The sequence below is a fragment of the Vulpes lagopus genome, chromosome 16, assembly GCF_018345385.1.
Source record: "Vulpes lagopus strain Blue_001 chromosome 16, ASM1834538v1, whole genome shotgun sequence".
NCBI lineage: Eukaryota > Metazoa > Chordata > Mammalia > Carnivora > Canidae > Vulpes > Vulpes lagopus.
In genome coordinates this window covers 34487256-35063971 of record NC_054839.1, presented here as the reverse complement: position 1 = coordinate 35063971, position 576716 = coordinate 34487256, and the positions used below count along the sequence as shown (strand labels likewise).

Below are 576716 nucleotides of genomic sequence, written 5' to 3'. Positions count from 1 at the left end.
CAAGCAGAGCACTTAGAGGGCGCTTTGAGGTTTGATGCAATATTTGGCTACTAGAACATCTAGGAAAATTCAGGGCATGATTTCTTTCCCTCCTAAGAGGAAAGTTATTTTACATCCAAGAGATTAACAAAATCTTTAAATAGTCCACAAATCTTCTGCAGCTTTGTCGACTCTTCTTTTCCTCCTGTTGCATCAGGGAAAATGTCTCTTCTACTATTAAAGATCAATCCCTCCACGTAAGCTCCCGATCCCTGCCCATTTCATTTTAACAGAAGTTATTCTTCAAGTATCCTCCTTTTCCTGTATCTTCAACTTCTCCATCTAGAGCAAGTCATCCCTTTTGTTAAAAAAACTTTTATTATTCATTTCTTTAATTCTAGTATAATTAACATAGTGTTATATTTGTTTCAGGTGTATAATACAGTGATTCAACAATTCTATGCATTACTCAGTGCTTATCACAAAAGGTGTACTCTTAATCCCTGTCACCCATTTCACCCATCCTCCCACCCACCTTCCCCTTCGGCAACCACCAGTTTGTTTTTGTATTTAAGAGCCCGGTTTTTGTTTGTCTCATTTTTCTTTATTCATCCGTTTTGTTTCTTAAATACCAGATATAAGTGAAATCATATGGTGTTTATGGTGTTTGTCTTTCTCCATCTGACTTATTTCACTTAGCATAAATGCTCTAGGTTCATCCATGCTGTTGCAAATGGCAAGATCTCATTCTTTTTATGGCTAAGTAATATTTTCATGTATATTCATACCACCTCTTCCTTAGCACACCAATGCATTCTAGCATTCTGGCATATTTAAAAAACATGATTCACCCCTTTCCAATTGTGACTCCTTTGCACTGCTCCCTATCACACTCAAATGTCTTTAAAAACTTGACTCCAGAAAAAAAAAAAAAAAAACTTAACTCCAAACTCCACATCAAAATCTTTGCCTATTCATTCTCCATCCCAATAATCACACTATAGTTAACTTTGTCAAGGAAAGCAACAACTTCTGTGTTGCAGATCTAACTGGCACACTTCTGGCCTCATTCTTGAATTCTCACCAGCAGCCAATATAGTTGGTCCTTGATCCTTCTGGAAACATGGCCATGAGTTCTTGGTATCTTTGGCCTGCTTCTTCTCTCCTGACCTCCAAACATAAAAATTCTTCTAGGTGCTCTGTGAGGCATCTTTCCTTCTACACCTCCTCATGTGATTAAGATTCTCAGCAACATCTTTATGTAAACAGCTTCTAAAACTTTCATTTCTCATTTAGACCATTCTGCTGAGCCTAAAACTCCTTTAGCCAATGGTGCATGTGACATCTCCACTTCTCTGCTTGGATTTCTCATAAGCATCTAAATTTAATGTGCCTCGAACTAAAATTCTACACATTCTCCTGCCTCCAGATGTTCCACTCTTAGTCTTTCCTGTCAGAAAATGGTACTATGATCCTAGTTTCTGGAAACAAATGTTTGACACTTCTTTCTCCTTCATACGCACAACCAAGTCCTGTTCATTCTATCTGAAAAATGTATCTAGAATCATCTATTTAAAATAGTCTTGGCTCTTCTCAAGAATTCAAAGTATGTAGGAAATAGAAAAGAATAAAATGTATTCTGTGATTGTATTCTGCAATGTTTTCTGTGATTTTTTTTTAATTAAAGAAGAGGATCTAGAGAAGTGGAATGATTCTAGAAACTTCTCCAAATACATACATATATACAAATGAATTTGAGGCAAAATATTGTCCTTGAAGTGTGGGTTATTAGTGCTTTCTATATAAGGAACTGGTTTGTTTGGCTTCTCAAACTTCAAAGCTAGTTTTTTAAAGGAAGGTATAACCTTTTTGCAGAATCTCAGGAAATTTGCCCTGGAAGTGAGGGAATGATTTAAGTTTTTAAGTGTTCTTTGCATGCTGTTTCCAAAGAATAAATTTCATTTTAGGTGTAATGTTTCTTCATTCTGTATAGCATGAAGGTTATATATTACTCTTCACCATCTGAAACTTTCTGTTTGATAAAATTAAAGGTCACTCACTGGGCGCAAAGTAAAAGTGAGCCCTGGAGGTCAAATTCAGCCCACTCTTACCCCTCTCTCAGTGGCCAGAAGACTTTCAATCAAATATTTTAACAAGGAAGGAAGAGAAAGAGGAAGGGGGAGAGGCAAGGAGGGAGGAAATGAAAGAGGGAGAAGAGAGGAAGAAGGGAAGGGTATACTAAGAAAAGGGGGGGAAACAAAGAAAGGAAAACAAAGGTTTTATTTAATTAACTGGCACTCAAAAACTAATAAGATCTAAGGGTTTGGTGTCTGAGGAATTTGAGAAACAGAATTTAAACACGAAATGTTAAGTTCAAGTAGCACCATCAGGCACTTGAAGTGAAAAGGAAAAGAAAGGTTTCAGTAATTTATTCAAGTCAGAAAATAGGGATGGCATGTTCTGCTTCCAAAGCGCTGTTGTGCTATGAACTGTGCAATTCAAGTTCATTGCATGATGTGGAAATGATCAAAACTGAATTTTCCTCATCGTATGCCCTAAATCATAAAGAGTTTATGTACTTTTCAAAGATAAAGAATTTGGACTTCTTTTATTGTAGTGCATTCAGATGACTGAGTCATAGAAACTTGTTGAAGATATTTATTGAGCTGCTACCTCAGATGAAGGACTTTTTGGAATTAATAGGCTCTGAGAGACCCAACTTGTCAGCCCCCCAGTGGCTCAGAAAGCTGTACATCCTTGTGAATATGACAAGACGTCTAAACACTCTGAACCTGAGACTGCAGGGGAACAAAAGAGCATTGCTGATCTGCTCAGAGTACAAGTAAGCCGATTCCATGTGGACATGTGGACTGAGCAGATGGCAACTGGGGATGGTACTCGCTTCCCATGCCTGAACATTCAGAGCTCAAAATATTCAGAGATTTTGAAGAATTACAGAATTAATTAATTCTGTAATTGATGGAAATAACATCATAATTTTAGAAGAAAGTCATAGGGTTTACTGAATATAAATCATGCTAATGTCTGTGCTGTCTTTAGAGGTAATATCCAGATATGTCTACACTAGCAAACGTCTACACTATCAGCATCATTCAATTTCATGAGAAAAGGTGGTATGGATTGTGCTCATCCAGAAAATAAAGTATCCCTGAAAATTTCACTCACCTGATATTTCAGTCCATTTGGTCAAATTCTCTATCTTGCTCTGAAAGTACATTTCTTGCTATACTGAATGCTGCTGGTGTCCTGGCCAGATCTCTATGACTAGGGCTGGTGTGCCTATCCTCTAGATGGCGTTGGTGTTGGTTACTAATGGCATGAACTAAACCTTTCAAGGTAAGTGACCTCCACCAACCAACAGTTGCCTCATCTGGGAGATTATGTCTCATCTCCAGTCCTGGGAACAGATAATAATCAGTGACTCCCTGGGGACAGGGATGGGTTCCCTTCAAGAACCAACTTGATGTTGCAATTCATACCTTACAGCTCCCCATGGAACAGGCTAAAGCTGTACTCCATCTAGACCTGCATCCTATCATAAGTGCCTTTCACTGTTTTTCTCAAGAAAATAAATAGTATCCATCTGAATCCCTGCCTCAGACTCTGCTCCTAGGAAACATGACCTCAAACAGTTGGTACTGGGAGTGCTCCTAGGAAGCAAAGTCCAAATTTAAGATTTTGAAGTTGAATCACTTGCCAGGCAGTTGGCCAAGGACCCTACTCTTAGTGGCAGGTGAAATACAGAGTCCTTACCATAGTGTAACCAAATTACACCTGTGGTTGCTGGGCAAGGATGTGGGGAAAAGGATAAACACTGGCTCATGCAACATTGCTGGTTTGAGAGAAATAGGGGAAATAATGATTATAAAGGTAGTGGAATCAGGGAGCTATTGCCATAGATATTTTGTAAAAAGAAAAGATCAGGATCAGGTCAATCAATCAACAATTGAAAGCAAAATGTGAAGGTCAGAGGACCTCCTTAGCAACTTTTAAAGAAATTCTCATCTCCTGTAGAGAGAGGCCTCAGAGGCATTTTAAATCTACTCTCTATTAAAATACTGTCTGCAATTACTTAGACCACCTGAACAATCCGCAGAACATCACATTTGTCCACTATATTGAGGAACTTTGTTATCTATACTTATGAGTAAGAAGTGAAAATTACTCTGGATATCTTGATAAAACACACTCCAGACAGGGGGAGATAAACGCTTCAGGATTCAGAAGCCTGACTCATTGGTAAAGTTTTTAAGGGTTCAGTGATCTAGGATATACCAGGACATTTTCTTCCTTCAGTAAAGGGCAAAGTTACTGCACCTTGCATCTCATATCTTAAAAGAGGTACACAAGACTTAGTAGGCTTCAATAGATATCAGAGGGGTAGCATATCCATGCTTGAGATTACTGTTCTGATCCAATTATGGGGTGATAGAGAAGGCTGCTACTTTTTGAGTGGAGCCCAAATTGAGAGAAGAGTTCTAAAGCAGATCCAGTGTGGTCCAAGCAGCCTTAGCACTTGAGCCATATGACGCAGCAGACTACATGGTGCCAGAGGAATCTGTATTAGGAAAAGGTACCATGTAGTACCTCTAGCAAGCCCCAAAAGAAAGCCCACAAGAAGGTTCTAAAGTAAGACAATAGCATCTGCAGCAGAGAACTATACATCATTCATGGTGTTCTTGCCATGCTACTGAGTCTTGGTAAAGAAGGAGCATAGGACCTTGGGACATCAACCAGTCATATTACAGAAATAACTACCCCAAATAAACTGCTATGCAAAGCTCACAAAGTCACCAGGCTGGGTGGGCAGGGAAGCACCAGGATCAGGCTCCAGTATATTCAGAAGACATAACTAAGCCGCACAGAGAGATAAACAGACGTTCATGCCTCCCACTACTGTTGCAGTGATACCACTTGCTTAGGTCACACTGTGCTCTCATGGGGACTTCCCTATGACAACTGACAGAGGAGGAAACAACCTGAGCTGGGTTCACAGATAAGACAGCTCAGGGTACAGGTACGATCCCCAAAATGATGACTGTTACAACTACAGAGTGATTTTGAAAGACAGGGGTGTAGAAAATCCTCCCAGTGGACAGAACTTCAAGTGCGTACCTGACCTTCTACCTTGTGTGCAGAGAAAGGTAGCCCAAGATAAGGAATACCTCAACTTATGGGCAGTGACCAATGGCTTGGTTAGTTGAGGAGGGATCTGGAAGGGGCAAGATGAAATATTGGAGACAAGAAGATCTGGGAAAGAAATGTGTGGGTGAACTTATGGGAATATCCATAAAGTATAAAGAATTTTGTATCAATCCATACATCATTGCACATCTAAGAGTAACTACAGGGTAGACACCAAATAACCAAATAGAAAGGTAATGGCTCAGCCAGTTATTATCAGCCAAAGTCTGTCTGTAGCCAGCCTAATGGCTCATGGAAGAGTATTCAAGGTGACAGAGACGCAGGAGTGCACAGACTCCCTTTCTTCAAGGCTAATCCAGCTGTGGCTACTGAATGTCTGATCTACCAGCAACCAAGACCAAGGGTAAGCTTCTAATATGGCCCCATCCCTGGAGGACACCTCTTTGTGTTCACTTTCACTTCAAGCTCAATGTCTTCATGGTACAGATGCTGGATGTTCCCAAACATGCCTTCAACTTCTAACACAAGCTACCCGATGCTTTTAGAGTAACTCTCTTCTCCCAGCCTTTGGCTACAGACTAGAAAATAAACATGAAAATCCATGTAACAAACATGTCAGCTTTTTAAAATGATTTTTTAAGCTTGCCTTGACCCCATTTCATTCTACTTCTGACTCCTAGATATGTTAGAAGTTAAAAATATAAACTCATTTTTCTGTTGGTCTTAATAAAAGGAAACTAATTTATCTATTCACTCATTTAGTTAACAAATATTTATTGAGTCCCTACTAAATGCCAGGAACTATTCTTAAGACCAGGGATATAGTAGTGAACAGAATCAAGAGTGAGCCTGCTATGTGACCATGTCTTAGCGTGGGTTTCTCTGTAAGCAGAGCTTACAACAAAGGTTTGCATACAGGTTATTTGTTTAGAAAATTATCCTGGGAAGTAGAAGTAAGACCTAAAGGGAAGGAAAAGGAAAGGAGATAAAATCAGCGTAAGGATACATTATCAAATTGGCCACCAACAAGAGCCACTGGTGCTTTATGCTGTAGGGCCAACTAAGGAAAGTCGTAAAATGTTTCTCAAAAACTGCCTACAGGTTGAAAAGGGAAGCCATTATCTTTTGGTCATAGGCATTACCCTTTGGTCAAAAATGCCCATAGGGCATTCACTTCCCTGCAATTCCAGGCTGAGCATGCATGAGGATGGAAGGAGTTCCCGCTGAAGGGAGTGGCACACACATGAGCCCAAAATCAAGTACTATCAGATTATGCCTGCACAAAGCTGGTCAAAACTTGCACAAGGATGGTCGGTATATTCACAGAATTAATCACCCCAGAAATGGATGAGGTAAAATGTGGGGACTAGACGATCTATTTATGCCTGCCATTAAATCCAACTTGGCAGAGTCTCTCTAATGAGGATGGCCTACTGTATTTTATGTAAGGATTTAATACAAGAAGCAATAGTACTCATTGCTCCACTGGTCCTGAATCTATAATTCTTCTTTCACCATCCACTCTAAATTTTCCTCATTCTTGAGCAGCATTTTGGTGTTGTAGATTGCATGCCTGGGGGAAAACAAAACCATCATCCCTAAGGAGTCCAAGACCTTATTTCATTTGCCCTTGTTAAGGTGGCTTCAACTGCTAGCTGGTTATCACCAGGCATGGAAGCTCAAAGAGCTACCCCAGTGAACCCTTCCTTTCAGGCACACTCCTCACTGCTCTATTCTGTAGTAGTAACCTTAGTAAACTTTTCACGAAAGTAAGATTCTAGGGGATCCCTGGGTGGCTCAGCAGTTTAGCGCCTGCCTTTGGCCCAGGGCACGATCCTGGAGTCCCGGGATCGAGTCCCGCGTCGGGCTCCCAGCATGGAGCCTGCCTCTCCCTCCTCCTGTGTCTCTGCCTCTCTCTCTCTCTCTCTCTCTATGTCTATCATAAATAAATAAATCTTTAAAAAAAAAAAAAAAAAGAAAAGAAGATTCTAGGATTCAATTTCTCCCACTGATATAACAGTTTGCTTTACCGCTAGCTCTTTTGCATAAAGAGCCCCAAGCACCCAGATGGTAGTAGTAGTTTCAAGTTCACTGTGAAGGAAGTGTTCCCCATCCCTATCATAAACCAGAACTTCTAATCCAGTAATTTACTAGGATAGAAACTACAAATCCCACAATGGGTCACTGGTCGGAATTGGGAGAAGAGCCAATCTTACTTTTTACCTGTTGGCTTCCAGACTCTTACATTCTAACCTTTGGACTCAGAACCAAGTTAGGAAATCAACACACTTATCACCTTTTGGAGGATAGCGTTCCAACTCTAGCAACATTGTCCCCAAGCTATTGCCTTCACCAACCACTTGCCACGCCATTCCACCTTCTTGCCAGGTTGATGAAGTTTAGGTCAGGCTGGTCATTCCTGTGCCTAATTTCACATGCCTTTATTGCTACAAAATGGGCTCTTTAGTCTGAAATACTTTTGTATGGAATATAATTTATTTGTATCAGGTATTCTGTAAGTCTTTTTTTTTCAAGATTTATTTATTTATTTATTCATGACAGACACAGAGAGAGGCAGAGACATAGGTAGAGGGAGATGCAGCAGGCTTCCCACGGAGAGCCCGATGCAGGACTCAACTCCCTGGACCCAGGATGACACCCTGAGCCAAAGGCAGATGCTCAACTGCTGAGCCACCCAGCCATCCCTCTGTAAGCTTTCTTAAAGTTTGGTGGTTCTGGGGACCCTATTCAGGTAAGGAAGGGAAACTCATGTCTACAACAACTTTCTGATGAGAAGGAATTGCTGCCATCCTTTACATTGAAAGAAGTCCATTGTAATCATTGTAGCACCAAGTAGCTAAACCCCTTTGAATACACCTTGGTTTATGATTTTGACTTTGGAAAAGAGAAAGTAATATATAAATTTTTAAAATAAGGAAGGAAATTTAAAAATCTCTAATGATCAAAAAGCAAAACAAAAGAATGTTAATTAGGGCAGCCCCGATGGCCCAGCAGTTTGGTGCTGCCTTCAGCCCGGGACATGATCCTGGAGTCCCAGATTTGAGTCCCACGTTGGGCTCCCTGCATGGAGCCTGCTTCTCCTTCTTCCTGTCTCTGCCTCTCTCTTTCTCTGTGTCTGTCATGAATAAATAAATAAAATCTAAAAAAAAAAAAAAGAAAAGAAAATACTAAATAATTATATATTGAATTAGAATCATAATCACACAGAGAAAATTATATAACAAGATTTTAAAACATAGGATTATGACTATACATTCTTAGATGAATATATCATGAGGACATAAAAAGGCATAGAAAAATCTTAAATGATATTCAGTAATGTTGTTACAGGCAATATTGTTATTTAAACTATTACATTGATGGAAGAATTGAGCAAATAAATTTTATCTTCATGTCATTGTCAAACAAGATTTTCTTCTAGATGTATACACTAGAAAGGCCTAGAAATCACATGAACTAAGTAGCACAGAATATCTCAATCGCTTAGATTTTGGTGTCTCTATACCATTTCCTACTAAAATAAGCCAGAGCTTCTTGGAGAAATGGTTGGTTGTTGCCATTCTAGGGCAGGACACTATTAACTACATCTGGAATATGTGACTGTGCTTAAAAGAAAATAAGTTATCAAAGACCAATGAAGTCATGTTTAAAAACACAAAAGCCTTCTTGAGAGTGCTCACACTAGCCAAAGATGGAACAATTTGAGCATCAAACAACAATAATAATTACAATGAATTGGGTAGCCCTGGTGGCTTAGCGGTTTAGCACCACCTTCAGCCCAGGGCATCATCCTGGAGACCTGGGATCGAATCCCACATCAGGCTCCCTGTGTGGAACCTGTTTCTCCCTCTCTGCCTGTGTCTCTGCCTCTCTCTCTGTGTGTGTCTCATGAATAAATAAATAAAATCTAAAAAAATAATAATTACAATGAATTAAAATATTAAAATGAATCAAAATTTTAAAATCCATGAGTTCACAACAATGTGGGTTTTTTTTAGTAACCTCATTGGTCAATATTGCAGTTTGATAGGGCACCAATTTATTATTCTAAAACTTGGTAAATTAAAAGAAAGAAACAAGCATTCATCTGCTTTTCCTGATCATATTTTAGGGAAGCCAAATAGTTAATAAATAGGGGATTTGGGGGATATAAAATTTTTATCTTACATGTGAAATGTGAAATCTTCACTTTACAAATGAACACCCTGAAGTACAGTGAAGTTAAGCAACTTTACCAAGGTCCCTGGCTAATAAGATTTCAAATACACATTTGGAATCATACATATAGTTATATACCATTACACGTAGTTATAAGTTTTGTATCTTGTGGGGTTTTTTGCCTAATAAATCATGAGTATTTTATGAGTCGTTAGATATGCTTTGATAATGTAGTTTCTAATAGTAGTATAGTATTTTATTCATTGGATGTGTTTTAATTTAACTCCTAATATTATTGGCTAGGTTGTATTAGTTTTCTATTGCTGTGTAACAAATTGCCACAAATTTATTGCAACTTAAAACAATACCCATTAATTAGTTCACCATCTATAGGTGAGAAATCTGGCATGGTTTGGGTGGGTCTGTGCTTAGGGTATCTCAAGGTTGAATTCAAGATGTTGACTAGACTGAGCTACCATCTGGAAGCTCTGGGGGAAAATCTGCTTCCAAGCTTATTCTCCTTATCAGAATTCAGTTCCTTTACAACTTTAGGATTGAGGTACTCATTTTCCTGCTTGCTCTCAGCCAGGGGTCTATCTCAGCTCTGAAAGACCACCTGCATTCCTTGCCACGTGATGCCCTCCATCTTAACACAAGCAAAAAGGCATTGATTGAATGGTTCTCTGCTTTGAATCTCTGACTTCCTACTCTGTGACGAGCTAGAAAAAACTCTCCTTTAAAAGGGCTCTTGGGATTAGTTGTGAACCACCTAGATAATCTATTTTAAGGTTAACTGTGCCATAAAATGTAACCTATTCATGGGAGTTAGATCCATTATATTCGTAATCCTGGGACTATGCAGAATGTATACAAGGGGTGGGGGGTAGTTAATCTGGGAAATATTTTCCTCTCTGCCCTTTTTCTCCTCCCTTAAACGTAGTCATGTGGGACTGTGATTCTTGGTTGCAGTCATCTTGCTACCCTGAGGCAACAAGCTTAAGAAAGAAAAGCAACTTTCTGAGCAGGGCCGAACAGAAAGATATAAATAGCCCCCGCCTTTGATGATATCGAACTGCAGTGCCTGACCTGGAATCACCCATCTCCACCCATAGAATTCTTGATCTATAAGATAATCACATGTTCTTAATGCTCTTAATGCTGAAATCGTGTGGTTGAAGTTTGATATTTGAGCATTCTCTAATTTACTCCCTAATAAAACCTTGAAAGCTCATGAGTACAGTAGATCATTCATTTCAGAGGTAAAAACACTCAAAAATTTTATATTTACTTAAGAAAACATCCATGTATATTAAAGGTATAATAATACACATAAGAGTGATACATACCTACTTCACCTGGTGGCTCCTGTAGGTTGAAGAAAAATAGATCAGAGTTGTACAAAAAGGAGATTCATCTCTACTTGCGATGTACTGTTTATTTCATTTTTTTAATCTTGAAGTAAATATGCGAAATATTAAAATATGTTAAAGTTCATAATAGATGGGGGCACTTACATTCTTTCCCTTTCCATTTCTCTGTGTTGCAAATATTGCAAAATAACAAAATATAAAATAGGAAAATAAACTGAGGCAAGACATGACAAAATATTTTCCCAAAGTCAGAAATTTTCTATCCTCTCCTGGAGGAAAGGTGTTTACCTGCCCAGCCCCCACTGTTCTCCATCCCTCCTCCTTCCTCTGTGGCCCAGTTTGGGGAGAAGGACCAGGATAACTATAGAGTCAAAAGAGACTGTGGCTGGAAGGTAGATAGCCGCCTCCTAAGGACCACGTAAAGAAAGGAATTTTGGAGCAAGTAGCAATCCTTCCCTTCAGCAGGGGAAGTGCTAAAAGCCACAAATTCTCCTTCTCCCTGGACCACCATTTGCCTAACAGGCCTCTAAATGCTTGATTTAACTATGCAAAAACACTTCTAATTATATTCATTTATGTCACTGACTTACCATTTGAATCTAATTGCCATGCAGCAAAATAACTGTTAAAGCATATCATTAAACAACTTGAATAATTAGAGAGAGATTTGCTTGTTCTCCTGATTCACTACTAAACTTTAGGGCAGGGACTTCACCTCTCTACCTTTTCCATCTTAAATTAGTAGGGGAAGAAGGGTGTGGAAACACTGCCTGACTAGCCATCTTGGCAGATGGGTCTGCTTAACAGCCTGGGACTTCTAGCAACAGCTCCATAGTCCTGCATGGGTAGAGTCATCACAGTGAACATTTTCCCTCTACTTCATTCATTTCACCTCTTTCCTCAGGGATTTCCTCATTTCCCACTATCCATTCCTGCCACTCTAGAGCTGGTTTCTCACTTATCTACCCTCTCCCTGACCCCACTGTCCCTCAGCTCCTGCCTCTTGTCCTTTGAGATCACAACTCGATTGTGGGTTCATTGTCTTTTATCTGACCTCACTTTTCATATTTTGTCCCTTTAAGAACTTGACCCCTTGAAGTCACAATGTCTTCCAATGGCTTTTGTCATGAAGACCATCTTCTCTCAATATCTGCCAGCTCAGGGACACCTGGATGGCTCACCTGGTTAAGCATCCAACTCTTGTTTTCGGCTCACGTCATGATCTTGCAGTTGTGGGTCGAGTCCCACATCGGGCTCTGTGCTCAGTACAGAGTCTACTTCAGATCCTCTCTCCCTCTCACATATGCACTTGTTCTCTCTCTCAAATAAATAAATATTTTTTTAAAAAAATATTTAAACAGGCCCTCAAACAGTAGGGCCTTAAGGGAAGGGGGAGTAGCTTTTCTCGTTTCCTAACACTTCCCCAACTACATCACAGAGCTACCCTTTTTTCATAATTCTAATGACTTAAAATCAATTTGTCTATTCCAAATTCTCCAAAGCTCACTTGTTGTTGGTTGCCTCTTCGCCGCTACCTCATATCACCAGATTTGTTTCTTCTGTCCTCCTTGGCCTCTGACTCACATTCTTCCTCTCCACTGTACCATCCAGTTTTATACTTAACAGTCACCATTCTTACTAATTATCCTTCAAACTCTTTGGTATTATTCAGCCTTATCCTCTTAAACATTTTGAAACTCCTGAACACCAGATGCTGTGCCAAACACTGGAGATATAGTAATAAATAAGAAAAACATGGCCCCTGTCCTTATGGAGCTCCACAGTCTAATGGAGATGACAGAAATTTAAACACACTGTCACACACGCAATTCTCCTACCTGTTGTTAAGAAAAATCACAGTGTACCACAAAAGCATGTAAGAGAGAGAGCTAAAACTGACTCTGCTAGAATGGCTCCTTTGAGATATGACCTGAGATGAGTGGAGATGAGCCAAAAGGAAAGGTGGGAGAAGCACATTCTGAGCAGAATCTAACACTCAATCCATCCCAATTTTCCTAATATCTCAACATCCCTTACAGCTACTCTGGACCTTTTCCATCCTGGATCCATAGTTAGGTATTTTAATATGGCTTCTTGAGCAACCTAGCAATCCCTTTACCTTTTCCAAACCCACTCAGCCATTCTCAATTATATACTATATATCACCACCACAATTCATTCTCTTAGCTCTTGCTCTAAAAAGGGCTGAGTTATATGTAATCACCATCTTTGTAGATCATGGGCCTGGAGATATACCAGAAATTTTGTATGGTTTAAACAAATTCATTACTGAATAAACCTACTTGGTAATTGGCCATCATTATAGCCACTTCTAGATAGCGTGTCTCCCTTTAAATGTTTATTGAAACCTGTGCTGAATGGAACCTTCTTGGTCATTAAGATTTCCAGGGAAAAACTTTTATAATCAAAATAGTCATCAATCCCACAGCTTTATGATGAGCAAATTCTTTTTTTATATATAACCTGTTCCTCTCTAGTTCTCCTCAAAAAACAATATAAGAAGAAGTTCCCTTCTCTTCTGTAGAATAGCCCTACAGATAATGATAAACTATTATTTATTTTTCTCTTCATTCTCCTCAAAACAATTACTCTGAAAATACTCCACTAGTACCATATTTGTGGCTTCTGCACAAAATGAGCAAAGAAGAATATAAGGTTAAGTCATGATCTCATGGGTGGTGATATGGAGCCTCTCATTAAGCTCCATGCTCAGTGGGGAATCTGCTTGAGATTCTCTCTCTCTCTCCCCCTCTGTCCCTCCTCCACTCATGCACATGCACTCTCTCTCTCCAATAAATAAATATTTTTTAAAAAGGTGTGTAAGTGGGGCAGCCTGGGTGGCTCAGCAGTTTAGCTCCACCTTCAGCCCAGGGTGTGATTCTGAAGACCCAGGATCGAGTCCCATGTCAGGCTCTCTGCATGGAGCCTGTCTCTCTCTCTCTCTCTCTCTCTCTCTCTCTCTCTCTCTCTTTCTCTCTCTCTCTCATATAAATAAATAAAATCTTTAAAAAAATAAATAAAAAGGTGTATAAAGTAATAAAATCTACATAAGATTTTCACATACTTTATCACATTTGAGGCACAATTCCATTTCATAGTTGGTAAAACTGAGTTTCAGATTTACATGACTGTAATATAGACAATTAGGAAGTGGCAAAGTCACATTAGTGCTCACTTCTGATTTTAATTCTGTGACTGTCCCATGCCACCTCACTCCTTTTGGTCTATATCTTTCAGGAGGATTGGGAGAGACAAGTGAAGAGTTGGGACTCCTTATGAAAACAAATTCCTTGAGTTTCTCCAGTAGGATAGGTAGACTAGGGAAAGTAGGACTACTCAGAGCCCATAGACATTGATACCTGTTCCCTGTTACCAGCCTTTCTAACATCACTGCTCTTGCCCTGGCTCTCTACTCCACTTGTCAACCTCTTACTACTCTCCGTATTCCTTAATGACTTAACTCCTAAGTGAGCAAGTGGAAGGGAGGAATTTGGAAATGATGCTGGGTCAAACCTTACTCCCAAATAGAGAGGAAAATAATTGCAAAAAGAACAAGATAGTGGGAAGATGAAGAGCACAATATAACAGCCAGTAACCCAGCACAGTACTTGTTCTCTGCTGGGAGTTTATGCACATCTATTTTACTCTATTCCTCCAGAATCCTAGAGGTTAAAAAAGCTCTTGCACACAACTCTCATTAAAAATTTTCAGAGCTTTCTTAAACAAAGAGCTCTACAAACCCATAAGTTTGGCCATATATAAAGAGAAAGAACTGCACTCCTTTCAGAAATGATAAATTGAGGAACCTTATTATGCATAATATAGTTACGATATGCATTCTGCATTTGCAGAGGCCTGGAACATGCTGTATGCTCGAGACAAGGAACGGAGTAAATACTTAATTAAATCACTATTATGTGCCAGGCATTGTGCTAGAAATTTCACTTAGAGATATACTCTGGAAAGTAAAGGTAAGGAAATGGAGAAGGAAGAGGAAGAAGACAGGGAGGAAGAAAAGGAGAAGGAAAAGGTGGTGCTGGTGGTGGTGGCATTTGTTTCATTAGGGAAAGAAGGAGAGTTGTTTTGAGTTTTCATTTTCCCCAAATACTCTGTAGGGATGTGTTTTTCTGAAGACCAATATAGTGACCAGGTGGAATTTGGGACAAATTGGGACAGCTCTCTGAGCTGGAGAAAATACCTGTAATTTGCCACCTCCCTTCACCCTCTCATTCCACCCTTCCTCCCCTCCCTACCCTAAGATGAAATGATCTGGGACAAACTAATTGAGAAAACTAGTAGTGCATGCCTTCGGGAGGTTTTATTAATGGAACCAGACACACTGCTATAACAGAATGTACGACTGCTCTTTTACATTGATCTAATTAGAACATTTACATACTGAATGCCTCCTGGACAATTCCCTACCAATGACACTTAGTGTGCACCGGGCAAGACTACTCTTTAGGTGAAATTGAACAAAGAAGTCATCAAATCTCCTTTTTCTCTAAGAAAAATAACATTGTCAAGGTTATTAACAGTCAATCAACTGTCACATGCTCAACATAGATGGGGATATGGGTTTCCTTGTACTTAGAAAAGATGGGGAAACCACAAGTTCTCATCCTAGTAAGGAAGACACCCTAGAAACAGAGGCTCTATGATTTTGAACAAAGAACAAGAGTAAGAAAAGGGTCATATTATGCAGATTATCTGAGAAAAAAATGCAAAAACATTAGATAATTTCAGTAATTAGAATGTTTAATATTTCATGATTGTGTGGTATTTTACAATGACTTAAGTATTTTCACAGGTTTTAGCTCTTTTTATGCCCACACCGACTCTGTGAAATCACTGATTACTTTAGAGTGGAGATGACCAAAGTCACTCACAGCATTAAAGACAGAGTAGGGCTGGAAACACAGGCAACTTCTTGTTCAAACCCCAATACATATGTGTGGAAAGGAATATTTTTGCATGTCTGACTTCTCCACCATTTCCCACACATTCCTCCCAACAACCAACCCTGGACTAACTCCAAAAAACTATTTTTGCTTTTCTTCATTGCCTGAAGCTTCCATGAGGCAGGAGATGGAATCTCTGTGTAGATTTAGTACATCACAGATATTCAGAACACATTGATTAATGATTTACAATAGGGGTTATCTAAAAAGGGACCTGAAAAAGCACAGATATTTGCAGAACTCCCAAGTTAGAGGGAATTAGATAGAATGTAGCTATTTAGATGACATCCTTAAAGGGAATTTCTGTGTCTTACATAAAGTTTTACATAAAGTTTCAAGGTTCTGTGAGGTTCAGAAATGTGGTAGTATGAGTAAAAATAGATACCTGCATAACGTAGTATATGCAATGATAAAAAGGGAAAATAATTACACATTTCTTTGCCTTTTCTCTCCATTTTACCTCATTCTCTTCTTGATTCCTCATCTGTACTCACAAAAGAGAGAAAACTAACCCACTTAACATCAGATTAAGTTAAAATTCCTCATACAATGATTGAAGCACAACCTCGTATCCCCAAACTAAAGAAATAGCAGGCATCTTGTGTTAAGCCAAAGAAACAGCTCACAATTCAAAAGAGAGATCACAACAAAGATATTTCTCTAGTCAAAGGGCATTAGTATGCAAAATATATTAAGTACTGGAATCACATTAAAGAGATGGAAGACCTAATTCAAACAAGGCTGTTTATATTGTTGACCAACAGCTGAACGAACATTGTTTCTGACTATGATGAGCTTTTTATGGATAGTCAATGTTCACAATGGTGAAGAAACAGATCGTTCAGACGCACGCCAGACATTTACAGAGAAGTCATTCATCCCAGATGCTCTTATTTTCAGATTGAAATTTTCCACCAGTGGCTCAATAATTATGCTGTTGCATATACTCTGCAAGCTAGACATATGTGTTCCTTTATGGGACCTCGAGGCCTTGTCTGGGCAGCACATTGAGTTGGCCCCTAGCCTAATGACTTAGTTGTAGAGACTCCATCCCTCTGGTCTCTCTAGCTTTGTTCCGGCTCAAGGAAGGACAGCTCCTCCTAGTTTCACCCCATGGTGAACCAACAACTTTTGAGATGATTAAATTTTCTGCCCCATTACATATGTTTATCACATTACAACTCAAATATGCAAGGAAAACATGGCTCCTGTGTAACTGATTTGATCTTCCTCATAAAGGCTCCAACCAATCAAGTAATGGAGGGAAAATTAAATTTAATCCAATCTGGATTAAAATGAAGTCTAAACCAAATAATTAGAAGTCTCTCTATTGCTTTAAATCAATCTTTGGTAGATACTCAGTCATTGTTCCCTGCCCCCCTTGCTACATTCCAAAACAGTGTCTTGGTGTATGGTAAGAGACATAAAACTTGAAGGTATTGGGATTAATGGGGAAACTTTGGCCTTGCACTGGCTCTTGATTATGCACTGTCTACTGATATCTTCTGTGGAATGGCTGGTTCATTCCCACATATGAGCATTCTTTTTATATATATATATGATTTTATTTATTTATTCTAGAAATAGAATGAGTAAGCATGAGTCGGGGGAGGGACAGAGGGAAAAGCAGACTCCTTGCTGAGCAAGGAGCTTGATGTGGGGCTCTATCACAGGACCCTGGGATCATGACCTGAGCCAAAGGCACATGCTTAACCAACTGAATCACCCAGGCATTGCTGGGCATTCTTTTATACTCTACAGCTAATAACTGTAGCTGATGAACTGGTGGTTGATTCTTTCTTGGCTTGGTCATCACCTGGTAGCCTATCTTATTGACCTGACCTGTGCTTAACTCCTCCACTCTTGCTGATGCTACAGACTGCCCCCCACCCTTGAGTCTCTGTCACATCCTCTATCCAACTCCTACCCTCTAGGCTCCCTCACAGCCCATGGAATGTCAAGTTCCAGGGCCACCCTCTGCCTCTCATTTCATTATGCATGTCACACTGTATCAGTGGAAGTTCAGGGATGCAAACTAAGCCTTCTATCTGCCTGAGCCCTCTGTTCTGCTACCTTATAATACATGGGCTGCCCCATATGAGTGCACAGGCACCCTGCATTCTTTATAGTCTCCCCTACCCCCCCAACACACACACACACACACACACACACACACACACACACACACACACCAATCAAAAAGCAAAAAACAATGGAACAAAAGCCTTTCTGCTGTCTGTTTGCATCTCAGCCTGGCTAACTCGCCTCCTCTCCACTCAGATCTTTGAGGCCATAAGAAGAGAAAGTCAGAACACATTTCTGATAACTTCACTTCCCTAGCCTCTCATCATCTCCCCACCAAATCCCCAGATCTGAGATTAGCGGAGTTGGGAGAGTGAGGGGGATTCCTTTTCTCTGCCTAACTGAATAGAACATTCCCTTATATCCTCTCTCTTTAACAAAATGATAGCCTCTTTTCCCTCTTCGCTGGACCCAGTCCTGAGAGAGGGAAATTTGTTTATTATTAAGGGCATATAAATCAAGAAAACTTATGAAATACTGTCTTTCTTACACAGATTTAACAGAAATCTCAGAGGCAGAGAAGAATGAGGGTAAATTCTTTCAGAGCCCGGCATTTTACCAGAGGTGGATCTTCAAACAAGCAGCAAAATGCTATATACCATTTGTTTTGTCTCAGAACCTTACGAGACTGCCACATTTTACAGTCTTGTCCTAAGGCTTATTATGGAAGACTACAATAGCACTTTTATCTCTTCTTCTAACAATCTGTACCCCTCTGCTATAAGCAATTTCTAGATAACAGGCCCTGCATGGGTTGACAGAGTACCCTATCCTGTTTTCATAACCTGTTTATTCTAGAAATTGTTTTCATAGTTTCAAGGACAAAGTGAATACATTTCTTTTTTATGGTTCCCTTTGGTCTCTTGGTGTTTGATTTGTTTGTTGTCCCGTGTTTGACTTGGATAGTCCAAGACCTTCATAAACGTTGGGCGAGGGGGGAAGCTGTACAAAACCATGTTTACGGTTACTAATAATAGTACTCTTTCCGAAAGAAGAAATTATCTTAAGTATTTGGCCAACTAGAATAAAACTCCATATCCCTGAGGTAAGTGGGGAAAAACCCCAAAGGTTAAGTAGACTAATCAATCTTAACATGCTTTCATTGAACACATTTCCTCTTTTTTGATCTTTCCATTGGACCCCCAAACAAACGCAGAGTTTAAAAAGCACTTTTATTTTTATAGGAAGGAATAAATAATCTCTTCTCAGTGTTCCACTTTAGGGCTCAAAAGCCAGAATCAAACTATCCTTGTCTCTTAAGGAAAAAGTCTATCCCCCTCCATGCTGGACTAGAAAAAGACAGCCATTTTTGCTGCACCCCTTCCATGAATTGTTTTCACCGGCACATAGATTTGCTTCCACATGACTTTTCAACAGATACTAAAATAAAGTCTGCGGGCCACTGAGTCTGCAACTCTGATTTGCATCCTCTCCAGATTTTTATTGCTGTTGTTCATGCCCTTCTTTTGATAGACATACACAGCCAAACAAACAAACAAAACTTCCTGACCCACAGAACTTATTTGATACACCTTAAATAATGAAGATAGCATGTGGGCAGAGTTCTCGCCTGCAAATCCACAGGGTTTAACTGCAGAACTGAGGAAAATAGGCTGGGGTACATCCCAAGATTGATAAATTGCCTCAGACCCAGTAGTATAACATGTCTGAGAACTTCAAGCCAGCATCTCCATCATGTGATATGCAGGGTCTTCCTGACAAAGAAATAGCACCATTGGATAACACAGTTTGTTTGATATACCATGTAGCTATTTGTCATGCTTTGTAGTGTTAAGATGACTATTAAAAGTCATAATATCTTGCATATCCCACTCTGTATAAAAGGCCTGCGAGAGGATTTACTTGTGACCCAAGGAAATATTTGCCTTTCGCATTCCAAATCATATGCATAAGCAAGGTACTCTCAAGTGTGAAATCCTCAGTTTTCTAAACAGCAAAACTTGTGGATTGTGAGAATCTAGCATATATTTAACATGTTTAATTTTATAAGTTACAGCACACAGATTTTCACACAAATGAATACTGGAGAATAAGTTCTAAGATAATGCTAAGAATTCAGTGAGGGTGTGACTTAAAACATCATTAAGGATTTCAGAATTAAACCTTATATTCTTAGTAGCTTTCATGCAATTCTAGTCCAAATTTCATCCAACCATAAAAATCATTTTGAACTAATATGATAGGAAATTAGATGAGCCATAATGTCTGGGCAAAATCAGCTAAGTTTAAAATGTAATGGCATATATAAATGTATATATTATAAATATAAATGAAACAGATCACAGGGTAGTCAAAAACTGACAGCTGCTTTAATTCGTAGGAGTTTAGACTTCCAGCCCCTCTGGAAATTATGAAATGAGGAATAACAAAAAAAACTACCCCCCATTATTATCCAAGCACAAGTGGTATAAGATCATTTATCTTGATGTATGTCACCTTAGAGCACATATTATCCCTATCTCTCAAAGTGTTTTTTCCCCCTTATTTCATCTCTGACATTCATTGTAAATTTAATGATCCACATACGATTTGCTGGTGTCTCAGTCTGGTGTTTTGAATCATGAAACTAGTGCTAAATTTATGGCACTGCAGTACCACTTAGTGAATCATTAAGCAGTACAGTGATTTTAATGATTTGGATCATACTGGACCTCATCACTATATAATGAGGTTCCATTTAGTGTAAATTTTATGTAAAAATTCAATTTGCAAACCAACAACATGAAACTACAACATTTTTTCTAACTCGACATTGTATTTATTTATCATATATTTCTGCTAGGGTCTACTTTAAGTTCATTAACAGAATAATACTTTATTCCATTTTCTTTTCATTAGCATAATATTTAAATGACCCTAAGAATGAAAGTGACCAGCAACACCTTAAACCACCTTAAACTCTTTCAGTGTCAAGTTTGCTCGACTCAGAGATCTCATAAATAATTGCAAACTTTTATATGGTTTTATTATCTTTGATGCTATATATTCATCTTACCATTCATAAACTAAATTACTTTATAACCTACCTTTCATTACCAGGACAGATTATGAATGCAGAAGAGAAACAGTGGTTATGGTATCCCTCTCTCATCTCTTCCATTTGATAAAAGTCCATGGCCTTCAACAATTATGCTTTTTCTTCCAAGGAAATAAAATTTAACATTCTAAATGAAATCGAATTAAAATTCCAACTACAGTTCATCTATGCCATATCAAATCATTGGTCAGAACTTTCCCTTAAAATAACATTTTGGCCTCGAAAAGATACATTCGTTACCGATATGGATGGCAATAGACCCTACAACTGGAATTCACTTAGTGCTCATTTTTGTCAGAAAAGGAAACTGAGGCTAAAAGAGCTTACAGTTCTGAGGCCACAGTTATGTAGCTGTTCTGTGTTGTCAAGAAATAAATGCATGTTCCTGGACCCCAACTACTCTCCCCCTCTGTTCCCTTTAAAATTGAAGAATAACATACTGGTATATTCTTGTTACATCTGCAAAATAAATTTCTGATTTTATGTTTTATATTTCAGTTCCTCTGCATCATTGATAAGCATGTCTGCAGTAGTGACCTGATTCACCCTGTATTAAATTATGGTTTAAAAAACGTAGTTCTAACAAGCGTATTAACAATAGTAAGTTCATAAGGTACACTGAAACTGAATTTTTTACAGTCTGTATGGGGAGTAAAGTATAATTTTAAAAGTAGTTCCTTGACCTAAGCAAATGTTATTCAAAGGGCTACACCCAAAGATGATGTAGAATTTATTTCCTATGCATGCTGAATAATGCATGTTAAAAAAAAAAAAAAAAAAAGAAAAGAAACAACACAAAACCTGAGAAAAGTTGCAGAGAAATCAAGTACCTAATTTAAATAGACCCATGTTTTCAATAGATACAATAAACTATATGGACTTTAAAGTCACAAAGAAGTATGGGGTCCAATCTCCCTAAATTTACACTGAGACCTCAATTGCCTAAGGACTAAAATAGAAAAATAGAACAGCCACCTCAAGACTTGTTTCTGTGCATCAGGAAGCATAACGTGTCTTGTTCCTGTATTTATATTGATATGCTTAGGGTGTGGGAAGAGAGCTTTTCAAATTCCCTCTTTTCAGGGTGCCTGGGTGGCTCAGTTGGTTAAGCGTCTGACTCTTGATTTCAGCTCAGACCATCATCTCAGGGTCGTGGGATCAAGCTCTGCATTGGGCTCTGAGCTCAATGTGAAATCTGCTCAGGATTCTCTCTCCCTCTCTCACTGCCTCTCCCCAAGACTTGTGTGTTCTCTCTCTCTTTCACTCTCTCTCTCTCTCTCAAAGAAATCAACCTTTAAAAAATAAAATAAAATCCTCTTCTTCTCAGGTAGAAGAAGTCACAAAAGTCACTAGAGACACTGACTGTCCAGAGGTTCCCTGATGTGCATTGCCCAGCTGGGGCAGTGGTTGTCATATGCCCAGGGGAGCTAGAAGCTTAGGGTGTTTTAATCATCTATGTCCAGGCTCTGCTGTTATTTTTTCCTTGTTTGGGCTTCAGCTGCTGTCTCCTTTGGAAGGATTCATGCTTGAGTATGAGCACATGTGAATAAGAAGAAAGAAGAAATGGGCTTGTTAAGCAGTACATGGTAGGCCAGCCTAGTGTTCTCTTTGTCCCAACTTCTTCCCATTGCTTCCTCCTTTTTCTAACCAGTCAGCCAAATGCCTAAATTTTATACTAATGGTGCTAAGTTTTTCAGAAGTACTAATAATCTCAAAAATAAAAACAATTACTCTTCTGCTTCACATCTATGTAGTTAAGACAGTTGATTCAGATTTATCACAATATCATCAACGTACAAAAGCCCTCAAGGCTGCACAATTCCAATATGATCACTCAAAGATCTTAACTTAGATGGGAAGATGCTGGAAAACACCCAAATTTCATTGTGTTCAAATGTGGGAAGAGTATAATTGAAAATAAAGTTTCAAAGGAAATTAGGGTCAGATTACAGCAACCAAACAGTGCCCTAAAGAAAAAAATGTGGAATATACTTCAGGAAAAACGTTGAGAAAGTCTGGAAAAGATCTGGACTTTGGTCCCAACATCTCCCTATGGGAATGTCGTTTTTGATCCTATTTCCATAGCACCTAGTTTTTCTATATTACATGGTCTGTGCAGCTCCAGTCTTGGTGCCATGTTTTAGATAAGCCTTTAAAAAACACTTTCCTTGTTTTACTCCAGGGTCTTCTTCATCACCCACTTATTCCAAGGCTTCTGGAGATCTTCAGCAAGCAGAATCACAGTGAGAGATGTCTTCTGGTCTTCAAGACCCTTGGTCACTCTTTGCTATTATCTCAATCTGAATGGTTCCTAGTGGGGAGTCAGAGGGCTTCATGCTTGACTGCCAGGGCACAGGAATTCTTACAGAGCCTGGAGCCCTAGCAAAAGCCCATCCCTTGAAGGGCATCATGAACCTTCCTGCCAAGTCCTACATCTTCTAGACAGCCCCAGGAGTACAATACATTCCTTCTTAGTCTTGAGGACCTACTCCATAACCCAGATGCAGCCACATTCATCTATCTCCAAGCATGTTTCTCTTCCCTTGTGCCTTCTAAAATCTGCCATAAAGTCCTCCTAGAGCATTAGTAAATATGAGTTGGATACAGGAGAAGCAGTTTGGCAGTACCTTCAACCAAATTCCATTTTTTCCTCTGCAAAACAATAGCCTTAAGTTAAGTGAACAAAAGTTCTGGTTAATTTCTTGGCATAAAAGAGAAAAACAGCCACATACAGAAGAATGAAACTGGACCATTTCTTCACACCGTGCACAAAAATAGACTCAAAATGGATGAAAGACCTAAATGTGAGACAGGAATCCATCAAAATCTTAGAGAGGAACACAAGCAGCAACCTCTGTGACCCGGTCACAGAAACTTCTTGTTAGACATGTCTCCAAAGACAAGGGAAAAAAGGAAAAAATTAACTATTGGGACTTCATCAAGATAAAAGGCTTTTGCACAGCAAAGGAGACAATTGACAAAACCAAAAGACAACAGACCAACAGACAGAATAGGAAAAGATACTTGTAAATGTCTTATCGGATAAAAGGCTAGTATCCAAAATCTATAAAGAACTTATCAAACTCAACACCCAAAGAACAAATAATCCAATCAAGAAATGGGCAGAAGACATGAACAGACATTTCTCCAAAGAAGACACACAAATGGCCAACAGACACATGAAAAAAATATTCCACATCACTTGGCATGAGGGAAATACAAATCAAAACCACAATGAGACACCACCTTATATCAGTCAGAATGGCTAAAATTAACAAGTCAGGAAACAACAAGATGTTGGCAAGGATATGGAGAAAGGGAAACCCTCTTTACACTGTTGGTGGGAATGCAAACTAGTGCAGCCACTCTGGGAAAACAGTATGGAGGTTCCTCAAAAAGTTGAAAATAGAGCTACCTTATGACCCAGCAACTGCACTACTGGGTATTTACCCCAAAGTTACAAATGTAGTGATCCAAAGGGGCACCTGCACTCCAATGTATATAGCAGCAATTTCCACAATAGCCAAACTATGGAAAGAGCCCGGATGTCCATCAACAGATAAATAGATAAAGAAGATGTGGTATATATATATATACAACAGGCTACTACTCAGCCATCAGAATAAATGAAACTTTGCCACTTGCAATGACGTGGTTGGATCTAGAGAATATTATGCTAAGCAAAATAAGTCAATCAGAGAAAGATAATTATCATATGATCTGACTCATGTGGAATTTAAGAAACAAAGCAGAGGATCACAGGGGAAAAGAGGAAAAAATAAAACAAGATGAAATCAGAGAGGGAGACAAACCATAAGAGACTCTTAATCATAGGATACAAGGGTTGCTGGAGGGGAGAGGCCTGGGGAGATGGGGCAACTGGGAGAAGAGCATTAAGAAGGGCATATGATTTAATGAGCACTGAGTGTTATATAAGACTGATGAATTACTGACCTCTACCTCTAAAATTAATAATACACTATATAGTGATTAATTTAATTTAAATAATAATAAATAAAATAAATACTTCCAAAAAAAGAGGGGGGCATTAAAATGTAATTTCTTAGTGAATAATTGTCTTAACAGATCAATCATAACAGCACTGACTATTTGCTGTCCTCACTCCAATGAATCACAAACATTTATTGAGAACCTACTACGAGCCAGATGCAGTTACCACAGCTCCTGTCATTGGAGCATTCACAGTCAAGTTGAGGGAGGCAGTATTTATAATAAAAGGGCTCTACAGAACAGAGACAGATGGATAATCTATCATACCTTAAGTGGCATAGGATTATGTCTATTAGATGCTAAGGAATCACCATGAGTGGTTAAGTGACCAGTGCAAGGTAGATTAAATGTAATGTCTCAGTTATGTTAATTATGTTAACAATATTTTTGTATTTTTCATTCTAGTTCACTGAAAGCTATCCACAACCAATTGACTACTGCCTTGGGACATAGGCAGCAAAAATTATATTCACAATGCTATAGATAGAAAATTAGTGCAGAGGAAAAAATGGCTGGGTCAGGCCCTCCAATTCAGTTGCAAATGTTAAATCTCAATTCGTAATTTATTAAGTTCTACTCTACTTGTGGAAATGCTTAAACCTAAGAAAAAGAACTTCAGTCCATTATCACCAGACTCATTAACATCTTGGCGTGATAGCCCCAGATGTAATGGCCAGTTTGGGAAATTTACTCAGGTTTAAACAAATGTGAAAAATAAAGACCTACATCCAGTGATACACACTAGAAAACTTCTCAGTTTATAATCACACCAAAAATTTAGTAAAATAGGTCCCTTTTAATGCTTGTTAAAAGTCAGTCTCTTAAAAACTTAAAATAATAATGTAACTCTATTTTAGTGATGAGAATGGTATTTGACTTCGTACATCTTAAACTTGTAATTATGTCCCAGTGGGTTGGCCTTTAATGCTTTTGGTGAGATGAGGATCAAGAAAAATGAAACGATATTTAAATGTCGCTAATTAGGCTACTATGTTACGTATCCATTAGGATGAATAGTGACCCTTTCCCACCATATCATCCTCTCTTTTTTACCCAAGAAGGTCAGTTTTTAAGAAAGTTTCCCCTCCATTTCTCTGCCCTCTTCTAAAAATTCTAAGTTTGAGAGACCTGGGTGGCTCACAGGTTAAGCATCTGCCTTTGGCTCAGGTCGTGATCCCAGGGTCCTCAGATGGAGTCCCCCATCGGGGCTCCCCACAGGGATCCTGCTTCTCCCTTTGCCTATGCCTCTGCCTCTCTCTCTCTCTCTCTCTCTCTCTCTCTCACAAATAAATAAAATCTTTAAAAAAAAAATTCTAAATTTGGAAAGTTCTATACGAAGTAGCTAAACTTAGGTTGACAAGATTTCCTGTTAATCGCCTAACAATGAAACCTCAATCTTCAAAGAGTCTTGTGTTTACTGTATTCACTTCTTTGCATACTATTTATTGTAGTCATTTCCTAAACTCCAGGAGTTAAATTCTAGTTATTCTGGGTTAGGACCAAGCTCTAATCTCATTCTAGTCCCTAGTATCCAACAAGCTTCATAGATAAAATTCCTTAAACCAAAATGGTAGCACTCCTTTGAAAAAAGCATGTGTTCTCATTAAGGCCAAAATGTGTAAGTAGTGATAAAACTACTATTTTATGGCAAAGACAATATGTAATATTTACAATGTAAACAATTCATTGCAGGGTTCTAAGATAAATTTTTAATACATGATAGTATTCTTAATTACTAAAATTTGATGGAACATGAAACTTTACTTTTAGGATTTTTTCAAGTTTTCGCAGTAAATGAAGATTTCCCAGCTCTATGAAAAATATACTTGAAAACAAACCCGAGCAATAGTAAATATCCTCATATTTTTGTCATCAATTGTTAAATCTCTAATCTAGTTCTGGGGCAATTAAGAGAGTTAAATAACATGTTCTAAATAGAAGAGTCCCCAAGCCTGCCTCAGCCCCAACAACTCTGGGGGCAGTGGTGGGGAGTGAGAGCCCAGGTGCTCCAGGAGCTCCAGGTAAACTCATCCTCTCACAGGAATGGAAGAGAGAAGGGACTCAGAGCTGCAGGGTCCCATAGCAAGACCCTACACTTTGCCTCCTAACATCCACCAGCTCCCCACCTATCTTCCTGAGATCATTGGGATGAGTCTCTGCCCTTTATTATTGCTGACATTGGTTATATGAAGCCCAGGGCTCCCAGCTAGTCCCTTGCCCCCTGCATTCCAACCACTATATGGTTCGGGAGCAGAGAAGCAACAAAACCCCTACCCTTGCTCCCTGGTACACTCCCCTTCACTACTTTGTTTTTCTTCATAGCATTTAGCATTATCTGAAAACCTACCTTTATATTTGTCTCACTGTATCTCTCCACTAGAACGTGTGGTTAATGAGGGCTTGTTGGTTTTTTACATTGCTGTAGTCTAAGCACTTAAAATACCTCATAGCCAATAGCAGGTGTTCAATAAATACAGGAGTGAATGAATGAATGAAATAAGAGAAACCCTATAAATTGAATTTAAATCAAGTTATATTTACCATGCTTTTAAGGGTATCAGGCACTTGTATGACTAGGCTGCTATAAGTTAAGGATGAGAGATAGAAAGATTAAGGGTGAGTACTGGTGCCTTTTTTTTCATATCCTTCATTCCTGTCATTGCCTTAGTGTGTGTGTGTGTGTGTACTTTTTTCTCTCTCTCTCTTTCTCTTTCTCTATATACATGTATGTGTGTTTCTACACAGAAGCCAAGCTTCAGAGAAAATATCACCAGTTTTGAATATTAATTCCATCTCCATAAGGAAAAGAAGAAAAAAAAACACAGACATAGTACTCCCTTTCATCATCTATAATTGTTGGTATATAGTTATATAAACTTACAATATTACATGGAATAGGGAAAAACACATTTTACAAGGACCTGGGTCAAATTTCCTTATCTGGCAAGTAAAAATAATTTGCTTGAATGAGAAATTTTCAGTGAGGGGAATAATGCACCAAAAGACATTGAAAGTCAGAAGAGAAAACAAGGTTATTAGTAGGCCTTTATGCAATTTATAATCACCTACCTCTGGAGGGGTAAAAATGGTCCCGTTTCTCATTGTTGGCAATTCTTCTCAATGACCAATATGTCTCCCAACATTTTCTTCTGGAAAATACAGTCAAAGTTGTAACAGAAAATCACAGATGCAATCAAATTCATACTAATGGTTGAAACGCACCATATGTCCTCTGATACCTATGCACAATAGGGTGCAGGTTTAATGACTTTCTTATTGTGCCCCTGTTGTAATTAGGTATTAAAGGACATATGGTATGTTGCCGTTTTAACAGTGAATTTCCTTGTTTTTTATTGTTTTCTATCAGAAGCTTAACAGTCTTTCAGGGTAGTATTAGTAGTGAGAATTAAACCACATGTTGATTTCATTTTTTTTAAGGCTTGGAATCTCATCTTGATTAGCCTTATTAGGGTAATGCCAAAGAAAACACATCCAAATCAAGTCTATTTTCAGTTTATCTGGAATAAAACATGTTTGAATTGGTAAGAAATAAGTGAAAAAAATCTTTTAGAAATATAGTCGGAATACTATATGTAGAGGTTTAGAAATCAAATAATAGCTAACTTGTCCAGAAAGTCCCCAAAAGTGTGATGACTTGGAGAATCTTCTACCTTCTTGCAAAGTAGGTATTATCAGAATCATCTATTTTTAAACTAAGCGACTACCTTTTAAGAAATATCTGTGTGATTGGAAAAGGACTCAATAAAATCCCAACCAAACATGCTTCTAACAAAAATCCAACAGAAAACAAAAAGTCAACGGCATCAGAGTATTGGAAGCTATGAGTCATGATGCTTAGTTTAGCTTGTTCAAACACAAGCTAAGATTTTTCAGACCCAAAGAGCACGATATATGCAAATTCAAGAAGCTGGAAACAAATCAGATCAGATCCAAAGACTTTATTACTACACAAAAATGAATCAAGGAAACAAAGATCTGACGCCAAACTACACTATTTCGAGGTATTTCAACACTCACCTTAAACCTAAAATTAAATCTATTCTCTGATTTTTAGCATCTATACCAACCAAGCACTGAGAAGTTTTAAATTTGAATGGTTCTTAGTTAGCATCTAGAAGGAATGTCACAGATTCCTAAGAGGGAAATTTTCACTGGAAACTGTAGCAACCCATTTGGGCTTTCCTAGATTTCTGCACTTCAGGTCAAAGAAAGGGAAAGATCCTATCATGCAAGTTGATATTCTTTAGTTGTAAGGATGGCTACACATCCCTGCCCCAGTCAGCACGAGGGCACGTTACAAGATAGCCAGCCAGGCTTCCAAATGAGCCATGAAGATTAATAAAATACAATCTCCAGCCGATGTTGGCACCTCCCTGTCAAGCTAGCTAATGAGTACTGTGTTACTGTAAGAGTCAACTGTCACATTATCTCTGGCCTAATAAATGGATTCTAAGACAAATAACAATACACAACTAAAATTCAATCTGAAAAGAGCTTTTCATTTATTGCAGCCTGGTGAACCCCAAGAGGCTCTCTAGCTGTCGACACCATAGGCACTGTCACTCTTTATGGGAAGTATTCAACAATGGGAAAGTCAGTTTAGGCCAAAGAAATCTAGAGTTGTTTTTCCAAATTCAAGGTTTAAAATTAATTATTAAGCTTAACTCATCTGTGTCCAAGGAACTTATAATATTAAGGGGAAAATATGTCCAGCTAACAAGTCTAGCAGGAAGATCATGGACGAGGCTTGTTTGAAAGAAATAATTCACTTTGGAGAATTTTTAATTTAAACAGGAATCTATGTCTTGTAGTAATACAGTTATTAGAAATTAACCTCACCTCAGAAATCAGATACCATGACAGTCATTTTGTGTATGTGTCTTTCCAGAATATGTACCAGAGGAAGGAGGCTGCACGGGAAACTATTAATGTGGACATCACATTCATAATTCTGTTTCTGCTAATGCAGTTCCAGGGTCCTTGAATTTAATCTGATTAGGAAAGAATATTTCTAGTATGATAATAAGATCTAATGAATAGTTACAAAAGTTCAAGTTTTGTGGGACGTGTGATAAACACAGTGAAGGATGGGACAAGGAAAACATTTTATCAAGTTTGTAATTGCTGTGAACAGAGAAAAAAGAACTCAGAGGAAGGAAAGGAAAGAAGAAGGAAAAAAGAAAGGAAAAAGAAGGGAGGGAGGGAAGGAGGGAGGAAAGAGGAGGAAAGGGAGGAAGGGAAGGGGGAGGGAGGAAGGAAAAGAGCAAAAAGAGGAGAGAAGAAAGAAAGAAGACACGGAAGATACAGCACCAGATTCAGTGCCTGGTGCACCAGAATACATGACGATTCGTTTTAACACAACCATGTTTCATGATGTTCCTCCCAATCCATCATTTATAAGAACATAGTAAACCAGAACTCTTAACACCAGAGACAGTATGCTCCTGAACATAGGTGGTAAAGAGGTCAATTTATTCACTAACTTCTGTGAGAATTGCAGAATGGGAAGAAAGAACAAAAGAATTACCATAATGGGTTGGATTTCTCATCTCCCCAGCCCAGTATTTGAAATTATGGAAGTAGTTTAGGATTTGTATTGGGAAATACTCATTCTATTTGTCCTTAATTTCTCTCTCTCTCTCTCTCTCTCTTTTTTTTTTTTACAGAAGGAGAGAGTGTGAGAGGAGCAGAGGGAGAGGGTGAGAGAGAATCTTAAGCAATTTCCAACCCCAGCTGGAGCCCCTGGCAGAGGTTCAATCTCACAACCCTGAGATCATGACCTGAGCCAAAAGTCAAGAGTTGGGTGCCTAACCGACTGGGCAACCCAGGGCCCCTATTTGCCTTCAATTTCTATTACTTTCATGTTGCAAACTGGACCACAAAGACCTAAGAAATCTCTCTTTATAATTGTCTTTCTCCATTTGACTTATTTCACTCAGCATAACACCCTCCAGTTCCATCCATGTCAATGTAAATGGTAGGTATTCATCCTTTCTGATGGCTGAGTAAAATATGGTTTCACTCATATGTGGAATATAAGAAATAGTGAAAGAGACCATAAGGGAAGGGGAGGGAACTGAGCGGGGAAAAGTTAGAGAGGAAGACAAACCATGAGACACTCCTGACTCTGGGAAATGAACAAAAGGTGCAGAAGGAGAGGTGGGTGAAGGGATAGGGTGACTGGGTGACCAGCATTAAGGAGGGCACGTGATGAGATGAGCACTGGGTATTATACTATATGGTAACAAATTGAATTTCAATAAAATTTTTAGAAGTTTTTTTTTTTAAAGGGAAAAAAGAAATATCTCTTCATCCTTTGCAATATACATGCACACATAGCATACTCCGTATAGTACTTGCACATAATAGGTGCCTAAGAAATACTGGTCTCTCCCTCCCTTCCATGCTAGCTCCTCCCTCCTCCCTCCCCCTGCCACTCCCTCTCCCTACTCTGGATTTAACTTGCAAACATTAATTGTCTGGAAGATGAAATTCAGTTGTTCCAAAGGTGTTCATTCTATAGTTCTCCCTATCTCTCCTGACTCCACCAAGATCGATATCAGACAAGGATGCTTGTAAAGATTTTTCATAACTAAAGTGTTAATTTTTCATTTCAATAATGGTATCATTCCACAAAATTCTACTTTAGTTTAATAAACAAACAAGATTGTGAAGATGTTAGCTACTACTAATGCCATATCGTTCAGTGTTGTCATGATTATTATTGTTATTGCCAAGAAATTTACTAAGTATTTTCTTCGAACTATGTCACCCCTGGAAAAATGAGCTCCCGGGTTTGCTTCCTTCCACTTGAAACCGTGTTTCCCTTTATTGTTTCATGTATTTCCTACAGACCTTGTAGAATAGTGATTCTAAACCCAAATTGTTAGGTTAGTTGGCTGCTTCGATATTTATATCATTTCAAGTTTCAAAAGATGCTCTCTCATTCTCATCCATCATCACCTTACCATTCTTCCACAATTTAGGAAGCCTTTAATATACATTATTAAATAATTATTACTGATAAGTGTCATGTGGGTGGGGTTCATAACCTTCAAAGATTTTCATGCAGAGTAAAAACATTTCTTAGACAATCACAACAAGCCTGTTAGCAGGTTTTATGGTCATATACATGAGAGGATTAAACATCACAAAGGATAAATGACCTAAGGTCATATCACCAGAATGTAGAGGATTAACTAGATGCAGGTCCTCCTGGCCCAGGCCACACCCCTTCCATTCAGGTGTCATCTGAATTCCCGTCTCTGTCCATCCCACATTCAGTGGAAGGAGCTTTTACCTTTGCCAGGCTCTAGAATAGTTTCAATCATCTTGGTCTGTCTTCAGATGGCGCTCCTTTACCCTCTGTCCACATACAACATCGATCATTGTCACTACCTTATCAGGGCTTTCTTTCTAATGTAGGTACATAGTTTTTGAGGTACATTTATACTGCAGGTATAGACACTTGATAGTTTTATCCAAAAGAGGAAAAGAGAAGGGAAAAGTTAGAAGAGGGTAGCAAAAGTTGAGGAGAAAAATTGCTTATAATAGACTTTACTACTCACCTTTTCTTATCCCTCAGGCTACCATGACAGGAAAGAACATTCTCAGAGATCAGAGCTAAATCCCTCAATTCTCACACATATTGAGAACACTTCAGCCAGCCAGCTACAGAGGAGGATGGCAGAGACGTTCACAGTGATTCTTCTCATATAACACATAGAAGGGCAACAGATAATACAAAGATTAAGATCTATGTGCCAGGCACTTTTAACACATTATTTTATTTAATCCTCACAGTGAAGAAGAAGGAGGAAAAGGAGGAGGAGGAGGAAGAAGGAAAGGAGGAGGAGGAGAAGAAGGAGGAGGAGGAGGAGGAGAAGAAGGAGAGGAGAGAAGGAGGAGGAGGAGGAGGAGAAGGAGGAGGAGGAGAGGGAGGAGGAGGAGAAGGAGGAGGAGGAGGAAAAATCCTCACAATAAGCTAAGTACTGTTTTTGTTGGATTTTACAGATATGAAAACCAAGACATGGCAAGTTAACTAACTCAACTAAGGCCACACATAGAGATACAGCAGAGTGAGATTCAAACTCAGACTATCAACATTCCCTCCTGCCCATAAGAACAATATTCCACCACCAAAATGAAACCTCCACCTGGGCTTTTCCTCTGAGGGTGTTGACTGAAGACATCATTATGATCGATATTTGGCATACTCCCTTTCACAAAGCAGCTGTCCCCAGCATCCCCAGACAACCACCCTCATCTTATTTGACTCTGTTTAGGGGGTTGTAGAAACAGAGGGAGGCACAGTCACACAATTTCATCAGCCCACTGACAGAGTGGTTCTGTTCGAATGAACCAGTGGTGGGCACAGACTGGAAGAATCATCCAGGAAAGACTTTTTCCTCCTTTCCCTCAGTTCTAAGGGACACACTATTATGTGTTCCACGCTTTAAAAGATTTGCAGTAAATTACACGTGTCAGTAATATTTGTGGGCTCTTTGTCAGGGCACAGGACCCCAAATGACTGAGCCAAAAGCCTGAATTAATTGGAGAGGACGCTGTTCGTTTTCAAGAAGCAGGATCTCTAGGCAGTGTCAGAAAAACACACTGTCTTTGTTGTATCTTCTTTGTTTAGGAACAGGACGCTTTTCCAGCCATGTCAGTTTCGTGCCAGCTTGGTGGGCCTGCAACTTTTTAAATATTCACTTCAAAAAAATAAATAAATAAAGAGCATGTCCAAGAATAACAAATGAGAAATTTATATCTTCAAAATATGTAGATTCGAGATTTGTTTTGGAAAAAAAATGCACAAAGCTCTACTGAGCATCTGTAACAATGATATATCTACACATTATATGGCCAGCTATCTTTAGTTTGTTTTTATATCCTGTGGAGTGTGACATCTGTGCAAAAATTATGAACTGACTCATATACATGAGGTGCTTATTCAGAGTTTGAAAAATGGACCTATTCTTCTACAGCCCAATTATTCATAAAGAAATTAGAAAGAAACTTGAAAATCTTGGAATCTTTTTCTTAATTTATTTGTGTGTTACTCTAGTCAGCTCGATCAAGCAGAAACTATCCGTAACAAGGGTGAAGGTTTTTCTAAGTGGGTTAATTATATTTATTTTCATGGCCACCAGTCCCTCATTTGCTTTTTATAAATTACTCAGGGCAAGGGGCTAATCTCTGTGATCGCTCTCAATCTAGACGTAACAGCTCAACCTTTCACTTGAAGTGGATCTTTTCTATTACAACCCTTTTATGAACCACCTGTAAAAGGAAGGAAGGCTATATCCATGTGGAGATATAGATATATGCATATAAAAATTTATAACTATTCCCTAATCACTCAGACGTGTAGGCTAAGCATCACTTATGATTACTACACAGATACTATTATACAAAGAAGTACATTTATATGGAAAACTAAAGAAAGCTTTTATTATAAGAATAAATGTTCACTGATGCTTAACTCTGACTATCCTATTAATGCAACAATAAGGAGATTCATTCATCTTTGTCAGTCCATATTTAAGCCCCCTTAAGTGTGTCTTCAGGCAACTAAGAGAAATTACATGATTCTCCCTCTGCCTTTGCTAGCCCGGCATGAAATTCTCTCCCCACTCTCCCCATTCTGGATTCTTCCTCTACTAAATAATTTCAATTAAATAAATTTCAATCAGCATTCCAGTATTGGAATGGAAAGTTAATCCTTTATTTATTTGAAAATCTTTGCAAATCGCTGTTTGTTCCAACTCTTTTGACATCAGTTATGGTTGGGGTTGGGGGTAGGGTATACAATGCACACATCCAGAATAACTGACCTCCATCTTTTGGCCAATGCACCTTTGAAAGTTGAGTCCAGCGTAGGGGGAGGGAGAGAGGGAAAGTAGGAAGCAACGGAGGAAGCTCCTTTTCCCTGAGCACCTACTATGTGCCAGGCACTGTATACAGTACATTCGTGTATATTAATAAGGGATGACTTCCTCCCAGTTTCTCAGGTTTGGGAGTTCGCTTTGTAACATGAAAGCAACAGAGAGTTGGAAATTTATGAGCTCGAAGTTAAATTTCCCTTCAGCTTCAGGATTCTCTATGCGTAAGGCCAAATATGCGCATCTCAGAGACAGGGATGATCTCCCTAGACGTTGTAGCTCCCCTAGTGGGGGCCAAAGCCCATGTTCTCTAGCATCCCAATGAGCAGAAAAATCAACTACATAACTTTACAAATCAAAGAGACACTTTCTCTGCTGTGTTCAAGAAAACATTTATTTAGCAGCACTGTCGTCCACAAATAGCCCCAGCACACATCACTTTACCACTGTAGACTTGTTTTTATATTCTCCAAGATTCTCTTTTCAAATCTTTGACGGACTCGTGTGTTGATTCAGTACTGGCTGCTACCTTATGAGTCAGTTAATAGTCTAGCAAGGGTTAGAGGGAGATAACAGATTCCTTTCAAGTATGGGAGAAGAGTCTGAGAGATGAGGGAGGAATCCACTCTAGGAAAAGGGTGGTTGGCCAGAAAGGAACTCCAAAGAGAAGTAAGCGTGCTGCTGTGTGGGGACGAAGGCATGCATTGATACATAATCGGTATTAGCTAGTTGTCTACATTTTGCTGAAGTGGCATATGGAACAATTGCATAAAAACGCTGAAAAAAAATTAGGCCATGTCGATAGATATTTTAATAAATTCTATTGGCTATCTTGACTTCTTAAAAGTACCTTAATCATGCATGCAGATTCAGTCTCTACCACCAAAAAAAAGAACGCTGCTTCTTGCTCCAATAGACACTAATCTTGTATCAACTATTTCATGAAAAATCAGTAAAATCAACTGTGAGAGGAATATGAATATGATTTTTTGCTTGCTGGAGAATCCCTCAAAGCAAGATTGCCAAAGAGTGGGCAACAGTGGCTTGTGAAACAATACCCTACTATTTTTGCTTGTTTTTTTTTTCCTTCTGTAAATACCTTGTTATAAAAGTTTTGTTTTTTCATGTCTCTAAAAATAAGAAAAAATCAAGCCACAGAGACAAGGCCCCTTTAATATTTTGCAAGGCTGACATCATCATCGTTAATAAGGCATTTATTGGGGACCCACTGAGCACGGTGACATTCCAGTTTCCCACTCCTACTTCCCACCACGGTCCCCGCTGGACGCCAGCCTCTCCTACACAGTTAAATGTCTGCGATGCAGCCCTCTTGGTTTATTGTTAATTAACTTGAAGTCTAGATCCCATCCACATACAACTTAAAATACAAATTGTGTGCACTTTGAACATAGTCTTTGAACATTCTTCACTAATTGTTTAAATGACGTGTGGATTTTGTCTTTAGCAGTTGGTTTCACTTTAACCTTTGGACAAATTGAAAACTTTTTTTTTTCCGTAAAACTCCATTCCTCTTTGTACTCTTAATTTTGCACCACGGGGACTGTTTAATAAGCAGTTTTCAGGTAGAAAAGAAAGACCTGATGACCCAATATTCTGTTTTCCCCAATGATTAGATGTAGAAATTAGCAAGAAGAAGGAGAAGAAGAAGAAAAAGGAAGAAAAAGAAAAAGAAGGGAACTGGATTAGGATTGGTTACACATATATAGGAGCAACTCCCCAAAGTCGTTAAGGGAGCAATAATGAGAGAAAGTTGTTGCTAAAATTGATTTTAGGTGGAAGCCAATTTCATTTCCCTAAAAAATCTTTTGTATATTTATTTAGTAATTGGTCATGAAATAATGCTTTAGACAGGCATTTTAGAAAGCATACCTCCTGTTTAATAAATCTGAGGCTTTGATAATTATTAATGCACAAATGCCGGCAGAGAGATGCTTTATTCCCCATGTCATAGTACCGCTATTAATGATACTCAAAGGAGTGAAAATTACCATTTCGGAAGTGTCCAAAGCAGTAAACTGGTAAACAAGCCTGCAGTTAGGGCTATGGATGATGTGAATCAACAAGGGTGAAAAGATTTGGTTACTCTGTGTATTAGTGTTAATAGGAATAGATTATAGAGGAATATTTGTGATGTGACCTTCTGTGCACTAATTGAAATAGTATTCAGAGTCAGCATTGGCGTAATCAAGTTAAACACGGAATCATAAATCATCATGAAAAGTGCTGTCACAACTTCGCCGTTAATGCCCTGGACTGCTGGGCAGCCTCGCGAAAATATCTGCTATGCCGATCTTTAGGTTAATAGGAACAGAAATGGCATTTAAAGACTATTTGGATCAAATCTGCTCTGAGGTTGAAAGTGTTCCTCTGTTAATTTACTGGTAATTTGAAGTGATGTAGTTAGGGTTAGAAGGAGCACAGCTGAGCCCCTTATAGCAAAACAAAGGGCTGTGGGAGTTTCTTCTAATATTTATTTAATTGCTTTAGGGTACAATGCTAATCAGTTTTAATATACATGTGTAGTTTCCTTTGTTTCTCAGATATAAAACAGTTGGCAAGTTGATCAAATGCGTATCATTAGCTATATAGCTTCAGGTGATGCATTTGACAATGACAACTTCGGCACCCTTATATTTATCAAACAGAAAGGTTTTATTGTGTATACATGGAAATATTTCTGACAAGTTAAACTATGATGTGTCCTGAGAAAGAATAAGAATTTACTAGCAATATTTTTCTTATGAACATTTTTTATTGATTGACTAGAATCAAACTAACAGGCTTAAGAAAAACACAGAGGAATTTGTTAAGAAATGATATATACTATTGCCAATAACACCCGGTGTCTCAAGGCAGAGGAAGGTTGTGCTAATTTAACCACTTACTCATCAGATCATGTAGCCTAGAAGATGTATGATGCTAAGAAGTAAAGGGCTTATTTATTATAATTTGCTCCAAATGTTATAAATTAATACAAATTCCGGCGGGCAATTGATAATAGAATCTTTTCAAAAGTATGATATTTTACTTCAAATCTGAAAACACTTCAAGTCTATCCAACTTCAAGTAATGTATTTAAAACTTAGCAGGCACGTTACCTGGATGAATGTAGGTCTGCTAGGTAAATAATCCTAGGGGACTAGTTATTCCTAACTGTCGTTCACATGAGTAGGGAGGGAACGGAAAAGAGGGTTACTTATCTGTAAATACAGTAGGATGTTTTTAGTCACCACAAAAACTTTTCAAACTTTTCTCCCTTTAATAGTACTTAGAACTTTCAGCTCATACTCTAAGGAGCCAATCAGTTGCTGGCAGTTAAAAGAGTATCGTATATGTTTTCATACAATTAGCAATCATCAGAAGTGATTTCTACTATGAAAAAACTAAAATGCTGGCTAACAAAATACGTTCACCCTTTTTAAGAAATGGAGGCCCTATTTTAGGAAAATTGCTTAACAGAATGTTGGAAAAAGTTTCAATCACCATATTTAAATGGGGTGTTAGTCATGGTACCCTAGGCTGATGATCTCTTTGTATTAATTTCTCTAACAATAAAATAAATCAGTTGCCATAATTCAGGGATTATCTGCCATTTGAAGATAAGCTGGTTCTACATCAAGTAAGCAGGGTGATAAAAGGAAGGAAGAAACTACACCCCTTGTGAAAAATGTTATCTCTGAACATTTCTTCCTTTGTTACTAAAGATACAAACATAAATTAGATACAGCAGCTGATGTTGGTAAACTCCCAATCTATTCGGGGACACATTCTAGTACCACAGAGCTAGATTTGTCTTTAAAGAGTTCTTAGCAGATTTGTGGCTGGAGCAGGAGGAGAAGCCCCTTCTCCAGACTCCTCATTCTGTCCCATGGCTTCTCCACCATTGTGCAACCCACATCCTGCCTGGATCCTCTGCTCTGGAAGTGAATGGGAACCAGAGAGGAAGGACAGTCCAAAGGGACAGGCCAGAGACAATCTCCAGTGTAGCTGGGCACCCTATAAATCCATGCATGAGCTCAAACAGCACTAGTTACAGCCAGTTTCGCCATGGATTGCGGTCCTCTAAGCAGAAAATTTGAAAGGGGGTGGTGACTAATGACTAGGTGTTTCTCATCTTTCGGAGGTGTGAAAACAATTAATACATAAGGCAGTCAAATACATGTTTTTAAGACTTTTTGTCTTATTTATTGCTCTCCATCGTCTTCGGGGAATGGCACACTCTTCTCAGTTTCTGGTCCTCTTATAATGACTTAGAATTGAGCCTGGCACATAATAAGTGCTACATAAATATTTGTTAAATTTTAAAAGTTATACAGGTTCATTATTTTACACGTCTACTCAATGGCCATGATTTGGGGTTTTTAATATTTTTGTGCATAGATCTCTGAAATGGTAGGATTTTGAGAAATAGAAATATGAATGGAATTGACAGCTAAGTGGAGATGTTCTACTTCAGCGTAACAATTCCACATCTGACACTAATTTTAAAATCTTTTCTCCCAAATGCCTGCTCACTACCTTGGCTTTATAGGCCGACCTGCCATCCGTGAGCATAGCTGCGTGTCTCCTCCACTTGAAGAGCCCCATGAGCATAATATAGTCAGTGGGAGTGCAGGACAGAAAAAATATACACTGCTTTGCACACAGCCTGAAAATCAAGGCATAAAAGAGAGAAAATAAATCAGTGCGCCCCATTCGGCCTTTGCATGCATAATTCATCAATAGAAATAAGTATCCAAAATGTTTTACCAGCAAGTGTAGGACAAGTTACTTTATTTTTCATTAATATCTGAATCGTAGCTCTACCCCAGACAATCCCAATATAGATAATGGGGACTATATAAGCTATATATTTAAGAGAAAGAAATATCAACAAGTTGTTGATTTTAGGATATATTTATTGGCTTAAGTATAGTCCGTCCAGTTTTAAGTAATACAAACCAGTTAGCTGGAAGATAATCAAAATAGTGGAGCCAAAGATTAGCAATGGGAATTATCATTTACTGAGCTTCCACAATATTTTGATCACTATAGTAAGCACTATCTCATTTAATCTTCCCAGTCATCCATGAGATTACGCTGTTTACTCCATTCACAGGAGAAGGCAGTGAGGTCCAGAGCAATGGAGTAACTCACCCATGATCACACAGATATTGAATAGTAGGGTCTAGGTTTCATCCCACATTTCTTGGATCTAAGATCTAATTCCTTTGTCTACTCCATGCTACTTCTCCAGTCAGGTTAACAATTGTATATAAAATAAGCCATCTACTCAAAAAGAGTTTCATGTGTATATATACCCATGCTCCAGGCTAGTAGGTCAGTGCCTAAAAGGGCAGCAAAACGGTAAAGCCTAAATCTGACATCTATTAGCTACTCACTCCTTCTTTGTTCTGCAAGTTCATCCGGCCCCTTGCAAACATTTACTACTTTACAATTCTTTCCTTCAGCCAGAAGGGCTCTTGGCATTTGGGGGTTCAGTGAGATGGTGGGTGGAGGGAGTTTGCCTTAAAGTCTTTTATCTGCCTTAGATTTTCTCTTGCAATCCCAGGCATCCAGAGGAATCACAAACATCCAGAGATTTGCAATAAGTAAATACAGGGGGACAAATAGAAGACACAGAATATTGGAGAAGTTTCCTCTCGTAGTATGAAATACCACTTTCCATTGTTATGAGAGTTCTGAAAACACATTTCACCCTTTGTAAGTCTCAGGCACAGGTGTGCCTCCCCTGGGTCAGGGGAGGAGGAAAGGAGAAAGGTGTACTTCTCCTTCACTGTCTTAAGCTGGGAGCTCCAGGCCAAAGTTGCTGCTCTGCCTGTGACTCCCACACAGGATCCCTGCAGAGGCATCAACACTGCTGAGCCTTACTTCTGCTCCTCAATCCCAACAAAAGAGAAGATTGCAGGTAAACCGATCCTCAGTCACCGAAAGTCAGTTACAATATTACATGTGTTTTCTAGATCACAGTTTTAAAGACTGGAACATGTTCCACTGCAGATAAAAAAGTTATTACAGAATTCACCCTAAGTCCACTTCATACCATGGTCTTTGAAGAAACCTATAGCTAAACCCTAGTTGACATTTAATTTAGTACCTGAACGTCATGCTAAAAAGGAACTGTTGATAAGAACACCATGTAAATTGCATTAAAAATCAAAAGCTATGTATGAACTATTGCACATTTAATATAGACAAATTTTATCACAGCTAGCTTTTTTTAATCCTCAAAAAATTGAACATGCAATTATTCAACTTATGAAATAAATACATTTATATCAACATTGTCAATTCCACTGTCTTTTTTCCTGGTCTAGTTTTCCAAGATAATTTGCCTCTATATTCACATTATGAGCTTGCAGTGTCTGTACATAAAAAGCCTAATTGCGTTTTTTAACATTGAATTTTGACATAATGATTATATTCATCTTTTGAGATGTTGTCCTACACGGAGTCCTTAAAGATTTTCAAATTAACTTGTTCAATTCTAAAACCCCAAGCATGATTATTTTACTTGAGAGGCAAAAAATGCTTGAAAGATGAATTAATAAAATTCCATCCCATACATTATCCTGCTTGGCAATGAACGGAGTGCTTATAAGAGAAGGATAAATCTAATTTAACATTATAACTCTTTTAATAATAAAAATATATAGATTCAAAACCTCTTCAGTGACCCTGTCTCACACAGTATAATTCCCTAAAACTTCTAAGTCACTCAATGATAAGAGGCTGATCTAAACGCTTCCACTGCATTAATCAAATACCAGGTCTAATTAAAAGAGCCATGCACAAAGCTTTTTCAAAATGTTGCTCAGGTATTGCAATAATTTCTGATCACCCAAGCCTGGAAGACAAATAATTAGAGCTGCCAGAGCATTCTGATGAGTGATGTCAGCATCTCCAAGTGACCTTCCCTCCACTAATTAATTTTCATCTTAAGAAAAGAGACCCTGTTGTTGCACATTATTAATTGAGTTCACTAAAAGATGCGCCTGATTAATTTTTGTTGATAATACTTGTCATTCTAGGCAGCGGCTGTAATCATTCTATTGGGTTTTATTTTTTTAAGTTGATCTAAGTCCTTTGCAATGTGACTGATATATCTGATACAAAATATCATGCATAAGGGCATATCCTATAATGTGTCTGGGCTATTTTTCATTGCAGTTGTTTGCCAAGGTAAAATGAAATGTCAGAGTGGAGTTTTCGGAGCTGTTGGAAACTGTAACTCTGGTTTGCCCTGGGAGCTTAGTGAGGCCACTAATTCTCAAGTCCCCAAAAAAGATCACTACACCCATCTTGCAGCTTCTTCTCAGGTTTTATGAATATACCTTCACTAGAGAAAACGCTGCGATCGTCTTCAAGAACTCTTCATTGCATTTCTGTTATTATCAAAAAGATTTCCTGCAACTTCCTTTGTCCTCGAGTGGGAGAGATAACCCGCTAAGTCCTTCTAGCCTTCTGACCCTGTGTGAGAGGCACAAACTAAGCCCAGAACTTGGATGATTGCCCTATTCATTCATAAAATATTAGGATTAGAAAAAAATAGAGAGAGAGCTATATTAAAGTATTTATTTCATTAACCTAAAATTAAACAGGAAATTCACTCACACACCTAATGAATGTAAGCTGTAGTCTAATATGGGAACATTCACATGTCATTGAATTTCAGGTCCCTTATTAAAACCATAGTGTGTTTTCAGCGGAACTTTCTAAGTTTAGAGTTAATTTCTTGGAAAAATATTGTGTTTCAGCTTCTAAGTGAAAACATTTCATTTGTATTGGGAAAACAAACTCACAAAGCTTCTTAGATTGTAAAGGGGTCCTGCTAAGCGAATTTTGATGACTTAGTCTAAAGTGAACAAAAAATTTTGTGGATATATATGCTCAACGATTAAGAGAAAAATGCTTACTGAAATGTCTTTTGTTTTGCTGAATCTAAAATTTTGTAGAGGATCCTGAGCCTTTTTGAAACAGGGAAAGTTAGGTTTTATTATCCATGCTATATGCCACTTACTTAGAAGTTTAAAGAAATTCATAAACATAGTACAGAAGGAAAACACAACTCTGTGTCTTAAGTCTCTTTTGAGGTAGCCTTTTCTACTGTGGTAAGCCTGTTTCTCTGTTTTATTTTCCATTGAGTAAATGCAAGGTGGCCCGAAGCTACCCAAAATCTAATACCAGATAAAGTTGCCCAGTTGCTCAAACCAAATTCACACCACTCCATGAGCAGTCCTTAGTGGAGGGAAATGTGGCACTGATTCTCCAGTAGTAGAGTTCAGGCTTATGGTTATCCATCAGTAAAATCTAAACATCCATCAAGAATCAGGCATTTTGTATATTCTTAAGTCTGGATGACTTAAGCTGTGAGATTCTTCACCTTGTCATCCCTGAGGAAACAGAAATAGAAAACCCTAAAATTTGGGGATAAAGGAAATTCTTTTGTGAGCTGAAAGATGGAGTCACAATGTAAAAAAAAAAAAAAGAAGAAAAGCAGCATATATAGATAACCAAACCTGATGTTTCATAAGATCTTCTATTGTCACAGTATTTTAAAACAGAAAACAACTTTAGACCTCATCTGTCCAACCCCAACATTTCACATATAAAGAAACTGATTCCCAGAATTTTGATTCATTTGAATAACAAAAGGTATAATCCTTTGGATTAAGGAAAGCAGTAGAAAGAACAATAATAAACACTTATTTGTATTTAGTTAAAACATCTTTGTTTAAAATCATGAGCAGTGCATATTTCTCAGAAAATAATACTCAGTTGTTACAGAGAATTGCTGAATTATCTTTGTGGATCACAACATATGTATTTATCGGTGTTGATATCTCTTTTACGCTATGGTACTAAGGGGTCATATGTGTCTATTCTGCTGTACCTATTGAAGTTACTGCCTAGGAAGTTATTAAATAGATCAGAGGGGAGAGAGCTGAAGGGGAAGAAAAAGGCAAGAGGAAAAGAAAATTAAGCGGGGGGAGAAGTACATGGTCATTTGGTCCCATTTTAATTTTTCTCTCATTATTCTTCCAAATTTTAGCTCGCAAACCCAGAAAAGATTGCCTCCATCTGATAGTTTGTGGGTAAGAGGAATGTCTTTCTATCATGAAATTAAAATATTAAACAAGTAGAAACAAACAGAAAAAAAAAACTGGGAAGGTTTTATGTTATAATATTCCTCATAAATTAACTTTGTGTAACTTCTATAAAGCGGAGTCTTACTCACAGCCAGGCACATCTCAAGAATTGATCATGTATCTCTAAAACAATGTAAATGACACATGCTATGGTATGATTTTTATCAGTGGGGGAAAAAACTAAGTTGTTTTCTTTTTAATTTGAAGAAAGCATAATGATCTTGAGGGAGCAAACTCTTGGACTTCAAGGGAAGGAAAGACGAGTAAGATATCTCCTGGATATCTTCCCGAGGACAATGAAGACGAAAATGGAGTGTTATTGCTCTGAATCTAGGTCAGTTTAACTGAAAGAATGCCGAGCCTTAGGAGGGGTCCTTCTTTTGAGTGATGTGATTTAAATCAATATGGAGAGATCATCTCTGGCTAATATATCTGACATTAATTTTCTAATCAGATTTCACCTATAGTCTGTCAGCATTCCTTTCAGAAATCATCAATATTTTCCGTGGATGAATACATCATAATCTTTTTACTTTCTCTTGTGACTTTATTCCGGTTTTAATAATATTGCATTTTCATAATTATATTTAACCAACCCAGAAATTGAAAAAAGAGGCTCTCCGAACTTGGATTCTGACTTTTAGCTATGTCATCACTCTTGATAGCAAGTGAATTCTTTGATTTTGTACAAAGAACACTTATTGATGTCATTGAATAGTGTTTGGTCCTAAGATGTATACCTATCTCAGCTAATTAACTTTAATTTTCACTACAATTTTTATTGACTGAGTTGTCCTCAAGCTAATGAATATTTTCCCAATGATTGAATGAATTTGATACATAGTCACAGTACGTGTGACCATGACATCTCCAGACACCTGAAGGCGTTCACATCTCTACACAAGGTGAAAAATATGCAAGCAGTGGGGATCAGGGGATTGTGTTTAAGATGTGGGCATAGATTAATTTTGAGAGTCAGTATGGCCAAAAACCAAAAATTACTCTGAGATTTGGAGTCAAACAACCTTTGGTTGGCATCTTCTTTCTCAGAGAGTCACTCAAACTCCAGACCCAATTTCTGTATCAATATAATATAAATACATTTTACATTTCCCTCACAGGATTGAGAGGAAATAACCAAAATAATGAATGTGAAAGCATCTAACCCAGTGTCTGACACACTGTAGAGCTTAATAAATTTTTTTTTACATCCAATCTAGTTTTATTAGTTTACTTTATTTAAGGAAAGATTTTGCACCCCAACTTTCTTAACTTTGTTCTTCACACTGCTTTTCCCTCTCAAGTGAAAACAAAGAAATTGAATTCTCTGGAATCATACCAGAGCCCAACAAAGTGAGCCTACTGGTTAACCTAAGAAGTGCAGCTTCTTCTTCTTCTTCCTTTTTTTTTTTTTTTTTTTTTTTTTGTATTTTTTTAATTGGAGTTCAATTTGCCAACATATAGCATAACACCTAGTGCTCATCCCATCAAGTGCCCCCCTCAATGCCCGTCACCCAGTCACCCCAACCCCCTGCCCACCTCCCTTTCCACTACCCCTTGTTCATTTCCCAGAATTAAGTGTCTCTCATGTTCTGTCACCCTCTCTGATATTTCCCACTCATTTTCTCTCCTTTCCCCTTTATTCCCTTTCACTATTTTTTATATTCCCCGAATGAATGAGACCATATGTTTGTCCTTCTCCAATTAACTTACTTTACTCACCGTAATTACTCAGCGTAATTCCATCCACATTGAAGCAAATGGTGGGTATCTGTCATTTTTAATGGCTGAGTAGTATTCCATTGTATACATAAACCACAGCTTCTTTATCCATTCATCTTTCAATGGACACCAAGGCTCCTTCCATAATGTGGCTATTGTGGACATTGCTGCTATAAACATTGGGGTGCAGGTGTCCTGCCGTTTCACTGCATCTGTATCTTTGGGGTAAATCCCCAGAAGTGCAATTGCTGGGTCATAGGGTAGTTCTATTTTTAACTCTTTGAGGAACTTCCACACAGTTTTCCAGAGTGGCTTGCCATTAGGGAAATACAAATCAAAACCACAATGAGATACCTCCTCACACTAGTGAGAATGGGGAAAATTAACAAGGCAGGAAACAACAAATGTTAGAGAGGATGTGGAGAAAGGGAATCCTCTTACACTGTTGGTGGGAATGTGAACTGGTGCAGAAGTGCAGCTTCGGGACACCTGGGTGGCTCAGTGGTTGAGTGTCTGCCTTCTGCTCAGGTCGTGATCCCCAAGTCCCAGGGATGGGGTCCCACATCAGGTTTCCTGCATGGGGCCTGCTTCTTTCACTGCCTATGTCTGCCTTTCTCTCTCTCTCTGTGTGACTCTCATGAATAAATAAATAAAATCTTTTTTTTTTAAAAGTGCAGCTTCTAATACTGATTAGTGTTGCATGATGGTGGTAGGATCCCAGAGATGTGGGGCAAAGTTCAAAACCCTTACTCAAAAAAAAAAACAAAAAACAAAAAACAAAAAACAAAAAACAAAAAAAAAACCCTTACTCAAGGTCAAATTTGTTAGAGTTTGAAATCATATATCAAGAAATATTTCATGTTCAACAAATATAGGGAAGGTTGTTCAGAGCTTTTGAAATGCCAAGAGGATAGGGAAAGAAAAGCCACTGGCAGAGAAATGTAAAGTAACAATTTGACTGTTTTTTCAACCTGATTTGGAAAAAGAGTTTTAAAGCTTAAAAGGTTGGCAAGGATCATGATGATCTATGGTACTTTAACTTCTTAAATGGGATTTCACAGACCTTACTAAATTTTGACAAATCTCACATTATTTGATTTTTTAAAAAGTGTGTTTGACCCAAGGTTTTTTAAATATCTTTATATTTGACCTAGAAGGCACCTTCAGCTTAGCCTCTTTTAAAGATACTTTTGACAGAAAGTTAGCTTTGGCTAGTAGCCACACCACCATAAGTTTTGACCTTGAGTGTGCTCCAATTTCTGGTAGTATTTGAATAAGTGACTTTTAGGTGAAAGTAAGAGGTCAGGAAATAAAGTACCTGAATTATCAGGATTGATTTTTATTATTTATTTTTTGTTAATTGCCTGTGCACTACCCCTTCCCCTCCGATTTAATACTTTCTGAAAATTTCCTTCAGTTGTAGGTCATTAACAGTAATTTTAATGTAGGTCATGTCCTATTATAACAAATTCCAAAGACTTGTCTGGACAAAGTGATAGAGTGGAAAGAGCTTTGGGCTTGGAATAAGAATGCCTGCATTCCCATCCTGGTTCTGCCACTAACTAGTTGAATGAACTATCTTTGACTTGGATGAGATGAGATGATGATAATCAGCTCTCCAATCTCACAGGGTCTTTATAAGGGTTGAAATAAGTTCTTGCCTATGAAAGCATATAGAATGCTGTAAAATATTGCACACATAAATCATTACACTAATTAAATTATGCATTTGATTTATGTTCGTGAACATTTGAGGATCAAATATTGTTTCAATAAATGACTCTTGGAAATAATTTCATCTTAAATATATAACTAAAATAAAAATATTTGTATTCATGGAATTTAGGCTATAAAATTCAAGGCCAATTCCTAAAATAATTATATTCTATAAAACTAGCCCTGTATAATAGTAAGAGCCTCCTTATAGGTCATGCTGCTTCTATCCTTGTCCACTTAGAGTCTATTTTCAACATCTGCCCGAATGATCCTTTCATTATAATAAGTCAGATCATTTCACTCCTCTATGCAAATCTGTCTGATGACTCCCCCGTCACTCAGATTAAAAGCTAACGTGCTTACAAAGGCCAAAAGGACTTAATATGATTGGGTCCACTGTTAACTCTCTGACCTTATCTGTTACTGAGTTCCCCAGTTCCACATTCCCTCCGTGGGATTTCCGTGTTGTCTGTTCTCTCCACCTGGAACATTTTTCTGCCTGATGTGGCTAACTCACTGTTGGCATTCAGGTCTGTTCAAATGTCATCTTCCCAATTAGACCTACCCTGACCATTCTGTTTAAAACTGTACCTCTTCTCCTCATACTCAATACACTTACTTTGTTCTAATTTTTCCTTTTTTCTATAACACAAATCACTTTCTAACATACTACATAATTTGCATATTTATCATGTTTATTGTTTGCCTCCAGCCACCATAATGTAAACTCAACTAGGAAAAGGATTTCATTTGTTTTGTTCAGTGATATAACCCACGGACTTCAAACTGTGCCTAGGTGATACGATAAGTGCTCAAAATAGTACTCATTGAAAGAATGAATGATATAATGATGATACCACATAAACCTTTGTTATTAGGTATGTTAACTTCTCTGGCCCATTCTTGTGATTGACTATCGCCATTTACAGGATATATGCAAACCAAAAAAAGGTGAGAAATGTGACTATAAAAAGAGAATGAAACTATCCAGCTCTTCTAGACACAGAATCCATGACCTTGGAATCTCTTTATACATTTTTGAACCAATGATCTTAGCAGGATTTTCTTTGTCCTAAGTCTATAGAACATGACAACATTAATCTCTTAGTAAATTTGCATAAAATTTGCAAATATAATTTCATGATCTGTAAAACCAAAATCAAAGTATAATATAGCAATTTCATTGACTTAATCTTCCAGGATCCTATCAAGAAAGTAATCAGATTTTCTTATCATTATTTATTCTTTTTTAAATACTTACTACTCATCATTCTGCTATTATTATCTAGAGGTTGATCAGTAATTTTCCCCGTTCATATTTATTTCAATGTGCTAGTTGAAATTAAACTAATTATATCTAGCACCTAGAATTACTTGACTTTTTCATCTTTTAAACCCACAAGACATTGCTTTTTAATTTATATTTAGAAATCTATAGTTTCATACTGATTCCTTAAAATCCAATCTGTATTGGCTCAATAGTTCTACTTCCTGGGCATTTTCTGCAGATGGGAGAGTTAGTATCTATAGTTAGAGCTGTGTCATACCTCCCTTCATTAACACTGTGATTTCAGTGGTGGCAATGGTGGGCTTTGGTTTACTGCTCCTAGAGTGTCAGTCTTCCTTTCCAAGTCACCACTATATATCAAAATTTTGGTTCTGTCCCCAAATTTCCAATATGAAACCACAGCATTCAGTCTGAGCAGATCATTATACATACTGGTGAGAATGGAACCAAAGAACCAGAGACCGTCTTATCAACAAGATCGTGATCCATACCATTAGCAACATTGGACCTCTCAATACCATATAAGAATATGAAACCCATTTGTGCATTGTTCCATGAAAGTTATAATTTATTAATTCAATCACTTAGTAGTTTATTTTTAAATACTCTAGCTTTTTTCTGAAGGGATGGGGAGGGTGGATGGCTGAGCAATAAGGGCACCAAAGGGTTACTAAACATTTCCTAAGGATTTTCATTTTTCTTACTTGTAATCTAAAACTTGAAATTTCTCCCATTTCTCTTTTGTCTTCACTAACTGTGACTCCCTCAAATGTAATGCACTCTCTTTGGTTTTTAGGGGAATTGAAATATTTATCAAAATTGAAATGAAAGATAAACCTAAATCTAACTTGCTGGTTGGCAACTATATGTCATATGTGAAAAAAAACTGAAGTATCAAACCTCCTTAGTCTGTTTGTGTAAACAGACCTTTAAAGATTTAAAAAACAAAACAAAACAAAAAACACAGATTCCATAGTGGTTTTTTTTTTCTTTTTTCCTGTGTATAACCCTGGTTGTCTTCTAAAGCTTCATAATGATTATACAATATCATTCCATAAATTTGTTTCCTAAAATTTCTCCATTCCCTTCATTAGTCTTTAAAGTTTCATTATTTGCTTCCTTACCAGAATATATTTCTCTAGAAACATTATATGGATATTATCCAGGTGTGCTAACTCCAGGGTCTTGGCTATTGTCCAGCTTGAACAATTAGTTAAAATTCTCTTTTAGTTTTAACCAGATGTTATAGTCCTCATTTCCTGACCTAAAAGGCTCTTTCAAAATATGAAGAACTCTTAAATACTTGTCCCATTCTCTTTCTGAGCTAGCTGCACCTTAGTGCTAACTTAATATGGTCTGATATGCAGTATATACATATAATTAGTGAGGTTTATACCACATTTGGAATAAATCAGGCTTTAAAAATACTTTAAATATGAGAAGGCAAGCATTAATTAACAAGAACTTACAAATTATATATTTTTACTTTAAATCTCCTTTTGCCATGGTTTTTAGTTGACATCTTAATTACTAAAGAGAACAGTATATTTCTAAATTCCAGGTAGTTTCATCGATCCCATGAGACTGTTGTAATCCTCCTGATGATAATGTCTCCTAGCCATTTTGCATCTTGTCCAGGACTCAGTCAATGCTGTTATACTGTATGTTCCCAATTTATATTTACTAACTTGTAGTACGACGAATGGTGGTTATATGTTTTCATATTTGAAGAACCTTGAAAATCTACCAGCACAGTTAAATTATTTTTTTAGCCCTAATAAACAATATTAGTCATCCATGATCACAACCATTTGATCTATTTTTCCTCTTAGTCTTTTATTTCCTGTATTTAGTTAACTCCTTACAGACCCTAGGGGACCCAAATTAATGCAACCGTGCTCGCTTGTCATTGGTCACTGAAATTACCAAAAGGGAAGCTACCAGAAGCCAGAGACAGTTGATGGGCTGAGGAAGATCCTCTAAATTCTCAGGTCTGAACAGCCAGGAACAAGGGTGCTGAGTTGGATGGAGGAAAGAGAGTAAAAGAAACATTTTTAAAGTCCAATCAGGGACGCCTGGGTGGCTCAGTGATTGAGTGTCTGCCTTCAGCTCAGGTCATGATCCCAGGGTCCTGGGATAAAGTCCCGCATCAGGCTCCCCACAGGGAGCCTGCTTCTCCCTCTGCCTGTGTCTCTGCCTCTCTCTGTGTGTCTCTCATGAATAAATAAATAAAATCTTAAAAAAAAAAAAAAAAAGGTCTAATCAACTGATTTGGAGAAAAATCCTAAAGATGTGTGGTGTGTGCAATAAGCATCTGAGAGAAAATACTGGCCGGAAGCTATGCTTAGCCATCCTTGTTTCTTACCTCTAGCAAATATTGAAACCAAATGCTTAGGTCTTTTAAATACAGCCCTTAGGTTCGTGGTGTTCTGCGTTTAGATAAAAAGTGAGTTCAATATTTCTTTATTAATTTTAATGGTATAACAAGAATGGTGTATCATTTTGACATAAAGAGTTCAAAGTTACTATGCAAGCACTCTTCCATTAATCTTTTAAATATATTTGCTGGGTGAGCAGCCAACATCATCCTGCCTAAACAGATAAGAAAACAGAGAGCTGGTGATAAGGTGACTTGTTTAAAGCTTTGCAACAAATCAGGGAAAGAGACGGAGCTCAAGTTCCCACCCCTGCCCTGGGCCGCGTGCGCCTCTACTGCCCAGGCTCTGGAGAAGAGCAATAAGCTGATGCTTGGGAGCTGCAAATCACTTGACAAAAGGACCCCATTCTGATCGTTTCTCGAATGTTCAGCAGAGAACTCTACTCTTCTGCAGAGTTCAGAAGAGAATTCCACAAGAAATGTTTTTTGTCATACTATCAGTATTTTGAGTTGTATCCCTCGTGTGGCGTCAGCTCTTAATAATCCAGAGAATAATTATCCATTTGTGGCTCATCAAGGCCCCTTTCTTCTCCCTGCTTCCTGCCTTTGGGCCATTTCACTGCTCATTAATATTTGCATCAGAGGCTAGATGGGCTGCTGCGCTATGCTGGTGAGTCTAGTGAGAGGTTTGGTGGGCAAAGGGAGAGAAACCATGGAATTTTGTGTAAGACTTAGTGATTCTCTTAAGGTTTAATCCATCCATACTAGACCAGGTGGCTGAACTCAGTAACAAATGATACCGTCGTTCATTTGTCAGGGGAAGGTCCACTCCTTTTTGTCTTCGACTCTGCACATCTACTTTTCTCTAATTCTATACCTGATGCTTATTATCACAGATAATTGAAATCTGACAAAAGACACAATCATCTGTGTGATGGATTTTGGCAATATTCACGTCTTTAAACTCTGCATTTCCCACCCCTCGTAAAGAAACCTCCATAAATACAGCTTACATGTATTAAGGAATAAATGAAAGGTGTGCTTGTTCCGTGTTCTCTGCGGGTTGGTAGATAAAATATAGCAATCAGCACCCTGCCACCACTCCCCCCTCAAGGATTCTCTGTGCTTAAAGAGCCAATGCTGGTGGTGGCAGATTAGTAAGGAGTCGTGATTGCCTCATGAATCAGGGTGAAGCTTCTCACAGGTGCCCATTGGTTTGATCTTCCTGGCCACTCTGGGAGGTTGTATATCTTTTGTGATTATCACTCACAAGGATATCCTTGAAGGAAAATAAGGCCGCCTCACCAGACCACAACCAAATGAGACAAGCAAAAAGCAGAGACAGTAGAAGAGGACAACAGAGAGGATTCTCTCAGAGTCTACGCAAATAAAATGGAGAGTGTTGGTGAACTCCCTCGGCTGCCACTCAAAGCCCTATTCCTCGAGCTGTGCTGACCGCATCAAAACAATGCTGCTGCATAAGCAAGGGAATAAACAAAGCAAAGACCCATTAGCTCTGTTTCCATTAGACACGCAGAGGGCAAGAAAAAAAAATCAATAACAGGCAAACAGAAGATAAAATTGATAGGAAAGAAATGTTAATTTTAGAGCTTTAAAACGAGGGATTGCAAACAATGGCATGCAATAAAACCTGAACAACTATTTTTAAAACTTTCAAAAATCATTTACATGGGGAAAAAAAGAATTCTAGCAGGAACATATACAGCATATTAAACATTAGTGCATTTTTAATGACTTGTCTTAAACAAATTATGCATGAGATAGATTACACATCCCTCACCCACTTAACAAAAAGGCATACGCAGGAACAAAAAACAAAACCAGGTGGCTTTTAAAAAGAAATTAAGTGTATACTTGGTGACTGATTGGGAGAAATGCCAAGTGATGTGAAGGACCTCATAGAATAGAGTTCTCTTGAAAGAAGTTAGATTGATGGGCTTTTCAGCCCAGACTGTAGGCAGAACAGTACAAACGACAGCAGTATCCACTTTTGGACTCATCCTGTAAATGCCCTCAGCAGGCAGGGTAGGGGAGCAAAGGGAAGAGAGACTCTGGAATAAAAAGTCTGAGATTTCAGTCCACGCACCCCCCACTCGTTAACTGTGTACACTTGGACAAGTACTTCGCCCGCCCTGCTTTTCTTCATTTGCAAGATGCAGACAACAATAATGCTGCCTTAGCTTCCTAAGTTGGAGTGAGCCCCCAGCCTTGGTGTTTTTAAAGACCCTTATTGGTATGGTTCAAAACCATTGGTCGAGAGCACTGGTTCTCAAACTTGAGGGTGCGTCTGATTCTCCTGGAAGAGTTTGTCCAAACCCCAACAGCTGAGCCCTGCCTGTAGAGTTTGTGATTCACTAGATCTGGGGTAGAGGAGAAGAATTTGTATTTCTTTCTTTTCTTTTCTTTTCTTTTTAAGATTTTATTTATTTATTCATGAGAGACACACAGAGAGAGACAGAGACAGAGAGAGAGAGAGAGACAGAGACAGAGACACAGGCAGAGGAAGAAGCAGGCTCCATGAAGGGAGCCCTACGTGGGACTCGATCCTAGGTCCCCAGGATCACACCCTGGGCTGAAGGCGGCGCTAAACCACTGAACCACCCAGGCTGCCCAAGAATTTGTATTTCTAACAGATAATTTTCTAACAGGTAATTCTGATGCAGCTGGTATGGGGGTCACACTTGAGAACTTCCATCAAGCCTAGTGATCTTGTGGTCCACAGACCAACAGGGTCAGCAGCACCCCAGAGCATATTAGTCCTAGAAGCCCGCTGAGACTTTGGTGGCAATGCTGGGCCATCCTGATAAACCAGATCTGGCATTTCATAAGATCACCAGGTAATTTGTATGCCTAGTAAAGTTTGAGAAGCTCTGCTCTAGAGCATCTTCAAAGGTGATAGATCCAATGAAAGACTGTGCCATAGGGTGCCATAGGGTGCTTTAAGAAGAGCCCCGCAATCGAAACAACAAAAATCCAGGTTCTTGGCTTTGGCATTTCCCTCTCCCTCCTCCAAGAAGTCCTGATTGTGAAACTGACAGCATACACCACTTGGAAACCGCTCTTCTCATCAAATGAGGGTTTACTCTCACAGCTCTAGGTGCCAGACTGCTGGGTGCCCCGCTGAAAGGTGAGCAATCGCTACGGTTTCTTTCCACCATTTATGTGAATTTTGTTTCCTTACAGGATGATCTCTTTGGCCCTTCCTTGTTCTTTTTCCCATCATTCCAAGGAGACGTGCCTTGTATTTCCCACGGATATGCTTGTTTCCTATCTAACTGTGAACTTGCTGGGGATATGAATTTTGGTCAGAAGCAAAGCAAGCTGAAAAGCCCAAGTGCGTTTCCATTAGGGAGTTCCTTTAGGCTAAAGAGTCAGTGGGTTAAGTGTCAATGATCTAATATCAACCCAGCATCACAACAACCCCTTCATTCAAAGAAGGCTTCCCATTACGTGGAATACAAATCGGAGCGCCAGCTTCACATTTGTGAGATTTATATGACCATTTAGAGAAATTCTTCTTGTAGCTCCTCTGATAACATCACTGGCAATACAAAGCTGAATGGTTCAAATCAGATTTCATCTCTACTATGTAGTGGTTTAGTGTTTGAGGATGAACTTACAGACTATTAAATTTATAAAAACAAAGACAAATATACAACATAAAACAATTCAAGCTCCAAAAGCCTTATATTAGCTTTTGAAAAAGAATAGCTACCAAAAGAAAAAGGCAATGAAGATTAAATCTTTTAAGATTCAATTTGTCTATTCTCCCGTATAAGGCCTAACCTTGCTGGAGACTTAGAATTACGACTTTATTTTAGTCTGCAGCTAAGCAAGGCAGCAGATAGCATTTCAATGATAAGCTTTGCAGTAAAAATCAATGAGAAAATATTCTGATTTTCAGAACTACCCCTCACAAGTGGTATTAATAATGTAACTATTAGGCAGTGATATAGATATATATATATATTACGTTAACAATGTAAACATAAAAACACATGGGCTTTTTAAGTTCTCATATGTGATTTCCTTCTTAAGGGCCAAGATGTGGTGAAAAGCAACTAAGTAAACCATTAGAACCTAGGAGACGTTTTGGACAGAATTATTTTTCAGCCTTCCAGTCTGTCTTCCTTCTTATCAACTTTAAAAAGAGAAAAGATAGTATCTTTCTCACACAAATAAATCAGAACTCAAAGCACTGTCTCCCTTGCAGGAGAATGCCTATTTTCAAATAGTGCTGCCTTTCTAATAAAACATTTCTGTAAATGTCTTTTTTTTTCTCCTGAAGCTAGTTTGCGGCTGCATTTAGATTTCTCTTAGCTTTAGAGGACTTAAAGAATTCATTTTTCTTCATTGCAAGTGATGGAAATCTTTCTGCTATCCCCTCTTGGGCAAGACTTTATTAACAAATTGCGTTGCATAATCCACCACCTACCTGTGGAAAAAACTGTGATTCTTCCAATTGAGCTATGTGTAGAACCGAAGCAGCTCAGTTACCCGATTTGTATTTTACATATTTATCCCTGCATAAAGGGATGATTTATCTAAAAGATACCATATGTATTTGAAATATTCCTATTTGTGCATTACATCAAGGCTTTAGGAGTGATGCACTGGTGTGTCCCCTAGGAAGTCTTCCAGGAGGAATTTAGGAATGTTTGTTGTTTTTTTCTTTTTTAAGATTTTATTTATTTATTCATGAGAGACATGGGGCGGAGGGCAGAGACATAGGCAGAGGGAGAAGCAGGCTCCTCCCAAGGAGCCTGTTGTGGGACTCAATCCCAGGACCCCAGGATCATGACCTGAGTCAAAGGCAGACGCTCAACCATTGAACCACCCAGATTCCCTGAATTTAGGAATGTTAAATGTTGTTGAATTTGTATTGCCCTAACAAACAAAATCTCCTAGGCCACAATTAAAAAAAAAAAAAAATACAGTAGCCCAAGTGCCTTTTCCCAGACATCTAGAAACAACTGAGGTTCAGAACTGAGTCTACACCCCAACTCAATGGTAATACCTTGAGGGCAGGAACCCCATGTGCTTGCCATCGGTCAGCAGCCCAGGCCTGCAATAGCAGACACTCTGCTTGTTGCTTGGATGGGATGGAAGCACAGAACATCCCCCACTTGTAATAACCACTGGGTATAACCTTCTCCCCAGTCTATAAACCACTTTGTTCTACAAAGGAAAGAGCAGCTTCTTGCTAGTAATGTACAAAATGAACACTGGATGAGACCCTGGTCCACACAAAAAGAGATTTTGAGCTTTGATTCTGTTGCCTTTTGCTTCTGTTAACGTGGGCTAGGATGTTTAGCTTTTTGAAGACAGGTTGTTTGTAAACCCCACCGGTCCTCACCCAGAGTTGGGCACATAGTAGTTGTTTGTTAAATTAAATCGAATTGACTTAGTAAATGTCATTTAGTGTTGTCAAAAATAAATAACATTAATGCACTGCTCTAAATCTTACTCATTAGAATCATCCTATTTTTTTTTTAAGATTTTGTTCATTTATTCATGAGAGACATGGGGCGGAGGGCAGAGACAGAGGCAGAGGGAGAAGCAGGCTCCATGAAGGGAGCCTGACATGGGACTCGATCCTGGGACTCCAGGATCAAGCCCTGGGCTGAAGGCAGACGCCAAACAGCTGAGCCACCCAGGGATGCCCAGAATCATTCTATTTTAAACCTTCCTTTTGAATCATATATTAAGTTTTTGTCTAGGTGCAGATGATACAAACTTCATAAAGGTAGAAAAGGCCATCCAGTGAGGAGGAGGCCCCCTGCTCTGACCCCCAAGTACTCACCACTCATGGTGGGAGGCAAAAGCTGAAAACTGACCTTTATAGAAGAAGTATTTGGTGATGCCTGTTGTTTTTAAGTACCACTGGAAAACTCAGGCTTTTCCCTTTGGCACTTTAATCCTTAACTTGTTCTTGGCCTTTCCAGATCTGAAAAATAATTTCTCTTGTAAGATAAATAAAACCCAGTACACCACCTGAAATCTGCACACGGTATTAGTAAGGCTGGCAGTAGCCAGTCGAGAAGCCATCCACTTGAGACCAAATGGCCCCCCCGTGTGCCCCCCTCTGCTGGCCCCAGAGTCACATTGCCAATAGCACCATGGAGGGCAGCTCTTACCTGTAACAACCATGTGCCACATACGACTCAGCTGTGACAGAAGTCTTCATCGACAGCTTCCTGCATTTCCAAGGTTATTTCTCAAAGATATTCCAACAGTCAAGCAGTAGTTTTAAGAAAGCTCTGAGTAGTTTGAAGCTTTTTCTCATCCAGCGGGTAGAGATAAACTACTCAGAGTGAGAATAAAGATTGAGGATTAAGATCAACAGAGCACTTATACTACAGCACTTCCTGATGTGTCAAATCTCCTGCTCTTGTTTTTTGTTTGTCTTGCCTTGCTTTGCTTTGCTTTGTTTTGTGAGGTGACATGGATTTTCACCTGTATATAGGAGCACGGCAACTTCACTACAGCGCAGAAGAAAGCGTATGTTCTTGTGTACTAAATAAACACAAACGAGAAATGCATTTTGGCCCTCTAGGAAAACAGTAACCTTACTATCGTCCTTTGCAATTTTACATTATGTGCTGGTGACTTTGGAGACATTCTATAACATCCTTTGATAAGTTGAGCAACCTTTACTCTAAAAGATTTTAAGGAAGGAAGACAGAAAGGAAAAGAGTTAACCCTAAAAAATGCATGTTGGAGACAATGGCAAACGTATCCTATGAAGAATTAAGAAGCATTTCATATTATGTCTGCCTCTTTGACGCCTATCCCTAAAACGGCTTTGACCAGCGGTAACTATCATGTAGGCATTCGATGAGCATTCAGTTGTCTTCGGATATTTTTAAAGAACCAGAGATTTCTCAGGTAATACTTCATGCTAAATTTAAATGAGAGAATACTACGAGCAGATCATCTCAGGCACCCTAAGCCTGCAAATCAGTTCTACAACTCAGGGTGCTGTTTTGTTCTCTGAGCAGTTGGCGTAAAGTGATACATAATTTGAACAATCACCTACTAAAACTTGCAAGCACATGCCTAACGCTGATTTTTCCAAAATGCGTGATAACACATACTGTATATTAGAAGGTAAGACACACAGCCCTTAATGTTCCCCTGAGGATGTCTCTTTTTCTTCTTTCTCTCCAACAGCAGTGATCTTTGCTTCAGGTTTCCTAGCCTAAAAATGTTTTATAAATTATTTCAACTTTGAGAAAGTGAATCAGATTTAATCCAAAAAGGAAAAAGAGAGATAGTAGCATTTACACATTTCTGGAAGCTGGCAGCAAGATAAATCCAATGTGACAAATCTCTGTGGGCTATTAAGTGGATTTTGTTATGGAAAGCACACAGAAGGCATGCCTAATGAGAGTGCAGGGTGCTGGGTTTTGAGAAATGGGCTATTATTTATGAATTCTAGGTGGTATCTAAAAGAAATATATTTAAGGATTTAAACACTCGTCTCTCCAGGCCCTGGACTTGGCTCTAGGCATTACTCAGAACTGAAAATATGGCATGTATGTGATCCTACAGATAACCACACATTTTATAGGATAATCCATAAGTCCTCAAAGCCTTTGGGCTTTTCATTTTACTACACAAGATCCTAATTTGGGATCGTCAAGGAGAGAATCTGTACAATCATGGAAAGAGCTCTATCCTAGGAGTCAGAAATTTGGGATTCAAAATCTGATCCAGATCCCAGTTTCTTTATCTATAAAATAGTATGATAATACCTGCCTTGCCCCTTCATAATGTCTTCAGGAGGTTCAATGAGATAACGCACTGGGAACAGATTTTGAAGTGTGAGCGCTTTAGACATGTAACATATTAGCATTATTAACACCTGGGAAATCATCATGACCACTCAGGATTTCCTCTGTGTCCAAATCACCTCATGGCCAGAATCTGGATACACAAGTTCCTCCAGCAGCTCGGGAGAATTATCCAATCCAATTTCTTTGCAAAGAAGTCCACAAGAGCAAAGTTGCCAGGAACTAATCACATTAATATAGAAGCTTTACTCTCTTTTTCACCAGATTGTGTGCAATGTGGGCCCAGATCCTGCTTTGTTCATTTCTGTCTCCCAAGCATCCAGCAGAGTTAACTCTCACCAAATACCTGTGAGTAGAGTGAAATGAATGAGATGTCTGCTATGGGCAGAGGACTATGTTAAGCATTTTGACAAATATATGAGTCCAAGTTCAAACAGAGAAGCAGAACCACCAGGAAATACATACATATGAAAGGAATTATTATAGGGCTTTGGCTCTCTCAATTGTGGGAGCTGGTTAAAAGTACATGAAGGCTGTTGCTTTTGTGTTTGATGCCGCAGCCCCAAGTCAGCAGGGCAGGGGGGTCAGAGGGTAAAGATGACCATGAAGAGGGGAAACAAGGATAACATGGAACCACAGGATAATTAGGATCTGCAAAGGTGGACCAGAACCTGCATCACTACCTCACCCTCTCTGAGACCCCACCTCTAACAATGAGGATGTTCTACAAGTGAAACTTATGTTCTTCATCAGGGAGCTAAACACACACCTGGCTCAGGGGTATGAGCAGCTGAAGGAGGAGATCCAGCAGGCCCAGATGCCTCCCCACACCAACCAGGTGAGCCACCAGATAGGTGACAACATACCTGAGCTGCAGTGGCACCACATGCCCTGTACAGATTTTCCAAGTCCAAGAAATATGGCTGCAGTTTCACTCACACCTTCCAAATGTTACTCCAGATGTCTCTCGTGGTCCTTGAACTCTGTGGAGAAGAGAATTCTGGGAAGCCCAAGTGTTGAGCTTCTGCTAATTGCCCGGTATTTTGTGTATTCATTGGAATCCTATAGCTCTGCAGAATGATTAATTTCCTTGTTTCATAGATAAAATCTCTAAAATCCCTTATGTAACCCCCTGAGGCTTCAAATGCACCCCCCTCCAGGTGGGTGGTCCCTGGCACTTTTTCTACACTTGTACCTACAGAGCAGCTGGGGCATTAACACGCGTCCTCAGCTGGCTTTGAGCATTCCTCAGGGCAACCCTAAGGAAAACTTACAGCGTCTAGAAAGAGTTTCTTTTTCTTTTTCTTTTTCTTTCTTTTTTTTTTTTAGAAAGAGTTTCTTGAAGTTTCCCCATCCTCAACAGCAACAGACAGAGGTGACACTTTTTCACATTATCCCTTCAACGTCACTGAAAGAGGTCCAGGGAGGAATGAAATGAGAACCGAGGAGAACATACCCTTGGAGAGTGGGAAGAGGTAGGAGAAAGCTGATGGAGCCCTCAGCCTGCACCCTTCAACTTCAGCTTTGCTCTGTCACCTCAAATGTTCCCATGTGTGCTTGACAACTACGTAATGAGGAGCCTCCATGTGCCTGAATGGCCTGGCCATGACCGTGTTGTGTTGTCTCGTACCATTCAGAAGACATTTGTTCCCTACCTGCAGGCCGACTGAAAACTTGCTCACATCCCTGAGTGGCACAGTGCATCACATTGGGTGCATTTGACTATTCCTGGTTTCTTAAAAGCGTAACTGCTCAAACATCCATTTCCAGTAGTTAGGCCTGTCTTGGGCATAGTCCTCCCGCATCTCCTCAGGCTAGAAGCTCCTGGAAGTCATATTTCATTTCCTCACAGGGTATTTTTAAAGTTTGAGTCTGAGGTTGAAGACAGAGTAGTCATCTGTGCTTTGGGAAGAGAAATACACGAATCTGAATTTGAGGTTTCGAGGTTCAAGAAAATGTTTATATTTTAGAATATATTTCATAGATTATGCGTACAAATAATGTTATGGAGAGTGTAAGTTTTGAAGTCTTTTAAATATTTAAATATAACCACTAAGAAAATCAACTAAAAGGTAAATCGCATTTTGTATGTCTCTCTTGATTATTAATTGCATGCCTGAGCTGGGTGAGGGATAGAGTCAGTTCTATTTCATTTTGGAATTAGCATGTCTTCCTTGTATCCAAGGCAGGCCTTAGGCAAATTGGGAAGTAGAGGAAGTTGAATATTTCAGAGCTCTTCAAACCTGCCTCCTGCCAGAAGGTATTCTAGAACCCATAGGCCAGAAACTTCCCAAACACAAAATTAATTTCTCCTGTGCCCATTATTTTTCTCCATCTGTAACACCAAAAATAAAAAAAAAAAGGGATTAATACATTTTTGTACCAGAATTAACGATGACCAGGGCTGATAACACAATTCCCTTTTACAGAGACCTTCAAAATCTTCAAAAGTGACTGATAGAAGGTTTTCAAAATTTTCCGGAGGGCAAATGAGGAAGATATTTTGTTAAAGGGGTCAAGGAAAGTCAGTCTCAGCCAAAAAGGGAATTTGCATTTTTAATTAAAGAAAGATGGAAATTATACAGGAAAACATTGTGGTCGTAAAGTAAATAAAATGCGGCTCATGGCAAAATGCACTTTTATGTCATCCTCCTTTAGGTAGAACATTATTTCCACGCAGTAATATATTTTTAGGAGAGTAGAAATCACCTTTTCCATCTCTCTTCCTATTTCACATTAGCTTTTTTCCAAGGTCGTTAAAATGAAAGAATGACAGTAGACTTTCTTATCAACAGCTTGTTTCAACAGATACAATACATGGGTTGGGGATCGAAAAGAGCATGAGAAGCATTTCTGCCAACATTGTAGAAAATATTGAACATCTGCTATATCTGGGATCCTGGGAGTTGTAATTATAATTTTTTGAAATCTGTACACAAGAGTTATAAATATTAGAACTGTAGCCTGTGAAAGCCATGAAATATTTAACTTGTTTGGCAGGCTTAAGCAAAACTCATAAACTTAATTTAAGCAAGCCAAACACTATAGTTTCACCAATTTTACATCTTTCATGTCATTAGTTAGATAAATTAAAGCAAACTGTAAAACAGCCTAGAGACTGCCGACTGGGAAGTCCTAGAGGTAGACCCCTTCCCCTTACCCCCCCAAAAAAAGTGCATTTGGAGAGCTCACTCATTGTGTTGTTGGTTTACCTTTCCAACTTATCAGTTATCCACACTTATCAAAGACTCTGGTTTGCTTGCAGACGGAGAGAATCGCTGTTAAGAAATGGCTTCAGGGTAAGTAAAGAGAAAAGCAGACGTCAGGCATTTTAAGTAGGTTCACAGCCACAAAAAAGAACCAAAGGCCACTGGTGATTTCCGCAAGCTGTAGGTTCAATCCGTCAAAAACCCACACGCCACCGGGGTGAAAGCCTTTCAAACCTGAAAACAAAGCCCTGGTAAGTAGCTCGGTGCTGCTGCAGAGAGGCTGAGGAGCTGAGAGAAACCAGGGTGCCCTCTTGTAGCTCTGCGGCCCAGCCACAGAAGGGCAGATGGGCTGGAACATTCTGCTATGTCCACCTCACACGAGCATTTGAGATGGAACACATGTCAGTGATAACCCCGCCGACTCCACTGCCTATTTTTAAGTTAAAAGTCCTATTCAGTTAGCTCCAATACTTCCTCATGGACATCCCCTCCACCGTTCCCCCCCTTATCCCAGGCCCAGTCTGTTCCCCAATAAGAAACTAATGGTAAGAGTCTTCACACTATAGATTCTGAATGAAAATAATCGATGATGCCACCATTTATTTAATAGCACTTTATTTACAGGGTATCTTTTTGCAGTTGAACCTCAAAGCAACCTTGTTTATGGCTATGAATAAGCGACTTCTACAAATTTAAAAAAGCAGTGAGATGGGCCCACGCAGGGCCACAAGGTGACAGTCCTGAGCCGAGCCCGGAGGTGTCCTGGGGCTTTGTCCTGCACTCTGGTCACAAGGGAGGCAGCCGATTCACAGAATATCTGCTCGACGGGAGTCTATAGCAGGACCCAGCTAAGGGGCTCCAAGTCCAGAGTCCTGCTGGTGGCGTTTCCAGGCCTCACGGCTTCCCTCCTCCTGGCCCTTCTCTATGCCCTGGTGCTTTTTTAGATTCAGTGTCTCTATTAAAACTTCCTACTCCTCTTTCCCTGCCTTGTCTCCCTCTCTTAACCCCTACAAAGGACTGAAACTGGCTGTCAGCTCTGGGGCTTGCCACAGTCATAGCAGCCTTTGTTAACAAGTTAAGAATCTACAGGAATCCCCTCTTTGCTGTCTCTACACTCTGTACATGAGAGCAATCAAATGGATCAGCTGGAAACCCCTAGCTGCGAATGCATAAAAGAGCAAATGAATAGGAAAGTTCAAACGAGATATTTCACTGAAACATCCTGCTGATCCCGTTTCATTCTGCATTTAAGAAAATAATACCCATGCCCAAACAGCCTCTTTCTCCCTGAACTAGAGGGTTGATATCACACAGACTGTCTACACAGGGGAACCAATTCAAGGCAGAACTGAAAGTTCCAATTCAATCCAATCAGCCCATGTCATATGTCTGGGGCCAGTCCAGCGAGCCTCGAATGTAAAAGAGCCAAATGTGCGTTGCCGGTGGCCCACACAGGCAGGAACTGTTGATGCCTCAGGTTCACTTGAATGGGAAGCGAGGTTGAAGGGGTTTTGAGTATCTCCCGTGTGCCAGGTACTGTGCAAGGATTTTTATGTCTGTTTCTTAATTCATGTTCACAATAAGCTTGTGGGATAGATTTTAGTATTGGCTATCCCTCTTTCAAAAAGACATTAAGCCATTTCCTTAAGATTAAAAAGCCAGTTAAGTGGAAGGTATAAATATTGTATGCAAATCTGAAGCAAATGGAAATTCTAGGGAGATCTACAGTCCACTCACCCTCGAGAACTGTGGGCTTCCCGGCCTGTCTTGACTCGGGAACCAAGATGGCAAGGAAGAAGCTAATTAGGCTCTCCTTGTTCTCACATTCTTGGGACAGCTGTGGAGATGCTCAAAACAACCGAAGTGTTAGTTCTAGGGGAGTCCCCACGAATTGCTCCTCCAGTTCCTCCCCGCCAGTCCCTGCAAAATAGTCATGGTCCTCCGAGGCCATGGAGAACATGGTCCTACATCCTATGACCAAGTGGTGAGGAACATGACAAAGCAAGGCTGGAGAAACAAGGGACTCTGTCTTTCTCCTTGTCTTCCTTTCAATCTTCATCATGGATAAAGTTAAAAAAAAAAAAGAAATAAAATGATCAGAATAAAGGCTCAAAGACTTTCAAGCATGGTAATTAAAAGACCTAAGTGCCATGATTTGACATTACATTTTCTTTTACAAAGAATAATATAGTGGAAATCCCAACAGCTTCGTGGAGGTGTTCAACTCAGTTCCCACTTGTAGTTGAAAGCTCCATTTCTGCTGCCCTGGTACTGAGTCTTGGTCGCAGGAGGGCATCATCTCTGATGACACGGACAGGTTCAAGGTCCTGAGGGTCAGGCCCATTGGGTGAGTGTCAGGAGACAGCAGAGCTGGAGCTCCTAGCGAGACCTGCAGGTGTGGGCCGTCAGGTTCCTGGGTGCTGACACCTTTGCCACTTGGATCCTCTGGCTGCACACCAGCAAGGCAGGCTCAGGGAACCTTTCCAGGGCAGCTGTGTGCGAGGGAAAGCTGTTACTCCTCCAAGACTGAACAGTGACAGAAGCAACTCCACCAGGCTCCCTGATCAAGCCGCGCCGTCCGGTGGGAACTGCATTTTCCTCGAAGATTGCTGGGCTTGTTTACATGTGTTTTATTCTGAGCTACAGTAATCTGTTCACAAGAGACAGAAATCCTGGTAAATCAATCCTTAAAGCCTGTTGACATTTGTCCACTTGGCAGATCATAAAAGCCCCTTGAAAATCACAGGAGAAAATGTGTAAACCGCTTACCAAATTATATGATGTAAACGCCAAGAGAAGGCGTTCTGCAGGATAAGATCACTGAATCGTGACTGCCTTCCGAATGTAACTTTATTTTGGTCTTGGGTTATATGTGAGGTGTTGCCAAGATCAACTGAAAGAGAGACAAAGATATATAAATTCAGCCCCAAAGCTGACTTTTAGTTCTCTGTCTTCAAAAAGACTGGAGATTCTTTATGAGATGTAGTTTCGCATAAACAATCTTTGCTAACAAGAGTTTTCCCCCAGTATCAGTTAAATTTTAACTAGTTCCCTGTAAATGTTATGTGAGTGCCAGAAATAATCTTGAGTTTGAAAAGAAAAAAAACTAGGACTGGAGAAAGCTTCACGGCATAAATACGCAGAAAAAACAACCCAGAAATGGTTGGTGGCAAGCGGACTGCATGGGGCTAAGAGTTCAAGGTTACTGCCACCACTTTCCCAAGAATGTCTCCAGAGAGATTTCCAGAAGACTCTAAGAGGGATGTAATATAGAATGATTATGCACGAAGCGATGATAAGTGCTCGCTGCCCGTATAACAGTGCAGGTAAAAATCTACCATAAGCTGTTATGCCTGAATTGAGGCTTATCCCAGGCTCTTTGAGAAATCAGGTTCACAGTCTGAAACCCTCTTTATATATCAGGGTAATCTCTATAGATTCCATTTCAAATCTTTTGCCTCAGTTGCCTAACAATTAATTACTTGTATCTGACTCTTCCTTAGAGACAGTGTTCGTTTCATTACCTCTCTTCACAGTTTCGTACATTGTACTAGATATTCAGCTACGAGCGAGAGTTCTTCATGCATGCTGCTGGGTATACTTAGGTAAGGAATTCCCTTAATGTTCACACACTCCTGGCATCAACAATAAAGCTGATGGTAGGGAGTAGCTCCCAGGTCTCCAAGGTGACAGGAAGCCCTTCTTGTGTGGAGAGCTCTAGGGACAGGAGAGGCATGACTGCCTCCTGTGAGAAGGGGCTGGGCAGGGTTTCTAGTGTTATCCAGGGATCCCACCTCTTTCTTTAGGTAGAGAGTTATAAATACACTTCCTGACATCCAAGAAGGGTTTGCTAAAGACTTCTAAGACCAATGACTTGGTTCTCCTACAACACATGTGTAGGCACATATCACACCACCACAGAATCTCACATGGCTGGTGGCCTTCTTCTCCAGGAACCGATTCAACATCCTCCTGAATGCACATATCCCGTCTCCAATGTGTTCACTCGAGTCTCATGCAGCCTACGCAGATGGACACAGGGAACTTCCTGGCCCCAAAGCAGCCCTTACACCGTTGGACAGCTCTAAATCTGCCAAACTGACTTTTCTGAATAACCCTTGGCATTAGTTTTATTTCCTAATAAGGAGATTTTTATTTCCTGATATCCTAAAGAAGAAATGCAATCCCCTCTTCCAAAAATATGAAGCTGAAGTCAGGAGAGAGCGAGTAGTTGTGTGTGACTTTGGGAGCCTTCTCCTCTCCATTCTTTCCAGGCTAGAAGAAAAGACAGTATCCAGGATGCAAGCAGCTGCCCCTGCCTGGGCGCCCCGGTCTGGGGACCCTGTGGCACGGCTTGGTAGTAGCACATCCCTGTGTGTCTCTCTGCAGGTTTCACACATGTCAATTGTGCTACTTCTACTGATGCAAGAGGTTTTTAAATATAATCCAAATTATGCGTTCCGCTTATCCTCTCTTCATTTCACATGCATTTGGTGGGTGACTATTAGATGCCAGTTTCATGTTCTATGCCAAGTTCAGGGGCATCTATGGTAATTAAGATACAACACCTCTCTTTCAGGAGCGGATTGTCTAGAGTAAAACCTCAATGAGTAAATAGGCAGGTGTAATAATGCATCCTTATTAGGACAAGAGCTCAGAAAAAAGGCTCCAATCCTGTAAAGGGGGTCTTGAGGATCTGATGTCAGAGAGAACCAAGCAATAGGCAAGTGAGCGGGCAAAAACAGAATGCCTCTCAAGCAAAGGAAATAGCTTTAAAGAAGACCAAAGTGAGGATATATTCCTGGATCCACACACAGCATAAGGTGAGTAGGAACAAATTTGTTAATATCCACTGCATATAGGACATGTGTATGATGTTGTATCTACATAAGACTATGTGCTCATGTTTAAGGTATACTTGAATATTAAAGATTAAAATAAAATGTGCTCACTTATTGAGTGATGTAAGCACTGAGATATGAAGATGATAAAAGGTTGTTGTGGCTTTGTGGGACTCATAGTCTGATGGAGGCACTATTTTTTAAACTTGCATGTTATCCAAAGCAACATGATCAAATAGTAACACTGGTTATTTAGTTAAGTGAAAAGTTTTAAAATTATTTTTGAGTAATTGGGTTGAGAAAATAATCTTATGAGACAGAAACCCAAAATATAATCTTCTACTTGTAACGTTCTTTCTCCTCTTAATAAAAAATAGTAATAGTAAAAAAAAAAATAGTAATAGTAATCAAAAATAGTGATCCCTACCCTTGAATGTTAATTGAAAGCCAAAATATATTTTGGTCAGTGATTAGCTCAATGACTGCTCCTTCTTTTGACCATTAAGAGTCTCTACAGAGCTAAGAAGATAAAGAACTGAATGGAGTTGGAGGGAAGACTGATACGGGTAGAGCGTGGACATGGCAAGGAATGGACTGTTGGAATAAACTGCCCGTGAGAAAATTCTGAAAAGGAAGGAAATCATCTCTGGCAATTAAATATTTACCAAGAAGGAAAAACTAGTGGACAACAGTCAGGAGGCAAATTTGACCAAAGAGAAATGTTCTGGATTCTACTTAAAACTTCTCCTAGCCCCTATTCAAGGAATATTTTCTGGAAATCTCCTTATTTTATGTTTTTTAAGATTTATTTATTTATTTTAGAGGAAGAGAGAAAGAGAGAGTCCGTGCACATGCACAGTGGGCAGGGGCAGAGGAAGAGAATCTCAAGCAGACTCCGCACTGAGTGCAGAGGCAACGCAGGGCTTGATCTCATAACCCTGAGATCAGGATCTGAGCCATAATCAATAGTCAGAAAGTTAACCGACTGAGTCACCCAGGTACCCTGAAATCTTATTTTTAACCAAAGTTTCTCAACTTTGGCACAATTTACATTTATGGCTGGATAAGTGTTGTGGGGAATGTTCTGTGCATCGTAGAACATTTAACAGCATCCTTGGCTTCTATCCACTGAAGCCAGGAGCACCCTCCCCACAAAAACACTCCAGTTGTGACAAACAAAAATGTCTCCAAACATTGCCTAATGTCCCATGGAGAGCAAAGCTGACTTGCTTCAAGAACCACTGACTTAAACTAACGGATAAGAGAAAGCAGAACATAGTCAAAAGAATTTAATGAGATAATGGAAGGGATCCTTAAGCCAAATATTATTGCAATCCCATTATTTCAGATTGTAAATGTTCCCCAAAATTCCTAAACTGAATAATCTTCAGGGCCTGTTTGACACACGTGCACATACACAAACACACACACATACACCCACACACAGAGTGGGTTTTTCCTAACCATCTTTATATTGTGTTAATACTAAGAAATAAGTTGTGCATTCTGTAATATAAAAATTAAATGGATTTCCAAATCAGCTTCCTGGGGTTTCAGAATAATTTCATGTTGCCATATCAATGTAGGCAAGAAAAAAATGTATCTCATCAAAACTATTCCAGAAGCACCTCATTTTGATAGGAAAGTACTTTGTGATGATTACCTAATAGGCAGCATTTGTTGAAATGCTTTTAATAGACCTTTTTTATCACATGCAAAAGAATTTCAATGCTAGTTCAGTCTCCTGTTTCATTCTGTCATGAATCAATTTGTAGAGACATTTAGAAGTCAATAATCCACTGCAGCTTTGATGACAGGTGATTAATTTCTACATTTTAGAGACATAATAAGATTTAGCAATAAAAAGGCCTTGAAGTAACCTACCAAACAGCTTTAATCTCAGCCTTGGGACTGTTGCTAAATATGAATGCTTGTACACAAATGTGAATGATTTAAGTTAGTAGGTTTTATTGCAGACTCCTTGTGTTTTCATATTAATCTTGCTTTACAATCAGGCTATCTATACAATCAATTTATGTTGGATATTTTTTCCAACACAATGCTTGGAGGGAGGAGGGGGCTAACAAATTATTTACACACAAAGGGTTTGTTCTACAAAAGAAGTCATTTTACATGCTTATTGCTGAGGGGATGACTGATTTTATTGGCGTAGCAAGGAAAGAGAAAAAAGAAGTGAAGGTGGCCTTCAGACAGAGGATTGGTTCAGGAAATGGATGGCGAGGAACGCTGAACAATCGTTCACCCTTCCTTCCAAATAATGAGCCCTTGCCTTCCTCAGAATACCTTTCTTTCCATATTTTTTATTTTTAAAATTAACAGAGGCCTCAGAGAGTAGTTTTTAAACCTTATCAAAATATTTCTATAAATGCAAGTGCTGATTTTTAAAAAGTGAAGTTAATCTAAACCTAGAAAGAAGAATTCGCTTTCTACCACTGAGGGATGGTGACGACCCAGACGTGGACATTTGTTTAAAAATAAATATATAAATGAAGATGGATACATTTGATATTCCATGTAATTTATCATATCTGACCAACAGATGATAGCTTCTCTGAAAACACTAAGTATTCCAAAGGCAGATGTTCCAATTTTGGTCACGTTGTACCATGCTTGTTGAATCTCCGTAGCTGGAAGTTTCACTTTGTTCTGACATGTTTGTGATGTAAGTGGAGGATCACTGCTGAAAGTCTTTATGGAAGAAATGTAGTTGTTGTTTGTTTGTTTGTTTGTTTTTTCTTTCAGAAGGAAGTGACTAAAGAAGAGGTGGCTGCTTGACACAAATACAAAAAAAAAAAAAGGAGACTGCATGCTTCTGGGAAAGATCCAAGAACAAGACACAGAGACAAAAATAAAAGACTTCTCAGGAGACCACCCAACAAACCAAAACCCAAACTCATTTCCCATTACTGTGCCCTTTCCCTTCCTCCAACCACCATGATTCAGATTTTGCTTTCCTCATTATTCTTCCTGTTTCAAAGATGAGTCGTCTGTTATTATCTTTAATTCTTTATTCTTTTTTTTTCCAAACTTTGGTATGTCTCCCTTTGAATCATTTCTTAAGAGGGCTCCTTCTTTTTCCCTGCTTTAGGGCAGTAAGCCCTTCTAACTAGGTCATCTCAGCCCCTTGAGTGGGCTTCACTGCCCCAGCTTCACATGGACCACCCCCCTATACCTCTGCAATGCTGCTGCCAGACTAACCATCCCACAAGACCTTCCCACAGGATTCCCTGCCTGCCTGTTTGCCTTTTTAGTTCATTCGCACATTCAAGGAGCACGTCTGAACAATTAGTACATGCTGGGCACTATGGTAGGGACTGGGAATTTAGAGATGAAGAAATATGGTGTCTTCATTTAAATAGCACAAATCTATCCAGAAAGACAGGCACAAAAATAACTAGTTAGCAGAGTGGTAAGCGTTATAACAAATCTGCACGTACGTAGTCACACTGTAGTGGGTACTCAGTTGAAGTTGTTATTAACACCTTCTAAGAAGACATGAGGACTGAACCCTGCCAAATCTTACCAGGAAAGAAAAGGCCATCCAGACAGAGCAAATAATGAAGTAAACAGGCAGAGTCACCCTTTCTTTCAGATGGGTAGACAGACGGCTAGATTATAGATAGATGACAGGTAGATAGACAGATGGATAGATAGAGCCAGCTAGCTAACTAGACACAGAGGGAGGGAGGATCTTCTCCTGACTACCTGACCCTCTTCCCCTCTCTCCCATCTCATCTCTCACCAATTCCTTGAAATACTAGTCTGTGTTTTTGCCTTTCCTCTTCCTTCTCAGCCTACCACTCCACTGAGATGCTTTTCACCACTTAAAAGATAAGTGACCTCCAAGATGTCAAATCAAACTATCCTTTTGCATCCTTATCTCACTGGACCACTCTTACATTGAAGACTTTTGTGTGTGCCCTCATTTTAAAAAGTTCTTTATTTCCTTGACTTTGATATACATTCAAATTTACTTGTACACCTTCTCCTATCTCTCAGGCTTTTTTTGTGGACTCTGCTTCTTTGCCTACCTCTAAAGGTTGAGTTCCTAAAAGTTCTTTATTCACTGTATATACTTTCCTTTGGGGTGAGTCATCATTCTCATGGCCATCACCACCCCATCACCATTCCCCATCAGTCTCCAGTCCAGACCTCCCTCCAAAAGTCAGAACCAGGGGCAGGCCTGGTGGCTCAGCAGTTTAGCGCCGCCTTCAGCCCAGGGCGTGATCCTGGAGACCGAGGATCGAGTCCCATGTCTGGCTCCCTGCATGGAGCCTGCTTCTCCTTCTGTCTGTGTCTCTGCCTCTCTCTCTCTCTCTCTCTCTCTCTCTCTCTCTCTCTCTCATGAATAAATAAATAAAACAAAAAAAAAAGTCAGAACCATTATATCAGACTGCCTGTGGAACAGCTTACACCATCTACTTATAGAACAACTGTCAATAGGCTACAAAATATTCTTAAAGGGAAGACACAAAAAAGTTAAAAGCATGCTTCATCTAGATTAATCAGGTATGTTAGTCAGAGAGGTCATATGTAAAACAAAGAACACACGCCAAGGAGTTATACAAGATGTTCCAATTAGGATGAAGGGAGATAGCACACTACTACAAAAATCTAATAAATAAGTGTGTGTATAAGTGTGTGGGGGTACAAGCATAAATAAAAATTTTATTGATTAGAGTGCATGATGCAAAAGGTTTGGGGACCAGTGAAGTAAAGCATAGTTCCCATAAAGACAAGGCTGTGAGTTCAGTCCTGTAGGGGACAATTGTTTTATTCTGTAAATGAGACTTTCTCGTGTATAAGATTTTCTCTGTTACTAGGGTATTTTTCCTTTGCTCAAGAATCCAAAAATCAAAAAATTTTTTTCAAAAATTTAAAAAAAGAATCCAAAAATCCAAATTTAAAATCAAAATATAATTCTTTTCCTATCCCCATAGAACGTTGTGTTTCATTTCAGGATACACTTTGAATTCCAGAGACTAAGTTGTAGAAATATTACCAAAATTAACAGTCCCGTGTTATTCGGTGCCACCACAGAAAGCTCAGAGTGGAGCACCCGGGTAGCTCAGTCAGTTAAGTATCTGCCTTTGGCTCAGGTCCCAGAGTCCTGGGATCGAGCCTGGAGTAAGGCTACCTGCTCAGTGTGGAGTCTGCTCCTCCCTCCTTCTCTCCCTGCTGCTTTTGCTTTCTCTCATTGTTTCTCAAAAAATAAAATCTTTAAAAATAAATAAATACATACATATACATATTCACACACATCTATTAATCTCTCTTTTGTTTAAAAAATAATATCTAGTGTATATTAATGTTTCTTATGAAAGGTTCTAAGTACTCAGTATGCATTAACTTATTTAAACCTCAGAGAAATCTGATGAGATAGATACACTTATACCAATTTTACAGGGAATTGAGAAACAGAAAATAAGTAATTTGTTCAAGATTTGTCTGGATCCAGATCAGTCCACAGATGCCTCAGCTCTTCCATAGTTAAGAGGCAAGAAGAGAGAAGTTATAATGATGGGACTCTAAAAGTGCTGAATCCATTCCTCCGCAGAGATCCAACTTAACATCCATTCTCCATGGCCCTACACCCCTACCCCAACATCCCAGGGAAGAAAATTTCTTCAGTGTCCTCCTACACTCAATGCTCATTCTTACCTCCAATCATGGATCAGTCTAAGACTGTCCCCATATCCATCCCTCATAAATACCTTCATCTTCTCTTCCCTGTCCAAATTTTTCCCCTCTCTCAAGCCCAGCTCATATCCTTGACTCTGAAACTTCTCTGAACTTCTTTTATAGTTACAATAAATATTACCATTTAACAGTTACTTGTTCTTAAGTTTTTTCATGTATTCAATTTTTCCTTGAGGACAGAAAAGCATCTTGTGTGTCCTTTCTTCTCCATTACATCATGGCTAGCTATATAATGGCAGCATTAAGAGCTTGTTTGAATGGTTAACTGAACAAAAGATAATCAGGAGTAATAAAATAAATAAACAGACATAGTAATAAATGAAGGACCCTGTACAGGTAAATCTTGAACTTAATGTGGATTACAGCATTTCTTCTTTTTTAATTGATATATAATCAATATATAACGTTGTCTATGGATTAAAGCATTTTTAAAAACTCATCGTATATGAATAGCAACAGGACTGCTCTAATAGTTTCAAAAGCATCATGAAATTATTTTTTTATTGTTCCAGACTAAAATGAGGCTGATATGAGATGAAGGAAGAAGGCTAACACTGATAGAGCACTTACTATGGGCTTTGTGTATTTTGAAGCTGTGATATTTCAATCAAGTCTCATAATAGTCCTACAAAGTATTCTCAACCCATTTTTTGGATAATGAAACAGATTCAGAGAGGGCAGAGAACATTCCCAAGATTAGACAGCTATCACAATGAAGAGCTATACTTTGAACTCAGGTCGATAATAATCCTTAGCCAATTTCTTTTTATTGGTTGATCTTGCCACAGCATAAGGTGCCTGTTGATCCCCTGTTTTCTAAGACAGGGCCAGCCAAGTGCTTTCCTGGGAAAATGTGTAAGGGACCTAAGAAGACATCCTCAGCTCTTGCTCTCTCCTTTGCAGGCCAATCACAGCCAATCCATGTCAACATCCCTTCCAATCTCTACAAATACTAGGAATCCCCTCACTTTCTGTGTACCAATCACTCTATAGACCAATGTCTCACTCTGGAGCATAAAGTTTCCTTAAAATACATATATATAATCTAGAGATTACCTTCTTGGTGACACATTCTCCAATATTCAATATGCAAAAGTGAGAAAATAGACTTTTTCCAAAATCACTTTTACAGAAAGCACTGGAAACCATTCAAGGGCAGCTTCCTTCCATGCACATTTGACTTGAGCCCACACCTGACTTGGAATCAGAGAGTCACATGATATGTTGCAAAGACCACAGGCTATCCTTGGACAGAGCTGACTTCGACATCTAGTCCACCCCTTCTGGGAGCCACTGTTGCATCGGCTGTGGAATAAAGACAATAACTAGAAAGGTGCCATAAAGATTAATTGAAAGAATTTATATAAAGCACCTGACAAATAGTAGGTATTCAGTAAATAATATTTCCCATCTCCATTGACAGAAATATTCTCCTCGATGTGTATGTAATAAGAACGCATAAAGAATATAGACAAATTAAAATTCAGACCACATCTGACTAAAATATAAACATTGACTATTGCTATAATAGATGAAGGGATGAGAGCATCTATGAATAGGATAAAAGCATCAATTAGCAAGAACCATAAAAGTAGGAAATTCTTAATTTGATAGCTACCAGAACAAAATAATTCACTCCAACTTCTTGCTTTCACGTCCAGTTATTTACTTCCAGAGATTTACCACGGAGATGCATGATATGCAGATACAACATGGTCAAGAGACCAGGAAAAGGATTAAAAACAATAACTAGCCCTCTTAGCCACTCTTTTGCAATTTTTCCTAATTTTTTTTGTGATCTCAGGCACCAAAAACATCTATCAAAGATGGAAGCACTGCTAAGACAAAAGGACAATTGTTTGCTGTGTTAACCTCAGAGAGCGATTGCAGCACAGTAACATCTGTAATAAAACGACGGCTGCCTGTTTTTTCACCAATGTCAAATCATCATAAAATACTGAGGAGAAGGGAGGAATCAAATCTCGCAGTCCTCGAAATCTGATATGAGGTCTATAACCAACCCTGTGGCCGACAGGTAGCTTTTACAAGAGGACAAACATGCTGTAAGGGAATGAATCAAAGCAAAGGATTAGATAATTGAGGAGGTGACAACACATCAGATAGCGGGTGGCAGAGTGAGGTATGGAACAGGAGTTGCCTGCCCAGTAGCACACAGGAAGAGTTACGACATTTATGCATTTTCATTTCTACAGGTGGGAACCTCAAATCATTCCATGGGCTAGCCTCTGAGTACCTCTAATCCAAGCCTGCCAAGGCTCGGGTGATATACTCCTGTATCGTCAGAGATGGACCCAACATATTTTCAACAATATTTCTTTGGTCCTAACAAGACACATCTTAAGTCTAAATAACCTGTAAATTCAGACCTTATATTCTATGTTTAAGAAATATGCCCTTACAGGTTCTATTGTGCATGGCCGTAGATCCAGGAAATATTATTTAACCACCTACTCTGTGCCAGGCTTGCACAAGACCACTCTCAGTTTTCCATTCAATACTCACAGCCATGCTCTGCTGTATGTGCTATTACCTCCTTTTCATAGGTGACAAAATCAGAGAGGTTGACTTCCAAAAGTGACATATATCAGAAGGATGCTTTTTCTCTCCAGATGTGGTAGGTCTGATGGCAGCTGCAGCACAGAAAGATTGCAGGGCAGTGGTATGCTTGCTTTCTGTCCCAGCCTGGAGCCCCAGAGCCTCCCAGGGCTCTGATTCAGGATCTCACATCCAGGAGTTCTCGGTCAAGTCTATCAGCTTTTGGCAACATTTTTTCTACCTTATTTCAGACAGTGGATTTGTCCTTTGTTAGGGCAATAGGAAATGGGGTTATTTTCCTACTTTTATTCATTTGCAACATTTTATAATTTTCAAGATTTTCTTTTCTTAGTCCTTAGCAAATAAGACAACAGCATATGGCTAAAGGGCCTAAAGATAAGCTGGCACTCCAACAAAGGACAATTAGCCCTCAAAATTGATTCTGACCCCTTCTAACAGATCTCCATTCCAATTTTAAATTACCCTCTTGACCTTAAAGACGATGCTCTGTGGGAGTGAGACACCTAAAACCACTGCTCTTCATAACTCAGTCGAGTTATGAATTTAAAGTTTCCCACAAAATAGCAATAAATCCAGATCCAAAGACTGTTTAGGAAAGCTACAGGGGAAAATGTTGCTTTCTCATCTCAAGGACTTTTCAGTCCTCAAAGAAGTTAATTGTTGAGAATCTAGAGTCCTGAACTACTAGGATTTTCTAACATTAACCAATATCTAAAAAAAAATCTGCATTACAACCTTAGGAGACATCAAGGAAAGGTCAGACATGGAGAACCCCTCCATGTGATCTTGGTATAAGCTTAATCTCGAAGGCAAAATGGTCCAAACTTTTGATGGGATTCAATGGAGGAAGTCATGCTGAATGAGAAGAAAATACTGAAGTGAATGAGATAAATAAATTTAGCGCCTGTCCTAGCCTACCAGACTAAGACCAGGTACTCATTCCTTTGTGGATGCTTTGGTGCCTCACCTGAAAAATGTAGGACCCTCAACTATGGTATTTGTAAACCCCACCTTATGATCTGATTTTGGAATAAGCATCAGTAAACTTTCCATCTTGGCTTCACAGTGGAATTATCTAATATTAAGTCCACAACTCATTCTGTTCCAAAAGCCATTTAGAAACTGCTTGGAGTTAGGATAATTCCCCCGAGGTATTTAGGATAACGTGGATCATACCTCTGTGAGGAAGACATTCCTTTCAAGAGAATAAATTACAGAATTTTATTTAACAACCAGAGCATGACTGGAATTCCAAGGTTCCTTTGGGAGGAAGAAAGGGCACTATAATAAAAATTTGGTGTTAATAACACTCTTCCACCACGTACTGGATGTCAGAGGGTAATAATATTGAATAGACACGTGGTGCACTGAGAAATTGGCCACAGCTATAGAGCCAGTCAATGAGTGACTCATTCTCCACTGTTTTCCCAGGAACTGGACAATACTTACGATAGTAGGATCTTGGCCCATATTTGATAAATAAATTAATAAATGAACAAATGAATGAATCTGTCTCAACCTCTTCATCTTACAAAGAAGATTCCCCAAAATCTATAGAATTTGTCCTGGACTTCTAGCAAACAAAAACTAAAACTCAGAATCCCTCAATTCTCTCCTATGTCACACTATGACTCTCTCTGTTTTTAGTCTGTTTTGTTTTTAATGTTTAGAAAATTTAAGCCTGTATGGAGCAAGATAAGTCAACTGAGGTACTGGCTTACCTCAAAATGCCATACTATGAAGCTTTCCAAATGTGCCTGATTATAGAAATCACCTGATGTATGTATTAAAAAGTTCCCAGGACTCCTCCTGCAGATTTTGACTCAGTATCTATCACCAGGCAAATCCAGGAAATACTGATCGAGCCAGTTCAGCAGGGAGGGAAGACCTCTCCCCTTGCTCTCCACAAGCATACCTTGTTCAAAGCGAAGAGGAAGAGGAGAGGGTGGGGAAACTCTGATGAGTGCCCTTGGCAGGAATGCCTGATGCTTTGTTTATCACTGGTGAGGCAGAGCACAGTGATGAGAGCAGTGAAGGAGGTGACTTGGAGGGCAAGAAAACACCTGGGAGAGACAGAAGTCACCTCTGGTTCACTAATTAAATCTGTAGAAAGGCAGCTGCCCAAGAGGTCCTGCAACTGCATATGCTTCACTCCATCTTTTTATGAGAAAGAAACAAATGACCTAAAGGCAGACTAAAGGTAGGGTGTTCTTTTTCCAGAAAATATGTTTAAGCACCACTGCTAGGCTCAGTACTCGGCTGTGGTTGTGTTCCATGTGTCCACTCACGTGGCCATTTTCACCATAGCTGCCATCAGTCGGAAAAGGTTAAAATATATCTGCTTGCTGAATGGATGGAGAGATCCCTATTATATGAGAGTTTATCTAGATAGTCCTTTCTCTGGAATCAACATCATTTTCTTTCAGGAGTGGTTAAACTATGATGGAAGAGTCAATGATAGAATAGTAAATAAAAGATTTTGCAAGCCAACATCTTAAGAAAAATAAAATATAATGAGAAAAGCGCACTGTGATTGCAGTCTAGTAGCTATATCAGGAAGGAAAGATGCAGATACTATTATGTCCTTTTTGCAGTTTTCATAAACTACACTAACATAATCTGGGAAAATTTCGTGAACACTGTATATAACTATTGGAATGCAAGTTTCACAATGGCAAAGTCAAAGTCGACTTCACCTATTGTATCCCCTGAGCCAGCACAGAGCCTGGCACATGGTAACCACCCAATAAATCCTGGATAGATGGATGGATGGTCCCAGGTTTTTGAGGTGTAGACAGAGACATACCTACAAATATTCTGACCTCTTCCATCCTCAAAAGCCAACCTGTTCTAAGTCTCTGAAATCATGGTGAGTTATGGAAAAGGGGACCTTCAAAGCAGAAATTAGCAATTCTCTTCAAAATTAGTAGAAATCAACAAAGCATTAAATGTTGGTAGAAGATTGTATGATAATTCACTAGGGCTGCCTAGCAAAGTGCCACAAACTGAGTGGCTTAAACAACAGAAATTTATTGTTTCAAAGTTCCAGAAACTATAAGTCCAAGATCAGGCTGTAGGTTCCTTCTGAGGACTGTGAAGATTTCTTTTCCATGTGCCTCTCTCCTCTTCTGGTGGTTTGTTGGCAATCATCAGTGTCCTTGGCTTGTAGATGTGTCACCCTAATCTCTGTGTGTGTATGTGTGTGTGTGTGTCTCCACATTTTTACCTTTTATAAGGACTCCAGTCATATTGGGTTAGAGCCTACTCTAATGACCTCATTTTAGTTTTATCACCTGTAAAGATCCTTTCTGAGATACTGACGCTTAGGATTTCAACATGAATTTGCTAGGATGAGGTTGGAAGTGGGGGGTGGAGGAGATAGTCACAATTCAAACCATAACAATTAGCTACAAAAATAAGTGCCACCACCTGGAATGCATATTAGCTGCAACAAAATAAAACTAAATTATTATTTAACCTTCTCTTTGAATGAAAGAAGATACCCCAGTAACAAAAGGATAGTAAATAAAAATTCTACAAATTACCCTTGTTACTTAACATTTTCTAAAACATCAATATTCTTTTATTTTTTATTTTTTTTTAATTTTTTTTATTTATTTATGATAGTCACACAGAGAGAGAGAGAGAGAGAGAGAGAGAGGCAGAGACACAGGCAGAGGGAGAAGCAGGCTCCATGCACAGAGAGACACAGGCAGAGGGAGAAGCAGGCTCCATGCACTGGGAGCCTGACGTGGGACTCGATCCCGGGTCTCCAGGATCGCGCCCTGGGCCAAAGGCAGGCGCTAAACCGCTGCGCCACCCAGGGATCCCATCAATATTCTTTTAATTTAATTACTCTCTACTAGTTTAATGAGTATATTCACTCACTGTTTAAAAACACATTTCTAGTGCAAAAGTTGTATGAGCCTCAATATATTTACTTCCCATATCAGTTCTCTATCATTTTCTTTTACATTTAATGGTTACATTTCTCCAACGCAGTGTTTTTAAAGAAGTTAGCCACAATGGTTGGAAAATAAATATCATATATAGTATTGCATATATCTTAGAAAGATGTCAATCTAAAATAAATGTAAAGTTCTAACCCTTGAGAAGATAATGTCCTCAGAAAATTTACTTACCCAAGTAGCTCATTTCCTGACAATGATGAATAACCGAGATTATACTATTTATAGAAATGATTTAGGGGTGCGTGGGTGGTTCACTCAGTTAAGCATTTGACTCTCAATTTCAGCTCAGGTCATGATCTCAAGGTCATGAGATCGAACCCTGTAGACACGGAATCTGCTTGAGACTCTCTCTCCCTCTCCCTATGCCCTTCATTCCCCACTCCTGCTCTATCTTTCTCTCCCTAACAATAACAATAACAATAATAATAATTTTAAAAAAGAAATGATTTAGCTAGATATATACAAATGATAAAGTTCAGCTCATTTTGTGTGAGAACAAGTACCTTTATGGTGAAGGAAAAGGGATATTCAAGGAATATCCAACAAAAACTTTTAGAAGCTTAGATATGTTGTATAAGTCACATCCATTGGGAGTCTGATAAACATCAAGAGGAAAAGATCAAATTCACTGTTATAGTAACAGTCATGGAATTTGACATTTTTGCTCTATGAAAGAGGCATCAAATATATCCTCTGAGTACACTAGACTCAAAAAAAAAGAAAATTAAGAGCGCTAAATGTTAAGTCCTACATTCAGAAAGTTCAGGGAAAAACTTGTTATGATCAAACAGGCATAGATACTGACTGGGAAAATAAACTAAGAGTGAAGAAACTCTGAAAAATAAAATTTATTTCATTGCACAACAGTAATGATTGATCCTGAAAAAGAAGGAAAAATGTTTTAATCAACAAGCCTTTGATATAAAATCAAGGACCCATGTGTACTTGAACTAATAATAGTGTTCTACAAACAATCAGATAAAGGAATACACTAAAAACAGGATATTTCCTAGATATCAGCAATATTCAACTAGAAATATAACTCATGGTTGCATCAGAATATACAAAATATCAAAGAATAAATTAAGGACAAAGTATATAGATCAATATGCAGAAAAATACAAAATGTTTTTGAGCAAATAAAGAACTATATTAACTATAGCAAGTTATAGAGATGATTTAATACTGCATAAATGTCAATTCTTTCTTAATCTACAGTCAAGATTTTTCAATTGAAAACTCCAAGAGGGTTTTTTTGCAAAATGAATCTAAAGTTCATCTGGAAGAATGATGTGCCCATCTAACCAAGAACACTTTTAGAAAGAAAACTGCATGGGAATTTTCCCTGGCAGATATTAAATGTATTTTTGTAAAGCTACTGTAAAGGCAAAATAATTACATGAGTTCAATGGACTACAATCACACACTATGACACAAGTTAATATATGGCTGACAACAAAAAGCTCCCGTAAATTTGGACTGCAGTTTCAAAAGAATAAGGGGAATGCTGACAAAACTCCAGTTTATCTGAAGAAAAAAAATGCTTAAATTGGACTGCTTCAATGGCAGAAATTTGTCCTGGGGGTGGACTTCTGATGTTCCTTCCCACCTGAAGTCTCTGTGAAAATGAAGTAGAATGTATGCAGATGACTGTGACTCCAAGTCTTTTTCCTTTTTCTTTTTTTTTTAATCAGAGCCCTTGTGTTTTATCAGAGTGCGTTAGGAATACTGTGGCAGGTGTGTGGGAGGAAAAATAGGTGCATTCAAGCTTGCGGGTCACAAAGATCACTTGGCAGCCATATAAGGACCCGTAGGAAGACCAACTTGATGATTATCATAATAGTCCAAGTAAGAGGGTTGATGGAGCAGAGTAGCAGTGGAGGTGGGCGTGGAAAAAAGGAATCAAGAATTATTTAGGAAGTAAAAATTATCTTGGTGCTCATTGTATATCAGATCATGTATGAATGAGGGTCCGAGATCATTCATAGGTATTCAGCCTTAAGCAAGTAGGTAATAAGGTATAAGGAAGGGTGAATTTCAAGAAGACAGTTCAATTGCTAGGTCTTTATTTTTAGGAAAGAAACAGCACTTTACATATTTTGTATATTTGATACATTTATTTTATATTGGGGTCCACCATAGCTTTATTTATAAAATTATCCTCTTGTTTTAATAACAGATTGCAAACTTCTGGGTTTGAGTAAGAGTCTTTGCATAGTATGCCAATTCTCATTTTTAAAAGGAGAAAACTGAGCTTATAAAGGTGTATGATTTTTCAACCTTATACCGAAACAGTGTCAAATTTTCACTCCTAGCCTTGTAACCCCACCATGTGCTCTGATAACTAGACCACATGTGGTATAGAACATGAACACTGAGCTGCTGACCCAGTAAGAACCTAAAAGTTCTCCTACTCCAACCCTTTGATTGAACAAAAATCTGAGTTCTGGGTATTTTCATCCTAGCTGGCACAGTGACTGGAGTAACAGAACCCAGATTAGAATCCAAAAGAGTAAATCCTAATGGAGGATATGACCCACTGCCACACTCTGTCTCACCATCCCATGCAAAAATCAGGTAGTAGAATTGTCAGCTTTTGTTGATACTCTGAAAATAAATTGCATTTTCTATGAACAAAATAGACTAAATGTACTATCTTATTCAATTTTCACAACTCCATGAATTAAAAATAAGATTCATGGGGCACCTAGGTGGCTCAGTCGCCTGCATTTGCTCTGTGCTGGGGATGGAGCCTGCTTAAGATTTTCTTTCCCTCTCCCTCTGCCCCTCCCCCCACAGCTTGTTTTCTCTCTCTCTCTCTCTCTCTCAAAAAAGAAGAAGAAGAAGAAGAAGAAGAAGAAGAAGAAGAAGATTCCACTTTACAGATGAGGAAACTAAAGCTTATAGAAAAAAGGAATTTACCCAAAGTTGTGCAGTTAATAAGTATTAAACTTGAACTCAGATCTCAGAACCACAAGATGTTTTTCCTTAATGCCTCCATTTACAAGAGACATGAAATTACCCTTGGAGGAACTAATGTTAATTTCATATAGGTCTGTACAAGAGATTATGAAAAATAAACAAAATATACGAGGTTTGTATATCCTATTAAACTCAAAATCCTAAAAACTGCTTACCTAATACATTTACCTTGACATCATAGATTACTTTTAATACTACCCTTGCCCTGATATATTTGACCTCTATTCATAGAAAATGAAAGGCAGCTGTAAAGATTGATTTTTAGATCTCTTTATTCAAAGTAAAAGATGAGCCAAAATCAAATTTCAGTATGTCTAATATTTATGCTTGCAAAGACAGTCTAGCAAGTGTCAACATTGGGTGTATATTAGCATTATGGAAGATCAGCAGGTATAGGGTGAAAAAGCCATCATCAATAAGAAAGTCCCATATAACAATAAACACAGCTTCAGAATATTGTTTTAAAAATATACACAGCCCCTCATCTAGACTGTAGTTATATTTAACAGTATTCATCAAGTTCATTTTTCTAAAATGTATAAAACTAAGAGTTTTTAAATTAAATTATAAATAATAATAAAACTTATAAAATAATTTTAAAATAAAAAGACACAAAGAAACAGACTATTAAGTAGAAAGAACAAACTCATGGCTGCGGGAGGGGAGAATAGGTGAAAAAATAAATAAACATATAGTCCTTGGGAAAAAAAAGAAACAATTTTTCTATGCCAGATTCCAGGGAACTTTCTTCTTATTCACAAATTGAAGTAATTGGCCAATGTGGTAGAGAGAAAAATGGATGAAAACCGAGAGGCCTGGATCTTTGTTTCAGGCAACATGTCAGAGTGATAAGGACAAGAGCTTCACCAGTGTGCACATTCTAATCCTGACTCCACCACTTGCTAGTGAGGTGACAGTGGCCCTGTTGACAGTTTCTTCATCTGTTAAATAAGGATGATAATAAGGGCATATCCCTCATAGAGTTATCATCTGATTAAATTAATACTTACAAAGCACATAAAACCATGCCTGGCACAAAAGAAATACTGGATAAATTTTTGTCAGTGAAACAAACTGTGTGAATTTGAACAAATTTGCTTCACTGGTCTTGGTCTTGACTACTTGCCCTATAATAAGAAGTGATTTGACAACCTCCAAACTCCACTTTCAACTTTGATGAATCAAATGCTTAAAACTATGGAATATCTACTTTTTAAAGGTTTGATTCCAGCATAGGTGGATTTTCAGTCCCCCCCACTTTCGGAGATAATTTGAACAGGAAAGTTCATAATACAAGAAGAGAGGCAAAGCAAAAGGGAAAAAAAGAATAGGCACCTTGGGAATGAAATCCCAGGACACTGCAAACGGGATCATAGTGCTTTGGACTTTGAACTTTGGAGACAGTTGGACCGTGGTCAAATCCCAGCTTCTCCTTACTGGTATGACTCTGATGGCATCCTTAGCATCCCTGAGCCTCACAATCCCCATCTCTATCATGGTTTAATAGCAGACACCCACTTCACAAGTAGTCAGTGATGACACCACGCACAGAAAGCTCACGTTTGGCACAAAGCAGGAATGTAATAAGTGGTGTTCTGGGGGCAATGGGGCTACTGACGAACACGATGTTGGTAAGGAGCTTTAGCAATTTTATAACTAACTCTCCTATCAATTCACAAAACTATTATAAACTACAAATATGTTAAATGCATGGTGTGAGACTTAGCTCAACTTAATTCCTTCTTTTAGTGGTCGGGTGCACTATATTTAATTTAGTAAAAAATAATTCTCCATCAAACGTATCTCTTTCACTTAAAAAGGTTTTATTGAAATATCCACAACTTTGAAGTTTTCACATGGAATTTTCTTAAATAACTAATAAAGTATTAGACAATTTAATTTTGCGCTTGAGGGAAGCAGCGCATTAGTAATAACACAAGGATGGGCAGCAATGGAATTGCACTGCAATGGAAATCTAATGCAAGTCACCCTGTCCTTCAGATGTGAAGATGCTTTTGTGGGTGTCATTATCAGTATGATTGGTGCAACTTAAGTAAACAGAATTACTAACAATTTTGCAGGATGAATAGATTTTACTAAACCAAATTAAATTTTAAACTCTTTTCAAAGCTACCCATATATATATATACTAAATGTGTAAAATGCCTTTGGAGGGGAAAAAAAAGAAGCTAAGCATTAACCTTATTTGTTTCTTTTTAATCCTTATAAAATTTCTAATGTTTTCTATTTGGAGTTTACTGCATTACTGTTTCGGTAAAATGGTGAATGCTATTGAAAAATTAATGTACAAAAGAAGATAAAAATCATCCAAAAACCTGCCACTCAGAAATAATCTCTGTTAATACTTTGTAAAATATCATGTTAGACCTCTCTCCAAACCTATATACACACATGAATTATGTACATATGGTGTTACATTAATTACATCATGCCAAATGGCATTCCTTAATGTGTTTTTCTCTCAACAATATGCTGTGGTCATCCTTTTTATCTCTGTAAATGTGGATCTATATCATCATTTTCATTGCCATATTGTATTCACTAATACATATTAGCAAATTTTACCTTGTCCATCAACGTGAACACTTACAACATTCTTATGTAATCATTTTGTGGAACGTGGGTATCTTCTCCCTCTGGCAATCCTTCTAACCAACTGGAAAACATTTTTTAAGAAATACAGAACTTCTAAAAAACAAGATGCCCATGCATAAGTCATTTAAACATTTAACATGTTGTATATTAATATATATTTAAAATGTTTTTCTTTCTAAAAACATATAGATAAGGAAGAATATATAGGTCTTCAAATAAGAAAATGGTAAAACTCCACTAAAGAACAACAACAATAACAACAACAACAAAAAAACCCTTGAATAAATAGAAAGATAAACCTTGCCTTAGATATAAAGATTTAGTATTGGAATAAAGGTAGTTCTCCCTAAATGAATTTGTATATTTAGTACAATCTCATTTAAGATCCTAGAGGATTTTTTAAATGTTTCTAAATGTTTTCTAATTAATAAGTATGCAAAAATATTAAGAATAATCGGGAGAAATCTAGAAGGAAGTAGGAGGACACTGGGAGGAGGAGAAGAACAAGAAGGAGGAAGAGGAGAAGGGTGGTGCATTAAAAGATATTGGAAGGTATTATATAGCAATCGAGATTAAAACAACATGGAACTAGCAGAGAGATATGTGATGAGATCAATGAAACAGAATGGACATTCCAGGAAGTATGTAAGTGATTTCTCAGATGATAACGTATCATTTTAAATCAAATCTGAACTATTCAATAAATAACACTAGGATACATTGTCATTGTTATATATATATATATATATATATATATATATATATATATATACTTGATAATGACCCCAGTCCTTACACTATAACAAATTCCAGATGAATCACATATTTGAATTTCTAGAAGAAACCTATTAAACTTTTAGGAAAAAAAACTGTGATGAGCTGTAATACAATTTTAAAATAGGAAAAATCTTTTAAATATGTCACAACAAATGGAAATCATAAGAACAATGAAAGTAACTATTTGACCATGTAAAATTTACATTTTCTGTATGATTTTCTTAGGAAACAATGTGCATAATGTTGAAAGTCAAACCACATTCTGGTATCATTTTTATAGCATCCCTTTCATTTGAAAGAAGGTTTTTAACTTAATACCATTGCCTAAAACGTTGCTTAATAGTGCCTCAGATATCTCAATGCAGGATGGATCCTTGACCCCATAATATGCATATACCTGATATTTTTTTAAAACTGCTCTGTTGGGCAGCCCAGGTGGCTCAGGGGTTTAGCGCCGCCTTCAGCCCAGGGCCTGATCCTGGAGACCTGGGATCAGGTCCCACGTCGGGCAGGAGCTCCATGCAGGAGCCTGCTTCTCCCTCTGCCTGTGTCTCTGCCTCTCTCTCTCTCTCTCTCTCTCTCTCTCTCTCTCTTTCTCTCTCTCTCTCTGTCTCTCATGGATAAATAAATAAAATCTTTAAAAAAATAAAAATAAAAATACAATAATAATAAAACTGCTCTGTTTTCTCAGTACTTGCAAATAAGCATCCACCTGTAGCCTACAGATAATGAATTTTGTTTTAACAATTATATAGCAATGTAAACCTATTTAATCACAAGATATCCAGGTATAGTCTTATTTTTATCACACCAGCAAAACACATATTTATTCCTGACTTCTTAAAAAGGCATTCCTTCGGTCTCTGAAGAAGTACTGGAAAAGGATTTCCTTTCTCCTACCTGAGATAAGCTTCCTTAAAGTACAAAGGTCCCCGTGGCAGTTATCACCAACTGATGTATAATTTCAACAGAAAACGCTTTGTAAACTGCCTGTATTTAATGTAGGATGCTCAACAGAATTATCATACTTTAGCCTAAAATAATTTCTTTGTATATTTATCCCCCTCTTGATGCCAGAAAGACAGTATGGTAATAACTTAGATGAATATCTATTCAATTACAAGGGTTAAATGAATTATCATTTAAAACAGTCTTAGCACACTATTTAAGTGTTCAATAAATGTGAGTTGTTATCATTATTACAATATCACTATTATGATTATTATTTAGTCCAAGTAAGGCAGGAAGACCTTGGAGGCAGAAGACTATTGCCTATGTGTCCTATTAAGTAAGCAGTACATATGTATCTATCTGATATTGGAACCCAAGTGAGGAAACAGATAATGGCTTTGAGCTATAGGTTCCAGGAGATGATTAATGGTGTCTCACAATAAAATGCCATGGGACTGTGCAGGGGAATCAGGAGTGGGAGCAGGGAGGGAGTGGTTCTCTGGTCTTCTTACCAAAGTGTATTTAAATTGTTTTTTCTCACACCAAGTGCATTGCTAGTTGTGAGACAGGCTGAACACAAGAATGAGAAGAAAAACACTCAAGTTGCAGAGACAACATGGCAGCATCACCGAGCAAATGATGGGTCAAGCACCTAAGGGTTTCAGAGCAACTTGGGGGGAAAATTGCCATTTTAAAGGGAACTTCCTCCAGGTAGAGCAGTAATTGGTGAGCTGGGGTGGACGATATGAAGCAAGAGCCCTGTTGGGCTCTGCAAAGAGACTCTAGGGCGGATCAGAACAGAGATATTAATCCATGTGCCATGCCAACTAAGCATTAAGAATCGTATCTGTTCTTTATAGTAGAGGGACTAGAAATTGATATCAGAACGTACTATTTCCTATTTCCTTTGGTATATGTTGTATATTCAGTAAGAAACACATGTGTTATGTTTCAGAACATGGTTTCAGCCAGTCTCAACAAATCCTATGATCTTCTTCAAAATGTCCTAAATTAAAAGATAAATAAAGATCAAAATTTTGGTAACCTAAATGGAGAAGCAAGAATAAGGACATAGTTCCATATGGTAGGTTAACAAACTTACTGCAACCTGAGTATCCTACACATTGGATAAGGATCTGTCCCTTAAGAGTGTAAGACACCTAAAATTTCCTGATGTCTTGGGTCATACATTTGTTTCAAACTAGTCTTCTCTACCACAGGAAGAGGAAGTTTCCAGCCACAATATTTAATTAGTACTTAATTAAGAGCATCAACATGATAAGCGACGCAGGTTCTGGCCCTAATGTTTGTACCTGGATATGGGTAAACAGTTTCTAGTGAGTCTTGGCTCTCTGACAGCTCTCAGCTGTCATTGGCACTACGGAGCCCAGGGAAGGTGCTGACACTCCTTGGCAAGTGTACACTAGTAAACATTCAAAGCAGTTGGAGAAATCCAATCGCACCAACCAAACTCCTGAAGATAAAAAATATGGAGTCTAGATATGGCAACACACTTGCATGAATTTGTTTCCTGTTGAGCTGAAGTTATTACTGCAGTTGTTTGAAAGAGCAAATCAACTCCTTCTGCACTTACCTGAGATCTCAGCTATTCCAAAGGTATCTTCTGGAATATTGTTCACCCAGGTGGAGTCAGTTCAACTGCCAAGAACCAAATATGCATTTGATGCAAGTAAAATCCTTGATAAACTGCAATTATCCAATTGGTTTGCCTCTGGGGAGCAACCTGCCTTATGCCAAGCCACTAGGGGAATAATACCACCGTATATCCAGAAATATCTGGGTTTATTCATCTTTTTTGCCAGTAGGCAACACTTTTGAAAAGGAAAACTAGGTGAGTGAGCCTCTCGTACTTTGTTACTCACTAATCAATTATATGACCTTACAATAGCCATTGAACCCTTCTGGTCCTGCATTTTGTCACCTATAAAATGAGAGGATTAGCCCGAGTGCTTTCTATGAGCTCTTTAGTTCTAAAATGGTATGATTTGGTGCTGCGTATTTATATAGCATATTCCTTCTGCAGATTTCAAAATCTCTCAAGAGACTCTCATTAGTATTCTCAATATTGCTGTGAGGCAGGCAGGTGGCAAGGTTTATTATCCCCATTTTTTAAAAAAAGAGAGACAATGAGACACTCTGCTGACACAGCACTCTTGACCAAGTAAAGACAAGAAGTTAGGTGTCCCGATACTAATCAAGAACTCTGTTAAACCACTTTGCTACTAAACTAAATGGAAGGTCTCTGATGAATAAAATATTCTGTGCTCGTGGAGGGGGAGGGATGTAGTTTGATCATCTTGCAGAGATGTAATGGTTTAAAACAATGATTTCCAAATTGTGGCCCATATAATATTCCAGGTGGTTTCTCTCATTTCTTAACATATCCCTATGCATGGCTTCTCTTTTCTGATACGAATATCAAAATATGAATCTGCCAAAGTAAGGGAGTACTAAAGAATGTGCATAGAAAAAAGCAAGGAGATAGTCTGAAGTAGAAATAATTAAATTTACAATGGAAAATTTTCAGAAAATAAACTGTATAATCCATATTAACATATAGAAATTATAGCCAAAGTTGAATCATACATATCAGTGAAATGAAATTATCGTCCAAGGAATAATCTAAATAGCTTTCAGTAATAGTATGTACTTATCAAGAACCACAAAGGGCCTAAGATTTTATCCCATTGACAAGCTAACGAGTTAGCCCTCATAGAGTCATGGGTACTAGCAGACTACTGGGAAGACAATACTCCCAGCTCAGAGAGGAAGGATGTTATTACTATCAGCAATAGCAGCAGCCAGATAATATCATTATTTTTGCTTTGGTTTCCCCAGCCCTAGTTCCCACAAGATGATGCACAGAGGGCCAGGTGACATGTGCTCACACAGTAGGTGGCAGAAAGAGAGAAAGCCTGCCCTTGGGGATCCCTAATGGTTTGTTGTAACGGACAGCAAGCATGTCTGCTCTTTTCTCCAGAGGGAAAAAAACTAACTCTAGCTTCCAGGGCTGTTGACTATATACACATGCCTGGAAAGACACCCCAGAGCATGAAATATCAGTACCTCTGCCCGCAAAAAGTGCAGAAATACAAGACACCCAGAGAGAAGATGTTCATCTGTATATCTGGTGTTCTGAGAATTCGTAAGCTCTCAAAGCAAATAACGTAACAATACTGATGAAGAACAGGGCATGTTTCCCAGCTTGAACTTCTACTGGATGTCACTTGGTTTCTGTCTCCATCCTTGTAGGTCGACAGATACAAAGCCAAACAATAATGCATTTGGTTCACGCTTCCCTGCCTTCACTCCCTTCCACTTCTTAAAGTGAGTTAATGGCCTCCCACAGGTGAGAAAAGGCAGGTAAGACCACTTGCAAATGTATTGTCCCACAGGAACACAAAAGTGAGATTCCAAATTCCTTGTCTTATTTCCAAAATTTGTCTTCTATGCAAAATCCATAATTGCCCTTCCTTATTTCCTAATCACTAGAAACTCCCTTTGTTTCTCTTTAGCGCTGAGCCTCATGTCCCGGTTAAAAATCCTCAATGACCACATGTTTAGAAAACAGAGATATTCTCCGGGACCCCCCAGTCATAGAACCAGAATCACCATCAAACATAAAACAGTCAACATTCCCATAAAGCTCTTGGCAGCACCGGAGAAGCCATCTACCTGGGAGTGAGCATGTATATGCTGGCGGGATGGTGGCCATCCAATCCTGGAAGTCCTGCTCCTTAGCTATGGAAACTTGCCTTGGTTATTAGAGCTCCCTGTGTCTCAGCTTTTCATCTGTAAGATGAGGGTAATAACATCTCCCTCTTAAGATTTGGGGTCCAGCACATACTTGTTTGATTAAGGTTTGCTGCTGAATAGACTTTCCTAACAAACCGGGGACCATCTCACTGAATTGCCAATGTTAACAGCATTATTACTAAAATACAAAGGGAAATATGTAGATCATGAATAGCACATTTTTTTCTGAATCTATATATCACTTTTAGTTTGTCTTTATAAACTGGATAGCAGGAGAACAAAGACATGTTAATCCACTCACATGTTAAAAAAAGAAAACTATTTCAGAATAGTTTCATATTTTAGATATATCCCATTAGTTATTAAATGAGCATTTTCTGCCACGCTCAAGATTTAACATCAAACTGCTAATTTCACTTCTTAAAAAATTATGGAATTATGATTGGTGAGCTATGACCTTCCCCTCTGTACACAGAAAGCTTGGTTTCGCGTAAATATAAGTTGTTATTTTAAGTGGAAATGTGAAGGTCTTAAAAATGACACAATAAAGAATTTTCATTCCATACAAACCAATATAGAACAAGAAGAGGTAAATAAATGGCAATGACATTTTTAACATGACATTTTAGAATATTTAAAGGGACCACAAGAACAATAAGTGCATCTTGTGTGCAACTGTCTTTGAAGTTCTAATCTCAGTTCATGCCACTAAATCATCAAGGAAGGTTATTTTTAACTTGTTATGTAAAGGCTTTAGAAAAAAAAATCAAGGAGATCTCTCTGAGTACGAAACGTCAAGCAGAAAGAGGGTTTTGTACATTCTTACTGTACTAAAGTGATATATGTATGGATCAGAGAGAATTAATTTTTCCCAAAATTTTCCAAAATAGCATGAAAAGATTTACAGAATGGGAATGATGTATTTTCCTAAGCATCTTCTTTGAGATACTTTGTACGTGGGATATTTGTGTGTGGCTAAACCAAAGTACAGATTTAACCAATTAACAAAATATCAGTCCTGGAAACTAGATGTGAATCTGATTACAAGGTCTTTCTGGGAAGAAGACCAGCAATCCCTTGTAGTTAGAGAAGATCTTTAACACCGAGGAAGGAGTCTTCCATCCTAGCAAAAGTCCAATCCATTCACTCCTTATGAAAAAAGTCTTGTTTCTCTTTCCACACCCTCCTCTCCTTACTTTTCTCTTTTTCTTCCTGCCGCATCTTGAAAGACCCATGCAGATCCCCACGACCTCCTCTTTCTTAATCCAATCCATCTCTTTACCAAAAATGAAAATTTCAAGGTATCTTTCCTCCACCTAAAATAAATGATAGTATGTGTAGTGTGTAATGTTTTTCTCACTTACTGACTCTTGTCAAATCATTGGGCAGCATTTTGATTGTAAACACTTCCTTACTCTGGATCAGCATAGGACCCTTGCATCCATCTCTTTCTTCCAAGAGAGTGAACTTGCTCTTTTAGTATGCTGTCCACCTTCCTTTGATCATGTCTTGAAATTTTTATTCTGAAAATGGGAAACATAAATGGTGCCATCTCTGCAGTTGGGGAGAAAACTGAAAGGTCCAAATTTCTCTCACACTTTAATGTGGACGAGCCATGATCTACTTGTTAAAATTCTTGGATTGCTAATAAAAGTCATAATATACCAAATGGTGGTAATTTGGATGAAACAAGCATATCAATCATTGAAGAATGGGCTCATGGCTCTTTATCTGGGCAGAATCATTAAGTAGAATTTATGATATATAATGTATACTATTAAGCAGCTTCCATTAAACTTGCCTGCCAAACTCATTCTATACAGAGGGACGTTTCCTTAAGTAAGATGTGTGCAAGAGCGCCACCTATAGGAAAACGTCCACATTTATTCTACAACGATAAAAAGCCAGAAAATTACTGGGTTTTGCAGGAGAAAACTTAGAAAAGAAAATGTGGAGGAAATGAGATGTTTTCATTTATAAGTCCAAACCACCTCAAAAATTAAATCGTGTAAAACTCATTCCAATAAAAATATAAGTATTTTTAGATATCACTTTTTCTCTTGAAAGAAAAAGTGCTCTGAGTTTGTAGATATTTTTAAACCACACAAATGGCTTTTCTTCTAATTAAATAACAACTCAAAAAAAAAAAAAAAAGATACCCATTACACTGTTTGCTCTTCTTTAAACATTCTTCTGTTTTGATTTTTTGTTCACTGGAGTTTTAGCAATCTGCTTTTTCGAAACCTGAAAACAATAGCCGTTCAAAGTACAAATAAGTGGATTTCTTTGTGATGTTTCATTTTTCAGAAAACACATTGTCTAAATACCTTCAGAAGAAATAGGAGATAAATGAAGAATGCGAAGGAAATTGGGACTGGTACTATTGCCGTGGAATGTCCTTTAGGAGTTGATATCCACAGAAATTTAGTCTTAAATACTTGCTACTTTGACCTAGAAGCTAATTATGAGAGAGCTGAGCCAAAAAGTGAGATGAATAAGAAGAAATTTCATTGGTATTACAGAGACAGTTGCCAGAAACAGCTTACAAATCATGAATCTATGCAGAGATGAAAAGTTGAGTCTAAATTATTATTCGACTGGGTCCTTAAATCAATGAAGAGCAAAAAATGATTACAGGGGACCTTTAATTTTCCACTATAAAAAGTCAACATGGTGGCTTGTTCAACAATGTTTTACTGCAGGCCATTAAGAGAGCCTTTTGCTTTTTCATTTCCAAAAGGAGTGTGGTTTGGGGTTTGGGTTTTGGAGGGGTGGGGGTGGGGCTTAAACATAAGTCACAACCAGTCCTTGCCACAGATCACAGAGCGAGCTGCCTGGCTCTCTGACCCAAGTGTGGCTTAGCAGGCAACAAACCGGGGAAGGATGATGCCCTGGAGGTACCCCCTCGTTATCTCACACTCTGGGCTTTTCATGGGCCCGTTGTTCCTTTCGGTGAGGCTGGATTTTAAGCAGATTCGGGGCTCGTCAAGCAAGGTGCCAAAGCGAGCACACTCGGAACTGCTGCCCCCTGCTCGCAGAGCCCAGCGGCGGGGAGGGCAGCCGCCTTCCCGTGCACCGTGCACCGTGCACCATGCACCGTGCACCTGCACCTGCACGGCGCGGCCCTGGGAGGCCCACTTCTCAGGATCAGAGGATAATTCACTCGCTGGAGCCCATTCAATCTGCAGCCTCTCCGCTGACGCTGCCAACAGAAGTGCCAATTAATGCCAATTACAATGGTGACTTTCCTGATATGGGCACCCACTCATCGAGGCCATCAAACAGCCATCATATATTAATGACTGTCCGTCATTACCAATACGGGCCAAGTTTGAACCAGTGACCTAGAGGAGAACTGCTCTTGATCCGGCTTCCAACTCCCTGAACCGTCCCATTCCCCTCCCCCTTTCTTGGCCAATGTTCTTAATTATAGTTTTGTACCTGAATAATGAATGTGCCCCATTCTGACAGTGACAATGGCTGAGGCCGTGACAGCACAAGTGCATGCAGCTCCTGCCTGTCACAGCCTTCAGGCCGGGGCGGTCCAGGGGGCCTTCAGGGGGCACTACCTTGCCTCTGTCATTCAATCCAGTGTGTCCCTTTATTTGTCTTTACGACTCCTCAGAAGTCAGGAGAGCATTCTTATGCAGATAAATGTGTCATGGACTTCCACGCGCCCAGGCTGCCATTAGGTCTTTCTTATCTGCTCATTATTTCCTATAGCCTTGCGAGACACAAACTCCCCATACAATTAATATGCTGCAGATTAATCTGGAAATGCACCTCTCGGGCTCCGAAAGGGAAACGCGAGTCAAACACAACAAACATTCTTAGTGAGAGAAGAGTGTCACGTTCCCGTTGTAAAACACACGTCTTAACCTTTCTTTTCTTGAATAGCATTTACACAAGATTCGGGGTTAAATCCCAGCTTGGGGTGCACCTCCCAAACGGCCAGTTGCTGTCTGCTGTCTGCCCGGGGAGTTATGTTTTCAGAGACCCTGACTCACCCCACTTAACTCTCAGAATGCACGGCAGCCTGCAGCAGTCGGGAATATTTCTTTCAAGTTTGAATTATTCCTAGGTTTTGGGGGAAAACAAAACAAAACAAAAAAAAACTTTAGGGGGAAGGAATTGTCATTAACCCTTCACTCTGCCTTCCAGGAGTTTGGGCACAGACCCAACAATTGCCCCCACGTTCCTCACACGTCAAAAGGACAAAAGAACCACTAAACAGTAGGATGTATCTCACCTGCAACTCTCTTCCTCTTTCTCTGAAAGTGGCACCAAAAGGCAATTTGTGAAAAAAAAATTGTCTGGAATTTCACTGAACTCCTCTACATCCGTGTGATATGTTTCCCAAGAAATGGTGATGCCTTTAAAAAGAGGCTTAATTCCAACACATCAATTTAGAGATCAAGGTTAAATCACCTTCCTTGTCACCTAGTGAGGTGGTGGCAAAATTAAGGTTTTAAAAAACTCAAACCCAACGTTTTTTGTTTTTTTTTTTTTTTCTTTTCACTCTTTTTTGAGGCCATTTATGTTTCAAATCCCAGCAACCTCCTCTGGGGGCTACTCATACACAATTTCACCCAGTGGCACCCTGGACAGGAAATATGATTAGCACCATTTTGCAGATAAGGAAAGGGGAGCTCTGGGAGGACAAGACAAACTACCCAAGACAGCACAGCGGTATCAGTGGCAGAACCAGGATCGGAACCCAAATATCACCGGCTCCAAAGAGCATAATCAGTCAACTTTATCACGTGACCTTAGTCCTATGGAGATTTATTCAAGAAGTAGGTCAGGGTTCCTAAGGCCAATTCAATTTGCTGTGCAAAATCCTCAGGCAGTCTATGAATCTTTGAGATTTCAAGTCACTTTAAGTTACCATGGAGTAAACCTCAACAGGCACATCCTATTCTCAATAAAAGCGGCAGAAAACACTGTGGTTCCCATTCTTGCTCAGTGATGCTGATATCATAAGAAGAGACTTCGAGATAAGACACAGGACATGGTTTTTCTTTAACACTTCAAGAATGTGAATCCCAAAGGGCACCATCTAATAAGACTTTAAATAAAAAAACAACGATTTTATTAGCATCACAGTGACCATCCACTGAAGTCCAATGAGAGCTTTATGTACATTATATACTATGTAATCCTCACCATGGGTGTTACTATCCCATTTATCGCATGAATAAAGTGAAGCTCAGCAAAGTTCAGCAAGTTGCCCAAAGGTGCCAAGCTCAAGCTACCTTCTGAACCCAGGACTCTCAAATTCCAAAGCCAGTTCTTTCTCACTGCTGTTCCTCAATAAGATCTTTGGTCTCGTGGCTTCTGGCATTTATCAGTTTTGGGGGAAAGAGTCCCGAGAGGGTATTTTTTTTTTAAGATTTTATTTATTTATTCATGAGAGACACAGAGAAAGAGAGAGAGAGAGGCAGAGACACAGGCCGAGGGAGAAGCAGGCTCCACACAGGGAGCCCGACACAGGACTCGATCCCTGGACTCTAGGATCATGACCTGGGCCGAAGGCAGGTGCTAAACCGCTGAGCTACCCAGGGATCCCCTGGAGACGGTATTTCTAAACGGACTATTCTAAATAGACTAAGACTATCTTTGCCTCAGGGGGATAACTGGTGGAAGGATGTGTGGAAAAATATTTTTGAAAGTATCAAAAATATCTTGGGATGACCCTTTATCCTGGTAGTGTATTTTAAATGGCAAAGACATTTCCAACTTTGAGAGAAGATTGGAAAAATTTAGACCAGTGTACATAGCAGACAGACTGTAGAATCTAGAAAATAAATAAATAAAGGCAATCTTTTTCTATCTTCGCACTGCCTTTCAAAATAGTAACTATGATAGTTTGCCTACGATACAGAAGAAACTCTCTCAAAGACATAATAGTCACTGGTTTTTGAGAAACACATATTTCACTCTCCCTCCTACCATGGTAGACAGGCCTAAAACAGAATTTTCTTCACATGAAACAAATTAAAACTCAAGAATCCCTTCAAGTATAATATAAATATATACATATATGAAATATTAGAAATAATCCTGGAGAAGTATTTTTCCGTTGGACTAAAATTCTAACCTCTGATGTCACAGATGTTGAGAGGGCACAGAACCATGGCAATATGAGACTATTTTGGACCAAACACAAGGAAATGAGCCTGGATGATAAGCAATTTTAAGGTCACAATGAGAAAACATCTAGGATCCAGGGATAATAAATATTACAGGGGTTGAAATGCAAAGTCATGAAAGATTAAAGGAAATAATAAAATGTTTGTGACTTCAGGAAATCTGACTTTGAGGAAATGTGTCCTACCCTGAGGATTTCACTAATAGAAAATCCACAATTGGAATATAGGCACAATTTGTTGGTATTTGCTGAAACGAAATAGCTTCTGATTCTGGGGAAGACCTACATGGGATGCGACGGCAAGAATTTCTGACAAGTGTTTTGCAGGAACAACGGAATGTATCTTTGAAATGGACAAATATCTCAATGTTTTTCTGTTGAATCCGGACAGAAAATAGATAGAGAAAACAAGGAGAAACATGAGAACAGGAACTCTTTTTAAAAAGAATGTAATGAGGGATGCCTGGTAGTTCAGCGGTTGAGCGTCTGCCTTCAGCTCAGGGTGTGATCCCGGAGTCCCAGGATCGAGTCCCACGTTGGGCTCCCTCAAGGAGCCTGCTTCTCCCTCTGCCTATGTCTCTGCCTCTCTCTCTTTCTCTGTGTCTCTCATGAATAAATAAATAAAACCTTTAAAAAAAAGAAGAAGAATGTAATGAAACAGCAAGAAGGAGGAAAAGATGCAATAAGGTACTGAACAAACTGGCTTAAATTTAGGACAAGATTAAAAGGTACAGATCACACTGTGTGTGTAACGTCTCGGTGTTCTCACGTGCAGGAACTGCAGTTCTTCATCTTTTAATGCCTTGAAGCTCTTCCCATACTTCCAAATCTGAGCTGAGAGCATTTTTCTCTCTTACCTACTTTTTTCCCTGGATTTAACTATAATTTCCTCCCTCTGACTACATTTGGAATGCCACTATTTCAACTTTCAAACAGTTTGTATGCAAGATGTTGTTTTATGTAAAGAAGAGAAAAGATTGACAAATCAAAACCAAACAGGGAAGAATTATAAATATTTTGCTTCACTATTGCAGCTTTCTCCATATGCCTCAAATAAAACATTCCCAATTGAGTCCTACTTTTGCAGAAAGCCTATCAACAAAATAGGTCTTTATTAGTATGTAACATGTGTAAATTGTAATCAGTGTTTTTTTAAAGAAACAACTGAAATATGATGTTTATGGAAAGGAACTAGAATCTTTTTCTTTTTTTCAAATGAAACCTGAAACTGCACAAGCTATTGACAGACTGAGGGCTGGGTCGGTTGCCAGAAGCTGGTTAGGGAAGTCAGTATGAAGGTCACTAATTTCATTCTGTTTTATTTCAACAAGACCTTGAAACAAAGAACACAGCCTTTAATAGATGGTGAGGAGGGACGGGTGATAAAACTAGTGCTTTATTATCAGTTCTGTGTAATTTTTAAAAACAAAGAGGTAGTATTTTACCAGTATATATGTTTGAAATTTTATTGTAAAATGAGTAAGAATGGAGGTAAGGAAATAATATTATAGCAGTGGCTGATTTTAATTTTTCCAATTTTCCCTGAATTTCCCTTTTTATATTCCAAAATTAGTATAATTTGAAGCAAATCAGCTTAAAAAGATTTTAAGTGCATGTCTGGGTCATATGGAGAATATTCTTTGGAATATTTCTCAACTTTTCCTACTTATTTTAATAGTCTCCATGCAGAACTTGGGTATTGACTTTTGTCTTGTGAACTTCATTTTTCTCATTAATGAACAATGGAATCACACATTAACAATAGAAACAAGGCAACCCATGTTCCTCCAATGGCCACTCATAAATTATTCTGATAAATTTAACTTGCTTACAGAAGAGAAAAGGTATCGAACTTGATGTCGAACTTGATGTAACAGCAAAAATATTTGTTCTGCTTTTGTCTACTATTAAAGTTAAATAACTCCAAATAAACTTATACATGGTCTGAGCTGTGTGATAGGCATGAAATTATTATGCATAGGAGAATTATAGTTTAAAGAGGTTTCCTTAAAATCTAAATACAAAACCTCAGATAGTATAGTTCTAAAAGAACTTTTAACATCTTTTGAAATATGTATTATGCTGCACATATGCACCATAATACATATTCTGCTCCATTTTGCTCCATTTTGTCCAGTCCAAATGCACACGGACACACATACATACACGGACACACACAGAGACACACAAGGACTGAAGGAATAAATCTAGTGAATAGCACAAAAGGAAATTAACTAGAAAAAGGAATTAGTTTCAAAAAGCAAATGAAACCCTAAAATGTTCTATCATATGGACACAAATCCAACAGATGAGTCAGAAATGAGTCATCAGCATCAAATAGGGCCACCAAAGCACTGTGAGTTTCAAGTTTACACTGGCTTTCTGTTACCTAGTTAGCACCAGATCTGAGCAGTGTCAGGACCCCATCCCACCCATGGCATGAGGTGCCAAGCCCAACTTCTCAGACATTGTATGACCAAACCAGGCTCTAGAAATAAGGTCTACTGTTTCTATCTGCCCCAGGAGAAGAAAGAGTGAGTATATTTCCTTTCTGGGGGTTACAGAAACTCTTCTCCATTAAATAAATCCTTCCACAACTGCCAATCAAAAGACACATTACCTGGGGAGGAATGTTTGTGCCCCCCTCAAAATTCCTACGTTGAAACCCTGATCCCCAACATGATGGTATTTGAAGGTAGAGCCTTTAGGAGGTCATGGGTCATGAGAGTGAAGCCCTCATGATGGGATTAGGGCCCTTATAAAAGAAACTGAGAGTGTTGTGCTGCCTCTCTCTCTCTCTCTCTCTCTCTCTCTCTCTCTCTCTCTCCCATGTGAGGATGCACACAGTGAGGAGGTAGTTGTTTACCAGCCAGGAGGAGAGCCCTGACCGGAAGTCAATGTGCTACATCCTTACCTTGGAATTCTAGCCTTCAGATCTATGAGAAATGACTATTGTTTAAACTGCTTAGTCTATGGGAATTTTGTTGTAGCAGCTTAACCCAGGACACTTGGCTTGACACATCTGTGCTGGGCTCGTTTCCTAGGCATCTACAATATCCTCCTCTAACAGCACTTTTTCAAACACTAGCTGAAACTCCCCTCCTCATAGCTGCCAGACCTGTAGGACTTCTGGTGTTCATAGGGCTGAAGGCTGAGACTCGGGGTTTACCCATCTTCTCAGTAGGCTCAAATTTGGGCTTGCTTCAGGTTGTCTCAACTCCAAGCAGTGATACCTTGCAGCAGTTCCTCTGAAACAACACTACTTTCCTTCCTTGCAACTGGCAGACCTGAAGGGTTCTTGGCCTAACCCTCACCGCATGACAGTGCAGTGGACACATCTCTATAGTGTTTCCTTTTATGCCAATTCCAGTGAAATCGTACACTTTCTCAACTCTCTTTTTGCCCTCTCTTATTCTGATTCACTTAAGAAGGCAGAATCCTTAGTAGTCCCACTTTCTTTATGTCCGGCCAAGGGGGTTCACTGTCTCAAAGGCAGTGGCAGGAGAACAGCTCAGCAGGACCTGCATATACAAATTCATCATCTTACTTCTTCTGCCTCTTCCAATTCTTCAGATAATGATCATTGCCAACCTACTTTAAATATGGACAAGTCTTTCCTCATGTTATCTGCAGAGTACCGGGCCCCTTTGCCTTTCTCTAACAGACCCCTAAACTTTCCTTGCTCTTAAAATATATTTTTGTATGATCTCCAGAGTGCTCAGCCGTGAACTCCCCTGATCACCTGATACAAGAAGTCAGACACACATTGTAGACTTCATAAGACTTCCTAGCTCTGGAGTATACAAGGTAATTTCTCTTCTTGTTTCCTTCCAATACTGATACCTAACATATGAACTTAGTTACCAAATGCCCCATTTTTACATAGGAATTTTAATGAATTAGTTAAAATGTCCTTACTTACTGCCCCCTCTTATAGTGGGAGGAAATTCATCAAAAATTTAAAGAATCCCAGTTTTAAACAGTTTATAATCTATTTGACAATTTATGTGCGCGTGCACATGCACATGCACACACGCACACATACAGAAGAGTAACATTGCCAATGACCAGAATCTATAATCACTGTTGGTAATCTCTTAAACTTTTTATTTGTTGCATGTCAACTTCACAAAAGAATATTATAGTGGAACTGCATCTTCATGAATTTCACATATGAGGCATTAGCTTACATACCTTGCTTTTCAGAATTTCTGATTAAATGTTTTAATTTAAATGGAAAATAATATTTAATGTAATATCTAGCCTAAAGTGTCCCTGAAGCTTCAATTGCAAACAATCATAATAAAGAATGTTCTTGTTTAATCTACAAAATAAGTACATTTGATTTTAATTACTTGGATAATGACTAAGCAAGTACATCAGGCACATCCCTTCCAAGAGATAATGAAAGACACAGAGGAGCAAACAATATTCCTGCGAACAGACCATCACATTCTGACTCTGAGGATGACTCCACTAATGAAAATCTGTCTTTGCAAATGACTCATCTTCTGAAGACTGCTCTGAAGATGTTGGAAATCAGAATGATGCATGTGAAAATGAAATTAATCAATATGAAGATGGGGAACAGCAGTCTATCACAGAAGGGCTGTTTGATAATAATGAAATTGAGGAAACAGTCAGTGGTAAAGAAACAAATGAAAGCACAGGAAATGTCAATGATAATAATGAATAAGTAACTAATTCTTGAAATCCAAGAGGAAGAGTTAGCAAACAAAGACAAATTATCATCCAGAAAACGACAGAGACACGAAACTACAATTACTTTTAAGTTTACTCTAATTTTCTAAAAATATAAAAACATTAATATGCTGGTAAATTTAACAGAAAGAAGGATCTAAAATTTTCAGAACTTCACATCAAGAGCAAAGCTACCAGTTTTATTGCCCAGTTTGGCCAGAGCAATGAAGCATAAGAGCAGTGGAATATAAGACTAGAAAGTTCTACCAGACTTCCAGGAGGCATTCAGAAATGTCAGGATGAATCTTCTTCAGTTGACCTTGCCTGTTTTTCAATCACATTGTGCCCAGTCCAAAGACTGACTCGAGTCCATTTTATCTGTCACAACAACATGACAGCTCTCAGTTGTCAATTGCCAGAGGTTCAATCTTTAGAGTGCAGATTTTTTTGTCTCCATTTCAGGCTGTTTATCAACTCCATTTTCCTCATAAATGCTATTCCTTGTATACCAATGGGGAATTCCCATGGTCCAGGAATGGCACCTGGAGCATTTGCAGGTCCCCTGGGCATCTAAAGCACAAATGTCTTCTGCTCCATTTTGAACACTGTCCATAAGATTCTTCTACTATGCAAATGCTTGTTCCCTCTACCCTGATTATTCTCTTTTCTCACTACCAAACTCTCCATTCCAAAAGAAACAAAGCTGAATACAGCTATTACGAGTAATAGCTAAATAGTAAGCCACTATAATAATAAGCTATTACTTAACTCAATCAAGTTATCTAAATATTAGATACACTTGCAAACAGTTCATATTTGTTCATTTTTCCTGATTTCACATAAACCTTAGTTTTCTTTTTGTCTATTCTGTTTTTATTTTTTTGTTTTTATAAGCTCAACACATTACATTTAGATGTTATTTCTTCTTGTGTTGTAACTTGCCAGCAATGTTTCCTCAGGCCGGACTTTTGTCTAAATCCCAGCATTTCATAAGCATCAAGGATTTGAAAGTTAAGGAAGTGGCTCTAAATACCAATCCTGAAATCTGTATACAGATCGTATGTATGGTTCAGAAAAAGTTTTGCTCTATTTCTGAATAATTCAACAAATCACCAAAACAAAAAGGATACTGAGCAATCAGAGGGACAAAATATTGCCTCAGCTAAATCAAGATGCTTTCCTGGCATGCAGAGGACACTTGATACATGAAGTGAATAAATAACCGAATGAATAGGTATGTTATTTGTCCATGTTTTCTGTGTCACAGAAAAGATGAGAGAATTTTAAAGATAAAACAGTAAACACTATCAAATGCTGTGAAGGGGACAGAAATTATGAAAACTTAGAAAAAGTCATTGGATATGGAAGTCATTAGTGATTATTAGTGATCTTTGTCAAAGTAAAGATAGTTTATGTTTTTTATTTTGCTCCCCCTGAATTTCAGAGAGAATTAAAGATTAATGGATCTGTTGACCTGCAAAATATTAGAAAAAATATCAAATCTAATCCTTTGCGTTATAAAGGAGAAAACACCAGCGGAGCAAGCATACTCATGGAAAATTCTCAATTTTTAGATCATAGTAGATTCAATGTAAGCATGAAGTGGATGAGATTATGTCATGGACAAGTAGTCCTTGGTAAACAGAATCCCGTGCACGTAGACAGCTGACATCACATTGAAATAAAATTAACCAAGAATATTTCCAGTAAAAAATGGTAGATCTAACACATAATTTCAATTTCTTCCCAAATCACTACCAAAAATGACAGTAAAAGGATTTTTTAAGGTATAAAAATACAAGGTCAAAGAGAATGGGAAAGGAGAAAAAATGGACAAAGGATGCCTACAAATTTCAGAATAATCAAAATTTAATTGAGACAATGAGATTATTATACACTCTTCATTGTGGCAAAAATTAATGGTAAGGTAAGGCTACAAAGAAATGAGAATTCTCATGTTATGTTGGAAGTGAAAAATGGTTTAATCACTTTGGAGAACAATATTGGCTACAGTTGGAGGTAGGTGTTTATGCAAAATAAGAAGAAAACCTAGAATTATATATATATATATATATATATATATATATATCTGCAAGAAATTCCATTAGTCTCACAAGTGTAGAAGGAGGCATAAATGAAAAGGTCCATTTCACACAATGTGACATAGAAAAACTAAAAGTATATGTGTCAAATGTTGGCAAGTAGAAAGGAAACTCAGAAAAAATTAATATACAACAAAGTAGGAGTAAGGAATAACTATTGTGGATGGAACAACAAGTAAATGTATATTTCCTAAAGTTACAAAAGTAACAAAGAACCAAAAAATAACATAACCAAAAATAAAAATATAACTACTTTGAGAGAAATATGAGAAGAATTGGAAAGTAGAAGAGCTAAATATACATATGTACTAGAGAAATTTAGTTGATTATATTTCTAAATTATGCAACAAGAAATAGCATTTTATGCATATTATTTTTAGATACAGAAGTTATCCCTAGAAAAAATTGTGGAAAAATTTGAAGTCCCCTTTTGAAAAAAGAAATAGAGCTGGAAAGGAAGGAATAGGATAGAGAACTATGGTACCATGCACAAATATTCCTTTAATTCAATTTTTAAAAAATATAATGGATGGCTCATTTAAAATAAGAAAAGAAACATTACAGTTGGTTTTGGGGTTTAGATTATTTATGAAATCCTCCAGATCATTTCTGAGAGGTTTAAAAGCATAAACCAAGTAACAGAGTGTCAAAGTTTGAATGAGAAATGAGGAAATGGGACTACAAATGTGGGCAATTCTTACAAAACTTTGGGTGCAAAGCAGAGGAAAGAGCCAAAACTGTCTAGAAAATCAAGGGAGGACTTTTTGCAGAACTGGCAAGCATGGAGTGTCTATATGAGCTGATGGGAAGAGGTAAATAAAGAGAGAAATATTGAAGATACAAGGAAAGGGTGGTCAGTTGATGGAGCATTTCCTCTGCACCAATCCGTGGGATGGGTACTGGATATTTAAGATGAATGAGACACTCCCTGTCTTGTAGAAACCCATGGGATGAGAACTGCAACAGATAAGAACAGAGTTCTGTATGAAGTGTTACAAGAGCATGGAGGGGATTAGGACCATCAAGAAGAGTTTTAGGGATGCCTGGTTGGCTAGTCGGGAGAGGTGCGGCTCTTGGTCTCAGGGTCGTGAGCTCAAGCCCCACGTTGGGAGTAGAGATTACTTAAATAAATAAAACTTAGAGTAAAAAGAGAGGAAGAGTTTCAGATTCTTCCCAAAGGAAGTTTGACAAGTATAGAAAAAATGAATGAGTATTTCAGGCAAAGAAAATAGCAAGCCATACACTTAAAAATGAGTAAGATAGCTAATATTCTGTTGTGTGCGTTTTACTACAATAAAAAAAAAGAAAGAAAGAAAAGAGCAAAGGGCCAAATAGTGTGAAAATACACATTTGAAAATGTATTTAATAGAAAAGAATCCACGTGAGTGAATGTTGAAAAATGAGCTGAAAAGATAAATTGGGGCCAGAGAGTAAAAGATCATATATGTTTTTCTAAAGAATCCAAAATTGATCTTGCATTCACTTATTCTTAAAACATTTTGAGAAGGACCACTTTCACTTTCCATTTTATTCACCTTTGTGTTATTTTAATATTCATATTGATAATGAAGTATTTATGTAATGGAATGGTAAAAAGAAAAGAAAAAGAAAAGGATGTATTGAATGCTTACCATTTGCTAGGCAATGGGGGAAAACTATAAACAAAATGAAGTCCATACCTTCCAGAAATAAACAGCATGAAAGAACGATAGACAGGACCAAATGATTTGCTTTCGCTAATCAAATTTAGGTCGAAGTGACTTGCAACATGTGTCCACATGGAGACAGTTAATTACTGGTGCTTCATTGTCCAACTTGCTCATTCCATGCTATGGAAGCCATGGGAGAATATTTCAATGACGTCAAAGCAATCTGGAAGGTTAGGTCCACTCTTGTAGGACTACACACTTTGTGTAAGTGAGAAAGAAACGATAGCAGATCAGGCCATGGAGACTGAAAGTTTTGTCACTGCAGCATAACATAACTTATCCTGACTGATACAAGGGTCAGCATCCATGTCTCAGAAGGAATTGCCCAGTGATGTTGACATCAAGCTTGTTAAATGTTTTATGGGTTTTCACCAGGCATATGGGACCCTGGATTTTTGGCAAACAAAAATTAGAAACTGCCTTTTTTTAATGCATAAGCCCTTAACCTGTATAGAAACTTCTCTCAGACATACAAACGTACAAATATTACCAGAATAGATGCTATTGTAAGGTGATCCAGGGAGCACTTCCCTTAACACTGCCACAATCCTTCGACTTCCTTCTGACTTTATTCTTCACAACTCCCACCACAAATGCTGTGCTCCAAGAAACCAAACAAGCAGATTTTCCCTCATGCAATCTCCTGCTTCTGTGTCTTGGTATGTGCTATGCCCTCTGCCTACAATGTCTTCTACCTGCCATCTTCTAAAATCCAGATCCAGTAGATCACTTTTTTATAAAGTATTTCATTGCTCCTTTACATATGTATACATACATGTGCACAACCATGCACGAATAATGCACACAAAGTAATCCTTCTCACTAGTAAAAGGAAGAGAAAGAAACTAAATTTTATTGAATATCCCCCAACCATGTGCCCAGCATGGTGTGTAGTACTTTGTCCATGAACTCTTAGAGCACTTTCTCTGCTTCTTTTATGACATATAAGACTCTATACCTTATTGTGTATTATTATTATTACATAATTATGTATTTTTATTGCATTTGAGAACAAAATCAATATCATTAACAGGGCCCAGCCTGGGGGCTTAGCACATAGTAGACACTCATTTTTTTTTTTAATGAATGAACACTTTCAAATATCTTTTGAATGCCTTCAACAAACATTCATATTTAAAATAGTTGTAAAAGGGAACCCTGGGTGGCGCAGCGGTTTAGCGCCTGCCTTTGGCCCAGGGTGCGATCCTGGAGACCCGGGATCAAATCCCACGTCGGGCTCCCTGCATGGAGCCTGCTTCTCCCTCTGCCTGTGTCTCTGCCTCTCTCGCTCTCTCTGTGTGACTATCATAAATAAATAAAATTTAAAAAAATAAATAAAATAAAATAAAATAGTTGTAAAGGGAAAAAATATGATTATAAATCAACATTATCTTTTGTCTCTACTATTATGCCTGATTTCCTGGCTTACAGACATTTCAATGCCAGGCTGCAGGATGAATGCAAAACTTCATCCTGTCCAGGGACACCTGGGTAGCTCAGTCAGTTAAGCGGCCAGCTCTTGATTTCACCTCAGGTCATGATCTCAGGGTTCTGGGATTGAACCCCATGTTGGGCTCCATGCTCAGCAGGGAGTTGCTTGAGGATTCTCTCTCTCTACCTCTGCCTCTCCTTTCTCTCTCTCTCTCTCTCTCTCTCTCTCTGTCTCTCTCCCTCTCTGAAATAAATAGGTAAATCTTAAAAAAAAAAAAAAAAAAAACTTCTTCATTCTGTCCAAAAAAAAGGCACAGGGAGGCAGGATCCACTAAAGAGACCTTCCTTATAAAGACATTTAGAGTTTTTATCTGTTACACATATCTCTAAACATGATTACTTAACTATCATAAAGTAAGACACATTATAACCACTGACCAATCAGAAGACATGGGTAAAATTGTGGGAGGAAGCCCAGAGAAACAGTAAAACAGCTTTAGGCTTCACAGGACACTAATTAATCATTTTGGCTAGAAAGCCCCTCTCCCCATGGAGCTTAATGGCTTCCAAGGAAGGTTTGGATGAAACATTTCACCAGATGGACCCAGTACCTACATTAAGACTCTGCCACCCACACCCTTATGTATTCATTTATTTCTCCATAAAATATTTGATAGTGTGTTAAGGTAATAGGGCTCGTACTAACAACAAACCAAAGAAAATATTGTATGACAACTCACCTCATGGCTGAGTGTACACTGAAATGGAGACTTATAATTAATATTATGGCATCAAAAAACTTAACATTTCAATTTTATTCTTTTTGACTGATGGAACCAAGGTGGCAGGATGACAGTAGTATACTAATCCTGCAAAAAAATCAGAGCCTTTGCACTGAATTGCTCACATGTAGGGAAATAAAATGTCTGATGGACCTCAAAACCACATAGAAAAAAAAACTCCAGTACATATTCCCTTTAGCTATTATGTTTAAATGGTAAGTTACATGTGCTGCCATTTTTTGAGCACCTACAAGACAGATGTTGTTATCTCATTGCACAGATGAGAAAAGTGACTGAGAGAGCTTAAGTTAGCCAAAGTTATTTGACTTGTAATGGGCAGAGCCAATATTCAACTCAAGTCTTCTATATCCAAAGCCCAGGTTCCTTCCAGAATTCGATTTCATTATATAGCATAGCACTTTATCAGAGCTTTTATTACAAAGTTACATACAGATATAAATGTATATGTTGGTTGGACTTTGGTCCAAGACACACATCGCGAAAAGGGACTTCAAGAACTTCCCCTTTTGCTACGAACAGACTGTGATACAATAACCCTGGCACAAAGTATTAGTTTCGTTTTTACCTAAAAATTGATAATGATCATCTATATTTGCAAGGCTTTATAGCAAAGGTTAAAACAAATGTTGATAAATTAAGATGATTAACACAGACTGGTAATAGTCTAAATAGCAATTTAGTGACATTGCCGTCTTACACGTTAATGAAATGAAAATTTGAATTGATTATATAAGGAAAGAATCTCTTGTTTATTCTAATCTTAATATTATGGTTGATAATTTCACCAGCAGTCCTGATGAAAATATACCTGATAGAACAACACCACAGGAAACTAATGATCATAATGAATCTACTTGTCACTGAAGTACAAAGATAGAGACTCATAAATCTTTTAAAAATTACTAAAAGCAAACAAGTGATCAGGGCAAACAAATGATTATTTTATCATTGTTTATGTTCTCTACTCCATAGTTACTGTCTTATTTCCTGGGGAAAATGGTCAAAATGCCTTTTAAATATTTGCATTTTCTTGTAAACTTTCCTACCTTTACTCCACAGAAGCTTTTGAAGACTGGACTCCACAGACTTTATTTAATTATCATTATGAGATAGCAATGTAATCTTTTCTTCTTCATCAAAGGATAATCAGTAGTCAGCTGACAAATAATATTAGTATTCACCTCTAAATGAGATGTTTTGCTTATTTTTAAGGCTTTACAAGTTGATTGTAAATAATTATTTGAATACAAAGCATGCAAAGAAGGGCATGATTTTAAAAATCTTTGTTCCAAACTTGTGTCTAAAGATCACAACATATTCTTTATTATTTATTTTATCACTGTATGCTAGCATTTCATAAATGAAATTAGAAGTTCAATGAATTACCTAGAAAGTCCAATTGTCCCCATCACTTCAAAAGAAAGCAAACTAAACGAAACAAAAACTTTACTCAAGGAGACTTGGAATCATCATCACTGCCTCCATGGGAAACATCTCACTATTAACAGATAGCCTACATATGTCCAATTGGTCATGAACAGAAACTAAATCCATGCATTTTGGGTTCAAACAAATAAAATAAAGAGGTCATTAATCTAATTTTAGACCAAAATTGGGATTTTTTTTTATTTTCTGAGTACATTATTTGCTCTTGTTGTTATAGAATTTAGCATTTCTGAAATCTCAGACACTATCGTGCTTGTGATCATTACTTACACGATAAAAAGCATGGTTGGTCCAACCCTCATCTGGAATGACCTAGATTCCTCAGGTGGGGTTGTGAACATATGACAGTAGCCATAAACACTGATTTGGGTTGGAGGATATATACCCTCACGAACATAAAATAGCAGTTTAAAGTTTGGGTTCTGGTGTCAAATCAACTTAGGTTTAAATTCTGGCCATGCCAGTTATTAGCTGTGTGAGACCAATTAAATCACTTAACCTCTCTGAGTCTCAGCTTCCTGGTCTGTACAATGAGAATACTAGAAGCACCAGCCTCAGAGTGTGTTGTGAAGATGAAAGGTGGTAGGATAAATAAGTGGTTAGTGCAGAGTGTGGTACCTATGAAGTACCCAGTACATATTAATGCTGTTGTTCTTGTTGCTACATACACAACCATGTGTGTGCACACACTGAGGATTCCAAACAAATTAGTGTTCCTTAAGAGTCCATGGTCTAGAGTCTCAGTTTCCTCCTCTCAAAATGAATTGTAAATCTAATCACTCACAAGATTATTGAAAAGATAGAATGAGTTGATTATGAAAATAATCTTAAACGTATAGAACTCTACAAGTATTCCTAACTGTTGGAAAGAATTCTGATCTTAGGAATGACTTATTTGTTCAACAAAAATGTATCAATGCTTATCAGATATTTGTAAATGGTATTCAAAGTGCTAGTGACAAAAATATCGATGAAACATGGTCTCTAGCCATGAAAAAGCACAAAATCAATGTAATGAAAACCCTTCCGAGTGTCTGTCCAGCCCAGGCCCTGGGTTTCCCTATCCTGAGAACTGGTCCTATACAGATAGACACGGATCATGTGGCTCCATGCCCCAGGACATGGGGTATTGGACAGGGACAGACATCTGAAATGAGATCAAGCCACCAGATGTGCTTCTCCAGAGAATTTCAAACAGATTCAGTTTCAGCCAGGTAGTCTCTGTGGGTGATTAGAACTGCAACCCATGTAAATTGCCATGTGTCTCAATGGGGACAGGGAAGCAGAGACACTGGTCTGTAGAATGAGAGGAGTGAATCTGACAAGAAAAAAAAAGACCTAGATTTTCAATTACTTTTTTCAAGTCCCTGCCTGGGTTTAGGTTCATTTCCAACTTTTAACGTCCTCAACTTCCTTCTCTTCCCACCCCAGTAGACTCAAAATGATACCTTTTTTCCTAACACTCTCCACTGTGGTTTTCATTACTCCCCCCAAAAAAAACATTTTAAAAGTACAATATTCACATATTTAAAACCAGCATAAGACAATGACTGCTACTATAGCAAAGCCATACAGAACAAGCTTTGAAAGACAAGAGATAGCAACAAATAACTGACTTTGAGATTGCCTTTCAGAAGAGATGACATTTGGGTTTGTACCTATTGCCGTATCTTCTAGATTACCTAGTCTTTCTACCACCAAAAGAGCTTCCACTAGCACCAATGCTCTGCTTAGGTCTCACCGTAGTGAAAAGGTTTAATTCCAAGCCCAGACCTAGTGTGCCTGTCACACTCTATTTAACAGCTTGAACTCTAACATGCAACACTATTTTTTTTAAGATTTATTTATTTATTTATTTATTTATTTATTTATTTATTTATAAGAGAGAGAGAGAGAGAGAGAGAGAGAGGCAGAGGGACAAGCAGGCTCCATGCAGGGAGACTGATGTGGGACTCCATCCCAGGTCTCCAGGATCACGCCCTGGGCTGAAGGCAGGTGCTAAACCACTGAGCCACCCAGGGATCCCCAACAACACTATTTTTTTAAGTAGAAGAACTAGGTCACCAATTTTGTATTTCAGTGATTTGCCCAAGATCCTTACGAGGTTTTGAACAAAAGTATTCTAATTCCATCCACTATGCTCTTCCCATTGTATTGGGGCAGTGCAGAGCTCCTATGAGGAAGTCAGGTGGCTCTGAAGACACAGGGTGAGAAATTCTACAGAGACTCGTTGCCTTCAGACCCAAGTCCAAATTCCTAGGTGTGGCATTCCAAGCTCTCCACAATCTGATTCCAATCAGTCATTCCTGTCTTTCTCCTCACATCTCACCACATCAGACTTTGAACAACCTCCAAACACATCACCTATCTCATGCTTCTCTTTATATTACTCTCAAATACTTCATTGCATTTCTATCATCCATCAAGTCTTCTCCATCTATCCACAGACAGGTTTCATCACCCCCTACTCTGTCCAACTTAGCACTTCAGTGACACTTCTAGAATAGTAGCCAACCAGTAACCAGTTCTCATTCCTCATGACATTGTTGGCATTCACCAAATGAGCATTCCTGCAGAATCACAGCTAGACTCATCTACCCAGAAACAGGGAAGGGCAGAAACGGGCTGGGAGAGAAAGAAAGTGGATATGATACAGGGGTGGCTAGAGACCGTGCCAGCAGAAAAGCATTCTTCCCACCCAGGTCCTGCAGTGCCTGAATAGTGCCCCCACACCATTAGGGGGTTTATTTCTTTGGGTCCAGCATTACTTGGCCTTCCATTAGTATGAAAATGTTTAAGTAACCTAAGTGTAAATTAATTTGGGATACATTTCCTCTGTGACAAGAGGAACTAAGCCATGAAAGAAGCAGGTGCATAAGAATGAAGTATAGAAAAGAAAAGAAAGGTCAGAGGAAGGGCACATCCAGATAGCAAAATATAAACTTGGCAGGCCTTAAGAATCATGCATTTAATTGATTAGAAAAGCAGCAACCGACATTACTATCACTGATATCACCAGGATTTCGTTTTATTTGCTGCAACTGAAGGTTGAAATGTTATTTCAATTGATTTTTAAACATGACAACTTACATTTCCTTTTGCCATCTTGCTGCTGCTTTTGAGAAGGCACTGACTGAAGCATTCACAGGTGAAAAAGTCCAACAGACCCATTTTGTAAAAATGATTTGATAATGTAATAGAAGTCAATTCAGGTTTTGGTTAGTTGGCACAGAAGATGTTTAAAACCCATCACTTAGTTTCCATTGGGACAAACTGCTTAATGCTCTTTTTATATATATATATATAGCAGCAACATAAGCTAAGCTTGTGAGATCAAGGGAAAAAAGTAGTTCAACTCTATTTTTATTTTGCCACTGAGTCTGGAATGTAATGGCAATCACATTGTATAACCTGCATGTTGGTTTTTACATCTATAAAATAAGGATAATAATGCCACTCTTCCCCAAATAGCAGAAAATGAGGACTAACTATTTCAATGCATTAAACATAGAAATTGATCCATTTTGGGATGCCTGGTGGCTCAGTTGGTTGAGCATCTGCCTTTGGCTCAGCTTGTGTTCCCAGGGTGCTGGGATCCAGTCCTGAATCAGGCTCCCCACAGGGAGCTTTCCTCTCCCTCTGCCTATGTCTCTGCCTCTCCCTCTGTGTCTCTCATGAATAAGTAAATAAAAATCTTTTAAAAAAAGAAATTGACCCATTTTTAAATAAACAAGGGGAATGAAATATACCCCTGGTCACAAAATGACCTCCTAGTGAAATATACTTTATAAACAAATACTTTATAAGCAAATATAATCATATTTAATTTCTCATACACATAAGGCATATTAAGAACAGTTTTAAAAGCAAATATACAAAAATAAATAAATAAATAAATAAATAAATAAATAAATGCAAATATACTTAATAAATTTAGATATAAAATACAGGTTTCTTTTCATTTTACCCTTTTTCAAAATTTTATTAAGTTTTTTATTTTAATTCCAGTAAACATAGTGTCATATTAATTTCAAGTGTATAATATAGGTATTCAACAATCCTATACATCATTACTCAGTGCTCATCATGTTAAGTATGTTTTTAATCGCCTTCACCTATTTCACCCTTCCTCCTACCCACTTCCCTCTGGTAAGCAATCAATTTATTCTCTAAAGTTGAGTCTGTTTCTTGGTTTATCTCTTTCTCTTTTTTATCCTTGGTTTATTTGTTTTGTTTCTTAAATTCCACATACGAGTGAAATCATATGATATTTGTTTTACTTTCTAACTCTATCCATGTTGTTGCAAATAGCAAGATTTCGTTGTTTTTTTATAGTGAATAATATGCCATTGTATATATCTACTACTTCTTTTTTATCCATTCATCTATAGATGGACACTTGAGCTGCTTCCATAATTTGCCTATTGTAAATAATGCTGCGCTAAGCATGGGGGTGCACATATCCTTTCAAATTAGTGTTTTTGTGTTCTTCAGCAGCATGATTACTGAGTTGTTAGGTAGTTCTATTTTTATTTTTTATGACCTCCATACTATTTTCCACAGTTGCTGCACCAAATCTGCATTTCCATGAATGATGCATGAGGGTCCCTTTCTTCCCCCACATCTTTGTCAACACTTGTTTCTTATGGTTTTGATTTTTTTAGCCATTCTGACTGGCATGAGATGATATTTCATTATGGTTTTGATTTGCATTTCCCTGATAATAAGTGATGATGGGCATCTTTTCATGTGTCTATTGGTCATCTGTATGTCTTCTTTGGGAAAATGTCTTCTCATGTCTTCTGCCCATTTTTATTTGGATTATTTGGTTTTGGGGTGTTGAATTGTATCAATTCCTTATATATTTTGCATACTAACCTTTTACCAGCTATATCATTTGCAAATATCTTCTCCTGTTCAGTAGGCTTCCTTTTAGTTTTGTTGATCATTTCCTTTCCTATGCAGAAGCTTTTTATTTGAATGCAGGTCCCAGTTTGTTTTTCCTTTTGTTTCCCTTCATTTTACCCTTTTGTGTGAAATGCATGCTATGATTTTGACAGTTGTAACACATAGTCTATTGGTGGCAATTTTCTTCTATGAATGTAAGATCTGGTTTCATTACAACAGCAATAGTAATGACACCAGGAAATAAAACAAATACTTTGCTTGCATGATCTCATTTAATTCACACAGTTAATTTTATAGGTGAGCAAACTGGGAGTTAGAGAATTTAAATAACTTGGTTATAGTCACACAGCCAATGGAATGTCAAAACTCAAAGCTTCATTATGTTCATCTTTGACACAGTATTTTTGGCATTGGTGGGCTTTCCTTTTGTCCTAGGATTGTTAGGAAACACACATGGTCCAAATTTTTTTGTCCCCCAAAATTCATACATTGAAATCATAACTCCTGATGTAATGGTATTTGTAGATGGGGGCCTTTGCGAGGTGCTTAAGCCATGAGGGTGGAAGTTCATCAGTAGGATTAGTGCCTTATAAAAATGGCTCCAGAGAGGTCCCTAGATCCCTCCACCATGTGAAGATACAGTGAGAAGGCACTGACTATGAGCCAGAAGGAGAGCCTTCACAAGAAAGTAACCATACTAGTGCCTTGATCTTGCACTTCTAAGCCTCTCAAACCATGAGAAATAAATTTTTGTTGTTTACAGGACACCCAGTTTGTATATTGTGTTACAGAAGCCCCAGTGGACCAAGACACATCCCAACTAGACCTTGGAGCACATTCTAAGAATCAGGTAACTGGGTCTCATTACACCAATAGTAATAACCTGGCCTGTGTCAGCCTGCATTGCACATCCAGGCTTTGTTGTGTTCAATTCCTTGGCTGACCATTGACTCATATTATGAGCATTTGTAATTCTTAGTTTCAGGCACTATTCTTTTGGTATCTACTGGAGGCCGTTATATCACACAAGAATACTGACTGCTGACCGTGTGCTTATGGGACTTAGACAAGATCACAGGTATGAATATCAAACAGAATTCCATGGGAAATATGCTTTAAGGGAAAAATATGCACATATTAACCATCTGGACAGAATTACAGCCTTCTTCTTTTTTACTAGGTTGGCTGCTATAATTGACCAGCTGTATCGCCACAGTATTTAAATACTATAACGTAATAAGAACAGCCTCCTTCGTCTGTTAGGTCCTTCTCATTTTTTTGTTTCTGCTGGCACACTACATGTCGGTTAACAACTATGCTCTTTACATAATTCTAAAATATTGAACTGTATGCTAAATAAGTAAAATATTTTAAGATAATGTCCTGAGAGAATAGCGTGTCGTATTATAACTCAATATGCCCTAAGGTAATTATTCAGATATCAATATGCAAAAGAGCAGTATGTTGTAGTACCCTATATTTCTTTTTATTTTGCTTCTTGGTAGCAAGCAATAAATTTCAAGATGCAAAGAAAAAAATATTAAAAGAAAAGTTTGCAGTTGATTTTCTTAACAAGATTGTTTGCTCAGGGAGAGGGAAATTTCGCTTGGTTCTTTCCTAATTATTCATGTAAATTAAATTCTACAAGTGAAGAAAAATTCATGAAAGTCATACTTACTCATCTGAGAGGGAGATATGGCATATGAATGGGGCCCATAACCTCGGAAGGTGAAATGTAGAAAATATCACAAGCAACTCCCACATTAAGTGAAGTGAACCAAAAAAAAGGGAGATTCTTGGTGTGAAGGAGACTTCAAGGATACCCTCCCTAATCGCCTCTTAATAGTCTCAAATCTCTGACACGGGAAACAAATCAAGAATTCCGAGAACATGGAATTATTAATCACTTAGATTTGATACCAAATGTAAGCACTACTAGACACATTTTAAATTTTAAAAACCTTTTAAATATAACATTTAAAAAGCACAGAATGTAATTTACATTTTTAAGACATTAGTATGTGGCACATCCCAGGAAAAGTTCATTGTACATTCTTTGTATTTTTCCAAAACCCACACTTTTTTTCTCCTAAGCCTGATATATGTTAAGATGAAATTTAACCATAAATTACTGCAGACTTGTATGCTGAATAAAGTTCAATAGTCAAAGGGAACTCAGAGCATTCAGCAAATATTTATTGAATGCCCCGTGTGCATGGCATTGTGCTGAACAACACAATAGCGCTGCTCACTTCGGGTATAAACACTTTAATCAATCCCTTCACAAAAGAATTACCCAGTAAATAGAAAGTGTGTCCACCAATCATGGGAATGTCTGAGTTTGTATCTCCTAGGGATAATGCTGAAAACTATGAAGGAACAAGAGGTGCTTGACAACAAGCTGAATATGGAGAACGAAGATGGAGACAGCAAAGACCAAACCAAAGACAAAGCGAAGATAAAAACCCACACAGTGACAGGAGCTGGGAGGGAGCTGGGAGAGAGCTGGGGAGACCAGGTTAACAATAGAAATAGCACATGTGCTCAGCTGGAAGTATGGTAACCTGTAGGGTCAAAGTACTGAGAGGTGATACTGAATTAAGAAAAAAAACATACAGATGCACAAATAAATAGCAACAGGTACCAAGAAGGCTAGCAGCTAAGAGACAACCACTAAACACCTAGGACAATGTTAGTGGCTTTAATAACAGACCCTCCAAAAAGACAGTACACAGGGCCAATAAGCACATGAAAAGATCCTCAACATGAGCAATCATTAGGAAAGTGAAAAATCAAAACCACAAGATACCACTTCACACCCATTAAGAAGGCTATTATCCAAAGAAGAAGGAGGAGGAGGAGGAGGGATGGAGGAGGAGGAGGAGGGGAAGAAGAAGAAAAGAAAAAAGAACAGACCAGAACAAGTATGGGAGAGGATGTGGAGAAACTGGAACCCTTCTGCACTGCTGGCAGGAATGTAAAACATACAATTCCCATATGATCCAGCAATTCTACTACCAGGTATACACCCAAAATAACTGAAAGCGGAGATTTGAACAGGTATTTATTTGTACACCAATGTTCGCAGCAACATTATTCACGGTAGCCAAAAAGTGTAAACAACAAATGTCCATCGACAGATGAATGGATAAACCAAATGTAGCATACACACACAGCGGAATATTATTTAGCCTTAGAAAGGAATGAAATTCTGGCACATGCTATGAACACTGCAGACATTATGTTCACTGAAATAAGCCAGATACATTTTTTGACAAATACTGTATTCTTTCACTTATGCAAGGTATCTAGAACAGGCAAATCACAGAGACAGGATATAGAATAGAGGCTGCAGGATTGGGTGCAGAGGGAGAATAGGGAATGTTTAATGGGTGCTGAGTTCTGTTTGGGATGAGGAAAAGTTCTGCAGATAGATAGTGTTGATGGTTGCACAACATAGTGAAGGTACTTAAAGCCATCGAGTACCTGGAATTGTACACTCGCAAATGTTTAAAATGGCAAATGTTATGTTATATGCATTTGACATTTTAAAAAGTGGGGGAGAGAACAGATCGATGAGAGAAGAAACCAGACCGCAGAGACCCCAGAGGTGGGGTCTGTGGACACAATGGATTTTACCTGTGACCCACCCTCGCGAGGACAGTATACCCTCTGAACACGGTGGTGAAAGCACAAGCCTTCTCCCCAAACAGAGCACACTATAAAGAATATTCTTTGTTAACAGGAAATGAGACATTTCCCAGGAGCTTACTCACTCCACTTCAACCCTTGTGGAGCACGGATTCTACCGGGACATGGAGACACAGACTTAATAATTGGTGGTCTCTGCATTTATTTTTTTTTAAGATTTTATTTATGTATTCATGAGAGACCCAGAGAGAGAGGCAGAGACATAGGCAGAGGGAGAAGCAGCCTCCCTGCAAGGAGACTGATGCAGGACTCCATCCCAGGACCCCTGGATCGAGACCTGAGCTCAACCAATAAGCCACCCAGGTGCCCTGGTCTCTGCATTTAAAGGTTCACTATCTGTTGGAGAATCCTTAACCTGGGGTTAATTTTATTTATTCAAGTCAGTTAGCATTTATTGAGCACCTACTATGCACCAAGCCCAGAGCTCGTCCCTAGAATTGCTGGACTTGACAGAAAATAGAAAGCTGTCAACACAGCAATACCTCAGAAGAACTAAAAGGGTATTTTGGAATCCCTAGGAGACAATGTGAGGTAACCATGAATGACTTGCCTCATTTCTTTCTTGGATAAGATGTGTTAGTAGGTCAGTAAAATCTATCAGCATGGTATATTTGAAATTTAGCAAGTCTTTCATGATATTCATGTACACAATATGGTGATAAATGAGCCAAATAAATGGAAAATAAGAACTTCAGAAAACAGGACTATAGAAATTTGAGAGAAAGAGTAGCCTCTATAACAAAGAGATGTCAAGGGAAATTACTTTGATGTGGGAAGAGGTCAATCAATTAGGGTAAGAAATTGAGTGCAGTCTGATTTTAACATAATAATGATAATCTAGGGCAGCCCAGGTGGCTCAGCAGTTTAGCGCCACCTTCAGCCCAAGGCCTGATCCTGGAGACCCAGGATCGAGTCCCGCGTCAGGCTCCCTGCATGGAGCCTGCTTCTCCCTCTGCCTCTCTCTCTCTCTCTCTCTCTCTCTCTGTCTCATGAATAAGTAAATAAAATATTTAAATTATTTAAAAAATAAAAATAAAAAATAATGGTAATCTAATCTATAATCATAATCACCTATTTTTAATCTAATAATCATCAACGTTTATTGGAATAAGCTTGATAATACTAGTAATGATTTCCTTAGCACTTCCTACATGCCAAGTATAAACTTAGCACTTTCCACAAATTAGTTTTTTTAGTCTTCATCACAAATCTTTTCAGGTAGATGTGATTTTTGCCTTTACAAACAAGGAAACAGGCTCAGAGCAGTTCAGTAATCTGGCCAAAGTCATACAGCTAACATTGGAAAGAACAGGGATTAGAAGCTGGGTTCTGAGTGTAAGGCTTGTGCTCTTAAATACTACACTATACCTGGGATAATGCTGGGCGTTTATTTAAAATGAGACAGAGCAGCCCCAGGCCAGGTGGAGAGACTACTGCAGGCCCGGTGTGAACAGGCAGGAGACAGGGGAGGCAGGTGGCCAGAGAAAGTCGTCTCTGTGTTAGGCAGCAAGGATGGTGGGAGGTTTGAAAGGGGCAAAGGACCGGGAGACCAGCCCAAGGGACTTGGTTGTGAAAATGGAGAGAGGATGGGGCACTCCAAATTGTGGCTAATGAAGCAAACTAGAATGGAGGGGTGACTTAATTTTCTTCTAATGAAGACCCTAGAAAGTATACCTCTATGCACTGTAGTGCCCCATCCAAATGGTGCCTGTTAATGTTCCTGGTGGGAAATAAACAAACTGGTTAATAGAGACTCTTTCCAGTGCTGATATAATAGATATTTCTGTGGTCCTCTAATATCTCCTTTAATTACCCATAGTAACTTTATTACTCTTAATAACTTCCTAATTAAAATATTTGGTCTTCCTCGCAAATTTCAAATTTCCTTCATTGATCAAACAAGGCAAAACATCATATAAAGTTTAATGTTTTTTACAAGGGTACCCCATTAATTGTATTTCTTTCATCTATACCAGTACCATATTTAAATAATGGCAGTTTATTTGTATAAACTTTTAAACAGTTAAAGGTACTGTTAACTACACGTCGTCAAACATCGCAGTGAACTAAGCCTAGTAATTGTTCCAAAGGTAAAGTACGGCAATATTTGCTGTTTAAATAACAAATCTGGAATTTGGGGAAGCAATTAAGGTTTATTCTCAAAAAGCAGTAGAATTTTCTAAGTTCCTGTGGTAAATATACACAGATATTAATACAGCCAAATAATCCGAAGGTAGCACTGTAAGTGGGATGCTAATATTGTAACACTTCTATACATTTTAAGGTGTGTGCACTTTACAAATGTTGAGATCACACAGTGCAAAGAAAATGCTGTTTCTATCTGAACCTATGAAAACAGTTGGTCACCTGCTGAGTCCAAGGAGAATCTCAAGTTTTCTGTCACTTATAAGCAGTCTCCTGCCTTAAATATAAAATCATTGGCTTACACAGTGAATCATTATAAATCTCTCACAAGCTTTTAAACCAATCAGTCAAGCTTAGAATGCTGTGATTTGGAGAATCATAGCTCTGAGGCTTTGGGGCCTCACTGTGCATGAGTAATAAATGTAAATGATTTTGTAACTTGTAGAAACATAGACTAGTACGCTCTTTCCCTCCCAAGGAGCAACTGAGTTTGACTAAGGAGGTTTGTTGTGGTCCTAGGGAAAAAAAAATCTATTATGTCATTTTCTTTCCTGAATCCTGGGAGAAAGAGTAACATAAAAAGCAGTTAATCCGTTAAGCACACAAACTCTACTATATAGAAAACTGCCACTCAGGACACCTAGATTCCTTCCGTCATTCGTAGCACATCCAGTGAGGAAAAAAGCCTTTCTAACACAAAGTTCTCCATGTGGTATCACCTGCCCAGTTTTTCCCTGCCCAGGGCAAGAGAATCTTAATTATAACAATCAAAAAATATTCACTGAGTATCATTGCCATTCTCAAAAAAAAAAAAAGAAAGAAAGAAAGAAAGAAAGATCCTTCTTATTCATGAACTACAGTCCAAAATTTGAAAATAAATCCTATGCAGAGTTCAAATGATTTTTTTCCCAATCTGAGACAACTTGATGAAGACAGAAAAAAGATTTGCTAAGAATGGTAACAACCTTTCAACATGAGAATTATATATATGTTACCATACAGTTAATTAAAGCTTAATTATATGCATAAAACTATAAATGTTGAAATGTGAGGTTCTAATTGTACTTATAATTTCTCCCCTCTAAAGACCTGGTAAATCTCTTAACCCAAAATGAATAATAAAATAAACTTGCTTTAGGTCTGATCTGGATTTGTCATCTCGTGTTATTTTTTTATTTTTATTGTTTTAAGATTTATTTATTTATTTATTTACTTGAGAGAGATAGGAAGAAAGAGAGGGGTCAGAAGGAGACACAGAAGGAGAGAGAGAGAGAAACCCAAGCAGACTCCATGCTGAGTGCAGAGCCTGGTGTAGGACTGGATCTCACAACCCTGAGATCACGACCTGAGCTGAAATCAAGAGTCAGACACTTCACTGACTGAGTCATCCAGGGACTTCTTTTTATTATTATTTTAATTTTCTTCTTTTTTTAAAGTTTATTTATCTTGTATTATTCTAGTTCTACTGATGGTCTTTGTGTCTAGGCTGTTTCTATCTCTCACATGTCACCAGCAAAGTCACATCATCATAGTGTCAGAACATTTACTCTTGAGTCTTTGTTCCCTTTCTCAATGTTCAGGTTTTAATTGAACACACTCTTCAAAGAGGCTTCGCTAAATTCCTTCTATTCAACACATCTGCTTTCTAGAGCCTTGGTGTCCCCATGCATACTTTCTGCATTCTTCACCTTAATGCCTTCTGAAGCAAAGTAGGCTGTTTTAATAGGCAGTTTTAATACCCTTGTAGCAGGAATTCTAATTATGAAAGTCTCAACTGAAAAAAAAAAAGTCTAGATACCCCACAATGGGGAGAAATGCAGACAGCATGAAACATTCTAATGTAAAATATATCTTCCACTTTTCCTACAACTCTGTCCTCAGTCTCTGATCTAGATGTTTGAGGGATGCTTCTATTTAACCCTTTTGCACCCAGCATTTTTTATAAGACCCTATTTATTTAAGAGAGAGACTGATAGAGCAGGAGTGGGGAGAGAGGCAGAAGGAGGAGAAGAAGCAGACTCCCCACTGAGCTCAGAGCCCTAGGCGGGGCTCCATTCCAGGGTCCTGAGAACATGACCTGAGCGGAAGGCAAGATGCTTAACCAAGTGAGCACCCCAGGCACCCCTTGTACCCAGTATTATGGAAGCAAAACTTACAAATACTCAAGGTTAAAAAATTGTATGTTGCTTTATTTAAGCAATGATTTCTACTTTAACAATCTTTCTTTAGAGGCCAGCATTCCCTTTTCATAAATACATTCTCTTATAATTTCAGATTGTGATATTGAGTCTTAGTGTCATTCATGCACATCTATGAACCAAAGATAATTTTTATCCTCTAATTATTGATGACTCTTTCTGTACTCTTGCTTTTACCTTATTAATCTCGTGTATATTTCATGTTCCACTCCTTCCTATATCTTTTCAAGTCTTTTAATTCCAGCTAACATGTCATTTCCTTTGTGCAATCATTCATAATTATTTCAGTTTTTATCTATACATTACTTCTCTCTCACTCAAAAATTCTATAGTAAACCATACAATTAACACATAGGAAAATATTGCTTATTTGCTGATTTTGTATATATGTTAGTATTATCACCACAGTGAGACTGTCAGTATCTCTCTTATGTTTGCATATCCACCACAATCCTGTGACACCTATGAGCGTGATCAATAATAAAAATGGATTGGTTAATTGATGGGTTCAAAAACATCAAAAATGGATTGTACATTAAGAAGGAAAGATAAATACATTATGAAACACTGATAAAAACCAGAAATATTTTAGATAGATACATACAAGTGGAATTATGATCCAAATTTATTTCAAAACTAAACTTTTTTGTGATGTTCAAATGATAAAGCTCAAAACTTGGGGAGGCGTATTTCCTACCAATTGAAGTAAGTCCCCCTCCCAGCAGACACTGAACAGGGAAATCCTACACCAAGAAGGGAAAACAAAATGAAAACAAATGAGGCTCCTGAGAAGTTTAGATCATTTATTCATGCCAGAACCATCAATAGCTAACATTTTGCAATTTTTTATCACATATCAGACCCTGGGTCAAGCAGGCTATTATCTCATTTTATCTATTATTATCCCTATTTTATAGATGAGAAAATTGACATGCAAAAGAAGTTAAGGGACTTCTTGAAGGTAGCCCAAAATGTATTGAATTCCTATTTTCACAGGCTCTAGACTACAGATATAGGAAAAGACAATAGTTTGAGCAGTGCAATTTGAGAAGTGACTTGAGAGCACCCAGGAAAGAGATCCCATCCAGACCAAAGGCAACTTCCAAGGGAAGCTGGTACCTTTTAAAGGATGAGAGTGTGTCAAACAGGTAAAGAAGCAAGAGAAGAATGTTCTAAGAAAAAAACAGCATAAATAAAGGCAAGGTGGCCCAAAAAGGCAGAACCTAGCCTGAGAACTGCAAGTGGTTGGGACTAGAACACCAAATAGCAGGAAATTAAGTATACAGGATCCCATAATGACCTGCACAGGCACTTACGGAGGTGTACAAAGGAGTATCCCATCATGACATCAAGGCATTTGAAAACTTTTGTTCAGCAATGTTTATACTGATTGGAAGCTAACATAAAGGAAACAACCAGAGAACAAAAACAGATGTATAATCATATATTCCAAATTATCAAGAGGAAAAATTTAAGGGAACTTAAAGAGAGGTACATGACCAGTCTGGGAGGAGACTTTTTGGAGAAGATAGATCCTGAATCAGCTAAAGAAAGCCATCTGACAGTGTTTGAATCAAAGTTAAAGACAAAGACGTGTATGGTTGAATTTTTGAATATACACTCTTTTCTCCAATTAACAAATTTTTCCTGATTTGTTTTTAATACTATAACGAAACTTAACATGTCCAAGGCACAGAAGTCAGTATGCTATACAGTAAATCTTCATTTCTGTAGAATAATCAATACCATCTATAACAAAATAGACTTTTTCTTGGAAAATCTGTTTAAAACGGCACCTTAGCTATTTCTAATAGACTATAATTAATTAACACAAACAAATCAACCGAAAATTGGTTCAAAAGCAACTTAGTAGAAGCAAAGAAATTTAAGAATAAAGCAGAACATTTTAAACAGTTTTACTAGTATGATCTCATTTCCCTTTTTTCCTCCAACACAAAATAACAACCACAAATCTTTGTATATTGGTAAAAAGTATTTATTGGTATGTGAATAGTCGTGAATTTAATTGTTTATTGGAATTTAAACTTTGAGAGATGTTTTCTTAAGTTATATAAATGATTTATATAAAATATAGTGACAATAGTAAAATTAATAAGATCAAGTACTGAGACATGTATCAACTCTGCCTTCCCAAATATATAAGGGGAAAACAGGCAAAAAAATGAATGCTGCTGAATATAGGCAAAAAAAATGTTGGCACCATGGGAAAATAATGGAATGAAGAGGTTAAGAAATGCCTTTTTCTGGATATCTTCTCCTCGATTTTTTTTAAATTTAGATATTACTGTTCTGAAAGCAAAAGGTCTGACCAAATGATTGTTCTAAGATGTCTCAGAAATGAATCTACTATCTTCTTTTTTTTTGTTTTTATTTGTGTTGTTTCTGTGTGTGTGTGTGTGTGTATGGAGATGGAACAAACAAATCCTAGTATTTTTAAATATTTATATTATTACTAAAAGTTATATATGTACTAATATCCAACTAACATTTTATTTCTATGAATTGAGCTTTAAATCTCTCGGTCAAGTTTCTAACCATGATTATGCACAATGATCCAATTACATAGTTTATGAGTTAATTTATTAACATTAATTATTGTTCATGAAAAGCTAGAAAATGGGATCCTGAAAACACTAAGTTTAAATATAATATCACAGGCCCAATATTTCAACAGTAACATGAATCAGGTAATAAATAGCTCCCTTTGATCATTGTTTTTAAAGTCTCTTGAACCATGCTTTGATTAGTTCTATTTAATATTTAACATCTGGTTAGTCAATTTCAATCTGCAGGAAACACTGCTGGAAAAATTCTATGCTGACTAAATACATTTATAATACTACAAAGCTGACATGTAATTGATTTTAGTTCCCATAAAAGGATTATGTTAACTTTCCTTAATCTATATATTTGTATTTTGTGCAGTCTAGTGAATTCACACCAGAGATGCTAAATTTTTATTTCTTATCAATATTTTATGTAAAATTGATAGGATTATATTTTAGTCTAAGTACCACTTTCCAATTTCTCCCTCGAAAAGAAAATAAGATACTAAAAAATACGGCTGCACAGTCGTAGCACTAATACAACAGAGGCTAACTGGCAGGCTGTGGTACTTTTAGTTATTGAAAGGCATACAGTAGTGAAACATTTTCTCTAGGCTATCAGGCCCCAGAGAGATTTCTGGATTTAAAAAAAAAAAAAAAAAAAAAAAAGATGTAAAAGTTTTTACTTCCCACAGCTCTGGTTTTGCTTTTTTTTTTTTTTTTTTAGTACTAATTCATTCAGGGAATCAAGAATTTTCTCATCATTAAACAAAGGGTGGTGAGGTTGCAAAAATCTGTTAAAGCCAGTTATTTTGGTTATGGATCACATACTATTTTACCTTATTGCATATTACAATATAGAATTTATAATTAGTAGTCATTTCCAAGGAGACTGAATTTTATGAGAGAAATTTTGGTTTTTATCTTTTTAACAGTAACTCAACTAACAGAGAAGTTATTTTTTTAGAAAAAAATATACTTTTTCTATTTAGTTTCACAAATATTCAATCTGTTGGGCATTCTTTTTTTTTTTTTTTTGCAGCAGGCTTTTAATTTCAGAATTCAGATTCTCCTCCTGTATGGGGTTAGGAATAATCACAAAGTGATACAAAAACTAGGAAGACAATGCCCAAATTTCAACTCTTTCTCTAATCTTATCTACACAGTATCTATCATTAAAATTGTAACAAGTTCAAAAGGTGCTATGTTATGGAAAAGAGAAATATTAAAGCTATACTAAAAAAGAAATGTCTTTTCTTTCTAAAGAAAAAATCATCAAAGATTGCAATCTCTGGGCAATAAATACACTAAAGGAAATAAAGATCTCTGCAATTACAATGGTTGGCTGTGCCAATTCTACCCAAGTTTTCTATAGATCTACAGTAAACCATGTCTTTCACAGCCTCTTGGATATTCATAGTGGTTGGACCAGTACTGAGCCCATGCTTGATAAATAAATACTAATAAATAAGTATTGTGCCTGATAAATATTAATAGAGTGCAGTGAAAGCTTGTATATAGCAAGTAATTATTCTTAAAACGCACATAACAAGAGCTGACTGAAAGAGGGTTAACAGGTATTCATTGTCTAGATTCAGCATTTGCTTTCCTCTAATATAATTAAACTATGTTGCTAAAATAAAATCGGTTTTTGTTGTAAGGACTTCAGCTTTTACTCTGAGTGAATTAGGAAGTCTTGGAGAGTTTGAGCCAAGTAATGACATCATCTGGTCAATGTTTTTCACTGTGGCTGCTGCCTTGAGAACAGACTGAAGGACATACATGTGGAAGTGGAAAGATCAGTTGGGAGGCTAAGAGAATTTTGGCCAAATATGATGGAGACATGGACCAGAGATGGAGTGAAGGAATTAAAAAGAGCCTGTATTCAGCACACATATTTTTTAAAGATATATTTATTTATTTTAGAGAGACAAGGAGAGCACGAGCAGGAGGGGCAAAGGGAGAGGAAGAGAAACTCTCAAGCAGACTCCACGCCAAGTGGGAACCCTACAGGGACTCCATCTCTCAACCCTGAGATCAGGACGTGAACCAAAACCAAGAGTCAGAGGCTTAATCAAATGCACCACCCAGGCGCCCCTCCACACACTTTTTTTTTTTGAAAGTACAGCCAAAATACTCGCTCACAGAGAAGATGAAATCCAAAAGAGAAAGTAGTTGAGAATGAGTTTGAGGACTTTGATCTGAACACAAAGCGGAGTTGAGTCTGAGGTGCTTGTTAGACCTCAAGTAAAGGAGAAGGCATCTGGACATATGGGTCTGGAGTGGAGAGAACCACCAGACACCATGAAGATTATTGGACATGAAGCTCTGTGATGTCTCACTCTTCTTAAAATTTTACTACTGTGCCTGGGGCAGAAGTCCTTCCCTAGGGTCAGAAAGCTTATAGTTGTTTAAATCTTGAAGACGTGGAAGGAAACTATACTCATCTTAAACCATATAATGACTTTGTCAACTCAAGTCCTAGTGCAGCTGTCACCTAAGGCATTGGTGCTTGGGAACCTCAAAAGAAAAGAGGCATTTTTATACAGTTACATTCTTTCTGACATCTTGTGGGATTTTCTGGAAGTGTATAAAATGGCAAATACATTTGTTGTAATTCCATTCCATTTTAACAATATTTATTGAGCATTTGTGATGGGACGATTGCCAAGGGACTTACAAATTAAATAGAAATCCCATAAATTTGGCAAAAATATAAAATATTATGGCTCTCAAGGTACCTATAGTCTAAAGGGGAAATATACACAAAATAGGAGATATGCTTCGAAGGCAGTGGTTCTTAAACTTTAATATGCGTACGAATCTCTGCACTCAACCCTAGGGATTCTTTTGGTAAGTCTGGCCAGGAGCCTAGTATTTTAACAAAATCCTATGTTATTCTATTGAAGATAGTCTGTGGCTCTAAATAATACTTTTAAGTGTACTGAATGAAAATTATCCTTATTTATTTATAATGATATATGTCTAACCCAGATATAAGGTGAGGTTGGACTATCCCTTGAGACCCAGAAAGGTTGACTCAAATTACAAAACCTGGCCATATTAAAGTCTGAAAATATCTTAAATATTTCTGTATATTCTGGGGAGGCAAATTTTCAGTCTTAAATTCTTAAGGCAGCCTCTCAGATACCTGCTTCTATAGATACTGTTTCTTTTGTGCACAATTTTTACAATGATGTGAACCTCCATCCCATACCAACCTGTCCTACACACACACACACACACACACACACATACACACGCATGCACATTAATAAATAGAATATATTTTACTAAAGTTGCCAGGAAGAGTTGAGACAAAAATAGATGTTGTAAAATACAGTTAACTTCAAATTCAGCATTGGGCATCACATGCCCCACTCTCATGCACGAGTCAGAAATTTTACTGATTCTAAGTTTTGCTATGATTATATGATGCAATGTATGTAAAGAAGAAATGAGGGATATTTAAAATAACTGTTTTGTGGAGACATTGAAACATCACATCATTCTCCAGAATTCTTTCTCCCTTATTAAGTTAATAGAAACAGGGTTGACTGTGATTTCCTGGTCTCGAAAAATAGATGACATTTTAGGACCTTTCTATCCTTGAGCTTCAATGATTCTATGGGTAGTTATTACTGTTTGCTTAGAACTTTTCTCTAAGGCTCCCTAAAACAATGTATTTACATATGATATCCACTCAGCTCGAAACTTGCAGTAGTAAGCAGTTCATTTAAAATTTTGGGACCTAAGAGACTAAACAGGAAGTCAGAGGAGCTGTCTGCTATGGAACTGCTAAATCAACAAAGGATAATTTCAGAAGCTTGTCAGAGAACTCTATACATAGAATACCCATTGCAGCCTAATTTACAGTACCCATTGAAGGGAGAAAAGGTCTCCAGATTCCTCTCTTTGGCATGGATAGTACCTCACCCTGATTCAAAAAGCAATATAAAGTTATACTGTACATAAAAATATAAACACACCGACTACATAACCAAATTCAGTTATACATTAGTGGAGAAGTGTTATTATTCCTGAAGTGATTAGATAGATCAGAATAAAAGGAGAATCATTGGAATGGGCTCTACAGAGAAGCAGAGATTTGAAGCAAGGAAAGGATGGGTGTATATTTTAAAAGAGAAATGAAGATGTTAAACATGAAAACTAATGCTACATTGGTGAGGAATGACAGGAATATTTACCTGATTGAAGAGCATGCCTTCCTGTGTGTTATTGACAGTGAGGTCAGATAGTTTGGATGGATGCAGTGGCTCATAAGGAACGTTAGAGGTTTAATTTTAAGCTCATGATTAGGAATTTAAAGATGATCATTGAGAGCTTTGGAGGGTGGATTTTATTTTAAATTGGAAAAGGAATTACTTAGCAAAGAAAGTCAAATAGTGTTGTAAAGGCAGACTATTGGAAGATGTAAGTGCCTCGTAAGTCCGAAGAATAATAAATGACCTGCAATGATTATTGCAGGTGTTCATATAATAAAATAATTAAAGTTTACTGAAAGCTTACTATGTGCTGAGCATAATACTAAGTAGATTAGCATGTATTAACTTACTTATATCTCCCTGTCTAGATAGATATTACCATCCCCATTTTAAAGATGAAGACATTGAGGTATAGGATGATTACATTATATGACCATGTTTGCAATTTATAGAAAGAAACTGAGATCTGAACCCAAGGACTTTGGCTCCTGAATTTGGTCTCTCAGCCACTGTCACTCACTAGGGGTGTCTAGGGATATAAAGACAGAGAAAAGAGAGATAATAAAAGTTACCAAGAAAGAGCTGCAAGGATTTAGGGGGCAAAGAGAGAAAGGAAGTGGGGCACCTGGGTGGCTCAGTGGTTGTCTGCCTTCCGCTCAGGTCAGGATCCCGGGGTCCTGGGATGGAGTCCTGCATCGGGCTCCCTGCAGGGAGCCTGCTTCTCCCTCTGCCTCTGTCTCTGCCTCTTTCTCTGTGTCTCTTATGAATAAATAAATAAAATCTTTTTAAAGAGAAAGAGAGGGAAGGAAAAGAAGATGAATCCGAAGTTTCCAGCATAAGGAACAGGAAGGATTGATCATGTGTTTGATACTATTTAAGTTTTAAAAGTGTATTAGTGACACAATAATAGAGAGAGGTGATGATGTATTTGCCAATCAATACATGAACATCATTTCTTTTAATATAAGGAATTTTCCACATTGAGAAAAAATAGATGAGGAGTTGATTGTGCCTCTTAGTAGCTATATTTAAAGCATTGCAGCTATTTTTCATATGAGATAATACTCTGTATTTATGTAGCATCTTTCTTCTAAGGAGCTCAAAGCATTTTACCACAAAGCATTACCTTATTCATCCTCATAACATCCCCTTTTAAGAAAGGAAGTGTCAGGTATAATGACCACAATTTTACAGATGGGAACACTAAGACAAATGGAGCTAGTGACTTGCCAAGATCATAGAAACCCCAGTAGCAAAACTCAGAGTAGAACTTGTACTTTCTCTAGTTCAAAATCTCCTCCAATCTCTTTTTAATAATACGTCTCAAATTTGTCCAAACTTCTGGCAAATTTACCTATAAATTAGCGTACTGAGAACCAGGTTATAATCTAGTATTACCTGAGAATTGTGCATCATGCATTGGGTGTCTTTTAATTGAGAAAATCTGTAAAATGGTACAAATCAATGCTTCGTTCTTTAAAAAAATAAAAATAAAAACTGTCCTCCTCAGTTAGGCATTTACTATGCTTGGCTTTAACCCTAAAGTTTTAATAAGTATGTAAATCCTATGAATCCTGAGAAGATGCTGTTCTTTACCTGGAGAAACTTTAGTATATAGAAGCCTCAAGTTATCAATAAATTATTTTTTAAAAAAGACAATACACACATATAAGCACATACGTATGCACACACACACACACAGGGGGTAGTAACAGCCAGAAATCAAGCAATTTCCTTAAAGAAAATTCAGTACTTCCTTCTAAATACTAAGAAGACAAACAATAATACCTTTCAATCTTGGGAAATATCTTAAAACTCAACCTATGTGACTCTTCATTTCTCTATATTAACTAAAATTTCCATCTCATTTTATTTCACTTTCCTACAAATGCAATGCAAGATTAGTTCACAGTCATATCCTTAGACATTCAGGTCTTTAAAAAGAGAGAGAAAAGGCAGAGAAAGTGTTGACTTAATTTTTTTTTTTTAAAAAAGGGCTAATTGAATATAGTCACTATTAGAGTCTTTTAACAAACTCCATCTGTGCACTGGTGGGCGGAGCAGAGTACAGGATACAGCAGCACTATAGTCAGTAAAACAATCTAAGGTCCCAGGCTCAGTCACTGGCTTACACAGTTTAAGGCAGGTGTGCATTCCCCCTTTCCTCCTTCAGCTGCACATTTTCTGCTCTTAAAACGTGTAAAGCCTTTGACAAATTCTACAGCAGTTTGGCAGGATGTTCCAGTGCAAAAAGAAACTGGAACAGCTTTTTCAATGACAATCCACCGAAAGAACAAAAATGGTGAAACACAAATGATGTACAACAATGTGCCAAAAATTATATCAAATCGGATTCATCATTAGCCCCGAAGTCAGACAATAATTTGGAAAGCTAGGTTGTAGTTCACGTTTATACCATTTTCCAAAGCATAGATCAGGCCTCGTAAGATTTTTTTCTTGTTGCTTTAAGCCATTCAATTTTGGGGTAATCTGTGAAGTTTTTCGATTTATTTTAATTTTTTTAAATTTTATTTAAATTGAATTAGCCAACATATAGTACATCATTAGTTTCAAATGTAGAGTTTAGTAATTCATCAGTTGTGTATAACACCCAGTGCTCATCCCATCACATGCCCTCTTTAATGCCCATCACCCAATTACCCTATCCCCCCACCCACCTCCCTTCCAGCAACCCTCAGTTTGTTTCCCATAGTTAAGAATCTCTCATGGTTTGTCTCCCTCTCTGATGACTTCCCATTCAGTTTCCCCCCCCTTCATGTATAATCCTCTGCGTTGCGGAATCCTCCTTATATTCCGCATATGAATGAAACTATATGATAATCGCCTTCTTCTGATTAACATATTTTGCTCAGCATAATATCCTCCAGTTTCATCCACATCAATGTAAATGGTAAGTATTCATCATTTCTGACGGCTGAGTAATATTCCATTGTATATATATATATATATTACCACATAAGATGTTTTTCTTTGTAAGATGTTTTATAAGATGCTTTTCTGTGTCACAAGACTGCCACTAACAACTATTAACATTCATGAACAATGGTCAATCATTTCTCAAATAAAAGTTTAAATTCTGAATAATCAGTGAGAATTTTCTGAATGACTTGATTTACTGCTATTATGCTTTGTGTTTCATAAAATGCCAAATCTAGTAGTCTCAAAATTGACACCAAAAAAAGCAGTTCCTTTTATTAACACAATGCACATTCACCTATTTATGTTACAAACATTTATTAAATACTTGCTATGTTTCAAACATTGTTGAGAGCAATGAGGATAAAGCAACAAACAAAAGCAAAGCACTGCTTTCATGGTGTCTACACTCCAGAGTGAGAAGATAGAAAATAGTTCATAGTTAATAAAATAATTATAATATGTAATATGTCTCATGGTGGTAGACAAGGCTGAAAAGACAAGCAAACTGCGGGGGCGCCTGGGTGGTGCAGTAAGTTAAGTATCTGACTCTTGATTTCAGCTCAGCTCATGATCTCAGGGTCATGAGATTGAGCCCTGCGTTGGGCTCTGAGCTGAGCACAGAGTCTGCTTAAGATTCTCTCTCCTCTCCCTCTGCGCCACCCCTCCCCCACTCATGGGCTCACTCACTCTTTCTCTCTCTCTCTCTCTCTCTTAAAAAAAGAAAAAGCAAACTGCTGAAGAGTCAGAGTGGAGGATGAAATGTGTAGTCAAACATTATATCTTATGTTGCCTGAGTTAAGTCAAAGCTGGAAACTAAGAAAACCTTTTTAAAAAATGTGTATAATACCTTACGCTATTAGAGAATCCCGGAAAAATCCAATATGGTTGGAAAAACACGTCTGCTTTGCCACATTGGTAGTCTGTGGGATTTATCCCACATGAAGATGAGGTGCACTGTCTTTTCATTCATTCCATAAAAATCTATTGAGGACTTAACTATACACAGGGTCATATGTTCAGGAATGTATGTGGTAAGATTGAGATTTTGTCCTCAAAGAAATGTGCTGTGATGGTAAAAGGAGACTCAAAAGGAATTTGAGCCATATGGGTGCCATAAATGCTACCCAAACTACAGAAAGTTGAATAATTAATCTCACCTAAAGCATTAAGAAAAGCTCCATAGGGACGCCTGGGTGGCTCAGTGGTTGAGCGTCTGCCTTCGGCCCAGGGCATGATCCTGGGGTCCTGGGATCCACTCTCCCATTGGGCTCCCTGCATGGAGCCTGCTTCTCCCTCTGCCTGTGTTTCTGCCTCTCTCTGTGTCTCTCATGAATAAATGAATAAAATCTTAAAAAAAAAAAAAGAAGAAAAGAAAGTAAAGCTCCGTAAAGAAAAGTGACATCTGAGTGCCACTGTGGCCAATGAGAAGGATTTAGCAGAAAGAACAGCATGAGCAGAAATGAGTGGGGGAAGGGCTTTGTAGTCTCTGTGGGATCCGAAGCACAGAAGGTAGCTGGAGGTGGGGCTGAAAAAGTAAATTGAGGACAGATCCTGGAAGGATGAATGAATAGGTTTAAACTTTATCCTGTAGATAATTGTGATCCACTAAATATTTTTGAGTTTTGGGCCAACAAAATATTGGTAGCTCTATCAGATTTGGGTTAGAAAGAGGTCTCTGGCAGCAAGGTGTAGGAAGAATGGAAAAAAGAAAACAATGAGGTTAGAATGATGGTTAATGCTTGCCTCAGTCTCCTGGGAAATGAAAAGGATCTGAACGAAAACAGCAGAAATAGGAACTGAGAAGATGGGATGGTGGAGATAGACCTTTTTATGTGGCTACCAATCTGTGGAGCATGGAGCAGTGAAAAGGTCTCTTTCCACATGTAAACAAATCTTCCAAATAAGAAGTGGGACAAGTAAACACCTCAGATTTCTTTTCTTTGGAATCAATTCAAACATAAACACTGCTTGCAAAGTAAATACAACTTTCTATTTAATATAAGTATGTGTGGAGGTCATAATTGGTGTTCAACACTGCCAGGCTCTGTTTGGGATGAAAGTATAAAGCCCTAGGATAATTATTAACCCCCTGAAATAAAAGAATAAGCTGCCGAAGTCAGTATATAACAGAGAGTTTAATTACACAGTCCAATCTACAAATGTAATTGAGGCACTAGTGACTAACATGAACTCTTGAGCAGTTGGTAGACACTATATTAACCAACCTTAGATTTAATATCTTTGACTTTCTTGTTCAGAGAAAAAGATGAAGGGTCAAATAACTTGATCAATTTTTCCACTTGCTGGAAACCAATCACAATCAAGAATCATGTCTTGTCTAGTTGCAAATCTTCAAAAAGAATAGATTACTTTTCCTATTAGAAGAATTTTCCAAAAACTAATGATTTTCAATGTCAAAGAGTTCTTCTTACTAAATTACTCCTGGTAACTTACTCTTTTGTATCATTTTAAATAATTCTACTCCCACCTTTTTAACTTTCAAATATTTGTAGAATCTTATAATTTACCCTGTAGTCATTACCTGCCTAGCTATATCTTTGTCTACTTAGATCTTTTCTTATAAATTAATCTCTTCCTTCTCTTAATCATTTCTCCTGGCCCAGCTCCAATTGTTCTTCAAATTATTTGTTCTGAGGTACCTAAAGTCTGATACTGTATTCTAGGCCTAAATCCTATCCAGATATTTCCTTTTTATTTATTTATCATTCTGCTCCTGTGTATGTGATTTGCTGTATATCAGCACCCCATAGACACTTAGCCAGGTACAAACGTACTTCATACCTGGAAGATAACCATAATTCCCTCAAATCTGATACAGAATAATTGTCCATTTTCATGTATCACTTGTACTATTATAATAAATCTACAGTTATCCACATCAGCATTAATAAAGTATGTGAGTTGAATTTGTTTTTGTTTTTACTTCAACTTTCATTTCAGTATCATGTTTCTTGCCTGTTCTTTGCAAAAATGGATTATTTTAGAATGTTTTTATTTCCCAGAGTAGGTTTCACTAGTGGAAATGCATATATTGTCAAAAATTATTTTGCATGTTTCTCCTTTTATGCTATACTCTACCTAAATTAATATATGAACTAAGAAAAATTAATTAGAAGAAATGATTATCTTAGCTTCAACAACAAAAGAGAACTGAAAATTTATTTAAAAATTTGCCTTTTGTGTCTATTAAGTTGTTTATTGTGATTTTTTAAATAATATTTATCCAAATTTTTTTAAATCCTTATCTGCTGATTCAGATAAGTACATAATTCTCAATAATAAATACAGAAATAGAAAGTGAGTTAATACATGACTTCTAGATTTACAGACTTCAAAAGTATGTGTTCCTTCTGCCAGGGAAACAAAAGATCCTTCACTCATGTCCCAACTATGTGTCAACAACACAATTTATGAAGTTACATTCTCTCTTTTGCATCTAAAATCATGTGACGGGGAGATTTCTTTTCGCCTTCTCTTCTCTCCCCTTCATGACCTCCTGAATCTCAGTTATTCATCTATATTGAAAACAGTATCTTCTCAGATTCTGAGCTCTTTTCAGGCAAAAACCATATTTTAGTTTTTCTAACACTTAGCAGAGTATCTGGCCTAGATTGGCTATTCAATAAACATTCACTGAATTCATGAAGTATGAATTAGTGAATAATTCATGATCACTTCTCCATTGCTGGCAACCTATGCAAAGATAGAGACAGTATTTATAGGAGGAATGTTGAAAAAAAAAAAGTTAGCTTTTATTCAGAGTAAAACTACTACACTTGTTTTCTTCTTTATTTTTCCTTTCCATTTTCTCTGACACCTAGGAATCAAATGTGTTCCGATGTACATTTATAACTATTTATAAATGTATCCAACAATTTGGCCATTTGATAGTAGTAAATCTCAGATATTAGAAAGCAATTGGTGAAATTTAAATAAGCCCCTTAAATGCAATAATAGTACCGTGCTACCTGTTAATTTCCTTATGGTGTACTATGATTATGCAAGATAATGTTCTTGATTTTAGGAAATACATGCTGAAATATTTAGAAGGAAAGAGGCATTATGTCTATAGCTTATTCTCAAATGGTTGAGATAAAAAGTATCCAGAGAGAAACAGAGACAGAGACAAGAGAGAATGATTAAGCAAATGTAGTAAAATATTAACATTTTGGGGAATCAGAGTGAAAGGTACATGAGAATTCTTTGTACTAATTTATGCAACTTTAAAGCAATCTGAAGTTATTATTTCAAAATAAAGAATTTTTTTAATGGTAGTATTAAAAAATGATTAAAGAGGACAATTTAGATGACACAAACAAAATTTATTTACCACTTGATGAGGCAGGCAGGCAGTCTCTTTTCACAGAACTGTGAAATGGGGCAGAAGACAGGGAGCTCTTACAGGATAAAGAATAAAGAACATGGAGGAGAGAAACAAAAATTATCTGATTGGCTGGGGCCCCACAGAGTCAACTTTGTTTGTGTTGAAAAGGAATAAGGAAATAAATATAGGACCCAGAGTTGGCTTAGCATTGGCAGATTGGTTGACTGTATGGATATACTGCAATTCTGGTCAAGAGGAGCATTTACAGGGACATGGGAGTGATCTAATTTTCTGTTTGCTGATGCGGCATCCCAGGCAGGAACAACTCTAATTTGGACCCAGAAACTTATTTCAACAGCAGTCTTTATTTGATTGGTAATTTATGATTTATAAAATTATTAGATTATATCATTCAATTGTCTTCACAGCTTTTGGGTTTTCTTTTTTCTTTTTTCTCTAAAAAAGGAAACTAACTCAGAAATTGTCTACATCATTAAGGCATCAGAACCTGGGAGTCAAAGGCTTCCAACCTGAGGCACAGAGTTATTTGTTCCACAAACCATTCTGCTTCTCTGTAATTAAAAACTTACTCATTGCTTTGAGGTCTTTTAAGAGTTTTGTGCTACTAAGGAACTTTTTGTCTAAATAATTGTTCAAATAAATGAACTTAACCTTGTTTCTCCACACCCAAGAGTGTCAGATCCATCAAAAGTCTCTCTCTTTCGCTAACTCGATTGGGCCCCTCTGGACTCTCCCTGACTTTTTCTCACACTCCTCCGCAGCCCCTTCCTGATCACAGTACCAAGTAGATGACCATTGCAAACATATTCAGATTCTCCATGCAATCTGATCAGAAAGGAAAGTATGAAGGGAAAGAGTGTAATATATTAAACTGAGATTGTAAAACACTTCTGGTTCCTTACTGACCCTGACCTCATCTGATGGTACCCAAGTGCCTTGGAAGAATTGGGGTCGTCTCAAGTCTCTTGTGGGCCACTCCGCATTGTTTAATTAACTATGAACTTTAGTGGCTTGAAAAAGTAACCACAATCCCACATATGTCTCCCTGGAATTTATTTACATACTAGAAGAATATGTATGAGTTCATCCTTCACTCAGACTTACTGATTTCTGTATGCCATGCCTTAGTTTCAAAAATTATCTTCATCTCTTTGATTTGAGACTCTTTCTTGAACATTTTAACCACTTCCTAATCATTCCAAATATTTTTTCTTTTTTACTTTTTGCTCAATACACACTGATTTCAATGATCTTAGCTATTTCAGGATTGTAGACACTTTGAAGGCAGAATAATTAAGTAGTCCAAATGAAGTAAATCTTACTATGAGGAAAACTATTTTTCCTCCATTTTGAAACTACTCACTCGCTAAGTAGTTAAAGCTCTTTCCTTTTCTTCCTGTAAAAATTGACCCTGAACTGACAACAAAACCCTAGGTGGGATATTTAAATCTTAAGTGAGTGGTCAGTTAAGTGCCTGTGGAGGTAAAAGGACAGATAGCATATTTGGTATGCTAATGGAACCTATTTACTTCAAGGAAAGTGACAAAAACATCAATCAAATCAGAAGAGGCTATTAAGCATTGTTAACTCCCTTTCAGATGAGCAATGATTTCCATTGGGATTTAAATAAATATTCATGAAAAAGACCAATGACAGAAATTTCACCAAAAATCACACCATGGTAAGGTTTCTATACATCGTATGACAAAACTTACTTGGCTCCCAATTTCAGAGAAGTTTTGACTATTTGAGGCACATTCCCCCTTTTAAAACATCAACAAAAATTGGCATTCTTTTTCCATTTTAAGCCTAAAATACGTTTATCTAACATCATGCCCTTGAGATCTCTAATTTTCAAAAGATTATATAATACCTTTCCCCACCATAGCAATTACACAATTACTAATGCATTCATATCATTCAGAATATACTTCAATTTAAAAAAACTGGAGAGGTTAAAAAACAACAATATAAAATCATAATTTAAAACTGCATACAAATTATGTAAAGAACATTTTTTTTCTTTAATTAAACAAATCAGGCATTAGGCAGTTTTTCCATGTTTACCGCCACCTGGTGACAACTTTGTGTAAGTTTACTATTAACACCCCCAAATCCCATTAGTAAAGATTAGTTCAATTTAATTCAATAAATATCTATTGAGTTACTACTATATTTTTAGGACTGGTTTAAATTATGTTAGGAACACAAACATATAGCACGAGGACTCTCTATCTTAGAGATGCTTACAATTGAGATGGAAAAGTAAACAAAAGAAGCAATTCTTGTGGCTATTATCAAAAAGAAAAGAACAGGTGTTGATGAGGATGTGGAGAAAATGTGGATGTTTATCTTTGTATACTGTTGGTGGTAATGTAAATTTGTACAACCATTATGGAAAACAGGACAGAGGTTCCTCAAAAAATTAAAAATAGAACCACTTTGTTGTCTAGGAATCCCACTTCTATGTATATGTTCAAAGGAAATGGACTCAGTATATTAAAGAGATATCTGCACTTCCATGTTTGTGGAAGCATTATTCTCAATAGCCAAGACATGGAAACAACCTAAATATCTACCAACAGATGGATGGATAAAGAAGATGTGATATATGCATATATATATATATATATATATATCCAATATATATATCTGATATATATCCAATATATATTTATATAAATATACATAGGAATCAATACATATAGAAATATTATTCAGCCATAAAAAAGAAGGAAATCTTGCCATTTGTAACAATATGGATGAACTTGGAGGACATTTTACTAAGTGAAATAAGCCAGACACAGAAAGACAGATACTGTATGATCTCACATATATGTGAAATCTAAAGTAGTTAGACTCATAGAAGCAGGGAGTAGAATGGTGGTTGCCAGGGGTAGGGAGATAGGGAAATGAGGAGACATTGGTCAAAAACGTACAAACTTTCCATTATGTAAGATGAATAAATTCTGTAGATTAATGTGACTATAGTTAATACTGTATTTTATACTTGAAATTTACTAAAAGAGTAGATCTTAAGTGTTCTTAACACACAAAAAAAGAAAATGACAACTATGTGAGTTGATGGAAATGTTAATTAGCTTGATTGATTGGTTTATAATGTATATGTATATCAAAACATCAAATTGTATACTTTTACTATATACAACCTTTATTTGTCAATTATACTTCAATAAAGCTTGGGCGGGCAATTCTTAAACAATATATAACAGTGCCTAAGTAAACACTAAACATAAAAGAAAAAGAAAATAGGTACCAAATGTAGGCTTGGATTTTCATGCTCCTGGATGAAATGAGACTTAAGATAGTGTTTAGAAAACTTAAGAGAGGCTACATTATAAAGGTAATTGAAAATCAAAAGGATGTTAGACTTGGTACATAAGGTATTGGGAAGCCTGGAAATTTCTTAATCACAGGATTAATATAACAAAAATGGGGTATTAGGAAAACTAATCCAAGAAAGGTCTTTAATGTGGACAAGATCAAGGAGATGAAGACCATTTCGGAGATAGCAATTTTCCTATGAGTTGACATAAACCTAGGTAAATTAATATTAGGAGAAATAGAGGGAAAAAAGACAAAATAGAATATTTCAGATAAAATTTTGGAAGAATTTGGTGGCTGGCTTTGAAAAAAAGAGAAGACTCATGACTTTGAGCCTGGCTGACCACTAGCAAAAGGAAGGATTCAGAGAGAAAACAAATCATGGGGGGTGGGGGGAGACATGACAATTTGGAGATGCTGAATTTGAGATTCTGATGAGGTATACAGATATAAATTCCAAATTGAAATCCTGAGGCTCACTTTTCAGAAGTTTCAGAACTAATGATAACATTAAATGTTATTTCTCCATTTTTAGTGCTCTATCCTAAAGGAAAGTTTTACCTCAATGAAATCCTCATGAAAATTAGTCTTGATAAGATTCAAATTCAACTAATTGAGTCCCTTCTAACTGCCAGTCACTGTGGTAGACACTTTCACATACATTATCACATTTAATTCTCACAGCAACTGCGTGAAGTTGTTTATCTAGAAATTCTAATTAATTATATTGTAATGAAAATGCAACTGCCAAATATTAATCAAGTATTCATTGAATTAATTAGACATATATTGTTTGATTTCTAATCCTATACTGCTCCACTGCCCAGATTCCAATTTTCCTTTTAATAGACATTAATAGCACAAAGTAACAAAAAGAGTAGTTCAATGTCAAAGAATGCACAATGAATAAATGCCTTAGCAAAAGCAGAAGCATACCGGGAGATGGAAGACCTAAGTTACAATCTAAGCTCAAACTAGGCAAATCACTAAATATTCTTGAGGCTTAGTTATTCATCTGTCACATGAAATTAATTATTTTTATTCAGTCTACATTTTTAGGTTGTTATATGAGTCAAATGAGGTATTGGTATAAAAAAAAAAAAAAAAAAAAGCTCTTTACCAAACAGATCAAAGGTCTAGAGGTGGGGAGAAGAGGGTATTTTTCTCTGGGTTCCTCTTCTTCTATTTTTAGTCTTTTCTTGACAAAGCTTTATAGATAAAGAGAGGTGGCAAGAAAAAGGACTCCCAGTTTCCCTCACCTCTGTTCCTTATCCATGTCCAACATCCATCCCTTTTCCTCTTGGGTGCCTAAGTCTATGCCCCAATACACCCCTGCAACTAGACTGTCAACCTGTTATTAATGATTGTTTATATGGTTTCACTCAATCATTGTTATAACTCTTGACTTTAGCCTCTGATCACTGACATTAATCAATGAATTGAGAAGTCCTTTGAAGAGACAGAGGAGTGTAGATTGAGCATACACCTGGATATTAACCTCAAATGTGGGCTGAGTTTATCTGTAGAGTATACCTCTTTCAAAACAGAACCTTGAGGGAAAAAAAAAAAAAGCTGTAAAGTCATTTAGAACAAAAACCCACAAAGAGCTTTCCCAACAGTTAATTTTAAATGTGCATATAATTACAAGCCAACTCAAGCATCACTGCAGTGTAGGTTTGATGTTAATGACCAGCCCTTCGGTCTTGGGGAGCTATGGAAGCACTAATCAACAGACACTCAGGTTGCATCTCTGTTTTTAGATCTGGTGCTTTTATGCCACATCCGGTCCTCCCTACTTTATCTGTCACAGTTCCTTTCTCCATCACATGATAGCCAATTCCCTTCCAAGTTGATTCAACATTCTAACATGGAAAAGGTCTCAGTCTTTCTGTCTGCAAATATTCAAACTGTAAGCACAATTTGTCTCTCTGAACAGAGTTACTAATTGATTCTCTTTCACTACCTCTGTGATAATTCAATCAAAAGAATCTGTGTAGAGCAAGAACCGTAAAAGTTTCTCACACACACCCCCTGACTCCTTCAAAGCACAAATACACATAAATGATCCCTAAAGTGCCTTTGACCCTGATATTGCTGGGGTGAGAAAGTTAGGGAGAACTCTATAGCTTTAGTATGATGAGGAATAACTCATCAGAGGCCCTCATCTACCTACTGCTCAAAGCTTTCATCCAAGACTGAAGGCTTGGATGTCTTTCATTCAAGACAAGGCTTCCCCTGCGCCCTCCAACTTGCTAGGGAGCTAAGAGCTCCTTGCCACTGAATATTGCCTCAGTCTGGCCTAGAGCCAGGATGAACTGCCTTGTTTAACTTGATTTGAACTAGAGAGAGGCTTTGTGTATTGCAACTGCCAAGTCAACATCTTATTTTCCTTATTGCCAAGTATGAAACTCCTACCACTATCACTATAACAAATACTGTTTATGGAGCCACCGCCTATGGCATTGTGATTAGACCTTACAAACGTTAGCTTGAACCACATGAAACTTCCTTTTAAATTCATCAGTCAGACACAGGCAATTCTCTATAATCAATCCAATACTTTTCATTCAACAGCACTCAGCAGCCATGAAAAGTAGACACAATCATCCCTTTTTTAGCTGAAAAAACTAAGACTCAGAATGATTAGGCCACAGTTAGACACCTGGGGAGGCAGTGGAACCCCGTTTTAGCACAACTATCAAAGTGCCACTATCACATCTATACATGCAGAGATAGATTTTGAGGACAGATGAGGGGAATTCATGAGACTAACTGTGGGTAAGAAACATAGGCTAAGATTCAACATGAAGATGATAATATAGAGACCACAGATAATAACAAACTCTAGGTCTCTTTAGGTCTCTTCCCTCTAGCAAAAGATCTCTTCCTTTTCCCAGAAAAAAAATAGCATAGACTACTTCACAAAAATAGTTTGCATAATATAAAAGCATATATCTCCTAGCAATTTAGTTCTTAAATATTGGAATGGCTTACTCATAAAATCAGTTGACTTGTCTTCCTTTTTCTTCAAAATAAGTAATGACCTGTTTAGTTACCCTAAATAAAAATAAATAGCCAAATATTATAGCCAAAAAATAATAGGCAAGATTTCAAGTATAACTCTTAAGTTAAGATGGCATAATGAAAAAAGTGTAAAGATCCCAGGAACCTGGGGGCATTGCTGGAGTAACCATTCTGATCCTGGGTCGCCTATCCCCAACCGCCCCTAATGCAGGACTCACACAGAGTAATGCAACCTTGAAGCAAAGGTAGAGGGAAGCGATTGGCTAATTTCATTCAATGTCATGGAAGAAAACAGAAATAAAAGTGAGGGATATCAAGTTTAGAAAATGTGAAGGATTAATATCTAGTCATATCTAGTAAGATTGAATAAAAGTGTATTATCTCGGTAAGGTATAAAATCAGTGAAATGTAGGGCCAGTCTTGAGTAAAAGAGAAAGTGGAACATTTGACCCAGGCACTATGGTGCAAAGGACACAGAATCCTTCTCAAAACTACTACTAATATGCTAAAGGCAGTTGTCATGTTGTCAAGAAGATCTGCACACACACACACACACACACACACACGTACCACATTCCTATCTAATGAGATCAACTTTCATTCATTCACTGAACTTTCTCTTTTCTTTAACTAAAAGTCATAGAAACAAATTGAAAGTATTTTTAAAGGAAAAAGTATCCATAAACATTCTAATCTAAACTATTTTCACTTTAAACATCCCTTCCAGATTTTATCTATGTAACTGTGACCTCTATGAACATAAGATTTATATTCTGTTTTTCTACCTATCATTATACCACAAGCAGGTTTCCATGTTTATAATTACCACTTTAAATGCCAGCATCTGCAGGGCATTCAATCTAGAAACTAGGATTTATGCTAAATGTTCAAGTGAACAATTGAACGCATTTTTTTTTTCTTGTTGTGAAGCTCCAAATTCCAGTAAAGAGATCTGTGACGAGCATCTGTTCTTTCTGCCTGTCCAGCATTGACTCCCTCTTCTTTGGAGGACTGTGGTAGAAGAATCCTCTTTCCTTTTGGAATATGAGTCTGTCCCTACTTTTGTCCACTGGCTTCAGGTAGGGATGACCTCAAACTAGGAGTGGGGCAGCGACTGGATTGAGCAATCATATTCCATCCCCTTGGATGAACTGATCGGGGGAGGGGTCATGTGGCCCTAGGCAGTAGAGTGAGACACAATTACCAAAGAAAAATTCTATATCTGCCAGATTTGTAGTTGGTTGAGTAAAGGACTAGAATTACCAAGGCCACAACAAGGTAAGAGTTTGTCTGAGACTTTAATCCACAAACAAGAAAGTTTAGACAAGGGGTGTGGCAAAAACAAGAAGAAAAAACCAAGCTCTAATTGACTTTTTTTGAGTCCCTGGGAGGCAACTAGGCCTGAATTTTCAAATATCTCACCTAATAAATCCTCCAAGGCTAAAGTCAGTCAGAGATAAACTTATATCACTTGAAACCAAAACGGTCTTAAGTGATTCTAAATCTAAGACACAAGGTATGACATCAAGAAAGAAACCAATATTAAATATATTAGTAAATATATTTCACCCAGAAATAATCTAACTATGATAAATGTGGTCTAAAAACTTGAAATTTACAAAATGCAGGGTCATGTCATTGCACAATGAGCCAAGGGACTCTGGGATGAGCCTACAAAGCCAGCTGGGTAATCCCAGGTTTGGCAGCCAAACCCATCCTGTTTCAGAGGCTGCTGGCTGCTGTCTGCAAGGAGTGGCCCACTTTGTCTTACACACTGACTCTACTCATTTTGGCTGGTTGGAACTCCCAAGATTAAGCAGCAGTGATTCTAGGATTCTGCTGCTTAGTTGGAAGCTGTTTTTTTCTGGTCTGATCCAAGGTGACTGGGCTAGAAGGATCCTGGGAATCCAGGGGCCACCCCGTCAGGGATTTACTTCCTTGAGAACTCTTTTCCCCATCTGGCCCCACTGTCCCCTCCCCTGACTCTTTCCATAGAAGAAAAGAATTTTAGTTGGGAACATAAGCTAGACAGAGGAGTGGATCCAATTAGCTCCATTGAGAGGTTCGCTATTGTTGAGTTAGTGAGCTCTTATTCTAGGACAGACACCATGTAGAACATATACATAAAATCTGATTTAATCCTAAATCTCCATAAGGCCGATGTTATTAGTACGGCCATTGTATAGGTGAGGAAATACCCACGCTCCAACAGAAATGACCCTGGATGCCCCACTTTGAGCCCTCATTGTATATGAGGACCCTGGGGCATAAATGGTCCAGTCTGGCCCAAGGGCATCCAGCAAATCAATGAGGTTCAGGGCTTGGACTCAGCCTTCCTGATTCTGTTCTCCTTTCTCCATTAGGCTCACTTGGCTTTCTGTCCTATAGCACTTAAGAACAGACATAGAAATTGGGCAAAACTAATTTTTGACAAACACAAACAGAGACAGAACATCAAGCTTAAAAACCAGTAAGAAGGGAATTGATCGAGTTTGGGGAATAAGCCATTGTGGCATCTGGTAAAGGATATGAGAGACGAGATGCAGATCATGTCTCCTCAGAGGAGGAAAAGAATTGAATAGAAGAAACAACTCACAACGTCCTTATGTTCAACTGTCATATTTATAATCTCCCCTTTACAGTATAAACATAACCTTGATGAGGGAAATTTCCATGGCAAAAAAATGGAAGAACCGGTAAGAACAAGGAACTAATGAGATTAAGTGTCAAAAGGGCTAGTCTTTTTCCTGTTTATTAAACAACATCTCGTAAGACAGTCAAGAGTACGTAACTACAAGCAGTGGATAAGTGAGTGGGTAGAAATCAGGCATTGTGAGATAAAGGTGATTCAGAAAATTAAAATGATAGAGAGTGGGGAATTTACTCACCTAATTAAGGCCAGTTTAAAAGCTCAGTCAGTGCAGTTGGTACTTGAAATGATGTCTAGGAGTGAGTGACTAGGGTCACTCGGTGTGTGCTCCTATTCCATCCCATCCCAAAGAAAAGCATTAAAAGGAAGAAATGGCCAGTTTCTCACCTTTCTTAATGCATCACAAGGATCAGATCCAAGCACAAATCTCTCTTAAAGAGCTTGGATAAGCACCACAGGGTGCCGAGTAAAACAGACACAAAGAACCCCAACGTGGCTTATTTAACTAGCTAATTGTTAACTGGTAGGAGGTGGGTGATGGCAAGGAGTGGAATGGGCCCGCCTTCTGCATGAATGAATTCAGCACATGGAATTCATGTTCATATTTACATTTATAACTTACAGAATTTCTATGTCATTGACCCCAAGCTGATAAACAAAATTACAAAGTTCATTTTCATTTCACAGACTTGGCCAATCTCATCAGTCTCCCCATTAGGTTTTCATATTAAAAGAGAGAGAGAAAAAAAAGTGAGAAAGCATATGTTTATAGCCAAGAATAAATATAACAATAATAAAGGAAATAAAAAAGGAAAACTGACCTTGGCACAGTTGCTTAAATTTTTCCACCTTTCTCATATGGACAGTTTCCAAGTTCTACCATTTCAAAGAAAACACCTCATCGAAGAACACGTAATTGCATGTTGTTTCCATTCTTTAAATGTGGGAAATGAAGCCTTTTCACATTCACATCATCAGCTGTGCCCCAGGAAACCTTCCATTCTTTCCAAATTAGTTTTTGTATCATTAAACCAATCAGCATTAGGTGCTTAGGATTATTTTCTGGAATAAACCCTGAATCATTACCTACATCATGTATGTAATAAAGTCAAATAATGACATCATTATATAGCACATGAGCACTGACCCTAAATGACCAGGACCTAAAAGAAATCAGGGCAGTCCTAATAAGAATCAGGCAGGATGCCTAATGAAAATCAAACAGCAAGCCTAATAAGAAACAATGTATTTTGCCTCTCCTTCAAATTCACTTTTGATTTGCTTTTCATGAGAATCCCTGTTTGAAGTAGAGCTCCCGCGGGCTGGAATCCTCAGAGCTAACTCTGAGATGAGTAACTCCCAGGTGGTTCTCTGGGCCATTTGATCTAGGACAAGAACCACTCGCTCATGCAGTAAGTATTTGTTGGGCATTTACCATAACATAGGCTTCAACTTGGCGTTTTTTTATTCTACAAACATTATTGAGTGACTAGTGTAAGCGTGGATGGTGCTAGACTCAGAAATCTAAGCAATAAATAAGAAATGTCATAGACACCGCTTAAAGTGTATTTACTACATTGCACAAATACGTATGTGTTATTTATCGATAATTTCATATTCCCAGCAGCCCTATGAGAAAGTGTATGTTTTGCCCCCACTTTACATGAAAAGTAAGGCTAATCGAGATTACAAGACTTATCCAAATTCACACTGCTGGAGAGGGGTGGAGATGGTGGGGAAAATTAAGCCTCTGTCCAGCTCAAGCAGCACATTATTTTCCATCGGAACCATTTGAAATCGCTGATGTGGACTATTGTCTGACCTACAAAATGGCAAATATGTTTTTCCCAAGGGGAGCTCAGGGTATGATCATGAAGACGGAAAGACAAACATAAACCCCAATAAGAGACAGATTTGCCATACGGTGAGTCCTCACATTACCAGCCCCCTTCCAACCTTGCCAGTCACAATTCTGTAAGCCCACATCTCTTCACTTGTCTGTGAGTCCAAATCTCTTCACTTCCTGTGTCTACCCAAAACCCAGCACAGATAGAAGAAAGCACATCGTGCGCTCTTCTGAGTCCTCCTGTATCTCATCCTGTCTGAGACCCCAACCACTCTCCTCATAACTTTAATAGGCTTGGGATTGAAAAGCCAAAAAGATTTGCCAATATTTGCCCCACCATAGAAGAAGCAGCAAACAGCAGAGAGGAGCTGGTATGTGCCAAAGGAGAAACCAAGGCCAAGCACAGGCAGGATGTCAAATGGATTTTTGCAACATTCTTTCGTATAGATTTCTTATAAACTTGAGTGTATGACTTACGTTCTGTCCTGCACCTTGCAAATCTCAAAGAATGGATATCATATGAGCATCCATGTGTTTTTGACAACATATAAATGATACTTTAAAAGGTGGAAAAGTTCCCTCTTGTGCACAGTGGATGACCTCCAAGTAATCCAAGCATCTCACCTCCCCTCTTCCCACTGCATGCATTCCACTAGTAGTAACTCAGCATGCATAAGCCTCATGGAAAGATTAGAAGCTTGTCTATCTCTGAGTATGATTAAGTATGAGAAAAATTGCTAAAAGTGGTTAATCAAAATAATGTTTACAGGGAATTAACCCTCTGCTTTCAAGACTATCAGCCTCTTGAAAGCAAGGACCACGCCTTTAATTCCGAATCGTTCACAGGTTAAATAACACCAACGAAAATCTTGCTTGGTTGCTTTATTTAGGTCTCTGATAGTATTTGTAACTCTTCAAGAGATAAACCGAGTAAGAAATTGTGTTTGTAGCCTTGATGTTTGTAATCAGAAAAGGGCTGAGTTGCAGGAAACAATGTTTTATCAGTCAACCATTAAAAATATTCCACATGGTATTAGGCCTATGCAGAGCCCAAACTGACCAACATGAAATACTTCATCTCCTTGGACAACACATCCCGTAAATTATGAAAAGAAAATGGTATTTTATGAGAGCCAGGCAACCTCATTTTCTAGGCAGCACATTTCATTCATATTGCGGTTATTAATAGGTCACTTACAGGATTCATGACTGGTGCCACTGCGTGAAGGTACCCATACATGGACAATCACCGTGGTGAAAAGTAGTATATCTCAGTTCTTTCCAGGGCAGTAACTTTATCAAAACTATCACAGGTGTCCTTTGAACTCTACTCAAACATTCTCTAATTGGATTTTCGGTTGTGTTCATCAGAGTCCCTGTAAGAGCTTTTTTTTTTTTTTTTTTAACTTTGAGATTTTCAAAATCTCCTTTTCACTAATGAATTTTACCTACAGAAGTTAACATTTCCTCCGTGGACTACTGTGTGTAAAAGTGCCTGGTTGTACTTTTTTATAATTCTTGAAGCAGCTAGTCTTTTGCATGAGCAAACATATTCAATATTTTTAAAATGAGAAGTTGAAGAACACACAGGATGAGATGTCACTATAAAGGGAGCTCGGACAGATAATTAAGGATTAAAATCTAAACCATTCCCTCTCATACAAGGTAGAGCAAGAAGCACGGATGGCTTCCATCTCCTTAGAGAAATACAGCTACAATGTACCCGACAAGGCATTCTCTAGTTTTCATTATAAAGTTAATATTTATCTTAGAGCATTGAGTTTATCTTACCAACATATCTCATTCAGAAAAGGAGGAATTTCTTGATTTACCACATTAAAGTAAATATTGCTATGAGATACATGTTAAATTTTTAATAAAATCACCCTATCTTTGTTGGATCAGAGAGCCGCTTGAGCTGAGATACAAACAAAACCAAATAAAAATACATAATTCCAAATACTGAGCATCACTGCACATGGTGACGAGCCTGCCCGTGACGATTGCAGTTTTATATGACTGAGCATTTCAGAGCCTCAACTAAGTTTATTATAAGTCATCATCTTAGAGCTAAAATGGGCAATTACCTGTAATGCTGACCCACAGGATCGTGTTTCAGAGCTGCATACTCCTCGTGCTTGAACTATGCCCCCCAAAAGGCACAAAAGTGAAATTCAATTCAATTAGATTTACAAACATCATCCTTTGCCCCGTGTGGATATATTTTTAGTATGGGAGATTTATTAGCATGGTGTGTTTATCTTTGCACGGGCTAGAGCCGGATGTAAAACCCAGTTTGTTTTCACTCATCCTATATCCTTTAAGTTAGCAATAAACATTCTATTACTCAAGAGCAAAAGCAGCCTGATGGAGTGATCCTGATTCTCTGCCTCATGTGAAGGAGAATGAGAAGTGGGCAAGCCCAGGAAGGCTTCACGTCTTTAGGAAGTGATCCTCCAGCAGCCTGCAGTTAGCGCTCGGGGGTGTCTTCCCATCCTGGAATAAGCTCCAGAGAGGACACAAGACAAAATGGACACAGAACAGAGTTCTGCTTCAAATCCTTCAGTTCAGAAGGAAACAATGAAGTCAAATCCTCAAAACATAGTATATAAATTAAATATCTATATTCAGGACTATATCTCACCTCAGCCTGGCTTCCTTTGTGTTGCTCCCTGTGACAGAAAAGCACCTCCAGCCTTAAGACCACACACTCTAGGGGCAACTGGGTGGCTCAGTTAAGCGTCTGCCTTCAGCTCAGGTCATGATATCAGGGTCCTGGGATCAAGCTCTGCATAAGGCTCCTTGCTCCGTGGGGAGTCTGCTGCTTCTCCCTCTTCCTCTCATGTTCCCCTGATTGCACTTTCTCTCTCTCTCTCTCTCTCTCTTTCTCTCTGTATCTCTGTCTCTCTGTCAAATAAATAAATAAAATCTTAAAAAAAAAAAAAAGACCACAAACTCTGCAGCCAGATTGCCATGCATTTGAATCCCAGCTCTGCCATTTACTAGCTGTGTGACCTTGGGAAGCTACACAACCTCTCTGGGTCTGGATATTCTCATCTATACAAGGGAGAAAATAATTATATCTGTATCCTAGAGTTGATATGAGCTTTAAATGAGTTAATATTTATTAGCTCCTGGAAGGACTCTGGCACATAATAAATGGCACTGTGTAAGTACTTATTAAATAAAGTGAAATCCTGGTTCTACCAGCTTCCTTGATTTATATCATGAGAGAACTGAGGATAAATTCAAACCCTACCTCTTGCTCCAACTCCACGTTTTCCCCTCCCCCTCTGCCCAATTCATTGACCTTTTAATCATAATCAGAGGTACTTTTTCTCTTAATAACAAGGAAAGCTAAAGATTAGTAACTACTCCATACGTACGAGGTTCATTATCACATTCGGTCCTCATAAAAACGAATGAAACTGGTATTACTGTTACCCCCATTTAACAAATAAAGGTTAAGTAAATTGTCCAAGATAACATAGTTAGCATGGAGCAGAACCAGGATCAGAACCAGAAGATGTTGAGGTTTGCTTCATAAAAGGAAAATCTATTGTACCAAGAAATTCCTTAATGAATAGACCTCTTACAAAACTAATCCTCATTCAAAAATCCTTCTTAACCTAGTCAAACTCACTGTATCAATCAAAACTCAGACAACTTACCAACCCAGGAGAATGAATGATGGTTGCTTTAAACCACTGAGTTTGGCACTGGCTTCTTATACAATATATTTATAGCAAAATCTCACTGACACAGGCTTTTTGTATGCTTCCGATAAATGGCAACAACCCCAAGCGCGCGCACACACGCACACACACACACACATTAATTTTAGACTGATTATGTAAATGCAACATGAATAAAGCTTCTCCTAGAAAAACAATTCTTTTTTCCTTAACACTACATTGCCCCGTATTTTGGGTTCATGTGCTTTTATAAACAACAACAAAATGAAATTGTAAACTTGACAAAAAAATCCAGGATTCCATGAAGTCAAAGAAAGTGCTGTCATAAGACTGTAGGACAGGCAAAGCCAACAACCAAAACAATCAGAAAGTGTTAAGCTAGTCAAGAAGAGAAATATCAACAAGTGTGACGACACAAGTGTTTTCAAAGAGATGGATTCAAGTATCAAAGAATCAGGGGATACCCTTGCAAAAATTGATAGTCTTTAAATAATTCCAAAAAATGATTTCTTATATAATCATACGAGGCAAATAAGCCAAGACAGCAACTCTTCCTCCAGAAGACAGAGCTGAACAGAAAGAGCACGAGCTGGATTCTGCCCAAAAGAAAAACACTGGATACATTTTTTGGTATAGTTGAAAATAAAATCTAAATTTGATTAAAAGTACAAGCAGCTGAAAAAAAAAAGTATGAGCAGCTGAACATATTTTTATAATTCCTAATTTTACTGGTCATGATAAAAGCCCACGCAAGCCATTTTTACCTGACCACATTTCAGCCAGCATTTTTAAGTGGATGCACTTGCAGAAGCTTTTTCCTCCAGTACCAATTATTCTCAGGTAACAAGTTAAGGAGGACTTCCTCTCTCTCATTTCTCTGTTAAAGAGTTGCTAAAAAGCAAACCCAACTAAGTCAAAAAAAGATTATAACAAGAGTAATTCTGCTATCTGGTGGCAAAACACACAAACAACAAGAGCAGGTGATGGGACTGTGAGTACCAACGAATGGGTCTAATTTTTATTACCTTTTCCCCAAAAATGACAGGTTTTCTATTCTGAACTAAAAACAAACTACTTAGATTTTTGTCAAGGAGTCGTTGACATCAGAAAGGAAAAAAAAAAAGAAAGGAAAAAGGTAGCCAGCCGATCATTGAATACTGCGTTAGCATCTTAGAGACCTTGCATACGATTTCAGAGAAAATTTGGATTACTGAGACTTTCCTTCACTGAGAAAGAACAACTCTCCAAAGCCAACTCAATTACCCCAAAGATAAACTGGTCCATTTGCCATTGTGATATAAATGCCTCCTCTGACTTAGAATAATACAAAACGAATTTGAGAGCCAGAAGAGATCTTAAACATCATCTAGCCTGACATTCTCATTTTACAGATGAGAAGACAGTATGCAGGAGATTAAATGATTTGTCTGAGACCATGCAACTGGTTAGAGCCAATACAAGGTCTAGATATCTAAGTCTGGACTTGAGGGGGCCAACAGCCTTCCTCCCTTTTTCTTCACTGAGAAAGGGTAGCAGACCTACCAAAGAGAACATAGCCCAAAGCCTATGTTTCCCTCATTGAGCCCCTTTCTCCCAGTTGAAAAGAGGTCAAGGGCTCTATTGATAATGAGCTCAGCATCATCTTCCATATTTAAACACAGCAGAGTCTTAAACCCTCAAAGCAGGATTGCAGGGGCTCCTTTGTGTGACGTCCAGCCCGGGCAGCCTATGGACTTCCGCCCCACTCACTCCATCGCCAGGCACCCTGAGAACACAGCCTGAAACAATGGTCTCGAAGGTGGTCCCTGGGCCAGCGGCATCAATATCAACAGAGGACCTGTTAGAAATGCACATTCTTAGGTCCTACCCTCGGCCACCTAGATCTGATGGTGGGGCCCAATCCGTGTTAACAAGCCCTTCAGGCGGCTCTACTGCCCACTCGAGTTTAGAACAACTGTTCTACATAACCTCTACATGCAATGGCTACCTTAATAAAATCTGATGCTGCTCCACTTGAGTGGTGGTTCTTCATCAGATATAGAAATGCCAGCCCACGTGGTGATGTGTTCTCTGACCTCAATCTTGAAACAGTAGCACAAACTTACCTGATGGCAATTGTTCCAATTTGCTCATGGAGTCCATGCCTACCTTCATTTGAGATTTGCGGATTTGGTTTGGTTTGGTTTTGCTTTATTCCCGACAGATCATGAGTGCTCCTATCAATACAGAAATGATAGGGAGGGGGAGGAGCCACCTCAAGAGCAAAAGAAGGAGCACAAGAAATATTTCCTTTGCCCTCCCCACCCTCTTCCTCTTCTGTTTCTTCCTCCTGTGGCTCCATCTCAGCTTGCCCAGCCAAAATCACCCCTTCAACCACTACTGACCCTTGCCTCCATGACGTGCTACCTATGAGGCACCTGTCCCTCCAGCTCCCATAACTGCTACCTCTGCCCCTTTTCCCTCTTTATCTGCTGAGATGTCCACTCTGCCTGCTAATTTGGCTGCTTGGTCCCTTAGCTTCAGAAGATCAAGTAATCTCAGTACCTACAAGATACCTGAAGTCTAGTTAAGTCCATCTAATACAGAAGAGAAAAGTGCAGGTCTGAGTAAGTTAAATAAATTCTTCACTTGCTATATAGCTCTTTCAGTTAAAATAAATAAGACTGTTTTTTTTTATTATTCTCTAGCTTTCTTGCTTGAACCCAACATTTTAGCCCCTCAAAATTAAACTAAAGTTGGTTTTGTCATTGTATGGCTATTCTTCCTAGCTTAGGTTCATCAAAAATTTCCTAAGTCTACCTTTTTTGTCTTCAGCCAGACTCCACTGAGAATTATCAAAGTTCTAAGTGACTCAGTACACCTGAAACCTTCCTGAAGGTTCTCATCAGGCATTGGTTCTGATGGTTCCATCCAAATAACCATGTTATCATTCACCCTGGATTTTAATATCTTCACAAAGATATGCTTTCTTTCAGCACCTTGTATGTACCATGGACTGTTCTAAGTGCTGGGGATATGGCAGTTAAGAGAATAGAGTAGGAGAAGGAAAAGAATCCTTCCTTGTGGAGCTTACATCCCAGAGGAACACACAAACTAATCAGACAATGTGTCTGGGGACAGTAAGCACTACGGAGAACAATGAAGCAGAGGTGGAGAATATTGAATGTTAAGAAAAGTTACAATTTTAAATAGGGTGACCGATAGAGACTCATTAAGAAGGGAAATTTTAATATCTTGAGATATTTGAAACATATCTTACATTTTGCTAAAACAACATTTGTTTGACATCACTAACTCTTCAATAGTCCTGTTGATTTCTAAGAATCACCAAAACCCATCCATTTTTAGATCACTCAAAATCCACTTGTTTAACCATACTGGAATTCTGGAATTTTCGATAAGTTAACATCAACCTTATAAATTATATTTTCCTGAATTTTCCCTGTTTTCCCAGCATCAGTAATTTCAGGGACACCAGGAAGAAAGAAACAAATACTGGTACATTTAAAAATAGATAGAAAAGGCAGTGCCACATCTGCAGGACTATTTGTTTTCCAACAAGGAAAAATGCCATGGAAGTTACTATTTAGGAAACATGTTTTTCCCTTTTGTGCCCTTTCCTACCAAAAGAAAATATCAGCGTTTATTATTATTATTATTAAAAGTCAGCTTCACAAGCCATTAAGAACTCAGCAATAAACTGTGAAATGGCCACATGGGTAGAAAAAAAAAATTGTGGGAGAAAAAACAGGATGAACCTTTAAAACATCTTTTTGCAGCCAACTGTATCCTTTTTGTCCCAGCCCAAGCTAATAAAGACATCATTTATCCAAAGCACCTCAAGTCAAATATAGAGTCTGCATTGTCCAGTAGATGTCATTTTTATGCCACTTTACACCTGGTTCACACAGGAACAAGTTCAAGGCATTTCGCCAAAGTCACGTGCCAACAGTTTCTAGTTTTGTCTGTTTTAAAACTGAAGTACTTAAAACCTTCCCCTTCTTCTTGTATTCACCAGAATCCACCGTCCCCTTCTAAACTTCTCTGCTCAGTTCTGCAGAAGACACTTAAAATCTTTATCTGCTTTTGGTCATTTAATTCTTCCAAATTTGGCAGTTACATGAATTGCCTCATGTCCAATATAATGAGTCACTGTAAAATGTCCGCCCAAAATAGGGTAACATTCTTAGGGGAAAAAGAGGGGGAAATGTGGGACTACTGGATGAAGTGATAAATAAATACATAAATAAGCAAATAAATAGAAGCAAAAACAAATTTAAAAACTTTATACAGAGTAAGTAGTATTTTTGAAACAGGCTTCCCAGGATCATGCACAAATGTTGGTTTATTCATCTTTGTTTGGAGAAGACATCCAGTGATGAGTCAAAAAAATCGAGATATAACCTCTTCCCAATAAGCTACATTAAAGAATCCATAGGCTACTGATTAAATTTCAAGCTATACTAACTAACCTCTTGTGTGATAAAAAATCTTATCTGTCGCTTCCTGTTTGGCAATTTTTCAAGGTGGTTGGTTCTGACCCCTGTCTTAATAGGTCAGTTTAAAATTTATGTCCCAGAATTTTTCTCCATCCTTAAATCCTCTCCTTAATTTTTTCCCAGGTTTGGGAATCAGTCCCAGATTCAAATCCTGTCTCTTTTAATTACGTGCTGAGTCCTGTGTGTGACTTGGGTCCATGATTTAGCACTTTGAAATTCATTTAATGCTTAAATGGCAACAAATGGTATGAAAACTCTTCAAGTGGTTATTTTGGGAATTAGGTAAATAAAAATACTACTCACAGGAATGTTAAATCAAAGTTAGTTGCACCCCTTCCTCACCAGAAATTTTCCTTGTTTACTTAAAACAATATTTTTTTATTCCAGAAGTTTTACAGGATAGTTGTCAAAAATCTAGGAAATAGGGATAAATCAAATGAAGAAAATTTAAATTATTCCTATTCCTCATAACCAGAGATAATCAGGCTAACAGTTTATATATACTTTTCCATTCTTTCCTTCTACAGGGAAACAGAGTATTGACTTTTTAAAAATTGTATCACTTATTATTAAAGTGCGGCATACATATGAAAAAGTACATAAATCATAAATTTTCAGAAAGTGAAAACACCCAATACCAGTACTTTGGGTCTGCTTCTGGGCTTACCAGTGCATCAAGACCAGGACAGTGTCGCCCCAAAGCTCCGGGGCCAGACTGCCTAAGGTTGACTCCTGCTCTGCCTTTTCCTGGTGATAGGATCTAAGTTATTTGACCTTTCCAGAGCTCAGTTATCTTACCTGTTAAACGGTAACAGTCTCCCCGATTATGAAGATTGAGTTAATGTAAATCATTTACTTAGAATCATGTGAGACACACAGCATACTCCCAATAAGAGTGTATTATTGAACAATCCCTGGAGAACCTTGCCTCTCAAAATCATTTCGTGTTCGCCCTTGTGCAAGAAAGTTATTTTTCCCTTGAGGAATTTGGTTAACTCCCTTAAAGCCTTCCCTGATTCCCTTGTATGCAATTAGGGCCATGGAGAGGAATCCCCATATTCACAGAAACCACATTTCCACAGGAGATGAGACTCCCTCACTTGATTCTGAGACTGCAAAGCTCCCCAGATAGGCCCTAACCTATCTTTCCATGCATAAATAAATCCTCTGCTCCTGTCTATAAACATACATGAGTCTATTCATTGTCCTCTAAATGAGTCTTGTTGTTCTCTATCTCTGGCTTTGGGTTTAGATCCCCTACTTTATTGGAAGGCCTTTTCCATCATTGCTTTCAAATCTTCCCACACTGCTCCAGGTAAAGCCATCTGCCAGCGCTGAACTCAGCGCCGCCCTCAGCTGGCATCAGCATGTACTGCCTTCATCCTAAGGCAGTTCCCGTGTGTACATGGCACTTAACAGCTTGCAAAACGCTTTCACATATAGTGTCTCTTTTGATCCCCACAGCGATCTGATGAGACAGTAAAGCTGTGATTATTATCCCCATTTTACCGGAAATTAATTCTTCATCGTGAAAACACATCTGGTTTCTGCTAAAATGAAGCTCCCCCAGACCAAAGACATTATAGGCTTCTCCTAGTTTAGTTTTCTTGCCCACCAGACCTATTTACCCTGGAATTGATCTACTGCCCAAATCATTGCTACCAATAAAAAGAGCAAACGCTTTTGAATGCCTCATACATATCTCTGGGCTAACACATATGGTTATCATTTACTTATTTAACAGTACACTAAATCTCTGCTGTGTGCCGGCGCTGTGCTCCTTCCTGAGGCCCTTCTCGAGGCCCTCTTTGTTTCTCTGTCTACACTCAGGTTATGGGAAAGAGCAGTAGATTACACACCTAACGGCCAGAGTCAAGTGCTGCCTCCACTAACATACCCGTAGAGTTATCTTGTACATTTCTGGAACTGAGCTTCTTCATCTATAAGGAGATAATCTCTAATCTGATCTTCTCATGAGATTATGACGATCAAATAAGATAGGCCAGTGCTTTATATGCTTTATAAAAGCGTTAAAGCCCCAATGCTCTACAGTTATTAAGAGACGGTTCTTGCCCTTGAGATCCTACAGTTTAGTTGAGAAGATCAGAAATGTCCATAAGCAGACAAGTTACAGTATAAAATGACCTGTGCTAAGTGGCAGAAGGTGTAAAAGCATAATAACCTAGAGAGAAAACGTGAAAAGGCAATATTGTGCTTTAAAATTCAGAAGATTATAACAGTATTCCAGATCTCAGTTTTTCCCCTAGTTCGTTGACGTTCAAATTGTGAAAATATTCATTCTTCCTGTGGCAATCAACTTGCAACCAGAAATTAGATTACCTATTTGGGTTTGTTAGATGTTTTTAATGTCCTGCATTACTGTGGCCGTATTTACCCAGGCTCATTGCATTCTTCTACACATATGCCAACGCCATTGCAAGACTTATTGTCCCCCCACCCCATTTCTAAGGTAGAAAGAATAGGAGAAAATGTAAGGAAGCTGCTCTTTGATCTCCATGCACATCAATTTCAGGTAATAAATCCTTCTGCAGTTGGAGCTAAGACAGGATCTCAAAAGCACATGGACTTTTCCTATTAGAAAATAGAAACCAAATAGTGACTATTTGTTGTTTAGATTTATTTTGTGAGTAATGTAACTGAAAAAACAACCCAGCATTGAAGGATGTATCATTTTTAATCTCAGCACTTTTAGCTACTGCCAACACCAGATAGAGTATCTTATTGCAATAATTCAAGGATTTCTCTATTAGTTTCTCTAAGCCCTTAAAGCAAATGAAGCTCTTATGATATAAAACACCTTCTTTCTATATTTTTTTCTCAGCTCTCAAGCCTAAATGCATTTCAGGGTAGAATTTTAAATGAACTAGATAAATGAAATTCTATCTAACTGTATTAATTTTTGACACTCTTTTTATGATTCTTTTAAAAAGAACATAGAAACGAATTGCAGCTCTGGCTGCTGTACAGCCATGATGAATAGCATGCTACAAATAATATTTTTTTTCAAACTTTTGAGAGGACAATTTAGATGTTTAATCTCTTAGGTGGGTTTACAAACACCCTACATTGATAATTGACCAAGGAGCTATGAATAAGGTTTCTTAAACAAAGAAAAGCACTCGTATATTAAAGGAAGCATTTTCATACTTTTTCTCCCTATTGTTTAACCTTTTGTTCCCATCACAAATATCTCCGCGGAGTTCTTATCTCTGACCTTGAGGGACGCTATAGCTTTATCGAGGCTTCCTTTTAGATCACAGATGACCTTCAGCTGGTGTCATTGAGCTCTGACCTGCCTCAGTGATCTGCTCACACAAAATACATATGCTGAACAGTGCTGGTGTGTGCAGTAGGGGTAAGTGAATTATTTACAAAAATTTGAGTTGACACCTTTTATCAAATGTGGAAAGATGAAGACAAAACAGCTGCTATTGCTGTCGTAAGCAATCTGCTGGTGATTGAATAAAAGTGTCAAGAAAATGGCTGCTTGATGGCCTTTTGTTCTCCCTCATCCAGCTTGATGTTAGTTTGAGCTGTCAGTTAGGAATCACGGCAGTGTGATTTATCAATAGACTGAGTGACCTTCTATTTTAGCTCTCGGTAGACCTAGAAGACAGCGCCCTCTACTGCGAACACGCAGCATTTCCTCTTACTGGGCCACAGCCTGAGTGATAGGTTTGCATTTGCTAGGAGCAACTCATCCTTGCGATAATTATGGCTTTTTAAATTTCGTCCTGTTTCAATTGCCTCCACACATGTATTAAAAATTAGCAAAATTCAAAAAAAAAAAAACTTCAAGCATATTTCTATACCTTCCAGCAAACTAATTTAGAAAATCAGTATTTCAGATAAAATGCTTCCTCCTTACTAATTAAACTGCAGAATAAGGAAACATTATCTTTGATAGCAAACTGAATCTTTAAATAGTGTTTGGATTATATTGATATTAATAACCCATCTGCATTAACTCAAATTATTTTATAGTCTCTATTTAAAAGGGGGAGATTTAGAATTATTTTTCTGGCATACTATCGTGGTGTCCTCAGGGAAGATAATATTATCAATTATTTTGTGAATTCTTGAGAGACATGAAACTGTAGTGGACCAGGACCTTACAAACGAATATTTCTACTGCCATCATGTAGATATATGCATTTTTAAAAGTGGTATTTTCTGATTTAATGGATATTTATTTGATCCAAAACTCAAATAAGTTTAAAGTAAATTACGAGCAAGAGGATATTCCAGCAGTTATTGAAAAGGTGATAATGAATACAGTTAAAAGAATTAAAATAGCCTTATTTGACTTCTACTAACCCATAATCTTTTCAAGTGTCATTCCTAATTCACTACAATGTGCAGCAAATTTTTATTCTTTTAAACATTCAGAAATACACTATGTTAAATATGTTTATTCTCTTTGTGAGGTATTTCATAACAACTTTTTGTTTTCTTGCCTTGAATTTTTAAATCAGACATGAAAAATAATCGTTTAGGTATCATTTTGTTGGCTGTATCACAGACTTTATTACTTAAAGATACCTTCCTAGAGCTTTCTTCACTCTCTTATATGTTGTTTTCATTGCACCTGAGACTAGGGCAGACTAGGTTAGGAGTATGAAAAGATGTGTTTCACTAATTCACAAAATTTCTACTTTGTAGTCCATGCTCTTTCTGCCTCGATTTAATATAGTCCATTAGATGGTTTCCTCACTCTCATTTAAATCCACAGAAACACCGCAAACAGATTCAAGCCTGGGGTTCAGACCTCAACTCCTTGCAAGAGCTTTGACTTTTTCCCCTCTGTCCTGATATACATACACACCATGACTTGTTCATAAAAGATCTGCAGCAAAGTTGAATAATATGTAAATTTTATGTTGTAATGAATTAGGTCCTAAGATCTTTAAAGGTCAGACACCTGGTATAATACATCACATTCTTTAATATCAACTACAAAATAACTGTAATAAATTTTTCCAACACCACATCCTCACACACTGTTACCCACAAGGAAGCACCAAAGGAAATGTGTCATTTGTCAAAACATGCAGAAAAACTGGCATGTGTACAAGTCACTTTAAAAGTAATGCTCAGGTTAGAAATAGCTTTCTAAATGAATATTTTGTGGTTAAACAAAGAAACACACATCAGTGCTTGACTAGAAGCATCTCCTGATATGCAAAAAGAACAAGAAAGAAACAACTACTATTGTAAGATATATGATAAAATCATCTTAATTAGTTGCAAGATAATGTATAATTTATAGGCAAAGAGCCTTATTTTATTATCTTTAAGGAAAAATTCAACAGGCAGGGAAATTTAAGCATGGATGAATGAGTGAGCTATTATAAAAATGTATAGTATCTGAGTTATAGAAATATGATAGTTGCCATTAAAACAAAAACATTTATTTCTTTTATAATGCTATTTGCAAGCTTCAATTTCAAGTCTCTATTATAGGAATATGTCTATTAGCAAGGGAAGGAAAAGAGATTTACCCACAAATAAAGCAGCCTTTGGGGATTAAAAAAAATGCAACCCCACATAAATACCTGCTTTCATTCCCAGCCACCCTGTGTCCCTATTCTTTAAGAGGGTATTTTGTTAACTTAAGATACAGTAAAATGAACATAGAAGCAGAAGTATTCACCTTTAGAGTTTCTGGTGTGAATCCAGATAGGTCTCTGATAAGTTTTTGCAATGCTGTTGAAGACATGTCCTCAAAATATACATTGTGAATGGTCATTTTATATATACCCCTTAGTTTGGCAATGAATCTTTAGATAGGGATTGAGACCATCTGAGAAATAATTGAATGGATTTATCAGTTTAAATAGTATTTGTGTAATAACTTGAATATGCTTAGAGAAAGACTGTGGTCACTTAAACAACCAATTTCATTTTTTCCAACATATTCTATAATGGTTCAGTTAGCACATACATATGGCACCAGTCAATAGTCACAAAGTGAAGTGGAAATTTTGTCCAGATCATTAAGAGGCACCCCATGAGTAAAAAAAATTGAAGCCAGTATAGTTTTTGTATTTGAAAGTTCTGGAAAATTGCCCAAATCCCACCCTTTTAATACATATACATAAAGTTAAACAAAATATTCATAACCTTTATAGCCAGATCCAAAATGGACTTTCTAAGCTGGGGAGAATGAACTCTGCCCCCCACAGCAGCTGAACACCTGTGTTCTTGTTCCCAACAAACGCAGTGTAGAGCTCATTAGACAAACTGAGGGGAGTAAGGAGATCTAAAGTGAACCTTTCAGTGCTTAAATAAATTTGTTCAAAATGGGCAAAGAACATAAAGAAACAATTTAAAGAAAAGAAATATATAGTAATTGAAAGAAAGCAATAAAGTAAATTGACCTCCCCAAAATGTTTTAGACCATAACACATATTGCTCATGAAGGTGTAGTTAAGAGCATGCCCATACTCTGAAGGAAGTATACATTTCTTTAGTTTTCTGGAAAATTATTCCAGAAAGAAGAAATCTGGTAAAGAATTTGGCAGCATGATTCATTCATTCTTTCAGTCAACAAATGTTTAGGAGTGTCTAGTATGTGCCTAACAGTAAACAGACAAATAAATCCCTGTGTCCCTGGAGCTCATATTGTGGGCGAATGACATAGACAGTCAGATGTCGGTAAGAGCAATGGAAGAATTGTTTTCATTTGCAGAGAGGAGAACAAAGGTGCATGGCTATTTTAAACAGCTTCACTGAGAAAGTAGCATTTGAGCAAAGAATAGAAAGAAGTTAAGGCTATTGAGGGAAGAAACCGAGCAAAGTTGATCTCAGAGAACCCAAACCCATCTCAGCCAGTGATGCAGGGACCCTGCACCCAGCTGCCCCAGCCCGGGGAGCTGTCCTCAGTGCTGACAGGGCTGTGGCACTGGAGCAGGCAGCAAGACGGGGCTAGTCCCTTGCATGCCCCTGAGCAGAGGGAGCTCAGCCCTCTATGACGCCCCCATGAGCGCTCGGCCCGCCTCCTCCCCTCTGAGTGTTCTCTGAGAGAACTCACCTTGGTGCTCTTCATCTATCCTAGGGAACTAGCAGAAATCAAAACCAAATATATGATTAAAGTTATTCATCATTTCTATTTATGGTAGAAATATTCAGTGAGAGGCAGGATTACAGCTTGTATTTACAATGAATTGGACATAGGCGCACATGGAAAAAAAGACAGAAAAAGAAATTTATTAATGTGTCAGCAGCAGTTATAGAGCAGGAGCCAGGAAACTATGGCCCGAGGTACCAAATCTGACCAAAAGCAAAATTGTTTTTGTAAAATTTTACCAGAACACAGCCAAGCACATTTGTGTGGCTGCTTTTGCAATACGACAACAGAGTTGCGCGTGTCAACTACATGACATACAAACCTAAACAGAGACTCTACAGCCTATAAACCTAAAATACTTAATACCTCACCCTTAACAGCAAAGATTTGCTTGTCCTTGATCTACAGAATTCACTTAGAGATGTTTTAATTCCTTCCTATGTCCGGGCATTTTCTATTTTCTGTGCAGATAAAAATATATAATGGTTATAGTCAGAGAAAAAGGTAAATAAATAATTTCGTTCTTTTCTGTTGTTCTGGGAATATACTATAAAATGACAAATAGTTATTATCAAATCCAGTTTGGTCCTGAGCCATAGTTAAAGAGCTTATAATGGGGGCTATAAAGTTACTATTTATGTCACAAACATTTGTTGCTCATCCTTACTACAGCTGAGGCATTGTTCTAAGTGCTTTGCAACTATTAACCCCCAATCCTCATGATAATTCTACGAGACAGGAATTATTCTTATCCTCACAGATGAGGAAACTGAACAACAAAGGAGTTAAATAATTCACCCTAGGTCACATGTTTGTACTCTGGAACCAGGATTCAAATCCCAGCAACATAAAGCTAGGGCTTGTACTCTAAATCCTATGTTGTGCTGCCTCCTTGTGACTACTTCATTCTTGCACTGCCTCCTTACAAGGAAAATGTACTCTGTCCGTGGTTAAGACTAGTTCTCTCAAATTAATACTTGAAGTCCAAAAACTTTTGCAGAGGCTGGAAAGGGAAATAAATGTGTGGGAGAGAAGGAAGGGATAGATGTGGGAGGCTAAGTTTTTGCAGTCCAGATCGTATTAAAAAGGTAAGCCATGGGAAAGAGTCTGGTGTATTAGCCCAGGTTCTCCGGAACAGAACCAATAGAGTGTGTGTGCAGAGAGGAAGATTTGTTTTTAAAAATTGGTTCACATAATTATGGGAACTGGCAAGTGTGAATTCTACAGGGCAGGACAGTAGGGAAGAGCTGATGCTGCCAGCTTAACTCTGAATGCAGTCTGGAAGCAAAATTCCTTCTTTCTTGTGGGATCTCATTTTTTTCTCTTAAGGTCCTCAACTGATTGGTTGAGGCCCACCCACACTGGAGAGAGTAATCTGCTTTACCCAGTCTACTATGTAATGTTAGTCTCATCTAAAAGCTATCTTCACAGTGACAGCTAGACTGGTGTTTGACCAAATATCTGGGCACCATGGCCCAGCCAAGTTGACACATAAAATTAACTATCAAATCTGAGTAAATGAATGAGAAGGGGGGGAAAGAAAAGAAAGAGAGAAGACTAAGGGACATAGCTACAGTAAGCTGGGGGGATTCTGGAGATGAATAAATACTCTTCTTCCCTTAAGTTGTTTATAACTACTAGGAGAAACAGACAAGCCAACAGAAAAGTCACAGTTGTAGACAGGCTCATGCCTTGACTCTAAAAATGGATTTGGACACATCTGAGCATGAGGGATCAATGGGTAGACAAGCAGCTTAGGAAATTGGCATAAAGATTTGACTTGGAGGGGAAGGGAAGCTCAGTCAAGGGGGATTTGGGGTGAGAGAAGGGTTGGAAAGGGCAGCAAGGAGCCTAATAACATCTCCCTGATGCTGTACTACTGGCAAAAGCAAAGACTTGTCTTCATAAGGCATTCTGTAACATTCAGGAGCTGGCATGCTGCTTCTGTGAACAGGACAGCAGCATGATGAGAGTGGGGTTGAGTAGCCCAGCTTCAGCATTCAGGTGGCAAAAGCTCCAAGGACCTCTCTACCACTTCTAGACCTTTAGGGTTTACAGCCTGAGGAGGTCCAGGAACAATACTCTGCATCTCCGAGAGGTGGTGTAGGGCCTCAAATGAGTATCAAAGAAGTGTTTGAGCAACAGACATGAGTGAGGACAGATGGGAGGTCACTGCACATAAGCAGATGTCAGACGTACCTGGAGAATCTTTAGGGAAGCTGTGCATGGGCTCCTGGGCTCCTGGGGACTTGGAGATGGATTAATGCTTCTCTTAACCCATTAGTACAACAGGCTGAAGAAATCAGTGACAGCACCTGCTGACACTAGTTTTGATGGACATAAAGTGTGATGCAAAGAGAGGCAGGGAGACTCAAGAGATCTTTGGATTTGGGCAACTGCATATATTCTGTGTAATTTGAGCATGAAATACATGTCAGGGTCAGGTGGAGATTCACAGCTTCTCTGAGTTCACGGACCTTTTCAGATGAGTCTTCTCAGACTGAATCATTGAGCTACGTGATTCTTCTTCCCACCTCTCTCCACCCACTACTCCTCAGTACCTTCACTTAAATTCATCTTCCTTATTTTGCATCCCTCCCCCCGAGAGAAAATGTCCCTGTTCATTTGCAGACTGATAATTACCAAACCCGTTTCAGAACAAAAGCAGAATGTAAGCCCCATCCGGGCAAGAATTTCATTTCTGATATTCACTATCTTATCTCTGTTGCTTAATAGAGAGTAGTCAGACAAACTGTATTGCTAAGAAAGAAAAAATTCCATTTCCTTTCATTTTGGAGATTAAAAACAACTTGTAATACCATAGAAAAGTCCAAGAAGATATAAAATTGCTTAGCAGGGCAGCCCGAATGGCTCGGCGGTTTAGCATCGCCTTCAGTCCAGGGTGTGATCCTGGAGTCCCAGGATCGAGTCCCACATCGGACTCCCTGCATGGAGTCTGCTTCTCCCTCTGCCTGTGTCTCTGCCTCTCTCTTTCTCTCTCTTTCATGAATAAATAAATAAAATCTTTAAAAAAATAAAATAAAATCACTTAGCAGAATGCCTGCCACATACTTAGTGGTCAGCAAATGTCAGCTGTTATTATTTGTATAAAGAAAAATAAGAAACACCAAAGTTGATTTTCTAGAAAAAAAAATATTAAGCATGTAGCAACCAGATTATGAAGAACCTCTCTACCATATTGAGATGTTTAAATTTTACCTAAAGCCAATGTAAAACTTCAAAGAATTTTAAGCAAAGAAATAAATGGTATGTGTTACATTTTTAAAAGATTTCTCTCTTGGGTGCTTGAGTGCTCAGTCAGTTAAGCATCTGACTCTTGATTTTGGCTCAGGTCATGATCTCAGGGTCATGAGATCAAGACCCATGTCGGGCTCCACGCTGGGCATGGGGCCTGCTTAAGATTCTCTCTCCCTCTGTCCCTACTCCCTACCCCCACTTAAATGGTCACCTGCACTCTGTGTAAAAAAAATATAAATAAATAAATAAATAAATAAATAATTTAATTAAGAGACTTCTCTCATAGTGTGAAGAACAAAATGGAACAAATTTTGAAAAGATAAAACAATAGAAAGGAGGTGACAGATTGGATAGGTATTTGGGAGAAAAAGTTGGCAGAGATGTTAAGTAATTTTTTTAGAAAAGAAGAAAACTGAGTAAAAGAAAATGCAGCATGTGTACTTTAGGCTTAAGAGACACTTTGCTACAAAACGTTTATAACTGATTTACCAAGAAAGATCACACAAGCTCCTTTTCTGGAGATTTTTAGAGATGAGATGAAGCCATCTGTTTGGTAGCTGAAGGCTTGGGCTTGGTCGAAAATCGATCCTACTCTTGATGCTATGACTTCAACAGAAAACCAAAACCAAAAAGCAAATAGTAATAGACAGAAATAAGATATAGTATTTTTAAGATTTTAGTCATCTATACATTTTATCATCACACCTTCTTATATTGTTCTTATTTAGTTACAGAATTTTCCCCATTCACCTTTAAATATGCTATCATTCTCTGCCCATGATCTTTTTCCAATCATGTTCTCATTATGTCCCATCACTTTATGACAATGACATTGCTGCAAAGTGACTTCATTACTGTAAAGAAACAATATGAGTTTACAGCTGAAAAAAAGTATAATTAAAAGCATAAATTATGACTGCTGTCAAAACAACAGACATTAACACGAAACTCAGGACATAATGTAGAGAGATAGGCTAGGTTTATGCTACCTGAAATCATTGGGAACCTTGAAAGCTGGCTCTACAAATAACCCACCCAAAAGTTATTACATTTTTTGTAAACAAGGAAACTAGGTGAATCACCCTAGATTGTCTTTTCCCGGGTCTTTTTCTTCTCTTAATACGTGCCACACTGGTATTAAGAGGTGTTATAAGAATGTTTTAAAGAACACTGAAAGAGGGGCCCCTGGGTGATTCAGTCAGTTGAGCAATTGACTCTTGGTTTCAGTTCAGGTTATGATCTTAGTGTGGTGAGATAGAGACCTTGAGTCTCTCTATCTCTCTCCCTCTTCCTCTACCCCTCCTCTGTTCCTGTTCACTCCTATGCTCTGTCTCTGTCTCTCTCTCCCTCAAAAAAAAAAAAAAAAAAGAATACTGCAAGAGATATTAGTATAAACTAGATTTCATTAAAAAAACAATGAAATTATGAATATATGCATTAACCAAAATCTCTAATCTTGTACAAACTCTGAGAAATCTTATCCAACATGTAAAAAACAGGAGGTTCCAACTAACATCTGCTAAATGAAATCACAGCTGCATCAAATCTTTAATACCGTGAGATAAGAGAGGTGCCCCTGCTTCCATTATATATCATCCTCTCAAGCCAGCCTACTACTAAAGTTCAGAAAGCGATTCCTCCATTTCCAATGTGGTTCAGGACTTCAAATCCAAAACCGAAATTTCAGCATAGGCATTGAAGAACACTGTACTTAAGAAAAGAAACGTAAGTATAATTTTAGACCAGGGAATCTTTAGCAGACTTGCTTTTGCTTGAAATGATGGGCTTCATCAGTAGAGAACCACAATAGACAACTATGTAGGAGCAGAGGCTGCTTGGCCACTTCATTGGGGGTGTTGCAGTGGAAATCCATAATTATTTTGAGGGGCTAGAAGAGATGAGCTCTAAGATTACCACCTCTCAGAGGTTTCCAAATCTACAACCACACACACACACACACACACACACACACACACACATATACACTGAAAACATTGGCAATCCAAAATAATAACAATGGTCCCCCCAAAACTGTGATATTTTCCTTTGTCTGTATGTGTCTATACCTACTTATCTACATCTATATTTCTATTGTATATAGATAATATTTAAGATGTATGCATATATTTATATGATTTTTAGATTGTTGAGTATTTTAAATAGGTACACAGAAAAATAAAAGTATGCATGCCAAGTTATCAATGTATCAGAGCTTTTATATACACATGATCCTATAAAGACAATAAAATTGTATATCATCACAAAAAAATAACAAATAATAATAAATAAGAAAACCGGAGGAAACCATTGGAGGTGATGGATAAGTTTATGGCATAGATTGTGGTAATGGTTTCATGGGTATATACTTATCTCCAAACTTATCAAGTGTATATGTTAAATATGTGCAGCTTTCATGTGTCAAAAAATGAAAAAAAAATCATTTTTCACATGCCATATTAACAAATATTTAAGGGAAAATTCTAATCTTGAACAAAATACATTTGAACAAGTAGCCAATGCACGGGTGGGGACAATTTAAATCTACTGAACCCTCCTGAAAAGTAATTTGGCAATGTGTTTTATGAAATAAAAAAGGTTCACACAATTTGACCCAGTAAAATTATTCATGGCAATATCCTAAGGAAAAAATAAAATATAAGAAAAACACATGGGCATGAGTATTTTTATTGCAGTATTATTTACAAGATGAAATGGAAGCAACAACTATAGAACTGTGTGAAATATTATTCAGCCATTATAAAATTAATAAAAAAGAAAAAATGACATAAAGAAAATATATCTAGGAGCCTGAATTCCTAAATGTATCATGACTATCAAGTTTAGTCATGTCTGCTCTCTGGTCCCTTAGAACTGCAATAGGACAATGCCTCTGATGTGGTTATAATACAAGGAGATACCAGATTTAATAAAATATATTTTCAAAAATGTTTTCCTTTGTTCTTGTTTTATTTGCATATAGCAAACTCATTTTATCATAATTATTGAAGATTTTTGGAGACAAGAAGCTGGGAAGATTTATTCCCACAATATATCAAGAAATTTTTCCTAATGGTGAATAGCAGGTTATTTATTCCTCAAATTCATCATTTTACTGTGGATGAATCTACATATGTGATAAACAAGTAAGTAGACTCCTTAAAAAGTGATTTGCCATGTTTACTAAAACATGAGGTCTAATTTCTGTTAAAATATTTTTCAATATTTTTAATGAATTTTAATAAAGGTTTATCAGGCGCTTGTTATGGTGCAGAACTTTTATTAAAATCTGTGATCCATAAAACGTTTTTTTTTTTGAATGACACATAGTTTAGTTTTTCATTTAGAGGCTATAAAAGTGTTCACAAAAGTTATGTTGAAAAAAAGTGATTGAAAGTGCTAAAACACTGTACAGAATATAAAATCCTTTCATAGACTTTTTATGACACATGAAACATGAGTCTTAAAGGTTTAATGTTACTGACTTTTATACAAGGCTTTTTAATTCTTGATTCCAGTTATGGTTCTGCAAATGAACTGTGACATTAAAAGGAATCAGGCTGGAACTGCCTGGGCTCACTTTCTAGATGAGTTCGACTGGCCATGAGAGGTTTGCTCTAGGATGCACCCCGCCCACAACTGATGAACACTCACTTGCTCGCGCAGCAGAGGAGTGAGCCTGCTTGACAGATTCCCTCCTACCTAAACTCAGTATTAATGTTGGGGAGGGCACCCAGATTACTATTAGCAAATATGAAATATGAAGGATGACTATGCCTTAGACCTTGTTTCTTTAATGTCGTACACCATTTACTGCTATAATTGCAATGTTGTCTTGGTGAACTACAGAGCCAATATTGCTATCTGTCCCATTAAAATAACAGATAGAAATTCACTTTGGCTCTACCTTTTGAGACTTTTGAGTCAAGGTGCTGACCTGAATCCAGTACAGGAGACAAATTCACTAATTTTTTTGTTAATTTCTAGTATTTAAATTCAAACATATAAAGTTCCCATTTTTATAAGCTAAAAAACTTCCACTTCTTATGATTCACCTTAATTTTCTGAGCTTGTCTAAAAATTAACGTGTTTCAAAAGCTACAATGGTAGTTTTATTTAAAGGAAAAGAGAGCACTATGTGATGAGTCAAAGTAATATAAGAAAGCAATTTGGGTAATTCAGATTAGACTTCAGAATAATATGCTCAGCTTAAGTTATCTTGAGAAGTGCCTCAAATTACACATGATTTTCTGTGTGTAGACACTGTTCTTATTGGTTAATTTCCTAAGAGAATCAGAACAAGTTCCAATTTCCATCTGTTGATATTATACTGTAAAAATCACTTTTGAAAATGCTCAAACTGATACAAGAGAATAAGAAAAAGATGGTGTTGAATGACTATTTCACACGTACTTTAGCTGCGGTAGGAATCATCAATGGTATACTCCAAAAGGCTGAAATAAAATATCTGTGTCATATGTGATATTCATTATTCATCTGTTTGTCTTAATAAAAAATCTTTCTTATTTCAAAATTATTTTAATATGAAAGGCATGAGACATTGGATTTCTCAAAATGAGACATAACTTAATATCCTGAATGTAACTGAAAGAATGATCAAATATAATAAAAATGTCTACTTCCTTATAATCTGTAATCATTCTAATATGAAGCATGTGATTCTAATTTAACAAAAATCATAAAATAATTTTTCATTTTTTTAGTAGGCTCTATGCTCAATGTGGGGCTTGAACTCACAACTCCTAGATAAAAAGTCACATGCTCTGCCAACAGAGCCTATGAGGCATCCCTAAAATAATTTTTCTTTATACATGCTAACACTACATATTTTAAACCAACATCTCACAAATTTTACAATAATTTTAGTGTACTTTAGAAATTATTGAAAGACATAATTTTGGTGCATTACCATATATTACATTAAAGACATACTGCAAATCATAATTTTTTCTTTAACTTCCATGATTCATTATAGTCCATTTGCAGTTTGGTTTATTATATATACCGTGTCCATAAGATATTAAAACTGCATTCCAGCTAGAATATTCTGTGCAAGACTATTCAATAAGACATATTTGCTTTTCTCTCATGTATTCTAAATTAATAAACTTTTACTAAACTGCCAAATAAGGGGATCCCTGGGTGGCTCAGTGGTTTAGTGCCTGCCTTTGGTCCAGGGAGTGATCCTGGGGTCTGGGGATCGAGTCCCACATCAAGCTCCCTGCATGGAGCCTGCTTCTCCCTCTGCCTGTGTCTCTGCCTCTCTCTCTCTCTCTCTCTCTCTCTCTCTCTCTCTCTTTCTATGTCTCCCATGAATAAATAAATAAAATCTTAAAAAATAAAATGCCAAAAATTTCTGTACTATATGATCTTTGAATATTACTTACCTATTACCCTAGAGATGAACAATATAATATTCAAAATACTTAGCCCTTTTTTTTTTATTCATAAGAGACACAGAGAGAAAGAGGCAGAGACACAGGCAGAGGGAGAAGCAGGCTCCCAGCAGGGAGCCCAATGCCTGGACTGGGGATCACACCCTGAACTGAAGGCAGACGTTCAACTGCTGAGCTACCCAGGTGTCCCAAAATACTTAGTTCTTTAAAACCAAGAGCTAACAAACAAATCCCTGCCTGACACTCAAGAGGACACAAGAAATCTGTCTGAAGGGAGAAAAGCTTCTGAGATACATTGATAGAAATCTAAGCAAACCAGGAAGAGAAAAAGCCATTTCAACTTTCATCAATATTAAAAACATTTTTAGAACCATCAAATGTTGCTAATTTAGAAAGAAGAAAAAGTAAGCTAAGGAACTGAAAACAAGTCTAACTTTTTGAAAAACAAACTATTTCTAAAAATGTGGTATTTTCTTTAAAAATCATATTTTAATCTTTCAGCAGGTAAAACATGTATTTCTCTTTTTTAGGACAATTTTATATGTCTCCTGCTTGCTGTTTGACCGGATTCAAAAATTATGAGCATGATGAATAGAAGAGACATATGTTCCTTCCACTTGGAGGCAATAGAAGCAGGTGTGCGATTTCCAAGCTGTAGTTTCCTGTCAGCAGTGATCATAGAAGCCACAGCTGAGATAGCAGAACCACAAAACAGAAGATCCCTGAATCCCTGGGTCACTGCATGGAGAAAAACTGCTCTGGAACATCAACCTCACCTGCTTTGTAATTTGCAAGAAGAAGAAGCAAACCTTGTTGTGTTGTGTCACTAAGATTTGTTACTGCAGCAAGGCCTGTCTTGACAGTACTCTGCCTTACAAGCTGGATAACTCAGAGCTACTCTCAATTTCTCCCTCTTATCCCCTCCCCACATCAAATCAACCCACACATTTACCTAGCTTCTCTGCTACTGCTCTAAGCTTTGTTATTGTTCTACTAAATTCAGCTACATTCTCAGCACCAAGAATACAATGGAAAAATAAGATCGAAGCTTACATTTTCGTGGATGAAACAGGAAAAATTATTTGAACATAGTGAGATTGGGTACAGCAACAGAAGCCAGAACAGCAGTGGTAAAAAAAAAAGAGACCATACTTTTCATGAATTGACTGAGGCTTCCCAGAGTAGACAATGTTTAAGTAGTGTCCAGAAAGATGAAGGAAAACATTCTCTCCACAATCCTTGGTTAGCAAGGCCTTATCTCAAACTAAGACAATTATAATAGCCTGACTGGGATCCCTGCCTTCAGATTTCACCTGCCTTCTACTACCCTACATATCAATCCTCCCAAATGCCAGCTAGGCTGTCTTCCTAAAGCTCAATAGGGCCACATACCTGCCTGAAAGTCTTCCACCCTCAGGATTCCTACAACACCTCCCTTTGTGCTCACCACAGAAGAATTTTCATCTTCTCTTGAACACCTTAGTGTCCCTTTTTTACCCTCTGATGTGATAGCGCACCTCCCCTTCCCTTATCTCTGCTTTGGCAAAAGGCGACAATAAAGCACTTCCTGATACACATCTGGCAAAATGAGTCACCCCTTCTGCTCATGCTTTGCAAATTTATCTGCTCTAATAACAATAATAACTAATATTTATTGAGAACTTCCTTTTTGCAGGCACTTAAGCACTTCCTACAAAGAATGTTTTACTCAATTCCCACAAAAGGCCTCTGAAGCAGCTATTACTATGCTGTCCCGTTTACAAACGAGGAAACTAAGACTTGCCTAAGTAGTAAGCCCAAATAAGTGATAGTAAGTGATAGAACCAGCAGCGTAAGAACCTACCACAATAGGACAGCTGGATTCTAACTGTTGGCTAAACTCTCTCCACTCATCTCTCTATTTCTCTCTCTCTCTCTCTCTCATCCCTGCAGGGCTGCTTGAGGACCAACATTACTCTTAGTCTCTACCTGCAGCACCTAACTAAGTGTCTGGCACACAGTAAGTGCTCAACAAATGTTTCTGAGAGAATGAATGAATGACGTAGGTTTTGTTATTCACATTTTATCACTCTCAAAAATTTGGTCCCCCAAATTATGAATTTTTTATTTTTGAATGAAGGACATTTTGTCCCATCTTAATAACTTCCTAATGAAAGATTCAATTTGTGAGTTATGCGATCCCATTCATATTATATTTCTTAATTCATTATTTATTTCTCTCACATATGTATGAGCAGATATATATTACAGAAAATTAAAGCTCCACAGTGAGACTTAAAGTGATATTTTCTCCTAAACTTTTTATTTCAAAACTTAAATTTGAAGACTAAAAACATGATCTTAAAATGTGACACTTCCAATCTTTCCTTTTTCTTTTGTAGTTTCCTAAAGGGTTCAAAAATCACCTGACAAGTAATAATACAATAATAATAATTGAAAGGTATGTAAAAATCATTATATATAATAATCTCTATTTTCATGTTTTACATGAAGTAGCTCATGTACTCATCATACCCACTCTATAAGGTTATGTGTTCTTGTTATGCTTTTTTGACAAATGAGGAAACTGAGGAAACCAAGGCCCTCTGAGATTAAGTCACCTTACATAAATAAGGTTACACAGCTAGTGGAAACAGAACATGAAGACTGCTTTCATCTTATAGTAGAGTATTTTAAAGGAGATGATGTTTTATATGTTGATATCTATACTTCCAAACAAACTAATAAGAATGAGAAAAATGAAAGTAACCTATATTTGGGCTATGAGAGGATTATGGGGTGAAAATGGGACCTCACACACTGCCTTTGATCTTAATTGCATATCCCTATAATGCTTGGCAAAATGTAATGAACTTAATGAATTACCCATTCCTCCAGTCTGGGTGTGAAAAGGTAGATTTGTCAAGTGCTTTCATTATTACTCCTGCTTCAATATTCATATTGCTGAGGGCTTTCACTAACTGATGGACCTAACAGAGTTTATATAAAGAGGTTCAGGAGGCCCAAGACCTCATAATCAATTTTATTATTTTTTGAACACTGAAAATTATGGCTATTCACAGATCACATACTCAAGTACAGCCTCTGATCTTGTCTTCAAAGGCCTTATAGTCTGGCAGAGGAAATAAATAACTAGAATGCCAGACAGAAAAATGTGCCTGACATATAAGACACACAGAGAATAGCGAAATGGAATTAAGAGAGAGAGTATTTCTACTTAGTGAGACAAGTAGAATTTGAGTTGGAATTTGAAGTAGGAGGAGAATTTCAACAAGTTCTAATAAGGAAAATGCAAATCTGACCAAGGACAAAAGAGAAGAAACAGAGCCGTTCAGACAGGCTGATGAATGGAGAATGTGTGAAGAGGAGGACTGGAAAGGAAGAAAAGATATTCTTTGAGACTCATTTATAGAGTCTTGAATAACAGCTAAGGACTTGAATGGAATTCTTTAGGAATTGAGAAATCAATGAAGGTTTCAGGAAGATGTTTTCTTGCAAAAATGACAAAGAGAAGACAGAAGAGAGAAGCTAGAGATGAGAAATTGTGAGTCTATTGCAACCAAACTGATAGATGATCAGGACTTAAAGAATTTGGTGAAAGGGACAAATTTTGAAGATGGTATGAAATAGAAGCTATTAAGACTCATAACAAATTGCATTCTGTGAGAAAACACTCGAGTTTAAATTCTTTTTGGTATTTACTATTGATGATTTTATTCAAAATAGTAGACACAATAGCAAAATAAAGCTCAAGGGGAAGGATGATTTTCACATCTGGACATATTACATTCTGTGGGGCAGAGACTGTCCTGTGGGGATACATAATGGGCAGGATAAGAGCTCAGAAGAGTTGGCACTTGGACAGAAGCATTTATTTCTAAATCACTCTGAAAGATGAAGTTGTTTGAAACCATGAGATTTGAACAAATGTCCAAATGAGGAAAGATGGTAAATAGAATGTGCACATTAAGAAAAAAAAGCAAACAAATGAAAAAACTCCAGAAGAGAAGAGCACACTGTAAAAAATAGAGTTATGAAAAACAGGGAAATTGAAAGTTTGGACGAGAGTGGCAAATTTCATGAAACCATCTGGAAGAATTATAACTAAGAGTGAAATGAGATGCTAAACAATAGCGTAGGGGACAAGACATAATCTGAGACTATCCTGCAAACCAGGACACATAGTCACTCCATTTATAACTGAAGATGTAATTGGTGAATGTTAAGAGATTTTATACCCAACAAAATCAAGTGAGATGTTTCATAACAAAGCCTGTTATCTAGACTCTATTACAAACTCTTTCCCATTACATAGCCCTGAAAGAAGACAAAAATATAGAAACAGAAGAAAATTATGTAAAAACTAAGAAATTCACATGAACTATTTTAAAAAGGAGATTAAAATTTTATTACTTCAGCAGGAATATATTGAGTAGTTCTTATATCTAAGATTGTAGATGATACAAAAATGTAGATGTACATAAAAAGTTATATAAAAAGTTACATCTATAAAAATGTAGACGATATACAAAGTTCATTCCCTAACTATTTTACAGTTTTAATGCTATTTTAAATAGGATTTTCTTAATTTCCTTTTTAGATATTTCATTTTTAATGTTTAAAAATTAAAACTGATTTTTATATGTTGATTTTGTAAATTTGTAATTTTATTCAATTCGTTTATTAGTTCTAGAAGTTTTTTTTTTGTGAAGTCTTTGGGATTTTCTACAAATAAAATCATGTCATCTACAAAAAGAGATCATTTTAATTCTTCTTTTCTCATTTGGACGATGTTTATTTCTTTTCCTTACTTAATTGCTCTAAGACTTCCAGTACTATATTAAATAGAAGTGGCAAGAGTAAGCATTCTTGCCTTGTTCTGGATCTTAAAAGAATGCTTTCCATTTTCACCAAGTATGTTAGTTGTAGGCTTTTCATATATGGCCTTTACTGTGTTGGGGTATGTTCCTTCTATACCTAATTGGTTGAGAATTTTTATCATGAAAGGGTGTTGAATTTTCGTCAAATGCTTTTTCTGCCTCTACTGAAATGATCATTTGATTTTTATCCTTCATTCTGTTAATATGGTATTTCACATTAATTTTTGTGTGGTGAACCATCCATGCATCCCAGGGATAAATCCCATTCAGGCAGGGTGTGTGATCCTTTTACTGTGCAGTTGAACCCTGTTTGCTAATGTTTTATTAAGTATTTTTGCATCTAGGGATCCCTGGGTGGCTCAGCGGTTTAGCGCCCGCCTTCAGCCCAGAGCGTGATCCTGGAATCCCGGGATCGAGTCCCACATCGGGCTCTCTGCATGAAGGCTGCTTCTTCCTCTGCTTGTGTCTCTGCCTCTCTCTCTGTCTCTCATGAATGAATAAATAAAATCTTTTTTTAAAAGTATTTTCGCATCCATGTTCATCAGGGATATAGGCCTGTGGTTTTCTTTTCTTGTGATGCCTTTGCCTGTTTTTTTTTTTTAACTTTATTTTTTTTATTTATTTTTTTAAATTTTTATTTATTTATGATAGTCACACAGAGAGAGAGAGGCAGAGACGCAGGCAGAGGGAGAAGCAGGCTCCATGCACAGGGAGCCCGACGTGGGATTCGATCCCGAGTCTCCAGGATCCTGCCCTGGGCCAAAGGCAGGCACCAAACCGCTGCGCCACCCAGGGATCCCCCTTTGCCTGGTTTTTAACCAAAGAAGTGAAATACTTGTACACTGAAAACTACAAAATGGTAATGAAAGAAATTTTAAAAGACACAAATCAATGGAAAGACATCCATGCTCGTGAGTTGGAAAAAATTGTATTGTCAAAACACCTATACTACCCAATGCAATCCACAGATTCAGTGCAATCTCTATCAAAGTCCCAATGGGCTATTTTTAGAAATAGAAAGAACAATCTTAAAATGTATATGGAATGACAAAAGACTCTGAAGAGCCAAATAAATTTTGAGCAAGAACAAAGTTGAAAGCAGCATACTTCCTGACTTCAAAATATATGGCAAAGCTACAGTAAACAAAGCAATATGGTACTGGCATAAAAGCAGACATATAAACCAACGGAGCCAGAAGTAATCCCTCACACATGTGGTCAACTTATTTTCAACAAGGGTGCCAATAATACACGATGGAGAAAGGATAGTCTCTTCAATAAATAGTGTTGGAAAATCTGGATATCCCATGCAAAAGGGTAAAATTGGACTCTTAAGCAAAAATCAATTCTAAATGGATTAAAGACTTAAACTGTAAAACTCCTAGAAGAAAAGAAGGAAAACATCTTTCTTATCTTGATGTTGACCTTGATGATTATTTATTGAAAACCATAGGCATTGGGGCAGCCTGGGTGGCTCAGCGGTTTAGCGCCTGCCTTCAGCCCAGGGTCTGATCCTGGAGACCCCGGATCGAGTCCCACATCAGGCTCCCTGCATGCAGCCTGCTTCTCCCTCTGCCTGTGTCTCTATCTCTCTCTCTCTCTGTGTCTCTCATGAATAAATAAATAAAATCTTTAAAAAAAAAAAGAAAGAAAGAAAACCATAGGCATCAAAAGCAAAAAAAGACAAATAGGAGTGATATACTACCTCATACCTGTTCAGGTGGAAGAAAAGAAAGAGAGAAAGAAAGAAAGAAAGAAAGAAAGAAAGAAAGAAAGAAAGAAAAGAAATGTTGGTGAGTTTGCGGAGAAAAGGGAACTCTTATACACTATTGGTGGAAATGTAAATTGGTGTAGCTAGTAGGAAAAACAGTATGGAGCTTCCTCAAAAAAATTAAAAATAAAACCACCACATGATCCACAATCTCATTTCTGGGTATATATCCAAAATAATTGAAATCAGAATATTGAAGAGATATAATTTAAGCATTCTCACGTTTATTGCAGCATCATTCACAATAACCAAGACATGGAGACAACCTAAGACCATCAATTGATAAATGGATAAAGAAACCATGATACTTCATTACACATACATTCCATCACACTTGGAATATTACTCAGCCTTGAAAAAGAAGGAGATCCTATCATTTGTAACAACATAGGTAATTCTGGAGGTCATTACACTAGGTGAAATAAGCCAGACATAGAAGGAAAAATACTACATTATCCCACTTCCATGAGGCATCTAAACAAGTCAAACTCATAAAAGCAGAGAGTAGAATGGTGGTTACCAAGGGTTGTGGGGGTAGGGAGGAAATGGGTAAGTATTGTTCAAAAGGTAAAAGTTTCAGTTATGGAAAGTGAGTAAGTCCTAGAGATCAGCAGTACATTATAGGCTTATTGTTAATAATAGTGTATAGTATACTAGTATGTTTTGTAATCATGTTTACTAGAAAAATAAATTAAAAGGGCAAGAAGAGACTTTTAGAGATGCTGCATATATTCATGCCATTGATTGTGGTGATGACTTCACAGATACATACTTATCTCTAAATCCATCAAGCCAGGGCAGCCCGGGTGGCTCAGCAGTTTAGCGCCGCCTTCAGCCCAGGGTCTGATCCTGGAGACCCAGGATCGAGTCCACATCCGGCTCCCTGCATGGAGCCTGCTTCTCCCTCTGCCTGTGTCTCTGCCTCTCTCTCTGTGTCTCTCATGAATAAATAAATAAAATCTTTAAAAAATAAATAAATTCATCAAACCATATACATCAAATACCTACAGTTTTTTGCATGTCATTCATACCTCAATAAAGCATTTTTTTTTTCTTGTGTGAGTCCAGCATATGCATCCTGGTCACCTTGAACTTAACTGTGTCCTAAGTTGGGGTAGGGTCTCCATTGGCCCATTTCCTGCTCAAACTTTGTAGGAATAGGATTGTGAAAGAGGTCTGATGGTTCCATTTTATGCTTTATCCTCTTGTAGCTATGGAGGGCCTGGGCTTCCTGGATGCACTCAATTCAGCCCCTGTTCCAGGCATCAAAATTAAGAAGAAGAAGAAGGTGTTGTCACCCACAGCTGCCAAGGTATGAGCCCTGTGCCGTAGATGTCAACAACAGGATGTCTAAAGTGAAAGGAAGGGCCCAGGAATGGTTAGGGAGGACCACAGGATGTGGACTGGGGTGAGGGTTGGGGGGCTGGCAGTGGGAGACACAAAAGTCTTCAATAAAGCATTTTTTAAAAATAGAACAAAAAGTGGTCTCTTCTCTTAGGAAATTTATTATCTAATTAGGGAAGGAATATGTTAAACCAAATTCATAGATAAAGAGAACAGATTGGTGGTTGCCAGAGACAGAGATGGGTGAAGTGGGTGAAGGGGGACAAAATTACAAACTTCCAGTTATAAAATAAATAAATAAGTCAGGGTGAGGTAATGTCCAGCATGGTGACTATCGTTAACAGTAATGTATTGTAGATTTGAACATTGTTGAGAGAATAGATCTTAAAAGTTCTCATCAGAAGAAAAAAATTCTCTATGTGTAGTGATGGAATTTAACTAGACTTAGTGTGGTGATCATTTTGCAATACATATACACATAAATATCAAATCAATATACCATATACCTGAAACTAATATCATGTTGTATGTCATTTTAATTTTTTTTTATTTTATTTTATTTTATTTATTTATTTATTTATGATAGTCACAGAGAGAGAGAGAGAGGCAGAGACACAGGAGGAGGAAGAAGCAGGCTCCATGCAGGGAGCCCAACGTGGGACTCAATCCCAGGACTCGAGGATCACGCCCTGGGCCAAAGGCAGCCACTAAACTGCCGAGCCACCCAGGGACCCCTACAAAGACTTTTAAATATGATACTGAAAGTTTAAATTGATTGAGAAATTGAATCAAAGAGAAAAGAGATTTTTTAAAAAATATTTTTATCCAAGCAGAATTAAAGAACATATTTGAGATAAAGATAAGAGTGGGCCCTTTTAAAAGAGAAAAGTCTTACATGAGCTAGATGAAACACACAAAGAAATTTTAAAGGTTGTATCTGCTACATTAGCCTGACTTAAACATGTTCTCATATTTTCATCATTAACAACACCAAAAGCAATATCATGAGCATCTACTGTCATGAGAGCATTTGATCTATGACATAGAAACTAATTAACTAATTGAACATTGAGTTGCATGAAAGCTAAAATATGATTTGGGAATATTAGGATATTTATATTTAAAGTTAAATCCTCTGCAAATGATTTAAATAACCTGAAAGGTAGTAATGACTATTCATTTCAACATATGACCAGATTTTAGGGTATATCAATGATACTCACATATCCAGTGAAGGTAAAAAGTAACAACCTCTAAACTACTAAGAATATCCAATGAAAAAAATTGATATTAAAATAAATCAAGTAGGCAAAAATGCTTCAAACTCTCCAGACTTATTTTGGGAAAGCATGAGCAAATAAATTAAGTGGTCAGTAAATAAATCTGGGATGCAAAGTAGCAATGCAAATAACAATCCATTTCTTATAATTAAAGCTTAGCTAAACTATCATTTGGCCACAATGATAATTTTTTTATGGAACTATAAATATCAACAAAGGTTATGTAGTGAAAAATTGCCTTGCAGCATTTTTGGAAAAATTAATGCATATCCAATATTGATCTTGATTTGTGCATGTTAAACTGTGCCTCCTAGAGTAAAATATTCTTGGAGAAGTCAATAATATGCCATAATCTCATATGACACTAATAAAATAACGCAAATGACAATTCATTTTTGTTTACTTGTCTATGACTTAATGGATAGATAAATTTTGTTAAAAGAGGAAGCAAGAAATTGGTGCATAGTAGGCATATTTATAAAGCAATTGTGATTGATTTTTTTTTTTTTTTGGTCACTTTCCTAAGAGAGAAAGTGAAACAATCTCTTGGAATCCTTTCCTGAAAAGTATTTTTATAGCTGTTGATACATGTTTTAATTTCAGAAGACCAAAGCCACATATATTAGGTAGTTTTTTTTGTTCACTAAGATATAACAAAGTAATAGTCTTGCCAATAAAGTCCAAGGAAGCTAAAATTATGCAAAATAGTGCCATTTTAATGACTTTATATGTAACACTAATTCTATTTACTCAAAATTGCTGAAATTAGTAACACTAAAGCTCTTTTCTTATACTCAAAGGTAAGGGGAAAGAAAAATTGAGCAGTGAGACAGCCAAGTGAAATCTTAGATTCAAGAAAATATACAGAGCAAGTTAGAACTATTTTCTATCTAACCCAGTTTTGCCATTCATCCATTATGAGAATGCAATGAATTAAAGACAGGTGTGCTCAGTACACCAATGAAATTTGCAGTAACTAACTTGCTGGAGAAAATACAGACAATGTACCTAGAGGAAACAAATCTGAGCCTGATTCTCCCTGGCTATTTCCCAGTCATCATTCAAACTTTTGGAAAGCCACCTAAACTCTTTTCAAGGCACTACCACTTAGGCTATTGCACAGACATTACAGTAATAGTCAAGATGCCACTTAAAACCCCATAACTTAGAGTCCAAAAGTGCCTTAGTCACTTAGAGAATTCCTCTAAGGTATGCTTTCTCTGGATAAACTACTGTTTGACCACAATTTGTGTTTGGTCATTATATATATAAATGAAACATTCAACAGAATGAATAGTCACTTAGGGGAAAGATCAGTTATTGAAAAAAATAGTTAAAATTGGCCCACCTATGTAACAATAGGACTTAAAAATAAAAGGTAAGGAACACCTGGGTGGCCCAATGAGTTAAGCATCTGACTTTTGATTTTGACTCAGGTCGTGATCTCAGGGTCATGAAATCGAGTCCCACATTGGGCTCTGTGCTAAGTGTGGAGCCTGCTTGGGATTCTCTTCTCCTCTCCTTCAGCTCCTCCCAATTCTCTCTAAAAAATAAATAAAAATAATAAATAAAAATAAAATAAAAGGAAGATCCCATCCTTTCTTGCTTTACTGTGTCTCACAAAAAGGAAAATTCAAATTAGTAAATTACTTATTCAAATTGGTATCTTTTCATCATCATATAAAAAATGTTACTCAAAATGAATCATAGAACTAAGTGTGAAAACTAAAACCATAAAATGTCAAAAAGAAAATGTAGGGGAAAAAAATCTTTGTTACCTTGGGTTAGGTCACAGATATTTCTTAGATATGGCACCAAAAGCATGATTTATGAAAGAAAAAAATGGATAAATTTGACTTCATCAGAATTAAAGTTTTATGCTCTTTGAAGATACTATTAAGAGAAGGAGAAAACAAATCATAGAGCTGGAGAAAATATTTGCAAAGTATATATTTGATAAGACTTTTATCTAGAATGTATAAAGAATTTCTAAAACAATAATAAAGAAACAATCCAATTTTGCACAACAAAGGAAACCACCAACATGACCTAAAAGCAATCTCATGAATGAGAGAAGATATTTATAAATGATATACCTGATAAGGGGTTAATATCCAAAATATATAAATGACTCATGCAACTCAATACCAAAACCCATAAATAATCCAATTAAAAATAGGCAGAGGACTTGAATAGACATTATTCTAAAGAAGACATACAGATGACCAACAGACACATGAAAGATGCTCAGTCATCAGGGAAACGTAAATCAAAACACAGTGAGATGTCACCTCACACCAGTCAGAATAACTGGTATCAAAAAGACAAGTAATAACAAGTGTTGGCAAGGAGGCCGGGAAGACCAACCCTCATGCACAATTGGCAAGTAAGTACATTGGCACAGCCACAGTGGAAAATAATATGGAGGTTCTATAACAGCACTCCAGCCAGTCTTGAGGGTTAACTTGCTGGCTGCCCTAATGTCCTTGATCTGTAAAAGAACTAACTCACTTTCTTTACATTTGTAGACCACTGGCCTCAGGGAATGAAGGACCAGAACGTTTCCAGACCACAGAATCTAGCAAGTCCATTTGAGGCTGCCTCAGCTTTCTAATTATCTCAGCATTTTTTTTCCAAAATATTTCTCTTTCTTAAGATCACACCAATGACTTTACTGATCTCCCTTTGCACATCTGTAGACCTTGCCCTCCTTACAGAAAGAACAGAGCACTCTTGCATGACTCCCAAGCACTAAGGAACCACACCCCCTTGCACAAACTCCTGGATACCAAGGAAGGAGAACTTCTTGCATAACCTCTTAGCACCAAGATAATTCTGTAGCTGGCATCATGGAGTCTGTACTTAATCAAGAAATGTCACAGACCAATGGATTCCCTTAACTGAGTAAACCCTTTTAAGAACCCCTGGGCCAGCAGAAACCTCAGAGTTGGCCTTTGAAGAACAGTCACCTTCTCTCCAGATCACCAGCCTCCTGAATATAGTTCAAACTCCTTCCCAATCAAACCTATCGCTTGAGTATCGCTTTTCGAGGGACGGGCAGCCAACCTTTGGTTCAGTAATGATTCCTCAAAAAATTAAAACCTAAATATATCATACGACTCAGATATTCCACTTCTAGGTATTTACCTTAAAAAACAAAATCACTAATTTGAAAAAATACATACACCCCTTTGTTTATTGCAGCATTATTTACACTAGCCAAGATAATGGAAGCAAACTAAGTGTTCATTAATTGATAAATGGAGGGCAGCCCCGGGGCTCAGCAGTTTAGGGCTACCTTCAACCCAGGGCATGACCCTGGAGACCCGGGATCCAGTCCCAGGTCGGGCTCCCTTATGAGCAGCCTGCTTCTCCCTCTGCCTGTGTCTCTGCCTCTCTTTCTCTCTGTGTCTCTCATGAATAAATAAATAAAATCTTTTTTAAAAAATAGATAAATGGAATAAAGAAGATGTGGTATATATATATATACAATAAGATATTAGTCATCAAAAAGAATGAAATCTTGCCATTCACAACAAAGAAAAACAGTATCATAAATACAGAGAACAAATTGGTGGTTGCCAGAGGCAAAGCTGGTGGGAAGGATCAGTGAAATAGGTGAAGGAGATTAAGAGATACAAACTTCCAGCTATAAAATAAGTCATGAAGATGAAAAATACAGCACAGGAAATAGTCAATAATATTGTAATAACTTTATATGGTGACAGAAGGTAACTACACTTATCATGGTGAGCATTTCATAATGCATATAATTACTGAATCACTGTGTTGCACACTTGAAACTAACACAATATATGTCAACTATACTTCAGCTAAAAACTTTTAAAAGTTAAAAAAAACTTTAAAAATTAAATAAAAGAGAAGAAACCCCAATTTTTTAAGTAAGCAAAATATTTTAACTGATACTTCACCAAAGAAGATATACTAATTCCAAAAAAAAAAAAAAAAAAAAAAAAAAATATATATATATATATATATATATATATATATATATATATATACTAATTCCAAATAAGCACATGAAATGGTGTTAAACATTACTAGTTATAAGGGAAATACAAATTAAAACTACAATGAATGGCTAAAACTTTATGAACTAGCCATACCAACCATTGACAAGAGTGTGGAGTAACTGGAAATTTTATACACTTTTTATGGGAATGTAAGATGGTGCAGTCTTTTGGCAGTTCCTTAAAATGTTAAATAGACACTTGCCATATGACCCATCCATTCCACTCCTAGCTGTTTACTCAAGAGACATGAAAAACATATGTCCATAAAAAATCTGTACATGACTGTTTATAGTAGTGTTATTTGTAAGAGTCAAAACTCAAAACAATCCAAGTTCCCCTAAACAAATGGTAATCTACCCATACAATGGAACACTAATCAGCAACAAAAAAGATATAGTACCAATACACACAACAACATCGATAAATCTCAAAATAATTGTACTGAATAAAAGAAGCCAGACAAAAGTGGTACATGCTGTGTAATTCCATTTATTTGAAACTCTAGAAAATGCAAACTAATCTGTAGTGACAGAAGGCAGAGAGCAGTGATTGCTTGGGCCAGGGGGGGGGCAGTGGGAGTTTTGGAGGGGAGGTGTGAGAAAGGATTACAAAGAGGCTTGAGGAAATGTTTGGGCATGATTGACATGTTCAGCATCTTGATTGTGGTGATGGCTTCATGGGCCAAAACTTCAAATGGTATACTTAAAATAAATTTAAGTTTTGCATGTCAATCATATCTCAATAAAGTCATTTTTAAAAAATTGTGTAGCCCTCTTTTGTTTTACTAGAATCTTCTGGGCAAAGAAAAATGCAAGTAAATAAAAAATCTTTTTTAAATAGTTTTTTTATGTTGCCATAAACATGGCCCTTCCTGAATGCAATAGAGGCATAATTGTTTAGAGCACAGACTCTGAAACAGACTACCAAGAGTTCTAGGATCTTGAGAAAAGTATTCAGCTTCTCTTTATCTTACCGGTGGGAGGAAAAAAGAGTTATTGTAGGGCTTAAAGAGGTGGATGAAGTACACTATTTAAAACAGTGCCTGGAAGAGTAAGTACTACATAGGTATTTCAATATTGTAACTTACTGTGCAGTCTCTGGGTCGTTCAACAGTTTTTTGAATAAATAGCATTTAATTTCATCAGATCAGCAATCCTTTCATGCATAATATTTTTAATACTAAAAGAAGGAAAACATTTCATGGATACTTTATTAAATTGCAAAACTATAATTTCATCTTTCCTCCAAGAGTTTTGCATTTTCTAAATTTTAGATATAAATATCTGTGGTATTGTCATCCATATTAAATTAGTGAAATTTAAAGACATGATCACTGAAATGAACACTTCAAAGAATAAGTGTTCTGTTGTGTTTTGACTTTAAACTACTCCTGTCTCAGATTTCCACAAATTCCAATCTAGATGAGCAATATTCATTAAAATACTCACTGCTTGTTTTATTATTTATAGTTTAGATGTCTTTCCATTCAAACAAAGAGACAGATTGTCTTCTAGCTGAGACACCTGGAAGGTGCTTGAAGCACAAAGGCCATGATTCAAAAGTCTTCAGTGCAGTCAACAAGCAATTACTTTTGCATGTGATAGGAGACTGTCAGCTTCAAACACAGGACATTCTTTGGGAAGATTAGTCCAAATTACATTTTATTACATTGGCCTACTTGAATGGCCTAAACTTCATATACTTCTTATTCTAATGGAATTCCAACTGGGGCATTAATATATTGTTTATGACATGTTTGGAGTTCTTGTGTTATCAGCATGCATTCATGAGAGAAGCTTCAAACAGTATCAGATAACAGTGAGCTGGATGTTGGCTGTTGTACAGCACAGGGGATTTTATCATCTTGTTGAACCAGTGGCAGTGATTAAATTAAACTGTCTGAACAAAGCTTTTGCATGTCAGACTGTTGAATGGCAAAATGAAAGAGTGACACACTTCAAAGATCAGAGGAAGGGAGAGAGGGCTAGAAAAACATAGTTACATAACTCCTTATTTCCAACAGTCAGACACAAAATCAACAGTTAAGGGCAGTTTCCATTTTACTTCATCCTTAAAACTTTTTCTGTAGCATTTCATTCATTTCCTGGGCACATTTCCCCACATTCTTTTTCACATAACATATTTAACTTAACCTGAAACACTGACTGAATGATGAGGTAGTTTGGGGGATTTTTACTGGTGTTCTGTTTCTTTGTACAAAAAAGATTTTTTAATTTGTTTTAATTACTAATTTTTCTCTTATTAGTTCCAAATGAGATATTTAAGGAAGAAAAAACCTGGGAGATTAAAATGTTTCTATAATTTACAAGCACACTTGTTATTCGGAGAGACAAACATAAGGGCTTTTGTTTTTCTATCTCAAGAAACAAATTAAAATTTTGAAAGAAAAGTTTAATACAATAGAACTAAATGAAAATTATTTGTATAAGTTGAAATATTATGATATGTGAACTCTCCGAAGAAGTTCATTGGCAAAGAAGTTTTAAGAATCTAAATATATCTGAGATACAAAGTAAGCTTTTTAAGAATCCACATGTTTCCTATCTAGTGAGATTTTTACATCAACAAACTGTTCTGACATTTATTTATAATTATCCTTGTTAGTAAAAAAAAAATGGCTTTGTTAGTATTAAGAAAAATGCTATTTCCTCTCAAACAAAATAAAACTGGGAAAAAGTCCAGAGAAAGCAAATTGAATTTTAGTGCTGTTTCCATTACAAAATCTACATAGTCCCAGCTTTAAATTATTTTCTAGATTGGTCATTTCCTTTTTGTTTAAGACTTTCACTCAGTTATTTAGTAACATGGAAGAAACATCAGTGTGTCATGGTAGTAACAGAAGATAAATATTCAGATGATATTAACTTTTGTAAATTTATGTTTCTACTTTTACTTCAATTTTGATTATACAATTTCCAGAACTATAAAATAATGACCGTTTTGAAATAAATGCTGTATTTGAAAATGTATTTTCAAAATTGAGTTTTTCACTGTATTTATCCTGAAAGGTGGTAGCTTTTCATAGAAATTCACTGCTGAGTGACATCCACTAACACTTTTTTCTCACTTTTTTTTCCATTAACATTTTAAAGTACAAAACACTGCAAAGTACAAAACACTGCAAAGCCAATTCCAATCAAGAACTTTAGTGGTATTTAGTAGCGAAAAAAAAATCATAGAAAAAAACAAAAACAAAGTCAACCTGTCCTCTTAGAGTACTTCACTGAGAATAACTACATTAGTATATGCACCTTTAAATTTACTGCTTTCTTTAATACATTAAATATTCAGGTTTGCTGAGTGTAGCAAGGTCCAAGGAAACCAATCGAGGACAATCAGAATTGTGTACAGATATAACAAAAGATGAATTTTGACTTAGTTATGTGGAATATTTTCTGAATTAGGTTAGAAACATTGTCATTTAGAAATCCATGGAGACAGCATAAAAATTCTTAAATTCATAGATTTTAGAGCCCTGAAATCTTTGATTATAAACTTGTTCAGCGTTTCATTTGACAAACTTCCCTCAGAGTATGTATTTTTGATTAAAATATAATTAGGAAGAAGTTATTTGGGGCATTTTCCTTATACAGAATATTTATGTTTGTCACAGACATTCATTCATTTCCTATGCATTCAAAGCCATCTACAATTTTAAAAACAAACAAAAAAGATAATGTAAGTAATAGCAGTTACTATATAAATACCATTTATAGTCTAAAAAAGTAAATCTTTCCATTTCTCCCTACACTTTATAAAAAACTAGCCATGAATTAGACAATGAAGTAAATGTCTTCATTGAAGTCATAAAAGTAGAAAAATTTTAATATATGTTACCCGGCAAAACTATAAGAAAATTAGAAATGAATAACAAAATTTATATAAACCCTCAATAACTAAGAAATTCTAAAAGACTTCTCAAGTAAAGCTTGTTTCAAAAAAGAAACTATAATGAAATCATCATGAGTCAAAACTCATGAAATATCTTCAAAGTAGATTTTCACAAGAAAACCATACTCCTGGGTGTTTACTATTCAATAAGTCAAAAAAAAAAGAATATAAATTAAATGAACTCTCAACTCACGAAATTAGAGAAGAAGTAAAAATGTCAAAAAGTGCAAAAAGGAATTAATGAACATAAATTTTGAAATTAATAAATGAAAACAGAAAACTCAGGAATTGATAACTTCACCCATAAGCTGATACTTGGCAAAGATCAATAAAATAGATAATCCTTTGGTAAATCTAGTCAGGAAAAAAAAAGGAAATCAAATATATTGTTAAAAATCAGAACCTATAATTGCAGATTAAATTTTTAATTACAGATCTACCTCAACTTACAACGGTGTTACATCTGGATAAACCCATTGCAAGTTTAAAATATTGTAAGTTAAAATGCATTTGATCCACCTAACCTACCAAAGATCATAGCTTACCTCAGCCTCCCTTAAATGTGTTCAGAACACTTACATTAACCTACCATTGGGCAAATCATCTAACAGAAAGCCTATTTTATAATAAATGACTATCTCGTGTGATTTATTGAATGTTCTACTGAACCTGAAAAACAGAATGGTTGTATGGGCACAGGATGTTTGTAAGTATATTGGTTGTTCACCTTCATGATCATGTCACTGACTGGGAGCTGTGGCTACTGTCCCTGCCCAGCCAGCACCACAAGAAAGGATAGGGCGCCTGGGTGGCTCAGTCACTTTCAACCATCATAAAGTCGAAAAATCGTAAGTCAAACCATCATAAGTCAGGGACTATCTGTATAAGGAAATACACTAACACAAGACCCAGACCCCCCTCCAAAAAAATGAGAAAGAAAGCACAACTTATTTTTACTACATTAAAAACATAAAACTTTTGTTTGGCAAAAGATATCCTCAACAAACTTAGAAGATAAATTACAAAATTAAAATCTGGGAGAAATGTTTGTAAGCTATATGAAAGATAATTAAAACAAGAATAAGCACATTTCAGAAGAAATAAATATGGTTACACATCTTTAAAAATATGGCTCTTCTGTAACTTAGTAGTCTATTTTTAGTAATTGATCCTCTAAAAGCGTTTGAAAAGACATAGTCAGATGTCCGTTGCAGTTAGCATTGGTGAAAAAAAATCACAGTACAAACTGCAATGAAATTATATGTAATCATTAAAAGAGTCAAGAAACAAATAAATAAAAATATCTCCAAAGCCTATTATTTAATGGGGAGCAAAGGGGAAGCAGGTTACAGAACAGTATGTACAGCATGATCAAAATTATGCTTTTAGGGGTGCCTGGGTGGCTCAGTCACTGAAGTGTCTGCCTTTGGCTCAGGTCATGATCCCAAGGTGCTGGGATTGAGCCCCACATTGGGCTCTGTGCTCAGCACTAGTCTGCTTCTCCGTCTCTCTCTCTACCCCTCCTCCTGCTCATGCTCTTTCTCTCTCTCTCTCTCAAGTAAATAAATAATGTCTTTTTTAAAAATTACGCTTTTATAAAAATTAAGTGCTAGAAAGGTTACATATACATAGAAGGGCCTGGAAAAACATACACCAATTTAGTACCAATAGTTATCTCTGGGAATTGGCATTATGATTACATAGGTTCAGTTTCTTTCTGACTAGAGCAGTCTCCTTTTTTCTTCCATGACACTGGTTGAGGGGACCTGTGCCATTTGTCCTTTAAAATGCCCCACCTCTGGATCATTTAAGTTGTGGTATTATATACTCAATTCATCTATCCCTTGTATTTTCTGTAATTGAAAGTTTTAGGTTGGAAATCTTGACTAAACATTCAGATTAGATATTTTTGGCAAAATATAAGCAGTTTTCTCTGAGCAATAGGATTACAGTGACAGTAAAGAGAATATAATGTTATTTCCTTCCTGTGATACAGATTTAAAAATTATTTGGGTTTTTGCAATAAACAAGTACATGTACCCTTTTTAAAAAAGAAATTGAGACTTTGATAACTAAATAAACCTACTAGTACACCAATCATATAATTAAGAGAGAAAAGCAAGGTACAAAGTAAGATCTTTCTTTTCATAAAAAAGAAAGGATTGTATGTGTGTGTGTTTCTACACATATACACGGGAGAATCCGTATAGGGATTTATAAATCTGAAAAAAGCTAGCAAAGATTACTGTTAAGGATGATATTAATTTTCCATGTGACTCGTTCTTTGCTTTTGCTTAATTTCTACTTTTTCTTCCGTAAGCACAAAATGGTTTTTTAAAGGACTGAAATTTATGATTATTTAATGAAACTCATGATTTTAAATGTTGGAAATAGCACTTCTGACAATGAGGAAAAAGAAAGAATGGTTGAAGCATATACAAGAACTCAAAAACAGCACTCATAGAAGCAATGGCCTGGTATTCGAAGGAAATACCAAATTATATTCAATATAAGTGATACTTACTTTCCAAAGCTGTGCATTTCTAGGAAATGCATTCCAATTGTGCCCTCATAAAGCAGACCGTATTTCATAATATCTTTAATATAACTGTGTTTGGGGGCAACAGACGGGAAATATATTTATTTGTTCCACAGAACTTTGCTGAACAAATTATAACCATGAGAAAATTTCTTTAGAATCATAGCAACAACCATGACCTGCTACAATAATTTAAAATATAAAATTATGTTCCAAGTAAAAATAACGAACAAAAATATGTTGCTAATTAGCATACAAGGGCCTGGAAGTATATAAATCAACACATACATATGTATTAAGCTGTAAATTTGACCTTTTTAACCTTTATTTTGTAATTGTTTGCTACAAAAATTTTCATAAACATCTCTGTCAAGCAGAAGTATTCAGATTATTTTGGCAAAAGCAGTGTTTGATACTGAGATCATTTATGTAACTAAGCATCGCAATTAAATCTAGTAAGTCCTCTTTTTAAATATGGAGTCATGAGATCTTGGAAAGAATGAAAGTGTAAAACTTTTTTCCTTCTCTTCTCTTCTTGGTCTTTCCTAGCCTTGACAATAGTGCAAGCTTACCAAATGATTTCACTTATATGTAGAATCTAAAAAACAAATGAATCAACAACCAAAAACTAGAAACAGACTCATAAATGTAGAGAACAAACAAATAGTTACTAGATGGAAAGGGGATGGAAAGATGGGCAAAATGGGTGAAGGGGGAGTGGGATGCACAGGCTTCCACTTATGGAATGACTAAATCGCAGGGATGAAAGGTACAACATAGAGAATACAGTCAGTGGTGTTATAACAGTGTTGTATAGTGGCGGATGGTAGCTACGCTTGTAGTGAGCACCGCATAACACAGAGATTTGTTGAATCATGTTGTACACATAAAACTAGTGCAACATTGTGAGTCAACTGTATTTCAATAAAAATAAACAAGAAGTCTTAAAATCATTGTAAGCTTAAATGGGTAATGAAATCTTCAAAAGGAATTCTGAGGGATAAGGGAAGTCACAGAATGTTGCTTTACTAATAATGGTCTCAGTTAAAGAAGGATTGATGATATCAACTAATTGTGTCAATATCAGCTTCAGAGATTGTTACAGCCATCTCCCTCTTCCTACTGCTTCTTTTGAGTCCCTCAAATGAACAGGTATATACTATGTAAAAGGAAGTGTGACTATCTTTCAAGTAGTGTCAACACAGGAGAGGAATGTTGTTGTTTTAGTGTCCACATAAGTGCCAGTATCTTCTTCAGACAGATCAGAGCCAAATATTTCACTAGTTATGCAAGAAATTCCTTGTGGGGGCACCTGGGTGGTGGCTCAGTCAGTTAAGCCTCTGACTTCAAGTCAGGTCATGATCTCAGGGTTCTGGGATCCATAAATACATACATACATACATACATACATACATTTCTTGTGAAAAGCTGAATGAGCTGGCACTACACCTATGATTTATCCTCGAGCTATAAAATTAATCCTTAAACACTGGTGCCTGAGAAGGCTGCAGCTCACTTCTTAGCCCATGCCCATTGTTTGAGAGCTGGGAAGTGCAGAGGAACACAGGGAAAAGGCAGAAAGCAGAAGACTGAGACAGTACCCGCAATGCAAAAGAAGCCAGGAGATGGAAAAGAGAGCCAGTCAGCTGGTTTAATGAGTTGCTACAAAAGTGAAGCAGAGAACTCTCTGTTGAGAGAGTTTTCAACAGCGAAATGGTGAACCCCAGAGGAAGAAGCAAGATGTACTCATTCATTGTCTAGGGAGCAACCACTAGATTGATGAGTCATTGAGTCACCAGGGCAGCTGCTGCATGACTACAGCCCCTGCTGGGTTCTGATGGCACCTCAGTATCTATGAGGCTGTTTTTCCTCCTACTCCCGTGTCTTCACAACAAACGCTTAAAATTTGAAGTAGCGTAATACATGTCTCCTTTGCTTACTTCTGCAAGGAAACCAACAAATGCAAAAGTTTTAGATATTGTCAAATATTGAAAATTATGAATATATTTTCTTTTCAATTGAGTGTGAGGGATAAGATGATTTTCAACTATCAAAAACCAAGACTATTTTTCAAGCTTTTAAGCAAAAGAAGCCAGCATCTCATAATACTCTACCGTCTATAAACCACTGCCATGCTTGCAATGCCATGGGACACTCACCATAGGGTGGTCATTACTAGTCCTATTTCACAGATGAAGAAACAAACATACTTACATATACCATAGTGGTATTTAAAAAAACAAAAAGCTGGTGATGGGCAACTAGTCTCATATACTTATGCAGTATTTTTAAAAATTCTCCACCAATTGATATATATCTTATGTGAATATTTTGTATAATTCCCAAATAGTTAGATTGATAATATTTTTAGTAAGCAGTTTCCATTTACTCCAGGGCAAATTAAGATAAATGAATATCTAGTAAGTAATGAGTGATATATATGCATAAATCAATTCAGAAGAGACTTTTTAATCATTCTAACTACAGCAAGAAATGTACAGTATTATTAGTGATTATTATTAGGGCTGTAATAACACACAAACACAAGTTTTCATCTTTCTGGGAATTTAGAAACATTAAATATCTAATCTTCCCTGTGTCTGCTGGAGGTTTTCCTTTTTACTTGGGGTTTTTATCAATATAATATTTTATCAAGATGCTATTCTTTAAAATTGTCTGTAATGGCTTCTCTGGAGAGGAGGCTCAGTGTGGTGTTTATGAGCATAGATTCTGATCCAGATTGTCTGGGTTCCAATCCCAGTCCAGCCATTTACCTTAGGCAAATTATTTTACCTCTCTTTGTCAGTTTCCTCATTAATAACATGGGAGTGATTATAATAATGGTATATATCCTCATAAGATTTTTGTAAGAATTAAATGATTTAGCACACACTAAACTCTTAGAATAACACCTGGCATGCTGTAGTCCCTCAATAGTTGACAGACATTAACAGTACAGTTATTTTTTATAACTAACTTATGAGGAAGGTTAACGTAAGCAGATTTAACTTGAGGACAGGGCAGGTTTCCAAAGGTTTGTTTGCCAAGTTAGAATGAATTGCCTCAAAGAAATAGTATTGCCAGTGGAGGACAGGAATCCAAAGAAGCGCATACATGCCCCAGCCATGATGTAGTTGAGATTGCACAGTACTCCTGCAATGAACCCCTCTAAGTTCTGGGGAGCAAGTTACCGAAGTAGTGTAGGAACTGTGGATGTCACTAGCCACATCAGGAACACCAACAAGTTATGGAAAAGATGTAGGAGCTGGTCGTAAGGGGTAACCTAGCTCCAGTAAAGGATGTGGACTGTTCCTTCTGGTGCTTGAAGAAGGCTCAAGGCTCAAGACTTGAAGAATGTCAGTTGTAAGAAAAGATTCCAGGTTGCAAGTATGGTTAGATATTCAATGATTTTTAGGTGTAATTTACTCAACTGTGTGCCAGCATTATAGTTTTCAAGATGAGAAAAGTAAATGCCAAAAGACCCTCTCAAAACTATTTTCCATTATGGTTAAAAAGGTGGATCTGCATGAGTAATGGTGGGAGGATCATGTTTTCTCTAAGGGCAACAAGTCTTGAAACAGGATCATTAATGGAAGGAAAAGGAGGGAGAGACTGAGGAACTTCTGGGTTTGGCACCCTGCCACCTGAGACTGCCAGTAGATGTTGTCCAGGGCATTGTACATGAAGACCGCACTTTGGCCTTCTCAGTTTCTCTCCAACCATGTCCCCAAGGAGCCACAACAAACCAGGACATATAATGCAACAAGGAAATGAGAAAGCATCTGGGCTTTTGCACATGCTGCTTCCTCTGCCTGGATTCTTTTTTAAAACCAAGTATTTGTGGATATGGCTGACTTGGGCTTCAGATCTTATTTAGAAATCCCTGGTTCCAGAAAACAACTTTCCAGATCCTACCAAACTAGGTATGTGTTTATGTCCCTTATAGCAGTTGCGCACTGTATTGGATTGGCTTGTTTGTTAGCTAGCCTCTATTAGAGAGCTCCTCAAGAGCAGAGAAAGTATCTTACTCATTTTTGATCTGCAGTACCATTGGTTGGAGTTTCATGCAGGAGCTACTCAACAAATACTCACTGCTCAAATGAATGAATGAACAAAAGCAGGAATTTCAGGGAGGTGGAAAGATGATTCTTCAGTTCTTTCATGTTCTTTGTTTTATTTTGACTTGGAACTGAGTGGACTGTATCCTTTGTCTTTGTAGAATAAACTGGAGCTAATAGAAGATCCAGAGTAAAAAACTGTAAAAAGCTGGCTTCTAAGAGCTAGTTCTGGTCCAGGCTGTAAAGAAGAGAGATGAAGAGAGCATGGTGGTTTCCATGCTATCCAAGCAAGTTGACAGGAGCAAGAAATCAGAAGTGTCAGAGCAAAATCCCTAACTGAGAAAAAGCTGACATCCAGTTACAGTAACCTCTGCCTACTGTGTCTTTAAGGAATGCAAGCATAGAACTAGGAAGATGAACGGATATTGATCAAATAGAGGAATGAAAACTCCAACAGTGGCCACTCAATTAAAGCTCACTTCTACAGAGGGCAGATCTGTCCTTTACTGACACACACTAGGTAAGTGTGAATTGGGAATAAGGAAGGAGAGAGCCTAATTACAGAAAGCGAGCTGGGCTCTCTGGGTACGTCCTCTCTCACCTGCTAGGTGGGCCATCTGTGAGCTCTGCCTGTGGAAATATGCAAGTTACCGTCCTTTTGCTGCTGAAATAGCTTTAGGTTATTCGGTATATTAATGGAAGCAGTTCTTCTCAGAATTAAAGAGAAGCAAATACCACTATATTCCAGTTATGGAGATCAGAGCTGGGAAGTTAAATGCCACTCAAAGAGACGATTTTCTACCTCAATAGAACTAAAGAATTCTTAGCTTTAAACTCAGGTTTATCAGATGGAAGGAAGTAGTGCTGGAGAATCAGGAGATTAAATGTCAAGGCGAAGGCTGTATCTACATAGAGCAATCACATCGGCCAAAGTGGAGGGAAATCAATATACTTTGTGGCCTCTATGATGAAGGTGTGCAGGGATGTCAACTGAGATGTGATCTCACTCAGTGTGTAAGAAACAACCGATTCAGCTTTACGGTAATGTGAATTTGGTTATAATCCTAAATTAAGAGTCTCTGATCTTCCTTTTAAAATTTTATAAGGAAACGCAATTTCAATTAAACTAGTCAAAACTTCTCTCAAAGATTAAAAAAAATATTTGAAATGCAGGGTTTCTGCAAAGCACAGATGCTTTCTAGAAATTACTTATTACTTAAACATACTTACAATGGATCATGTTTTTAATTACTGACATTTTCCCATGTTATGTATTTTTCTTCAAGTATATAGTTTTATCATGTTTGCCCAATTGCATAATAAGCAAACTGTCAGATTCTGGCTACATTTTCTCTATCTTTTTATATTACATATCTCACACATAGCATTAATAGTAGGAGCAAATGGCCAACAACTAATAATAACATTGGTGACCATGATTGTGAATTGACAAACCACCTCTTTTCCTGTACAGTTTTTATGAATTTAGAATTTAAATTAATCTTACTACCTTTGGTGTCAAGCTTGAATTTCTTTTCTAACCCCATTATCTTGCTTCTTCCATTTTCGTATATTCTTATATGCATGCAGGGGAAAATAATAATAGGAGCTGATATTTGTTGAATGCTCTCTACATTCTAGAAGTGGCACTATTTTCTTCACAGATTGTAACAAGACATGAGAACATTGAAACTGGTTGAGACTAAGCCATTTATTCAAGTACAGGTAAGATGTATAGATTATTGTTCAGCGAATACCCTCTCCCCTTCCCATTCTGTACAGAGTAGACTTTCCCACATTCTTGATATTGGACTTGGCCACACAATTTGCTGGGTCCACATAATGTTAACAGACATGATGTGAGTAAAGGTCTTAAATGTGCTTGCTGTTTGCATTCTGGTCATCTGCCATAAGAAAACATGCTCCAGAGGGATGCTGCCTTTCAGCCTTGGCCACTTTTTTTTTTTTAAGATTTTATTTATTTATTCATAAGAGGCACAGAGAGAGAGAGAGGCAGAGACACAGGCAGAGGGAGAAGCAGGCTCCGTGCTGGGAGCCCGATGTGGGACTTGATCCCGGGTCTCCAGGATCACACCCGGGTTGAAGGCGGCGCTAAACCGCTGAGCCACCGGGGCTGCCCCAGCCTTGGCCACTTAATGAAATACATGAAATAATGAAAGCCTTCTTCCTCCTTACACTCAGTCACCATATTTACACTGCCTTTTTCTCCCTCCTGCCCCAATCTCACCTCTGGACACAGCAAAAAAAAAAAAAAAAAAAAAAAGTTAGAAATAATATATGTGCTGTCCAAAGAAAGCAAACTGCTCTAGAAAAATCCCAAAGTATCTGTTTTACATACATTTTTCTCATCTTTCATTTTTAAGGATTGGAGAATACTTTTGCCCATATTTCCACTGGTTGCAAAGATCCAGAAAACCACTTATGAGTCAATATTTAACAGCTGCTCAAATATAAGTAGATTCTTTTTGATAGCAATATCACTTTTGGATGAGATGGAGGCCCAGAAATTCACAATAGTGATTTTCATTAAAGAGCATCCTTGGCACTTTTTATGGCAAAAATTATTAGCACTTGTCTTTTGGCAAAATTCCAAGCCAAGCAATTATATTATACCTGTTCATACTCTTCCCATGATTTCAAATGTCATTCTTCTTGCTTTCTTCCTTGAAACAATGCGATGTTACTGTGAATGTCAAATTCAATTCCAGGAGCCAGTGAGCCATGGTTTCTCTTTTCTTAAAATCAAAGCTTTTAAAGTTTTGATTAATTATAAAAGCAATTGTATGAAGGGAAATATGGTATTTATAACATTGATACCAACTGGTTTATAATATTTAAAGCCAGTAAGATCATTAAGAGTGATAAATTAGAAAACCCCCTACATCTACTCCACTCCCAAGACCTGTGATATTTTAGGTATTTTGCCAGAATTGAGGCCTCTCTAGCAATATTTCCCGCTGAATCCATATTTCAGACTCACTTGATAAAAGGCAGAATCACATTAGAGCAAATATAAGGGAGCCTAGATTTTATTTTTCTTTGAGATTCTAAATTTTTTACTATCATCTTTGAACCTGGGGTTTATTATAATGACTCAAATCATGCCCTACCACAGATTGAAAGTGCTTCTCTAACTCACTGTATTAATCAGAATTCTCCGGAGAAACAACACAATGTGTGTGTATATGTGTGTGTACATATTTGAAAGAGGCCATACAACACCTGTATATATTGAAAGACAGAGAGAGAGAGATTTATTTTAAGGAATTGGCTCACCACAACTGTGGGGCTTGGGAAATCGGAAATCCTCGGGGCAGGCTAACAAACTGGAAATTCTGGCAGAAGTTGTTGTTGATTAGAGTCTTAAGTCCAAAGGCAGTCTAGAGATAGAATTTTTTCCTCTTTGGGGGACTTCAGTCTTTTCTCTTAAGGCCTTCCACTGATTGGATAAGACTCATTACAGGATAATCTGCTAATCTGCCTTACTCAAAGTCAACTGGTTAAATATAATCACATCTAAAGAGTACCTTCACTGCAGCATCTAGATTGGTATTTGACCAAATAGCTATTTAACCATAACATAGCCAAGGTGACACTTAAAATTAGCCATGACACTCACTGATCACCAAAGTGGGATGACTATGTTCCTAAAGATGCTCTAGACAATCATGGCATTTGGGAATTAAAAATAGAACTTATTAATACTTATTTTAATCCAAAAAATAAATTTATTTTATTTTATTTTCACCTGTATTTAGTGCATGGATTGACAGCAATATCATTCTTAGTCTTTAGGTGAGGTATCACTTGACATGACCAGCATTTAAGGTGTCCTATATAAGGAGGTGGGTGGGGGATCTAGAGGACAAAGCATTGACAGGGGTCCCTCACAGCAGAGGCATCATTATCAAGTTTACTTGAGCCACTGTGTAGACAAAATAATAACCCCCCAAAAGACATCAATGGCTTTATCTCTAGAAACTGTCAATATGTTACCTTACATGACAAAAAGCACTTTGCAGATGTAAACAATTTAAAAATCTCGAGATGGGAAGTTTATCCTGAATTAACCCTGGGGGGACACAGGAGGAGCCAGAACCAGAAAAGACAATGTTGCAACAGAAGTAGAGACTGAAGTGATGCCCTTTGAAGAGAAGAAGAGGCCACAAGCCTAGGAATACAAGTGGCTCCCAGAAGCTTGGAAAGGCAGAGAAGTAGATTCTCTCCTAGAGCTTCCAGAAGGAATACAACTCTGCCAGTACCTTGATTTTAGCCCAGTGAGACCCCTATTTGCAAAAATAATGCAATAATAGCAGAAAAGGTGGAAATTTCTTGCTAAATTTCAAGAAAAACTTCTGCATCATTTTTGAATGGGGTGTAAAAATGTATATCATGATTTTTAATTATTGCTGCACTGCTGCATTTATGAGATACTATCTTTGTGAGTTATTTCAACTATGGCAGTCATCAAACCAAGTATCAGAAACGTTTTTTTAAACCATTAGAATCAGACCTTCAAACTATTTCATCCCAAAGGGGGTAAGTTAGGATTTCAAAAATAATGTTGCATATTCACTCACATTGAGAGCCCAAGACACCATAGAGACCACTGCTGATGACTGGTTTGATGTCACCCTGCCAGGGATCTCTGGTCAGGATCTCTACCTTGAGCTCATAGGAAAAAGCAGCACTGGGGGAGACAGTCCATTCAGCTCGAGATCCAGCAGTCTTAAGACTGTGAAGAGAGAAAGTGAGAAGGGAATGGTCAAGAGCTTCTGGTCAGGGCACACCTGATTCAGCTTTAACCTGAAGATTACTGCTCCTAGGCACCGTGATCCAGCCTGTGGTTGTGGATTTCCAGGGAGGACAGACAAGTTGATTATACCAAGGCCACCGGAAAGAAAGAGAAGAAAGTGCATGCTAATTCTCCACTTTGGTAAGAATGCCTTTAGCGGCCTACTGACACCATCTCCGTAGACCCACCTCTAAACCCATACCAAAGACATCACCTCGAATGCCTTTGAATTTCCTGCTGTCCATCTCAACACATTTTCCATCTTCTGAAACTACAAGGAAGTGTTCTTTCTCTTTTCGAAGGCTAGCCCTTGCTACCTTCCCTGTGATTTTGCTCTATCAACAATCCCTTCCCTTTCTCCCATATTGTCTCCCCCCTTTCCATTCGCTCCTTTTCTTTCTCAAGCACAATTAGGTCCCGCTTACTTTTAAATATAAGTCATCTTCCTAACTTTGTTACAGCCACAAGTCAACGTTTTCTCATATTCCTTTCTCCTAGTGTTAAGTTTTAAGAAACTGATGCCTCCAGTTACCTCCACTTTCTCTCTGCCCCTGCCTTCCTTTCCAGTATCTTGTGCATGGATTGACAGCAGTACTACCCTCAGTCTGTGTGTGAGAGGTCACCTGACATGACCCGCATTTAAGGCGTCCTTTGAGGAGGTGGGTGGGGGAACTAGAGTGCAGAGCACTAACAAGGGTCTCTAACAGCAAGCTTCATTCTCAAGTTTATTTGAGCCATTGTGTAGACAAAATGTAGTAATCTTCGGGTTAAAGCCAAATCAAGTGTGCACTGACCAGCTGCCCTTGGCCATTCCCTTCTTACTTTGTCTCTTCACATTCTTAACACTGTTGGATCTTGAGCTGAAGAGACTATCTCCCCCATACTGCTTTTTCATGAATTTAAAGTAGCGATCCTGACCAGATATGCTGCCTGGCAGGGTAGCATCAAAACAGAGTCATCAACAGTGTTCTCTATGGTGTCTTGGGCTCTCAATGTGAGTGAATATGTAACATTATTTTTGAAATCTTAACTTAGCCCCTTTGTGATGATATAGATTGAAGGTCTGATTCTAAGGGTTTGTTGGTGGGTTTTTTTATACTGGATTTAATGACTGCCATAGTTGAAATAACTCACCCTAGTGGAGAAGGAAGGTCTTTAATTATTTCCAATTCTACAAACCAATAGCCTCTTCCCATTTCTTCTATGTTCCAATCGAAGATTTGACACCCATTCCTCATGGAGTTTTTTAAACTATACCACCCAGATTTATTTGCTACCTTTTAACCATGTTGGGTTTTTCTCATTATCCTTCACCCCCTGAGATATAGGGTCTCAAACTTTGATGTTTATAAGCAAAACGTTGACGACTTGTTAAAAGTGTAGAGTTCTTGATGCTAGCTCCAAATTCTGATTAAGTAGGTATTAATTGGGGCTGGGCATCAGGATTTTCAACAAGCTCTTTCCTGCTGTGGTCCTCAGGCTCTCATTCTCCCTAGAGGAAATACTCTGTGACTGTCAGTTCACAAACTAACCCAATACACAGAGGACCAAAGAAAGAGGAGGACCACCCCTGAGTAGTAAGTGGCTGAAAGAATTTAATAAGCAAGGGAACTTCACTCAAGTCTTGCTCTCAGGGTTGTGAGTTGAAGTCCCATGTTGGGCTCCATGCTCAGCATGGAGCCTATTTACAAAAAAAAAATTATATTGTCAACATTTACTTTTTCTTTTCTGACTTCAAGCTTTTTTTTTTTTGGCTCAAGTTTGTGGGTCACCGCAGGGAACAGTCTATCTTGTTTATTCTTGTACATGTCTCCTCTGAGACCTTAGACTGTAAGTTCCTTAATGGTAATAATGCTATCTTCTTAATAGGTGTAATGAACATACTAATGAACACTTATTATGAGATACTATTGTTTTTAGCATCTTAAGAATACTAATTCATTTAATCCCCATTTCTACCCATGTAGAGGGTACTGCAAGTAGACTATTAGGTCCATCATGCAGATGTAGAAACTAAGGTAACTTGTCCAACTAGCATACAACAAAGTCACACTACCAGTAATCCTGATTGAGCCAGGTTTAGGATCTAGGCACTTTGACTTCAGAAACTCCACATGAAACATCTACTGTATACTGCCTCCTCCTGTGTGTTCAATAAATACTGGCTGAATGAATGAAATTTAATATATAGACCAGCTGGGGTGGTATGTCTAGGCTACACACAGTTTCTTAGAAGACCTCCCAAGAGTTTTTGAGGTCAAGAGAAATGATCGAACAACCATAATGTGAAATGCCAAAGAACCCCAACCTGAGACTCCAAGTTATGAGGCTTTAGAGCACACCAGTTTTGATACACCTGGTTGGCTAAAAGGGAAATCTTGAATGATGAATGGAGGGGGCACAAAAAACGTGGGATCCAAAGCAATGGGCAGTTTTCCACATCATTATAGCAGTATTTTGTAACAATTTCTTTGGCAACTGACAGTAGGCATTTAAATCTGCTATTTCCTCCTCAGAATTCCTCTCCAAAGAATAATAATGGCCTCTGTGACTCTGAAGGAAATGTAGCCCCTACTCGGATACAATCTTATCTGGGAAATTGCCATGGTATTCGTCACAGCTGTCACTGCTGAGCCCATTAGGGATGTGCTGAGTGGAGATCTACAGGGTTGTGTGCTCTGAGGGCTCTCACTACACATTCTTCCTGGTTTAAGCAGGAAAACAAAAAACACTCAACGTTTGGGGGGACAGAGTCCCCTCAGAGCAGGGTGAGCAAAAGAAAGCCATTCTTACAGCCTAAAGGAGTTACTCTCGAGCTCAGATTGTAGATTTGTAAAGGCAGTTGCTGTGACACCATTGCAAAAGGCAGAACTCAAGAAAGATTATATAGAGAAAGCTCAAATTTCTATTTCTTTCATTGGAGAGCATGAGGGGAGCTGAAGACCGAAAAAGTTGGGATAGGAGGTTAGCACTGGGACCTTGGACTTGGAGTTCTTTTCAGTTCCTTTCAATTAAACAATGGGCTGTTAGAGTTTCCATCCTTCTCATGGAGAGAATGTTAGTGCTGGGAGTCTAACTCCCTCTCCATGATATGCAATTTAAGAAATTAAACTTCTGGAGCCCAGAAGTGTAAAACGACTGACCAGGTCCCCGCATTTAGCAGGAAGCAGGACCTGCAGTGCCTGGATTAGGGCCACTGGGACTTTCTAAAGTTTGGTTTTGTAAGGGAAGTCTCCTGCAAATCTAATGTAAGGTTTTTTTATTTAAAAAAAGGAACCCCAAATCATATTCCCTTTTATTTTATTTATTTATTGTGTGTGGGTGTGTTTATAAAGTTTTTTAAGTTAGGTTTCATTTATTTTATTTTTTTTATTATTTAAATTCAATTTGCCAACACCCAGTGCTCATCCCATCAAGTGCCCTTCTCAGTGCCCATCACCCAGTTACCCCATCCTCCACCCACCTCCCCTTCTGCAACCCTTTGTTTGTTTCCCAGAGTTAGGAATCTGTCATTATTTGTCTCCCTCTCTAATTTTTCCCACTCAGCTCCCCTCCTTTCCCTTATAATCCCTTTCACTATTTCTTATATTTCACGTATGAGTGAAACCATATGGTGATTCTCCTTCTCCGATTGACTTATTTCACTCAGCATAATACCCTCCAGTTCCATCCATGTCGAAACAAATGGTGGGTATTTGTCATTTCTGATGGCTGAGTAATATTCCTTTGTATACATAGACCACATCTTCTTTATCCATTCATCTACTGAAGGACACCAAGGCTCCTTCCACAGTTTGGCTATTGTGGACATTGCTGCTATGAACACTGGGGTGCAGGTGTCCTGGCATTTCATTACATCAGTATCTTTAGAGTAAATACCCAGTAGTGCAATTGCTGGGTCATAAGGTAGCTCTATTTTATTTTATTTTATTTTATTTTATTTTATTTTATTTTATTTTATTTTATTATTTTACCATAGTTGCCTTTACAAAGAAACAAACAGAAAAATAGACTTCTACTCAACATATAGCAAGGAAAATCATTTACTCTAATATTCCATTGTCCTAGAAATTAGCTTACTGCACCATGTGAGTTGCTTATTCCCCAAAGTCATTTATTCACCTTGACTCAAAACAAGATCAGGTATCTTTGTTACACACACACACACACACACACACACACACAGCACAGGCTTTTCTCAGCTAGAGACTCTGGGACTGGTTATAACTTACTTTGTACAGACAGCATGCCGCCTCGGGCCCACTGTGGTTCCCACCTCCATCCCTCTCCTACTGCCGGAGGCCCCTCCCTAGGTTCCTGGGGACTGTGGGCATTGCTGACAGACTCCTGGATCTCCCTTTTGTTTTTGTTTTGTTGAGGAAGAGGTAGTTGGCAAAGCTTAGAGGGGAGAGAGCTGAGGTAAGGTAACACGACCATGGCAACTATTACTCAATCTCAGCAATTCTTGTACTACTTCCTGTTGGCTCCCTTAACATCTTCCCTACTCTCTCTCATATGCTCTTGTTTTGATAGAAGAAGCCACATCACCATTCTCACCCAGCCCCTGAACCAGAACATGTACTCAGCAGAAGTCCTTGAGCTGAATGAATGATTGGACTTTACTCTTTTTATCACCTCTTCTTTTCTATCATTTCTTTTTTCTCCTCTTTTCCAAGGCCAGATGTAAGATAAATAGTAGCAAAAGTAGTGACTGAAATCGGGGCAAAATACTCAGCCTCTATGAACTACTTTTTATCTGATAGTTTGATAGCACTTTATCAAATTATGTCTGTATTTCCTAAAACATTCTCTTTGGTATAACTCCTCTATTAGCCATTTTGTATTTTGTAGATTCATAAAATAATTTTCTCTTTGATGGTAAATGTACCAGAGCAAGTGTCTGTGAAACTCTTCTCAAGTGTATAGTAAAGTGGTCTAATTACAAATGCCCCTGAAGACTTATTGTTGATAAATGGCCACCTGACACATCAATTCATAAAGAAAAAAATTCATATTAGAATTAACACAGGAAAAAAAGGACATACCATGCTTAACTGTTCTATTATATTTCCTTAGCTTACATAGTTTTTATTCTCTTTATAAAAAATTATATTTTAGGTTCATAACCATGGCTATACCATCAATCTTTTTACTTCTATTATTATCATTATTTGCAATATATCATAGTTAAGTATATCTCAACTGTACACCTAATTATGCCCATGTGTAACATGAAAAATGTTTCTGCATTAATTTAAAATTGTTTCTAAATGCTACTTTTTTTAAAAAAAATTTTATATTAAAAGAGCATGGCCGTATTCCAAGGCCAATAAAATTCCATCATGTATGTTTTAATTGAGACATGTGGGCATATATGTACATACATAAACACAAACTAATTCAAAGTTTCTCTTTAATTTTAAGCTTAATATGATTAAATTAGTTAAAAATAATCAAATGTCTTATAATCATATTCTACAGTTCAAACTGAAATGAAATATACTTCCCTTTATTAAAAAGTCTGCAGAACTGATTAAGTAGACAACAAAGTAGTGTCCATTACAAGTGCTTTTTCTGCCATCTAGTGGAAAAATGAAATCTATGAGGATTCACAATTTACATTTTTAATTCCATTGTCTTAAAATACTTAGCAAAGGTTTATTTGAGATCTCAAGAAAAGAAAGCAAAATAATGTATTCTCTCTCTGTTTCTGATTTGATCTGCAAGTGAATCAGCTGTAGGTAATCCTGATACCTCTCCATGATGCCAAAGGAGTTATAGACAGTAATATAGAGGGTGAATCTGGCTTTCTATAAAAATGATGGAGGCCATTGGCTCTAACCAAAATACTAGCACCATTGTTTTACATAATTGGACTGTCAAAGGGACAAACAATGCCTCAAGCCCCTATATGCCTCTGTTCCAGCCAATACTCAAAACCTATAAACTGGAGGATGGAAGGTTGGGAGAGATGATTTGTTGGGCACTGTCTAGATCAGTGGCTTTCAAACTTTTTAAACTACAACACACACTGAGAAATGTACTTGACATTACAACCTAGTCTGTGTACATAAAACAGAAGCCAAAGTACCACAAAGTAATAACCTTTCTAGGTGATCACTATATTTTACATTCTGTTCTCCTTTATTCTATTTCACTTTTTTTTGGTATTATTTTATAACATTTAAATTGACTTCATGATCCACTAATAGTCCTGAAGCTGAAAAAACACTGGTAAGATGTGTTTTTCACATGTTTACCTCTACTGCTTTAAAAATATATGATACTAAGCCTAAAATTATGGCCAAGTAAAAAGTTATATGGAAAAAAATATGATGGCGATTGGCTAATTAACCTTTGAGATCTTATCAGTTCTGGATGTTTTATCTGATGAGTGTTCACATTTATTACCAACATCATCCGCTCTATCTCCCAGAATAGAAGGTTTTGGGCCCATTTTCATAAACTTCTCTTGGTCAAGTTCTGTGGATTCTGTTAACCATGAGTCTTCTGTCTTTGGTCTCTTTTCATCTTCATCTGGAGTAGACCCTTCTTGTTTTTCCCCCTGGATGATTATACAAACTTCCATACTGTTGTCCCTGACTCCCATCTCTCGCCCCTCTCTACCCTCCTTCACGCAGTTGCCAAGACCTAACCTCCTCCTCACGGGTCAGATAAAATAATTCACTGCATTCTCCTCCTAAGGAATAACACCCGAGTGACTAAGGATTACATTCAAGATCCTCTCTTTTCAGTGTTTTGTTGGCACTTATTATTTTTAAAATTTAAAAAAGATTTTACGTATTTATTTATTTGAAAGAGGGAGCAAGCAGGAGAGAGAGAGAATAAGCATGAAGAGGGGTGGAGGGAAAGAGAGAGAAGCAGACTCCCCACCATGTGGGGAGCCCACTTGGTGTGGGACTCGATCCTAAGACTCTGGGATCTTGACCTGAGCCAGAGGCAGATGCTTAACCAGCTGAGCCACCCAGACACCTCGGTATGTACAATTCTAGATTAAACTATCTCCTCATTAGGTTGTGAGCTAAGTCTTCATTTCTTTTTAAGCATACTATATTTGCCTCAGCAGGTACTTAATAAATATTTGTGGAAGGCTCTAAATGGATTACTTTCTGACCTTCAGTTTTGTGCACACCTACATTCCAGTTGCTGTTCTACTAACCATTCCCTGAACTCTCCTTTTATTAATTAATTAGTTCATTTTTTCTTTATTTTCAAAGAATGTGCATTTGCTTGAGCTTTTTTCTGGGTTGCCAGAATCTCTGTTTTCTGCCTGTGGAAATTCTTTTCACCCTTTATAAACATCAGCTTAAATGCCATTCTTGCAAGAAACTCCCTTGGTCCCCAGCAGAATAAACTCCCACAGCCTGTTGACGGTAACCCCTAGTCTCTATTCAAAGCTTCTGCTCTCCTGCAGTTTTAGATTATGCTTCTCTGTATCTGTCTCACTTGATTATGAACATCTTGAGGGCAGGGAACATGCCTTGTGCATGTTTCTAGTCCTTAGTAATATTCTAGGTGTTAAATATATGTTCATTTACTTAAACACACTTGTTGAGTATATCTTTTTAAATAGGTGGAACTGGAGCTTGAGCCTGCTGCCAATAATTTTTAATATAGGCCAGCCAATCTTAGATGGGCTATTATGGAGCATATACACAAGCTTCAGAGCAGGGATTTGACCAAGATTTTTACTTTCAATTATCAGTCCCCACATAGATGCTTTGTTTCAGCCCATGGCGATGTACTGATGGTGAGCTCTTCTCCGTGGGCCTTTCCTACTGTACCCTTGAAAGCTCGTCGTTCGTGCGTCCCTCAACCATTGCCCAGGCTCCTCATTGGTGGGCTGTGAGCACTGAAGGGGGCTCTACAATGTGAAAAAAAACCCCACTTTGTTTCAGTATCTATGAGAACTAAATTCTGCTGAAAATACCAAGAAATGGAAAGCCAACTGCCAGCCCCCCTACAATGAAAGTCCTTCTGAGCGGCTCTTATCCCTGTTCCCATATTGATCTATACTTTTTTTTCTGTCCCTGGACTCTCTTTTTGTATTGCACGTATGTGTTTCCATGAGTTCACTGTAGGTAGACTTCTCTTATCCATTTGCATACTCAGCAACTAACATACCACCTGCAATTACAGACATGCAATAAATATTTGTTGAATGAGAATGAGAGACAGAAAGAATTATCATGGATAAAGAACTATTAGATACTATGTCCATCTTCAAGGCATTTATGCCAGTTAGGGAAATAACTGCCTAAACATTCTGACCATAATGTCCTACACTTAATAGACATTCAATACATTTTAATGAATTACAATTAATGAAATGAGAGCCAATTTCTGTGTCCAAGAAAAATGCTAAATACTTATCAGGAGGTATAAGTGGCTGTTTCTGTCCTCTAGGAGAGGATAATCAAGTGTGAGGTAATAAAATGTTCATGAATACATTCCTGAGCATGTTGAGTTTCCTGCCAAATGTGTCTTAGAGTATCACTAGAAGCTGGTATAGTTAGAAAAGGCTTCCCAAAGGAAAAAGGTCTTTGTCAAGAACTGTGAAAAAGCTAAAACTTTACCCTATTTGCAAGCTGAAAGTTAGTCTGTTGCATTTTCATAGGTACTTGAAGAGAACACAAAACTCCTAGGTCAGAGATAATGGACCCCCTTACTCACAGGATAGCAGGCCATAGGAACTTTGTATCCACCCTGGTGAACTGGTCCTCCAAAGCCCATAGGGCCAACACAAAGTAGTCCGGGAGGGCACCGTACACTCTATGGGTTTGTATCACAGCTGAGGAACCCTGAGATAAGGAAACCCCAATCTTCTAAAGGGGCTGTTAGCAAACCTGTCCAATCTACCCTGGAAGGAAACATTATCTTTATTAACCTGGTCAGAAAACAAATTCGTCTTCTCTCAGAGGGAGATGCTCTCTCTATTCAAGGCTGTATGCTATACATTCTTAAAAAAAATAGCCCAGACCAAAAGTTGCCAGTGCCTTTACTCAGAAGATGGACAAAAACACAAGACACCCGTGGAGAATGTACTTCAACATTCTTGACGGTTGGGTGTGATTTGATCAAGCAATAGGAAGAGAACGGATATTCTAAAAGAGAGAAGAATTTCATGTGTACATATTTATTTCATGACAGATCCCTTTGGGCCTCAGTTTCTTTACCTGTAAAATTGGAATACCTTCATCATGAGGTTGCTGTAAAAATTGTATGAAGTAATCTATGTATGTTATCCAGCCTGATGACTGACATACAGAAGGTACAAAACTCTTAGTTCTTTTCCATTTCCCCCAGAATGTATAGGACGTGAGTCTGTAGCCTGCCCTGACATCAAGAAAGAATCAAATGGAAGCACTTAATTATTCCATTTGCAAACTTTTTATTGAGCATCTACTCATGTTCCAGGCACCAGATTAGAGACCATGCTTGCTCTCTTGAACTTTACAGTCTGTTTCAAGGGTGAAATAGAGGAGAGCAGAATTTTCTTGCTTCTGCCAAATAAGCTTGTAGAAGGTATAGCTCCAAAGTTTTATGGTAATTCCATTTGACCATGAAGCCAGGGAATTCTTGAGACATAGAAGGAACATAAACCTAAAATAAGAGCAATGACATGTCCAGGTTCAGTGATGGCATACAGCATTCAACAATAGGCTTTCTCGGGATCTTTTTGGAAAAAGAATACTAATAACTGTCGCAGAAAGATTTCAGGTGGACATTACTGTCACCGATGTACCATTGTTCTGTCATGCATTTGGTAAAGATGTATTGAGCACTCACTATATGCTATATATAATGATAGGTGCTAGAATTCAAGGATTGAGAGCAGGAATTTTCTTGAGAGTGAGATGGCCCCCAAGGGACACGGGATTGATTTTTCATAAGTTGGTGTCAACATTTAACTATATATAGATAGAGAAAAGTGAGGGGATCTGAGACATACTGTGAATAAGGGCTTCAATTTAAAGATATGATTATTGATTCATTGAACAATCCTAAAATAGACTTTGGTTAGGAGAGAATAAAGTTGTTAAAATGTCTTTATCTGTGGAGAGGATATACAATTATTCTTTATAGACTCTATGTATCAAATACTTAATAATACAATAATTTTTTGAGAGATACAAGAGTTATAACAACCATCCCTCCTTGCGGGGTGGGGCTTGATAATTCAACCACGCTGTGAAATCTGTTTGATGCATTAGAACAGTACATGAAAGGACAGCTCCAGTTGGTATTGGTACTAGTGGGAATGGTACTTGGTTCCTACCTTGCTTCCAGGGCAGTGCAGACTGGATTCCACTTATTTGCTTAGGATCTACCTATCCCACTGGATTGTGAAAAATGCTCATGCTGTTTGAGAGCTGAGTGTTGGAGAGTTAACCAGGAGGAGAAGTAAATTACATTGGAAATGAGAAACTGAGGACAAGGTATGAAAGCAGAGCCAAAGGGAGCTAGTGCTCCATCTTCAGTTTTTATTACTCACAGGTGGTGAGGAGGGCCTCTGCCAGTACTAAAGAGCTGGCCTTACAGCAGATTGCTGAGGGGAATGCTGGGTCCAGCAGTCAAAGGGAGCCAAGGACCTTCAAAACTCTCCAGATGCCAATCATCCTCGCTCCTCTGCTGCCCCGTGATGTCTAGCTGGCTACATTCCTTCAGGTTAGATCATACTTCTAGATCTTGGCTTTCCCCAGGGAGGGGGGACACATTATCAGCAACATCTTACTTAGTATGGATTCCTTTGTGCCGACCTGAGTTTGCAAGAGAAACGAGAAAGACAGCACACAATACTGCAAATGAGAGAAGGAAAGACTGGAGAAATCCCAGGGGAGAAACATCTTTTCTCCGCCACACGTTGTTTTCCTTAGGGGCTCCCTTGTTAACCAGATTTACTGCTAAATCCCAACATAGGTTCTCAAACCTTTCTGAACTGATGAAAGTGACAGTGCGGGAGTCATAACAATCCATCACGACAGCCTTCTTCGTATCTGAGTCATGCTAGTGGCTGCTGTCTTGAAAGGTCAGGCCCACACCAGTTTTTCCTGAGACTGCGGGCCCCCAGGGTCCTTGCCGAGCAGCCTTTCAGCCTGAGAGCAGCACAGCAGATAGTGTCATCTTTGTGAAACCAAAGCGCTTTTGTCTTAGTGCCATGCAAAATGCTTTTTTCTCTCTTTCTTTCTCTCTGAACATGGCCCTAATTGATAAAGTCCCTTCTGCCTATATTGGGTGAAGCCAGATGAGAGCTGGGGTGGCCTACATGCAGGGCTCAGATTAAACCTTCCAGCGCTCTCCCACCCTGGGTGTCCCTCCTCCTCCTCCACCGCGTTCTAGGAGCAGACTTCCCAGAAAGGTTTCCTTTAGCCAGCTGTTTGCTCTGATTTTACAAGACGGTTCTCTGTGTTCAGTAGGAACAAAGATCACTGATATCCCCATTGGGTTTATCAGAAGCAAGTGGGAACCATGAGCTCTTTTTATGTGGAAAAGAGAGATTTTGAAATTATTCATAATCCTGCTTCTTCTCTCAAAACATTCTCATCCCCATGGGCCCCTTTCACTAATCAGCTATGCAAGTCTTTACAGTAAAATTTAGCTACATATTAATCTTTTGTTTTTGTTGGTAGGATGTCTTGATTTTCCTCCCTGTATAAATGTGAAAATAAACAGAGAAAACATCACTTAAGGGGAGCCTACCTGGCTGAGTCGATAGAGAATGCAAACGGCCTCTTGATGCCGGGCTTGTGAGTTCGAGCCCCACATTGTGTCTAGATATTACTTAAAAATAAAATCTTAAGAGAGAAAACAATTTAAAATGGAGTCAGGAAGTCCAAAAGGAGGAGCTTTCACTCTACCACTACCACTTGCCATAGGAAGCATACCTTGCATTCCCAAATAGGAAACTTACCCTGCATCAGGAGGAAGGGAAGAATTTCTCTCTGTCCAGTGTAGCCGGTAAGAAATTGCCAGCGGGTTCAACCAAGGAGAAGCCCCGGGAGTCCCTCCCAAGTTCCTTCTTTCCCCTAAAAATGTATACTCCTCTCCCCTGTTCTCCAGGCTTGCCTATAATTCACCATAGTTTGCTTGTCCCGAATTGCAATTCCTCTGTTATTGCAAAAAAAACCCTCAGTTTACTGATAAAATAACTGGCTCTTTTGTTCTTCTAAGGTCAACATAAACATAGTATATGCTTGTATTTAAACATATTTTGTCTATGTTTCAAAAAAGAGTATATAAAATTAGAATTTATGAAAGCATGAGGTCTGATTCCATTGGTGAGAAAAAGGTGCATTTTGAATTAAAGTCTTTTCAGAATTAATGGGCCATTCCTGAAATTAAGTGGTTAGATAAGTCCAATTAATACAAAATATTAAGTGAAGTTTTTTTTTTTAGGTTTTATTTATTTATTCATGAAAGACACAGAGAGAAGCAGAAACACAGGCAGAGGGTGAGGCAGGCTCTCCACAGGGAGTCTCCATGCGGGACTCGATTGGTACTCCGGGATCACACCCTGAGCCAAAAGCAGACACTCATGGCTGAGCCACCCAGGCGTCCCTGAAGTGAAGATTAACACTTATTGAGTTTCTACTATGTGCCAGATATGCTATGGGTTTTATATATCTCCACTTAATCTTCATAACGCTGAGATATATCCTATCTTTATCCTACAGATAACTGACACTTGGAGAGTGGACAACAAATCAAGCCTGTCTGTTCCTAAAGCCTGATCTTTCTATTACACTTTATGAATATTAAAGCAAAAAGGAATCTTGGGGGTGTTTTAAGATAGTGGCTTGCCAAAATGTAAGATGGGTACCAAAGAGGGTGGTACATGGGTCAATTACACTCGAAATGCAATAAATGCCATGGTGAAGAAGTTAATTCCTTTTCCAAGCTCTCATAATCCTTCTGATAACCCAGTTCTATGTTGCTAAGACTTGTTCATCTGTGAAAGAAAGAGCAGGTCTCAGAATCACAGATTCTAAAGACAGTATTTAGCAATGTTGTAAGCGTATGTTTATTTTTCATAGTAATTTTTTTTATAGATACTTTCTAGCTATGGCAAATGATGCTGTTTCCATGCTAGTAGCCTTGTAGTTTTTATTTTAAAAGTAAGTGTATTTGGATTTTAAGTAAGTCTATTTAAAGAAAGAGGTTTATAAATAATAGTACGGTGGCATCTACATGCGGTAAAAATCATGAAGATGTCACAGGAAATGTAAACTTTGGGGGCACAGATCTGGAGATTCTAGGCCAAAACTCACATGATACAACTGAAGAAACAGACACCTAGAGAGGCACAGTTAAGTGTCCTTGACTTATGAGTTTCCTGAATTGCTGAATCATGATCATCTACCTCTTAAAACATAGCATGATCTTCCCACCAGCAGGTCAATTTCCATTGTCGTTCTCCATGCTTTCCTGGTGGTAGATCAGATATCTTATGACTAGTAAATACAAATTAGAATTAAGGAAAGAAACCACAAATTCTGTTTCCTTTCAGAGCAGTCATTGTTTTTTATGAAATTTATATTAGTCTATTTAGATATTTCCATGCATAGCAGTCAGCATATTCAAGTATAAAGTGTAGCTGTTAAAATGAAAAGGGTGTTTGTTGGAGGGAGAGCAGATAGACTCGAAATATTTAACAAATTAAACAGTTTCCCAACATTACTCCTTGAAAGCATAATTATCAGAACAATCATTTTTTTAAAATTTTATTTTGTGATTCATCACTTACATACATACAACACCTGGTACTCATCATAACAAGTGCCCTCCTTAACATCCATCATCCATTTATCTCATCTCCCCCCATCTTCCATCGACCCTCATTTGTCAGAATAATCTTTTTAAAGGCTTTTGATGTAACTCACCAAGTATGTATCTCGCGATTTATTGCTTTTAGTAGCTAGAGGTGATAATGTGGACGGTTTCTGATATAACATGCCTGTATTTCCATTCAGCTATGGGAGACCCACAAGATGCCCCAGTATTCTGCGCTAAAGGACATGGTGTTACTGGTCAATAGATACATTTCCTGTGGCTGCTATTTAGAGCTGTCAGATGTACCATCTTTCCTGTAACACTTAAAACACTTCAACTTGGTGTATATGAGCCCAACACTGAATTTCATAAAACAAGATTTATTTTTTGCTAGTACTGGGTTTCCTAAATACAGTACTTCTGGAAAGTGAATGGCTTTAATCTGTTATTTATTTTGTCCTAATTAAAAGACAACAACATACATCTGCAAGATGCCACAAAAATTCACCAGTTCAGCAACACCAGCGGTAGCATTAGGAAAAGAACAGGGCAATTCTAGGCAGGGTAAGCATCTATCATTAATTTTTTTAAAGATATTTTTATTTATTATTTATTCATGAGAGACAGAGAGAGAGGCAGAGACATAGGCAGAGGGAGAACCAGGCTCCATGCAGGGAACTCGATCCCAGGACCCCAGGATCATGAGCCAAAGGGCATGAGCCACCCAGCTGCCCCTATCATTAGTCTTTTATTATACTCTCAACATCTACTTCCAGAGTGTCAACTACTACTTTTGGGCAACTGATTCCAAGCTCTTTCAGTCCCTTCTCCCATTTTGCTCCTTCATCCCATGAGTTGGTGATGTAGAGCAAGGGGCACTACAGCCAATTTACCTAGGTTTGAATCCCAGCTCTACCACTTGCCTGATAAATCTATTTCATTACCACTCTGTGCTTTAGTCTCCTTATCTACAATGGGATGATGCTATCTATTCCTTAAGGTAGCTGTAAGCAATGTGATATAAGTAAAGCACTCAAAACAATGTCATGCACATAGAAGTTTTCAGTGTTAGTTATTATTTTTCAATTACACGGTAGAAATTCTCTTGGATGTCAACTCTGCCCATGCATGCATTCACCTAATACATAATTTTGAGCACTTATAATGTACCAAGCACTGTTCAAGATACTTGAAAAACATAAATGAACAAAACCAAAAAATATCCCTTGCCTTGTGCAGATTTTTCAGGTAGAGGGAGATAGACCAATAGTCAATAAATAGAAGTAAGTTGTATTAAAGTTTAACTGCTGTGAGAAAAAAATGGAGTCAGTAAGGGAAATTCGGAGAGTAGGCAAGGGTGGGATTTAATATATGCTCAATATAATATTTCTAAAATAAAATAAAACTCACTTTTTGAGTAAAACCAGATTCTTAAAGTAGGGTCCATGCCCAGACCAACTCGGGACTTGAACTCACAACCCCTCAGACCTGAGCTGAAATCAAGAGTTGGACACTTAACCAACTGAGCCACCCAGGAACCCCTAGATTCCATTTACTGATACTTAATCTTTGGTATCCTGGTTAAAAACTCAGTCACCCTACTTTCTTCTCTGTGTTCCCCATAACTTGCCATTAAATCCCAAGTGTTTTTCTTTTGTAATGTCTCTCCAATCTATCCTGATTGAGCACTTAGGTTTGGGTTACTCTAGTAGCCTCCAAGTCTCTGCTTCTAGTTTCTTCCTACTCCAATCCATCCTGCTCTTAATTCACTTGCAAAGCAAGTCCTAGAACAGAGCTAAACCAGGTCTCTTCCTTTCTTTGCTGTCTATGGAATAAAAGTCAAATTTGTTCAAGGATGTTCATAATCTGGCCTGAGCCTGCCTTTTCAAACCCTCTCCTCTCTTCCTCATACAGAACTTTCCATTTCAGCCAGAATAATATACTGTGATTTCCTGATTTTCTTTCTGCACCTACACAATGCATTAGCTTCTTTTCTAACATTGTATTGCTAGTTTTCTCCTCTTTGTAGAAGTGTTAGAAATTTCAGTAAATTACAATTCAAAAAAAAATTAAAATTCCCTATAGAATTTACAAAATTCCACACAGTGAGACAACATCTTGAAGGTAACCCTGTGGGCCTGATCTCGGCAAGGCAGGGGTGCTGATGGAAGGACTCAGGGCTCTCTGGAGAACCCACAAATAACTAAAATGGATTGATACTACCAAGCCAATGCAAGAACGAATACTTACTGGTTTACCAGCAAAAACGTGCAAACAAGTCTTTTTCTAGACTGAATGCCTTCTTTTTAGTCCTCACTTGCAAATCCTTTCTCCACTTAGTTTCTATCAAGGATTCCCTCTTGACAGTAATTTCTATAAAAGTAACGGACAGCTCAGTTTTTACAATAGGCACAGAAATCATTTTGCTTGCATTAAAAATGTTTGACTCATGTGATTAAAGATTTTGTAAAAATAAATCCATTTTTTGTTCTGTAAAAATTTTATTTTATGGAATTTATCTAAAAATATAAAAACACTCTTGCCATTGGTGAGTATCAAGGTACTTTTATATTAATCCATTTCCTTCTGTGAGGTCTTAATCCACAATGGACTACCATTTTGATTTCTCAGTGATACAATTCACATCTGACTGCTGAAGCTGCTTGCATATAAATGATTCAACCAATTTCCATTACTTATATGGGTTTCAGTGCTAAGCAGGATACACATTTCTGCCAAATAAGACACAGATTTTTCACAAAGATTTCTACTAATTTAAATGGTAACCTTCAATGGGACAGTATCTAGAACCACAGGTCAAAGTATCTCAAAAATAAGAAATACATTATTTCAGAACATCATCAACCAAAATCTTTCTTCTTTCAGATTTCTGGCTTTCCAAATAACTGCCTGACCTCTGGGCTGTTTTCAGCAAAGTTCTGAGTAGGCCTGAGAACAGAACCTCTTTACCAATGAGGAGTTACAGCAGCCCATCTAGTTTTTTTTTTTTTTTTTTTTTTTAAGATTTTATTTATTCATGAGAGACAGAGAGGCAGAGACACAGGCAGAGGGAGAAGCAGGCTCCATGCAAGGAGCCCGACGTGGGACTCGATCTCGGGTCTCCAGGATCACACCCTGGGCTGCAGGCGGTGCTAAACCACTGAGCCACCCAGGCTGCCCCCCATCTAGTTCTTTAAAAATAAAACACTTGTTTATTTCATCTTCCCATTAGTTACTCAGTCTACAGGAGTTACTAAGTGAGAACTATGTTTTGTCTGTATTTTGTAAATATTTATTCTGATATATTAGTTTGCTAGAGCTGCTATAACGAAGTACCACAGACTGGGTGGCTTAATCAAAAGATCTATTCTTTTACAGTTCCAGAGGTCAGAAATCCAAGACTGAGGTCTTTGGAGGTCTTACTTCTGAGGGCTTCCTCCTTGGCTTTCAGATCTCTTCTGCTCCCTCTTCAGTTCCTCCATGTTTGTGCATCTCCCAGGTCTGCGTGTCCAGATTTCCTCTTACAATGACAGCAGTGGGTCTGGATTAGGACTCACCCTAAAGGACTCATTTTAATATAATCACCTCTTTAAAGGCTCTCCAAATATAGTCACATCCAAAATATTGGGATTTAGGGCTTCAACATATGGATTTTGGGAAAAGAGAATCAGCCCATGAACAGTTTCCTAACAAAGAGAGTCAAACTGTCATTTATGAGGTCTTAAAGGATTTTGGCTCTACCTTTGGGAAAGGTGTTAAAGTAGCTCTGGCAGTAAATGAAACTCCTATAGATCACAGGAGGTAAAGAGTCCAAGTGCAAAGTATACCTGGAAATCAGAAATTTGTTCATGGACACGGAGTTTGCTCCACTATCCTCGTTTTATGCATAATTCTTAAATAGCCCTTCACTCTTGACCCAATGGAATGTGTGTGCAAAAAATAAGCATTTAATGTGTTTCAGGTCCTGGGCAAAATATTTTCCACACAGTCAGTGTGGCAGGGATGAATTTCCCAAGTATTCAGAGAAGGACACTGGAACTCAGAGGAGTAATTTGCCCCAAATCGTTAAGCCAGAACAGGAAACCAGGTGAATCTGACTGCAGAGCCCAGGTACTTAGCAGTATGGTCTTCTAGTTCCTGTGCTTTCCTCAGGGTGAGGCTGTGAGAACTGCAGGGCTCTCACTGTGCTGGGGCCTACCACCTGTCAACTCAGCATTCCGGGGCACCTCTGGCAGGAGAGCAAAACCACAGGCATCAGAAGAAAAAAAAAAAAAACTAAATTAGACTTCATCAAAATTTTAAAATCTTTGCAAAGAACAGTCAAGAGAGTGAAAAAACAACTCATAAAATGGGAAAAAATATTTGCAAATCATGTATCTGATAAGCAATTAATATCCCAAAACGTATCAAGAACTCCACCATTCTACAAACAAAAACAACTCAAAACTGGGCAAAGGATTGAATGGACACTCTCAAAAGATATACAATAGCTAGGAAGTAAATAAAAATATAGTCAAAATAACAATTAGGGAAATGAAAATTAAAACAATTAGTTACCACTTCACACCTAGAGTGACTATTATATAAGCAAAAACAGAAGATAGGCAAGAATGTAAAAAACCGGAACCCTTGCGCACTGGTGATGGGAATGTAAAATGGCAGTCACTGTGTACAACTACATGGCAGTTCCTCAAAAACTTAATTATAAAGTAACCACATGATAGCAATTCTACTTCTGGATATATACCAAAAGGAATTAAATGCAGGGGGATCCCTGGGTGGCGCAGCGGTTTGGCGCCTGCCTTTGGCCCAGGGCGCGATCCTGGAGACCCGGGATCGAATCCCACATCAGGCTCCCGGTGCATGGAGCCTGCTTCTCCCTCCGCCTGTGTCTCTGCCTCTCTCTCTCTCTCTGTGACTATCATAAATAAATAAAAAATTAAAAAAAAAAAAAAAAAAAAGGAATTAAATGCAGGCACTTGAACAGATATTTATACACCAATATTAAAAGCAACATTACTCACAATAGCCAAGACAGAAATAACCCAAATATTCACTGGGTGAATGGGTGAACAAAATGTGGCAAATGCATATTATGGAACATTATTCAGTTCTAAAAAGGAATGAAATTTTGTTACATGGTATACAACATGGATGAATCTTGAAGACATAATACTAAGCGAAAAAGAGGCACTAAAGGACAATACTGCATGATTCTACTTATAGGAGGTACTCAGAATAGTCAAATTCACGGAAACAGAAAGTAGAAAGATGTTTACCTCGAAAAATGGGTTGAAAGTAGAAAAGTAGGAAAGTTACTGCTTAATGGGTAGTTTGGATGATGAAAAAGTTCTAGATAGTGGTGATGGCAGAACAGTGTGAATGTTCTTATTGTTATCACCTGTACAATTTAAAAATGGTTAAAATGGTAAATTATATGTTGTGTATATTTTACAAAAAAATGTGGCCAGTGTGAGGAACTGAGTTTTTATGTTTAATTGATTTAAACATGTTTAAAACTTGATACTTGATTGAGTATTTAGAAAACTTTTAAATATGGATTATGTATAAAACTTTGTAATGTCCCACTATGTAAGGAATCTCTTACTTGAAGTAATGAGAAATATGATCTGACACCTATCTGAAATGCCGACCTTGTTTTCAAGTCTGGGGCAATGTTAATAGAGCTATCTACTCTCACTACCAGGAGAAATGTATTGCAATTTATACCTCTAGCTTAATTTTATACTGTAAATCATAGAGCCTTTAAATAATCTTCATTCTAAATATTTATCTATTTATAGAATATTTACAGAAACAAAAGTTGTGTTCACAAAGGATATATTAAATCAAAAGTACATGCCAGTATCACCAAAATGGTTTTATTTCTGACAACATGCATAACACTGCCAATTGTATTACAATTTGTTTTGATTTTGTTAAATAGTACTTAAGTATGCATTAAAAATATATGTTTACATTTAAATGTAACACTTAAAGAAGTTCTCTGTAACCATAGGCCTTCTCAATATATTTTCCTGCTCTGTATCAAACATAAATAACTTAATCTACAAAACCATAAATAAAACTATTAACTCTTGTGGCCTAAGAGTATATACCGATTTTGGAGCCTGACAAAAATGTCTTTATGATTTTATGAGTAACAACATGCAGGATCTGCAGTGTTTACTATCAAATAAATGACTTATCACAAGTCGTTATTGTTTCCCAACCAAGTCTGCCAATAATACACCTTTCTAGTGCCCTTGGTAAAGATTCTAGGTGCTTACAGTCAAAATAATCAAGACTAGATTTTTATAATAGTGCAGAAGGTTGTCACTTAAATAATAGTGTTACTTTGTCTGAAGAACAAAAAAATGCTGCTAAAGAGTAAATGCTTATACTATCATTTAAATGGAAGCTAACAAAATCTAAAATAAAATCAGATTAAAATCCTATCAGCCTTGGGAAAAATATTCCAATAAGATTCTGCTACAGGAACAGAATTAACACTATCCTACATTTTCTAAAATTTACTTTGAACCACCACTTTGATTAGTTAAAAGTTTTAAGGGAAAAAATAATGACAAAGTGACCTTAGAAAGGAATACTTATAATTCCTGATACAGAACACTCGATTATTTAGCTTTTGTTTAATGGCTGGAAATTTATTCCTTCAGAAAATATCGTATTTGTTGAAAGAGATTTCCTATTTAGGGATTTATTAGATAAACACTCAAACTATTTTTATGTAATAAACTTCAAAGAATTTTGCATGTCAGAAATGTTTCATTATGTGTTTTTTTTTTTTTTTAGGCTGTCATATGTAGAGCATAAAACTCAAAGAAAAATATTGTCAATATTTTCATTAAATTTAAATGATTCATTCAAATGACAATACTAAGCACTACCACTTTTAAATCTAAGTTTCTAAGTTTTATTTTTTAATCAATGCAAAAACAATCTGGTTCATACTGCTAAGTGACAAATAAACTTTTGTTTAAAAAACTAAATATTCTGTGTTAAAGAAGAGCAGATTAGAACAAATCATTTCAAATTTCTGTGCTCTTATAACAGATTCTGATATGTTGTAAGTCTAAATCAAAATTCATAAATGGTGGCTGAAATTCTGTCAACTTTTAGCCCAATACAACACAAATCTATGGTTATTTTGCATAAACAATTCAAAATTAAATTTTATAATGGAAATGTCAACAAGTCATAACTACTACATTACTTCTGATGGGTTCCACTATACTTCAACCAGGCACAGCAGATGTGCACATCTGATAGACAGACTGCTTAGAAAATTAAAGCTATCAGAGCTATAAATAAGGAATACATAAATATGAATACAGCAATGCCAATGCATTAGAGCTGTTAAAAAAAAGTAAGATGTGATGTAAACACATCTGATAGTTCTCTCTGTAAGCCATTTTCCACTGATTTATATAAAGCTATGGTTTTATAATTCTTTTAAAAAGGAAAATGTTTCTACACTGCTGCATGCAGTAATTTCATTGTACATTCTTGACTACAATGCAATCTTCAAATCCTCTTGAAGAGCTTGACATATCTCATCAGGATTTCTCCAGAAAGTCAGCTTGTCGTATTTTCAGCAGCCTAGAACAAGAAAGTAAGTTTCATTATAATAAATCCATGAAAAAAGAGATACCATGGAGAATTATTTGTCAATACTGCACTGTCATTAACAAACAATTCCTCCTCCACAAACACCGAACCACTTTCATCAGGATAATGCAGTGCTTTTCACTCTTTGCAGTACATTAGACCTACCTTTTGAACTGACTGCTAGGCTGACAGTGGAAAATTTGTCACATCATCTTAAATAATACAGTTAATGTAAAAATACACCGCTACTTGAAAAACAGACCCAAGCAGACCTTCTCCACACACTGTATCCACCTTATCCAGTCTTTGTTGGTTTGCCTGTTTATGCATGTTTCATTATAGTGTAAAAAGGCGATTAATAATGAAAAAGATCTGTCAGAAGACAGAGGAAAAAAGGGGCAAAAGGGAATAATGAACACATGTCTAATTCTCTTCACCTATATCACCATATACTTTCCCTGATTATTTTGCAGAAATTTGTAGACACCATATAATTCATCAATAAATGATTTGAGACTTTTTTTCTTTTTAAAGATTTATTTTAGAGAGAAAGACCAAGCATGCATGCATGCTCCGGGAGGGGCAGAGGGAAAGCAGCAGACTCCTGGCTTAGCTTAGTGTGGAGCCTAATGGGGATCTCCATCTCACAACACTTGAGATCATGACCTGAGCAGAAATCAAGAGACGTTTAACAGAGCCACCCAGGTGCCCTTGATACATATTTCTAAAAGAAAAGGATTTAAACAAGTACTTTCTCAATGCTAAATATGAAAATGATGACTTTAAATAAATTTAATTTCAGAAATACATGGTAAACTTTTAATTCATTTACATTTCCACTTCTTAATTAAAACTTGCTTTTAAGTTTAGTCTAAGTTCAGAGACCTTTCATGAAAATCCCTTAACATGCTGGGAAAATTGTAGTTAACTCAATCTGAAACACTCTCTTTGCCATTAGCAGAACCTACCATGTTTGTCCAATAGTTGGCTATTCTAGTTAGCCTTTCACTTCTTTGGCTTTATTATTCACAAAGATTAGAAATTAGTTTGAAAAAAAATATCCTTTGTTCTCAATTTTTTTTTCTACCCCCTTAAAGGTTCTTATATTTGCTCTAGCTGCATACCTTTAGGCATTCTGTCTTCTTCCTAACCCCATTCTCAGAATCATCTACTTCAAAGACTACTTGAAATAATGCAAACAATTTTAGAGTTTTGAAAAAATTAAAGTACCTTAACTCTAATGGAATTTGTCTAGTCCCATTCCATTATCATACTAATTGTAGAGATTCTCCTCCAAGATGCAGACATTGAAAGAAGTATTTTCACCTGAACTAATTATAATATGCAAGCCATCAACCTTGTAAAGCATTCCTATTAATATGAATGCAGCACTACTTTCTGTTTGGAAGGACAGCACTGGCATCCTAAACTCCAGTTACCAAATTGCCATTAGAGCCTTCCAAACATCCGAAACATTGCTCCTGGGAAAAATCAACTTCGGCAGTCTTGTCTCCCACACTTTGCTTTCCTGTGTAAGCTTATTCCCTCCTTCCTTACTTCTCTCTCAACTCCAAATTCTACAGCTCCAGTGTCCTCGTGCTGTACAAAATGCTCCTACAGTGAGGAGACACATCATTCACTCTAAGGTGTTGGTAATCATATAAGAGAAAGGGCAAGGATTATTAGTATGAAATGCACCAATAGAAGTACAATTTGAGGTACCCTAGCCTTAGAGTAGAAGACACAGGAAAGTAGGTTTTTGCCCAGAATTCCTGAAATCACAATATGTAAATGTTGCTTATACTTCAGTATTAGCCTAGAGGAGACAATACGAATATGCAGTATTTTATAGAAGAATCATTCATAAAAATGTCTTTTAACAACTGCACCTTAATTAACAGTCCTACTTAGCCTGTGGGAGACACATACAAATAACACATCTACTGATGCTAAGAAGTTGACCTAATCCTGTGACACACAACCACCTACTTGATTACTAATTGATTTAAACAGTATCAATATACAATCTGTGAGAAAGACAAAACAAGTAAAGAAAAATTGTTGCAATTTTCTACATTGTTAACTAAAGGAAAAACTGGATGTTTCAGACCCCACAGCTCCTTGCAACATTTCAGGATGTCCCTGATTTATATTTTACACATTCTAAAATAGAAGTACATATAACGAAATTCTAATCAGTAGGCTTTCTAAGTAAAGGCAGAAGAACACAACAGGTACAGTTTTTTCTTACCCTATTTTTAGTACTGAAAGAAACACAAAAAATATGAAATTAATTACCAGCAACCATCCAAAAAGGAGAAAACCATATATGCTTTATTAAGTCTGTAAAGGATGGTCAAGGAAAGCTCACAACGCAGCTCCCAATACCAACCCAATAACAGCAGGCAAGAGAGAATAAGCAGATTTATAATTTAAAGAGAAGGAACCTATGAAAGGTTATTCTTTAATCCATAAAGTTAAATGTAATATTTTTATTTTTAAAGTAGCATGGTATCATCTAGAATGATGTTCACCAAGTATTGCTGGTTATCCCTTGGGTGGTTCTGAACGATTTATATCCTTCTTTGTATTTTGGTATTTAAATATTTTAAAATTGAGCATTTTTAAATAAAAATTATGTACAGATTTCAAAAATCCCTTTAAAGAAAAAAAAGTCCTAATTAACATTTTTCCTCTTTGCTAGAAACTTTTCAGGATTCTCCTCCCTGCCTGGTTTTATTGAGAAACTGGCATACTGGTTGTTGTTTATAGAGCAGTGTGTTTAAAGAGGCTTTGTGTGAGACCGTTCTTCCATTCAACTAGGCAATGCTTTTTAATTTTATCTTAATTATTTATTTTCCCTCCTATATCTCACTATGGCCCACTATTCTCACTATGCAATAACCAGCATGTTGAAAGCAAGAACGCTATGTTAAGTAGGTAATTCTCAAACTCCTATCCTAATGCTTTGTGCCTTTTATTTTGTCTAAGTAAGTGCTATGCCAAAATACTTCTCTCAGTTTCTCTTGCTGCTAACTAGGTTGTCTCTGGTTCCTTTATGGTACTCAAACTGCATTACAGTATGAAAACTTCATGCTCTTCTGCCTCCCTATTCTCTGTCAATTCCAATATAACAAAAATTCATGCAGTTGTGGAAGATGTTTATTAAATAAATTCTCTTCCACTAGAATTTCAGAAATTTACCAAAGACTGATACTACATTTTATTTTTAACAACAGAGTTATGAGAGAATACAAAGCCAGGGAATGTTCCCATGCCACAGTCCATTAACTTAGTTCTAATCACATTTCATCTTTTTTTAAAAAGCAGGCTCAGATTATTTTTTAGAACTTACTATAGGTAAAAACTTACAGTTAACAACCTGAAGCCAGAGTCCAAGTTTAAATCTCAGCTCAACTACGTCTCAGTAAGTCCTTGGGAGAAGCTGGCCACCATAAGCTTCAGTTTCCTTAGCAGTAAACTACTAACCATAGTAGCAGTACATATCACTGCTGTGACCATTAAAGAAATAATGCAAAGAAAGCTGTTAGTGCAAAGAGACTGATAAAAGGCAAGTAATATTCTTATTATATTTAGTTATTTCTCTGTCCTATGAAAGCATGGTTGAGAGTTTAACATTTAACAAAAGGTTCACATTCAGAATATTTAAGACTACTAATACGGAAGGAAAAATAGACAACCCAGAAAAAAATGGGCAAACTACTTGAAAAGGTACCTTGCAAAAGAAAATGACCAAAAGAACATGTAAAAACACATTCCACCTCATTGGTACTAGGAGAAATGCAAACAAAACAAAAACGCACATAAGAAACTCATACACAATTACCAAAATGACTAAAATTAAAAACACAATAAATATTGGCAAAGATGTGGAGAAAGGAAGAGAAACTCAGATGCTGCTGGTGGAAATAGAAATTGACACAAATATTTTAGAAAACTCTGGCATTATCTATTCCAGTTGAAGATAAACATAACCTAAAACCAAGCAACTTTACCAACAAAAATGCATGCATATATATGTATCATGAGTCATTAACAACTATGATCACACACAGCAGATTTCTAATAGTCCCACCCTGGTGGTACCTGAATATCCATTCACAGTAGAAAGGATAACAGGGGTATATTTGTGCAACAAAGCATGATATGATTGATTATTCCAGTGAAAGGGACTGTATTACAGCTACATACAACATGAAAAAAAAAAAAAAAAAAAAAAACCTCTGGGGTGCCCGGGTGGCTCAGCTGGGTAAGCATCAGACTCTTGGTTTGGGCTCAGGTCAAGATCTCAGGGTTTTAAAAACAGAGATCTTCAGAGAGTCTGCTTAACATTCTCTCTCTCCCTCTTTCTCGAACCTCCCCCTGCTCATGTATGTGCTTGGATGCACTCTCCCTCTCAAATAAATAAATCTTGAAAACAAAAAACAAAAAACAAAAAACAGGGCAGCCCAGGTGGCTCATTGGTTTAGCAGCGCCTTGAGCCCAGGGTGTTGATCCTGGAGACCTGGGATCAAGTCCCATGTCAGGCTCCCTACATGGAGCCTGTTTCTCCCTCTGCCTCCGCCCTCCGCGCCGACACCATGCTCCAGTTCCTGCTTGGATTTACTTTTGGCAACGTGGTTGGAATGTATCTGGCTCAGAACTATGACATACCAAACGTGGCTAAAAAACTAGAAGAAATTAAAAAGGACTTGGATGCCAAGAAGAAACCCCCTAGTTCATGAGGCGAATTCCAGCACTGCCTTTTGGATACATTGATTCTGCTGTTCTTGAGGGCCTCCTTATCATCTGAACCAGAAGCTTTTGTTTTAAATTCCAGCCTCAACCATTTTCCTCTTTGCTAGATCCTGCCTTGCCTGAGAGCACAGATGGGGCCAGAAGTTAAGAACCACCCTTTCCATCTTCCTCACCTCATCCCTTCTTCCTCCCAGCCACTTGAGAAGGCCTGACTGGAATTATGGTGCTAGATTAGTAAACGTGACCTTTAAAAAAAAAAAAAAAAAAAATCTCTGACAAAAAAAAAAATCTTCCTGACATCTCTGCCTCTCTCTGTCTCTTATGAATAAATAAAATAAAAAAAAAAAAAACCATAAACCTCACATCCTCACAATTCTACTCGTAAATGGAATCCAAACACCCCCCCCCACACACACACACACAAACTCCCAAAATAAAGAGGAAATCAGATCTATAAAAAGAGAAGAAACTAATGGTTGCAAAGAGGAGGGAGAGGAGTTTGAACAAATTGGGTGAAGGTGAGAGGGAAAAATAGGTTCCAGTTATGGAATGAGTAAGTCACAGGAATAAAAGGCACAGCATAAGGAACACAGTCAATAATACTGTAATAGTGATATCACCAGACAAGTGGCAGCTACACTTGTGGATGAACAGATAGCATAATATACAAACCTGTCAAGTCATTAAGTCATACACCTGAAACTAATGAAACATTAATGTGTCAACTATATTAAAAAAAAAAAAAAACACTCTCAAACATAATGTGAAATGAAGAACCAGGGATCCCTGGGTGGCGCAGCGGTTTAGCGCCTGCCTTTGGCCCAGGGCGCGATCCTGGAGACCCGGGATCGAATCCCACGTCAGGCTTCCGGTGCATGGAGCCTGCTTCTCCCTCTGCCTGTGTCTCTGCCTCTCTCTCTCTCTCTCTGTGACTATCATAAATAAATAAAAATTAAAAAAAAAAAAAATGAAGAACCCAATAAAGACCTCTATGATCCTGGTTTACATCAAATTCAAAACTTTTACAAAATTAAACTGCAGTGTTTAAAGACCCATGTTTAGTCAGTAAAACTGTTAAAAATAAGAAAGCTCCTACCATAAAAATCAGAACAGTAGTTATTGAAAGGGGGAGCAGGACAGCCTAGGTGATAGGGGAGCTCAAAGGAACTTTAGGGCTCTGGCATGAGAACTCTACAGATATTCTCTTTATGACAAATTTTTGCTGTGTAAATGTGTTTGGTTTACCTTTCTGTGTTAGATTTAATGAGAAAGTTTAAAAAAAATCTCAAAAACAACCCAAAGCACTGGAACTTACTGGGGACTGACTTAATCTTAGATAAATTACATGTATTATATAGTTTTGCTTTCTCAAAGAAAAGAAAAAAGGCTAGAGAAAAGTTGTCTGTCCTTGGACAAGTTTTCAGAAGGATTAACTTGAGTATCAGCATCTGTGATGAGTTAGTTACATAAACAAGGAAATAAAATCATCCAAGATCTTAAATCAGTGTCTGGAAGCAAGAGGGAATACACCTTTCCTGTTCCTAATGCGAGCAATTAAGAAATGGCGAGTATGAATTTGAAAAAAAGATAGTCCTCTGGGCCCCTGGTAGCAGTGCAGCCAACTGGCCTCTGCAGTCCCTTCGTCTTAGATCTCAGAGCTACTATGTGTCCTTCTTCCCTCTTCTTGAAGGAGAGACACTTCTTCACAGCCAGGTAGCCCTACTGGCCAGTTTCCTTCCTGTAGAATCCGGAAGTACAGAATCCCAGCCTTCCTTCATTTTGTCTGGGACCCTTTTATTGGGGTTAGAGATGGTTGACTACATCTATGAATCATATACTTCATCTCACCAGAGCCACCACTCTGGGCTTTCTCTCCAGAGTATGCTCTTTGGGTAAGGCTGAGAATTTTCCAGATCAATTGCTGGTTCCTTTTTTTTAACCAGTTCCTTCCTCGATTTCTCATTCCTCTTACATTTTTATTTAAGTAGCAAGGAGAAATCTTTGCTACTTTCCATACTTTGTTAGGAAATTTCAACTAAATATCCAAGTTCATCACTTACAAGTTTTATTTTTCTTCCAATAGTAAAATATAATTCAGCCAGGTATTGTCACTTTACAGCAAGGACAATCGTCTCTCTGGTGTTCAGTATGTTCCTCATCAGATCTCACCGGAAGCCCCTTTAACGTCCATTATTTCTAGCAACATTCTGCTCAACATGATACATGTATTCGCTAAGACAAAGCTTTCTCTAAAGCTCTTTTCTCCTTTCTGAGCCCCTACCAGAACTGCCTTTAATGTTCAAAGTTCTACCAACACTTTCTTCAAGGAAAACTGGGCCTTTTCTATCAAGTGTGTAAAATTTTCCAATTCTACCCATTACCTAATTCCAAAGCCACTTCCTGACTTGCAGCTATTTGTTACAACAGCACCCCACTTTCTAATAGTGAAATCTGTATTAGACTTCTAGGGCTGCCACAACCAGGTACCATAAACTGAATGGACTGAAACAGGAATTTATTTTCTCACAGTTCTAAAGGCGAAAAATCCAAAATCAAGACGTCAGAAGGCTCTAGCAGAAGATCCTCCCCCTGGCTTCTTCCTAGCTTCTGATGGCTGCCAACAATCCTTGGCTACCATTGCAATCTCTGCCTCCACTGTCACAAGGCAATGTCTGTGTCTGTGTGTCCACATGGTACTCTCCTGGTGTATCTCTGTCCAAATTTCCCTTGTCTTATAAGGACATCAGTCATTAATCCACTATCTCATCTTAATTTGATTATACCTGCTGATACACAATTTCCAAATAAGGTCACATTCACAGGTACGTATCTTTTTGGGCACAGACACAATTTTACTTACAACACTAGGAAAATTCTAAACACAGCTGGAGACTTCTGTGAAGACACAATGTAGTCCATGATAGTAGCAATGCTTGTAACTGAACATACGTTACTAAGACTCTGGTTTTCAGAATTTCTGATGGTGACAGAAACTAATTTAATCACATTTAAGCAGGCTCTTCCACATAAATTCCACTCACCATTTTCTATAAAGCATCTTTCCTTAGAATAAACATACAAATCTCTAACCTTTAGTGCTTCAGTGGCCTTGCGAAGTTCCTTAATAACCGACGATAAAGCTTCTGGGTTAATTCCTTGTTCACAAAGCCGTACACAAATAGACAAAGTTTCCATATCTAAGCCAGTATTTAGAATTCTTGAAATTTCCAGCAGAACTGAAAAAGATATAGAGGATATTAAAAAAAAAAAAAATTACATTTAAAAATACGTACACAGTATTGTTTTTAACTCATATAATATTGCAAGTACCAAAAACTAGCACAGTATCCCTAGATTTTGAAATTATCATGTAATACTGTCTTGTTCTCTTACTTAGCCTAGCATCAGAAATACACTTATACCTCCCTCCACATAACTGCTTTTTACACTTTGATTTATATTCTTCAACTCATTTAATATCTTAAATATATGCATCATAATGAGGAGTATTATGAACATTTCCCCATTTTTAGTATGCTTTTACAATATAATTTAGTCTTATAACATTCCATTTTATGAAAACATCTTATATTACTTAACTACTCTACTATTTAGGAGTTACTATTTAGGAGTTAAGGGTCTCATGTTTTCCCCACTGAAATAATCCTGCGATAAACATCTGTACATACTAACTATATTTTATTTCATTAGGATAAATTCCAAAAAGTGCAATGCTCAGTGATGTACATATTTAAGGCTTGAAGTGCTTAGAAACTTCTACAATTTGACAGAGTAATCACGTCTGTTGAAATCTAATAGTAAAAAATGAAAGCTTATTTTTTTAACTTTTTTTTGTAGTACTTCATTTTATTGCAGTTTATAAAAGTAATTGACCTAAGAAACACTAGCAAAGAGAAGCACAGAATGTAAATACACTGGCTCCATTACATTTTGTTTTATGGTGGTTATTCCCCAGAGCATGTTTAGAATTTGTTAAGTCAATGGTCAACATATTATATATGGCTGCCTGTATTATTTTCCCTTGGCAGTATACTTAGAAAGTTATTCCCCATGCAAAGATTTTATAATTATATACCAGGATTCCCTTCTATCACTTCAAAGTTTGTTTCCCGTCTGCCTATAAACACTTGAAGATTTAACTCCCTGGAGTTCAGGTGGAAGACAGGATTTAACTTTATCTCCCTGAAATAAGCCCATTTCCTCAATACTATTTATTGAATAATCTCTCCTACTATTCAGCTAAAATGCCACCTTTATCACAGGAAATTCCCATTTACCCATGCATTTGTTGCTTCTCTTATGTCAGAACCACAATTTTAATTACTAACTTTTATCAGCATGTAGAAGGTTAAAGATTCTGTTATCTTTCCTTTTCATAAGCCCTTTCGTTCTCTCAGTGAACTTAAAAATCTTAGTCAAGGGGTGCCTGGGTGGTTCAGTCGGTTAAGCATCAGACTCTTGATTTCAGTTCAGGTTATGATCTCAGGGCTGTGAGACAGCCCTGCATTTCCACACTGGGCATGGAGCCTGCTTAAGATTCTTTTTCTCCTTCTGCCCTTCCTCTTTCCTTCTTTAAAAAAAAAAAAAATTCGTATCAGACATTCATTTACATCTCTAGAGCTTTGAGTTTTTTAAAAAAATATGTCTTCCGTGCCTCTACTTAACTTTTGAACACATGGAGGACAGTTCAATGTCCTTGTTTTGCTGATTCTAACATATGTGTCAGCTTAAGGTCTGTTTCAACTGATTGAATTTTTCTATCATGGGTTGTTATTTTCTGGCTTTACATACTTAAGAATTTTTTATTAGATGCTTGACATTGTAATTTTACCTTGTTGGTTACTATTTTTATATTTCTATATACATTCTATATTTTTAATATTTATATACATATTCTTGGGTTTGGAATGAGATGCAGTTACCTGAAAGCAGTTTGATCCTTTTGAGTCTTTTAAAATTTATATAATCAGGATCAGATGCCTGTTTAGTTCCTCACCACTGAAGGAAGACCCTCCTGAGTATTCTGTTTTGCAAATTATCCCTGTTCTGGTCTCTCTGGACTCTAAATTCCTTCTGCTAACTTAGGGGATCCACTGGGTTCTACCTAGGTTCATAGCACCCCTCAACCACAGTGATGCCTGGTAACTCTCGGAAGGTACCAAGAACAGATAACTTGTGGGTTCTTTTCATTTACAGTCTGGGATCACTGTCCTTTACTACCTGGTGTCCAGGGTCTTTAAAAATATTATTCCGCCTGAGCTTTTTGGTTTTTTTTCTTCTTCAGGTAGGAGAGTAAATAAATCCAGTTTCTGTTACTTCATCTTGGCTGAAAGCTGACAGCCCTTTCCATTTCACTTCTTCACTTTTGATATCCTAACATATCAATACTGCTCTTCAATTGTATGCAGGCTGTAGTTCTTGTTATCTGCTGAATTCATTTCAGTAACTCTATTTTGAGATTTCTTATTTCCCCCTAGTAACTGCTTGTTCAATACTTAAATGCTTTTTTATAACCACTCATTTTGTAGCTGTTGTTTCTGCTTTTACCTATTTGAAGCTACACGCTTGTCACTGGCTATTTTTGAAATGTGTGTTTTCTATTTTAAGTATATGCATGCAGCAAAAGAGAGTGGTTAAGAGTCTGCTCTCTAGAACCAAAGTACTTGAGTTCAAATTTCACCTTCATTACTTAGTAGGCAAAGTAACCTTTCTGTGCCTTTATTTTACAATTTTGTGAAATAGGAGTAGTAAGTACTTACTTTATAGGATCAGTGTGAGTACTACAAGACACACTCAGAATGCTGTGTCCATTGGCATCTCGTGCTCAAAAAGAGCTATTACTAATACCTTCTCTCTTTTCAATGTTTGTGTGTGTTGCTTATGTTTTGTATCTACCTTAGCTACTTAGTAGCTAAGTAGATTTCTGGCTGGAAATTCATCTTCCACAGATTTTTCTTGATGTCCTCAATTGGTGAAGCATTCTTGGGATAGGTAGTCTCACACTGGTCTCAGCCCTCTGGATCAGACCTGGTGGAAGCACACTGGCTCCAGACCCATAGGACACATGGATGGTACTTCCCAATCCCTGGCCATGGCAGATGGCACATTTCTGGCCTCCAGCTTCAACCAGGCACACAGGACATGTGGATGGTACTTCCCAATCCCTGGCCATGGCAGATGGCACATTTCTGGGCCCCAGCTTCACCCAAGCAGCGCAGCATGCTTTGTCAGGTTTCATTCCCAGTCTCCTGCTGTGGTTCCCATCTGCTCCTCTCTTTGGGGAAAACCTTTCTCTTTCTAAGCAGGAGATTTTTGCTTTCTTGAACATGGCTGTGCTGATAATTGCATTTTAGTATTTCCTGTTATTTTTATATGCTTGGAGCAGAAAGTTTTAGCCAAGTGCTCAATCATCATCAATTTTGATAGTGAATCACCAATTTCTTTAATTTTTAGTTTTGTTTTCATAAATGCATTCTACCTTGCTTTGGTATATTCTAAGTGATTAATGTAGATATTCTAGAATATACTTATTTTTATTTTGTAGCCAGCCATCTTAACAAATCCTACTGATGTCTTTTAGTTAATTCTCTTCTGTTTTCCAATTAGATAATCATTTTACCTACAAATAATAGTTTCATGTCCTTCCTAACAGTCTTTTTCTTTTTTTATCCTGCATTATTTGCTAAAACTTTTGTATCAGTGGTTAAAAAATAAATAAGTGAAAGAAATGCTTTTAACACTAATGTTAAGGATGATGTTAATTTCATATAACTATTCCTTGGCGTGTTAACGTACTGTTTTCTTTCGCTAAGACTTTAAAATTAGAAGAAAAGTGTTGATTCTTATGAATTCTTTTTCATCAAACACTGAAATGACCAGGCAGCTTTCTGCCTTTGACATAGTAAGAGTACATTATATTGACAGACTATATTCACAGCTGAAGAACAGTGAGCTTAGGAAATCCCTACTTTAATAGTAAGCAAGTTAGTAAACTTGCTCTTTATCTGGAAGTAGATGTTACCTCATCCCTCAAGTTGTTCACCGTAAATACACCCTTGAGAAACCGCAGGAGGAAGGCCTTGCCTTCTCAGCCTATAGAGCAAGACTGTTCAAGTAGGCTCAGGGCTCACAAGCTGTATCTCCCAATAGTGACACTGCATGACTTCTGATACTAGGCTTGAGAAGGTAATATGGCTTCCTCCTGGCAATCTCTTGAAGCACTCTCTCTTGCACCCTAGCCACCAAGTGAGAAGAAACCCACAACAGCCCCTGCTGCAAGCCCAGATAACGTGTCAACTAGAAGATATGTGAGTGAGAAAGCTTTGGGATGACTCTAGATTCAGCACTAACTGCAATGCATTAGAGACCTTCAATGAGAATTACCAAGATAAGCCAGGCCACCATATAGAACTGAGAGAGACAAGTACTTGTTGTTTTGTGCCAAGAAGTTTGGGATGGTTTGTTATGCACCAAGAAAAATGAAAGCAGGTACTCTGACCCTACTCCCAACTCTCCAACATTACCAACATGAGCACCATCATCAACTATTCCTGACAAATTCTCACCAGTTTTCTCTGCATGACAGACCCTGTTCTATAAATACTGTTTATTTCTGATTTCATGCCTTAGTTCATGCTTTTCTCCTCTGCCTTTTCTCTTCTCCCCATGTAATTCCATACTCTCTCTCAGGTCCATCTCAGGACTATTTCTTTCCTTTAAGCTTTCTTATAAAATCTATGTTGATCTTTACCTCCTAACTTCATAACCTATCTGTAATAAGTACTTCTGTGGTGCCTACTACATAATTGATACTTATATGTATTTTGAGCCATGTTACTGTTGGAAATACAATTGTGAAAAACGACAGATATGGTCCCAATACTCATGGAATTACTGTCTAGGAGAAATAGATATTAAAGTAATAACTGATCCTAGTCAAAAGGGAAATAAAGAAAGAAAAGCATACCTCCAAAACAAATTATAAGGGCATCTTACATAGTTGTGAAAGACAAGTGTTTAGGAAAGACTTGCCTGAAGAAGTGACAAGTAAGCTTACACTTCAAGGATGAAGAGAAATCAACCTAACACAGAGCTAAGAAGTACAAAGAGAGTGAGTGTGAAAAAAACAGCTTGTGCAAAAATTCCTGCATTAAAGAGAACTTGGTAAATTCATAGATCTGAAAGGTTCTAAATGTGGAGGCAATGTAATTGCAAGGAAAGCACAGGTGTAAAATACGAGAAAGGACAGGCATGAACACTCACTAAGTCTCTTTGAAGATTTCAGAACTTTGGTAAGCTACTAAAAAATATAAAAATGAAAGTATGACAATCAGATTTTCATTTTTACAAGACCCCTGCGGCATAATATAATGATCCCGGAAAGAGGCAGAACACCCGTGGAGAGGGAGTCAACTTACTGCCATCTTAGAAGAGAGAGTAAGTGGTCAAACCTGAGACGAAGGAAGAAAGACTTAGTGAAGGACAGAAGGGAGGGGAGGTGAAACAAAGCAAGAATGATTCCTAGGTTTCTTTCTTCAGTGACTGACTAGACTGATAGCAGAGAGACTATACGTCCGTTTCACTGACATGCCTTGTATACTGTGAACTTTCTTAACTCCTTCTAACTTACTACCTGATATGTACTAAAGCAGCACTACACTGAAACCCTCTGGTGAGAAAGAGGTTCCTTTTAATCACATTTATAACAAGCATAATTATTAGTAGTAATTGAAGCCATAAGGAAGTTTTTAAAATTTAAGATAAAAATCAAAGTATAAAACTATCAATGAAGAGTACCTAAAATTTCAAAACACTGAAAAGCAAAAGAGGTAAGTGAGTACACTGGAGAACAGAGAGAGAGGCAGTATAGAAGACTGACATTTTTAAGAAGGAATCTGGAGAGAATGTTGAGGATATAAAAATGAGAGGAAGGGACTGACACAAGACCTTATACTAAATCAGGGCCAGGGTATCAGTCGGGCTTCTTTCAGAGTAAGCCACACAGATAAACTACAAGCCTATCTGCTCCTGAAGTATCATTTTCAAAATGCTTTCGCTTCACAAAAATAAAAATGTTTATAGCTGAGTTCTACAACCCTGAAATCATGCAGATCCATTAGATTAAATTAGTTGATTCTAACGCAGCCATTAGAAATGACAAATACCCACCATTTGCTTCGACGTGGATGGAACTGGAGGGTATTATGCTGAGTGAAATAAGTCAATTGGAGAAGGACAAACATTATATGGTCTCATTCATTTGGAGAATATAAATAGTGAAAGGGAATAGAGGGGAAGGGAGAAGAAATGGGTAGGAAATATCAGAAAGGGAGACAGAACATGGAAGACTCCTAACTCTGGAAAACAAACTAGGGGTATGTAAGGGGAGGAGGGCAGGGGGTGGGGGTGACTGGGTGGTGGGCACTGAGGTGGACACTTGACGGGATGAGCACTGGGTGTTATTCTGTATGTTGGCAAATTGAACACCAATAAAAAATACATTTATTATTAAAATAAATAAATAAATTAGTTGATTCTAGTAGTGATAGGAGGAAAGTAATAAGATGGTGAGAACTACACTAATCCTGAGAGAGGGTACTGGACTCAAAAACTTTTGGCACTCAAGGCTAGACTTAAGTTCAATGAAACCCCGCATTAACAAAGTTTCAAATGATAATCCTATTTGGGTAGTTCTGTTTAGCCCCTTTAGGCAAGCTGAAATTTTGTTTCTGGGAGTGAATGTGGAGGAAGGTGAGATTATAAAATGACAACATGGGGGCGCCTGGGTGGCTCAGTTGGTTAAGTGTCTAACTTAGGCCCAGGTCATGATCTCAAGGTCCTGGGATCTAGCCCAAGGCGGGCTCAGTGCTCAGCAGAGGAGTCTGAGTCTGCCTCTGACTCCCCAGCCTCTAGTTCCCCATCCTGCTGTGAGGGTATGTGTGCGCCCTTGCTCTAATAATTAAATAAAATAGTTTAAAAATAAAATAAAATGAGGGGATCCCTGGGTGGCGCAGCGGTTTGGCGCCTGCCTTTGGCCCAGGGCGCGATCCTGGAGACCCGGGATCGAATCCCACGTCGGGCTCCCAGTGCATGGAGCCTGCTCCTCTCTCTGCCTGTGTCTCTGCCTCTCTCTCTCTCTCTCTCTCTGTACGACTATCATAAAAAAAAAAAAAAAAAAAATAAGAACATGTAGGATTTTTACAGTTCAATTTATGATCAATTATTTACAGTGTGTGTTTTTAGTGTGTTTACCTTTGTGTCTTAATTATTAAACATGGAAAAGTTTTCCATTAATTTTGCAGTAATTCAACTTCATATTTTATGTGACTGTCTTGGACTCCAATTATGGCATAATACCAGGGATTTTCTGGAAGTTTAGAGTTCTAATGGACATGGTATTCCCTAGCTGCCACATTTAACAAATGTTGATTCAGTGCCAACCTGGGGCCTTTTTATCTTGAGATTTGTGGACTAACTGTATATGAAGGAGCAGTGTTCTCTAAGTCATACAGCCTCTCAATTTTTATTTTTTAAAAAATCTGTATTTCTTCACTTTTTCCTGTTCTTACACTCTCAATAATCTTCATTTTACACACACTCCAACCAGTGAAAATATTAATGACGTAACCAATAGTCAGTTCTCATTTGTACATCAATAGTTCCACCAGTGATAAATTGGGAGTTCTCCATTCAAACAGGATTTTGTGGCCGTATAAATGAGGAACCTAAGTATAGCCATCATAAGAAAATTGACAGAAGTGGGGCCTCATACTCTATTCTTTAAAAGACCTACCGGCTTCCAAGCAAAGATGTAAGACAATATAACCATCGCTCACTTTTTGAAAGTTTGTCTTATTTCACTTTGCTTTTATGGAAGCCATACATTAGTAGCTATTTTTACTAACCAAAAGAAATCCAATAAATTTTTCTTTTATGAAAATAGGCAAAAAGTGAAAATAGGCACATGAGAAAATGCTCTGCATCACTTGCCATCAGGGAAATACAAATCAAAACCACAATGAGATACCACCTCACACCAGTGAGAATGGGGAAAATTAACAAGGCAGGAAACAACAAATGTTGGAGAGGATGCGGAGAAAAGGGAACCCTCTTACACTGTTGGTGGGAATGTGAACTGGTGCAGCCACTCTGGAAAACTGTGTGGAGGTTCCTCAAAGAGTTAAAAATAGACCTGCCCTACGACCCAGCAATTGCACTGTTGGGGATTTACCCCAAAGATTCAGATGCAATGAAACGTCGGGACACCTGCACCCCGATGTTTCTATCAGCAATGGCCACAATAGCCAAACTGTGGAAGGAGCCTCGGTGTCCATCGAAAGATGAATGGATAAAGAAGATGTGGTTTATGTATACAATGGAATATTACTCAGCAATTAGAAACGACAAATACCCACCATTTGCTTCAACGTGGATGGAACTGGAGGGTATTATGCTGAGTGAAATAAGTCAATCGGAGGACAAACAGTGTAGGTTCTCATTCATTTGGGGAATATAAATAATAGTGAAAGGGAATATAAAGGAAGGGAGAAGAAATGTTGGGAAATATCAGGAAGGGAGACAGAACATAAAGACTCCTAACTCGGGGAAACGAACTAGGGGTGGTGGAAGGGGGGAGGAGGGCGGGTGTTGGAGGGGAATGGGTGACGGGCACTGAGGTGGACACTTGACGGGATGAGCACTGGGTGTTTTTCTGTATGTTGGTAAATTGAACACCAATAAAAATTAATTAAAAAAAAAAAGTGAAAATAGTGTTGAGTGTTTGTTTACGATAGGCCATTAGAGCCAGCACATAACCGCAGCATTTAATGTTTGTTACTGCCAAGCTCCTTCCCTAGGAACTAAACTCAATCTCTTGCCATGAAGCTCCCAGAGCCTTAAACTAGCATCTGGGGGCATCTGTGCTTTATCTCTATTTATTTTGTGCACCTGTTAACAAGATGTGTCCTAGGGCATCACAAAAGCCTAAGAAAGGTTATTTTTTGGGGTCTGAGAATGCTCAAAAAAATTTCCAATTTGTATTGGCTCTTCACTTTACATAAGCTTAGGAAAGGTTTCATGGGACCAGTCTGCTTCCAGATAGCTGGGGAAACCTATAATGTGGTACACTAAGAAAGAATGGGAAATAGGCTGAATATGTTAATAAAATTCTGGGGTGCCTGGTAGTTCAGTGGGTTGAGCATCCAACTCCTGATTTCAGCTCAGGGTTGATCTCAGGGTCATGGGATGGAGTAGAGCCTTGTTCCTCTCTCTCTGCCTCCACCTCTAAAATAAATAAAATCTTTAAAGAATAAAGTCTGTTTTCTTTTCAGAGAAACAGCAAAATAGATACTTGGTAAGTAAAAAGTTAGATGCAAACGTTCTAATGTACATAGTTCTTTGAAAAGGAAAGCAGAGCAGCCCCAGTGGCTCAGCGGTTTAGCGCCACCTTCGGCCTGGGGCTTGATCCTGGAGACCGGGGATCGAGTCCTGCGTCGGGCTCCCTCCTTGGAGCCTGCTTCTCCCTCAGCCTGTGTCTCTGCCTCTCTCTCTCTCTCTCTTTCATGTATAAATAAATTTTAAAAACCTTAGAAAAAAAAAAAAAAGAATGTAAAAGAAAGCAGCAACCTGTGCAGAAAAAGCCAGAAATCTTACTGGAAGCCCTTTAAGGAGTGACTGTATCAGTAAGTGAAGCCAACAGGGAGATTCAGCAGGAAGGCTGGCACAACTGAAAACTGCAGTTTCTTTCTTTCTTTCTTTCTTTTTTAAGATTTATTTATTTATCTTACTTTACTTACTTATGAGAGTGAAAGAGAGGCAGAAACATAGGCAGAGAGAGAGGCAGGCTCCATGCAGGGAGCCTGATGTGGGACTTGATCCCGGGACTCCAGGATCGCGCCCTGGGCCAAAGGCAGGCGCCAAATCGCTGAGCCACCCAGGGATCCCCCAGAGTTATGTTTCAATAGAGATGAAGACTCATGTTTGTAACCCCCCGGAAAATGCAAAAAAAAAAAAAAAAAAAAGGCAACATTCAACATCCATCAAACCCATAAGTGGATGCGATAAAATGGAGACAACGGAGTCCGCAAGTAGTGGGATGTACATGTAACACAACCCAAAGGTCATGGTAACTATTTTTTGCTTTATCGCCTCTGATACGCCTTTGCTTTGTGGTCTTAAATATTCACAAATAACTTTTGGGAGGAGGTGACCTCACTTCATAGAAAAGAAAGAAACGGGCTCAAAGACGTCTACATAGCTTGTCTCCCCCCCCGCCCCCGCACGGGGAGCACAGTGTCAGAACCGGCATTCACTCGAGGGTAGGGACAACCTGAGTCCAGGGCGCGTCGTCTTCCAGCACGTGCGCGCGGGCCACCCACGTGCCTCGGAAACAGGTAAAGCGGCGCACAGCCTCAGACGCCCGCGGCACCTGCTCCTCGACGACTCGGAGCGCTCCTGAGGGCGGGGCGGGGCGCCTCGCCCGCTCGCCGCACAGTGAACAAGCGTCAGGGACAAAGGACATCGCGGTGACCAAACGCACAAGGCCGCTCTCCACACGGGGCTTGCAGTCTCGAGGGCGGCTCCCTGCCGCTCGGGCCTCTGAGGAAGCGGCGCCCCGCCGCGGCGGGGGGGGGGGGGGCGGCGGCGCCCGGAGCCCGCCGCAGCGTGAGGCGCGCGGGGAGCGGGTGCGGAGCGGGCGGCGCGCGTGAGGCGCGTGAGGCGTGTGGGGTGCGTGAGGCGCGGGGCGCGCGCGCCCGGCTGACGTGGCGGCTGGAACGCCGTGCGCGCGACACAGCACGCCGGAGCCCAGAGAGCGCTCTCGAAGGATGGCACCCTCAGCGCCACGGCCTCGGCGGGTCCCCTGGGAGGATCCTCGGAGATGCCGTCCGGGGCCGGAAGTGGACCTCAAGTCCTTCTTGGCTTCCCGCCGCCTGGGGGCCCTGGCTGCGGGAAACGGAGACAAGGTAAAGGCGGGGAGGGGAGAAACGGGCACTCACCGTCCATGGTCTCCCTCACCGCGTTGAGGTTGGCCGCCGCTGCCGCCGCCCCGGCGCCGCTGCTGCTCGCCATGGCGGAGGCCGAGGGAGGCGGGAGAAGGGCCTGACCCGGAACTGGAGCGCCGGCCTCTCTCCCGGGCAATCACACCACGCGTCCCCCGCTCACGCCGGGCAGGCTCCGCCCCTCGCGCTCGTCGCCGGCGTGAGGCTGCGTTGATTTAAATTTGGAGCCTCGTTACTCTGCGCGGAATGCGGAGCGGGGAGTTGCCATTCGAATTTGCTACGCGGCCTCGATGCGATTGGTTGGTTCGCGGACGGCGGTGCGACGCGATTGGCCAGTTCCCCCACGGGGCCTGTGCGCTGGTTGGCCTAAGACAGCGCGGAAGCGGGGAGTTAAAGAGTCTATGCCTGTCGTGGGAGCTGGCCTGGCCCCCCGGGAGCGCCCTGGAGTCGCCTACTGGGGGGGCTTCCTTTTTTATACGCACCGCTAGGTACGTTCTCTGTAGCCCCGGGCCTTTCCTCCTGTTTTGAGTTGGAGAGCCCCGTTTTCCTCCCTTGCCGACCCACCTGCCCGCTGTCCCCCGGGGGGGAATGGGAGCAGCGAGGGAATAGGTGCGGAAGAGGGTGGGGGTGGGGGGAATGGGGGGGGCGCCAAGCTGTGATCGCTTAGGACTGGGAGTGACACTGGCTGGAGTGTCCACCTCTGCTCTTCACCCCCAAGGAAGCCAGCAGCTTCAGCCTTCCAGAAGTGGATCCTTTCTCCCTAGTCGTACCGACCCCCTTTGGGCTGAAAGTAATGCAGTCTTGCCTTCTACCCTGGACGTCTTAGCGCAAGGAGGATGTGTGACGAGAGGCAACCGAAGGGCGGTTAGTCTCCTAGCCCTAATCAGCCGTGCTTTGGGGCTAAAGTGCTTAAGCTTCCTTGTCTCGTATACATCTGCCTGCTGCAAATAATTGTTGTTCAGCAGCTGTCGTTTGATAGGCAATTGCTGGGATATCCGAAGTATGTTAAGTGTTTGGAGACTTGAAATAAGGAATAAAGAAACTATAGGTTTTAGTTGAAACTATAGCCTTTTAGTTGGAAAGAGTTTTGTGCCTCTAGTCCCATTTCGTTGCTTCGAAAGCGGACCTGAGCTCATTCATATGCGGTTGACTGCTACTTTTGTGCTACTTAGCTTCTCTGAGTTTAAATCTTCTGCAAAATGATATCCCTAATCATATCCCGTACCTCTCTAGTCCTCAAGGTTATTTCGAGGATCACTTTAGAAAATGTATGTGATGCCTTTTGTAAACTATAAACAACCCAAGAGCATTAGATTTTGAGTTCTTTATGCAAAATGTTTGTTGAATACATTTTAGTTGTCAAAATGAATGTGGAATGTGCCAGTTTTATTGTTCATAATGCCTTTTTTTTTTTTTTTTTTTTTTTTTTTTAGTTTTCTCTCTGTGCTATGGGAGATGTCAAAGAATCAGGAATGCAGATAACACCGGAAACTCCAGGAAGGGTCCCAGTTCTGAATCCTTTTGAAAGTCCCGGTGATTATTCTAATCTCCATGAACAAACTCTCTCCAGTCCTTCTGTTTTTAAATCAAGGAAATTACCAGTAAGCTATTCTTGACTAACATATACAAATTATCTTAACATGTAAACATCTTTCTTTACAACTTAAGGGAGAAATTTATTATGGAGCACGTATGTGGGGAATTTGCTTTCTTAATTGTAATGTTCACTGTAGTGACTGGGCTAATAATAAGTTAGGTAGATTTTTTTTTTTTGCCAACATTTGTCTTTTTTTTTCCTTTCAGTAGATAATGTCTAGGCTTCTTGCAACTGGATATAGCTAGATACTGTGGTTGATTATGTATTTACTAATAACACATTCAAAGAGAAGCTATGTCATCTAATTATTCTCCTTTATTGAGCAAACCTATTTGCTGCTGTGTGTTAAAGTACGAAGCATAAAGAATAAGTCAGGGTCATTAAACACAAACTCTCAAGGAGCTTCTATTCTAATGCAGGGATCAGCAAACTTTTTCTCTCCAGGGCTAGACAGTAAATATTTCAGGCTTCACAGGTCATCTTGTTGCTGTTAAGACTAGTCAGCCTCTGCCTGGTATCACAAAAGCAGCCATAGGTAATATGTAAACTAACATGGCTGTGTTTCAATAAAGCTTTATTTATGAATGTTTGAATTTCATGTAATTTTCACATGTCATGAAATAATTTATTTTTCCATTCATTATTAGCTTACAGATTGTATACAAAGAAGCCAACATCTACTCTAAAGGAAAAGAATAACTAATCCAGCAACTTCAAAACAATATATGTGCTGTTAGTGGTTAAGGTGGCTAAGGGTGCTATGGAAGGGAAAGTGCTCCTTTGGAGATTAGGAAAGGCTATTACTTTAGCTTATTTTTACTGTTACTTGCTACCGTGGCGTTCTTTTGAAGTATGATCTTTTAACCTAGTAAATTACCTAGAAAAACTGCAAAGTGCGTGGCTGTTTATGCTATATTTTCATGTCGGCTTAAACAAAGAGCAAGTTAAGTTGTACAGTTAGGCAGTTTATATTGAGTTAATCTGACCTCATGATTTTTGATTCAACTGTATTCCATTTTAGTTACCTGTTAATATAGAATAAATAATAGATTGGCTGCAACTTAATCCTCAAAGCCAGAATGTGTAGGATATTGGGTTTTTAAGCCTAATTTTGTCAAAAATGCATTCCAAATTACAGATTAGGATTTGGGCAAGTTTCTGGTTCAGTTGGATAGTTGAATGCAGAAGAGTAGCAATGATTACTTTTCCTAATTATTTTAAGGGTCAACTATTTTATGATCTTTTGCAGGCACTTCTGTAGTTAGGACTTCATTTCATTTCAGTTCATTATTAGTGAAAGTAAAGACCTTTAATAACTCTAATAAGAGATTTTTACTTTTACTGGGGTATGTTGCATTGTTGATGAGTATTCTGGAATTTCTATACCTTTATTACTCTACTGTGATTTTTCCTATCATTACGCAATTTTAAAAATCGCCCAGATGGAAGATTCAGATATTTTAAAATACAGGCCAGTTGATTTAGTGTGATTTGATTATCATTTGCCATTTAATTTAGTGGTAAAGCCAAATTTTAAAATACAGCTTTAAAATACTTTTGCATTATAACCATTCACATTATTTTTGAAGCTGACATTTTGGTTAGCTTTTTGGTTAGCATTTTGATGAAGTATTTTAGTTTGCTTTTACTCATAAGTTCACTTTCTTTTGTTAAGACTCCAGGGAAATTTAGGTGGTCTATTGATCAACTAGCTGTAATAAATCCTGTAGAAATAGACCCAGAAGACATTCATCGTCAAGCTTTATACTTAAGTCATTCTCGGTAAGTTTTCCTTTTTTGTATCTGAGTATAATAACATATTATTAAGTGAAGAAAGATAGGAAATTCCAAAAGTTGAATATATTTATATGTAAAGATATCAGGGAGGAAAGATTCTGATACAGATTTATTGTACCTAAATGAAGAGTGAGTTCAAAGAAAGAACTATATCCAGAAAGAAGATTCCCTTGCTAACAGTTTTAAACCTGAGTAGGGATCTTCTGTGTTTTTTTGTTTTGTTTTTTTTTTGCAAGACCATTTTGCAATTTGTACCTTTCTATATGATTGTGGCTTTTCCCATTGAGTTTTTGTATTGTTTGTGTTTTTTTTGTTTTGTTTTGTTTTGTTTTTTGTGGTATGGAGTAAAGCAAAATGCTCTTTCATTTTTGTTTGTGTTTGAGGAAGCCTAAAATCCCCTCACCAAATTCAAACACATTAAATGAAATGGTATCCATTTGCAACAGAGAGAGCTTTTCTAGATATTATCCAGCTTTGATATATGACCCTTAGGGATCTAAATTACATTGTATTGCAGTCAGTCTGTTAATCAGAGCAGCCTTAACTTGTTGATATTTTATATAGGTTTCTAAGCACTGGTGTGTCTTGGACTGGTGTGCTGTGCTGCTTGATGATGTCCAACATAGAGACGACATGTACTTCTTTGGTGGAACACACCTAGCTTTTGATTACATATTACTGTAATCTGTAATTATAAATAACAGTGTTTGTTAATAGTTTTGGGGATACTTGATGTCAGTTTTATAGTCTGATTTTTTAGATATTTGAAACAATTGAATACTGATGTAACCACCTTTTAATTTTCAGTCCCAAGGTACATGTGTTGTCTTTCCAGAATAATGGATAATTGTTTTCTCTTTAACTTTAGAATTCAGTCACAGAAAAACGTATATATGTTGCAATACTTTTGCAAATATTTGTCCTGGTTTTCTACCCCTTCCTCTCTTGCTTCGTAACTTGATGACCATTCACTCACAATTAATGTCCATCTAGAAGTGTTATAAAAAGGGACTAGAATGGAGAGAGAGCGTAAAAGAACTTTAACTTAAAAATAAATAGTATCTTTGAAGAGAAAGTGAAAGTTTCAGAATCTAAAAGCAAATGGGTGACATCAAATTAGACTGATTTTTTTTTTGTTTGTTTCACACAAACTATTTGCTTTATTATTTGCCTCTTGATATATTCAATCATGGACAAATGTTATCTTAGTTAAGAGGTATTTATTGAGCGCGTTGAGGAATACTGAAGAAGTATAGACTATTATTTCTAATATGAACCAACAATACAGTTAACCACAGTTGTGGCACAACATTTCTATACTTATTCATAAATGATGTATTCTCTAGGTAGATTTATGAAAAGAATCTTGGTGTATTTCAGTAGGTAGATTTGTAATACAAAAGAGAGGAAAAGAGTGGGAAAGACCGTAATTTTAATATAATTTACTAATGTAATTCAACAAATGTTTATGGCTTCTACAAAGGACGGTGAGTAGTCTCAAGAAAACATTGATTCATTCTTAGAAACAAGCAGTGGCTTCCAGTGCCTCTTCCTTTCTAATCTGAGTTCCCAGTTTCAGTGCTTCCCACCCTTTCATACTGCTACTCATAAAAAGTGATGACAATAAGGCAGATGGGTGTAAGCAAATGAGTCTGTCCATACAGAAGTTGAACAGTCCTGAAAAGGCCCTCCTCTACTCAGGATCCATTCAGGGTATCCGTGTAACCTAGATGCATCATGCCAGTGTTCTGTGATATAATGGTCAGGATACTCTGTCCTATATGACTTCTTAGAACCTTCCATGATCAGGTGGTAAATATTTGCCTAAACTGATTTTCACTGCTTCTAGCAATCCCCTAAATATTTCAGGTTCTTAGTCCGTCTGATGCAGCAGAAAATATTTCTGAATGAGGTAATACTAAATCAGAGCTTACTAAATATTATATGCTGTTACTATGCACTGTCATTTTGACCTGCTTTATGTGCATGATAAGATTAAGAGAACTGAGTTATTTGCCCCCCAAAATGGCTATTGTTCAAGCTGAGATATGTGGATTATCACTGTAGTCTATTTTCTCATCATTCTTTTACTTGAAAAATTCACTTGATTTTAATTTGTGAAACATATTCTTATATGAGGTTTGTTAAGCTACTAATATATATATATGAAAAACTTGGAGAGACATTCTTTTAAATTGTTGTAAAAAGAAGTGTTTACCAACTTATTAACAGAAAGCAAATAGTCTTCCCTGGGACAGATTAAAGTGGTCCTCTAAGGCTAGCTGCTTAGTCCTTGGCAAGTCTATGCCTCATGCTGGAGACCCAACATTTTGTTAAATCTTGTAGCTGATAAACTTGTGTTGCTGTAATTGCACATTGTATCAAAATAAAAAAAATAATTTGGACAGAATTCTATATTGTCAATATTTTATTTCATAATTAATATTTTTGTTCCTTAATTCAGAACTATGATAGTTTCTTTTCTTCTATTTCAGAGTAAGAGTTGATTCTAAAATTATGGCTATGATAAACTTGCTATAATTGAAGAAAAAGAATTTGAACAATAGATTTCTGTGGAATGAAATGCCTCTTGTGATAGTTAAAGAACAAAGTTTATTCAAATTACTTTATGTTGTTAATAGTAATTTAAAAATTATATCAGTGTAAGCCCTTTAACAGAAAATACTATTCCATTCAAACTGAATGGAAAGGAGGGAGGTAAGCCTAACAGCACAATGCCAAATATCCAAATACTGTCATTTACTAAATGTGATAAGATACAGGTTGTTGTTTTTTTAATGAGCCTAACATTTGCCAGTTTTCAACAGAAGGAAATTATTTCTTTGAAAGCTTATTATTTTAAATGTTCAATCAGCTGAAGTAATGGCATGGTTATGTTTCTTCTTTATCTCTGTATAGAATAGATAAAGATGTGGAAGACAAAAGACAAAAAGCCATTGAAGAGGTAACTTAAAACTGTTACTGATCATAAAGCCAGTTAAGCATCAATTCTGCGTGCACCTCACCTCTTTTAGGATGACTTCCTTTAAATCTTTTACTATCCCAGAACCTACCAGCCTGGCCTGTCCCTAGCCGTGTCAAGTGCCCCTCTGTACTCCCATAAGACCAGTGTTGTTCAGCCATTCCAGTGCCGATCATAGTGCTGCTATTACAATATTGTAATGATTGGTTTAGTGCTTCTCTCCCCTTGACTAAATTCTTTTTTTGGCCAATATTGTACTTCACTTATCTTTTCATTCTCAGGGCCTGTCAAACAGTTTGTCTTCCTTGTGCCTTCAGGATACTGATGAGCACAAACTTCTGTTTCAAGTTGGAGTTTGTATAGGGGAAGTTGAATATTTTCAGACCTTGAAAATCGAGATTGGCATTGGCAATAGTTTCATCTTTTGTTGTTGTTAATGCTTTGAGTTTTCAAGAAACAATATATTTCATGAAATAAAATACCTTTCTAAGACATAGAAGAAAGTATATTACACATGTAGGGGTTTTTTTTAGATAAAAATAATAAACCAGGTTTTTCATTTTTTGCTCATTTATTTGATGATCTCCTCCTAGAGTGCAAACCAGGGTTATCTATCTAGTTATTTCCCAGAAAGTCTTTATGTCATGACAATACCTGTTTTTCCTTTTTCCCTTGCCAGCCCTCTCTACCCACCCCTATTCCTTAGCTATCTTCAACTCTTCTGAATCCCAGAACACTTCAGCTATGGTGTGTGTATAGAAATTAAGTGATGCTGCGCCCCTCCCCCCACGCTTATTTTTCTAGTGTTGATATTGGCCCCTTGTGTTTCAGATATAGCATATTTCTTCAAAAACTCTTGCATGTGCTTTCCTCCTCCCAAATATTATCTGCTTATTTATCTAGTAACTTCAGAATTTTCATTCTGATCTATCACTCGATTCCATCACAGTTGAATACTCTCAGACTGTTTCCCATTTCCCAACATTTTAGAAAATGTGCTTTCCCTTTAGAAGCCTCAATTTTAAAGGGAAATTCAGCAAAAAATTTAAGAAAATAAAATCAGAGTGAAAATTAGGGTCAGTGTATCAGAAACAAGTTAATGTATCAGAAACAAATATTTTCAAATGTATAAATATTAGAATAAATACATGCAGATAGTATAAACAAAGTTTAGGCTTCAAAGAAAAATTATGAAGTGAAAATAAAGAGCTTCTTGTTTCCCATCTTACTTCCTAAAAGTAACTATGTGACTTTTATACTTTTAGATTAATTTTATGTATATAATGCAAATGGCCTTTAACAAATAGTATTATCATTCTCATACTGTTTTTGCATCTTTTTTTGCTTAATAATGTTCCTTAGTTTTGTTTTTGTTTTTTTTTTTTTTTTTTTTTAGCACATACTGATTCTTAGTAATGGCATAGTATTCCTTTGTATTAATGTATCGTAACCTAACTGAGCCCCTACTAATACTTACTTACGTTGTATTTGATGTTTTTCTATTACAAATAATATTTCAGTGGACACACTTGTGCATATATCTTTGTGTGATTGCAACATACTTGGGAAGTCAGAGGCTTTGTGTTTTCAGTTTTGGTAAATTTTGCAATGAGGCTCTCCCAAAAGGTTACAGCAGTTTTTACTCCTGGTCATGTTATCATACCCACTGTTTTCTTCTATCTGCAATACTGATTATTATTCAGCTTCTTAATTTGTATTATTCTAATCACTTTAAAAATTTCATCTTGTTAATTTGGGTCTATAGGTCTTTAATTTTGAATGAACTAAATACATTGCTTCATTAGTTGGTGGGGGTGGGTCTTTCATATTTTTTTCCTGGAAATTGTACATATCATAATCTCTGCTCCCCTCGCCCCCCCCCCCTTTTTTTACATCTTTCCTCATGTCAAAGAAATTGTTCTTTACCATATGTTTAGCAAAATATAAAGAAAATGTTTTGGGGGTACCTGGCTGGCTGGCTTAGTCGGTGGAGCTCAGGATCCTGATCTCAGAGTTAAGGAATTTGAGCCCCATATTGGGTGTAGAGATTATGTAAGGGGAAAAAAAAGAAAATGCTTTGAATTCCTTCCAAAACAGAGAGAGGGAAGGGAAAAAAACACTGTGTTAGACTTTATATCTGGAATGAAAAAAGGAAAAATATGTATCCAAATGCTCTTACCTCCATTTGAATATACTGGCCAGTGGTATACTGATAAATGTTTGACAGCTGGCCCTCTGAGGGAGGAGTATGATTTTTAGTGATTGCTGCTATCTGTAATGTGAATACTCCGACCATGACCAGTTTCAAGTTACTGATGTGACATTACCAAATGGTAAAAGAAGTGCAGTGGGAGTTCCACCATTCTGATTAATCTCAAGAGCATGGATACTGGTCAGTGTAAAACAATTAGCAAGTAGAGAGTTGGGGCTTTTGTGACCTTTATTTTTTATATACTTAATTGTAAGTTTACAAGTTTTTAACGTTGGTTTTAACAACTGATGCACAAAATTCCTGAAAATTTAATAATTAGATCTTGAGAGCCAGTATAAGCCAGTTCCAGCATACCATTCTAGGAGCTTACTTTTATATATTTATTTGCATTTATTTCTCCCTTCTTCATATTCCCTTTTGTCATCTCCACCTTGACCCCCTCCCCAATTGGGAGGAATTTAAAATATTTCTCTATGATTAATGCCCTTAGATTAATTTGCAAGTTTTAAATTTAAGTGGTGGAAATAGTAACATCTCTCTTTATATATATATATATGTTACATTTATTTTACCTTTGGTCATTTGTGCTTTTAAGTATTAAAATTTTTAAATGTAACTGTAAAGTCTTTCTGTATCACGTTTGATGATTATTTGAAAATAACATAGGTACTTATTTATATTTGGGGGAGGGAAATTATGCCTAATTGTATAACTTTAATTTTTCTAGTTTTTCACAAAAGATGTCATTGTACCCTCTCCTTGGACGGATCATGAAGGGAAACAGCTTTCAGAATATCATTCCAGTAAATGTGAGTGCATAAAAATCTTATGAATAAAAATTATAAATATCATAGAATCATAAAGCTCAGTGAATGTAGAGCAATATACAGTGAAGTGTCAGCTTATTGCTTTGGTAAGGAGCTTGATATTAGATTTCTGGATACCTTTAAGGGTCATGCTTCCAAGTAATGAATGAATAACTCGAGAATAAAAGGTACAACATAGAGAATATATTCAGTGATACTGTAATAGCATTGTATGGTGACAGATGGTAGCTACACTTGTGAACAGAGCATAATCTATAGAGTTTTATAGAGTTGTCAAATCACTATGTTGTACATGTAAAACTAATGTAACATTGTGTGTCAGCAGCAAAAATGCTTAGAGGTTACAGTTTAAAATGTGACTAAAATATACTGAATTCTTTTTATGGCCATTTTATCTTGAATTTAACTTTTTCTTCATGACCATTATGAATATCCGTTATGATGGTTATAGAGGATCCATTGATGCCAAAATGGTTGATAATAAATCAAGAACTGAGCTGTTAGTGATTTCTGCCTAATTTTCAAGGTTAATATTTAAAATTAAACTCTTAAGTTGTTTTGTTTTTTTGCTAATTTGCCGATTTCTTATAAAGATAGAAGAAATATGGACACTTGACCTAGGGCAGTGTAATATAGATGATTATATGCAAAATTAATGAGGAAATTGAAGGACAAACCAGTAATCTTTCAAATATTTTTCTGCCTCCAGGAAATGGTTATATTTGCTCTCACTGTCCTTTGAGTTATGAGCAGTGTTTGAGTATTACTTGTATATATATATATATGCTCATTTCAGTGAAATTGCCCATTCTTCTATTTAACATACATTAATTATGCTCTCTTTGTAAGAAAGACTATTTCATTCATTATCAAAAAAACACAATAATAGGTAAAATGAATTGAGCACTTTCCATGTGCTATACAGTGCTAAGTGCTTTCAGTAATTTGTACAACAGCTCACTTGAGGTAGATACTATTATTGGCCTCATTTGATGAGAAAACCTAGTTTTAGAAAGGTTAGAGCACTCATTCAGGATTACAAAGATGATAAAAGTGGTAGAACCTTGATTCACAACTAGATGTTCTATGTTGAATTCTGTATTCTCAGCCATTACAAACTGAAGGTAGGGTGCAGTAGTGGACAGAGACCTGAGCTGGAGACCCCCTGCTACTATAAACCTGTAGAAGCGATCCTGAGATCTTTAGACCTCAGCTTTTCATTTCTAAAATAAAGGAGTTAAACTACATAGTTGCCTGTTAATGTCCATCCCAGTGCTAAAATTTCTATCCAAGGTAGCATTTTCATAGACACTAGTTTTTTCCCCCTAACTCCTTTCATGTTGGATTTTTGAACAGATGACTCAACCTTTTATGTGGTCTTTATACTGGTTGGTCAGAGGCAAAAATGGTTTTGTTGATTCACACTGGCTTATACTGTTAACTTTTACTATTAATACTTGTGCAGCAAGGTGCTTCAATGAATATCCTCATGTGTTTTAATTTATGGACTTGAGTGAGAATTTCTTTGAAATATATACATAGGCTGAGAATTCCTAGCATATGAGCTGTGTGTTTACCTGTTTTGACTATGTAGTGCCCGCCTGCTCTCCAGAATGCACAGTCTATACAACTACCAACTGATTCCTATGCCCCCACATCCCTGCCAACATTTGACATTATCCAGGTTTCAAATGTTTGCCTTTTGTTTTTTAAAATTTAATTTAAATTACACTTAATTTATTAACATATAGTGTGTTATTAGTTTCAGAGGTAGAGTTAATTCATCTGTTGTTTATAACACCCAGTGCTCATTACATCGTGTGCCCTCCTTAATGTCTATCACCCAGTTAACCCCATGTCCCCATCCTCCACCCCTCCACAAACCCTTGTTTGTTTCCTATGATTAAGAGTCTCTTCTGGTTTGTCTCCCTTTCTGATTTTGTCTTGTTTTATTTTTCCCTCCCTTCCCCTGTTTCTCTGTTTTGTTTCTTAAATTCCACATGAGTGAAATCCTATGATAATTATTTCTCTGATTGACTTATTTCACTTAGCATAATACCCTCTTGTTCCATCCACGCCATTGTACATAGCAAGATTTCATTCTTTTGGATAATATTCCATTGTGCATATATAACACATCTTTATCCATTCATCTGTCAGTGGACATCTGGGCTCTTTCTATAGTTTGGCTGCTGTGAACATTGCTGCTATAAACACTGGGGTGCAGGTGCCACTTCGGATCACTACATTTGTATCTTTGGGGTAAATACCTAGTAGTGTAATTGCTGGATCATAGGTTAGTTCTATTTTTAATTTTCTGAGGAACCCCCATACTGTTTTCCAGAGTGGCTGCACTAGTTTGCGTTCCCACCAGCAGTGTAAGAGGGTTTTGCTTTCTCCACTTCCTTGCCAACATCTTTTGTTTCCTGACTTGTTAATTTTAGCCATTCTGACTTCTGACTGGTGTGAGGTAGTATCTTACTGTGATTTTAATATGTATTTCCCTGATGCCAAGTGACGTTGAACATTTTTTCATGTGTCTATTGGCTATTTGCATGTCTTCTTTGGAGAAATGTCTGTTCATGTCTTTTGCCCATATCTTCTTGACTGAATTATTTATTCTTTGATTGTTGAGTTTTATAAGTTATTTATAATTTTGGATACTAGCCCTTTATCTGATAAAAAATGTTAGTCATTCCTAATGAGTTGTTTGACATTCTAAATGATTTTTGAAATTTTCATTTCTTCATATACTAATGGTCTTTGAAATTTCCTTTCTTGCAAAATACTTATTTATAGTATATTGGTTATATTTATATTGGATTGCTGTCTTTTTTTTTTTCTTGTTAATTTCTAAGACACCTTGTGTAACAAGGTTATATTGGTTCTAAAGATTTCAAATACCATTTCCCATTCTGTCATATTTATGCTGTTTTTGTTCTTGATGTCTTTGGTTGCAAAGAAATCTTATTTTGATGTAATCAAATACATCAGTTTTTTTTCTTATTTGATGGTGTTCTTAAAGCTTATTTAAGACGTCCTCCTGGAGGAAACAACTGAGGAATCACTCACAATAGAGTTGAAAAGCATGATAATGCTGCAGTTGGTGCTTTTCTGATCTAAGGAGGTTAGGGAATGCATGCTGGTGGAAGACAATTTAAGCTGAAACTTAATTAACCAGACTCAGCAACTAAGGGAGGAAAGTCAGAATAGCATGAGAAATACCTAAATATGAGGGAGAAGCTCGTTTTTTTTAAGGTGCTCAAATAGTGTTTAGTTGGAGGACAACTGTTCTAGAGACAGACAAGGTTTTGAAGGGCTTTCTATGACGCTGAGGTGTTTGGGCTCTAGCCTGAAGACCAAGGACATTATAGAGTTTTCTGCAGCAAAGTGCCTTGACTACATTTACTTTATAGGTCACACTGCTTACAGCAAAGAAAGCATTCAAATATAGAATTTTCTTTCTTTTTTTTTTTTTTTACTCATTCTGACAGTATTTATTAGGAGACTTTAATTCATTTACCCATCTACCCACCTATTCATTCATTTATTTATTTAGGTTTGTTAGGTTATCAGTCTTCTGTAATGTTCTTTTAAGCTTTCTTGTTTTTTTGTTGTTGTTGTTGTTGTTTTTCTGGGGTTTTTTTGCTCCTTCCCTTTTCCTTTTATTTTGTTTATATTGGTCATTTTTGTCATTGTGTGTTTGTTGTTTTTTCACCTAACTTTTAAGTCACCGAAACTTAGTAGTCATTCATTTTTTTTTTTTTAGTAGTCATTCATTTTCAATTTAAAAATATTTGCAGCCTGACTTTTGATTCCTGTTATGAAAAGAAACAAAATAGTTTTATCAAATTTTACGTTTTGTTGAAATTATCAGGCATTTTAATTCAGACAATTTATATAACCCATTTTGCCAAAACATTAAGCAACAGAGGATATGTTTGAGGACTTTGAGGTTGACTAACATGCATCCTCAATCTTTTAAAGTTGACATAATACAGAGTAACCATACTTTCCTCAAAAACTATTACTTGGTACCTCATCTGCTGTGGTAATCCTTCAAGTTTTATTTGTACTCCTTCAGAATTAAAAAACTAATAGAAACATGCCAAATTATTAGCTATACAGATTTTATTCTTAAAGTGTTGTAGAATAAAAGTTTTCACTTTGCTTACTTTTTTACTCTGGGAGAGGTCACTCTTGAAGGAAATTAAGAATATAAAATGTAAGATTTGACATTTAAAATGTTTTACAGGTATTAACATAACTAGTGACTCTCCAATTGGTAGAAAGCTGACCATCCATTCTGAGAAAAGCAACGGTGAGTGTGAATATAATTTGAAATGAAGAATGTTCCACATTAAGCTACATTTGATTTTAAATTGTGTGATAACACTTTACTCTGGAATTGAAATTGTTTAATTATTAACTATACGAGAGCTAATTTTAAAAACAATTAGAATAGATAAATACCACCATGTTTTAGAAATAACATTAGTATGTGTGTGTTTTCTTATTTGAAGTATGGGAGACGGTTTCTGGTTTTGGAAAACATTTTTCTGAAATTTTGTGAATAATGAGGAAATCTATCCCCAAATACAATTGACCCTTGAACAAGATGGGGCCTGTGTGTATGAACCCCTTATGCACTCAAAAATCCATATAGCTTTTGCTCCCACAATGTTCAACTGCTAATAGCCTATTGTTGACTGGGAGCCTTACTAATAGTCAACATATATTTCGTATGTCATTTGTAGTGTAATTTTACAATAAAGTAAGTCAAAAGAAAACGTTAAAAAAAGTCCTAAGGAAGAGAAACTACATTTATAGTACTTTACTGTATTTATTGAAAAACATGCACATTTAAGTAAACCTATGCAGTTTAAATCCGTGTTGTTCAGGAGTCAGCTGTAAACTGGCTTCTTTTCTCATTCCAGTGCCCACAGTACAACCAGGAGTTAACTCTTTCCGTTCACAGGTTTATATCACTGCTGGAAGGTGTGGGAAACTACTTATAGAAAGGTGGCATGTTGTTTAATAGAATGCATAAATGAAATAATTCAGTTTGGCTGGAACATCATGGGGAGATGGTTGATTGGGAAGCACATGCTAAATTGCATGTAATATGCTTCCATTGATTTATCCATGTTTGTATTTATTTATCCGCTTGCTTCCAGCTGCTTGTCAGACATTGCTGTCTCTTCCTGTGGATTTTAATTTAGAAAATGTATTAGGTAAGTATTGTATTTGTTTAAACCTTTAATAACTTAAATAGAAAGTTTTGTTTTGATGGCTTTAAGTAAGTGGAAATAGGTGGCAATGTCTCTTTGTAAAGAAGTGGGGAAACAGTCTTGAAATTTCTCCTTTTTCTTTAATTTTGCTTTTTGTCCTAATGAATTTTGCTTTAGCCCTTTATCTGATAAAAAATGTTTGTCATTCCTAATGAGTTGTTTGGCATTCTAAATGATTTTTAGACATAAACTATTCTTGGGCACATCATGTTGGTTTTACCTACACTAATAATAAAGTACTTGAAAAAGAAGGAGTAATTTCAGATTTCAAATGTCACATATGCAATTAAATTTTGCCCTCTTTATTGAACAAAATTCAAACATATAGTACATGCTGTTTTTTAAAAAATCATGTAACTGAAGCGCAATTGCTCTTCAAAATGACAAGCCTTGCCTTTTATTCTGTTAATATTAAATATAGGTGATTATTTTAGAGCTGATGAATTTTCAGATCAGTCTCCTGGAAACCTGAGTTCTTCATCCCTCAGAAGAAAGCTATTTTTAGATGGCAATGGAAGTATTTCTGACTCCTTACCTCCAGCTTCTCCCAGAAGTCCTTGCAGTGGTGCTCAAGCCTCACTTGAGGTTTTTTATTCGATAGATTTATCTCCTGTACGGTGTAGGAGTGCTGTGCAGACACCAAGTTCGGTAAGAAGCATACTGAACATGTACTATAGTTTGCTGTAGATGGACCACAATGCCCATTTTGTGCTCAAGGAATGGTTGCCTTTGGGTTTTATATTTTTGTGAGGATTAGACTAGTTCACATTTTGTCATTAGGAATATTTTGGTCAAACTTCATTTCTGTATTTAGAGGTATAGGGGATGACCAGATTAATCCTAAGTCTCAAGGAATTTCAATGTAAGTTATTTACTGAACTCTATGTAAGGTTTTCCATATATGACAATAGAATTGACATTCATGGAGTAATTTAAAGTTGTTCATTAACAGTTGCTAGTATGATATAGGATGGTTTGTTTAAACACTGCATTTATATTTTATTTTGACTAAAATAATTCTATTTCAAAATTTTTCTAACAGTCTTCTTAATTGCTTTTGTCACAAGATGCCTTACCTTTTGGTGAATGACCAAAGTTTATATGATCTACTTTGTAAACGTGTTTTGAAGATGAAGATAAATAGCATATGGTATAAGAAATAGAGAAAGAGAACCATGTAATTTTATTTATTTTTATCACAGGGGCAGTTTTCTTCCAGCCCTATTCAGGGCAGTGCAAAAAAATACAGCTTGGGAAGTATAACCAGCCCTTCACCTCTTTCTTCACCCACTTTCTCACCGATCGCATTTCAAATAGGAAAGACTCCACTCCCGGGTATGTTTCATAAGAAAATACCTAATTTCAATTTTTATGTTTACCAACATTTGTTATTAAAGAAGTTCTTTTTTAGGTTGTTCTAACTATAGAGCTCTGGGACGCCTGGGTGGCTCAACAGTTGAGCGTCTGCCTTTGGCTCAGATTCCCAGGATCAAGTCCCACATTGGGCTCCCTGTGAGCCAGGGAGCCTCCTTTGCCCTCTGCCTGTGTCTCTGCCTGTCTCTCTCTCTCTGTGTCTCTCATGAATAAATAAATAAAATCTTAAAAAAACAAAAACAAAAAAAACTATAGAGCGCTGACTACTAACCTTCTTAAATTTAAAAGCTGGCCTTTTTACAAAAGGAACAATACCTGGATTCTCGACAAAGTTCTATGCTAGTGTTAAACACAGATCATCTGATTAGCAGTATTTATATCAAGGATTCCTATAAAGGAAATCAGAAAAAGATTAACCTTAGAGTTAAGTTGGTTTCTGTGTGCCTTCTGATCTGCAGGTTCAGACTTTGGTAATCTCATATTCGTATTTTGTAAAGATATATTTGTTTGAGTAAGACTTGTAAGGTAAATATAGTGTGTGGAAATTTACATTATTTCTCTTTGTAATGAGTTAATTTCTCTGAAAAAAAATATAGGTCCTTTTGAAAAAATTACAATAAAAAGCTATTCATAATAAATTGGAAAACTCAAAGCTATTTTTGTTAATCTTTATGTATGTTTATGTACTTTTGCATAAATGTGTATATTCTTTGTGTGGAGATAGACACACACACACTATGGTTCTGTGGTCTACTTTTTTTTTTACCAAGTATCAGAATATTTTTGTAGGTCATTCACATCATTTATTACTGTATGAAACAATGATTTTTGAATCATTGATCATGGATGTATTGTTTGTTTTCAACTACTGATGAACATTTAAATTTTTCTAATTTTTCTTTATCAAAAAACTATTTTTGTGTAAACATTGTGTTGTATGTATTTATATCTTCAGGTTAAATTCTCAGAGGTGGAATTATTTGGTCAAAAGGGGTAATTGTTTTTTTTTTAATATTTTTTTTACTTATTTATTCATGAGAGACAGAGAGAGAGAGGCAGAGACGCAGGCAGAGGGAGAAGCAGGCTTCATGCAGGGAGCCCGATGTGGGATTCAATCCTGGGTCTCCAGGATCAGGCCCTGGGCCGAAGGCAGGTGCTAAACCGTTGAGCCACCTGGGCTGCCCTGATTGTTTTTAAGGAGCTTGATGAATTTTGTCAAATTTTCTTCATAAAAAGTTGTACCAATTGAATGTTCATCAATAGTATGTAAAAAAGTTTCTCCCATTTAGAAACACTGATATTACTGTTTCTTAACTTATGTTACGGAAATGTGTCTCTTACTGCTTTAATTTTTATATCTTTGATTGTGATGGTGTTGAACTCTTCCCGAATATTTATTGGCCCTTTACTTTGGGGAGGGATTCTTAGTTCATACTTAACTTTTTGTTAAACAAATGCTTATTGCTTTGTCCTCCATATTCTTTATTATTTGTGTGGCTGACCACTTCATATATATATTTGCCTTTGGGGGGATTGTTTATGGGCTTTTGCCCATTTTTTTAAACTTTTGTTTTTATTAAGCCAGTGAAGTTATAAAAATATTACATTTTAAAGCACTTTTATCATTTTATCATTGTTAAGCTCTTCATTATTGCAAACATCATTTTACAATTTTATGCTTGCTTTTTAACATTGCTGATAGTATTTTGCAGTGTTTTTACCTCCTTCATTTATCAGCTACAGCTATTAATTTGTAGCTCTTGGCTGATTTGTTCAATATCTTCTTTGTATATGAACACCAATAGTAGCAGTATGTTTACAAAGAAATAATTCTCAGGGATTAGATTATTTTGTTTAAATAAAAGGAAGTGCCAGAGGACTTCTTTTTGAAGACTCTTATACCCTGCTTATTGAGACAAATTCATTTGTGCTTTGTTTTTAACACCAAAATTTCACTTCAATAAATAGAATGTTCTAGAAATCCAATTTTTCTGGCATTAAAGCATGATTACCATTTAGTAATGTCTTTTCCATTTGCATGTTTTTATGGTGCAGTTTTTCCCTTTCTTTTAGAACAAAGGAAGTTTACTTTTCATTCTCCTGATAATTCGTCTGGAACAACAAATTCTAATGGAATTACTAATCCATGTATCAGAAGTCCTTATATAGATGGCTGCTCACCAATTAAGAACTGGTCTCCTATGAGACTTGAGATGTGTACGGGTGGTACTCCGTACCGGACCTCACTGATTCGGATACCTTTTGCTCTCGAGGCTCACAGTGAAGATGAAGAAGATCAGGTGAATCTTCCTCCTACAGATGCCTCGTCACCAGCCATGGACACTGGTGGACTACACCTGCAGCAGTTGAATAGTGACGCTTCTCCACATGGCACACATTTGGTAGTGACTGCCATGTCGATTACACAGAATCAGTCCAGCACTTCTGAGAAAGAATTAGCACTGTTGCAGGATGTTGAAAGTGAGAAGGAGAACAACACTGTGGATATGGTTGATCCTATAGAAATAGCAGATGAGAACACTTGGATTAAGGAGCCGGTTGATAATGGGAGTTTGCCCATGACTGATTTTGTGAGTGGGATTGCCTTCAGTATTGAAAACTCTCATATATGCATGTCACCTCTTGCAGAAAGCAGTGTCATTCCTTGTGAAAGCAGTAACATTCAGGTAAGATATTTTAATATTCTAGAGTCCTTTTCTCTCTTATTCTGTCTTTTTTTGAGATTATACTGAGAAAGAAGATGGGTTAAATGTGAGAGCTGTAGTATCATATAACTTTATATATAACATTTTTAAAAAACATTCATACATGGTGATACTAAGAGGATTAGTTTCTTTTAAATGGGACTGGTGGTGCATATTTAATATTTATATTAAGTGATACTTCAAATAAGGAGTAAGAAAAGATGAGAGCAGACAAGAAATCAAGCTGCTCTGTTTTTATAGAATGCTAGGGTCAGGCTCCTTCTAAGGATTCATCTCTCTCATGTGGACTGAGCACCAAAAAAATTAAGTTCCTGGTATAGTATTTGTCTTTTAAAATTTCAGTAGTTTTTGTTTTTCCTTTATATGATTTGGGGAGGAAAAAAACATAGAGTTTAGAGCAGTTTTATGTATATGCTTTTTTGTACTTTTAAAAAATGATTTATAAGCAACATTTTTCATGTAACCACACATTTCCAATTTTGCAGTATCTGACAGCAGAGAAACATAATCCATTTGACGAACTTTAGAGCCAGCATTTACTTTTAGAAGGGTATTTGTTCCATTACTTGCTATAGTTGGGGCTGAGAATTTTGAAACAACTTTAAAATAGGAAGGCAATTCTTACCTGCCATTTCATAGTAACATCTAATAACACTTAAGTAGTTCTTACCGTTTTCCAGGCGTTATTCTGAGTACTTTACATGTGTTAATTTATTGACTCTTGTGAGATAGGTGAACTGTTATCTCCATGTTCCAGTTAGGGTAACTGAGGATCAGAGAGGTTAAGTAAATAAATTACCTCTATTGGTAGCGAGTAGTGGTGCCACGATATGAATTCTGGTAGTATGGCTTTAGAGTTCAGATTCTTTAATCAGAGTTTGTAGTGACTCAGTGATAACTAAAATGTACATGGTGTTTCAATATGCCAGGTGCTTTTCCAACACTGTATGTAGTCATTCATTTTATTCTCCCACCACCGTATAATGTTTTAATGCTGTCAGTTTTGGAATGCTAAAATTTAAAACTCAGAGGGATTCTAAATGACCCCAAATAAATATAATCATCTGCTCATATTTTTATGTCTCTATTGTCTTTCCTGACTTCTCAGGATCATTGCTCAGAAAAAATACACTAGAATCACTTTTATATGTGTTAGCTTCTAAATTTGATTCCTAAGTGAAAAAGCACTTACAGGTTAGTTTAGCCTTCAAGGTATTGTTAACTTCTTTTCTCTCCCTTTTCCTCACTGCCTCTTTTTTTTTTTTTTTTCCAGAGCATTTATAAGAAGAACCAAAATGCTTTCATTGAAATAAACTTTAATCATCCCATTGGAAACCTGTATCATTACTAAATTGTCATCCACTCTATACTTGAGTGCCTGCAGGGATATTCTAGTCCATTTTAGGGCTTCTCTTATCATTACAAGCCTCTTCCTTATATTGAGCTAAAATATGGTTCTGTCTGTGAGATCTACCAGTCAGTTTTAGTTTGACCCTTCGGGCCGTATCATAATGTTTAACTTTGGCAGAGCATTTTATTGTTTAAAAATGTCTTCAGACATTCTTATTTTCCTACCACAAGTAGCTTCTAAACATTTGTAGACAGCCATATTTTCCCAGGGCCCTTTTGACTTGCTTTATTGTAGACTGGTTGGCTTCCTGTGTGGCACATGCTGGCAACCTAGAAGATCCCTTCATCAGACTGGGGATTCCCTTCACCTCTCCTGTCTTCTGTCTCCCTTCACCTCTCGTATGTTTTCTACATTCCATTCTTCTCTTTCCTGGTTTACCTCTCACTTTATTGGAACACATTTTCTGGTGGTGGCTTTGTGAAAGTTCATTTTATAGGTACTGTAGGTCTGATGTATCCTTCATTCTCTCACATGAGATTTTGGAAATAATTGTCCTTCAGACTTTGAAGGCATTGTTTCATTGATTCTATTCCATTCTTGCTGGTGAGAGATCTAAAACCATTTTAATACTTGATCTCTCTTTTATTTACCTACCCCTGGACATTCTTTGCCTTTTCTTTGTTTTCAGTGTTAAGAAATTTCAGTGATTCTTTGGTGTATCTTTTCATCCATAGTACTGGACACTCAGCAGAGCCTTACAATTTGTAAACTCATGTCCTTCATTCTTGGATCTTTTTTTGAATAATAGATTTTTCCTATCTTACACATTTCTTTCTGGAATTTCCTTTTAATTCTCCAATTTTTAAAAATCTTTCCAAGATATTTTTTATCTCTTTTTTTGTTCTAATTTTTGGAAGTTTCCCAGCTTTACACAATAACCCTTCTATTATTTTTTGTTTGCACATCTTTATAAGGTTTTGAGGGGCTTGAGAGGGTTGTTTTGTTTTTGCTTTTGGTATTAATTTAAAAATTTGTAGCATGGCTGGCAAAGTATCCAGTGGTCTGGCCTTTGCCTTATATTCATCAGCTTTGTTTTGTTTCCCTTCATTCTCTTTGTTTCAGTCACAATAGCTTTCCAGTTTTAAGTAACCATGTTCCTTCTTGTCAAAAGAGCCTTTCCATATACTACTTAGAATTCCTCTCTCTCCCACTTTACCTAGTTAACTATTAGTTTTTTAGCTCACAGCTTAATGATCATATCCTCAAAGGAGCCCTCCCTGATCACACTAGCCAAGCCAGATCTCATTATATCCTTTCATAATTCCACATACACTTTGCATTCTTTCCAATCAGACTGTTTATCGAACAATCATGTATGTTTTGGTTTATCCCAGAGCATGTAATAGCTACTTGTTAAATATTTGTGAAATGAAAACAGAGTGAATGTATATGTAAGTTCAACCAGGACTGTATAGAGTGAGAACAGTGAGCCAATCAATGTTTGGAATCCTGATGAAACTTTGAGGGTTTGGTAAAGGAAGCAGAGCCCCCAAAGGAAACTGAGAAGGACCAGCCAGAGAGGGAGAGAGGGAGGTGGGGAAAGCATAGTGTCATGGAACATCTTAAAGAAAGAATGGTTAGTTCTGTGAAAATAAGAGCAAGGGACATAGGGCTTGAAAAGTGGCTATTGAATTAAAAATGGAAGTAATTTGGTGAGTGAACAGCCTCAGGTGGAGTGGTGAAAAGTGAATGAAAGGAAGGTAAAGGAGGTGAAGTAGTGGAAAAACTGTGTAGATAACTCTTTGAAGAACTTTAATGGTGAACAGAAGGGTTATTGTAGCTAGAAAAGAATATTAAAGTTTAAGATCTTTCCAAAGTTTCTTTTTTAACTTTGTTTTTACTTTAGATGGGAGAAACTAGCATATTTAAATGGAGAGGAAGAAGAATAAAAAGAACAAAGAAAATTAGAAATTGGGCAGGACAATTATTAATAGGTATTGATTATATATCCTTTTCAAGTACCAGAACCCAGGGCAAGTGTTTTACAGTTAGAATCTAATCCTCTTGGTGCAATGAATATAATCTGTAAAATAGTGATGAGTTTTATACATGAAGGAACGGAGATGGGATAGAATCTAGAGCTCTGGTAGGAGGATTAGCTACAGGTAACCCTTCCACTTTCGTAGGGGGCCAGGGAATTGGGGCTAGGATGGACGTGGGTGCATATATTTGTAGCTGAGGGCTAGCATAGCTTTAAGGAGCTTGGATTTGGGAAAGCAAAATGGCGGGTTTCAGTTTATTTCCTAGCTCAGTTTTATCAATTTCAGGAAGTGAGAGCTTTGAGCTTGTTCCCTCTTATTTAAAATGGGGACAATAAGAGGATTGTAGAATAATAGTTGAATCATGAGTTGAGTTCATGTGAGTATACTTAAAGTGCCTAGACACTCCCTTAAGTAATGGGCGACAAAGTCTTCTGTGACAGGTAGCAAGCAAAAGGGGCAGAGTATGATAAGGAAGATGAAGGCAGTGAGGGAGGGGCGAAAGTGCCTAGGCCTGATTGCAGGGAAAGCACTGTAAGCCACTCTGCTTGCCAGTTGCGAACCTGAATCTGGAATGTTTCTGAAATACCACATCTGGTTTATGTTGGAGAAAAGTATAGGAATGGTGTGTAGGCTGATTGGCAGTAGAAACATCATTTATAGGCAGCATAGTCCAACTGGAAGTCCACATTGCATTCAGAACTAAATTTGAATTAGTTCTGTCATTTATAGGCTGTGGATCTTAAGGCAAGGTCCACTTCACAGTGAGTAGGGCAGGACTTATTTTTTTTTAAGCACCTTGTTCTTCTTAGCTATAAGATGCTGCTGATGCCTGGTTTTGGTTTTGTTGTTTTGGTTTTTGTTTTGCTGATGCCTGCTTTGATGCCGGTGGGGAGTTAGAAGATGATGTATATTGTCTGGTTGGTCCATGGTGGGCATCACCATTAGTAGTGGTCTAGATGAGAGCCAGTGCAGTCAGCTGCCATCTTATGGGTCTGCCAATTGATTCTTCTCTTCCTAGGGAAAAGAATCTTCTCTTCCTGTGTCTGTCTTACTCTTTATGTATTAACTCTTCTCTTGAAATACTCAGTTATGCATTACTATTGAGTTGTATAAACCAGTTGTTTGGCACTGGTGATAAAAGGAAGAGTAATTGGCGGATTCTCTGGAAGCAATCGGATAATTAACAATTTTGATCAAATAGCTGTCAAATGGTAGTAGAGCCAGGTGTTTCCCTCTGGAATATAAAGGAAGATTCTTTTTTATGTGTCACAGGGTTTTGTTCAAATAGAACATGACTCCCAGTAGTTGAACACATAGGCATTCATCCTTGAAAACTAGAAATGTTTTTCTTAAGATTATGGTAGAATGCACTTTGTTGTGGTTTTTTGTTTTGTTTTGTTTTCTAGAATGCACTTTGTGATGGAGACAAAAGTACAGTCTTTTCCTTCCCTCTGATCCTAATTTGCAGAAAGAGTTTCAAAGTGTAGGGTGAACCCCTCATGGGGTTTGGTGTTATTTGGTGCTCAGCACTGTTAAGATTGATGCATTGTGTGTAGTGGACAGGGGCTTGGGAGACTCAGCTCTTCATTGCCTCATTCTGATGCTGTGAAAGTTGACCTTTCTTAGCTTCTTCATCTGTGAGGTTTATAGGGTTATTTTAAGGAGAAAGTAGGAATGGTACTATGTAGAGTGCCATATAGGCCGTGGGACTTTTTTAGGCATTCAGTAAATATTTATCATGTATGTACAAAAACTGAAGTTTCCAGAATCCCTTTTTCAACTTGGGGCTGCAACAGTACATTCTAGAATGCTACAATTCATTAAAATGAAAATTTGAACTAACATCTAGAGCCATTATGTATATGTAGTATTATGAAGCTAAGATTTGTATTTCAATAATGGTGTATAATGTAACTGGCCTTTTAAAAAATGTGAATTATTTTGAATAGTCTTAAAGATAGCATGCCTTTTAGCTAAATCCTATTTAGAGATAAAACCAAGGTATTTGGAGACAAGCTTGGTAAAGCTCGAACTGGAAGGTGAAGTTGATTGTAATCCTCACTTTTATCTTCTGGGTATGATCACAAACAGGAAAGCAAGGTCATAGTGGCTAGTTCTCAGATTCTAAGGAAACTACAAGATGTATTTTACCAAAAGGAATGCTGCAGTACAGTGACAATTTTGGAGAACAACCAGTTCTATGTAGAACTACCTTTTATGTTTCTATATTTTAAATTTCATTCAGTGTGGTCAGTATTAAATAATACATGTATTGTTCACTTGTGAATGGTAGTATATAGTGATTCACTTAAGTATTTTATATTTATTATATAAATTGTATCTTATATTCTAGAAATACATTTTATATAATTATTTCTAACTTATTTAAACATACAAGTTCCTCAAATTTTATGGATAAGTAAATTAGTCTAGTCTGCAGTGTTATATCCTTTTCTCTTTTTCTTTTTCCCATCAGATGGACAGTGGCTATAATACACAGAATTGTGGAAGCAATATTATGGATACAGTTGGAGCCGATAGTGATGCACAAACCTTAGAGGTTGAGAATAAATCTCAAGTTTTTAATACAAAGGTATGGAAAAAACAAGGAGACGACATGATATGGTTATAAGTTAGGTTGTAAGTATTTACTAAATATGAATTTTTTCAGGGGCACCTAGCTGGCTCAGTTGGTGGAGCCTGTGACTTTTCATCTTGGGGTTGTGAGTTTGAGCCGTACCTTGGGTGTAAAGATTACCAAAATCTTAAAAATTATATAGATGTGACATTTAGTATTTTTCCACCCATTTTGCTTAAAATTTTGTTAGCATGTTTATGCCTGTTTTCAGTTCATCTAACAGCAGAAGGTAATTTTTAAATCAAAACACTTCATTTTCCTAACTCTAGCTATGGGAGAGGTTATGAGAAGAGGTTGGAGAGGGAGAGCCAGTCCTACGTTGGAATTGGTAACTGAACTCCTTTCCTTAAAACAGGGAATAGAGAGAGAAGACATTTTTTTGCCTCTAACATTGTTTCAAAGTTAGTAACATAAAGAAGAGTTTTGATTAGGAAAATGGTACAAGTGAGAGACTACACATCCAAATAACAGCTCTCAAAGGTGTAAGGGCTCTTTTCTTAAAATCCAGAAGCTTTTCAAGACTATGAATAACATAGACCTACTGAGTGTACTTTTGATTAGGGCATTATTGAACTGAGTGTACTTTTGATTAGGGCATTATTGAACTGAGTGTACTTTTGATTAGGGCATTTATTGAACCTTTTAGATAGAATGATTATAACTATGTATGCATATTGAAAACCCATCATAATTTTAAACTAATCAGGAGAATCTTTGATTTTGATATGCCAATTTATTCATAAACACAGTAAACACCAGCAAGTGTACAAGTGAACATAGCTCTCTCCACGTGAATTTTAAGACAGAATATGGAGGCCACCTTAATTTCCCTTTCCTCCATTTTGGCGGGGAATTACAGCTGTTCATTTCAAAGCAAGCATTAGGGTCCAGGAAAGGGACTTTTTGATCAGAATATTGATTACAGAAAGCCCTATTTTCACTGTCCCATTAGAATTCATAAGGAAATTTGCATTCAGGTTTAAAACATAGTAGTTGTACCCTTGAATGGTCCTGTTCAAGCAGCAAATATTTTTCCCCCCACAGGAAGAACATGTAACACAGAGGTGTTGAATGGAAACAGCCAATCCTCCTCGAGGCAGAAGCCCATACCTCTCCGAACCAAAGACCATCGCTCAGTGGCTCCTCACATATTTTTTACACACAGGATCAATAATATGATCGTGATTGGGAGAAAGTTGCTTCAACCAACATGCTTATTAGCTTTCTTTCCCCCCTTAATGTGAAAAATCAAGGGCTTAATTTAATGACATGGGAACAACAGAAAAGCTCCTGGAACTTTCAACTCATTGAAGTACAACTCTATTTTTCATTAATAAATATTTTTGTACTTACCTTGATTGATGTGTTTAACAATAAAAAGTTTGAGAGCAAGGACTTTGCTCCTGTCCCAGAGGGTCAGTGACCTGCTTATTAGTAAACCTTACCAACAGCACTGAATTTAGCAGTAGTCTTAAGAACATGTGAATATTAAGCATACTATTTTATGTAAAAATACATGAATATACAGATGAATTTACATATATAACCTTTGTGAAAAATCAATCTGAATTAGCTATAAAACAAACTTAAAGAGGTAGGAAGGAGATTTAAGCAGGTTTCCAGAATTTTTCATTCTTGATTTGTTCATTTCTGTGTAGAAATTCTTGGTTCCAATCATTACTGTTCACTACTTTTAAAAATGTAAATGCTAAGCCCACTTCATAATATGAAATTTAAGAAACAAAACAGGATCATAGGGGAAGAGAGGGAGAAATCAGAGGGGGAGACAAACCATAAGAGACCCTTAATCATGGGAAACAAATTGAGGATCACTGGAGGGGAGAGGTCTGTGGAAATGGGGTAACTGGGTGATGGGCATTAAGGAGGGCTGGGTATAAAGACTGATGAGTTGACCTCTACCTCTGAAACCAGTGATAAATATATATATATATATATATGTTAACTGAATTTAAATAAAATTAAAAAAAATAAATGTACCTACTAGAAAATTAGTACTAACAGCATCTTAACATCACATATTATTGGTGGGATAAGTATAGGATGCCCAGGATATAAATCTCTACCCCTAGGGTGGGAACATCCTTTCCAGCTAAAATTTGGCTGGGGAGAAATAACCTGGGAGAACCAAGAAAAACAGTGGGGATTGGGCAATGGTGGAGTGTCTGTAGGGCTTTAGGCCTATTAAATTATGGTTGGGCAGACACAAAACTAGTTTTTTCAAAATTTATGTTCCTGCTGGGAGTAAAAGTGATATAGAAATTTTTCAGAAATATTCTTTACCTCTGGAGAAGGTATATTCGTATTTATAAACCACCTTTTAAAAATCATCTTCAAAAGGGAGTAATAATTCATATGCAGCCCTAGGAAATAATAAATACTACCATTGTGTCATTTTTCTGCTTTTTTACACCTTGTAACTTGCTAACCATTTCTTCCTGTGTACTTAACTCCTCCTCTCCCCCAGCTGTTAGTCACTAGGTCCACTGCTAAAGATACTCCATTATAAAGTTGAGTCCTTAATCACACAGGCTTACAATCAATATAAACTTAAATAGCAACTGCTGTGCTGTAAAGGTAGGAGCCTCCCTGGCTATGTTTTTTTTAATAGTACAAGAAACAAGGATGTAGTAATTATACTTTGGATTCAAATTCTCCTGTCACTTACTTCTTGATCTGGGCCAGAAAACCTTAATCAGTCCTCTCATCTATTAAATGGTGGGGAGGTGCAGGGGATAGTCTTACCCAACAGGGCTTTTTAAATGTAATATTCTATGTATACTGCTTAGCGTAGAAACTGACATTAGAAGCATTTTAGATTACTTAGGCTGAGGTTTTAGAGTAAAAATAAGGATTCTTCTGGTCACTTGAACTACCCAATAAGGACTAATGCTTTAGACCGAGACCCAAGAAAAGAAACTTGGAAAGACAGGTTAGCTATTGCCTTAACCAAGAAGCCTCCCTTTCCTTCTGCTGCAAGTAAACCATGGGCTGTCAGCAAAGGACCTTTAAATGGTGGGGAGGTGGAAATCAAATGGGTTTTGTGACACGAGAGTTACAAAATTTAAATTAAAGGTTTTGTTGGAACCTAGCCATGCTTGTTTATGTATTGTCTTATGGCTGCTTTCACACTAAGAGTTGAGTACTATGGTTGTAGCCAAGACTGGCTAGCAGAGTCTAACATGGCTGGTCCTTTAGAGAAAAGGCTCACTGACAACTGCTCTTGGATGTTAGCCCATTACTTGGACTCAAGACCACTCACAGTTACCTTCGTTCAACTGAAACAAGTTCTGCCTCAATGTATGGATGTTTCCCTCAGTAGTAGGAAACTGGAACAATAATAATAGACAGCCTAAATGATTGTACAGGTGGTAGTTATTCCCACTTAGTTATACCTGCTGACGTATTTGCTGGTCCTTTCTCAGTCTACTGCAAGCTCCTTTAAGGCAGAAATAGTTTACTTGACTTGGTGATGAGCCTGGTACATTGTAAGTACTTTAAAAATTTATAAGCAAAGTAAAATAAAATTAAGAATCAAAATATTCTTAAAAAATACTTAAACATTACTAATCTTTGTGGTTGAATAAGGCACACCAAATTGTAATCTTTACTTCATTCTGTTCCCTTTAATAGGTCATTAGACAATCCCCGTTCCCACAGAACCTGATACATATATAGTTTAAAAGCCACTCATGAACCTGCTTTTTATAAATAACATGATGCAGACGTTTAAAGTGCCATTTCTATTTGCTCTCTGAGCCCCTAATGCCTTATTTGGGGAGAGGTCTGAGCTAAAGGTCAAGGATGATGATGATCATACTTACTACCTGATATTAAAAACTTTTTCCAGTCGATCAAAATATCCTACTTGCCTTCCTATAACATTCAATTCCCAGACACTCACAGCTGTTCAAGGACCACTAATAAGAATGCAGGAAGCTTCTAATGGTAAAAATTTATAGGAAATTCACATAAGTTAGATAAAGATGGCAAAGGACTGAATTCCTTGACAAATCTTGACGTCATTGTCTTGAAATCTAAAAACTGCCATACCAAACATGGACAGCTTTCAAGATTTAGAAACAGGATCTAAACAGATTCTGACTTCTAAAAATGTTCTACTTTCCTCCATAGGAAAATGATAGGCTTTTTCTATTAATATTAAGTAATCAAATTACTTATATAAAGTTAATCTGTTCTTTAGTGAGCAGATGAATGCTCCATCTAAATGATCTTTACAGATCCCTGAGGTTGCTATCTTGTCACTATTTAAGTGATGGATATTCAATTGAATTTTTATGCATAAATAGTTCTGTTCAATCCCAAAATGAAGTATATGGACAGACATGGTCAACAAACAGTTCAATAAAAAAAATGCAAATTTTTAAAACCATTGAAATGTATTTAAAAGTAACAAACTGTATCACATACTTCTTAGGTTTAAAAGTGTTCTCTCAGGGTTTTTTTGTTGTTTCTGTTTTCGTTTTGTTTTACGGAAACCAGTCTTTGAAGTTTTTTTGTTGACTATAGCTATTTCTCATGTTTCTTTTTCTTTCTCTCTGGTTCATCACTGTCCATGTTTGGAGTATCAGCCAGAATGCTTATTCCTGGAATCTAAAGTAATGCAAACGGAAAAATAAGGTGAGTAAAAGCATAAAATAAGGAATCAATCTCATCTTCCCCTTCCCCACTGACATTTTCAAATTTAAAAGGATGTGAGTGAGGATAGAGAGGAGAAAGAGATTAAGATTAGTAAAGGGTCTTCCACACAGAGTATACATACTTCACAAATAGTGGTTCAAAAATGAAGACAGGCACAATCTCAATGTGTGAGAAGCATGTCCTGAGACAGTGTGGTTTAGCTAGAACATGTCCAGTTTGTCCTAGCTGAGCCACTGATAGCATCAGAGGCCTCAGGTGTGCTGGGGCGAACAAAGAACTAGTATCTTGGAACACCTGGATGGCTCAGCGGTTGAGCATCTGCCTTCAGCTCAGGACATGATCCCAGGGTCCTGGAGTCCCGGAATCAAGTCCCACACCAGGCTGCCTCAAGGAGCCTACTTCTGCCTCTGCCAGAGCCTGTCTCTCTCTGTGTCTCTCATGAATAAATAAATAAAATCTTAAACAAAAGAACTACCATTTTAGGGTGAAACATACTTAATCTTTAAAACTGCAGATTTCAAAACTGATAAAAGTGAAAAGGGACCAGGCAGGAGATCTCAGACAGCTCTCTGCCTTTGGTACTGAGGACCTTTTCCAAAGAATCCCAATTGTCTGGGATCCCATAGCCTAGGGAAATTGGTGAGAAAATAGCATTTGTCATGCAAATATCTGACTCACACACTACTTATAAGACCCCTATTCTTGAACAGAAATAACTTAGAACTACATCCCTCTCTTTCACACAATATGTACCTTTTCTACCATCACAACATGGACAGTGAAGTTTGGTCTTACCTGTGGTTCTACCAGGGACATTCGGATTTTCTGATGCTGGAGATTGGATGAGTCTAGCATGATTTTCACTTTAACTTTATCAAATATATGGAACACTGTATCCTCTATTTTAAGGGAAGGTACCTAAATAAAACATATTTTACTTTATCTTTCACATTAAATTTAAAAAATTACTTCCATATTTAATAAGCACCGAGGTGTTCACTATAATCAAAACCATTAGCTTAATAGCTTTACATATATATGACCCACTTATGTGCATACTCCCCACCTCTCAGTAAGATGGTCCCAATATATATATTCATTAATCTCAGGATCCTCACCCCACTAATGACCAGATTGCTGGTCTACCAGAGAAAAAGATTCTGTGGGCAAAGTTTGCTGTGTTACAGTTCTATTAGAGTTAGGGCAGTAGAGAGCATGTCAAACACTGGAAACAGGTTTAAAAAATTCCTGTCTGAGCAATAAGCAGCCATTTATTCTTTTACTCTGATGCACTTGTCCACCGAGTGCAAAGCATAATTCAGGTTTTCCTGCGGGGAGGAAACTACATGGTATGAAACAAATCAAGGACAACATGAGAATGTGGGAAAATATACTGAAGTGAGAAATTATGAATAGAATCAGCGTATTAGTTGGTACAATTAAACTCTGTAGGATAAAAAAAAATAATTCTGTCCTTTATTGGTACCATCAAAGAATAAGTACTCCCTCAAAAGACCCCAAAATAAAAACATCAGAAATACTGTACCTCATCATCATAAATAAGCTTTGGCTTTGGTTTGTCCTTTTCTTCAAAAAAGACTGTACCTTCTAAACCATACTTTGGAATTAACACCACAATAGCATTCTTTCTTACAAACAGAATATAGGCTTCTTCACTTACTATTCCTTTGCTTTTGAAAAACAACTGTAAGATAACACATAGCCTTATTAAGGGTTGTCTTAAAATATTTTTGAAATTAACAAAAAGTATTCTGAAATTAAATTGAAAGTGAACAAAACTTCATCTCCCCTGACATTACTGACAGAAGGCAAATACCTGGGTATGAAAAGCCACTGATGCACGTTGGGCATACTGAGCCATTTTGTGCCGGAAATTGAGATTTTTACATAAATCTGCAAGCTTGTGTTTGTCTGTCAACTCTGGATAAGTACAGTCAGCCCCAATAGCCACAGCCAACAACCGATGGACGATGATGTCTGCATACCTAGATGTGTGCAGGAGAAATAATCATGCTACATTAGCATTAACATATCTTTTTACAGTTTAAAATAAATTATTTTCTACCTCCTATAATTTTATAAGGAAAAAATACTTTTTTTTTTTTTAAGATTTTATTTATTTGACAGAGAGGGACAGAGAACAAGTAGGGGGAGTGGCAGGCAGAGGGAGAGGAAGAAGCAGGTTCCCCAAGGAGCAGGGAGCCCAACATGAGGCTTGATCTCAGGACCCTGGGATCATGATTCCTGGCTGAAAGCAGACACTTAATTGAATGAGCCACCCAGGTGCCCCAGGAAAAAATACCTTCTAATGGGTGAAGTAAAATGTGTGTATATTGGAGATGCTAAGCCATAATGATGAAAATCATTATCCATTCCAGAGCAGAAGTACACAGCCTGCATCATACAGCGAGTGGCTAAAATCCTTAAGAGAGTGTTGAGATATGGGAAAGTCGGGGAATCCGCCCGGTCCAAAGAGTCAGCCAAGGATTTGGCTGTATCAGTTTTAATTTCCAAATTCTGAAAGCAAAGAAAAGGGAAACAGCATCATATTAAACATTCTAAAATAAGTACCATCATGTGTTCAAAATACAACAAACTGAACTGAATATGGTGTTTTTGACCATATAATAAGTATTCTTGTCTTTTGTCCTTAACCTAGAACTAAAAATAACTTATAAAAAGCAGTGATTGTTTTGTGCAACATCAAAGCTTAAAATTTTCTGAAAGCATTTAAAGGTACTAAGGTATCAACATTCTGAGGTAGTTTCAAAGGGAAAAAGAATGGAGGAAGGTGGAAGCAAGAGTGTTATTTCTCAAAGTCCAATCTGTGCCTGCCTAGTCTTTGTTTGGGTAGGGAAAAAAAAAATCAATGCAGATCTGGATACTTTCCAGCATTTCTGGATCTCCTCTGCAGATATATATTTTCCTTCCATTCAAAGTAAAAGTAAAGGCCAGAGGCTAAATAATACCTTAATGGTCACTATACTACATCAGCTCAATATACTAATACATCAAACCAACAGCTTTGTTCTACTTTGGGAGTTGAGGCAAAAATGCTTAAATCCTTTCTCCTCTTCCCATGTCTTAGGAAGATATAGGACAATAAGAGAAAATTCCCCAATTTACAGTGTCAGCCTTAGAGCAGAGGAGAAGCTGTTTCTGTTCTGATGGATAGGGGTAGAAGACCCACCATAAAGATAAAAAAATCTGAAAAACCAGAAACCAACACCATTCTATTAGAATAATACCCTGAGACCAAACACTACTTCCAGCTCTTTTCTAGACAGGAGAGATGGGAACTAAACAAACTAAACAAGAGATCCAAAGAAAACCAATATAAGCCATAGTCACCACGAAGGTAAGGGTAATTATGCCAAAATGAGGTGTAGGATACGGTACCCTTTCTACATTTTTCTTTTCCCCCAATGTATGCAATAAATGGACTTTTTTCTTAGGGCCATGATATAAAGAGGGCTTAACTGAGTTGAAGATAAGAGGAAAAACAATTATTTCTAAGTCTCTAAAGTTAGGCAAGTTCAGAGGAGGCATAAAATAATACAGATACAGAGAAATGTATATAGGCAAAGAGATATCGAAGAGCTTCACATGTTCAAGATACTGCAAATAAGTTAGTCTGGAACTTCTGGCTGTAGCACAGGGTGCTCGTTCAGACATCAAAAGATTTTATTAAAGAAGCAAATGATTTCAATGTAGAAGGAGATGACTGCATCCATCTTAGATGATCTTTTTCCTTAATCAAAAGTACTACTCACATATCTTTGCATCAAAACAACCAACAAAACTTTCATGCAGATGCAAATGTAGATTATTTAGTACAAAGGATAGATCACAATTCAAATACAGATGATTTTGCAAACTATGTGACCTTACCTTGGATTTAGCTGCCTTAACAAGAATTTCATAATTTGATGGAGGAGGAGCAGGGTGTTTTCGAAGCAGGGCATGTTCTGAGAATTCTTCATGAATTTTTTTTGCAACAGAGATATTGGCAAGTAACATAAATTCTTCCACCATGGAATTTGTTTCTCTGCCAACAGAGAAATCATTAAAGAAGGAAAAAGAATTTGAGACTTCTATATATGACAAGTATTTCCTATGTAAACATTTCTATATGTGTGTGCACATGTATATTTTTTGTAACCTAGGGCTCTTTCATTTCTCAGCTGCTATGCTGACAATCTTACTATGCATCTAATGCATGAGTAAATGTCATGCAAGAGACTTTAAAGTTGCATTTAAGAAACAGAAATTTCACTAACTCTAGTAATATATAAAATCCAAACTATAAAAAAAAAATAAAAAAAAAATCCAAACTATAAGCATTTTCACCTGCTTTTACGAAGTGTAAAGAGATTTTTAACTATAACTCCATAAAAATAAAGTTTATTTTTTTATTTTTATTTTTTTAAGATTTTATTTATTCATGAAAGAGAGAGAGAGAGGTGTACAGACACAGGCAGAGGGAGAAGCAGGTTCCATGCAGGGAGCCTGACATGGGACTCGATCCTGGGTCTCCAGGATCAGGCTCTGGACTGAAGGCGGCGCTAAACCACTGAACCACCTGGGCTGCCCAAAATAAAGTTTACTAATAAGAATTAAGACCTATTTAGGTCATAATAATTTGGGCTTAAAAAGTAAAATATTCACCCATAAATCACCAAAATGAAGAAATTATATTTACAATACCTATTCTGGATATTTATTATGGGCCTGACATTAGCTATGTTGTATCATCTGTATCCATATAGAGAAAGCTATATGTTAGTTCTGTTAATGAGAAAACTAAGGATGTGTAACATTATTCTCTTGCTCAAAGTCAGAGTTAGTAGTAAAAAGACTCAAGCCCACTTAACTGACTTCAAAACTCTTAACCAATTTGATGTTACTCTTCATTCTCTATAGTCTATGTCTACTTAAAACTTAGGTTAGTAAATGATCTGTATTCTGTGTACATTGTGCTTTCTTTCTCCCAAATCACTGGCTGAATGGGCATTATATAATGATACCTTTAAAACTACACAGACAAGCTCTTAGAAATGTGTTTTGTCGTCTTCTTGGTAAAAAGAAAGGGGTGATACTCTAGTTTGGCAAAGTTAGATTCGAAATTTTCCTCAAAAAACGTCTTAGTATTAGGCTCATTGTTCACATTAACATTAGTTTTATTTGTACAGTTCTCCCAAAAGTATTTTTTCATTTTAGCACGCACTGGTCCTAAGAAACTTGCATATTGTCTCATTTTTAATCCTTGGTCATCTAGGAGAAAAGTATACATGTGCATTTAATTTCAGAATTAGGGGATCTCTGGGTGGCTCAGTGGTTTAGCGCCTGCCTTTGACCCAGGGGCATGATCCTGGAGTCCCGGGATCAAGTCCCACATCAGGCTCCCTGCACGGAGCCTGCTTCTCCCTCTGCCTGTGTCTCCACCTCTCTCTCTCAATGTCTCTCATGAATAAATAAAATCTTTAAAAAAATAAAAAATAATAATAATAATTTCAGAATTACCCTTTATTTTTTTTTTTTTTAAATTTTTTTTTTATTTATTTATGATAGTCACAGAGAGAGAGAGAGAGGCAGAGACACAAGGCGGAGGGAGAAACAGGCTCCATGCACCGGGAGCCTGATGTGGGATTCGATCCCGGGTCTCCAGGATCGCGCCCTGGGCCAAAGGCAGGCGCCAAACCGCTGCGCCACCCAGGGATCCCAGAATTACCCTTTAAAAGGCATAGAAAAGAAGCCTAAGTGATTTAACTTTGCTTCTTCAATCTCAACCAAATCAATACAATGGCAACAACAATAACATCTGAGCACTCTTCAGAACATCTGGTGAGGTAGTTACCATTATCAGTCCTATTTCACCAACAGATGCATAAAAAGACCAAATAACCTGTCTTGAGTTATTGGTGGAAGTGAGATCCAAACCTAGGCAGTCTGGCTTTAAAGCACAAGGTCATGACCACTATGCTCTTCTACATTAAATACTTAAGAAATTAACCAGGGCAATCTCTTGGTTACCATAACTATTACTGGTCAAGTTCTAATATGCCACACATCCAGAACAAATCAAATTGGAAATTCTTCTATTATAATACTAATCTCAGTTTTATGTATGAAAAACTAAAAAGCAAAATCATATTTATTTTTTCCTATATATCCTAAGTCAAAAAGATCTACAGAAATCATAACCCTACTAGAAACAGGTATTTGGGGTACAAATAGGTTTTATTTATTAATATATATACTAGTTATTGCATTTAAAATAAAAATCCTATCTACTGCCCAGCAAGAATTTACATACCTGAGTTCCTTGGTCTGTAAATCTATAGGATCATGAGTTTCACTGTCCATGTGGAATCGAACTTCTGGAGAAGAAAGAGTCAAAGCCCTAAATAAAAATTAAAGATGTAAATTAGTAAAGTGAGCCAATAACAGATATAATTCCAGAAGTGATGCTTTTAAAATAGAAAATGATCTCAGCAAGTAATACTTTTTCTTCTAAAACCTTTAAGACCATCTGCTACGTTTTATGTTCTATTTTCACTGACAGCTTTGCATCTCACAGATCAAAGTGCATTTAAGGCAGGACTATAGTAACTCAACAAAATATGCGTCCTTGTGCTTCTAAGAATTTGAGTATGTTCTGTATCCAAATGATGAGTTTTTATTCATAGTTTTTCTGAGCTTTTTTTTTTGAGTATACACAAATATTTAATTTTTGAACTATATGTATTAATTTGGACATTTAAAAATTACATATATTCATTTGGACATAATAAAAATACACATGCAATTATAAAGCATTAGCACATATAATTAATAGATGAAAAAACCTAAAATGAAGCTTCTAGACTGATGACAAAGTATACAATTAACACATACCATAAAAAGAAAAAATGAGAAAAGCCTCTTAGAAAAATATGTAAATGTATATTTCACCCCAAAACAATCACCCAACCAGTAGCTAGAAAATAATTTTGCTAAAGACAATCTGGAAATTTTACTTTTTAGAAGATTTTCAGATTTCCACTATTTCAGTGTTTTCTAAGCAAGATTCAAAAGGTACCTCAGAGGATAACAGTATTAGAATTACTTACAAACATGGATTTGTAATCACTTTTGTAAGTAAAGAAGGTAACTGGCAATATTTTATTGCAGAAAACAATGTATTGGGGGTGAAGGATGATGCAGAGTGGCAAAAGGAAAGCTGCCATGGGCAGATAAGTAACATCAGAATATCCACAGTTCAGAAGTACGTGCACATTCGCTCAGCCAACATAGAGACTGATAAACCACGACCCTGTAACGTACACACACTGACGCTACTGATAAGGAGTGCTACGTGTCAGATTACAGACTATTCTAAATGCTTTGTATGCATGGTTCACTTAATGAGCTGGCAGGTTCTCCTGGGAAAAGTAAATTCCAACAGGGCAAGTCTTATGTTTCTTCACGCCCTGATGCTATTGTCATCAGGTTAGGTTCAAACCACTTAAGACAAAGAATTTTAAATGAAGGTGGGTAAGCCTAATCAATCGTGGAGAAGAGGGGAAAAGTGGAGGGACAAAAGATCAAACTGTGTAAGCTAACTCTTCACCTCTTCCCTCAATTCTTCAGCTTTATTAGAACTACCAAAGGAATACTACACTGAGATTTTTGACAAATATTCTGGACCAATAATTCCTTTCTTGTCATGCAGTCTTTACAGTAAGATTCTACACTAGATTTAGTCTGTGTTTATCAATACATCTGACCTTAAAAGCAAGATTTGTTGCTTTTTTTTAAGATTTTATTTATCTATTTGACAGAGAGAAGGAAAGAGAAAGAGAACACACAAGGAGACAGAGCGGCAGACAGAGAGAGAGGGAGAAGTAGGCTCCCCTGAGCAGGGAGCCACATGTGAGGCTCAATCCCAGGGCCTAGAGATCATGACCTGAGCCAAAGGAAGATGCTCAACCAACTGAGCCACCCAGGTGCCCCAAAAGCAAGATTTGTTAATCACATTTTCATCACTTTTTCTTCATATGACACTTAAAACGTTATGTCTGTTCATGACATAACATTAATCTTTTAAGACAGACATAAAATAAATATAAAACAGAACATATCCTTTAAGAAAGCAAAAAAATAACAAATTTTTTTCCTGATTGTTTGCTCAATTTTCCCCTAAGACTGAGAAGACTCGATGACCTCTTTTTCACCAGTAGATGACTGGTTACAAAATTAAAAGTAAAGACTGTTTTTGAAGTTAAAAATTATCTTTCCTGAGGGTGCCTGGGTGGCTCAGTGGTTGACCATCTGCTTTGGCTCAGGTCATGATCCTGGGATCCCAGGATCAAGTCCCACATTGGGCTCCCCACAGGGAGCCTGCTTCTCCCTCTGCCTATGTCTCTGCCTCTTTCTCTCTGTCTCTCATGAGTAAATAAAATTTTTTTTAAATAAAATCTTTTAAAAAATTATCATTCCTGTACTAATCAAGAGAAGCTAAATACTAATGCAAATTTCTCCTTAAAACCACCAAAATGAATAGTTTCAATTTGCATTTTACTCATTTTGCTTTTAAAACAAACTTTCTAAACATTATCTTCAAACTTTCTTCTGATATCTTGCATACTATAAACCTTCAATAAACAAACACTTGCTGAAAAATGTGCTGTTTTGTGTCCTTTTTAGTTTCTTTGGGTTTAATGCATCCAAGTTATCCTTACATAGCTGCCAAGTTTTATATTTAGGATCCCACTGAGTATTCGCAGAAAACTGACCTTTTGAGTAGATATAAAGATGACTCAGTGTAACTACCTAGAAAAATACTGTCCGATATAACTTTCTTCAGAGATGGAAATGTTTTCTATCTACACTAATATGGTAATCACTAGCCATATGTGGCTACTGAGTATTTGAAATGTGGCTAGTGTGTCTCAGGAACTGAATTCTTAATTTTCTTTACTATTTAAAAATTTTAATTTACATAGGCACACCTTATGAAATAGCACAGTTCTAGAGTTTGTACTTCCCAACAATAAAGCACTTTTAGTAACTACCTGTGACCCTCCTCTGGATGGGCAGGGGAACCCAAGACCAACATCTGAAAGGCTCATATACTTGCTTTACTCCAAGAGCTGATGCTATCTTTTAAAAATCAAATTTAACTACTTTACTTCAACAATTTTGGTTGGATAGTCCTTATCTTATACTGCTGCAGTTAGGCAAATCCCATGACAGAATACCTAAATGATAAGTATCTGCCACTAGTTATTAGATGTTTGGGAAGACTGCTTCTATATAACTCTTAATCATTTAAAAGTCATAAATAAATAAATAAATAAATAAATAAATAAATAAATAAATAAATAAATAAATGTTATAATCATGTAATGTTGGGTTAAACAATCTCTAAAATCACTTCAAACTCTAAAGTACAAGTAGTTCATCTACATTTATTTAAGTATCTGAAAACCAATGCTCAATATAGAAACTCATTTCTAACTAAAACTAGAAACAATCCATGGAAAAGTCTTAAGGAGCTCTTGCCTCCCTAGAATTTCTCCAAGATCTTTAATTCTTTAGCATAATAAATTACAAAGACAGAGCTCCTGAACAAACATCAGTCCAGAATTAAGTTGCAAATATAAAAGGTAGCTAGAAGAAAAAGAATGTCTCTATCTGAGTTTCTATTCAGCTCATTAAACAGTCTGTCATTGTCCATGATAAAACACTTTAAAGAGTTCACAGATTATCTTATTACTAGGATAAATAAATTAACACACTTCTTAATAGTTTTGAAATATACCCTTTTTCGATTCTTCTTTTTTTCAAAATTTTAGCTAGCTTATTTAGTCCACGGAGACTAGTGGTAATATCATCATTCATGGCTGCAGAATCAATTCTCATCTGAGCTTCAGCATATGTAAGGGAAGCCTAAAAAGAAAACCATATGTTAGTATAACTCTTAAAAAAACTGGGGATCCCTGGGTGGCTCAGTAGTTGAGCACTTGCCTTTGGCCCAGGGCATGATCCTGGAGTCCTGGGATCGAGTCCCACATCGGGCTCCCTGCATGGAGCCTGCTTCTCCCTCTGCCTATATCTCTGCCTCTCTATCTCTCATGAATAAATAATTTAAAAAAAAAAAAAAAACCCTGGTTTATAGGGGACCTAGGTGGCTCAGTCAGTTAAGTGGCTAACTTAATTTCAGCTCAGGTCATTATTTTAGGATTGTGAGCTCAAGCCCAACATGGGGCTCCAGGCTGGGCACAGAGCCTAGATTCTTTCTCCCCCTCTGTCCCTCCCTGTCCCCTACTCTCACATGCTCTCTCTAAAAATAATTTTAAAAATTTATTTTACATGTAGGAAAAAAACCTGGTTTAGTATATTTTCCTATTTGCACTACATAAAATCTATGATTTTGGAAAACCTAAATCAATAACAAAAGATAGTCCTAAGCCATTATATATATACTCCAGACCTATGGTTTCTGATTCATTAATTTGTATCTGATGCATTACACAACATAAGCAAACTATGTTCACAAAAAACAAAATGGGATGCCTAGGTGGCTCAGTCCGTTGAGTGTGTCTGACTCTTGGTTTGGGGTCAGATCTCAGGGTCATGGGAAAGGGCTCTGCAGTAAGCAGGGTGTCTGCTTGGGATTCTCTCGATCCCTCTGCCCCTCCCCCACTAATGCCATCCCTCTAAAAATAAGTCAATCTGTATAAACAAAACAAAATGGTAGTATCTGTTGGTAAATAAATTGCTTAAACTTTACTTTCACAGGTCAGTTAACAAATAAATGCTTAGGTAACACAAAATAAAGTAAAAATGAAAGTTATATTATTCTTTGGCAATGACTATTGTGAAGCCCTTTTCAGATCATCATTACTTCCTTACTCAATGACAAATAACTAAGAATATTGTAATAGCCTAGACATCATGTTTTACAGAATGTCTATGAAATATCCCAAATTAAGTATCTAAAAATGAGACCAATCATAGTAAAAAAGATTTCAAGTAATTTCCAATTATAATTTGAATATACAAATACTGCTTCTGTTCCTATTTTGCACCTCATGGGAAACTACCATTCTTTAGCTTATCAAAAACATAAATAAATAAAAAAAGTATAGGGGCACTTGGGTGGTGCAGTCAACTAAGCATCAGGTTTCAGCTTAGGTCATGATCTCTTGGTCACAAGATTAAGCCCGTGTGGCTCCGAGCTCAGCACGGAGCCTGCTTGGGACTCTCTCTCCCTCTCCCTCTCCGCTGCCCCTTTTATTCTCTTTCTCTCCTTCTCAAATAAATCAAAAAGCTTAAAAAAAAAAGAAAAGAAAAAGGTAGCTTCACAAGTAAAAGTTGCCAGGAATAGCATAGGAGAGTTAGATAATGCAGACCAGGTCAGATTCTTAGGGAATCCAAGTTATCTACTAAGAACTAAGACTTCCCTTCCAAAAATGTTTTCTGTCGTATGTTCACTGAACTTGTTTCATATAATTTTGTTACACCGATCAAGTCTGGGAGAAAAAGAAACTCATCCTCTTTAAAAAACACAAATTGAGGAAGGCTTAAATCATTCATACATCAGTAACTATCAGTTCAATACTGCTTTCTTTTCCAACCATTAGTTCATCCAAGATGGCTGAAAGCAACTACTTAATGGCAAACTTCAGAGGAAGATTAAGGGCAGAGTGAGAACATAAGGGAACGTGGGGAGATTTCCAAAAAAGAGAAGGATAAGAACCTGGCTCCACTCTGTCTGACCTGAAACTTCAGGGTAATTCTGCTAAAATCCAAGGATAATTTATAACATTATTTCTCTGAAAAATTGTGAATATCACAAGATAGTGTACATGCCAAGTTTGGAAATACTGACCAGTTTATACACTGGAACAATTTCAAATAGTAGTGTTCCTGAATTAGGACAAAAAGCCATCTATTTAGTCTTCTCAAGTACCCAGGCTTTGTAAGTTTCTGAATATTAAGACAACTGCGTCAAGAATTAAGCAGATAAATGGAAAAATTAGATTTTGCTACAATATTGGGGAAAATTTTAATTTAACAAATCTTTTTCAAAACCATCTAGAACACTGTTAAAAGTACCAAAGATCTTAAACATTTAATATTAACCATGAAACCAACCTTTGAATTAATGACACTTTTGGTAAACCTCACTTTTAAGATTTCAGCATCGTGATTCATTTCCCAAATACATGAAAATGCCAACCTACGGAGGAAAGTCCAGTGTTTGTTAATGGGAATCCATTAAAACAGTAAATATTATGTTCTCATGAAAAAAACATGTATCAGTACCTGTCAACATTACATCTTAAGGAACATAAATTAGAGCTAAGCAGCTCTGGAACCATGTCGATCCTCTGGAACAGGAAAAAACAAGAGTGCAGATTACTTATCTATAGTCACACATTTATTTGACGTTTCATTCTCAAGTAGCGTTAATTTAAAAGGGGAGAACAGGTCTTTGTGAATTGAGAAAATAAGAAATATATCTATTTCTAGAAAAGTATTTCCACGGAACTGTTACAAACAGGAAGCAACGAAAGGAAACCGGACTTCCTATCAGTGGATCTAAGCATAAGTCCTCTCTACAAGCCACTTAGCCGTCCTTCAAGTCTGCAATCCCTGCTCTAGACAGTAGGTTTGGACTAGATAACAGACACAAGTTTTAACAGCTCTATGACTATGTGGTGCTTTAGACATACTGAAAAAAAGCCATCAAATTTTTACAGAAAAAAGCTACATGCAAGAACTCTGACAATGGATTCATAAGAGATTAGGCTTAACTTTCCCTTCCACTGTCACAACTTTCTTTGTAAGTGTATAGAAGATTCCTTTAAAAAGAAGAAATGGTAAATTATGACAAAATTAGACTCATGACTAAACTTTTGAAGCAACGGAAGACACGTTAGTTACCCGTAACTAATAAGTTAAATGTTACAAAACAATTTATTGCACCTAAACCTATTTGTTATTTGGGTCACTCATAACCAAACACACTGCATTATTTTCACCTATTTATGGCCCCCTTCTTTGTATGTCATTTAGCTAATTCAGGTACTATTTCAGACCATTCAAGAATTCCAGAGTGCCCATGGTTTTTACAAACTAACAATGCACAACTTATATATAATAGTTATTCCTCGTATTTCACTAAATACTGAGGATGGAAACACCTCCGATGATTTTATTAGTAAGAATAAAACAGACGCTAAAAAAAAGTTCCAAGCATGTGTCAAAATTCCATTTTAAATTTAACCCATTTACCTTTTCACAAAGATACACAGTTGTTCCCCTTCTGGCTGACTCTTGATCCAAAGCATTTCCTGGCCTAATAAAATGGCTAACATCTGCAATATGAACACCAACCTTAAAAAGGTAAGAATAAAATGATGTCAACATGCTTAACTGGGTAAACATACTAATGGAGTTCTAATGAGAAGTAACTGAGCAAAGTGAAAAAGGATGATCACTTTCACCATTTCAATTTCTGACATGTGCCCATTAGTCTCTGTAGCTACAACTGACTAGGCATGAGTGATTCACAAATTCTATACTGGGTCAAAAGAAAATAAACTCAAAAACAGAACTATAACTATGTATTCAGATAAGAATGTCACTACAACAAAAATACCTCCAAGTTTCCATTTTCAAGTTCTCTACAATGTAGAGCATCATCTATATCAGTACAGCCTGGTGGGTCCACACTACAAACACACAGATGTCTCAGGTCTTCTCGGTTTTTCATGTCCTAGAAAACGCCACATTGTTGAGATATAAAAAATTATTTTGGTAGCACAAATGAAACACAGCTCTTATGAAATCAGACATCTCTCCCTATATATATTTTAAAAGAAACTTTGTTTTGGGGCGCCTGAGTGGCTTAGCAGATTCAATGTCCGTCTTTGGCTCAGGTCATGATCTCAGGGTCCCGGGATTGAGCCCTACATTGGGTTCTCTGCTCAGCAGGGAGCCTGCTTCTCCCTCTCTTGCTCCCCTTCTCCTTGTGAATGTTCTCTGTGTCAAATAAATAAAATCTTTAAAAAAAAAAAACCTTATAAAAGAAACTTTATTTGTTAATAATAACCACACATTGTAATTTTAATTAACTTGTGGTTTCTTTACCTTTGAATAATTTGACATAAGTTAGTGTTGGCTCCCCAGAAAAATGTATCTTTCAGTAAAACAAATGATGTTTGTAATACCTAAGAATTCTATATCTAGCATAAATGCAGCAGGGGAGGACAGGGCTATGGTTTCTCCTACCTCCCTTCATTTATTGGCTGCATGCCCAATGTGGAACCCAATGCAGGGCTTGAATGCACAACCCTGAGATCAAGACCTGAGCTGAGATCAAGAACTGGATGCTTATTTTCTACATATTTAAAAAGACATACAGGGACGTGTGAGTGGCTCAGTGGTTGAGCATGTGCCTTCGGCTCAGGATGTGATCCCAGGGTTCTGGGATCGAATCCCACATCGGGCTCCCTGCAGGGAGCCTGCTTCTCCCTCTGCTTATGTCTCTGCCTGTCTCTGTGTCTCTTATGAATAAATAAATAAAATCTTAAAAAAAAAAAAAAAAAAACCACACATACAAAAATCAAATTAGGCCAGATACAGTAATTTATACATTCTTTTTTTTTTCAATTTACCTTTTCAGTAATGCTCCAGGGCATCTTTGGAAGAAAGCTAAGAACAGCCTGTGAGAATGGCTGATGGGGAACGTCGTGCTCAAGCAACAAAACTTCTGTTTCAGTCTCTTTCTCTCCAACTTCACCCAAGTTTTTTACAAAGTGTCCCTAAAACCAAAAGCTATTATTAGAAAGATGAATGTTATAGCTTTTTGTTTGGTGTACATTAGGACATTAAATTCTTAAACATTTATCTATCACTTCAGTATTTCTAAATGTTTCCATTTCTTCTTAAAATGAGTCCATAAATCTCAAGTGATTTATGATGGAGACTTCCTGAGGTCCCAGTTCTTATATAACAAAGTGTTGTCTATTTCCTATGACCTTTTAAATTAAAAAAAATTCCTTCAAATATGGTAGCTTTAGAATTTATTACATTTTAAGTACTATTTAAAGTACTTTAAAGTACTATTTAAGTATTATTTTAGTACTTAGGTTTTAAGTACTATTTTTGTAACCACTATCAAAAGTTGTTAGGAAATGAGTAAAACAAACGATGTGCATTGGAATTTCGTAAGATCAATTTTCAAATAAGATGTACTACTTATCAGTTAACTTTGTAAAATATTCCATATTTCAATATGAATTTTATTACACAAGCAGATTCTATTTTCACTAAACGAAGCAATTTCATACCCAATTCTTAATATTCTAAAACAAAATAAATCATTCAAGCTTACGTTTGGATATCTAGAATTTCTGGGCCAACCATCAATAGCAACAATAATCCTCCGTCCTTCTAATGCAGATGCCTGTCTGGTTTCTATTCGAATTCTAGGGATTCTTCTATCAGCAGGGGTAAAGAGATGTCTTCTTGACTAAAGAAAATTAAGACAGAAGATTTTATACACAGACACACAAATCTGAGGAGGGGGGTAGAAGCGAAAGGCTCTAAGTTCTATTTAATGCATAACATTTTTAATTACATAGCAACAGGCTCTTTACTCACCTCTTTAATATCAGACTTGGAAAGCATGCCACAATACGGTCTCCAATTTCTTTTTATTATTCCTACAACTCTACCCGTAGGCTTTAACATTTTTTCACTTACAGCAGTCTTAAGCTGAGATTTAAAAAGAAAAATAAAAATCGTCAGTTGTTTGTCTTCTACGTATAATGAGACAATTTCTCTTTAAAGTCAGAATATGAATATGGATACTAACACTTCTAGGGACTAAATTATGACAAAGAGTCACAGAATCTTGATACTTCAAAATTCTAGGTCAGAATATGCCAAACCAAGCCATGGAAACATTTCTACAATAATAATGCACTACAAAAACAGATCAACAAAAACCAAAAAAAAAAAAAAATATATATATATATATATATAAACCAAATAAATATGTCAGAATTCAACTGTTCAGTTTTAATTATGAGGATTTACTCATCACACACAGACAAATCTGGGAATTAATAGACTAGGATTTTAGCAGTAGTTGCACTACAGAGTCATGTGGCATTTATTAATTCATTAAAAAGACATGTATCTTTAGAAGTTCTTCCTTATCCAAAACAAAAACCCAAATAAAGAGTATTTATTAGAAATAGCTGAAGGACTTTATGATATTTCATTTCAACACTCTCCTATGGCCTGGACTCTGAAAAAAATAACACTATACTAAGACTCCAGAGCACTGAACACAATTCTTATAAAAAGGAAACTACTAATGTCTGAATTCCAACTATTTGCATTATTCTTCTAATTCTAAAATACAGACATAAATAGGTCGTATCAGATAGACTTTAGATTGTAAAGAAACAACTAAAATCATTCTCTTCATAATATTGTTAACAGAAAAGGAATTAAACAGGTGCTATAAAAGGGCCCCAAAATACATCAATTATGCTGATGTAATTTTAATATTACATAAAAGCAATGTAGAGAAGTTCTAATTTGTATTTACTTAAACCTCCTAATTCAGACAAACCTAATTCAGACAGATCATGTACCAGAACATCAGAATCCAAGTTACGGTCTTTTTATATTTAAACCTGTTTATTTGAGCAAAAGAAGATGATAGGAAGACTATTTAAATATTTAAGAGGGAAAATAAACTACTGTATGAAATGTATTAAACCCACAGAACTATAATCTTACTCAGTAAACTTGAAAGCACTGAAATGTGTTTAATTTTCTCCAAAGCTAAAACACTAATGAATTCTACAAAACTACACAGACAAAACATAAACCTGCTTGGTTTCATACAATGCGTTCTCTCTCTTCTTCTTTTTCCACATCATCTTCATTTTGACCTTCATCGTGTAAAACCACAGAAGATGGTGCCACCCACTGATTCTTGGGAAGAAGTTCTATAGCCACAATATCTTCATGAACAGCTCGGTTTAAATTTTTAAGTCCCTGTAAGATTATCTATGTAAAACAGCAAATGACACATGCTCAGACATTTTTAATGGCAATATAATAATGAGAAGGTTACCTAACAGAAGTAAAGATATAATGGGTGTTTCTATTTATCTATATTTCTCCTTTCTATTTTTCTTCTTCAGTAGTGTCCCTTTACTCCATCTTCTTAATTTCTCAATATCAAGTAGAGAAAACATGTCAGAAAATATTGGTTGTATTCATGGCTCTACCATAACTCTTGCATTAATACCAAAAGACTTTGGGAAAATGTCTTAATCTCTCTAAATCTGAGGGTCCTGATTTGTAGAATGAAAAAAGAATATCTGCTTTCATAGGCACAGTTGAAGATTAAATGAAATGCAGCATTCAAGCAGTTAGAAGAGTATCTGCAAATGGCACCAAAAATAATTACTATTTGCTTTAAAGTGTGTGAAACCCTCTGGAGCATTGATAGGTTATGTAAATAGCATTTCCCATAACTAGCCATAATACAGAAAATAGAGGCATCCTACTATTATTATTTGATTAGACTTTAATTCCTTTAAAGTGGGGTAAATAAAAAGTTATTTTCTTCCATAAACATCTCTCTAAGAAAGTGATTCATTCTATTATTTATGACTTCTCACATAACTGCCTTTAAGCTGATAAACTAGAAGGGTAAAGTAAGTTTAAATTCTCATACAAAATTTTTAACACTTATAAAAATCATAAAAAGCCTTTTACTATATATGGAATTTATGTACACATCACTTGCCTCTTTATCTTCTTCAGTGTCTCCATGAACCCATACTGTAGCTTCTAAGTAATTTTCCCTGCTGGCTCTAAATGTTCCTTGAAGGTATGTACCAGATTTTATGCCTTGTTGTAGCTTACTTAAAGGAAGATGCTCTGAAAATATTATTCTTCCATTCTCTATTTCATTCTGTGAAATAAGCAAACCACAAGATGCAGTTAGTATGTAAATCTTCCATGCACTCAACAGACAACTACTACCATCACTATCAGGTATTAAAAAAAAAAAAAAAAGTCATCCATGGGCTCCTGGTGGCTCAGTCAGTTGGGTGTCTGACTCTTGATTTTGGCTCAAGTCATGATCTCTGGGTTGTGGAAGTAAGCCCCACATAAGGGAGTCTGCTTGAGATTCTCTTCCTCTCCCTCTGCTTCTCCCCACCCCCTGCCTTTCTCCCTCTCTAAAAAAAAAAAAGAAAAAGAAAAAAAGAAACTGATTCTTAACCAAAAATGTCTACCTGGGAGAAAATATTTGCAAATCATGTATTTAATAAAGAACTTGTATCCAGAATATAAAAATCTTATAACTCAATAATAAAAAGACAACTCAACTAAAAACCAGGCAAAGGATCTGAATAGGGATATGCACACATACACATACATAAGCTAAGATATATACCTATGTATTACATATAATATACACATGGCCAGTAAGCTCATGAAAAAATGTTCAACACCATTAGTCATTAGGGAATTGCAAATCAAAGCAAAATCATATGGACATATCACCTGACACTCATTAAAAAGGCTATAATGAAAAAGACATGTATTGGTGAGGAAATGGAAACTTCATACATTGCTGGGGGGGAATGTAAACTGCTGCACACTCTTTGGGAAATAGTTTGGCAGTTCCTCGAAAAGTTAAATATAAAATTAAACTGCTCCATATGATGGAGCAAATCCTCTTGCACATCCCTAAGTATGTATCAAAGAGAAAGGAAAGAAGACCACATATTACATTATTACATTTATATGAAATACACAGAATAGGCAAATTTACAAAGATAGAAAGATCAGTAGTTGCGTGGGGCTAAAGCAAGGGCATTTCAGGAACAGACTGGGCTTGAGTGGTAATGGATATGGATTTATTTTAGAAGGGAAGAAAATGTTCTAAAATTAGATTGTAGTGATGGTTGCATAATCTTGTGACTATACAAAAAACTGTACATTTTAAATAGATGGTATGGTTATGTGAATTATACCTCAAAAAATCTGTTTAAAAAAAAAAAGTCTGCCAATCCTTGCCTCACATATTCTCATTTGGTCTTATGGTTTTACACATCACTTATATGCTGATAAGATCCAAATTTATCTCTCTAGTATATCTGTATTTCTAGTCCTAGACCCCCTCAGGAGCCCCAGATTTGCATGTCCAACTGCTCATACCATAAAAGCACTAAGAGCTCTAACAGTTACCTCAAACTTAAGTGTCTAAAATCTTACTTAGGATTTTCTACTCAGCCCTGCTCCCTGCCTTCATCCTGTGTGAATAAAGCAATACTACCAATATAATTGCTCACGCAAAACACCTAAGGTCATCCATATTCCTCCCGGTCCCATCCAATCTATCACCAAGCCCTACCATATCTATCTACAACATACACCTAATATCTGACTACTTCCCACTACCTTAACTGCTACTACTATGGTCCTCTTTTCTGTCTTGTCTCCCATGGAGTCCTAAAATATCCTCCTAACTCAAGAGCCTGTTTCTAATTTATTCTCTTAGAGCAGCCAGATGAATCTTAATCTTCTCTCACTCAACATCTGTCCAGCACTCATGGACTAAAATCCATTTTTTCCCCCATGACTCATTATATCCTATACAATCTGGTCCCTGCCTATATTTCTGACTTCCTTTGTAACATTTTCTCCTTTGTTTACTCCATCCCAGGCATCTTCCAGCTGTTTCTTGATCTTGCCAACTTATTCTAACCTCAGAGCCTTTATTTGCTGATTCCTCTGCATAAAATGCTCTTCTCCTAGTTATTAAGATGGTTAACTCCCTTACACATTCAGCTAAAATGTCCTTGTCTTGAAGCAAACTTACTTAGCTAACATCTTTCACATCTCTGCCTTGACATCCTAAATCTGGGTTAGGTGCTAAGTACAGGCTGTTCTCCCATAATGCTTGTTTTGAAAACATGAATTGGTTCCAACGCAACTGCTATATTAAAAATACTACGTAAACACAGAAAACAAAGCTGCAGAGGAATCCACAAAACAGTCACCTCTCAAACCTCTGTGACTTTAGATTACCGTGTGTTTTATGAGCCACACCATCTTCACCATCTGTAACTTTTTGTCCAAATTTAGATAACCCTATTTTCACCACCTCACAAAGCTTCTGAGTGTGCCCCAAACATATGTTCCCATTAGCTCTGCTGTTTTCACTATGTAATTTTGCATGACATAGTGAATCTGAAGAACATACATGTTGCATTACAACAGAACTGGCTGTAATTTCGTCATGTCCTATAGTCACCTTACCACAGTCCTCAATCAAATATTACATATTACCAATGTTAGGTTACTTCTTCTTTCCTCTTCTAGACCAGTGCTATCCAAAACAACTTTGTGATGATAGGAATAGCTTTTATGATCTCCAATTTGGTAGCCACCAGCACAAGCAGCTCTCAAACACTTAAAAGGTGAGAAACTGAATTTTCAATCTGAATTAAATCTGAACAGCCAGATGCAACTAGTGGCTACCTGTTGGGCAGTCCCTAAATCTTTCTTCCAAAAATCAAGCCCAGCTCTTCTTTTCTCACTTCCTTTTAATTTTGTCAAGTAGTTGATTGAAGATAAGAAGTGATGAAGAAAATGTTGTAAAGACTGGATATCTAATGTTCTATCACATAAAACCCGTTTCTCTAATAATGACAGCTGCCATTTACATTCACCACAACTATGTCCCAGGCACGGAGATAAGAATTTTATTAATACTGTTATATTTCATTTGATCCTCATTTCATGTCTCCGAAGTCATTATTGCTAACTTCAGATATAAGGAAGTGAGTGCCCATGATGTTTACAGACTCACTCAGCTTGCCCTCATCTCCACTACTGCACGGATCCCTCTACTCTTCCTCCTGCAGCTAACTTTGTCCTTAATACAATGCATCAGCTCACAAACTGGAATTAGAGTGGTCTTTCAAATGCACTTTTTAAAAAGATTTTATTTATTTGACAGAGATAGAGAATAAGCATAAGCAGGGGGAGCAGCAGGCAGAGGGAGACGGAGAAGCAGGCTCCTAGACTCAGGGCTTGATCCCAAGACCCCAGCGTCAGGACCCCAGCATCATGACCCGAGCTGAAGGCAGATGCTTAACCGACTGAGCCACCCAGGTGCCCTCAAATAAACAACACTTCTGATCATTCCCTCCCCTTCCTCTCAGATCTACCTTCATGTACCCTTAATTTTTTTTTTTTTCAGATTTTTAAAATCTAATTATTCATGAGAGAGACAGAGAAAGAGGCAGAGACATAAGCAGAGGGAGAAGCAGGCTGCCTGTGAAAAGCCTGATGTGGGACTTGATCCCAGGACCCTGGGATGAGTAACCCAGGTACCCACCCTTAATTTCTTCTAGTCTGCCATTTATAAGGGTAGGGAGCCCAGATTCCTACCTGCTACCTTCTCTTCATAGCAGCCCTTTAGACTTAGGTAGTTTAAAAATTGTTGATTTACAGAAGAAATTCTAGATTTTTGTTAGCTGGCCCCTCCCCTTCCTGTTCTCTTATGACTTCCTTCCTTCTTCCTTCTGGATTAATTCTACAGCTTTATGCTGTCTGCAATGTCCATGTCCTTTTTTTGGTCAAATACTTACACCTTATTCACAAACCAGGCACATATTCCTCTATTCATTTATCAAACAGATGGTGCTATGATGTGACAGGCCCAACTCAGGTTGCTGAGGGTCTATCAATGAACAGTGCTACTATTTTAGAAAGTCAAGTCTTTTAGGAATGGCATTTTGATAAGCCTATTACAGCTACTCTTATTGTTTATAACCCAACTCCTATTCAATTCCAGCTTACCTACCAATATTCCAATTTTTAAACTTGATTAACTATAAATTTAATATCCAAAAATGCTACTTAGTAAGTGGCTATTTTAATATCTTCACTTTACAAAAAAATAAAATAAAATAAAACAAACTCAAAACATACCCCTTCTTCAGACAAACAAGCAAGACGATCTATGAGTTCCGGGTTAGCAGTTAGGCTCTTTACATACTCTTCACCTGAAAAATAAGTTTTGTTCCTGATAAAGTCAGGTTGTTGTGGAGTTTTTGTTTGTTTTTTTGTTTTTTTTTTTAAAAATCTGTATTTGTTGACATGGTCATGTCAAAAGAGAAGTATTGGGTCGAGCATATCTATGAGTTTCTATTGCTAAGCCAATTACAAAGGGTGATGGGGAAATTAACAGCCACTGAGCACCACAACTTACTTGGCTGAGAAATGCTGAGAAATTAAAAAATGGAAACATCAGATGGAGCATACAGGAATATGAAAATATTAAATACTCAAGTGAACATCTGACCAAGGGCCTGATGGTAGTTCCTATTTGCAAATGCATATAAAAATTAACAGCTTCTACATTTAGACTTACAAGTGAAAGCTGGTATTCCTTCTTCTATGGCTTTTTCTTTGTTTTTTCTGTCATTTGTTATGAAGATAACTTGTAGATGATTCTCTGCTGACATTTTCTTCAAATGTTCATTGTACCATTTTGCTGCTACTCGAATGGCTCTATCATTCCTGTCATTAGCATTTTCTCCCTGTTCTTGTTCTACATAAGTTTCTCTAAATACAAAACAAAGTGATAAATTTAAATCAACAGAAATAAGAACATATAAAAAGTCTTAGAACATAAATGCTTAAAAACTACGAAACTATAATAAAACTTTGCAGGTTTGATAAGATTTTATTTGAACTGTAGATTAACAGTAATTCCCAAAGCTACAAATCCGATGATGATTAAATTTCAATGTACATAGTACGTGGAAATCACCAATGATAAATACTCAGTAAATGACAGAGCTTATCTAGAGACTGAAAGATCACATAAAAATAATGACAATTTATTCCTTTGTAGTCTATCCATTCTAAATTCCCATATGTCAGCATTCTTACTTCCTTAAATGTTTTCAAAGCTAAATTTGAGTAAAATAACAAATTCAGTATAAAAATTTCTAGCACTTAAATTAACAGAATCAACTTTAGAATCTTACTTATTTATATTAACAGTTTTTAGAACTGCTTCATTTCTCACCATTAAATGCCCCTCCTAATGCTTTAAGCTTACTAGTCAGACACTATCATTATATTTTGAATTGGTTTTAGCATGACTTGAGCAATAGAATCTTAGATGAAATGTGCCCCAGTATCCTTCAACTCCTGTATTGCTAAGCTCTATTCATTGCACTTAAGCAGAAAAATTGCTAACTTCTAATTGCTAAGAATCTGATGATAGTGCTCCACAAAAATCTGGTCACTCTGCACTGAAAAACAAGTTTCTGTTTCTGAATTTCAAGGACAAGCTAGCAATAAGATGACTACAAGTGCTTTACCAATGATTTTTACAAGAATATTTAAATTCGGGCTACAGAAATAATGAGAAAATTGAAAAATTAAACATTTTTAAATATGTGCATTCCAATGAGCTTTCATTGCTGGAATTCTACTGTCTAATCCACTAGGGGTGATTTGCTGCCTAGCGAATATTCAGACAATGTCTGGAGGAGATATTTGGGTTGTTACAGCTCTGTGGATGGGGGTGAAGAAGGGTTCCTATGAGCATGTAGTGAGTAGAAGCATAAAATACTGCTAAACATCTTATGATATATATGACAGCCTGTCCACAACAAAGAATTATTCAATCCAAAATGTCAATAGTACCAAGGTTGAGAAGCCCTAACTTAATGTAATAAAAGTATACTAGAACTTAACACAGGTAATTTATGTAACATAAGAAACAGCAAAATATTCTTTAAAACCACATATTATGTTCAAAGGGTGTAAATCTGAAATAGAACAAAGAATTCTATCTCTTAACCCTATCTTCTTCGATGTGATCAGTTAAAAAAAAAGTATTAGCTTAACTTCTAAAAGTCTGTTAATAATAAATCTGCTTTGTATTTTTAAACCTCTCCTTCATAAACTCTTACATTTTAACAATTTATGTTGGTTATCAAATAATATCATATTCCAGGAACCTAGGTAAAATCTCCTCTTCTGAGATTTTACTGCTCTATTCATACTGAAACCAATTCAGGATGAAGACGTTCTGGAAACAGAAGTACCTACAGCAGCCTAGGAGTCTGGAGACTGGAGACTTGGTTCTAGGTTTGATCTAATCAATGTCTGTGTGCACCTCAGGTACAACCGTGGAACAACCAAATCATCCTCTCCTAAGTATGAAACTTACCCGTGCATCTTCCAACAATGTCACAATTACTGCCAGGGACCCTTCCCCCAAATTTAGCTAAGTCTATGGTTTTCTGGTAAACAACATAATCTTCCCCCCTACCTATGGTGCTCATTAGTGAAGGTATAGAAATGCTTCTCCTGGTTATTAGTCACATCTCTGATCCGTTTATATACTGGAGCACTCCGATTCCTCACTTCTTGCAGAACTGTCTGCAGGACAATCACATTTCTGATGGCAGGGTCCTCAAGAACATCGATCTTAAAAAAAATAAATAAAGAGAAAATTTAAGTTTTCCTATTTAAATTGTTGCACAATATAAAACCTTGTCGATGTTTTTTTTTTTTTTTTTTTTTAACACCATGTATACACTAAGGAGTTACTTTGCTACAAAAAAAAAAAACCATGTATACACTAAGGAGTTACTTTGCTACAAAAAAAAAAAAAAACCCTTCAGGCCTATTACAGAAGAGCATATATACACAGATTGACCACAAAATTCCGTAGAATTACGTCCACTAATAATGAAATTCGTCGGCCCACATAGTTTTCATTCGTAGGCACTTACAAGCTGCCTGGGAGTTGCAGGCTGGAGGCCACAGAAGCCCGGGTCCCCGGCCTCCAGACACTTACAATCTAAGGCAGAAGAGACACCAGGAGTTAGAAAAGTAATCTAAAATCCTTATTACTCCAAGAATTAAAAAAGAGAGCGAGAGAGAGAGAGAAGTAAAAAAGGAAAAAGAAACTCGGCCTGGGGGACAGGAGGCAAAGGTTCCGAGATTGGGTCTGCCGCTCCCTAAGTACGTACTGTCCAGGACGCTCCTCCTGGGGCCTCGGTTTCCCTGCTCCATCACCCCCCCTTCTCCTGGCCGTGCCGAGACGACGCCGGATCGCCCGCCCGCCGACGCACCTGATGCAACAGCACGTTGGTGTCGGGAAGCAAGTAGTGCGGCCGGGGACACAGGCTGCTCGCCGGGTCCAGGGGCTGCGGCTCGAGGACCGGCCCCTCGTGCGCACCCCCGCACGCAGCGCACCCGGGCGCGCCGCAGCCGATGTCGTCCCGCAGGTAATGCTCGCGCACGATCTTCATCACGCCGCCCGCCCGCGTCTTTTTTAAGAAAGTCTTGGACTTGAGCATCTTGCTCCGCAGCGCGGGACCCCGACCCCGGTCGCGCTCTTCCGGTGAAAAGTGCCCAGTAGCAGGCCTGCAGTACAACTACACTCTACCCCGAGGTTCACCCCTTCCCGCTCCAGGACATTAGTAAATACTTCTCGCGGGAAAACGCCGAGGCTGACGTTCGTTGGCTCTCTGAGGGCTGCGAGGATTGGGTGACTACGGAGTTATTTCCCTCCAGGAGCCGGGCGGGGCTTGCCTCTGGACTACAGATCCCAGCATGCATTGCTCCTCGCGTTGGGGGTGGATCCGGGCTGAGTTCCGGCGGCTTGGGCGCAAGCGCGCAGCCGCTTCCTCCGTCCTTTACGGGCGCGGGAGTGGTTGTCGTGGTTACGGGTCGTAATAACGGTCCCCGGTCTGAGATTCCTTCTAGAGGAGCTGCAACCTGGGCTTCTGTTTGGAGACGCTTTTCAGCTCCTTGAAGAGGCGATGGTGGTGGCGGCTGCCCAGCCTCCGACGTGGTGTCGTTGAAGAGCATTCGAGGTAGCTCGCGGCTATCCCTTTGCCACGCGGACCAAGGGAATCCTCCTCCTACGCCGCCGAGTCGGGCTTTCCTTCTTCACTCCGCCTGCGTGGGCTTGTCCCAGCCGCTGATCCTTTGTCATCCAGATGTTGCCTCTCTCTGATTTCACCTTTCTCTACGCTTTTCCCTCTGAAAGGAGGGATTTCCCCTCCGCACACCTGTAGTATTAAAACAAGAGAACTGCTGAACATTGTTGTGAAAGGGTAACCAGGTGCCGCTTGGAGGGCTCGGTCTTCTCTTTTCTTGTTGTCATTCTGTCTGGAAGTCTATTAAAATGTGCTTATTTCACGGTTTCCCGTTTTAGAAGACCCTTCAGCGATGCCTCCTCGTGGCCTGCAGAGTGAATTTCGGACACATTCCGACCTTCCAAGGCTCTCCGCAGCCTTGGTGGTGAAGGTTGTCACGTGCGTTTGTGTCAGGGGGTTGGGGTAGGGGCGAGGCCTCCTCAAACTCCGCAGAGGCTTGGCCCCGGCCTGGCCACCACTGCCTTCTGCTGCTGTGCATTTTCGCCACCCCCGTGCGAGCCAGCCTTCGCTCTTGCATGCTTTTCTGTTGGTACTGCCCTAAACAAATCCTTCAAGATTCTAAGGAGAACATAACCTTCCCTTGATCAACTCAGAAGTGACCCCTCTCATCTTGGATCTGTGCTGCTTTTATTAGTAGCGTCCCTGGGTGACCCCTGACTTAGGGCTTTCATCCTTTACTTCCAACATTTCTTTGTTTCCCCTGAGTGAGATCCCTGTCCCCCCGGAGATTGGGTCTTTGGATTCATTAAGGACAAAGGCTTAGTAGGATTTAATGAGCTTGATTTAATATGTTTGACTTGAGCAGCGGTTTATTAATCTGGTCCTCCGGATTGTCTAATACCTACTCAGGCAGTCCTTGGTATCTTTTTAATATACTTATGCTTTCCGTAGAGAATGTTTGAGTACACTTCAATTAATATATATATATATATTTTTTTTTTTAACCTACAGAAAGCTGAAATAGAATTGGAGAAGAAAACGAATTCATAGTTTTAAAAAAAAAGAAGAAAAAAAATGTCTCGAAAAATTGCCAGGGCGTCAAAAAAAGTGAACATCTCTAGTTCTCTGGAATCTGAAGATATTAGTTTAGAAACAACAGTTCCTACGGATGATATTTCGTCATCAGAAGAGCGAGATGGTAAAATCAAAATCACCCAGCAACTCATTGAACGTAAAGAACTGCTTCATAATATTCAGTTACTGAAAATAGAGCTGTCTCAGAAAAATATGATGATAGACAACTTGAAAGTGGATTATCTTACAAAGGTAAGATTGGCGTGATTTTTGTTATCTTTATGCTTTATTGTCTTCAAACTTCAAAAGAATAAGAATTAAACATTTATGTAATCTGAACTTGAAATGATAGGTTTATCGTTTCAAGAAGAAAATCATATTTTCTTGCACAGCTTAAAAAAGCTTTTTGGAAGGAGAAAGGTAATGAATTTTATTTCTGTACACTAAATTAAGAAGTCCTGAAAGAGGGGATGATTTTGAAGTTGGGTGCAGATGAATTGCTTATATAGGATCAATTTTTTTTTTTCCAAAGATTTTATCCATTCATGGGAGGGGCGGGGCAGAGACACAGGCAGAGGGAGAAGCAGGCTCCATGCAGGGAGCCCGACGCGGGACTCCATCCCCGGTCTCCAGGATCAGTCCCTGGGCTGAAGGCAACGCTAAACTGCTGAGCCGCCCGGGCTGCCCTATAGCTCAATTTTTTAAATCTAGCATGTGTGAGATATATCTAAGTTGTTTTCAGCTTCATTGAGAATTAACGCTGATGTGACTAGTTTGATTGTGAGAATCAAGATCATAATTAGATTATTGAGTTTGTATAGTCCTCTGCCCTGGAGATTTAGTTTCTTTGGTATTTAGTTTTGTTACTGTGTCGTAGTACCAAGCATACATTCAGTTATCACGGTGTTTAACGAGTGGTGTTTGCCAAAGAGGAAGGGATGTCCTAGAGCTTGGGGGGTTTTGTTTTGTTTTGTTTTGTTTTGTTTTGTTTTGTTTTATGGCTTGTGTGGTTTCCATAGTTATGGAGTATTTTGCGTAAGACTTGGTAAAGTTGTGATTAGTTCTAAGAAATTTATAGTGATTTCAAAAAGACAGGAGACACTTTTTAGCTCTTACTACTTCTGTCTCTGAGAAAATTTTTTTCTAAAAAAAAAGAGAATTATTTTTCTTTCCAATAATAAATGTTTTCTTTTGCTCTTGATCCCACCTCTTCCTAAACACTACCCCCCATTTTGCTGTTTTTGTTAAGTCAGCTTTCTATTTTAGTTCTTGTCAATCATGCTAATACATTGTAGTATCTTGCTGCTAGAAAAATTGTTGACTGTGCCTCTTTAGAAAAATGAAGTGTCCTTTGGCCTAGGTGTCCAGGATCTTAATGAGTAAAGAAATCATTTAGATACAGTTATTAGAAATATTAATGGCTAACATTTATTGAGGGTTTGTTCTTTGCCAGACACTGTTTTATGAGCTTTTCATGTGTTACCTCATTTAAACCTCACAACTCTGTGAGGTATAAGTGTTTTTAGGGAGGATCTCCCCTGCCTTTAATATTAAATGAATCAATAAAATAAGTTAGACTAGTTCCTGAGCACAAACTATTAGTTATTGTTGCTATTGTCTATTAAAATAATATCCTCATGTTTCACCTCCTTTATTCCCTGTGCCTTATATATGTGTTCATAGGACAACCTGGCTTTGTTTTGGTATTTGTCTCTCTTAATAGACTTAAAGTTCATGAGGACAGGGATTTCTTTGTACTCACATATCTCCAGTGCTTAGAATAATTGCTGTCATGTCTTAAGTGCTCAACTACCCTAAATGAGGGACTGAACCCCATTTTGCTCTTGATAAAACAGAATCACAAGTGGTTAATAGCATACCAAGGCCATTTAGATGGAAGTGATGGAGCCAGGTAGGATTCAAACCAAGAAATCTAAAGCCTGTATTCTACCCAAATGAAAGCTCCTAACATTTTCTTAGGTTGCCTGTATAGTTACCTACCTAGCTGACTTGGTCTAGATTAGGCCACTTGGTATTTTGTCATTGTATCTAGTGGTTTACTCATATTGCTGTTACTCCTCAGGTGGACTCTCACGGTGCTACTGGCTCACATATCTCTGCCCCTCAAAATCTCTATAGATCCAACTCACTGTAGAAAGCAGAGGTAATATCCCATTCATTAACCCACTCAGTCCACAGACATTTTATTGAGTGCCAACTACATATCACATCCAAATTTACATTTTTTTAGGCTACTTTTATTTTTTTCAACTTGCTTGTGCTTGGTTGTAAATGGCTTCTCTCCTTTTTGAAGTGTGAGATTTATATTTTAGAAATGGTGGCTTATCCATGAGGGACTCTATAGTGTAACAGATCAGAGCTACAGTTCTAGATACACACAGTTTGGATATGAACTCCAGCCCCAATAGTTAGTTACTTTGGGCAAATCCCTCAACTTTTATATACTTCATGCATTTCTTGGAAAGATTAATCAATGCACACAAGCTGATAGATATACTTACTCAGAACTATATTATTATTTTTGTACCACATGGTGCTTAGTACAGTTTTTTATTGTAGTTTTCTAGTTAAACCGCAAATGTAGAAGACTGAATTAGTCATAGTCCTGAGTTTATGCCACCTAATCATTATTGATCCATGCCACAGCCACTTTTTCTGTTGTATATTCTTTGTATTCTCATAGTTCATTTCCCTTTCTCTATCTATTATCTATTTTAATGGGTTTTTTTTTTTACATTTGTTCTTGATAATGGGTATTTTTCTTATTTTCTTCCTTTAAATAAATGTAAATTGCATGCTTTGTTTTAGGGTTTATCTCTTTTATAGTTTTTTCCCAACTCAGTGCTATTTTAAAAATCATTGATGTTACTATGTGTATATCTAGTTTTCTGCTTCTAATTTCTGTGCAATTCTGTGTGTGTGTGTGTGTGTGTGTGTGTCTACCTGTCTATCCATCCACTACCACAGAAATAGGCACCTGGATTGCCTCCCAACTTTTTGCTACCATGTGCAATATGGGCCTTCTATAAACATTTCTCTTCTGAACCTATGTGAACATCTTTGACATGTATACTGAAAAATAGAATTTTTGGCTCACAGGGTATATGCATACTTAATTAAACTGAGTGTGCTGTCAAAATACTCTCCAGAATAGCTGCCTACTCTACATTCCCGTGTTTTTTGGTCCATGAGCACTAGGGTTGTTTTGCTTAGAGACCCCTTGGGAGTAGGTTGTCTGCTGTCAAATACATGGAGAAATATTATACAGTAAAAGAATTAGTCTTCCGTAATTCATCAAATCCAAGACAGCTTGATTGTAAAGTGAACAATTACTTGTAGCAGTGAGATTAAAAACTGCCAAGTTAAACTGTTATGTACTGTAGATTGTAAGATGCATTCCAGTTTCAGAGACATAAAATGTGAAAAAGTAAGAGCCAGCCTGGGATCAATGAAGGAACATAATTTTTGGCCATTTATTCTCCAGAGCTTACCAGTGCATTGAGCACTGGGGATACAAAGATGAAAATCTCATTTTTTAGCATTATTTTTTATTAGTTTCAGAGGTAGAGTTTAGTGATTCATCAGTTGCACATAACATCGAGTGCTCATTACATTACATGCCTTCCTTAATGCTCGTGACCCAGTTACCCCATCCCCCTCCACTAACCTCCCCTCCAGCAACCCTGTTTGTTTCCTGTAAAGAGTTTCTGATGATTTGCCTCTCTCTCTGTTTTTTCTTATTTTTCTCTCTCTTCTCCTATGATCCTCTGTTTTGTCTCTTAAATTCCATGAGTGAAATCATATAATTGTCTTTCTCTGATTGGTTTCACCTAGCATAATCTTTTAGTTCCATGCATGTCCTTGCAAATGGCAAGAGTTCATTTTTGATGGCTAAGTAATATTCCATTGTACATATATACCACATCTAGCATTATTAAAAATAAATTTCCCTCACCAGACTATAGATAATAGAAGTCACAGAAAAAGTAGATCTCTGCTGACTGTAAATCTATACTTGCTATTAACATTTAAATGGCCTGATTTATGTTACTGAGCTTCCTGTCATTGGAAGCATTCAAGTGGTCTTGAATGGCCAAGTATCATGATATAGGTATTTTTGATGTGGAAAGAGGTTGAACCAGCTGTGCAGTGTTCTGGGGATGAAGTTCAGCTGCTAGTACCGAGGCTTAGAAAATGGTGGTTGATTGTAAAACAGGAGAATGATTTTCTTTCTCTGGTTTAACAGGAATCTGAAAGTAGCTAATTTAGATTTGGGGTGGATCTGAAAGTAGCTAATTTAGATTTGGGGCGGTTGCTCCTTGATATTGTTAGGAACCCAGGCTCCTTTTATCCTTATGCACAGCTGTTTTAAGCATGTGCTTTTCACCTCAAAGTCACAAATGGCTGCTCTATCTCTAGTATTATATCCATGTTACACGCAGAAGAAATAAGGTGAAGGGTAATGGGAAAATGAGGCACATGCCAAAGGAGTCAATCCCTTTAATTTATTTTTATTTCTTTTTAAGGTTTTTATTATTTATTTAAGAGAGAGAGATGAGAGCATGCTCACACAAGTGCAACCAGGGGGAGGGCCAGAGGAGGAAGGAGAGGGAAATGGAAAGAGAATCTGAAGCAGACTCCTTGCTGAGCATGGAGCATCACTCAGGGCTCGATCTCACTACCTCAAGATCAGGACCTAAACTGAAACCAAGAGTCAGATACGTAACCAACTGAGACACCCAAAAACCCTAGGAAGGACTCATTCCTTTTAAACAGCTTTCCCAGAAGCTCAACCCAGTGACTGCAGTAAACTAAAAGTATATAGCAGGACCACCCATTGCAGCAAGGAGTGTGGGAAGCTGGGAAATGTTAAGTATTTAACTGGATACAGTATTGTCACAAATAAAAGTCAGAGTTACATTAGAAAGAAGACTTTGTGTTGGGAGACAAGCAGCAAAATTTTTTCTACTCATCGCAGTCTTTTTAAGTTAGGAAGTCTGTGAATCTATGTGGTCTGAAGTCTTTTCACCATTTTTACGTTTGTAACAGTTCGTTACTAATACAGTTTTTTACTAGGAATGTCTTGATCCATGTTGGTTTGATTTCTCCATTTCTAAAAACAAGAACAGATTTCTCCAAGGGAACTTAAAAGTGTTGATTCCCACTTCCCTCTTGCTCCCTGAGAGAACTTAAAAGGGTAACAGCTTAGGTCTAATGTCCTGATTCTAGAGAATTGCCAGCTTTCCATTTTATCCCTGCCCATTGATGCCTAAATCTCCTTCCTTCCTTTATTTCTTTGTTCCTTTCCTCTTCATTCTTCATGCCTGTCAATTTCTAAATGCTAGAAAGTCTTTCACTTGAGATATATGGGTACCTCATTACTTGGGAAATAAATGAAGGGGTGCATCTTCCCAGTTTGATTATCTCAGAGTTAAGGAACATAATTTAGAAGTCAATTAAAATTGTGAAAATTATAACCCTGGAAAGAGAAGAAGTTTCTGTCCTTGTAGTAACAGTATTCTTGATTTGCAAAATAAAAATTATGAGGAATGTGGTTGTCTTTTGTTGATTTGAGATATTCATTAAGGCATATTCTTATAACTGAATATGGCAGTCCCCTTTTTATGTAGATCGCATTTTGACATGATCAAAAAACAAATGGAAGATTTTCAAGGTCCTGTGACACAGCATCACTTAGCAATGGGAGTTTTCTACTGCAGATAAGAAGTCAGCAAACTTTTTCTGTAAAGGCCCAGACAAGAAATATTTTATGTTTTGCAGGCCATATGTGGTCTACCACATATTCTTTGTTTTTTTAACCCTTTACAGATGCAAAACCTATTAGTTCATGGGCTATACAGAGGACATGAGCTTGATTTGCCCCATTGCCATTGCTTATTTACCCTTGCTTTAGACTGTGTAATCATAGAAGCCACTAGCAGGTTTTAGGCAATTAGAATTAGAGACCCTTATTTTTGGTTCAGAATATCACTGAAGTAATAAACCAAGGGCAGGTAAGGTAGAGGCAGAAGACAGTTAATTGGGTTATTGCCTTATGTAAGACTCAGTTTTTGGCTTCATCTACTGGAGCCATTTATTGAGAAATGGAAGACTGGCAGAAGACTTATCTGGAAAGTAAAATTTAAGTTCCATTTGAACATGTTAAACTTTAGGTTCCTGTTATACTCCAAAACAGAATTGTCGATTTAAAGTTGAGGGACGAGTCCATGACTGTGTGTGTGTGTGTGTGTGTGCTGTGTATTTATAATATGCGTCAGTGTATAGATGGCACTTAAAGCTATGGGATTAGATGACATTATCTGGTGAGAGCAGAGGGCCCCAAACCATGTGAAGGGGAGTCCCAACATTTAGAAATAGGCTAGAGGAAGAGAATCTAGCAAAGGAGCCTGAGAAGCCTACGAGTGGTTAGTGGGTCTGGAGGATAGAATCCAAGATAAGATAGAATTGTCTGCTCTGTCAAATCATGTTTGTCAATTAAGATAAATATACTGAAATTACCATCAGACTGAGTATTAAAGAGGTGATTCAGAGTACTTTTATTGGAATATTATGGGATAAAATATTGAGGTTTCGCTTATTGAGGTTCGCTCTAATGGTGAGCAGAAAAATGGTACATTAGTATAGGGAGTGGTGTGATCAAGGGAGTATACTGTTCTTTTTAGTGGAAGATAGAAGTAGTTTGCTTAATGACAGGAATGATCTCAAGTAGAGATGGGGAATTTGTTGATGCAAGAGGAATCTACTTGACTATATTAAAGATTGACTATTAATCTATTTTAAAATATGAACGAGAATTGCCTGGGTTAAGAGGGAAAGAGAAAAGAATTTTTTAATTAGGCTAAGAACAAAACCGAAGTGCATAGAGGCTTAAGAGGGACTACAGCATATTTGAAGAATGACAAGCACTTACTTTGCCTGGAAGAGAGAGTATCCTTTTAAGCTAGTGACAAGAGAAGGAAGGAGCTGCCAGGGGCCAGATCAAGAAGTACTAGTACATTATGCCATGAGTCTGAATTTTTTTCGAAAATAGTGGGCAGTCCCGGTGGCGCAGCAGTTTAGCGCCGCCTGCAGCCTGGGGTGTGATCCTAGAGATCCAGGATCGAGTCCCACATCAGGCTCCTTGCATGGAGCCTGCTTCTCCCTCTGCCTGTGTCTCTGTCTCTCTCTCTCTCTCTCTCTCTCTCTCTGTGTGTCTCTCATGAATAAATAAATAAAATCTTTAAAAAAAAAAACTTTCCTTTAAAAAAAAAGAAAATAGTGACGATCCTCTGAAGCATCTAAAACTGGGGAAATAAATTTTTAATAATATTTTTGAAAAGAAAGATAAATTTGGAGATTGACAAAACTGGGTATAAGGAAACACTCCTGGTGAGAGGTGACTGATAGAGATCTAACTGAAGACTTGTCAGCAGATATCAAAGAGGACTGAGCAGTTTTGACAGCTATTTATGAAGTCAACAACAACAACAACAAAATGGTGTCTGATTAGAAAAAGTGGTGAGGGAGAAGTAGACATCAAATATGACTTGGGTGTTTTTGCATTGGAGACTGAGGAGATGCAAGAAATGTACGATTAGGTGAGGCTGAGGGCTAGTTTTCTTTTGGACATTTGTGACGTCATCCATGGAGTATTCATTTGGAGATATATGGATCAAGGGGACAAATGCAGGTCTAGTGAGAAATAATTACCTGGGTGAGGCACCAAAATAAAATCCCAGTTGTTAGTGGGCTTCTCAATGAGAGTGGGTTAAGAGGAAAAAGTCTGATGACAGCCTGGCGAAAAACGGTATATGTAGCAGCAGTCTATACCACAGTTTGAAAACCATTTGTATGCAGACTTTGTAATTTGTTAATATAACCACTGCAGAGGAACCTCTACCTATCTTTAGCCTGTTTCTTTTTTTTTTTTTTTTTTTTCATTAGAGACACAGAGAGAAAGAGAGAGAGGGGCAGAGACACAGGCAGAGGGAGAAGCAGGCTCCATGCAGGGAGCCTGACTTGGGACTCGATCCGGGGTCTCCAGGATCCCATGTCTCCAGGATCCCGCCCTGGGCTGAAGGTGGTGCTAAACTGCTGAGCTACCCGGGCTGCCCTAGCCTGTTTCTTTTAAACATTTTTTTCTTTTTTTTACATTTAGTATTTTTCAGACATTTTTAGTGATAAATTTGGAAGTTGACCACATAATTTACCTCTTTCTCTTTACTAAGATTGAAGAATTGGAGGAGAAACTAAATGATGCACTTCACCAGAAGCAGCTACTGACATTGAGATTGGACAATCAATTGACTTTTCAACAAAAGGATGCCAAGTAAGAAAGTTTTTAAAAAACAATAATACCTATTGAGCCATTAAAAGTAATTTCATTGCTTGTTCATGCATGCAATCATAAACTAAAAGAGAAATTTTAAGTCCGTGATGGTAATCATTTTTATATCTAGGCCAACAAAAAAAGTTGGTTACTTGATACAGAACATAAGATACAAAAAATCAGAATTCATTCAACAGACATTGCTGAGGTAGGCAGTCCATAAATGACAATGGACGTTCTCTAAGCTCACCATTACTGAACCTGTTATCTGAAGTAACCTTTCTTCATTGGCTCTGTCAAGCACACTAATTCTCATGGCCCATTTCAATCTGCAGGTATGAATTATCTTCTCTCTTACCTACATTCTTTCTTCCAGCTCAGTTGTCTACTAAGGGTCCATTGTATTTACTCTCAAATATGCCTGTGACAGTTGCACTTGGCTATACTTACATAATTTATTAAGAGTTACGTAAACAATAAAATAGGAGTGGAAAAAAAGATACTGCTATTTCTATGAAAACTATAATGAATTCTTTAGAATGACTTAATAAAAGTGAGTGACTAAAAAAAAATCATCAAATTAAGTGAAAGCAAGACAGATTTAAAAGTTGGGAGCAAAAACCAAACAAATCCATAGAAAGCATCCTCTCAGGTTTCTTCCCAACAATGACTTACACAAAAGCAAAGCATACCTTTGTATTTAAAAAAATCTACATAGAAAATTTGACAAATGTTAATTATGTGTGTTAATTAGAAGTAAATGTAAATGTGTTGTAAAGTGCTTCTCTTTTCTCTGTATAAGATGTCACTATTTAACTGATATTTTAAAAGATTATCTGATCAGTTACTAGGCACTATAACATTGGATCAGTAGTTCTGAAACTTCAGTATGCATCAGAACCATCTGGAGGTCTTGTTAAAAAAGGATTGTTGGGTCCCACCCTGTGATACTCTGATTTGGGGTGAGAGCTGTGAGAATCTGTATTTCCACCAAGTTCTCAGGTGATTCTGATGCCACTAGTCTGGAGACAATGCTTTGGAAACCACTGCATTCAGTGGTAGGGCTTCTACTCTAATTCTTGAGGCATTTTCAGAGTAAGTGATGTTGAAAGGGCAGTTAAGAAGAGGCTATTGCAATAATCTTGTTAGCTGATGCTGGTAAAAGGTAGTTGGATTTTGAATATATCTTGAAGGTTGAGCTGATATCCTAATGAATTACATGTGAGGTTCAAGAGATAAAGAGTCAAGGATTATCGCAACATTTTTGGTTTGAATAAATGAAAGGGTGGAATTGCTGTCAACTAAGGGATAGGGAAACCACAGTGGAATAGGTTTGTGAGTGAAGAGTAGGAGTTCACTTTGGGACATGTTCAGTTAGAGTTGTCTTCTTAGAAACCCATGTGTAGGTATTTGAAGAGTTTGGTCAAGAGTTATAAATCTGGGGATCCCTGGGTGGCGCAGCGGTTTAGCGCCTGCCTTTGGCCCAGGGCGCGATCCTGGAGACCCGGGATCGAATCCCACGTCGGGCTCCCGGTGCATGGAGCCTGCTTCTCCCTCTGCCTGTGTCTCTGCTTCTTTCTCTCTGTGTGCCTATCATAAGTAAATAAAATTAAAAAAAAAAAAAGTTATAAATCTGGAAGTCATTAAGATATAGATAGAACATAGTTAGGTCATAAGACTGGATGAATTCCCAAAGGTAATAAATATATAGAGAGAAGAGGGCCAAATACTCCTAATATTAAGGTAAACCACAAAAAGGAAATTGAGATAATACCACTGGTAAAATGGGAAACAAATGACAAGAGTATAGGGACTTGGAAGCCAGGTGAAGAAAGTGTATAAAGGAAGAAGAGATCAATTGTGTCCAGTAATCCTTTAATTATGGCTGAAAAGAACGAGAATTGATCATTAGCAATTTGGATATCATTGGCAACCTTGAGATTTGAGTAGGAAAGATGAAAACCTAATTGGCATGAGTTTAAGAGGAAGGGCATCAGAGAGAGTGAATATAGACAACTTTCTAGAAGTTTTGTTTTATGGAGAGGCAAATAGGGCAGTGAAATGGGGTCACTGTCCATTTTTTTAAAGATAGGAGATATAACAGCATATTTGTATGTTGATGGTTGTGATACAGTAGGAAGGGGAAAGAATCCATTGTCCCTTCCTGCTCAAAATCTTTGAATATGTAACTAATGATAGCAATGTCTGCTACATGTATTCTTTGAGAATGATTATTTACAGATTACTCTTTTCATTACCTCATTGGTCAAATGAATACTTTATAGTGGTTCAGTTTTGCCGTCTTCAAGCTGTAGACCATAAAGTACATGGATAAAAAAGAAATGAAAATGAGTAAAACTTATTTTGTGTAAATAAGATGTGTAAAACTTAAACCTTAAGCAGAGGAAGTATATAATTTTATAATTTGAATTTTGAAAGTTATTCCTTAAGAATATCAATTTTCTATTTAACAATTTATGTGGCTGCACATTTAATAATGAGTATAGAATTGTCATTTCGTGTTTAACTAGTTAAGTAAATAAGCAATTAGCTGGAGCCAAAAATACTAGAGAGCTTCTCACTTCCTATTTTTGTGTTACTATAAACAGGTAAGTTTGAGAAAATTAAATCTCAAAGATTTTTTTAAGCTTGCCATAAATTCTTTCCTAATGTAGAAAATATCAAGAACTAATGAAACAAGAAATGGAAACGATTTTATTGAGACAGAAACAACTAGAAGAGACAAATACTCAGCTAAGAGAGAAGGCGGGAGATATTCGTCGAAACCTCCGTGACTTTGAGCTGACAGAAGAGCAATATATGAAACTAAAAGGTTTTCCTGAAGATCAGCTTTCTATTCCTGAATATGTATCTGTAAGTGTGTTATATCGTTTTAAAAAAACTGCATGTTTTCAACTTAGAATTTGCCATTTATGTAATAGCCATACCTTCAAAGTATCCATTTGATAAATTGTTTTATTTTTGTGGCCCTGATCTGAAAATGGTGAGTGGTGTTCAGATCACCAAATTTTAAAGGGTCTTGACCATTGATCTTCAAAGTCAAGCAATAAATAGGATTATGAAGTTAATGGCTATATAGTCCATAGAAATGAATCATTTTATCATGAACTGTTGGTTTATAATGTTCTCAAAATGAGAAATTATACTGATAACAGATTAGTTTTAGCCAGTGGGTAGGGAGAGTAGAGAAGAGAGGAATTGGTGTGATTATAAAGTGGTAGGATGAAGGAGATCTTTGTGGTCCGTCTAGTTCAGGATGTATTGCAGTGTTGGTTATACAAGTCTACACATGGAATTCATATATGGCAGTAGTCTTAAGTTTTTGATATCAGCATCCCTTTACATTCACAAAATTACTAAGGATGCCAAGAAGCTTTTGTTTATATGTGCAGTATCTATTACTATTTACCATATTGAAAATTAACACTAAGACATTTTTAAACACAAGAATACGTAAGCACACTCTATTAACCTTAAAGGCAGTGATCTCCTTGCACGTCAATTAGGTAGCCACTGGCAAACACCACTGAACAAGCATAAGGGAATGAGAATAAAACAGGTAAAAAAAAATCTTAGTATTATTAGGAAAATAGTTTTAATCTTATGAATTTCCTGAAAGGGTCTCAGAGGGGCAGAGTGGTTACCAGAGGTTCCTAAACCACACATTGAGAACTGCTGGTTTGTCATATATAGATGTCATTTCACCCTTAGAGGCTTAAACTTTTTCATATATGAAAAGACTGATAATAATAATAGCGCCTTTCTATTGAGGTAATTGTGAAGATTAACTGGGAATATGTATGTGAAATGCTTAGCAGAGTGCTTAGAACATAATAAACAAATAGACAAAAAAATTTTTTTAATTTAAAAAAGAACATCATAAGTACATAGTAAATATTAAATATACCTATTACTTTTGAGGGAGTGGTGGTTGGTCTCAACTGCATTAAGGTTTCTGGATTAATGATCTCATATAAAACAAAGTGTTCCTATTTGTTTATTTTTATTTAAATAGCTCAAATATATTTTTTTCTGTCCAAAGTGTACTGTCCAGGACAAATCAAATTTCTCACGTGCTGTTGTGACTTTATCTATATAGTAGATATCAAGTATGCCACTAGTGGCAGTTACACATATTTTTGTTGTCTGGTTTTTTAATGTTCTTTGTTATCTTTTGTTTTCACAGATAGTATTATCCTAACTAGTTAGTTATACACAAATTCATTGTGTTAAGGACTAGCCTCTTACCAGATGTGGTACTCTTACAATTCAGCAATATATTAAGGAATTGCAGATTGCATGCCTATTTATATATAGGAATAAGTACTTTTTCCTAATTTGTTCATGGCTTCTTAATTTTATAGAAAATTGTCAGATGGAACACTTTACTAGATTAGGGCAGACAAATTCCTCTGAGAGAATTATGAATGAGAAGAGAGGTCTGAACTAAATAGAAATACTGATATAAAAGATATCTCTTGATTCATCTTGTTTATCCCTTGTACAGCAATGGTAGCAATAGAGCTTCACAAGAGCTAAGGATGTAGGCTTATGTTTAGACAGTAGAGATAGAGCAGTGTACAAACCAGGCAAAAATTCTTTCATGAGCTTACATTCAAGTGGAATGATACAGACAATAAATTGAAAGTAATATGTAGAATGTTTGTTGTAAATGCTATGAAGAAAAGAGCAGGAGTGAGAATAGGAACAGTCACCAGGCTATTTTAAATCAGGTTAGAGGAATTAGGGCTTTACTGATAGGGTGACATTTGATCAGAGTCCTGAAAGGAGTGAATGCATGAGCCATGCATTTGTATATGGGAAGAAATCTTCTATCAGAAGATAGAGCAAAACTCAAGCACTTCATGTGTTCAGGAAGTAACAAGCAGATAGGGTGGAGTGAGCAGTGGTAGGAGATGGGGAGTAAGCAGTAAATGGGATATAGATATTGAAGAAGAAAGAGACACTGTGTCAAGGGTCAAGGATTTAGATTATCTTGGCATTGAGGAAACTTAATTGAACATCAAGCCTTACTAAACTATTAGTGGTCAGGGTCAGTTAACAACTGCCTTGCTTTGGTTTTGTACAAACAAAACAAAACTTTATTATACAGGCATATAATACAAAACTTCTAAACAGCTTCCTTTTGTTACCTTAATAATTTTATCACTCATAATTGAGGGTACTATAAATTAACAAATTTTAATTGTAACTTGGATTCTAAAACTGCTTACTAATTTGATTTTTGTTTTTAAAGATTCGATTCTATGAACTAGTGAATCCATTAAGGAAGGAAATCTGTGAACTGCAAGTGAAAAAGAATGACCTGTCAGAAGAATTAAGTGAAAACAAGGCTCAATTGAAACAACTGACAGAGGTTTGTATGATTTTGATCACTGATGGGAAGAAACTCCCACGTTTTTTTCTAGGAAGTTCCTCAAGATTTGTGAACAGGAATATAAAAGTCAATGATAGAAAATGGGACTGGGAGATGCTGACGACACGACTTTTCAAGTAGTGGGAAGGTTAAATTGGAAATAGTCATCTTAAAGATTGACAGTAAGTCTATGATATTGGCCTGTAATTCATGGTTGAGCTTTTTTGATATAACTGTTTCATTCTCGATTCTTTATTACAAATTAGCCTTGTTTGTGATATGAAAGAGAGCCACTATCCAGTTATCATTTTGCTTCCTCATTAAATACATTAGCTCTCCTAATGTTTTTTTCAGAGCATGTGCACTGGTATAAGCATCAGCTCTAGTGATGCGCATGGTCCTGTGCCATGTGCTGGCAGCAGTGAACTCAGAAAAGTGTCTGTCCTTCAAGAGTTTAAACTCTAGTAGATTATAGTGTTAGAACCTTAGATGATGGCTTGACACTTTTATTTTTCTGTGTGATATTGAATAAGTCATTTAATGTTTCCTGCTCTATCAAATGGAGGAAATAATTCTGTTTGTTCATTTCATTAAGTTGCTCATGTTTCTGTTTGCAAGTAAAAATGTATTTTTTAGCAGAGTTGCATATAAGAATTTTTTATGTTCAATTTCAAGGGCAGCTTTTACCAAAGATATATTATCCAGAAGTAAGTAATTACAATTTAATTTACATTTTGATGCCATAATTTGCTGCTCTGTTAGTGCTGGACAAAATCTATTTAGGTCATTAATGTAGCCAATATTACAGGCAAAGGCTTATCTTCCTTCCTCTCCTCATAGGAGTGATGAAGTCAGCAGGAATGATGCCAGAGAGGCAGATGTGCCGATATGAACCCTACCACAAGGTTCTATTGGGGTTTTTTGTTTCTTCTGCTAACCTGCCACATTGTGCAGGTAAAGTGTTTTGCATATTTTAGAAAGATAGCTTTTTATTTTTACAAAATGTGCAGAATAATAAAGGACAAAGTTAGAAGGCCTCAGTTTGGCTAGTAGTTACTTTTGTAGTCTTGGCCAAATCATTTAATCTGTTTCTGAATGCCCAGGATGGTGGTAGTCATGGCAGCATAAGGTTCATTGGGTTTATTAAATGAGTTTTCAAACTTGGTTCTATTGCACCTCATGGTACCTTAGCTTCCCTCAAGGACTTATTTTTTAGGAGAAGGGCTGGAAAAGTTTCCTAACCTTGTTTATATCAAACTACCTCTTTTTAAATGATTTTAACAATTGGGGATTCTAAGATTGGTTTCTCTTGAACAAATGATTCCTTGGTCCAAAGAGAAAAAAAAAAACCTTAACAATTCTAGAATTATCATTAGTATGTGATACTATTTTACTATGTGGTAAGTAAATCCTTTGACTCAAGGGTCAGTAAAAATGGCATTGTATCCCAGATTTTTGTTTGCTTATAACACTTTTAGTATTTTACTGACAGGAAAACATAGATAATTAACACTGGTTTGACTCATAGGGTTCCTGAGTGTTTTTAGTGCCCTTATAACTCTTGAATAAAGAAACAGTTTTGTTTGTGAACCTGCATTAGGATTCTTCAGAGAAATAGAACCGATGGATATCTGGAGAGAAAGATTTGTTTTAAGGAGTTGGCTCACATGATTGTGGAGGCTTGATGAGTCTAAAATCTGATGGGACTTGACGGGATGAGCACTGGGTGGTTTTTCTGTATGTTGGTAAATTGAACACCAATAAAAATTAATTTATAAATAAAATATAATAATAAAATAAAATAAAATAAAAAAAATAAAATAAAAATAAAATCTGATGGGGTAGACTGGCAGGCTGGAGATTGAGGGGAGAATTGCAGTTCAAGTCCAAAGACAGTCTGCTGACAAAATTACCTCTTGCTCAGAGGAGGTCAGTCTTTGGTTTAGTATGACGTTCAGCTAATTAGATGTGACCCATCACATTATTGAGTGTAATTGGCTTTACTCAAAGTCTACTGGTTTAAATATTATTTGTTTTGTGTGTGTGTGTGTGTGTGTGTAAGTTTTTATTTAAATTCCAGTTAACATATAGTGTAATATTGGTTTCAGAAGTAAAATTTAGTGATCCTTCACTTACATGTAACACCCAGTGCTCATCACAAGTGCCCTCCTTAATGCCCATCACCCATTTAGCCTATCCCCTACCCATCTCCCTTCTAGCAGCCCTCAGTTTATTCTCTGTGGTTAATAATTATCTCTTATGGTTTTCCTCCCCCACCCCTTTTTTATATTAAATGTTAATCTCTGGGGCACCTGGGTGTCTTAGTCCATTAAACTTCTGTCTTCTGCTTAGGTCATGATCTAGGGTCCTGGGATTGAGCCCCATGTCTGGCTCCCTACTTAGTGGGGAGCCTGCTTCTCCCTCTCCCTCTGCCACTACCCATGCTTGTGCTCTCTCTCTCTCTCATGCTCTTGTATCTCTCTCTCTCTCAAATAAATAAATAAAATCTTTTAAAAATAGTGTTTATCTTATCTAAAAAATACCATTACAGAAATATTTATAATAGTGTTTGACCAAAATAAAAACAAAATAAATAGTATTTGACCAAATATTTGAGTATTGTGGCCCAGCCAATTGACACAAGAAATTAACCAGCACAGGGGCACCTGGGTTGCTTAGTTTTGGTTAAGCATCTGACTCTTGATTTTGGCTCAGTCATGATCTCAGGGCTGTGAGATCAAGCCTCACGTTGGGCTCCATGCTCAGCAGAGTCTGTTTCTCTCCCTCTCCCTTTTTGCCCTCCCCTGGCTGGCCTGCATACATGTGCTCGCTCTCTCTCTCTTTCTCAGAAAAAAATAAATCTTAAAAAAAGTAAGAAATTAAGCAACACAGAACCCTTCCAGGTACAAGTTTGTTTCTTAAAGGTTTATCACCTCTTAGCTGAAAATACAGTTTTCTGTCTCACGCTTTTTCATAAATTTAATAATAATATAAACAATTGAATCACAGTCAGGAAAAAAATTAAACAGTGTGTTGTCTACTTATTGAAAGGTCTTAGAAATTAAGAGATTGTGATTTAGATAAAATAGAATTACTTTTATATTAAAGTCACCCATAAAGTATGATTCTTCTGGTCTATCAAGGGCTAATACAGGTCAATTTACCCAACACTGAGGAAAAATAAACTGACTATTTTTAAGTTGAAAGACTTTCTTACAAAGGTATAGTGAACAATAAATATAATATTTAATAATACAAAATTATGCTTACCTGTGTACTGTGAGGATTTTTGTGTGAGGGCAGATTTATTTTTTTGAAATGATTGTTAAATTATTTACTGCTCTAGTATTTGGAAAATTCACAGATACTAGTTCGAGTTCTATCTCTGCAACTTGACAATGGTGTGATGATATTGGATAAAAGAACTTAGTCTTCTCTACTCTCTCTGCGCCTAGTCTTACAACTTCTCCATCTACCAAATAGGATGAAAATATATAACACCTTCTTCATATGGTCATTATTATGAGAATGAAATTCATTTAGTAAATATTTGTTTTACATCTGCTATGTGGCAGGCATTGTTCTAGGTGCTTGTGATACCTCAGCAAACAAAACAATGATCTCTGGCCTCATAGAGTTTATATTTTAAAAGATTACAGGGAAGGGTACCTGGGCAGCTCAGTCAGTTAGGTGTCTGACTCTGGATTTCAGCTCAGGTCGTGATCTCAGGGTCCTGGGATTGAGTCCCGATTTAGGCTCCCACTCAGCAGGGAGTCTGCAGATTCTCTCTTCCTCTCCTCCTCCCCCACACTTGCACACAGTCACTCTTTCTCTAAAGAAATCTTTTAAAAAAAAGAGAGAGAGAGAGAGAAAGTACAGGGAAACAGTAAACATTATAAATAAGCAAATCTTAGAGGAAGAAGGTGAAAACTGCAAAGGATAAAAGAAAAACATCAGTGCTGCATGGAGAACAGGGAAGAAATATTCAGAATTGTATAGAGTCAGCCAGTAGGCCTCATTAAGGAGGTTAGAAGTTTACAAAGACTTGGAGGTGAGGGAGACAACAAAGTTCTCAAGGAAGAACTTCCATGCAGAGGGAACAGTCAATGCAAAAGCAAGAGGGTTCCTTGATGTTTGTGGAGCAATGAGGAAGCCAATATGACTGGAATGACTGAATGGAGAGAATAGGTAAGATCAGAGAAGTAATGGGTTTGTTGAAGTCACTGTAAGGACTTTGATTTTAACCCTAAGTGAAAGGAAGCATTGCAGTACTTTAGGAAGAGATGTAACATGATCTGACATATTATAAAAGGATTATTCTGGCTGGTACATAGTAGACCCTGAAAGAGTATTCAAGAACTTTGTTAATGTCCCAGAAGTTTGTTTTGTTTTGTTTTGCTTTGTTACTGAGAATTGGCTATAGAGCTTTAAGGATGGAAGCAGAGAAACTTGTTATGAGACTGTTGTAGTAATCTTGGTGAGAGGTGATAGAGCTTCAGATCGGGTGATAGCAGTGTAAGTGCTATGAACTGCTTGGATTCTGAATATATTTTAAAAGTAGAGCCATTAGAATTTCCTGATGAATTGGATGGAGGACATGAAAGAAAGATAGGAGTCAAATTAACTTCCAGGGTTTTGGAACTGAATAACTCGAAGGATGGATTTGCATTCAGTTAAGATGGGTAGGTTGTGGGTGAGGCAGATTTAGGGTTAAAACAGAGTTCAAGTTTTAAAGATCTGTTGGTTGTACAGTTGGAAATACTTGGATATACAAGTGTGAAGTTTGGAAGCTATAAGTTTGGAAGTTGTTAACATAAAGATAATATTTATTTTTTTTTAAATTTTATTTATTCATAGATACACAGAGAGAGAGAGAGAGAGAGAGAGAGACACAGGCAGAGGAGAAGCAGGCTCCATGCAGGGAGCCTGACATGGGACTCGATCCTGGGTCTCCAGGGTCATGCCCTGGACCGAAGGCAGCGCTAAACCGCTGAGCCACCTGGGCTGCCCATAAAGATAATATTTAAAGACAGGATGAGATCACCAGAGGAGAGTGACTACAGAGAAGAGGGCCAAGGCCAGGGCCCTAGGGCACTTCATTATTAAACTGTAGACTAGAGAAGGAAGATTTATCAGTGAGACAATGAAACCAAGAGAATTTCATGTCCCAGAGGCCAAGGGAGAAAAGTTTGTCAAGAAGGAGAGTCAGCTATTTCAAATGTTGTCTATAGGTGTAGTAAGATGAAGTCTGGGAATTCACATTATATTTAATAGGGTCATTGATAACCTTGTCAAGAGTAGTTCTATTGGAGTTGATGAGATTGAAAGCTTGATTACAGTATATATAAGAGTGAATGGAAGGAAAGAAATTGGAAACAAGTCTAGGCAGCTCTTTCTGTGGGATTTTGATTGCATGGGGGAACGAAGGGATAGGGTTGAAGATGACAGAGGAAGTAGAGTGAAAAGGGTTTGTTTTATTTTTAAGGTGAGAGAAATCACAACTAATATACATGAAATTATACTGTAAACTACATGCAGAAATTTTTTCATTGTCAAGAACAATAGAAAGACATTCATCTAATTGCTTACCAGCAATATAAGTAAGCAGTGCTGTTGGACACTGGGGTATACTTGTGTTTAAGGCTTACCACTTCACTGTGACCCATATGATTAAAGAGTCATCTGTGTTTGGGGCATAGCCAGTAATATAGGCTTCTGCAATTATATAGCTGAGGGAAAGTATGAGAACACAGAGGTGTTTGTTGATTGAATTACTCCTGGTGAGTTTTAAAGAAGTTTATCTTCATATTCCACATAAATGGCTTTTAAAATAATAATTTTATCACTAAAATGAGATGATTTATCTCTTAATGGCTTGAGTTTTAATTTTATATGATCTTTTCACCAAAAAGTAGGACTCAGTTTAAAAACAACTGAAGAGGAATGCCTGGGTGGCTCAGTTGGTTGAGAGCTGCCTTCCGCTTAGGTCATCATCCCAGGGTCCTAGGATGGAGCCCCGCCTCAGGCTCCCTGCTCAGCTGCGAGCCTGCTTCTCCCTCTTCCTCTGTCGGCTGCTCCTTCTGCCTGTTGTCTCTTTCCCTCCCTCTCTCTCTCTCTCTCTCTCTCTGCTTGTTCTCTCCCCTCTCTCAAATAAATAAAATATTTTTAAAATATTTTAAAAATTAAAAACTGAAGAATTTGATCATAATCGCATATAAGAAAGGTAGAGAGGATTATGATCATTAAAGGAAAGTTTATAAACAGGAAGTTTATAAAAAAAAAATATTGAATTAGGAGGTGGGTTGAAGAAGTACTAGAGATTGCCAGGTTACTAGAGTTCAGTTGTCATCAATGAGAGTCATTGTCTCTATGACTTTTTAAAATATTCGCAAGCATCTAGTTTATTTAAAGCACTCAATGAAAGTGTTCTTCAATGCAGATTTCCATTTTTGGTTCTGTTACTTGAAATGTTCTCATATTGGTGCGTTTTACCCAGTGGCATTTTATGTTTCTTTCTTCTTCATTGTGTGTGTTACATGTATTTGTTATTGGTAGCTAGAGGTAGTGAGAAACTCAAAAATGCCCATCACATACAAAAGGAATAGCAATTTTTTTTTTTTACTTTTCTAATAGTGTCATTAATTTAGGTCTTAATCCAAAAGTGTAAATATTATTTTGGACTATTGTGAGAGAAGACCTGGATTCCTTCCTAAGGGGAATAAATATTTTATTTCATAATGGACAAGTTGAAAATGCATCCAGTGAAAGATAGTGTCCATTAATTCTGAACTCTCCTAAATTTGAAAATGAAAGGAAGTGTTACTTCATTCAATAAGCAGTAAGATATAATGCCATTGTAGGCCTTGGGACAAGATCATGGTGTTAACGGCTATAATCACTATGAAGTTACCAATATTCAGTAAGTCTTAATTCAAAATTTCTATACTGTTTGATTTCTTCATATAATAACTCAGCAAACGTCTTTGTCTATATATATTTAGGATTGGATATTTTAAGGGAGGTAACATGGGTCTCCTATACAATGTTACATAATTTTAAAGGGGAATAAAATGTAAACTTTGGGGAAAAAAAATAAAAACATTACTAGGTTGTACTCACCCAAGAATTTTAAAAGGACTTCAAGGATCCACTTTACAGTGCAGCAAATGTGTAATCTTATTATTCAAATAGAACAGTTAGAGTAGATTAAATTGCTTCAGAGATGGTAAATTGTGTACCTGTCCTTAGAAAATAAGAACTTCAGGGGAGCCTCGGTGGCTCAGTCAGTGAATCATCTACCTTTGGCTCAGGTCAGGATCCTAGCATTGAGCCCTGCATCAGGCTCCTTGCTCAGTGGGGAGTCTGTTTCTCCCTTTCCCTCTCCTGACTTTCCCCCTGCTTGTATATACTGTCTCACTCTCTCTTTCTCTGTCAAATAAATAAACTATTTTTTAAAAACAAAAAAATCTAAGGACTTCAGTAACTACAAACTGATCAACCGTACTTCTGTTCTGAGCTTGTAGAATGCATGAAAATTAGGATACTGAATATTTAAGCAAGTGTAAATCTATAGGAGAAGATCAAAGCAAAAATTTTATAAATGAATATAAATGAACAAACTATATAGTATTTCACCTGGGTGATAATTGTTCATATGTATAAAAAGGAAATAGGAAATGGAATATGTAGACTTCCAAAAAGCCATTCACAGACTAAATTTTAGTTTTAAAAATTTTACAGACTTCTTAAGAATTGTTACCATGAGCTCTTGGGGAATTACCTTCTCTTCAGTGTTTGAAAGATGAAAGCCAGAAAGTAGGAATAAAAGAAACTTTATGAAAAATGACAATAGAAGTATTGTCCAGAGATAACTATTAAGTCCAATCTTATTCAGTACTTAACATTTTAAGATTTTATTTGTGTATTTATTTGAGGGAGAGAGTGTGTGTGTATGCAAGTGTGAGGGAAGAGCAGGAAGGAAGGGAAAAGGAGGGGGAAAGAATCTCAAGCAGGCTCTGAGTGCAGAGCCTGGCATGGGGCTCGATCTCATGACCCTGAGATCATGATGAGCCAAAACCAAGAGTCATATGGTTAACCAACTGAGCCACCCAGGTGCCCCTAAATATTAACCTTTTAAAACATCATATTAGAGGGGCACCTAGATGGTTCAGTCAGTTGAGTGTCAGATTCTTGATTTCGGCTCAGGTCATGATCTCAGGGTCATGAGATCCAGCTCCATGTTGGGCTCTGCACTCAGCAGGGAGTCTGCTTGAAATTCTCTATCAAATAAACAAAATCTTAAATTAAAAAAAAAAAAAAAACTTACTCCTTAAGACAAAACAAAAAACACATTATGTTAGAAAGGAAGCCCAGAGAAGAATCTCAAGTTTGGAGATAGGAGACTTTTCTTAGTAGTAAAATACAAAATTAGGAAGGCAAATTGGAGGACAACATCAGATGATAAGAGGGCTGATTATAACCTTTGTGTTTTCCTTTTTTATAACCTCTTAACTTATATTCCCAAAATTAGCACATTCAAAATTGGTCACCAGCCCCAGAAAGTATAATATATTTCTATTTCATTATAAAAATTTTCAAGCATAGATGATTTCAAAGAATTTTATAGTGAACACCGGTGTATCTTATCACCTAATTTCTGCCATTAACATTTAGTTACACTTGTCCTAATCACATATGTATCTATCCAGTTACCAGTCATGTTTAGTTATATGAGAAATTGTCAGATCATTTTTTCCATGTATTAATAATTCATTCCTTTTTATTACTGAGTAATATTCCATTATATGGATATATTCATTAACCAGTTGATGGACATTTGAGTTATTTCCACCTTGGAGACATTATAAAGGAAGCTGCTACAAACATTTGAATATGGTTTTTGTGTGAGCATGTTTTCATTTCTCCTCAGTAAATATTTAAAAGTGGAATTTTTCGGGTCACCTGGGGGGCTCAGTCAGTTAAGCATCACACTCTTGATTTCACTCATGTCATGATGTCAGGCTTGTGGGAATCGAGCCCTGCATTGGGTTCCAGGGGGATTCTGCTTGGGATTTCTCACCCTTTCCCTCTGCCCCTCCCCACCAATTTGTGTGCACACATGCATGCGTGTGCATGCTCACTCTCTCTCTCAAATACATAAATCTTAAATTAAAAATAAGCGTGGAATTTTTCACTTCTAGATTTCCATTCAGCTTATTATAGTTTTTAATTCATTGTGAACGTGGTTTTCTTTATACCATTGGGAATAGTTAAATCCCTACTTTAAAGCCTGTTGCTGATTCCAAAATCTGGGTCACCTCAAAGTTGATCTCTGTTAGTTGTCTTTTAAAAATGGGTCACATTTTCCTGGTTTTAGAAGCTGAGTAATTTTAAATTGTTTATTTAAAACATGGAGTAAACTTAGATCATAATATTGTAACTGTTAGGTTATGGAGACTTCGTTTTATGTTCCTCTAGATAGTGCCATTGTTTTTGCTTTAGCAGGAAGTTAACTTGGTTGTATTCAAAGTGCATACTCTTGTCTCTTGGGCAGCATGGCAAATTTCAGTTCAGTTTTTTGGCCTTAGTATATGGCTTCTTGGGTCTCCCCTACACATCTGTTGTTCAGAGGTCAACCAGAGATTTAGTAGAGATTATCCATAGAACTCAAGGTTCCCTTCTCTGTTCTTTAAGCTAGAAAGATGAAATATTTTCTGTTGCACCTTTATACCTCCAACTTAGTACAGAGTAGGCCTACTTTCAAGCTAAAAACCATTAAAAAAAAAAATTCAGATCAGGAAACTTCTCAAGTGCTGATCCCTTCTTTCTTGTGCAGATAGACTCTCCTCCAGAATCTACCTGACTTGGGTAACTTTCCTGTTTTATATTTTGTCCAGAATTTATAGTTGTTCTGCAGTAGAATTGGTCAGATGGGAACTTACAGAGCCATTACCAGAAGGAGAACCACCTTACAATCTTGTTTTTAGCATAAATAAAGAATGAGAAAATCTAGTCTATGCATGTAGAATATTTGACTTTGAGATCACCTTACTTGTTTAAAAAGGGTCTTAGCCCCACGGGAGACTCTTTTTCTCAACATGTTTGACTTTGTACTGACGTGGATGATGACATGTCAGGCACTATTAAAGTACTAAGAAAAATATTAGAAGCAAAATAAAACATATTACTAGATCTTGAAAAAATGTGCAGTTTTGAACACTGTAACTTTCTTACTTCTTAATAATTATTGAACTCCTGATAAAACCATTGAGTGCGGAGCTTAGAAACTAAAATCTAGTGATCAGGGAGCTGACTTTACTCTCTGAAGATCTATAAAAACTAGGATGTGTTGAATAAACACCAACAGCTAGGAAAAAATGTGACTGAAGTTCATAAAAGCACAATACAAATGTGGATTGAGTTCAAGAGGATAAACTTGAGACAAATGCAATAAAGTACTATGTCATAGAACAAGTAGTAAATTAATAGAAATTTAAAAGAGGAAACAGTAGCCAACAAATATAGATACTTCAAAAATGACAGCAATAATGACAATTCTATTGTGGTTTACTAAGAGAAATTAAGATATTTGTTAGTTATTTGAGTTTGAGACTGACAGCTAGAAAGACATTTCCTACTTTAGTAAGACTTCCTAGATTGTTAGTATTTTCCAAAATTACTTTTTTTCACCACATGGTGGCAGCATATATCCACTTATTTCTTTAACCAGGTTTGGTTACTCAGAAAATCTTGTCATTTTTGACCTAAAGGCCAAAGTGTTACATTGTTACCTTATTTTCATGTATATTCCTTATTTCATATCCACTGCCTAAAACCAATCAAATACTATTTTTCCCTAATAAAATTCAGATTTATAACTGGAAGAAAGAATTATAAAAGCAAACTTGTCTGGCATAACTTGTATTTTTCAGATCAAGGGTGTCTCAATTATTACAGTGATTTCATGATTATACCTAACAAAAATATTTAGATGTTAAAGCCTCATGAGTATGCAATTGCTTCTTTTTTTGTTTTTATAATCTGATTCATGGCAGATATGACATGAAAACTACTTTAGAAATTTAGTAGTAAGTTATTTTTAATCTTTAAAAAAGAAGTCATTTTTCCTAAAGTGCCAATTTTAGTGGATTTCTGGGATCGTTTTTTATAATTTTTTTCCACATCTGCAATTAAATTTGGAAACAGTATCTAGATACTAACATTGGAAAGTAGGGCTCATCTTCTACTCCAAGCTTAGAGTTTGTTTATAAGTATCAATAATTAGTCTAATTTTAGCATATTTTGAGTATAATGTGGATAAGCTTGTGTATGATACTTAGTGTTTTCATAAATACTGTACTTTTAATTTCTATTTATGAAGTCTCTTTATAGCAGGTCAGAATTTTGGTCCAATTATGTAGCTAAACTGCATGTAGCTGTTTTGCTATTGTGGAATTATTTCAGTATATTTCTTTCATTTCAAAAGAAAAGAAATGTTAACGGTGCTATGTAAGGCATTAATGTGTTTACCCTTAATGAAGCTATAAAGTTTCATGAGGAAATGGTGAAATTTTTTTTCTTTTGAGAACTTTGGTAACTAGGAAGCAAGAAGAGTGTTTTGTTTAAGTTAACTTCCTTGTTTAGGAACGTAGTTATGTTTGTTGAGAAAAATTCTGCAAGATTACCTTGAGGCTCATCTCAGGTATTCATATGTGAGTAATCCAGTTGATTTTAACTATGAAAATGAGGTATGACACGTATTTGTTATTCAGGTTTTTATATTTCAAGGATATTAACTGTTTTCTAAAATTTCTTTTTTAGCCTACCTAACTGATAAATTTTAAATTCCTCTTTAAGTTTCATGTTTATGATGATATTTATCAGTTATAATTTTCCTATAACATCTAACAAATTCATTAGTAAACAATAATAGTTTGTCTCTTTATATTAAATTTAAAATAAATAAGCACTTCTTCAAATTTAGATTTATGGATACCTCCATAGGTTCTTTTGGTCCAAAATAGAACTAGAATCTCAATTCTAATAAACAGCCTAGGTTTCTAATGTGGCAGATACAATTTGAACCCCATGGCCAAGATCGTATATCATCATACTATGACAGGGGAAAACGACTCATGAGAGACCTTACCTCAGCTTGTATCCAGATATAATCACCAACTTCTATATATCAAGTGACAAATTGTAATGATGCTGGGAAAGTTAATATTCTAATTCCTTCTGAATTGGATGGATTTAATAGATTAAAAAAGTAAGGACTAGAAGAACTAATTCAGTGAATAATTTTGATTAGTTGATATATACAAAGTTTAACATTCTTTAACTAGAGAATATTTTTAATATGCCAATGGGAAGTTTCCAAAACAATCATGTATAAATTTGACCACATAGTTCAATAGCAATTTTTTTTTTAAGAGAAGGAGAGGGAGTTTGAGCACACAGGGAGCGTGGGGAGGATGCAAGGAGAGAAAGATTCTTAGGCAGGCTCCACACTTAGCTCAGAGCTTGATATGGGGCTTAATCTCATGACCCTGAGCAGAAATCAAGAGTCGGATGGTTAACCAACTGAGCCACCTAGATACCCCATAATAAATCTTTAAATACAGATTTTATAGTTACTTAGTAAAACTAGAGATAATTAAAAGGTGAGGGGAAATAGATTTACTGAGAAATTAAGAAATATATCTTTTAGATCAAAAAGAAAATAAAAATAGACAAGAAAGCAAAGAAAATGAGAACATGTTATATCAAAATCCTTGAGACATTTAAATCTGTGCCAGAGGAAAATCTATAGCCTTAAAATGCCTGTACTTAGAAAGATGAAAAATAAAGACATGCAGTAGTTACTTTAAGAAAGCAGGAAAAGAAGCAATAAAAATAAGGAGCATGGAATTATTAGAGATGTTAAGGAAATATAGCTCTATGGTAATAAGCTTGAAAATTGAAAGGAAAGTGAAATGTCCCAACAAAATATAGATGACTGAAACTGACAGAAGTGGAGAACTTAAATAGAAAAATAACCAGAGAGGTATTATAAAGTGAGTAAAGATGTACTACTGATGAAGTTACTAGATTCACAGATGGATTACCCAGATGTGTTCACAGCTGATTTCCACAAGGAGAGCTGATTATAGTTAATTAAACTACACCAAACTATTGAAAAAGATGGGAAGCTCTGAGAAAGATAGTGCAAAAGCAAAACAAATCTACAGATCAGTTTGACTTATTACTACACATGCAAAAATTCTAAATAAAATGTTCAAAAGTGAATTCTAGCATTGTAGCAAAAGAATAATACTTTATCATTAAAGTATGTTCTAGAATAGAAAGGATAATGCATTATATCAACAAGTTGAAGGAGAAAAACCATATGATTGTATTCGTAGATGATAAAATTTAGCGACTACTCCTATTAAAAATATTTAAATAGCTACAAACAAAATGTTCACCAAAAAATTTTTATCCTAAATGGGAAAACAATAAAGCCTCTTCCTGTTAAAACAGTAATCAGATACAGACTGGATTGCTCATTATTAACTAACATGGTCTTGGAGGGCCTTAGCAGACACCCTAAGAAGAAAAAAAACTGTTCATACAATTTTTTTTCTGTTTTAGAAAAACAGCTAAAATTAATGCAGAAATTTGATATTATGACTAAATAAAAGATATATCTATAATCAGTAGCATTTCTCTAGGCTTAGAAAAATAACTGCTCACTAACTGCTATAGAGGGACATAGAAGAAAAATATTTCATAAGGAAAGTAATGCACATCAGGAAGAAAACTATAAAGTCTTAGTGTTGAACTTGGAAGCTCCATATTTGAGGAGGACAACAAGGAAAAAGCTATCAATTTTTTCTGTATTAATATATTAATCAAAGTTATTTTATATCCTAATACTTTTCTTGTTCTTTTTTTTTTTTTTAATTTTTATTTATTTATGATAGGCACACAGTGAGAGAGAGAGAGAGGCAGAGACACAGGCAGAGGGAGAAGCAGGCAGAGGGAGAAGCAGGCAGAGGGAGAAGCAGGCTCCATGCACCGGGAGCCCGACGTGGGATTCGATCCCGGGTCTCCAGGATCGCGCCCTGGGCCAAAGGCAGGCGCCAAACCGCTGCGCCACCCAGGGATCCCTACTTTTCTTGTTCTTGTTTTTAATTTTTTGATGGAGAGAAGTTTTGTACAAGGATTGGGATTAGATAAATTAGTTTAGTCTCTGTGGAAAAATAAATGTCTCGAATTGCCAAGGAAATGGGGGGGGGGGTGGGGATTAGAGGTGAGGAAAGGTGAGGTGCTGGTCCAACCAAGATCCCACTATACACTTCACAACTAATATATCAACAAAATGGGATCCTGGCATAGAAACAGACAAACTAGTGGAACAGAATGTAGAACGAGATCTAAATATGTACCACAATTAGTGGTAGTTCAGTTCAATTGAAAAAGAATAGTTATTTAGTGTAAGGATGCTAGCACAAGTGGATATTCACCTATTTAAAAAAAAAAAAAAGTTTATCCTCACATTTTATACCATACACAAATCCTCATTCCATTGGATTAAAATTTTTAGAGGAAATTCTAAGCCTTTACTTGAACAATAAAACAGATTCTTAGGGTCAACACACCTCTAGGTCATATGGAGAAAAAATTATTTTCACTTCTAAATGAAATCTAACACTTTCTCCAATAACAGATATGGGCAGAAACCACAGTATGACTGCCACTACCTATGACTCTCTGGTCAACATTAGAAATCAGGTGTAGTTTTTCATCACAGTGTAGTTACTGCGTGTATGTTTAGAATTATGCTCATCCCTACTTCAATGTTATTGTAGTTATTAAGCCCTTCACTGAGTTTTTCTTTAATGAAAACAAGAGGGATATATATAACTTTTTAAAGTACTTTTGTATTTTTATTTCAGTGTAACTTGTTTCTTTCATACTTCTATATATTGGATTATTAGTCTCAGAAAGAGTTCACAGGCCTCCCCAGATTGCCAGTGGGATCCATGTCACAAAAAGTTTTAAGAATTCCTAATTTAATGGTTATTAGTGCTTCTCTAATGTAAATACAAAGCACCTGGGGATCTTATTAAAATGAAATGACATAGTAGTTCTGGGATAAGGCCTAAGACTGTTTGCAGCACGTTGCCAGATGTTACTAGTGTTCCTTAGCCTGTGCCAGCTCATGGACTGAACTGTCAGTAGCTAAGTTCTGGATACTATCCTTGTCCAGGAGAGTAGTCACAGCCACATGTGGCTATTTCCATGTAAGTTTAAGTTTATTAAAATTCAGTTCCTCAATCTTAATAGCTACAGGTGGCTAGTGACTACCATATTGGATGGTAGAGATGTAGATTTTCATCATTGCAGAAATGTTCTGTAGGGTAGTGCTGTCCTATAGGTTGGGGTAACCTCAGCCAAGATGGAAACAAAAAGCTTTAACAGAAAAAGCCCCCCCCCCAAAAGAAAAAGAAAAAGAAAACACAGGCAAAGTTCAATATATAAAGTATGCATTTGGGGGAAAACATTGGAGTTCAGATGATCAAAAGCTAATATTAGCATTATTTGAAGCTCTTATAAATTAACAGCAAAAAGACAACCTCAAAGAAACATAGGCAAAGACTATAAGTGGGCATTTCACAAAAAAATATATATCCAAATAGCCAGATGCTCAAACTAGCTAGCATTTGGGAAAATACAATTAAAGTAACAGTGAGAATTCAGGTTGACAAAAATGGGAAAGATCTAATATGGAAAGATTTTCTAAGGAAAAAAATACATATTGTTGGTGGAAAAGTGAACTGTTGCAGTGTTTTGGAAAGAAATCTAGTGGGGACGCCTGAGTGGCTCAGTCAGTTAAGCATCTGACTTCACTGAACTCAGGTCATGATCTCAGGATCCTGGGATCAAGCCTTAGTCAAGCTCTGCACTCAGCAGGGAGTCTGCTTCTCCCTCTCTCAAAATAAATAAAATTAAAAAAAAAAAAAGAAATCTAGCAACCTCATTTGAAATGGAAAGTAAGTGTCCTTCAACACAGCAACCTCACTACTGAGACTCTGTCCCATAGAGCAAAATACTAGTGTATATGGATATTGGTACAAGGAGGTTTACTACAGCACTGTTTCTGGCAACAGGCTTTGAAAGGAGGAAGCATGGACTAGAAAGAAAATAAATGCCCATCAATACAACAGCAAGGAAATGGTTGCATAAACTATGATACAAGCTATACCACGGAATATTGTACAGGCATTGTTCATGACCTGAACAGAAACCAAGAGTCATTTGCTTAAGACTGGATTCTTTTTTTTTTTTTTTTTTTTTTTTTGATCAGGATAGATAAAGAATGACCAACAACCCCCTCCTTCCATTTGTGTGTATGCATGGGTATATAAACTCATATGGAGAAGTATAAAGATATGTATTACTTAATATGAGTAATATGGGCTGTGGTTCAAAGAGGGAGGAAAGAAATAAAAAATTATAAAACTCCTGCTCTTAAACCTGTCAGTGTGTATGGTAATTCTAATATATATATATTTCATTTATATAAAATTGTGCTTGTGTGTGTTTAAAGCATAAAAATATTTTAAATATTATCAAATTAATTTACCAGTAAAACAAAAATGACATTCTTTTGCCATTGTTAAGTCACCTTTTGTTCACCATACTTCCTCATTTGCTTCAAGAGCTAAAACAGTTATTTGAACCTAACTGTAAATTGGGTGAATCGACTTTAATGTTTTATCCTTCTTATCCACATCTGTTTATACTTCTAATGCTTATCTAAATCACTTGAAAGGCACATGAAGCTATATTTTCTTACATTGATATACTTAAATTCTTTAAATAATAAGTGAGATTTTAAAGATAATTTAGCAACTTGGTCTCATTTAAAATGTTAGGACTTAAATTTGTTTGGTTCATTTGTATTTGGGTCAATACCTACTGAAAGAACAATATTTCAAATTTATTTCAGTAGTTTGCTGAATAAAATGTAAACCATAAAAATTGCATCCCAACACAACATTTTGTTCAGCAGTGGAGGGTTCTGCTAGATCCACAAGCTAGTTATGAATAATAGTAATATAATGTGTACTACAGTAGTAGGCACATAAAAATAAATGAGACATTGAATAAGTTAGTGTACTCACTTTGCAGAGGCAGCAGTTAAAACTCAGAGAAGCTGACTTTCTTGAACAGTTCAGAGCAGAGACAAAGGTGAATCCATAGGTGAATCCATATCTCTTTATCCCAATCTAATGTCCACCACCTTTTTAATTTTATTTAAATTCAAGTTAGTTAACATATAGTGCATTATTAGTTTCAGGAGTAGAATTTAATTATTCATCAGTTGCATATAACACCCAGTGCTTATTACGTCAAGTACCCTCCTTAATCCTTATCACTCAGTTACCCCATCCCTCCTCCCATCTCCTTTCCAACCACTCTGTTTGTTCCCTATAGTTAAGAGTCTCTTATGATATGCCTCTCTCTGGTTTTATCTTATTTTATTTTTACTTCCCTTCTCTATGCTCATCTGTTTTGTTTCTTAAATCCCACATGAGTAAAATCATGTATTTGTCTTGCTCTGAGTGACTTATTTCGTTTAGCATAATATGCTCTAATTCTATGCATTTCATTGCAGATGGCAAGATTTGATTCTTTTTGATGGCTGAGTAATACTCCACTGTGTGTGTGTGTGTGTGTGTGTGTGTGTGTGTGTATCACATCTTCTTTATTCATCTGTCATTGAACATCTGGGCTCTTTCCACATTATGACTATTGTGGACATTGCTGCTATACGCATTGGGGTGCATGTGCCCCTTCGAATCACAGTTTTTGTATCCTTTGAATAAATACCTAATAGTACAATTGCTGGGTTGTAGGACAGTTCTATTTTTAACTTTCTGAGGAACTTCCATACTGTTCTCCAGAGTGGCTGTACCAATTTGCATTCCTACCAGCAACATAAGAGGGTTCCCCTTTCTCTGCATCCTTGCCAACACCTGTTGATTCCTGAGTTGTTAATTTTAGCCATTCGGACAGGTGTGAGGTGGTATCTCATTGTGGTTTTGATTTGTATGTCTCTGATGATAAGTGATGTTGTGCATTTTTTCATGTGTCTGTTAGCCATTGGTAGGTCTTGTTTGGAGAAATGTCTGTTCATGTCTTCTGCCCATTTCTTGACTATATTTATTATTTTTTGGATGTTTGAGTTTGATAAATTATTTATGGATTTTGAATACTAGCCCTTTATCTTACATGTCATTTGCAGATACCTCCTCCCATTCCATCAGTTGCCGCTTAGTTCTGTTGATTGTTTCCCTCACTGTACAAAAAGCTTTTTGTCTTGACAAAGTCCCAGTAGTTCATTTTTGCTTTTGTTTCCCATGCCTCTGGAGACGTGTCTAGGAAGAAGTTTCTGTAGCCAACCAAGGTCAAAAAGGTTGCTCCCTGTGTTCTCCTCTAAGATTTTGATGGATTCCTTCCTGTCTCACATTTAGGTCTTTCATCCATTTTTAATTTATTTTTGCTTATGGTATAAGTTTCATTCTCTTGCATATGGCTGTACAATTTTCCCAATACCATTTGTTGAGGAGACTCTCTTTGCCATTAGATATTGTTTCCTTCGTTGAAGATTAGTTGACCACAGAGTTGAGGGTCCATTTCTGGGTTCTCTAATGTCTACCACACTTAATGAAAGTTACCTTTCTTCATTCCTCTAAATTTTTTTTTCAGTCCTCTAAATTTTTTAATTTTGCCTTTTAGAAAAGGTTAAACTTTTATATTTGGATTCACATTAACTGACTGAAATAGATACTACTGAAAATTATCATGTAATACAAAAAAAAAATAAAATTTTCTTGTTTTTCTTTTTTAACCAACAGTAGACTTGTAATAGTGTAGTTTTGTCTTAACTTTTTTTTTTTTAAGACTTTAGGAGAAGTAAACAAATTTTAAATAATATTTCTTGAGGATCTTAACAACAATGAAGAATAGTCTTTGGCAGCAACAGACTCTGTTATTACTTAAAGGTCAGTCTACAGCAATCAAAGGTTAATTAGGTTTCTTGTCCTTCTCTGTATGTAGTTGCTTGGACTAGATTATAGATAATGTGAAACTTGTGAAAATTCTGAGGGGTGAATTCTTACTTTCCCAGAATAGCTAACCATGCCATTTCTTCTCATTCACTGAACTGCCATCCAATGTAAACGGCTTCTGATTTGAACCATTGACCGAAAGGTAAATGTCACTGTATCACCTTTCCAATTTCCTTAGCTGCCCTATCTCCCCACAGGCAGGAGATCACCTCATTTATTAAAAATTTATTTTGACACATAGGTTACCACTCTCTTCTCAGTTTACATGGTGTGAGAGACGAAAGATTTAAATGATGCTTAGAAATCCATTATACCTAAAGTAATTGCCTTTTGGTTTACACAGCTGCTGTTTAAAATATGCCTATTTAATTGCATCTTTGAATACTTTTTTAACTTTTTGTAGAAAGCATTTAGATTCAATGTTGTTTTCTCAAATGGTTTTTCTTATTATGTATTTAAGGAATAACTGTAATAATTGTTTTAAAGGAAAGGAGCCCAAAATTAATTGTGATTTATGCATGTGCCATATTTGAACCCATAAAATTTGCAATTAAAATGTTTTTAACACTCTGAATTTGAACAGTAAATAATGTTAAAACTTCTACCAATGGTTTTATAGTTTCCATAGAATTGATTCTTCAAAACACAGGAACTTGAAATTAAGAAAAGCATGAACTGTGTATGAATTCGAGAACCTGGATTCTGTCTGGTTCTATCTCTACTAGCCCTGGCCTGGATTCCTGGACACATTATCTAACCCCTCTAGGCTTTAAGGTTCTGATCTTCAAAATAAGAAGATTGTAGTAGATTATCTCTAGTATATCTTATAAATACAAAGGTTCTAATAGTTGAATACTTTGCCAAAACAATGTATAATGTAGAATTTTCAGCTTATGTCAGTCAAACTGTAGAGAAATATAGAGTAAAAAAGTGTCTCTTCACTACCCACTTTCATTCTGCTCTCTTTACACTTTGATGTGATTATCACATCTCCCCCTTTCCATTCCTATTATGAGTACCCCTGCAGAACTTCTCCCCAGTTAACATTTTCCTAGTTGAAAGCTGTTTCACATTTTAAAACTATATAATGTACATAAAGAAGTCTTATTTGAATTTTCACAAAGTGAACACACCCATCACCATAAGCAAGAATAAAAAGCCCCTTTCATGCTATCTTTCTCAAAATCTTTGAGAAAATTCTGCATATATGTTGCACAGTTACCATTGTTTCAGATGACATATTTTATTTGCAGACTTATGATAGTATTCTTTAATTTCAGTTGGAAAACTGATAATGTTTGAAATACTTAATTTTTAAAGTCACTTTTTCTTACAGCTGAAGTTAGTTATTTTAAATGCTAATGCAGCATAGTCCATTTATATTTCAACAGTAGTTACTTTTGCAAACATGTCCAGTGCAACCACTATGTCAGGGTTACTGGATGTACAGAGATAAAGCAGATCTTCAAGGAACACCGGGTTCTAGGTGGATGTGGGGAAAGATGAGGTTTATAGGCAATACAAGAAAAAATGCAATTACAATAACAGATTTACTTTTTTCAGACTGGAGATAGTCTGCTATTATTTCCTCATATGAATAATTTAAGAGATGGAAAAGTTAACATTAACCCTGGCAGTCAACGTCATTTCCATTCTAGATATGTAGAAAACTGGACATTTAAAATCTTCTCAGTGACTTGGATTGTCCTTATTTTCCCCATGTAATTTTCTTTATTACAAAAGAAAGTTGAGGGGGCAGCCCGGGTGGCTCAGTGGTTTAGCACCGCCTTCAGCCCAGGGTGTGATCCTGGAGACCCTGGATCAAGTCCCACATCAGGCTCCCTGCATGGGGCCTGCTTCTCCCTCTGCTTGTGTCTCTGACTCACTCACTCTCTCTCTCTCTCTCTCTCTCAGTCTCTCATGAATAAATAAATAAAATATTAAAAAAAAAGAAAGTTGAAATTGAGACTTGCTGTTAACTTGTTCATTGTTAGGTAGAAATTTGCTGTTAGGGCTGGTGACTGGAAATTTTATGTGTATCCCTTTATGTTTGAAAAGGTTAAGTTTACTTCATTTGTTTTAGTCAATTTAATGTCCCCTTTTGCTCCTTCTTTTCCACAGACATTAATTACAAATCTTGATGTAATAGGTGGAATGCTAGCTAGGTACTAGGATTATAGAAAACCTTGAGTAAGTAATGGCTGCTCACAGCACATGTGGTACATTTTCTGACAGAAAGAACCAGATGCTATGACAAAATAAAGGACAAACGTCAAAATCGTGTTTGGGGTGTGAATCTTCCCAAATAAGTTGATCTTGAGTTCAAAACAGGGAAGCATCTATAGGGATAATACAAAGTAATCTTTTCTCTTCTCTTTAGCCTTAACCTGGAAGTTGTACACAGTCATGGGGTTTCATTCATTTCAAAGGAAGATGTTACTTTTCTTATTTTCCAGTGTTATACTTTAACCTATTTTACTTGTTACTACTAAGTGAAATGGATTTTTTCAAAATATAAAGTATTAATTTTAAGGGGAAATTTTTCTGTTGAAAGGTCATAAAGAAAGTATTGTTAGAATATATACATTCCTACCTATACTGAACCTCTGTTTATACTTGGTCATATGGTGTTTATATTTAAAGAAAGTTTATATAGCTCCCATGGAATTGGACCAGGACCAGTCTCTGGACCAGGACTCTATGTCCTAAGTATTTTAGGGCCAGTTTCTGATGTCTTCTCTAAGTCTTTATAATTTTAGATATTGGCACTTCTACTCTCACAAAAACCCCTGCTTCTTTGGGCATTCGTGTCATCTGGCTACCACACCTCAACCTTCCTCATTTGCAGACCACCAAGGGATATTCTTCTTTATTTAGCGGAACCTTTGCTCCTGCCTGAGTTGCTTCTATGATTTATCCATAACCACATGGCCTTGGCATTTTATTGATTTTCTCAACTTCAGTGATTGACTCTTTTCCACTTTAGCACTCAATCTCATGGCCCATATTCTATTCCTTGTCACCCAGAACTCATTACTTCTGAAGTTAACAATTCAGGTTGATCACTGAACATACTACTTCCTCTATTTCATGTTTCTTGATCCTTTGCTTCCAACTAATCTTTAACAGAATTTCCAATTCATATAATTTATCAATCCGTTCCTAATTTTATTTTCTTACTTCATCATATTATCAGTCTTAAACCTTTCTCTTGCCAAGATTCTCTTCTTTCCACCTGTCTTTTTATCAAACCCACCTGACAAAATCTTAACTCTTCATTTTCCAACTGAGCCCTACTGGATTAAAAAAAAAAAAATCACAGGCAATAACAAGTACACAAGTTTATCATTACCTTAACACACAGTTGTGCTGCAATTCTGTTTTTCCTGGTCCTCTCACTTCTCACAGCTATTTTAGACATTCACCACTCTCCTCACATCTCCAGCTTTCCACTCTCAGCAGATGACTTGGTATTTCATTTCATAGAGAAATTGGAAGTCCTCAGATGAGAACCCCCACAGTTTTCTGCCACAAAACATAACAAATTTATTACATCTGTACTCACTCTGTTTTGTTTGTTCTTAACTGTTTATAGCAGGAGGAGTCTTGCTTTCAAGGAATGGAAAAATCATTTTTTAGGAACCAAGTGGGTAATATAAATATATGAAGTGTTAGGGTGATGAGTAATTCTGTGGCTTTTAACAAATTGATAAGAGTTATGTAAGGATATCAAATTCAAGTTTTTAATTCTCTATCAGCTGGAAAAAAGCCTGCCACAATGAGCATGTCTGCTGATCTAAAACTAATCCCTATATTCGAGCTCTGGATCCTATTCCCTGTGGCCTTCTTAGGGCCTCCTACATATGCCTCTTTTCTCCAGTGTCCATCTTTCTTTTGCTATTCATTCTTCCCCACTAATATTTAAACATTTTCAAGCTTACCTTATCTTTTAAAAACCTTCATTTATCCCTGTTTTCTAGCTACTGTACTTTCTCACTTTTATATTTTAATTAAAGAGAGGGTTGCCTGCAGGTTTGGTGTTTGACAACGTTCGATTGGAGTCCTTTACGCTGCTGTTGATGAGTTTTGAGACTTCTATCGTCTCTAAACCCCGGTTTCCTCATCTGTAAAAATGTGGGTAATATTTATACCCAGTCATAACAGTAAGTAAAAAGTGATAGAATACATATAAAATAGCACAAAACAAGGACACATTGAGATGAGTATTCAGATATATTTGCTTTATTTAGTCTGTGTCAGTCTTTTCCATCCATACCCCTGAATACTTAATGCATTTATTTACTGGATTTTTTTTCTTGGTAGTACTCAGTACCACTGACTACTTGTCTCCCCACAGCACTTTCTTCTGCAGATATTTGCAACACACACCCCCACCTTACCCTTTGATTCTGTTAATACTGCTTTGTGTGCCTTATGCTCTTTATTTTGTGGCCACCTTTTAAGTATTTATATGCCCCAGGATTCTTTCTCGGTCTTTGTGCAGTTATTAAAGTTGAGCTATCAGTTTGGTTCTATAATCTCTCTAGAAGCCAAAGTAAAGAAGAAGCATTATGATACTAATTTATAGTTAATGATTATTTACTATGTCTTGGGAATTTTTATAAGCACTTTACATGTATTACTTGATATGATCAGTACTCTGTGAGGTAGATAAGGACACTGAATATTGAAAGGTAAACCTGCCCAAAGTCTTACTGCAGATAATTCTACTCTAGACAGTTGATTCTGGAGCTTGCTTTCCCAACTATAACACTATACACTGCTCCAAAACTGTTACATGATTAGTAGTATTTAGAAAGGTAAAGCATTCTTCGGGGGGAACTAAAGTGTCTTCTGGGATTTAGGCCTGAAACGAGTATGTGATGATCCTTTGGGCAGGTGATAGAGTATCCTCAGTTATGATCCTGTAATTAATACTATAGTAACATTCCATTCTTATGAGGAAATGCTCAGTAGAACATAATATTATACCAAAATAATATTATACCAGTATGTGTGTGTAGTTTTTCTATAATTGAATTTCTCACACAGCCCTTGGATAGAAATTTGGGAGCCAGCATTTCAAAGTTATGTTTAATAGTTTAAAAAAGACAAAAACAGTATCTTATCTTTGTATCTACAGTATTTCTAATCAAAGATCAGTCAGGTAGAAATAATTCGGTCAGTATTTATGGAATGAATGTGGCCACACTTACCTGGTCTGCTACTAAAGAAAGAATGACTTGGAACAGGATGTATTTAACATGACAGGTTCTAAGGGTGAAGTTGACAGTTGCTTGTAAGATCTGATGAGTCCAAAAGGCAGAAATAAGGAGGAACTCTGTCCCTGTGTCCTGTTTTTCCTCCCAATTCCCATATTTATTTGCTCCTTATTTATTCAGAAGCATTTATTGATTCTTCCTGTGTATACCAAGTACCGTATAAAATGATAGAGATCCAGTGGTGAATAAGACAAAGTCCCTGCCCTTAAGATGTTTATACTCTGGTGAGGTGTATAGAAAACTAATCTCATGGTAAGCAACTATTCAGATAATACACAGCTATTCAGGCAGTGAGAACAAGGTAGAGGAAGCATGGTATGTTAAAGAACTTAAGATCTTTAGGGATGCCACGTATGAACATGAGAAATGGTAAGAAATAAAGTTTGTGGTAAGTGAGGCCAGGTTGTGGTTTTTGACAATTTTCCCTCTACCCTTCCCCCATATCTCTGTAATCCCTTTCTACTGGTCTGGTGAGTGGAAGGAAGATCAATGGAGAAATATTGTTCCAAGTACCACAGAATTACTTTTCTGCTGAACACCACAACTGAAACTGCATGATTATTGAGTAACTTTTGGATATTTGATATTCAAATGGCCCTTCATTTCTTAAGTTGTGAACTCCTCAAGAACTGAGGCTTTGCTTTATTCATTTCTGTGTCTTTGTCATGTAATAGTTACTCAAACAAAAAAGCTGTTTAACATTATTGGTCATTTTATGTATTATTCTAGTAACCAAAGCATACTTGCCCTATTTTTTCTATGAAAAAAAGAACTCAAGTTTTAAACAAAGGAACTTACAAACTATTGGCAGTTTAAGATCGTCTATCTTCAAGTAGGGAAAATTACTACACAGAAGAATTGAATTTTTTTTTAATTATAAGGATATTCGCAGCATAACATAAGAATTCAATAAAGAGTTTGGTCAACCATGTTTAGCTTGAAATTTTTTATTATTGTTTTGATTTTTAGACTTATGAGGATGATCGAAGAAATTACTCTGAGCTTCAAATTAGATGTCAACGTTTGGTGTTAGAATTAGCAGACACAAAACAGTTAATTCAGCAAGGTGACTACCGCCAAGAAAACTATGATAAAGTCAAAAGGTAAGCTGTTAAGATGGCTATTGTCATTCTCCTTTTTTACATGCATCAAAATCACCTGAATTTTTACTGTCAAATCATTAATTCCACTTTGTATCTTACTCTTTTTCTGTGTCCATAGTTTTGACTTTTCCAGAATTTCATATATTTGGAATCGTACAGTATGGAACCTTTTAAGATTCTTCACTTAGTGATGTACATTTAAATTTCCTCTCCCGTCTTTTCATGACTTGATAGCTCATTTCTTTTTGGTGCTGAATATTTCATTGTCTGGATATTCCACCATTTATGTATCCATTCCCCTAATGAAGGATATCTTGGTTGCTTTCAAGTTTTAGCAGTTACATGTAAGGCGGCTATAAACATCCATGTGCAGGTTTTTGTATGGACATAAGTTTCAGCTTCTTTGGGTAAATACCAAGGAGCACAATTGTATGGTAAGAATATTTTAGTTTTGTAGGAAACCACCAAACTTCCTGTCCCAAAGTGGCAGTACCATTCATATTTCTACCAGCAGTGAACAAGAATTCCTATTGTTCTGCGTCTTTGCTAGTTTTTGGCATTCTGGATTTTGGCCATTCCAATAACTGTGTAGGGGTATTTCACTGTTGTTTTAATTTGCATTTTTCTGATGACATATGATATGGATAATCTTTTCATGTGCTTATTTGCAATCTGTATATCCTTGGTGAGGTGTCTGTTAAGGTCTTTGGCTCATTTTTTAATTGGGTTATTTGTTTTCTTACTGTTGAGTTCTAAGATACTTTGTATATTTTGGATAATAGTCCTTATCAGATATGTCTTTAGCAAATATTTTCTCCCAGTCTATGGCTTGTCTTTTCATTCTCTTGACATATACCTTATTCTGCATAGCACAAAAAGCATGTGGTTTTGGCAGTTTATTGGGTTTAGATTGTATTTTTTATATCAGCTTTTATTTTATTTGGAAATTGCTGCTCTCTTTTAAAATGTAATGTCTTAGAAGGTAGAGACCCAGTAAAGTCCCATGTGTGTAAATATTTTTTAAATCTCACTTGATGATTATTTTTGTTTTATGGAATCAATTTAAATACTTCAGTTTTATCTGAAGTTTTTTTTAGCTTTTCCTTTCTGACAAAGGGCATACACACTTTGAAAAAATAATACTTTCTGAGAACATTTCCCAGTGCTACTAAGTAGCAAAGAATTTTCCCTTTACTGGAATGTAACTTTTCTATTGTCTGAACATTAATGAGCCACTACTTAGCTGTGTGTCCCTAGGTACATCTCTTAGCATTCTAAGCCAGAGTTTTGTCATCTATTAGAGGGCACTAATACCAATAAATGTACTATAAAAACAAAGATCAATAAAGAAATATTTATGAAAGTATTTATAGAGACATTATTCTAATTGTTCACTGTTGTCAGTACCTGCACCTAAAATGATTCTTGAAATATAGTAGTCACTTAATATTTATTAAATATTTATATTAATTATATATGGCATATAATATAATTAATATTATGTTGTAATATTATTACATACATATTATGTCTAATGTGTTGTGTTAATATATTATCATAATTGTACTATATTATAATTAATATTAACATTAATTTATAATATATAAATGTGTTAACATATAATGTGTTTTATGTATAATAATGTATAAGTAGATAATATAGATAATTATAAAATATAGCTTGTAATTATAAAATATGAATATGAAATAATATATATTACATATTTAATATTATAAAATATAAAATATTATTAAAATATTACAGAATAATGTTGATAAATAAAATAATTAAAGGAATGGACACTTTAAAAATTAAATAACAACATAAGTAAATTTCAAAAAGCAGATTGGTATTCCTACTACCAGCATGACTGACATGTAATACATACTGTTATGTATGTATTAATGTCAAAATATAATTATTGGAGCTCAAAATCTGTGGCTCTTGAATAAAGCTGGATTTCATTAGAATCATTTCAAAAGTAAGTAAATTGTGATGGTAAGATTATATTTTGAGTTGGTGTTTTGATGTCCTCTCTGCTACTATAAATCTGTGGCAATAAAAGGTAAAATGTGAAAAAGAAAAAACGAAAAAGCCTAATCACCAGAATAATCAGCATGGCCATGAATGAAGGATAAATGAATGAAGATGAGTCATGAGTTGGGAATTATTGAAGCCAGGTGAAGAGAGCAGAGTGTTCATTTTATCATCTCTATTTATATATATATATGTGTGTGTGTGTGTGTGTGTGTGTGTGTGTGTGTTTTATTTTCTATAATAAAAACCTAGGAAGGGATAACATAGCCCTGATCAAAAACGTGATAAGCATCTTTATGTGCTAGAAATAGAACAGAAAAACAAGCAAGAGGGGCTCAAACCAAACGCTCTGGTTCACTCAATAGAATGAATAAAGACATGTTCTGGTTACAAATATATAAAGTAAACTGGCAGGGGTGAGGGATCACTTTTATGTCCCTGATAAATTCTTACAAATGTGCAAAAAGAAACAGGTAAGTGGATGTTAACCATAGCATTATTAGAAAGAATTCAGGTGCTTTTCAACAACAGAATATGAAGTGAGTTAGGATTTATTTCTATAATGTAATTCAATATAGTAGTGAAAATCATTAAATTAGATCTGAATGCATCTATATGGATAAGTCAGACGCATAATACTGTATTTTAAAAAGTGTGTCCATCTTTTTAAAATTTTTTTAATTTTAAAAAGATGTGTCCATCTTTTTTTTTTTTTCTTTAAAGCAGTTCCTTACTTTCTGGCATAACATAATTTTCTCAGGTTTAGTTTTAATTTCTAATTTTCTAATTTCATTGCCTCAACCCCTTATCTGATAAGTCCTGATTCCTTTTAGTGGGAAATACTATTTAGAAATTAAGATTTGGATGCTGGTCATCCTTTCTAGGCCCTTTCAGTAAAGAGGTGATGGAGAGGGAATAGGGAAAATGGCTTACACTATGGGTAAGATCACAGATCATACTGATACCTCTAATTCCAAATCAATGCCATAGTAGCTAATTGAGGGGGTTTCAACTGTCTAAATATGGTACAACTTGAGTATCAAAATGAGTATTAACAATAATGAGTTATAATCTGTTGACTGGAATAAGATCAGTCAACAGATTATTTACTAATAGTAAAGAGAATCTTTACAGTAGAATGCCAATCAATAAAAATTTAAGCATATTACAATTACCATTTTGTAGCCTTATACTATTTGATTCAGAATCATCAATGGAAACTAAAACCATTTGGTAAAAGTATTTTGGGGAACAAAATATTTATACAACCTCAAAGTATGTTTCCCACAGATTATTAATTTCAGAGGGCAAGAAGTTACTTTTATATTTGAATTCTTTGGTAGATACCACCTTAACCAGGTGATCAGAGTTATTTTCACCAATCATGGGAAATAGTAACATCATATGCCTCTTTGTATACTGAGGCTTTATGTACTTCATGTACTCTTTATGTGGCATACTGAGGACACATTATCACTTGTGTAGTATCTCTGCCTCAAATGTTTAACCTGAATCTAATTATAGGGAAACATCAGACAAATTAAAATTGAGTGCCATTCTATAAAACAATTGGCCAGTGCTCTACAAATAGCTGCCTTTTCCCACTACAAATAACCTTTCCATATCTTTTACAATGTTGACTAAGGAACTCCCCAGAGGTAAAGGAGACTATAGGTACATGGCATCCAAATGCAATACATAATACATTGGATCCTAAACCAGGTGGGAAGAAGGCCAATTGGGACAAACTTGGAAAATGGATAATATATTATTGTATAAGGGCTAATAATACTGTGATTATAGAAGATAATATCTTTAATCTTAGAAAATTCACACCAAATTATTTAGGGATAGAGAGATTTAATGTCTGCATATATCTTTTAAATAGTTGAGAAAAATTGCACACGTGTGTGTGGTATGTATACATGTATATATGTGTGTGTGTCTTTATTCACCTACATCAACAACAGAGAGGGAGAGAATAAATATGACAAAATAATATTTAGTAAATAGTACAGAGTATGACTGTTAACTATTGGTGAGTTGGAATTCCTGGGTGGCTCAGCAGTTCAGCGCCTGCCTTTGGCCCAGGGCGTGATCCTGGAGACCCAGGATTGAGTCCCACATCAGGCTCTCTGCTTGGAACCTGCTTCTCCCTCTTTCTGTGTCTCTGGCTTTCTCTCCCTTTCTCTCTCTCTCTCTGTCTCTCTCTCTCTCATGAATAAATAAATAAAATCTTTAAAAAAAAACTATTGGTGAGTAAAAGTACTTTTAAAAATATGGAAACACTAAATTTATCATCGTTTCTAGGGGATGATACAGGAATAGTGAGGAAAATGTAACCAATTTTAAGTTTACCTGTAGTGTCTTATCTTTTTAAAAAGCAAAACAACGGGGACCTGGGTGGCTCAGTGGTTGAACCTCTCCCTTTGGCTCAGGTCTTGATCCTAGGGTCCTGGGATCAAGTCCCACATCAGACTCCGTGCGGGGAGCCTGCTTCTCCCTCTATTTCTCTGCCTCTCTCTCTGTGTCTCTCATGCATAAATAAAATCTTAAAAAAAACTTTAATGCAAATGAAGACCAATGTTAACTCTTGTCAGCTGTATATAGCAAGATCATGGATGTTTTGCTATATCATGATTTATACTCATTTTTTTACATAAGAAAAGTCATAGCAAACAGAATGTGATCCATTACCATGTGAGAAAACAAGTATTTGTGTGTAAACACAGGAAACACGTAAAGTAATATGTACCAAAATATTGATAGTGTCAGTCATCCTTTGTGAGTTTATGTGTGATTGTTATTTTGTAACTTGCATTTTGCTCACTTTTCTTCAATAAACATAACTTTGTTCATTAGAAGAAAATAGTTTTCTAAACCAGTTATTGAAAATCTAATGAAAAGAAAAACAGTTCTTAGCAGCCATAAACATGGAAACGCCAGGTGAGTAAATGACATCAAGTACAAAGGAACTTATTCTGACTAGAGAGGATAAATTAAGAGTAAGTCTAGTTCTCTGCTCACTTTTTAAGATACCAGTTATAGGTTTGTTCCAATTCTTGGTTTCATGGTTTTGAGTAAAGAGCTTATCTGCAAATGGAAAGTAGAATCTCTGGGTAATTATAAACAATTTGTGAACCAAACAGTCACAAGAATGTGTCCTTATGTATCTGCTATGCAATCTGAGTGATGAACTAAGGGCTTTCTGATGCTAACTGAATTGAAAGCCTAGAGCCATATATAAATTCTTTAAAAGTTTTGGCTTCCAGGTAAGATTGTTAATGATTAATGAAAAGATACCAGAGTGTACCTTAGAAGGTTTTATTATGTATTTTACTGGCTAGTGTAGTTTACATATTTATTTTTTTAAGGATAATAAATTCATATTTATATATCTGAACAGTCTTGAACAGTCTTCTCAATTTGAAAAGCAGATACTTCATTGTTCATAGAATGACACTAAAGCCCTACTGCTGGTATCTCTGTTCGGTTTCCTGAAACATAGGCAACCCGTTTTCAGTGTTCGTTATAAAATGGGATATAAAATATACATATGTGTTTGAATTTTATTTTAGTAAAAATAAATAAGTGTATTTAAATTCTATAGTGAGCGTGATGGACTTGAACAGGAAATAATTGAGTTAAGGAGAAAACATGAAATACTTGAAGCCTCTCACATAATTCAAGCTAAAGAAAGAAGTGAATTATCAAAAGAGGTAAGCTTATAGAGTCACATTATTTTATCGTACAGCGATTGTGGACATAGCACAGGGCAGAATTGTGGGAGGAACATTTTTGCTTTTTGACCAAGTTAATAAAAAAAGGGTCCTTAGTAGCTCTGTTTGGATGGCAAATTGCAAAATAAGAATTAGCCCTTTTTATGTGGCAAGTGAAAGCCCAAGTGAAAGCAAATAATATGGTAAACCTTGAAAAGTAAGAAAAAGTTTCTCTGGACACTCTCTGTCTCTGCACATATCTAGGTAACCACCTTACAGCAGACTGTTACTTTACTGCAAAAAGATAAAGACTATCTCAATCGCCAAAACATGGAGCTTAGTGTTCGCTGTGCCCATGAAGAAGATCGCCTTGAAAGACTTCAGGTTCAACTTGAAGAAACCAAAAAGGCTAGAGAAGAGATGTATGAAAAATATGTAACATCCAGGCAAGATTTACAGTACTTTTCACATAAATTTATATAAATTAACAGTGGGTTCTTTAAGGAAACTCTTAGCTTTGGGGAAAAACAATGATTTTTTTTAAAGGAATATAGAACTATATTCAGGTAATAGTTCATTTCGTTTCCTTGTAATATGTTCTTCTTGTAGTTGATTTTTTCTTAAGACATGGTGGGTATTTTTCCAATAATGAAAAATGCCTATTTCTGGTAGGTCAGTGTATATATGCTATAACTACTGTGCTTTCTTATGACATAACCTTTTTAATTCCCTACAACTAAGATCTCTATATAAATGTTGTTGTTTTTTTTTTAAGAAAGTATCTCTGTAGAAGTCTTTTGGAAAAAAAAAAAAAAATCTAACAGTGCTGAACCTAGCTAAGCTGACCTTTTCCTGACCATGTAAAACAAAGATGAGGAGACAGCATTGCATACATGCTCTGGAATCAGACTCCTGCATTTCAATTCTGTCTTCTTTCTTCAATCAGGTGTATAAGCTATTAGAGTTCTTTTATACCAGTAGCCTTTGTACTCCTTGAGATAGATACTTATTTTTATCAGCACAACAAATCCAAAACAAATTTAAAATTTTACCCTTTAAAGTTCACACATTCATAACTTTTTCCCTAGCCTGTGGTATTTTTCATCAGTTTGTGCTCCTGCTAATGACCTAGGTAATGCTTTGTGACTTTGCTAAGAGATAACAGTGGTTATGGTTGTTGTGCTTATTAGAAGGAAAGATTTTATAAAGAGTCAATTAGAGTCATTTTGGTTTTGTTTTTAATTTTTATTTGTCTCTCAACATGTACCACACCAGATTATTTTTAAATGAAGGGCATTCCATATGCTTCAGTTTTCAAGTCTCTGGTTACAGGCATTAAAAATTTTAGTAAAATATTTTTGAAGATAAATGATTATTCAACATGAACTAACATTTTATATAGTGATTAAGTCTTTGGGCAATATCTCTAACAGCTGTGTTTTTCAAATAACATTGTATATAGAACATATTGGACATAAGACAATAAATATTACGTGAAGGACAAAAATATGTTTCTTTTACAGAAGCAAAATTCATGGATATTACTTTTGATACCTTGCAGAGACCATTATAAAACAGAATATGAAAATAAGCTACATGATGAGTTGGAACAAATCAGATTGAAAACTAATCAAGAAATTGATCAACTTCGAAGTGCCTCTCGGGAAATGTATGAACGGGAAAACAGGTATAAAAGTGGGAAATTTGTAGATAAAGTAGGAAATTTATTTCTTTTTGTTTGAAACTTACATTTTGGGATCCTTGGGTGGCTCAGCAGTTAAAGTATCTGCCTTCAGCCCAGGGCATGGTCCTGGAGTCCCAGGATCGAGTCCCATGTCGGGCTCCATGCATGGAGCCTGTTTCTCCCTCTGCCTGTGCCTCCACCTCTCTCTCTCTCTTTCTCTCTCTCTCAGCCTCTCATGAATGAATGAATGAATGAATGAATGAATAAATAAATAAATAATATTTTTTAAAAAAGAAACATATTTTATTGAAATTAAACTATTTCTATGACAGTCTCTTTTAAGAGAAAATTTGTTAAATCTAAATTAAAATATAATGGAACATTAAAGTTCTAAAATCTTTGATAACTAGCTAAGAACAAGGTTTATAAGACCTTAAGTTAAGCCTCTTTACTCTGGTATTCCCATTATCTCTTCATTACCCTGGTAACTTTTCTTTTTGCCTTTATGGCAGATCAGATTGAGGACAGAGATAGAAGGAAATGAGATACCAGTAGTTCTTCCCATAATACACCAATGATTTCTCCAAGAAATTTTTAACAGCTGGAATAATAATATGAAATATTACATATGTCTCATTTGTCTGCTGGACCTGACAGGCATTATATTAGATAATCTTGAAGATGATCATTTTTATTCATTTTAATCACTTTTAGATTAGTATATATTAGGTTCCCTTAGTTGGTGGTTGGTAGTATTAAGGGGAAATAAATGCTACTCATTTCATTAGCAGTTATTTTTATATAATATTATTATACTTCATATGATTTTTTAAAGTTTATATTTTAGTGGGAAAATTATTTTGAAGGGATCCCTGGGGGGCTCAGCAGTTTAGCGCCTGCCTTCGGCCCAGGGTGTTATCCTGGAGTTCCGGGATCGAGTCCTGCATCGGGTTCCCTGCATGGAGCCTACTTATCCCTCTGCATGTGTCTCTGTCTCTCTCTCTCTCTCTCTCTTTCTCTCTCTGTGTCTTTCATGAATAAATAAATAAAAATCTTTAAAAAAATTATTTTGAAATTGACTTAATTGCCATACTAGTTTATTAGGACTGATTTGAGTATATGATATTTTGAAGTTTGTCAGCAAGCAAGACTTTGAATCAGACTTAATTCTGTAATTATCATGGTAACGTGTTAATTCTATTAGAGGCATAGTAGCAAAAAATTTGAGGGTCTTACCCCTCAATTCCAGGGGGGAAATCTCTATTACTGTAGTTGGCCTCTACTGGGGAAAATATGTAAGAACTACATGTGCAGAATTATCCTTTGGGTAGAAAACTAGCAAAGATAACTTAAATCACTGTTAAATTGTTATTTTAATAACACATTGAGAGAGAGAGTTTTATGATGATGCTGAAATATTTTTGAGCATTTAAAATAACTGGACAACCGCATGTGAAAAAACGAAACTGGACTGCTATCTTATAATATACATAAAAATTAACTCAAAATGAATTAAAGACTTGAATGTAAAACCTGAAACCATAAAACTCCTGGAAGAAAACGTAGGCAGTAAGCTCCTCAACAGTAGTCTTAGCGATGATTTTTTGAATTTGACACCAGAAGTGCAGACAACAAAGCAAAAATGGCTGTGCAGTTTTCCCAGCACCATTTATTGAAAAGCCATCTTTATTTCTGGGCTTTCTATTCTATTCCATTTATCCATGTGTCTGTTTTTATGCCAGTGTCAATGCTGTTTTGATTACTTTGGCTTTGTAATATGATTTGAAATCAGAGAACACAATGCCTTCAGTCTTCTTCTTTCTCAGGATTGCTGTGGTTATTCGGGGACTTTTGTGGTTCCATACAAATTTTAGGACTTTTGTTCTAGTTCTGTAAAAAATGCCATTGGAATTTTTGTAGAGATTTCGTTGAACCTGTAGATTGCTTTGGGTAGTATGGACACTTCACTGATCCTTCTAATCCATGATCATGGACTATCTTTCCATTTATTCAGTCTTTATTCTCTTCAGTCAATTAAAGACAAGAGAAAAGTACTTATTTAAATGTACACTTGATAAGTAATTACAAATTAAATGCCTGTTTAACCATTATCAGAATCAAGTAGTCAATGTCAGCACCACAGAAATGTCCTTGAGACCCTTCCTCCTTCACTTTCTGCTTTTTCTTATACTCTTATTATTTAAATTGCGAGTAAATATGTACCCCTTGAGAAATATAGTTTAGTTTTTCATATTATATTTGTGTCACATAAATGGAATCATGCTGTGTATATTCTTTTGTGGCTTTTGTGATTCTTCATATAACCTTATGATTTTAAGATTCTTATGCTGTTGTATTTAGCTCTTCATGGTCATAACTAAAGTATGCCATTTTTATGAATTCATCCTTAGCAAGGGCATTAGGACATTAGAGAGACATGCATACAGAGATTAAAGAATGCCAAAGAAATTCTTCCATCTTTTTCAAAATTTTGGTTAGTTCCAGCCCTGTTTTAGGTAAGAAGGACCCTGTACCTTGTGGTTACTTACTTTTAAAGTTCAAAATGCAGACCAAAAAAAGAGTAATAAGCCTGCTATAGACTAAGGTTGATGTTTAAAAAGTTTACATTTGAGTTTTCTAAGCAACATACTCACTTATTGAGCAAATACTTATCGTGATCCACCATATGCCAGATACATGCCATAGATAAAGCAGTGTCCTCTGACTTCACAATGTTCGTTGTTCAATAGACCTAAAGACAATAGAGAAATAGTAGTTATAAGTATGATGATAATGAAGAACATGACAGGAAACACAGGATAAGACCATGTAGAATCAGGGAAGACTTCATGGCAGAAGAAATACCCATGCTATTACCTGCATGATGACTAAGAGTAAGACTGAATTAGGGGAAGGAAGAGAATTAGGAGAATGCATGTTCATCATGGATAAAACCTGGAGATTAGATAATATGAAGCTTTTTGAAGAAACTGAAAATAATTCAGTATGGCTAGAGTGTAGACTGAGAGGCAGAGAGTGCTAAGAGATAAAATAAAATAGGGAGATAGAGGGCCAGATCATGCATTTGGACCATTGTCTAAAACCAGTGGAGAACAACTGAAAGATTTTAAGAGTGTGTGTTAAGTGATCCGATTTTATATAAAAAAGACTGCTAGGGGTGCCTGGGTGGTTCAGTTGGTTAAGTGTCTGACTCCTGATCTTGGCACTGGTCATGATCTCAGGGTTGTAAGATCAAGCCCCAACTCAGGCTCGATGCTTAGTGTGGAGGCTGCCTGAGATTCTCTCTCTCCCATTCCCTATTGCCCTCCCCAACTCTACATGTGTGTGTGCTTTCTCTCTTAAGAGAGAGACTAGACTGCTCTGCAATGTAGAGTGATTAGAGAAGTAGAGTATATGGCTATAGACACAGAAGCCACTTTTTTGAGGTGATTTGTGTTATCAGAATGAGAAATGATGATAAAACTGTTTTAGTACCAATAGAGATGGAGATTAATGGCCCAGACTGGAAACATGTCTAGGAGGTGGAATCAGCAGGATTCAGTGACTAGATTGGATTAGGGAGTGAGAAGATGTTAAGTATGTCATCAGGTTCCTGGATTGGATAGCCAATGTGGATGGTGATGGAATTTTTTAAACATTAAAAGAAAGCAAGGCTTTAATAGGAAAACATGATAAATTTAGTTTTATTTTAAATTTCTATGTAATAGGCAGATAGAAAAATTCACTGTTTCAGGTTTGAGCCTCAAGAGAAAGTTCTGGACATGAGATAGATCTGTGACATAGGGGATGTTATTTGTGTTTTACAAATAAGTAATTTTAGTCCTGTGATTCAATTGTTAGGGTTTTATTGATTGAGTTAATAACCTTAAATTTTATGGGATTATTTCTGTAATAACATGCATGATTACTTCCAAACAATCCACATAACCACATAAACATTGCTACTATCAACATTTTGAGAATTTGATTTTTTAGCTTTTGTCCTTTAAAAAAATCCTTTGAAATACATGGTAACAGAGATTTAGACAAATTAGCCCTTATTCTCTAGGATGCTTGACACTGGTAGGTTGGGAAGCAGCTGACAGAACCATTTCTGGAAGCAGGGAAACTGAAAGCAGGTTTCCTTTAACCCAGTATTCTTCTGAGTCCGTATCTACATCAAATATGGATACCACTAACCAGGAAATTCCTGGGATTGGGGCAGCTGCCCTGGAAGCCCCAGCCAGCCCCTGAAAGCCAAATGACTCCATGGATATTGATACTAGAGTGGGCCTTGCCACCAGATGGTGCCAAACCGCAGCCCAGATCCAAATGGATTTGAATTGCACTGAGACCCCTAGCCAACTAGTTATGTAGGCTCACCTTTGTCATTTTATTAACCTCACAGTAATCCAAACTTGCAATTTATGTGGCTGAGTCTTTTTGAATCCCTTTTTCTTCATTATGGCAGGATTTAAATGTATTTAGAGCTTATGTCTCACTAGTCTTTTACTAAGTAAAAATAAATTATAAATTGTTTCTTTTGAAATTTCACAATATGAGTTAAACAGATAAAGTACTTACACTTGCATATTTGTACTTAGTCTCCTTACCTCTCCCCCAATAAACATTTTTAGAAGAAATTAAGTGATGAGATTAAAGAAATATGTTATGCCTTTGGCTGGCTTTCTGTACATTGGGGGATATTAAGAAGGTGCCTTTTATTTTCTCCTTTTAGATGTGGAAAAGAAAGCTGGAACTCATGCCATCTGATCTTGGCATCTGCCCCTGTAATCATACCAGTAGTTTGTGAAGTTAAGGGATTGAGAGGAAGGGGAAGAGAGTGGAAGAGATAAAGACTTAAGAAAAGGCAGATATAAACAAAAAAAAGAACTTGGGTATTTGGGTCCATCAAAAATACTATAGTTGGGATTATAACATGTATGTATGTATGCTTTTCCTCAATCTGTGAGTTACATCTCTTGTCTTCTTCTGTACTTTATATTTGCTTTAAAATCCAGTTTGGAGCTGTGGGAAATAATGAATGAAAGTCACTCTAATGGTGAGATTTGTAATATAAATAACTTCTTGCTTAGTAGGTATTTTGTGACTGAAATGTACAGACCCTCTTACACATTTGGAAGAAAAGCATTATTCCCTGAATAGGAAGTATATTATGAAAGAGATTTGGATCAAGATACTAAACTTAAATTCTGGTGCTGTCACTAAACTAGCTGAGTGAATATATCACTTAATATCCCTGAAGTTTGACTTTTTTTTTATAAGATGAACTAATACTATTTCACAAAGTGGTCTGTAAGATCTAAATGAGATAATGGATATGAAAAATACATTATAAATTATTAAGCTATGTATAAATTGTTTTTTGATACCTTTTTTCTGTATGCAGTGTTTTAAATTTTTTTCTTTTATCGATTTCTTGACAGTGTAAGTGAAATGAGCATTGTATAAAAGTCAACTGAGAGGCATCTGGCTGGCTTAGTCAGAAGAGTATGCGATGCTTGATCTCAGGGTTGTGAGTTCAAACCCTACATTGGATATAGAGATTACTTAAATAAATAAAACTTTTTTAAAAAGCCAACTGATAAGATTATGAAATTGTTTATTGTCATCAAAAGGCACTACTACAATATATATAGTTACTCTTAAGTATTGATCTCCATAGCATTGAACCATTTTTTCCGACACAATATAGACATTGAGGATCTGCATGCCATTTGTTTCAGTCTAAATTTCTATATAAAATCTAACTTACTTGTTCCTAATTAATACTATGAGATAATAAAGAGGAGATAAATTCACCTGATTAAGCTTTTCCAGAAAGTTAAACTACCTTTACCTAAGGTAGTCTCATTATTGTGAACCCAGAAAGAACTATTCTCTTGGTGCTACTGTAAAAAGGCAGAGAATGAGTTTGTTAGAGGTATTTTATTATGCTTTGAAAAAGGCATAACAGTAGGGAAAAGGAGATTGAAAATACACTTTAAGTGTGACACTACTGCTTTAGTGATTTTATTTTCCCACCATGTCAATAAAAGCCATCTTGATCAGAATTTATCATCTTCCAAAGGTACTCAAGGAGAAACCTTAATGACATAAACTTGAAATTTGTATAGAATTTTGCAATGATATTAAACACCTTTCAATCTTCAATCTAAGTTTATATACAAAGATTACTTGAATATACATAATGCATTAGAATAGATGAATTAGAGCTAGTGAATGAGGGCTCCATTCACCATTTTTTTCCATTCATTGTTTTAATAGTGTATGTCCTCATTAGTGCTTAATAATCTTTTTTCGTTCATGTCTGATTAGGTATCTGTATAATTTTTTGAGTTCTTATGTGGAAAAACTTAAGAATATTTAACTTTGTCTTTTCAGTTCAGTGATTCTGACAGTATATGGCTCTTTCAATATCTTATCAAATAATTATAAATGAAATTTTGTTAGCTATATTTTATTATTAGCTATATTCTTTACATCTATAGGTGATTACCATATGTGTTCACGGCTTAATAATAATTATTTCAAGGTGTATAGGGTGTTTCAAATATGAAGTGAGCTGAGTTCAGGTTGTACAAGAACTTAAATTTGACTGTTATATAGCTCACAGGGTGGTGAGGCATGTGGTCACATTCAGGATAGGGTCAGATTTTAAAAGGCTCTGACCCTGACATCAGTGAGGAATTCTTGGAAGTTTTATAGTAACAGAGTAACATGATGTATTCATTTTTTGTAACTGGTTGCAGTGTGAGGAAAATTATAATTGAAGAGGGCCGGGGATCCCTGGGTGGCTCAACAATTTAGTGCCTGCCTTTGGCCCAGGCCGTGGTCCTGGAGTCCCAGGATCGATTCCCACATCGGGCTCCCTACACGGAGCCTGCTTCTCCCTCTGCCTGTGCCTCTACCTCTCTCTCTCTCTCTCTCTCTCTCTCTCTCTGTCTCTCATGAATAAATAAATAAAATCTTAAAAAATAAAAAAAAAAGAGGACCTGAGACAGAGAGATTGGTTAGGAGACTCTTGCAAAGTTTGAGTGAAAGAAATGGAAGGAGAGAATAAAAGCCAATTTTAAAAAATATTTAGGTGAAAGAATTGGAGCGATCTGACGATAGACAGGAAGTAAACATCAGAAATGACTCCCTTGTCTGTTTTACTAGTCTCAGAGAGATTGGCGATGAGGCAGGGCTGTTAAGTTAGGGTTGCAGACAAGATTTAGAAAGGAAGATAACTATTAATTCCTGATCTTTTACAGATACAGCAGCTCGGACCAAGCCTAAAAGTACTGTGTAAGATGACGTTGAATACCAGAAATTTTTCTCTACAGCACCTTAGATGTCACTCCCCTTAGCCTTAGGGTGCCAGAAGGGCATTCAGCTGCTTAAGTCCCTCCAGCAGGCTTCTCTGTTTTCTAGGATACTACTCTTCTATATACTGTCTTTTTTTAATACAATACAGGGTCTTGGGAAACACTAACCTAATTACCATTCTCTAAACAAATACCTTTATAGTTTTTAATGTAGGCTTTCATGTTTATATAACATAGTAACAATAGCTCCTATTTATTGAGTGCCTATTATGCATCAGGTGTACTCGACACTTTACATATGTTGTAACGAGAATTGGGTGGGACATTTTATCAAGTTGTAGGTATTAGTATCCCTGTTTTACAAATGAGGAAATAGACACAAGGTGTGATTTGCCTATGATTATAGACTTTTTAAGTGATGAAACTAGATGCATCTGATTTTACAGTGCAATGCAGATTCTCATGTTACTGGTCAAAGTTATGAAAATTGATAAAAGATTTCTTATCAAAACTAAATTTGGTGGTAATTTATTTGGGAAAGAAATGTGTTTTTTGTTTCTTTTCTTCCTTTTTTTTTTTTTTTTTAAAGATTTGTTTATGTATCCTAGAGAGAGCTAATGAGGGAGGAGGAGTGGCAGAGGGAGAAAATCCCAAGCAAGCTCCCCACTGAGTGTGGAGCCTGATTCCAGGCTCAGTCCAACGACCCACGAGATCACGACCTGAGCAGAAACCAAAAGTCAGACGCCCAACCAACTGAGCCACCTGGGCACCCTAAGAAGTTAGTTTTTTAAGAAAGTTTACAAACCCCACTTAATACATCAGGGCTGAATTTGTATCTTTAGAACTTTATAAAAGCATTTATGATTTTGAAAATTAGTAAACAGGGCTTTATTTTTTCCATAAAGTGGTCTAATTTTTTTGTCAGAACCTCTCTCTCTACGCTACTCTCCTAAGGCCCAGACTCTCCACTCGTGTAACTCGAGCCTGTCCTCTTTCTCTTCCTCAAGGACACAGCTCTAGCAAATCACCCCTTTGTCTCCTGTAGTGCTGGTTTTCCTTTTCTACCAGATAATTCCCAATTACTGTTACTAACAAACATATCGTTTCTCCCATCTTTAAAAAGCCTCTTTTATTGCTCATTCCCTTTCTAGCACTACTCCCTTTCTTTATTTTCCTTCATAGCCAAATTCCTGCAGAGTTTTATATATTCATTCTTTACCCTCATTTTTAAAAAGCTGTTACCAAGCTTTTGCCTCCCTGTACTGCTCCAGCAAAGCTATTCCTATCAAGAGCCCCAGAGATCTTCATGTTGCTGAAAATCTAGCGGCCATATTCTCAGTTCCTGTCTTACTTGACCTGTCAGCCGTATTTAATATGGTTGATCACTGCTTACTCCTGGAAATACACCTTTTACTGACTTTCAGAATACTATACTTTGACTTTTTCCCTTTCTTACTGGCTGCACCTACTTGCTCCTTTTATTGGTCATCTTCATCTCCTTGTCATCTTTTACAGCTGCCTTCATAGCATTTCATTTGGTTATCTAGTAAACATCTTAAATTTAAGGTGTACAGAAGTCCACTTCTGTTCCTTCAGCCCTACTCTACCCTCAGTCCGACCCAGATCAGTTACAGATAACTGTTCTGCTTGCTCAGATAAAAAACCTTGAAGTCATAAACCTCTTCTCTTTTTTTTCACATTCTGTATTCTGTTCAACAGGTGCTTTCGGTGGTGTCTTCAAAATTTTTGATTCTCTTACATCCCACACACACTATCTTGGTCCAGGCTGCCATTATCTCTTGACTGAATTACTGCAAGATTCTCTTAAGTGGCCCCCCAGCTTCCTTCCTTGCCTTCTCAGGTCTATTCTCAGCCACTCCTCTAATCAACTGAAAAGGCTCCCATACAACTCAGTACAAATTTAAATGACTATAATGTCCTGTGACACTACATGATCTGCACCCAGTTGTTCCATCCTCATTTTACTACTCTGTAGTAAAAATAAAATAGTACCTAGCACACGGCAGGCACTCTATATTTTTGTTACTACTGTTAATTGTCAGTGGAACATACTCAGTTTATCTCAGACTGAATTTGAAACCTTAAAGGTCAATTGATAATATTAAAGGAAGTATTTCCCTCTTTATGTTAAAAGGAATTGAAAAAAAAAAAAAAAAGATGTGGAAGGTATGGTAACTGATAAAGAGATTAAGTTCACACAGAAATCTTACCAGTAGACATCCATGAAAGGACCTGTTGGTAGTCCCTCATTTATTCACACTGCCTCTTGTTCCCTTAACTGATACACATGCTCCTCAGGTCCTTTATATTTAGTTTCCGCTGCTTAACCCTCTACTCTTGGATACCTTAGATCCTTGTTTCCTGACTTTCTCCATGTCTTCAGATGTCACCTCCTTTCTGATGTCTTTCCTAACCACCCTACTTAAAACTGAAATTCCCCATCCTGCCATGCCTGCTACCCATTAGCCCCTTCTTTGCTTTATTCTTCTCCAGAGCACTTAGCACCTACTAGCATACTTTGGTTTCTTTCAAACTAGAACGTAATCTCCATGTCAGTAGAGATTTCACTGTTTTTCAGTGCTGGATTCCTAGGTACCAGTACCTGGTACATAACAAGTGCTCAAAAATATTTGTTGAATGAAGGAATTAGTTGGAACTACTTTTGAGAAATCAAGTAACTATTGATTTAGATGAAAACCTATACAAAGATTTATAATGAAGTGAATTTAATAGAGTAGTCACTCAGTTAACCATTTATCAGATTCACCCAAGTTGCATTTTAATATATTATGGTGTATTTTATCAGCTGCTTTTTAAACCTCAACATGTGGGCAGCCCGGGTAGCTCAGCGGTTTAGCGCCGCCTTTAGCCCAGGGCCTGATCCTGGAGATCCTGGGATCAAGTCCCACGTCAGGCTCCCTGCATGGAGCCTGCTTCTCCCTCTGCCTGTGTGTCTCTGCCTCTCTCTCTCTCTCTCTCTCTCTCTCTCTCTCTGTGTCTCTCATGAATAAATAAATAAAATCTTAAACCTCAACACGTGAATAGATTTTAAATAAGTTTTTACATTTTGATGCTTAAATTTTTCATGACTTTTTTTAAACTGTGGTTTGGTTTGATACTTACCTACTCTGGGATAAAGTCTCCACATCTATAAAATGAAAAAACAAATCTCCTTGAGCACCAACTAAAATAAAAGGATTGGAAAATATAGTATGTTCAGTCAACAACAGTAATCTTCAAAAGTTTCTCCTCTGAAAATGCATAGCTTCTCCCAGGAAATCATATTACATAAAATTTCCACTTTGCCTTTTTTGTTATGTCTTATTCATTCACTTTTCAACAACTATGTTAATTAAAGGAACAGTTATTGGTCATTTGATTATAAACAGCAGATAGTCCACTTTAATCCTTGATGTTTATGTCATCTTAAAAACAAAGACATCAGGTATAGAAATGAGTTGTCCAGGAGAATAATCTGGAGGTAGAAGTAATTAATTCAAACACTTACCCTATAAATAAGCTTGTCATATAAACAGCCTGTTTTAGTCCTTTTTTGTTCCAACTGGAAAAAATGTATTCACTTTTATTAGCCAAAAATATGTTTACATGGAGGCAGAAGGAGAACAGGTTGCTTAGCTGTGCCTACTGTGCTCTTCTGATAACCATAGTTTTTCACTATTTATTCATGGTATTTCAAGTTTTGAGTTATTAGTGATGTTTATTCAGGTTAAGCATGCCCTTGGCATTCCCAAACTCTGATTTGTTCCTATTAGAATTTCAAAGGTTCCTAAGCTTTTTCTCATTCTTCCAACATTTTCTTGCCACTTTTCAGGTATAAATTTAAATTTAGTATATTGGTACTATGAAATTTATCTTCTAGGCAGAGGAAGATACATTCCATGTACAGAAATCTATTGTTACATTCTGTACTGAGGTTTCAGGCTTTGGTTGTGAGCTATTTCTGGATAAACTTGACATACTTGAGGTTATCTCTGCACAGATACATTAGTTTGCCTATTAAATATATCTATTTTATTGTAGTATTAAGGTCCTTTTAGAGAAATAAAACTCTTTAGGTTTCTTGTTTGAATGTTATAATTTAAATGACAATATCTCCCAGTTATTTGTCCCCGTAAGTCCTGGTTTATGCCTATTTCATTAGCATGATTATTATTATTATTTTAACATGATTATTAATAGTATCCTCTTTCACTCATAAAAAGGGCTCAAGTTGAAAAATACATTATTTGGATACAAGTTATATACTAGGACACTCTACTTTTGCACTTACTTAGGATTGATCACATTTCTTTTCCCTTTTCTGCATCTTTCCACCTCCCACAGACAAATACAGGATGGATGGGAGAGATAAGTATGTATATATGAAGGATGGAGTTTGTAGGAAACAATGTGAAAGAATGATGAAAGGCAGTTTTGAAATCAAAATGTTAGCTTTTTAAAGAATTTTATTTATTTATTTATTTACTTACTTATTTATAACAGAGAGAGAGCGAGCATGAGCGGGGGGAGGAACAGAGGGAGTCAGACAAGCCAACTCAGTGTACACCAACATGAGGCTCAATCTCTTGACCCTGAGATCATGACCTGAGCCAAAATCAAGAGTCCGTCACTTAATTGACTGCGCCACCCAGGGACCCCTCAAATGTTAGCTTTTTAAAAGCATTTTTAAGGGTGAAATATCTTAATTTTAGATTTAAATGCTGTCCAGTTGACCAACTCTGAACATCATTCTCTATTATTATAATTTTTCCGTGTTATTATAAATATATTTGATTATATATTCAACTTGGACTTTTAAAACATTAGCTTGTACATGCTGCAGATAGTCTCTATCAATTTTTCAAGTTTATTCTTTTGAAAAACATTAGAATTCTTGCTCTTCCATAATTTTATGTTGTTACATTTTCTAATGCATTTAACATTTAAAAATGGATTTTAAAAAGTTTGGGTTTCATATGTGGCCAGAATATAATCCATCTGGTGTTTTATCAAACCACTCTAGTCTAAAGGAGCATGGACTGTAAAAACAATTGTATGCATGATGTAGTCACAATTCTTTCAAGGCTTATTTTTGATTTAACATTTGTTCTATGAGATGACCATATAAATCTTATAATGACAGAATGTCTCAAGGAGAAAACTGAAACAAAGGGAATCTTAAGAAAAGCAGCATAGTTTGATGAGGAGCAGGGACTCTAGAACCAGATGGTTTAGGCTCTGTAGCTACTAAGTACTTGTGGCCTTAGATAAATACTTAACTTCTCTGTGTTTGAGTCTTCTTCTTTGTAAAATGGAGATAACATTCATTTATGGATAACCCCTACTTTGTGGGGTTGCTGTGAACATTAAATGAACTATTATATACACAATGCCTAAAATAGTTCCTAGCATACAGCAGGCACTCTATATGTTTGTTACTACTGTTAATTTTCAGTAGAATATATTCAGTTTATCTCAGACTTAATTTGAAACCTTAAAGGCCAATTGATAATATTAAAGGAAGTATTTCCATCTTTATGTTAAAAGGAATTGAAGAAAAAAAAAAGATGTGGAAGGTATGGTAACTGATAAAGAGATTAGGTTCACACAGAAATCTTAACAGTAGACATCCATGAAAGGACCTGTTGGTAGAAGCCTCAACCTCTAGCACTTCCTTCGATTATTTTTTTTCTTTTTTTGAATTGCCTTTACTTATTTGCCCTTTGAGGTCCAGCTTATATATCTTCCCTTCATTCACTCAGCTTTTTTCCTCCGATTAAAAAATAATCAACTCTTCTTTGTGACCTTGGAATTTTGTTTATGCCTTAATATAAATATAAATTCTAGTTAGCTGGATGATACAGATTGTAGCATGGTGAATGCATTAGAACCTTCTAATCATATCTCCACTCACAAGCCCTACTGTTAGCTTATTCTGGGTTTCATTTCATTCTCTATGACTTACTTTTATTTCTAATGCCCATTATTCCAAGAAAGGAAATACAGTTAGGGACTGAAGCTTCTCTACCTACTAAGTAAGCATTGATTGATAGTACTATAATTGCAGTCTACTTGGAATTTTGCTATTGAAATAACTTACAGAATAATGAAGCTATCTTTGAAAAGCGAAAACAAGTTTGTGGTGATTTACTGACTGAAATGTATAGACCATCTAGGAATGAAAAATATATAAGTCTTGAATAGGCTTAAAGAATTTAATTCTGAAAAAAAAAGAATTTAATTCTGTATATAAAAGTACATTTTCATGTTTCATTGATTTTGATGATAGAATATTTTTGAAGCCCCTTGCAATCAGGATGATGTCAGAAAATAATGACATGACATTTTGTGATACCTATTTTAAAATGAACTTCTGCTTAGATAATAGTATACAAAGCTGTTTTCTTTTTAATAAGTTATGTGTACTATAGTTCTTTTAAACTTCTATTTATTATTTCATAAACAAATTGATGAATCTCCATTGCTTGATATGTTTATAAATTTTAGCTTTATTATTAGCATCACAGTGTAAAAGATGACATTTCATACTGACACAGCAAGTAAGCATTTCTATCCAATAGTTATTACATAGATTTATTTAAATGATGTGGGTTTTCATGACTTTCTACTGACATTCTCCATGAATAATAAACACAAAACTCTAATACCCAATCCATTCTTTATGGGAGATACAGTGATATGATGTTAAAAAAACCACTTGCTTTGCAGTTAGACAGTTGAGCTGAAGTTATGGCTTTAACACAGGCTGTGACTTTGAACTAGGTACTTAAGTTCTTCAACTTCAGTGTACTCCACTATAAAACAGGGATTTGTAGGAATTAAGTAAGCAAAATTATTTATGTTACACTTTACATTCATTTACAACTATGTTAGAGAAGAGGATTTTTTAAAAAACTTAAGTGGCTCTCAAAAAAAAAAAACAAAAACAAAACAAAAAGGGTTGCCTGGAATACTCAGTAGTTGAGCGTCTGCCTTCAGCTCAGGGCATGATCCTGGAGTCCCAACATCGAGTCCCACATCAGGCTCCCTGCATGCAGCCTGCTTCTCTCTTTGCCTATGTCTCTGCACCTCTCTCTGTGTGTCTGTCATGAATAAATAAAATTAAGTGGCTCTGAAAGAAGCTTCTTGTTGGTATTTTTCCTTTTTAAAGATTTTATCTATTTATTCATGAGGGATACACAGAAGCAGAGACATAGGCAGAGGGAGAAGCAAGCTCTTGACTGGGAGCCCTATACGGGACTAGATCCCAGGACCCCAGGATTTTGACCCGAGCCAAAGGCTGACGCTCAACCACTGAGCCACCCAAGCACCCCTGTTGGTATTTTTCTTGATCCAGACTTCCATCTTGATTAAAAAACAAACAAGATTTGATCTTTAAAGGCTCATGACTTGCTGTGTCACCCTTGTTACTTTTTGCCTTTTGGACATTACCCTTAAATGTCACTAAATATCTTTCTCTCAGTTTCAGTCCCTGGTACCATCAGTAGTTTAAGTGGATGGCTTATCTAATATCTGGCTTCATACTTTCTTTAGTCTTCTATGAATATTGACCTTTATCTCATCTCTCCTTCCCTTAGCTACTTTACTGGTCACACCTTAGATCTTGGTATCAACTAAAACAATGTCACTGAAAGTACTCTTCAGCCTCCACAACACCATTCTTTAACAACAATCTCTAGTCTTCCACCCCACTTGTACACTACCTACATTTATATATTTGTCATCTTATCAGGACTTCATGTCCTTTGTCCAAACCTGTCAGCCTTCTGAGTTCTCTTCCCTTCCATCCCTCTCTCAGTGAGATCCTAAGGGCCATCATTTCATCTTGCTCATATCCCAAACTTTGTTCCCATTATGACACTTGGGATCTTTATATTACATTTTTCATTTAAAATGTTTTAGAGAACATTTATTACCTTCTCAAGACCTCTTTTCTTGTGGATACTAGTGTGAGTAATCCTACCTACCTCACTAGATTATGGTAAAGGTTAAACAAGTTACCTTCAACCTACCTTCAACCCATGTGGAGATAAGTTATAGAGAAGGATAATGTGACATTTAGAGATAGACCATGTTTGCACCTACATTACTGTGCTACTACAGAAAATAGCAAGCCAGGTAAATTTATATAATACACACCTTGGATCACCAACCTCCAGTGTGTTCTTAAGATTATCAGATAGTCCAACTCTAAGCAAGCACATATATGAATCTTTAGAAGATGCTTTGTATTTGGAACAATTGGATATATGTTTAAATTTTAGAAATCTCCGAGAAGCAAGGGACAATGCTATGGCTGAAAAGGACCGGGCAGTGATGGCTGAAAAGGATGCTTTAGAAAAACATGATCAGCTCTTAGAGAGGTAAGCATTCTGAAAATCTGTAAATGTTAAATGTTAAAAACTCTTTCTTGATTTTTGTTCTTGTACCTTAGGAAAAAAAAAAAATATTTTTAATAGAAGTATATTTATTTCAACTGAACTACAGTTTACATGAATTATTTTTTTTTTAATTTTTTTTTTTATTTTTTATTTATGATAGTCACACACAGAGAGAGAGAGAGAGAGGCAGAGACACAGGTAGAGGGAGAAGCAGGCTCCATGCACCGGGAGCCCGACGTGGGATTCGATCCCGGGTCTCCAGGATCGCGCCCTGGGCCAAAGGCAGGCGCCAAACCGCTGCGCCACCCAGGGATCCCTACATGAATTATTTTTGTAATATATATTACTGTATATACTCAAACAAGATACAGCCCAGTGCAGTCACCCTACAGTTTCCTTATGCCCCTTTTATCCATCTCGACTACTAACCCTCAAGAAGCAAACACTTTTTCATTTCTGTCACCATAGCTTAATTTTGCCCTTACTGGATTGAAAAACAGAACTGTACAGCATACACTTGTGTCTAGCTTCTTTCACTCAGCATTATATATTCATCCATTTTGTTGTATACGTAGTTCATTCCTTACTGTTGCTGGGTATGAATATACCACTGTTTGTGCATTCATTCACCTGTCAGTGGACATTTAGGTTGTTTCCATTTTGAAGCTATCATGAATGAAGCTGCTGTGAACTTTTTTATAAAGTCTTTTTTGGGCATACGTTTTTTTTATTTGGACTATTTTCTTCAGAAGTGGAATTGCTAATCATAAAGTAGAAGTTTTACTTTAAAAGAACCTACTGAACTTAAGTCCAAAGTGTTAATACCATTATATGCTCCACAGTTCATTTCTTAAAAATCTTTATGTTCTGGCTCATGTGTGTTGGAAGATGGAAAAGAGAGAAAATGATTTATCTTTTATTTCTCAATAGAAAACTATGTTTATTTTTAGTAGCCTAGTTAATAGGAAAATCACTGATGAGTATTAATGTAAATACCATTGCCTCATTGAACACCCTAGATTTTCAGTGACTTGACTACATACAGAATAAACAGAATGGTTACTTTTTTTCTTTTAACTTTTATGTTGAGAATAATTTCAGACAGAAAAGTTACTAAGCTAGTACATCAAGTTTCCATACACCTTTCACATACTGATAAACTTTGAAAATAAGTCAGTGGAGCTTTTATTTGTTAAATGAAGATTTAAAGATTCATTTATAATTTAAGTAGTACATGACACTAAAAATTCAGGTAAGTTTTCATATAATTAACCTATTACAGAAATCTTTTAAAATGGCTCAAATCATTATACTTCTGAATTCATATCAACTTTATAAACTTGGTACATTAATATATTAGAGAAATCTCTTCTGTAATGTGAAAGTATATCTAAATCCAAACATTTTAATATAAAATAAAATTTATAAATGAGCTGTTTTATTTTTTTTTTTTTTTTTTTTTTTTTTAATTTTTTTTTTTTATTTATTTATGATAGGCACACAGTGAGAGAGAGAGAGAGGCAGAGACACAGGCAGAGGGAGAAGCAGGCTCCATGCACCGGGAGCCCGATGTGGGATTCGATCCCGGGTCTCCAGGATCGCGCCCTGGGCCAAAGGCAGGCGCTAAACCACTGCGCCACCCAGGGATCCCAAATGAGCTGTTTTAATTGGAATGCTGTTTATAACCTTTTTAAAATATTTATTATGTATAACTTTTCCATTTATAAAACTATGGTGTACACAAAAGATTTATTTGGCTTTTTGTTGATGTTTTTAAATGTGAGGTATTTAGGAATGGCTCTGGAATAATATTTATGGAGAAACCAGTAAACTTTAAAAGAAAGAATAAGATTTTAGCTAATAAATCAGAACTTATATTTGGACAGAATTTCATAACTCATTAGCTTTGGTATGTTTTTGTGAATTTGGAGAAAAGAGAATAGTAAATCTGACCTTAAAATTGACTATTTCATATTTATACTCAACCCTCTTATGTCCTAAACTCTGGCACTCTAAAATCCTTATCTTGTCCATACACTAGCAACTGGTATTTATCGTAAAGGCCATAGGATGCTTTAGTACTTAAAGATATCATTGGAATTAGTGAGAATAATTGATTTAATGTTTGTATGACATGCAGAACAGTGTCTTTCACGTAAATACTAATGTATAAATGTTTGTTACTATTATAAAATAATTTGTTCAATTCTATTTACTAACTGAATTTTTGCTATTTAAAAGTTGATCTTTTGAAATCATTTTCCCCTAGAATTTTGAATAGACTGGAACAGCTCATTTTTTTCATTGAGATTTAATTGATATGCAATATTATATTTCAGGTGTATAACATAGTGATTCAGTATTTATATACATTACAAAATGATCACTGCAATGAGTCTAGTTACCTTCTGTCACCATGTAAAGATTTTAAAATGTTATTGACTGTTTTCCTTATGCTGTGCATTTCATCCCCATGTGTTATTTATTTTATAGCTCATGACTGTACCTCTTAATCCCCCTCACCTCTTTCCTCTATCCCTCCACCTTCTCTCTGCTCTAGCAGCCATGAATGTATTTGAGTCTATTTCTGTTTTATTGTTTATTTGTTTTCCTTCTTAGATTCCACACGTAATTGAAATAATAAGATATTTGCCTATTTCTGTCTAATTTATTTCACTTACCATAATACCTCTGGGTCTATCCATGTTGTAAATGGCAAGATTTCATTCTTTTTTTAGAACTAAAAAAGGGCAAGGAGGGGTGTGTGTATGTGTTTATCTACACACCTACATACATTTACACACACACAAATACATACATACCACATCTTCCTTATTCATTCATCTATCTATGGACACTTGGTTTGCTTCCAAATTTGGCTATTGTAAGTGATGCTGTGATGAACATAGGAGTGCCTGTATCTTTTCAAGTTAGTCTTTTTGCTTTCTATAGATAAATAACCAGAAGTGTAATTTGCTGGGTCATATGGTAGTTCTATTTTTAGTTTTTTAAAGGAACCTCCATACTATTTTCCATAGTTGCTATATCAATTTACATTCCCACCAACAGTGAACAAGAGTTCCCTTTTCTCTACATCCTCACCAACATTTATTATTTCTTATCTTTTCAATAATAGCCATTCTTACAGCTGTTAGGTAATACGTCTTTGTGGTTTTGATTTGCATTTCCCTGATAATTAGTAATGTTGAACATTTTTTCATGTGCCTGTTGGCCATCTGTATGTCTTTGGAGAAATGTCTATTCAAGTCCTCTGCCCATTCTTTAATCAGATTGTTTCCTTAATATTGAGTTGTATGAGTTTTTTTATAGAGAGATATTAACCTTTAATTATATATATCATTTGCAAATACCTGCTTCTGTTCAGTATGTTGCCTTTTTGTTTTGTTTATCATTTTCTTTACTGTGTAAAAACTTTTTAGCTTGATGTAGCCCCATTTGTTTATTTTTGCTGTTGCTCTTGTCTGAAGGGACAGATTCAAAATAATATTGCTAAGATCAGTGTCAAAGAACTTACTGCCTGTGTTTTCTTCTAGGAGTTACGGTTTCAGGTCTTACCTTTAGGACTTTAATCTCTTTTGAGTTTATTTTTGTGTATGGTGTAAGAAAGAAGTCCAGTTTCATTCTTTTTGCATGTGGCTTTCCAGTTTTTCCAAAACCATTTACGAAGAGATTCTTTTTTTCTATTATATATCCTTGACTTCTTTGTCATAGATTAATTGACCATATAAGCATGGATTTATTTCTAGGCTCTCTAGTCTGTTCTGTTGATCTATCTATCTGGTTTTGTGCCAGTCCAATACTGTTTGATTACCGTGAGCTTATAGTATAGTTTGAAATATGGTTGTGAATCCTCCATCTTTGTTCTTTTTTCTCAGGATTGCTTTGAGTAGGTACTCAGGATCTTTTGTGGTTCCATACAAATTTTAGTATGTTTTGTTCTGAAAAATGTCCTTGCTATTTTGATAGGGATTGAATTGAATGTATAAATTGCTTTAGGTAATATAGGACATTTTACCAGTATTAGTTCTTCCAGTTCATACACATTGTATATCTTTCCACATATTTGTTTCCAGTTTCTTTCATCAGTGTGTTACAGTTTTCAGAGTACGGGTGTTTAACCCCTTGTTTAAATTTATTCCTAGATATTTTATTATTTTTGATGCAATTGTAAATAAGATTATTTTCTTAATTCCTCCTTCTGATAGTTTATTCCTAGTGTAGAGAAATGCAACAAATTTATGCATATTGTTGCATCCTGCAAGTTTACTGAATTCATTTATTAGTTCTAATAGTTTGGTCGAGTCTTTAGGGTTTTCTGTATATACTGTCATGTCATCTGCAAATAGTGACAGTTTTACTTCTTCCTTTCCAATTTGGATGCCTTTTCTTTTTCAGTCTAATTGCCATAACTAGGACTTCTAGTACTGTGTTGGATAAAAGTCATGAGAATGGGCATTCTTGTCTTGATCTTAGAGAAAATGCTTTTAGCTTTTCACCATTGAGTATATTAGCTATGGGTTTGTCATATATGGTCTTTATTACATTGAGGTACGTTACTACTATACTCTGTTGAGAGTTTTTATCATAAATAGATGTTGAATTTTGTCGAATGCTTTTTCTGCATCTATCAAGATGATCATATGATTTTTATTCTTCATTTTGTTGATATGGTTTATCACACTGATTAATTTGTGTATGTCAAACCATCTTTGTATCCCTGGAATAAATCCTTCTTGCTTGTGGTATATGATCCTTTTAATGTGTTGCTGAATTTGATTTGCTTATATTTTGTTGAGGATTTTTACATATGTGTTCATCGGGGCTACTGACCTTTAATTTTCTTCTTTTGTGTTATCTTTGTCTGGTTTTGGTATCAGGGTAATGCTGTCTTCATAGAATGAGTTTGAGAGCATCCCTTTCTCTTTTATTTCCTGGAATAATTTGAGAAGGATAGGTATTAACTCTTTTAAATGTTTGGTAGAATTTACCTAAGGCGCCATCTGGCCCTGGACTTTTGTTAGGAGATTGTGTGTGTGTGTGTGTGTGTGTGTATGTGTGTGTGTGTGTGTGTGGTTTTTTTTTTTTTAATTACTAATTCAATTTCATTACTAGTAAGTAGTCTATTCAGATTTCCTATTTCTTCATGATTTAATCATGGAAATTGTACATTTTTAGCAATTTATCCATTTCTTCTGGGTTGTCCAATTTGTTAGTATATAATTTATTGTTCATAGTAATCTCTAGTGATCCTTTGTATTTCTGTGGTATTGGTTGTAATTTCTCTTTCATTTTTTTATTTTATTTACTTGAGCCCTTTCTCTCTTTCTTGATGAGCCTACCAAAAGGTTTGTCCATTTTGTTTATCTTTTAAAAGAACTGGCTCTTAATTTCATTGATTTGGGGAGGGGGTCTCTTGCATTTATTTTCACTCTGATTTTTATTATTTACTTCCTTCTTGAACTTTGGGCTTCATTTATTCTTATTTTTCTAGCACATTTAAATATAGAGTATTTGAGATTTTTGTTGTTTCTTGAGGTAAGCCTATATTGATATGACTTCCCTCTTAGAACTGCTTTTGCTGTATCCTGTAGGTTTTGGAACATTGTTTTTCCATTTTCATTTGTCTCAAGGTATTTTTTAACTTTCCTTTGATTTTTTTGGTTGACCCTTTGGTTCTTTAATAGCATGTGTTTAGTTTCCACGTGTTTGTGTTTTTTTCTGGTTTTCTTCCTTAAATGATTTCTAGTTTTGTAAATCCACCTGGTCTAGTGTATTGTCTAAAGCTAGTATATCCTTGCTGATTTACTATATGGGTTATCTATTCATTGATAGTATTAAAATCCTCCACTATTATTGTGTTGTCAATTTCTCCCTTTCTGTCTGTTAATATTTATATTTAGGCACTTCCTGTATAGGGTACATGTTTATAAATATTATATCCCCTTGTTAGATTGACCCTTCTTTCTTTGTCTTTTGTTACAATTTGCTTTAAAGTCCATTTTGTCTAATAGAAGTATTGCTACTCAGCTTTTGTTTCCATTTGTATGGAGTATTTTTTTCTGTCCATTCACTTTCAGTCTTATGTATCTTTAAATCTGAAGTGAGGCTCATATAGGCAGCATATAGGTGAGTCTTGATGGGTTTTTTTTAGTTTTTGTTTTTTTGGTGGGGTGTTTTTTTGTTTTGTTTTGTTTTGTTTTGTTTTTGGTGTTTGTTTTGTTTTGTTTTGTTTTCCTTTAGCCACTCTATGTCTTTTGATTGGAGAATTAAGTCCTATTACATTGAAACAAATTATTGCCATTTTGTTCATTGTTTTCTGATTGTTTTTGTAGTTCTTCTCTGTTCCTTTCTTCTTTTCTTGCCTTTTTTCCTTTATGGTTTGATACCTTTATTTGGTTTTATGTTTGTATTCCTTTCACTTTATTTTTCTTGTATCTATTATAGGGTTTTGGTTTGTGGTTACCATCTCTGTCTCTCTCTACCTATATTTATAGCAGTCTATTTTAAGTCAATGGTCGCTTAAGTTCAAATTCACTCTCAAAGTGCATTTTTACTCTACCCCCTACCATGTTTTATATTTTGATGTCATATATTACATCTTTCTATCTTGTATATTCCTCAGCTAATTATTGTAATTATACTTGATTTTACTTCTTTTTAACCTTCATACTAGGTTTTTAACTAGTTAATCTACCATTTTAGAATTGCATTTATTAGTGAGATTTTTTTTCTTTCATGTTTTCTTATTTCTAGTTATGGCCTTTTCTTCTCTACTTAAAGAATTCTCTTCAGTATTTCTTATAAGGCCAGTTTAGTGTGGTGAGCTCCTTTACCTTTGCTTGTCTGGAAATTTCTTTATTCTCCTTCAATTCTGAATGATAACCTTGCTGATTGAAGTATTCTTTCTTATAAGTTTTTTCCTTCCAACCCTTTGAATATATCATGCCGCTCTCTTCTGGCCTGCAAAGTTTCTGCTGAAAAAATCAGCTGATAGCCTTAAGGAGGATCCCTTGTACCTAACTAGTTGTTGTTTTCTTGCTGTTTTTAAGATTGTCTCTTTATCTAATTTTTGACATTTTAATTATAACGTATTTTGGTGTGGATCTCTTTGGGTTCATCTTGATTTGGACTCTGTGCTTCATGGATTTGGGTATTTTGTTTCCTTCCCCATGTTTGAAAAGTTTTCAGACATTATTTCTTCAAATACGTTTTCTGCACCTTTCTCTTTTCTCCTTCTGGGACCCCTATAATGCAAATGTTAGTACATTTGATATTGACCCAGAGGTCCCTTAAACTATTACCATTTTTAATTTTTTTTTCTGATGGGATGATTTACACCACTAGTCTTCTATTTTTCTGTATCATCTAATCTACTGTTGATTCCCTCTTGTATTTTTCATTTCAGTTATTGTATTCTTCAGCTCTGATTGGTATATTCTTAGGTTTTCTCTTTGTTCACTCTTTGTTCACTCTATGTTCATCCATGTTTCTCCGAAGTTTGGTGATCATCTTTATGAGCATTACTTTGAACTTTTTATCAGGTAGAGAATTTACCTCTGTTTCATTAAGGTCTTTTTCTGAGTTTTTGTCTTATTCTTTCATTTGGAAGATGTTCTTCTGTCTCCTCATTTTGCCTGATTTTTTGTTTCTATTTATTAGGCAAACCAGCTACCTCTCCTTGTCTTTAGGGAGTGGTTTTGTATAGATGTCCCCTGGGGCCCAGAAGTGCAATACTGCCTCCTGCTCAGCAGGCCAGGTACTCATAGGGCATCCCATATGTGAATTGTGTGCGCCCATCTTTTGTAGTGAAGCAGCAGCTGGAAGAAATCCCCCTGCAAAGGGTTATAATGTTGCTGCTTGATATCAGAAAAGTAGGATTCTTGGTGTCCCTGCAATTTAATTCTTAATTAATCTATAAAATTAGTATAATTCATGTCAAATTTCAAAAGACTTTTTAGTGAAACTTGACAAAATGACTAAAATTCTTTTCAGGATTGTGGCTATTCTTGTACCTTCATATTTACATGTGATTTTTATAGTTATATTTTTCACATTATACCTTTCATCCATTCATAGTTCATTTGTGGGTATGGTGTAGATAGAGAACTAATATTATTTTTTCATGAAAATGTCATGTTAGTTAAACTGTACATTAAACTATACATTTAATGGGATCCAAGTAGAAATAGCAGGGGTTTTTTTGTTTTGTTTTTAAGTCTAAACTCTTGACTTCCTCTTCTGTTGGTTGGTGTAAGAGTAAGCACATGCCTTTTGGGATCCTGATAAGGGGAAATGAATTAGGGATGCATTTGGATTAAGTGCTTTGCAGCCATTTTTGTTTATAGTAAAATTATTGCTAGCCATTTTTTACTAGGAGTGACTTCCCGGAGTATTCTTGTTGTCTAGGCGACCCCCATGTGTAGTAAGAACCAGGAATATGTCTTAGGTATCCATGACTGGAATGAGATATTGTTGCCTTCTTTCATTATGGAGAATATGCAAGATGCAATAATACTTTATTTTGGAGAAGATGCATTTGTCAGACCATGGGACACTTAAACTTTTTACTGATGTGTTGGGTTCCTAAACCTTTCTGTTTTTTCTTCCAGCTTTATTGAAGTATAGTTGACAAATAAAACTATAAGATCTTGAAAGTATACAAACTGAATTGTTATAGATATACATTGTGAAAGGATTCCCCCCCCAACAAATTAATTAATACATTTCTCACCTCACATGTTACCATTTTTTTCCTTTTGATGAGAACATTTAAATTTTACTCTTAGTAAATTTCAATTATACAATACAGTATTAGCAATGTAGTCACCACATTATGTATTAGATCCTCAGACTTTTTTCATCTTACAGCAAGATTTTTTTTTTAACCAGACATATTAAATCTATGGTTTATGTGGAAAAGCTAAATAAATGAGTTTCTGAATAAGAACAAATTTTATCTAATCACTGAGGTAACCAGCTAGGGGAAAAGGATACTTTGGACCCATTTATCACATTTGTCACAAATTCCAAATAGACGAGAAATTTAAATGAAAAGAAATTTAAATTTAAATGAAAATAAAGTACTAGAGAAACTATAGGAAAATATTTTCATAATCTTGGATTGAAGAAGTCTTCTGAAAGTCAAAAGTTGTAAAAGTAAGAATTGATAAATGTGACACGTACAAATGAAAAATGTTGATGTGGCATTACTCCTATTAAAAATAGTCAAAAGAAATGTAATCTGGGAAAAGTATTTGCATCCCCTATCACAGTCCTGTAACCAATTTCCCCATAGGAATACCCTCTTTTACAAGTCAATAATAAGTGAAAATTAGATTCAGATTAAAACTATACTGATTTTTCTGGAAAAAAAAATACAAAGGTTGATAATACACTGTGTGTAGGTATGGAAAAACTGGCAATCTTATAGATTGCTAGTGGGACTTTAAGGTATTACAACCCCTAGGAAGAGTTACTTAATAACACCAATCAAAAGTATATAAGTGTGCATTGGTCTGGATCCAGGTGTTTCACTGCTAGTACATTATCCTGAAGATATTCTTGCCAGATACAAAATTACCTATATACCAATTTATTCTTTATAGCAGAGATTACAACTACAAAAGACGAAAACAACCCAAATGTCCATGGACATTTAGGCAGTGGTTAAATAAGTAGTAGAATGCAGAATATGACATGTAGCTGTACGAAAGGAATGAAGTACTATACATCCTAATAAGGAAAAATCTTCAAGATATGTTATTGGATGGGTGAAGGCAAGGTGCAGAACCATATGTATATATATATATGACAGCATCAACTTTTTTTCACCCAGGCTTTTTATGTACATATATTTATTTATATATACACACATAGAGATTTATATATATATATACGCACACATATATTTATAAATAAAAGTCATTTATATTAAGAACAAAACTGTACGATACATGTCTGTATATATTTGCTGATGTGTATATAAACACATTGCTTGTGGAACAGGAAATTAGGTGTCTGGTGGACAAATGCTAAATATAGAATTTTTATAATATATTCTTTTGTACTTTTAAATACTCAGAATTGTGAATATGTTCCTTATTTTTTAATGTTTTTAATGAAATATTAACAAAGAATGATTTTTGTTATTTGGATAAAAATAAAAATACATTATAAAACAAATACGATATATAAAACAGAAGAATTACAAGTAAATTGTATTACAGAATGAGGATCCCATTAGGTCTTTTCAGGCAGAATTAATGAGCTAAACGAAAATGATAAGTGTAAGATCATGTACAAAAAAACGTGATTTTGGGGCAACTGGGTAGCTCACTGGTTGAGGATCTGTTTGGCTCAGGTTGTCATCCCAGGGTCCTGGGATGGAGTCCTACATCAGGCTCCCAATAGAGAGCCTGCTTTTCCCTCTGCCTATGTCTCTGCCTCTCTCTCTCATGAATAAATAAAATCTTAAAAAAAAAAAAAAGGAAAAGAAAACATGATTTTAGTATAGGCTTCAAATTGAAATATGAAAATGACTTTGAAGGTTTCACTATTATTCTACATTAATAAAAGTTATACAGACATACCTCCTTTCATTGCACTTTATTGCACTTCACAGATATTGTGTTTTTTCCCAAACTGGAGGTTTGTGGCAGCCCTGCATCAAGCATTTCTATTGCCACCATCTTTTCAACAGCATTCATTCACGTTGTGTCTTTGTGCACAATGCGGTAATTCTTGGAATATTTCAACTTTTTCATTATTATTATATTTGTCATGGTGATCTATGATCAATGATCTTTGATGCTACTATTGTAATTGTTTTGGGGCAGCACAAACTTCACACATACAGGACAGCAACTTAACTGATAAATGTCATGTGTGTTCTAACTCTACCACCTACTCATCAGTCCCTTGTCTCTTGTCCTATCCTTAGGCTTCTCTATTCCCTGAAATACAACAGTAGTGGAATTAGGCCAGTTGATAGCCCTATAATGGCCTCTAATTGTTCAAGTGAAAAGAAGAGAGTTCTACATTTCTCAATTTAAATCAAAAGCTAAAAATGAATAATACTAGTGAGGAAGGAATGTCTAAGGCTGAGATGGGTTGAAAGTTAGGCCTCTTGGCACCAAACAGCCAAATTGTGAATGTGTAGGAAAAGTTCTTGAGGGAAATTAAAAATATTCCTCTAGTGAACCCACAAATGGTAAGAAAGCAAAACATCTTTATTGCTGTTATAGGGAGAGTTCAAATGATCTGCATAGAAGATCAAATCAGCCATAACATTTTCTTCAGGCCAAAGCCTGATCCAGAGCAAGGCCCTAACTGTCTTCAATTCTCTGGAGGCTAGAAGAGGTGAGGAACCTGCAAAAGAACAATTTGAAGCTAGTAGAGATTGGTTTATCAGGTGTAAGGAAGAAAGCTCTCCCAATAAAAAATATGCGAGATGAAGCAGTAGGTGATGATACAAAAGCTACAGCAGGTTATCCAGAAGATCTGGCTAAGATCATTAATGAAGGTGGCTACACTAAATAACAGATTTTTAATGTGAATGATTTAGCCTTTTATTAGAAGATGCCATCTGGGACTTTCATAGCTAGAGAGGAGAAGTCCATGCCTGGCTTCAAAATTTCAAAGAATAGCCTGACTCTCTTGTTAGGAACCAGTGCAGCTCATAATGTTAAGTTGAAGCCAGTGTCATTGACCATTCCAAAAATCCTAACACCCTTAAGAGTTATGCTAACTCTACTCTGCCTGTACTCTATAAACAGAACAACAAAGCCTGGATAATAGCATATCTATTTACATGGTTTACTGAATATTTGAGCCCACTGTTGAAACCCACTGCTCAGAAAGAAAGATTGCTTTCAAAATATTACTGTTCATTGACAGTGCACCTGGCTACCCAAGAGCTTTGATGGAGATATACGATGAAATTAATGTTCTTTTCATGCCTGATCATACAAGATCCATTCTGCAGCCCATAGAACAAGCAGTCATTTTGACTTGCAATTATTTATACTTCTTACATTTTGGGGCACTGGATGGTTCAGTGGCTGAGTATCTATCTGCCTTTGGCTCAGGTCGTGGTCCCAGGATCCTGGGATCGAGTCCCACATCGGGCTCCCTGCAGGAAGCCTGCTTTTCCCTCTGCCTAGGTCTTTGTCTCTCTCTTTGTCTTTCATGAATAAATAAATAAAATCTTTAAAAAAAAAAAAAAAAGGAAGAAACCCACAATATCTCGGAGGTATGCCTATATCTTGAATATGGTCTGTGATTACCTTATCTGTAAAATCATGCTCGGTACTGGGCACCCAAACTTTAAACCGACGGGCTTAAGAAAATGACCAAAATAGTGGAAAAAAAAATTTTTAAGTCCTTTTAGTGCTGTATTATAACTGTCTACAAGTATTTGGAAGGTTCTCATATGAACAATTTGATTTTTTTACTTGGACCCCTGGTAAATATTACAAAAGGTAGTAAAAATAAACTTTCTAATAGGACTGTTCAAAAAAAAAAAAGTTTTTATGCATCAGCAGGAATTGCTCATAAGTATTGAAACATTGGGTGGGTAGTTTAATGAGTTTGAAGGCCCTTTGGATTCTGATTATGTTACAACAGCACACCAATTTTGTTACCTTACAAAAGGAACGGTGAACCCAAGGTCTTTTTGAGAATATTATTTAAAAAATCTCTGCAGTTTCTGTTTTTTCAAAATAAAAACCTAATATATAGGACTGTTATTTGAAAAGGACTATATATATTTTATATCCACTAAAATTCTGAGTGTAAATTACCCAGGAATATTTGAACTCATATATAATATGAGAATATCATATATATTCTTTGGGTATAGTGAAACCCAAAGAAAAAATTTCTTACTTTCTTTTTCAGAGTTTGAGTTTTTAATATTCAAATATGTGATTCTGATTTCCTTTGTATCAGAATTGGAATAAACATCTTTCAGTCTTTACATGGATTGTGATTTCCCTGAGTCATACTTAATTAGGTTTCAGACATGCCTATACACAATTTTCTAGTCAGGTGTAATTAACCTCAACTTCACTTATGTTAAAAGTTTTTCTTTATCAAATTCTTCCTTTAATGATTAAACCACCTGTGTTATTATAAAGAAAAATGTAAAGAAGTAGTATGCCACTTTCAAACAGGAATGAAAAAAGGGTTTTTACCCAAGGACTTTCATTTTCTACAAAAGAATATATTTTTCTCAGGCTTATAAAAGACCTATGTCTATACTGTTAACTTTGAGAGCCTACATGAAAGAGCTGTATATGAATCTAAATAGAAAGCTTGCAATCCAGAATTAATTTTAGTAGTATTTTGCTTTAGTTATGGTGGTTTTAACTTTTAAAATATATATTCTATATCTTGATATATATTTGGAATCATTTTCAGTCCAGAATTATTTTTAAAGGTAATTTACTTGAGAGAATGCCTGGGTGGCTCAGCAGTTGAGTGTGTACCTTGGGCCCCGAGTGTGATCCTGGAGTCCCAAGATCAAGTCCCGCATCTGCTTCCCTACAAGGAAGCCTACTACTCTCTCTGCCTATGTCTTCGTCTCTCTGTGTGTGTCTCCCATGAATAAATAAATAAATATTTTTTAAAAAGATTTTTAAAAATAAAGTAAATTTACTTAAAATTATTTTCAGTCCCTGTAATTTTTCTGGTAATAGGAGGATTTTGCCCTTTTTTTCTTATAGAAGATAAGAGAGAGAATAGGAGATGAGGTGAGTAGAGCTCATGATTTTTGTCATACTAGGCTACTTTGATACTCAATACAGTACCCAGCAGTCCAGAATTTCCGTTCAGTGCCTTCTCCCCAAGAGTAGAATGGTTTTGACACATCTCTTATTCTACCCTTTTTCATATTCATATATTATCTGTATCTGCCTTTTTTGATCAGCTATTGGCTTCTTTAACAGGCAAGTAAATGTATCATTTGCAGGATAAACTTAATGAAGAAAAATACCAAGATTGAAATAAAAGCTATGGTATTGTACTTAAACTCTATTTTTCATAAGAAATTACAATAACTTTATTCATATTACTCTTAGTTTTCATGGTTACACATAGTAATCCACATCATACTTGTTATTTAAATGGAGAGATTCCTAATTTTCAATCCTAAATTAAGTTACACTTTTATCTTCTTTATGAAAGAAATAATACAGTAAGTTTCTTTCTTTTTTTCTTCTTCCTTTTTTATTGTAGCCTCCCTGCCCTGCATTGAGCTCTGTGCTCAGTGTGGAATCTTTAAAAAAAAAGAGAGAGAGAGAGAGAGAGATGCTTAACCCAGGTGCCCAATTTCTACTTTTTATGAAATTTTTTAGCATCTGATTTTATTATTTGATAATTTGCAGAATACTCTTATTAGTGGACCTCTCTAATGATTTCCCAGAATTTAAAAATTACCTTTTCTTGTTACTTAATTTCTCTTTTTTTTTTTTTTGCCCATAGGTTTGCTTTATTTATATCAAAATAGTCTAGCCGTATGCTGCTCTAAAATTTTCTCTTTGCTTCTAACCTTCTATTCCATCTAACATATATTCATCCACTTGCATTGGATTATATCTCAAGCAGGATTCATTACATCTTAAGTGATTCTATTTTTTTTTTCCAGTAAAGGCTTTGGAATTAGTGGTAATATAGTGTTCATGAAAGCATTAAAAAATTTATTCTTGAGATGCAAAGTGTCTGTTCATTTTTAGTGTAGACTAAAGGCTCTGAAAGGAACTGATAAGAAACTCTTATATCCACATCACAGTGTATGAATTTTATTTTATGCCACCTCTCTCTGTCTTCCTTTTTCTTTATTGAGTGTTGATCTGACATGAAATTCCTTGTCCCACTAGGAAGAGTGGCCTAGGGAGTCCTTCAGCCACTCATGGATAATTTATTGCTTATAAATTGGGGTTCTAAAGTAATAAGCCTATTCACCTCAAAAGAACAGATCTTGAATATTTTTGTGCAGCAAGTCAAAACACACTTACATGCACAAACACTCTGAGCAATTTGATAGTGTTTTCTGACAGTCTTTTTTTTTTTTTTAAAGAAGACCTGAGTGCTTCTGTGATAAAAAAAAATATATATATATATGTACTCTATAACAGAAGAATTAATTATGAATGCCAATGTTGTTACCTGAAATTGTGTGGAATGGAACACCTTTATACGGTAATGAACTAGAATTTTCAGCATATTTTGTTGTGTAAATGGAACAATTGGTATACCTACCAACCTAAATCTCTTCTCAGTCCTGAAGAACTGAATGATTATCATTTTCCCTTTGTACCTTATAAAATCAGTAGTGTTGCCACATTCAGTCTTGGTTCATATTCTTTTTTATATGCTTCTTTCAAATTTTATACATGTACAAAAGCTACAAAAATGTTACAAAGAACTCCTATACAGTTGACCCTTGAACAAGGGTTTGAAGTGCATGAGCCAACTTATTGCTGATGTTTTCTAATAAATACAGTACTGTAAATCATTTTCTCTTCCTTATGAAGTTTTTAATAACATGTTCTTTTCTCTAGCTTACTTTATTGTAGGAGTACATTATATAATACATATAACATGCAAAATATGTGTTAATCAACTGTTTGTTATCAGTAAGGGTTTCAGTCACTAGTAGGCTATTAGTAGTTAACTTTTTGGGGAATCAAAAGTAAAGGCATGGGCCCTTGGGTGGCTCATGAAGCATCTGCCTTCATCTCAGGTCATGATCCCAGGGTCCTGCTCCGTGAAGAGCCTGCTTCTCCCTCTCCCTCTGCCTGCCACTCCCCTTGCTTTTTGCTCATTCTGTCAAATAAGTACATAAAATCTTAATTTTAAAAAAAGTTACATGCAGATTTTCAAGTGCACAAGAAGTGGGTGCCCCTGACCTCTGCATTGTTGAAGAGTCAACTGCATATCTTTTATCCAGATTCACCCCTTTTTAATATTTTGCTACATTTATTTTTCTTATTCTGTCTCTCTTCTCCCACCCATACACATACACATACACACACTTGTAATTTTTTTTCTGAATGATTTAATAGATTGAGTGCATTGTATAGTTTTGCTTCTTTATAGTTTATTTCCTAGGAGTAAGAATATTCTCTTATATAATCACAATATACTTGTCAAATGCAGCACAACATCGATAGCAATATTTTCATCCATTTTTGTCAGTTGTCCCAGTAATATCTCTTTATAACAGTTTTTTCCTGGCATACGATCCAGTTCAGATTCATGCATTACTTTTAGTTATGTCTTTTCAGTCTCTTTTAATCTGAAAATAATCTTCAGGCTTGTCTTTTTTTTTTATTTTGTTTTTATGACATTTGGTGTTCTTTTAATTTTATATATATATAAAATACATTTTTTCTTTTAATTTTATATAAATAATTTTACTTATATAAATATATATGAATTTTATATGTAAATAATTTTATTTATAAATATTGTATATACATATAAATAATTTATAAATAAATAATTTTATTTATATATATACACACACACAAATATACATATACACACACACACAGATCGCCCTTGAACAACACGAGTTTGAACTATACAGATCCACTTCTTATATGCAGATTTTTTTAGTAAATGCAATATAGTACTATAAATGTGTTTTCCTTGTAATTTTTTTAATAACATTTACTTTCTTCTTGCTTTTTGTAATAATACATTATATATTACATATAACATACACAATATGTGTTAGTCAACTGTTCACATTAGTAAGGCCTCCAGTCAGTGATAGGCTATTTGTGGTTATGGTTTGGAGGAGTCAGATTCTCAACAATATGGGGGATGAGCACCCCAAACCTCCACATTCTTCAAGGTCAACCATATGTATCTTCCTTTTGAGATCTCATCCTCTACTCAACTGTAACTAAGACATGACCACCAGTGCTTTTCAGCTCAAATCATACCGTTTTTGTTCTCAGATTTCCAGCTACCTATTGACATTTTTATCTAAATGTCTTTCTGGAACTTTAAACTAAATATTTTTGAAAGACACAGCTCCCTCCCACATTCATTCCTCCCAAAACAAAAAATTGCTTCAGCTGGCTTCGTTTCTGTGATTGCACCACCATTTTAAAAGCCATCTCTGCTTGAACCTTCAGAATAATCATCCTTTCGCCTTGCTCCTATGGGTAATCACTTGTCATTCTTCTGCTCCTGTTGTATCTCTAAAATCCTCTTCACTCTTGTTGCCACCAACCTGGATCAGCTCTCATTACTTCTTACCTGATGTCGTGTTTAAATTGTGGACAGTAAACTCCTAATAGGTTGCTCCATCTCTTCCCCACTCAGTTAATCCTCTTGCCCAGACCTGTTTTTCCTCCCGTAATTGTGCATTCTGACTAACATCATCATTTGTGGGGGCATTTGAACAAGAAAGCTGGTGATTCACAACTACTTTTTTTTCCCTTCACCCCACTTTGCATTTATTCAACTAACATATATTTGTTTGTAACTACCATATACCAATCACTGTGGTAGATGCTGGCATATATATTAGTAAATAAAATAGAGATAGTCCCTGCTGAGAGTCAGTTGAGGAATACAGAAAATAAACAAGCAATTAGATATTATTATATTATAATTATGCTTTCGTGACTGTTATGAACTGGGTATTGTGAGGAAGAATAATGGCCTGGGCAGGGTATACCATTATAGAATAAGCAAGAAAAACCTCTCTGATGCTTAAGCTAAGCAAATGTCATGTTATTTTCCATTTCTTTTTTTTTTTTTTTAAGATTTATTTTGTTTTTAAGATTTTGTTTTTTTATTCATAGAGACACAGCTAGAGAGAGAGGCAGAGACACAGGCAGAGGGAGAAGCAGGCACCATGCAGGGAGCCGGATGTGGGATTCCATCCTGGGTCTCCAGGATCACGCCCCGGGCTGCAGGCGGCGCTAAACCGCTGCGCCACCGGGGCTGCCCTTATTTCATTTTTAGAGAGAGCATGCATACCCTATTTTGATGTCCCTCCTCCCATTCCCAGTGATTAACAGGAGAATACTAAGTTAGCTAGTTCTGCATAAAATCATGGTCTAGGAAACTGACGTGTGGCCTAAAGATGCCTTTAAAGGAATTTAAAGGAATTCTGAAATGTTAATGGAGAACTTTTAAAATTGAGGATTTTGTAACGGCATTTTTGTGACATTCTATAAGACAAAAGGTCTAAGATAGCAGAAGACTGAATGTATGTTTTCTGACAACAATTATAAATATAATAAGCACTATTATATAAGAAAAGAAATAGTGTGAGTCAAAATCAAAATGTGAGTCAAAATCACATCAAGAAATGAGTAAGGATGTTTAAAGATGAAAAAGATAAAATGGAAAAATAGAAAAATAACACAACATAAACTATTCTACAATAAATTTATTGAAAAAAATTTTTTTTAATTTATGATAGTCACACAGAGAGAGATGAGAGAGAGGCAGAGACACAAGCAGAGGGAGAAGCAGGTTCCGTGCACCAGGAGCCCGACGTGGGATTTGATCCCGGGTCTCCAGGATCGCGCCCTGGGCCAAAGGCAGGCGCTAAACCGCTGCACCACCCAGGGATCCCCTGAAAATTGTTTTAAAATAAGAATTCAGAATCTTGATAATTCATCTGTAATGACATTTCCCAAAGGGAAAGTGCTGTTTCCCAATTTCGGTTACATTTTCATGCCCAGACTGGTCAAATTTTATTTATTTATTTTTTCTTAAAGATTTTATTTATTTATTTGAGAGAGAGAGACAAATAGAGCACAAGTGAGGGGACAAAGGGAAAAGCAGACTCCCCTCTGAGCAGGGAGCCCAACATGGGACTAGATCCCAGGACTCCAGGATCATGACCTGAGCTGAATGAAGGCAGACGCTTACTGACTGAATCACCCAGGTGCCCTAATGGTCACATTTTAAAAACACAGTGGATAGTTTCTAGATAAAATTCCTAAATGAAAGGGTGCTAGACAGATACTACAATGAATTGTTTACTATAGTAATTAATAAATAATTGAAAAAAATAAGGAAATAAAGCTCAGAAAACGTGAACTCTTCAGAAGCAATTTTTCATTCAATTTGTGGTAAGGCCGCATTAAAGTTAATGATGAAAGATACATTTAAGTGTGTGTCTCATTAACAAGCTTAAAGAGAATGTTGATAGTAAGACCAGGATTTCAGATTCATTCATCTTATGGACCTTTGGCAGGGTGATGAGGGTAGAAGGACAGGTCAGTTCCCTGTCCTCTTTTAATTCTAGCCAGCTGCCTCACAGATGTGTAAAAAGTGGAGAGAGTAGATAGAATCAGTACAAATATGTAAATACTACTACAAAAAAACCTCAAGTACATGCCCTCCTGGTGACTTATCAGTAACATCATGTTTGTAAGTAAAGGAAAGTACATTATTACATGTTTACACAGTTTTTAGGATGCTTTCTTAGAAGTCTAGAATCATAGTTGGTCATTATGCATGTGAATTAAACCAGAAAAAGAGAGAGAGAGAGAGAGAGAGAGTGAGTGTGTGTGTGTGTGTGTGTGTGTGTGTGTGTGTTTATACAGCTTTTATTTTTTTTATAGGCTGCTGCTCTGTTGCTTTGGGGGGAAATTTTCATAGATTTACATTTGGTAAATATATCCACATCCAAAAAAAGATATGTATAAAAATTGGAATGCCAGCTAACTAAATCAACTCATAAAAACTTCAGTTAAAAGTAAGATATTTTCCACGATTATTTTAAAATATGATGTTTACTGGAAGGAAAGTCCAGAGAATTACCACAGATGAAGTGTGAGTGTATTTCTCCCACTTGTAAATGAGCTCTTATTTCCTACAGTGTATATTCTGGTCCACAATGAGTCATTTTCAACATGTTTCAATTTAACTCCTAATACATTTTTAAACTTGGCAGGCATATTTAGATGAACATTATTTCCAGTTTTAGAGACTGCTTCTAAATTATACTTCAGTATTGCAGTCATCATGAAAAGTTCTTTCAGTAAAAAGGAAACAGGATTGATTGGAAGTGTGTGTTTTAGAGGAGCAAAAAAATGGTTACCACCAAATAAAATTCAGATAGTTAAGCTTTAAAAATTTTGTTACTACCTAAACTCTTTTAACATTACCTTAAAACGTTGTACTTATGAGATCCTTTTTATGGGTAGAAGATACTTAAAAAGGAAAAGATAAGATTTATCCCAGACAGTAAACCTAGTATGTATTGATCTCTTACTATTTAAGTGTTTTATATGTATTAACTTTTTTAATGCCCACACAATAGGTATTGCTTATTTTCTATAAATCATTCAGGTTTTCTCTTACAATCCATGGAGCTTGGCACATTTCTGGACATATAACTAGAGCTACATGACTATTTCTAAACACTAATGACTTTATGGAGAATTTTACATATTGCTAACTCTTGATAAGTATTTAATAACTACCATTTATAAGTGTGTGCAATTCTATGAATTTCTAACATTTCATTTAACCAACTTATCCATTGTTACTATTTTAATATTCTTTATTTCTATTATGATTTTTACACTGTGCTTTATTACTTTAACACCAAAAGTTCCCAAAAGTTTAGAGTTGGGAAAAACTTTGAGATCATTGAAAACATTCAACTTTTTGCAAATAGGGAAACAAATCCAAAGAAGTTATAGAACATCCACAGGTAGGTGTCTGCAGGGCCATACACCTTTCAGAAACTCCAGGAGCACTCTGTTCCTTACTTCTTCCATCATCTGGGGGCTCCAGGAGTTCTTTGGCTTTTACCACGTCACTCCAGTCTCTTCCTCTGTCTTCACATTACCTTCTCCTCTGTAGGTCTCATAAGGTTGCACATGATTGCATTCAGGGCCCATCCAGATAATCCAGGGTTTTCCTCTCAAGATACTTAATCACATCTACAAGGCCCCTTTACCAAATAACAATATTCACAGATTCTAGAGACTAGTACATGGACATGTATCTTGGGGAGGGGCTGCCATTCAACCTACTACATTAAAAAAAAAAAAAAGGCCTTTAAGTCACTTAAATTAGTATTTATTCAGATTCTTCAATAGGAGTAACATTTTATCTTTACATTTTCCAACCAGAATTTTATAAGGTGTCAGCTAATTTTAGGAGTTGTTAAAATTCTATAAAGTTGGGTTACTTTTTGAAATTTCTAACATGATATTAAGCAAATTACCAGCTCTTGAACAAATAGCACCTTAAAGATTCTAGATTCTGTTCATGATATATGATGTATATTAATTAAAAGTCATCTGACATGATTTTTAGTAAGATTTTTATAAGAACATCATGGCAGTGATATTGGTTTAAAAAACAGACATTTTTAAGACAGTATAAAAATAAAGCTTTAAGGTAAGCTGTATTAACTTCATTTAGACTTTTTAATTGCTTTTTTTATATAACATTAAATTTTGCTTTATTGTATTTGAGATTCAAAATAAGACCTTGAATGCTTCAATAATGACTGTTTCACATTTTATTTTTGTTCTACTTACTTTTTTCATTTGACAAACTTGTAGCCCTTTCTGGTTTTAATAAATGTGTAACCTGTGTATTTCTGTGGTATGTGCCAGATATGTGATCATTTTGTTTTTTCTGTAGGAATCATTATTACTAGATGTGAAGATACTCTCAATTCCTTTTAGCCATCAAAGTGTTACTGTAAAAGAAAAAAGAAATATAACTATATGTAATTCCTTACTCTTTAAAATTGAATGAAATTTCATACATAATTTTAAGTTCTAAATAAATGTTAGCTGTCATTTATTATCATCATACAGTTAGGTGATTTTTAAAGTAAAATATCTGTGTTCTCTTTCAGCATCATAAAGGTAAAAGGTTAGGAGCAGGCTCTGACTAGACCTAGTAAAACAATTTCATGCAAATGAGTAGCCTTCACTGTTACAAAGCTCTCTGAAGAAAGAGCTCCCTTTCTTCAACTTATTATTTATTTTCATTATTAGTAATTTATACTATTGATAATTCCTTTGCATTTTTTGTAAGTTTAAAAATATATATATCCAAGTATTTTTAAATGGATTTTTTTAACTTAAAGGTAATGTTTCTTCCCTTTTTTAGAATTTATTTATTTATTTGAGAGAGAGAGAGAGCATGCTAATGCAAGGGAATTAGCATGGAAAAGGAGGGAAAAAGAAAGAGAAAATCTCAGCAAACTCCGTGCTGAGCGGGTGCCATGCCCCACAGCTCAATCTTACCACCCTGAGATTGACCCTAGTGGAAACCAAGACTTGGATGCTTAACTGACTGAGCATCCAGGCATCCGTGTTTTTTCCTTTTTAAAATGAAAAGTCTATATATTTGTAAAAAGTAAGAAATGAATTAATGCATCTTTAAACAGCAAAACTTACCTGACATCCACATATCTATTATTAGAACTTGAATGTTTTCTTTTAATTCCCTCGAACCCTAAATGTGAATTTCTGTGGCTAGGTTATTCACAGGTACTCCAAATGTAATGATGCCTGTCATTTCAAAAATTCTTTTTGTCCAATGATAGAAAATGACCAAAAGAATACATCTCCCGTGGGGGATCCCTGGGTGGCTCAGCCCAGGGCGCAATCCTGGAGTCCCGGGATCGAGTCCCACGTCAAGCTCCCTGGATGGAGCCTGCTTCTCCCTCTGCCTGTGTCTCTGCCTCTCTCTCTCTCTCTCTGTGTCTCATAGATAAGTAAATAAATAAAATCTTAAAAAATATATATTAAAAAAAAAAAAAGAATACATCTCCCTGCCTCCAGGCAGGAGCACACCCAGATCATTCTAGTCAGATAGGCTGTTCGTATGTAAACCTGTAAAAGAACTCATGTGCCTGTAAATGACAATGAAATGTTAGCTTTGAAACAATTTTTTAAAGTAGGAAAATCAAGGTATGGTTTATGAGAATGGAATGTTCTGTATGTTTGTGCCACAAACATGTCTATTCTTATTCATTTGTCATCTTTTGCCATTGGTTAAACTCTGCATTTGACCCAGAAATAAATCAACAGATGTTTAAATGAGAAATATGTTTTGAAATTCAATCATTTGTATATAGTAAAGACAGATTTTGTTAGTCCAAAGTTACAGCATTTGTAAAATAAATTAGATTCTTTAAAGCATGGGTGTCTAATTTTTGAAAGTAAAAAGTATTAACTGAATGCTTCTAAAGGATAATATTTGTTAGCCAATTTTCCATATCTCTAGCTGCTGTATTCCACTTGGTATTCAGTCAGTATAGCCAATAATGCCTCTTTTCAATATAGAAACTTCCCCTTCCCATCACAATCAATAGATCCCCTGAGCATTCCACTTGTAAGAAATGTGTAAGCTCAAATTGCTTTTCTGCAGGCTTATGTACCAGCTTTAAATCCACAAATTTTAGACAATATTAGGTTTACAAATTATAATTTATACCAAGGTATATCTAAAGTCTATGGCTCCTTAAGCTGTACATATTTCTTTAATGATACAGAGCACTAGAGCAGTGCTGAATCAAATGGCTCAAACTTTTCATAAACTTTGAATAAAAAGAATAGCAATAGTACTTCTTATATAGTTCATTTGGATAGAACTATGAAGAAGATATCTTTTTTCTTTTTATGAATTTTATTTATTTTTTAAGACTTTATTTTTAGATAAATATGTACCCAATTTGGGACTCAGACTCAACCCAGAGATCAAGAGTTGCATACTACATCAATTGAGCCAGCCAGAAGCCCCTATGAATTTTATTTTGATTTGATCTTATAAACACTTATGAATTTTTAACTGCAGATACCATCTGAAAAAGGTAGATTTGTACCTACATAATTGTACATACAGTAAAATTCCATATAGACAAGCTCATTTTCCCTTTCTATTTTATAACTGAACCTAATGGAAATCAATTGCCATGACTAACTATTCCTGGTGAGAATTGACTCTCTTTAACTCAATTCTATGAACCCTTCCCTACTTTCCTTAATTCACTGATGTGTGAATGAACCTAAGGTTTCCTTCTTGTGAATTCCAAATGTTTAACACTGCTTGCCTTATTTCCTTTTATTATAAATGACAGTCAACATTATGAACTCTTCACTTTACAAAACATGTCAAAAAGCAACAGAATGATTCAACAGTTCTATATATTACTCAGTGCTCATCACAATAAGTGTACTCTTAATCCCCTTTATCTATTTCATCCATTTAATACACAGATCTGAAGGGCATTCCAAAACTTCATAAACCTAAATATAGGAGGTAAAAAAAAAGTATTGTCAGGAAACAGGTAATTCAGTTACCTGATTTGAAGTGTACAAGTAGGGAGGTATGGTTTCATATGTTGGTAGGCGTGGAATGTCAGGAAAAAGAGCTTATATTTATTCTCCTGAGAAATTGGGGTGACATGATAAAAAATCATGTCAAAAAATCACAGAGTAGGGCCATCTGGGTAGCTCAGTGGTTGAGCGTCTGCCTTCAGCTCAGGGTGTGATCCTGGAGTCCAGGGATCAAGTCCCAGGTCGGGCTCCCTGTGAGGAGTCTGCTTCTCCCTCTGCCTGTGTCTCTGCCTCTCTCTCTGTCTCTTATGAATAAATGAGTAAAATCTTTAAAAAAAAAAAAACAGGACACCTGGGTGGCTCAAGCCGTTGAGCCTCTGCCTTTGGCTCAGGTCATGATCCTGGAGTTCCAGGATCAAGTCCTGCATCGGGCTCCTGCAGTGGAGCCTGTTTCTCCTCCCTCTGCCTAGGTCTCTCATGAATAAATAAATAAAATCTTTAAAAAAAAAATCACAGAGTTAACTTGGTAGTAAATATGATATAGGTTCAGGGTAATAATGCAAGATACTCTGATTAGGAATTCCTAAAGTCTAGATGAGAGATAACAGTGGTCTCAATTGGTATGCTGGCATAGGGATTAGATGGGAGACTTGGTTCTAGAAATAGAGCTAGGGGATGATGAATGAAAGAGCTTTTTCTACCCTGCTCTCTATTCACCCATCCGCTCCCATAGAACAGAAATGTTTGATATGTTTGGGCCATATTCTAAGACAGTTTGGGCCATGTTTCTAGCTGGGTGGTCTCTAACTGAAAGGTCACAATCAAGTACACCTTCCTGTGACTGGAACAAAAATAGAAGGTTGGCGCTCACCTGCACCTCTTTTCAGTCTTCTGCAATATGTATTCTAATGTAGTCTTCAGGAACCAGCCAATGTCAAGATGGGACTGGGGCTTATTAGAAGGCTCTCTTAAACCTATTACATTCTCTATCCCTGTCTACCAGAGATCTCTGAATTGAGGTTTTCACTCTAAGCTCAGCTATTAACATAATCATGTTTCCCATTTGTGACTGACCCCTTTCTACATGTCTTTTCAAGAACGTCTTGCTGAGGGATGCTAATTTTAATGAAGCATGAGACATTTCGTGGATTTTTCTGAATATCAATCATCACATAGCACTCAATCCCACTATCATCACAAATGAGTGGATCCCACAATCTGCATGCATTAGAGGCAATATAGTTTATCTTGAAGATTACTTTTCCTAGAAGGAGATTGCCTGGGTTATGATACTGGGTCCTTTGTTACCAGGTGCTTGACTTTGGGAAAGTTTTTTAGCTCCTATGTGCCTCAGTTTCTTCATGTATAAAGTAAAGATAATAATAGTAATTTTACTAATATAATTGTTGTGAGGACTAAATGAGTATCTGACATAGGGTTTGTCACATAAATATTAAATATTAGCTGTTGTGGTTATTACAAGATTTGGTAACTGACTAGATTTGAGTGTGTCTTTGGAGTTATTAGTGATTTCAGAATTTACTGAGTAGCTGAGATGACAATTCAAAAGAAGAATTACTTTTTCAGAAAGCAGAAGTGATTCATGGATGAATGAAGGTTATGATTTTGATTTAGAATTTGAATTTCAAAACCCCATTCACATATGAAAATATAGTAGATAAATGGGAATAAGGATCTCAAGCCTGGTGGAAGATCAGACCTAGGAAATAAAGATTTGGGATATGTCAACATTGCTTAAACTTATAATAAGAACTCTGAAATTTGGGAAGGGATTTAATAAGTACTGTATATTGGCTGTGGTTCAGATACTGTGTTAAATGTTTTGAGGGGTTTTTGAGTAATTTTATTCTATTCTCTATTTTGCACAGATGCTATTTTCTTAAGTAAGGAAATTAAGGCTGAGGGGTTTGTTTCTTAAAATTTCTTAGCTAGAATCTACAATCATACTACTAAAACTGATAAGTAACTTCAGCAAGATTGCAGGACATAGGGTATTAATGAAAGAAGCCAATTGTATTTCTGTATACTAGCAATAAGCAGTTGAAAATTGGAAAGTAAAAGTTCCTAAAAATAACATTTGTAATAGTATCAAAAATATTAAATACTTATAGACAAAATTAACAAATTAAGCAAGTACAAGTTGTACACTGAAAAATGATAAATATTACTGAGAAAAAGTAAGGCAGACCTAAATAGAAATTATAGAACACTCAGTATTGATAAAGTATCAATTGTGCTCAAACTGAATAACAACAGATTGAGTGCAATCCTGATGAAAAACTCAGCAAGTTGTTTTTGTTGTTGTTTTTACTAACCTCAAAAATGCATGGAAATTCACAGGACCCAAAAATCCAAAGCAATTTTTTTTTTTTCAAAGCAATTTTTAAGAAGGAAAGTGCCAGGATAATTCAATAAGGAATTGTTGAATCCAATATCCTGGAACATTTTTATATCCATATGCAAGAAATTGAACCTCAACCCTTACACGAAATACAAAAATTAGTTTGTAATCATTTATAGATCCAGATATAAGAAGTAACACTAGAAAGGTAGAAAAAGCATAAGAGAAAATCTTGGTAAAATTTGGTTGATCAAAGATTACATAAATACGACATAAAGAACATGAACCATAAAGAAAAAACTTGTTATATTGGGACTTCATCCAAATAAGAAAATTTTGTTCTTCTGTAAGAAAGGAAAAGGCAAGCCGCAGACTTGAAAATATTTGCCAAACACATAGAGTAAATATACAGAACTCTTACAACTTAAGAAGACAAACCGCCTGCTTTAAACATTTTTTTAAATGGCCAAAGGTTTGAATAGATACTTCACAAAAGAAAAAATGCAAATGACCAATAAGCAAAAGAGAAGCTGCCCAACATCATTATTAATCATCAGGAAAATAAAAACTCAAATCACAAATTAGATACCACTGTAACTTACAGAATGACTAGATTTCAAAAGACTGATATTACCAGATGTTGGCAAGATTGTGGGTCAAGTGGATCCTCCATTGCTGGTATGAATGTATAATTTATACAGTCACTTTGGAAAACAGTTTGGTAGTTTCATGGAAGCATACACTTATGGTATGATCCGGGAATTCTAGTTATTTACCCAAGAGAAAAACATGTCCACACAGGAATTGTATGTAAGTAAATACTTTTGCAGTTTTTTTCATAATGGCCCAAAACTGAACACAACCCAGTGTACATCAGCTAATAAATGAATGAACACATTTTGGCACATACATGCCACGATGAACTCAGCAATAAGAAGGAACTACTCATACGTGCAACAACATGGATGAATCTTTTAAAAAGCACTTTGTTGAATGAATGAAGGCAGATAAAAAGAGCTACATACTATTTGATTCCATTTATGTGACATTCTAGAAAAGACAAAACTAATAACAAAGCAGATCAGAAGTTGCAAGGAGCCAGAGTTAGGAAGAAAGATTTGACTTCAAAGAAGCACAGAAAATTTAGGGGGATGATGGAAATGCTGTATATCATGATTGTGGTTATGGTTACATGACTGTAGACATTTGCCAAAATTCATACACCTACACATTTAAAAGTGGTGAATTACACATTTTATATCCCATTAAAGTTTTTAAGTGGAGAAAAAAAAAAAAAAGAATAGCCAGTGGATGATTGTGCCAATATTCAAATCTGTTTCTCTACTTTTATGGCAGTGGTGGGAGGGCAAGACCAAAAACTCATTGGAAATTTAAGATTCCTATTTTCAGATGACATTTGGAAGTGGAAACTAGCTTATAAGAGGTTAAACTGTGAAGTACAGAAGCACCAACTGTAAACAAATGGAAAAGGAGGAGGGACCATTAGCTTAAGAGGATAACTAAGGTGAAATTTGAGCTTTTCCCCACTTTTTTAGTACACAGGAACACTAAATATATTTGTGAGCAGAAGAGAGGCAGTCTGAAAGGAAAAGTTTGAAAATGTAATCAAGAAGTGATCATTGAGGAAGTTACTGTTTTAGTATCTAGAGGTTAAATGGAGAACTCTGGTCCTTTAACCAGAGAAGAAACGTTACCAGAAATGTTATCAGATAGAAGTGTTGGAAAAGAAAGAAAGTTAGGATGAAACAAGCTTTGAGGTAGAGAGGAGGGAACCAGAAGAAACCTTTGCTGGATAGGTACTGATCTTAGTAAAGAGAAAGTCATCAAGAGAGAATAAAGTGGCCTCTCAATGATCTGAGAGCTTTGATAAAAGATGACTTTTCGAACAATCACTACAGAGAATATAGTGGTCTAATAGACTTGAACAAGTTTATTCTAAGCAGTAAAAGCCAGGTCATGGCTTGGTTAGCATGTTGTCTATCATTAATGTCCTACAGCTTCTCTTAATTCAAATCATAAGTTGACAATTCAAACCGGAAACAGACCAAATTTAGCCAGCCATCCGTTTTTTCTGTAACCTGAAAGCAAAGAATGGTTTTTATATTTTTTTAATTAGAAAAACTCAAAAGGAGAATATTGTCATAGCGCATGAAAATTATATTAAATTCAAATGTTGGTGTCCTTGAATAAAGTTGTATTGGAACACAACTACATCCATTGGTTTATAGACTATGCGTGCCTGCTTTTGTGCTAGCAACTGCTCTGGTGGATTGTTGCAACAGAGAAACAGAGACTGTATGGCCTGCAAAACCTAAAATTAAAATTTTACTCTATGGCCTTTTACAGAGAAAGTTTGCGACCCATTTATCTAAAGCATTTATGCCAGCTTTTCAGCAGCTTAAGTTAAGTAGCAGGGGTCACTAACTAGTTATCCATGTCTCTCTCAACAACTGTTCACAAACCTGAGCAGATAGGTCACTATTTGTAGATTTCCTTCCTTGATATTAACAGTGATGTTCCTCATTTATTTCTTTAGCTGAGTAAATGGGAAGTTATTTGACTTTGAAGACATAGTTCTATTTCTTGGTGAGATTAACTTGTTAACATTCCACTAACTGGAAGAAAAACCAAACTCTGTGCTTCCAAAATGTCCATATTTTAAACAATTAGAACACATCACTGTTCATAGGAAAAAATATGAAACATGATGAGACCTCTTGGCCAGACTGAAAAATAGAACTGTTTGGCCAAAAAAACATCTGAGTTCACCTATCATTTTTCCCACAATAGGCTTTTTTTTTTTTTTTTTAAGGATTTGGCTATCTTGAATATTTAATTTTATTCAGCAACCACTAACATAGTAGTACTTACTCTACTAGCAGTTTTAAGTATTTTACTAATATTAATTCATTTAATCCTCATATGATGAAATTGTTTTCATTACCATGATACAGATATGGAAACTGAGACAGACAGGTAGTAAGGCGCAGGTGTAGAATTTGAACCCACACATATGGCTTCAGAATCCTTGCTTACTATAGTTATATGTAAACATTCAAAATTACACTATGTAAACAAATACCCTTCAGTCTCGTCACATGAACCTTCAGGATCATCTAAGGCACTTTCTGAATTATCCTACACAGTTTTCCAAAATATATCACCTTTACTGCTTTTGTTATTTTTTCACTGTTTGAATCCCTTGATGATGATTCTGTCACTGGATTTTTTATCTTTAGCCACAAGTACCCCTTCAAATAATTAGGGAAAGTTTTCGTTTCTCTTCTTTTGGCATGTTTGTGATCTTCAAAATGCGATTGATTTAGATATCTTTTTAAAATAATCTTTAAACCTGTTTCCAGTGTAGTTGGGAAGCTGTATCCTAGAAATATTTATTTAATCTGTTTTAAATGTCTTTGTTTTTATATTTATACATTCCTTCAAATGAACAATATCAGCATTCAAAATTTGCACTGATTATGGTTTTTGCAAGCCAATTTGTCTTCCCTAAATAGTGTTTTGTATTTCAGGGAGTGAATACTCAGGGAGAGAGATTTTGTAAGACCTCAAAAAAGTAATACCGTTTTTGTTTTAAGGATAATTTTGAAGGAAAGGCCTTCTCTTCTTTTCATTCCCAGCTGTATCAGTAAGCTACAGAGCCAAAGCAAAGGGAAATAACCTGTCTTGGCTTCCTTCTCTGACAACCATCACACTCTTAATGACCTTCCACCCTCCTCGAACTTCTGACCTAAAGCACAGATTTTCCTCTGCCCACATAGAGCCTTCGTGTGTTTTATTCTTTTTGCGGAGAGCCCTTACCAGTTTTCATCTTTGTCCACCTTTCAGTCGTGTTCTTTGTCTCTAGCCTCTTTCTCCTTTAATTGTCTCTGTCTTCATTTACCTGCCAATGGCATGTTGCTGAACATTGTGGATGTGTTTTTGGCACAAGCTTTTGTTTAACTTTTTAAAAATATTTCTTTCTCTCTTGGATACAGTATGTTGAAGTGTAAGAGCCCAGAAATTTGAGGCAATCTTGAATACAGATTCCAGCAATGCTACTTCCTTAGGCAGATTAACTTTTCTGTGTCTCAGTTTATCTCTAAAAAGAGCATAGTACTAAATTCTTTGGTAGAGTTTTGGAGATGATTAAATGAAAATATATATATATATATATATATACATGGAAAGCAAATACAAACCTAAGACACCAGAATGTTGGGCAGCCCCAGTGGCACAGAGGTTTAGTGTCGCCTGCAGCCTGGGGTGTGATCTGGAGACCCGGGATTGAGTCCCACATCGGGCTTCCTGCATGGGGCCTGCTTCTCCCTCTGCCTGTGTCTCTGCCTCTCTCTCGCTCTCTCTGAATGAATAAATAAATCTTTAAAAAAAAAAAAAAAAGACACCAGAATGTTAGGCTTTTCTCCTTTGTGTTGGTCTCTTTGATGTTTCTCTTCATGTATACCTTTAGGGTTCATCTCTGAATATTGATTACAAGCCTCTCACAATCACTTCTTTGGATCTTGGTTCCAAAAGCAAGTGAGAAAAAAAAAAAAAACAAGTGAGAGAAAAAGAAGAGGAGGCAGGGCAATAATAAGAGCACTGACTTTCAACCAGCCTAGAGAAGAGGAGCAAGACTTTCTGGGATGGGGAAACAAGGAAAATATAAGGAGAAGACTGAGGGCTAAGAAAATATTTAAGAAGAAAAGGCATTTCTTCAAAATAATAATCAGAGATTCTTAAAATGTTTATTTTTTCCTTCAATTAATATTTATTGAGTTTCTTTGATTATATTGGGTACTTTATTATTTCATTTTTACTCTGACCTGTTTGTTTATAGCCATAAACAGATTGTTAAATAAATACCTAGGTACACAGACATTTTGTGGAATCTTGTAAGCTTTCTCATTTGATGAATAGCTGTAGAAAATAAAAATCTGATTATAATATGATGTGTTAACTGTAACCTGGCATAACACTGTATTTTATATCTACTTGTTTGAAAATCCCAAGCTAGTGGTTTACAGAAAAACTAAGTGGTTATTTAGTAACTTAGAGTGGGGAAGTACACCTATCAAAGTGATTTAGTTCTTCTCATTATTGTCTTATGTTTTTCTTCTTCGTTTCTGTTTTATTTTTATGCCCTAGTGATTGACTTCATTACATTCTTGTGGGTAGGCTACTGAATTGCTTTTACATTCCTAAAATTATGTGTACTTTTTGCAATTACTTTAACTCATTACAGAACTTAGGTATTTCACATTGTCATATCACACTAACTTTGCTTCCTCTTTTGCATTTCTGTATTTAAAATATTTAGGATGTTGTCATGTCTCCTTCTACACCTTAGTCATTAACCAAAGTGTACATTTTTAGAAACTTTAATCTTTCTTATAGCTCAGCTTTACCTATCCTATAATCATTTTGCTTTCTTTTTCTTCACTCCCTGTAATTTGTTTTCATCTTACGCTGACACCTAACCCTGGAAGTAATCATCATGTTAATTCACTGGTTTTGTCATACTTCTGAAAAAAGACTACCCCTCATCAAATTAATTTGTGATACTTTAGTGTTTTTTACCCTGGCTTGAACCTATTTAGTAATTTAAATTTTATAACATCTAAAAATGGTTAATAGGACTCCATTCTTTAATGCAGTAAATATTCATTAAAAGCTTATACACTAGATCCTGAGAATCCAAAGATGCTTTAAGCAACATTCTAGCACTCAAGGAACTTATATTTTTTTAATTGTACAAGGCACTGTGTCAGCATTTTCATTATATTTGCTCTTTTAATCACTCAGAACTCAACATTCCCAAGTCTGTCCTCAGGGATTTTGATTCAGTAGGTCTGAGGTGGGGCTACGCATGACACTTAGAATATTCTTAGAAGTTCCACAAGGGGTTCTGATGGTTATCCTTGGTTGAGCTAGATAAAATTAAGCTTAGGGGTCATCCTCGCCCTTAGAAAAGAAAAAATTCTTGCCAGTGGTCCAGCTCTGTTACCAAACTATCTGGGTTTGAAGTCCTAGGACTCTGGTCCATAGATCCCTATTCAGGAGTTTCTTTAAAGCCTCATGGAATTCTATAGCCCATTCTTAGTACAGTTCTGTGTTAAGATTTATAGCATTTGCCTGCTATAGGAAGTTGGTCTGAATAAACATTTTTTATATCCCTTTTTGCCTTATTCAGTACTTTGTGTGTTAACCATAATAAGTTGATTTCTTTTCTTTGAGCTATGTATTTTGGAAAAATAAGACAAAACTATGATTAGCTTCTATCCCGCTACTGTTCGTACTTGACATTACTCCATAAAAGCATCCTCTAAAAGTACTTATTCTTGTGAGGTTTTTTTCTAAGAGCACTTTTTAGGTTCAAAGCAAAATCAAGAGGAAAATAGATCTTATGACTATTTTAGATTCAGTTTTATATATTTTGATTTTTAAAATGTATCCTAACACACTGCAGTATATGCTAAAGGCAGCAGGAAGTAGTTTTGAGTGTTGTAAAGCACTGATATAATAAATACTCTTGGTTCAGAGGATGATTCAAGCTGAATTTTAAGTGTCACGTTGCCACATAAGGGAAAATAGCTGCCCATTCAAACACTATTATAAAATATTTCACTCTAATTTTATCTTATGTATGCTTTGATTTATTTTAAGGCTACATTCCTCTCATTTATTTCACTTAAGTACTTTTATCCTCACATACCTGCAGCACCTATTTTTTGCCTTTATAAGATGGCCAAACATTACTACATATTATTTATTAATGACATTACATATTTTATTTGATCATGATATGATAGATGCATTGAATTACTCTAAATGGATGCTTGAAATTCTTATAAATCCATGGTGCAGTTGTTAAACATACTCAGCGTTTTTAACCCAGCAAAAAAAGATTTCTCACATTCATTTAAGAATTAGTCTGTAAGCCAAAAATGACAGATGTAGTCTTACAGCTGAGAAGTGAACTTGTTGAAGAAATTGAAATGGCAGAAACATTTGGAGAAATACCCCAGTACCTTTAAATTCCTTTCTCTTGTCCTGTAGTAACCATTGTTGCAACATTGATGGCTATTTTTATAACTTTTCTCTATCTGGTTTCTCTTTGGCTTAGAGAATTTCACAACTGAAAGGAAAAGATCAGAGTTACCAGAACTCTGATTCTTTGTAATTTTATATTCATATTTTTTAACTTAAGTAATTGTTCTCCTGATTTTCATTAAAAACAGTTTTCATTCAGTATCAAGATATATATTTTAAAATTTAGTAATATCAAGATGATAAAAACAGAAAACATTTGGCAGAACAACAAATAAAATCTCTTAAAAAGCAATTTCTATTTTAATATTTCAATAACATTTTCTATTTTAATATCAATGAAAAAGCAATTTCAGATGTGTACTCTAATATATATTAAGTTTTCTGGGGTTCTTTTCTTTTCCTTTTCTTTCCTTTCCTTTCTTTTCTTTTCTTTTCTTTTCTCTTTTCTTTTCTCTTTTCTTTTCCTTTCTTTTCTTTTCTTTTCTTTCCTTTTCTTTCTTTCTTTCTTTCTTTCTTTCTTTCTTTCTTTCTTTCTTTCTTCTTTCTTTTTTTACTGAAGTTTGATTTGCCAACATATAGTATAACACCCAGTGCTCATCCCATCAAGTGCCCTCCTCAGTGTGGGGTTTGTTATTTCTTTGGGAGTTTTTTGTTTTGTTTTGTTTTTGTGTATTTCAGAGGTTTTGGAGGGGGTGGGGTTTTTTGCTTTTGTTTTGTTTTTGCTTTTTTGAAGTACCAATTAGGAATTATAGATTGAGTGTGGTACAACAACAGTGCTTATTATTCTTGGAATCAGAGGTCTTTCAAATGTTTCAGAATTTTAAAGAACTAACCAACCAAGATTTATTCTACTAGACATTGGTGATATATACTTCATCCCTTGCTTGGCTAATAATACTTTATTGTGAGAAGTAGGATATATTTGAGCCAGAATTATTTGTATCAAAGGTAATGTTTCATTTTCTTAATTTGCCTGTATCAAAAACTTTTGAGTTGCATGTAGTAAAATTATTTTTAAGTCAAATCACGTAACACAAAAACAACTAACTTTTTTCTCTTGCTTTCCTTTTCCCAGATATCTTTAGCTATAGTGAAACCATTTTTTTTTAGGATTTACACTTTTTCTTTTCTTTTTCTTTTTATATAAATGTAAATATCCTTATGTGATTTTAGATATATCTGTAATACATATCTATATGTATACGTAAGTAAATGAGTCAAGTTTATATTTTTAAAAGAAACACATCAGAATATATGGATCCAAATGAGAATACCCTGCACTAAAGTAGACATGTTTGGGGCTCTTACACTCCTCTCTACTGTACTGGCTTTAGTCAATAGGACCGCTTTACAAGCATAGTCCTTGGAGCAGCCATCAATTGTAAAGGCCTTATTCCTTCAAAGATGTATTTTGGTTCGGAAATTCAGACGTTATTCAGAATAAAACCCATTGCCTTGTGTGGGTGAATAAACTGGGTGCTACTATTTGGTGTAAAAAATTAGGTTAAGAAATTGGGGAGAGGGATCCCTGGGTGGCGCAACGGTTTGGCGCCTGCCTTTGGCCCAGGGCGTGATCCTGGAGACCCGGGATCGAATCCCACGTCAGGCTCCCGGTGCATGGAGCCTGCTTCTTCCTCAGCCTGTGTCTCTGCCTCTCTCTCTCTCTCTGTGACTATCATAAATAAATAAATAAATAAATAAATAAATAAATAAATAAATAAATAAAAAAAAGAAATTGGGGAGAGATGAAATGTCTAACAATAGAGAAATACTTAATGGAAAATTATGGGGCCAATAATAATGCTTATGAAAGGGGTTTAATAGTATAAAAGCTTTTTAAGTTTTATCAGCAAGGGGCTGCCTGGGTGGCTCTACGGTTTAGCGCCGCCTTCGGCTCAGGGTGTGATCCGGGAGACCTGGGATGGAGTTCCGCACCAGGCTCCCTGCGTGGAACCTGCCTCTCCCTCTGCCTGTGTCTCTGCCCTGCTTCTCCCTCTGCCTCTCTCTCTCTCTATCTCTCCCTCTCTCTCTCCCTGTTGTCTCTCATAAATAAAAAAAACAAAATCTTTAAAAAAGAATCAGCAAAAACAAGGATATCAAATTCTATATGAAGGTGTGATTTACATATATAAAGAGCATAGTAAACATAATATCAAAGATTGGTGAGGATGTAGATAAACCATATTTCAGATACTTCTGGTAATATTTTAAATTTATATTGCTATTTGGGAGGAAAATTGGGCAGAATCTATTAAAACTTAAAATCTTTTGACACAATTCCAGTTCATGATATCACTCTTAGAGAAACATTCACTTGTGCATAGGAGGCATTATTTGGATGATCTTGAAAATACTAGATTTAATTTTAAAAAATTAGAAATAATCTGAATATTCATCAGCTTAGAATTAAATAAATGGAGTGATATTAATTAAATAATTCTGTCTGCATTGTAATCTCCTGTGTAGCAAATGAAAGTAATGAGGTACTGACAGGGAAAGATCTGAAAACATACTCTTAAGTGACAAAAAGAATTTACAGGGTATTTGTGACACAATGCCATTTTTTTTTAAAAAGTAAGAGGAAATGGATATATCCTTCTATGTATAATACATGCACGTTGTTTAAAAATATCTAGAAAAATACACAGAAAATTGATAACGATGTTTATCTCTAAAAGTAGAAATGGAGTTGAGGGTGGTAATGAAAAGATCTTTATTCTTTATCTGTAATATTTGAAGCTTTTGCCCTAAGAATGGATTTGATAAATTTCTTACAGAATTGAAAATAAATTTGAAAATGTTTACTTGTGCAGAGAAGACAAGAAAGAAATATATATAGATATAAACAGCAGTTATCATTATGAGCTTATGAATGATATTTGTCTTTTATTATATAATCAGTACAAACATTTAAAAGACTTTTTTAAAAAGATACCAACTGTAAATGGTGAAAGGACATTTCTTATGTGACTTTTTAATTACCTCAGTATAAAAATGAATCAAAATATTTTTTAATTTATTTATTTTTAAGGATTTATTCATTTATTTGAGAGAGAGAGAGAGAGAGAGAGAGAGAACGCAGGAATGGGAGGAGTGGCAGAGAAAGAGAATCTTTAAGCAGACTCCTCACTGAGCACAGAACCTGACATGTAACGATCCATCTCAGGACCCATGAGATTATGATTTGAACCAAAACCAAGAGTCAGACACTTAACCAACAGAGCCACCCAGACACCCCTCAAAACTATTTTCTAAACAATAACAGAATTATTTGTTCAAATAAGTATCTTTTTCCCAGTCCTATGAAATACTTGCACTCATCCTGTTAACCAGCTGAGCCACCCAGGCACCCCTCAGTGATGCTGTTTGTGGTTCATTGGTATCTAATAATTAATACCTAACACAGGTGTGCAGTAAGTATTTTTAAATGAATTTGATGTTAATGAATGAAATATTTTGGTTAATGGAAAGTTAGCCCTATATAAAATAGCAATTTTAAAAGAATAAATTTAAAATATACTTTTGTAAAAAAAAGTATTGTGTCTTCCTGTGCTTCACTTTTAGTATGCTTTAAATATGTACTTGGTAGAAATCTAGTTAATGTACTGCTGTTATATATATATATATATATATATATATATATATATATATATATATATACACACACACACACACACACACAGATATATACTGTTGGAACCAGAGGGGAAAAAATCTTTAGACATAATTAAAAACTCAATGATTTTGTATCTTTAACCTAAGACATTAGCTTTTTCTCAGTCATAGGAGCAAAAAATCCAAAAAAAAAAAAAAAAAAAACAGGTTTTTTTCTCAATTCTTAGTTGGAGTAAGTGAATCTTATGGTTTGGTTAATTATTCAGTAATTTATTCAGAGGCATTTTGGACATGTTATACAGTTTAGAAATACATGTGGTACAGGTCTAGAAACACAACCAAAATTCTTTGTAAAAAGAATGAAAAAAAAAATGAGTCTTATTCCCTGGGAATTAGAAATAGCAGGCACAAAGATTATTCAAGGCGTGGATTAGTTATTAGCTCAATCAAAATGAATAATTTGAAAAGGAACATCAAATCAGAGAGGTCCTATTAAAAGAATAAAGAGGAAGGGGCCCCTAGGTAGCATGGTGGGTTGAGCGACTAACTCTTGGTTTCGGCTTGGGTCATGATCTCGGGGTCATGGAATTGGCCCCCTGCATTCAGCTCTGAGCTCAGCAAGGAGTCTGCTGTGGTGTGTTTCTCTCTCTCTCTCTCTCTCTCTCTCTCTCTCTCTCTCTCAAGTGAACAGATAAATCTTTCAAAAAAAAAAAAAAGGACAAAGAAGAGTTTGAGACGGGGAAATAGAATGGGATTGGGGGATTGGTAGCCCACCTATGTAAGATGGATTCTCAGTTGACTAGAGATATCAACCCCTGTCAACTCCAATTTCTCACAGCAAAACTCACCAAAGGCTTCCTATCTGGAGACTCCGGTGCATGTCTGTTTCAAAGTGCTCCCTTTACGTGCAAGTTTATCAGCAGCCTCTGCCCCATTTACTTTTAAATTTTATAATGAGATTATCCTCCTCACACAAAGGATAGTGGTCCAGCCATGACTGTCTACTCTTTTGTATTTTTCTGAGCCCCACAGTATTTTCTCTGTGTTGACCCAGAATACCTTTGAATCCTTTCTCTCAGTTAATCTACCTAGCGCCTGACTACTAAAAATCCTTCCCTAAACCCTTGCCAGACACTGAAAATCCTGTTACTTTGCTTAGCTTCTTTTGCCAATCTTCCTTGTGCAGATTTTACTTCCTGTATTCTGTCTACACACAGTTGTCCTCTGGCACACAGACAAATGCCTTGCCTCAACTGCTGCACTGCCTTCCTTCCAGATTGGACAAGCTCTTAAAATTTCTTAATGGAAGGACTGCTTCCTGGTCCTGATGATTACAGGAACTTCACCACTGAATATAATCTATTTTGGGTATTTTACCTTAGGATGGCTATCTACCAAATGAGAATAGATTACTGCGCTCAGTTATCTAAATATCCAGTTTTAACATTGAGATAGCCATGAACATTTTGTGTACAAAATTCAAAGATCAGTTGTTTCTTGGGGGCATAAAAAAACTGACATTAAATAAAAGGTTAATTATATAGGTCCTTCACCTTTTTATCCAACAATAAACTTGTTGATAGGGTTGGAAATAAACCATATGCATTTCTTGGCTTAATAATCAGAGTGTAATGAGCAAAACTTTCATCATAGTGTATATGTAAAGACTACTCCTATAAATACTGTTATAAAATCTTGTTGTTATTGGGGCACCTGGGTGGCATAGTCAGTTAAGCATCCAACTCTTGGTTTCAGTGAAGGTCGTGACCTCAGGATCTTGAGTGGTTTCCATCTCCATGCTCAGTACGGAGTCTGCTTGAGCTTCTCTCAACCTCTCCCTCGGCACGTCGACTCATGCTCTCTCTAAAATAAGTAAATATTATTTTTTAAAAACTTGTTATTTAGTGTTTTATACAGTGCTTTTATTCAAATGAGTTCTACCATTTCTGAGAATTGAATACCATGTTGATCTTTCTCCTACAGTTGTTTCTCAGCATTGCAGAACATACCATGCTACTTGGAATTACTTCACCATAGCCTGCAAGCATTTCTTATGGGTCAGCATGTCTGTAGATCCCTTTTTTACAGATGTTTTTTGCCTTTTAACTTCTTTCCTTCTGTCTCTTTATAGGAAATTTGACCTCTCAGGGTTACTGTGCTGAATCAGATTGTCAAACATAAAGTTGTTAACATGTGAATAATAATGACTTCATTCAAATAAGATGTCCGTTCACCTTATGAGGATAAGATGAGTAGAGTTGGCATTGATTACCCACAATGTCTTGAATCCATAAAAAAGCAAACTTTGCAGTTTAATCTTTTCAAAGCAATATTAAAGATCAATATCACATTCTAAATGACTTACCTAGAATTTATTTTGGTAATGCAGTGTCGTGTGTTCCCTAGTTAGCATACAAAATAGATATTGATTTCACACGTTTTATACACTTATGTTTATAAAACAGTCTACCCCGAGGACATTTTCATGTCAGTAAAATGTTGGATTAACAAATGTTTGAGTAAAAGAACTTTTTTTTGCCACTTCACACCCATGAGAATAGCTGTAATAAAAGAAAATAGACAATAGTAAGTGTTGATAAAAATGTGGAGAAATTGGCCCCCTCCTAACTGCTGGTGGGAGTGTAAAATAGTCCAGCCATATTGGAAAGCAATTTGAGAGTTCCTCAGAGGTTAAAAATACAGTGACCATTTGACCCAGCAACTCTTTTCCTAGATATATAATCAAGAGAAAAATACGTTTACACAAAAACTTCTACACAGATGTTCATAGCAGCATTATTCATAATAGCAAAAAGGTAGAAACAACCTATATATGTCCATCAGCTGATGAATGGATAAACAAAATGTGGTATATCCGTGCAATGAAATATCATTCAGCCAAAAAAAGGAATGGAGTACTTATTCATGGTACAACCTGGATGAACCTTGAAAACATCAGAGTCATATTATATTATTTTATTTGTATGAAATGTCCAGAGTAAGCAAATCCATGGAGCAAGAAAGTAAAGTAGTGGTTGCCAGGGCCTGGGGGGAGAGGGGAATGGGGAGTGCTTGCTAAGTGGATATGAGTTTCTTATTTGGGATGATAGAAACATTTTGTAATTAGATAATGGTGATGCACAACTTTGTGAATATATAAAAACTGAATTGCCTACTTCTAAGGATTAATTTTATGGAGTATATATTATGTCTCAAAAAATAGCAGTGTTTGCTTACCTACATAGAAAGATATTTTTAAGATAAAAATGTAAAAATTTTATGTGTGTATGTGTGTGTGTATAATTACTGGCAGGACTTTCCAAAATGTTAAACACATAAGCTGGTATTCACCTGAAAGCCTTGCTACATATTAAATCATGTGTACCAATATACATTGAACTTCCACCAATCTGAATGTCAGATGTTTTTCAAAGACAAAAGAATTCCAGAAGTGAAGTAGCCAAGAGCAAATATCTCATGCATATCTTTGCTGATTATTCTTTGAATGTTATTTTATTATCACCCCGTGAAATGACCTTTAAAAGCTTATCTGATCTCAGAATTATCAGTTCAGAATATCATGTAGTACTAGAAAGACCAATTACTATAGAGTCAAATATGGCTGGATTTGAGACCCAACCTGTAATTTCCTAGCAGCTTCTTCCGGTTAAATTCTCTGACATCTCTGAGCCTTAGGTTTCTCATTGCAAAATCCCTAATAGGGTTGTTGTGAGGATTACATGAGATACCCTGAATAAAATAGACTGTGTTCTCTGCTTCCCTGCTGTACATATACTCTGTTTCTTATCTCTACACTTTCCACCCAGTCTTCCTTATATACTCCCCACTACACAAACTCATCTATACAAACCAAATTATGTCTCCTTCCTCTATTCCTATTGAACCAAGGGATTACCCTATTGAAGTACTTGCCATATTGAATTTTCATGTTTATTTGCCTATCTTCCCCAGAAAACTAACTTGTTGGGAGGGGAGCCATTTTGTCTACCATTATATATATACATTTACCTAGCATAGGGACTAGCTGAATAAATATTTGAATAAATGAATTTTAATAACATATCTAGCATTTTATTGGGTTCATAATAGCTCTCTAAAACAGTATAATGTGTCCTGTGTTTTCCTCTCTAGAACATAATCGTCCTGAAGCATTTTCAAATTTATAATATGTGGTGATTTATATATGGAAAGGGTTTTATTACTAGTTAGACCTATGGTATGAAGAAAATGTTCCTTATCTGTATTATAAAAGACTATTTGTTTATATATTTATCTCTGTAATTTGTGCATTATGTTTTCTTGTAATATCCAAATATATATATTTACTAACTTAAAATTTATTTTACAAAAGTCCTAAGAATTTGCAGTCCAATGCGCATATTTCCTGCCATCCTCTGACGTTACTTAGAAAGAAGCAGGCTTAGAATCAGTTTTGCTATAGATTTAAGAAGGCGTTTGAAATGTATAGAAATTAAATCATTTTAAGCAATATAACTGAAACTTGCTCTTATTATTTTTTATTTTAAATATCTTACAAAATAATAATAATAGGCAATATTTGGGGATGGAAGGAATAAAAAAAAGGAAGCAGTAGAGGTAGTTTAATTGGTATGTTTTGTTCTCCACACTTAGCATATTTCCATACGTATGCCTATCTAAATTATTTACAAAAGCTTTGCTGTATAAGTTATTAACTACATAATAATATGGGGGTATAGAAAAAAGTAGAAGTCATGTTTATGTTTATATAAATCATTGAGATTTCTGTAGAGTCTCATAACCATTCTGTTTCTTTCAGGTATAGAGAACTGCAACTTAGTACAGAAAGCAAAGTAATGGAATATCTCCATCAAAGTAAATTAAAATCTTTTGAAAGTGAGCGTGTTCAACTTATACAAGAGGAAACTGCAAGAAATCTCACACAGTGTCAATTGGAATGTGAAAAATATCAGAAAAAATTAGAGGTACGTATACAAACTTTTCTTTTAAAATTAGCATAAGAAGGGTATCTGGGTGTCTCAGTTGGTTAAACATCCAAATCTTGGTTTCGGCTCAGCTCCTGATCTCAGGGTAGTGAGATCAAGCCCCATGTTGGGCTCCACACTCAGTGTAGAGTCTGCTTAAGATTCTTTCTCCCTGCTAAGAACCTGGCTGGCTCAGTCAGTAGAGCATGGGACTCTTGGTCTCAGGGTCAGGAGTTCAAGCCCTACACTGTGCTTGGAGCCTACTTAAAAAAAAAAAAAAAAAAGATTCTTTCTCCCTCTCTGTCCCCCTTTGCTCCTCCCTCCACCCATGTGCTCTCCCCCTCTCTCTCTAGAATAAGTAAAATCTTTAAAAAAAAAAAAAAAATAGCATAACATGGGGCCCTGGCTGGCTCAGCCAGTAGAACATACAACTCTTGATCTCGGGGTCATGAGTTAGAGTCCCACTTTGGGTTAATTTTAAAAAATAATAAATAAAATAATAAAATTAGCATAGCATGTAAGCTCAATAAGTATAGGGTGAATATCATATTGAGCTTTATTTTACCTGTAGGACCTAGCACTGTCTTGTACATGAGCTCATGCATATACACACACACACACACACACACACACGATACGTGTATTTCAGAAAGATGTGTAACAAAAAGGACTGGAATTATTAGAAAATGAAAAAAAAATCTCATTCTCAGTAGCAACCAAAAATATATAATTACTTGGAATATTTTTAATAGGAACAGTGCAGAGCCTATGTTAAGAAAAGCATACCACTTCACTAATATATAAGAAACACCATCTTTCTGGAAGGTAATATTCAGTATTACATATTTTCTTATTTTTATCAAGTAATATATGTTTATTTTTAATCAAATACTAACATGCTTGTTTTTAACTGAACAAAGTAATTCTGTAGTATAACTGGAAAAAAAACAAAGAATAATTTTTAGGATCTCCTTATTTGTTTTAGAGAGAGTGAGAGAGATAGCATGTGCATGTGAGTGGTGGGAGGGACAGGGGGTGAATATTAAGAAGATAAGAAGACTCTCCACTGAGCTCAATCTCTCAACAATGAAATCATGACCTGAGCCAAAACCGCTAGTTAGATACTCAATTGACTGAGCCACCCAGGTTCCCCAAGAATAAAAAAAATTTTGAAGAAAATTGTTAAAAATAAATATGTATCACATTTTAAAATTCATTGAGGCAAGAACAATTAAAACACACTGAAGAAACATCCATAAGTCGTATCAGGTACAAGCTCATGACCCATAATTACATAAATTTAAGAATGTATTCATTGTAAAGTTTATATTACAAATCAGGGGGAAAGGTGGATTAGACAACAAATAGTGCTGTGACAATCATTTGAGTATTTAGAGAAAACAGTTTACATACTTCACACTGCATATCAAAATAAAACTCAAATGGATCCTAGCTAAATATAAATACAGAACTATAAAACTATTAAAAGTAAATACAGATGAAATTTTGTCAGTTTGGGGATTAATTCTGTTGATGTGTTGATTAAAAGCAGGGGAAGGGCACTGGGGTGGCTCAGTTAAGCATCTGCCTTCGGCTCAGGTCATGGTCCCAGGGTTCTGGGATTGAGCCCCACATTGGGCTCCCTGCTCAGCAGGCTCCCTCCTCTGCCTTTCTCCCTGCTTGTGCTCTCTCTCTCTCTCTGTCAAATAAATAAATAAACTCTCTAAAAAAAATAAGAATTTAAAAAAGTAGGGGAAGAAATATAAGAAAAATAAAACTTTTAATGTTTCTATGTTAAAGGGCAAAATGAAGACTGAAAAATATTTGTGTTATGTAGGAGAAAGGGCTTATGTCTTTACTTTTGAAAGATCTCTTATCAAAACGATATACCTTCCTCTTCTAGAAAATAGATGGAAAGAAGGAATGTACTGGTTTTAAGGAAGGATATGCAAATTGCTAAGAAATAGATGAAAACATGCATTCTCCCTAATAATTACAGAATTGTGAATTTAAACTCTTTTCTAGCTTTACATAGATCTGTTCATTGTTTTCAGACTACTGGCAAGAGTACCAGTAAGAGGAAATCTCATGCAGTTAGAAAATGGAACATACATCTCTTCTGACAATATGGTGACCTATGTTAAAGTCCTTAAAAAAATTGATCCAGTAATTTTAAAGGAATATTATCTGAGGAAATAATAAGAGATGTTTGTAAGAGTTTATATTAATGGAATATATCACAGCCTTATTTATTATAGTAAAAATTAGAATTTGTTTAAGTAGTAGATAAACAATTTTCAGTTATGGATAAACAATTTTCAGTTAGTATGTTATAAACTGTATTTTTTGTGGGACACCTGGGTGGCTCAGTGGTTGAGTGTCTGCCTTCAGCTCAGGGCATGATCCCAGGGACCTGGAATTGAGTCCCATGTCCGGCTCCCCATGGGGAGCCTGCTTCTCCTTCTCCCTCTGCCTGTGTGTCTCTGCCTCTCTTTCTGTGTCTGTCATGAATAAATAAATAAAATATTTTTAAAAATAAAACTATATTTTTGCTATAAACATGAATTCTATGGTTACATGTAATCATGTTCCTGAATATTTAGATTTGTGTGAAATAATTTTAAAAATCGAATGAAAGTATAATGTCATTAGCATGATTAATTAGCTAATAAGTTTTCATTACAATACTCTCAGAGATTACGTTTCTGCAAAGCATTCTGATAAATAAAACTAAGATTAACAAGATAAAGATACTCACAGAAAAATAAAGCAATAGAGAAAAATATTAAAATGATATTAAATACATATATAAAGAAACAGAAACAAAAATTGTAGATAGTGTCTACTTCTAAAGCAAACTGGTGTTGAGCATTTAAAATTTTTTCAAATACCTTCTTCAGAAACCTACTACAGTCATAATCTGCAACGGCAGGTTCTCCCACACATTTTCAGTCAGACTGTATTTGATCAGCTCTAATTTGAAATTCATCTTTTCAAGGTATATTTTCCATAGTTTAAATTTCATAATTCCTAGCAAAATGCCTTTCTCTTTTTTTCCCCCAGATTGGATGACTGTGCTTAAGAATGTGTCTTGAGGCAGGTGGAAAGGGGATGGAGGTATATATATATAGGAAGACAGGGAAACCACTTCCCTCTTACTCTGTACTTCTGTTTGTTTAAACATTTCACTAAATAATACTTTACAACACATGGTACTGATGTTTTTTGAACCATTCTATTATTTTTAGCTGGTTGCAATCCATATTGATTTCATGACCTCTTAAAGGTTACAACTTGCAGTATGAAAACCACTCTCCCATAGAGAGTGAGTGAATTCAGTTGACTAGCAATTATTGTGTTTTTTTGTGTAAAGGTAATGGAGAAACATTTTGGCAAAAAATATTATGGTTCTAAAAACTGGTTGATAAAATGTAAATTTCTTTACATTTCCTCCTCGTTAAACTGGGAGCCTTGAGAATACAGGGACTATTCATTTATCATTATGTTGCCAATACCCAACACAATGCTTTGCTCATGGTGGATGCTCAGTAAATAATGAATGAATGAATGGTTTGGTGAATGTTACTATAGTAATATTATTGTTCGAATCCATTTTTCTGAAATCCTGGAAGGTATTTCTAAGAATTCTTATTTACAGTGAATTTAGAGAGAAATCTGTGAAGGATAAAGATTGTTGTATTTATGTACTTTTCTGTGGCTTTTACCCAATATTTTCATTGATTTATAATTTGGAGATAATATATTTTACTTCTTTTTTTTAAGATTTTATTCATTTATTCATGAGAGACAGAGAGAGAGAGAGAGAGGCAGAGACACAGGCAGAGGGAGAAATAGGCTCCATGCAGGGAGCCCAATGTGCAACTCAACCCCATATTTCCGGGATCAGGCCCCAGGCCGAAGGCGACCCTAAACTGCTGAGCCATCCGGGCTGCATATTTTACTTTAATTGTCAATTGGCAAAGGCTCCCAAAACACAGACTTTATATTTTTATTTCTTTTTTAAAGCAATTATTGACCCAAAGTTTTTTTATCATTTTTTTTCTTTATTTAAGATTTTATTTGTTCATGAGAGACACACAGGCAGAGAGAGAAGCAGGCTCCTCGCAAGGAGCCCAGTATGGGACTCGATCCGAGGACCAGGATCACGGCCTGAGCCAAAGGCAGATGCTCAACCGCTGAGCCATTCAGGCATCCCGTGTTATCATTTATTTTATATGTAATTACATATATCATCTTATGTAATTTTGTATCATCATTCTGTTATTTAAAGGAAGGAAATATCCACTGTGAAAGCTTAATATCTAATGGATTTCTAAAAGCAGCTGATCTATTTTATGCACTCATGTTCAAACTCAAATATTTGTATGTTGGTTTGTCATAAAAAATCTTTAATATAATAACCTTCCATTGGTCCAGCAATCAAGTTCTTCTTTGGCTTTTCAGAAACACTAATAAATTTATAGCAACCACTCAGACAAATCCAAAGTAAAAGGGAATTCTTCACCATGGAGTACAGAGAGGTATTAGGTGTTTCTGGCAATCTCTCTTCTGTGTTACAAAAATAGGAATTTTAAATTATATTTCTCAATTTAATACTATTTTTTAAATCTCTTATTAAAATAATACTTTTTTGGGATGCCTGGGTGGCTCAGCTGTTGAGCATCTGCGTTTGGCTCGGGCCTGATCCCAGATTCCCGGGATCAAGTCCTGCATCAGGCTCCTTGCATGGAGCCTGCTTCTCTTCCCTCTGCCTGTGTTTCTGCCTCTCTCCCTCTCTGTGTCTCTCATGAGTAAATAAATAATCTTAAAAAAATAAAATAATACTTTTTGAAATATCTCATCTTCAACATTTTGATTGTTTATATCTTTAGATGTCCATATCTGCAGGTTTTCATTGTGGTGTTTTCATTGAGGGAAGTGGAATACAGACGAAAAGTATCAACTGCGTTGTGAGAATAGTCATTTAACACTGTTCTTACTGATCCTCTTTTGACCATGGAATTAGTGTCATCAGCCACCAAAGTCTTAATGAATTACATCTCAATATAGTAAATTCTATGAAAGCTCTAGATTATTTCACTGACTAGCAATTTAGTATAATGAATTAATAAGTCTCTAAAAAATATATTCCCAGCTGGCAAGAATAAAGAAATAGTACTAAAAGATGAATTTTCTTTTTCTGATCTAATCAGGGACACTAAAATCATCATCATCATCATAATCATCATTATTCCCATGTTATTCTTTCTTCATCTTCCAAAGAAAAAAATTTGGGAAGTGGAGGATAATGCTTAATTTATTTTGGCAGGAAGTTTTGATGGAAATAATTGAAGGAAAATAAGATACAATAGGTTAAGGAAAATTAAATTGTAATTTTTGTTTGTAAAAACAGTAAATCTGCATCTTCTCCTTTTTCCACATCAGAAAAAGCATACAATCACATCTGTTAAGGTGAACTTTATGTCATGAGAGAAAATAAATTGTGTTAAAAATTGTTTCATTATATGGGGTCCTGGGTGGCTCAGTTAATCGTTTGCCTTTGGTTTAAGTCATGATCCCAGGGTCCTGGGATCGAGCCCCACATGGGGCTCCCTGCTAAGTGGGGAGTCTCTCTCTCCCTCTGCCACTCCCCCTGCTTCTGCTGTCTCTCTATTTCAAATAAATAAATAATCTTTTTTAAAAAATTGTTTCATTATATAGAATTCAGAGTAATTAGCCAATGGATCTCTATTTCTTTTTTTTTTTTTTTTTTTTTTTTTAATTTATGATAGTCACAGAGAGAGAGAGAGAGAGAGGCAGAGACACAGGCAGAGGGAGAAGCAGGCTCCATGCATCGGGAGCCCGATGTGGGATTCGATCCCGGGTCTCCAGGATTGCGCCCTGGGCCAAAGGCAGGCGCCAAACCGCTGCGCCACCCAGGGATCCCTGGATCTCTATTTCTATGAGCCATTTAATACAATGTTCTCATAATTCTTAAATTTGTAATAGTATTTTTCAAACTTACTGTATATCAGGCACTCTACTAAGCACCATGAATTTATCATCTTATGTAATCCAACAATGTTTTGAGTTAGTCCTAGAAAGAATAATTGCCTAAGATCCACAACGGATAAGTGTCAAAACCAGCAATGAAACCCAAATCTTTCTGACTGTAAACCCATATTCTTAACCATAATACTCTATTGCTTCTAAGGAAATACTACATTGCTTATGCTGTATTGAGAAGCAACTGTAATACCACTCCATAATTTAGTCTGTACTAGTTAGCAAACTTTCTAGATAATTGGAATTTTATTTTAGCTTTAAAACATTTCCTTTGTCACTAGAAATAGTCTCTCTTTTTTTAGTGATTCCTTCAATGAATCACCGTTGAAGAGTGTAGGATTTTTTTGTTCTTATACAAAATAACTCCAATTTCCATAGCTCTTACTTATAATTTTTTAAATCCTTCCTTTCTATAGAAAGGCATTTTCTGATACTGCCCCAAGTAGTACTTCATATTTATCATTTTGATTTGTTGCTTTGAATTTATGATTGTTCGAGAAACCAGAACTCTCATTAAAACCACGGTAATCATAGATGAAATAAGCTCTGATGGAAAACTGAGTATATCATTTTTATGCACAGCTTTGTAAGCCTGCAAGTCTTTCTCCAATAGCTACAATTGCCAAATAAATGACCTTCTGGTAAGTATGACATTCTTGCATTTCTTAGTTCTAACAAGCAAATGCTAATCTTATTTCTATAACTCTAAGTTTTAAATTTGTTGTTTATTCAGTTCAAATAATAAAGTGCTTCATAGTTTTCAGTTGCAAACAACTGAATTATTTACCTTAGAAATAGATGTGTCTTACCTCCTTTCATCTCATTTGAGCTACTTTCTCCTCACATTTAAAGGAAAGGAGGAAAGGAGGAAAAAAATCTAAAAGTATTTTTGTGTCACATATTTGTCTTAACTACTAACCTTTTTTAATTCTGCCTTGGCAATTTTTTTTCTTCCACTGTTAGGTTTTAACTAAAGAATTTTATAGTCTCCAAGCCTCTTCTGAAAAACGCATTACTGAACTTCAATCACGGAACTCTGAGCATCAGGCAAGGCTAGACATTTATGAGAGATTGGAAAAAGAGCTTGATGAAATAATAATGCAAACTGCAGAAAGTAAGTCACCCACTACCTCACACACACAGCTCTTACTGGCAGTACAGGGAACCTGGTATTGCTTCTAAAACTGCTTTGGTATATTTCATTTATTTTAAAAATTAATCTTAATTTCAGTAGTTGGCATTTAAAAAATAGGTTAACTGTGAGAGATTTTATTTTTCCATTTATTCAGTTCCATTGTTGAACAATTGAAAGTTTACATGTGTGAGAATCCAAAGCTGTGGATTTCATATGATAATTCTTGTTGATAAGAGTTCCTAACCTAGACCACTAGAAGAAACAAACATAGTAAAGATAATTAAAGTAGCCAGATATGTGCTACTATTAATAAATAGGCATTTCTCAGTGGAAATACAGAAGAGGTCATAAGTTAATTCCAACCTTGGAGGTGAGGAATATAACACCTAAGAGAGAAGGTGACACTTTGAATGAGTCTTGAAAAACAGAAATTTATTGAGTATGCTGGTTATAATCCTGGACCTTTAATTTCTACTTCTTCTATTTCCTTTTATTGTGCTGTCTTCCTGTGTTATCCTTGGTGTTAAGGGAATATTTTAAATCAGCCTTTCACCATTGACTGAGATGTTTGCTGCAGCACATTATTTTTCTTCAAAAGTTGGAAATATCAGGGGCATTCTTTATAAAGTAGGTTTAAAGTTCAATCGAAGCTGAGGTTAAATTCAAATCTATTTGAGACACATTTTCTTGTAAAGGCTATGTAATATTTGTAGGCCAATTGAAGGAACACTTTTATTTCATTCCTATCACTTTTTTCCACTTCTTGGGTCAATATCTGATAACTGCAACAGTTTCCAAATTTGTCTCCAGTGTCTTCACTGGAGTCAGAGGAATCTTTATAAAACTCAGATTTGATTATACCATACACCTGCTTTAATGCCTCTCTGTCAGTCTTCATGAAATAGTATAAAGTCAGATTCTGTAGCATGACTTTTTAAATTAGACTCTCCTTTATCTTTCATGCCTTACCGTTCCCTATCATATCATCTTATTTTGAAAGTTCCATACTCCTTCTTCATACCTTTGCATATGTCCCTCTGTCTAAACAAATTAGGAGTAGAGCAGAGCTTCCTAAATCTAATAAATGGTATCTACAAAGAACCTACAGCTAACATCATACCTAATGATGAAGTAGAAATGCTTTCCCTTTAAGGGAGAGTACAAGGCAAGGATTTCTATTTTTATAACTTATATTAAACATTATAATAAGTTTAAAATATGTTTTATCCTCCATTTATATGGAAATTCAAGGGCCTGTTAAGGCCCACTTTTAATAATACCAGTACACACCTACCAGAATGGCTGAAATTAGACTGGTTATAGCAATGTTAGTGAGAATATAGAACAACTGCAGTTTGTTATAAAGCCAAACAACCTACCCAATAATCCAGCAATTCTATTCCTATGTATTTTGCCCAAGAGAAAAGAAAGCATATACACACAAAAAGACTTTTACTAGGATATTCTTAGGAGCTGTATGTATAATAGTCGAAAACTGGCAGTAGCCCAGGTGACTATCACAGGAAAATGGCTAAATAAACCATAATACATTTTATACTATAGAATACCACTCTTTAATAAAAAGAAAAAAAAACTAATGATTCTTCAACAACATGGAAAATCTGAAAAACTTTGTGCTTAGTCTAAGAAGCCTGATATAACTAAATTTATATAAAATTCTATATAAAGAGGAAAAACTAATCTGCAGTGAAAAACTGCAGAACAGTGGTTGCTGGTAAAGATGATTGTCACCAAAAATTAACTGGGAAAAGAAATGTTAGGGAACTTTCTAGGGTGTTGGAATGTTCTGTATCTTTACAGGGTTTGTGTTACATGTGTGTGTATATTTCTCAGAACTCATTGAAGGTAGACTTAAGATTTCTGCCTCTTATATTATGTAAATTTAATTCTTTTAGGAAGAACTATAAATATTCAACTATAGTTGATAATTTACATGTTGAATTCAGCTGGTAAAGCGTTTGACTCTTGATCTCAGCTCAGATCTTGATATCAGAAAGGAAGGGAGGGAGGGGTATTGCCCAGAAGCTAAATAAGTTCCAATATAAAAAGAAAACCAGATTTCTAGTTGTCAGATTCTGGAACCTTCTGTTACATCTCATCCTACTTGTTACCTCTACGAGGCATTTGTCACATTTCTTGAGATGCTTCTTGAGAATCACCTGCCTCTGATTGTTTCTTCTCCATCACTTTTGTTGTCTCTTCTAGCTAATTGTACCTAATTGTTCACCATGGGTTTTTCCCCTCAACTACTCTGCAGTTCGTACTTACTTACTTTCTCCCTGAATAATCTTATCCCTTTCCACAATTTCATTTACTCTCCATAGGCTAATGATTCTATAGATCTGTAAAAGAGTTCCTACAGGCATTAAAAGTGTAACATTTCTTACATTTTTTTCTTCTGTCTGTGAAACTTACCAATTTTCTTGTATTCTTGACCTGTTAGTAAGGTTGAAGTCTAATTACCATCAGATTTCGTCAACCTTGGTTTCTCCCTTATTCTGTCTACTGCCTTATCTCACCTCCACACCTATTCAGTTGTCTGGAATCTAACTTCTTTTGTTCATCTTCCCTTGCTCTTAGGAACCGTGTCTCAAATGGATTATTACTATAACTTGTGAGGAGTTCTCTGTGCTAATATAGGCCATCTTTTCCCCCATTAATAGAAATTATTTTTCTACAATATCAGCATCAACAACAAAGATCTTTTGTTGTTCCTATTAATTTTTAATTAAATAAACTTCTTAGCCTAGCAAATAATACTTTAAGTTCCATTCTTAATTGGAACTGAGCCTACCTTCTACCATTGTTCTCTAAGCTAACTCCAACCATGTATCTCACAATTACTAAAACTTCACACCTCTGTGCCCTTACACATGCACAGGCCCTCCTGTGCCTTCTCTGTGAATGTTAGTCTCCCCACACATTCTCCCACTAATGCTCCAAGCTTAAGAAAAATGGTGGCACTCAGACGTAGTTGCTCAGTGCTCTATACTTCTAAGTCACATTCATATCTCTTTAGTGTCATTTACCATGTACATTGTTTCTGTAATTAAATCACCACTAGACTAGTTATCCCATGAGTTATTAATACACTGAGTATTAAATTTAAGATGTCCATTAATATCTAACTGATGGATTTCTGAGATGTTAACTACCTTTACCTTCTTCCTTCTGAATTTAAAGACAGGAGTCATCTAGTTATCTAAATGCCACCTCTAATAGAACCATTCTGCCATTCTGATACAGCTGAATTGGAGAACTCATTTCAGTTCTGGAGCCATGATAGCTGATAACACCAATAGTAATGGCATATGTCATCTCTTGCTTCCACGTTTACCTGATAGCTTATAACTCTACCTCTGAAAACTGATTCTAGTTCACCATGAAGAAATAGGAGTAAAGTTGAAGAAAAACAGGAAAAATTTATTTAAAATTCTTATTGTGTCATAAAAGGATCAGTCAACAATTATGTACATATTACAGTAATGGGTCTGCAAATAGCTTCACTTACTAATGTGACCTACATGGCTTTGTTTTAAATCTGAAACACTTCTGAGAGGTTTCTCTTTTTAATGTTAAATAATGATTGTTGTTGAATAGTGTTATTAAAAATTGTTATATGTCATTGAGTACTTTAAGCTTGTAAACCTTTAGTTCTATGGACTTTTAAGTATTTTTTAATCCCAACTTACAGTAAAATTGTCATTGCCTTTAAACTTTATAATAATAAAATGTTAACCTGTCAGTTAAAATTCCTTCTGAAAAAGAATGGTGTGACAGTGGCAGAATTCAGAAGTAAATGGTTTTGCTGAATTTTTTTCTAATTAAAAAAAAGGCCATCAATACATTCTTAGTACTGCACATTTTTTTCAGAGTAGCCTATTTAAATGCATGATTCATCATTACACGTTAAGATAAAGTTGTTCTGATAAAATGATGCACATCTTTCCTAATTAAAAATAGCCCTTTCTTTTATCAAGAGAAGCAGTAAAATTGATGTTAGCATTACTTACTTATAATTGCATAACATACATTCTACGTAAAAAGCCTTAGAATCATTCAGAATAACACAGCATCTGTATTTTCATGCTTTATAACAAGAAACTTTAACATGTCATATGATGCAAGCCCTTACACCTTTTAAAAATAAATGGAACGAATTTAAGCAACCATATACTTTAAGAAATATGTTTCTACTTACAAATGGACTCTTTGAGATTATGCATTAGCCCTTTTTAAATGTTCTCATGCTCCCTGATTCATTAGCATGACCTCTTTTATTTTCACTTCTGCCATGCTTTTTAAGGAAAAAAAAAACTTATGTTACATCATACACTTTAATATTTTTCAGTTGAAAATGAAGATGAGGCTGAAAGGGTTCTTTTTTCCTATGGCTATGGTGCTAATGTTCCCACAACGGCCAAAAGACGACTAAAGCAAAGGTAAAATCAATATATATCTGTTTTACTTATCTACTCAAGCTAAATGTAATTACATTATGCTTTTTGATAATGTGCAAAGTAAAGTTACTTTATTCTTAGTATGCATAAATATTAAATTGCTCACAAAATAAAGCAAAGTAAGTTATAATCATGCATTTCATGTATTTTTAAGTAAGTTTAATGGTCAGTAAAATAGAAGTGTACATTAGAATTTTCCTAGAACTAGATTTAGTGATAATGACACCATTTTAGTTTTATTTTCACATTTATTTTAAGTGAGTTAGAAATGCTTTCGTACCAACAGTTTTCAGGTTAAAATTAACTAATTATGCTTCCTTTTTCTCTTGTTTTTTATTTACCTGTGTACATTCCTTGACATATACTTGAGAAAGAGAAGGAGGGAGGAAGGGAGACAGATGAGATAGAACACATATTATAATTAAAAGTATAAAAGACTTTGTGAAGCCCAAGAAATTTGGGGGGAGATCCCTCGTGATTTCATAAGATATTCCTTAAAGTACACTAAGAAAAATAGTGCATGGATTAGTCAGTTTTCTAGTTGACCTAGCCGATTTTGTTTTTACCTACCTCCTTGATCTCACTTTAATTCATCCTTCTGGGGCAGCCCTGGTGGCGCAGCGGTTTGGCGCCGCCTGCAGCCCAGGGCATGATCCTGGAGACCCTGGATCAAGTCCCACATCGGGCTCTCTGGATGAAGCCTGCTTCTCCCTCTGCCTGTGTCTCTGCCTCTCATTCTCTCTCTGTGTCTCTATGAATAAATAAATAAAATCTTTTAAAAAATAATAATAATACATTCTTCTGTGCAAAAACATCTCACTGCCCCATTTGCTACCATATCGAATCTAAATATTTCTGCCAGACCTCCAGGCCCCTCCATGTGGCCCCACCTCTCCAGCCTTATTTGCCACTTTACCCAAAGTGGGGGCAATATATCTCTATGCCTATAAACATCTATTTTCTCCATGCCATCCAATAGAGCATCTCTCTTATCTCCTTAGCTCTTGTTTCCCATGTCCTTTCCCCAGCCCGATAGAAGGTACCTCAGGGTCAGCAACTGTATCTTATTCTTGTTTATTCTCTTTTTCTATGTAGCATGATGTAAGATACCTAGTAGAATTGTCTCTTCATCTGAGTATTTGAGGATTCAAAGCTGCTTGTTTCTCTTTTATTTTTATATGAGTTGACTGAAACATTTAGAGACATCATACTCTAAGTAAGAAAAACAGTTCATCCGAACTCTAATACTTCTGTAGAAACTTTGAAGTCATGACTCAGAGAATAAAATGTCTTTAAGGCCATGATGTAAGATATAGGCCATTTTATAACAAGACAAATGGGTACTTTGAATTTGTGTCCCTTACTGGTTAAAGTAAATATCTAGAAAATTTTTAGATCAAGGATAGGTGACTGTCAAGTGTCATTTTGTAGCTGGAGTGGTTAAATTCTGTCTGGTGAAGATGCAGGTATTTCTAAATAATGTATTATTTGAAAAATCAGTTATAGTCCCGTCCCATTCACATTCTCTGCCCACTCCTTCCATAGGTCACTAAGGGTGACCCAGGCTATTTTGTAATTGTCAGCGTATCACTTTGTTGGAGCGTTATATTGTCGAGGGAGGAATAGAAATATACTTTTGTGGACGTGTGAGTGGCAAATGATTGCTGAATACTAAAAATTGAAATTTGAAGGAGCAGGTCTAGTCTCTTCTTTTTTTAGGATATAAGCCTTCAAAAGAATCTTTGTCACAAGGGAAAAAAAAAGGAATTTTGCTGTTGTAAGCTTTTTTCTTTAGCCCTAAATGCTGAGTTCCTCTAAAATTGAAAGTAATTATTGCTGTTACCTTACTTTTTCTGAAGAATTTCCAAAAACAGATGTTGATTTCTTAATAATTAGAGTGAAGATTTAAGGAACCACAACTGATTCATATTCTGAATAATCTTAAGTATCCAAATATTTCTAAAGATTTTATCACTGAGCTATCTATGTGCCTTGAACAAGTGCCTAATGGGCATACTATTAATATCTCCAACCAGCTGGTGCCAGACATTCGTCTCATGGTGAACCAGAGGGTTATTTTGAGGAAGTGCTTCTCAGGTCATCTAAACTGAGTGAAGGGAAAGTAAGTCTAGATATCCAAAGAGGACATTTATGCATTCCTTTGCCCATTCATTCAACATCTTTTATTGAGTGCCTACTGCATGCACAAAATGGAACAGTGGCAAGGAGAATCCATTGTTTAGGATCTGACACATTTCCAAAGTTTGCAAAGTCTAGATTTCATTTTTTAGTAGATATTTGTAATGAAGTCAATGACTTCATGCTCTGTTTAACTTATTTAACATGAAAGCAATGTAGCCTTGGAGAGATTCCATATTTAATTCTTCACATTTAAAATTAAAGCAATGGAATCTAAAGGTACATTATAAAACAATTCAATCAGAACCACAAATGAAATGTTTGCATAATAAAGTTTTCATTATACATCAGTCTAAACCAAAATATGTTAAAATTTCAAAGGAACTTATTTTCAACTACTACACAGTATATTCCATTCATACTAAGTTTGGTGTAAAATCTCATATATTCAGCAACCAGATTTAGGTACTTAAGGGTAACAATTGAAGCAAATTTCTTATTATAAAAATAATATATTTGTTTTAGAAAATTGCTAGTAATCCTACCATCCAAGGATAACCATTCAAAATTTATATAGACACATACATCTCCTTGCATATTTAGGCTATTATAGTATGTAACGTGGAAATTTAATTTTTTATCTTATAATTCCATCTTGAACATTTTCTTGTATCATTGAACATTTTCTTGCTTCGAAAAGATAATTTTTAATGGTTATCCAAAACTTTAATTTTCAGGCCTTCAGTTTTTGAGTTTCATGTTGTTAATAAATTTGATAGTCACTGAAAATTCTCACGGTTTGCCTGTTGCTACTCAAGGTATATTATGAAATTAAAGTAAGAAAATGCATGCAGAGTTCACCAAACAGTGCCTGGCATATGGTGGGTTATTCAGTAAAAGGTTAGTTTGTTATACCGATTAATATTTCTTAGAGGAACTTACATAGTTGATTTAGAGGAAAAGCTAATGTTCTAAAAACGTTACATACAATTTAAGTTTTCACTTAAAAATTTTGCTTGAGAATTTTCATGAGACTTCTTAATTAGTTGAGAGACTCCCCTGGACATGAAACCAGTTTTGAGATTGACTTTTTTTAATACCAGTTTTAAGACATACTATAATGCCCATTTCCTATTTAACAACAAAAAAAAAAAGGTAGCAAAATTAATTTTTGTAGTTTGAAAAATAACTCTCAAAAATGTCTCTTGACCACATTATAATGATCAAATCAGCTTACTCATATTTTGAAGTTTCAATGGAGATAATGAACAATAACGAAATATCACATCAAACTCTTTCTGGGACACAGTTGCGGTAAGTTAAAAGGGCTTATACAATGAAAGTAGATTAAAATGAAATGGGCTCTTGACTTGACCAAACTTGAAAATCTGAAGTAATGTTTTTGTTTCGGTCATGATTGTTTTGAAAATAGCAAACAAGATTTTCTGGTTACATGTTTTGGTTATGCTCTTTAACCTGCAACTTTAAATGGGTAACACCCAGGCACTAACATGGTCTCAGTGTGTGCTGCTCTGTTTGCTTTGGCAGATCTGAATGGATAGCCTTTTCTGAAGGTTTTTAAACCTTTCAAATTCCAAGATTTACTGCATACTATAGACCTTTTGTTTTAGTTTCTGCCTAGTTTTATGAAGAGCTTTAAGTTGAAACTTTCACAGTAGACTGAGCTTTATAATAAAGGAAAAAAATTAAAGCAGAGGAAACTTTTTTTTTTCTCTAGCAAACTTTGGTATATAATGAAAATTTGTTTTTCTCTCTTTATTTCTGTGTATATGAGTTTTCATTTTTGTCCCTAGGAAAAGTTGTACTTACTTCATTTGGGTTGGTTTTAGGAATAGTCCTTCAAAAGTTACTGATGTTCTATTTATTAACAACTTGAAAGTTTAAACCTATAGAAGAAACTAGGAAAAGTTTCATATGACTACAGATAATCAGCGTGAGACCACTATTTGGTTCTCAGTAATTACCAACAGAATAGGCAGTATAGGACCAACCTGAAGAATTTGAATCTAGAATCATTCTGCACAGTGCTCTTTTTTTTTTTTTTAAGAAAAAAAGTTTTTTTGTTGTGTTTTGTTTTTTAATTTATTTGAGAGAGAGAGCACACAGAAGCAGGAGGGAGAGGCAAAGGAAGAGGGAGAAGCAGTCTCCCGTCTGAGAAGGGAGCCCAACAGAGAGCTTAATCCCAGGACCCCAAGATCATGACCTGAGCTAAAGGTGGATGCTAACTGACTGAGCCACCCAGGCACCCCAACAAGTGCTCTTTTTTTTTTTAACAATTTTTTAATGCCATACTAATAGAGACAGACTTCTGACCTGCTAAAATTGAAAAAAAAAATTAAAAAAAACAAATGTTATTTCAGAAAAGTAACAAATTAGCAAGGAACTAAATAAATACACTTATTTATTTGGAGTTTTGATAATACTAAAAAAAATACCAAGATTGAAGGAATTGGGCCAGAACATCAGTCCTCCATTGTTCTTTGACATCACAAATATGGATGAAGATCCACCATGTCCACATTGGTTGGGCTATACTACTATGCCCAACTATGCTATACTACTATTATATGTAATAATCAGCAGTGCTGCTGCCATTGACAGATCCAAGAGAATAACTTCTATTTGGAGTCAAGAAATGATGAAGGGGCTAAGAGATAACCCTGATGGGAAATTTTTTCCAGGTAACAGGTGAAATTTTCATTTAATATTTAGATACAAAGCTGTACTCCTATAGTAGTAGTTTCTAGTTGATGTTGAACTTAATCTTGGTGCTGGTAAAAATCACAGTTAATATAATTCAAAGAAGTCTTGTTAAGTTGTACCTATATTAGTGTCCCAACAAATAGCCTGTAAAAGAGGTGCTTTCTTGAGTTCAGTACATTCTGTACAAAAAAAAAAAAAAAAAAGCAACCTTTAGCAGGAGTCATTTTTCCTGACTGTATCTTTAGTCACTCTTTATAAAGAAGTTGAAGAGGACTTGTTTTCATTCTATGTGCATTATGCTTAAAGAGACATAAACTCAGTTGTATAGGTGAGAAATTATTCATTTGTCTTGCTTTGAATTTCAGTTAAAGTGAATTTCTTTCTTCCCACTTCTTTTTTTTTTTTTTTTTTTTTTTTTCTTCCCACTTCTAACACTCAGATTTCTACACAGAATCCACTTAGGACACCAAATCATTCTTCACAACAATATGCCACATTTAAAGATGTAGGAGGTTGAAGTATAGAAGAAATCACTTGGTATCTGTAATATTTGCCACCTTTTATTAACCTTATGCACATTTTTATTACTAGTTCAGTGTTTAGATGCTGAGCATGAGTCATACTTTAATACTGAAACTCTGCAATCTAAGAATATAGTTTCTAGTATGGGTGTTCATATGAACAAAATTCGCGTAGAACAAAATCAGTCGAGAAGGATTTATTAAGTGTCTATCCTGTCTTCATGTAAGTTGCATCTGTTGGAAAAGAAAAAATTAACACACATAAAAGAATATCATGAAACATCAAAAAATATATATAATTTAGTGCCATCTTGTACACTAAACTATGTCAGCCAGAGGAATAGAGATCAGTAAAGACTTGCATGGTCAGAAATAGAGGAAGTGGAACTTGAAGGGAGACTTTAAGAAAAAGTTGGGTCTGGGGTGCCACAGTGGCTCAGTTAGGCATCTGACTCTTGATCTCAGCTCAGGTCTTAATCTCAGGGTCCTGAGTTTGAGCCCCGCAATGGGTTCCATGCCCAGGGTAAAGACTACTTAATTTTTTTTTTTAAGATTTTATTTATTTATTCATGAGAGACATGGAGAGAGAGAGAGAGAGAGAGGCACAGACACAGGCAGAGGGAGAAGCAAGCTCCATGCAGGGAGCCTGACGTGGGATTCGACCCCGGGTCTCCAGGATCACACCCTGGGCTGAAGGCAACGCTAAACTGCTGAGCCACCCGGGCTGCCCCTAAAGACTACTTTAAGAAAAAAAAAAGTTGGGTTTGCCAGGCAGTGAAATAACCTTTTTCAGACTGGGGGACCAACAGAGGTATAGTGGAAGGAATATCCAAAATATGTTTATGCAACATTAGGTAGAGTAGACATTAATGGTAAATAAGGTAGGTTCAATTGAGATTACAGAAGGCCTGATATTTTTCAATAATTTAGATAGAGTAGAATTAACTACTACTAGTAGGTAAGATTTGAAGTGGGTCAGAAAAGGACATAAACATCACTTCATTAAATAAGAAATACAGATACCTGACAGACATATGAAAAGATGTTTAACCTCACAAATGAAGAAACTGAAAGTAAGATTCTATTGTTCATGTATAGTTATTAGCAAAACTTTTAAAGATTATGTCCATTGTGAACTAGGGTATGAAGAAATAGAGGTGTTATATAAAGTTCTAATTTTTCTTTTGTTGCCTGTGCTTTTGATGCCATATCTGAGAATCCTTTACCAAATCCAAGGTCAAGAAGGTTTACTCCTGTGTTTTCTTCTAAGAGTTTATATTTTAGTTTTACACTTAGATCTTTGATCCATTTCGAGTTAATTTTTTTGATAACATGTGAGGTAAGGACTTTGTAATATTTTGAATGTGGCTCCTAAAAATGTTTAGGTAATATATGTGGTTTGCGTTTATGTTTCTATGGGACAAAATTGTCCTAGACCGATGGTCTCTAAACTTTTTGATATGACTCCCTATTGAGAAAAAAAAATTGAGCATTCACCTAACAATACATGTACATGTATTTATACTATCATATGAATAACGTATTATGTACATTAAAATATAAAACGTACATAGAAAATTAAAATTTAAAGGCACTTAATATTAAAATAAATATAAGTAAAATTTCCCACACTTCAATGGATTGTTTTGCACATAATTGCTTTTGGAGCCCACCAGTCTAGACTGTGATCATAACTTTATAATTGGCTCAAGTCTTCTTCCTTCTCCACAGTGTTAACAGAGAACTCTCCAAGTGCAAATCTGATCATGTCATGCCTAGCCAATTTACAGATAAAATTCAGTTTAACACTTAAGGCCTTTCATCCCTGCCTTTACCCTCTAGCTTCAGGCCTTACCACGCACCATACATGTTATCAATCCATACCATACCCCCACACATCATCCTTTACCTATGCTTTTCCCTCTACCAAGAATTCTATTTCTCTGCCTCCTCACCAGGTTAGTCAGGATTCGTTCTCATCCTTTAGTGTGCCCCTTCTTAGCATTTAGCATTCTGTGGTAATTTATTTGCTCATCTTCCTCAGCAAACTGTTAGATCCTCCAGGTAGAAACTATGTATTTCCAGTACCTATATAGATTACAGGCTTTTTATAAATTTTGTTAAAATGTTCATGAATGTCTTATTGGATGAGTTAATAATGTTTCTTCCAAATCAACCTGCTTTTCTATAGTCATTGATAACTTATGATGAAGGAAAAATGATAATATTATAATTATTTTTGTTTAATTGCAAGTATGATAATGATGAAAAATTGTATCATTTTTCCTGTGTGTTCTGGATTTCACAATTTTTTTTATTTTTTCCTGTTTTGTTTTTTTTTTTTTTCCTGTAACATCTGTAATCAACCTGAGAGTCTTACTACCATTCATAAAATATCTATGCAGAGATGGTTCTGCTGTCTTTACAGTGACTTAGGAGTAAATGTTTTAAATGTGACCAGTGCATCAATTGGAGACAATTGTACGACACCATCTTCTACATTATAAGCATTATATCATAAATGATATTAGCATTCATAGTAAAAACCACATCATTCCTGTTAGCATCAGTTCCTAAAAAGTTTTTCTCAGTAAAATGGTTCTATAAGCTAGTAATTAGAACACTGTAAAACATTTCAAGGCATCATAAGATAACTTCCTTCTATTTAGAGTTGATTTTCCTCACTTAGAATCTACCTTAACTAAAATCAGGGCAATTCTTAGTAGAAGAGTGGCTCAGCAGTTGATCGTCTGTCTTCAGCTCAGGGCGTGATCCTGCGGTCCCAGAATCGAGTCCCAGACTCCCTGCTGGAGTCTGCCTCTGTCTCTGCCTCTCTCTGTGTCTCTCATGAATAAATAAATAAAATCTTTAACAAAAAAAAAATTTTTTTGTAGAGATCTCATTTGAAAGAACTTGGCATATTTTAGATTGGGAGATAGAAAATGGGGTAGCCATAATTATAAATATCTTAATCTATAAAAGAAGAAAGATTAGTGGTTCCCTACAGCTGTGCAGGAAGATAGGGAGCATTGCTAATGGAGAAAGATTTTTTTGTGATGAAAATACCCTAAAATTAGATTATAGTATTGGTTGGAAATTCTAAACATACTAAAACTTTAAATGGGCAGCCCTTACGGTCTGTAAATTACACAGCAATAAAGTCATATATCTATAAAGCTTTTTATTTTAAAAAGTCAAAAAATAAAAAAAAAATTTTTAAGTCGAAAAATAAGGACTATGTCTTTTCTATCTCTAACTTCAGCTGATTATTAAGGCAGAATCTTATGCCAGTTTGATCTTAGATATGAGCATATCTAAATAAGCTGCCCAATTCACTATATAAACTTTTACAGAACTCATCTTTTACATTTGGGCTAACAAGTTCTTAGAAGTGGATGTGTAAGATGATGTTTAACGTTATTTTCAGAGTTTTGTCCACATTCCTTTATCCAATGTTAGGATATTAAAAACACAATGGAATTGTTCCTATTCCATAAATAAATAAAATAATTTTATTTGAAGTGAAAATATTTTATTCCATGTCATTATGTAACATCTTTTCTTCTCGGATTCCACAGATTTTGCAATTCAGTAATAGATTAACTTCTTCAAACATGAAAATATGGGGGACACTTGGGTGGCTCAGTGGTTGAGCGCCTGCCTTCAGCCCAGGGCGTGATCCTGGAGACTGGGGATCAAGTCCCACGTCAGGCTCCCTGCATGGAGCCTGCTTCTCCCTCTGCCTGTGTCTCTGCCTCTCTCTCTGTCTCTCTCTCTCTGTCTCTCATGAATAAATAAATAAATCTTTAAAAAAAAATAAAATGGGATCCCTGGGTGGCTCAGCAGTTTAGCGCCTGCCTTCGGCCCAGGGCATGATCCTGGTGTCCCGGGATCGAGTCTCACATCAGGCTCCCTGCATGGAGCCTGCTTCTCCTTCTGCCTGTGTCTCTGCTTCTCTCTCTCTCTCTCTCTCTCTCTCTCTCTCTCTGTGTCTGTCATGAATAAATAAATAAAATCTTTAAAAAAATAAAACATGAAAATGTGGCAAATAGGAAACTTATAGTTTTTTGGAATCACAGAGAAGGTCTTTGGAGCAACATGTCTTCTCAACATTATTAGCAGTTCTTTAAAGAAGTTTTCCTTTTTTTTACCCTAGTAGGAAGGAGGAATGATCAAACCTTTTATTTTTTATTGTGTCTTAAGTGGGGAATTGGGGCATTTCACATTTAATGTCACCATAAATACTAAAGGTTATACTCAGTGTAAGTTGTGATCATTATATGATGGTCAAAATGTGATCTTTTAGTACAGAATCTGCCTTTACTATAGACATTCTCCACTTTTCATGTATCTTTTCCATCTCTGCTTTCAACAGAAAATGTATTCAGTTGTTTTTTATATTATAAAATGCATTTTGTTGTCTGAGGTAAACACTGAAGCTTTTCAAAGTGCAGGCTTATTATTGTTTCAACTAATTGCCTGATTTGTTTGTAAAGGGGAAATTTTTATAAAAATGGAGAAAAGCTGTAAATTGCTATCTTGTGGTCTTTTCAAGCAAGTATAATGTAACTCTCTACTTTTTATAGCAAAGGCTAGAAACCATTACTGCAGTAATCAATATATCATAGTTATATTATTATGGAGATTTTAATGTTATTTTCAAAATTGTGAGCTGTTGGGTTATTGGTCTTCCACTGTTGACACCTGAAAATATTTGACTCGATATTTTTTCTGTAAATATTTAAGTATTGCTAGGAAATGGTAAGTCAATTTTCAAGCATACAAACACATTTTTAATATTTTAGAAAGTATTCCTCTTTTTTAAGAATTAATTTTCTTATTTCACTTACCTAGTGTCCACTTGGCAAGAAGAGTACTTCAGTTAGAAAAACAAAACTCATTGGTTTTAAAAGACCTGGAACATCAAAAGGAGCAAGTAACACAGCTTTCACAAGAGGTAAATAACTTAAACAAAAGAAACACATATAAAGAATTACAGTGTTCATTTTAATTCTTTGTCACTCCTTTGTATATATTCTGAGCAGTTTTAAAATAAGCTGTTTCCTAGTACAAAATAATTTTACAACTTAGGAAACTAACTTTATGTTAAAGCCTAATAAAACAACTCATAGTGTATGGCAAAGCTAAGATCAAAAAAGAGATTAAATTGGCCAGACTAAATATAAATGCAGACTAGACAGGCAGAGCTTTGATTTCTGAGAATATCAACTGGCAAAACAAGTTTGGCAATTTCAGGTTGCATTTTGAGTTTTTAAATAAAACCTCATTTTTAAAATTTTTGTAAATTTAATTCCAACATTGTTAACATACAGTGTTATATTAGTTTCAGGAGTACAATATAGTGATTCAACCCTTCCAGATACTTCTCAGTGCTCATCATAAGTGTACTCTTGATTTCCTTCACCTATTTCACCCATTTTCCCACCCATCTCCCCTCCGGTAACCATCTGTTTGAACCTCATTTTTAAAATAGATTTCTTTTTGACTCTTATTAAATAAATTACTTTTCTATTGAACACACTTATTAGCTTGATATTCTCAACCTCTCATATTCATTGGTACATGATTATTCCCAAATTATCTTTTAAAAATCAGATTCAGGATACCTGGGTTTCACAGTGATTGAGCATCTGCCTTTGGCTCAGGGCATGATCCTGGGATCTGGGATTGAGTCCCACATTGGACTCCTTGCATGGAGCCTACTTCTCCTCTGCCTAGGTCTCTGCCCCCCGCCCCCCTTCTGTGTCTCTCATGGATAAATAAATAAATAAAATCTTTTTTAAAAATAAATAAAAATCAGATTCATATTTCTTATTTTCTTCAGCCTTATATATATCATTAAAAACATATTTTTACATGTTTTAATTCTTTTATTTAGCATCTCATTACATTTTTCTATACTTCTGAAATAAAACAATTAAAACCAAAGATACCAACTCATTAGGATACCTTTTATTTCCTGAGTTTCAGCATAACAGCTTTTTCATATTAACATTTTAAAGCTTGGATGTATTCTTTGTTTTCTGAAGGACTCATTCATATTTATCTTCTTTGTGCCCTCTATTAAAGAACTTTTTTTTAAATTAAAAATAAATGAAATCTTGCTATTTACAATGATGAGGATGGAATTAAAGTACTTTTAATAGTGCGCCATTAAGATTTATATGCTCAAATTCCAAAGACCAGAAATATTTCATATTACTGCAGTGCCTGACATGTAGTTACACTCAGGATAGAAGTAGTGTTGTGCTGGCAGATGTTAACAACCAGCTCTCCAGGAGGGAGCATGAGAGACAACTCTGATTTGTAGCGTTGCTTGTGTCTGTGGGATGAATAATCCCACCATGACTAACTTTGAGCTGCCAACATCATGTTACTGAACATAGAATAAAGATGCTCAGTGGCACACCATCACATAATATTTCCACCATACAGATACAACAGACATGGATAAACTCAGGAGCATTGAAAATAGTAAAATAACTAAAAATTAATGAGTGTGAATAATCCCTTTTTAAAATAAAATTGATTTTATTAAAAATTTAAATAATTTTTAATAATGGTTATGTTTAACATCCAGCTCACAAAATTCCCCAAAATTTACCAGTTTGCTGTGACAGACTGCTAGAAGCCATTTCCAACACACTGTGGAAGGATAAATAAATAAATGATTAAAGAAACGAGACATTAAAGAAACCTCTGTTTGCTGATATTTTATAATCCCTCATGTTTGATTTTACTTCAGAATGACCTATCAGAAATATTTCTTTAAAAAAATTAAACTATATACATATTTCTATGTGTGTATGTGTGTCATAATATTACTTAAAAAAAAAAACACCCTCCTGAACACATCAGTTAATTTTAATAGAAATTTCTTTTTCTTTGAAATAAGAGTTTCTCAATAGCACATGGTCCCATACAAATTGTATGGGTGAAATGTAAGAAATTAAATGTTCTTGTAATCAAAAATAAGTAACTTTTTAACTTTTTGTGAAATAATTTTAGAATAAGCTATATTGAGAAAAAGATTTAAATACTGAAATATATGTGATATGAAATGATATGATGCCTAGAATTTGCTTTTAAATATCCCATAAAAGTGGGGAACGGTGGGGGGATCCCTGGGTGGCTCAGAGGTTTAATGCCTGCCTTCAGCCCAGGATCCTGGAGTCCCGGGATCAAGTCCCACATCAGGCTCCATACATGGAGCTGCCTTCTCCTTCTGCCTGTGTCTCTGTCTGTCTCTCTCTCTCTCTCTCTCTCTCTCTCTTTCTGTATCTCACATGAATAAATAAATTTTAAAAATCTAAAAAAAAAAAAGTGGGGAAGGGCTCACTGATAAAAGAATCTCAAAATTTTTATCATATTTGAAGCTAGTTAATGGGTTTATTATTCAGTTCTGTACTTTTGTGTATGTTTGAAAATTTTTCATAAGGAGGAAAGAATCAGTAACCTTATATTAAAATTTTTATGGCTAAAAAAAATTTTATGGCTATCATAGTATATAATCTTTCCCTTAAAAATAAAGTATTCTAATTTGAAATATTCCATGGGTTTAACTGTTTTCTACCTCACAAAAATTATGTTGCTTAAATTGAAAATAATTATATAAACTAATTAGCTGAAAGATAAAAGTATTAGAATGCTTCTGTACCAACTGACTCTTTGTGATACATGGTGAAAAAAATAGACAGAAATTCTCTCAGGATCTGTAATCTTGTAAACAGTTTAACTATTTAAACTAGCTTGGAGTTTTGAGGGGTACCTGGGTGGCTCAGTCAGTTAAGCATCTGACTCTTGATTTCAGCTCGGGTCATGATCAAGCCCTGCTCTGAGCCCCATGAGCTCAGGACAGAGTCCACTTGAGGTTCTCTCTCCTTCTCCCTCTGTAGCTCCCCCTGCTTATGCTCTCTAAATAAATAATATCTTTAATAAATAAAGAATAAATAACCTAGCTTGGAGTTTTTGGAATAATACACAGATGAAACAAATAACTAAAGCTATAACCAGTAAGTTGTATATATTATTGAGAATATGTCTGAAATTAAATGAAGTATCAAAATGAGAATGCTAAAAAATATTCAAAAATATTCCTTTTATAGTAGCTTTATTGAGGTATAATTGACATATACTAAGCTGCACATACTTAAAGTGTACAACTTTTGACACATATGTATACCTATGAAATCATCACCAAAATGAAGATAATGAACATATACATCACCCCCCAAAAGTTTCCTTTTGCCCCTTTGGAATCTCTCCCAACCTTCCCTATCGCCATCATAGTCCTCAAGCAACCCCTGATGCATTCTGTCACCATAGATTGGCCATGTTTTACATTTTATATAAATGGAATCATGCAGTGTATATATATATATATATATATATATATACACACACACACACACACACACTTTTTATTCTGACTTCTTTCACTCTGCATAATTATTTTAAGATTCATCCATAGTTCTTTCCCTTCCATTGCTAAGAAGCATTCCATTTATGGATATCACTGTTGTTCTTTCACCTGTTGATGTTACATTTGGGTACGTTGCAGCTTTTGCCTATTACAAGTAAAGCTGACCTGAATATCCATGTACAGTCTTTTTATGAATAGATGCTTTTGTTTCTTTTGGGTGAATACCTGGGAATAGATGGAGTGGATCATATGCATATGGTTAGATGTCTACTTAACATTTTGGGAAACTACCAAAGTGTTTTCCAAATATTTGTATCATTTTACATTTACACCAGCAGCATATTAAAGTCCTAGTTCTTCTACCACCTTGCAAAGACTTGATAGTCAGTGCTTTTAATTTTAGCCAGTCTAATGGGTGTATCGTGGCCTCTCATTATGGTTTTAATTTGCATTTCCCTAATGATTAATAATATTGAGCATCTTTTTGTGTGCTGCTTTGCCCTCTGCTCTTTTTGGAGGAAATGTCTTCAAAATTTTTGCCCATTTCATCACACTGTTATCCTCTTATTGAGCTTTGAGTATTATTTATATATTCTAGATACAAGCCCCTTATCAGTTATATGATTTACAAATATTCTCTCCCATTCTGTGGCTTGTTTTTCCATCTCTTAAAAGTGTTTGAAGAGGAGTTTTTATCAAATCCAGTTTATCAGTTCGTTCTTTTATGGATTTTGTTTTTAGTGTCGTATCTAGAACATCTTTGCCTAACCCAAAGGCACGGGGTTTTTGTCTTGATATTTCATAGTTTCAAGTCTGTAGTCCATTTTTAGTTAATTTGTGTATTGTGTGCAAGATATAGATTGAAATTTATTTGCATATTGAAATCAAATTATTCTTGCATCATTGGTTGAAAAAAAGACCTTGTTGAAAATCCATCATAAGTGTGTGAGTCTGTTTCTGGACTCTGTTTCCAGTTATCTGATTTGTCTATATGCCAATATATACTGTCTTGGTTACTGAAACTTTTTTTTTTTTTAAGATTTTATTTACTTGGGATCCCTGGGTGGTGCAGCGGTTTGGCGCCTGCCTTTGGCCCAGGGCGCGATCCTGGAGACCCGGGATCGAATCCCACATCGGGCTCCCGGTGCATGGAGCCTGCTTCTCCCTCTGCCTATGTCTCTGCCCCTCTCTCTCACTGTGTGCCTATCATAAATAAAGAAAAATTAAAAAAAAAAAAAAGATTTTATTTACTTATTCATGAGAGACACAAAGAGACTGAGGCAGAGACATAGGCAGAGGGAGAAGCAGGCTCCTGCAGGAAGCCTGATGTGGGACTTGATCACGGGACTCCGGGATCACATCCTGAGTCAAAGGCAAATGCCTTAAGATACCTAGGAATAAACCTAACCAAAGAGGTAAAAGATCTATACCCTAAAAACTATAGAACACTTCTGAAAGAAATTGAGGAAGACACAAAGAGATGGAAAAATATTCCATGCTCATGGATTGGCAGAATTAATATTGTAAAAATGTCAATGTTACCCAGGGCAATTTATACGTTTAATGCAATCCCTATCAAAATACCATGGACTTTCTTCAGAGAGTTAGAACAAATTATTTTAAGATTTGTGTGGAATCAGAAAAGACCCCGAATAGCCAGGGGAATTTTAAAAAAGAAAACCATAGCTGGGGGCATCACAATGCCAGATTTCAGGTTGTACTACAAAGCTGTGGTCATCAAGACAGTGTGGTACTGGCACAAAAACAGACACATAGATCAATGGAACAGAATAGAGAACCCAGAAGTGGACCCTGAAATGTACGGTCATCTAATATTCGATAAAGGAGGAAAGACTATCCATTGGAAGAAAGACAGTCTCTTCAATAAATGGTGCTGGGAAAATTGGACATCCACATGCAGAAGAATGAAACTGGACCACTCTCTTTCACCATACACAAAGATAAACTCAAAATGGATGAGAGATCTAAATGTGAGACAAGATTCCATCAAAATCCTAGAGGAGAACACAGGCAACACCCTTTTTGAACTTGGCCACAGTAACTTCTTGCAAGATACATCCACAAAGGCAAAAGAAACAAAAGCAAAAATGAACTATTGGGACTTCATCAAGATAAGAAGCTTTTGCACAGCAAAGGATACAGTCAACAAAACTAAAAGACAACCTACAGAATGGGAGAAGATATTTGCAAATGACATACCAGATAAAGGGCTAGTTTCCAAAATCTATAAAGAACTTACTAAACTCAACACCAAAGAAACAAACAATCCAATCATGAAATGGGCAAAAGACATGAAGAGAAATCTCACAGAGGAAGACATGGACATGGCCAACATGCACATGAGAAAATGCTCTGCATCACTTGCCATCAGGGAAATACAAATCAAAACCACAATGAGATACCACCTCACACCAGTGAGAATGGGGAAAATTAACAAGGCAGGAAACAACAAATGTTGGAGAGGATGCAGAGAAAAGGGAACCCTCTTACACTGTTGGTGGGAATGTGAACTGGTGCAGCCACTCTGGAAAACTGTGTGGAGGTTCCTCAAAGAGTTAAAAATAGACCTGCCCTACGACCCAGCAATTGCACTGTTGGGGATTTACCCCAAAGATTCAGATGCAATGAAACGTCGGGACACCTGCACCCCGATGTTTCTATCAGCAATGGCCACAATAGCCAAACTGTGGAAGGAGCCTCGGTGTCCATCGAAAGATGAATGGATAAAGAAGCTGTGGTTTATGTATACAATGGAATATTACTCAGCAATTAGAAACGACAAATACCCACCATTTGCTTCAATGTGGATGGAACTGGAGGGTATTATGCTGAGTGCAGTAAGTCAATCGGAGAAGGACAAACAGTGTATGTTCTCATTCATTTGGGGAATATGAATAATAGTGAAAGGGCATATAAAGGAAGGGAAAAGAAATGTTGGGAAATATCAGGAAGGGAGACAGAACATAAAGACTCCTAACTCGGGGAAACGAACTCGGGGTGGTGGAAGGGGAGGAGGGCGGGTGTTGGAGGGGAATGGGTGACGGGCACTGAGGTGGACACTTGACGGGATGAGCACTGGGTGTTTTTCTGTATGTTGGTAAATTGAACACCAATAAAAATTAAAAAAAAAAAAAAAAAAACAAAGGCAAATGCTTAACAGCTGAGCCACCCAGGTATCCCCAATTACTGAAACTTCATAATGTCTTAAAATTAGATACTATTGGTCGTCTAACTCAGTTCATTTTCTGACTTGGGTATTTTGTGTCCTTTGCATTTCTGAATGAATTCTGTAATCTCTAAATAAACTATCTATGATTTTGGTTGGGATTACATTGAATCTATAGATCAAGTGGGGAAAATTGAAATCTTTGTTTTCTTTTTTTTTTTTTTTAAGATTTTATTTATTCATGAGAAACAGAGAGAGAGAAAGAAAGAGAGAGAGAGAATGAGAGAGAGAGAGAGAGGCAGATAGGCAGAGGAAGAAGAAGGCTCCATGCAGGAAGCCCGATATGCGATGCTGCGATGCGATCCTGGGACTCCAGGATCATGACCTGAGGCAAAAGCAGACACTTAACCAATGAGCCACCCAGGAATCCCTGAAATCTTTGTTTTCTTTTAAAGAGCAATTATTTTTGTTTTGGGGGATTTTTTTTTTTTTTTTTTTTTTTTAAGATATAGGAGCACCTAAGTAGCCCAGTTGGTTAAGCATCCAACTCTTGATTTCGAATCAGGTCAAGGTCATGATCTCATGGGTGGTGGAATCAAGCCCCACATCAGGTTCTCTGCTCAGCAGGGAATCTACCTAAGATTATCTTTCCCTCTCCCCTAGCACTCTCACACATTCTTTAAATAAATGAATGTATAAATAAATAAATAAGTTAGTGGTTTTTTTTTTTAATGTTTATTTATTTTAATGAGTGTGAACAGAGGGAGGAACAGAGGGAAAGGGAGCCAAAAGAGCATGGAGCCCAGTTTGGCCTGATCCCAAGATTCTAAGACCATAACCTGAGCAGAAATCAAGAGCTGACTAAACAATACAGTTGCCCTGGAAAATTGGAATCGTAATAATATTGAATATTCTAGTCCATTAATCCACCTTATCCCACCATTTATTTAGATCTTCAATTTCTCTCAATGTTATTTTTTATTCTTTAGTGTAAAAGTTTCACATCTTTTGATTAGTCTTAATATAGTAGTGTTTTTCCATACTACTTTTAACTTCTTTATGTCTTTATAATTGTCTTATAGGCATCATATATAGTTCTATTTTTTTATCCTGTCTAACAAAATAGGACTTTAATTGGAATTTTCAGAACATTTACATTTCCTGTGTTTATTGATAGGTCTGTCATCTTGCTATTTTGTTTTTTATTCATCCCATCTATTCTTTTTTTCGTTTTTCTTTTATTCCTGCCTTCTTTTGGATTAGCTGAATATATTTTTAACTTTTTGTGTTATCTCATTATTGGTTTTTTAGCTTTAATTCTGTGTTATTACAATAGTTTCTTTAGACTATAGTATACATCTTTAACATCACTGTCTCATTTCATGTGATTTTCTCCTACTTTGTATATAGTATAAAAGCCTTAAAGTCATATAATTCCATTTGTTTCTCATACTTTTGTGCTCCTGTTGTCATATATTTTACTTATACTTGTAAAAACTCCACGCTACATTGCTATTATTTTTATTTAGGCAACTGACAATTTTTTAAAAGATTTATTTATTTATTTTTAGAGAAAGAATGTGTAGCAGGGAGGGACAGAGTGAGAGAGAAAGAGGATCTTAAGCAGACTCCCTGCTAAACATGGAGACCAATGCAGGGCTCAATCTCAGGACTCTGAGATCATGAACTGAGCTGATATTAAGAGTAGGACACCTAACAAACTGAGCCATCCAGGCACCCCAGAAATTGACAACTTTTTAAAGAGATACAACAATATGAGGAAAAGATATTATATTTAACCAAAGAGTTACCATGCCTGGTGTTCTTAATTCCTTTGTGTAGGTCTAAATCTCCATCTAGTATCACATGGCTTCTGGTTGATGCACTTCTTTTAATAGTCCCTGTAGAACAGGTCTTCAGGTGATGGAGTCTTTCTGCTTTTGTATGTTGGAAAAAGTTATTTCACCTCTTTTTGGTTTTTGTTTTTACATTTCTTACTATTCTTAACAGAATTTAAGATATGTTTTAAATTTAATCATTTAAAATATGTTTCTGACAATTACGTTACTAAGGCCTAAGGAACTGGAAGTACACTAAAGGGTTCACTCTTATTACTATAAAATTCACATAACATGTAATTCATATAATTCAGTGGTTTTTGATGTGTTTACAGTATTGTACTATCACCACCATCTAGTTACAGAGTATTTTCATTACCCAGAAGTAAACTCTGTACCCATTAAGCAGTCTCTCCCCCTTTTCCCCTCCCCCCAGCCCCTGGCAGCCACTCTGTACTTTATGTCTCTGTGGATTTTCCTGTTATACACACTTCATATAAATGGAATCATGCAATATGTGGCCTTTTGTATCTGGCTGCTTTCACTTAGCATCATGTTTTCAAGATTCGTTCCTGTTATACCATCTACCAGTACTTAATTCCTTTCTATGACCAAATAATATTCCATTGTACAGATGCATCATAGATTGTCCATTCATCTATTGATAGACATTTGGGTTATTTCTACCTTTTGACTGTTGTGGATAGGGCTGCTATGAATATTCAGGTACAGCATTATGTACTTTCAGTTCTATGGAGTAGACACGTAGGAGTGAAATTGCTGAGTTTGCGTTTGTTTTACAAAGAGAATTTTTCCAGGGTAGAAAAGTAGAGGTGGACTCTTTTTTCCTCTCCCTCTTTTTCAGTACTTGAAAGATCTTGCTCCACTCTCTTCTAGTTTGCATTGTTTCTGCTAAGAAATATGCTGTCATCTTTATCTTTGTGCCTCTCTAGGTAATGTGTCTCATTTCTCTAGAAGCTTTTAAGATTTTCTTTTTTATATTAGCTTTAAGCAATTTATGATGTGGCTTGTTGTGGTTTTCTTCATGTTTTCTGTGCTTTGGGTTTTGTCAGACCTCTTAACATATGTGAGATCATCAGATTTGGAAGTTTTTCAGCCTATATATCTTCATATATGTTTCTATCCTACCCTCCCTTTCCTTTGTAGACTATATTAGACATGTATTATACTGCTTGAAGTTGCCCTACGACAGAAGAAATGTTCTTCTCTTCATTGTTTTCAGTCTTTTTCTGCCTTTGCTTTTGCATCATTTTTCTTAGTAAGTCAAGTCCACTAATCTTTTCTTCTCCAAGGTATTATCTGCTATTAATCCAATCTAGTGTGTCTTACATCAAATATTGTAGTTTTCATTTCTAGTTCAATTTGGCTCTCTTTTGCATCTTCCAGGTCTACTTGACCTTTTCAAACTTTATTTTCTTGAGCATATGAAATACAGTTTCTATAACTATTTTGATATTCCTGTCTACTAATTCTATTGTCATGTCACTTCTTGACTGGTTTCAATTAAATTGATCTAGCTCCTTAGGTATCATATTGTCCTGTGTTTTTGCATGCTTACTAATTTCTTATAAGCAAAGAAGGAAGGTTACTTTTTCCCTCCAATGCTAAAACCAAAGCCTTTTAAATAATCTACCCTATGTCCTATGAATGATTAAATTTCCTACTTTGGCTAGTCACAAGAGGTAAATTCCTGGCCTGTATGATCTTTAGAGATTGTTCTTTCTACTCTTTTCAGTGGTTCTGTCTCAGTTGTTGGTAATTTCTTTACACACATGCAGTATTCAGTGCCCAGGTGTGCATACTCAAGGGGGGACATCTATAAATTTTCAGAGTTTTGTTTCTGTATAGTTCTTTTCTTCAGTACTCTACCATAAGAACCATAGCCAACTTGGTTTCTTCTACAGATCCTTAACTCAGGGAGTTTGGCAGCCTCTGCTTTGATTCCCCCTTCCTGAACTACTGCCTGAAACTCTTTACATACAGTGAACTAGGGCAACTGTAGGGTTGGGCTTACTTTGTTTCCTGTGTCTCAGGGTCCACTGTTCTTCATTGTTTAAAGTTCAGTGTCTTCAGACTATCGTTTCATTAGTTGGTTCAGTGTAAGAGAGAATAAAATTATTGACTTTCTTTTTTGTATGTATATGTCTGTCACCTAATTCTCAAGAAACCACCAGTGGGTTAAGAATGGAGTGTTGAAACATAGTCATTAAGCTTCTTGATACCAGTCTTGGTGATGGTTTTTGGGAGGGTCTGACTCTAAAAGCATAAATAAGTGGGACTACAAACCAAAGTTTCTACACAGCAAAGGAAACCATAAACAAAATGGAAAGGCAACTTACTAAATGAGAGAATATTTGGAAAACATATATCCAATAAGAGATTGATTTTCAAAATACGTAAAGAATTCCTACAGCTCAATACAAAAAAATAATCAAACATGGGCAGAGGATCTGAATAGACATTTTAACAAAGAAGACCTATAGCTAGCCTACAGGCACATGAAGAGATGCTCAGCATCACTAATCATCAGGGGAATGCAAATCAAAACCATAACGAGATATCACCTCACATCTGTCAGAATGGTTAGGCTCAAAAAAACAAGAAATAACAAGTATTGGCAGCATGTAGAAAAAAGGAAATTCTCATTCATTCTTGGTAAATTGGTGCCACCACTATGGAAAAAAGTATGGAGTTTATTCAAAGTGTTAAAAATAGAACTACCATATGGCCTAGGAATTCTACTTCATGGTATGTATTCAAAGAAAATGAAAATGCTAATTCAAAAAGGGGTACAATATTCATTGTAGTAGTATTTATAATAGCCAAGATATAGAAACAACCTAAATATTGATAAATGAATGGATGGATAAAGAAAATATGCTATGTATACAGTGGAATATGACTCAACCAAAAAAAAAAAAGAATGAAATCTTGCCATTTTCAACAACATAGGTGGACCCTGAGGGTATTATGCTAAGTGAAGTAAGTCAGACAGAGAAAGATATCATATGATCTCATTTATATGTGGAATCTAAAAAACAAAACATGAACAAACAACACATGGATACGGAAAAAAAGTGTTGGTTGGCAGGGAGATTGAGGATGAGTGAAATGGGATTGGGGGTACAGACTCTGGTTACAAAATGAATAGGTCATGGTCATGTGGTGTGCAACATGATGACTAGAATGAGTGGTATTGTAATGTGTATTTGAAGGTTACTAGGACAGTGAATCTTGAAAATTCTCATCACAGAAGAAAAAAAATTTTTCTGGTAACATATGATAACTAGATTTATTGTGATGATCATTTCAAAACATTATGTTGTGTACCTAAAACTAATATAATATTGTATGTCAATTATACCTCAATTTTTAAAAAGAGAAAGAGGGGAAGAAAAGGAGTGTTGGTGTGGGATAGAAAATCTAGGCTATATCCGAAAGCATACCATAATACCACTAGAATTGCTGTGCCTTAGCTACCTTGAATCTTGGTGCTTGTTCTTAATCTTTCTGGTCATTCAATAAATATTTATCAGACTCCTCCTGTACTTAACCACTGATGAACAAAAGAGGCACACTCTTGCCTTTTAACATGTATAACCTTGTTTACAAAGGCTTTGTCTTCTAGTATAAGCACTTAGAAATTTATCTATTACAACCTAATTTTAGAAAACTTATCTAGGGGACACCTGGGTGGCTCAGTGGTTGAAGATCTGCCTTTGGCTTAGGTAGTGATCCTGGGGTCCTGTGATGGAATCCTGCATCAGGCTCCCCTGCAGGGAGCCTGCTTCTCCCTCTGCCTGTGCCTCTGCCTCTCTCTGTATGTCTCTCATTAACAAATAAAATATTTTTTAAAAAGAAAAATTATTTAGAAAATAGGATATGCACAATCTCAAATGACCAAATGGCAAGGTTTTAGATACTTGAAGTTCTCTACTTAGGAAGCCTTTAGTGGAATCCAGGTATTGTGTTAAAAAATTTTAAAGTGCCAAATTGAAAGAGACTTTAAGATACATGAATAAAGAAGAATCTTGAATAGAATAGAATAAAGTAGAATCTTGTGTACTAACTTTAAAAGACATTCATACTATATTGATAAATTTTTTCCAAAAACCAAAACTACAAGATAATTTATATTGTATTTCTCTATTTTGGCCTTGAGAGTGTGTGTGTATGTTTCTGTCTATCTAGGGATAGGATTGTGTTTCTATCTAAGCATAGAGAAAAAAATTTTACATACTATACAGCTGTCATGCCAAGCACACACAAATACTACTGGTCATGCCATTATGAATATAAAAACATTTTATTGGAGTAAACCTACAGGCAAAGAATTAACAGAGCATATATCATCCCCAAGTTCTCTTCCCATGGAAAAGTGTGCTTAGGCCTGGCATAGGTGGTCTGGATGCACCATAGAAAGGGATCTGATAGACTCTACACCAAAACATTGTACATATCTAAAGAGAAGATTAAAGAACATCTAGTTGCCTAAATCATAATGGGAACAGGAGCCTTTGGAGGTTACAATCTCTATTAGCCTGTTCTAGTTAGAATAGGAAATGAGCCCCCAGGACCATCCATATTTCTCCCTCTAATACCAAACAGTGCTTACCTCTGAGATTGGGAGTGGGGAAGTATAGAAAGACTACTTTTTATGTTATGCATTTTTGAATTGCTTGAATTTATTCCAACTCACATGAAATTTTTTGTTAAGGCATAGATTTGGTGATCAACACAATATCTGACTCATAGTAGATATGAAGTGAATGTTTATTCATTAGATCATTGACCTAGCCCCTCCACCAAACTTACATAGATTTCTAAAGACGAAAATAAGAGGCAAAATTCTACTTTGTAAAATATATCTATAAACAGAGATTACATTCCAGCAATATTCATTGTACCCAAAATTTCATTGCCAGACATATATATTCATGAATACCCATACATGGATCTCTTTGTTTGCTTTGATATATGCATAGAGATATCTGGAATAATCAAAAAGAAATCATTCATTGTTGATGATTATCCTTGTGAAGGGGGCACTGAAGTTCTGGGTGGATGAAAGATTCTTTCAGTGTTGCCTTTCTGGAGTTTAAATTACTTATTATGTGCATAATAATATGGAAAAAAGTGTTGGTTGGCAGTGGAAGGGAGATCTCCCCTCCTCTTCTTCCTCATCTCCTTCCTCCATATATCATTATCCTCATTCTCCTTCTTCCATTTCATTATCAAGAGCAAGTATTTAAAAGAATATAGAAGGGAAGTCCGGGTGACTCAGTGGTTTAGTGTCGCCTTCAGCCCAGGGCATGATCCTGGAGACCCGGGATCGAGTCCCAGAGAGGCTTCTCCCTCTGCCTGTGTCTCTGCCTCTCTCTCTTTCTCTCTCTGTATCTCTCATGAATAAATAAATAAAATCTTTTTTTTAATAAATAAATAAAAAATAAAAGAATATAGAAGTGTTTTGGAGTATTAGAGGAAGGATTGCTATAGGAAAATTTTAGAGCCTCTAAAAACATAACATGCATTTGAATATTTTAGGACTGAGAAAAGGAAACAGGAAGGGGGTCTAATTATGCGCAGGCAAGGAGAAAAGATGTGGCAGGACTTTCTACTTGATGGGGTCTTTGAAATACTTTTCTTTTTCTTTCTTTTTTTTTCTTTTGGAAGTTCTTTTTTTTTTTTTTTTTTTTAATTTAGATTCAGTTTGCCAGTTTAGAAATGATATTGGGATACATGATTACATGATTTCTACAAACATAGAAATTTCTAGATGAGTAAATGTGTGCCTTTGTTCTTTGAGTTATCTGACCTGAACAACTGCTGAGAGTGTTCTGTCAACATCCTCAGTGTACCCAGTCTCTTGTAAGGAGTCTGTTGCCCACAATTCCTACCTACAATTCCATCTCCATATTTTAAAGAGAGACTGATTTGCCAGCAACACCCCTAAAAGAACTAAATCTCTTTAAACTTCAAAGCCAACTTTTCCCTCCATATTTCTAAGCCTTTATTGAGGGGGGGAAAAATATATTTTATGTACCACCAAAGAGTGAAAGAGTAGGAGATGCTTCCAACTTAACTATGATACAATGCTTCATTATCACCTTAAATGTTTCAGTTTTAAGCACTCATTCTTGTAGGCTTTAGGCAATGATTTTTATCATATACCACCTAACTTCATTTCTGTCCTTCTAACACGACCTATGTGCCAAATCATACTGGAATATTTCCAGAGACATTTTAAATGGCAGTTAAACTCAACCTGTGACAGATTAACCATACTCAGAACTCAATTGAAATCACAATATAAACAGCTAAGATCAAATTTGCATGTGCAAGCTTGATCAACAGCGACTGTAAGATATATCCATTTTCATAGAAAACAGTACCATTTAGGGAGTCCCTTTGCCTCCCAAAAAGTTTTCCTGAATGTTTGTTGATATGTAAAATTCTTTCAATAAAGAGCAGTGCTTTTATTTCACCATTAAAAATATGAGGCTTAAAACATAAACACATAGGGTACTACACTGCCTGAAATTTTTTAAATTTGGCAAGTAAAGTTTATCAGCCCATCATGATTCTTTCTTCTAGCCAAAACTGTCCACTATACTGTGGATCTTGATTTCATTTTGAAAGGTCCATTGCCTACCAGGGAATGTCCATATTCTTTAGCTTTGACAAAGGCCAATTTAATCCTAACCTACTTGTCATCCTCCTCTTCTACCTCCCCTCTCCCCCGGTCCTCACTTCCAGCTCCTCCTACACCAGGTAGTGTGTCTTTTGCTCCTGCTCCACCACTTTATTACCCTCCTACTTCTCATTCTCCATTATTTACTTTTTTCTGATTGTTCCATAACTGTGGACATGCCCCAGATCTATCTTGACACTGTTCTCTTCTTAGAGTGTCTTACTTCATCATGTTCTATGGCTTCAGCTACCAACTACAATAAGTTTTCATTGTAGCCTTTCTTGAGTAAGTTGGAGATTTAATGTGGTAAGCATGTATATAATCAATTCAAAGAGTACAAAAGGAGCATTCAGCAAAAGCAGATCCTCCCTATTATCTTCATAGCACCTTCTGAACATCTCTACTCAGTCTCTTGCTTTATTGGTATTGACTTGATACGACCTCTTTCTTATCTATCATCTAAATTAAATTAGGAACCAGCTGATTGGCATTATCTCTATTTAGTCCTCCACCTTGTTGCCAAAATACTCTAAATACAAATCTGTTTTTGTTTCTCCCACAGTTAGACTTGTCTTTGTTTGCTGAGAATAACACATAAGGTCTTCCATTATCCTACCCCTGCCTACATATCCAGTTTCATCTTGCATTATACAACACACACACATCCACACACAGCCACACTCCTACTGTATACAACCGCTTGTGCTTCTCCCCACATATGTAACTTCTTGTGCTTTACTTGAATTCTCTAAGCACTCTATGCTATTTCATGTCTCTTTGCTTTTGTGCACTCTGAACTTTTTGCCCATTGTAGCCATCTTTGTGTCACAGGTGCTTGTCTTTTTAATATCAAGTGTCACCTACTCTGTCAAGCTATTTTCGAGCCCCAGGCAAAAATGACTTATGTATTCCCATGAAACATATATACCAAGGTATATTTAGATAGATAGAGATGTTGTTGACATAGCTGTCTATGTGCTTCTTAAGAAGAAGGATCTTTTGTTATTGGTCTATATATCCCCACTGCTTAGCACAGTGCCTGATTCAGTACAAAGTAAATAGATGTTTGTTGAAGGAATAACTTCTGTTTTTGATAGGTCAAAGTATATAAGACAAGTGCAGGATGCTACAATGAACCTGAAGCAATTTGGAAGCCCTAACCAAGAGGAGCAGAGGGAGAAATGAGAAATCAGACCCACTAATTAGAAAGAAAACTTTAGTTTCTTTCCGAGTATCAAGGACTCAATAATATGCTTTATGTCACACATGGAACCACAGCAGGGTACATATCAGCTCCACCCACCACCACCATGAAAAAAATATTCTAGTCACATGGAATCAGTAGGGTCATCAATCTTAATTGAAAACACTAGAGTTGTTTCTTTTGTTTGACTTTATTTTAGTGTAAAAGGAAGAAACTAAGCAAAGATGAGTAATTAAAAGAGATAATAAAGGTGAGAATACATGTGTATAGCACTTAATCATATGTTACTATATTCACGTAACCATTGGGATATGAAACTGAGTTTTCAAGTTAGGCAGACTGGCTTGTATGACTTTTAGGTAAGTTCTTTACCCTCTGTAAGCCTCAATTTTTCAAACTGTGAAGTGGGAATAATAATACTATATATATGTTTGCCTCAAGAATTAGAGATAACTTAATCTAAGATAAGCACCTACCATACCAACTGGCATACACTTATCATCAGTAAATGCAGATAGGTTTTTTTTGTCCTATGTTTTATTTATTTTTCTGCTTCTGGCAATAGTAGTAATAAGGTAAGTATTGTTATCAATACCCTTGGCATTTTAAATAAATACTAGTTTCAGAATTGGAATAAATAATGCTTATTTTGCTTATGTGGAAATATTCAGAATGAACTATCCAAATGAATTTTTAACACAATATAGAAAGGTTATGTAATGTCAATGTAAGTAATTTTTATGAAAAGGTAGATGATAGTAAAACTGCAATTCTGGAGAGTAATCACTTGCTCTTTTCAAGTGTTAAAAGTATATTTAATTGCATACAAACTAAGCATTTTAGGAAAAGTATGGAAAACTGGATATTTTAAGACTAATAAAAACTTCAGGGATCCCTGGGTGGCGCAGCGGTTTGGCGCCTGCCTTTGGCCCAGGGCGCGATCCTGGAGACCCGGGATCGAATCCCACATCGGGCTCCCGGTGCATGGAGCCTGCTTCTCCCTCTGCCTGTGTCTCTGCCTCTCTCTCTTTCTCTCTGTATGACTATCATAAATAAATTTAAAAAAAAATTAAAAAAAAAAAACTTCAAATTAACCAGAATTATTATATTTAAAATAGAGAACATGAATTACTAATAAAATTCAACAACTTTGTTGAATCGGTATAGAAAAGCAAAAGGTAAGCAATAATAATATACAATAAAATGATGAAGATAAACATTTAATAGCAATGATAACATAGCTTCCTTTTTATTTTATTTTTTTTAGATTTTATTTATTTATTCATGGGAGACACAGAAAGAGAGAGGCAGAGACACAGGCAAAGGGAGAAGGAGAAGCAGGCTCCATGCAAGGAGCCTGATATGGTACCCAAACCCGGGAATCCGGGATCATCCTCTTGAGCCAAAGGCAGACAGACACTCAACCACTAAGCCAGCCAGGCATCCCGATAACATAGCCTCTTAAAAATTTTGTGTAAATATTTCACTAATATCAAAATTATATGAATAAATGATATTAATAATGGCTAGCAATTTTAAGTGTTATTTAATACCACTCAAACTACTTTATGAAACCATAGGAGTGTTGCTTGCACTAACTAGGATCTTAAAGAGTGTGAGATCCCGGGGTTTACCAGATTCCCAGGCTTCCTGAGGCCTAAAAGAAGCTCTTTTGTCTGAGTGGGCTTCCATTAGATTGGCATATTTATGAGAGAAGAATCAAAGGAGAAAAATGATTCAGATGCAAATTCTAAATTCTACTCTGTCTGCTCTTAGGTTTTTGGTGGATATGCCATTGGAATAGTTAACATTACATGTTAACTCCTCCCTTACATGACACCTCCACCCTTCAGATCTGAAATTTTCAGCAGGTGATAAAGCCCACAAAACCTTGCCACAAAATTAAGCTGAGACTGATCTGGATTTGGACTGCTTTTAATGTAAATTTTGTCCTTTATAATTAAAAATGTTAACTATTACCTGAACAAATAGGTTTTATACTTTTTCACCGTTACCTAATAGTAAGAAGTGCAGCTTATATAACAATCCAGTATATACATTATGTGTATTTGTGTGTGTGTATGTGTGTGTATTTGAAGTAATTTTCATAGGAGTGGGTACCTTACGACATGTAACATATTCTATTAGTTGCCATTCTGTTGTTTGTTTTCTCTTCCTTTTTTTTTTTTTTAATTTTTTATTTATTTATGACAGTCATACAGAGAGAGAGAGAGGCAGAGACACAGGCAGAGGGAGAAGCAGGCTCCATGCACCAGGAGCCCGATGTGGGACTCGATCCCGGGTCTCCAGGATCGCGCCCTGGGCCAAAGGCAGGCGCCAAACCGCTGCGCCACCCAGGGATCCCCTCTTCCTTTTTTTTAATACTGCTTACAACCCCCAGTGTGTTTTCAATTGGACAGATAAGTAACACATTTTCTTCTCCTTAGGGAAGCCTTCTTAAGAAATCAGCATAGATACTGAGAAGAGAAAAAAAGTGAAACCTGTTCAAGAAATACAGGGTCCTCTGGTGTGACTGTCATATGAAAACCTATAATGCTTCCCAACTGTCTACCACATATAGGAACAATGCTAATCCAGCCTCTGTATCATTTTGAATTAACACAGTGTGCTGCTGAAGCAATTATTATTTCCCCATATTTTTGTCCATTTCTCTTCCACTGAACAATTCTGAACAAATTTACTATGGTTTCTCCCATTGTTTGGAATTAGTACCATTTATAGATTTGTATAATTTTATTCTATAACTCTGATCCTGCAAATTATTTATAATGTGTATATATGACAGTCTGAGAACCCTGCTATTTTCTTCTTTATCTGTAGAAAGTGTTTAGGCTTCATCTTCACCAAAAACAAAAAAACAAAAAAAAACTTGTAGTGATTTTTTTAAGTTTGTTTTTTTATTTTTTTATTTGAGACAGAGCAAGGGGAGGGGCAAAGGGAGAGAGAAGTGAGGAGAATCTCAAGCAGACACTGTGCTGAGCACAGAGCCTGATGACCCTGAGACCATGACTTGAGCTAAAAATAAAGAGGCAGTTGCTTAATTGACAGAGTAACCCAAGCACCCCTGAAGTGATCCCTTTTTTAAAATAAATGTTGTTTTAGGGTGCCTGGGTGACTCAGTCAGTTGAGCATCTGCCTTCAGCTCAGGTCATAATCCCAGGGTCCTGGATGGAGCCCTGGGTCAGGCTTCTTGTTCAGCAGGGAGTCTGCTTCTCCCTCTCCTTCTGCATCTCCCCCACTTGTGCTCTCTCCTTCAAATAAATAAGATCTTTAAAAAAAAAAAAAATACATCTTGTTCTGAACTGCACTGAGTTTCTTCGAACTGTATTGAGTTCCATATCTATGTGTTAACATTTTTATCACTGAGTTACATAGATATATTCTTGAGGAACTCCAGTAAACGAGATTTCCCATTGTAGAAAATGTGATTTTTCCCCCAAATAAATTTATTTCTTTATTGGCTCTTTACACAGGAAGTACTTATCTAAGAGTAATTGATAAAGGTAATGTTATCAAAAAATGTTTTAGTTCATTTTGTGCCATTGAACTCAGCATAAGAAATAAAGTATATTAAGTAAATGAATTCTGTTAAGTGTCAGGTAGTACTAATATGAAATGCAGTCTTTTGGTAAATATTCAGTACCTGTATGTCAGCTGTCATTCTAGGTTCTTGAAATAATCATTGAATAAGACAAAAATTCCTACCATTTGGAGCTTATAAACTAATTAGGGAGAAACAAAGCATTTTTTTTTTCAAGTAAAAAATTAAAACTTGATAAGTTTTATGAAAGAAGTAAACCAGGCAGAGGATAACAACCAATTATCGCTGCCTGTAATTTGCAGCCAGATGGGCACACAGAAGGCACAAACGGAACACCACTGTTCTTACATGTCCTTGGAAAATGACTAAAGCACCAAGGAAAAGAGCATAGCACCCATAAGTCCCACATGAACATGGCACCCACGTAGATTCAATTAGATATCTTTATGTGGAAGAATAGCTATGAAGCATCTTCCTTTGTGGACAGTTGGTCATGTTTCTTTAGTGTTTATGTGTTGTCATGCACACCCATGCCTTTAGTCTACATTCTTTATTTTGAGGTAGTAGAGGAGAGGAATTCTTATATCTTCACATTTTGTGCTAGTCGTACATATTATTGCTTTCTTTCCTGCTACTGAGAGGCAGTAATGAATATTGGCTATTAAGCAAATGATTCTGGAGCCAGACTCACTGGGTTAAACTCTCCTTTCTGGTAATTACTGCGGTGTAAACTCAGAAAAGTTGTTTGACCTCTCTGTGCCTCAGTGTTCTCACTTGTAAATTATTTATTAAATTCCAAATAAGATTTTCCAAGCAAGGGCAGCCCCGGTGGCGCAGCAGTTTAGCGCCGCCTGCAGCCTGGGGTGTGATCCTGGAGACCCAGGATCAGGTCCCACATCGGGCTCCCTGCATGGAGCCTGCTTCTCCCTCTGCCTGCGTCTCTGCCTCTCTCTCTCTCTCTCTCTCTCTCTGTCTCTCATGAATAAATAAAATCTTAAAAAAAAAGATTTTCCAAGCAAATGAGTGGATTACTTCTAGTTTTTAAAACAGAGTATGTTTGGGGCACCTCGATGACATAGTCAAACATTTGACTTAGGTCATGATCTCAGGGTCGTGAGATTGAGCCCCACATCAGGCTCTGTCCTCATCACAGAGTTGGCTTCAGATTCTCTCTCGCTCTCTTTCTCTCTGTCCCTACTGCTCATTCGCTCTCTCACTTTAAAATAAAACAGTATGTTTCATAACATTTAGGAGAGAAAACACAGAAAAGCAAAGCAGAGGATAAAAAAGAAACTTTTAAAAACAGGCAAAGACCATCTGAAAAGGCTATATACAGTACAATTCTAGCTACGTGATATTCTAGAAAAGGCAAAACTATGGAGACGGAAGATCAGTAGTTGCAGGGGTTAGGAGAGAAGGAGGGATAAATAGATACAGCAAAAGGACTTTTTAGGGTAAACTGTTGTTTATAATATTGTAACTGGACACATGCCCTTATCCGTTTGTCCAAACCCATAGAATGTATAGCACCAAGAGTGCACTGTAATGTAAACTCTAGACTGGATGACAGTGGTATGTGAGTATAGGTTCATCAGTTGTCATAAATGCTGATGCTGGGAGAGGTTGTGAGATGGGGGAGCAGGGAATATATGGGAACTCCTTGTGTTTCCAGGCCATTTTGCTGTGAACCTAAAACTGTTGTAATAAAGTCTTCAAAAACAAGATGAGAAAGGGAATGAAATCTGAATACCATAGAGAAGAGATAGATGAAAAAAGGAGGGAGAAGATGTTAGTGACTCATTTTCTGTGAAGGTAATGGTGGCCACCTTTTGTCCCTTGTACATTTTGGCAGTCCTTGAAGATGGATTTGTTGGTAGCAGGAAAATAGCCCCTGGAAAGTAACTTTTTGACATAGATAACAATTTTTTTGTAATGTGAAAGGAATCTGGGGGAGACTTCTTCATTTTCTCTTGTGTCTGTGTGTTTCATGTGATACTTCACTCCTTGGGAAGTTAGTGTCCTCATAAATTTTGTGGATGCTCAAGATATAATGTAACTGGACATGAGGGATAATTAAATTGTTGATCCATGATAAAGTTCCATTAAAAAGACCTAATGTGGAAAAAAAAAAAAAAAAAAGACCTAATGTGAAGAGGCTGATTATTGCCATTCTGATTTTTTGAGATTATAATGTGGAATTATATACAGGTTAACCTTTTTATTTTAATAGTGATTAACATATATTTATCTACCATATGAATGACCAATTTGTTTTATGGATAAAACATTCAGTTTCATTTTTCTAACAGCTCTGTGTCCAACCTTGCCAAGTGCTTAAGCCAAGAAGTCTTTGTTACGGTTCCTTCTGGAAAAAACTCAATTACGTGGATTCAGGACAATATACTAGAATCTGTTCTATAAGCATGCTTTTTATAGGTTCACATACCAGCTAATGTGAGAGTGTATGTGTGTATACAAAATGCCAACCACCACTGAAGTAAGGGAAAATGATGATTTATCTATAAATTGTATCCTGTTTACCCATCAAACAAATTGTTTAAACTCCTTATCTTACTGATTTGCCTTGATAACTCATGAATGACCACTTTTTTTTTTATTTAAGAACTATTACAACTCTCACAGCAACACCCTCCCCATTGCGAGCAGGATTGGTATACAATTGAACCACGTTAAAATGAATTTCTCAGGGACAAGAAATTTAAACCCCTTGAACTTGAAAATCCCATTCTCTGACTCTAATCTCCTGTCCTTCCAGCTCTTCCAGTCCTCTCATTCCCACTAAATCTGTGCTTTATTTGCACTCATTGTGTTCCACACTCATAAACTCTTCATATTTTCCCTGTCAAGCCCCTCTTGACTTCATTTTTCTTCCTACCCAGCCTTACCAACCATCTGGGTACTACACTCACAGTACCCCAGATTGCTTTGTCCCTTAATTCATCCATCAATCAGGCTTTTCTTGACATTCCCTACCCTTTGCATATTACCTTACAATCTGATAGTTACCCCATAAATACTTAATGGAAGGAAGGAGAGAGGGAGAGAAGATTCTTTGGTTTTGTGGTAATGTGCTGAAAATTTCTTGTGGAAATCTGTTACTTTTGCCGCTTGAAAGCATTACAAATTCATGTTGTTGATGATCAGCCGTGCCCTCATTCCTGCTGCCCAGTGTTTTTATTTTTCTGCCTCTGTCCTATTATTGGGATATCTGTCCCAATATCCTCATTGCAGGTCATTTACACTCCTCAAAACCATCAGTTCCATCATCTATCATCATCTGTAGCTTTGTTACTATAATTAGGTCACCTCAGTTTCTTTTTCTGGAGTCTCTTTCACCCAAGGATTTTTTTAGTATCTTCACTTACTCTTTTTTCCCCCCTTTTGGTCCTTCTTCAAAAAAAATGGGAGAGAGACTGTGAGTGTGTGTGTGTGTGTGTGTGTGTGTGTGTGTGTGTGTGTGTAGACATAGGCAACTTTCAAAAGTTAACCCCTCTCTTTATACTTAATTCCTACTACTGTCCTCCCTGATCATCTGTTCAGCTATGCCCGCCCTTAGTGATCAGCACTGGTTTCCTAATTGTTGGTATTCTTTTCTCAGTCTCCTGATCTATGGCATGACATTTTGGATGTTATAATCTAGAAATTCTTGCTTGATGACACCATTCTCCCTCAGATGTCTTATCTTCTTACAACCCTGCAGTGTAGGTGTCCCTCACATGTCTGCCGCTTTGCTCTATACTTACACCTCACTAGTGATTCTCAAATGTTAGTGACTGTAAGAATCACCAAAGATTCTTGTTTAAAATATAGGTTTCTAGATCCTGCCCTTAGAGGTTGTGACTAAGTAGGTCTGGAATGAAACCCATGAATCTGCATTTTTAACTCCCTCTTCTTGTGACTCTAATAAAAGTGATGTATGACCACACTTGGAAAAAAAATCATCCTCTCCAGTCCTGAGTATTCTGTGACTTATGAGTAGATAGTCCATCACATCCAAGCTGATTATTCTGAAATATTTAATGTCCTACTCAAGAATTTTGTCTTACCTATTATTTTTCCTTTTATTTTGTTAATATCTCCTATTACCATACTTTGATAATCTCAGGATCAGAGCAGGACTGATAATCAACTAGCATGCACTTGCTTTTGGTTATTAAAATAAGAAAATATTTGGGGGTGCCGGGGTGGCTTAGTTGGTTGAGTGTCCAGCTCTTGGTTTCATTCCAGGTCATGTACTCCTCCCGTCCTGGGAACAAGCCCTGCACTGGGCTCCACACTCAGTAGAGTCTACTTGTCCCTCTCCTTCCCGCCCACCCTGCCACCCCCCACTACTTGCCCTTGTTCCCATGTGCTCTTTCTCTCTCTCAAATAAATAAATAAAATCTTTTTAAAAATAAACAAGAAAGTATTTGTGAGAATACTGTACACAGCTGTTGTCCTAAGTCCCTGCATGTCATTTCTGTCTGTCTGGTGCCTCTCCTAAAATCCCCCAGATCTCACCATCTACCAACAAAGAAGTAATACCTGGGATTACAGAGTTTCTCCAGGCACCTGCTCCAGTGCAAAGCTGGCATCTTAATTGGTTGAATTGTATCAGTTAAATATCACTCCTGTTAAATATGATGAGATTATTTACCACTGGGCCACAGGATAAGAAAGTGGTTTTAATGGGAAGGATGGTTCAGGATATAAGATGAATTATGTGCAGTAGAGTTAAACCTGCTAAAAGTTGGATGGAGTGGCCTGCAGCAAGTCCAAGATCACTAAAACTATGCTTTCTAAATTTTTAACTGATTATCAGAATCTAAGACTAGCCTTGAGAAATTCTGATTCATTGGAACTGGGCTGGGACCCAGAAATCACTGTTTTTTTACTGTTTTCACCAGTGATCTGATGATTTAACTAGATTTGACAACTACTCCTATAGGTTGAGAACACAGAGAATTAGTACCAAAGTGTTGCTCCATTTTGGACCTCAAATAGGCATTTTACATTCCAAGGCACAATCAAAAAGATTAGATAAGGATATGTGGAATTTTCTTCAAAAACTACCACCTACGAGAAAGTATCACTTGTATATATTGCACAGAAACTAATTCAATGTTAAATTCTATTCAACAGAATGCATTTTGTCCCTGGCAAGAGCTCCATTTCTAGGAGTTTCTTTAAAAATAAACTCTACAAGGAAAAAAAATCCCACATTTAGTAGAAACACAACAAAATGTGGTCACCTTTATATACTTTTTTTTTAATTTTAAGAGAAAATATATGATTTTAGATTATCATCCAAGAGTTAATTAAAATTTGAATTGAAATATATAATTATGCTTTAATCAGGTGTTGCGTTTCTCTGAATCATATGCACAATTTATTGAAACAAAGGCGGAATAACAATTCTATAAAATGTTGTGTCATGGGTTTACTCCTGAGTCATTTATTACGTATATGATTCTTGAGTCACTAATTACTAAGGCTTTCCTATAAGGAAAAGATTACTAACAATAGGCAAAGTGAGCGATTGTGTAACTTTTTGAATACTAATTATTATAGTTACAGAAAGACTTTTGTAAGCCATGTTGGAGGAATTAAATTCTGTCGAATTATAATTATTTCAAAAATAGGTATTAGCATCACTTTTCATTGACAAACATCTATTTTTCATGAGGAATTAAATTTGGAGATTTAAAAGCTTAACAAATTTATAAAGAAATATGTTCTTAAAACTGACAGCACTGTAGTTGTTCTTAATGTCCAGAGAGGGAAGAGTTTGTAGGCTGTATATTAGAGATACCTTTTGAAAGTAAGGCTTCTGGGGCCCTTAATTTTGTTTATAATACTAAAACCTAACCTGTGTAATTGCTGTGATGAAAAAAGTGGAACTAAAATAATTAAGACTAATGACTGCTGTTATACTTTTTATGCAATTGAATTTAGATCTGATAAGTTTCAAACATAGCTCATTCTAGGCTACAGCTAACTACAATTTGTAAATGCCCTTAGTGCTTCCCTGATGTTGCTCACCAGCCCCCGGCCCCGCCCCCCACCCCCCTCCGGACTATTCTGCACTTTGAAACACAAAGCAACTTGTCAGTTCAGTTTATTCAGTTAAGGTCAGTTCCGTGAAAACAAAGTCGAGGCAATTGTTTGATTTAATTGACTAGTGAAACTGGTTATACAGGTAAGTAGAACTTAGTTTTATTTTTGTCCAGCTGCATATTTGAATGTTCATAAAATAACTAAGTAGACTAAGTAATAAGATTCCAGTGACATTGTAATAGATTTAAAAGAATGACTACCAAAGGAAGGAAAAAGGACACTAAAACCCAAACTATAGAAAATATTCATGGTATTTTTTTTTTCTTTATAGCTTTGCTTTACTGTAATGAATCATGTCCAAAAAATGAAGTCGTCTTTTCTTTCACTATTCATTTCCTTTTCTTTGAGGAATTTTTTTTCCCTGTGCTAATGTAACCAAAAGGAAATTTTCTAATGTAATTCAGTTGAGCTATTTAAATAACTTTTACAAAGTAGTCCTCAATCTGCAAGCAGATATTCTCTAACAGCTAGCTGGTCAACCACTTTGACTTTTTCTCCCTTACCCACTTGGATCTCATGGCTGATCATTTTAACAATGATTGTTTCTGCCTTAGATTCTTTCTGCCTTCCACTGTACCTTCCACTGTACCCATATTACTCTTCTCTAAACCTTCAGCTTCTAAGCTGCTAGTCACTCATTTCTTTTATGTGAATAGAAAACCAAAAAATTGCAATACTGAAACAAATTATATGTTTAGATCTTAATAAAAAATATAAATCCTGTAAATATAATTCACTTGAGAAAAAAATATAAATCATTTCTTGTCCCAGAAAAAGAGCAAATCTTTAGAGACTATGAAGGAAAGAGGAAAAAATATTTAAATATATAAAGGGCTAGAATTTTATTATCAAAGAACATTTAAAGTCATAAAGTAGGAATTTTATAGTATTTTTGTTCTATGTAATAAAATACTCTCTTCCCCATGCCTCACACTTATAATAGATATCCACCACTTTTGTAGTCATTGTTCAGTTTTTGCATATCCAACTTTAGAATACTTTTTCTGGAACTCATTAGGTACCAAAGTATGGGCCTGCTGATAGTGACAGTGCTGTGTTTAGTCCTCTACTAACCTATATTTTACATTTGCTTAGGAAAACAGCAAACACAATAAACAAAGAAACTAAGATTGGTTGGATATATAAGTTAATTAAATCCTTAAGGAAAGAATTTTGGTCTTAATATATCAAGAACATTACATATTCCTTAACCTTAGTGTAACTTCTGTCTGAAAAAAAATTCACAAAGAAAACATTAAAGAAAAATAATTAATTTTGAAGTCTGTTGCAATATTATACTAGTCAAAAATGGATAACGTCCTAAATGTTTATTACTATAAGCAATGTAATTATGGTACATTAGCTTCCTAGACAGTTTTGTAACCATTAAAATCATAAATTAAGGTACTCTGAGAGTTTGGAAAAATAATTATATTAGGTAAAGGCATAATATAAAATTGTGCATAATATACTAGCAATGAGCAATCCGAAAGGAAATTAAGAAAACAATTCCACTTATGATAGCATCAAAAAGTATAAAATGTTTAGGAATAAATTTATCAAATAGAAGAAAGATTTGTACACTGCAAACAACAAAATAATTGCTGAAGAAATTCAGAAAGACCTAATAAATGGAAAGATATCCCATGTTCATGGATTAGAAGACTTAATATTGTTAAGATGACAATACTGCCCAAAACAGTTTAAAGATTCCATGCACTCCCTATCAGAATCCCAAGAGCATTTTTTGCAAAAATAAAAAAACTCAGCCTAAAATTCAGATACGATCTCAAGGGACCCTGAATGGCTAAAACAATCTCAAAAAAGAAAAAGAGAATTCACACTTCCAGATTCTAAAATTTACTACAAAGATACAGTAGTCAAAACAATGTTGTACTAGCAAAAGAATAGGTAGAGAAGACAGAGTAAAATAGAGTCTGGAAGTAAACCTTCACATCTACAGTAAATGATTTTTCAACAAGATTGCTAAGACCATTCAATGAAAAAAAGTCTTTTGGACAAATGGTGATGGTAAAACTGGATTATCTCCATGTAAGACATTGAAATTGAACCCATATCTTATACTATATACAAAAAATAATTCCAAGTGGATCAAAGACCTAAATTTCAGAGCTAGGAAAATAAAACTCATAGAAGAAAACATTGGAGAAAATCTTCATGATCTTGGGTTTGGCAATTGTTTCTTAAAAAGGACCTCAAAAGTATAGAGAACAAATGAAAAAATAGGTAAGTTGGACTTCATCAAAATTAAAGACTTTTGTGATCAAAAGATAGAAGAGAGTAAAAAGAGAACCCACAGAATGAAAGAAAGTATTTACAAATCATATCTCTAATAAGAGTTTAATATCCAGAATGTAAAAGAACTACTCAACAACAAAAAAGCATACAACCTAATTAAAATATAGGCAAAAGACTTACAGATATTTCTACAAAGAAGATATACTACAGCCAATAGCCAATAGGCACATGAAATAACAGTATTGGTGAGGATGTGGAGAAAGTAGAACCAAGTGCATTGTTAATAGGAATGTAAAATGATGCAGCCACTGTAGAAAACAGTTGACATTTCCTCAAAAAGTTAAATATAGAAAAAATGTTTTTTTAATTTTTTTTAAAAAGCTAAATGTAAATTACCATATGACTTGACAGTTTCACTCCACTCCTTTGGGCAGATACCCAAAGGAATTGAAAATGGAAACTCAAACATATTTATTTATACACCACTATTTGTAGCAACATCACTTACAATAGCCAAAAAGTGAAAACCACCCAAATATTCATCAAGAGATGAATAAATAAACAAATGCGCTATAAACACACAGTGGAATATTATATAGCTATAGAAAGGAATAAAGTTCTGATACATGGTACAGCATGGATGAATCTTAAAAACAGTACGTTGGTGAAATAAGCAGACACAAAATAACAAATATTATATGATTCCCTTTATATATCTAGAATAGGCAAATTCATACAGATAGGTAGTAGAATAGAGATTTCCAGTAGCTTGGCGGGGGGGGGGGGGGGGCGTTTTTACTTAATGGATACTTCTGTTGGGATTGATAAAAAATATTCCAGAAATAGATCCTAGTGATGCTTCCACAACATCGTGAATGTACTTAATGGCCTCTGAGTGTTAACTTGTAAAATCGTTAACATTGTAAATTTTATATTATTTATATTTTAACTACAATTTTTTTAAATGTCATTATACATAATGATTTAGCTACAATTCACCAATTTTACAAAGATAGAGAGGTACATGGGTGGCTCAGTGAGTTAATAGTCTGCCTTCAGCTCAAATCATGATCCCAGAGTCCTGGGATCAAGCCCCACATACCTGGCTCCTTGCTCAGCAGGGAGCCTGCTTCTCCCCCTCCCTCTGCTGCTCCCCCTGCTTGTTCTCTCTCTTTCTCTGTCAAATAAATAAAATCTTAAAAAAAAAAAAAAAAGGAAAGAAATATGAAGACATGAGGAAAATGGTAAATTGTAATGTCTTTATGTTATTTTGAATAGAAATAAAGCTCAAAAGATTTTTATTCTTAGCTAATGGATACTTATTAAAAGGAGATAGGGCAGCCCAGGTGGCTCAGTGGTTTAGCACCGCCTTCAGCCCAGGGCCTGATCCTGGAGATCTGGGATCGAGTCCCACGTCAGGCTCCCTGCATGGAGCCTGCTTCTCCCTCTGCCTGTGTCTCTGCCTCTGTGTGTGTGTGTGTGTGTGTGTGTGTGTGTGTGTCTCATGAATAAATAAATAAAATCTTTAAAAAATTAAAAAAATAAAAGGAGATAAAATTCTTGTTACATATCTTCCCACACCGACAAATGGCAAAACAGTCAGGTAACCCATCCCTAAAATTCATATTTTATTTAAAATTTTTTCTTTCCTATTTATGTATTACTTGTTATTATAAAGAATACTTAGGGATCCCTGGGTGGCGCAGCGGTTTGGCGCCTGCCTTTGGCCCGGGGCGCGATCCTGGAGACCCGGGATCGAATCCCACGTCAGGCTCCCGGTGCATGGAGCCTGCTTCTCCCTCTGCCTATGTCTCTGCTTCTCTCTCTCTCACTGTGTGCCTATCATAAATAAATACAATTTAAAAAAAAAAAAAAAAAAAGAATACTTATATTGGTTAGTAATTTTTAAACTTTCAAAGTTACACAGGAAAAGCTTTTCTGAGTAATTGATGTAAGGGAGTTTGGGTGTACTGTATCTATGCTACAGTGTTTTGAATAACCTTGGTTTCTTGTAAAATTTTTAAGGTTTTCATGAAATCTGTTTTTCTTCAGCTTGACAGGGCCAATTCTCTGTTAAACCAGACTCAGCAACCTTACAGATATCTCATTGAATCAGTGCGTCAAAGAGATTCTAAGATTGATTCGCTGAAGGAGTGTATTACACAACTTGAGAAAGATGTCAGGTAAATCATCTATATAAATCTTTTATTCAAATAATAAAGGCAATGTAAAGGTAATACTACTATTCATGAATTAAGTTTGTAGATTGTGAAGAAAAAAAATTAAAATAGTAAACATGGTCTTAAATGTAATTTATCTTAGAGAAACTAGGTCACATCACATTAGGTGTTCACCTTCCACCTTATGATCAGAAGTCTTAGCCTGGAAATAACAATGCTACGCTTAATAACAAAGCACTTTACCCACCCTAGGACATAAGCAGCTCTCCTGTCCTTGTTTCCCTAGATTTCATTAACAGAATGGGCTTGACCAAAGGGAGAAGAATATAACCAGATGCCATTTGTGGAGTCAGGTGACTTTTCTTTTTTAAGTTCCACGTCCAGTGTATAGCCCAATGCGGGGCTCAGACTCACTCCCCAGAGATCAAGACCTGAGCTGAGATCAAGAGCCAGACACTTAACCAACTGAGCCACCCAGGCATCCCAAAAATAACTTTCTTTTAAGATTTATTTTTTTTGAGAGAGAACGTGGGGGAAAGGAGGTGCAGAAGGAGGATAGATACATCAGGATCATTTAGGGAACTTTGTAGGAAGTATAAATTCCTGGGCCCTCTTTACAGAGATAATTTGTTTTTATTTTTTATTTTTTTTTAAGATTTATTTATTTATTTGAGAGAGAGTGACCTTAAAGACTTGCTCCATTTAATAATCATTCAAATTCTTTACCTGTTCATCTGTATAATCATTTTAGTCTTTTTAAGTTGAGGTAAAAGAATAGTGTTATACAGAAAGAAATTTTAACTCATGGATGGTTAGTTATTATTGGATTTTAAGATTGTTGGAATAATTTAAATAAATTATAAACTGATTCATAAATGGAGAAGCAGAGAATTATATGGGAATAGAAATTGTAAAATGAAGGAATTGGAAAACAGTGAGGATAAAATAGTTATTAAATGCAGATTTCCTAAGTTATATAACCAAAAGTATAAAACCACTGGTTTTAAAACCCTCTAACATATGGGTAGGTGTTCTTTTTGATGAATAAGAATAATTCTTGTTTCTACCCCACCAAAGTAATTGGTCCAAAACTTTACTCCTGATCTTTAATTGCAGGATGATATGATAAAATAATTTTAAATCACATTTATGCTTTAAAATGTCAATATAAATAACTATTTCTGGATTGATTTAAGTAATTCTTATTTAAATTGCTATTGGGAACAATAGAAATTATGTTTTATCACTCACTGGGCACTTGGTTATCTTAAGGAAAGTGAGGAAAGAACTCTAAATAGAACTTTTTCTTCCTATGTTATATATTTGTTCCTATATTCTTTTTGAAATTTTGTAAAGAATCTCCTTTTACCTTTTTAATCTTGGAGTGGGAACATAAAAGTCCTGTGGAAAATTACCTTTCACAGTCACCTTTAAATAAGTTTATTTGAATATTTATTTTACTAAAAATTAAGAGCTGAAAGTATTTAATATAGAGGAAAATAATAGCTATAGAAGGAAACTATTAATACGAACAAGTTCAGCCCTAGAGAAATTAAACAACTTGCTATCTAAAAGCAAGTTGGGTCAAAATTTGAATCCAGATCTGTCTGCTTTCTGATTCTATACTCTTCACCGTTAACATTATGTTATACTGCCTCCCTATGTTCTGTTCTGAATAAGGGATAATTTTTCATTAATATAATTAAGGGAGAGAAGCAAAAAATAAATAAAATAGTATAGAAGAGTGATTAAAGGGATCCCTGGGTGGCGCAGCGGTTTGGCGCCTTCCTTTGGCCCAGGGTGCGATCCTGGAGACCCAGGATCGAATCCCACATCGGGCTCCCGGTGCATGGAGCCTGCTTCTCCTCCCTCTGCCTGTGTCTCTGCCTCTCCCTCTCTCTCTCTCTCTCTCTCTCTCTCTCTCTCTCTCTGACTATCATAAATAAATTAAAATAAAATAAAATTCTTTTTTTAAAAAAAAAAAAGAAGAGTGATTAAAGGTGGAGCTTTCATGAATTGATCATTGTTGAAGCCAGGTGATGGATACGTGTGGCTTTGTTATATTTTCTCTCTTCTTTCCAAATATTCCAAATAAAGTTGTTTTTAAAAAAGATTTTTAGGGATCCCTGGGTGGCGCAGCGGTTTGGCGCCTGCCTTTGGCCCAGGGTGCAATCCTGGAGACCCGGGATCGAATCCCACATCAGGCTCCCGGTGCATGGAGCCTGCTTCTCCCTCCGCCTGTGTCTCTGCCTCTCTCTCTCTCTCTCTGTGACTATCATAAATAAATAAAAAATTAAAAAAATAAAAAATAAAAATAAAAAAGATTTTTAAAAGGGAGTATAGGCTCTAAAGATACGTTGCATGGGTTCAAATCTAGTTCAGTACTTAGTTTTGAATTGGAACCAATCAATTAAACAAACTCTTCTAAACCTCCATTGTCCTTGGGATGCCTGAGTAGTTCAGTCGATTAAGCATCTACTTTAGGCTCAGGTCATGTTACCAGAGCGATGGTTGAGCTCCAAGTCCTCGCCCCCCAAGTTGCTCTCCCTGGCTTCTCCCTCTCTCTTTGCTCCCCCCCCCCCCCCCCGCTTGAGTTCTCTCTCACTCTCTTTAAAATAAATAAATAAAATCTTTTTTAAAACTTTTAAAATTAAAGAAATAAACCTCCACTGGCCAGTAGAACTTTCTGTACTAGTAAAAATACTCCATATGTGCACTGTCCAGTATGGTAGCCACTACCCATATGAAGAACTGATTTTTTTTATTTTAATTAAATAAATTTTTATTTTAATTGCCACCTGTGGCCAATTAATGGCTGTGTTGTTGGACATGACACCAATTAGTAATCATAGAAACTATGTCAATTATGAAATTAACTATAAAAAATATTTTTGTGCTAAAATCTGAGTCCTTTAAAGCTGTCTATGTTTCATAAATTTACTGTATAAATATTTTAATAAATTCTGAACTAGTATTTCATAGGACATGAAACTTGCTCCTAATTGAAACAGCTACCTTCTAATGTGAAAAATTAAGATGCTTTCAGCAGTTTAAATATGGCCTTTGAGATGCTGTTAAATGTGCCCCCATAACATGAATAAACTACCATAAAAAACAGCCCAGTCAGTAAGTCTGACCCAGCAGTCTGTCCACCATCACTATTATTCTGAGCTGATGACATTTTACATGTAGGGGAATTATCCTGGGCTCTGAATGCACATCAGCCTGGTTTCTTTTGTCATGGCAAATGTGCCTGTAAAATAGAGATATTAGTGTGAACTCAAGGGTTAGATGGAAAAATTAAATGAAAGAACATATATAAAGCTTCTGGCACGAGAAGCTCAGTAAATATTACTTCCCTTCCTTTTGTCCTTCATTAATTTGAAATCTAAACATCAAACAACCCATTCAAAATGATTACTAAGTGATTATCCTTAAAAAGGCCTATTCCTTTTTGCTAGCTGTTGATTTTAATTGTAAGGAATATTTACATGAATCGATTATTTTTTAAGCTGAAGTATAGTTGATGCCATATTAATTTCAGGTGTACAACAGAGGGATTAAACATTTATATATGTTATGAAATGCTTACCATGGTATAGTTACCATCTGTCACCGTACAAACTTATAACAGTGTTATTGACTGTATTCCCCATGCTGTACCTTTCATCCCCATGATGTATTTATTTTATAGCTGGAAGTTTGAACCACTTAATACCCTTCACCTATTTTGTCCAAACTCCAGCCCCCTCCCCTCTGGCAACCACTAGCTGTTTTAATGAATCTTTGTGTTTTGTTTTGTTCATTTGTTTTGCTCTGTAGATTCCACATGTAAGTGAAATCCTGCAGAATTTGTCATTCTATGACATTTCATTTAATATAATACCCTCTAGGTCCATCCATGTTATTGCAAATGGCAAGATTTCATTCTTTTTTATAGGAGACTAATATTCCCGTGTGTGTGTGTGTGTGTGTGTGTGTGTGTGTGTGTGTACACTACATCTTCTTTATTCATCCATCTATAGTTGCCTTTTTGTTTTGTTGCTGGTTTCCTTTGCTATTTCAAAGCTTTTTAGTTTGATATTGTCCCAATTATTTATGTCTATTTTTGCTGCCCTTACCTGAGATGATAGACCCAAAAAACTAATCACTAAGACCAATGTCCAAGAGTTTATTGCCTATGTTTTCTTTTAGGAGTTTTATGGTCTTAGTTAAATGGCTTCTTTTTAAAATATGTCTCTAGCTTATACAATAAAAGCTCTTTAAGGAACTGAATAATTTTATCATTTTCTTAGAAAATGAAACAGTACCACTATACCACACCCACAGCTTGCAAATCTAGCTATTTATATTCAATGTCTAGAAAGGTTAGAGTAAATATGTACTAAAATGAAATGATAATAAACACATTAAAAGCTAACATTTGAGATATCACTATTAACTACTTTAAATTCCCCTATCATTAAAGTAATAATCCATTCTAAAAGTAGTACTGTTAAACTCTCCTCTACCAAACCACAGGAGACAATCTGGGTTATATAGTTTGATCTATGGCTCAGAACTGAAGGAAGCATGGAAAGAAAATAATTAGCATAAATTTCTTTTCCCCATTGTCAATTCTCAGTTTATTCTTAACCAGTAGTTTAAGAAGAAAAGACTACTTAGCCTTGTAAGGCTAAGCCAAGGTATATTGATCCAGGAAGTTAAAGAACAGTATATCAGGAATATGTTTTCATATAGCAGGTGACACAGAGCCATAAACATGAATTTCTGAGTAATAATTAACAGTGAATTGGACAGTTATGGGTGTAATATACCATTCATGAAAGATGTGCTTATAAGGAGATTTGTTTTGTAGTTGCTTGAGTCACGCATAGGAGCTTTGTATTTTTAAGGTAAATTTTCACCACTGTTATGAAATGTGTCTTATAGAAACTAAACTTTGATTGAGTAATTACATACATAGAAGAATACAGAGTATAATAATCATTATATTCAGTTTTAGAGACCCATGAGTTGAAGATAGTCTCCCTTGTGGTTTAAGAGTATATTATAGAGAAGGCTGAGACTGAAAATATATACCCAAATATCGTCAGAGGAGTCTGTACTGTTTGTGATAAACCCACGTCTTGCAGGTAGAACAGAGTTGCTCTGTGAACCAATTTATCTACCCACTTTTTATTCAATATTAAATAGTTATTTTTGCTATTTAAATATGGAATAGGGCAGCCCGGGTGGCTCAGCGGTTTAGCGCCACTTTCAGTCCAGACAGGGCCTGATCCTGGGGACCCGGGATCGAGTCCCATGTCGGGCCCCCTGCATGGAGCCTGTTTCTCTCTCTGCCTGTGTCTCTGCCTCTCTCTCTCTCTCTCTCTCTCTCTCTCTCTCTTCTCTCATGAATAAATAAATAAATAAAATCTTAAAATAAATAAATAAATATGGAATACTTTCAGGATGCCTGGGTGGTTCAGTGGTTGAGCATCTGCCTTTGGCTCGGGGTGTGATCCTGGAGTCCCGGGATGGAGTCCCACATTGGCTTCCTGCATGGAACATGCTTCTCCCTCTGCCTGTGTGGCTGTCTGTGTGTGTGTGTGTGTGTGTGTGTGTGTGTGTGTGTGTCTTTCATGAATGAATAAATAAATCTTAAATAAAATAAAATTAAAAATTTTTTTAAATTGGAATACTTCCTTTATTCTGGAAAAAAATTAAACACTACACATAAAGCATTTCTAACAAATTATCCAGTTAAAATCCTTGGTTACATCAACGTTCCATTCCTAATGCATACATTTTATTTAAGGACCTGTTGGTATTTGAGAGAAAGAGTGTGTGTGTGTTCATTTGTCTTTGTGTGTATGTACTGCTTGTGTTTGTTTACATAGTATGTGTATGTAACATACATGAACATTAACATTAACATATACATGCATATGAGCATTAACACATTTCTGTTCCTCGAAAAATCCTATTCCTATGTTACTGGATGTTTAATTTTGAAAAATATTTCATCTTCGAGATGATTCTAGCTAAAGATAGATTTGAATTCTATAGTTACAGAAACATCTGATCTTTACCATGCTTTGGAGGACTCTGGCAGAATGTAGCACTCAGTTACCTTTATATCATTTAGTTCTTTTCAACTCCAAGGCTCTGTAGGATCTCTGACGCCTAATTCTGAATTCTTCTGCTAAGCATCTAAGCTGTATGGCATTTAATTACTGTTTTTCTGTGATATATGTTTTTCATCTCAATTAGTAATACCATGTAGCATTTATGTTGCATTTTATATGTTCAATTCTTTATTTAATCATTTATTAGGTAATTCATATATCCCTTTGACATACATGAGTATTGTTTTCCACTTTTACAGATGTGAAAACTGAGGCTTAGTAGGGTCGTGTGTGTTGTGCTTTTATACCACACACTTGAGTCAGTGGCACAGTTGGAAACAGAAGTCAAAATTGCATCTTATCTTTCTCTCAGAGGACAAACTATGGTGCTTCCTTGGGGAAGTTCAGTTACTAGGAAAAAGGAGAATGTGAGTTTTTCCCTCTTAAGTGCTTGGAATTACCAGTTTTTTCAGATCACCCACTACTATTCCTTGAATAGTAAAAAAAACTTGTAACTAATATTTTAAAAATTGGTGGCTTTCCATTTTCTTAAAGGATAATCTTACCTATCCAGCAAAATAATTCTAATTTTAACTTCACAGATTTTGTTTTGATATTTATGAAATTATGTTGTTTTAATTCATTGTTGCTTTTCTTAATTCTTGATGTGGTGCTGAGTAGATTCATTTCAGTGGCTTTCAAAGAGCATTTCATTTAATAATTCCAATTAATTTTTATACATTGAATAATAAAACTGCAGAAAATACAAAATAGACCTCAAATATTTATCTTTTAAAATATTAATATGTTCTACTTAGGCTTCTCACCCTTTCCAATCAGAAGATAGGTTTTATCAAAGGCAAATTCACAATGCAAAATTAGAAATTAAAGATTGAACTAAGAATTTGGGGACAAAAATTGTTTTCCCAAATTTAGCACAAACTGAATATCTCATTCATTTATCTAGCTTAGTTACATGTACCTGGTAATTTGGTGTGTGGTAAATTTTAAAATGTTACTTTTAGTGCTAAGGGTAAATGTTTTAATTTGATTTCCTGTGTCTTGAGTTTTAATATCTTGCCCAAACATACTTTTTACCTTTATATAAATCCCATTTGATCTTTTCTACATTTCAGGAGTGAGTAGTCCTCTTTAAAATACTAATTTTATGCTCCTACTAGGCAGGAAAGAATTCTCTGAAAGCATCTCATCTGTACTGTCAAATGATCATTAAAAGTCTTCTTAGAAAATAGTTAGCTGTTGATTAAATCAAACATTACAGTGGCTGATCTGATATCTTTATGGACTATAAATTTAATTTCTCTTTAATTCAGGCCATCAGCTTTGTCTTTAGCCTTTTGCTATTTACTGTTTCTTAGTTAAATTTATGCCAATATGATGGCTTTAAACCTTGATCGGCTTTTTTTTTTTTCAGCAATTTAAATAAAGAAAAGTCAGCTTTACTACAGATGAAGAATCAAATGGCATTAGATTTAGAACAACTTCTAAATCATCGTGAGGTACTTTTTCCATTTTGTCATAATTTTTACTTTATGCTTTTTCAGAGTCCATGTTGCATTAAGATTGCTGGATTCCAGTTGTCCATGTACATTAATGATTTCTCATGTTTATGTCTCACTGTGATCTGGTCCTTTATATTGAACATATGATATACTTTATTATTCTTTATGAATTAATTATACTTTATTCTTTGGGTTAATTCTTATTCTTGGAATGCCCCTTCTTGTTGACCCCTTTTGCCTTGTTCAGTCTCTGTCATTGGATTTCCCCATTATTTAATAATTATGTTTTACCTCTCTATCGCACTAGACAGTAAATTTCTTTAGTGTACTTTGTCTTTTTTTTTTTTTTTAAGATTTTTTTTAAATTTTTATTTATTTATGATAGTCACAGAGAGAGAGAGAGAGAGGCAGAGACACAGGCAGAGGGAGAAGCAGGCTCCATGCACCGGGAACCCGACGTGGGATTCGATCCCGGGTCTCCAGGATCGCGCCCTGGGCCAAAGGCAGGCGCCAAACCGCTGCGCCACCCAGGGATCCCAGTGTACTTTGTCTTATTCATCACTGTATTGCCTGTATACTATATGTATGCCAAGAGCCCATAAAATATTTTTTGTTGTTCTTCTCCAAAACTCTTTTAGAGCTAATATAAATTCCTCATTTTATAAAAGGAGAAAGGAGTTTCAAGTGGCTTGTCCAAAGCCAGTTAATAACTGAGATAACCCCATTTTTCTTATTTTTTTGAGTCAGATGTATTGAAATGCAATATACATACAGTAAAATTCATGCCCTGTTTACTATACATTTCTGTGATTTTTGGCTAATACACCCACTTGTGTAACCATCACCATAGACAATATATAAAATAGTTTCATCACTTCAGAAAATACCTTCATGCCCCTTTAATATTGACCCTTTCCCCACCTACAGTCCTCCCAACTACTGATCCGTTTTCTATCCCTATAGTTTTGCCTTTTCCGGCAAAAGGTATTCCATTTTTCCAGAATGTTGTATAAATGAAGTGATCAGTCTTTTCAGACTAACTTTTTTCATTTACTATAAAAAAACATTCATCCATGTTGTTGCAAATATTAGTCATTTATTCCTTTTTGTTGCTGAGGAATATTCTGTTGTATGGACATACCAGAGTTTGTTAATCCATTTACCAGTTGATGGACATTTGGAGGCGTCTATAAATAATAACGATGCTATAAATGATCATGTATGTGTTTTGGTAAATGTAAGTTTCCCTTTCTCTTGGTATATACCCCAGGAGCAGGATTTCTGGGTCTTTTGGAAAGTGTATGTTTGACTTTATAAGCAACTGCCAAACTATTTTCCAAAGTGACTGTACCTTTTGCATTCCCATCAGCAACGAATAAGTGTTCCAGTTGGTCTGCATCCTCTCCAACAGTTGGTATTGTGAAGCCTAGTTTTTTAATCCAGTGCATTTTTTCCACTGAACTATCAGTGCCTTGTCTTGGCCATGTTTTTACCATTTTGTTATCCTAACAGAGAAAGAAATGCTCAAAACAGATGATTGGTTTATGAGTATGCTGAAGACATTGTTTCCTTGTCTGGGAAAGACATAACAGATATTTGGGAAGAAATTATTGGAAGGATATTATTGAGAGAGATGAACTGGGGAATATTCCTGGAAGCAGTTCAAAGCAGTTCCCTAGAAATGGTGTCAAGGGAATTGCAGGATTTTCTCTGTCTTAGAAATGGCCTTTGGAGTAGTTCTCTAATAGGTATATTTTCCATGACGGGTGAAAGGAATAAGGTGTCCCTGACTAGATTTCAGAGGTGACTTTTGCATAGGTAACTAGATCTACCAACAGGTTGTACAGAGTAGGAAGAGTTTCTCTAAAAATATTTATTCTTTTTTCTGACTTCCAGGCCTTATCTGTTACCACTTGTGTTCTAAGATTCCACCTTCAAATAATTGTTCTTCACTGTGGAAGAAGCCTGATTCATTCACTATGTGGATTTTCACAAATGTTTAAAAAATTGAATATTTAGGAAATAATAACGCAGGGGTGCTTGGGTGGCTCAGTTGGTTAGGTCTCCAACTCTTGATTTCTGCTCAGCGTTATGAGATTCAGCCGTATCAGTCACCATGTTCAACATGAAGCCTGCATAAGATTCTCTCTCTCACTCTTCATCTGCCCCTCCCCACTTCACTCATGTGCACATACTCTCTCAAGCACATGCTCTCTCTCAGAGAGATGCAGATATCCATTCAGCCATACCAACTTTTTTTCATAAAGCTTCATACAAGTATTCTTTTGGAATGGCAATTCTCATTTGTTTTTAGAAGATTATACTAGACCCTGAAAAATATGTGAACAACTTTATGTATTTTGTACATCCTGCTCGGGATCACATTATTCATGAATCCAAATAAAAATTAAAAGTTCTGGGATCCCTGGGTGGCGCAGCGGTTTGGCGCCTGCCTTTGGCCCAGGGCGCGATCCTGGAGACCCGGGATCGAATCCCACATCAGGCTCCCAGTGCATGGAGCCTGCTTCTCCCTCTGCCTATGTCTCTGCCTCTCTCTCTCTCTCTGTATGACTATCATAAATAAATAATTAAAAAAAAAAAATTAAAAGTTCTATTTAGTGGGTTGAGATTTGTATAAGTTTACAAGGAAATATGTTTAAACATAGAAATTAAATACTAGCAAGATGAAACTACACTATGGCATCAGTGAAATTTGCATGGATTTATATCTAATTATCAGTTAATTTTCATGCATTCAATAGTATCTTCATTTTGACAATTATATTTTAATAATCCAACACTGTGATTTTTCTTAATGCCAGACGTCTAAAGAAAAGGAGCTTTTTTCTTTTCAAAGCAAAATGAAAATTAAAGTTTAATAAAGCAAACTTGATAAAATTTTTCATTTTTTTGGCAGCCCAGGTGGCTCAGCGGTTTGGCGCTGCCTTCGGCCTGGGGCATGATCCTTGGGACCTAGGATCGAGTCCCTAGTTGGGCTCCTTGCATGGGGCCTGCTTCTCCCTCTGCCTGCATCTGTGCTTCTGTCTCTTTGTGTGTCTCTCATGAATGGATGAATAAAATATTTTAAAATTTTTTTTTCATTTTTTTTTCCAAGAAACCATTTAATGCTAACTTAAAGTGTGTAGATGCAAAATCAAGTGTAAACTGCTTAGTTAAGAGAACAGCAGGTAACCCAAGGATAATGCTTGACTATCCACTTAAATATTTACCTGATAAAACAGAGAGTCAGGGCACCTGGGTGGCTTAGTCAGTTAAGGATCTGACTTTTGCTCAGGGTATGATCTCAGAATTCTGGGACTGAGCCCTGCATCGGGTGCTGCACTCAGCAGGGAGTCAGCTTGTCCCCCTGCCCCTCCCCCACCCTCATTTTCTCTTTCTCTCTTTCTCTCTCTCTCTCTCTCCCCCTCTCCCCCCCCCTCTCTCTCTCTTTCTGAAACATTTTTTAAAGGCCAGGGAATGCCTGCGTGGCTCAGTGGTTGAGCATCTGCCTTTGACTCAGGTTGTGATTCCCGGGGTCCCGGGATCGAGTCCCACATCAGGCTCCCTGCGAGGAGCCTGCTTCTCCCTCTGCCTGTGTCTCTGCCTGTGTCTCTGTCTCTGTCTCTGTGTCTCTCATGAATAAATAAATAAAATCTTTTTAAAAAAATATTTTTTTTAAGGGGGATATACCTGGATGGCTTAGTCAGTTAAGTGTCTGCCTTTGGCTCCATGATCCCGGGTCCTGGGATTGAGCTCTGCCTTGTCTCCCTGCTCAGCAGGAAGCCTACTTCTCTCTCTCCCTGTACCCCACCCCCTACTTGTGCGCTCACTCTCTTTCTTTCAAATAAATAAAATCTTAAAAAAAAAAAAAAAAAAAAAAAAACAGAGTCTGCCGGATTGATTTATCCATTTTATGGCTCTGAGAGTCAAGTACTTAGAATAACCAATAAATAACAGTCGGATAACAATACCTCTGATAAATAGAATTTTTTTGAAAGTGAAAAATCAGGGCTGAGACTAAGGTGAGGCAAGCAAGGCACGTAGGGCACAAAATGTAGGAGGTGCCCACTCTCATAGTCATGCCCAGTACACGTGAGAGCTTGTCCCACACTAGGCAGGACCCTGAGAAAATTGTCTAATATGAGTCACTGCTTTAATCAGCTAAATTTTCTGAGTTTATATCCATATGTGATCAAATGCACATTTTAAATTTTTCACTGGACACCTCTGGTTCTAACTTTTTAAGTAGTGTCAATTAGTTCCAATAAGACTTTCTAGATGGTCGCGTAATATGAAATGAGAACATCCACTCATTTACATAGTTACCAAGTATGTGTTAAATAAAAAAGAAAACAGATGAGATTATTCTAGGTTGACAATTCTAGGACATTGGGGCATGACTATAAAGGGTTTTTATTTTCTATATTAATGTTAGATCTAAAGTATTTTTTTCTTTAAGATTGTATTTATTTATTCATGAGAGACACAGAGAGAGAGGCAGAGACATAAGTAGAGGAAGAAGCAGGCTCCCTGTGGGGAGCCCGATGTGGGACTTGATCCTGGGATTCCAGTATCACACCCTGAGCCCTGAGCAGAAGGCAGATGCTCAACCACTGACCCACTCAGGCATCCCAGATCAAAATTATTTGCTTTAAAAATTCCTAAGCTAAGTATCACAGAGTTAAATCTCATTGTCCCCACTTTTACAGATGAATCTGAGGCTGATAAGATTTAAGGAACTCAACCGTGATTACATATTTACTGTCAAAACTAAAAGCAAATACTTTTTTTTTTCTGAAACAAAAGTTTATGATCTTTTTCCTTAGTCCCATTTAGACAAAAATCTCATGATGAATTATTGCTTGCATTAGTTCCAGGAAAATTTTTGCCTCCATAGATGAAGTTATATTCTTTCTTCTTGTCAGAAAGTGAAAACTATGTAATTTAATGTGTTTCCTTTTTGTCTTAGTTGCCAAAAAACTCAGAGCTGAATATCTTATCCAGGTGTTATAATCTCTTTTTCCTCTTTCTCTTTTGATGCTTCAGAGTAACTTTTTTTTATTTCCTTTAAGTGGGTTGTGACCTTTTTTTTTGTTTGTTTGCGATCTTTTTTACCCTTAAATGTCTTCACTTATGCTAAGACCTCTTAGTTATAAAAATATAAAATAATATAATCTTAAATAATGAGGTTAAAAGGAAATAAAGGAAAATACCAACTGATAGGATCTCATCTTGAATTATAGTAGCGAGGCTTCGAGTTAAACATTCAGTTTTGAATATAGGAAATGTAATTCCTGAGCATGTCTTCTTTCTTATTGAGTGTACCTCTCAGGAATCTTCTTAAGTGGCTTTCATTTTTCATCCCTTTTTATCCACTCATCTTCACCTTTTGAAACAAGATATCCTGATTTGGAAATTCTAATTCTGCTTTTCTGTGTATATATTTCATCATAAAATATAAGCCTTTAGAATATAAGTTTTCAAGAGTAGGAAAAGCATCTTTAATCAGCCAAATGTTTCATAGAATACTGTGCATAATTTTAAGAGGTTGATATAAAGCCCTTTTGTGATTTCTTTTGTAGCTGTATTAAGGGTGGTGGTAAGAGCCCCAATTAGGAAACTATTCCAGTATTCCAGTGAGTGATGGTGGTATCTTAAACCAGACTGGTATAATGGTGTCCCACAAGAATGGGCTAATTTGAAGCCTGTTTAGAAAGTAGAATCATGGGGGTTGGTGATTGGATCCAGGGAATGTTGAAGAGCAGAGATACGAGAATTGATGCCTGGAGTTTTGGCTTGTGTCGTGGGTTTATGGTGGTGCTGCAAAGCACATGGGACAAATAGGTTTGGAGAAGAAAGCTCAAGAAAATATCTAAGTGGATATATCCAGTAAAGAAGGTGCTTTATATATGGAAGGGATTAAATGAATTGGTAAATGAACTACGTAGAGTGAGAGCAGAAAAAGGCCTAGGCCAAAATCTTGAAGAGCACCAACATTTAAGGCAGAGGAAAAGTGTGTACACAAATTAGAAGGTGGGGTAACCAGAGAGATGGCAGGAACATCAGAAAGACAGTAGAATCTGACCAGTGACAATGGGCTGTCAAGGGGCCAAGTCAAACAAAGATTAAAAAAAAAAAGCATCGGTTGAATTTTAGTAAGATGGTACAGCAGTTTCAGTGGAGCTAAAAAGCAGACCACAGTGAATTGATGAATGAGCAGAAGTTGAAAAGTGGTCTAGGAAAAATAGGCAATCTTTTAAGATATTTAAATCAGAATATAGGATGATGGGAAGGAGGGAGAACATGAGATCAAGGGCTTTTACCTCCCACAGCTAGAGAGTTTAAATGGTGATAGGAGCCAGGTAGAGACATTATAGGTACAAACAAGTGAAGATAATCAATTTCCCAGCAGAGTGTTGGAGAAGGAAGAGATTTAGAGCACAGTGATGGGATTTAACTTTAAACAGGAGGGGCACCTTTTCCATTTTGAAGATAGAAATAAAGATTATGTTAAGATAAAAGTGAGTTCAGGGCAGCCTGGGTGGCTCAGCGGTTTAGCGCTGCCTTCAGCCCAGGGCGTAATCCTGGGGACCCGGGATCAAGTCCCACGTCAGGCTCCCTGCATGGAGACTGCTTCCTGCTTCTCCCTCTGCCTGTGTCTCTGCCTCTGTGTGTGTGTGTGTGTGTGTGTGTGTGTGTGTGTGTGTGTGTGTGTGTCATGAATAAATAAATAAATAAAATACTAAAAAAATGAAAAGATAAAAGTGAGTTTGTAGGTTTGGTGGTAAGAAGTCAGGTAGTTTCCATCCAATGGCTGTGCTCTAATGGCAAGAGATGTGCTAGTGTCAGAATTTTGAGGAAAATAGAATTTTGAAATAACTACACAGTAAATGAGAAATATATATTATGAAAATATTAGGGATGCCTGGGTGGCTCAGCGGTTGAGCACCTGCCTTCAGCTCAGGGCGTGATCCTGGGTCTGCAGATCAAGTCCCACATCCAGCTCCCTGCAGGGAGCCTGCTCTTCCTCTGCCTATGTCTCTGCCTCTCTTTCTGTGTCTCTCATGAACAAATAAATAAAATATTTTTAAAAAATATATTAGAAAATTGCCAAGTTGAAACACCATGTGTTTATAGTAGTACCATTCTGCACAATTTATCTCTAGTAGTGTGTAGCATGCTAGGTGTAAACATGGAGAAGATGGACATCTGGATTGGTCCAGAATTGCATTCTACCTTCTAGTGTATATGCATATATATATGTTCAAGTCTCTTCTTAAATTTTAAGGTTGGAATTACCTTTATATTCTTTATGTCACCTACATTTTGAAATACTGTGGGAAAAGCCAGTCAGACAAGATGAGTTCATAATCACAGCTCTGCTTCTTGATAGCTATAGATTCTTGTGACAATAAGTTTTAACCCTTTAAACTCAGTTTCCTCAGTGTAAAGGCAATGTTTCCCTTATATGACTGTATGGGAATTAAAAACTGTAGTAACATTCCTAGAATGTAATAGGCATATAACTCAATGAATGTGGTTCCTTTTTCTCTTTTCCTTCTGTTTCAAAAGTCAATTCAAATGGTATGTGTTCTTTGAAGTTCTCTTTAGCTCCACAAAGAAAAATTTAACTTTTTTTCTACTTTTTTCCAATAATTTTTTAGGTATTTCTATTAATGTTCACATTATTATATACCATAATTATGCATATGACTTAGCCAGAAAAGTGCTTCATTTTTCCTAGTAAATTAGCCGTTAGCACAGTATTTAGCACATAATAATAAGTACTTAGTTGAATGTTTGTTTATGGTCCTTTACAGTCTTCAATTATAATTGTACTTGAAACTGTCAAATAGAACAAATAGAAAGCTTTAGAAACTAGCCTTCAATGTATCCTCATCCTCTTCCCGCCCATAGTAAGGTACACTCTGACAACTGCTATCATTTTAACTGAAGAAGCTCTCCTACACCCAAGAACAATTTCAGAGATTTATCTAAAAGTAGCCACTAGGATGTCGTATCTGTAAAGTTTGTCTAGAATAAAGCTACTCCTAAAACCCTGGATGTGGTATCTGTACCCACAAGCAAACTTTGGGGATATCAAGCCTCTCAAAAATTATACATATTTGTGGAAGATATCTAAGACCTGAGATTCTTCTACCTTTTCACTTACTGCTTCTACCAATACTATCTTTCAGGGCTTACTGGCATTTCAGTTAGTATTTAACCAGAATTAACTAGCCACTCCTTACTAAGGTACCTAGAATATGCAAAGCCCCATACTTGCCTGAATGGTGGACTCCCATTAGCCCAGATAATTTGCCTCTTACTGCAGTATGTATCACTTAACAAAAAGAAAACGAACCTGCAGTTAACCAGGTTTCCTAAAAGTGAAGTCACAGTATAATTATCATTCTTTTATGGTATGTTTATGTTCCGGGATTCTAACTTGTATGTTCTTTGTGATTTCTCGGAAAGTTTCAGGGACATTTCAGCACCACAAGTGCCCCTTAGGCAATCCACTTCATAAAGGGTTCAAACAAATTACATATTTCTATATGTGTGTCATTCCTTTTGGTTCATACTTCACTGTTTTGACATTTTCTTAAGGATACCTTTTTACATGTTTTTCTTATATACCTGTGTAGTTAAATTTTACATCAACATGACTAAAAAAATACTGAGTGCTTAAGTTAATTTTTGTTAGATATAATTATTTCTCAGATTCATACATTTCTCCATGATGCTCTTCCACTTAAAATTTTTGATTTAGTGGGTTTTAGTGAATATTTCTTTTTAAGATTTTTATTTGTTTATTTGAAAGAGAGAGAGAGAGAGACCACTCACATGGGTTTAAAAGTTAAAATATGCCAGAACTAAACCTATTATATATCAGTAATAATATCTTGAGTTTTTATAGCTTCTTTCTTCCAAAATGTTTAAAACATTTAAGTCTCACAGGAACCCTATGATGGTAATTTCACAGAAAGAGCAGCTGAATCTCAGTTATCCATCTTAAGGAATGTTAACTCTCCTTAATTTTGAGTTGCATAAAAGACACATGAATTTCTCTTAGGTTGTACTCTGTGGACCTCTATGTTTATGTGGACATGTACAGAACTTAGTAAAACGAGGTTAAATTATTTTCATAAGTATTTTGACTGCTTTGATCTTTTTCATCATCTTTAAAATTACAAATATCCTTGTATCTTGCAAGTAAAACTTTTATGTGAAGCAATATAATGTCTCATCATAAAAATATTTTACCTGTGTATATATGCTCTCTTAACTTTTTTCTCATCACACGTTCATATCTCTTAAATATCATATAGGCCTGCTATTCTCTGGTTTTTTGAATATGTATTTTAGAATGAAATATGTATTTTTCCCACTATATTTTAGAAGTTTGGCATATTTTCTTTTAAATAGTGCATTTCTCTAACCTTTTTTTTTTTATCAGTAAGGAAAAAGTAAAGACCTCTTGCTGTCATTTCTATCCATGTGTTTTTATAATTCTCTTAGAATTGTAACAGTTTATAACAAACCAAACAATTATAGAACATGAGACACACAAAACTGCAAAGCTATAAATAAAAAAAAGTCTCTGGAAATGTATGGTGGCCAGGAGGGATGAGATAGTTATGATCATAATCCTGTCAGGTTCCATATTGGCAGTATTTTGATAGAAACCTAAGTCACTAAAAATTAAAAAAAAAAAAAAGGAATCCCTGGGTGGCGCAGCGGTTTGGCGCCTGCCTTTGGCCCAGGGCACGATCCTGGAGACCCGGGATCAAATCCCACGTCGGGCTCCCGTGCATGGAGCCTGCTTCTCCCTCTGCCTGTGTCTCTGCCTCTCTCTCTCTCTCTCTCTCTCTCTGTTACTATCATAAATAAATAAATAAAAATTTAAAAAAAAAAAAAAAGAAACCTAAGTCACTGATCACGTCTCAGGGAACTAACACTGAGAGAAGGCTGGGAATAAAACATGGAGAAAGTACAGGTACTGGAGTCAGCTACACTCTGGAAACCAGTCCTCAGAGTAGAACACAGTGTTCAGAGCCTGAAGTCAATTATGGAAATCAGCTAGAGTATCCATCAAAACCTATCAGATTATACTGAGATAGTAAAGGCCAGAAATTGGACAGCAACTAGAAGAATACTGTTACAGAGGAAGAGCAGGACACTGAGAGCTTGAGTACCAGAAGGCAGAGAAGTCAGAAGTCCAAAGGAGACCATCCAGCAATCAGAGGAGATAAAGGGTGTGTACAAGGCAATCAGAACAGAATCAGAGTGCCCATACTTCTGTTATGTCAATGATGTCAGTGATTTCAACTCGGGGCCTACTTATTGTGTTAATTCTAGCTTCCTCTACCTGGATCGCTGTTGAGCATGACCTTATGATTATATCCAAATTCGGGAAAGAATGTACTAGGTGATTAGTTATGTCCCTTAGGCTATGACAGCACAGTTGTGTCTCATTCATGTATATACTTGAGCTCTTGCTAAGCTTTCTTTTTTTTTTTTTTTTCTTTTCCTTGCTAAGCTTTCAATCACAGATAAGGTATGGTTCCAAAAATGTGAATGTCATCTTAAATACATTAGAATATGAAGTAAATAGGCTTTATTCTGCTCTGGCCAAGACTTCTTTCTTTGTTCTGTTCTAGACCCCAAACTTTTCAATACTAGAAGGTAATCTGAGGAAAACAATCAGGGTGGTGAAAGAATTCAAGAATTATTTTTACATAGAAGAGGAATGAATGAACTGGGGGTGTTTACAGAAGAAATGATTTAGAGGGGGATCCCTGGGTGGCTCAGTGGTTTAGCACCTGCCTTTGGCCCAGGGCACTATCCTGGAGTCCCGGGATCGAGTCCCGCATTGGGCTCTTGGCATGGAGCCTGCTTCTCCCTCTGCCTGTGTCTCTGCCTCTCTCTCTCTCTATGTCTATCATGAATAAATAAATAAATAAATCTTTAAAAAAAAAAAAAGAAATGATTTAGAGAGTTTTAAGAAATTCAAAGTAAGCGTGTGAAAGAGATAGTAATAGACTTGTTATACATGTCTCCAAAGGCTAGAATTAAAACCTAAGAGTACACATTAAAAGGAGACACGTTTTGTTTTGTTTGGCTTTGTTTTTTGTTGTTGTTGTTATTGCTGTTGTTTTGTTTTTTGATTAGAGGGCGGGTTAAGTAACTTGAAGATCCCTTCCAAATCTGAAATTGTGTGATTGTGTGCATATGTGTATGTGTATGAAAGCCTTTGATAGAAGATACATGCACTATTATATAAATAATGACAGCTTTGAACCCAAGACGACCTGCATTTGAAAACTGGTTTCACTTACTAGTAACTAATGAACTTGGCTAAATTTCTTAAAACATCATAAGCTTATTTCCTCATCTTCAAAATTGAAGTAATATTTACCTCTTGGTATTTGGAAAAGGATTAATTTTTTTTAAACATTTATTTGAGTGAGAGAGAGACTACAAGGGAGAGGCAGAAGGAGAGGGAGAGGGAGTCTTAAGCAGACTCCACACTGAGCACAGAGCCTGACATGGGGCTTAATCTCATGACCCTGAAACCAAGAGTCGGGCACCCAACCAACTACACCGCCCAGGCACCTCTAGAAGAGGATTAAATTATTATGTAAAATACTTAACACAAGGTCTAGCACACAGTAGATGGACAGTGAATGTTAGTTCTTGACCACTCTCTTCCTCTCTCCACACCTAAAAACTTTATATTCTCCCTATGATCCAAAGGGACAACCCCAGGGAAAGGTTCCCTACCAATAGGAACAAGTATTTAGACAGTAGGGACAGAGAACAGGGATTTGCAGTTGTAGACACTGATACTATTCTTGAACAGTTCTGCCATACAAAATCTGCTTTGTCCCTTGTTTAGAGTGTAGTGGCATTGACATTCAAGGTATATTTTAACTTCCTCAAAACCATGTATTAAAAGTCTCTACTAACGTATTTGTAAGTGAAATAATCTGAGGTCTGAAATCTGCTTTAGAATATTTTTTAAAAACTGGTAAGGAAATAGATAAAACACTGTTGACAGAACAATCTGACAGTTCCTCAAACAACTAAACATAGAGTTAACCATATGACCCAGCAGTCCACCTCTAGGTTTGTACCCAAGAGAAATGAAACATGTCCACACAGAAACTTACACATGCATGTTTATAGCAGCATTATTCACAATAGCCAAAAAGTGGAAACAACCCAAATGTCCATCAGCTGATGAATGGATAAACAAAATATGGTATAGCTGTACAGTAGAGTATTATTTGGCCATAAAAAGAAATGAAGTACTGATATATGTTACAACATGGACGAATCTTGAAAACATTATGCTAAGTGAAAGAAGCTAGTAACAAAATTATATGACCACATATATTATGATTCCATTCATATGAGACATCTAGAACAGGGAAATCTATACAGAGGAAAGTACATTAGCTGTTGCTTAGGGGTGGGAAGGTGAGAGTAAGGAGATTGAGGAGTGACTCCTAAGGAATCCAGATTTCTTTTGAGGTAATAAAAAAGTTTTAAAATTGGCTGTGGTAATGTGCACATATCCATGGATATACTAAAAACCATTGAATTACACAGTTTAAATGAATGACTGTATGGTTGTGAATTATATCTCATTAAAGCTAGTTTAAAAAACAATATTGGCAAAATGTTTGTCATTGTTACGATTAGGTAGTAGAACTGAAGAGTTTCATATATTCTTTGTAAATTGGAAAATTTCCATAATAAAATGTTTTTTAAATACCCTTTCAGATGAAGTTTAAATATCCAAAATATGTGTGTACTTGATTTAAAACAAGCTTGGTTTTTACCTTGTGTTTACCTCAAGTGGGAAAGATGCACAGAATTATCTGACTTGTTAGCTGTGATACATTATTATTCCTATGTAAAAACACTTACATTTGACCTTCAGTGGAGCACATACTTTGCATTATACTTGTCAGAGCTATTTTCATCAAGAAATGCCATCTATGTGTCCCCTTGCCAACATCTTTGCAGAGTTTACAACTTTCAGCAATTTATTGGCATCAACTATGCAATACTGTTAAGCAGCTGCTCTGCAGTTGAGCTGTTTTAATATACCACCACTCTATGCAAATAGTTTGTATTCAATGGCTAAGATATGTGATTTTGGATTCAAGAGAGCAGTTTATCTGTTTTATAGATATTATTTATGCAGTAACAGTTGTCATCCTTCTCTTCCTCCTCCTCCTGCTCATCATCATCTAGAAGTTTCATAAGAATATCCTTGCCCTTAATTCTTCCATTTTGAGTAGTAATTATTTTACTACAGTGTGGTTTTTATTTTTTTATTTCAGTTTTATCCTAAGTCTCAATTGTATAACCAGATGCAATTCTAGAGCTGTTCATTTTAATGAATGGTTTATTAATTCTTGAAGTTACTATAATTTTTTATGTATTTGATATCCTGGATTATAACATATATAATATTAGCTTTTTGAAAATCAGTGTAAAAGTGTTAGAATTTATGACTATTATTATAAATCAGACTATGTGTATAGAATACTATTTAAAGATCTCAAACTAGTGGTTAAAGGGAAAGAGGATTAGGGTGTGTCCCTTTTACAGTATTTGAATTTTTACAGTGAACAAGTAATGCTTGTATAATTTGTAAAAATGGGAATTTTAAAAAATATTTTGAGACATTAATGGAGCATTTGCCAAGAATTGGCTAAAACAGCCAAAGTGAAAGACTCCAGATTAGAGCACTCTGTGTTTTGTCATTTTGGAGAAGAGAGCCTGCTTTCTGCATGAGGACCCCTAGAGTGAAGCCACTAAACAGATTTTCTCATCCACATATTCAGAGAGAGTTTTCAGTTGCTTCCTTTCCATAAATGAAACAAAAAAACAAAATAATCTGGTTCTTTGTTCATAAATTGGAACACACACCAAAGACTGTCAAAAATTGGAAGAAAATTAGGACAAAAGAGAAAAAAATCACAGTAAACAGAGAAACTGACCCTGTTCTGCAAAGAAAACAAAAACAAAATTCCATAGCAGAAAAACACTTACAACATATTATAATTCTTTTTTTTTTCCAGAAAGATTTGAGAAAGTAGTATTTCCATAAAATAAGAAACAACGAGGGGATCCCTGGGTGGCTCGGCGGTTTAGCGCCTGCCTTTGGCCCAGGGCACAATTCTGGAGTCCCGGGATCGAGTCCCACATCGGACTCCCGGCATGCATGGAGCCTGCCTCTCCCTCCTCCTGAATAAATAAATAAATAAATCTGAAAGAAAGAAAGAAAGAAAGAAAGAAAGAAAGAAAGAAAGAAAGAACAAAAAAACATTAGTGCTATTTTATTTTCAAAAATTGCAGGAGAAGGATGTGAGGAAAAGTCAATGAACTCTCCTAAAACTGAGAAAAAGGTAAAAAGATAGAAACTAACAGAGAAAAACTAAACAATATAGAAGATCATAGAAAGAAAGAAAACAATTACTAAGAAATAAAAATCAGCTTGGCATCATAGTTCTCAGAAATTTGGCTTTAGAAAACAAAGTAATACCATCAAAGTCCTGAAGGAAAGCACAATACTTTCTTCCACAATGCCCTCAGAATAATGAAACTTGCCAAGATAAATAATAAAGAAAGTAACCAAAAGAAATTTCAGAATAACAGCTGTGCATCAGTCTTAAAAGCAATCAGTACAAAATTGAACCCAGCTAATAAATAGCATGATTAAGAAGCTAGATAATCTTAAGTGATATGGAAAAAGGCATATATTGTTTCCATCAATGAGGGAAAAAAACTAAAAAGCGAGCACTTTAAGAAGGAGGCAAATCTCTGTTAGAAAATCAGAGAACAAAATAGGAACCCAAATATGATTTGGAACAATAGATGCAATGTAAGAAAAAGAATTCAATTGAACATGATACTTGAAACATTCTTTGAATATCAGAGGTTCCTTTCTTGTGCATCTAATCACACTCTGCTCTGCAGTGAACAGTATTTGTAAGTCATCAAATACTAGTACAAATAATCCTACTGACCAATCAGAAAAGGACAGTGATAGAACAGAGAAAAGCAGAACCCAAACTAAGGAAATGAAATGCAAAAATGAAGTCCAAACAGTAAGAGTGGAATCTTAAATAGGAGATGGAACCAGCAATCAGGAGCCAGACAAGAACATGGTAAGAACCAAACCAGATCAGGACCAAAACAGAAGATCGCAGGGTGACTTCATCCTACCTAAAGATTCTCTTTTGTAGTGACAAGTTTTCTAGCTCATCTATGCTATGTTGGTTTATTTATTTTTTTGTTTTGTCAGTCTGAGAATTGAGATCTTGTAATTATAACCATTTATTTGTAATGGTAATACCAATTAGGGCATGACAATTTATGCCAAAAGTGTAGGTGAAAAATCTATTAAAATATTGTTATGGGTAGAAAGACCCAATATCCTAAAAATCAGTTCTAAGTTTTTCTCTTACTTTAATAGAAGTCCACCCCTGTCTCCAAGAGCCAAAAACATACCCGAATCAGTAAACATTTTACACTGTGACATAGGGTGCATGAATTGACAGACTATTGAAATAGAGTTTAAAAGTCCAGGAATAAATCATATACTTAATGGAAGTTTAGTGCATGATAAAGATAAGCATCTGAAATGGGTGAGTACATAATGTTATCACAGAATACCTATGGGGGAAAGATGTTGAATCCACACCCTTCACCAGAAGCCAGGATAAACTTCAAACAGATCAGAGGTCTAACTGAAAAGGAAAAGAAAAAGAAAGCATAAAAGTAACTGGAGGAAAATGGAAGAAGACACGGAGAAGGCTGTAAAATAAATATTGACATATTCAGCTACATCAGAATCATAAAGTTCTGCATAGCAAAAAAATATATATATATATAAACATAGATAAAAGATAAACAGGGGGCAAAAAACTGCCACTCATACTACAAAGGGCTAAAATCTCTAACATATAAAGAGCTCTTTGAAATGTGTAAGAAAACGACCAATCACCCAGGAGGAAAATGGGCCAAGGATATCAAATACCCTTAAATATATGAAAAGCTGCTCAACCTCACAATAAAAGAAATGCAAAATAAACATACTCACTTATCGGACTGGCAAATAGCCAAAAAGGTAACAGAAGCACACATTTTATCAATTAGGAAACTGAATCTCATTGAACCAGAGTAGATTGCCTAAGTTTACAGAGTTAGTAACAGGAGTAGAGGTGTCTTCGACTTCTAACCTAATGCTAAAATAATTCCAATACATGTGTTTGTTTGGCTGTGTGTTCAGTGCATGATGGGATTGCAGATACTATTTGTTGTTAAAGTAAAATATTCCTTCCCAAAATTTACCATTGATATGAAAGGGATGGATCATTTCTATGACCAAACATAATAAAACTGAACAAAATTTTTCTACATGTTCTTTTAGTATCCATTGTAGCTGTCTTTTTTTAATAGGAATTTTTTAGAACTGTGTTGCTTGTAAACTGTTCTTTACCTAGATTTCAGAAACCGTGCTAACATTATTGTTTAATACAGTTAGAAGAATGAAAGTAGACTGTGACAACAGCCTAAATTAAAGTGATCCTAGTTTGGAAGAAGCAAAGATCAAGAATTTCTTGAATAGAGAATAAATCAAAGAATAAATCAAGAGTAAATCAAGAATTTCTCTTCTGTCTCCTGACCAGCACCAGGAATGAACTATTTCCTGTAACTGCTCCTATACCAGCAGTAGAAGGAAGCCAAAGAGAAACAAAATGATGGCCTCCTCCCGGACACTTAGGAGCCAAAGCCCTCTGCCTTACTATACCTACAACTTCTTCCTGTTTGTTGTGTAGATGATTTAGGCACTTAACTTTTTCTCTTCTACCTTTTCAATTATTCCATTTCCTTTTGAAGTCTTTTAAGAAAATGGTAGAGGAAAGAGCCCCAAACTTTTTTTCTTGCCTAGTAATCACCAGTTAATCTCCTCAGCCTCATTGCCCCACTGGTCCCCTTCCCCAGCAAATATGATCCCCTTTACGTATTAACTGTAGATTAGTAGTAGGTTGTGCTAAAGGTTATTTTTTCCTATTATTGTATCTTCATGCCAAGATACAAAAGTTAAGGCAAGTAAACATGGGTTCTTTCAGATGCAAAGCTTTCTTTTGATAGACCGAGAGCCCATCATCTTATCTCCCCTTTCCCTTCTTACAATGGTCAGTAGAGCAGGAGCTAAAATCTACTATAATACCAGACATGTTTAACATCAAATTGGTGATTATGTACTTCACTACAGAGAACACATAAGCGAAATAACATAATCTTGAAAGCAAAAAGATCCCTCAAAAGGCCCAAATGATGTTATATCAGATTGGCGCCATGTGAAGGTGTACACATTGTCACGGACTTCAGAAAGGAGAAAAAGGGCTGTGGCACCATTTCTTCCAGCTCCTCTCCAAGATTTATTAAGGCTTAGTGGCTTGAACTCAACAGCTCTGTTTTAAAATACCCACTCAAGCTAGATGGTTCTAAATAGAACTCATGACAGCCAGGGGAAAAAAAAGGCCTGTAGAAACTTGCTCTGACACAGAGCTGATGTCTATAAACAGATTAGTAGAAGGGAGCAGAACATCTCTCCGTCACCGTAACTTTTGTGTCTTGGCATGAAAATGAAATAAAATCATAGGGAAAAAATGACTTCCAACATAGCCCACCACTATTCTACAGATAATTAAGGTAATGGAGAGTTTAGTCTGTCCTGTCTCCATATGCTTGTGTTTGATTCAGTGAATTTAGTAATTAATCATAAATGCCCACTAATTAGTGTTAAATGCTAAAGTTTGCACTGTTGGGAGAAATAAAAGACAAAATAGAGTTAGAAGAGGAAATGACTGAAAGTTGTGATCTGAGCCCTTTAACAAGTTCAGCATGATTAATTCTTAGTTGAAACAGTAACTGCTAAAGCAAACTCTAGTTTTCATTTGTAAAAGAATAGTGGTTAAAGAAATCCTGAAATTGTATTAAGCTTAAGACTCAAACTGGTGATTAGTAGGCAAGGAAAAAAGTTTGGGGCTCCTTCCCCTACCATCTTCTTAAAAGACTTCAAAAGGAAATGGAATAATTGAAAAGGTAGAAGAGAAAAAGTTAAGTGCCTAAATCATCTACACAACAAACAGGTGCAGAGAAACTACGGTGGGTGGAACGGTGGGTGGAACGTAGCTCTGCCAGTGGTTTCCAGATTGGTCTGTTAGAATCTCAAGGAGATCTTTAGAAAATCCCAAAGCCAAGGCCATCTCCCAGCCCAATTACTCAGTCTCTGGGGGTGGGACACAGACATCAGTAGTTTTTGAAGTACCACAGGTGATGCCAATATTTAGAAAAATCAAGGATCCATTAGAGTATGGAATGATATATTTATCAGTTACCATACCAAAAATACTGATGATATGAAACTATTATGTGCATTACTTTACATTGACATGTTTCATAGCTTTCCTCATTCATATAGTGTGATTGCTTCAAATGTTTCTTCTACTTCAAGAATAAAAATAAATGCTTTAACATCAATCATTTTTAGTCTGCTTCCTAAAATCATACTTGCCGTTATCTTCTGTTTTTGTATCAACAGGAATTGGCAGCAATGAAACAGATTGTCACCAATATGCGTAGTAAGCGTTCGGAGGACCAGTTACTTCTTACTAAAACAGATGCAAAAAATATGACAGAAAATCATAAATCAAAAACTTTAAATGTGCCAAGAGAACATGAAGACAATATATTTATACCCAAACCAACACTCTTTGTAAGTAAAATCAAAATTAACTTAGAATTTTAATATCTCTGATTTTCATAAATATATTTTACTTAAATTTCTAACCTCTTCTTCATATGGGTTTTGAACTAATTTTCATTTTCATTAAAGGGCTTTGAGAGATCTATATTAATCTCCAAATATATGTCTTACCGCGGATAATTGGGTTTTATATTTTTAGTTGAACATATTGGACTTGCCCAGAAATTAGCCTTAATCTACCATTTACCTCCTCTAATCTTCAGGACTTGTTGTAGGGGAATCAGGGAGACATTTTGTATACTTTTTTAATTTAACCAAGAATAAAAAGATGCAAAATATCTCCTTCGCCCTCTTATTTTTAATTAGTATATTTTGCTCTAAGTAGTTCTTCATAAAATACAAAACCAATCATATTAACATAAACTGAAATGCATTAAGTAGAAACCTACATGTACAGAAATCAAAGAACAAAAATTAGAAAAATTTGGATTAAAAGTAGAGAAAATACCAAAAATGATGTTTTAGCAAATAAGAATAAAAATTAAAAGGCAACAATCAAAATAGTAATATTATCAAATATTACACTTTAACATGGTTTCCCATGCTTGCTTTAATTTCTCAGAAGAAATGTAATTTTTACCATCTGAACAGCAACTCAAAACCAGACAGATTTTCTCTATGATATTCTGATTTAGTGAGTCCCCAGAATCTTAGTTTTTTAAAACTTCCAAGATGATTATAATAATTGGTCAAGTATGGGAGCTTCTGATCTAAGCTACTTCATTATACATTCAGATAATGCTGCTCAAGATCAATGAGACATGAGAGATTGCTTGGTGATTACATGGTTCAACATACTTTTTTTAAAAATGACAGAGTTACAATTTAGATGAAACAAGGGATAATTACTGTAAGGATCCATGTGGCAGTAATGGAGACTGAGCTGACAGAAGAGAGAAAACAGGAAGCCTAGATTGACCAGCCAGGAAACAAGGCAGCTATACGGATTTCCGGATTTCCGCAGCTGTGTCCTGGGATCTTTCCCTCTGGTGGTACACCAGCTTCTCTTTGTTTCTCTCCTAGTTTCTGCTTACTCATAGTTTCCATTTCCTCATCGACTTGCTCTTGGCCCCTTGTCTTGAGACATGTTTCCTTCCCACATCTACTCTCTTATAGTCTAGTTCTTTGTATTTTCCAAAAACAGGAATCTCATTGGTACAGCTTATTTTTGTTGGGCGATACCCCTTTGTGGCAAGACCTGTTAAGGTTATTAGCCAGGCTACTGAATGGCCACTCAAACTAGTGAGCAGGAATCGCATGGTACCAAATAAAGCTGCCTAGAGCTATTTGCTATTTATTTCAAAGGACCATGGCTGAGACACGGGGCTAAGATTATGGCAGACAATATGATATGTCTATTATGTTAAAATCTGTAAGAAGAGAGCAGAGTGAAACCTAGATGTTGATGGGAAAAGTAAGGTCAGATAAAAACCACAAGATAACAGCCAAATACTTAAACCTGTCACGTCCTCTGATCTGCTTTTCTAACCCTTCTCCATTCCAAGCAGTGAGCTGTTCCTTGTGACTCTGAACTCCTATATTTCTAACTTTGGCTGGTAACCTGATTATGATATTCTGACTGCAGCCAGTATATAATTAACAGTAAAAGTTCTTCAGTACCTCAAAACAAGGTTCTGCAGTGAGAATAAAATTAAGAAGATTCAAAATACAAAGTATCAAGTGGGTGGCTTATATTTCGTTCTTTTTCCATATCTGTGTTTTCTGGGGGGGGAGGGTGTTCTATAATAACCTTATTTTATAATAAGGGAAAATTTTTCAAAAGAGGTATGAGCTCAGCTATACCCTATGAAAACTGAGAGCTACTACTGAAAATCAGTCAAATAAAGACTATGTGCTAACACAAAATTGTTAGTGTGAATTGACTGAGTAACCAGGAGCAAATCATTGAACACTCTGAGCTGGTTCTAATCTGTAAAACTAGAGGGAGATCATATGAAATGAGGTCTAGACATCTTTTATACTAACATACTATTATTATTTTCAGGCATTATACTTTTTATAGTTACTGTTCTGATAGTTTCAATTTTTCATAGCAATATTTCTCTTATATCTTTTCAAGATATATTTTCTTATATCTTGTTAATAAGGAATTTATGATGCAAATATTTGAAAATTAGATCTAATTATTTCATAGTCTTACAGTTTTATAACTAAAGTGGAAACATTTCTAATTTGCTTCCAGATCCTTTGGCTGATATTATTTGCTATTGATAGTTTTCCCTGATATCGAATTTAATGCTGGATAGATAGATGGGTATATATTCATATATGCATTGAAAATATGAGGAAGGGCAACGTGGGTGGCTCAGCGGTTTAGCACCACCTTCGGCCCAGGGCATGATCCTGGAGACTGGGATCGAATCCCACATTGGGCTCCCTGCATGGAGCCTGCTTCTCCCTCTGCCTGTGTCTCTACCTCGCTGTCGAATAAATAAATAAAATATTAAAAAAAAAAAAAAAGAAAATACAAAACTACTTCCAACTGGGCAATAGGGTGGAGGTAGAGCTGTGATGTAGAAGAAAATGAAGCATAAGAGCTTGAGACATTTTCCTTTGTATGCTTTTATATTCATATGAACCTTTTATAAGGCTCATGTGAGATTTATATATGAAGAGAACCCCAAGAGGTGCATTTTATAGACACCTTTCTTAAGTTCTGGCCATGGAAATCACAGATATGGCAGTTGTTTTTCAGGCATTTGATGCACTAACAAAGACTAGATTGAACCCCAGAATGTAAGTGCTTAAAGGATAGGAGTGTGTTTCCATTGCCTTGCACAGCTGATAAAGCTGATACTCAATAAATATTTGCTAATTGAGAACTTAAAAAAAAAAAATGGTTCTGTGCCTTCCTGATTTATTTATCTTCTTAACTATTAAAACTCTACTGGGTGGAGAACTTGAGTGTTGAACTAAAAGGACCTGGAGAGCTAAAGCAGCAACTCCCAAGGCTATGGTTAGTGCCCCTTCTGCAACAGGCAGCACCATTTCAGTCCCTTTCATTCATAAAACCCAGCTCATTCCGCTAATCATCATCTTCTCTCTCAAGCTAGCTTTTGCCTGTGCTTACCCTTTTCTCTAGCCTTGCCTCTCTCCTCTCTAGGAAGAACTAGAGCTGTTCTAATCTCTTTGGAGCAACTTTCCTTTTTCCTTCCAGAGCAGCATAGGACTAATTTTTGCTAGTATTCTGCTACCATCCTTTTCCAAACCAGTACTTTTGACTCAAGATTCATATCATTGTCACTATTTTCTCAGTAAAAATGCAGATGTTAGCAATCCTGCTTAGTCTTTTTGAAACAATGAAAAGCCTCAGGATCCAGGGAGGGCAGGGAACATGATAAAAATAGTAACACTAGTAAATTGTGTATGAAGTTTCCAAATTACAGTGAGTTTATGGTAGGGTTCAGATCGTAACTTAGATTGGTTATCTCAATGACTGGCATCTGTTGGATGGGTAAATTAAGTTTATTAATTGATACATAAATGGCTGTGTGTGACCACATGACTCCCTGTAGAAGTGATTTAAAAGGCTACATGTGGTCATCTGGAAGACAGTGTTCAAATAAGTACAATTTAGTTCAACAACTTTGTCCTGACTATATGCAGAAACCCTTGCTAAACATTATAGAATATTTGATCATTTTGATATAGATAAAATTGAGTGCACTACTTTAAAGGAAAATAAAGAAAATGCTAAGTGCTATGAAAATTTAAAGAAAGAATAGATACTGTTATGTTGATGCACTCCTGCAGAAAGAATTTGAGGTTGGCCTTGAAGAAGGTCTAAGATTTTGACAGGTGACAAGGAGGTCTAGTTAAAGTGTGAGAAATACCCAAGGCAAAAAAAGTACAGTATTTATAAATTATTTTCTAATTTCTGCTTCTTTCCATTATTCAATAATAGAATGTCTAATATGCATTTTTTTTTTATATCTAGACTTTATTCCTCTCTTTCTACATTCTTATCCCTGGCTTCAGTCACTTCATGATCCATTAACACTTTCCTTAGGACAAAAGGGGAGATAAAAGTAGAGAGGATATACCTAGAAGACTCAGAAAATAGAATCGTGGCTGCTAGGAACTGGGGGTGTAGGGAGTCACTGTAATGGAGACAGTTTCAGTTACACAGGGGGAAAGAGCGCTGTGGATGGATGGTGGTGATGGTCACACAACAGTGTTGATATACTTAATGCCACTGACCTGTACACTTAATAATGATGGCAAATTTTATATTGTTTATATTTTACCACAATTTAAAAATTACTTTTTCTGAGTAGATAAATTATAAAAACAGCTTTTCTCATTATTCACCACAAATGAATTGAGCAGTTATTTATAAGATAGTAATGTAATGTAATGAGTGCAACTGAACATAGAAAGACAAATGACACAGGATGCCACACTGGTGTAGCATCACTACAGAGTCATATGCTAACTCTGTGCCTCCCAACCTTTTTCAAGACAACTACATACTTGAGCAACACACTAGGTTAAATGAACTTTGCTGGTAGATTGAAGGGGCTCCAGCCATCTCTGGAAACTGAGGGGATCAACAACTCATTATACCTATAACACTTTCTTGTGAATTTGTATGGAAGTTCTGGACTCGCTTTTTTTTTTTTTTTTTTTGGTGGTGAATCTGGATTTATCTCACTAAAGTATGCTCGGACCTCAAGATATCTAGCTACATACATTTACATTTCAAAAAAATAACTTTTCAATTTCTAGCATCATGAGTTCTTTTTTTTTTTCTTTAAGATTTTATTTATTTATTCATGAGAAACACAAAGAGAGAGAGACAGAGACACAGGCAGAGGGAGAAGCAGGCTTCATGCAGGGAGCCCAACGTGGGACTCGATCCCGGAGCTGCAGGATCATACCCCAGGCTGAAGGCGGCGCTAAACCGCTGAGCCACCAGGGCTGCCCAGCATCTTGAGTTCTAACTGCAACTTCTTCCTGATATACATTATTAGAAATAAATAATTTCTTTGTGAGCACGCAAGTAGGAAAGTGAAGGCCAAATAAGAGGGGACAATCTCTCATTGAGTCGATAGGAAAGCCAAGTAAGCTATCCTAGACTCACTTAAGTTGGGCCCTGCCTGTGAAGCTGTGAAGACTCTGTAAGTATTTATTCTGTGATTCCCAGCTTATATCTTTTTTGGAAAACAAAGTCATTATATCTAGTAGAGATCATCTTTCTTTTCTTTAGAAAAGTGACACTTTTCTGTTGGTTGAATACTAATAGATTCTTAATTTCTAGCTCTTTTTCTAGATTCCAGGAATAATCCACCAGGCTTATTATATCTGCATTATCATCATTCTTTCTCATTTTAACATACTTTCTCAATATGTTAGAACCCCCAAATAATATATGAATGTTTTAGTTGACTGCTTCTCCATGACACAAAAGTGCCTATCTTATCATTTATTTATCTCCAGAATCACATGTAACCTGGTAGATTAGTCCTGGTAGGATTCCAGTTAATCCTGTCATTTGTTTTCTACCACAGCTCTCTGAGTTCCTCCCTAAATCTGGAGTGCAGCTCTCTTAGGGTTTGTTAACACTCATCTAATAATTCAAAGTTTTCACTAACTTGTACTATTTCTTTATAAAACCACAAACAGGGGATCCCTGGGTGGCGCAGCGGTTTGGCACCTGCCTTTGGTCCAGGGCGCGATCCTGGAGACCCAGGATCGAGTCCCACGTCGGGCTCCCGGTGCATGGAGCCTGCTTCTCCCTCTGCCTATGTCTCTGCCTCTCTCTCTCTCTCTCTCTCTCTCTCTCTCTGTGTGACAATCATAAATAAATAAAATATATATATATATATATATAACCACAAACACAATCTAAGTCATCACATAAAAAATAAAGCTGAAAGATCAAATATCTCAAAAGTCAGTTTATGAAGTGGAAAAGCAGCTAATCCCTGGAAAGAGGTACACTTGATTGTGGCAAATCTACTTCATTAACACATCTGATAAAAAAATGTATTGGTGGGGAGGGGAGGGAGGAGAGGTGGTCTGCTTTGGACAAAACACAGTAAAAGGAGTCAGGAAGAATTGCCACTGAAATTCTTGTACTGTCCTTTTTTGAGTCTTAAGATTGCTTTTTAATATCAAAAGTTTTATTCATCATCTTCCCATGTACACAGAGCAGTAATATTTTTTGTATCAGTTGATTGAAAAAACAGAGAGTACAAGTTCTCTACCCTTTGCTATAAGCTCGAGGATCTATAGCTTGGTCTGTAGAAGGTGCTTTCAGATTTTTTTGCCCAGGAGCTACAGTTAAAAAAACCAGCTCACATTGTGACCTAGTGATGATCATACTTTCTCAAAACAGAGTTTACCCCAGCTATAGCAGATACTCTGGCATTTTCTATTCTAGTCTGTTGACTTTTTTCTTCTCAAGTCCAGTCTTCACCCATTAAATTGATTTTCTTACCTATGGGTGGGGACCTACAGTTTCTTTTTTTTTTCCTCCAGTTTTATCGAGATATAATTGAAGAGGCCTACAGTTTCAAAAACACTGGCATAGATGTGCTTCTGAGACTGATTGTGTCAGCCTTAGACTTTTAGCTGGCTCACCTTTTCCAGTCACTCAAAACTTCTCCATCTCTTTATATAAGAACCATGCAATTTTTCAGTTTTTCTGTGACTTATGATCTAGAACTATTTAAAAAAACGAAAGAAAAAGAAAGAAAGAAAAAAGAGAAAGAAAGAAAGAAAGAAAGAAAGAAAGAAAGAAAGAAAGAAAGAAAGAAAGAAAGAAAGAAAGAAAGAAAGAAAGAAAGAAAGAAAGAGAAGAAAGAAAGAAAGAAAAAAAGAAAAAAAGAGTACTGGTAAAACTAGCAGGCATTTATGGCCAAATGACAATTATATGTCTTATTACCAATTAATAGCATTCTGATTTGTACCCTGGTATCTTTTGGATTTAGCTAGCCTCTGCCACTTATTTTTTAAAGAATTATGTATACATCCTTGCACATGTGCTTGCACACACACACACAGACTGGGGAAGGGAAAGAGGGAGAGAGAATGCCAAGCAGATTCCTTGCTGAGCACAGGGCCAACTCTGGACTCTGGGGTCCATTCCACGACCTTGAGATCACGACCCCATCCAAAATCATAAGTCAGACACTCAAATGACTGAGCCACCCTAGGCATCCTGCCACTTTTTTTTTTTTTTTTTTCTAAGTCATCTCCACACCCAACATGGAGCTCAAACTCACAACCCAGGATCAAGAGTCGCATGCTCTACCATCTAAGCTAGCCAGGCGCCCCAGCCTCTGTCACTTTTCAGTTAATTTCTCTTAGCAGACAGCACCTGACCTTCCCTATGATTTCCTGATTTTGCCATGGAAGCTTCTTTGACCTTTTTTTTGCATTTTATTCTTTTTTTAAGTAGGCTCACGTCACTGAGATAAAGAGTTGCATGCTCTACTGACTGAGCCAGCCAGGAGCCTCTCTTTTACCTTCTATACTAAGGACTTTGAACTTTCTTTTAAAGAAGGAAATACTGAGGTGTTTTAATACAGATTTGCATTTTAGAAAGATAAGCTTGGAAGAACTGTGGATGAATAATTAAACAGAATAGGAGAGCCAGATCAGAATTAGGAAGGTCTTACACAAACAATGAAGGCCCCGTGGGGTCGAGATAGGAACAAAATGAGTTAAAAAGATATTTCAATAAAAGCTAAGTTTTGGACTGTCTAGAATGGATGTAGTAGGTGAAAAGAAGAAATCTAGGATGAAGAAGAATCAGATATTTCTGGTTTGACTGAGTAAAGTATGATACTATTCACTAAGACAGAGACTATGGAGGATTGGGAGAGTTCATTCTGACCTACTGAATTTCAGTCACCTCTGGAGGCCCTCCTGTGAAAGTATCTATAGCTCAAGTTAGAGCCATAGTGTAAAGATTAAAGTGGAGGAGAATCGACCAGCTTATCTAGTGGTAATTGAAGCTGGCCAAAGCATAAATAAGGTCAAGAGGAGCTGATCGTTGATATCACTTCCAACAGTTTGTACATCAACTAGGGACTATAAATCAATATAGAAATTACAAGTTATCATACTCATCTATATGCTTACACATATGTGTATATATTTAGGAATATGGTCCTTCATAATTTGAAGCAGATCTAAGTAGGAAAGAAACTGCATATTTAATTTATCGTAATATATTGTATAAAATAGGACATTTTGGTCAGAATCCGTGCCTTATATAAGGAGTTCTGAGTGCTTTATTCTGTAATAGTCCACCTCCCCTGCTTTTTTGTTACTACTCTGAAGAGCAAGGCTCATTTTAGATTGAAACAATTAGGGCAGCCCCGGTGGCCCAGTGGTTTAGCACCATCTTCCACCCAAGGCATGGTGATCCTGGAGACCGGGGATTGAGTCCCAAGTCAGGCTTCTCCCTCTGCCTGTGTCTAAGCGCCTCTCTCTCTCTCTGTCTCTCATGAATAAATAAATAAAATCTTAAAAAAAAAAAAAAAGAAACAATTGAATAGTAAAGCTAAGAAGTACTCTGACAAATAGCAATTCAGAAGCTCAAAGTACAGTGATTTGAATCTAGTAATTCTTCAGGAAATACCCATTGTGTGAATAAATATCCATATATAGACAGATAAGAGAAATGAAAAGAGCCATGTCCTAGATTTTTTATAATTCTCTTTGAAAATAAAATCCATTCATAAATACTTATGTCTGTACAATATGTTAAATATAGGCTTTGAGCCAGAAAACACAGATGTACATTTTTTCTACACACATACCAGGAGGGAGATTATTTCTGACAAAAGACAGAACCTTTGCCCTTAAGTATTTTTCTGAATTAAGAAAAGCACTTATTTACTGTAATTTTACATACAGAGCCTCAATATTATATAGGTACTTAGTTCTCTGAATTGCGTCTCTTATTTTACTTGATTTTTATATTTTTTTCTTTTTTCTTTTTTTTAACAGACCAAAAAAGAAGCACCTGAGTGGTCTAAGAAACAAAAGATGAAGACCTAGTGTTTGGACTGATTTGCTACACCATTATTTACTCCCAGAGTTCTTTCTTTGATGAACAAAAAGTTTGTCATAATCATGTACTTGGCATTTTTTTAAATAACTAAAGTTTATTTTAACAATGTTAAATTAACAGATTTCAGCATAAGAATCAAAATGTATGAAATGCAAACAATAGTATGCTTTGTATTAGGTTTTATTTTTTTGTTACAAAATAAATATATACTCATGATTTAAATTTTAGAGCTTTCATCATTCTCAAATTATGAAAATAATAATATTTTAAAATATTTGGCTAAATATTGTTAGATTGGTGAGTGTATTTTCTACTATATAAATACCAGGTTTAAATGTCATAACAGAAATACCAAGACACTGTAGATTTTTTTAAATTAAGAGTCATTTGTGAAATCTACTAAAAGACACTATAAATGCCCAGTAATGGTGGTCAGATATCACATATTTAGGTGGATATGAATTACTGATTATTTCTTTGGCTTCTGTTTTTCCCTATATTTCATATGATCGTTAATCAATAAAATCTCGTAGAAAATCTGTTATTTCATTGGTCAAGGAAAAATTGGGGGGAAGGTCTCTCCTTACATTGATCAAAACAATGCTGATTCAGATGCAGGATGGACCAAATTTCTAGTCAGTGAGGTAAAAAAGAGTAGCGTGTCTTTTTCTCAACATAAAATTAACATTCCATTTCTCATTCAAGAGATAAAACTTAAAGAAGAGTGGGAAGAACCACTATTCTCAACCACTCAACCACTATTAAACTTAGTGGCTGGGTAATTCTTTTTTCGAGGTGGGAGTGGGGGGCAGTCCTTTGCATTGCCGCATGTTTAGCGGCTTCTCTGGCCTCCACCACTAGATGACAGTAGCATCTACCCCCAGTTGTGATCATCTGAAATGTCTCCTGTCCCCAAAATCACTCCCTACTTCCCAATGCAGAACCAGTGATACCAATGATTAACCTTGTAGATATGAAACAATCCTATCTGTTGTGTGTTCTCTGAAAATCACAATAGTACAGAACTGTTAGTTGAATGAGAAAACAGAAAAAGACTTTGATAATAATATATACTTGTAAGTCTATCCTTAGTCTGAAGACCCTAATCTCATTCCCCTTCATTTCATTTAACTAAGCATCTTCTAACATATGACTTTCTGCAACAAAGATTTGTGAATATGACCTTTCTTAGGCATGCATTTTAAATCTAGATTACTTGTATAATTCATTAAAACTAAATTAACTTGTAGACAGACATATTTTGTTTCCTTCTAAAATGATAGAAGAAAATGTCCTATTTTCAACTCTATTAATCTAAAAGCATTTAATGATTTAGTTTAGTCAATCCATTATTATATGATATTTTAATATAAAGGAATAGTGATTGATTATCCAGGTTAAAATAACGGTGCACAAGAGTAGGAAAATTTGGACCTCATTTAAGAAATAGAAACCACAGTGATGAAGAAATTGAAGAAGTCTTCCTCCATCCAAATCCTTAACTTTCTTCCCTCATTCCTTCCTTTCAATTCTAGATGTAATTACTTTAAAAAAAAAAGTTCCTACTCTCATTTGTCACCATAATATCTATTAATACATCTCAGAGTTAGATTGTTTTGTTTTTTATTGAGTTCTGTTTGACATACCATAATGTATTGGTTTCAGATGTACAACATAGTGAGTTGATCTTTTTATACGTTATGAAATGACCACCACAATAGGTGTAGTTACCCTCTGTCACCATACAAAGTTAATACAATATTACTGACTATATTCCCTAGTTGTACACATTTCATCCCCATGACTTACTTATTTTATAACCGGAAGTTTGTACCTCTTAATCTCTATTGCCTATTTTACCCTTCCCTTAATCTTCTTCTAGATTGTGATATAACAGCTTCTTGGAAGACCTTTGGGGACTTCTAATTCAGATGGCACTTTTTCCAGAAAGTCTTATCTGTTCTACCATAATAATCTGTATTAAGTTCTCATACTTTATATCTCTTTAATTCTGTTTATCATATTTTATATAATTGTGTATACTTATCCATTTCCTTGGAAGGCAAGAAATGTTTCTTATGCTTTTTTTGGTCCTTCATATCTAGCATATCTAGCCCTATGCCTTGAACTTAAGCAGTGAATGTTTATTTGATAAATTTGGGCATAGATGAGATAAAGTGATATAAATTTTTGTTTCATCGATGTCTTGATGAAAAAATTAGAGACTTTTATTATCATGGAATCTATTATAGCTCATTTCTTGATGTCACCACAACACTTGCCTGTTCTCCAAATTTCAAGACCTTCATTTTTTCACTTTTTTTTCTCCTTACCACTTCCTTTTTTTTTTATTATGGTAAAAAACACATTAGATAAAATTTACTATCTTACTCATTTTTAAGTGTGCAGTTCAATAGTACTGAGTATATTCACATAGATATGCAGCAAATCTTCAGACTTTTTCATCCTTCAAATCTGAAACTATACTCATTAAACAGCTTCTCTTTTCTTGTTTTTCCCCTCGCTGGCAACCCACCATACTTCTTTCTATTTCTATGAGTTTGACTACTTTAGATTTCATATAAGGGGAATCATACAGTATTTGTCTTTTGTTGACTGTCTTACTACACTTAGCAAAATGTCCTCAAGGTTCATCCATATGTAGCATATGTCAAAATTTCCTTCTTACTTAAGACTCAATAATACTCCATTATGAGTATATACCACATTTTGTTTATCCATTCATCCCTTGATGGACATCTGGGTTGCTTCCACTTCTTGGCTATTATGAATCTCCTTACTTCCTAACTTTATCATATCCTTTCCTGGCTTTGGCATTTTCTTATTGAAAAATAAATAAAAACATAAAATTCTTTTTTTTATTGCTAAGTGTTTTATGAAATGTTGCTCAAATGTAAGAGTAATAGCTACCATTATCAACCTCATTCTATCAGCCAGTTGCTGTGTTACATGCTTTCTACTCCTTAATTTACTTAATCTTCTCAGTAACTTTGCCAAGTAAGCATTATCTTCATTTTTAAAATGAAGAAACTGAGACTCAGAGTAACTTAATGGCCCAAGATCAGACACATAATAAATAGTAGAAGTGGATCTGAACCAAGACTGTCTTAATTCTAATGGACATTCTCTTTCCAGTATACTCTATTGCTTGTATCTCCACCCCCTACCCCAGTAAGATGAAAAGGAGGGGGGAAAAAATCTTGATTTAACAGCTTTCTTTAAGAAAAAAAAACATATAGGACTTAGCATAGTTGGATTTTCATTCAAGAAAATTTCATGGATATAAGATCTATTCCTAAAGATAATAGTGTTGCAGTGCTAAAGGATTCTGGCAAAGAAATTCCATGTTCTTCTAGCAGTTCTTACTAATAGTATATAGTCAACTTTTCAGAACCAGCTAAATGGTCTCTGTTAATTAATCCATGCATTCATTCAACAAATAAGAAAAACCTAAAATGTACAAGACATTAAAACTTTGCATGGTTTGTCCTCATTCTTTTCTCAAAGGTATTTGAAAAAGAACTCTATGATGTCTCAAACACCAGAGATGAGGTTTTATTCTTATCAACCTCAATATAAGAATTTCTAAAAAGAACTATTACAGTGACTCAGAGTACTCCAAATTCACTATCTTGTGCTGACAGTGGTTGGATAATCACCCATCAGAAAATTTAAAGCAAGATTCCCACACTTAAGAGAAGGTTGACGCTATTAATGAGCCAGGTTCCCTTTTATACTAAAATTCTGGAAGGCTAAGAATATGCAAAAAGAGAAGGGGGGGGGGCAGGAGAAAAAAATAGTTTAATCTTATTTTAGAAAGTAATTAGTACTATAAATGCTTCAAAGGAAGGTTTCCTGGGGCTTAGAGTCACCAGACAAAGCCAACCAGTTAGCTATCAAGAGTCCTCCCAAGATATCATTTACTTTGGTTGATTTACAAGAGTCCATAGTCCAGACCTCAGCTCTACAGGCTCAGAAACTTAATTGTATTAATGTTTTGAAGGTATCATCTTTCAAGAGTATGCCCCCACTTAACTGGTGTAAAAATCATGTATTTTGAGCAAGAAGTAAAACTAAGAATATGACGCTTGGATCAGCACAGGTGGAGTATTCTTTATTTCTCTGTGGCTTTTGCAATATTATATACTCATCATTTTCCTCCTTTCTCCTCTTCTAGCTGATCATAAAACATGAGAATTTTTCAGGGTTTCTTTTTCCCCTTAAATCTTTTTCCTATTCTGTACTAAATGTCTTGATAATTTCTACTCCCTGGCTTTAGTCACTATATACCCATATTCCCAAATTTTCACCTCTAGTCCAAAATGTCCCTTTAAATTTAACACCTGCTTACTTGACATTTCTATTTGGATATCTCTTTGTGACCTCAAACCTAACATGTACAAAACTGAATTCAAGTTTCTTCTTCAGTCCCTCAGTTTCAATAAATGGTACCACCACCTACTCAGGGGCTCATATCACAAACCTAGGAATCATTCTAGACCCTTCTCTTAATAACTCCCAAGCATTAGATCACCAGGCCTTGTTGATCTCCCTCATAAATATTTCCTCTTTTTAAAAATTTTTTGATTATGAAAATTTCCAAATATACAAAAGGACAGAATAGACAGTGGTGGGTACAGGGGAAGAGACAGATATGTTCACTGTTTGATTGTGGTATTGGTTTCATGCGTGTTTACATATGTCAATGTTTATCAAATTATACATTTTTTAAGTGTGCAGTTTATTATATGTTAATTGAACCTCAATAGGGATGTCTAAAAAGAACAATGAGAGGCACCTGGGTGACTCAGTTGGCTAAGCATCCAGTTAAGCATCCAACTCTTGGTTTTGGCTCAGGTCATAATCTCATCATCATGAGATAGAGCCCTACACTGGGCTCTGCACTGAGCTGAGAGTGGACCCTGCTTGGGATTCTCTCCTCTCCCTCTGCCCCCTTCCTCCCCACATGTGTGCTTGCTCTCTCTCTCTCTAAAAAATACATAATTTTTTTAATTATGGGAAGATAGAAAAACAATTTTTAATTTTTAATTTTGGGAAGATAGAAAAACAATTAGGAAATCACTACTTAGTAACCCACGATGAAATAAGTGATTCAGGCATCAGTCATCAATGAATACTAAAACAATGAGAGGGGATCCCTGGGTGGCTCAGCGGTTTAGCGCCTGCCTTTGGCTCAGGGCGTGATCCTGGAGTGGCGAGATCCAGTCCCACATCGGGCTCCCGGCATGGAACCTGCTTCTCCCTCTGCCTGTGTCTCTGCCTCTCTCTCTCTCTCTCTCTCTCTCTCTCTCTCTCTCTCTCTCTGTGTGTGTGTGTGTGTGTGTGTGTGTGCACGGGCGTGTGTGTCTTTCATGAATAAATAAAATCTTTAAAAAATAAAACAATGAGATACAAGGATAATAGGTAACTTCGGATCAGGCCATAACCATCTAAATTTTTCTTTCTTTCTTTCTTTCTTTCTTTCTTTCTTTCTTTCTTTCTTTCTTTCTTTTCTCTCTTTCTTCTTTCTTTCTTCTTTCTTCTTTTGAAAAAAGTATAATGACGTTAGCTTGGAAGGGAGAAACATCTCTTCTTTTGAGATCAGGGCAAAAAGAAGAAGATGTAAAGATAAAGAGATAAATTATGACCTTATTTTCCTGGGTAACACGAGAGAAAGAATAATTAGTTATTAAAAATTTTTTCTGCCACAGACTCTTTGTTTTCCCCAAAATTCACATATTGAAAACTAATTCCCAGTGTGTTGGTATTTAGAGGTGGGGCTTTGGGGAGGTGACTGTCATGAGGGTCAAGCTCTCATGAATATGGTTAGTGCCTTTATAAAGAGACATCAGAGAGCTCCCTAACCCTGCAGGTGAGGACATAGCAATAAGACATAGCTACCCATGAACCAAGAAGTGGAATTTCACCACATGTTGAATTTGCTGGTGCCATGATCTTGGGCTTCCTAGCTGCTAGAATGGAGAAATAAATATCTGGTATTTACAAGTCACTCAGTGTATGTATTTTGTTATAGCAGCCCAAATGGACTAAGGCATTCTTCCAAACAAAATGTAATATGAAAAAAAAAAATCAAATGCCATGTTCCTCTTTCCCTTCCTTTCTTCCTACCATTCAACACAATTTGCAGGGGCAATTATTCTGTGCCTGGTACTGTGCTAGGTGCTGGGATACAGCAGTGTCAGGTAAGACTAGACTATTTGTTTTCATGATATGTGTATTCTATTTAGGAGGGATGGGCTATGAACAAATAAGAATTTCAGATATTGCTCTAAATAAAATAAAACAGATGGAATATAGAGTGGTAAGTGTCTATGTGTTGAGGAAGGGACTGAACCCTAAGCTTCAAAATAGGAATTTAAGAAATTATCTGTCTAACTTTTGAAGAAGTTAAAAAAAAAAAAAACTCTTGTATTTAAAAATTAAATTCAAGGGCAGCCCAGGTGGCTCAGCGGTTTAGCGCTGCCTTCAGCCCAGGGCCTGATCCTGGAAACCCGTGATCAAGTACCAAGCCCGGCTCCTTTCATGGAGTCTGCTTCTCCCTCCGCCTGTATCTCTGCCTCTCTCTCTCTCTCTCTGTCATGAATAAATGAATAAAATCTTTAAAAAAAATTAAATTCAAGACTATTGATGAGGTCAAAGAAAACCATACCAACATCCATATAGTTCTGCCAAAACCACTAACTCCTGATTCTATAAAACTAAAACAAATCAGTATCAGTTTTTTTTAAATACTCAATCCACCTGCCTGCATGAATATTTGCTAGACAATCACATGCTAAACTTTATTTCACCTTTATTGAAGAAACAGATACATAAAGAACCTGTGAAGATCCCACATGGAGGTGTGGGGTATTTGGCCATATAATTTATTTTGATCAATGCATATGGCTTAATCAAACTGGATGGAAACTGGCCCAGTTATTTCTACAATAAATTGAAATACATATTTGGGGCATCTGGCTGACTTAGTTGGCAAAGCATGTACCTCTTGATCTTGAGGTTGTGAGTTCAAGCCCCGCATTGGGTATGGAGATTACTTTAAAAAAAAAAAGTCCTAAAGAAAAAGAAATACATTTATATTTGTGGGCATTCAGCACCACACAAGTAAAGACATCACTGTTTTCCCTGCCCGTCCTCAAATTCATTGATAAAACCAACCTCTATTAAGTATTCATGTGTAAGGGATTGTTCTAAGCTCTGAGGATGCCAGCAGTAAATATGCCACCCTCAAGTTATTTTTACCCTCCTAGAGTTTGCTCTAATTGACATAGCGTTTTGTCCTTCAGTCACCAAAGGTAGTAGGAATTAGATAAATGATTTCATTATTTGTTCTAGGTCCTTAGGGTCATAGCTTTGTTCTAGCTCCTGGTGAGAGTCTTTGGGGGACAAGTGCTTTTAAAAATTTATAAAACACTGAAGGAAGAAAACAAAAGTGGAGGTAACATTTTACAGAGCAAACAGTATGTTCCTGGAACTCTACTGGTAACCAGTAATGATAATGATCCTATCACAACAATAATAGTAAATCAAGATGATCATACCAGAAATAAATGGAAGGAACTGGAAGTAAAAGAGGCAGAAGATTTATGACTCTGAGTGCAGTATTGCAGATAAGCGAGGAGAGTAATAAGAGAGAAGTGATCAGTAGTGTAGAATGTCTAAACACATTTTAGAGCACAATTTTTAATGTTAGTGACATTTCTGCTATATAACATTAACAGCTTGGTAATGAAAGCACTAACAGATGGGTTTGAGGAATTCAAATGCTATGAACTTTGAGGGTGTAGGGGATAGGTATTTAGATTCTCAGTAAATGTTTTAATCGTTCTATAGTTATTAAACAGAGAATAAAGTATGATTAGATGTAGAAAATGCATATTCAATAAATACCTGATACAAAGTAACAATCAAAGAAGATACAAAAACACTCATTTTCATGTAGATAGGTACCAATTTATTAACTAAAGTAAATAAAAAAGAAAGCTCTTTTAAGGAAAGGAAAGGCAAAAAAAAAAAAAAAGGGCAAGATGAAGAGGGAAGAAGGAAGAGAGGGAGAGAGAGGAGAAAACGTAATAAGTATATACCATGGAGAATTTCATAGTACTTTCCTGAAAATGATGTCAGTCGGATATATAAATAAATCCATTATTTAAAGACAATGTTTATAAGATGATTAAGATGACTTATATTTCCATTGTATTTAAATGATATAGGTAAGATATGAGGTACTTTTTTTTTTTTTTTAAGTAGGCCTCATGCCAAGAGTGGGGCCCAACACAGGGCTTGAACTCACAATTCTGAGATGGAGACCTGAGCTGAGATCAAGAGTTCAATGCTTCACCAACTGAGCCATCTACATACCCTACACTCTTCTTTTTTCAAGAGGGATATTAAAACATTAGAAATCTCATTACAGGGCAGCCTGGGTGGCTCAGCAGTTTAGCGCCACCTTCAGCCCAGGGCGTGATCCTGGAGACTTGGAATCGAGTCCCACATCGGGTTCCCTGCATGGAGCCTGCTTCTCCCTCTGCCTGTGTCTCTGCCTCTCTGTGTGTGTCTCTCATGAATAAATAAATAAAATCTTAAAAAAAAAAACTGTATATAAAAAAAATCCACCAAAACCCAAAAAATCAAACCCAAACCAAATCCAAACAAACCTCTACATTTTATATCATAATCCAAGTTCTCTTGTAGTGCATGTGATACCAGGAGCCTGAGGTCTAAGGCAGGAAGAGCACCCAGGGAAGGAGGATGCAGTTTTCTAGGTAGAAAAGGCAGCATGTGGTGAAAACCCTGAGAAAAGAGCAAGCTGGGAGAGAATAAGGAACTGTGGAAAGGTCTTTGAGTAACTTAGGGAGTAGCTCAAGAGGAGTTTGAAAGCATCCAGGGTTTGCACTCTGGTGGGTCTCCACAGTGTGTGCTGAAATCAATCAGTTTGGAGCCTCCTGTGTGCATCTCTGCCCAGCGCCCCTGTGGTGGTTTGATGCTGGTCCCGGTGGGAGTATTTATTTCATTCCACCATGGAAATCCGGATTTTACCAAATTCTGGTCTTTTACCCCCCTGAAAGCCTCTTGTTAAACATTCATAAGCATACCATTCAATATTGTAATGGACACTTAAAAATTAAGAGGGTAAAACTTTTGTTGCGTTTTTTTTTTTTAACAATTAAAAAAAAATTGTCAAAAACCTGGCTGAGGCTTTATGAATCAACATGCTAAAAAATTATAGTGTCTAATAAATAGTATAATAGTAGTAGTAGAATATAAGTTCTTACAAATATTTAGAAGTCATGACCAACAGTCCTCCTACCATCTCTGGCTTTATCTGGAAGGAAACTGTAATGATAAATTAACTGAAGGGTGTTCAATGCATTTCCCTAAAACAGCAAAGCTGATATTCAAGTTTTTTGATCAGCTTCTAACATTTCTTCTCATTTTGGGGGGAATATGTTTTGATTATTTGAGGGATGAAATTGCAACTAATTTTTTTTCTCTGCTCTTAATCCATTTATTCCAAACAAGAGGGCATTTTAGACGATTAAAAACAATACCTATACTTTTACTCTTTTTCTGTGCTTGAAACTACTTATTAGTTTTTATGAAGTTGTCAACAATAAAGAACACAACTGCTATTTGCTGTGAAATTGAATGAATTTAAAATGTTTAGAGCTTAAAACTTTTTTTCCTCCTAGTAAGCAATACATAAGCATTTCCATTATTAGAAGAAAAGAAACATTTTATATTGTATCTGGGTTAAGAGGACAGTCATTTCTATTCTTTTTCATCTCATTCCATTTAGGACAATATGTTAGATTCTAAACTGCTTAATACAGTTTGGAGCCTGTTTCATTAGTCACAGAATTAACTGTATTACGTGCTGTTTTGTGTTTGAATTGGAAAGTGCTCAACTATAAAATAAGATAAATGAAAAGTAAAGCCCAAAAGATAAAATAATGTCTCAAAATTTGTTTAAAGGAAATCTATGAAGATTTTTTTCTGAACTACAAATATTCTCCTTCCATATAAAAGAAGCACAACATACTTCTGGTACAAGAACTAAAAGAATTGGCTAAATTTAGGATACTTTGAGATCTATAAAGTGGGGGTGATAAACTATATGTTTTTATCCCTCTATTTAGAAGCATCTACTTTATGTTATGCCAACAGCAGTCTTTTTAATTCAAATTTATTTTTATTTAAAGTATAATTGACATACAATGTTATATTAGATTCAGGTATATAATATAGCTATTTGACATTTCTATACCTTACTCAATGTTCACCATCTGTCACCATACAATGTTATTACAATATTACTGACAATATATCCTTTGCTGTACTTTTTATCTTCATGACTTATTTATTTCATAACTGGAAGTTTGTACCTGTTAATCCCCTTCATCTATTTTGCCCACCTTCCTCCCCTCTGGCAACTACCAGTTTGTTTTCTGTATTTAAGAGTCTGTTTTTTGTTTATTCATTTGTGGGGTTTTGGGGGTTCTTGTTTTTGTTTTTGTTTTTTTTAGAATCCACATAGAATAGAAATCAAATGGTATTTGCCTTTCTCTGTCTGACTTATTTCACTTAGCATAATACCCTATAGGTCCATCCTTGTTGTTGTAAATGACAAGATTTCATTCTTTTTTTATGGCTAAAATTCCTTTGTATATGTATATACCACATCTTTACTCATTCATCTAACAATGAACACTTGGTTTGTTTCCATATCTTGGCTATTGTAAATAATTCTGTAATAAACCTAGGAATGGGTATGCCTTTTTATTTATTTATTTATTTATTTATTTATTTATTTATTTGGTATGCCTTTTTTTTTTAATTTTTATTTATTTATGATAGTCATACAGAGAGAGAGAAACAGGCAGAGACATAGGCAGAGGGAGAAGCAGGCTCCATGCACCGGGAGCCCTACGTGGGACTCGATCCCGGGTCTCCAGGATCGCGCCCTGGGCCAAAGGCAGGCACCAAACCGCTGCGCCACCCAGGGATCCCCTTGGTATGCCTTTTTAAATCAGAATTTTTGTTTTTTGAAAGATAAAAACCCAGTAGTGGAGTTGCTGAATCAAATGCTATTTCTATTGTTTTTAATTACTTAATTCTTTGGTATTTCTATATCTAATTTTTTGAGAAGCCTTTATACTGTTTTCCACAGTGGTCGCACCAATTTATAGTCCCACCAAAAGTGCACGAAGGTTCTTTTCCCCACAACCTTGCTAACACTTGTTATTTCTTCTTTTTTTGATGGTACCTATTCTGACAGGCATGAGGTGATAATTCATTGTGGGTGGTTTTTTTTTTTTTAATTTTTTAAAGATTTTATTTGTTTATTCCTGAGAGATGCACAGAGAGAGAGAGAGAGAGGCAGAGACACAGGCAGAGGGAGAAGCAGGCTTCATGCAGGGAGCCTGATGTGGGACTCGATCTCGGGTCTCCAGGATCACGCCCTGGGCTGAAGGCAGGCGCTAAACCGCTGAGCCACCCGGCTGCCCCCATTGTGGTTTTGATTTGCATTTTCCTGACAATGAACATTGAGCATCTTTACATGTGTCTGTTGGCCATATTATGTCTTTTTTTTGAAAAATGTCTACTCGGGTCCTCTCCCCATTTTTTAATTAGATTATTTGTGCTTTTTTATGTTGAGTTGTCCCTTTTTTTTTTTTTTTTGGTAGGTTCTATGCCCAGCATGGAGCCCAATGTGAGGGTTGAACTCACAACCCTGATATCAAGACCTGAACTGAGATAGAGAGTTGGATGCTTAACTTACTGAGTCCACCCCCACCCCCAGTGCCCCAAGTTGTGTAAATTTTCTATACAAGAACTGGATATTAACCCCTTACATAGTAGTCTTCAAAGTTAATTCTCAGGGGTAGCTGGGTGGCTCAGTTTTAAAAGAAAAAAAAAAGGTAATTCTTGCCTATGATTCACTGTAGCTTTCTAGTCCTAAATTGCAATTTATCTGTTATTCCAGAATGAACTCATTCTGCTGATTTAAAAAAAAAAAAAAAAAAAGGAAGAGGGCAGCCCTGGTGGTGCAGCGGCTTAGCGCCGCCTGCAGCCTAGGGCGTGATCCTGGAGACCCTGGATCGAGTCCCATGTCCGGCTCCCAGCATGGAGCCTGCTTCTCCCTCTGCCTATGTCTCTGCCTCTCCCTCTGTCTCTATGAATAAATAAATAAATTTTTTTAAAAAAGGGAAGAAAGAAAAGGTAATTCTGAACTTCTAGTCTGTGATGGCAGCAAGTGAAATACTTTTGGCAACCATTGCAAAAAATTTTTAGATTATGATCAATATAGTCAATAATTTAAAATTTTTCCAATGATGTACAATTTTATAATTAAAATTGTCATGATTGTATTAAATGAAAAATAGATTTGTTCTCTGTCTCATATGAAATCAATATTTAACATGGGTTTAATAAAAATAAGGCTCATATATCTGGTCATTTAAAATTTTTTAATTAAATTTATTGAACCATGGTATTGTGCTCTTAGTTTATACCTCAGTTGCATTTTTTTCTGTTTTTCAAATTCATGATTTACAAATAGCTTGTATAGACTATAGATTACATTTTATTTATTTATTTATTTATTTAATTTTTAAAGATTTTATTTATTCATGAGAGACACACAGAGAGAGAGAGGCAGAGACATAGGCAGAGAGAGAAGCAGGCTCCCTGTGGGGAACCTGATGTGGGACTCAATCCCAGGACCCCAGGTTCATGACCTGAGCCAAAGGCAGACACTCAACCACTGAGCCACCCAGGTGACCCACCATTATACTTTACATTAAGATCCATGGGTGGGCATGGGTGCAGGAAGAGAGTAGAGTACCTAATGCAGAGGGCCTGAGGCAAAATACCAACAAATACCCACATGTGGGGAGATAGGACAAAGAAAGGGGACAAACAGAACGAAGAACCTTCTTCACTATCGTTTACCCTTGTCATATGGTTTCTACCTAAACCACCAAATTAAGACTCTTCTCCCCCAAAGTGTCAACTAAACCTCCTATTATTGAATTTCTAAGCTTTCATCTCTCACTACTTCATTTCTAAACCTGATGGTCCCTTGGAGAGTCATTCTCAATGTTCAGTCACAAGCCCCGTGTTTTGTATTTCTTTATTCTTTGAGGAAAAAAAAAATACAGAGAAATAAATGTATTTTCCCTTGCCTTAGTGCCACCCTCTCACCTTGTCTTTCACAAGGAGGAATTTCCCCAAATATCCCTGCCGTTTTCCATACTCTTATTGGTACATTCTATGGAAGAGACTGTGCTTATATCCTTTTCCTGCTCCTTTCCAGTTTTTTCTACAGAAGGACCACCCTATTCTGTTCCTGGGTCAGTTCTTAGCACCTCTTCTTCTAAGTCACAGTCATCACCATGTGGCTGAGGAGGTAAACCAGGCACAGTGGGGAGAGGTAAGGGCTGAAGTCTCACATGGCCTTCCCATTCAACTACTTCCTCCAAGATAGCATTTATTAATTAGAAAAACGATATTTTAAATCTCTACCCACCACTTTTGATTTCCTAACCTATTTGTTCAGACCCTGCCTGGGAAGAAGGAAGCTATTCATTGAGCCCTTCACATCTCCACAATATTAAAGACTAATATATGTATGTATTTTATCTATTTTAAATAAGCTCTCCACCCAGCATGGGGCTTGAACTAACCACCTCGAGATCAAGAGTCACATGCTCTACTGACTGAGCCAGCCAGGTGCTCCAGATTTTTTTATTTTTTAAGGAGATTTGTATACTCCTATCATGATATATTGTAAATTTCTTTTTCTTTCTTTCTTTTTTTTTTTTTTTTTTAACATTTCTCCTCCTGAGATACCTTTCTGGTCTCTCTTCAAACATATAGAATTTGTTTCTCCCAAGTCAGTAAAAGACTATTTGATCAAGGGGTGCCTGGCTGGTTCAGTTGGTAGAGCATGCAACTCTTCATCTCCAGGTACTAAGTGTGAGCCCCACATTGGGCGTGGAGTCTACTTTAAAAAAAAAAGAAAGTTAACGAAATACATTTTTTTAAAGATTTTATTTATTTATTAATGAGAGACACACACAGAGAGAGAGAGAGAGAGAGAGAGAAAGAGGCAGAGACACAGACTGAGGGAGAAGCAGGCTCCATGCAGGAAGTCCGATGTGAGACTTGATCCCAGGTCTCCAGGATCAGGCCCTGGACTGAAGGCAGGGCTCAACCACTGAGCCACCCAGGCTCCCCAAAATAAAATTTAAAAAAATAATAAATTTATTTAACTGCAAAGTCTTCATCACTTTGGAGAAAAAGGTGGTGGTAAAATCTAAACAATACAACTGTATTTTTTTTTAATATTCTAAATGATGAAAAGTATTTTTCTGAGAAAATGGACAAAAGGAATAAATCAAATGTTGTCATATATGACTTTCAAATTCTCTCTGTAGCCTATATAAATACTTAGAGTCTTCTTCTTTCAGTCCCCCTTTACCAATTGTCTACAAGTATTTCCTTTTAATATTTTCATGGCCCTACGTATTTTTTAATTCTTTGAAACTTTTTGAGTTTACAGAGAAGTCGCAAGAATAATGCAAATAACATTCATTTATCCCTTATCCAGAGTCTCCAAATGTTAACATTTCATCACATTTGTTTTATCCTCCCCCCACTGATTTTGTTGATGGTGGTGGTGTTGTTCTGAACCTTTGCAAATACTTTGAAGACACGGTTTCCTTTCTCTGCCAAATGTTTCAATGAACATCTCCTAAGAACAAGAACATTCTTTCACATCAACACAGGACAGTGATCAAAATCAGGAAATTAACATTGTTACAATACAATTATCTAATCTAAAGACCTGATTCAGATCTCCCCAATTGTCCCAATCATGGCCTTTATGCCAAGAAAATCTCTATTCACTACATTCAGTTGTCCTATCTCTTAAATCTCCTTTAATCTGGGACAGTTCCTCAGTCATTCTTTGTCTTTTATGACATTGATGATTTCGAAGAGCACATGTCAGTTATTTTGTAGACTGCTCTTCAATTAAATACTACTTTGATCTTATCCATTCGCTTTGATTTGTCCCTTGGATATTTTATGAACATTTTCTATATCCATATTCCAGCACCACTTCTTACTAAAATGTATGATCACTTAACCTCCCTGAGCCTTAGTTCCTCATCTTTAAACTGGGATAATTAAAAAATAAAGTAAAAACAAACAAAAAAACTGGTATAATTATATATACCTGATGAGTTATAGAGAGGAGGATTAAAGGAAGTGATATATTTAAGAGGAATTTACCCTCCAAATATATACAACTTTTTGTACACCAATCATATTCAATAAAGTGTTTGTTCTTGCTTTTGTTTTCAGGAATTTACCCAAGGCATGTCACGAGGTCATTTGCTTTTCATGTGATTTGACTTCTCAACTCTTTATCATCTGGCCACGCTTACGTGGACACCCATGTGTCTCTAAAAATGGGGTTCTAGAACTACTTAGAACTCACCTAAATAATGTCATCCTCATCAAATTATTCACTGCTATTGAACCTGTGGTCAGTTAAAACCCCTAAACTGGGCGCCTGGGTGGCTCAGTCAGTTAAGAAGGTCTGCCTTGGGCTTAGGTCATGATTCCAGGGTCCTGGGATGGAGCCCCATATTGAGCTCCCAACTCAGTGGGGAGTCTGCTTCTCCCTCTCCCTCTGCCCCCCTGCTTATGCTGTCTTGGTCACTCTCTCTCATATAGATAAATAAAATCTTCAAAAAAATAATAATAAAATCCTAAACCTTTTCCTACATATGCTTTATTAGTATTACTAGTAATGTTAGTCTTATTATTGATGTTACTTCTAGCGCTGTACTTGTTGAACTGACCAGCTATACGTGTCAGAACATTTGATGCCTCCTCAAGTGAGCCCTTTCTATTATGTAATTCTCCCAGCTAGATCATGAGGTAGTTTATTATCAGCATTTTGGGGAAACAGATTCAAAGGACTTCCATCACAGGACTCATATAAGTGAGAGTGCTGGGATTTAGTCCCAAGTTGAATTTTCAGAACACAAGTATAATCTTCCTTTCTGTATTACATATCATTTTTAATTTCTACTCATCATTCTAGCCTATTGGAACCTTTATGATTCCCGATTTTGCCATCCAACATATAAGCTTTTCCTCCCAAGTTAGATCATGTGTGACTCCAGTGTTTTCCTCCAAGTCATTGATTAAAAATGATGTTCAAGAGAGAATCCTGTGATAAATGCTAACATTTCCTTCTAGGTTGAAATAAGCCACTCTCCGGATACAGGTTGTTGTTGTTGTTGTTGTTTTCCCCAAATAGCTGTAAATAAATCTTGCTGGATTTATAACCATCTTACCCACAAGGACAACCAAAGACATTTTTTTTCCTCAGGCCATTGGCATCCACCCTCCCCCCCTCAAAGCTCCTGCCAGGCTATGAACCTAATAGCAAGGCTAGGAAAGAAAAAATGCTCATCTTACTTTGGCCCAACTTGTTTATATTGATATAATATTGATCCCTAGTGACTATTCCTTTTCTCCTTACAAATCTTCTCTTTATTAAACTATTCTAGAATTTCAATAGAAGGGAATCCAGATGATAGTATTTTCTAAAATTCTGGTCCCTTTCTAACAACGTCACTGAGCTGCTATGTGACCTAGATAAGGTCATTTTTTAAAAAATATTTTATTTATTTAATCATGAGAGGCAGAGACATAGACAGAGGGAGAAGTAGGCTCCCTGTGGGGAGTGTGACATGGGACCCCATCAAAGGACCCTGGGATCATGACCTGAGCCAAAGGCAGACGCTCAACCACTGAGCCACCCATGGGCCCCAAGAAGGTCACTCTTTTAACTTAGACATTTCCGAACAAACAATGAGAAAATAAACCTACCATTTATTATTTTTTAAAGGGATTTCTTTGATTTTGGCCATTTATGCAATGAATATTATCTCTGTCTTACAGATGAAAACAATAAGACTTGGAGAGATTTTCAAACTTACCTAAAGTCACTCAGGTTATAAATGGTGGAACGGCTAGATACACTGTCTCAAAGTGGCAGATTGTTGCAAACTCCTTATGCTGTGATTTATTTTAGGACAGTCTGCTGCCACTAACTGTTCATTTGTACCAAATGGCAGAGACTAAAAAGTAGATTTGCCTGAGCATCTAAGTACTCCCTACCCAATGAAATCAGAAGCACTCCAGAAGGCAACAATTCCCAAAGTGTTTTCAAAGGAATACCCGTCCCTCCAACAGCCTCAGGATAAAGCAGTTCTGTCAAATGTTTGACATACGTCTCATACTACTGTGATTCTCTTGGAGATTCAAAGGGTTCTGAGGGGCCTATTAGAAGAAAGTAACTCATTTAAGTCTCTTGAATCCCAGAGCTAGAGTTTCATGAAGTGAGTTTGGTTTACACTGTTACAATGTTAAGGGTTTTTTTGCGTTTGTCTTTTTTGATTTTGACTCTTTGGGACTCCAAGGATGTCCATCCAAAGATACAATGAGGTTTCAAGGCATATATTCTTATTTAAATGAACATTCCTTGTTTTGGGAAGTGCCTTAAGGCTTACAGAAGGCTTCCTCTTGCCTGAGGTATCGTTTGGCCTTCACAACCACGGAGGATAGGGTTGTGCTGTTCTCCTTATTTTTCATTTACAGAGAAAGGTCTGGAGCTAAGGAATTTGCTCAATACTTTACAAGAGAAGGGGCCAAAGGGAAATTCAGATTTTCTCAAACCAAATTCAGTACTCTTGCATTTCACTGTCTTTGTTTGTTTTGCCTTTGATCATTTGCAAAGCTCGCTGACGTGTTCAAAACAAGCAACTCAGAAATGAACGAGGTTACATTACAAATGTAAGATGACCTTTTTCATTATGACCGTTTGGGTACTAAAGACCATATTTGGAATTTTTCCGTTACAAAAAGTTATGGTTCCTTAGTATGGTCAGCTTGGGCTTTGGAACGGGAAGCAGGGTATACCCCACCAAGTTTGAGCCTTGTGGGAAAACCAGGGGCTCCTGGAAACAGCAGATTAGCCCACAGCTATCCCTGCTTACACAGTCGATGTGTGTTTGTTCTGTTTGAAGATACTTCAAAAATAACAATTGTAAAAGAGATTACTGCTTTGATCAGAGAATCTGAATCTCCTTTGTTTGACCATGAATAATTGGTCTTTGTAATGTTAATGCTTCTTTTAAGGAATATCAGATCTGTAAATGCACCTTAATTACAGGCAAGCAGTTTTGGAGGGAATCTGTGACAGCACTTACTGACGGTCTTGCTAGTTCCCCTTCAAATCTAATTATAGTAGAAAGATTATTTTAGGCCAAGCAGTAAAAAGCTATAATTATTCGTGTTTTGATTAATGTTCACATCGGTCAAAATAGTTATCTTGTTGAAGAGCAAGATTTAAATCTTTAAAATGCCCTATTTTTCCTATAAAGCACGGAACAAAAGGGAAAGCCTTAACTGAGATGTATTTGCGAACCTGTCAACAACCATCATTCTGCGGGCAGCTCAGAAGTCTGTTTTCTCCAGCCTTTACATTTAGATGCGCCCCATGGGAATCCACCACTTAAACATCGTTTCATTCCTAAAATGTTTCATTTTCATTTGAAGCCAACCAAATAAATCCCCTCATAGTATATAAGCACAGTATGGAGAGAAGGAAATACTTAAAAAAAAAAAAAGTTGTTCTATTTTAATTTTGCTGTTGTTGGAAGGAAATACATGTTAATATAGAATGTTAGATGTTGCTGAAGATGTGAGGAAATGGGATTGCCACAGCGCAGATCGGGCAATTTAGTTAGATAGGAGGAAGAATTTCTCAACAGCTGAGTGAAATCTCCTTATGTGGAGGTGGTTTGAAAGTTGCATATTTTATGAAATGGTGTGAGGCAAAGCCTGTGTGCCAAGCAAGGCCCGGTCTAAGAAGAGAATCTTTCCACTGATTGCTCTTGTTATCTTAGATCATATTAAATCCCAAAATGGGATTTTCTCCTCACCTGACTAGAATGGTTGTGACAATTAAGCACTTATACCTGCTACTAGCTGCTACCTTCCAACGTGGAGGAGTTTTTTCAGTTCGTGATAACATTTAAACCTATCACTGAATAGAGCCGATCACCCCTATATACAAGGGGAAATATCTCTGAGGTCTAAGCCGTAGTGAATTAACACATTCCGAGTCGTGTGTGTGTGTGTGTGTGTGTGTGTGTTTCCTAATTATGGCAGCAATTAGCTTTGCAGCATTGCATTCATTCCAAGCAGCAGGGATGGAGAACAATAATCTTGTTTACTCGAAGCTGAAGAGAGTATACCTAGCTTTGTTCCCTCCACAGCCTAATCTAAATGCTTTGCTAGGTGCCATCCCACACAATAGAGTGTGACTGGCCCCGTCAAAGAACCTCCCCTTGCCTGGTTAATTCAGTTGTCACTGAAAACCTCTACAAGGTCAAGGAAAAACAGGTAATAGGCCCATTTAAAACCTAATAAGGTGGCACATTTTATTTACATTTATTTCAAAGGGAGAGCTCCCAGATATAGGAACACTTTTTAAAAAGTCGTTTAATCTACTAAAATTATCAGAGGGAAGATAATGGAACTCCTTCGGATTGTCATTGACAATTAATGGAATAGAAAGGTGGCTGTTGTAAGTGGCTCTCTCGCCGTAATGGGGAAAAGCAAATTATTAAATGGACAAGTTATTTACGTTTGAAAATAAACTGCATCTCACACTGGGAAATTAGGTTACAGGCGATCCTGCATTACAACATGAACAGGTCATTAGTTTTAATTTTCCACAACAAAGATTTTAGGGTAATTTGCTTTCATTAGAATGGAGTAGTTTCTCTCCTACATACATTATCATTCAACACCTCTGTTGTCACCATTAGAGGTTCCCCACCCCCTTAATGTGTAAGGAGAAATCTTGATTTTTCTGTGTCTAAATATTATGGCAAAAGTTTTACTGCATTCAGCAAGGACTGAAACGGTAGGTGAGCACAGTGCAAATGTATCACCAGCATTGTACAATGCCAAACGTAATAACACTAGGAAGGTAGACTACCAGCATTGACATGCTTTTGTGTTTTAGCGTGCTTAGTGTACACAGTGTATTTCTGTACTGTAAAATGTAGGCTACTACAGAGGAAGAACAATAATCAGTTATACATTAACCACAAAAGGCCATTTCTTATGGCAAATGCAAGGTCTATTGATCAAGTAATATTTGTCAGTAGAAGTGAGTCTCGTTACTGAATGAGGCTCATGAAGGAGACCATTGTCTAGTAGGACACCGTGATGTGTGCAAGTCATCCCTTTGCTTGGGGTGGTTTAAATATCATCAAATGTTTATCTTCATTTTTATAATATAATTTACAAACTTTTCAGCTAATCAGTCCCTGAAGCTGCATTCTTTTAACTTACGATACTGCACATTCAAACAATGATTAATCGCCTACTGTTAACTGTCAGATAGGAAAAACTTTAAAAGAAAATGAATGACGTATTCACTTGTGTTACAAAATTGTCTATAAACTAGTTTCCCAGCATGAGCTGTGGTTTGCTTTCAAACTTAAATAACTTGTCTATGTAACCTTATCTTCCGGGTACTTCCTGCAAACTTCATATATTATGCAATCAAGCCCATAAATATAGGTAGAAGTTAACTTGAATGGCTGGAACAGAGTTAACCACACACATGTCATCAAAGCTTTATCACCATTTCTGCCATAAACCTCTCCCTTTTCTTTAAGAGATTTACCAAGCTATCATAAAAATGTACTATGGCTTTTTCTTTGCAAAACATGAAACCCTAAGAAGAGGCTTGCCTCCTTAATTAAACATACCAGGCTGAGGCTTGGAGTCCCATACGAGTGCAACGAATGTGCTGCTCCATGGCAGGATGGCCTATGTGTATCGAATATCACAGAGCTGACATGGCACTGGCATCACTTATTCCCTACTTATCTTTCATAAATTCCCCAAAAAGTAACCCGGTAATTCCAATGATGACGTATTATTAGAAGCATACAATTAAACACATTTAACCAGTTCACCAAATAAACAAGGAAAAGTATAACAGGAAGCTTTGTGGGGGAAAAAGTGATTATACATAAACAAATATCTGTAATGAGAGAGAGAGAGATTTTCCAGGGATATTATCAACCTAAAATAATTAAGCAGGAAAATTGAAAGGATTAGATCCCCTAAATTGACTTAGCAAAAGACTCTAGCAAGCATAACACTGATGAGTCTGCTGGTTTATTTTCAGGAGCTACTTTCAGTAGCATTATATCTTGCAGTATATACACAGTATACTGAGAAACTACATTTAGTTTCATATATATACTTATTTTAATTTTTTTAAAGTAAATTTCTATAGCCAATGTGGGGCTTGAACTCATGACCTCAAGGTCAGGAGTCCTATGCTCTTGCAACTGAGTCAGCCAGGTGCCCCACAAATATAAATGTGTGTGTGTGTATATATATATATTACTTATTTATTTATTCATGAGAGACACACAGAGAGAGGCAGAGACACAGGGAGAGGGAGTAGCAGGCTCCATGCAGGGAGCCTGAGGTGGGACTCGATCCTGGGTCTCCACGATTAGGCCCTGGGGTGAAGGCAGTGCTAAACCGCTCAGCTACCCGGGCTCCCCCACAAACATATATTTTTATGTGGGTAGACCCAAGGCCTCTTTTTTAAATTAATGACTTCCCTTTAGAAACATGAAATAATTTGTAATTACTTCTCACTCTCTATGTTTCTATCATAGAAGCCTGAGGGTCATGCAGTGGAAGATCACTGGCTTGCATCAAAAAACTAAGTTCAGGGCAGCCCTGGTGGCTCAGTGGTTTAGCGCTGCTTTTGGCCTAGGGTGTGATCCTGGAGACCTGGGATGGAGTCCCACATCAGGCTCCTTGCATGGAGCCTGCTTCTCCCTCTGCCTGTGTCTCTCATGAATAAATAAATAAAATAAAACAAAACAAATAAAAAAAACTAAGTTCAAATTCTTAGTGCCCTTCTCATACATCTCTTCCTCCAGGAAGCCTTCTTTGACTAGTGACAGACATAATACTTTATCTTCTGGGTTTTTATAGCATTTTATGCTCAACATTGAATAATGTTTTGGGGTCCTCTTTGGATTCCCATTGCTCATTAGTACAGTTCGTGTCACTCAAATGTTTATTTAATAATGGATTTTCATTTCTTCTAAATTGAAAGTTTTGTTTTGGTTTTTTTTGTGGGTTTTTTTAGGATAGATAAATCCTTGGGGCTCCTGGGTGGCTCAGTCAGTTAAGCTTCTGTCTTCAGCTCAGGTCATGATTTCAGGGTCCTGGGATGGAGGCCCCCCCCCCCCCCCATCAAGCTCCTTGCTCAGCAGGGCATCTGATTCTCCTTTTCCCTCTGCCTCTCCCTCTGCTCATTCTCTTTCTCTTTCTCTCTCACTCTCTCTCTCTCAAATAAATAAATAACATCTTAAAAGAGAAAAAAAGGATAGATAAATCCTTTGGTTCTTTTCAGACCAATAAATTTCATGAATCTGGGCTGATCTCCCTGGTATTAGGACACTCATGAAGGGTAGGCTACTTTATGCATGGAATTGTCAATGCTTATGAATAGTAATACTGATGTCTTTTTTTTTTCTTTCTTTTCTTTTTTTTCTGATGTCTTAATTACTGTTGATACATAGGTAGCAGCCTCCCTCCCTGCCTACCATTCATAACCCAGAATCTCTTTCTTCTCCCCAGAGAAAAACTATTGGTAATTGTGTGTTAGCTATTTTATTTTATTTTATTTTTACTTATTTATTTTTAGGTGTTGAGTGTGGAGCCTAGTGCCAGGCTTGAACTTACGACTCTGAGATCCAGACCTGAACTGAGATCAAGAGTCTGATCCTCAATGGAATGAGTCATGCAGGTGCCCCATCTTAGCCACTTTAGAAAACATATCTCATATAAACTATTTATGTAAATGGCACTGTGAAATATGCATTAACCAGTGATAATTTTTAAATTATCATGACTTTAGAAATCTTTTCACTACAGATATAGTTACTTGGTTCTGTTGAAATTGCTGGATAGGAGTCCATTATGTGGATATACTAGACTATCCATAGTCATTTACTTATTGTTGAATATTTAGATAGTTGCCAGTTTTCCATCATTACAAACAATGCTATAATAAGCATTCTGATATGTCTACCTATCTTTGTGCACACTTAAGTGATTTTGAGGAATGAATCCCTAAAAGTGGAATTTCAAAATCTATGAAAATTGTGCCTTTTGATAGATTCTCTAGATTTCTGTACAGATAAACATTTTACAAAATTTATATATATATATATATATATATATATATATATATATATACATACATATATGATTTAGTTATTTCATTTGAGAGAGAGGGAGAGCACCAGCAGGAGGTGCAGAGAGAGTCTTAAGCAGACTCCAGATCTAGTGCAAAGTCCAACGTGCAGCTGGCTCTCAAGACCCTGAGATCATGAGCTGAGCTGAAACCAAGAGTCCAGTGCTTAACTGTGCTACCCAGGTGCCCCACAAAGTTCTATTTTTACTAACATTATGAGACTTCCAGTTTCCCCACATTCTCACTGAATCTTTTTCATTTTTGTACATCAACCAAGCAAAAATAGTATTCCATTGCTGTTTTGATTTGCATTTCTCTGTAGAAGTAAGGTTGAGACTCTTTTCATGTTTGTCAGCCATTTGTGTATTCCCTTTTGTGAATAGCTTACTTACCATGCTTGCCTAATTTTCTTTTGGGTTCTCTTTGCCTTATAGATTTTTCAAGATCTCTTTTGTGATAGTGAATATTAATCCTTTGTTGCAAACATTTAGAAGTTGAGGGGTCACTTGTCTTTTAATATTATTGTCACATTGATTGATGAGACACTCCATTGTGTTAGACATTCTCATCAACTGTATGACATAAATTCTTTATATAGCATGTAGGAACTGGATTTGATCAATCCATGTGCTGACTGTTCTCATCGTGATTTAGACCCTAAGTGCCATGCCATTTCTTGCCTGGAATTTCTTACCCTTTCCTTCTAGCTACTGTTTTGTAGAATCTTTCCTTTTCTTTAAGGGTCAATCCGAGAATCAACTTCCACTGTGATCTCTCTTTTCCTTGTTTGCCATTCATTTGTACATGATGAATTTATTTTGTGTGTGCATCTCTTATAATTTCAACCTGGTGGGAAGCAATTCCACTAAAGGACCTTGCTTTGCCATAACTTCCCATGTTTTACACAGAGTAGGAGTCTAGTAAGTATTTGCTTTAAAAACATTTTTTACAAGGAAATATTTAATCTGTTCTCACCCCTTATACATAGACACTGTAGGCAATTTGCCTATGCATTTCTTTATTTTCTTTGTGTTACTTAGTCTTTTGTTACAATTTGTCATTAAGCTACACCTGCTCCTAATGTCTGGGCTTTAAAACCTCAAAAATAAAGTTGTGAACAATATTAAGGATCTGATTTTCCCAGAATTCTCTGGTGGCACAAAGGAGGATCTAGAAGTTTTCAAATTTAAAAGACACATCTCTAAACTCCAACTAATTCCCTGGTATAAGTCTTTATTTCATGCTACCTGAGACCTGTCTTCCCAAACACAATCCCAGTGCTCATTGGGATGTAACATGGGCCCACTAGAAAGGAACCCTGACTTATAGCAGTTTTTTTGGTTTATTTGTTTTTCAAAATGAAAAAAATAAACCCGAATCTAAATAACATTAAAATAAGATTGATATTTCATTGCTTCAACCATTATTAACTCATGGTCAATCTTGTTTCTTTCATACCTTCACTCAGTGCTCACCCTGTGTGTGTGTGTGTGTGTGTGCACTCTTCATTCAGTCATACATTTTCCTTTACTGCTCTACTTGGCAGAGGCCAGGCCGGGGAAACAAAGATGAATGCAACATGGAATATAATAAAAATAAATTTGATAAGTGCAGTGATGGTGATGGGACCCAAGACATCAGAGCTATCGTGACCAAGAATTGAAAGGTCCATGAAGGCTGAGGGAAGGAACGTATTTTAGCTAAGATGGAATTACTTTGTGGGTTTGTGATGGGTTCTTTTGGATTTAACTCTAAGTCTGCTACAAATACAAATTTGTGGAAACGAGTCCCAGAAAATAGGGTCTTATCTTTTGAAGTAAATCAGTTTCCAAACTTTTATTCTTTTTTTCTTTTAATTTCCAAACTTACATTAAAAGTTGCAAAAAAAAAAAAAAAAGAATTGCCATATACCTTTTACCCAGATTCACCAGTCACCATCTTGCCACATCTGCTCTCTGTTTTCCTCTCTCTCTCTCCCTCTCCCTCTATACACACACACACACAATTTTCATGAGGGGGGCTTGATTAATTCAACTGTTAGTTGCAAACCTTTTACCCATAAATACTTAGGGTGCATGTTCTAAGAACAAGGATATTTTCTCTCTCTCTTTTAAAAAGATTTTATTTTTAAGTAATCTCTACACCCAGTGTGGGGCTCAAACTTACAACCTTGAGATCAAGAGTCACATGCTGCCCTGACTGAACCAACCAGGCTCCCCAAGGACATTCTCTTATACAGTGTTATGTCATAAAGCTTAGAATGGGGATGCCTGGGTGGCTCAGTAGGTTAAGCATCTGCCTTTGGTTCAGGTCATGATTCCGGGGTCCTGGGATCAGCCCATTCACTGAGCCCCACATCAGGCTTTCTGCTCAGTGGAGAGCCTGCTTCTCACTTTCCTTCCCCCTCCTTGCGTATGCCCTCTTTCTGTGTCACAAATAAATAAAATCTTTAAAAAACAAAACAAAACAAAAAACCACAGAGGAAATAAAATAAAAAGCAAATATAAAAAAAAATAAAGTTTAGAATGTACCATTCTCAATAGTCAGATTTTGCTAATTTCCCCAATAATGTTCATTACAAACAATGCTGTAATAAACATTGTGGTAAATCTGTCTTGTGCAAATTTTAGTGATTTTGAGGAATGAATTCCTAAAAGTGGAATTTCAAAGTGTATGAAAATTTTATTTATAGCTCACACTGAAATTTTGCTAATTTACAGTCCATACTCAAAATTTGCTAATTACACCAATAAGGTTCATTATAACAATCTCCCTCACCACATTTGGATCAAACAGGATTATATATATCTTTAAAATGAAACTGTGGCTGAGCCTGTCTTTGATCTTTCATGATATTTACATTTTTGAAGAGTACTGGGCTCATAGAAAATTCCTGAAATTGAATTTGTCTGCTCTTTCCCCCTGATTGGATTCAGGATATGAATTTTTGGTAGAAATACAAGATAAGGAATGTTTCATGCTTCTCAGTTCATCACATCAGGAAGGACATGAAGTCAGGAAGTCAGTTTGTCCCATTAATGATGATGTTAGGGACGCCTGGGTGGCTCAATCATTGAGCATCTGCCTTTGGCTCAGGGCCTGATCCTGCAGTCCTGGGATCCAGTCCTGCATTGGGTCTCCCATAGGGAGTCTGCTTCTCCCTCTTCCTGTGTCTCTGCCTCACTCTGTGTGTCTCTCATGAATAAATAAAATCTTTTTTAAAAATGAAGTTAATTTATTTTTTTTAAATGACCTCTATCCCCAATGTGGGACTTGAACTCACTATGGCAATATTAAGAGTCACAACCTCTACTCTCTGAGCTAGCCAGAAGCCCCTGGTGATGTTAATTTTGATCATTTTCTTAAGGTAGTATCTTTCCAGTTTTTCCATGGGTAAGTTACCATTTTTCCCATGGTAATTAATACATCATCTATGGGAAATACTATGACTATGTAAATGTCTTATTGCTCATCAGAATTTCACCCAGTTATTTTAGCTTTCACTAATTCTTGCCTGAATCAATTAATATATTGGTTGTAAATGTCATAAATGGTGATGTTTCTCATATTTTTTCTACATTTTTAGAAGGCATTCTATGAAACTTTTATTCTTAATTTTACTTTTTATGTATATAATGAATAAAATTGAGTTTGCCAAACATCAGTTGCCTATTTTGTATGGGATGCTGTGCTAGGAAACATTATAAGGCACTCAAAGTCAAGACCATTTGGGTCCTGAAGGAACATATGATTTGTTCGCAGAGGTGGATGCAAGGCAGATGGTAGGAAATGGTTTACTGGAGAAGCAAAGCTAAATGTGGGGCTTAAACTCACAACTCCAAGATCAAGAGTCACAAGCTCTACCGACTGAGCCAGCCAGGTGCCCCAAAAGAGGGTAATTCTCACTGGAACATATGGTGTGATGTTGGAAGACATATGGGATTTTAGTTGGGCTTGTGATAATATGATTTTTTGGTCAAAGAAAGACAGTACCGTTGGAGGGAACAGCAGCGGTATTTGGGAAATGGCAAATAAGCCCTATGGTTAGAACCTGATTTTCCTGGGAGAAGAGGCAGAGAGGCATAGTGGGATTCCAGGTTGGAGAGATCAGCTGGGATCCAGCACAATGTCTCACTCCAATCTACTGACTATGGGGAGCAATGAAACATTTGAGGAGGGGGGTTACCTATCAGATGATGCTGAGGCCAGGGACTGTGTCTTGTTCACCTTTATAGATCCAAGGCCTACACTAGTGCTCAGCACATGGAGTGTGTTTGATAAATATTTGCAGGCACAATGTGCAGAATGATTTAGAATAGGGACTGGTGTGTGTGTATGTGTGTTTGTCGGTGTATGTTTTACATGTGGGTTGATATCATGATCAGGAGGTAGCAAGAAAATGGAAGCACTTAATTCAGAAATCAGCTCTCTGTTGAATAGTTTATTTTATTTTATTTTATTTTCTTAAAGATTTTATTTATTTATTCATGAGAGACACACACACACACACTCAGAGAGAGAGAGAGGCAGAGACAGAAGCAGAGGCAGAGACAGAGGCAGAGGGAGAAGCAGGCTCCATGCAGGGAGCCCGATGTGGGACTCGATCCCAGATCTCCAGGATCATGCCCTGGACTGAAGGTGGTGCTAAACCGCTGAGCCACTGGGGCTGCCCCATTGAATAGTTTCTAGAAAATATTTTAATTATCAAGTTCCTAGGCCACCAACACCACCCTTCCCTAGGCATTAATTTTCAATTCCCAGTAAGCAATTTTGGGAATTACTTTTCTATTTTTTAAGATTTATTTATTTATCTGGGGGGTGGGGAGAACAAACACAATTGGAGGAAAGGGCAGAGGGAGAGGGAGAGAATCTCCAGCAGACTCCCCACTGAGCACAGAGCCCAATGATACAGGGCTTGATCCTAGGAACCTGAGATCACAACCTGAGCCAAAACCAAGAATCCAGCACTTAACTAACTGAGCCACCCAGGTGGCTTTGAACAACTTTGAACAACTTTGGGTGCTAAGAAGGAGAACAAGGCAGAAGGTAGTAGTATAAACATCTCATTAAAAAACTATCTCATTCCATATCTCCTCTATGAATATTTTAGAATTTAAAAAACCAAACAACACAAACAGCTCTATAAAGATGTGTATAAATTTTATCTATCTTTTAAGAGTCTATACTTTGTCAAAATACTGTAAATAAGCTTTAATAGAGGAAAACAAAGAAAATAAAATGAGATACCCAAAATAACTTTGAGTAAAAATCATTGTATAAGAAGTCTTACTGATCACATAGGAAATAAAATATATTTATATTTATATTTCATATATTCTCCAGGTTGTTCCTTTCCAACTTCAAACCTTGCAATCTCTCTTCAGCTTATTTATTCTGCAGTGAATCTTGAAAATCTAGCAGTTTGGTTAAGAAAATGTACATATTTTCATAGCACAGGGTGGTTGCAAGTTGTGGCTTTATATATGTTGCTTTCAAATGGAAAATCATTTTTTTAAGGATTTAAACAAACTTTTAAATTTTTTGTGTTTGTGCTGTTTTAAAATTTTTTTTAGTGATCTCTACCCCTAACGTAGAGCTCAAACTCACAACCCTAAGATCAATAGTCATGTGCTCTACCAACTGAGCCAGCCAGGTGCCCTGCAAATAGAAAATCATGTGATCATTACTTACAGTCCCAATGAACTCTTAACTGTGTAAAGACAATGTTTACTTACTTTTTTATTGAAAACATTTATTCTCATTATAAATGGAACACATGGAAATTATGGAAAATTTAGAAAATATTGAAAAATAATGAAAACCTACCAGCCATTTGACCATCACATTGTAGCTACCAAAAACATGTGTTTGTATTTTCTTTTCGTCTCTATGTGTGTGTATTTATAAAACCTCTTTAACTTTTTTACTTGATATATCATGAGTACTTTCCCATGTGACTTAATATGTTTTAATAATGTGATTTCTGATGGCAGAAAAGTAGCCATAGTATAGATATATTATTCAGCTATTCTGTTGTTGGTCACTTGGGATATCTCTAATTTTATTTGATTATATATATATAAATTCTTATATAATTTATATTTATATATAAATATATATATACATATATATATAAATTTCCTAGAGAAGGAATTACGTATCATCTTAAAGATTATTTCCATTTTAAAAAGCCTTTTTATTTGATATTTTGTATTTTTTAAAAGTACTCCCAGGGTGGGGCTTAAAAATCACAACCCCAAGATCAATGGCCACATGCTCTACTGACCGAACTAGCCAACAGCCCCATGGTTATTTCTATTTTTAGCCATCTTCATACTTATTGTCAAATTGTCCTCCTTAAAGTTATACAAGTTTACACAAGCATCACTCATGGATAGAAGTTACGGCAGAAGAGCCAGCTTTGGTCTTAGCACTACTTTTACACATTTCCTTTACAAATTAACCTCCAGAAGGGTCTTCCCTTGTGACCCCTGTGCAGTTCATTTGAGCATTCACTGTGCATGCCCCACACCCTACGACCATTAGTGCTTTTGTCATCACAGGAACAGCAATTGGCTCAAAGCACTGCTCATTGTGATGATGATGTGGCCTGGTGAGGTAGCCTCCTTAGTGTTCTAAAAGATTGTTTGGTATAACTGCTTCAGTTCAGGATTTTTCTCTAACCTTTCCTATCATGTTTAGAGTCAGAATTCAAATACTGTACAGCTTAAGCTACAGTATGCCTGGCCTGTAACTTGGTTCAAGGCATTATATTTATGTCATTTTTGTCTGCTTATTTTACTAACAGGGTGGAAAGAGCTCTCCCAGTCCTCCCAAAAAGGTAAAATTCTGTTATTTTATTTTTTTTTGTCTATTACTAAAGTTTTAAAAATAGATTAGATAAATTATATAACATTTAGGAATAAGCTATCATTGAGAGTTTTATGAGATATTTCATGAAGAACACATTTAAATCCAAACTTAATGTAAAATTTAATTTCTTAAGAACTGGAGGGGGGGAGATGGTACAAAAATAGGGTATTAACGATTTTTCTTACAACAGTAATTTAACTGATACAAAAAAAGAGGTATATTAATCCTATTTAAATTAGATATTTTTTCCACAAGAAGGGATGAAAAGGACATCTTTTCTCATGTCTGCTAACCTTTGAGTCAAAATGATTGGAATTGTAACTAATCTCAATTTCTATTTATTGTGTTTTTTTCTCAATTTTTTTTTTATTTGAAGTGTAGCTTAAAGCAGTTGCCATTAATGAAAACATTAAAATAATAAAAATGTGAAACGTTTTAGAGCACAAGAATTGTGTTTTTTAGGTTTCTATTGATACAAATTCTAACACTAGGTAGGCAATCAGTTAATATCAAGAAAGTCATTTTAAATTGAATCATCTTACCCTAGGGAAGAGTACTCCCTTATAAAAAATTATTTTTACTCATTCTTGGGCTTTTTCTATAGTCCAATATCACTCTGGTAATTTGATTCTGACTTTACAGAAATGGAATATTCCATGAATATTTTCCAAAGTGAATAACATGTTGTCTAAAATCGTCTTAATTTCAAGCTCTCCCTGATATTTTGGCCGAACAACTGAATACAGATACTTCTCTTGCCGAGTCTTCCTGTGAACATTGCCCGAGTGATAGCTTCATATTTGTCTCATCTCATCATTCAGAAGCTATTCATTTTTTTCCACTGCCCCCTTTAAGCCTCCTCCCTGCCCCCCCCATCCCTGAATGCCTGTTCAGCCCCCACACATTCAGGCGTATTTATTCCCGTAAAGATAGTGACACTTATGGTTTATTCTAAGACTAAATCTGTGTTGCCCAGTGACTAAGGACTTAAGCATGCACAGTGCTTCTACGCTTACCCTCCTACCTAACTTGACTACTCAACTTTATTCCTTTCCCTCAGAATTCTCTCTTTTGGCACAGTTCAGTTAACATACCACTGCCAGGCCACTAATTGATTTCTGAAACCTGACATTTGTTTTTTGTTTTCTCCTATCTTCCCTAATGGTACAGCACTACTAAGCAGGAAGGAATGCAAAGAACTAGAAAGTTCAAAGTAATTGAGGATCTGTCCATTCACCCTGTCTGGCATCATGCCAATGTAGAACCTGGAACATTTGAAAAATATTTATCAAGTTTTAACCCTTTTTGCTAAGTCGATGAATCAGGTTTGCCGCTGTAGCACGTGTGTTAACAGCAAGTAAGCTTGGTTGAACATGTTCTTTCTGTGTTCAGAATCGCATGGCAAATGTCTCAGAAAAGGATTACTTTCCAATTTCCGTACTATTGTACAGTGCTAAGCTAGTTATTTTCTGTGAGATTGCAGAGCTGGGCGTTTCAGAGAAACCATTACTTAAAAGTGACAGCCCTATTTTATGAATCCTTATATTAGAAATGAAATTTAAATAAATGCTACTATATTAGAATAAAAAAAGATTGAATTCAACTTTTCTAACATAAATATATTGTAAGCCCAACCGTAGCTAGGTTCATATCTTTATTCATTACAAAAAATGGAAATGTGAGCAAAATTAACAGGATTTATACAAGTGTTTTATTAAAAGCTTATCATATAGTTGGGTTTCGTTTTGTTTTGCTATTGGGAAAGGATTTGTCAGTGAAAGCATGTTAAAAAGTGGTGTGACATACAGAAATATTTCCAGTAAAATAACTTTTATGGATTTTATGGTAGTGAAAACTTAGGTTGAAATAACAGGCCGCTGATGCTCTGATAAAAGAAAGATAAAAAAGAAGGCAAATTAAAATATAAATAGATACTAGATTATATTAAACCTAAGTTAAAAAGAACATAAATGTTCTATTGAGAGTAATCTATATCACATTGAGTTTTGATCATGTTATCAGCATTAAAACTAAAATCTGTCAAAGTTCAGTTTTTAAAAAAGGAATATTAAATCCCATACCAATTCTATAATCTAAGTTATTTAATTAATTAATTCCTTGGGTTCAAACCCAATACTTGGGTTCAATCTTAGCGAAAATCAGGACAGCTTCTTAAAGGTGGAGGTGGATACTATAGAACTGTCAGAAAAAAATTTGCAAAGACTCTTATTAAATACTACTTTGGTAACATGAAGGTAGTCGTCAACTATTCTCTGAAAAGAGTGATCACAGCCATAAAGATGAATCACTTTTTAACAAAAAGGAAAAGAGAAAAAAAAATTTACAGCATAATTTTGTTTCCTAATAGTAAATACCTCTAATATTTCATGTGTATATTATTTTTTAAATCTACACACTGAAATAAGATCCATTCTTTTAATAGGTCCATCTCTTTGAAGTGAACATTTTTTTCTAAGAACTAGTTTTTTTTTTTTTTTAAAGCTGTTTTACTGTGAAGTGATGAGTAGGCTGTTGTATATGTAAAATTGTCTAATAGTATAGTGTGCTGTCAACATATATACATATGTAGTAATATACCAGGCATTTTTATTGCAGTTTATTATTCCGGCTTCTCAATAAGCCAGATAAAATCGTATACAAGAACATTAAGGATTAGGGAAGTGTTTTCCTTAGGTGATTGATGGCAAAACTGCACCTTCCCATTATAATGTAGTTAATGGATGGTAATATATTTGACTATTACTTTCCTACAAATTTGGGTTCCCAGTTTGCAGAGCGGCTGAGCGTCTAAGGCTTCTTTGGTTGCCTTTTCGTAGGAAAAGGTGCCCCAGTGTTAGGTAAATGTGCCACGTTTCTGTTTTGTAAATATTAAGCTCCATTTTTTTTTTTTTTTGAACATACAGTGCTAGCAAAAACAAGTCAAAGATGTAATCTCTATTTAAATACATTGGAACTAGTCAGTCGTTAGGGCTTAAATTAGATTCCAGGCTTCGGCTAGAATCAAAAGTTGTAAATATTAAAAACTTCAAAATCCATATCCCCATATCCCCATCCTCCTCCTCCCCATACAGATACGAGGTAGAAATTGGGTGTGAAAACTTCTTTCCAGCCATTTACATACTGTAGGGGAAAACAAGCTCTTATGCAAGGACTCAAAAAAAAAAAAAAAATCTATTGGCCATTAAACCTTTTATTCAGGGACCTTCCAGATTTGCTTTGCTAGATGGACATGTTCACTGCTAAAGATACACAGACACAAGAGCTGTTTTTAAATTTGTTTATCACACCGCCCCTCGTTTTCCGCTAAAGCAAAGTACATTTTGTACATTTAAAAATACACGCTCCTGCGAGGAGCCCCTAAAACCCTTGGCGCCCCCACCTCGCGGCCCGCTGGGCTTCTCAGCTTTTGGGTTTCAGGTCCCTTGCACAACACCTAAGACGTGCAAAAGTCTTTTTTTTCCTCCCTGACCCTGGCGGAGAACAGTTGGGAGAGATCTCCCTCCACGTCTCCACCCCGACTCCGTCTCTTCCCAGATTCCACCCGCTCCTCTCCTTTCCTCCGCCCCCGGCTCCGTCCGCCCAATCTGTCAGAGAAGTTGTGTACAAACTGCGCGGCCGCCCTGCGCGCGAAAGCTCGTGGCCCGAGGGGGCGGGTCAGCCCGGCGGGGGCGGGGCCCGCGTGAGCCTCTCCCTCCGCATAGGCTGTGCCCTCCGGCCCGGCCGGCCTCGGGGCGCCGGGATTCGCCGCGGCGCTGCCAGTCAGGCCGGCGGGCCCCGCCCACCCGGAGTTGGGTAAAATAGAGGCGGGCGTCAAGTGTCAGTAGTCGCGGGGCAGGTACGCGCGCTCGCAGCTCGCTCGCGGAGACCGGCGGTGGCGGGAGCGGGCTCCGGCGAGCGAGGGAGCGCGGCGGGGCGGGGCGGGAGAAAGTGGCCGCCGCGGGGACGTTGGCGTTTACGCGTGGCGGAGCGGAAGAGTTTTGCTTGTCGTGCGCGCCTTCGAGGACCGCGCCGGCTGTTGGCCGAGGGGGTCCGCCCGCCCGCCCGGAGCGCCCCCTTCTCCGCCCGCGGCCCCGCGCCGAGCTCGCCGGCCCGAGTCAGCGTGGGCGAGGTGGGAAGCGCGCCCGACCCGCGCCCGGAGCCGCCGGCCCCCGCCCCCCGCCGCGAGTGCCAATGGCCACGCGGGTGCTGACGATGAGCGCCCGCCTGGGACCCGTGCCCCAGCCGCCGGCCCCGCAGGACGAGCCCGTGTTCGCGCAGCTCAAGCCCGTGCTGGGCGCCGCGAACCCGGCCCGCGACGCGGCGCTCTTCCCCGGCGAGGAGCTGAAGCACCCGCACCACCACCCGCAGGCGCAGCCCGCGCCCCCGCAGCCGCCGCAGCCGGCGCCGCCGCCCGCCGCGGGCCCGCGGCTGCCCCCGGAGGAGCTGGTCCAGGTAGGAAGAGGCGCTCCCCTCCCTCCCTCCCTCCGCCCCCCTCCCGGAGCTCGGGCGTGTCCCGCCGCTGCGACGCGCGGGCGACAGGGGCCGCTCCAGGCTGGGGCGTGCGTCGGGGCGCTGGGGGGCGGCGGGCGGGGGGCGGGGGGCGGCCCCTCCCCTGCCCTCCCCTCTCCCCTCCGCGCCCTGCCCTGCTGGCCTGGGCGCTCGCAGGCAGCCGCGAGAAAGTGGGGGGACCGGGAGGGGGGCGTCCCGGCCGGAGCCGCCCCGAGGGCCCGTCCGGGGGGAGGTTGGAGCCGAGCGGGTGCTCCCACGCGCAGGAGCGTCTCCCCTCGCGCCTCAGTCCAGCCTCCCTTGAAACTCCGGCTCTGCCCGTGTGCGCCCCCGGCCCCGGCCCCGGCCCCGGCCCCACCCCCACCCCCACCCCCGGAGGGTCCCCCGCGTAGTCTCGGGTCAGGTGGAAACGCAGACGGGCCCGCGGGGGCCGCTTTCTCCCTCGTGGCTCGGGCCGCTGTAGACGCGCTCTCGGGGGCTGCCGTGGGGCTCGGGCTGGGGAAGCCGAGGCTGTCCCGGAGCGGCGTGTGCGCGCGTGTGCGTGTCCGCGCGTGTGTGTTTTTCCTTAAAAAGCCAAGACCCAGGGGAAGGACCGGGGTGTTGTTTTCTTCATGTGCGCGTAAATTTCCTCCCGGAGCCGCGTTGAAAGCCGGCAGTTGGCTCTTTACACTTGCCCGGCAGCCGAATTAGAGCAACCGCCTGTTTCTCTCGCCCACGCAGGGAGTCATATAGCCCTGGAAAAAAAAAAAAAAAAAGAAAAAAAAACTTCCCGGGACTTTTAGCCTGTCCCAAGGAAAAAAAAAAAAAAATTGGAAACATACCCACATGCAAACAGCTGGAAGAGCTAAAAGCAGAAACCACTAACCACCGCGGGAGCGAGGCGCACGGAAGGGTTTTGCTTGGGTTTATTTCGAGACGCTTCGATTCCCAGCCCCCGGGTACGGCCCCGCGTCCTGGGCCGCCCGGCCCCTGCCCCTGCCCCTGCCCCTGCCCCGCCGCCGCCGCCGCCGCGGGGTCTGCGAGGCCCGGGGTGCCCGGGAGGGCAGGGGCGTTAGTTTTTATTTTTAAATCGTGTCTATCTGGGCAGCTCTGCCTTGACATCCACAGCGAAGGATCCGAGGTCCCATACGAAACGCTTTTGAAATGAAGTGATAGCAAAAAAAAAAAAAAAAGTGTATTATTCACCAGTTAGGATGCCACCGCGGTTAATAGTTGCATGAGCCATTTCATGGGGGTGGGGTGGGCTCTGCTTTGCTCTGGAAATTTACTTTTCGACGTTAAAAAAATTAAAAAAATATTAAGTTTATGTACTAGTTTATGTACTAGCATAGAAGACAGTTTGTAAAAAAAAGAAAAAAAGGAAAAAGAGGGTGACTAGTTACAAGCTCTGGATCGTTGTGTTAAAAAAAAAAAAGTCCCCACTTGAGAACGATTTGGTTATTTCAGGTTGGTCACTTTTCTGGTTAAGAGACACCAAGAGGCTAAGGGATGATTGAGCCTTTTTTTTTTTTTTTTTTTTTTACAGAGTAAGGGGGAATGTAGCATTGGGCCACTGAGAAGGACATGGTAAATGTTTTGCTGATGACTGTGCTAGGGATACAGCAGCCTCTCCCCACCCACGGACTCCTTAGCACCACTCTACCAAGGGAGTGATTTTCCCCTAGGTAATTAAAGATCTGTTTTAGATAGGGATATGAATAGGAACATTTCATTATCATATTAACCAATTACAGAATCTGCTGATTAAAATCAACATTTAGATCAAATGTTGAAAGTGAAGTTGTTCTGTTCTGTGAGTGGATACTGTTTTGCTCAAGAGGTTGTATTGTAAGTTTCCAGGGACCTGTACGTGAGAAAAGGCACTGAAATAGCCAAGGAATATGTTGTATTAGGTACTTCAACAGAATCTACCTAGGCAAACAAACAAAAAGAAACCCCAAAACAGAACTTTGCGGTTTTATTTTTAAGATTGTTTCGCTTAGGTTTTGTTTGTTTAAACATACCTGTATTAATATAAATATGGCATGAGCAGGATTGAGGTGGGTCGGCAGTAGTATACGATACTGTATTTAAGTTGAAAACTCAACTGTAATGGGGTAGGGAATCCTGCTTTTGTATGTGAGTTATAAAAAAATACACTTTGTTATCGATTAGAAAGGAATTCTAATCCTTTCTTTCTGCTGCTGCAGCTTTTTTTTCTTTTTCTTGATTTGCCTGTTTCACTGTTTGTCCGGGGCTGATTGTGGGAGCGATTTTACCAAATACACGTTATAGAGAGTTTCATAAGGCTTTTGGTAAACCAGTTATTACACAATTGACAAATAAACCTGATACCTTTATAAGCGACGCTTGAAAGGAGCTCGCCCTAGTACTTCTCACAGGTATCGCTGGGGGAATTTTTAGTAAGTTTGTCTTTACTCAGCTGATGAACTGGGTGGATTATGCATGTTTGTATCTCTTCTTTTTTAGACAAGATGTGAAATGGAGAAGTATCTGACACCTCAGCTTCCTCCAGTTTCAATGATTCCAGAGCATAAAAAGTATAGACGAGACAGTGCCTCAGTCGTAGACCAGTTCTTCACTGACAGTGAAGGGTTACCTTACAGTATCAACATGAACGTCTTCCTCCCTGACATCACTCACCTGAGAACTGGCCTCTACAAATCCCAGAGACCGTGCGTAACACACATCAAGACAGAACCTGTTACCATTTTCAGCCACCAGAGTGAAACGACAGCCCCTCCTCCGGCCCCGACCCAGGCCCTCCCTGAGTTCACCAGTATATTCAGCTCACACCAGACCGCAGCTCCAGAGGTGAACAATATTTTCATCAAACAAGAACTTCCTACACCAGATCTTCATCTTTCTGTCCCTCCCCAGCAGGGCCACCTGTACCAGCTGCTGAACACACCGGATCTAGATATGCCCAGTTCTACAAACCAGACAGCAGTGATGGACACTCTTAATGTCTCTATGTCCGCTGCCATGGCGGGCCTTAACACACACACCTCTGCTGTTCCGCAGACTGCAATGAAACAGTTCCAGGGCATGCCCCCTTGCACATACACAATGCCAAGTCAGTTTCTTCCACAGCAGGCCACTTACTTTCCCCCGTCACCACCAAGCTCAGAGCCGGGAAGTCCAGATAGACAAGCAGAGATGCTCCAGAATTTGACCCCACCTCCATCCTATGCTGCTACAATTGCTTCTAAACTGGCAATTCACAATCCAAATTTACCTGCCACCCTGCCAGTTAACTCACAAAGCATCCAGCCTGTCAGATACAATAGAAGGAGTAACCCCGATTTGGAGAAACGACGCATCCACTACTGCGATTACCCTGGTACGTGATATAACCCGGTTAAAGCATCAGTACCTGTATTTAGTGTCTGTGTGTGTGCACATGCCTTTTTAAGCCAGGTTTTCAGTTTGCATAGGAAAGTGGTACTTGACAATGAAAAAAATCACCCACTTTGTCCTTTTCATATCTCAGTCTCTGTACTGTACCCTGGGATATAACTTTGTGTTTGTCTATTACAGTTGTATGTATTAAAAAAAATGGCTAGAATATACTGGAAAAAAGTTACCTTGGACTTCTTTATTTTTAACGTAGCATATAAATTCAAATTTTGAGTTATGTCAGAGTTATTTAAACACCTAAATTGCCGTCTTAATTCTAAATTGAGTGCCCTGAAAAGAGATAAGGTAAGGTAGGGAAAATAAGGTGTGGTAATGAAATGGGGATTGAGTAGGCTGCTTTCATGATGGTGGGTTACAAGACTGTGTACAGAATAGATTTAAGGATAGTTGTGATGGCGTATGAACATATGTTCATTCTTCAGTGAGATGTGGCTCAAAATCTAAATTGACGATGGTGATGACTTAGTCTACAAGTTGCTGGCATAAGCTAGTTTATGATTAATACAGGGTGTAATTGATACAGCGTGATATACTAAATGAAAAAACAAATGTAGTAGCACAGAAAATTGCAGTCATCTTGGATAATGGTTTAACACTGTCAGCTCGAGAGCCATTAAAAGTTTTTAAATCACTGAAGTGTATGTTACTAGTATAAAGCACCTACTGGAATATAAACATACATTTTCCATTTGTACCTTGTTTATCTGCTTTTTCTGCTAAAGTGCTACATAAAGTAAATCACTTTATACCTTTAATAAGGTAACAGGGGAGCAGTCTTTAAAACTGACGCTTCAAATAAATATCTCAGTAGCATGAGAGATTTCTTCTTTAGAGCCAGATTTTAAACACTGAATCATCAAATGTAAAGATTTCAAAAGGATCTCCAAAATGACAAGCTGTTCTTCCTCTCCATTATTTCAGGCTGCACAAAAGTTTATACAAAGTCTTCTCATTTAAAAGCTCACCTGAGGACTCATACTGGTATGTAATTTTCTTGTTAATTCTGTGAGTTGTGTAAATAGTGTAAGTGGTATTCATCCTTTTAAAAGCCAACACGTGTTTGATCTCTTCTTTCTTCTGTCAACCTTTATTTTTTAATGGCCTACCTTTTCAGCACTGGCTTGGCTCAAAATGCAGTTCAACGAAAAAGTCTGGTTCCAGGAAGGCTGATGTTCCCTTACCAAGGCCTTGCCCTGTCACCTCACATAGAATGAATTACCCAAAAACGTAAACAACAATGTTTACTAATGGATTTTAAAACTTTAATGGCACTGCAATTCCTATCTTGAAGGAATATAAAAATGTAACTCATTTTTTTCCTTCCATAACAAATCCCTTGGCTGCTGTAAGGTATATTAAATGCTAAAACTTTTCCATTTAGCATGTAAAGCATGACTGCTTAATACATTATCTTTAATTTTACCTTTAACCTAACATCTCTGTTTAGCATGTTTTATGTGGCTGATGAAAGGTAGGGACGAAATTGCAGAGTATTAAATCAGGCAAAGATGGGGTTGTGGTTTAAAAGTTACTCTATACCCTGCGCCAGTCCAGATTTTGACGTATTTGAGATTATCTTCATTCTAGTTTACATTTCATCTTTGTTTAGAATGTGCTTTTAGGTAGAGTCACTTTAATTTTATAAATGTTTATTTTGTCACGTCTGTACGTTCACTTTTAAATGCCTTTTAATTTTAAAAATATATATTTGAAACCATTTTAGGACAAAACCACATGGCATGCTTAAAAAGCTCCCAAATACCCAAAATATTTTCAAAATATATAGATGGTTACTATTTGGGATTTTCTTAAAAGACCAGCCCTAAAGGAAAGAACTTACACAAAATGATTGTGTTTTTTTCTCTCAGTAAATTCAGCCTTACCTAAAGTTCAAAGAATAAGTTTGCTAATAAAAGCAATGACCTAGCAAAATGTTTTATTCCATCATTGCTATGGAAACCAAAGTATTCAACAGTTCCTTTGAATGGGTTGTTGGATTAGTGTGAGGACTTGAATCTCCCCAGGCTAGATGTTACTATGGAAATTGAGTTTTGATAAATGAAGTAGTTATCTCTAACTGCTGCATTAAAAAGTAAAAGCCTTTGAACAAAGGTCAGTGCTGAGATAGAACACTAGGAGGAATATGGCTGCAGACATTTTGTATGCATGTAAGGAAGTATTACTTGATATCTCAGTGATAAACACTACTTATTAAAATCTAAATAGTGCTGGTGACAGTGGTAGATTCCAGGACTTTCTGAGAAATTGCTTTTAAAGAAAAGACAGCTCATGTATTAAAATGAATGGATGGTTTTGGCCTGAAGTTTTTAGATATAGACAAAGTGATTATATGAAACGCAAGATCCTACATAAGCAGCTCAAAGTAAGAATTATATTTATAGTTAAACAACCATTAAGTATATAATAAACTCAGTCTAAAGTTTTCAAAATGCACATGATGGCCAAGAAAATATTCCATATAGAAATACTAAAATAGACAGTTATAGAATTAATATTCTATTAGAGAAAGAAACATTGAAATTGGGCTTTTACCTGAATTTTGACTAATGGGAATGGAAATAAAATTGAAGCATTTTAACTAGTTTTTTTCTTCTTTGAAAGTCCTTGAAATGGGAGATAGGAAAGGAAGGAGGGAACATGTTTTTTATGAGGTTAAAGTCTCCTAATAAAAAGAGTGCAATTGCATATCACACTGTAATCAACTGCTTATTGCAGGGATGTAGTCAGAGCATATCTGAATGGCCTTACAACCCCTGTCAGGGTTTAGTGCTCTGAATGCTTATAGCTGGGATTCTGGAATTTGACCTGCTGGCAAAGAAATTTAATAGCAGGCTGTTTTTAACAGTGCTCATACTAATAAAATCAAACTAAAAAGAGAACCCAGGCCTAGTTTGGGTCCTAGGCATCAACTTTTTCACCTGATCATAAGCGCATGGCCATTGACGACTAATGAATGAGACTATGTAATCCAGCTTAATAAAGTTTTGTTTGATAGTCTCTCAAATGCCTTGGGGAGGGTTTGTAGCAGACTTGTTCATCTGGCTAAACCCGTTCTTGGGTAATCATAGAGCATTGAGGTTGTTTTCTCCTCATTTCTAGTTTCTAGACAATGTCTTTTAAAATTACCTGTGCTCTCTCGTTGCATCCCTCCCCTGCTGCTTGTTTTTTAGTGAATGTATCTGAAGCCAGAAAATTCTCCTTTTTTTTTTTTCCTTTTTCCCTTTTAGGCCTAGGTATTTCTAAATAACTTACTTAATAGCTGTTTTGTTTTGCTTTGTATATAGGTCCCCTACTGTGTCTCCCTTCCTGCCCCTGCCCTGGACAATTTGTTAGGAGATTTTTTAAAACAGTCTGTATGGGAGAGATCTGGTATTTGATACAAAAATTACTTTTTAAGTGATTGCCATTTTGCAGGCAGAACCTGAAAAGCCACCCTAGCATTTCCTTGGAATATAATTGTAATTGCTTTAAAATGTCAAGTTACCTTATGTTTTAAAAATGATTTAAGCAATTAAAACAAACTACATCTGAGTTCTATTTAATTGCTTATTCTGGATTTTTAGATAGTAAGTGCTTCTTGACTTGCAAATTGAACATAAGGAAACAGTCTTTCCAAAACAAGACCTTTTTCAAAAAATTTAGAATGAAAGTACAAGATATCAGTTTCTTGAACCAGAAGTCCTTTAGCATTTTTCTAAGTTCATACACTTTGATTTCTTTATTCATAAGGAATATACAAGTTGTACCAAGTTCTGTCTTTGTATGGTCAAACAAAATACCTGAAATGTACGTTTCCTGTGTTTTAGCAAATCTGTTTCACTTACAGACATGTCTGTGTGTATATATAACAGTAACATACTTAAAGGTCTGTAGAGGTAACCCCTTATATTGGCGTGTGGGTGTTTGTTATTCGTAATGTGTGTGTATACATCATGCCTCTGGTCAAATATAATTATGGCTAATTCTAGGCAACAGTATTGGCTGGTATATCAAACTTTTAAAAGCATGTAATGCAAACATTCTACTGAAATTTGTGTATGTCTTTTGATGTATATATGGGCGGTACCCATTGACATCATTTAAAAGTTGCTGCTGTGAGCACCTTTTAAGGAAAAGATTCACATAACTATTTTGCCCTTATAAATCCACACAATTTTTAAACTGATAAAGTAGAATAATCTGTAATCAGCAGGATAGTTGTTTCTACTCATACACTTTAACTTCATAATGAAGATTTAAAGTAATTCTAAGCACGAGCTTGAGACCAAAAAAGGTAAAATGCAATAGGAAAAAAAAATTAAGGCTGTATATACAAAGAAAATTTTGCAAGAAATTGAAAATTTTTTTTTATCACTGCTACTGATTTCTTGGTGTGCTTATGAAATAGGACTTTTACATTGAGTTTGGAAATTTCTTTGAAAATGATATTTATGGTTTAGTAAAAAAGTACTTGCTTTCCAAAAAAAGTTTGAAAACTAGTGAACTCAATACAGGTGTTTAAATTCTTAGTGATTTTAGTCAAATGTGTGGGTATGTACTTACCCCTTAAAGAATATGCAAAAGTGGTTGGGAAATTAGAGTATGGAAACATTTTTAGATCATTTATCAGTCTCAGCTATCTGGAACAAGGCAGAAAATGAACAACTGTAGAGAGAAAGTCTCCAAGCAGCACACACACTTGGCTCAAGGATCCCTTAGACCGAGACTGTATGCACAGACCATTACATGGTTCTGAATCGCAGAGTGACTTGCCAAGGATTGATAAGGAAAGGACAATTGGAAACACCCCCACACAAGAAAATGGAAACCTACAATAACAGAGGAACACAAAATGGATTCAGGGAAGCACTATACTATTAGCACTGCATTTTGCAATGAGCTGTTTGGGGTGCTTTGTTTAATTAAGAAAGAATTCCACAGTAAAGTTTTAGAAAGATTTTTAGCCCAAGCCTGGTTTTAAGGGGATAGGTTCCCATAATCTGTCTTACTTGCTTATGTAGAACACGTTATTTCATAATGATACTTATATTAAGATGTTTACTACATATACTTTAAAATGTGTAATCTGCTCAAGGTGATTTTAGTTTCAGTTTGGGTACTAAGCTGAATAGAAAACTAGGTATAATTTTCTATCTAGTTCTTTGTTCTATACTTATTATCCATTTAATGTATTAGGTATAGATTTGCATCTAAAAATATTAACAATGTTGACACTACATTTTCATTCATGGTACTTTGCCACTAAAACTTTCAAAATGATTGGAACACAAGTTACTCCTTTTTTTTTTTTTTTTTGTGGAATTGTGGAAGGGACCAAAAGGCTTTAAAGGCTTTAAAGCCAAAAGGCTTTCCACATATATATGAACAATTTCACTTCCTTGAAAAGTTATTTAGAGCTAAAATCAGCATAAGTCTCTTTCCCTCCCTCTGCAGATAAGTAGGTAGGTACGTAGATGGCCTTAATGGAGATCCTAAGTTTGGATCTAGAGATCAGTACATGGATGTGTGCCCTGGTAATCCTTCTTGTTGGTAGAGGTGGGAAAATTGTACAGGATGAAATTACTTAGTATCCAGTGGATTTTTTTGAGTCTGTATTTGAAGATATGCAGAAAAAAGTATCACAGTTAGCTTGTGATGTCAGATGTTACTAGTTAAAATTCTTAATTTATTTTTATTTGCAGCTTTGAAATTTATTTTCTATACTGAACCATTTCAAGCTTATGTAAGAAAAGTAGTAACTTAAGAGACTTGCTAGTTCAGACCCCTGGAAAGATATTTACGAGCGTGAAAGCTTAAAAACAATTTCTTTTTAATGACTCACTGGGAAAATTAAACTTTGCTTCTAGGACTTGTTCTTTCATCTGAAAAACATTTACATAGGAAATTGATTAAACATTGTTTTGAGATGATAAAGCTTATCAAAGGTTAAGAAGTATAATTTGATTAAGCAAACTTTTGGACTGATCTTGTGGAGAATCCAAAGAGAATCTTTTTCTTCCCTTTTGTCCTTCTAAACTAGTGGGAGAAGGTAGTTCATAAGCAGATTAAATGGGATTGTTGAAGCTGAGATAAAAATAATCAGCTGTGAAGGTAGAGAGAATGTATACATTTTTTAATACAATGACTTAATCACCCAAGATTTTTTACTTGGGCAGATATTTTTAGTTCTATAGAATGTAGTAGCTGTTTACTTGATGACCTACATTTTTTCTGGTGGAAGATTAGAAACAAAGTAATGCCCTACTTTAGTAAAAGTATCTGTGTAGCAGCATTCCTATTGTGTCAGCCTGTATTATTTATATTCAAGGATCTTTAACTCTGATTAGGGGGAGTTACTGTTTTAGAAGTGCATCTTAGGTAACTTTCAGTAAAAAATACCTAGGCAGAAGAATGTTTCTTTTTTACTACTTTATAAATATAAACCTTTTAAGAGCTGGGAGAAATCTTTGTCGAGGTAACCACAGTAAGTGCAAATTAGAGGAAAGAATATCTAATACTCATTCAGTGCTAGAAATACAGAATTTTTCTGTTTTGGTTAAAAATGAAGAGGCAAAATCTTTCATTGACCAGTTTTTTAAAAAGTTCAGTTTGGGTTCTTATTCCAAGAAGGCAAATCTGAGTGTTGTCTTTTTGTCAGCCTCAAGAATTGGCATTTTATTAACACTATTAATGAGCGAGGATTTTTCCATGATTTTTGTCGGGAACCCTTAGGAGAAATGGCAGAAACTTAGGACACTACAGATTCCCTCAGGGAGGAGACTGCACATGTAACCCCTTTGGATTTGTCAGCTCACTGTTCCTTGGCCGCAGAGGTCCCTTTGCTGTTTTAGGCTAGCAGTAGGAGCTTAAGAACTCCTTGGTTTTCATCAAATCTACTCCCAATTCTGTAAAGGAAAACTTGTTTATGTAGAGTTTATTTAGCCTTATACAACTTTATATGATGGATAATAAGTGGATTCCATGCTAAATGGATTCTGAATATGTCCTAAAAGCATGATTCCTACTTAATCATACATTTAGTGAGATTAGTCTCATTCTAGGTGGAATAGAACCAGGCAAAGCCTTGCTTCAAGTGGGCAAAGAAACATTCTGGTAGACAACACCAGATGCTTTCCTGTTTCTTATACCTTCCCTCCTTTTCATTAATGAAAATGTCAGAATTGGTCAGACTTGGCCAAACATGCGATTGTTCCAAAGATGCATTATGAGAAGTGTGGCTTTGCAACTGGAATAAAAAATAGTGTCTGTCCTTGAGGAATTTTCAAAGCTAATGAAGGGGACAAAACACATCTATTTGAACCTTTTACAGCAACATTCAAAACAAATCTAAATGTTGATGGGGATTCAGAGAAGTGGAATGAATTCTTCTGGACTGTTCAGAGGTTTTCTGGAAGTGTTAAGGTGAATCAGATTTCAAAGAAAGGGGTAAGCATATGAACTGACCACAAATTGATTTGTAGAGAAAAAGAAAAAAATTAATTTTAATATATCCTTTTAATTAATCAGTTTCCTGAAAGAGGGTACATTATTGACATGATACTATATCTAGTAAATATTAGTTGCATTTTGCAGATAAAAAAAAATAATCTTTGAAATGAACTGCCTACCCTTCTGTTCCAAGTGAAGGAGATGTGCTACAATGAGCTTTAATAAAAAGATTTTTTAAATGGAAAATTACTGGCATAGATATATAAAAATTTGAATTAATGAGCCCAAATCATCCTACCTTATCTTTTTTTTTTAGATGTTTAATATTTCCCCATGATTCCTATTTTTCACCTCTTACTAGAATATAGAGATTGTTTCAGACTAAATTCCATCTCTAGTGGAAAAAAGTATAATTATTACTAAATTACATAAAAATTTTCCTTCTGAAATAAGAGCTGTTTTAACTTCAAGGACTTAAGTTCTAAGAATTAAGATTTAGTACCAACTATTGAAATAATTTATTCCACTTTAACTGTTTGCATTGTTTTTCTCAGAATGAGAAATGGATTTTAAGTTCTTTGAGGCCAGTGACTAAGTCTTTTTTTTTTTTTTTTTTTTTTTTTAAAGGAGAAAATCAAGATTAAGACTTACTTGTGTTTTCCAGGTCATTTAGTGCAGGTTACACTCTCATTTACTAAATACTGGTTTTAATCCTGATGATTTTTAGTCTCTATCAGATACAATGGAAATGTCTTTTAGTTGTCAGGAGGAAGATCAGATATGCAAATTTGCTGTAATAAACTTAACAAGTTACTTAAAATAGGTATTCTGAGAAATATTTCCATCTATGATATTTTTTTGTTGTTAGAAGAACCTATGTGGAACATTCTAGGGAAAGGCCTTGGTATGAATCTATTGAATATGTTCAGCAGAGCAGAGAAACCTCCCATTCTGTTGTGGTAGGTTCAGAAGTCCTTTTTTACCTGTTTATCAGAGGGAAAAAAATAAGATAGTATTTTAGTCTATTGCTGAAGATTTCAAATACATTGTAAACATGTTCTGCTTACCCCCTGAAATTCATTTAGCCTAGGGTAGAGGGAAATGGATCACTGGGTGACATTTGGGATTGTCAGAACAGTTTTCTGGATCCTGCTGGTCTTGAGAGATGGGTCTCCACTGAAGGCTGGCCCAGGGATACACTCTGCTTCCCACTGTCTGCAGTTTAAGGCCTGCTGAGTCCATTAAGCTATTCCATAACTGACCTCAAGTGGCTTTAGAATCTTTAAATACATTTGAATAATATTTGTTCTTAAGTTGTTCGTATGCAGTGAATGAGTGTTTGCTAATGGAGAACTTCAGTAGGACACTAAGGACAAGTGGCAGGGCCGGATTCTTAACCTGGAGCTCATTGTTTTCACTTCTAACTCATGGAATTATTGTGAGGATTAAGTGAAAAAATCAGAAATACCTGGTTCCAGAGTTTGTACTCAATGAATGTTTGTGCTTGCTCCCTCTTACTGTTAATGCTTCTCTTTTTAACATTTTTATGAAATACATTAATTGGCTTTACCAGTACTGATAATATGTATAACTTGAACAATTTTTAAGATTAGGGATTCCTCACAAAATACTCCTAGTTAATTTTAAAGTGGAATAAAAAAAATACTTTTTTTGGAGATAAAGTTGAAGCTTGTTTTTCATGCTGTTCAAACTTGTCATTTTTTTTTTTCTTCTGCTTTTGGAAAGTTTCACATTAACAGCATGAAAACTTAAAAATACAGTTGATGTTGAAAGAGCTTAACTAAATATTTTAAATTGGTGGTATTGGAAAGAGATTCTGTAAAAATCCAATTAAACTTTTGAAAGCTCTATCCTGTTGAAATAACTTAAAGGAAGTCAGTTTGGTTTCCCAGAAGTACTGTGCATAGTGTTTCTGGCTGAGGAAGAAAGGCCCGAATCTACTATTTGGCCAGAAATTGGGTACCAGCTTCCTCTATGATGTTTAACTTGAGCGGTGTTGACACTTGAACAAATCCCATAGAAACTGCCCCAAGTGGGGAATAGTTGTCCTTGCTTTTATAGTAAAAACTTGGCCCCATAACTAACGTCCCAGACACTGGTAGTATTCTTGGCTGAACAATCTATAGATGTGCATAAATTGAGAGCAAAACCCCAAATGTTTTAGGAACTTTAATGGCTACCGTTTTTCAACCAATCAGTAAAGTAAACTTTTAAAAATATTGGTGCAGTTTATTGCTTCATAGCCAATAAAAATAGTGAACAAAAAGAGTCTAGTGTCCCTTGTTTCTTAAATAAACTCTGAAAATTCAGTTCTCTTGCTATTTAATTATTAAATGCAAAAGGCTAGAATGATTTCTTTTAAAATTGGAGCACTTTAGGAATTTTTTTCCTTGCTTCAGACATCAGAAATAACTTTCTCTTTCCATTAATTGACAGCGTAGTATTTAACCAAGATGTTTTGTGATTTATTTTTCACGAGGAACAAAAAACAAATGCTTGTGCAAAAAGTTAATCTTTTCTCTTTGATTTACGTTTTCAAGAGTAAGAGCTAGATTTACTCCTGGTATCAAATAATATGTGAATATAAATGAGGGAAAAGTGGTTTATTATGTTACTTAAAAGATTGGAGTGTATTAGGCTTAAATTCTAAGACTTTATAATGAGAAAAAAATTATATAATTGACATTTTAAAAATAGAGTGATGTAAATCAAAAAGGAAATTTAAAAAATAAGTGTATCTGTCTTGGTTCAGAGGCAGAGGAGGGAGGAAAGGAGGTTTGGGAATGCATACCGTAGAATTTGAAAGAAAAAAAATCTCCTGGGAAATAATAGGTACAGATTTCAAAGAGCTATTCTGGCCCTTTTTTCTTTGTCCTTACAGGATTTTTTTTTTTTTAAGTCAGAGTTATCAGGACAGCAAAAATATATTAACCACAAGCTGTAGAAATCTCGGTTGATGTGGACAGTGTCTTTTAAAATTTGGACTCAGTTGAGTAATCTTACAACTTCCTGAATATGATACTGCTAAATCAGACAGAAAGGTTGTTTGGGTTTCATTGTGGTACGAAGTAAAGAGTATTCAAAGTGACTCGGAGGCTCTTCTCTTTCACAAGAAAGAATTCAGGAATTTGACTATTCAGAGTTTTAAAAGGTATCCATATGAAACTGAGCAGTAAGCTCACAGGAATACTTTAATGAGCAAATTTATCTCACAAAACTCCAACAAATTCGTAGAAGATTCTAACAAAATGAAACATAAAGGAACTTACTAGTTAATGCTCAGTGAAACATTCTCAGGTTTGAGGATTTATTTAGAGGGGGGGAATATATGATCTCAGTTAAATAGGGTTAATTCTTAAACTGGGAGTTAAGGCTGCATTATCAATATTAAATGAATTTGAAGGATTAGCAACTAGTTAACTTCAAATAACATTAAGAATAATACAAATTGCATTGGGATTGTGACCTAAATGTCAATTTACAAAAATGAAAAGTGCTGTGAGAGTAGAATAGATAGATTGAATGATTAGAGACTTTTAAAACCGGTATTATGCATGTGAGCTCCATGAGGCCAAGCATTTTTGTTGACTGTCAATCCCAAACACTCAGGAGGACGGTGCCTGGCAGGTACTTGGCACAGATACACATATATATCAGCAAATGTCAGAATTATTATGGTGGTTTCATGATTCTTCAGTAAAGTGAAGTTACCAGTATCTGGTTGAGGAATTTATTAAATATCAAATGCATAAAGCTTTAACACCAACTTTAATATTTTCTAGTTTTGTTTTGCTTTAATCTGACTGAAAAACAGGAAGGTGTGAATGTGTGTGTGCTGGAGTGACTTTCGAAGAGTGCCCACTCATCAATCCATTTTGGAGGCCCTGAGTTCAGACAAGCTAACTAGTTTATGTGAAGTTTAGTCTGGCTAGTTTAGAAACATTTAGTTAGGACTTGGTTTGAAGTAAAGGATCGCAGTTGTGGTACATTCAGTTCATTGCGTTGGTGATTTGAGCAGGCTCAGAATTTTTTTTTTCTCCCTTGGCTGTCTTACAGCCATTGGTCCTTTACTAATTTAATTTGTTTTTTTTTTTTTTTTAATTTTTATTTATGATAGTCACAGAGAGAGAGAGAGAGAGAGAGGCAGAGACACAGGCAGAGGGAGAAGCAGGCTCCATGCACCGGGAGCCCGATGTGGGATTCGATCCCGGGTCTCCAGGATCGCGCCCTGGGCCAAAGGCAGGCGCCAAACCGCTGCGCCACCCCGGGATCCCTTTAATTTGGGTTTGTTGGTGAAGTTATGCTTGACAGCAGATACAGGTCCCCCAAGTTCATCTAGTCATTTCATGGGTGTACATGTATGGGAACAATACGTACAAATGCACCCATTTGTCTTGCACATCCAAAATCAATGTTTTCCCGCTCTTCAGAAGAACTCCAAAAACTTCTTTCTTGCTGTAATTAGGTTGAATGCTACCAGGGAAACAGTGACTCTCTCCACTAGATTCTTAGAGAAAATTTAGGTCATAATGGAATTCATGAACCCTCCTTCCCCCGGACCATGATTTTTTTTTAAGATCTCCCTTCTCAGGCAGTGTCTGTGATGTTTGTCTTGCTAGCAGGCCACCTCACCTCCTCTTGGTCCCTTGTCACAGGTGAGAAGCCGTATAAGTGCACCTGGGAGGGCTGTGACTGGAGGTTCGCGCGCTCGGACGAGCTGACCCGCCACTACCGAAAGCACACCGGGGCCAAGCCGTTCCAGTGTGGCGTGTGCAACCGCAGCTTCTCCCGCTCCGACCACCTGGCCCTGCACATGAAGAGGCATCAGAACTGAGCCCCGCTGTGGCCTGCCGTGCCTATGCAATTCACCCTGCCGTCCTGCGGTTCCTTTGGCAAAGTTTTAAACTACACACTTAACTATATATATAAAAAAAGGAAAAGAAAACTAAAAACTGGAAATGTATATTTTGTATATTTGAGAAAACAGGGAATACATTGTATGAATACCAAAGTGTTTGGTCCTTATAAGAATCTGGAATGCTTGCTGTAATGTATATGGCTTTACTCAAGCAGATTTCATCTCCTGACAGGCAGCCACATCTCAGTGTGAGTAGGGGGGTGGGGGTGCAGGGTGTGTTTGCAGTGTCTTTACCGAAGCACCATCATTTAATGTGACAGTGTTTAGTAAACAAGTCAGTTGGCAGGCACAGAAGAGCTGGATTGCATGTCAAGATTTTACTTGACATCAAGTAGTTTTTTTCAATATTAGATAATTCCTTAGAGGTACACAGCGTACCTGGCAATTCACAGATAGCCATTGAACAAATGTGTTTTTTTGTTTGTTTTTATATGAGTTGCCTATATTTGCTATTCAAAATTTTGTAAATATGCAAATCAGCTTTATAGGTTTATTACAAGTTTTCTAAGATTCTTTTGGGGGAAAATCATAAATAATTCTGTTTGAAAATAACCATGAATACAATTACAGTTACAATTTGTGGTAAGATGCCTCTTCAAACCTCACCAAATTCATTTCTTTAGGAGGAAGAAATAATCATTCAAATGAACTTAAAAAGCAGATTCCATGCACTGATTAAACTAGGATTGCTTATTTTAAATATGAACGACATTTTATATGAATTGTGGACTGGAGCTTAAAGATAGGACACACAAAATTTAAACCTCTTACTATAAGCTAAACACAGTATCATTTTAATAAAAAGACTTGTAGCTCTCACGTGGCAGTGTTGAATTTATGATGCAGTTTTCGCATACCGGGATGTTTGTTCGTGCAGTACTGTGGGCTAAATGACAATTTATGTGGATTTTGCATGTAATATACAGTGAGACACAGTAATTTTACCTAAATTACAGTGCAGTTTAGTTAAGCATTGTTAATACTGACTCAGTGTCTGCCTTTAATTATAAATGACATGTTGAAAGCTTAAGGAAGCAAGTGCTACATATATGCAATATGATAGTAATGTGATGTTGATGCTGTTAACCAAAGGGCAGAATAAATAAGCAAAATGCCAAAAGGGGTCTTAATTGAAAATGAAAATTTAATTTTGTTTTTAAGATATTGTTTATCTTTATTTATTTTGTGGTAATATAGTAAGTTTTTTTAGAAAATTTTCATAACTTGATAAATTATAGTTTTGTTTGTTAGAAAAGTTGCTCTTAAAACATGTAAATAAATGACAAACGGTGTAAATATTTTGTAAGGCTTCAAAATGTTTATACGTGGAAACAGGCCTACATACGAAGCATAAATTGGTTGCTGTTTTGCTTCTTTTCCCCTCTTATTTTTGTATTGTGGTCATTTCCTATGCAAATAATGGAGCAAACAGCTGTATAGTTGTAGAATTTTTTGAGAGAATGAGATGTTTATATATTAACGACAATTTTTTTTGGAAAATAAAAAGTGCCTAAAAGATTTATGTTTTTTGCCTGCCTTCTTCACCTCCAGTAGCAAAAAACAGCAAATTCCATTCCCAAAACTATTTAAAAGGATCTGTCTTATCAGGGCAGTTAATAAGGAAGACAATTCACACATTGCTAACTTAGTTTAAAACATAAAAAGGAGACTTGTTTTAAAAATATGATTAAAAGTATAGAGGGAGATACAGTTTGTGAATGCTTTTTTTTTCTTTTCCTGGTCACTACACACATACAACATTAACTTCAAGATAATTAGCTGAAAACTGTAGAGGTAACTTATACTAGTTTTATTGTCAGAGGTAAATAGAACAAATTGGGCTTTTAATCATTTCCCCCCCTTTCTAGAAGAGGAAAAGATCACCAAAAGTTTTTTAATTCAATAGCGACAAGCACACACCTAGGGCTTGGTTTTTAATACCATTCTCCAATATAAAGGATGGGGCTTCATAGAAAAATGGCTGATTCGAGGACTGGGTTAGGAAATAGACAAAATAAGCCTTCAGCATCTGACAGCACCAGAAAGGAAGTCATTAAAATCTCACAATGATGGAGGTATGTCAGAGCAACAATATAAAGTAGGGATGAGTTACAACCCAAAGTATAAAATAGCCATGAGCCCATACTACAATGATGGAATAAATAGGAAAGAGGAGACCAATCTGCAGAATTCCAAGCAATTTTTGCAGATATTTTACCCTCAGAGGTGTTAACATAACTCCTCACTCCTTAAGTGTATGTTGCATAGAAGGTAACATGGCCAAGAGGGGAAGGAAAGTAACTATGGTGCAGAAACCCGTCCAACACCCTCAGCCAGGTTGTCAAGGTCCACATCAACTGTGATAAAGTCATGTACGTACCCTTGATTTGATGTGATGAGAATGGAACTTTGTTTCAGCTGTCTTCCTCCTAAAAACCTGTAACCCCAGTCCATTCCAGACAGAGCCCAACTGAGGGACATTCTACAAAATAGCAATACTCTGAACTGTCAAATTCTTAAACAAGAAAATGTGAGAAACTGTTACAGCCAAAAGAAGCCTATATATTATGACTAAGTATAATGTTTAACTGGGATTTGGAGCACAAAAAAGACGTTAGGGAAAAAGAGGAAATCTGAATAAATAAAGAATTTAGTTAATGTATCAACATTGCCTCATTATGACAAAATAGATCCTACTAATGAAAGAGGTTAATAGGGGAACCAGGTGGTGGGGTTTATGGAAATTCTGTATTTGTAGTAATTCTATAAATCTAAAACCTGAATAAAATGTTTATTTTTAGAAAAGTGAAGGAAAAGGTCCATGTCACTATTACATATGTTCAATAGATGGGAAAATCCCTGATGTTGGAGCTAAAGTGAAAACTGCGGTTACATAGTTTAGCATCATTAGTTTATTCAGCCTCTCATCTTTTTTTTTTTTTTTTTTTTTTTTTGCCTCTCATCATTTGACTCCCCATTCTTCCCTGTCATTCAAGTAATCTCTAGCTCAAGAACACTGCATAGTTCATTCTCTAGCCGAAACTTCTCATTCTTTCATGAGGGAAAACATAATTTCTTTGGCTTAAATTTATTTCTAGAAATCGAGATAGTAAAGGCTGGAAGCTTCTTAAAGCAAAGACAACTCTGTCTAGTAACATCAGAGCTGAATCAGTTGTAATTGATATTTGTATGAATGCGGAAGTTTTCTTGTAAGTAGAAGCCAGTCTTGCTTTGGCTCCCAGCACTTAATTGTATTTCATTTCCTAACACAGAGGATGGCTGTTCCAGTTCTCAACCTCCCTGAACTAACTTTTCTCCCTTTTGTAGGCTGCTCTTCCTTCTCTCAGGCCAGCTACCCTTTCCAAGTCCTTGTCTGCCAAAGCTCAGTTCAGACCCTCAATCTTTATTAGCCACACCCACTGGAACTTGTTTTTTATTTGGAAATGTTACGTTACTTTAGCATTAGAATTATTTTCTGAGTTCTATCATAGATTTTTCTTCCTCAGATTGTCAAATTCTTGGAAGAAACACCGGTTCTTAGATGGCCTTTGTCTTCCTGCTTTTATTGATGGATAAATCAGATGTCAAAAAAATACCCTTATGGTGCTGTAGGAGTTGTCTTAAGTCCCGAGTGATTGAATCAATCCAACATTCACCAAATTTCCTCTTTGTGTTGGTCTGTTGATACAGTGTTGGTGTTGGATTTTTGATAAGGCATGTGACTGTAACTGTGATTATAGTGTGAGCATGCAGGTAATGCCTTGTGAATTTTTTAACATTATTGGTGCATTTTCAAGGGAGAGTTACTGTAGACAACTATGCTTAATACACTTTACAAAGCTGCACATAATTTAATTGCTGATCATCAGCATATCCATTACGTAAATGTCTGGTTTCAAACATATTCTGACCAGTCTCTTGGTAAACAAGCTACCTCAACTAGACCAAAATTGAGTAATGCATCAGATTCCTATTGGTCAGAATGCAATTATGTAATTTGATTTCAAGTTAGTAATACTCTGAGTTTAAAGTGTCTTCTGTTAGTTTTTATTCTCCCCACCGCTAACCCCAAGTTAGCTTGTTTGGTTTTGCTTCATTTTGTCATTTCATTCCTGCGTTGCGGTTTGTGTAAAGTGCATCACTTCATGGCATCCAATTAGAGAATCCTTAGATAAGCATGACCTGGCTTGCCTACATAAAAATGTTCTTCAAAATCTAGCTAGATTCCTTTTCCTATCTTCAACTAAGCCCACCAGAGCTCTTTGGATTAGCTCATGGGCCATAACATAACAAAGAAGGGCTTTATTCTCCATTACTAAATCTGGTCTCTGCTTTGAAGTTGACCAAATTCCTTCTTTGGTTATATTCTTCACTGCAGTGTAAAACTAATCAATAGGATACTTTTATATTTATTACTTTATTACTTTATTTATTTATTTATTTATTTATTTATTTATTTATTTATTTATTTTACTCAGACCAGAGTATGTTACAGGTGACAAAACCTGGCAATTGTGTGATACTCATTTGAACAGTGACTATTTTTTTTTTAAATATTTATTTATTCATGAGAGACACAGAGAGAGGCAGAGACACAGGCAGAGGGAGAAGCAGGCCCCGCACAGGGAGCCCGACGTGGGACTCGATCCTGGGTCTCCAGGATCATGCCCTGAGCCGAAGGCAGATGCTCAACCGCTGAGCCACCCAGGCGACCCTTAACAGTGACTATTAAGGGAAAAAAGCATAATAAGTCACATAAGAGCTATCTGTGATAGGAAGAGTTTGTTATATTCTTGTAAATCAGCAATCTTTATCTATTCCTCTCAGTGCATATCACCTCATGAAAGCATTTGGAGTCATGGAACTGATAATATTCTTATCAAAAGTAAAATCTTAATGCTATTTGGCCACTGATGATATGTAAGTGATGATATGTATGTATGTAAGGAACTGAATAGGAAAGTAAGAAGTTCATATAGACTTCTGGGTAAAAATGGTAGATTACATGCATCTCATTTTGCAGCCTTCAAAATAACACCCCTAAAACAAAGGGCCTTTTTCCTCCAAGGCAAAATTTATGAGAAGAACAGGATAATAGGAACACTAACAAACATATGGGCACTGGAAAGAGATAGAAGAGGCAACAAGCTGAGCAGAATTGAAAAACCTAAACCTTTTTTTAAAAAGATTATTTATTTTAGGGAGAGAGAATGAGAGGGAGGGTGTGAAGCAGGGCAGAGGGAAAGACAGCAGATTCCTTGCTGAGCGCAGAGCCAGGGTGAAGCTTGATCTCATATCCCTGAGATCGCACCCTGAGCTGAAACCAAGAGTCAGACACCTAACCAACTTTGCCAGTTAGGCACCCCGAAAAGCTAAATCTTAAAGTAGTGGAGAAAACCAAGAACTAACTCAATTCCAAACCCCATAAAAATCCCAAAAGGTCTCAGGAATTGATAGCATTGAGTACTTCTGGGAGTGAAACTAAAATGCAATTGTTAAAAATTTGTCTAAGAAGCTGTTAATTCCTTGGTCTCTCCCCTTACACCTCCACTCTAACACACACTGTGAATTTGGAATAACCAGTTAGTCTCCACCCCAAGAGAAGAATGAAAGTTAATGTGCTTAGTCACTGGAGAAAGTAAAAACACAATCTTTTTTTTTTAATTTTAAAAATTTTTAATTTTTATTTATTCACGAGAGGCAGAGAGATGCAGAGACATATGCAGAGGGAGAAACAGTTTCCCTGTGGGCAGCCCAATGCAGGACTCGATCACAGGACCCCAGCATCACGACCTGAGCCAAAGTTAGATGCTCAACCACCGAGCCCCCAAGTGCCCCAAGAGAGAGAATCTTTAAATTAATAGACAACATGTCCAGCTGAGGAAGGCCAAACAAAAAAGAAGAATCGAGTAAATGTGCATATCAATTGCTGGAACCTGTTTCTCTTTCCTTCCCCACTTGGTTCCCAGGACACTGGAGACAGGGATTTTATCCTCCAGGCAGGAAAAGTCTTCAGAATGGACCAGCCGAGGAAGCAAGATCTAAATATACTGAAAATCTCAAGTTCTGTAATAAAAAGGCTTAGATCACTCAAAGAAACCCACAGATGATTAGCTTCACAAGGATGCTCAGAGCTTCCAATCTTTTGGTCCCTCAGTATTAAATATTGATAGACAACCAAGAATTACCAGATATCTGGGGAAACCATCTAATAGGAAAGATAGAGATAAAACAGAGAAAAACAACTTGGAGAAAAAAGACTATAATATGGTGGGTGAAATATTAAAAAGACAGCCAGTGTTAATAGCCTCAGAGATAGAAGATATTAGAACTGTGAAACAGGATGTTCTAAATATCATGCAGAGGACAAAAAATTAAAATGGAACATATGATAGCAGGAAGGAGAGAATCAAATTTGAACAGAGAGATGTAAAAGAAGACCAATAAGTGAGAGTTCAAATCTAATAGGCTTATTATCTAAATAGAAGTTCCAGAAAGAATAGAAAGAGTGGAAATAGGGATAGAAATTAAGAAAATAATTCAAGAAAATTCCTTAAAACCAAAGGACATGAATTTCAAGAGTAAAAGTCTATTGAGATACTCTAACACCTGCATAAATAGATCCACATCAGTATGAAATTTTAAACTCTGGGACCAAAAGAAGTTCTTAAAACTCCCAAAGAGAGAAAAAAAGTCCATATATAAATGAAACTGGATTGCTTCAGACTTTATGTCAGTGACACGAATCTGGAAGACAGTGGAGAAATACCTTTAGAATTCTGAAGAGAAATTTTTTTTAAAGATTTTATTTTTTAAAAAATCATCTCTGTATCCAACATGGGGCTTGAACTCACAACCCTGAGAGCTGCATGTTCCACTGACTGAGCCAGCCAGATGCCCTGAGAAATTACTTTTAGTCTAGGATTTTATACCCAGACACACTGTCAATTAAGTGTGAGGAAACAGTAAGACATTTTTGGGGGGTGACTGGGTGGTGCAGTTTGTGAAGCATCTGACACAGTTTAGGCTCAGGTCATGATCTCAGGATCATGAGATTGAGCCCCCCGTTGGGCTCCCCACTCAGGGCAGTCTGCTTGAGCTTCTGTCTCCCTTTTCCTCTGCCTCTCCTGCTCATGCTCTCTCTCTCTCAAATAAATAAATAAATATTTTTAAAAATAAGACTTTTTTTTGATAGGTAAGGTCTCAAAAGTTTTATCAATCAAGAAGTCTTCACTTCACCAGCACTTCACCAAGACGCTCAACCACATGGGATAATGCGAATGGATCCTGTACAGATGAGAGGGGAAGAGAACCCTCAGGATGAGGTGAGAGCAAAGGATCCCAACTGTATCCTAGACAAAGAGGGCAACCAGCCAGATTAGAGCAAGTGAAAAAAGTCTCTGAAGAATCTTCTCAAAGATTATGAAACTAAATAGAGTATCTGATACATCTGAATGCCTTTCAAGGAGATTTAGGCCATGGGGTGGCAAATTACAGCCTGAAGTCCAAATCCAACCTCAAGTATGATTGTTTTTTTCCTGCCTGTGAGCTGCAAAGGGGTTTTTACATCTTTAAAGGGTTGGGGGAAAAAATAGGCAACAGAAACTGTATATGAATCACAAAGCTGAAAGTAGTTACAATCTGTCTCTTTTACAGAAGAAGTTTGCAGAAGAACTGGTGCAGATTTGAGATTTTAATTAGACATCTGCGTATAGGCAACCAAACAAAAACTTACCACACACACACAATTATTAATTCCATGTAAAACAAAAAGTTGTACAACTGAAGAGATGACAGTGCACACATGTTATGTAGAATAGGGAAGCAAACATTGAAGATCAGCTAAAATGATTGAATGTGGATGTCTCTAGGTTTGGAGGAATGGCAGAAGGAAGGAAGGTGGGATTATTGCTTTTTCATAAAATATACATGTAGAAGTATTAGATGTTTAGGACAATCTTTGTGCATAATTTTGATAAAAATAAACTGAAGTAGAGGAGAAAGAGGAAGGAAAGGAGAACAGTGAGCTTATAGGAAAGAATTAAATGCATACCCTATGGTTCCTTTGGAAACTGCTGGATAATCCCATCTTTGGTAGGCTTTTTTTTTCTTTAAAGATTTTTTATTTATTTGTTCATGAGAGACAGACAGAGAGAGAGAGAGAGAGAGAGAGAGAGAGAGAGGCAGAGACAGAGGCAGAGGGAGAAGCAGGCTCCATGCAGGGAGCCCTACATGGGACTTGATCCCAGGACTCCAGGATCACACCTTGAGCCGAAGGCAGAAGCTCAACCTCTGAGCCACCCAGGCATCTCCTTTTGGTAGTTTTTATGAAAGGAGGCTCAATTTCTACCATGAAGTTCAATACATACAATTCAATACAACACAAAAGAATACTGAAGAAGTGTAGTTTAGAAGGACTTAACTATTGTAATGTTTGAAGGCTCTTTATTACAGAAAATGGTTCAAAGGAGTCTGCATTGAGGCACTGATACTGGGGTCTAGCATTTACGTAGCACACAGGTGTACCAGCAAATGTTATCTTGAAAAAAAAAAAAACAATAAGGCACTGGGAAGAATGATTTTTCCCTATGGTTCAGAATTTTCCACACTAGGATTGGCATATGGTAAATGCTCATTAAATGTGTATTGACTAAATAAAGGAATCTGTAAAAAGGACTTCCTAAATACAGAAGTCTCAAGTGTGTTAAACTAAAAAAAAAAAATAAGGCGAGCTAAATCTGAGTAAAAAATATAAACACTGGTCAGGAGGAATTCTCACCAGAAATTATCAAAAAGCTGCTGTTTTGTGTTACAGTAGGAAATGTCTTGAGTTAGTAGTATCAGAGCATTTTAAAGTTTGAATACTATAAATTGCAGTATTTGACAATGTTGCTCTGCTGAATAATGGATATACTGGGATCTACAGAACAGGATTCAAGGCCACTTTTGAAATCTTGTGGGCGTAAATGAACTTACCTTGTTAATACATCAATTACTTAGGTGCTTGACAGTTACAAAGATAAAAGATTATAGGGTGAGGGACACCTGGGTTGCTCAGTGGTTGGGCACCTGCCTTTGGCTCAGGGAGGGATCCCTGTCCAGGGATCGAGTCCCGCATCGGGCTCCCTGCATGGAGCCTGCTTCTCCCTCTGCCTATGTCTCTGCCTCTCTCTCTCTGTGTCTCTCATGAATAAATGAAGAAAATCTCTAAAAAAAATTATAAGGTGATATTTATTCCTCTTTGATCCCAAATGAGCAAAGAGAATTATACACTCTGTGTTTATGTAGAAAATTTTACCTAAGAAGTCACAACTCTGAAAATAATGATTAATCACCACTGTACCACTGTGAATTAGATGAGTATCTTGTTTTTATATCTACCTGCAGAGGCATCTAAATGAAAGCATGACAACAGATACTGTTAACTTTCTATGTGGCTGAGGGGTATGGAACTTTACTTTTTGAAAGAGCGTGCTTGCTTATACTGCAAAAAAAAAAAAAAAATCACTTTTTATTTAAAAACGCTATTTAAACCTTAAGGTTTATTTTATTATTATTATTATTAACCTTAAGGTTTATTTATTTTTTTAAATATTTTTTAAATTTTTATTTATTTATGATAGTCACAGAGAGAGAGAGAGAGAGAGGCAGAGACACAGACAGAGGGAGAAGCAGGCTCCATGCTCCGGGAGCCCGATGTGGGATTCGATCCCGGGTCTCCAGGATCACGCCCTGGGCCAAAGGCAGGCGCCAAACTGCTGCGCCACCCAGGGATCTCCAACCTTAAGGTTTATTTTTTTTTTATTTTTTATTTTTATTTATTTATTTATGATAGTCACACAGAGAGAGAGAGAGGCAGAGACATAGGCAGAGGGAGAAGCAGGCTCCATGCACCGGGAGCCCGATGTGGGATTCGATCCCGGGTCTCCAGGATCACGCCCTGGGCCAAAGGCAGGCGCCAAACCGCTGCGCCACCCAGGGATCTCCAACCTTAAGGTTTAAAACAAAGAAATTACTTTTACAAAAATTAAACCATGACAATATTCTAAATTCTTGAGGGACTGTGTTTTATCTGTCTTCGTTTTCTTTTCTAACGCTGTCAGGAATGGAGGGCGCAGGCTATCTAGTCCTAAACTTAGAAAAGCTGTCTGAGGATGACAAGGACTAAGACCCACCAGAAGATTATAATTTCTTCTTCTTCTTCTTTTTTTTAAAGGTTTTATTTATTTATTCCTGAGAGAGACAGAGGGCAGAGGGAGAAGCAGGCTCCCTGCAGGAACCCAATGCAGGACTCAATCCCATGACCTGAGATCACACCCTGAGCTGAAGGCAGATGCTCAACTGCTGAGCCACCCAGGTGTCCTGAATATAATTTCTTTATTCTCCAGAGAAGGGTTTTCCTCCTATCTCTCCTAAAAATGACACGCACCAAACAAAACCCCTAAAACAACCATAATAATTTTCTGTCAAACACAAAAGGCTTTGCAAATGAAACTTTTGTTGGAAATGTTACCAATGCTTCTTGGAACTGGAATGGCTTCTAGGTTCTGAACTGACTCACACTCACACTCCTCTGGAGGAATGGTGGGGCTGGAAAGCGCCAGGGGACTACAGCAACTTTCTCTGTTTTACCTTCCACAGGGCTCACAGGAGGTGGTGAAGAACCAGAGATCTTAGAGGACTGTGGAGCCCAATTACCCCCCATTGTAACAGGGGCTGGGGGGTAACTAGCTCCCCAGCCTGATTCCTCACAATATTTAATACATTCTATACAAGTATAAATACAAGCTCTAATTGGCTAAGTTTTGTGTGTGTGGTTTTTTTTTAAAGATTTTATTTATTTATTTGAGAGAGAGAGAATGAGCGGGGTGAGAGGCAGAGGGAAAAGCAGACTCCCTGCTGAGTGGGGAGCCCAATGCGGGGCCCGTTTTGGGGACTCCAGGATCATGACCTGAGCCGAAGGCAGACCACCTGACCCACCTAGCTGCCCCTAATTGGCTACCTTTACAACTGTAGCATCCTTGGGGAGTCACGCTGGATGTCTTGAATGCTGTTTTGGCCATTGTAAAAATATGCACCAAATGAGCGGATTATTATAAAATTGAAAGCGCCAATAGAACTTCAAAGATGTTCCCCCTTAAGGCTTACCTATCAGAATGTGAGGTATTTATTTGTTGAAAGATGTGTTGAATTTCTTGCCTTGACAATGTGATTGTTGTAAAATACTGGCAATGCTAATGTTTTGGCCAAAAGTGAAACAAATGGAGGAGATTTTGTTCAACGTTTTGTTTTTTCAAACTGCTTATAATCCTGGAACGGCATCAGATAAGCTCTGTCTAAAAGACTAAAAATTAAAAATAAAGCCAGATGCTTGGGGATAATAAGAAAGAACTGAATACAGTGATATGTTAGGTAGAAAGGACTTAGATCTCCTAGGCAATTTACTAGAATATTTTCTTTCAAGAAAATGAGAAATATCTTACAAATATTTTTTCTGCTAATTTATTGAAATTTTATAAGCGTTTAAAGCGAAAATGATCACACTATCTTGTGCCGCTTATAACATGGATGTAATAGGTTTGATGAATATAGCAAAAAGCAAAAAAATACCACATTTCCATGGTAAATGGACTCATATGGTTGCAAAGTTCTGCATTTTACATGAAGTAGCATAATAGTAACTCTAGACCATGAAAAGTTAAAGATGTATACTGTAATCCCTAGAATAACTAGTGAGAAAATACCAAGAGATACAGCTAAAAAGCCAGTAGATAAATAGATTTCTAAAATTTTCTTTTTAAATAATTATAAAGGAGACGGGAGGGGTGCCTGGATGGCTCAGTGGGTTGAGTACCTGCCTCTTGATTTCAGTTCAGATCACAATCTCAGGGTTCGGGGATCAAGCCCCACCTTAACCTCTGTGCTCAGCAGGGAGTCTGCTTGGAATAATGTCTCCCTCTCCCTCTGCCCCACCCCCTGCTTGCAAACGTGCATGCTCTCTCTGTCTTTAAATAAATAAATCTTTAAAAAAATTAAGTTACATTAAAAAAATTAAAAGAAGGCAGGAAAGTAGGAAGAGAAGAACAACAACAACAACAGCAACAACAACAAAAAAACCCAGTGGGGACAACAGAAAACAAATACTAAAATGGTGGACCTGAAACCCAAAATCTTAATGGACTAACAAGCTACAGACTTTTTTCTTTTAAGACTTAAAGAAGCAAGTTCATTTTTGGACCTTGTTTATTCCCTATTTTTAGAAAAAAAAAAAAAACCCAAAACAAAAAACCAGCTCTGGATAGCCTTTTTAATGACACAGATGTAAAGCAAGGATCTACCCATTATTCTGGAGGTAAATTTTTTTTTTTTGGAGGTAAATTTTGGGTGTAGCTGTTATCTGATCCTGTCCCCGTGACAACTCGACGTTGGTAAGGGTCTTATTCTCTTAGTGCCACTGTCAAGACCTAGACCAAAGAGCTGGAACACTTGGGACTCAGCATGTTTGTCACAGTTTTCTCAGGACAGAATGGCTAACACAAAGCAAAGTGGCATTATCTTTCTTTTTGAAGAATCAACAGTTTTATTTCCTTTTTTTTTTTTTTTTTAAAGATCTTACTTGACAGCACAAACAAGGGGAGTGGCAGGCAGAGGGAGAGAGAGAAGCAAGCTCCCTTTGAGCAAGGAACCTGATGTGGGGCTCCATCCCAGAACCCCAGGATCACAGACCCAGCTGAAAGCAGATACCCAAATGACTGAGCCACCCAGGTGCCCCAACAGTTTTATCTCTATAACTATGTTTCTATAAGTACCCAATGAGGCATAGCCATCATACCATGACTATAGGCAACAGTCAATGCAAGAATACACAATAGGGGCACCTGGGTGGCTCAGCCAGTGAAGCGTCTGACTCTTGATTTCTGCTCAGGTCATGATCTCAGGGTAATGAGATGGAGCGCTGTGCTCTACTCTGTGCTGAACATGGAGCCTGCTTAAGATTCTTTCTCTCCCTCTCCCTCTACCCCTGCTGCCTCCCTCTCTTTAAAACAAAGAAAAACAAAAAGAAAAAAAAAGAAAAAGAAAAAAGATAACACAATAGCACTGACCAAGAGAACTGAGATTTGTTGAAACAGGAAGAGGTCTATTTTTGGACAGGGGTGGTCAAAATGAATCTGGGCTTGGGTGATTAAGTACCATATTGTAAGTTCAGTGGTCACAACCAAAGAGTGTGTTGAAAACCAGGCAGTTTGTCAGACATAAACACATACTGCATGCCAGGGTACTGTCCTAAGTCCTTTAACACACATTACCTACCTTACTGTAATCCTATAATGTGCTTATGATTATAAGGCCAATTTTATATTTAATTTATATTTATATTAAGGCTCACTAAGCTTAATTGACTTGTTTTTCTTCATGGAATCATAGCTAGTCAGAGCCAGAGCTGGGTATTCTGATTTCAACTCCTCGACTCTTTCCACAATAGCATACTTGTCTCAAGAGTCAAGAGACTCACTCTAAGTATAGGGCAGCCATCAGAGTCAAGGCATTAGGGAAGCTGGACATGGAGGTGACTTTCAGCTCATCTAGAGAGCTTCTCAGTCTCCCTTTGGGGCAAGAGTCCATTCCAGGGGGCATGCCTGGGCCTGCCAAGAGCAGCAGGTGAGCCCTGATAAGTGGATTAGTCTGCTCAGTGAGGGAAGTGCAGATCCCGACTGTGCCTTGGAAGAGCAGTGGAGGATCAGAGCTGCCATGTATAGGGACAGACCCCAGGGCTTGTACGGGCCTCCAGGGACTGTTTGTCCACTGTCTTGATCAAGCCTCATCCAAACCAAATAATACAAGTCACTGTAGGAACATAATGACAAGCACATTCCTTGAGATTATACCTAAAAGGGAAGCAAGAATAAAGGGAAAGTGGGGGATGTTCCCAGGCCTTTGATCTTGTCTACCTGCCACAGGCCTCTCCTCCGCCTCTAAGAGACTTCCTGAGGCAGGAAATGGTGACATCACCCTGTGTTTGTCAGCACTGTCTTGTTCTGAGTCATCAGGATTGTTGGCATGGTTTTCCATAAGATTTCCCAGTAGATGATTTACTCCCCTTTTAGGGGCTTGGCACTGTGTTGGGCAGCTCTCACTCAATGACCTGCCAGACTTCCATTCAGTGTGGGATTTCCTCCTCAGAATGTCATTCAGAATCCTTATAATCAGTATATTCTTTTTTTTTTTTTAACCATTACTTTTATTTTATTTTTTGTTGTTGTTTTTTTAAAGATTTAATTTCTTTATTCATGGGATTCACAGAGAGGCAGAGACATAGGCAGAGGGAGAAGCAGGTTCCCCGCGGGGAAGCTGATGCAGGACTTGATCCCAGACCCCGGGATCATGATCTGAGCCAAAGGCAGGCACTCAGCCACTGACCTAGGCGTCCCTACCATTACTTTTATATTAACTAACTCTGAGTTTGGGGATGAGGTCATAAAAATAGAATATGGTTTCAAATTATTGGTTATTCAAACAATATCATAGGAGGCATCTTTCTACATAAATGTGTGCATGTGGGTGAGTGTTTCTGCAGGACAGATCTTTAAATGTAGAACTGAGGGGTCACAGGATATAAGCACTTATATTGTTTTAACTGGTCATTTAAAAAATCTTTTGATTACGGAAACTTGAAAACAAATGTGAAAGTAGAGAGAACAGTATAATGAACACTCAACCTTTTATGTAGCTTTTACAAGTATCAATTCACAGCCAACTTTAATTTATTTATACTCCTACCCTTTTCCTTGTCTTTTTTCCCCCTTGAGGGAATAATCCCCTCGATTATCTTAAAGCAAACTTCAGGCATCATCTAGTTTCATTTGTGACTATTTCAGTATGCATGACTTAAAGATTATTCCTTTTTAAATAAACAGAACCACAACACCTTTTTGATACTTCAAAAATTAATGATTTCTTCGTATCATCTTCATATGTCATTTTAAGTCTGAGTAGGTTCTCAGAAATTGTCCTTCAAAAAAAAAAAAAGGGTACTAATTTATCCTTCCATCAAGAGTGCTGCTCTTCGGAGCAGAATTCTGGAGGGAAAGACAGGGTACAAGGGAAGGAACTTGCATTAGCCAATGTTGAAACATAAAGAAAGACACCAAGAAATGGCATTGTAGCAAGAGCGGAAACTGAACCCACCAGTGCTCTATGAGCTCTCATACATTTAACTCCCCTAAAGAACAGTCTTGAATAACAGACAACATCAAAAGGCAGCTGTGCTTTTCTCAGAATAAAACAGCTGAGCCAAACAACCAAAACCAAACAGCTGTACTGCCTTTGGATTTAGTGTTACATTAAAATTAGATGGTTTCTTTCTCTAGCCCTTTTTTTTTCTTTTGGCAGAAAGAAACAATTGAAGAGTTTTATTTCAGACATAAATGTTATGTTCAAATCATTTGCACACAGCCCACAGTAAAATGTTAGTTATTATGGAAATTTGACTGATAGCATTGTCCCTCATAAGTATAGACCCTCTCTGTAGTGTTTTCATTATTCATACTACTTAATTATTTAGAATTTGCCTATGTACAGTGAGCACCATTTATGATCCAGAAGCAGAAGTTCAGTTGCAAATTTTTCAGATATTTTATTTGTAAAAAATAGGAAAATATTCTGTTGGATTAAAACAACTGAAACTTGCTTTTTAAACAAGTATTATTTGAAGCAATATTAGTCCTTTCCTTTATAGAAAAATTAATTATTAATCAACAATCTAAACTGAATGGAACTATGCAGGCAAAGACCAAAACAGAGCATGGTCTTAATTTTCCCTTTCAGTAAACTTCCAAATAAAAGGTGATACTATGCATTAGATTTTTACATTACAAAATATTATATGTCCATTGTGGAAAATATAGTTAAGCTGAAAAAAGAAAATGAAAAAAAAAAAAAAGCTCCACCATTTATTCTTCAGATATTAACCTGATACTCTATGCTAGAGATACCACCCTCCATATTCTGCTATTCATAAATCCATTTTGCAAATTCAAGGTTATACTCTACATTGTTTTCTGTAATCTGCTTTTTTTCTACATATGTCAGGATAATTTTTCCATGTCACTCAACTTTTTTCACATTGTAATTGACAGTTCCACAAAAGCGTTTTTAACCTTTTTCTTCACCATGTGTACATTTTGTGTGTGAGAATGTGCAGAAGTAGGCAAGGGGAGATGGACTTCAGACCAATGCTTGTCAAATTATCTGGGGTGAAGGATTAGTTTTTAATTTCTTACTTATTTATTGAAAGATTTTATTTATTTATTTGACAGAAAGAGAGAAAGCAGGGGGAGGGGCAGTCAGAGGGAGAGGGAGCAGCAGTCTCTCAGCTTAGTAGGGAGCCCAATCCCTTGATCCCAGAACACTGGGATCATAACCTAAACTGAAGGTACATGCTAAGCTGAGTGAGCTACCCAAGTGCTCCTGAAGGACCGGTATTTAGAATTTCCAATCCATTGTGGACTGATGGTTTTTTTCTTTTCTTCTTCTTCTTCTTTTCTTTTTTAAGAGTCTATTTATTTATTCACGAGAGATACACACAGAGAGAGAGAGAGAGAGAGAGAGAGAGAGAGGCAGAGACACTGGCAGAGGAAGAAGCAGGCTCCATGCAGAGAGCCTGATGCAGGACTCCATCACCAGACAGGATCCTACCCTGAGCCAAAGGCAGACACTCAACCACTGAGCCACCCAGGCATCCCATGGACTGATATTTCTGAAACATATGATTAAAATAAGAAAAGTGAAATATTAACAGAAAAATTATTTTCAGGAAAATATTTAGAAATTAATAGAAAAATGAAATAAAGGCATTCAAAGTATCTTGTATCTTTTTATTAGTAGATGTGATAGATATAAAATCCTTCTGTGAAATTGTTATATATGTTTCTGTTTATTCTCAATACTTGTGCTGATATCACAGGCCAGTGATAGTTACAAGGACTGCACTTTGATTACACTGCTTTATACTTTACCATGAACACTAAATAAATGTTTCTCTTCATAGAGAATCATGAATGGAAAGCTTAAATACTAGCACTTTGTTATTTGAGATGAAAGCCTACAACCTTCCAATTTCCACAAGAAGGCCCAGGATTCAAGAATGATTCCAGACTACTCTCCAGATGGGCCAACAATACAGAAGTCCCATAGAGATCTTAGTTTTGCCGTGACTGGTTCTTTTAAGCAGCTTTATTGAAATATAACTGACACACAATAAACTGCATATATTTAAAGCATACAATTTGATAAGTTTTGACGTATGTATATACCTATAAAACGATCTTCAAAATCAAGATAATGAACATATACATCAATCTAAAAAAAAAAAAAATCTCTTCATTACCCCCCTTATAATTTCCTTGTCCCCTCTGGCTCTCTCCTTTTCCCAGGCAACCACAGATCTCCTTTCTCTCACTATAATTTCACATGTTTAATAGTTTTATATAAATGAAATTATACAGTATGTACTCTTTTGTTGTCGTTTCTTTTAATTGTTTTGAGTATATATTATATAAATACTTTGAGATTTAGTCACATTGCATGTATCAAGATTTCATTCCTTTTATTGCTCTGTAGTATCCTGTTGTCTGGAGAGACCACAGTTTCTTGATCTATTTACCTGTTGATAGACATTTGGTTGGTTCTAGGTTTCACTGATTATACATAAAGCTACTATGAACATTTGTGTAGAAATCTTTGCATTGACATAAGCTTTTTTTTTTCTCCTGGATAAATACCTAGGTATGAAATGGCTTGATCATATGCTAAATGCATCTTAGACTTTTTAAGAAACAGACTATTTTCCAAAGGGGTTATATCATTTTATATCTCCATAGGCAGTGAATGAGAATTTCAGTTACTCTACATCCTTGCCAACACTTGTTTGGTCAGTCTTTAATTTTAGCTATTCTATTAGATGTGGAGTGGCATCTCATTGTGGTTTTAATTTGTATTTCCCTAATGATAAATGATGTTGAGCGTCTCATCATGTGCTTATTTGCTACATCAGTACACGTTTGGTGAAGTGTCTGTTAAAATCTTTTGCCCATTTAAAAAATTGTGTTACTTTCTTCTTCTTAAGACTTCTTAATATAGGGGCACCTGAGTGGCTTAGTTGGATAAGCATCTGCCTTGGCTCATGTCATGATCTTGGGGTCCTGGAATCAAGCCCTGCTTCTCCCTCCTCCTCCTCCCTGCTCATGCTCTCTGTCACCATCTCTGTCTCTCTCACAAATAAAGTCTTAAAAAAAAAAAAAAGATTTCTTAATGCAGTCTAGATACAAGTCAGATTTTTCTCCCAATTAGTGCTTCTTCTCTTCATTCTTCTAACATGTCTTCTGAAGAGTAGAAGTTTCAAATTTTGATGATGAATTTTGAAAGTTATAACTGGTCCTAGATGACTTGCCATCACTGGAAGAGAAGCCAAGTTCCAGAATGAAAAAATAAGAACAAATAATTCAGGAAGTACCTGGTGTTGTACAATCTTACCACCAACCACAGATGAGAGAACAGGCAGGACAGCTGTTTTTTACTGAAGAGGGAACATAGAGAACATGTCTCAAGGTCAGAGATTACAACCCCGATCCCTCCGTTGGCTGTCTCATATTACTTGATATTAAACTGGGGAGGTAAGTTGTAAGAGTGTAGAGAATGTCCTTGCTTAAAGCAGCAGTTTAGAAATGAAGAATGCCTGAAAACACTCTTTGGTTTGGTTTATATGATGATATTATGAGCTTAAAATAAGCCACTGTATTAGTTTGCTAGAGCTGCCATAATAAGGTGCCACAGACTGAGTGCCTGAAACAGTGTACTGTCTCACAGTTCTGGAGGCTGCAAGGCTGAGACTAAGGTGTTAGCAAGGTTGATTTCTTCTGATGCTTTCCTCCTTGGTGTGTCAGTGGTCACCCTCATGTTCACACAGTTTTCTTTTTGTGTGTGTCTGCACCCTACTTTCTCCTTAAAAGAACAACAGTTAGGGGTGCCTGGGTGGCTTGGTTGGTTAAGCATCTGCCCTCGGCTCAGGTCATGATCCCAGAGTCCGGGGATCAAGCCCTGCCTTGGGCTCCCTGCTCAGCAGGGAGTCTGCTTCTCCTTCTCTCTCTGCCTCTTCCCCTTCCACCCTCTTTCTCTCTCTCTCTCTCTCTCTCACATAATAAATAAAATCTTAAAAAAAAAAAAAAAAAAGAAGAACTTAATACTGGATTAGGGGTCATCCTAATGACCTTGTTTAACCATAATTATTTCTTTAAAGACCCTTAGCTTGAAATACAGTGACATTTTGAGGTATTGAGAGTTAGGACTTCAATATATGAATTTGGAGGGACATAATTTAACTCATAATGCCCACCTAAATGAAAGACTAAACACTTATTCAGAAGGACTGTATTTTGAACCCATTCAGCACTGGTATAGAGTGATAGTAGACTTCCTGAAGGACTCCAAGATGTGCAACCCAGGTGGCATTTGTAGCTATTTGTAAGCAAATCAGTATACCAATGTAGATGAACAATCTCTTAGTAACTTGTTCTGAACTTGTCCATTTTAAGGTGGTGGAATTGTGTATAAACTTATGCCCACACTCTTCCCAGGCAACTGAAACAGTAGAGTATGTGAGTTAATTCTTTCTGGAATTAATTAGCCACCTTTACCTACATCAAGGTTTCTTTACCTTGATGGATGCTATTGACATTTATTTTTTATTTTTAGAATTTTATTTATTTATTTTAAATAGGCTCCATGCCCAATGTGGGGCTTGAACTCACAACACTAAGATCAAGAGTTGCATGCTCTACCGAATGAGGCAGGCAGGTGCTCCAACACTATTGACATTTTAGGCAAGACCATTTTTAGTTGTGGGGAGCTGTCCTGTATAGGATGTTTAGCTGCATCCCTGGCCTCTATTCACAAATGCCAGCATCATTTTCCTAGTTGTGACAACCAAATGTGTCTCTAGACATTGCCAAATTGCCCAACTTAGAACTGATCTAGACAGTATGCTCCTAGATCCTGAAAGTAACTCAGCTACTGGTAATATTACACGTGAACTGAAGCAAGAACATCTGGTCTGGGCCTGACACACAACATTTTGCAAAAGCCTTCCAATCTCTTCTAACCCAGCAACACTGGACACTCAATGTCTCACTGCTTTACTAGGCTCTACTTTTTTCTAAGTCTCAGATATAAAAAGACATACTACCCATGCTTTTCTGCCCAAGATGTTCTTTGAAGTGTCCCCTCTTTTTTGGGACCTGTCCCTCTGGATCAGTTGCCTAAATCCACTGGCAAAAGCTATCAAGGATTACAAGGCTAAATTTGTTAAGTTGTGTTACAAGAGCTTAAAAATACCCTTTTCTGAAAAAGGGTATTTCTCTGGTAACTCCATGGAAGATTCCTTAAGTGAACTTCAGGTAAGATGACATGTTATTTGTAGAACATGGATTCTCCTCTCCAAGGGGTTCTCATTGCATGACATCGGCCGTATCTAAACTCACTGACAGGTAAACCCTTCCAGAAAACACCTCTTTATGAACTGTGAGTCATTCTCCCCCTTTGTTAGCTGCTGGGTACTGAAGAAGTTAAGCAACACTATACAGGTTGTAAACTGGAGATAATAATAGTACTTGCCTTATAAGGTCATTATGAAGATTCAAAGCGATAATCCACATAAAGCCCTTAGAAGAGTGCCTAGCACTTACTGAGGGCCTGAAAATGTTAGCTATTGTTATTGGTTCATCAAATATGTATTGAATTCTGGCTTTGAACTCAGCATTGTGCAAGATGTGGCGGAGTCGAAGATCAGTCAAGGATTCAATATCAAAGAAATGATGAATGTATCAGTAGTATTAATAGCTACCATTTACTGAGCACCTCGTGTGGGTCAGCTTCTATGCTAGGTGCCTTATAGTTATTATTTTGTTTATTCTTCAAAAAGACCTTGCAAAATAGGGCCTACTTATCCTCCTTTATAGACGAGGAAACTGAAATTCCTTGGGGTGAAGCGAAGTACCATAAATGAGCTCTGTAGTCATGGATGTGAGATTTACATAAATCTTAGCTGCCTAAGTTCTGCTCTCTTCTCTGTGAGTTTCTGGTCACAGAAGAGATAGTGCACGCCATCACGTGCTATACTACCAAGGAAAAAGTGCTGTGCATTTAGGAAGATATTGATAAACTGTTAGAGGGATTAGAGTAGGAAGAGATTTCTCCCCTTGGGGTTTTAAGGAAAACCCATAGGAGAGATAAAATTGGGGCTGAATTTGCACGTGTGGAATTGGCAGGGCTGAGGTGGGTGGGAACATTCCTGAATGTAAGAACAAAACCATACGACAGGAAATTGTGGTTTTTAAATGAGGAACAAGAAGGAGTTTGGTTTGACTAGAATTATGAAGGCAGCCCTAATCAGCTCTAGCTGGAACTATTGCCCCCTTGTAATCACTCTGACTTTCCTTCTGTCTCATCCTTCTGAGGACTTGGTCCTCCATATACTGTCTACGTTACTAGGAGAGAGATGATCTGTCTAAATCTGATCATGTTGGTCTACTGCACAAAATTCTTCAATGTCTCCCCATCAAAAACATGACAAATATCTAAGTTTTAGAGCTTCCATGATGTGCCTCCAACCCACTGCCTGGTCATACCACCTTATATTTTTCCTCTTCCATGTTATGCCCTGCAATCCTGAACCCCCAACTGTTGGTTGGGAGACACTGCCCTGTTCCTGACCTGCCCATGTCTTCACACATGCTGTTTTCTCATTCCCTTCCTTAGACACCTAGAAAATTCTACCTTCATTCTTTGGTTTCAGCTCTTACATTTTTATTTTTTTAAGATTTTATTTATTTACTCATGAGAGACACAGAGAGAGAGAGAGGCAGAGACACAGGCAGAGGGAGAAGCAGGCTCCATGCAGGGAGCCTGATGCGGGACTCGATCCCTGGTCTCCAGGATCATGCCTTGGGCTGAAGGCGACGCTAAACCGTTAAGCCACCTGGGCTGCCCACATTGCTTTCTTTGAAGCCTTCCCAGACACCATTTATCTCCACCCCCAGACAGACTTGGCCCATCATTTTAAGTACCCACTACATTGGGTGGAGGTCATTAAGTGATTATTTTATTATAATTATGCTACTTATATGTTCTTCCATTTTTTACCTTTTTGAGGGCAAGAGTTGTGTCTTATTTTCCCTTCTGCATTCTCAAGTCCCAATACAAAGCAAGAGTCCAACAAATACTCCTTGAATAAGTGAATGAATGAACACATGACTGAATTCTGGGAGTGTATTAGCACGAAATTTTGAGTCTCTGGGGATCTAGATGGCTTCAGTTCTTTTTATTTGTCTTATTTTGTTGTGCATTGGGAAACCAGGAAACATTTTTGAAAAAAACCATTAATCTTGGATAAATGCCTTGGTAAAGCCTATAGGAAGGCCAAAATCAGGAAGCCCAGGAAGCTTTATAATAAAAACATGGTAGAAAGATAATGAAGACCTGAATTGGGGTAGTGTTAGAAAAATATTTCACTTTACCCTTTTTTTAAAGAAAAAAGATTTTATTTTTTTAGTAATCTCCACACCCACCCAACTTGGGGCTCGAGTTTACAACCTGAGGTCAAGGGTCTCAGTCTCTACCAACTGAGCCAGCCAGGGGCCCTCCTTTACCTTTTTGACCAAGGAAAATGTTACTTGGGAATTAACTGAGCTTTCCATTTATCAATGTTTTTTTTTTTTTTTTTAAAGATTTTATTTATTTACTCAAGACACACACACACACACACACACAGAGGTAGAGACAAGGCAGAGGGAGAAGCAGGCTCCATGCAGGGATCCCGATGTGGGACTTGATCCCAGGTCTCCAGTATCATGCCCTGGGCTGGAGTTGGTGCTAAACCGCTGAGCTACCCAGGCTGTCCCATTTATCAAAAAAAAAAAATTTTTTTAACGATTTTATTTATTTATTCATGAGAGACAGAGAGAGAGAGAGAGAGAGAGAGAGACACAGGCAGAGGGAGAAGCAGGCTCCATGCAGGGAGCCTGAGGTGGGACTTGATCCCTGGTCTCCAGGATCATGCCTTGGGCTGAAGGTGACGCTGAACCACTGAGCCACTAGGGCTGCCTCCATTTATCAAATTTTTAAAAAATACCACAGAGCTTAAATAAGAAATTCCTAGATGCTCCTTTCCTCATGATCATCTGTAAAATGAGTCTGGCATTGGTGTGTTTCAATTTCCTTGTATCTGATATGAGAGGATTTCACTGAGTTATGCTCCTTCAAGACAAGGACTTTGAGCCATGGAACCTACAGAACTTTGAACAGAGGTTGGCAGATGGGTGCTCAATATACATTTGTTGAAAAAAAAAAATGCCTTCTGGTGTTGTTTTGTTCAATTTAATGGCTCTGCTCTAATTGCTCCCACGTTCTCTCTTGTCCTCTTCATCCAGACAAACAAAACCTTTCTTTCTAATGCTTACACTCTGATGGTGCCATTTCGCCAGCCTGTGTTGGCCTCTTTGTCTCACTAAATCATATTGTATATTCTTTGAAACAAACAAAAAGCCCATTAGCTTTCCCCAGCTGAGTTCAACCCTCTACCTTCCTTCACTCTTTTCTGACTACCCTACTGACAACCATTGACTTTAGGAGTCAAGGGTTAAATCAGGTGTTTGAAACCTGCTGACTGGCAGGTTGTGAAATCCTTGAAAAAGTCTTCGCTTTTTTTTTTTTTTTTTTTTGTGAATCTCGCCCTAGGTCCTTGGTTCCTATATCTGGCCAGGTGTCATCATCAGAACTAGTTAAACATCTACATTCCTGGGGCCATTCCAGCTTCATTCTCTCAGAATTTAGGATGGGTGGGGCCTGAGGAGGACAACAGGAAGCCCAGGAATCAAAATTTAATAAGTCTCCACATGGTTCTGACACCCAGACAGAGAGTCAGAACACAGGGTATAAATGTCTTCCAGGGCAAGAAAAGGGGTGAGGGAGAAGGCTATGTTCAAACTTTGGCAGAGAGTAGGGGAGGGGAGGAGAGACCCTAGGCTTTGCTTAGTGTGAGACTGACTCCGCTCTGGAGGTTTATCAATGCGTTTACAATTTTATTTTTACATTCTAGATTTTCTTTCATGGTTTTTTCCACAGTTAACGCATAGATGGAGTCTGGAGGCCTGGGGACTTGCTACCACGTTTGTATTAAAAGCAGGAATTTCCATAAAAACTAACAGACCTGAATTCTTTTATCTTAAAATCCTAGAAATGTTAGGAATCTTAAAGGTCATTTAGTGGGACATGCAAATTTTTAAGGCTGCCTTAGATACCCAAGGGACAAGCAATGACATCAAGATTAGCAATGCACATAATTGTGGTGAGCAACTCAATTCAAGCTTTACCTGAGGCTTCCTGCCGCCAGCATTGCTGGTGGAGAGATCAAGAAGTCTGAGACTGAAGCTGAAAGGGGCTAGATCTGGGGGGCTAGGTCTGGGGGGCTGCACCTGAGAAAATGAAGGGAGATAGGACTGCATATTGAGCACAGAGGGAGCGGAACAGGCGCATATGGGTAGAAGCAGTCTTTCAGTGCACTCACACACAGAGGAATTCATTCACTCTTTCACCAAACACTTATTAGTCATCTACTTAGAGCCCGATCTGATACCAGCCACAGTTCCTGCCCTCAAAGAGCTCTCAATCTAGTGGACAGACAAATACACATTACAATAGAGGTGATAAGTCTAACAATAGCGGCAGATACTAGGAGTAATGTAAGGATATGCTAAAATGCTACAGCCCAAATATCTCTTTCCCACTCTTTTTTTTAAACACCAACTTTCTTTTGTCTTTCTTTTCTCAAAAGGCACATTTCTCTCTAAGGGGATACCGCCAGTGAATTCACTTTGGCGTCATCCCTCACCTCCACCCTCCCCTGTAATTGCAAAGCTGTTGCTGAATGCTGTGGCCTGCAACTGTGCGAATGTAGCTTTTAAGACGTTTCAGGGATGGATTGGGTAGAAGCAAAACGTTAAAAAGCAGATTGGATGTGCCCGAGATTGGTAGCGGGGCAGGGAGATTCAGGGAAAGGAAGAAGGAATGAATTGGAGTATGAGAAAGAAAATGAACATTATTCCAAACATGGACTAATGCAGTTAGGAAATATCAGGCAGCAGAGTTTAACCTGCACAGTGGAAGATAAGCATTCAAAGTGTATTACTTTACCGATTAGCAAGGGGGAAATATATCTCAACCTTTTCATAAAGAACCACGTGAATCAGAAGAGCTGCAGGAAATTTCAAGGATACCAGGAAAGATGGGATGTTGTTACAATCTACTGTTACAACTGTTAGATTAATTGAAAATTAATAATCAAATTGGTATAATCAGTGGTAAATTTAGTCTGAATGACACCCAATGATTAAAATTACTCTATGACTGGAATTTAGTTAGTGAAGGCCAACTTCAAATAAAATTTAAATAATAAATAGCTTCAAATAAAATGTAAAAGATGGTCCTGCTCCCCCCTCTCCCCAAAGATTATTTAAGATATTTTATGGCAATGAATGCTAAATCACTTTATAAAGCTTTTCATTTCTAACAGCAAGGTTGAATCTGTGCTACACAGATTTAGTTATTATTAGATATCTTATAATTCAGCCCTTTCCACTGAAGTCAATGCTTCCTCTTTATTTCTTTCTGCTCCTGATGCACGACAGGCACATGCTAGGCATTCAAAAAATAATCATTGACTGTTGAAAACCTTGACAAGATATGTACAGACTCCGAGTTTATCATTTTGATCTGTTATAGAAAAGAATAAAATACGAGCTCAGTAATCTGTAGTCATTTCAACACATTTCTTTTCCTTAGTACATCTCAGAAAAATATTTGCATTTTCTGGACACATTTCTTCTGATAAAATTGAGATCAAATTTAATGTGCTCATTTGGATTATAGAAGGCCCCACACTTCGAGTACAGGAGACTGTGTCTATAACTTAGAATCCACTCCAAGGGGGCTTTCAGCCGGAGAAGCAGCATAATGGCCTCAATTCTCCCGCATACTTCCCTGTTGCAGCAGTCACCTGGACTCTCAAGTGTGGCCTGGTTGCCATGGGCAGACTTGTTAGCATGCAAAAGATAGCACCTGTGACTGTACATATTGAAAATGCAATTGCAGGTGTATTTGCAAATTGGATTTTGAGGGGGAAGTTTAAGCAAATCCTTTTGAAAGTGAATCCCTCCAAGGCGTGAGTAATGAAAAAACAAGAAGAAAAGTGACAATCAAAAACCTATTAAAATCTAGTTTCTAGAGAAGAATCTGACTGCCTGATGACATTTATGCTTTCATAGCTAGGCATTTAACAGTCATTTTGTGTCAGTTGCTTCCTTTATATATGCACATGACAAATTTTTTCAGTTCTCTGTGTTTCTGAGACCTTAATCCCCACCACTCTTGGATGCTTGAAATGACTTGAAGGGCCTAGGAGTAAGCGTCTCCGTCCTTCTGCCTTTCTCCCCTGGAACCTACAATGCCGCCTCACCCCAATACATGAATGCAATTCCTTGTCCAACCCATCCATTCTTTCTTTCTTTTACTTGGTCCTCCAAATTCAGGGTAAATTATCATGGCCCAAATAAAGACCAAACCTGCCAAGCTAAAATAGAGGCCAAACCAACTGAGCCAAAATGAAGGCCAGTGTTTAAAAACTTTAGAATTTGGGAGAGCAATGGATTTCTGCGTCTAAACGAAGAAATTATTTTCACCAGATTCATCACTGATGCTTTTAGTTTACATTACTGTTTTGCCTCCCCAGTTGTTTGTTTTCTTTAAAAAGCCACTGCATCCCCACCCTTCCAACCCCCCGGAAAAGTTTTAGTCTAACGATTGTGTTTGGTACCTGGACTCTGTTTTGCGGTTGTGATCCTTCTCCGGGACAAATGAAATGGCTGAGAAGGCAGGAACAGAGGAGAGAAATCAGGAGCAATAGAAGCCCAGATCTGACGTTTTGGTCAGATTGTCAATGCGTGATGAGAGCAGTGTACGCTCAGCTTTCCACTTTTACCCTGAGCTCTCCAAACGACACTGGTTCTTGGATCCTGAATGACTGGCTCAGGATCCAAAACTTTCCCTTTCCCTTCTTGGTAAGGAATATAATTCTAGTCAGGAAAAGAAGATGGAATTAACAAGTTCCAATACTTCAGCTAGTTTTTAAGATAATCCGGATTGGTCTAGAAGGAGTGTATTGAAAAAGTGAGTTGGGATCTTACTTGATCTCTGTTGGAGTCTATGAATTGCTGGTAGTAGACCTGTTAAAAATAAATGGCACATAGGAAAACGTTTTCTGAAAGCAAAACTTGATATTTCAAAACTTACAGACTCCTGGGTTTTTGATTGGGAGAGTGCACACAGACCCCTCCAATGTAAATACATACATTCTAAATTTACCTGAGCCCTTTAAGCAGCTCTTAACATCATATGACAAGGAGAACATTTGTTAATCAGAAAAATTACAACCTATTCATACTTATTGTTTGATTATTTCTTTGCTGACCTCTGAGGTCCCATTGTTGATTGAATTAGTTATAGTAACTCATATTTATTTTAGCAACTAGCTATTATGAATGCAAACTCTTCTTATCGCCAGATGATTGATAGGCACATTAAGAAGTTGTTCAACAGGTTGCTTGGTTTGAAGAAATGCTTAAATCCTGATCGGTTACTTTTTTATCAGTAAAGAGTGGGAATTAGTACAGATAAGCCCTTAGTAACAAAAATTTTATTTTCAGAGTGGAATGTTGTCGTTTCTTTAAATTTGATTCTTTTAAGCAGTAGACGCTTTCAGTTCCCTTTTATAGATTCGATTTCATGTATAAAGTTTTGGTAGGTTGATAACGTTCCGAAATAAATCGTCTTCCTCGGCTTGGCTGGAAAAAGTATGCAGTGAGGAAAATTGTCAAGCTGACGAAGGTGATGAAGTATCTGTTGATACTAATCATGTAGACTTTTCTTCTTCTGTTTTTAGAAATTATTATTCTTTCTGTGTTGTTTAGTTATTGCATAAGGGCCTCCATTTTATAAAGGCTTTCAGGTCCTTAAAATAAGACTCACGAATGCCCAACATTTTTTTGTTGGTAAAAGTAGTCTTTTGATTCTTTTTTTAAGTGGAAGCATAAGCACACTAGAGTATGGTAAATTACCCACCGCTATCTGATAGGTGAGTGACAGGGTTAAAGTTCATAAGGCCTCATCTGTAACGTGGTCTTTGTTTTGGGGGCCTAGCAGAGCTTCTCCATCAGATTGGCTGTCATTTTGTCTCCTTATAATTTCTCTTCCGGAGGACAAGGCGTTGTGGTGGTAAGTGAAGCTGGTAAGGCCTAAATGTAGATAGAGGTCAAAACAAAAGATTGAAAATTTTTTTCTTGAATGGAAGCTGAATGATGTTGCTAGAAAATTCTGTCCTGTGATGCCTCAACTTCAAAAAGGTGTCTCATGGCTTGTCAGGGCTTTTTGCACAACCTCAATTTCTGAGGGTGACTTTTTTTTTTTTTTTTTTTTTTTTACATAGAATTGTTTGGATTACCCTACCAGTGTTGAGAAGCCAGATACCTAGAAATGCAATAGTATATACAAAGATAGGCAGGGCAATTTTGAAATACAAATTTGCCAAAGGAATGTGAAGATCGATGGCATGGCATTCCTGCAGTTGGAGCCAGCCTGGCATCGGCCGGTCAGAATCCAGCTCTCTGGTGGGGGTCTCTGCTGTGGACACCGGGGGCACTTTATCTATTGGCGTATTCATGGGCAATGTGGAGAGTGACAGCACGGCAGAGTGTCTAATGATTAAACAAATCACAGGCTCACGTCTTGCTCCCCTCCTCCACTCGTTTCCTTGGAGACACAGTTCCTTGTCAATTTTCTGAATTACATTAATATTAAACTACGACTTTGAATCGGGAAGAATGCGAGGTATCTGAAGAGTAATATTTATATCTTCCATGTGACATTTGCATCACATGGATAAACGTTTAAAATGTTCTGGAGAATGCTGAAAAATAAGGAAATAGAATTCAAAAATAAAGTATAGAACTTGTTGGACTAGTTTCTGTTTAAAACTTGGTGGATTAGACCTCTTTGTTTTAAACCATTAGAACAGCAATGATTAAATATCAGATTTCTTAAAGAGTCACTAGTTCCTTTTGGAAAGTTTTGATTAAAGCATTGTATTTATTAAACTCTGCTACCCACACATCTTTCCTTCAAGATGTTGTTTTTCCCACGTCTGCTGTTTTATTACATGACAGTTATTGGAAGGTTAGATGCCTTTTACTTTCTCAAAGTTTATTTTATCATATAAATCATACTTTTTTTTTTTTTTACACCTTACAAGAAGCAGTGTGGTCTGTTCAAACTGGGCATCAGGAGACGTGGGTTCTATTTCGGACCCCGACATGTGGCTGTGGGTAAGTCCATGAATGCATGTGTATCTCAGTCTCCCTCGATGCATAATGGGAATAATAATATCTCCCTTCTACATACTTCATAGAGGTGTTTCTTTTTTTCCTGAGGATTAATTAGTTAATGTTTGCAAACCATTCTGAGGTCCTTTGATAAAACACAAAGCACCATTATTTATGACAATAATAATAGTGTCTTGGACCTGTAGGCTTCCTTTCATCCAAGGATCCCAAAGTACTTTACCACTGGGATTGTAACTTTACAGAGGGTTACTGTGTGGTGGCTGGCTCTCCTTGAAGAAACAGATGGTAACAAGCAGTCTGGGTTTTCACTAGAGAGTAATTAAGTCTCCCACCAACCTCTTGCGTCATTTGCATAAACTTCCCAAGACGGCTCCCAAAGGAGAGCCCAGTCTGACTCCTTATCCCTCATCACTATTTATAAATAAGCCCCAGGGGATTTGGAATTTGGACTATCAATGTTTTCAACTCCCAAGTCTATTTGTTGAGAATTAGGTAGAGCCTGGGAATATTCAGACGGCAGGCAAATTAGTTTCAGCAAAGACGTAAATGTGACAAGTGTGGGTTACCTGCGGGTCTTTCAGGTTGTGTACCCCAATTATGGATGAGTTCTGTGGTCTCTGCTTGGCAGCCTGGTTAGCCTAACTCTTGGCTAATTGGCAAAGATGATTTAAGTGCCTAACTCATGTGCAGGTCTGGAGTTATTAAGGAGAAAAAGTGTACGATGTGGTTCCTGCCCTCAAGTTGTTTACAACTATTTGAGAAGATGAAACTAAGATACAGGAAACAATTAGTGGACCATGGAAGACAGCATGTAATTAAGGGCTAAATTGTGTGGAACAGACCACAGGAAGTAAGAGAGAAGGGAGCCATCGATACGGACTAAGTGTAGTTCAGGGAAGGTTGACCAAGGGGGTAAATGGAAAGGAGCGTGTCTTCTGCAGGACCAGTACCACGTAAGAAAGGCGTGTAGCACCTGTAGGGACCGTGTTTGCCTCTGTTGGGAGACAGAGTGCACAGGGAACACTGCCCAGGGATGGGATGGGGGGGCGTGGGGGGTGCTGTGGGGCGAGCAGAAAGGAGGAAGCCCCCAGGGAATGGGGAACTTTCTTGGCAGGCAAAGTTTGGACTTAATTTAAGTCACTTAAAAAAAAAAAAAAAAGGCCTTCAGAAACCTGGGGACCTGTTAAAAGCAGGATTTTGAAATGATTCTTTGGCCATGGCATGCAGGGCTCACTGGAGCAGGACAGAGACCTAAGAAGCTGGGAGGCTGGCTGGAGTCGGATACAGTAACCCAGAGGGGTAGAACATTATCTGGAAGCATTGTGGTGGCCATAGAAAGAATCGAGCTTTTCCTGAGAGCTTAGCACGTGCTGGGAACGTGTCTTCTCACGAGCATCCAGGGCGCTGCTAATATTAACTCATGTGAGCCTCGATTTCCCCATATGGAATTTGTGGCTGCGGGCGCCAAGGCACTTGCCCATAGTCACACAGGTGGAATGTGTGAGAACCCAGATGCCAGCCCAGGATGCATCGTTTCCGGGGTTCACGTTCTGATGAGGGAAGGACCGTCCAGTCTATGGCAAAATGCTGGATTAAATAAACTTAAAACCAGTCCCTTCTCCTGCTTTATTCCTAGGATGTCTTTGGAGCTCCAGCTGTGCTCCTTAGGGCACCTGGTGGGTCTGTAGGAGACCTGAGGCTGAGGAGCACATCCCCACATGGGTGTCGTGCAGAAAACACGTGGAAAAGGCTGGCTTGGAATCTCCAAGCCTCGGTAAACTCCAGGTTTGGGAATCTGGGGGCCCCCTCGAGGCAAGGAGTAGGGAGGCATTCCAGGCACTAAGTTAGGATCGGAGGTAAGAAGAACAGGAAGGAAGGAGAGGAAGGAGAGAGGCAGACCCTAGGAGGCTGCTATCTGGCCGCCAGGTGAGGTTTAGAGGCCTGGGAATTCAAGGTTCAAAGGCTTGGGTCACAGGCAGATTCATTACAGAGAGAACCCAGAGCCTGCAAGTTCAGTGCCCCCATACCTGATGCTGGAGACCCCCTCGCCTCACCTGGTCAGACTCTTTCCAGCTTAACCCATCTCCACTTCAAAATTTCTCAAAGTGCTAAGGCTGCCAGCGGATGCTCTTGATGTGGGATTGCAGAGAGGTAAGTAGGTTTTCCACTGGGAAAAGATTCTAGAAGAGTTAGAGTGCAGGCAGTAGTGGATCTGGTTGACGCCCGGGAAGCCCGGGGTCATAAAATTTGACTTTGACTCCGGGTGAAACTGGGAATAATTCTAATCAGATAAGACATTTCTTGGAAAAGAGGTTTCTTGCTGCTCACTCCTGAGGTGCTGAAAGGGGAAGAGGTTAAAACAAAACTGCAGCTGACTTGGAAACCCCAAGAAACCTTAGACATTGGCTGGCTTTAAAACTCTACTACAGATGATCAGAGCATTAGCCATTATTTCTAAAGCTTGCAATTTGATTTACGAATCCACTCACTGATTATTACATTTTGGATACATTTGGCAGCCCAAGTAAAGCAGGAAATCATTATTAGATAACGAGGGCCACACAGGAGGAAGTTTTTATTGGCAAATACCAGCTTCTGTATTTGCAAAATCCTATCATCTTAGTAGGGGGAGCCCACCCCTCTCTCTTGGAGGCCTTTGCTAAAATGTCTGCAAAGAGCTAATGGTCTCTCTTTTCATGTTTCACATGTGCCTCTGTTCCTTCCCCAGCACCCTGGGGCCCAGATCTCTGAAATGTATTCCAACCTCAATTCTGCTGTCATCAAATCTGGCCACTTATCAATTTGAATCTATCTATCTATCATCTATCTATCTATCTATCTATCTATCTATCTATCTATCTATCATCTATCTATCTATCTATCTATCTATCATCTATCTATCATCTATCTATCTATCTATCTATCTATCATCTATCTATCTATCTATCTATCTATCATCTATCTATCTATTTCATAACTCTTCAGTGAACATGGAAAATAGTTATCTTTTCTTTCAGAACCCTTCATGTACTAGAAGGGCTATAATTACATTCCCTCGGTTTTCTGAGCTTTAGATGCAATAATATATACGTCAGATATTAAGTCTGACGTTTGTTGATGCCCAGAGATGTGCAGGGCAGTGAGCGTGTCACAAAGATTCTCATTTACTTCTGACAAAATCCTGTGAATCAGGCATTTTCATTCCCACTCGAAAGATAAAGAAACTGACACTTGAGGTTCAGAGGTTCATGACTCCTTTCAAATAGTTGGTAAATAGGGGTTTCCTGGGTGGTTCAGCGGTTTGGCGCCTGCCTTCGGCTCAGGTTGTGTTCCTGGAGTCCCGGGATCGAGTCCCATGTTGGGCTCCCTGCATGGAGCCTGCTTCTCTCTCTGCCTGCGTCTCTCTCTCTCTCTCTCTCTCTCTCTGTGTGTCTCTCATGAATAAATGAATAAAATCTTAAAAAAAAAAAAAGTTGGTAAATAGAAGAGCCAGGACTGAAAAAACGCCTTTTTTTTTTAGATTTTATTTATTTATTCATGAGGGACACACAGAGAGAGGCAGAGACACAGGCAGAGAGAAAGCAGGCTCCAGGCAGGGAGGCTGATGGGGACTTGATCCCAGGACCCTTGGACCATGCCCTGAGCCCAAGGCAGACACTCAACCACTGAGCCACAAAGGTGTCCCCAAAGACTGCCATTTTATTGGGAACTCACGGATTGAATTTTGCAATCCTTTGAGTCAACTCTCCTGTAATGCCCTTCCTTTTCTTCAGTTCCTTTTGCTTTTCCTCATGGCCCAGTTGTCCTTGACCCTTTTTTCTTTCCTCCATATTTTCTTTGACTATTTGAGGCCTCACTGTTCTTTTTAGCTATCATTTTTAATATGTATACATTATTTGGGTATTTTATAATATTTGTACATTATTTAGCCCTCTGCTCCCTCTATTTTATCTAAAATAGAAGTTCCTTGCAATTTAGAACCATGCCTTGTGATTTATTGACTTCTCAGCCAAAACATTGTACTTTGAGTGGATATTGTCCTATTATGGAATGAGCAACAATGAGATCGAATTAAGGGGATGATAGAGACTTTTATGAGGCAGACCATTCCTCTTTCCTCCATGCTTAGAAAGCATTTTACACAAATGCAGCCAAGTATGGCAGAAAGAAGGTGGTTCAAGGGTCAGAGGACTTGGGTTGGAATCATAGCTCTGAAATCTGCTGTTTGACTTTGGGAAAGTTAAGATAACTTTTAGGGACCTATTTCCTTCTCATAAGATGGAGCTGATAATGCCACTCATAAAGTTCTTGTGAGAATTTGAGATGGGATGAGGTGGGTACTTTGCACAGAGCCGGGTACATGGTTGCTGTTACAACTATAGCTTTTATTTTATTTTATTTTATTTTTTTAATTTTTTTTTTTAAATTTTTTATTTATTTATGATAGTCACAGAGAGAGAGAGAGAGAGAGAGGCAGAGACACAGGCAGAGGGAGAAGCAGGCTCCATGCACCGGGAGCCTGACGTGGGATTCGATCCTGGGTCTCCAGGATCGCGCCCTGGGCCAAAGGCAGTCGCCAAACAGCTGCGCCACCCAGGGATCCCTGTTCTATTTTTTTTTAAATATTTCTCACAGAAATCACTCTCTTACTAGATAGTAAATTCCTCAAGGGTAGAGAATGGCCTTCATTTTTAAAAAAAATTTTCTTAAAAAAAAAAAAATTTCCTTAAGTAATCTCTACATCCGATGTGGGGCTCAAACTCATGAATCCCAGATCAAGAGGTTCATGCTCTAAAAAAAAAAAAAAAAAAAAAAAAGGTGCATGCTCTACTGACTGAGCCAACAAGATACCCCTGTTCATTTTTATTACCTACCCTCCCCCCAAGCTCAGTATTTGTCATATAGTAACATTCAATGCCATTTTTTTAATGATTATATTAGAAGGAAATCTAGTGAAGGGCCCAGATTGGAAGACTCTGTAAAAGACTCTTTAAAAAGCTGAATGCAGCCAGTTTTTATGAATTGTACTTTTTACCAGATCCTAAGGTGCTCAAGTAAGTATTGTTTCCTTACTTGAATTTATCCCAGCAAATGTATTTTTGTTTCTAGTATTTCATTTAGATTATTTTCAAATATGGGTATTCTTTTTTGTTTCATAATGTCCTGTCCTTGCTTTATGAATTCTGTTCTTTCTTTAACAATTTACACATTTTATTTATTTGATTAATTAATTATTTAATTAATTAAAAAAATTTATTTATTCATGAGAGACATAGAGTGAGAGGCAGAGACAGGCAGAGGGAGAAGCAAGCCCCGTGAAAGGAGCCAGATGTGGGACTCGATCCCACAACTCCGGGATCACACCCTGGGCCAAAGGCAGATGCTCAATCGCTGAGCCACCCAGGCGTCCCTAATTTACACATTTTAAACAAATGTATTTTAATGTCTCTTTCATATTGTTCTATTACTCATAGTTCCTGTATTATGAATACTTCATTTCTTGGATTTGGTGTGTCCTTTTCATGGTCTTTGGTTTCCTCTTGTGTTGTAACATTTGAGACTGAGTTCATCTTCAGTGGGTGTTGTTGTCTGAAAGGGTCCAACCACGCTCTGGATTATGGCAGTACCCAGTGGGATGGGTTTCCATTTGTCTCTGTTGTGATCCTCAAGAGAAAACAGACACAGTACAGTTTCTATTACTTATAATAAGGCCAAGAATGCAGACCCAAGAGAGATCCCTCCATAGAGATCACTTCTTCTGTACCTTCCTAGTCTATTTTGACAACCAGCATATGGTTATAGTTATGTACCTATACTTTCTAAGATATTAATAGGGACTTTGTTTGTAATGGTCTCCCCTTCTTCTTATGCTTCCAGAACTGTCACTCTGATGTGGAGATTAGGTGATTCAGACAGGATTATTTGTTAGGAGTCATTCTGATTATTGTTTTGTTTTTATTACTATTTTTTTACTTAATTCAATTTGCCAACGTATAGTATAACACCCAATGCTCATCTCCTCACGTGCCCTCCTTTTTTTTTCTCACGTGCCCTCCTTAATGCCCATCACCCCGTCTATCTCCCCTTCTGTAACCCTTTGTTTGTTGCCCAGAGTTAGGAGTCTCTCAACTGTTCTGATTATTATTCAATACTGAGTTTTCTTAGTGTTTACTAAATTGATTGGGTAGTGATTTTTTCGCCCTTGAGCATAGATCATGGGTGAATGTATTTCTAGTCACATTTTATTTTATTGGTGATTACAGATAGTTTATTTTCTTCATACTTTTTTATATTTTCCAAATTATCGACAATAAATACTTTTAACTAAAAATAATTTCAAATATCTTCAAATACCAGTTTTCTTAGATATCTCAAATCATCAGTCTACTTTTCAACTTCCTCAAGATTTCTCAAGCACAGCTACTAGGCCTTCTTCATGGGGTATGATATCTCTGTCTAAATATCCATTAAGAATTCATAGAGGGGCACCTGGGTGGCTCAGTGGTTGAGCGTCTGCCTTCGGCTCAAGGCATGATCCTGAGGTCCCGGAATTGAATCCCACACCAGGCTACCCTCTGGGAGCCTGCCTCTCCCTCTGCCTATGTCTCTGCCTCTCTCTCTGTGTGTCTCTCATGAATAAATAAATAAAAAATCTCTTTAAAAAAAAGATTTCATAGAACTAGGAAACCATATATCTCAACCCAGAAGAGTCCACTTCCATTCTCATACTTGTAAAACCGGTATTTAATTCAGAAAGTGTGGTTATTGTACTTATACGCTTTTTCAATTTCTCCCTAGGCCATTGGCTCTCGCCCTACTGATTTTCTCTCTAGGGTCTTATTTATTTTATAGCTTAAAGAAAGCTTTACCCTTTTTATTGCACAGAAGTAACATGTATGTTTAGTGTTACGTTCATGCACACAGTTTACTATGCTACCCCGCTCCCCCAACACATAAGCACTTCTTAGACATTATGAAGTCCTGGAAGGTGATGGTAAGTAGTCCTTTGATAGGGATTGCTGATTCTTATCATAGACTGGATCCAAAAGATTGAAGATATTGGTGTCTCAAAGACAAATAAGACATTGAGTTTTCCACCAAAGAGTGTAAAATCTAAGGCAATGACAAGGGCATCATGGAACAAAAGTAATGTCTTAGAGGGAAGTGTGAAGAGCTATGGGAATGAAAATGCGAGAGTGCCTTGTGAATTCTGACATGTGAAAAAGAATAAGGGAAACCTAGAGAAAGAGGGTGACCTTCTGGGTGCTCTTGCATGAGGATTTCACTAGGAAGGCAAGGCTGGCAGGCATTCATGGCAGAAGAAATAGCTTGAACAAAGATAGGTGTGACTACTACAATGCTTAGATGCAGGAAATAATACACCTTTTAATTTTTTCTAAATAAAATGAAATCTGATTCAGGACACCTACCTACTTCTTGTCTGGAAGTACAATGTGTCATTTTTTGGGGGGGTTGGGGACACCAATAGCTAGTGTATAAGGTGTAAAAATTTGAGCATGAGTCTCTGGCCTTTAGGGCATCATGGTTGCCACTGGGATGTTCATTGTTTGAGTTCCTGGAGTCCATATGAAGAGGGCTGACTGTGCCTACTGTTACCGGTTGCTCTTCTTCCACGAAAACAAAGGTTTTCACGGGGGTTCGCAGATTTCCTGGGAGCTGGGCTGAGATCACACAGCTCTGTATGAATTCTTTCTTATTTTTTTTAAGATTTTATTTATTTATTCATGAAAGACACACACAGAGAGAGAGAGGCAGAGACATAGGCAGAGGGAGAAGCAGGC

At 36.7% G+C, this 576716-nt stretch overlaps 6 protein-coding genes and 2 long non-coding RNA genes across 18 annotated transcripts; 4 read left to right on the top strand and 4 right to left on the bottom strand.

Annotated features, from left to right (window-relative positions):
• Positions 1–39402: 39402 nt before the first annotated feature.
• LOC121477129 lies at positions 39403–60718 on the bottom strand. The gene is made up of 6 exons (XR_005984107.1): positions 60478–60718; positions 59689–59805; positions 58942–59168; positions 57164–57330; positions 56864–56973; positions 39403–43146 (listed from the first exon to the last, which is right to left on the bottom strand). It is a non-coding gene; the product is annotated as an uncharacterized LOC121477129 (long non-coding RNA).
• A 1322-nt stretch (positions 60719–62040) lies between these two features.
• On the bottom strand, positions 62041–155442 carry LOC121477127. 4 transcript variants are annotated; one of them, XR_005984105.1, is made up of 3 exons: positions 155375–155442; positions 64801–64924; positions 62041–64681 (listed from the first exon to the last, which is right to left on the bottom strand). It is a non-coding gene; the product is annotated as an uncharacterized LOC121477127 (long non-coding RNA). The 4 variants fall into 4 exon arrangements; XR_005984103.1 differs by lacking the exon at positions 155375–155442 and adding an exon at positions 144906–145132; XR_005984104.1 differs by lacking the exon at positions 155375–155442 and adding an exon at positions 145055–145132.
• Positions 155443–218760: 63318 nt separating this feature from the next.
• MZT1 (mitotic spindle organizing protein 1) lies at positions 218761–239484 on the bottom strand. The gene is made up of 3 exons (XM_041731083.1): positions 239300–239484; positions 228375–228520; positions 218761–220517 (listed from the first exon to the last, which is right to left on the bottom strand). The coding sequence occupies exons 1-3, from the start codon at positions 239370–239372 to the stop codon at positions 220494–220496; spliced, it is 243 nt and encodes an 80-aa protein (XP_041587017.1). The 5' UTR covers positions 239373–239484; the 3' UTR covers positions 218761–220493.
• Positions 225112–225561, top strand: LOC121476946 (short transmembrane mitochondrial protein 1-like). The gene has a single exon (XM_041731085.1). The coding sequence runs from the start codon at positions 225128–225130 to the stop codon at positions 225269–225271; it is 144 nt and encodes a 47-aa protein (XP_041587019.1). The 5' UTR covers positions 225112–225127; the 3' UTR covers positions 225272–225561.
• On the top strand, positions 238774–266298 carry BORA (BORA aurora kinase A activator). Its single transcript, XM_041731082.1, has 12 exons — positions 238774–239266; positions 240736–240903; positions 242575–242681; positions 245616–245661; positions 248619–248700; positions 252974–253039; positions 253896–253952; positions 254431–254657; positions 255212–255344; positions 257457–258070; positions 263979–264095; positions 265185–266298. Exons 1-12 carry the CDS (start codon positions 239129–239131, stop codon positions 265209–265211), a joined length of 1782 nt encoding a protein of 593 aa, XP_041587016.1. The 5' UTR covers positions 238774–239128; the 3' UTR covers positions 265212–266298.
• Positions 266299–268539: 2241 nt separating this feature from the next.
• Positions 268540–294451, bottom strand: DIS3 (DIS3 homolog, exosome endoribonuclease and 3'-5' exoribonuclease). 3 transcript variants are annotated; one of them, XM_041731080.1, is made up of 22 exons: positions 294050–294358; positions 293708–293775; positions 293242–293399; positions 291322–291515; positions 290880–290953; positions 286675–286842; positions 285762–285926; positions 284502–284615; positions 284233–284370; positions 283514–283660; positions 282496–282612; positions 282129–282230; positions 281157–281221; positions 280986–281070; positions 278647–278774; positions 275158–275244; positions 272733–272889; positions 271144–271358; positions 270658–270826; positions 270367–270525; positions 269616–269738; positions 268540–268772 (listed from the first exon to the last, which is right to left on the bottom strand). In XM_041731080.1, the coding sequence occupies exons 4-22, from the start codon at positions 291413–291415 to the stop codon at positions 268689–268691; spliced, it is 2391 nt and encodes a 796-aa protein (XP_041587014.1). In that variant the 5' UTR covers positions 291416–291515; positions 293242–293399; positions 293708–293775; positions 294050–294358; the 3' UTR covers positions 268540–268688. The 3 variants fall into 3 exon arrangements, with proteins under 3 accessions (XP_041587014.1, XP_041587015.1, XP_041587013.1); XM_041731081.1 differs by lacking the exon at positions 293242–293399 and having other exon boundaries at positions 294050–294451; XM_041731079.1 differs by lacking the exon at positions 293708–293775 and having other exon boundaries at positions 294050–294449.
• Positions 294452–294605: 154 nt separating this feature from the next.
• On the top strand, positions 294606–489327 carry PIBF1 (progesterone immunomodulatory binding factor 1). 6 transcript variants are annotated; one of them, XM_041731276.1, is made up of 19 exons: positions 294606–294796; positions 295141–295232; positions 295814–296128; positions 304126–304226; positions 306902–307100; positions 309505–309624; positions 334997–335130; positions 340778–340886; positions 341151–341332; positions 342448–342573; positions 358208–358306; positions 400506–400671; positions 407701–407851; positions 412245–412335; positions 422592–422694; positions 453112–453242; positions 460785–460869; positions 479510–479683; positions 488720–489327. In XM_041731276.1, exons 3-19 carry the CDS (start codon positions 295877–295879, stop codon positions 488768–488770), a joined length of 2274 nt encoding a protein of 757 aa, XP_041587210.1. In that variant the 5' UTR covers positions 294606–294796; positions 295141–295232; positions 295814–295876; the 3' UTR covers positions 488771–489327. The 6 variants fall into 6 exon arrangements, 5 of the variants coding, with proteins under 5 accessions (XP_041587210.1, XP_041587211.1, XP_041587208.1 ...); XM_041731277.1 differs by having other exon boundaries at positions 295141–295240; XR_005984091.1 differs by lacking the exons at positions 295141–295232; positions 488720–489327 and adding an exon at positions 459610–459777 and having other exon boundaries at positions 479510–479561.
• A 33622-nt stretch (positions 489328–522949) lies between these two features.
• On the top strand, positions 522950–540931 carry KLF5 (Kruppel like factor 5). Its single transcript, XM_041731297.1, has 4 exons — positions 522950–523551; positions 526075–526948; positions 527947–528006; positions 539151–540931. The coding sequence occupies exons 1-4, from the start codon at positions 523291–523293 to the stop codon at positions 539327–539329; spliced, it is 1374 nt and encodes a 457-aa protein (XP_041587231.1). The 5' UTR covers positions 522950–523290; the 3' UTR covers positions 539330–540931.
• Positions 540932–576716: the final 35785 nt, after the last annotated feature.

Bases quoted from the DNA above. Each gene is read 5' to 3' on its own strand.
- DIS3 (XM_041731079.1), bottom strand. From the start codon at position 294,277: ATGCTCAAGTCCAAGACTTTCTTAAAAAAGACGCGGGCGGGCGGCGTG. The intron at 282,231-282,495 runs GTATTTTTGTTG...TACCTTTTTAAG, and splicing joins TTGAAAATGGAAACTTGGAG to GTTGGTGTTCATATTGCAGA. The intron at 275,245-278,646 runs GTATATTTCAAA...ATTTTTATTTAG, and splicing joins AAAAGAAGAATCGAAAAAGG to GGCTTTGACTCTTTCTTCTC.
- MZT1 (XM_041731083.1), bottom strand. From the start codon at position 239,372: ATGGCGAGCAGCAGCGGCGCCGGGGCGGCGGCAGCGGCGGCCAACCTC. The intron at 228,521-239,299 runs GTGAGTGCCCGT...TATCTTTTTCAG, and splicing joins GGTGAGGGAGACCATGGACG to TTCTGCTGGAAATTTCAAGA. The intron at 220,518-228,374 runs GTTAGAGATTTG...TTCTTGTTCTAG, and splicing joins AGGCCACTGAAGCACTAAAG to GCTGCTGAAAATACGACAAG.
- PIBF1 (XM_041731274.1), top strand. From the start codon at position 295,877: ATGTCTCGAAAAATTGCCAGGGCGTCAAAAAAAGTGAACATCTCTAGT. The intron at 341,333-342,447 runs GCAAGATTTACA...GATACCTTGCAG, and splicing joins GAAAAATATGTAACATCCAG to AGACCATTATAAAACAGAAT. The intron at 422,695-453,111 runs GTAAATAACTTA...GTTTTTCTTCAG, and splicing joins TAACACAGCTTTCACAAGAG to CTTGACAGGGCCAATTCTCT.
- LOC121476946 (XM_041731085.1), top strand. From the start codon at position 225,128: ATGCTCCAGTTCCTGCTTGGATTTACTTTTGGCAACGTGGTTGGAATG.
- KLF5 (XM_041731297.1), top strand. From the start codon at position 523,291: ATGGCCACGCGGGTGCTGACGATGAGCGCCCGCCTGGGACCCGTGCCC. The intron at 523,552-526,074 runs GTAGGAAGAGGC...CTTCTTTTTTAG, and splicing joins CCCCGGAGGAGCTGGTCCAG to ACAAGATGTGAAATGGAGAA. The intron at 528,007-539,150 runs GTATGTAATTTT...CCCTTGTCACAG, and splicing joins TCACCTGAGGACTCATACTG to GTGAGAAGCCGTATAAGTGC.
- BORA (XM_041731082.1), top strand. From the start codon at position 239,129: ATGGCACCCTCAGCGCCACGGCCTCGGCGGGTCCCCTGGGAGGATCCT. The intron at 255,345-257,456 runs GTATGTTTCATA...CCTTTCTTTTAG, and splicing joins AGGAAAGACTCCACTCCCGG to AACAAAGGAAGTTTACTTTT. The intron at 264,096-265,184 runs GTATGGAAAAAA...TTCCCCCCACAG, and splicing joins CTCAAGTTTTTAATACAAAG to GAAGAACATGTAACACAGAG.